This window comes from Mustela erminea, chromosome 2, assembly GCF_009829155.1.
Source record: "Mustela erminea isolate mMusErm1 chromosome 2, mMusErm1.Pri, whole genome shotgun sequence".
NCBI classification, from domain to species: domain Eukaryota; kingdom Metazoa; phylum Chordata; class Mammalia; order Carnivora; family Mustelidae; genus Mustela; species Mustela erminea.
In genome coordinates this window covers 36,989,169-37,476,755 of record NC_045615.1, presented here as the reverse complement: position 1 = coordinate 37,476,755, position 487,587 = coordinate 36,989,169, and the positions used below count along the sequence as shown (strand labels likewise).

Below are 487,587 nucleotides of genomic sequence, written 5' to 3'. Positions count from 1 at the left end.
CCCCCTTGGCCTCGGCGTGGCGCCAGGAGGAGTCTGAGAGAGGCGACGGGACTCTGCAGGGTCTCCCAGGAACCGAGTGGGGTGTGGGGACGCCGCACGGCGTGAGACAGGGAAGGGGTGGGGAGGGTAGGAAGAGGAGAGCCCTGCGCTTCGCACCCGGGCACCGGGACTCGCGTCGCTTCCTCGAAACCAGGCGCTGCGGGGATCTAGCTCGCTCAGCCCAGCGCGGGGAGACCCTCTCGCGGCCCGAGCGCCGGCTCACCTGGTCGCGTAGGAAGGTGCAGCTCCGGAGGGAGGGCGCGGCCGGCGGGCGGGCGGCGCCAGGAGCGCGGGGAGGCGGGACCGAGCGCGACGGGGCCGCCCCGCCCCTCGATGATGCGGCGCCAGCCGACTCGTCTCCGTCCTGTCACTCACTCCTCACCATGGTTGCCGCACAAAGCAACAAGCCCGGGAGGCCGCTTCCTCCCTGAGGAGCGGCTCCGGCGGCCGGAGAAGGCGCAGGAGGAGGAAGAGGCGGAGGAAGCGGAGGGGGAGTCGCCGCTTCCCAAACACTCTCTCCGAGGGGGCTGTGCGCGGCTCTCGGCTCTTGGCCCTCGGCCCTCGGACGCCCGCCGCCGGGAGTCCAGACCCGGACAGCCCGTGGCCCCCTCTTCCCCCTCCCCCGCCCCGCGCAGACCAGGAACAAAGTTGCCGAGAGCGATTGGGCCGGAGGGCTGCAGCCCCGGCTGGGTGCTCTGGCCGCAGCGGCGCCGGCGCCGGGGCAGCTCCGCTCCGGGCGCGCTGATGGGGGGAGGCGGCGGCGGTGGAGCCCACGGCGGCGGCCAGAGCAGCAGAGGCGGCGGCGGCGGCGGCGGGGCGGCCCGGGGGGATGCAGCAGCAGTCGGGAGGGACGGCCGAGCCCAATAGACGGAGACTAAGAGCGGCAGGGACGGCGGCGGAGGCGATCGGGCTTCGCTGCGCCCGGACCTGAGCCAGTCGTCCCGACGGCGGCTGCGGCGCCCAAGTGCCCCGAGGACTAGGGACGCGGGAGAGCCGAGTGCTTCGCGGAGACTCCCGGGCGGCGGCGCGAGCCCCTGAGAGGAGGGGGCGACCCTCCGCGCGAGAGGAGAGGGGAGGCCCCGTCTGCCTGCAAGCCTTTCCCTTCCTTACTGCCGCTCGTACCTCCCTAAAAATAACTCAGGCCCGCCGGGGCCAGGAGGAGACGCCACTGTCCCCCGAGTGGAGTCGGGGGAGGCGTGTCGAGCCAGGCCCGGAGGGAGCCGGGCGCGCCAGGAAGCCTCTCCCGGCCGAGCGGCGAGGAAGAAGAGGAGGAAGGGGAGTTCCCGGCCGCCGAGCGCCCGCAGGGACCCTCCGGACCGCGGGTCTCTGGAGCTGCGCGCCGCCAGCCCCCTTCCCGCGGCCTCGCTCTCCTGCCGGGTCTCCTGCGCGCCTGTCCCGCGCTCCGGGCCGCGGGGCCCAGCAAAGCCGCCCCCCCACTCCCCACCCCCGTAGGCCCTACCGCCGCTGCCGCCGCCGCGGTTTGGCTTATTAGCCTCAGGCGGGCGGAGCGCGCAGGGCGGAGGCAGCGGCTGCGCTGGGCCGGGAGGAGGCCGACGAGGGTGCGGAGCAGCCCCGGCCGAGCCCACGGGGGGGAGATGGCGTCCTACGTGGATAACAGCTTCCGCCAAGCGGTTATGAAGAACCCCGCCGAGAGGACCCCCCAGGTGAGACCCGCCGGGACTTAGCTGGATTTGTGCCTCACCGGCTGCGCCCTTTCCTGTCCCTGTCTCCTCTTCTGACATAGTTGGCTCCGCGCACCCCACTTCTCCCGTCAGGACCCCCAACTTTCAGTGGCATCCCATCTCCGAATCTTTTCCCCTGGTCGTCCTGGGTTTATTTCCCCCTCTCCTTGATACTCTTTTCGCTGCCCACCCCATTACTGACCTTACCCCTTCGTTTGCCCTGCAGAGGAGGGAATTCTCTAATTAGCATCCCCTCTTCCCAGTCGTACCCTGGAGCTTCTAGAATCTCTGGGGAGAGGGGGGACTCACCTCGCCTTGACCAGCTCCTCCTTCCATCTTGGCTGCACGCCCCCCTTTCCTTCTAGTGTGTGGCCCCTTCTACCTTAAGAGTTCTGTGGTGTTTGAAAAGGTATGGGAAGGAAACTTATATGGCTCTGCGAAAGACAAATCTGTGTTGACCTTCTAAAACAAAACATTGAGATGTTTTTATAGTTACCTATTTTGCTTCTTTGAAAAAGGGTTGCAGCTTTCCAGTGCTGGGGAAGAAAAGTTGATTAGCTAGGTTGGTGCTTTTGGTTTAAATTGCAGGCATAACTGCAGAACAGGCATATTCAAATACAGCCCCGGAAAGGGCACCCTGCGGATTCTTTTGGTGTTGCACAACCTTGTCAAAATTAGATAAGTTTGTTAACCTTTATACATTCCTTTACCTTCAGGCTTATTTATCCTCTTACTTTAAGTGGACCGATTGCGGATGGTGTTGGATTTGCTCGTCTCAAGTTGGACCAGAGAGGGGGAAACTTTATAAAAATGTGGTGGTTTGATTTTTTTTTTTTTCCTCTTAGTTGCTGACTGGTTAATGACGCATATTCCTAAGTGTTGGGATAGTGACTACAGGGGATCCTGCTGCCAACCCTCTTAAGACAAATAAGCCCTCCTGATCCATGGGACCATGAGACATTTAGGATCTAGTGCTTGAAAGAGTTGCTTTACTTGTTAGGTATTGGATGCCATCTGTTCAGACCCAAATGCTCTCCTTCTCTGATGTTGATTATTATTATTTAATGTGGGGAGAACAGAATAAAATAGAATCTTTCACTGGCTGCCTTTTGGACAAGGCCCAAGAATGGCACCTGGTACCGTTTCTGATTTTTCATTTTTCCTGATGGAGCCATCGCATCTGGGGGATCATAGGTTGCACATATTTACCAAAAGAATGGAAGATGTGTGATAATTTTACAAGAATATTCATTTCACTATATTTCCAGAAAGTTCCAATTCTCAAGGATTCTTTTATCAAAACCAAGCAATATCCTGCTTTGATCTTGTCCCTGGGCTTTGCACTGCCTCCTGTGTGCCTTCCTTCTCTACTGTTTGTTTTAAAATTGACAATTCAGTCAGTCTTCTGCATCTGAAAATGCACTTTCTCAGTGGTAGTGTGATGGAAAAACAAATTTCAGTGAATTATTTCAGTTCCTTTCGGTGTTTGAAGTACCAAATAAATTCAAACAAGTTGAGAATATTAGGACCTAGCAAGGCAGGTCAGAAAATAATGTCATAGGCCTTTAGTAGAAATTAAAGGAGATGGGGCAAGGACCTGTGCCTTCCCTTGGTTAATTAGAACAGCAATACTTGAGACCTGCTATCAGTTGGGGGGTGGGGTGCGGTCACCAAACAAGACTGGAAAAGACAAAAACCTCCGCTGTGAAAGCGTGTGGATTGTGCCAAATAAATGGACTGTTAAACTTTCCTCTTCTCCTGCCAGTTGTGTAGAACAGAGTAAAAAATAACCTAGCACAGAACTTGGCCTGATTCAGAAGTGGGCCGGTTACTACTAACACCACAACATGAAAGCTTCATTGATAATCTGAAAGCAGCACATTTCCCCCCACCAAACTCACAGGCAAAATAAACATAGAGAAAGTTACCAAACATTTTAAACTTTGTTAAGTGTCAACCCTATTAACTTTGATATTCATTTGTTTATTACTAATGCAAACCTCATGCTTGCTTATTGTTGTTGTCAAGAGAAAATTGCTTGAAATGTGAATGTTTTCCCAACCTTACCTGGCTGGTTAAAAGCAATCTTCTAAAAGCTTGAAATGTATTCAAAAATGTTTTGGTAGAAGATGCTTTTCATATTGAGTGCTTTGTAATGTAAGCACTCCCTATATTGAGTGCTGAAAGTTTTTCTGTACCATCTTTGCTCAGTGCTAGAGAGAATTTTGTAATATACGGAAAACAAATGTATTAAACTTGATATCACAAGGAGAGGGATATGAATTAGAAAAGTTTTGCTGTCATGCTTCCTTCTGTTTTTCAGGATAGACTTGATAAAGGAGTCCATATGATTCTCATTACAGGCAAAAGGAATGCTTTACAAGAATAGAGGAAATATATAATTATTTTTATTAAATTCAGGTTTTTTGTTTTTTTTTAAAATCCCCACCATTCCCAGTTTCTCAAACTTTGTGAAGACATAGTTTTGTATTTAGGTCAATCATTTGCCTAGAAGTTAATAATGATGTTGCTAGTGTAACCTAAGACATTAGCTAGAAGAGAATTGGAGGGTGGGGAGAGCCCTAGTGTAAACACAGAGACTGCAAATTAGGGGGCTTTCAAGCACACCTGGAAAATGGGAACCTCTTTTATTTAACCATGTCATTAGAGAGGCAGAATGGTAAGGAGAAATTAAAAAAAAAAGTCACCTGAATTTTTAGCCAAATCATGCATACCTAAATTTAAGAGGCTGTCACTCTTTTACCTGATATCCTGAAAAGATGAAAAAAAATCTTTTATCCAATGTGTGCCCTACATTATGTGTGTCTGGAACCCTGGCTAAATTTTAGTCAATGGGGCACTGTATTCTAAATAACAAACCCCTTGAAAATAATGAACACTAAATGTTCTATTGATATTTTTCAGTGTACCTATGTTGAAAAACAGGACTCTTAAGTAATTGCTTTATTAAACTCTTTGGGTTTATGCTTTAATCATTTGAATGAGAAGCTTGGTCACCAAAGCAATTTAGTAAAGTAAAAGATGTAAATAAATTGCAAACAGCTTTATCCCCCAAGGCTTTAAACAATAAAATGCTTTTTCTAAACCATTTTATTAACTTGTTGAATTCAGACCCTTTGTAGCTGCTTCTGTAGAGTGTTTAAATGCATGTTTTTAGTTTTTCAGGTGAAGCATCTATTGCTGAATTATTTTCTTTCAAGATCTGATTTAATGTGTTTTTAGCTAGTAACAAGTTATTTTTAAAAATCGTATCTGTAACACAGCTTCATCTCATTTCCTCCTAGTTAATAATATTACTTTGTCCTTCACTATTAAAAATTTTTTTTGGTTCTTGAACCTTTCGATTTAGCTGTTAACTTACGAATTTGTTAGCTGATGGCTCATAACAGTGTAAGACTTCATTCTTTGCAAAGTTACCTAGTCATATTAATAGAGAGCTGAAAAAATACCTTTTGTCCAGAGAACTTTAAATTATGAGAATCTGCACAAAAGAGTATCTCTGGTAAATATTTAACTTTTAGATCTAGTGGAAGAATTGTTTATTACAGTTAGATTTTCCATTTGAATTTCTTTTTATCATTACTTATAAACAGCTTCCTATTCTCCTTTGATCACTTACACTTTGATTATATTTTAGCAAATTTTGGGGCTCTAGTAATAAATATTTGGTTCTGAAGTAGCTTTTGTTCAAAAAATAGAACTGAATGATTTTTGTGCCATTTAGAAAATCATGTTTTGGGGTACCTGGGTGGCTCAGTTGGTTAAGTGACTGCCTTTGGCTTGGGTTATGATCCCAGGACCCTTCGATGGAGCCTGCATCTCTCTCTTCCCCTGCTTCTCCCTGCTCAGCGGGGAGCCTGCTTCCCTCTCTTCCTCTGCTGCTCTGCCTGCTTGTGCGCTCTCTCTCTCTCTGTCAAATAAATAGGTAGAATGTTTTAAAAAAGTCATGTTTCACTAAGTAATTCCTATTTGTTCACAAGCATTTATCTACCTTTCATAACAATGACATTTGAATTTATAGGTTAAAATATGTACATATTTATAACTGAAATAGTAATTTCAAACTGTATTAGCACGTGACTTTGGAATTTATAGTAAAAATTAACATTTTTGTGATATTGGTAGAAACTTAACATAACCTTGCCTTAACATAACCTTTGAAACATTTAGTAATTACCAGTTCCATAATTAGCTTTGCATGTATTGGCTGAGGTTCAGAATCTCTCCAACTGCAGTGTTGTATGTGAACTTGTTTAATGCGGTTATTCCCAGGCCCTGGCCTTTAATAGAACAGTTACAAAAGATAATAACAAAATAAAACTAAGAAAAGGAAGGGGGACTACTCGGTAGCCAACATGTTTTATTTTTTTTTTTTTTCCTTTCAAGAAAGGATGTAAAATAACAAAACAAACTATAACCTTCGCTCACTATCATTTTATTAATGGTCTTGCCCTTTAATAAGAAAGGAGGATATACTATCATTTTAAAGCTTAGTTTTAGAGATCAAAGATCCCTTGAATCATAAGAAAACTCACTGTTTTTTGTTTTTTAATTTTACTGTGGGCCTGAAAACAACTTTATCCGAGTGGATTTTGGGGAGAATTAAATGATAAAAGTAGGTCTGCCTTTGCTGATATTTGAAATTCAAGTTATATAAAGTAACAGTGGGTTATACTTCAGATATAAATTAACTATCTGAGGTAAAGATAAAATAACCCATTAAAAACACATACTGCTGCTTCTTGACTCATTTGAAAACTTACTTTTTAAAAAAAAATTTTTTTAAAGTGAAGATTTGTAATTACCTGAAGTAACTTTGATCTAGGCTAAAGAGATAGGAGAATGTGGTGATAATTCTTTGATATCTAAATTTTATGGGCCATTCTCTCTCATCACTTCATTTTTGGCACCAGATAGTTTTCTTATCTGCAAAATGAGGATAATAACTTCCTGAGGTTGTTTTCGGATTAAGTGAAAGTAAGTACAGTTACTATTTAGTGCAGTATCTAATAGTAGTTTTTATTGTAGCACATTTTGATGAAATACTTTTTACTAGGCCTTGGGAATTCAAAGATGAAATGAAACATCTCTCCTTCAAGTAACTCACCACTGTATTGTATCCTTTAAGTAGGATGTGATTCATTAGTGCTATAGCAGCTGTCCAGGCTGTGGACTTCCCAGATGAGATGTCCTGTGCCAGCACTGAAGAGATGAGATGTCTTATGCCAGCACTTAGAGAATCATGTATTGAGTCTTAGGGGAGTAGGAAATTTACCCACCAGTGGAGGAGGGGACACACAGGATATCCCAGGAGTAGCACACATCGTTGTAAGAAAGTAGGTGTAGACCTTCATTCCATGTGCTTGGTTGGAGTCAGGCGAGTGAGTAGGGGATGAGGAGTGATTCCACTAGAGTACAGAAGGTTGTGGTTTGAAGGAGAGTAAGAGGAGACCAAGAAATCTGTTAAAGACTGATGTCTGGTCTTCAGGTTTGAGATAGTTGGGAGCCCAAGTTACACAGTGGAGATAGACTGGAATTTTTATAGTAGTGGGATTTATTAGACAGGTTGGCCGAATGTATGCACATTTATATTAGCTACTCATTGTATCAAACTGTGCACATTATGTCAGTTACAGTCTGATCATGGCAAGTGATTATGATGGACATTTCCTAGTTCATAGGAAAAACGAATAGCTTTTATTAATTTTTTTTTAATCTTACACTGTTTTTTCCTTAAGCTTTGGTATCTTTTATGGCTACATTTTGGAACCTAATCTGAAATATCTGATTTATCATATCATTATGTCAAATATGTTATTATTTCTTAGTTTGTAATGTGATTTTTTAAAGTGGGCAGCAAAGCAAGTTTTACTGAGCGATAGCAAAGTGATAGTATAAAGCTCTTGAGGAGGAAGGGGGCCCGAGAGGATTGTCCTTTTTTAAAATTTAGATTTTATTTATTTATTTGTTAGAGAAAAAGAGAGCGCACACTAGCCAGAGGCAGTGGGAGAGGGAGAAGCAGGCTCCCTGTTGAGCAAGGAGCCTGATGCAGGGCTCAATCCCCAGACCTTGGGATCATGACCTGATGCTTACCAACTGAGCCACCTGGGCATCCTGTAATGTGATTTTTAAGCATTCTGTCCTTTGGAAGAGTTGAGGAGTATCTGAATTTAAGCAGGAAAAATGAATTTATATATACAAAAACTCACAGGTGACTTAGGATGGCACAGTGTAATGAGTATAGTGAGTGTTTGAGAACACTTGGGATGGTATATTCCCCATACCATTTTTGTTTAGCTAGATTAGTTAATGTTGGTAAGTTAGGAAGGAGAAGCAAATTGTAGTACCTATTACTGTTGATCTTTTGTAGCTTTGTCAGAGATTGAACATGTATAGTTAGTCAAAATATGTTCAGTAGTTACAATATCAGCCTTTGTGGGGAGAAAAACAAGCTGATGGCTACTTTATTTATGTTAGGATTTTTATCTTTTCAGGGAAAAAAAAAAACACCTCTGCTTTCATGTACTAATTAGCTGCTACTTACTGAACTATTTACCCTAGGTGTTTCTTGCTGTACTCAGGTGTTTGCTTTTCTTCTTCAGTCTGTGAAAGGGTTTACCTTTAGTGTGGTTGTGATGGGATTTTTATGGAATGGAAGGTTTAGTCCTTGAATTTTAAATTCTCTTGGGTCCACCATTTCTGTGCTTTCATATCCTTATGCATAAAAAGTGTTTTAGAGAGTTGGTGTTAGTGACTTGAAGGGGAGCTTTGTTTTGTCATTGGAACTAAACCCTCTTTGTTCTTGCTGTAGTTTTGAACTCTTAAAAGTTGAAAATCATAAATTGTGGATGTTTTGGATTTTTCAAATATTTAATATGAGCTAAATGAATTGAAATAAAAATGTATATTTTGATCCTATTAACTGTGGTAGTTTAAGTTGACAGATCAACACTCACCATAATAATAATTGACCCTTAGCATCTTCCTGTTCTTCTCTAAGCTCTTAGTGTTTGTTCCTATCCAACATAAAAGCTACTCAGAAGAGACCCTAAAGAATTAGCCATCAGCTGGTTATTCTGAAGAGGCCTGATAGTAACTTTCTGAGAAGCTGCCTAGCAATCCGTAGATCTTCTAAAGGGGTGAGGCACGGTGATGATAATATGATTTCTCCTGAGTAGTCATTCTTTTCAAAACTTTTTTCCTTGTTATTTCAATAAACCTTTTAGTTTGAGCTAATTGTAGATTCACATGTAGTTGTGAGAATTAATGCAGAGGTCCTGTGGTACCTTTACCCAGTTTTCCCCCATTTAATAACATTTTGAGAAACTAGAATATTGCAGTAAGGACATGGGCATTCATACAGTCAAGATGCAGAATAATCCCATCACCATAAGAATTCCTCTTTGTTGCTCTTTTGTGGACACAGACATTCCCTGACCCTACCTCTGGCGTGGACTAGTCTGTTCTCCATTGGTACAATTTTGTTATTTCAAAAATGTTATATAGGTGGAATCATACAATATTTGACCTTTGCGATTGACTTTTTTTTCCCCACTTAGCATAATTAATATGGATAAAATGAACTACTATTGTCACTGAGTGGTTTGGGCTGTGTTCTTGAAATACCAGTAATATCTGAGGATTGGGAAGTGCAAGATAAAGTGGATTCAAATAGTGACAGTGGTGAGAAAATTTTGTGATGATATGTAAAAAATAATGACCAAAGAATAAGGTCTTGGATGAGCAAGAGTTACGATAGTACAACACATTTAGGATATTTCTATATATATAGTTTCTTTCCATTAAAAAATGTTTTTTGGTAATAATGGAAGTGGTAAAGCTAGCCTTAGCCATCAATGATTCCTCATTTTTTTTTTTTAAAGATTTTATTTATTTATTCGACAGAGAGAGATCACAAGTAGGCAGAGAGGAAGGCAGAGAGAGAGGAGGAAGCAGGCTCCCCACTGAGCAGAGAGCCCCATAGGGGACTCGATCCCAGGACCCTGAGATCATGACCTGAGCCGAAGGCAGCGGCTTAACCCACTGAGCCACCCAGGCGCCCAATGATCCCTCATTTTAAAAAATAATTTGATCTTCCCTAACTAAAGTGACATGTTTTTCAGTTCAGAAGAAAGTCTAATGAGTATCTTTATAAAGGAGTCCCAATGGTCAAATCAGGAACCACTTGAACAAAATAAATAATAGAATACATAGATATATGAGGGAGAAGAGGCAGCTCTTTTTTATTGTAGAATTCCAATTTAAAAAACAAATAATGAGACGGGGGTGCCTGCGTGGCTCAGTCCGTTAAACGTCTGCCTTCTGCGTTTGGCTCAGGTCATGATCCCAGAGTCCTGGGATGGAGTCTGCATCAGGCTCCCTGCTCAGTAGGGTGTCTCTTTCTCTCTCTCTCCCTCTCCCCCCATGCATGCACAAAAATAAATAAATTAAAACGAACTTATAAAAATATTTAGAAGGAATGATGGAAATAGAAAATCATCAGTAGGCAAACATTGCAGCAATAATTGTTGTAAGCATGAATACACAGTTGATGTCAAATTAGTGGGTGAAAATATGAAAAATATATATCAGAGGGGCACCTGGGTCTGTGGATTGGGCTTCACACTCAGAGGGGAGTGTGCATGAGGTTCTTTCCCTTTGCCCCTCTCAGCGCTCATGTGTGTGCATATGCAGTCTCTCAAATAAATCTTTAAAAAAAGTATATATGTATATATCAGATATCATCAGAGTATTTGCATAGTCTCAAAGTCTCTCCCTGAGATTGATTAAGTATAAAGGAGAAATCAATGCCTTTATAGTGAGAAAGACTACTAGACACCAAATGAACCAGGTGAATCAAAGTTCTATCACCACTGTCAAAAACCAAAGTTCAGCTGAGTAAATTTGAGGATATAATTGGCTTTATTGGGTGATTCACGAATTGGGTAGCATCCCATCTAGCAAACAGGAAGGAGCTTGCAGAAGCTAGAAAATGGAAGGTTGAAGGGAGAAGGGTAAATGAAAGAACATATTACTTCATCTTCGTTTTGGGGGATGGAAAGGGTCTGTGTGGCGAACTACCTCACCGGTGTTAACCAGTTACGACTAAATTCCTGGAGAAGGTTGAAGCTGCTGTTAGATAATTATGAAGCCTTGGTTTGCTTACATGGGTTTAGCACAAGTGACTCCACTTTGGGTCTGTTTCTTTTTCTTCTTCTTCTTCTTTTTCATTTTAAATTAACATATAATGAATTATTTGCCCCAGGAGTACAGGTCTATGAATCGTCAGGCTTACACACTTCTGTTGTCTTCTTAACACCAGTGATAAGACATAATCAACATCATGCTGTGTGGAGAAGGGCACATCTGTGGTAGTATTCTTACTAAAAATACTTTAACCTTAATGTCAGAAAATACTAGACAAACTCAAATTTTAGGACATTCCACAAAATAACTGTACTCAAAAGTGTCCAGTTTGTGAAAGGATGACATGTAACAATTGTTATGGGTGGAGATTAAGGAAATGTGAAATGTGAGGTTCTGGATTAAGTCCTGGACCAGAAAAAACAAAAACAAAAAAACCCAAAACAAAACAAAATAATTTTAAGTCTGAAAGTATTTGCTATTTTCAATTAAAAATTATTATTTGTACTATTATTTGTACTATTAAGAAACTGATCAAATTTTTATATTTCCAAACAACTAGAGATGAGTTTTAAAAGTTAAGAGTTTAAAATGATGAAATGCAGAGCATAAAATGCCAAGAATTGAGGTACAGAGAATTTGACTGCCTTTCAGTTTTGTTTCTAACCTTCGTTCATGTTTGATCCCCCTACTTTTGTCAAACTGGAAGAAATGGAGGAGCAGACGTCAGGGGGTAAATTTTATCTGCGTATCTGCTCCTACTCCTTTTATTTGGGAAATGACAAACTTCTTTTAGAGGCAGACAATATAGGAAGAGATCGAAAGGTTCTTCCCAGTATGAATCTCCAAACCTAATGATTAAGATGAGTGGGAATTCCTGTCTTGATTCCATTTTCTTTGGTACGGTTTAAATCTACATTATACAGAGAAAACTGGGAGGTAACATGATAAAGTCATTTCACTTTAGAAGTCCTTGTTCCTACTTTATATATTCTGGGCTATTTTCTTTCATACTTAAACATTTATATCTTTAATTGTGTTCACAGAATAGTTTTTTTGAGTTCATTTAGTGTATTTCCTTTATGTAACCTAGTCGTTATGTATGATCTTGGGCTTTGGTGTCAAACAACCTTCTTTTTGGTCTTGGGCAGGTTATTTAACTTTGGGTTTCAGGCCTTAAGGTTCCATGGACTATTAAAATTTCATAAAACACTGGGGCACTGACATTAATTTGTCACTCATTTTGCCAACTAAGTATGTTAAAATGAATATAAACTCATTCTCCACTATTCTCATTTCATAAAAGAAAGAACATTTTAATATCATAAAAATAGAAAACCTTAGAATAAGTAAATTTAGCTTTGTTTTATTGTATTATTGTTTTTCTCAAGGATTGATGAAAATTTTACAAGGGCTCTGTATGGTAATATTACCTCACTGTGAAGATTAAATGTGTTCATGTGTATTAAAGTTCTGTAAGTCTCTGGCATAAATAATTTAATGAATAGTTAAGAATAATAGCTAATAGTTTAATATTTTCATGTTTATTATTATTTTTCAATAATTGGGAATTCATTTACTATCTGATCTTTTTCCCTTAATTTTTCATCATTACTATACCTTATGGCTAATTCACAAAGTGATTTGTAACATGAATCGATTTCATAGGCTTGATTCATATAGCATAAATTGTGTTAGGATTGCATTAGTCTACAGGTTACCAGAAACTATACACATAGGCTTAGCCATGGGCTTATTTTCCTCACACAAGAAGAAATCCAAGGGTAGGTGGTGTTAAGACTGGTGTAGATGCTCAAGGGTGCTATTAAGGAAACTGGCTCAGTCTCCTGCTTAGCAAGTGATTTTAGTTTTCGAAGTCCCAAGATAACTGCTGCACCACCAACCAGAGGAGAAGAGAATGTTTTCTTGGTAAGAGTGCATCTTTTATTTTGTAGGAAAACCTTTCCCAGGTGTTTATCCTGGCCAGAACTGTGTCATGTGACTCCTAGTGGCAAAGGAAGCTGGAAATTCGAGTATTATGCTTTCATTTTATTTTATTTTTTGGTTAAAAAACTTTTTTTATGTAATTTTTAAAAAATTAAAAAAAATTTTAATTAACATATAATGCATTATTTGCCCCAGGGGTACAGGTCGAGTATTATGCTTTTAAACCTCCATATTTACAGAAAGGCAGGAAAGAGAGAGATTAAGATGAATGAATGCTGTGAGTTGATAGCATTTGTCCAACTTACTTTGCATAGGAAACGGATTATTGTAGTAAGTTGATGCAGTGATTCTCAGGAGTCCTCTTTGAAAGTCTTACTGGCATATACAGCTACATTATTATAGCTACAATTATGGAATCATACAGATATATTTAATTTCGTGGTTCACTTATTAGGTATATGGTTATTTTCTGAACTGCAAGCTCTTATCTGAAAATAGAGTTAAAAATACCAGTGGGTGAGCATTATATGTAAATATAAATATATAAAAATTTATTTATTGAATATTAATGTAATCTTTTAAATATAATTTTTAAGTGGTAACTGTTGATTTACATACTGATTTAAAGTTAAATGTAGGCTTATATTTCTTAATTTGTCACTTTTCCTTCACATTTACTCTTTTTAAAATGTCAGAAATTTTATTTCATATTTTAAAGTGCTCCATTAGTGTGTTCTTATATTACTATGTGTAGTAAATACTTTGTCATGTTTTTGTGACTTTAAGTTTGCAATTTTAATTCCTTCTAGAAGTTGAGTCATCACTTTATAAATACATATACGTTTGTATATAAAACATTTGTAAAAGATAGCTGTTTAAATACTTTTCTGTACTTCGCTGAATCCATACTTATATCATAAACTTATGTCTTTAAGAAAAATGGTTTGATAATGGATGTTATACAAAACTAGCTTCGATACTAAAACTTTAAGTATGCACTGTGTCCTGTCTTAGAGCAATTGTGGTGTTTAGTTATCGCTTTTTATGGTAGCATTCAAGATTTATATAGATTCATGGTGCTTGTGTGTAGTGAGGTCAGTTAAACAATTTGCTATCAAACTATTGGATAGAGATGTTATTGGAAAGAGTCTTGGCTTTTTGTCATTTAAAAATAGTCTATGTTTTCATAACTTACTTGTTTGGGTGATATGAGTGTATAATAAAAGCCTGAAATTGGAGTCTGAGTTAGGACCCCGATTTCATTTAGTATGGATTAGCTTGCATGGTGTCTGTCAACGTCACTGGAGAGTTTGCTGGTTTGGGACTTAACTATCCATCATTAAAGCTCAGGACTTGGTGTACCCGTTGGTGCAGAGTTTGAGCTAATAAATGTTTAATGACTTGATCTTTCTTTCTTAAGAGTTTGAGATACAGGGGAAGAAGTAATTATATACCTCTATATTAATAGCAAGTTGAATGAAAAGCTGAAAAGGAGTAGTAATTTTTGGTTCCGTTTCTGTAACACTGAAGTCCTCCTATTTTATAGAAACATGTACCTTTGTGGAATGAAGTTATTTTTATTGAGTGTCAGGCAGTTGCCCCCCTATGAGTTTAATCACTTTGGTGCTAGTATTTTAAACTGTCATTTATGTGATGTTTTCACTGGCATTTAACACAGGGTATAAATTCTCTCTCTGGGCTTCTGTGACATATTTGTCCTATTATGCAAATTTTTTATTGCTTTGAGATTTTTGACTCTCATCAGGAACAGTAATTTAAATTAATGACAGAGTTAAGTTATAAAATTAAATTTGAATCTAGTATCTAAAATTAATTTGCTGTTACTAAGGAGAGATCCTAGCCTTGACCTATTTTAATAGATAATACTATTTTTTGCAAATATGCAAATATTTTAACTTCTTAAGGGATGATGTCAAGAATAGATTAAATATACTCCATTGAAGTCTTGTTCAACTTACTGATTATGTAAAAAAACTTGAAGTAAGCTGTAATAAAACTTATTGTAAGTATTTTTTTTATAGATTTTTAGCAAGAGACATATTAATTAAATACATAGGTAGTTTTTTTTTAAACTTTCATTTCAGTGTCTTCCACTTTTTTTTTTTTACCAGTTCTTTGTTTTTAATTTTGACATGTAACTGCTCTTCTTTATGGAAGGGGATAGTGTTATTTCTGGAGTATCTGGAAGGCCCTTAATCCATAGAATACTGCCCTCATCTTCTGCTGATGCCTGAGGTGACAGTGAGGAAAACATGTCAATATTGGTTCTTGGTATTGAGTGGAACCTTAGAGATCAGCTGGTCATTGTCCCACAGACCTGTATATGGGTCCTGGGAGGCTTCTCAGGGGTCTTTGGGGAGGCCTGGAAATCTAAACTCGCTTCACACTTAATTTTATTAGAAAAAGATTCACCACTTAAAAAAATGTTGAAAATTCCTGATCTAGTTTGGACTCCTGAGTAGAAGAAGGAAACAACAAGAGTATTTGAGTGAATTTCTCTGTCACTAGAGACAGAGCCAGCAAACTTGAAAGTTTAATCGTCTACATCAGGGTGAGGAAATTATTGCTCTTGGTCCAAATTCAACCTATAGCCTGTTTTTGTTGGTAAAGTTTTATTGGAACACAGCCGTGCTCATTCTTTATATATTGTCTCTGGCTGCTTTCATGCTATCAAGGCTGAGTTTTGTAGTTGACAGAGACAGTGTTGCCTGCAAAGCGTAAAACCTTTTATTATTTGGCTTTTTACAGAAAAAACTTGTCCTTTCTCTTAGACCTTCATCTAGGTTAAAATGCAGATACTTTTGGAAGAGTGTGGGTGTGGGGTGACTATTTAGTACTTTTACCAATTAAAGCTCCGAGAAGTGGAGAGATCCTTTTTATTTTTATTTTTATTTTTTTTTTTTTTTAAAGATTTTATTTATTTATTTGACAGAGAGAGATCACATGTAGGCAGAGAGGCAGGCAGAGAGAGAGAGAGGAGGAAGCAGGCTCCCTGCTGAGCAGAGAGCCCGATGCGGGACTCGATCCCAGGACCCTGAGATCATGACCTGAGCCGAAGGCAGCGGCTTAACCCACTGAGCCACCCAGGCGCCCATTTTTAATACTTGATAAGGTGAAAAGTGGACCTAACTTTGCTAAAAGAGTGTGTTTTGTAATTTTGTGGGGCTGCTTTCATTAAAAATATAGCAATATAGTCAGCAAAATGTCTTTGTTTCTAATTATTGCCTTAAATTGAAATGTATATTTTTCTCAGGGATAACTGCAGAGTTCTTTTGGAATTGTTTATGATGTAGTTCTGAGCAGATTCAAATAAATAATAAACTTTCTTGAATGGTCTGCTCTACAGTTTAGAAAACCTCAGAATGAAGAGAGGCTGGAAAGGTGTATCAAATTGGTCAGAACATTAAGTCACCTGACCATTATTTTACTTTCTCACTCCATATTTTTCTAACTCAGAATTTATTTATGTGTACATTGATTATTAGAAAATGTCTGTAAATTGCTTGAACTCTTCAGTGATTGCAATTATGGATGTTACAGTTGCTCTTCTATGGTCTATTACTAGTCAGTTCATAAAATGAGAACTTTACGAACTTTTTAAAGGGCCCTATATTGTAAATCAGGTTTCTTGGCACATGTCATATTTTCATTTATTGTATGATAATTTTGTGAAAGTTTTTTTTTTTTAATTCGACAGAAAACAAATTTGTTATCTTAGAAATAAATGCTGTACTATTAGTGAATGAAGGTGGTGTATTCAATAACACAGGAAATGAAAACACTGATTTTCAGATCTATTACTCCATGAGCTTTGTGTTCTCTTAAACACCTTCGTAAGTAACTTATTTTAGCTGTTTATTTTGCCAACAATAAAAGTAAAAGAACCATTCAGACTGAATATTTAGAAAGTTAGCTGCTTGTGGGATAAATTTACTCACTAATTCTTAGCAAGGCTGTTTTCTGCTTTTGTGATGGAACATTTAATTACTTATTTCTCTTTTGTTATACTGGAAGTGTTAATTCCTAATATTTTGCATATACTCCATAAGAAATATCTTGCTGTCTGCCTTAGTGGTTACAAAAACATGTGTGTTTCACTGCCTTCTGGTTTGCTTAGAGGTTTGAAACATTTAATCATGGTACGTTAAGAATTTCTAGTGTGCTCAGCATGCAGTGGGGAATCATTGGAAGCTTTCGAATCCAGGCAGTGAGTTAAGATAGTGCTTGAAGACAAATAATTTTGTAGTGTTAGGGTGAACGTGAAGGTCATGGAGGACACCCAAGGCTTTTGACAGGCTTAAGGCTCACCCTTCAACTAGACTGGGTGCACTAGACTAGAAATTATATGGAGGTGGATCTGTATCAGTTCAAAATGAAACAGACAAACATGGTTGGAAGAAGGACCAGCAATGGCTCAGGACCATACTCGGAATGAATGACTATAATATTTTCTCTTTTGTGACTGTCCTGAATGATCATTTACTGTGTAAAAGGCATGATATATGACTGTTTTTGCATTTTATATTAGGAAGATGTTAAAAATAATGTCTTACTAAACACTGTTTATACTGGAATCAAAATAAAACAACAGCAAAAAAGGAGTAACATCTTAAAGTCCTTTGACCAAATTCTGTGAGGATAAAATAAATGAGGAAATTTGACTTGTCTGGAAAGCTAAAGAGGAGTTTGAACAGAGGTTGGGGCACAGAATATGGGTTATTACTATTTTACCCCCCCCCCCCACCCCGTGGTATTAAACACATTAAGTTTTTCTTTCCTGGGTTGTCTTTTGGGCCCTCAGTGAGAACTTCCCACTGATTTTAGGGTTCAAGGATTTAATAAGTCTTCTATAATTGCAAGCCTATAGTCATATTATTTTTTATTTATTTATTTTTTTTTAAAGATTTTATTTATTTATTTGACAGAGAGAAATTACAAGTACACTGAGAGGCAGGCAGAGAGAGAGAGAAGGAAGCAGGCTCCCTGCTGAGCAGAGAGCCCGATGTGGGACTCGATCCCAGGACCCCGAGATCACGACCTGAGCCGAAGGCAGCGGCTTAACCCACTGAGCCACCCAGGCGCCCTATAGTCATATTATTGAAGAAGTGTCTTTTTACACATAGGGATGAGGAGCAGTGGACTCACCCCAGCCTAGTCTTCCTGTTATTTAAAAGCAAAAACAAAGCTACCTTGTCAATCTTTTACTTTTTCTTCCTATGTATAACCAGACAAGGACTAGGGCTTTTAATCGTTCTAATAAAGTAGTTCTTTGTGATTACAAATGAACTCTGAAAGGAGAAAATAAATTTTATTCCATAATACTATTATCAACATAATTTTTATAACACATATTAAAGACACTGGCTATAATATGTATTATTTATTTTGTTTATCTATTAGTGTTTATCCAATAAGGTTTTTCTGAGTCATACAGTTTTGCTTCAAGAAAGATATTTGTCTGGGTTGTTGTCTTCAGTTTTCCAGCCTCCTAACTTTTTGGAAACTGTGTCTGTTTTGGAAACTTTTTTCTAGGTTTTCAAGAAATTTGGAGGTAGGTGAAAAGTTCAAATAAAATTTTCTTCCTGAATTAGGCTTGCATTATGCACGAACAAGACAAAACAAAGTAAAATTATTGAGTTCTATAAGCTTGTGGGATATATCAGGCCCCAGTACCTGGTGCATGCTGGGTGCTCTGCTCAAGCAACTTTGTGTTATACTCAGAGATACCCTAATTTCCATTTAATTTGCAGTCAAGAATTATTTTTACTCCTACTTTATCTTAATTTAAAATGACTGTAGGCATATTATCTAAATCTTGAAATTGAACTCGGAGATACAGCTGTTTACTTTTTATTAAATTGTTTGCCTTTCTTCATCTCCCATCTATACAAACTTACTTGGGTTTATCATCTTTCCTCTTTGTATTGTGCTGTGGGGTTGTCTTCAGAGGCTGTTAATTTCTTTGCAATTACACAAATAATTTTTAATTAGTTAATATAACTTGTACATCTGTGGTAATAAATGATATCAAATATATTAAAGAAAAGACCATTCCAATGGGATTTGGGGATTGGAAATGAAATTATTTAGTTGAGAGCATTTGCTCTAATCCTGGTGTGGGAGGGAGATACCACTCCAGATTTCCAACAGTGTCTTGCCAGGGTAAAGTGAAACTTTGTAGAAAACACTAATGAAAACATTATTGCAATGTACATAGTATCAGAACTCCTTACTTCCAAATAGAAATAGAAATGTTCTTAGTGAGGCTCCCAAGTGGCTCAGATGGTTAGACATCTGCCTTCAGCTCAGGTCATAATCCTAGGGTCCTGAAATCGAGCCCCATATCAGGTTCCCTGCTTGGTGGGGAGTCTGCTTCTACCTCTCTTTCTCCCCACTGTTCCCCCTGCTTGTGCTCCCTCAGTCTCTCTGTCAAATAAGTAAATAAAATCTTTTTTTTTTTTTTAAGATTTTATTTATTTATCAGAGAGAGAGGTGGGGAGAGAGTGAGCACAGGCAGACGGAGTGGCAGGCAGAGGCAGAGGGAGAAGCAGACTCCCTGCTGAGCAAGGAGCCCGACGTGGGACTCCATCCCAGGACGCTGGGATCATGACCTGAGCCGAAGGCAGCTGCTTAACCAACTGAGCCACCCAGGCGTCCCAAGTAAATAAAATCTTAAAAAACAAAAACAAACAAAAAAAACCAACCAAAAAAAAACCGAGAAAGGAATGTTCATAGTGTTTATTCAGCTTCATCTTCTTAGAGGATAATCATTTTTTATCTCTTCAGGTGTTATCTCGTTTACGAAAACAGCTCGTTGATGTAGTCCTCTGAAAGGGTCAAAAACTAACTTAAAACTTTAAAATATGTTATACAATATTTTATACTTTTCTACTTTTGGGTTTTTTTTTTTTTTTGTAAAGAAGGGAGGAGATGTTAAACATATTGAATCAATTTTCAGAAAAACAATACTTACCTTCAAATTGATTGCAACAGAATAGCATGGAGGAAAGAAAAAAACAAACCCAAAAAACTAGCATCTCCTATAACTTTTCGAAAGTCTGATGGAAAGCAGTCCATAATTCTCATCAAGTTGGGTTAATTTTTTTTAGGAAAAATAAGAAGACAGATCTCGCCCATAAAGCCTGGCTTTAAAATCTGGCCTTTTGTACATCTTTCAGTTTTCTTCATATATGAAATAGGCTAAATGACTTACTGTAAAATGTCATTTACTCTACTTTTTGTCCAGGGCTTTTAAAAAATGCCTAATTCCTGTCATCTTTTTCAGAAGATTAGAATAATTTCTTAGAATGTCCTTCTTAATTTATTGGATAAACACTTCTCTCTGCTGATTATGAAAACAGCTACATTAAAAAATACGTACTTATGTACCGTGCTTATCCTTCTTCCTCTCTGCTTTTAGGCTAGGTCCTAATTTCCATTTCCCTTCATTTTTACTTTTCTCGGTTGACTATAAGATCAAAGGTACAAGAAGAGAAATGCTGTTGTGGATCTGTTTACTTAGGATGGTATTTTAGAGGAAAAAAACCTGAGGCCTCATTTCTCATTGTCAAGTAGAGCCCATCATGTGGATGGTAATTGTCAAGAATGATACTTGTAACCACAGAGAACAGTAATCTTGCATTATCTTCTGGGTAAACTGCTCCTGTGTTTGAACTGATTCTGTAAAAAACTAACTGTGGAGTTCGGGAAAGAAAACATTAGCTTATTTTCCTTTCTAGTTCTCCTTTCCTTTCTAACTGCCATCCTTCTCAGGCCTTATCAGTGTTCCACTAGTGAAGTTTTTGACTTCCTCACTTTTTACCCATGCTAGTAGCTTTTCATTTAATGCTACTGTCCCACCCTCACAGCTGTCCTGGTCATTTAAGAACTAACTCAGATTTTCTCCTCCTTCATGAAGCTTTTTCTGGTCTCTTTGGCAAGAGACTGAATTTTCCTTTATGGGATGGTTACTGTTTTTAGCTGTGCATCTCTTTAAGGCATTTATCCTCTGGTAATTATTTTGTAATTATTAGGTGTATACATTTTATCTCTTCTTTTTCACCTGCAAAATTCCTTAAAGGTGAAATCTTATTTACATTTATATTTCCATGAGGTTTTAAAAGAACTTAGCATTTAATAAATATTTTCATGTATGAAGGGTGTGTCACATTCTCCTGTAATTCATTAAGCACTACTGATCGGCACAACCCAATTTGGCACAATTTTAAAATTTAACTCTTAGAAAATTATTTTTATTTCATTGTGAAATAATTTAGGCTTATGATTATTTTAATTGCACCCAGTTGATTCTTAGAATTGCCTGATTAGGTGATAGTGCTTCAAATTTTACTTAGTCACCGTGACTTGTGTCAGCCAAAGTAGCAAGTCAAAAGTAAAACCTGAATTCTGGGCATGACATTATGAATTCCTAAGCCCTGGACTTCAGTTTGTTTCTTTGCATTATATTTCGGTATGTATACATTTGCTTTTCCTGGATTCTGAACTTTTTGTTTTATTCATCTAACTTTTAACCTTTTTTAAGCTACATCAACAATATTTTGAATTATATATTCAATCTCTTTAAGATCCAAGAAGAAAAAATAGAGAGCAGTAATGCCTTAAAATATCTATTATTGTTGTTGTTATTATTTTGTATTGATGTTACTCTAATGATGCCATTTGTTTTTGGGGTCTATAATTCTAATGAGGAAGAGTAGCTGGAAAAGAAGGACTGATGTGTTGTATCCCTCATTCTCTGTATGACTTCGGCAACTTGCATTTGGCCTTAGTTACACTGTGTAACATAGGGTACTCTGTCTTACCTATTTCTCAGGGTGGTTGTAAGGCTTAAATGAGTATAATATATGAGCAAGTACTTCACAAATGGGAAAGTCTACAATATGTAAGGCATTACTGTCATTGTCGCAGTCAAAGATTTAGTGCCAGTAGAAATTGTGAGCCACTTACAAAGCCACTATGTAAGTGTGAGCCACTTACATAGACTAAGATCCTTTTAATATTTGGCTAGTAGCACTGATAGAAATATGCCTCCTTTTGGTGCATGTAAGGCAGTAAAACCATGTTTTCACATTATTTCTTTATTTGGTTGTCCAGGTTAATACTTCTCTGGATCATTTTAGAAGCATAGGCTTCATGTTGAGTTTTATAAAGAGCTTTTCTTTGTTAAAGCATTTTCAGACTTCAGAGAACCACTGTGTAAAAACTCATCTACACCAATGCATCTCAGATAGTTTTCATTGCTTTATTTTGAGTAAAAAAGCTGAACCCCAAATTCTTCACTTTCAAGAGTGCTCAAAATTGGCAAAGTCTATCCATGTGTGTAACATGTGGATATGTTCTATTCTAAGTGTGTTTATCAGAATACAATTTTTAGAGTAAATCTTTATAATTATGTTATGAATGGATGCAATTTTCTTTTTTGATTATTGAGATCTGTCATCATTTTGTATTTAAATATGAATGCTGTATGAACTTAGACATGTAGCCAGAAACTTGCATAGTAGGAATAAGAATGTTGAATAGAGATGTCATGACTGTTTTTGAAGAATTTGAAGAGGAATTTGAATTACTTTCATGATATAATTGTTCAAAATTAAAAGATGCAACAGTAAATGAATATATTATGCTTCTAATTACCTTTAAATAAGAGTTATCTTTATAATGCAGCCTTTTTGAAAGTGCCATAATAGCTGTTTCAGGTTGCCTATCAGTGTAATGATATATAAATACTTTGAGTTGTGTTCGTTCTTCATTTTATATTTCGAGGAGAGCATAACTCAGAATAGCTGAGGAAAGACAGAGACAAGCGATTGACATTTATTGTTAGTTATGTACTTGAAAGTCAGCTAGATGTTTTATAACTTTTTAAGTGTTTTTTTTTTTTAAAACATCAACTGAATTAAATAGAAGTTGCTGTCTTCAGTTTACCAGAGAAGAAACAGAAATACAAAGAGGTTAAGTAATTTGCTAAAGGACATGTAACTGTCTAATTTCAAAGTCCATGTTTTTCCCTACTATACTGTACTCCCTCTACAATAAGATTGGGTATAACTATATTGTTGTTAATAAGAACTTTTACAAAATGAAGTTATGATTTGCTTAGGATTTTTTACATATATTTGCAATACTATATTAGGATACTTACACTTTAGAGATGAACTTCAGATCTAAATCTAATTTTATTACAGTTACTAGATTAGAGCTAGGAGGTCTACTTTTTAAATTAGATTCAGGTGCTTAGCAAATAGATCACTCTCAATGAATGTTGGCTGTTGTTATTTTAACTATACCTTTTAACTAGCCTGTCTTACAACATCTAATATTTATTGAATATTAATTTTGTTACCAGACACTGTGTTAAGTATGTAAATGACTTACTATCTTGATATCCTCAGATACCTTCTTTGAACTATTTGCTATTTTCGGTTCTTAGCTTGTTGGGCTTTTTTTGTTTGTTTGTTTTTGAATATTCAAGTACACTGTTGGAGATTATTGCCAGTTGAAGAGAAATATTAGTGGTAAGTCTGGTTAAGAGTTCTTTGGTTTACAGAATGGGCTAGCCATCTTTTGAGTTGTTGTGTATTGGGGAAAGTAACCACTTCTCATCAGCAGTAGTGCAACCAAGCATCTGCTGGATTGTCAGAATCACAGAATTGGCTTACCTATTTATTTCCATTGCTTATGAAGTTTCAACATGAAATCACTCTTTATTTATTTATTTATTTATGGAATTACTTTAATACTTAGGCTTTCTGTGAAAGAACCATAGCTGGGAGCTTTGGTTTTCAGTGCTGACTGGTAAAAGACAGGGGAAGGTCTTCAGAGATTGCTACCAGGGACTAGATTTGAATGGGCTTTAATCTTTGAAACTTGACAGTTTGGAGGACTTGTACTTTTCTCTAGTTGTGGCCATGAGAATGTCTTTGGTTGTAAATGAACTTTTGTCTTTGGCCACACACTTCAGAGAGGGGCTAATTGGACTAGAATTTCACCAGAATTGAGAAACATTTATTCAGGTATGCTAATAGTTGATTCATAAGCTTATATCTTGCCCAAGTGCACTATTTGTATGAAGTTGTCTGGCTCTGACACCATGTTAGGATTGTATTTCACAGTTTGAACTACAGAATAAAGGGCAGATTGCTGGATTGGGAATGTGAAATTTCCAGGACTCTTAAGTGCTTCTGAAATCCAAAAATAATTCATGTAGATGCTCTGGTTGCTCTGTGTATCTGAGTTTGTGTTTGTGTCAGTGTATCTGTGTATGTGTGTATTTATGTATAGTGTTTTTGAGTCAGTCATTTTCCCAGGACGCGTGTCACTGTGCCTGTGGCAAGAATTTCTGTTTGTTTCTCTTTGGCTCTTAGAGAAAATACCAGTCCCGGGGCACCTGGGTGGCTCAGTGGGTTAAGCCTCTAGCTTCGGCTCAGGTCATGATCTCCGGGTCTTGGGATTGAGCCCCACATCAGGCTCTCTGCTTAGCAGGGAGCCTGCTTCCCCTCCTCTCTCTGCCTGCCTCTCTGCCTACTTGTGATCTCTCTCTCTGTCAAATACATAAATAAAATCTTGGGGGGGGGGAAGAAAATACCAGTCCCTACTTTAGGGTTGGAAGAAGACAATACTCCAAGACAAAAAGATAGAGGCTATTCAAAGATGTACCATGTTCTTGACTTTTTTTAATCTGAGTTTTCTCATTTGCTCCTCCTTTAAAAAAAATTATACCTTTTCCTTCCAAAACATTCTCTGTTCTCTATTTCTTATACTCCTTATTTTCTTCTATTTTTGTAGGGTACTGGAGTCAAAAAGAAAGGTTAAGTACATAGTCTTCTATGTGAATTGCTCATTATCTTCTGGTAATTGAAAGTTAACTTGCATTGTAAGTGTACATGATAATGTTGTCTGTCTCTGGAATGTTTTTAGTGTTCCAAAAATGTTTATAATTTGTATGTAAACTATATATTTTTAAAATCAGTGTTTTCAATATTATTTAGTTTTTTTTTTTTCATGGCTCATACATTAAAAAGTATAAAAAGGTACACAGTGGAGACTCTTACTTTCTCTTCTGTTTCACATCGGCCCAGTTCCTAATGCCCTAATGATAATGGGTGATTCTGGTTGCTTATTTATTCTTCCAAAGATTTTTTTAAAACCATATACAGGCCCATTCAAAGTGTATTTTCCCACCCCTAAATTATGTCTATACATCTGTCCCTTGCTTATTTATATAATTTTACTAAATTTATGTAAATCTATTAAATAAAAATACAGTATGGAGATATTTCTAGAACAGGACATGAGGAGCTCCTGTGTGTGTGTGTGTGTGTGTGTGTGTCTGTCTGTCTGTCTGTCTATCTTTTTATGTGCGCTTAACTATTTCAGAGTATTCATAGTTCTGTAAAGAGTATCCCTTACATGTGTGAGCTGGGCCAAGGGTGCTTACATTTCTAATTTTGGTAGTTATTGTCGTAGTAGTTTACACTACCTACTAGCATTGTATTAGGAATTAAAAAAAAATTAAGTTGCTGTTAAGTTAGTTGCAACTTTTTCAAAAGGCAGGTATAGTTTATTCATAGTAAGATTTAATCTTTTGAAGTATAAAATTCAGTGTGTTTTAACATTCATACGGTCACATCATCACTGTCCCCACAGTGATAAAAATAAAGACATCCTCCTGGAAAGTTCTCTTGTCTCTTTTTGTAGTCAGCCTCCTCTGACTAGCCCTGAGTCTAACAGTTATTGATCTGATTTTTATTCCTGCAGTTTTGCCTTTTTCAGAATATCTTATGCATGGAATCATGTAGTATGTGCTCTTTTTATATGGCTTTTTTTTCATTAAGCATAATGCCTTTGCGATTCAGTCATGCTGTGGCATATATCATATGCCACATACCATATTTTTTTCTTTTCTTTGCTGAGAAGTATTTTATTATATGAATGTCCTAAATTTGTCTGTCTCCCAACTAATACGTATTTGAGTTGCTTCCTGTTTTTGGCAATTCTGAATAAAGCTGCTGCAAACATTTGTGTATAAGAATTTTTGTGGACATATATTTCAGTTTTTCTTGACAGTTACCTAAGTGTGGGATTGTTGAGATATATGGTAAGTTTAAGTTTAACTTTATGAGAAACTGACAAACTATTTTCCAAAACAGCTGTATCAGATTGTATTTCTATCAGCAGCGTATGAAAGTTCCAGTGTCTGACCCTAGTCAGTACTTGGATTTGTTGGTTTTATTTATTAAACCATCTAATAGGCATGTATTGATGGTATTGATGTCTACTTACTCTTTAAAAAACAGCTTTATTAAGCTATAATTCACATACCATACAATTTACCCATTTTAGGTATATAAGCAATGCTTTTTAATATTTTCAGATAGGTGCAGCTATTATCACAGTCAGTTTTAGAACATGGTCATGACTTCAGTGAAAAAAAAAATCCTTGCACTCTATAGCTGTTATCTTTTGTCCTCCCCTCTACCCCATCCTCAGCAACCTTGGATCTACTTTCTGTCTCTCTAAATTTTCCTATTGCAGACATTTCATATGAACGGAATAGTATGTGGTTTTTTGGTAATTGCCTTCTTTCAATCAGCATAATGTTTTCAAGGTTTATCCATGTTGTGTGTATCAATATTTCCTTTATTCTTTTTACGGCCAAATAATATTTCATTATATGGATATAACATATTTTGTTAATCCATTCATTAGCTGATGGATGTTTGGGTTGTTTCTGCCTTGAATATGCTGCTATAAATATTCATGAATGTGTTTTTATTTCCTTAATAATTAATGATGAGAAAGTTTTTCTATACTTATTTGCCATCCACATATCTTTGGTGAAGGTCTCTGCAAATATTTTGCCCCCTACATTTAACTTTTTATTTTGAAATAATTTTAGATTTACATGAAAGTTTGCACAATAGTAGAGAGTTCCCATGTGTACCTGTCAGGTTTTTCTGCTGTTACTAGTTTAGAGAACCATGGTGTATTTGTCAAAACTGGAAGATTAATATTGGAGCAATAGTGTTTATCCAACTATAAACTTTATTTGCATTTAACCAGTTTTTCCACAACTGTTTTTTTTTTTTCCCCCCTGTTCAGGATCCAGTCAAGGATACCACATTGCATTTATAAGCATTTTGAAAATTTAGCTGGTTTTCCTTGAATTGTGAGAGTTGTTTTTATATTCTGGATACAAGTCCTTTATCAGATGAATGCCACTTGTAACATTGCTAATTTTTTTTTTTTTTAAGGACTTTTTTTTTTTTTTTTCTTTTGGAAAGTTTATTTATTTATTTATTTGACAGGCAGAGATCATAAGTAGGCAGAGAGGCCGGCAGAGAGAGAGGAAGGGGAGCAGGCTTCCTGCGGAGCAGAGAGCCTGATGCGAGCTGAAAGCAGAGGCTTTAACCCACTGAGCCACCCACGCGCCCCAACATTACTAAGTTTTATGAAATAATTTTTATTTGAAGCAGAATCATTACTCATTCTTTTTTTTTTTTTTTTAAGATTTTATTTATTTATATGACAGAGAGAGAGAGATCACAAGTAGGCAGAGCAGCAGGCAGAGAGAGAGAGGAGGGAGCAGGCTTCCTGCTGAGCAGAGAGCCGGATTTGGGGCTTGATCCCAAGACCCTGGGATCATGACCTGAGCCGAAGGCAGAGACTTGACCCACTGAGCCACCCAGGCACCCCTCATTACTCATTCTGTTTAAGCTAAATACAAATATGTATATTTTAAAATGCTACACTTGATCTTAGCCAAAAGGCCGAGAAGCGATGCTAATTCAATTTATATAACATTAGAGGTCTGTATTTTCCCTACTTACATAACAAATGAATATATTCTAAAAATTGTGAAAAAATTATATTTTCTCCAGATTTCACCATTGTTTTGTAGATATATTCTCAGGTTTTTTTTTTTTTTAAGAGAGAGAGTGTGAGTGCACATGTGGGGACTTGGGGAGTGGGCAGAGGGGCAGAGGGAGAGAGAGAATATTAAGGAGGCTTCACACCCAGGATGGAGCCCAATGTGGAGCACAGTCTCAGGACTCTGAGATCATGACCTGAGCCAAAAAGTCAAGAGTCGATGCTTAACTGACCGAGCCACCCAGGTGCCCCAGAAAAATATTTTCTTATTGCTAAAATATTCCCTGTGTGGTGTAACTGATTTTTCTAACAAACATAGGGAAAGACGCTTTGCAGACATTAAGATGTGGCTGCATAGAAAGCCTCTGAGGATCAGGAGGGCTTTAGGAACCTTTTGTATGAGGCAGATATTTTTTATTTTTCCTTTTCCAGTGGATCTCACTGTAGAAATATTTGTACCTTGGGTATTAGTAAACATTCACTACTTTATGAATCCTTGTAATAGAGATTAAATAATTCAACAAGTGTTTATCAAGGATCTACTGTGTGCCACCCACTGTTTTAGCCTTTGAGGATACAGCTGTGAACAACAACAACAACAACAAAAACCCCTGCTTGGTATGCGGAGCTTACATTTTAGTGAGGGGAGGCACACAAACAAGGAAATATATAGCATGTCAGATGTTGATAAGCATTATAGAAAAATATTAAGCTGAGTAAGGTCACATTTGGAAGGCTTCACTGATGAAGTGGCATTGGGAAAAGGACTGAATATAGCTATGGAATCAGCTTTGTGGTAAATAGAAAATGTCAAAGGCTCTTTAGATGGGATCTTGGCATGGTGAGGAACGGAGGTTTCAGAGCTGAAGCAGTGGCCAGGAAGGTATTGACATCAGAGGATTAGCAGGGGAGGCCTGGTTGTGTGGGGACTTTGGCTTTTATTCTGAGCATGTTAGGGACCCATTGGAAGGATTTGAGTAGCAGTAGGGTAAGATCAATTATAAATGCCAGATTGAGAATAGTCAGTAGAGGGCAGAGAGTAGTCGCAGGGAGAGCAGTCAAGGGGGTCAAAGCAATCAGCTAATTGTGATAGCAGCTGATGGAAGGGAGATATGGTTATGTTGGGTACATTATGAAAGTAGAACAGACAAAATATATTGGAACTTAGTGTGAGAGAGGACTCAAGGATGACTTCATGGTTTCTGGAAGAATGGGGGTGATATTTCCTGGAGAAGAGGACTTTGGGAAGATCAGGTTTGATTGGTGCTGGTAGTGGTAGTGGTCAGGAGTTCAGTTTTAGAACAAGTAGAGCTTGGGATGCTTAGTTGTGATCCAAAGAGTTGTCAGGTAAGTAGTTTGGAGTTTACTGGGCTCGAGATTTAAGGCTATAATGCTATTTTTAAAAAAATGATTAATTTATTAGAGAGAGAGAAAGAGAGAAAGAAAGCATGGGGGGAGGGGCAGAAGGATGGGGAGAGAGAATCTCAAGCAGACTCCCCATTGAGTGTAGAGCCTGACTTGGGATTCTATTCACAACCCTGGGATTGTGACCTGAATCAACATTAAGAGTTGGATGCTCAACCAACCAAGCCACTCAGGCGCCCCAAGGCTACAGTGCTTTTTAATCACATCTCTCTATCATTGGAAGGCTTTATCTGGTCTTAGTGATGTGAGTGAGTGTCTAGCATAGTGCTTGATAAGGCAGAAATGTTTAATAAATATTTGATGAATGGACTTGAAGTGTAAATCTCAATACTGTTTTCTCTAATGATCTATTTTATTGTAATAGTTTCTGGAAATATTTAGATGCTAAAAAGTAATGTGTAGATATTGGAAAGTAAAACCTGTATCTGAGCTGGAGCTGTTCACACTGCTGTCTCAGTGCCTCTATTCCTGACTGTCATCCAAAGTGCTATTCTTGGGGCACCTGGGTGGCTCAGTCAGTTAAGTGACTCTTGATTTCTTCTCAGGTCATGATCTCAGGGTGGTGAGATCAAGCCCCTCATTGGGCTCTGCACTGGGCATGGAGCCTGCTTAAGATTTTCTTTCCCTTTTCCCTCTGCCCCCTCACCACCCCACTTGCATTCTCTTTGTAAATAAAAATAAAAACCAAAGAGTGCTATCCTTGATCCTAGGCTTCTTGTTCCTAATGGCCATGATTTCTACTGCTTAGACTCTGGAAGAAATTCAAGTTACATGTATCATAAATTATTTATTCTCAGAAAAAGCGAAGGTTTTGGTAGTAACTGTGTTTGGCTCTGTTCAGTGGGCCTAGAGATCTGAGTGTGTTATTTAATGTTTTGTAACTTTGGCTTAACTTTACTAGGTTTAAGAAACTTACTTTATTCTGTGTGCAGGCTGCCATAACAAGATAAGCTAGACTGAATGGCTTAAACAACAGGATTTTTTTTTCCTTACAGTTCTGGAGGCTAGTTGTTCAAGGCCTAAGTTTTGACTGCTTTGGTTTCTGGAAATAGTCATTTTCGTGCTATGTCCTCACATGGGCTTTTCCTCTGTGCCGAGAAAGAGGGCTCTCATGTCTCTCCCTCATTCATAAGGACACCAGTCCCGCTGGACTAAGGCCCCCTATTGACCTCATCTAACTGTAATTACCTCGTAAGGGCCCCATCTTCAGATATCACTGTGGGGGTTAGGACTTCATCATATGAATTTGGTGGGAGTGGGGGCGGACCCAGTTATCATGGGAGCATCTTTAGATACTGGGGTTATTTTGCAATTTCCCTTGTGTTTGAAAACAAAAAACAAAGAACACATTTTTTAAGGTGCTTATACCGGAAGCATCATTATAGAAAATGAAAGTGACTTTGTGAAAAATAAATGCAAAAATAGTGCAAAGATTAGGTTTACTGGGAAGGGTAATTTAAATTTCTGAAATGCTTACATTGTGGAATATTTAAATACATGCAGCTCATTATCTATAAGCACAAAGAATAATAGTGATACTTTAAAAATGTTTTTTTATCCTGATGGAATTGATTTTAGTGAATTAAGAAATTATTCACTTGTAATTAACGTTCAACTAATGTGTCTGGGTTCTTAAATTCTTTTCTTAAGTAGGGAAAATGTGCCCACATACAGATTTAATTGCATTATTAATTTGCTTAGCATTTTCATGGTGTAATTGACTTTTGCACAGACTGAATTGCTAATTAGTGGAACCTTAATGAATATGGCTTAATTTTACCACATAATATGGCCTGAAACATCAACCACAAGCTTTCTCTAGGGAGGTATTAGAATAAGAGGTATCCCCATGGACATTTTACATTTATGTTTCATCCTACCCTGACAGTGCTGAAAGGACCAGTAATCTGTGATAGACAAAGATATACACACACATACATATACAAATGGGTCTATATCACAAAACATCTAAAAGCACTCCTATAGTGTATTCTGTTCTTTTTGATAAAAAGTATGAAAATGTAGAGCTTATATTCTCATGTCCATATTATCCAGCTAAAGTTACAAAGCCTGCATATGATACAGATAGTTTGGTTATAGTTTTCACTGCTATGTTGAACAACATTTTATATCTTTTCAGCTTTTGAAATTTAGGCAGGTCTTGGGAGAAATTAGTTAAGTTCATACCTTAGGATGCAGATGAAACCTTGTTAAAATTCTACTGTTATAATCTCATTGAATTGAGTGAGCAGACTCTAATACACCGATAAGAATAAGGTGACTCCCTGCCCTTGTGGTGAGTTAGTTAACTTCATATTTGGGAGGTAGAGAGAGAAATATGAAGGAGTAACATGTGTTGGGGGGAAATATTTTCTCCCCCATACTTACTGTTTTGTTTTGCAGGGAAGCAGGCTCCCTGCTAAGCAGAGAGAGCCCGATGCGGGGCTTGATCCCAGGACCCTGGGATCATGACCTGACCCGAAGGCAGAGGTTTTAAACCACTGAGCCACCCAGGTGCCCTTGTTTTGTTTTTTTAATGATGAAGACAAGGGGATTTTGACTTTATATTTTGAGTTTGGTTGAGAAAGGATTAAGAAATGCGATATAATCATCTTGTATCATAACTTTTATCTATTTGCTGCTTCACTGTTTGGAGCATAAAACTGTTTTTTGAGACCACTTGAACCAAAGGTAACAGGACCAGGGTACCAGTCATGTAGTTCTAGTTTAGAGTCGCATACACATTGAATGGGCACCCATCATAACTACCACCTAAGGGAAGTTTCCAGACAATAATGTACTGAAATTGGTAGGACAGAAAACTTTAAGCTTTCCATAGAATAGAGCCTCAATCAATTTGGTACTTCTGGCTAAGTAACGTTTTCAGTGAACAGGTGAAGGTCACATACATTATAACAGTGTGACATTCTAGGATGTGCATACTTAGACACTTAAGCCACGTTGTCACTTGCCAAATATATTTGAACACATTGGTGGTGTGTGTGGCACTGCACTACTAGTTGTAGTTGGATATTCGGATGAGTAAGACAGTGAAGGGAACTTACAATTCAGGGAGGCAGACTCAATGGAGAAGAATTCATGCAACTGTGGAAGTGACTAGGCGGTATGGAAAAGAGTGAAAGGAACTTTAATGTGCAGATGTCAAATGACAGACGCCATAACTCTTTCTATTGGAACGATTTTTGGTTCCTCAGCAGGCTCTTCTTTATACTTTCTGAATTCAGTGTTGCTCGAGATGATAATTCTGTAGTATTTAGGGCTTTGAGAAGAGCATCTTACACAGTTTAAAGTACACATTTAGAGCATAGAATCAAAAAAGATGCTAAGGCATTTTGAGCAATATTTCATGTACTGTCATTTATACCCTAAATATACAGAGTGCTTTTAATTTTTTCTTTTTCTTTTTTTGGTTGAAGATTTATTTATTTACTTACTTATTTAATTTTTTTTTTTAAAGATTTTATTTATTTATTTGACAGAGATCACAAGTAGGCAGAGAGAGAGAGGAGGAAGCAGGCTCCCCACTGAGCAGAGAGCCCGATGCGGGGCTCGGTCCCAGGACCCTGGGATTATGACCTGAGCCTAAGGCAGAGGCTTTAACCCACTGAGCCACCCAGGTGCCCCGATTTATTTATTTATTAGAGAGTGCCTGCACATGTGCTCATGAGTGGGTGGGGAGAGGGGGAGAGAGTCTTAAGCAGACTTACAGCTGGGTACAGAGCCCCATGCAGGGCTTGATCTCAGGACCCTGTGATTATGACCTGAGCCAAAACCCAGAGTTGGAGGCTTACCCTACTGAGCCATACAGGCAACCTTATTTTTTTTCTTTCAAGGCTATTTTGGTAATCTTAATTCCCGTAATATAAAGATTGGAGGGATAGTAAGCTCCAGATTATTCTAAAGTTATCGCTTGTCAAATAAAATTTGTTAAAAAGATTTTCCTTTGTTCAGTATTAGTAAGAGGACAGCAAACAAAGCAGACAGATTTTTGCCAGGCATAAACAATGTTATATCCTATTGATTAAATAGAAAATACCTAAGTCGATGTGCTAAAAATGGATTCCTCAAGTTTTGGGTTTTGTCACACCAGGGGTGGAGTCATTAAACGGGAAGACTGAAATCCGGTTAACAGGAAATGCATGCTGAGAGATTTTGAAGGGGAAATGGAGGCCCATGCTCTGAGAATTTCAATGGAATATTTAACTATTATGAGTACCTTTTTAAGAAGGTGCAGTGTTACGGAGTGCCAAGTGGTCTTTTTTCTCATTGTTTTAATACTGTGGATGACAAATGATCTCTACTGGGATTGCAGGTTGCAGATTAAAGGTTTTAAATATAATTCAGTTCTGTTTTCACAGGCTAATGCATTGTGTTTAGCCTCATTGTTTTTTAATACTTTATACCATAAGGAAATACTTTTTCATTTTAGGTAGAGATAGTTTTATTTATGTTTTATTGTTTTTTTTTTTTTTTTTTTTTTTTTTTTTTTTAGATTTTCTTATCATTTGAGACAGCACACATGAGAGAAAGAGGGAGAGAGAAAGAGATTGAGAAAAACAAGTTGGGGGTGGGTGGCCAGAGGGAGAAGGAGAATCCCTGAGGAGCAGGGAGCCCTATGTAGGACTCAGTCCCAGATCATGACCTGAGCAGAAGGCAGATGATTAACCAACTGAGCCACCCGGGCACCCATAGAGGTAGTTTTAGGTATAATTTAGAAAGGTTAGTAGAGTTTCATATTGTTTCGTATAACCATATGTTTTTATATTCACACACATATGTGTATATATGTATATTCAAGGAAGTTGGGAAAATGTCAGCTGTAATATTTAAAAAGCACTTTCCCCTCCTGGAACTCCAGCAGGTAAACAGCAAACAAACCTGAAATTATTATTTTTTTTGAAAGCAATTGTTTTGGGGGGTGCCTGGGTGGCTCAGTCAGTTAAGCATCCGACTCTTGGTTTTGGCTCAGGTCATGATCTCAGGGTCCTGAGATGGAGCACTCACTGTGTTGGGCTCGTGCTCCACAAGGAATCTGCTTAAGACTCTCTCTCTTTCCCTCCCTCTCTCCCCTCCCACATCTCTCTCTCTCTCTCTTTCTCTCATGTAAATGGAGAAAAAACCAAATCTTTAAAAAAACAAAGCAGGTTTTTTGGGGGAAGGTATATATTAATTCCAGTGATGTTATAATTTCTTAAAATGTTTTTGGGATATTTCTTCTGTAATTGCCAAATACTAGGTTGTACGGAGACAGCTTTAAGTGTTAAAAATATCAGAGAATTCAAGATTTGTTGTGAGCTGGGAAGATGGAGAACTGGATAACCAACATAGTATTGTGGAAGTCTCTTCTACTTACGGGGGTGGAGATCAATATGAGAAAAGACTCTCACTGATAATTCTGTAGTAGACAAAGTAGAAAACAAAATTAAGACAAGTATGTTATTTAAGCAGATGGGGGCTGAGAGGAGAGAATTTAACATTGATAATGCCAATTTAATATGTAATGGAAGTTCTTACAAGCAGTGATGTTGAATGTTTTGTGCCTCAAATTTTTTTCTAGAAGTATGTTTTTTAATTTTAAAATTGCAAACACACTAAAGCCTCATCTAAAACAGTGTAAGTAAGTGTAGGTCTTTCTCCTATATACCACCATCCCAGAATCTCTAATAACTTTTTTTTTTTTTTAAAGATTTTATTTATTTATTTGTCAGAGAGAGAGCAAGAGTGAGCACAGGCAGAGTGGAAGGCACAGTCCGAGGGAGAAGCAGGCTCCCCGTGGAGCAAGGAGCCCGATGCGGGACTCGATCCCAGGACGCTGGGATCATGACCTGAGCCGAAGGCAGCTGTTTAACCAACTGAGCCACCCAGGCGTCCCTCTAATAACTTTTTATATACTCCAGAAGAAAGTTTTATGATCCTACAGCATGGCTTATTCTCTACATAGAATTCTTGCCTTTTCCTTACATAGGGTTTCTATGAGATGGCCCCCGAGGTCAGCCTTGTTCTGTTCAGAACTGTGTTTCCCTGGATGCATCATAATTTATCTCCTCACTCCAGGGATGGACATGTAGGGTCATTTCCAGATTCCATGTCACCTGACAAATAGTGGTGTGCTGGATGTCATTGTACATGTGTGTATATATGTTTGTGGGACAGATACATCAAGTAGATTCCTGGTAGTGGAGTTACCAAGTCTAAGTACGCATATAATTAACATTTCGATAGATACTTCCAAATGACTCATTGAAAAAACTGTACCAATTTATATTTCAACCAACATGTATAAAAACCCAGGCCAACAATGATTTTTGTTTAACTTTTCCAGTTTTGCCAGTCTGAGAAGTGAAAAATTATTTCAGTTTTCAGATAATGTATCTTTGATTCTGAGTGAAGTTAAACATATTTTTTATGTTTACTGGCTAATGATGAAGGCGTTCTTAACCAGTTTTACCTATATGTCAATGAGAAATGCTTCATTTTAAGTGGACCCTGGCTCAACAAATACTGGGATCCTGAAAGCCTCGCTCCTCTGTAGCGCAGGGGAAGTGCTTATCTCAGTGTAGTATTTGGGGCATGTGTGCAGAACAGAAGACACAGAATTCCCTGGAACTTCTGAGTATGTGTGACCAAACATCCTTTCTATGTTGTGTTCATCTAAGATTATAGGTATAAGAGTTTTATTCTTGTTAGCAAAAAATATTAAAAAGAACAATTGGGAGAAAAAAAGACAGTTTGGATATTTATTTTTCTTTTTTGATTTTTGAAAGCAAAAAGAGATAACTTAATGCCACTCAGAACATTAAAAATCATGGTAATACCTTGTTTTAATCTTTTTTTCCTTTTTGTTATAATTAAAAGTTAATGGATTTATAGCTTTGAGGGACATTATTTACAATGTATACTGAATCCAGATTGATTTCTGACAAAACCAATAAGCAATTTATTTGCAGTATCTGAAAGTAAATGATAGGTTGGAAAAATCCTCCTGGTACATTGGCAAGTGGATGGGACCAGATGATCAGATATTTCATTTCTACATCTACATTTCATGAGTCAGTTTCACACAACAGCTGCTATGGAGGAAGGGTTGAGTTACCAGAATACTTCATGGCTTAAAAAAAAAAAACAACAACCAAAAAACCCAACAATGAAAAAACAACAAACACCCCCACCAACCGAAACCCATAGAAAAATAATATGAAATGCATTTGGGCATGAAAGGGTAAACTGAGCAAGTTAGAGCAAGTTATTGCTAATAAATAAAAAAGATCACTTATACAGTTCTAAGAAGAGTCCTTATTTTTTGGTTTTCAGTTGTTTCAAATAACAATGGTTAAGTAAAAAACTAGTAATAACTAAGAGCAAACATTTATTGAATAGCTTTGGTATAAAACATTTCACTATGCTATGTGAAGAACATATCACATTTTTCAGAAGAGGCTTTGGAAGTGCAGTGACTTGTCAGCGCTGATATAGATATTAAGTGGTAGAGCTGATGTTGGAATCTAGGAACTCCGTGTGCTCTTAAGCACTTAGATTGGATTTAATTCATTAAGAAGAACGAATCGAATTTGTGAGTTGGGCATATATTATTAAAATAAGTAACCTAATTTTAAAACATTAAAAATTTTCTTTGAGTACTTTTCAAGGATTAAGAATTCTTTTTTCTACAACAAATACCCATTTCCTCTAGATTTTTTTTGGTGAAAAATATTGGTGTTTGTGCTACTCTTGATTCAGATCTTAATTCTCCCTTGTTTTGGGGTTCCAGGGATCATGTGAAGACTTCTACACTAAATGGAAACCTACAGAAGTGAGACACATAAAAATTATACATTTGAAATACTTATTTTCTCCATCTTTTGGTATACGCGTGGGGAAAGTATTTTTTGGCATAAAATATTCCTCTGGGCCCCTAAATATTTGATAACAGAAGGAGAATTTGTAAAGACCATGTGATATATTAGTTTATATTGACTGAGGGTTTGGATCAAATTTTATAAATTTTTTTACAGCTGCAGGGATATTTTATATACAGTACTCTGGGTAAGAGCTTGATCAAATGTTACATGGTTGCTTTAAAGTTGATATTTGTTGGGGAATGCGTTGTATGGAGTAAGTGTTGCTGGCTTTTTTGTTTTTGTTTTTTTGATTATTGTTTTGTTTTTTTTAGATGGGCAGGGTGCTTTTGGGGAGCAGTGTTTGAACAAATATCTCCCTTTTCCACAGTCCATGTTGTTTCTATGGAGACCTTTTGATTCTATAAGAGCAGCCTCTAATGACGCAGGAATATGGCATTGGGTTGGGTGTGAGGAGCCCTGAGAGCAGAGTGCGGTCCAGATATGTATAGTTAAGTTTGTTCATATATGTTATTTTGCAGTAGCCTTTTGCAATCTCCCCCTTTCTTGTTCTTTTTTCCTATATATGTGTGTGTGTCTGACATAGAAATAATGGGACTATATAGAGAAAAACCATTTTTCCTTCTCTAGTCTCATACGCCTTCCTCTCAGGAGAGGACCAACCATTTAGTGAATGTCCTTCCGATGTTTTTATTTTTTTGCTGCATATGTGTCATATGTCATAGTTTTATCTTAATACTCTCGTGCTTCATTTACAGTTCCACAGTTTGCTTTTTTCTCAGCCATATTTCTTGAGTTCTCGTCATGCGGATGTATGGTTCATTTGTTTTAGTTGTATTCTTTTGTATTGCAGTTAATCTAGTCCCTTAGTTTTGGAAGTTTAGAGTGTTTGCCCATTGTATTTGTAATTCCTCAGTTTGATTTATGCCTGTCCTTTCCATATTGTTTAGCAGAAGAACTCAATAAATACTTGTTTGATTTAATTTTGATTTAGCGAAAGCCAGGTCATAAACTATCATTAATCTGTTTGTGTGTGTGTGTGAGAGAGAGAGAGTGTGTGTGTGTGTGTGTATGTTTACCAATAGGCACTGTTTATATTGTTATTTTAAAAAAATTGCTTTAGGTATCCTCCAATCATTCCTTCTCTTCACATATTCAACCTAGCAAAATTGAATTGTGATACATATTAGCCAGGTACTTGTAGCCTGGCCAGGTTCTGGGATGTCCTGATTATCTCAAGTTGTGCATTTTTCAGAAGATTATAAGTAACAGGTTACTATTGTTAGAAACTGCTTCTAATATTTCGTTGGGTCTAGGATATCTAGAGAAAGCAGAGCAAAAGCACTTTTGATCAAGTCTGTTGATGGTTTTGCGTGTTAAACAATTTCCTTATTTTTAATTTCCTTATTGTCATAGTACTATTTGGAAAGTACTGCTGAGGACTCAGTGTTTGCCCAATACACCTGTCAAAATATAGGCTATATATAGATCAGTGCTGCCCAAAAGAAATATAATGCATGCCATACATATAATTTAAAAATTTCTATCAGCCAGAGCAAAAAATGTGAAACAAAACCAATGGAATACATTTTATTTGACCACCATATTAAAAAATACTGTCATTTCAACATGTAAGCTATGTAAAACCTATTGAGATGTTTTACTTTCTGTTTTTCATACCAGGTCTTCAAAATATAGTGTGTGTTTAACACTTAACAACATATCTCCACTAGGACCAGCAAAATTTCAAGCATTCCATAGCCCTGTGTGGCTAGTGGCTACCATAGGGGACAGCACAGGTGTAGAAAACACGATTATCAGAAGTATCAAGTACCAAAGAAGATATGCAGTTGGCAAATAAGCATATGAAAATATGCTCCACATCAAATTTCAGAGTAATGAAATTAAAATAAGATACCACTACGCACCTGTTAGAATGGCCTAAATCTATAACTGACAATACCAAATGTTGGCAAGGATATAGAGCAATACGAGGTCTGGTTCATTGCTGGTGGAAATGCAATGGCACAGCCATTGCCACACAATGTGCCACACAAATGGCACAGCCACTTTGGAAGATGATTTGGCAGTTTCTTACAGACTAAATATAGCCTTATCATATGATCCAGCAATCACACTCTGTGGTGTACTTAAAGGAGGTGAAAACTTAGGTCTATACAAAAAACCTGAAAAGGATGTTTATAGCTGCTTTTCCAAAACCTGCTAAAACTATTTTTTTTAAATTGTTTTTTAAAGACAACACTTAAAACATTAGTCAAAAATTATTCTTTTTCATTTTCTTCATTATTGTTCTAGTATCCAGCCTTTTCATCTGAAACGAAACATTAATGACTAAAGATCATTGTGGAAAATTACCTGCAACATAAAGGATACTGTTCTTAAAAGAACTCAATAAGAAAGGTGAACATTAATAGTGAACAGAAAAAAAAAAAAGGAAAATACAAAAAGAAAAAATAAAAATGGCCTAAAATATATGAAAAATTTATTTTCATTAGAAATTAAAGATACAGGTTGCATGAAATGCCATGTTTTCGTTCACGAAATTGGAGAAAATGTTAGCAGAAGTATAATACCCAGTTTTCCTAGGGATTTAAGGAACAGATACTCTTATACAGGGGTAGTAAGCATATAAATTTTATAACATTTTTGAAAGGTCCTCTGGTAACATGCAGTAAAAGCCTGTACATGCCCTTTGACTCAGCAGTTTTTTCCTTCTAGAATTTATCATAAAAAAGCAATTAAGGATATTTGAACAAACTACCATTTAGGGCTTAATTTATATGCCATCTACTGCTTATATCTGCTAACTCACATAATTTTCATAGCACCCCAAGAGGCTCACAAAGGTCAGATGACGTGCCCAAGTGCACACACTATCAAGTGGCAGATGTATATTACAGCATCACTTAAAATCGTCAAGAAAAAAAATAGCAAGAACTTAAATATCTAAAATGAATGGCTTGATGGAACGAACAGAGTTTATAATCAAAGACTCTCTTGTAGCCTTTAACTTCCTAAAGATATAATAGATGTCACTGATGAAAGTTGATTATAAAACAGAATGCATACCTGAATCATACAAAAATGCATAACTGAATTTTTAAAAATATACCCATATGCTCACGTCACGTATGATTTCCAGTCACCTTAACAGACTAAGGTTCAAATGTTTGCTTTGTTTCTTGCTAGGTGTGTGACTTAGTCAAGCTACCTAACTTTCCTGTTGCTTTAATTTTCTTCACAGAAATTCTGTTACCAACTTAGAGGTAGCTGGAAGGATTAAATAAATGCAAAGAGAGTTTTCAACAGTGTCTGGCATATGTGTTTAATAAATCACTCTTTTCTTTCTTTTTTTTTTTTTTTAAAAGATTTTATTTGTTTATTTGACAGACAGAGATCACAAGTAGGCAGAGAGGCAGGCAGAGAAAGAGAGGGGGAAGCAGGCTCTGCACCAAGCAGAGAGCCCGACGCGGGGCTCTATCCCAGGACCCTGAGATCATGACCCGAGCCAATGGCAGAGGCTCAACCTACTGAGCCACCCAGGTGCCCCAATAAATCACTTTCAAAGGTCTTTAAAAAGTCTTTTTTTTCTGAATGAAAGGATTACAGATAATTTAAAATTTCTTATTTTTTGCATTCGCACTTGTTCTACAATAGTTATGTTTTTTGAGTTTAAAAAAAAAGGTTAGAAAATGCTTAATTTACTTCTGGGTTAAAGAGAGAAAAGATAGATATTTGATGAGACATATACCAGAAATTGTTATATTGTTTACTGAATTGAAGAGTTTGGAGAACTACTCACTTGGTGTTGAAAACAGCCTTTCAAGTATACTTACATTTATTTAGCCATATTTATGAAGATAGTAGATTTCATTGAATCCTGGGACTTATTCTTTGTTGTTAGAGTAGGTGGTTAAGTGAGGTTCAATAAAGGAAGAATAGATGTTGAAAATTGGAGATGCTAGTTCCTTATGTTTATTTTCAGGGAAGTTTTTATTTTATGTAAGTCATTTCTTAAATTTTGAATGAGGAAGTGTTGTGACCCTTAATAAATGAGAAGGGCAAACTATCAAATGATTTACTAATTTTGGAGGTTATTTATAATGCTGTTTCTGATTATTTTTCCTGATTTTATTTCCATTTTGCCTCTACCTCTTTTGAAGTATATGTAACACAAATGGTGGTCCATGTTCAGTAACTACCTATTGAATGCCTATTTTTCCATTTGAAATGGTATTTCATTGTGTTTTTCATGGTTTACTTGCTGTAAATCATTCTTAGCTTTGATTGTAGTTAGGCACTGGGTACAGGAGTGAATCTGGATTTCATATTACATTGTCTCAGTAGTAGTATATCTTCCCTTATTGGTTGCATTCTGGTGGGACTGTCAAGAACAAGTCCAGAAGAAACAAAAGTAAACCTACTTCTGATGAACACATTGTTTCATTTTATGCAAGTTCTTTCTATAATCGATTTTGTCAAATGTTGACATTTTACAAAATGCTTATTACTGTGTTTCTTGAAATGAGAGTGTTGTGGTACAATTATTTTTTTGCTCCAAATTAAACTTGGATAAAAATAAGTTTATTTACTGCAGTATTTTTGGAGTTCTTAAGTTTCAGGTCTGCATCATGCTTCTCTAAGGTAGGGGAGAGAGTAGAGTATTTATTTCCCAGATTTATTTTGCTTTTGCAAAATCATCATTAAAGACACTCTGGGAAATACTGTTTTAAGTAAAAATATAGAGAACAAGAAGAAAAAAAAGCTGAAATATCTACTCATTGAATAAGGAGTAAAACTGGCTCTTAGAACTGTATTTTAGACACTTTAAGAGATAGCAAATTTAGGTAAAGTTTCGGTTTTAGTTTTCTTTTTCCTCCTACTGACCCCCATCCATCTATCCCTTCCTTAAAACAACAACAACAACAACAACAAAAAAAAAAAAAAGAGAGAGAGAGAGAGAGAGAACATTTTATGTAAATGATTAAAATAACTAGAGAATCACTCTGTTTGTTTTCCTAAATAGATTATTTCTATGTACATTGGTTATAAGAGTGTTCAAAAATTGCTTTGAGTATTAAGTTTTAGACTGTCCAATTTTGTGCAGACACTTCATAAAATAGAATTGTTTAGGATTGGGTAGGCTTCCACTTGTTTGCTTTAGAGTAATAATAATCAGAGTTCATAGGAGACATTGTTATTGCAAACATGTGATTTAGAACATAATTTTATTCTAAAAACAGTTGGGTGCAGATAGAATTGGTTCTAGAAAATTTCCTCCATAATCTTAGGGTTTTTTAACCTAGAATATTTTGCTTTTTGGCCTGGAATTTGCAAATCCTGGGAGAAGTTTCATCAAGCAGTATTAATTTATTTTGTTGTTAGTTACATTGTTACTGTTATTAGTGAATTGATTTATGTCATTATTTATGGTATTTGCATTATATAAAGTTGCCGAGCACCCTAAGTTAGCAAATAATGAGCCATTGCTCCTAGAGGAAGTCCTAGGGTAGGTTCCTGTAAGCCTGTTGTCACCATCTCTTCATCAACTGATCAGTATATAACCGTGTTTGATGACAGAACTAGAGAAGCGGGTGAGACTCATTTTATCAGTGAAATGTCAGGACAGCTTACTAGGTAGGTAGGATTTGGAAAGGAAACTGGTAGAGGTTAATTCTGTCCCAGCACAGTTCTTGAGTATTCCTAAGAAGTAAAGGCACGTGATATTATTGCCTCACCGTCATTGTCTTGTGTGTGTGTTTCCAGGTTTTGAAATCCTTTCACTCATAAAGTTGTCGTTGTACTTTAGAGAATGTGCACTTCCAGCGTCATTGGACTCAGATTACAGTCACATTCTTCTTAGGTAACCTCTTGTTCCACTCACATTACCTTTGTTTCTTGTTGTTATCTTTGTTTTAAATTCAGATTGCCTTAGAAACTGCTTTTAGCATTTAGAAAAAAACAAATGATTGGTGATTTATGTTTGACTATGTTAATGTATTTTTTTTTTTTAAGATTTTTATTTTTTATTTGAGAGAGAGAGCAAGCTAAAGACAGAGTACAAGCCAGGGAGAGGCAGATGAAGAGGGAGAAGCAGACTCCCCGCTGAGCAGGGAGCCCCATGTGGGGCTCCTTCCGAGGACCCTGAGATCATGATCTGAGCTGAAGGCAGGCACTTAATTGGGGCTGAGCCACCCAGTGCCCTATGTTAATGTATTTGAAGATTTGTACAATAAGCTGTTTTTAGAGATAGGTGAGAGGCAGAGTTAGTGATTGACTAAGAGATTTTAGAATTAGAGATCCTTGATTTAACCCTTTTTAGAACACACACTTGGGGGTCAAAGACCCAGAAGAAATCAATGACTTGCTCAGAATCTCAGATAGGATTTGATTCCAGATAGCGGTCAGATTTCTTACCTTGTTACTGCATTGGTACCTAAGATTCTACATTAAATTGAGTGGTTGTGAAACAGGTGTTCTGTTGATAGTAATTAGTATGAGGATAGTCCCTGTGCCATGCTATAATTTTATTTTCCTAGAAAGCCAATCATTTTTATAATCTATTTATAAGTACACAGTATATATACCGGTTTTTAGTAGATTCCATATTTATTTAAAGCATAATTTTTAGGCGTTAAACACTCAATATTATAAAGATATGTGATATTTTGAAATCCAGAAAATCCTGTAACTTCTATAACCTAAGCCACAGAAATTTACATGGGGAAACATTTAGTCGGTGTAGCTACAGTGATTCTGAAATTGGAAATAGAGGACAGACAACCCTAAACTAGAAGGGAAAGACAGATTTTTAAGTTTTACAAAAGTGTATATAGGTGGGAAAAAGTTAAAGTCAGCATGAAACTTAAGGTGAGCAGTTTTGATTTTCCATTTTGATTGACAGTCTCGTGTACATTTCTTTTTATTTCCTCTTCCTTGTTTTGACATGATCTAAGAGGATTAGAAAAGGGAATGTTTAGGCATTTCTTCTTCCCTTTGGCTTTGAACAAAGGTGGGAATGTTCAATAATACAGTTCTGTCTTGAGAAGAAACGTATTTAATGGAAAGGAGATAATGGGCTTCTTTGTGGAAAAAGTTTCCAGGTAGTGGAACAGATGAGATGTTATCTGTTTCTGTAATAGGGCCATTACTGGACATTATTTTATAGTTCCCCACATGAATTGACTCTATTTAGAACAGGAGAAACTCCTGGAATTAATTTGAATAGTCCTGCAGAAAATGTGACAGTTTTCAAGTATGTCTTTTGATTGCTTCTTAAGGAATAAAACAGTACTCTCTCTTGGTAGACCTGTGTCATTTAATAAGTAAATTCATCCTTATGCTTTAAGGTGAACTCATTTTTAAAAGTTAAGGGCAATTGACTGATCTTGAAAAAAATATATTTCACTGGTGTATGTTGTTTTAAAGTGTAGACAAGCTAAATAATTACTTTGAAAATGGCCACTTTCTAATTTGCTTGCTCTGAAACCTTTGAGAAAAGTATTCTTAATTACAGTATAAAGTACACATTTTTCAGGCAGCCAAAAATTTGTATCACCAAGTTGATTTTATTGTTGTTACTGTTTATAATTTCTCTTTTCCACGTTTATTCACCTCTTCTCAACATTCTAACCTAAATGAAGCCATCATCCAAATTCAAGTATTTGATTTTGTAGTGTTAAACTTATGAAAATTGCCTGTTGTGAACTGCTGTCTAACCCACCATAAAAATGCAAAATTAGGCAGGATAGTTGTGCTTGCTTTTAGGTTTTCACTGATCTCTTTGGATAAAGTTAGTGGAGTCCTAAATCCAGTTGAAATGGTGATTGTGTTTATTATAAATATAAATTATAATTATTAATAATAAAGGGTAGGTAACAGGCAAAAAGCATTCTAAGCTTGAAATTTTGTGCTTACAGAGAATTAAAAGAAAAAAGTACATTGGCAATACACCAAGACATCCTTGACCAACCAGATGGGGGTAGATAAATGGTTTAAAGAGACAGTTTCGTTTCAAGTGCTGGGGAAGGAGTATTATACCTAACTGGAAGCGTGAGATCTGATTTTGTCACGCAGGATCCTGAATTAGCAGAGATTGGGAGGAAAGATTTAGTTTATCATACTGGTTAAGAATGCTAGGCTCTTTTTTTCCTTTTTAAGCTGTGTGAACTTGGGCAGGTTACTTAACCTGCTTAAACTTTTTCATCTGTAAAAGCGGGGGAGAATGAAAGAATCTACCTCATAAGACTCTTCTGAGGCTTGAAAAATGATCCTTTTCAAGCAGGTGGTTTTTATGAGTTTGATACTACTACATACAATAATTTTGAATGATGGCTGCATTGTAGGTCACAATCTTAGAGTCAGAGCTGGGAAAGAGAAAATTGTAAACAAAAAATAATTGAAATGGAAATAAATTTCTGATTGATAAAAAAGAATAGAATAATCTAGAGTAGTCTCTAGGACAAGGTAGATGCTCAAATGTATTTGTGATTTTTACTGATGGTATACACCTATTCCTTATTTAATTGCATTGGTGGTAAACCTATGAAATCATTATTACCTTTTTTTTTAATAAATGAGACCCAGGGAAGTTTGGTAATTTGCTTCTTTGTAGGAAAGCTGGGATTGACATCTAGACTTTCAGACCTCCCCCGCCCCCCGCCAAGTCAGGCTACTCCCTACCATGTCCCAATATGCTATGTTTTTGTTTTTGTTTTTGTTTTTCCTTAAAGTACTAACAAATGCTTATATACATTTATTCCAAAAAATTTAAGTAGGAGCTGCTTGTAATCATTAGGATGTCTTATGTTAGCATTTTCAGTTACCTGGTTAATGGCATCTTTGGTTAGTTATGTTACTGTATGATAGCTGTAAAGCTGGTTTACCGTAAACAAATACTATGATTTTTATACCCTATGTGGAAAATCATAATTCTGGTATCACAGTGTCATCTAACACCATAAGATTAGCAAGTACAGTGATATTTGGTGGTTTGGACAAGAAACCCAGTCATACATGACAGGAAACCAAAGATTCCTTCAAGTGTTCCCTTAAGTCTGTGTTTCCCCAGACTCATCTGGTTTTAAGAATTACTTCGGACAGCGGAGGCACAGATTCTGCTTGTGAAAAATACAGATTCCCAGGTCTCCAGAGTTGAAGAATTACTATAGCTAGAGAGAGGCTCAGTAATATGTATTATTTAAGAAGCTCACCCTGTGACTCAGTTAATTTAGGAACTATTTACCTAGTGTGCATGTAGCTTGGTTTATTGGCTGTTGATTTTATTTGGCTAGTCAGGGTTCTTGCATTGTCCATTCAATGTGAGGAAAAAATACTGCTCAATTGTACCTTCTTTACAAGGAACTTCATGATCTGTAAATGTCAGTGAGTGTATGCAGATTTCAGTAGCCATGAGGTTTGGACTGCAGCTTTTTTTTGCCTTTGTTGTAGGGATCTCAGATGGTTGTGGTTGAGTTGCCTGAGTGAAACTGCTATGTAATAACAATGTAAATGCTGGCCTGCAGGGTATACCAATTCAGTATCAGTCTTAAAAAAAAAAATAGCCAGCAGGGTTGTTACAAAGCACTTGTGAGAGACGTGGCCATTAATATTTCATCTATTATTGGTGATACTCCTAAATTATGTGCTTATTGTGTTCAAGCATTATGGCCAATACTTCTAAACTGTTTTGCTGAATTTGGGGTTTATTGTATTCTTTACTTTCCACTTTGGGAATTGTAAGCCTATGACCTTTTAAAATGGTTTCCAGAGTTTCAAAGCCGTGCCTTTGACTTAACTTGACTATACCTGTTAGCCAAGATGAATGAATGGCTTTTTCGAAGAACAGGTTTTACAACCGTATAAGATTTTGTTGTACTTGGTATCTATAATCTATTTGTGAAAAGGAATTCTTTACCAAGCCCACTCTTTAGGATGGAAGGAAAATGTAAGAGGTAACAACTTGAATCTTTGTATTGCAGTGGCTTTTCTTGTTCTTTAAAATACCAACTTTCCTTTAGGAATTTAAAAAAGACCCCAACAAATAAATATACATATCTGTACTAGAGTTTCCTTCTCTGAGAAAGGAATCACCTTTCTCCTGTGATAATCCCTTAAGCAATCAAAGCCATATCACCTCACCCCACCCCCTTTTCCCTTTCTTCTTGAGTTAATTAATGGCAGTGGCATTGTTACTGGGGTAGGGAACCTAGGTTTTGGAGGAATTGGCTTATGGAGGTTTTTATAATTTTTGTTCTTAATAATGTCTGCATTGCATTTTTGCCACAGTTGAGAATACGGAGAGTTCCTGTTAATTCTTCTGCATCCGCCCTCTTCACTCCCTGTCCAACAATAAATTCTAGGAACTGCAGTTCAGTGTTCTTTTATCTTTCATTGTTCTCATTATCTGGGAAAATACTATTACTTAGGTGTAAATACAGATATAGATAATAGATATAGACTGTATTTGAACAAAAAGCAAAGGAAGGCAAGTGACTGTTCTTTGGTTCTCTTTCTTGTGTCCTCAGTCCGGTAGGACTTTAAGATTATCTACTTAGGGGTGCCAGAGTAGCACAGTCAGTTATGCATCTGCCTTGGGCTCAAGTAATGATCCCAGAGTCCTGGGATCAAGTCTCTCCTCTGCAGGGAGCCTGCTTCTCTCTCTCCCTCTTCCGCTCTGCTCCTTCTGCTAATCTCTCTCTCTCAAATAAATAAATACATAAATACATAAATACATAAATACGATCTTTAAAAAAAAAATTACCTAGTTAATCCCCAGTCTTCCATGGGGGACAGTACCTAAACCAGCTTTATTGAAGGCACTGAAAAGATTTTCCAGCAATCATTAGCATTTTCCTACCTAAATGTGTTTACTTTTAAGTAGTGGACACCTGACATTTATAGAGTTCTTTATTGAACATTTTGTGCAAATGTTTTCTTTGTAAGGAGGGAAAAAAGTAAGTTAATACCAATGGCAATCCTTGGTGGTTGTAAAAAAAAAAAAAAAAAAAAGAAGAAAAATGCAGATTGTTCACTTAGGAGAACATCCAAAGTATCTGAAAAGCACACATCAAAGTCTTCTCAGTTTGCTCATTTTGTGATGAGTTTAATTCAATTTTGTTGAAAATAATGAAATTTTTACTAACAGTACTTGCTAAATCAAGAAACTGGAAACTGTTACTGGCCACCCTGCCAGAGTCCCTTCCTCACATTTTGCCTTGATGGGCATAATGGAGTCTGGCTAATTCTTTCCCCCTTAAATTTGAAATATTGGCAATAGCTAGATAATCGCCAATGTGTGAATGCTTTATATACCTTATATATATATATTTTTTTCTTTTTAAGATTTTATTTTTTTGAGAGAGAGAGAGAGAGCACAAGAGGGGGAAGGGTCAGAGGAAGAAGCAGACTTCTTGCTGAGCAGGGCCCACATGTGGGACTGGATCCTGGAACTCCAGGAACTCCAGGATCATGACCTGGGGCAAAGGCAGTGGCTTAACGGACTGAGCCACCCAGGTGTCCTATATACTTTATCTTATTTGATTTCCACAGCAGCACTCTACAGCATAGATAATACCCACAGTTTACATATGGTGAAATTTTAGTGTTGTGAAGTAACTCTCCCAGCATCTCAGCACTAAATAGCCAAGTCAGGAGGACTGTGAGTGGTTTCTGATGCCAAAATACATTCTCTTAATCGTTGTCCTCCGCTACTCTATCATTTGCCGTGTCTCTTTGTCCTTCAGCCTTTGTCCTTCTGGATCATGTGGCTGTTTATATTTTGCATCCTCCTCCCACAATTTTACAATTAAGAATTCCTAAGTTCAGATTCCACAGAATTGCAAAAGTGGCAAGGCATCATTACTCTTCTCTTGGGAAAAACCTGTCGCCTGAATCTGTGTGGAGAATTTTCTTCAGATTGTAGAATTTGTAATGGGGTCAACTACGATATTTCTAAGAAAACTAAGCATAGTTTGTTCTTATTGTCCAAGATGTCAATTAAAAAAAAAAGTTCAGAATTCAGTTTGACCACTATAAAATTCTCTTTGTTTATATTATGGCAAATTAAATTTGAGGCATTCTATTTTCCAGCCTTCAAAATTTCAGGATTTGTTGTTTAAAAAGGATATGCATATTGGCTAGGACATTGTGGAACCGTCCATTTCTCTAACAACCCATTCATTGCTTTCTGTGGGGTTTTTGCTCTTTTGTTAGGTATTTCCTCATGGCTTAAATAGTTTTTTCTTCTTCCCTCCCCCTCATTTTTTAAATTAGCAGAATATAAAAATTCTACAACTCTTCATTAGAAGTGTGGAAGCAATTTTAACTGATGGTGTGAACAATAGAGTTGTTAACATAGCAACTCCCTATTTACAGATGGAAGCAGCTGCATCCTTTTTCTTAGGAGGAGCAAACAGTATTGTCCTCAGATCATCAGGTGAATGCTCCTGTGGGAAAATGCAAGACAATTGTAGCATAGATCCCATTGATCTCCCTCCAACCAAGCTTTTACTAATCTGTACAGAAGAGACTCCGTTTCAACTCCAAGTATGAAATGTAGCATTGGATTCATATTAATTGGACATTCACTTTTTTTTTTTAGTTTAATAGGAGTTTTTCATCAATAAACTGTCATTGCTCAACATTATAAGTTGGTATTTCTAGTTGTGCAAAGACTTCTAAAAAGTCTTTTATTACGTCAAGTATACCATAGATGGGCACGGCTGTCTAGCTTCATTTTATTTAAAAATTTTGAAAAATAATTTTATTTATTTGAGAGAGAGAGAATGAGCACAAACAGGATGATCAGAGGGAGAGGGAGAGAGAATCCCAAGCAGACTCCCCGCTGAGAGCAGAGCTCCACCTGAGACTCAATCCCATAACTCTGAGATCACAATCTGAGCCAAAACCAAGGGTCAGAGGTGATGCCTAACTGACTGTGCCACCCAGGAACCCCCCCCCCCATTTTTTTTCCCTATCTTCATTTTAAAGTGTTATTTATTCTGTGGAATGTACTTTTTACCAATTGATTATTCTGTATTGTTTCTTGCCAATAACTGTTAGTCATGCTTCTGTATGAGATCTTAACAGTAGCCAACCCAACCCAATGAAAACATACTTTTATTTCTGTCCTCATTTTACAGATGAGGAAAGTTCAGGAACTTGCCCAAGGTCACACCTGCCCAAGGTAGATGGTGGAACAAAGCTTCAAAGTCCTACTCATAACATAGGAATATCCTTGATGGTATTGGGACTATGGCTACAGGTGTTTGTTTAATTTATTTCATTCAGTAGCACACATGTGAAGAAAGTCTGCTTCAAATCAACGGCATTAAAACCCACAGACCTTAGACTAGGGTTGGGGTACATCCTTAATATGATGTGCGGTTTATCTTTTTCTATGTGTAACAAACTATAAGGATGAACATCTGCTACTTTGTGCTTCATAGTAATGACTCCAAAATGAAGTGGACCTGATTTAAGTGAATTTGTAATGTAGGCTCTTTTTATGCAGTCTGGAAAATCATCATCTTTTTCTCTTTTCACAATGAAACTTTTCTTTAAGTGCAAGGCAGGAATTGATATTCAAGTGGAGTTTACTTACTGCGTTGAGATTTAAAAGGTAAAAATACTTCAACAATTTCTTCAGTAATATCTCCTATACATTTTCCATCTTCTGCTAATTTCTTGTGATTATATATTTGGAACTAGTTAGAAAATAAGTTTCTTGAAAGCTACAGGTTTTGATATGTTAATGTTTTTGTTTGGATACGTATTACACTGGAAAAAATATTGAGGAGAAGAAAAAAGGGTAACTTGAATGAGGACATTCTTTCATGTATATGATTAAAAATAATCTTGGATATAATTGTAAAAACTGGATTGTTACGTAGGACAGATCTGTTAACTTGTTAGAAGCTGATTGCTCAATATGAATTCAAAATTGTTAGTAAAATTGAATTTTGTAACAAATTTCTTTGGCGATGCTGGGCTTAGAAAGGAGGTAGTCAGAAGATCTTAACTATTTGGAGGTAGTTTTCTTTTAAAATAGTTAAATTATATTTTTAGAAGCTTGCATCATGTAGAATTTGTAGTTCCCTTATAGTTTTCGTTTCATGAAAATGTTCTTTGAATTAAAGAAATAATTTAGGTTGTGATGTCAATTGTGATAGTTTGTTAATTGTAGCCATACATAATCATTTTTCTTCATACATATTAAATTTGATCCTTAGTGTGTGGTCAGGTTTGTTGAATAAATCAAGAATGGCAGTGTCTTTCAGGAATATGATAGTCGCTTGACAGAGGCAATGAAGACTTATATTTTGAGAGCTACAGTAATTGAGATTATTTCTCAGATATGTTTTGAACTTTCATACCTTTTTAAAACATGCATTATAAAATTCTGGAGAGTAAAGTCCTCACGAGGCTTCATGCAGACAAACTAGAAACTTTCTATTCTGCTCATTTATATTCTATTTCTCACACATCTTTAAATGTTTATTAAAAGCCTGGGAGTCTTTATGTATATTGAAAAAATTCATCTGAAATGTCATAATTGTTATTAGAAAATAATTTTCAACTTCCAGATAAGCGTACTTTCAAATCTTCAAACTTAAAATTCAGGTGGCTTGTATAAATTAATTATTCAAGTGGAGTTTACTTACCGCATTGAAATTTAAAAGGTAAAAATACTTGGATGGAGAACCCACACAAATTCTGCCCTCCTCTGTACATTATGCCTCCCAAATATCAAAAGAGAGCACCTGAAGGATTTGCTGGCATTCTGTCATTTAATCCTCACAACAGCCTGAGGGGTTGAACATTAGTTTTACCACCATTTTTCATATGAAACAGACTCTCAGGTTAAGTTGCTTTGTCCACAGTTGAAAACATGCAAGGGGTAGACTGTTGGGTTTCAATGAAGCTTGGCCTAGAGCTCAGTCTCTTACCCACTGTGCTGGTAAACAGTGCATTTCAGGAGTCTCCTCTGTTACTCCTTATGCTATTTTTTCCAGACAGATTACTCAGGGAGGGAAGAAATAGGTGAAATGCCATAGTGTAGGCACTCACTATATACATACAACTACAGACGTAACTATAAGATAAAGCTATATAATCGTTTTGTTATTGCTACCCTCTTGCTAACACCTCTCCATATAATAGGAAAACATTTTTGGTGACTTGAACACCACTTGCTGAGCTGTGTAAAGTGCTTAATTTTTGTTTTGTTTTTAAATTTTGTATGCTATCATTCTAGCAAAGATAGTTGATTACTAGGTATTTATCCCTAACTGGAAGATGGGAGTACTTGAAGTAAATGGTTCAGTTATTGTACTTACAGTGAAAATGTTTTTTTTGCCCCTGCTCAGATGATTTTGTGTATTATTGCAAACCTTACAGATTTATAGAAGTGTGGTAGAATTTTTTTCACCCCAAAAGCCCCAGTAACATCTTGTTAGTCTTTCATCTAATGAGAGCTAATCATTGAGACATTATTTACTGTGTAAAACTGATAGTTGAATAAGCAGTTGGTCTTGATGGTGAATTAGCTGTTGTTACTTGCGGATGCTTGCTCTTCTTGGGTAAAGTTGATTATATTGATAGAACAGAGCAAATAAAAATGACTATAGAAGTTCAGGGGAAATACAAGATATTTGTATACAAGCATTCAAAATATAATTCAAATTCTTTTCAGTTTCCAGAATTCTTTTTTTAATCTTAATTTTTTTTTCAGATTTATTGAAGGATAAATGACATAAACTTGTAAGATATTTAAAACGTATACTGTAGTGATTTACCATACACATAGATTGTGAAAGGGTTCCCCACTTTGAGTTAACGCATCTGTTACCAAGTTATCTTTTTTGTTGTTGTTTAGAACATTTAAGTTCTACTGTAATAAATTTCAGTTATACAACAAGGTGTAATCAGCTATAGTCATCATGTTATACATTAGATCCTCAGGCCTTATTCATCCGAGAACTGAAAGTGTCGATCCTTTCACCTGCTTCTCCCTATCCCCCTCCCCCCAGTCCGTGCCGGCCACTTTACTACTTTGTTTCTAGGAGTCTGACTTTTTAAAAAAAAATTTTTAAGGTCCCACATATAAGTGATACTTTACCACGCTGTATTTATCTTTCTCTCTTGGGCTCATTTCACTTAGCATAATGCCCTCTAGATTCATCAGGTTGCTACAGATGAAAGGGTTTCCTTCTTTTTTCAAAAATTGAATGATACTCCACTGTATAAATATATCACATTTTCTTGATCCATTTATCCGTCTATGAACACTTAAATTATTTCTGTACCTTGGCTATTGTGAGTAAGGCCATTTTTTTTTTTAACACATTATACATTGGAGAAAAATAATTGTCTTTCATGCAAAAATGAAAGCTCTGATTAAGAAATGAAATTCACCCTTCTTAAAAATCCATAAATTAAATCAATCCAGTGGAACTGTCTAAGGCAATCCAAGAAAATTCATGTTAAAACTAATCTATTGAAATAGTTTGGTGGGCATAAAATTAGAATTACATTTTGCAGAGCTTTGGGAAAAAAATTGTTCACTGACTCAGTGTATTTTTAGAGAGGATGTACTGTAGGCTAGATGCTGTATAGTTTAGAAAGATGCCAAGATGGATATACTGGAAGGTCAAAGAGGATCAGAAAAATAAGTGGAGATATTACAACTGTGGAAACCATGTCAAATATCTAGATGGGTATGAAGAAATAGTTGTGCATATAAAATGATCAAAGAATCTTAATCTTTGAATGTTTCCAGTTGCTTCAGTAATTTGTATTATGTAGGTTTGTATCAAGGTATATAATAGTTTATAAATTACCAACTTTTTTTTAAAGTGACGTGTTATGATTGGACTTACGTATTTCTAAATTGCTGCTGCTGAGTATGCATTTAGTTTTAATTTTCTGGAAAGGTGATTGTTGAAAGGGTATGGCATATATGAAATAACACCAGAACTAATCGTGAGGTTTCAAAAGTATGACTTTAGTTTTAAGTTTGCTGATTAGATAGCTATAAAATGTATAACTACCAGTAATTTTTTTTCATTTTTTTCTTTCTTAAAGGGAGGCGGGGAGAGGGAGAGAATTTGAGTATGAGAATGAATTTGAATGAATGAGAGGAATTAATATTAGAATACTTGGGATTTGAAAATTGTGTCATATAAATACCATAATCTTGCTTATTAGTGATCTTTTTGTGTGTGTTTGGAGGGGGGGAGCAGTTTAAAAACTGTCTTTATTTCTTTCTGTTTGGTAATTAGTAGATACAAAGTAGCTACATGTGAGATTGTTATGGAAGTAAGAGATAATAGATGTAGAACATGCATCACAGTGCCTGGCATGGAATGGGTAGTAGTAACTGTTTATAAAGAGGTTACCCTTCATACAAAGTGGGTGGTACGATATAGTGAAATGATTTAAATAATATTGAAACAGAATTTTGAAACCAATTTTTTTGTATGATAATTCAGATTACTAAACTGGTGAGACATGACATGTCTAGAAAAATTATAGATAGAGCTCAATATCAAAACAGTAAACTGAATGCCAGATCATAAAAATACAGATGTCTATTGTATTTTATGACTTAGTCCAGTTTGCTATTTTTGTATTAGTCTTAAGGAGAACAAAACTCCTAGACTCTGAAATATTACAAGCACATAGAATGGTACAAAAAATAACAATGTACCCTACTGAAAATCTTTAATATTGTGTACTCCTGCTGAAAATCTTTAAAATGGAATATATTCTGCAAACTTAAAAAAAGAGACAGCACAAAGGGCCTTCTGTTTCTTAAAGGAATTTTTTCCCCCTGGGTGGGGGAGGGGAAAGGTCTGTGGGATAAGCTTATTTAATATGACTTCAGTTGAATAAAGCCAGCTGTGAGTAATTATATCTGATATTTGATTTCCAGCTGGTTTGTTGAACTATTATTGGCTCTCAAGGTACTTGGATATTAATTAAATGACAACTTATAAATAAGTCTTGTTTAGTGTTGCCTCACCTAGAACATTTAGAATGGGCCACTTGGTCTAAAGTTGTCATCCTTTCTCATGCAACTGCTATTTTAAAATTAGTACATTCTTAACTTAGAGGAAAAACATACGGTTGAGCTGTATTTTGACTGTGATTTTCTATAGATTATATATGTATAAATGAATAGAATTAAGTGTATCCTTTCTTTGCCTAACAGTTTTCAAACTCAAGTTGTTGTAAGTGAAGAATTCATGTTAGATTGAGTATAGAAACAGGTATTTTTATTTTGGCCTGTCAGACATTGAACAAATTGTGTAAGCAATGGATATTGTGGAAGATTGGAAAAAAAAATCATGGGATAAAAGAAAAATACAAAAGAATTGAAGTAAGAGAAATAAAAAGTTAGGAAGTAGGAACTGGCCAAATGCAGATTGATGCTGTAAAGATGTAAGGAAAGGGATGCCTGGCTAGCTTAGTCTGAGGATCTCAGGGTTGTTAATGTGAGCCCCACACTGGATGTAGAGATTACTTAGAGAGAGAGAGAGAGACACACACACACGGAAGGAAAAGAGAGGCATAAATTAAAACCAAACAACTCCTTTAGAGACTCAGGCAGTAGGTGTGGTGGAGGTGGAGGGCTGTTGGGCAAGAGGGATGAGCTCTTCTAGAGGAAAGATGTGTTTATTTGCAGATAATAAATAGTGACCAGACACACATTCTACATTCTCACTTAACCTTTTGCATTGGGATCTTAGTGTGATCACTCTGTTAATCTCTCTAAGTCTCAGGACTATTCAAAGTATAGAAGTTAGTGTAGCTACGGCTACAGAGTCCTCTGCCAGTCAGATTATGGATTTCAGTAATTCTAGATCTTTCCTAGGGATTATAAGGAAAAAGTGGTATAAGGTATGGTCCTCTCTGAGAGCATAGTCTTTATTATTGTCTGTATTGACTTGTTCTTGCAGATATTTCATTTTATATATATGTTAAAAAATACCAGCAATACTAACAAAATATGGTAAGTTACTTATGAATGATGCATTAATAAATGTTTAGGATATTAAAGTGAGAAAGAGAATGATCGAGTGGTCTGAAAAGGCATCACAAAGGATGTGAGCTGAGAGGCCCAATAGGATGGCTTGGGCATTGAATATGTGCAAGGCAGAAGGAGGCATGCATCTTGCATGGCATGCTGAGAGGCAGAAAAGCCATCCACATAGGGAATGCAGCAGAAGAAGAGTGGAATGAGTCTGGGATAGGATTGCTGGTGCAGGATGTGGAAAGCACTGTGAATGCATGTGTGATACAATTGGAGTTTGGTGATTGGTGGAAATTTTTCACTGGAGGGGTGGGCAGGGGGCAGCCTACACAGTTGTTTGGAGTCCCTTATTTTATGCATGATAAAAGGGACGATGGCTCTTAATATTGTCCATGCCACTGAAAATAAAATGAAAAAAAAAAAAAAGGATGACAAAAGACTTAACTGTATTTGAAAAAATTCAATGTCTAGAAAAGGAGAAAAGAGCTACTATAAGTTGCAGCTGTAGGTCAAAGATAAGTCCCAGGGTTCTCCCCAGAGCAGCTGGGACACTTGTACCAGTGGCAGAAGAAGAGAAATCGAAAGGTTTTTGTAGGGGAAATTTAGTGTGGATTTTAGTTACCATTTTAAGCAATGCTCCATCAACTTGGAATGGTCACTTATCAGCTGGTGTTTGTGATCATTTGTAAGAAAATCGGCGTCAGGGAGTCATTTGTAAAGGTAGACTGAGAGCAGACGTGACTTCTAAGTGAAAGGATTTTATAAAGAAGAGTGAGGTTCAAAGACCAGCCTTGGGATACTCACCTTAGAGAGACTTGGTGCAGCCTGCAGAGCCCTTTGGGAAGACCCAGGGGGAGGGAGTGGTCAGCACTTGCCACCTTTTATGACATCTCATACTGTCCTTCCCTTTGTTGTTTTTTTCTTCTTACAGCTTTTCACTATCAACAGTTCTTATACTTTGGTTATTCCATTTCTTCTGTCCCACTAGACAACAGTTTCCACAAGGTCAGGGGATTTAGTCTGTTTTATATACTAGTGTATCCTTAGCACCTACAAGAGTGCTTAGCACAGGGGAAAGGAGAAAATTAATTTGTTTTAAGCAGATTATTGGTGATCTTGGAGAAAGGACTTTCAATTTAAGGGCGAAGATCAAATTCCAAAAGGTTCTACAATAACTGGATAGTTGAGAAAATGGACAAAAGGGGCATACCTCTCATACCACAGTCTTGACTAAGAAATAGAGCTATTGCTATAGAGGATTTAGGAAGGGTCAAGTGAAGATTTTCTGAGGTGGGAAACTTTTCATTGCTAAGGAAAGAATGGAAAATGTTACAGAGAACACAATGTTAATAGTTTAAAAATCTGGGTGTGTGCTGTTATTTTGTGCTTGAAAGACTTACCACTTTCAGAAAAAGCACACAAAGGTGAATAAAAAAAGCTACTCTTTTTTTTTCCACGTTTTAATTTGTAAAAACTTAATTTTTGCTGAGAGTATTAATACTAAAGGCTGGATCAGCATGAGTGTTTGGTGGTGGTAGTGGGGTTGTGAGGAGGAGTTACTACCAGATTTTTTTCTGCATTTCACATTTTTGCACTGAATCTTCTACTCATAAGATAACTGGCCTCCTGGGCCATACTTGTGTTTGGTAGAATCCTCACTGGCATATGGTTTGGACAGGTTTACATGTGGATCATTTCAGTGACATCTAATATTTACCTTCATTAATAAAACAATGCATTGATTCCAAAAGAATAAAAAATACAACGGTTAGTTATCTGCCACATATTTTATCTATCTATTTATTTATTTATTTTATTTCTTTTCAGCATAACAGTATTCATTGTTTTTGCACCACACCCAGTGCTCCATGCACTACGTGCCCTCCCTAATACCCACCACCTTGTTCCCCCAACCTCCCATCCCCCGCCCCTTTAAGACCCTCAGGTTGTTTTTCAGAGTCCATAGTCTCTCATGGTTCACCTCCCCTTTCAATTTCCCTCAACTCCCTTCTCCTCTCCATCTCCCTATGTCCTCCATGCTATTTGTTATGCTCCACAAATAAGTGAAACCATATGATAATTGACACTCTCTGCTTGACTTATTTCACTCAGCATAATCTCTTCCAGTCCTGTCCATGTTGCTACAAAAGTTGGGTATTCATCCTTTCTGATGGAGGCATAATACTCCATAGTGTATAGGGACCACATCTTCCTTATCCATTTGTCCGTTGAAGGGTATCTTGGTTCTTCCCACAGTTTGGCGACCATGGCCATTGCTGCTATAAACATTGGGGTACAGATTCTGCCACATATTTTAGAGTTAAGGAGGATTAAATGGCACATAGGTACGAGTCATGTAATATAGTAGATTTAGTTCCGTAATTATCTATTATTTGATTTTGATGTACTGTTTTCTACCAAAAATGAGGGTCAGCTATAATGAAGTGAAATTAAAGATAAAGCAGGGCTTATATATCTAAGAAAGTATTATCTTTAGAATTTGTTACATTTCTAAGTAATTTTTTAAAAAAAAAGTTGCTGTTGTTGAAAACATTTTTAGGCTGTAACGTAGTGTTATCCTCAGAGTTGCTTAGTGAATCCTACAAGGAAGTTACCTCTTCATATAATTGCATGTTATTTTTGAGCCTGCTTTAGCTTAAAAAGTCCATTCACTCACTAGACATAATTCTGGGTAAAAGTTTGATATTTTCAAAAGCCCAGCCTCCCAAAATGACTACTACTGATACAATGCAGAAGAATGTGCTTACAGGTATTTGTAAAGCACACAAAGCTTATGTGTATGTTCAATAGCTAGACTGTGACGGTGAATAATGGTGAGAGACCTGTGACTAGAGAGGAAGCAATTATGTCCTTTGTCTTCCCTTTTTCTTTTTTTCTCCTCTGTGCATCATAGTTGGCACTTGGCTTTGACAGCAGACTGGGTACAGGGCAGTTGGAAGGCTGTGCCCAGCACAGGTTTAGCATAGCTGGTGGTTCTGCTAAGTTGGGTTTTCTCCCTAGAGGCTTGTAAATTTATTTGTACTTTTAAGGCATTGCTAAATATTTTATTATTGTTCTGTAATAGACATAAATAACTCAATAAACCTACACTTTGGAAATGACACTCCTCTAATGGTAAAAGGATTTAATACTGACTGTTGGATCCTATCACATTTCCTTATGTGTAGTGGGTACTCAATAACAGTTTGTCAAATGAAAGAGTGAGGTTCTAGATATTTAAGATTTCTGGTGTAATTAATTCTCTTAATACGTGTTTTGAGGATCAGGGGCCTATGGGAGAAGAAAATATGTGATATGATTTAGAAGTTCTGCTGTTGGCTGTTAGCAGTGGTAGAGTGACAGAAAGCATTTGTGAATTTGGGAGTAGAAAATGTGTCTTCTGCCATCCATGGCTTACAACTGAATCTCTGTCTTGCATTGTAGCCAGTTGTGAGGATGTTTTATATATGTTAAACACTAAGTTTCTTTGAGGACCAGAGTTGTTCTGTTCCAATCTCTGTCCTCCAAGATGACATCTAGCACAGTGTTTGTTCAGAGCATAGACTCAGTATTGACTGAGGATTGCCTGCGAACTGTGAATGAAGGGAAGGGATGATGTCTAAACAGGTTCTGGGTCCTCCCTACCCTGTGTTGAAATTTGGGCTAGGTAGAAGTCTCACTTGTATCACAAAGAACACGAAGTGTATTCAAGATTCTTTATTACTTTTCAAATCTAGCCATTCTTTTTTTTTTTTTTTTTTAAAGATTTTATTTATTTATTTGACACTCAAAGATCACAAGTAGACAGAGAGGCAGGCAGAGAGAGAGGAGGAAGCAGGCTCCCCGCTGAGCAGAGAGCGGGATGCGGGGCTTGATCCCAGGACTCTGGGCCGAGGGCAGAGGCTTTAACCCACTGAGCCACTCAGGCGCCCCAAATCTAGCCATTCTTTACCTCTTAAGCTGTCTCCTGTTAAGAGTCTTGCAGCATTGTATTTTCCTTTAAATCCAGAAATTATCTAAGAGGACAACCGCAAAACACTGAAGTGTTATTGTGAGTATGTTGCTAGGAGGTCTCTGGAGCCTGACGAATTTGGGGGAATTTTTGGTACCTCCTCCACTGCAGCAGCCCTGTGCCTTAGATTTCCATAATTGGCATTCAACATTGACTAATAGTAGTAGTAGCTGGTGCTCAAAAAAAGTGCCTACTATATACCAAGGCCCTTCTAAACACTTTATGAAACGTCACTGCTATAAGCCCCATTTTACAGGTGAATAAACAGCTACTGAGAGGTTGGGTGACTTGACTTGCTCAAGGATGCTGAGCTACTAAGTGGCAGAGTCAGGTTTTGAACTCAGGCAGTGTGGTTCAAGTGACTCCTACTCTTAGCCCAGTGGCCTGGTGGACAGAGAATACATAGGAGAATTGCTTGGCAGGACTCCCTCTGAATACCTACCCTGCTCAAAATATCTTGCTGTGTTTTCTGCCAATTTTTAATTCTGTTCTAAGGCCCAGAATTCCACCAGAAGTTTCCAGTGTTAGAAATTTCTTTAATTAAAATTTACTGAAATCCCTTTTTGGGGAGGAGGTCAAAATACCTGCAGTGCTTTTCTTTGGAGAGGTCTGAGAATAAGAGCCAGAAGTAAGAGGTTAATAATTTTTGAAAATTTTGTATTTACCCCCCACCACTTCAGTAGTCTGATTGCCTAAGTGGATGTCCCAGGTTTTTGGGAATTCATTGAATTAAGAGCATTGAACTCCCTATCATTCAAAAATTAAATTACCAACATAATGTGGGCAATTTAAAAAGTTTCTTCTATTAATGGTATTAGACAAAACAATGAACTTTATCATCTAGTATCAATTTATTTTCAAAGAAAGCAAAAAAATATGATTATCATCGTAACATAAAGGAGAGCTCTTTAAATTGTGTATACTTAGCTAATTGAGAATCTCACCATATTGTCCTTGTTTTTTTTGTCTTGCCACTCACTTGCAAAAATGTTCCTGTGGACCTACATTTGGAGCCATCTCACTGTTCTTTGAAATTTGTCTTTTACGAGGAAGGGGAAATTGTACAGCTTCTTTTCCCTCTTCCTGTCTGGATCCTCTTGTTCTGGATGCTGGGGCTGATGCAGAAACCCATTTACCCTTTGTAACGCTGGCTCTGAAGTGGCACACCATTTAAATTGTGAACATGTTTCATAGGAAATGTGGAGCTGGGAGCCATCTTCCCGCCTTTTGTTCTTACCTCCCTGTCTGGTTGTGATGGCTTCTCTGCAATCCTTGACTTCACAGGATGGTCACTGTTGCCATAGAAGTGCTCTTTACCCATCCTTCTGATTTTTGGAGAATCTTGGTAATGATGGTCCAGCAGCTTCAGAGGGTGTGTGTGTGTGTGTGTGTGTGTGTGTGTGTGTGTGTGTGTGTTGATGTCAGAGTATTGCTGTTCAGAAGGCCAAGTTTGTTTCTTGATGGAAGTCATGGAGTCCCACATGTAAACCACATGTACACATGCACAGATTGAAGCTGTCATTCGTGCATGGCATATCCTGTCCACTTGGGTGAGGTGAAACAGTTACAGTAGGATAAGGAAAAAGACGTGAGGTTTTAGTTTCAATGGAGAGTTCAAAACATGATTGAAAGGTAGGATGCTTCAGAAAGTATGACCTGCTGTCCCTTCTAGTTGAATCCTTGATTCAAATTTTATACATATGTGTGTAATATAAAATATATTCTGTGTATATGTTTCTTTAATTCTTGCCTGTAGTTGAATAATACACTTGCTTTTCTGTAACTGTCGCCCTCACTCTACCACCAAGTGTTTATCTGGTTAGATGGTCAAACTTCCCCCTTCCCACCACCTTACCTTTTATGGACAGATCTGAATTTTGAGAGTACCTAAAATTTTTTTTAGCGTTTAGTTAATTTCTGACTAATGTGGTTGGAAGTCTTTAATTACACATGTAGACTGTTCTCATTTGCTTCTCCTGTTCTCTCGAGAAATAGAAAAGCTTGAGAAAAAGTATAATATTGGTGGTTGACTCCTCAGTAAAACATTCAAGATGGGAAAAACAGATGTCAAATTATTTTTGTCTTTTGTCCTAGAAAAATGGCAGCAGTAAAGTTTTCTATATTTAAACCTGCTTCCATTCAGCTCTTCCTTTCTGCTAAGAGGCAATAAAGAACTTGTGTCCTCAGTGACCTGTTTTGCTTTGCTTTTATTATGTTAGGACTGTCTAAACTCTACTGCTGTAGGAATATTGACACATGTACAGTTAGTGATTCAAAGTAAGTACCGTTAGTTGAGCTTCTGGAATTAGGTCGGTACTTGAAGCTTGCGTCCTGAGGGTGATTTTTGTAGGCTCTAGGGCCCCTTGTTGCAAAAATTGTGTTCAGTGGGTTGGTGTACGTCAGCTACCCTCTCCCACCCCAACTCGACAAGGTTTCTACAGTCTTTACCCGAGCCAGACTGTCTGGGAAATGAGTTGAACACCAAGCTGTAGGTTCTAACTGTGTTGTTTAGAGGAGTGTTGGGGAGGAGAGAGTATGTTTGGTTGATTTTTTTTTTTTGTTTTAATCGAAATGAATGATAGTCCAGGTATATTTTATTAGAGCGGTATGTGCATGTTTCTGTGTTTACATGTGTGTGTTTGTGCATGTGTACGCGTGTGTCCAGCTGATTGAGCTTCTGGTTGTTACTCTTAATCAGATGTTTAAATGTTAACTTGAAAGGTAGTCAGTCAGTCATTCACTGCCTGCTAGCTTAATCATGGATAGCAAAAACCGGGTTAGCATTAAATTTACTGGAAATAATTTTCTAGTGTGTTATTCTGTACATGTGAAATTAAAATTTCACTACATAATTTTTTACTCAGAAATTAGAGTAAGATAGTGACTTTAAAATGAAGATATGTTTTGTTTTTGCTGCCTAGGAGATGTGAATTCTGGGAAGCTGTAAACTTGGTAGTAATGCATTGTTCTGAAGGGGAAATACTGATACTGACTCTTGAAAACAGGAATCGTGGACTGATTTAGACACTTGATATTTTTCTCATTCGTGCAAAAGATGATTTTTTTAGTTACAACTAAATTGTTGATTTTCTAATGAGAAACTTTAATTTTCACAAGTGAAACTTAATTGCTTCGATGGCTTTTCTCCCTTAGGATATGAACATGAACATAGGGCGCAATATGCACCCTAAGTTGTTCAATGTAATGCCACTCATTTAGTAATCATGAAAATTGCCTTGTGATGTCTGCTGTTGCTGTAGCTTTTAACTCTTGCATTTTCTTCAGTGAGAGGTAAGCTCTTTGAGAATGAGGATAGACTTCATCTCTCTCTTAGAATTTATGAAGTACTTTTTTTTTCTATCTTCTTCAGCTCACCTCCCCTAAAACGTAACTGCTCTTAAGTCTCCCTGACACTAACTTGAAGTAGAGGAATCTTGGGACAAGGGTGTGTTTTGTTGAACCTAGATGTCTATCTTGTAATTGTCATTCAGTAATTCAGGAGAGAATACCTTCGTAAGTACTTTTGTCTCAAATTTAGCAACTGTTCAAAAACTCTCTTTTTTAAAGATATAAGGGATGCTTTCTTTGGTGGAAAGCACCTGAGGAAATTTTAGTCAAACAGAATAGCTTGAATCTGTACTTTTTACTTCCAGAATTCCTCATGCATGTGTCTTGTAAAGATACAATGCTGAAAAGCCTGAAGCTGGAGAAATATATCCAAGCTGTGTCCAAGATGACCAGTAATATCATTTTTCTGTGTTTTGATATGTGAATTTGAATGAAATTACAATTCTGAGAGATTATTTCCTTTCAGGTATAAATTAGTAAGCTCAGAAACAGTCTTCACAGGACTTAAGGTTGAAATTGCTGTTTAAGAACTTAAGAATTTTACCGAAAATCATACACTCCACCGTGGATTTTTTCCATGAACTGTGTGATGGTGTAACTCTGGGATATGAAGGACTTAGATTGCACAAAACACTTCAGCAGTGTTATGATTTGATTTTTTTGTTTTGTTTTGTTTTAAATGCTCTGTTGCTTTGCTAGGACATGTGGGATAGGGAAGCTGCTTTAAAATAAGGTTGTTCCTGCTGGGGATGATTGGAATTAAGTGATTTTAATGGGTGTGCTGATGGATTTGTCTCCCCCCGCCACCCCTTTTCATTAGAGGCACAAGGGAAAGGACCTGTTGTTTTCTCAGATGATCTTAAGGAATGCTTTAACCACTCAAATCTCTTAAGTATATATGTAATGGAAATGTACTTGAGACTAATGAAGGAGATTGCCAGTCATGGAAAAGGACTGTTGGACCTGACTGCCCCCTTGTGGCCCTTTACAGAATCGGACTGTAGGAGTTTCGCACAGCTCTCAACACCAAGGTTGGAAACCTGTTTTCTCCCTTTTCTTTTTTCCGTTGTGATTCTCAGGAGTATTCACTTTAAGGTGCTGTATACCACCACCCCTGCAGGAAGGTTGCCCTTTCTTTTCTTTGCATCTTGTGCATTCACAATCTGTTGATAACACAGATTAGAAAAAGGTGTAAAAGAGAACAGAGTGACTTTGTTCAAGGTGCTTATTGTCTAGTTGAGGAGATTTTAAAATGCAAACTCTTGAAAGTAAAGAGGCTGCACAGAACACATGTGCAAGGTCACGTATAAGTGGCACAGGAAGTAGGATCTTTATTGGCTCAGAGAGGAAGTGCACACTGCAAAATGGGGTCTGGGAAACATGCTTTTCACTAGGGTGAGAGGGACTTTGTGAGACTGGACCCAAGGATTGTCGGTCATTTGTATGGAAAGGGTGCAAGAGATTGTTGGTGTTTGGGCTTTATTCAGAAGCCCTACTGGGGGGGTTTGGAAGCAGGAGGTTTGAATGGGACGGGCTTGAAACAGTGCGCAGGTAGATGCTCTGGAGGTAATAGGCATCTTCTGCCTACCAAACCTGATACAAAAATTGGGATTTATAAAGCAGACAATTTAAGGGACCCTTTAAAAGTTTTATAAATAATTCATTTGACTATATTTTTATTTTTTTAGAGATACATATGGAAAGGGTACATTAATTTGTAAAAATTATGATGTATATGATTTCAGGACCATATTTAATTTTATATTTGTAGCATTACTATGTGCTTGTATTCTGATCTCATAGGTAAGAAAATCAGCTACAAGTTTCCAGGGGTCTATGTGTGCCAAGTGTTGTTTTGAAATAAAATATGTTAGCTATACAGCCTAGCTGAGTAGCTAGTATTTACTTTATTTTGCAAATATAGTCTTTGTAGGCACCCGAAGTCACACATCTTGGCAGTGATGGGGATGAGGATGTGAACTCTGTGCCATTTGACACCCAAACCTATGCTCTTTCCATATCCTTTTTAGGATAATTGTTTTATATGGTTTAGTGTATTACAAATAAAACTTTTCAGCCTTACCACTGTGTCAGTAGACACAGAGAAACTTGCAGACTTCTCGCCTTTTTGCCCTCTCCCCCATTTGGCTATGCACTTGGATTTGATCCTTGAATATTCTAGCTTTTAATGTCCTTATTAATAATGTTTAAGACATAGCCTGTAATTCCTTGTTAGTGATCTTTGGCCTACAAGGAAAATTACCTTTTTGTCTTTGCAAGGGAGAATAAATTGGCATCAGTACTGATGCCACTTAAGCAGGTTACTTCTTTCTTACGTTTAAATCTGTAGGTGCTTAACCCTGGGGTCTCCATAGGCCTGCTAATTATAGCATAATCTTGGCCTTAGTCTCTTTGATGATTGAGATAAAAAGTCTTTTTAAAGAATCAACTCCCCCCCCCCTTTTTAAAATTTATCTTATAACTGGAGGGTTATACCCCTTGACCACCTTACTACTTAGGGTTTAAATACATAGCTTCATAGGGCATCTGACTGACTCAGTCTGTGGAACTTGTGACTCTTGATCTTTGGGTTGTGAGTTTGAGCCCCACACTGAGTGTAGAGATTACATAAAAGTAAAATCTTAAAAAAAATACATAGCTTCACAAGATGCATATCTTTTTTTTTTTTTTCCTCGTAGTGCAGTGCAAAATACTGCCTCTCCTGTTTACAAAGAGTCTCTAGAGGAAAGGAGGAAGGAGTGCACAACACTAATTTTGGGAAAGGGTAGAGGAATACTTCTCTTTTCTCAGATCTCCAAAGATTGTATTAAAATATATTGTAAGTTGTTGGCAAATCGCCGATTCAGGTGAACAAGTGAAATTGAAAGCTGGTTTTAAACGCACTATAAATGTGCTATCAGTCCGATTATATTCTGAATGAGCCTCTAAGGGGAAATTAGAGAAAGAGCCCAAGATGCAGAAAACTTTCCTTTTGACTTTCCTACTAGAGCTGTGTTGTGCTTATAGACTCAAGCAAGAGGGTTGGTGAGGTTGTGGACAACTAGAGAATGCTTTTGGGTTTTGATATGTGGTTTATGTTTGGAGCAAAGGTTTGTTTGTTTGTTTTTATTTTCATGGAAAGTTGCATTCCAGTTGCCCTGTCAGTATTCTTGTCTGCTGGGCTGCAGTGTTTTTATGGTCACCCAATCTGCTTTTAAATAGCATCTATTTTTGTGAAAAGGATGTCCTTCCTAGGGTAGAAGGAAAAGCTTATTGTCCCAAAAAATGCTGCTTCCTGGTTAAAGCATCATGTTCCTGTTTGTCTTCAAGACTGGAAAAATTTGGGGAAAAATAACTTCCATTTTTAAGGATCCTTTAAAATAGCTGTGGTCATGTGAATTGTATTTGTCTTGGGAGGAGCAGTTGGGGGATTCTCAGTTTGCATATCATAGTTTCTTGACTGAAATGTTGGTTGGGATACTTCAAGTGATTTAATGCTCCAGCATTTGTTTTTCTGCAGTCAAATTTGTTGAAATGTAACTTCAGTCTGTGAGTATCTCTTGTTTGCATAGAAAAGGCACTTACAATCCAATAATATAACTCCCTGAAGGTCCTACATTTCCTTGTTTATCTTCAGAGAAAGCCCTTGCTCTGTGATGCAGCAAGCAGGTCTGCTTTTCACTGGGGTTTGCAGATTCCATGTTGGTCTGAGAGCTAATCTTCCTCAGCACCTCACCCTTCTGCATCTTTGTATGTTTGCTAAGTAAAGGCAATTCCATGCCAATTTGTAGATTATTTTAATAAAGACCAACTCTTAAGGGGAAACGAGGGTTAAAATTTAGAGGTGAAAAGTGAAGAGCAGAGCAGTTAGGGGTGACCTCTAAGGGCAAGGAAGCGGGTGGAAGTGGTTCCTGGACAGAGCTGGGTTGCTTCACCTGGCCTCTCATGCCCTCCATACCTCTTCCCTTACCCTGCTGATATTTTTCATTTCTCTTGGTTGTGCTGCCTGCATACATTTACAGATCTGTTTAGACCATGCAAATGCAAATGGATGCAGACAGCTCACTGGGAAGACTCAAGCTCCCCCCACCCCTGATTTAATTTTTATTTTTAGACCAGGGCATTGATACCTCAGAATGAGGTTTGGGGTAATACAAGATCGCTGGACACATGGGGGGAGGGTAGGAAAAAATGCCTAGGAAGACCCAAAAGGTCATCTTGCCTATTTCAAAATATTACTTGGTCCACTTTGCTCCTAGGAAAGGAAAATAAGAAGGCTTGTCTTCCTTTTTGCCTTTCAGTGTTATTTACCTTACTTGAAATCCCTAATCATCACTAAACCTAATATTTGGCCACTGTGCTCTTTATTGAAGAAAAATTTAGCCAGAGTCTTTATTCCTGTAGTTTACATTTCTTCTGCTCGCCTCCAATGTTCTCTGTTTCCTCAGAGTTAGGAGGAGAGATTTCCTGATGCCTTTTCCAAAGCTTTTCTGCTTTTCCTACCTACCCAAATCTGTGATGGTTGTATTCATATTGCACAGTGAAACATTAGACTTACTTGTTGCTGCCATCTAGACATCACTTCTTACCATTCCCGCTGTTAGTTAACAACTAAGAGATCTCATGTTTAGATAGAATGTATCTGTAAAGTCATCTAATTCAAGCTAGGTAATATTGCCTTCCATTTAACAGCTTCATTTAGAATAATGTCTGTTCCTTGAGTTTATAAGCTCCTTGTGACATAAACCATTTAAAATAAGTTTCTTTTGAGATGACTTATTCTAGGAGTAATAGAAGAAACTGGACATAATCATTGAATTCATTTCAAGCGTTGAATTCAATTCAGGAAGTTTAGTCTCTTTAGATACCTGAAGTGTATGAAATGGTTGCCTAGGATTCTGATTGTGTACTGTGTAAGTGACATGTTTAAATGTATTCCCCTGAAAATTCACATCATGATTATGTGAGCTGCAGATGTCTTATTTATGCAGTGACATACATACAGATTTGGTCATGCAGTGGTGAGGTAATGCAGTCCCTTTCCTTCACACTCGGAGTTTCATAATGCAGGCTCCTGTAACAGCTTTCTGACCCATTTACTGATGTCAGTGACTCAGAGGTGAGAATACATCATTGTTCTCTACGTTTTTTAACTAATCCACAATCTTATTTAATTTTCAGGTTATAATGATACATATTGCCTTAAGATAAATAATGTAGTTATTGTCCTTAAATACACTTTATATAATCATATAGGTTGTACATTCATACTCAGTTTTGCATCCATACTGACGCATGTGACATAACAGATTCAGGAAGGTATCCCCTGCACAATGAAACTCTACAGTGTTAAAAAACAGCATATTAATAAAGTGCCATTTCATTAAGGGCTATGCTCTTTTACTTTGATTTTGCTGGGTTTGTTTGAACAAGACAGTTGATTATTTAAGACGTGTTGTCTTTTAAGACTTTTCAGGGTGTTTTTCCCCCTCTGTTCCTTTCCTAAGCTTCCAAATTCTTGCTTCTATCATGTTTCTTTTAGACTTCTCCCTTCTCCAGCTTTAAAAAATTTTTTATTTCTTTTACTGCTCTCCCAATATACGTTTTTTTTTTTTTTTTTTTTTTTTTGGTCATTGTAAATTTATTTGGTTGGTGAGTGTTAAATGAATGTGAATAGTGTTGTCTGTTTGCTTAAATAAGAATGTTGTAGATCTTGGGCAGGTTATAACCCAAGGTTGATAGGTAATTCAGTGAAATATGTAAGACTTTAGTATTAGATTCAGAATATAAGCTCTTCAGAAACAGGGGAGCGGGGGCAGTCTTTCCATACTATTTAAATACGGCAAATAGCACACATATTTATAATATCTAAAATAGAATGTGAACTTCAGGATTGTCCAGAAAGGCCCTTATCATAGCTATTAAAAAAAAAAAAAAACCTCAATAATTAGGACACTTTTTTTTTTTTTACATGGGGAAATTTTATTCAAAATATATATTTTTAACTTTTCTTCATCTATATAAAGATTTGGCAGCATGGGGTCCCATGCTAACCTACAGAAGAAAGCAGTCACTTTAGACAAGTCACCCCAGATTGCTCCAGTCAATTAGGACACTTTTTATTGATTTTCACTACATGCAAATAGAACATTATGATTGGAGTCTGATTACTTCTAAAGAAGGAGTTTATTAGCTTTAGGAATGCAGACTTTGTTAACTAGATGGTGGGAAAGTTTTGTTTTAGCTTTCTTGTTTGTATTGAATTTATAGGGTCTAGTTTTAGGTTTCAATCTTTAAATAACTTTAAATAGGCTTGTGGGGTGCTCGCTTCGGCAGCACATATACTAAAAAGGCTTGTGGGAAATAACAAGGATTGTAGATGAATAAAGTTGAAGACCCATCAGTTTATTTGGAAGTTGATCACCAGAGAGTGGCACTTTAAATTTCTAATAATTGATAAATTTTAAATTGGGACAATTTAGAGCTATAAATAAGGTTTTTATTTCCCCTTATCACATCACAATATTGTTTTAAGGACTACATTATAATATTTTAGGCTGAAAACCTCCTTAGCATCCTCTTAAGAAGGTTTGAATTTCTTACCTAGATGTTACCACTATCCCTTAACTGTGCCCTTAATATTTGAAATTTAATTGCACATATAGTTTGAATTGTTTAGAAAGGTATTCATAAGGCTACAGAATTTTTTTTCTTAATTAAAGAGGATTAAGGGACCCCTGGATTGCTCATCAGTTAAGCATTTGGCTTCGGCTCAGGTCATGATCACTCCAGGGTCCTGGGATCAAGTCCTGCATTGGGCTCCTTTCTTAGCAGGGATCCTGCTTGTCCCTCTGCCTCACATTCCCCCTACTTGTTCTGCTCTCTCTCTGACAAATAAATAACATCTTAAAAAAAGAAAAAAAAGAGAGGATTAAGTTGAACCAAAGTAATATAACACTTGTATACTGAAAAGTGTAAAACATTGTTGAAAGAAATTAAGGAAGACCTAAGTAAATGGCAGAACATCCCCATGCCATGGGTTATAAGACTAACTGTTGTTAAGATGGCAGTATTACCTGAGTTGATCTACTGACTCAGTGCAATCCTTATTAAAATTTCAGCTGGCTTCCCCCACCCCACCCCCATGGATTGCCCACCCATGCCCTCTTCCTATGGCTCTTCCTCTGGGGTGAGGAGGGTGCAGTGGGTGTCAGAGCCCAGAGGGCAGGGGAGGATCATGCACTTGGCCTTCACTGGATTCTGTGCCATGATTCAGTGCTGCTGTGGCCTCCAGCAAAAAAAATAAAAATAATAAAAATTATAGTATGTGAATTATATCTCAATAGAACTCTTATTTTAAAACAAAACAAACAGGATATGGGCATCTGGGTGGGTCAGTCAGTTAAGCGTCAGACTCTTGGATTTGGTTCAGGTCATGGTCTCAACAGTGGTGGGAGTGAGCCCTGCCTGGGGCTCCAGGCTGGAGCCCACTTCAGATTCTACCCCCACCCTACACATGCGCTAACACACACTCTCTCGCTCAAAATAAATAATGTCTTTTTAAAAAAATGATAATTTTCCAAGTTTCTTAAAATACTTATTTTCATAAGTTTAAGCCAATTTATTTTATATTTTAATACCCTACTCTATATCCCCAAGGTGGTTGAATGGATGACATTTGTGTGATTTAGCTTTTTTCTTGATTTTTCTTAAAAAGTCTAATAATTTCTATTCTTCTTTTCAAACAGGATTTGGAAATAGTATATTCCTATTTACATGGTATGGAAGCCTTATCAAACTTGAGAGAGCACCAACTTAGGTAAGTCATTTTACAATAACTAATAATGGGATGCTGGAGTTTTATATGATACTTTATTATGGTTAAGTAGGTTTAGAAATAACTTACAAGAACTGCCTCATCTAGCCTCTGTAGTTGGTAGTATAAGTTTTACATCCTTATAGTAATTTTTTGACGTTTCTGCTATAGTGATATCCTCTCTTCCTCTGTATCCTGCTCCCCTCCCTCCTCATCTAAAGGAATAAACACTACTTGGTGAATACCCCAAAAGGACTATTATTTGCTGTCCTTGCAAACAGAGATCTACATTTTAGCATTTAGATACATAGGAAACCAGAATGTTTTTAACCATTCAAAGAACAATTAGGTTCATTATTTTAGTATGTTTTAGGTCTTGGCATGGCATTAAGTTAACCGCCTTTTTTTGGTAAGCACGTATAAAATCTTATAGATTCTATTCTACAGTGATAGAGTAAGCTTAATGATGGTTATCTGGGCTATACTAAAAGAACAAAAAAATACAATCCAACGATTTTGTCTTAACTGGAACAGACTATAAAGGACCTTGGGAAGATGAATTATATATAAACACCAGCAAGGACATAGAGAAGGGTTTTTTTCCTCCAACTGTAGCTAGTTTTGATACTAGCAGTTTTTAATTATTGAAAGATTTCTTTTTCTGTATATTTTCCCTTTACTCTTTAAACACTAATTAATTTGCGGGCATGTCAATTTCATATTTAGTTGTTAATTGAAAAAAGTGTCAAGAGGATTGAGTACTTCTAAAATTTAATTTTTGATGAAAATCATTTAAATTAAAGTAGATTGCAGGTTAAGTGTTTAAATATTCAAGTTTTATTGTAAAGGGCAAAACCATTGGGAATTTAGAAGATGGCTCAAATTAAAGTAGGAATGATATTTAAAGGGGCTTTCGGGGCGCCTGGGTGGCTCAGTGGGTTAAGCCGCTGCCTTCGGCTCAGGTCATGATCTCAGGGTCCTGGGATCGAGTCCCACATCGGGCTCTCTGCTCAGCGGGGAGCCTGCTTCCTCCTCTCTCTCTGCCTGCCTCTCTGCCTACTTGTGATCTCTCTCTGTCAAATAAATAAAATCTTTAAAAAAAAAAAAAAAATAAAGGGTCTTTCATCTTGTGTTTTTGGTGACAACTACCCTAAGAAGAAATTTTAGTACTATTTGATTGAATGTAGTTAATCTGCAAGTGCAAATGGAATTATGGAATAAGCAAATATAAACGGCACATTCCCATGTGTGTATAAAAGCACACATGGATAATATTTAAATAATGTTTACACATATTGATTGTATAATGTATGTCTATAGTATATGTGGTTGTAAAATTATTTAGGTAACAGATTCTGTGCAATAGAATAAGGACAATTTTAATACTTCTTTTGGAAATTTTCAAAATTATGAAAGTAAGTAGTGTGATGAAGTCCATTAATCCATCAACCCAACTTTAGAACCACCAATTTTCCTCTGTTTCAAAGGGAAATTTTTTGGGTAGAAATAACCGATTAATTCAGTGGTATAGTTGAATCTATTTATACTTTAGAAAGTCTGTTTTGGAGCCTATACTATGGAGACTAAGACTGTGTTTAGTTTGTTGGCATGAGCTGACAGGGAGGGAACTTTAAGATGTTTATCTTATTCTGTTTATGTTAAAAATCATTTGTTTCTGATATTTATGGAAAATATCTGCTGAAACTAACTTCATTCCCTTTTTAGAATAAGATCAAGATACCAACATGATTAATAACAAAAAATAGAGTTACAGATAAATACAATGACTTGGATAAACTACTTTACAGTAGCTACCATTTCTAGGAAAAATATATCTTATTTAGATAATATGTTTTTTGATAGATAATATATTTTTAGATATTATATTATTTGAATTTTATACATAAAAATGTTATCCCTGGGATTATCAGAGGACAGTTAAGACTTCCACATAATGGAGGTTTCTGGTTTTAGAAAAGAAACAGCAGCACTTAATCAAGATTTGAAAGTTTGTTTATTCAGTGTTGGGTAATAGAACATTAGTCTTCTCTGAGGGACAGCAGAGGCTTTCATTTATTAGAAAACTATAGCTTTGCATTATTGTGGCCCACCCATGTGTAAGCAGTAAAGTGCTTCTGAGTGTTAATTGGTCTGCAGTAATGACCATGTTGCTGTAAGATCACATATCCTGTGCAGTGTATAGGTTTTCAGGTCTTCAGTTAAAAACTATATTTTTTCTACATTTTATTTTTCTAACATTTACTCCCTGAATCCACATGGATTAAAAGCAGCATATTTGCCAAAAGGGCAGAGGATGTTATAGTTAGGAGAGGAGGTCAAAAATCTGAGAAAGCCAAGTAACACTCTGGACCTAGTCAGTGTTGGAAAAAAGAGCCTGCTGAAATATATATTCTTTAGCATTACATGTCAGTGTCATTATTGTTATATGAGCAGTTTTAGATCATTAAGAAACCACCAAATTATGCTTATTATGCTCTTGAAGAATTCAGGGAATATCAGTGTGCTTTTTGTAAATCATCCTCCAGTGATGTTCAAAGATGACCACCAGTTTTAGTACTTTCCCCATTTATTTGTCTTATAGGAGATTTCATTGTGATTGTCTGAGGGTACTGGTTAGGTTGATTTATTCAGCCAACAGTCATTGATTGTGTGCCTACCATGTGCTGGACCCTGACATAAGCCATGGAGATACACTGAAGTAGTCCAAGACTCTGCCATCATGGAGCTTATGTTCCTGGGGGGCAGACAAGAGCTAAGTAAATGGGGGTGTGTTGTTTCATTCAGATGTTAGTGTTTTCAGCACGGTGCAAAGCCATACCTCAGGAGACTCAACCAAGGGTAGGTTATAGTCTGCTGAGGCTGAAGAAAAGACCCAGAAGCAGTGATTGAGACACAAGTTCATGGAGGGAACTTATGTACAGGGAATCCAAGAAAAGCAGACTGGACAAGACACCTGCTTCTGGGACCCACAGGCAATAAGTTTTTATAGTGTAGCAACTTAGTCTAGCAGCTGTCTATAGCCCTTCCCCTCCTTCCATGGCCAGCATTCCAAGGAGCTCAGGGCCCACCATCCAGTCCCTCTGGGTTGGCCACCCCTAGAGCTCCTACCTTGAATGCTGAGCAACATGTTCTTGTACATACTCTGCTTGATTGGAATATAAAGGGAGGGTGAGATCTCTGTATTCTCAAGATGGTGATTCACAGGAACATTTGGAGTGTGCTTGTACAAACTAACTTTCTACCATGTACCATATACTCCACCTGTCCTACACTGGTTGGTCCATACTTTTTGTTGTTTTTGTTGTTGTCGAGAGGTGGTGGCAGGGAATGACAGAGAGAGAGGGAGAGACAGAATCTTAAGCAGGTTTCATGACCCTAGATCATGACCTGAGATGAAAAGAAGAGTCAGATGCTCAAATGACTGAGTCACCCAGGTGCCCATGGCCTATACATTTTTAAATTTTCTCTTCTTTCACAGTGTCTGTGGGACCAAGTATGCCGAAGTACATTGCAACTAAATCCTACAACAACAGTACAAGCCACAGTATCCAAATAATAGGAGAACACAAATGGCTAAGAAATTCTAGAAACAAGGGCACCTGGGTGGCTCAATGGGTTAAGCCTCTGCCTTCGGCTCAGGTCATGATCTCTGGGTCCTGGAATTGAGCCCCACAATGGGCTCTCTGCTTAGCAGGGAGCCTGTTCCCCCCCCCCCCCCACCTCTCTGCCTACTTGTGATGTCTGTCTGTCAAATAAATAAATAAATCCTAAAAAAAAAAAAAAAAGAAAGAAAGAAAAGAAAAGAAATTCTAGAAACATTTTGCCAGAGGAAGCCTGCAGTTGCTGAGAGGGAGGGGAGAGTTCACTATATACCCAACAGTTGGTTTTATTCTGTATAGAAGCTATGGTCAGGACCCAACTGGCAAATAGGTCCCCCATGCAGAGTCTAAAGGCAAAAAGTAAGCTGTTCAGTAGCCACCAGAAGAGGCAGGTCATGATTGCTTACTAGAAAGCAGTAGGCAGTGTTGTTTTGGGATGACACCACCCATAATTGTGGTTTGGCTCCAGGTTTATAGTACCCAGTTGTTGGCCTTCCCTCTGTTACACAGTGGGGCAGATCTGAAAAGGATGGTGGGGGTATAATAATGTTCCATAAGGTGATTATGATAGTGTCTTTTTTTTTTTTTAGAGGTCGGGGGGGAGACTGCTAAGCAGGCTTTGCACCCAGCATAGAGCCCAGCATGGCGCTCAAGTCTCAGAACCCTGAGATCATGACCTGAGCCCAAATCAAGAGTTGGGTGCTTAACCGACGGAGCCACCCATGTGCCCCAGTAGTATTATTTTTTTATGAGAAGCCTGGGCTTGTGTACCTTCATTGTCTTTGGTGGAGTGGGATGAAGAATTGGGATGATCGTTATAGGTCCTGTTCTTGTCCTATTCCCCACTGGGCCAAAAACCCGAACCACTGTGGACTTCTTTATCACTTCCAGGGCCATTTAATTATATGTTCCCCTGTGGGTGGATCTTGCGGCAGGGACAATAGAAGGTTATCTCGTGCCTCTACTTGCAGCAGAGAACATCCTTCCAGCATGCTGTCTACTTGTATTCTAAGACTGACATCAGGTCCTTGAGTGAGTAGAGTGTAGGCACTGGACTGATTAGAATGTACATGTTAATTTAATGCCCATATAGCTGTTGACAGGTAGCTTGTCCAGAGGGCCAGTGAATGCGTTTCTTGTTGCAATTGTTGTTTCAACAGCCAGTTCACATGTTCTTTCAGTCCAGGTGCAGTGGGATTGTGTGGTAGATGGAAATGCCAGTGGATATGTTGAGTGTTGGCCCACTCTTGCACTTCATGTTGTGTAAACTGGGAGCCTTGGTTGCTGTCGATATCAATGATACCCCAGCAGCACACAGCTGTTCTAGACTGCGGATGTTAGCCTTTTGGTTAGCATGCTTACTGGGGTAGGCTTGTAGGAGTCCTAATTAAGTGTCAGTACACATCAAAGTATAACAGCCATCAGAGAAAGGGGTAGTGGACCAATGTAGTCAGTCTGCCATCTCCGAATGGGGTGCCACTCCTTGCTATTTGTCTAGTGTCTCTTGGCAGAGGTCATGGTTGTTTCTGAAGACAGGTTGAGCATTGTTAGCGGAGGGTTACAATGTCTTGTAACACCACAGTTAGCTCCAGTTCTTAGCAATGGCCCACAAGGTCTGTTGTCCTTGATGTCCTGTCTTCTTGTGTAGCCAGGTGGTAACATCTTCTGTTGGCATCTCTTCTAGGAGGTAGCCTTGGGCCAGCTAATCAGCTTGTTAGTTATCAGGTGGGGTGCATACTGTGTGTGCATCTACATGGCCAGTAGTGATGTTCATACCTCATAATTGCTGGAGAATGTCCTTCTACATGTTGCCCCAGAGTGGGTGCTCCACTACCTTCTAGTCCTGTGCCTTCCATTGGAGAAGCCACATGGTCAGTTCTCTGTGTATATAACAGAGGGGGTCAGCTCGTGGAGCAGCACCACCAATGCTGCTCACAGTTTGGCCCACTGACTACTATGTCTAGTGCTAGAGTCTTTGAAGATTCTTTCAGTTGAGGGTTGGATGGCAATGGCCATCCAGGTGCAGGGTTTGAACCTTGCTGAGCCATCAGTGACCAGGCATGCTTTAGGGATGGGTCTGTCCCCATCCAGCACAAAATGATGGCAGCCATGGTGGCTCTGCTGTGTCAGTTAATGGCTGTGACATAAGTTACGGGGCCAAGAATGGAGTACAGCTCCACACAAAGGGGGCTGTGTGTCAAGGTACTACATTGTTGAAGGTAGGCATGCCATTCAGCTAGTTCGGGCCTGGGTGCTGCCTGATTTGGCCTTTTGCAATGTACTCTTCAGCAATCCTGCTATAAGATATTGGATGTGAACAGTTACTGGGATCCCTTTAGTTATGTTTCCTACTTACCATGAGGCATGGTAAATAGCACAGAGCTATTATTCTAAAATGCTGTATTGGGTCTCAGCTCCTTTTTATAAATGTGAACAGAAACCTGATAGCACACGTTTTTGCCCTTGCTGTTGCCACAAGCTCCATTCAGACCCTTCTGGGTAACTGGCTGCATCCAATTCATATGGCTGTCCCTGTACGAGAATACTTAAGGCTTCCATGTGTTTATTTAATAGCCATTTTGGCTTGTTTAAATGCTTGCCTTGTCTTTGAGGACTAGTCCCATTCAGCTCCTTTTTAAACCAGTCTATGAAGGGGCAGAAGCAGGTGAGCCAGGCAAGGGGTAAACTGAAGCCGATACCCTAAGAGATCTATGAAAGTTTGTAACTGCTTTGGGATGGTGGGGCACGAGTGTACCTGTATTTTATCAACACTTGCTGCAGAAACATCTTTTGTCTTATCCAGTGAGCCAGGGCCTTGTATTTTGTTTTTGTTGACTGCTCATCCTTGACTTGTTATGTGAGAAGGCAATTCTGGTGCAGCGGACTGCAAAGTAGAAAAAGACTGAGAAGTTAACATTAGATCATCAGTGTCATGAAACAGACAGACCAACTGCCTCTGGAATTGCCTAGTGACTTAGGTCACTGGCCGCCAAGCTATGGCAAGTCTTGGGGCTCTATAAATACCCCGTGGTAGGATGAGGAATGACTGTTCTTACCAGGTCAAAGCGGATTGCTCTTGGCTTTCTGGGGCTATGGGAATACTGAGAAAGGTGCTAACCAGGTCTAACACATAATAATATGCACCTAGAACTTGCCCAATTCAAGTCAACAAGTGACATGATGTTGGGCACAATTGCATGAAGAGGGGGTACCGCCTTATTTAGTTCTCTGTAATCCACAGTCATTCTCCACATTCCATTTGGTTTCTTCACATGCCAGATGAGACTGTTCTATAGACCATGAGTTGATCATATAATGCTCACATTGGCTAGTTCCTTAATCATGCCTGTGATTACTTCATGGCTTCCTGGGAGGTGATATGGTTTAATTGCCATCATCCTCTGTGGGACAAGTAGTATTTATTATAGCTGTCCATTTTGCATCTCTTCTTATTTGTTTGACCAAGTGCACCCTCAATTTGAATTCCCCTACAGTAGTCTGTAATGTTAGTCCTGAGAGGACATCCATTCCTAGAATATATTTGGGCATTGGGGTTATATTGACTGAATGGGGCTTTGGGGAGAGCTGTCCTGTCTGCACTTGCTGTAGTCTGCTTCATTTAGACGATACCACCCCCCGTCATCATCGATGGCAGAGATGGACCTTTGAAAGTAGTTATTTCCATAAAGGAGAGTAAGTTTGGCACCAGTTTCAACCAGAGCCAAAACACTCTGTTTCTATTAGACCAATATATGGTAAGTTCTACATGTGACAGACATGTGGCTCCAGTCCCCAGACACCCAGGTGACAGCACCTTGAATCAGCAGTCCATGTCCTTTGCTTCTTCCCTCGTTCATAGAGAAAGCGCCCATCATCCTCCCTCTGAGGGTGCCCTTTGTAAATTGCTATTCAGGTTTTTAATTTCTGCCAGAGCCCAACAAGGACTGCTTTGGATTATTTGTCTGCTTTCTCAAGGCGGGAGGCCGGGGGGGTGGAGTGGGGTAGGTGGTGGAGGTCTGTGCTGCCCTACCTCTTACTACATCTGGCAACAGGTAACATGCATAGCCCTTTTCTTTGTTTCCTTTTGTTGTGAGTCCCTTTCCTTCATTCCTGCCTTTCTGATACCTCTTTTTCTGACCTTTTCTGTTTCCCTCAGATCTGTGGTAGCCTGCTCAGCCCATGATACAGGCTTGCTACCCCATTAGTGGGTCAAGATGCACATGAGTGCCCCCTACCAATGATAGGGGGCAGACTGTGCCACCATATTTTTAATATTTATTGCAAACAGTTCCTTATCGAGACCTCTGTGATGTTCATCATAGACAGCTCTCGTAGGATGTGCTGGAGCTCTTCCATAGTCTCCCTTCATAAAGGGAGGTCAGCACACCTGCCCCCGTTAGGCCAAGCTAATTTACAGTGCCATACCACCTAGGAGAGTAAAGGGTAATGTAGCCTTCACTGAGGATGCCTTGGGGATACCACCTTAAAGCAGGGTGTGTTGTAACGAACGCCATCTTGGACATTCCCGACCAAAAGCAAACTGCCTTCCATGCCCGTGTTCCATATACTGAGCAACCATAGCACCATGGATTCCCTTCATTTGTGTCTGAATTTATCTTCCAATTCTACCAGTTTGGCAGGTATATACCAGTTTGTGGTCTGTGCTGGTGGTTAGGCATGGGCAGGTTCTAGGGTTCCACACTATGGGCATGGATGCTCTGCTTTCATTTTGGCTAGTAACAAGAGGCTGAGCCAAGAGAATGGGAATTTTTATGGACTCAGTCCCATTAGTCTCTTCCTCAGTAGAACTCTTAGTTGGCTTCCACAATAGCCATAAGAACTCCTTTGCCAGGGCAGGTTACCACCCTTCATTTAGGTCATTCTGTGTGCCAGAGTTATTAATTTTAACAAATTGTTTCCTCAAGCCAATTATCAAGTTCTCTGCAGTGTCATTTATGTTAATCTAGAAATCCTCTCTAAAGGCAGTTTCTCCTTACTTTCTTCAAGGCTGTCACACAGATGGGAGGGGTCATCCAGCTATGGCAGCTGAACATTGATCCTTTTCTTAGTCACATTTATCTTGGTCAAAATTTCCTTTAGACCCTTTCAGGGGTATTCCTGTACTCATGTGGTAGGCTTACCCAATCAAGGATAGTGGCTATAGTGCTCCACATATATGTGGATGGCCAACCTCGGATTTCCCTTGCAAATTTCCCTGTTCCATTTCCCACATGTTGGTGCTCATGTGTACCCCTCCCCGCCCCCCCACCCCGGCTTCCTGGCTGGCTCACCACTTGTGTAGTCCATACTTCCAACAGACTCTAAGCCATTGGTGGATGATTGTCCTGTGAGGCCCAAGAAATGACCTGGAGACAGCCAGTGAGATAGGTTTAGTGGGGGAACTTATTACAGGGAGTCCTGAAGTGTCAGCCTAGACACAAAGTATCTGTTGCAGAGATCTACATGCAGCACGCTTGTATTCTATAGCAACCAGCTTAGCAACTCTCTGAGCCCATCCCCTTCCTGCATGGCCAGTATTCCAAAGAACTCAAGGCCTGCCATCCAGACACTCTTTGTTACAAAGGAGATGCTTCATCTCCCAGCGCCCTGACCTTGAATGCTGAACATTTTCTTCTCTACATTCTGCTTGGTGGGAATATAGAGGGAGGACAGAATATCTGTAGTCCCAGGATCGTGATTAGTGAGAGCATTTAGGGTGTGTTTGTACAAATAAGCCTTCCAGCACTTACCATACACGTAAGAACAGGTGCTGGACTGCTCTGACTTTGTAGTCAAAGGAGGTTAACATTTGAGTCAGGGCAGCTATGCAGAAATCTCCACAGTGTAGTGATGCCCCACATACTCTGCCATGGGAATAGGCTTTGTGCATGAAGGCACCAAAGATAAGGAGTTTGGATTTATTCCGTAGGTAGCAGAAATCAAGAGCAGAAGTACAAGGTGATCTGACTTAATGTTTAGAAAGATTTCTCTAGAAGTCATGTGGAGAATGGACAATAGGTGTACAAACGTAGAAGCTATTGTCTACATTTGTAGACTTGGTCAATTTGAGAGGATATTTTGGAAACAGGTGCTGGCAGAGAGATGGGATATGAAGAAAAGGGAGGAGTCAAGGGTAATGACTCTCAAGATTTTTGGCCTAAACAATTGGGTACTACTGATTGTAGGAAAGCAAATTCTTGGGAAGGAAATTTAAGATCTGTTTTGGACATTTTGTACATAAAACCACTGTTACATAGCCAATGGCTACGTTGAGTAGCCTTTAGATGAGTTTATATCGTGGTGAGAGACTAGGTGTGGGGCATTGTTTGGAAAGTCATCCCTTCATAGGTTAAATTTAAAATCACAAACTGGATGAGATTACATGGTGCAGAGGAGAAGAGGTTGACAGGAACTGATAACATTTAGAAGATAGGTAGAGGAATGGAATGGGGGAGAATCCAAAGGAGACAGAAAAAATGACTAAGAAGTTAAGAAGAAAACCAGAAGACTGAAGACAGGAAGCCTTGAGATGATGATGTAAGGAAAAACGGAGTCAGCAAATACTGCTGAGAAGTGGAATTAAGATAAGGACAGAAAGGATTTAGATAACATAGAGGATGCTAATAACGTTTAGAGCCTTTCTTTGGAGTTTCAGGGAGCAAATGATGGAGAAGTGCTAAAGGGTGAGGAAATGGAGAGAGAATAATATATATGCAGCCAAAGGAGTACCTGTCACGGGAAAAGCAAAATGTGAATAATAGTTGGATGAAGATATGTGGTCAAAAGAGGTGTCCCCCTGCCCCACACAACAGTTGATGCTAAGACGTGTTAATTTAGTAAAGGAAGTGACTTAGGAGAGAGGTAGAAATAGATGGTGATGGGGGAAGGAGGTAAACCTGAAGGAATGCGGGGTCTCCTGTAGAAGGAATGAGATTCAGTGAAGAGGTTGGGGCAAGGATCCTTCGTTCATTCTAATGGGAAACAATGCTATGTAATTTAAGACCAAGTATTTTTAGACCATTAACTGTGACTCTTTTTTTTTTTTTTAATTTAAACTTTATTTTATTTTTTCAAAGTTCCAAGATGCATTGTTTATTCATCATACCCAGTGCTCCATGCAATATGTACCCTCCTTAATACCCAACACCAGACTCACCCAACAACTCTTACCTTTCCTTATGAATTGGTGTGATTCAGTCTCTGTGTTAATGATGTGTATTCAAGGTTTGATGCTGCCTCTTGGAGTTAGTGACATTGAGTTGGAATGTTTCATATAAGGGGTTGAGAGGACCTCTGAAATAGAGTGGTAGTAGGAAGAACAAGGAAAAAGAATATCTAAGAGAGTTGTGGTTTTCAAGTGAAAAATCAAGAGTGTGATGTTAATTGGATTTAGCAAACAGGAAGAATGGATGTGGGTTGATCAGTTTCACAAATTGGAAGACCACTAACCTCAGTGACCAAAATGGAGGTGCTGTTGAAATAATTACTGGTATAGCCAATTTTTTTATTTGCTAGTTCCTTCAAAAGAAGGAATAGTTATTTTCTTTTTTGCATTTCTGTGTTTTATAGAAATATTACTTGGGCTTAATATAATAGGATGCTTCTTGAAGATGCTGTTCTTGAGGCAGTTTTGAATATTTAAACATTAATGCATGTTTTCCATAATTTTTTCCTGAGGGATGAATCAGCCAAAATAACAAGTCTTTAAGTTGTAAAACCTCCATTTAGTCATTAGTCATAAATATACTGAGTTAATAAAAGCCTACTTTTGTCTGAAATTACATACTGGTAAGTAACATTAACATGAATGACGTTACCATTTTTTAAATTAATAGGTTCTCCCTTTTAATTTTTAGGTTCTTTTCTCATTTTCTGCTTACTTCAGAGAACATTAATTTGTCCGCATGTCATTTACAAAGTGTAAAACACATACTATTTTGTTCCTTATAAAATAAACATGGCAGAATTGACATCTAACAAAATGGTTTTTTTCCAGCATCTCTATACCGGTTTTATTTTATTATATTTTGTTAATGTGGGTACCAAAAATATTTATCTTGAGGCTAATAAATGATTGTGGCAATCCATATAAAGTAATCTTAACTTTCTAGGCTACAAGGCTCTTTCATCTTTTTAACCTAATAGAATGTTTTCTCATGACATATGTTGAACTCATGTCTCTGTTTTGTTTTGTTTTTACAGGTTAATGTGTGAGACTGTGAGATATGAAAGACATGAAGCAAATGAAGTTTTATACTAGTAGGTGTTTTCTTTCTCTTTGTACAGTGTATACTGCAATAACTAAATAATTTCTTAAAGTTTCACAAAAGTATTAATAACAGCTAGGTCATTCTTACCTTAATATTGCATTAACTTATTTTTTGTAATTTAGAAATGTAGAACATTTCAACTATTACCTGCCATAAAAGTAAAAATTTACCATCATTTGCTGCTAAGTTCCCATCTATAGCTATATATCTCTCACTTGTGGTTCAGAGATATTATTTAATATTATGGATATTTTGACATTTTTATCATTGTGAAATAAGAAACAGTGTGGTCTTTCCAACAGAACAAAATACATGTTCCCATAACCACATCAAGTGAGATTTAATGATAGCATAAGTGTCATATTTTAGTTTGTAACCTTTTCAGAAATAGGAAAATAAGCTGTGCACATCTCTTTGGGCTTATTTTGTTCTATAAATAATACTGATATTTCTTTCAAGATGTGTAACATATTTTTTGAAAAAATTACAATAATTTTCTTAAGAATGTGATAAACATATAGCAGGTAAATATATTAAGGACATATAAACTGGTTTATTGCACATACTATTTTATTAATGTTTGCCATGATTGGCTGTTGTTCTGTTGACTTTCCATTTTTCAAAGCACTATTAAATAAATAATTACTACTTTCCATGCATATTATAGGGAGTATTTATTGGAATAAATGAAATACAGCTTCTCCCCCTTAGGGAGGCTGTAATTACAATCTCTTGAAGGAGGTAGAAATAGAATAAAAGGAAAACAACAACAACAACAACAACAAAAAATAACCAACCAGAGGAACTGAGAAAATGGATAGGTACTAAGGGCTGAAGAAGTGCAAGGGAAGCCCTGAAGGGAATGGGGAGTCTTAGAGAAGTGGCCCTTTGAACTAGGTCTCAAAAGTATATCTGGTGGTCTAGAGAGACTTTCTTGGCAGAAGGAAGAGTAAATATGGGAACACAGAGAGGGAAAGGGCCTGATCTGATGTTCTGAATGCTGTGGCAAGTTTAGGACCACTGACATGTGGGTGGGCATCAAGATAACAAATTGAGAAGTCAGGCCACAGTCATAATTTGCTTGTAAATGTGTTGTTAAAAATAACCAGTTGTGATTCTTTAGGCAATTGGAAATGAATTTTTTCCCTTCTAAATAACATTTTATTATGGAAAATTGTAAATGTTCACAATATTAAAGACAGCAGTATAACGGACCCCCATGTATGTATCATCCAACATTGTTAACTGATGGCCAATTAGGCTTCATCTCTTACTCCCCCTCTCCCACTTCCAGCTGGATTATTTATAAGTAAATCCTGACATAACAATTCATCCATATCAATTTTGGTATGTATCTTTATCTTTAAAAGATAAAGACTTAAAAAAAAAAAACCTAACCACAATACTATCATCAAACCTAAAAAAAAATTATTCTTTAATATTATGATAACATTCAAAATCTCTTTGTCTCAAAAAATCTTTTTTTTTCTTTTTTTTACAGTTTATTTATTGGTTGGTGTTTTTCTTACATCTGTTTTAATCTGTAGCCATGTGGCCAGTTTTCAAGCAGCAAAATGATATGACCAAGTGCCTCCCCATCCTTCCCCTCAAAGATGATACCTGTGTCTCTCTGAAAATACAGAGGTGGATTAGATTGAGTGGCTGGGCAGGGAGATTAGTGAGGAGACAATTGAAGTAGTAAAGCTTGGACTGAGGCTAACTGAAGGAATTGAGGGGGGGGAGTCAGGGATAGGTGATCTGATCTGATCTGATCTAGGATGATTCTTAGGTTATAATGTAGGAAACTATGACATCTAGAGACTGTTTAACAGGCATTTGTAAATATCTAGTCTAGAAATTAAAAGAATGTATATCAAGTATAGAAGAATAGTAAGTAACCAGGATGTATTTGTTAATGGGAAAACTAACAAGAGGCAAATGCCTTTAACGTATTTTATTCTTGAAGAAATTAAGATATAAATATTTTAGAATATTTGTTTCTTTTAGGAGCAATTAGAAGCTATCAGTGGAATGGGATGTACAAATGTCAGGGTTGGAAATTTCTGAGGAATATTAGTAACATTTATTGAAGCAGTCTAGTGGCAGGAAGTGTCAACTCTATTCCTTTATTGTCACGCACCCGCCACCCCCCCACCCAAAAACGTGGTTTTGGTAGTATTGATGATGAGGTCATAGCAGACATTGAACAAGGACTTCCTATCTCCCACATAGTCTAATAAGTGCTTTACATGCATTAACTTCTTATAGTTTGCCTTTGGGGGTAGATGTTATCATCACCCTAGTTTTACACATGAAGGAGCTTAGGCTTTTAGGGGCTAAAGAACTTGGAACTTGCCAAGGTCTCATTGTTGAAAGTGGAATCTGGATTTGGGCCTAGACCTGGTGATTCTGTCACTTTAGCTGTTACCACTCACCAGCTTTTACTGGCCATTTTCATGCCATGGTAAGAAATGGCACGCTGAGAAATGCTATTGCTTTTGTGTGAGTCAGTATGAGCACATCATCTCTCCCTGTTGCCGGGTTTCCCTGAGGTGGTGGAAACCCACCATCCATTCTGCCTCTATTATCTTGAGTCCCTAGCAGTGATTACTTATTATTCATTTAAACTGCAGGTAATTTACAGTGTCTTTAAATATACCTGAGTTTTTTTTTTTTTTTAACTCAGTTTAGACAGTGAATGTGAATTATGCTGATAATGCAAAGCCATGTTTTAGATAATCCTAAATAGATTGCATTTAGGCTAGAATTTGTATATAAAGTTGATTGTAGCAGTTGCTCATATTTGACTAGTTAGAGTAAGGTGACAGCATTAGTAACAATGAAAAGTCTGTGCATATCATGATTTCCTAAGACCAAAAATTCAGAGACTAATTGTAGATCACTTAATCAGATCCCTAGTATTGGCCAATCTTATGATGAAGCATAATTAGAACGTTTTCTGTTGTGATCTTTGAATAGACATGTTTCTGCTGTTAGCCATTCAGGTAAATGCAGTTTGGAAAATTAAAGAACATTTGTATTTGTGGTACATATAAGTCTATGATAACTTAATACTATCCCTCTTTGGGGGACCTGTTGTTATTAACTCATGAGGGAAATGACTTGTCTGTTCTTGTTCTCCCTCAAGCTTTAAGAATGTAGTGTAGCCAGAATATCAAAGACTTTGAGACTTTGGTTTTATGACCCAGTGATGAGTATTTTCTTTTTCTTATTCTGTTTGTGTGTTGGTAACTTCTAAGTCTATGGTTTTAATAATTTCACCAGGTAAATATGGTATTCTTTTGATCCAACTCTGTACCTCTTTTTTCTCATCTATAAAATGGGAACAATAATAATAGTACCTACTCTGTAGTGTTGGTGTGAGAACAATATCAGTACTGTGTATAAAGTATGTAGAGCATTGCATATACAGTAAGTGCATAAAAATTTTAGCTGCTTCTCAGGGAGTCTGCTGAGATTCTCTCCCTCTGTCCCTCTCCTCACCTACTCCCCTCCCCCTAAAATAAAAAAAAGAAATCTTCAAAAAAAAAGTTAGCTGCTACTGTCATTGTTGTCATCAGTGTTTTGATAATTTGCGTTTTGGTCTCCCAATTTTTTAGTTGCTTTAGACTTTCGTTAGGAAAGCATTATGGTAGTAATGTCTAACTGCCAAGGTGTTACAGTTTTAGCATAAACCAACCGGATGACAGAAATGCGTTTTAAATTGTATCGAGATTAGGGGGAGAATTGTGGTTCTGATGAAATTGAACTTTAAAAAATTTAGAACTGACCATTTACATTCTAGTATTTTTCTGTACTAGAAAGATCAAATTAGTTGAACTTTATACAGTGGATGAGAATATCAGGTGATTTCTGCCTTCCTTTCATTTGTTATCTGCTATATTTTATCTGTATTTTGCTCACTTGGGAAATAGAGTTTGATAATATAAATTCCTAAGCTGATGGACTTTAATTTAGAGATATTTTACTTAAAGAATTTAATTCCAGAAATGAGATAAACAATGTGTCCTTTCAGCGTTAGTTTTTCTTTAGTGGCCAACCATCCTTGTTTTAATTTATAGATACATTTAAAGTGCTAAAAGCCTTTGGATCAGAAATTCATCCATTACAGCTTTTCATAAGTGTACACACACATCACATATCCACAGTATAAATATGTGTAACTCTATCTCTGTGCTCATTTTCCACATATATGTCTGCCTGAATCCTTTAGTTTCCAAAAGAGTTTCCATAGCATTTTGTGAAGGAGTTTCTTTCCTTATTGCAGGAGAGGAAATTGTTTCAAAAAAGAAAAGAAAAGCTTCATTGAGGGCTATTGAGTCTCTTCAAGTATTTTGATTTAAATCTGTAAATGTGCAATTTAGAACCTCAAGCCTCAGCCCTTATTGCTTGTAGCGGTCTTTTCATTTGTTGACTTGTTTCCTGTTTTTACAGCAGCTATCCTGAATTGTTACTTCTCTATAAGGCCACCAAGCACTCCCACTCCTTGTCAAGGGATTTTGCTTCAGGCTTCACTTTCTGTTCTCAAATGCCCAATTTGTCTGGCTGCTGGTGCCTCCTGTTTCTCCCATCCCTCCAGGGGAAAGAAAGGTCCATTTCCCTGCCCAGGGTGGTTATTCCTCTTTTCTCCTGAGCTGCTGACCTCTCCTCCTGCCCCCATCCGTACAGACTCTTGTCTCAGTCTCTGCTATCCATAAGAATGTTCTTCTTTGACTCTTTGGCACATATCCAATTACTGTCCTACTTTTTCCTTTCTGATGTAGCCAACCATTTATTTTATTTTACATTACCCATCGATTATTTAGGTTGCATTAGCTCCCCACTTTAAAAAACAAACCAACCCTAAAAAACCCCCCAATATTTCACATCTCCTTTCTTTCCTAGCAACATATAATCACAATTTTTAAGTATCTTTCTTGGCCATGTTTCCATAATTTTGCTATACTTGTATGTGTGTATGAAGAAAATGGTGAAACCTAAGATTTTCATTTATACAAAGGAATGATATTTTTAAAGAATTAGCCTGTGCATAGAATTGTAGTACAAGGATGTTTGGCCACCAAGCTTGGCATGTTGTGAGGTACTCATGTGCCCTATGTAAGTATGAGAATTCAAATACACACACCCCTGTGTGTGTGTATGTATGCACACCAACATATGGACTTACTTAGAAAGATTGTTTTATGTACATATGGTAATACTTGAGGGCTTCTTAGCAATATTGGTATTTTAATATTTACTAGTAGTCTTTCAATAAAAATGTTTTGGTTTTGTGGTGAATGGAAGAGTAAATAACTTTCAAAACTGTATTTAATTTTAAACTCTCTCAGGGCAAGGACTGTGGTTTACATTTGCCATGCCTAGTACAGAAATTTGCATTAATCTGTTTTTTTTTTTTTTTAATTTATTTCAAAGGAAGATACTCCTTTTCTAGCTCAGCCAATAAAGACCTTCCTTATGGTCTCATTTTGTAATAAAAGAGCTGACTGCATATTTGATGTGAGATTCTTTGTGTTGGTAAATAAGGCTTCCTGCTTTCTGATAAGTACAGGTTAATAGTGCTATAAATTGTTAGGCAGTATTATTGCACTTACCCCAGGACCTTGTTTAGTGGGTTGGGCAGATTTGGCTTTGGATTTGACTCCATTTCAGGATTTCTACAATTCTCTTTAATTTATGAGCACCAGTTTTCTCTAGTCGAGGAACAGGTTTGTTGTGGGAAAAAACAACAACAACAACAACAAAACCAACTGTAATGTGTAAGTCTAAAAGACACAGCTTTGTAATTAATTTCATGACCCATTGGTAGTTTTCAAAACCATTAATTTTTCAGATTTGTCTGGTCTTTTAAATTTGATAAATTGTTTCTTGAGCCCTCCAAAATACCCCTCCACCCTTAATGTACCTGAATGAACGATATATTGTAATAAATATGTAATCCACATTGAATTTTTTTTTCATTAAAAAAAAAGTGTTTTGAGTAACTTCAAGGCTACCAAGGCATCACTCCTTCATTTCATTTTTTAAATGAATTTTATGTTTAAGAATGATTCCATTTATGAGCCTATAGGATTTCTGGCTTTATTAGTTCTTCAAAGTTTATAGTGTTCATTTTGCTGGTTAAGTAAATTATAATTTTAAAAAAATGGATGCCTACTATATTCCTTATATTTTCAAAATACATTTTTTTTTTCAAACTAAAGCTGAAATAGCTTAATATTTTCATCAGTTTTCAGAGTTCTTCTGATTCTGTTTACTTTTTCATGGTACTAAGCTTCTATAATTGAGCGCTTTGAGTAGAGAATAAGGATTTTCTGAAAAACTTAATGTTGTAAGGTGTTTCCTTCAAGGTTTTTATTTATAAAAGTAAAATAACTTCCTTATAATTTAGAACTCTTAGGAAATAGAATACAAAGTTACCCTCTATTTTTTAAATGTTTTTGTAAGTATGGGAATTTATGTATTTATATATTATTAAATATTATGAAGTATGATTTTATGACAAAATATTGCTTCTCGATAAGTTAGGAATATGAGTGCCAAGCAGTTGTAACTCTTGGTAGAGCTCTAAAATATATGTTATATTTTGTGCCTTAATAAAAATGGTGTGGGTTCATTTTTCTTTGACCCAATATTGTTAAGGTCACTTATAATGCTGTGTTGCATTAATTTATTTGGTGAGCTTACTTTGTGTCATTGGCCATACAAAAATAAATCATACGTATTTTGTCTTTCAGCTTACAGTCCCATCAGAAGAGCCAAAACCAAAAACAACTTATGATTAAACTTTTTGCTAAATTCAGTAATAAAAGTGATGTAATGTATTTGAAAAAGATTAAAATTATTGTGTATCTGAAAAGCCATCTGTATATTGGAAGGTGGCCATTGTTTGAATTTCTTTTTTTAAGCCATGGAACACTTTGTTCAAGGGAAATCCTATTTAGCTCAATAGCAGTAGCTATTATGGTTGGAGGAGGGTTGGACTGTCCCAAGGGGCTCGCAAGTGCATATTGAAAACCTCTGAGGTGAACTGACTGCCTGACCCCTGTAAAAGAACAGAGAATAATTTGCTGTAAATAAGTAGAGTCATTTTCTGGTTAGTTTTTGGCGTAATCCTGTATTTTGAGAGTATAAGTCTAAGCCCATCAAAACAGTATAATGGCAGCATAGGTAAGCAGCAGTGAGGGCCTGAACTTCAGCAGACGGCTTCGATTGAAAGTCTTGGGGGTTGGGAGGTGCAAAAGGAATGTGACGATAGGTTGGGGAGAAGGAGAAACAAGTGGGAAGATTTTCTGTTTTCTGGTTTTATCCTCTGGTTGGATGCTGCTGCTCAGTGGATACAGAAGAAACAGGTGTTTTTCTAGTTTGGGCCACTTGGTGGCTGGCCCTCTGAGACTCCTTGTTAGTTGTTTGTACTTAGTTATCGGAACTTTTGTTAGTCTTCATTTTTTACCCCCCTCTCTGATATTTTGCCACAGATGTGGAGCCAGTCGCCCACATAAAGGTGGTAAGAATCCTGTCTCTGCATCTCTTGGATGCCAGCAGCTTTGATGTTTGATTGTGGTATAACATCCTTTCTAAAATATCCAAAAAATGGATGTTTGGTGTTTGAGGTCTTGGTTGTACTTAGCCTCTCTGTGATTGCCATGTACCACCTCTTCCCTGAATGGTCTTCTTAACCACTATTTGTGCATACTTTACTGATGCTTGCCTGAATGGGTGGCCATCCTTATTCCCCATGATTTTCATGTTTTGTTAATGCTGCCAGTAGAAAGCACTGTGGAGATTCTTCTACACTCCCCTGGATCACTTCTGACTTGTGCTAGTGCCATATGGTACTCGATCTGCTATAATGGGGGGTGCACTTTTTGTAGCGCTCATGCCCTCCTCATACCTAATTTTGTAGGTCATCTGGGAAAGCACTACTTTCTGGTACCAAATCGTTTGGGTTTTGCAAGGGTACCATTCTTAACCAGTATTTAAGTTTCTATTTGTTGCCACCACCCCTCCCCGCTAGATGTCTGTTTTGAACTGAATATTGAATCAGACAAGTATCTTTGTGCACAGCTGCCTGCCCCCTCCTGCCACTCCTGTTTGATTACAAGTCTTTCTTCTCTGTTTTCCTTGCCTTCATTGCCATAAGCAGCTCTTTTGGGTGATTGGGCTCCACAAAACACCATTAAATTTTCGTATTGTTATTAACAACTGAATAAAGTAGTCTTTTCATGTTATTTTTTTGCTAATAGCCATCTTTGCTGAGTTAGTTTTCTTTTGATGCTGATGATGGTTCTTTCAACCGCCTTGTCAACTTTGATTTGATCACTTGTATTAGCTTCCTGCTTTATTAAATATGGAATGTGGAGCAGCACACACAGCTCTTTCACGTGGAGACATCGCCACCGTGTGGACCTACAGGATATTGCTAAGGAAGTTCTTTCAGCCTGGCTTCATTCCTCTAGTTACTAGTAAATTAAAACTTACATCTTTGACTTTCACTTTATTTTTTGCAGGGGATTGGAGGGGGTGGGGCATGAGTACAGGGGGAAAGAGAGGGACAAGCCAACTCTGTGCTGAACGCAGGGCCCACTCCTTGCTCATCCAGATCTCGCGACCCTATGATCATGACCTGAGAGGAAACCAAGAGTCTGACGCTTAACCGACTGAGCCACCCAGGCGCCCCTGACTTTCACTTTAATACCACATCTGAGCTGGTGTCTATTAAATTATTAATTAATTCATTAAGAATATAGCTGAGTGCCAGTCAAGCATTGTATAGTGTATGTATTGGGGGTACTGGTGAGTACTAGAGGAGTTTAAAAACTAATGGGGGAAGACTCCTAAAATAAATATTCTGATACTGGCAACTGCTTAATATGGGCATGTACAAAATGCTCTGGGAACTCAGGAGGAGAGTGACTCACTTTATTTCAAAGCTACTAAAACACTTCTCAGAGGAAGTGGTGATTAACCTGGAATTCAAAGGATGAGTAATGAGTTTACTCGATAAAAGGTACTGTTTAGAAGCTGGAACAGCACATTTGTTCAAAGGCCCTGAGGAATTGGTGGAAAAAAAGTGTAGTGTGGCTGAACTGGGTGAAGTTTGCTGTATAGGATATTCGGGATTAGGAGCACAAAGTATAATTGTAGGTTGGACCTTTTGGAAAGGGTCATGATAGGAGAAAAGAGACGAAGAGAACTCGTATTTTTTTGTGTACTTATATACAAGGCACTGCAGAGATATTGTTTTGTTAAATCTGTGAAAAAGGTATCGACATCTCCATTTTACAGTGGAGGAACTAGAGTCTTAGAATTTAACTTCACCAGGATCATATGGCTGGGGGGAAAGAACAGATGTTCCCAAGGCTTTGCACTTTGCAGAGCAATAGATTGCTTCCCTTACGTTCTATGCTAAGAGGTTTGGACTATCTGTTGTTAGGGAACGGTGGGTTATGAGCAGAAGCATGCCATGGTCTGCTCTACCTGAACAAATAGTAGCTGAAATGGTGCCCAGTTTCCACCTGGTACAGCACACAGTTCCTGTCTAAAAGGAGGTTCAAGTAGTTGGAGGAGGATACCTAGATACCTCAGGACTAAGAATTCAATAGAGAAAAGTATAAAATAGAATGAAATTGGATGAGATAAGTATTTTAGAATTTGGAAAATGGTGAGTGAGAATGTTTTAATTAAGAAATAGGATTTGGGGGCGCCTGGGTGGCTCAGTGGGTTAAAGCCTCTGCCTTCGGCTCAGGTAGTGATCCCAGGGTCCTGGGATCGAGCCCCGCATCAGGCTCTCTGCTCAGCGGGGAGCCTGCTTCCTCCTCCCTCTCTGCCTGCTTCTCTGCCTTCTTGTGATCTCTGTCTATCAAATAAAATAAATAAAATCTAAAAAAAAAAAGAAATAGGATTTGAAAGGGAGGTGAACCGTGAGAGACTATGGACTCTAAAAAAACAATCTGAGGGGTTTGAATTGGCGGGTTGGTGGGAGGTTGGGGTACCAGGTGGTGGGTATTATAGAGGGCACGGATTGCATGGAGCACTGGGTGTGGTGAAAAAATGATGAATACTGTTATGCTGAAAATAAATAAAAAATAAGTTAAAAAAAATAGGATTTGAGCCATTTCTTTCAGGTACAGTGTGATTAAGAAGGTAGAGAAAGGCAAACATCTTGGACAAATTGGCAGAGATGGGAAGGAAAGACAGGAAAGCAGCCAGTCAGCAGTGGTGGGTTTGTGTTGAGGAGTAGAAGGCAGTAAGGTGGGGGGAAGAATGGCACCAGATTTCATGCTTAACCTCTTCCCCATTATGCTAAGTCTGTACTTGCCATTTTGGTTTAGCCTTGGTTCTCAAAGGGCATCATTCATTTTTTATTACTTCAGAGTCCTTCTACCTAATTATACTGGGAGTGAATCGATCATTTTGTAATGGTCTGTTTTTATTTTATAGTTTTTGTTTTGTTTTGTTTAGGTTCATTTTCTCGCCATTGGTGAGATTAAAAAAAAAAAGGCTCTCAGAGTATCTTGTCATACATTTAGGCTTTTGTGGCTTTCGTTTTATAGATGCAGAATGGGCTGTATTGGCATCAAATCAGTTGTCTGTTATAGTTCTTAGTTCAGTCTAAAAAATTATTTTTGTACATGTCCAGTTTGGCTAATCAGAGAAACCTGTAACGTACTACTTTGCTATATGTCCCTCTTTAATCTTGAGGTTTCTCTCTTCTCCCCATTGCTGGTGATGTTAAAACTTAGGTTATTTGGAGATGCTCGATCAGGTTTATTCTAAGATTCAGCCTTTCCCCTTAGCTCATAATTTTAGCCCTTAATTCATATTTTTAAAGCATAAAACAATTATTTGAGGAAAAAATTAAAATAACACTGGTGCATACAACACCTGCAACATATTTGCGTAGATAGTGGTAAGAGTTGTACTTTTTCCCTTGCTGTTTGTTGTTGTTGGGGCTTAATACTGAGACAGTTTTTCTAAAGGTTTTTCAAAGTTGACAATCTCCATACATAAGAATCTCCTGGGATATTTGTTTAAAAGGTGCTGTGATTTATTTCCCACCTAACAGTTACAGCCTGTGGGTTTGGGTGGAATAAGTAGAGCCTGGGAGCATGTATTCTTACTTCATATCCCAGGTGATTCATACGCGTATTAAAACTTGAGAACCTCTGGACAAAATAAATCCCAGCGTTAGTCCCGCATAACTGTTATTGTTGTAGTCAGTCTTCTGTTAGCTAACTTCATTGCTAGTGTGTCTGTAAGCGAGGTCGTGGATTCAGTTTGCTTACCCTTTAAGTGTAGAAAAGTTTAAGGCTGTTGCTGCTGACTTCTTCATGTTTTCTTTTGAAAAAACATCATCACTTTGTATGTGTAAAATGCTATAAAACCTCTCAGGTAACGGCAGCTGCACTGTGGGAAAGGAGTATTTGCAGACTTTGAAGAGAAGCAGGATACATCCCATCCTGAAACATTGCCTGCCTGAGGCATAATTGTAGATGATTTCTAACAAAGTCAGGAGAATTTTCTGGATGATTAAGACTATGTAAAACAGATTTTATGGTGGCATCTCACAGCAAGGAATTTTTGGAACACAAACCAACATGAGTTCTGGGGGGCGGAGGGGGATGGGTGGGAAGAGAAGGTGGGAGGGATTTTCTAGCTTACAGCTATTTCCAAAACATGGTAAAATAAAATTCACTGTTTTTGTTTTCTTAGTTCTGATGTGCTTTTATAAAACCTGAATCTTTAAAAAAGAGACAACTCAGAGAAATTGCAGTGGTTGTATTTGGCATTTGGTGTAGTGTAAATGCTTCCCAAATTCAATAAATGTTTGTTAATTGAATGATCATCCTCTGCCAATTCTTGCGGAAGCAAATATAGCTCTTGTGAGTTAACATTTGAGTTTTTTGGAAAAGGTAGTGGAAACAGCGCATCTATTAGGGAAACAAAATTATAGTAAGTGGAAAAGTTTGGGTGTATCAATTTCTTATCTTTATCTCTTAAGTTTTTTCTAGAAGAATCACCTCTAATTATAGGGTAATGAATGGGCATTCAGGGAGTCAGAATATATGGCTAGAAAAACAATGAATGTTTGTTATATTCTCTGTCACATTTAATCTAGACCATGGTGTATCATAAAAAGCTTTACAATAATTATTACTTGCATTTAATGAACATTGTTCGTTTAATCCTTACAGTTGCTCTAGTAACTTGCCTAAGGCCACATAGTTAATAAGCAGTGATCTACCTTAACTTCCTGTTTTTCTAGATTTCATTTCTCTTGACCAACCTTTTGGTGATAAAGGGAGCGTTGTAAGAGCAGATTAAGTTTACATAATAATTCGTTTTTTTCTTTTCATTTCAATGTTTTATTACTTGTTATTAAATGTTTTTAAAGCTATGCTTGCAATTCAGAGAACACAGTTTCACTTGACATAAATTAGAATTTAATAATAATGCTGTCACCATATGCTAAGAAAGACAAGAAAGTTTTTCCCCCCAAAACTAGGTAAATGACTGTAGATTGCAAAAGCTAATGATTAAAATCTGGAGAGAAAAGGATATGAGTTATTTCCAAAGTACAGTACTTTGCATTTTCATTTGAGAAATCGTTTAACATTTATGGTTTCATTGGAGCTAAACTCTGTTTGACACTATTGTTCCTATACATGATCATGAGGCCTTGCCATTGAGGACTAAGTAGTTGTGATATTAGGTAAGACTGGATTTCGGGGAAACGATGATCAACTGTTGATTTGTTTAGAAGCAGATAGCAAAATGAAAATGATTACATGATAAGGATTGGTGTTTTAAATAACTATTCAGAATTAGAAATAGAATTTATTGTCCTTTAAAAACTTTTGGGATCTATTCACACCTTGCACCGACTCCCCAAAAAGGAGAAAACTTGGCGGCGGGGGGATTGAAGACTCCTTGCAACGCACATGTGATTCGTTGTGATGTGAGACAAGTGTAGTATGCAGCTTCCTTGAACTCTTAACTGCAATGGGATAGGCTTTGTACTTCCTTCTAGCCCTTCCGCTGGTTAGCATGTAAACACGCTGGTGAGACTGGAAGCTGCCAGCTGAGAATATGACGTGATTGTTGTGGGTTGGGGCTGACTAAGCCACATAATAGAAAGAGCCTGAGTTCTCCATACCATGGAACTGTCATATCAGCCCTGGGCCTTTGTGCTAAGGCTGTTATTATGTGTGTGAGAGAGAAATGAACTCCCTCCTGGTTAAGCCATTACTCTGTTTAGCTTTTTGGTTTTGGTTTTTTTTTTTTTTTTTTTCATAGTAGCTAAGCCTTTATTTTAACTTGTAAGTTTGGTGCACTTGACTGGATAAAATAAAATAACTTAAACACGGCAAAAAGCATAAAGGCTAAAGCACGAAACTGCAGGAAAAAATTATTCACAGTATGTGTTTTTAAAAAGGTTAATTTTTATCAAGTATTTCTAGATTAGAAAAAGTCCCCCAATTTAATAGAATGTTGGTTAAAGGTAGTAAGCTGATTTCACAGGAAAAGATACAACTCATGAAAATAAGAAAAAAGATGCTCTTGTAATAATAAGAAGAAAAAGAAATGAAAAAAAAAAAAGCACTCAGATCTCATTTTCATAAACAGATGAAAAGATTGATAAAAGGCCTGAATGGCAGAATTACTTATGACCCCCAGTGGCTTACCCCTCACCTACTGTGCAGCAGCCACACCACACTGTCCCCCTCGCTCGGGCCATGTCAGCCTTTGCAGTAACACTGGATCCTCCTCACCCTTTGCCTGGAATGCTGGTTTTTTAGGAACCCAGTAGGCTGTCAGCTCCTTTGCCCAAATGTGCTCTTCTCAGTGAGACGTGCCTTGCCCAGCCATTTGGAACTATAACACCCACCCTCCCATTTTCCTTAAACTATAGTAATTTCTTTCCCCAGAGCACTGATTTGTCATTTACCATTTCATTGTTTTTCTTGTTTATTATCTGTATTGCCCCACCAGAATATAAGCTCCATAAGCGAAGGGACTTTTTGTTGTTGGTGGGGGTGTTCCCTGAAGTGTTCTAAGCACCTAGAATAGCCCTCCTCATAAAATTGTGAAACATTTGTTAAACTGATATATCAGACTATACTATATATTAGTAAAGCTGTGTGGAAGTATACAGGTAACTTGCTGCGCACCTGCGGAGGACAGTCTGATACTCATCAGAATTACAGTGTACGTGCCCTTTGACCCAACAGTTGCACTTCTGGTTACCAGTTATAGTCAGTAATGTATGCACAGGGGTCACTCATTGCACTTTTGATTTATTATTTTTAAATAATTTCAAATGATTAAAAACAACAGAAATGACTGTCACCGGGGTTGCTTAAAGCAAATATGGCACATCCACAAGAAAGCTGTACTCTCATAAAAAGATCTCTAAGAGCACAGATCTCTCTAGAGTGTGCTGTCTTTCCATAAAAAGAAAGAAAAGACAGTAGAAGGAATAAGAATATATGTCCATTTTTCTGTGCATACACATAAAAAAATCTGAAAGAATATCCAGCAAGTGTGGTAGAAAAATGTGGGAGCTTGGTAGACTGGAGAAAAGGTTTTGAAGACCGAGTTTCACTGTTTACTGTTCTATATTTTGATTTTTGAAGAAGGGAAGTGTTTTCAGTCAAAAAAATTAAAAGATAAAACTCAGGATGGTAGGTGCAATAGGTCTAAGGAATATTTAAAACATTTAAATATACTGATAAGTATCTTTAGCTTATTTGGGGGGATAAAAGATGATTTAAAAAATGAAATGGTGTTTTTATGTACTTGTTTTATGCTATTTCATCATTCTTCATGATTCTGAAAGGAAAATGGGTCCTATACTTTGTGCTATGTTTGTTTTAATTTTGTTGTTGTCATAGATAATCATCTGATTTTGTTATCTTTTTTTCCAGTCCTGATGATATTGGGACCTGCTGGTATATCCTTCTATCTGGTTCCGTGTTCATTAAGGAATCCATGTTTCTTCCAAGAAGCAGGTACTGTATAAATATTATGTAACAGATTATCCATGAAGCTTAAAATCCTTTTGCAGAATTGAGTTCTTTTGCGGAATTCTTGTCTTCCTGTTTCCTCTTCTGCTGACACAAAGCAAGGTAGTACCTTGGGGGCATTGATCTTTAAGAAAGGACTATTTTACGTTTAATCACTATTCCAATCTCTTTAACCAAGAAATAGAAAAAAAGATGTGCTGGTTACATGTCCATTTGTTATAAACAGGAATATACTGTCAGGCTGGTTTAGGGCACATTTGTTCATCTCTGCCTCTGTAACAAGCAGTCTCATAAACATCTGAAGGGAAGTAAAGAAAGTTCACTGAGACCACATGGGACCAGAAATAGAAAGCCAGGGACTGTCGTCAACTTTTCTGCTTCTCAGGACCATATGGTCCCTCATTCTTGCATTTCTCTGTGGACTGGCTTCCTGCTTTCTAAGGCTGTTAATGCCTTTCTTCCTGTGATTTTGATTTGGATATGCTGACTGTTGATTTATGACTTTATGTTCTGAATGATTATGTCATTTGATGGTAGTGCCTGTATCTTTTCTTTGGACTCTTTAGTCTACATTCTCATTGGCTGGGCTTGGAACAGATGCATACCTAGTTCCAATCAGCTATGACCAAAGAGGGTTAGGACTTACTTGTTACACATGTGGCCGCCTATGTTTAAGTTCGCTGATTGAGCGTGTCAGCCACTAAGTTTTACTCATTATTTTTCACCCCAGTTGTCTTTTGTTCACAATTGAATATTTTTATTTTGACTAAAGTGTTTAAAATTTTAACTGATTAAGGGTTCCCTGGGTAGTTCAGTCGGTTAAGCCTCTGTCTCTTGATTTTGGCTCAGGTCATGATCAAGGTTGTGGGATGGAGCCCCACATTGGGCTCAGCCTGCTTGGGATTCTCTCCCTGCCTCTCCCCTCCGCCTTGTGTGCCCATGCACACACACTATCTTTAAAAAAATAAATAAATAAAATAAATAAATAAAAAGAATAAATATATTTCTTTAAATTTACTAAATAAATATTTAAATAGGCAAAACTGATTAAAGCATAATGACCATCTACCCTTCTTCTACCCTAACTCTCTCACAAAAATATTAAAGTATGTTCTTGAATAATTCTGAATGGGTCAGAGGAGATGTTAGGAATGTATTTTAAAGATATGAACAGGGGCACCTGGGTGGCTCAGTGGGTTAAAAGCCTCTGCCTTCGGCTCAGGTCATGATCCCAGGGTCCTGGGATTGAGCCACGCATCGGGCTCTCTGCTCTGCGGGGAGCCTGCTTCCTCCCCTCTCTCTCTCTGCCTACTTGTGATTTCTCTCTCTCTGTCAAATAAATAATAAATAAAATCTTAAAAATAAAGATATGAACAAACTTTTATAAAATGTCAGAGTCAGTGAGACAGGGAGAGATTATACAGGCCTGGGTGTGGTACTAGAAGGTGTTGGGATGGCCTTTGCAGGCCAGAATGTAGTGAACAAGTGCCAGAGGCTCATTGCAGCTACTGAAAAACAATCTCTGGTGCAATTCCCAGGCCTCTTTGCCATTCTCTGAGAGCCGATCCGTAGGCCTTACTCTCTTTGGAAAATCGCCCCATGAGGGAGAGAGGCTCTGTTGCCTTTGTTTGTTGTTCTTATAGTAGCAGTAGTTAAAGTAATGGTGATAGCGTTGGTGGTGGCAGTAGTAGTAATACAATGATGACAGAAAAATAGCTAAGGTTTTGATAGTGCTTTCTGTTTACTAGGTAACCATTTTAAATCCTAAATACGTGTGTGTATGTGTGTGTGTGAGAAATCATTTAATATTGCAGCTACCCTTTGAGGTAAGTATAATTATCATCTGCATTTCATGACTGATGAAACTGGCAGGAGAGGATGGCGGGTGGTTGTACCTCCTAGAATTGTGCCTAGAAAGCCTGTAGTGTCCCTGTGAACCAGCTCCTGTAATTGTAGGAATTCTGTTTTCCAGAGGAATGGCAAATTGAGTAACAGTACTCTTCTCCTTCAAATATAGGACCTTCATTTTGGTCCCTTTTTGGAGACTTTGAAGAATGTATAGGCAAACAATAATTAAACATTGTTATATTTTTAAAATTATGTATAATTTTAATGTAAAAAGTAATAATAATTACTGTATAAATTAACAAAGATGAAGAGAAGGAAAAAGTCACCTATAATCTCCTATACAAGATAATCATTCTGTAATATTCTAGTGTTTTCCTAGCTAGTCTTAAATGTATGCATTCTGCATACTTAAGAGCATACTTTAACAATTTAATATCTTGTTTATTTCAATTAAAGACTATGTGCACCCATATATGTTGCCTTATAATACTAAAAACTCTAAAAGGCTTACACTTTATGCATATTAATGTCTGTTTAATTGTTCAGTTATTTGAACATTCCGTAGTTAAGTTAATAAATGTAAAGGTACATTTTTGATACTTTTTGTTATAAATATTGCTTTAATGGCTGTCATTTGAAATTAACTCATCTTAAAAGAGAACAGAGGTTAGTGACTTCATTATTTTGATGGAAGGTCTGTTGTGTAAACTGAATCTGTAGACTGAGGTCCTAGAAGAATGAAGGAGCCTGTGATGATCTTTTTTGACTACCAGCCATAATTAACTAGTCAAGTAACAGCTTGTTCTAACTGCTGGAGAGGGAACCTAGTGTTCAGAAAACTGCTGTTCTAGAAGAAAGAGGACTTGCAGTTCAGACCTATTTTATGAACACATTGGACCCTATGTCCAATTATTTAAAAAGATGACATAAGTAACTCTTTCTCTGGCTGGATGTCAAATGCTTGCAAGCCAGTACTTTAACGGGATGAAGGAAGGAATGGTGTTTCAGTCTGAATGACAACTAGTACTATATATAGGCTGTTTCTTCATGTTGCACCTGTGACATTTGCTCTAAGTTGTTTGTTTCCTTTGGTGATGTTGCCTTAGGAATAGTGCCGATACTGTTTTAATAAGGGGTCTCTGCTGGTGCTATGCTAAAGGTTGACATTAGTGATTCATATATATTTCTTTCTGCAGAGAATGTTGAGGTTTGATTAGAGGATAATATGGGTGGACGTGTTAGTAGCAGTCTAATTTATAAAACAACTAGTGCACAGATGATTCTCCTTGCTTACTGTATTTTTATCATGTTATCCAGGAAATTGTTTATTCGTATATATAATAAGTAACCAGCTCATTTGCTTAAAAGTTTCAACTCCTGTTGACAGCTAATTCAGCCTAAACAGTTAGTTTTGAATCACAGTACTTTGAAAAACATTTTTATATTTTTAATTAATTCTTACGGAATTGCTTTGACACCTCATATCATCAAGTGAGAAGGATGATATATGTTGCAAAAAGTTTGTCATTTGACTTCCAGATTTCATTTGCTTTATTAAATTCCTCAGTTGACATTTAGGTCAGCATTTTATGGTTTTAAAAAAGAAATTCTGTTTTTTTTTTTAGATAAAGTTAATTGCGGTTGCATACCTTTACTGTGATTGTTAAAAACATGGATTTTTCTGTGATAAGAATTACAACATTTATGGAGTCTATTAATTCCTTTGAGACTACCAGTGACAACTTACTCACTCTTTCCTATTCCAAGCAATTTAAGTGATGTAAATGTTTTTATGAGTTTTATTATAAATCTATTAGAAATGTATCACTTTTTGAAACACTGGTATTTGTACAGGTGGCCGTAATGTCATTTATAATGTTGTTACATAAAATGTTGCCCTAAGATAGGGCTTAATTGTTATTTGGAGTAAAATTTGTAGTCTTGAAGCAATGTATGATTTATAGTAATGTTTTTCTTAAAGTCTTATTTGAAATAAATTCAGTTTCTTTCATCAGAAAGATGGTGAGCAGGGTAATTTAGGAATGCAGCAAAGGAATTCTCATTCTCATTTAGTAAAATGTCGGAGGGGACATTTGTTACAGATGAATATAGAAGCAGTGTAAACTGGATGTGTTTTCCAGTCCTATAAGCAAAGTGCGGCAGTCACTAGGTGGTACAGGTGGTGTCCACGGTAATAGTAAGTTGATCTGTTAAGACAGTGACAGGCAGAGGGTGGGGAAATATTTTGAGGAAGGAATTTTTCCCCCTTAATTTTTTCAAAGGCATTGTTTTTGCAGTAACAGTGAGGCTGGAAAGCAGTAGATGAAAATTGTCTTATATAAAGTTGCAGGTTTAGAAGTGGGTTTTTTTTGGTTTTTTGTAATTTTGATTATTCTGCATAATGGGAAGAAAGATATTAATAGTGCTCAGGGGCGCCTGGGTGGCTCAGTGGGTTAAAGCCTCTGCCTTCGGCTCAGGTCATGATCTCAGGGTCCTGGGATTGAGCCCCGCATCAGGCTCTTTGCTTAGCGGGGAGCCTGCTTCCTCCTCTCTCTCTACCTGCCTGTCTGACTGCTTATGATCTCTGTCTATCAAATAAATAAAAAAATAAAATCTTTAAAAAAGGATATTAAAAATGCTCATTGTTCTATTGTCATCTAAATCAGTATATTTATGGAACTTTAATAGAAATTATTATATACTTCAAATTTTCTCACTTTTAAAATTGTCCCATCCTATGAATGCTGAGACCTATTTTGTAACAAAGTCATAATTTAATAACTTGGGTTAATATGTTGTGTTTTGGCTGCTGGCTTCTTTGAAAGGCTGAGAATCTTAATGCAGGTATTAAAGATAGACTGTGCTTCTAAACTTTCACTTGCTCTTTGGATTGTTAGTAAAGAAGACATTAACTCACAGCATTGGAATCTTTTTCTAGTAATTTATCAATCATTTTACATTTGTTTGCAAAAAACAATGCTAGATATTTAAACATTATTGTTATAAAACACTCCTTTGGGTTTACATTGATCACAATCTTGGGGGAAAAATGTCACTTTATTTAAGTGTTGAACATGATTTTCTCAATAGAATCAATTTTATCATAGAAGCCTTCAAGGAAGGACCTTTTAATAGAAGTGATCATGCATACCATATTTAAGCATAAATACTATTTTTATTGCTCTGAGAGGTAAAAACTTTCTATATTTTTTATATACAGAGCAGTTAGTAAAAAAAATCTCTTCACTTTGTATCAGCAGCTATAAGTTTGAAGGAAAAGCTAAGCCCAAGGTAACCATAGTCTAGAAACTTTGAAGATGCCAAGAAATGGGTTGTAATAAAAACTGGGAGCCAGAGGAATTGGGGAGAGAGGGGTGGAGGCTTCCGATACGTGGATGTGAGTGTCTAGGTACCAGGTTGTCGGGCAGCAGACCTAGTGGGACAAGTACACTTGTACACTCTAAGTATAGTAAGAGATTATGTCTGTAATTGGCAAAGCACTGTCCATAGAAACTGCTAAACATTGAAATGCCATCAACATTTAGTGTTGGCTCATAGGTCCTTTTCATATTTATGGGTTATTCTCTCATTCTAAAATAGTTTTGGTAGACTTTAAATTTCAAGGCCTTTTTCCATGTCATTTCAAATAGTAGTTGAAGCTGAAATTAAGTAAGTCCTGCTGTATGGTCTCTGAATTAAGTTCTGGAGTATGCAAAAGAAGCAATATGGTCTACTCCCTGCTGTCATGTAATTTGATAGCTGGTTAGGGAGTTGAGGCTTTTTTATGTAAAACATGAAAAAATTGCCTAGGTCTTCATTAGATAATACAGTGTAAACTGATCCAGCAAAGACCACACAGAATGCAGAATCCCTTCCAAGATTAGTGGTGTTGTAATGTATGTGGTAATCAAGAGTAGCTCGGAAGGAAGTGAATTTTGAGTTAGGTTTATGATTCAGATTGTTGGACAGTGGTTGCAGAGATCTGGACACAGTAAAGAGCATGAGTGATGGCACAGAAGCAGGACTGAAGGAGGGCAGTTCATACATAAACAAAAGCTTGTGTGGACTGAGTAGAATAGGACCCCTTATCTAGAACAGACATACACTTTAGGGAGTGAACTAGTTGCAGAAGCATTGGTGATGGCGGCATTACGGAGAGGTCTAGTTTACAAAGCTATCTAAATCGGTTGGAAAGGCTAGGATTGTTGGTAAGGTAGGTGTCCTGTAACATTGACAAGAGGTTGGGAGAAATGCACACATCATTTATTTATATCATGTCGGCTGTGTCCATTTACAAGTGGTGCTTCTCTTTCATTGATACCAAGTGTATCCACGATTTCAAAATTAAAATTATGCTATGGTACTCTCAATAATCACATTTTAAATTAGAGCTGGCAGCTATAATGAGGATAAGTGGGGAAACAAGACATTTAACTAATCAGTTCTGAGAGGCTAAAATACTATTCTCATTATGATTCACATGACAAACAATGAGCTACTTGAGTTTAAAAAATCACGGGCCTTCTTTCTGCTTGCCAGTGCTACATGATAAGTTAATTGATTGCTCTGAAACTTGCTAGTGTTTTTCAGTAATAGAAGAGGGTGAAACAATGGAAGAATGATTCTATATTTATGTGATAGGGACCGAAAACACAAATATTCCTTATTTCATGTAAAGAGCTGTATAGGATTAGAAAATCATATTCTTGAAAGACAAGTGTGTTATATGATGCCTTATTGGGGATGAAATATGGCTTTTAGAAAATAACTTACTGCTAAATCATGTTATGGAGGGGTAACTTTATTGAATATTAAATATATCCAAATGGTATATAGGGAAGATGAAGATCAGAGTTCTGGAAATTATGTATTACAGGTAAGATTTACCTTCAGTTAGTGGCCAGATCGTAACAGTGGTGGCATAGATCAAGCATGGAAGAGAAATTGTGGTTACTAAAGAAGGAACGGGGGAAAAAAACAGGAAAGAAAAAGAAAACTGTTAAGTCACTTTAAAACTGCCCTCATTGGGTTTTTAAAGTAATGTATTGGTCCTATATACCTTCCTTCTCACATGATGAAATATCAGTAACTTGTAAGAGGATTAAATTACACAATATGTAAGTTTTTCAGAAGTTTTCTTTCTTTTTTTTTTTTTTTAAAGATTTTTATTTATTTATTTGACAGACAAAGATCACAAGCAGGCAGAGAAGCAGGCAGAGAGAGAGGAGGAAGCAGGCTCCCTGCTGAGCAGAGAGACCGATGTGGGGCTCGATCCCAGGACCCTGGGATCATGACCTGAGCCGAAGGCAGAGGCTTTAACCCACTGAGCCACCCAGGCGCCCCCAGAAGTTTTCTTTATAGCCAGCATTACTAAAAGTTTTTTACTTCTTTAAAAGAAAAAAATTGCCCCTCCTACCTTTCCTCCCTTCTTTCTTTCCTGTCTACTAACAGAAATCATAAGATTTTATTTAATTCATATTTGGAATATTCTGAAGTTAGTGGATGATAGAAGAATTAGTAAGGGCTAATAAGTTATAAGAAACACTTATCTTAGACGTCTCATACAACCCATTACCAGTTATGTTGCAGAACCCTAGTGATTGGGGTCTGTAGTTGGTTAGGCATGGAATCATAGAAATATACTTTTAAAAAAAAGCAAAAAACAGAGAGCTGGGGACAGGTCAGGAGGGAAGGAGAGAGAGAATCTTAAGCAGTCTCCACGCTCAGATTGGAGCCCAAAGTAGGGCTCAATCTCATGATGCTGATATCATGACCTGAGCTGAAATTAAGAGTCAGGTGCCTAACTGACTGAGCCACCCAGGTGCCCCAGAAATTTACTTCTATTTTAACTTATAAATGTTCAATTTGATCTATAAATATAAACACACACACATATACTTGCATATATAATTAAAATATACACATATATGCATGAATGTAGATGTTTGTGTGAATCAGTTTCCTATCAGTCTTCTACAGTTATTTTGCCAACACCTAATCCAGTGGCAGTTTTTAAAAACCTGACATGTCCTGGGGTGCCTTGGTGGTACAATTGATTAAGTGTCTGACTCTTGGTTTTGGCTCAGGTCCTGATCTCTCCGGGTCATGAGATCAAGCCCCACATAGGGTTCGTGCTCAGTGTGGAGTCTGCTTGGGATTCTCTCTTCGTCTGCCCCTCCCCACTGCATTCGCACACTCTCTCTCTTCCTCTCTCTCTAAAATAAATATTTAAAAAGAAAAAGAACAACTGACATACTTTATTGAGATAAAGTATAAGCATAAGCCTTCTACTTCATAGATTAAGTAATGTAAGTAAAAGAGATAGTTACCACAAATAATGACAAATGTGTTTTTCTTTTGAAATGTTAGTCTATTAAACCTAATCACTACAAGGGCCAGTGTCTTAACACTTTCATATTTTAGGAGAATTGTTTACCAAAATGGTTATCAAAAGTGATGAGCATAATGACTAGAACTTATTTCTAGCACCAAACAGTACCCAAGGCTATTAGTTCTGTCCTTTTAAGGTAGTCTTCAACTTGATGCTTAATTAATATTAATGAGTCCTATCCATCTCTCTCTTAAATTGCTGGTCTTCAGTTATATATGTGTATCCTTCTATCTTATTCATTCTACAAATATTATTGAGTTGTCTCTGTGTGCCTGCCTAGAATACAGTGTTCAAACACCAAGATCCTGTCTGTGTGTCAGCAAAGCCAAGAGGTAAGTGTTTGAGAAGGTCAGCTTGTTTGGTGTGCAAGGAGTTTCACCAAGGTGAGAACAGAGACGTGACCTTTGGATTTAGCCACTGGCAGGTCATAGGTAACCTGAGTGAACCAGTCTCAGTGAAATGGTGGAGCTCGTTGGTGGGGGGACAAAGGGAAAATAAGAACTGGTAAAAGAGTAATTTCATCATTACAGGAAATTCATTGTGAAGAGGAGCAAGGAAATGGGGTGGTGGCTGGGTGTTTTTTGTGAGGTAAAGAGAGTTTTGTTTCTGTAAAACTAGAAGATGCTAGTGTGTGTTTGTATGTTGATAGAAATGATCCTGTAGAGAGGGGTAAATGGGTAATACCGGAAAGAGGAGAGGTAATTGCAGAAGTGGATGAGATCTACAAGGTGGGGAGGTGTTAGCTTTAGGAAGAGTGAAAGAGCTTCACCTTCTTTGCAAGCTTATGATAAAAGCTATAGAGGTCATTGGGTAGATTTGGGAGTTCAAGAGCGGGTTAAAAGTTTTGACAAAAGAGAGAGAAGTTGTGAAACAAAGGGAGTGTTGAGTGCTTATTTGATATTTGTGATCATAGGGGTGTGTGTGTGTGTGTGTGTGTGTGTGTGTGTGTGTGTGTGTTTCCTAGGAACTTTTGACTGTTTAGAGGCAGGCATGGAGAAGCTGGGTATTTGGGTGTTGCTAGGGTTTGTGGTTTGTCAGTTCATATAGTAAAGGGAGAGGTGGGAGCAGGAGTTAAGGGTCTTTTTGGAACACCAGTCCTTAGGTAGATTTGCTCCAAGTCCCTTGAACTCTAGATAGCATACATGTAAAGCAACAAACACCTATAAGTGTGCTTGACTTCCTGCTTTTCTGTCTAATAATGGCTTTAATAAGTAGCTTGTCACACACTCTAGAAATATCTGTGAATCTTAGTTTTGACCTCTCTTTTCTACCTTGACAATTGTTTTTCTTTTTTTTTTTTAAGCAAATACTTCAGAGTTAGAAATGACAGTATCTAGCAGATCAGCTCTCCATCACCACTGGTGACTTTGGATGTCACCTGTGCTATTAAAGCAGCTCCCCGTATGCCTTCAGTACTTCTCCCATAGTGTCACCATATTGTGGTTCGAAGTGTGGAATTCTCCTTGATCCTTTGCATAATGAGCTTAAATGACCGTCAACTGCCAAACAGAGAAAATCCAGACTTCTTAGTGGTATGTTTAGGGTAGTGCAAAATGTCTCCAACCTGCATTATTCCTTCTACCCACTCCAGACACCCAAGCTGATCATTGTAGTCTGAGCATACCTTTGCAGGCTGTTCTCGCTATCTGGGATGTCCATCTCATTGTGGCTCCCTTCACTCCCACTCCTCCTCATCTGCTGGTGAAAACAACATATTTTCTTCTCTACGAATCCTACCCTTGTATTCCTTTTGGGATTAATCATTCCCTATCCATACAGCTGTAAGACTTTTTGAAGGGCACGGGTTGTGCTATTCATTTTTGCATTCCCATTTGCCTAGCACATAGTAGCCCTTTCATAAGTATTTGTTAAATCATATTGATTCAGGAATATATCTTAACTTGCACTTTAAGAGTTTACCAATATTATGCTAAGATCCTTCCTTTTAGAAATAAATTTTCAATAGCCTATGATGTATTAAAAGTCTAGTTAGTATTGAGACGATAAGTCTGGGAAAAGAATGTGGCTGCAGCACGATGGAAGGAGGGAGTCTGGGGATGCTCATGAGAACCTCGTTCTGGCCAGTTTGTGCAAGAGTGCATAGGATGGGGAGAAGAACAAACAGTGTCTTGTCGAGTATCATTTTGCTTACTGCATTAGTTACAGTTAGTTTTGGTTGTATTAGATGATTGAATAAACACAGCAGGAACTACTTTTATTTTTTGGTCACAGACAAGAACCCTAAAGGTAGATGGTCCGTGATGTTCTGTCTGGTGGCTCCACAGTGTGAAAAGGTTCTCTACTTGCTTACACATGGCTGCTGAATGCCAGCTGTCCTGTCTGCAGTGGGACTAGAAGTGGGAGGAAAGGCAGAAGAACAAAAAAGTTAGCTTCCATCTCTATCAGATTCTTGAAACAATGTCTCTTTTTATATAACGTCCAGAGGTACTTACGTGGCCACTTCAGGTTACCCAGGAGTGTAAGACAAGTAGTCTTTTATTCTGCAATGTGATGTGCCCACTAAAAATAATAATATAAAAATATCACTCTAAGGAGAAGGAGGAAAGGGATATTGGAGTAGGCCACCAGCAGTCTCTGCTACGTTTGCTCTTTAGTTTCCCCTCACATTCTCTTAGATTGTTACTACTTTTTTTTGCTGGATCATTCTTTCCCTCAGCCCTAGGATCGTATTTTTCTTAAGCTTATTCACGCTGTTTCAGGGCACACATCATCTATAATTTCTACTTGTCGTATGTAAAGTTGACTCGAGTCCGTGTATCCCCATGACATGCATATATAAGGTAAAGTTATATATTAAAGATTTTAAGGAAATGCTCGGTAGAGTTCCAAATAAAATTAACAGACATGAGCTTGATTTGCTTACAGATGGAGATAGTGAGGGGAGAGTTTAGTTGCACTTGGTAAAAATATATCCTGTGTTAAATTTGAAATAAGGTAGATGTTTAAATTAAAGGACTGGAGTAAACATGTAAAAGATACAATGGACTGTATTAAAATGTTCCCCTTCAGGTATTAGTTGTACTTGCTGCTTCAAGATGAAGCATGTTCATTCTGGAAAGCTAACATGATTCTGAGCATTTCCTAGATCAATCTTACCCCTTCTTAAATCATATTCTGACGTACCTGATGCACAAAGCAAAACTGTTCTCTAGAGAGGGAGTTCAGTTGCTGGATCAAGTTGGGAATTTGGTTGCTATAACTACAACTTCACAGATATAAGCACAGGCTTTCATAGTCCTTGGAAAATTGGCATTGGTAGTGTCTTAACAAAGTAAGTAGCCTTAAAGAGAAGGACTCTGATGATTTTGTTGTAGTATAATTGATATGATATCCCAGGTCATCTGATGCTTGAAATCTTCAGTCAGGGAATTTGTCATTTGTGATCCTTGGTGTAAAAAATGAGTATGTGAGAGTTCAGCCTAGACATGTCCTTCTATGTAGTGATGTTTGGATTTCTCTTGTAGAAGTAAATATTGTATTTCATAAGGGTTTTAGAGTCTGGTATGTGTGTCAATGAAATACAATATTTTTCTTTGTAAAAACCTGGGTTTGCTTATCTATTGCTAAGTGTAATGGAACTCTTTTGTGCCACAGTTATTTTGTTGGGGGTTGGGGGGGCTTGGTTTGGAGGGATGGGTGAGTTAGCATTTCACCTGTGTGCATTCAAAATGTCTTATAATATGTATCAACTAATTTTTTTTTTTTTTAAGAAGCAGCCTTTCAGTATTGGGAACTCTAACAGAAAATAGGAGTAAGAATGTTATTACTAAAGAAAAATTGCGATATGAAACAAATTATACTTGGTGAAATTGGAATATCTTTATTAAAATAAAGGTTTCCAATTAATCATAGTTCAGGGACACCCTCTATTTTATTTTACTATGAGTTAAGTTATATATATGTACATATATGTATAGAAGGCAATAATCATATATTTGAATGTTAACGAAAATGACTTTATATTATGTACTGCACTTGATTTTTCACTGTACTGGAAATTGTTTAAAAGAACCTCAAGAATTAAGATAGGTGAAATAAAGTAAAGTAGTAGCTTAGATGTGTATTACCATCTTTATATTAGAATTTAAATAAATGTAATGTATGCTTAAAAATTACCTTCTATATTTATTACTGATGAGAATATTGAACTGTAAGTTGAAAATATTAGAAGTTTTTTTATTTCCTTAGATGTTTCCTTGTTTGCCTCTTATCTATGGCTTTATAGAGGTTATGTGTTTTTTGCTGTGAAATACAAAATATTTCTGGTATTTCATGTCATGTGTTATAGATCTATATAAACATTAAGTAAACCATATTTTTCTAGTTAAACATTTATCTAAACTTTTTTGGTCCTGCACTTCAAGATTATTTTTACTTTTTCTTTTATTGATGACCTATTCTGTGTTCTATAGCTATAAACTGCTTAGTTTGTCAGCTTTATTAAGATAATGTTTATTTCTTAATTTAAACATTTTTAGATAATTTAAAATATTTAGGCAGTGGTCAAAATCTGTCACTTTCCTATGTATTATTATTATTATTATTATTTTTGCTTTATTAAGATGAATTTAGAAAACCATCATTGAGTATGATTTAGTTTTACAAGTGGGAAACTTCATTCTAAGTCATATAGAATACACAGTGTATCTATGTCTATATGTGTATTTATCTATATATGTATTTATCACAGAGGTCTCCTGCCAAGATGGTTTATATAGTCTGAAGTAATGATTACTTAATGTTATTCAGAATCTTTAGACCATTTCAGTTTACCACTTTGTCATTTTTAATTTACATAATTATATTTATATATTTAATATATATCATATACTAATATAATTTTAATATCTTTATATTATTTTAATTTTATAATATAAAATTATATATTATATCAATATGATATATTAATATAACAATTATATATTTATATAATAATTATATACAATATATAATTTATATATAATATATATTTATAATATATAATAATCATAATTTTATATATTTATATAATTTATAATTACATATTTATATAATTTTGGAAGCACAGAATGAAGAGTTATCTGTGAATAGGGTCTTCTAGATTTTATTATCATTATCCCATTTAAGTGAACTTTTAAATGAACTTTTAAAAATTGAAATATGATTGACATATATTGAGTGAGCTTTTTAAAAAAGATTCATGTATTTATTTGGGGGGGGCTGAGAGGTGGAGGGTGAGGGCAGGGGGACAGGAAGAAAGAATCTCAGACAGACTCCCTACTGGACACAGAACCCTATGCAGGTCTTGATCCCACAACCCTGAGACCATGATCTGAGTAGGACAATGAACTGACTGAGCCACCCAGATGCTCCTGTTAAGTGAACTTTTAAAAACCTTTCTATATAGTTAATTTTGTGTGTGGAAACATCACTGTGGCTAAAGTGGGGATTTTTTCCCCTTGATTATCTATGTCAGAGTATAAAGTAATTCTAGTTTTTCAATATAGTAGAGAAGAACTGGCTGCTAACTACTCTGACCCGAGAAGTATGAGTTTGATTTTTCCGAAGAATGTGCTTGTGGGATGAAAGTAGAAAAGACATTGGATTAGAGTCCTTCTGTTTGGCAATAAAGGATGGTTAGCGATAACATGGGGCATACTTATGAAAAGTAATTGACCAAGGGAGAGGTTTCTAAACTGGGCTAGTTAGTAGATTCACCTGGCTTGGGATGGGTAAAATCCTGAGGCCCAGGCTCTAGAGATTTTCATTCACTGCATGTAGATTGGTGCATACACTCTCATTTTCAAAGTTTGCAAGCGGGTAGTCAGTCAGATTTGAACTGAAAGGCTGGGCTAACAGCTATGACACTGATGTGTAACCACTGAAGTTTACAGATCCATAGAATGAGAAGATCATGGAAGATCTGACAGAGTTGGGACCAAGATAGGAACCCTATCTCAGTGGCCTTGGTATGCCAAAGTAAAGGGCCTGATTATTACTTTCAGGAAAATGGAAGTCTATGGGTCATATGTCACTATAATTTAGAAGGACTAATTGACAGAATTTAGAGACTGAGAGAATTTACAGATGAGGGAATTTAAAAAATTTACAGATGAGGGAAAAGTTGGGAGTAAAAAAGGTTCCAGTGCTTTGAACTTGCATGTCTGGTAGTGTGATGCCTTTGCCAGCTATAACCAAATCTGGAAGGAATGCAATGGGTGGATATCAGAGTTGAAATGAATGTATTTGATATTAGGCATGTTGTAGTACATGCTTTGACAGGGAGAGCTATAGGAGGTATGAAGAGAAGCTGGGCATTGAGTCACTTGAAACATTTTGGAGATAGGATAGTGTAGGGTGGAAGGGTAGGTAAATAGGAAGAAAACAGAAGCAAAATGAGGCGCTTATAAGGTCAGAAGGCTATAGGGACAGACTTTTGACAAGTAAAATTTTGCTGCTCATTTCAGTGCAAAATTATCTCATGGCCTGTTTTAAGCAAACCATGCAATATGTTGCCAATTTTCATATAAAGTGGATGCCAGATTTCATAAATTCTACTTTTTTTTTTGAGAGTGAGAGTGTACAGGGAGAAGGGTGGGGGTAGAGGGAGAAACAGAATCTTAAGCAGGCTCTACATCCAGCACAGAGGTTGATCTGGGGCTTGATTCATGACCATGATATCATGACCTGAGCTGAAATCAAGAGTTGGATGCTTAACCAACTGAATCACCCAGGCACCTGCATTCTATTGAATTTTGTAAGCAATGTAGTATTAATCTTTTGCAAAACATAATTTGAAAATGATGGTTTGGGTTCCTTCCAATTTTTTGCTTCTTTCAACATTCGTGAACACCTGCTTATGTGGACATATGTTTTTATTACTTTTTGAAAACCTAGGAGTAGAATTGCTGGATTATATGGTAAATGTGTGCTTAGCTGTATAAGGAACTGCCACACCGTTGTCCACAATGGCTGTAACATTTGCATTCTCAACATGTTATGAGAGTTCTGGGTGTTCTACATCTTCCCCAACCCTCGGTATTGTCAGTGTTTTTAATTTTAGCCACTCTAGAGGATATGTGGTGATAATCTCACTGTGACTTTATTATGCATTTCTCTGAAGCCCAGTGTTGTTGAGAATACTTTCATATGCTTATTGGCTATTCAGATACTTTTTCTGGTGAAATATTAGTTCATCCATTTAAACAAATTTTTAAAAGATAGGATTTTCCCCACTAAAAAGTCTATTACTGGAATCTCTCTTCTGTTCTATTGATCTACAGCCAGTTCTTAAAAAAAAAAAAAAATTTAAAAGATTTTTTTATTTTTTAAAGAGAGAGAAAGAGAGAGTGAGCATGGGGGGTGTCAAAAATGGAGAAGGGGGGAAGAGAAACTCAAGCTCCATCCTTGCTGAGGGTGGAGCCTGAGCCAGGGTTCTATCTCCTGACTCTGAAATCATGACCTGAGCCTAAAGCAAGAGTCCGACGCTTAACCAACTGAGGCACCCAGGAGCCCTGATCTACATGTCATTTCTTATATCAATACCACATTGTCTTCAATTGTGTAGCTTTATGGTAGCTTTTGAAATCATATAGTATAAATCCCCAGCTTTGTTCTTTATCAAAATTGTTTTAGCTCTTTTATGTCTTCACTATTTCATATAAATTTTGAAATGGGCATATCAATGTCAAATGTTTGTTAGGATCTATAGATCGATTTGGGAAGGTTTATTCTCAACAATAGTGAGCCATCCACACCATGAACATGGTATATTTCATAATTTATTTACATCTTCTATTGTTTCCCTTCACATGGTTAAGTATCCTTTTGTAATTTTTAGTGTACAGGACATGTGCATCCTTCATTAAATTTATTCCTAAGTATTTCATTTTTGATGATAAGTAGTAGGTTTTTACTATTTCGTTCTATACTATAAGGAAAGATCTGAAACAGATTAATCAATATCTTCTACTTACTGGTAGAATTAGAACAAGTACTTATAAAACAAGGTAAAACAAAATAAGTATGGCTTATGAGAGATATCCACATTTTATTCAAATGAATTAAATTGGTTGGCATTTTATTACTTGATATCTTTGTAAGAAATTATATATAAGTGTGAGTTTATGCTTTTCTTGTAAATGTGTTTTTTTAACTTCTAGGAATTTTATGAATGTGATATTACTCGTGACCTATGTTTTGGGGTCCCACCTTACAAGGACATACCTACTATTTCAATCTGGTATGTTCCAGATTTGGGGGAACTTAGTGGCTAGGTTTTGGTGCCATTCATGTAAGCCTTTAAAAAGTACCAGAAGCCTGGTTGAGACCTTGTTTGATTTTTGAGAACAGTTCTGTTTCTTCCTAGTGAAGTGCCAATCTGAATCATTTACATGAATTCATCTACCATTTTTCTCATTAACAAGTTACATTAGATACATTAACAAGTTACATAGATCTGTTTGGTTATTTCTTAGTGTAAATTGTTTATTTTACCTGTTTAATGAATTTTATGAAAATTATATCATTTTTAGATGAAATGGTAAAGCTAAGCTTCTTGGTCTCTTCAACTCCTACACTATGAGCTTTGCACAGTGAAATGGTGAACATTTAACAAAGGCATTTTGGATAAGGCTTGTGTCTATATGCTGAGGGGGAACGCTATTATGGAACATAACTTTTATACAAACTGATCAGCTGCCATCTGTGTACAAAGCACTGTGATCAGCAGAGACCTGTTTGTGCCACTGTGTAGACAGATAGCAGCAGATCAATTTAGCTGAGCTGTTCTGTAGCAGTTCGGTCACGAGGACATAGACACTACCAAAGTGTAGTCATCATCACACCACTGTCCTTTGCTGGTTTAGATGGTGGCAAGAGAGAAAAACTGCTTGCTCTTCACCCCAGTACAGCTGAGGTAAGATCCACCTTTTTTCTCTTGAAGGGATAAGCAAGACCAACAGCAGCCTCTTTCAACTTTTCCCACATTGTTTTGATTTAAATTTATGCTATTTTTTTCCATAATAATTCCTCAAGCCAGGTATACAATTCAGCATCCCTTTGGTGGAGAGCAATGTGTGGAGTACAGCTGAGATAAATTCTACTCACAAAATTGCATTGCTGAGCCCATCTAAGCATTTGACCTTGAAGACTCACAGGAAAGCAGACATTGCAGATTTGCCTACTTGCCCTTGACTTACAAGAGAGTAGTAGATAGTGAATTAATAGAAATTGATAAAGAGCATCTGTCAGGCAGACGCTGAGGTCATGAGGCTGGTATGCGGAAGCAGTGCCCATACAACATGTGTAACACAGAACTGCAGCCAGGAGGGGTGGGTGGGTCATCGAAGCAGGAAATTAGCCTTCAGAAGGCATGTTGGCTTTCTGCACAAGCTACAGCCGCATGGACTGACTGAGAGAAAACACACAGGGAAATGGGGAGCGCTCACTGCTGCAGAGAAAAGAGCTCCCGTAGAAGGGGGCAGCGCTGTTGCTGCTGCCGGCGCTTCAAAGATATGAAGACAGTGCAGGTTAGATCGTTTATTTTTAAATGAATTAAAATGTTAATGGTACCAAGAGCAAACGTTCGGTACTTCTCCCATAGCTCAATAGACAACAGGCTGCAGAGGAATGCACAGAGAGAAGACACAGCTTATGAGGCCTTCGCTTGTGATTGTTTTCTTGTTGCTCTATTTTAAGCAAAGGTTAAATGTTGAGATTTGCTGTGGGGCAGTCCACCTCTGTTAATTTGTGCAGGGTAATGGTTGTTAGAACATCTCTAAATGAGCCTTGAAAGAAATGGAGAGACTCTTAAGTGTATATTTAGTTTTCCCAAATAGTTACTTTTGAAACACGAGCTTGTTAAAGGACATGCTTTAGAAATAATTAGTAGTTTACACACACATAACTTATATGTGTACTTCATGTGTGTTTGTTTTTGTTTCAGATAGCTGTTACCTTTTATATTTTTTCCTTTTGGTTAAACTAATGAGTGAGGATAAAATATTTTAAAAGATTAAATGCATTTTTATAGAAAGTTTTTCAGGCCATATTCCTTTTATACTTAGATTAAAACTTACTCCTTAATGTTCTACTGATTGAGAATGGGACTGATGGTATCAGCAGTTACTTGTTAGATTTTTCCCCTTAAAGTTAATTGCTATTCTTCTATTTCAAGACAGGGTCATGTGAATGTTTTTTTTGTGAGCCCTAAGTAATAGGTTGATTTTATTTTAGGAGCATCATGTTCAATCATTTATTTAGATTCTTTGGAGGAAAGTGAAGTTTAGGAACTGCTTAGAAATATGTATGAAAAATTGGTATCTCGGAATATAAATCATTTTATAAATTGGGATTGCCCACCAGTATAATCTCAGTTTGACTGCTGTGTATTCCCTCACTGGGTGTAGCCTGACATGAATAAGTTTACATTCCAATACTGAGGAATTGCATTCCACTGAGTAGTTCTGACGTACAACAAGAATGTGGAGGCCCACACAAAGGGCAAGTTTAAGGACAGTGATAGAAGCAGCTTCTGTATTCAGCAACTGCCTTTCGTGGAAACTTACACTGGTGAAAAGTGCTCTTGACTCAACTTGGGTGGGGAAAATGTGGTCACCGAAAGTTAAGACAGGACGGCCTTACCAGAGTAAGATCCCTCAATACCCTGTCTGGTATATTATAACCAAAGGTATTTATGAAAACTAGGTAAGCCTTTATATTTTTTAACATTTGTACTTTCTGGTTAGGAGTCTTGAAAGAAAGCTTATCAAGCTCTTAAAATTTTCTCTGTTTTACATTATATAGAAGATGAATTTCTTTTAGTAATTTTTTGTCTGCGTATTTTTAGTACTATAAAGTCATTGCATTTTGCACCTGTAAAAGTATTGAAGTTAGCTTATTACAATTTTACAACAATTTGTGATTCTTAATTTTAAATTTGTTCTGTACAAAAACTTAATGGGAATGAAAATCGGGATTGTTAAACTGTTTTTGGAGCAACCATTCCTAAATTGGTTGTGCTTAGGGAATATGAGCATTTAGGAATAATCTGCTTGTTATGCCCCAAGTGGTCTTTTCCATAATCATCTTTGTGAGCATAACTTTTTTTCTTTGTAATAGCTCAGAGAACCAGCAGATTGACCAAAAGTGAACCTGCATCACTTTTAGTTGTCATCTTTGGTTGTTTAATAAAAGATTATAGGGGCATTCTGAAATTACATTGAGGTTAATAGTTGAAAGCCAAACTGTACAGCATATTCATACAGAATAGTTTTAGAAGAATTTAAAATAGCCTGGAGTAATTAAATTTTCATATTGCATAGAACCGGAAGACTAGCAGCATTCTTAAAACACACGTAGCGTACTTCTTCCTATCTCCCTATCTCTTTCTTTTTGACTTCATGGACTCTTGTGAAAGGCTGGTATCTAGTATAGAAAGGGCTAACAAGTTTTTAAATATTCAGTCAAGTCTCATTGATAACTGTTACCCACACTTTTCTTGATTTTGAATATTATCATGCATTTTGTATTTGTATTTGTATACACAGAAGGACTGAAATGATCAGAAGAAAGGAATTTTTAAAACTAATTTAATTCAAAGTTTAAAAATAAGCTATGTGACTTTAAAAATTAAGAAGTTTAAACTTTAAAAATATCATTGTTTATCATGGTATGTGGTATTATGAGTGCCATTTCAAAGAAGCAGATGTTCTACTAGTTGAAGTTCTGGCAGCAGCTGCCTAAAAACCAAAAGCTTGGTTTTTATAGACTTGACGTTCAAATCTTTGACTATTCCAGGGTAACCCTCCAGCTCTTGATGGTCATTTGTAATTTTGCTGAATTTGAATTGCCTTCTGAATTACAAAAGCTAATTCATCTTTTTCTCACTCAGCTAGGCAGAAAGTGAGCCTAGCCAACCTCTGAGAACTTAGCTTTCAGCTCTCCACTTGTCATCGGCTTTGTGCTTTATGGGTAAATGTGATACACTGTAGCAATATTTTTGAGGAGGTCGGGTAATTATTCCTCATAAATGTCAAGATCACCAAAGACTAGAGTTCATGTTATAGAATGTGGAAGGAGGCTATAGCAGAAAGCAAGAGAGAGTGTAAGGTCGGTGTAGTAGGACAGAATCCTGTATCATGGAATCTGCTTGTCCTTTCAGGCATCTCATTTAACCTTCCCCCAGACACGCTGTCTTAGTTTCTTCCATTGTGGAAGGACAGTTGAACTAGAGAGTTCTTATGGGGAAAGCAGGAATGCACTGGCCATACATAATATCACTTGGGGGCCTTTTTCTAAATACAGATGTTTGAGAACCTTTGAATGTAGTAGCTTGGATTAGGGCATACTTTGAGCTTTGAAGCTGAAGAAAAAAATGCCAAGAGGCCCTATACGATACGATTTTCTGTTTTTTTCTCAACTCTGAAGTTCTGCAGGTCTGTTTTGGTTTTGAGATGCAACTGTGGGAAGCAAATATGAGATCCTTTTTGTTAAATTCATGGCACTTAACTATTCTGTCTGTACTCACAACTTCGTGTGTACTCATCTTATGTAGAGGATGTATACATTCTTACATACAACCTATGTAAGAATGGGGACTATATTTAGTGAGCTCTGTATTGATTACAGAGTTTGTGTATAGATTCTGTAGTATGTGTCCAGTGAGTATTTGGAAGAGGAATGGGAAGAAAATTGTGGATATGGGCCTAGCATGGCAGTACCCTCTAATTTATGGCTAAGGATAAAATAAAAATGGAATTAATGTTGGGTGAAAGAAAAATGTAGGTATAATTGACTTTTCAAAAAATATTTCAGTAATATTTGTTTACCTTTTCCCGTTTCTTACCTGTTTAACTTTTACCCACAACTTCTCTCTTTCATTGCTAATTAACGTGGAAAAAAGATTGGTTCCAGGTTTGTCAGTGGTATAATTTGGTCATCAAAGTTAACTCGTCCTTTGTCCCTAAGATTTGCTGTTATTTGGTCAAAGTAGTAGTGTTCCCACTTTTTGTTATTCAAGCCCTGAAATTTTGCCAAGAAACTCAACCTCTTTATCCTTACATAAAATAATGTCATTTTAACTATTTTTAAGAGTTTATTAGTTTTTTTTAATAAGCTCTACACCCAATGTGAGGCTCAAACTACAACTCTGAGATCAAGTATCCCATGTTCTTCTGACTGAACTTGCCAGGCACCCCTGCCATTTTAACTATTTAAGGTGTATGATTCAGTGGCATTAATTACAGTCATACTTGTGCAGCCATGACCACTACCTGTTTCTAAAGTTTATGTTCCATGGCTCCAAACAGAAATTCTGTAACCATTAAGCATTCCTATAGCCCCCAATAATCCATTGTCTACTTTCTGTCCTTATAAATTTGCCTGTTTTATGTATTTCTTACAAGTAGAATCTTATATTTGTCATTTTGTGCCTGGCTTACTGCATATAGCAGAGTGCTTTCTTTCAGGGCTGATCCAGGCTATAACATGTATCAGGACTTACTGTTTTTTTCTTGGCTCCTATTGTATGTATTTATCATGTTCATCATGTTGATGAACACATGTTGTTTCCACCTTTTGGCTATTGTGAATAATACTGTTGTGAACTTTGATGTATAAATATCTGTTTGAGTCCTTGTTTTCAAAACTATTGAGTTTTTACTATTAAGTATTTACTTAGGAGTTGGATATTCTGTTCAGCTTTTTGATGAAGACCAACCTGTTTTCCACAGTGACTGCACCACTTTACACTCCCACCAGCAAAATAACAAGGGTTCCAAGTTCTCTATCCTCTTTAACACTTGCTATTTTTTAAAAATTAAAATCATCTTAGTATCTCATTCACATCTGATATCAGGTATGAAATGGTATCTCATTGTGGTTTTGGTTTGCTTTTCTTTAATGACACAGGATGTTAATCAGTTTTTCATGCATTTATTGGCTATTTTGTATTCCTTTGGAGAAAGTTCTATTCAAGTACTTAGCTCATTTTTTAATTAGGTGGTTTGTCTTTTTGTTGTTGAATTGTAGGAGTTCTTTATATATTCTGAATATTAAACATTTCTCAGATGTATGATTTACAAATATTTCCTCCTGTTCTGTAGATTTTCTTTTCAGCTTCTTGATAATGTCCTTTGATGCACAGAAGTTTTTAATTTTGAGGAAATCCAATTTATCTGTTTTTCCTTTTGCTGTTTGTGCTTTTAGTGTCATGTCTAAGAATCTCACTGCCAAACCATAAAATAGACTGAACTGTAGAGAACAAACTGAGGGTTGCTGGAAGGGAGGTTGGGGGATGCTGACTGGATTAAACAGGGTATTAATCCATGGGTATTAGAAGAACCCTTGTGAGGAGCACTGGATGTTGTTTCTAAGTGATGAATCACTAAATCCTACACCTGAAATTAACCCGACACTGTATGTTAACTAACTGGAATTCAAATAGAAGCTTGGAAGAGAAAGCCAAAAGAATCCATTGCCAGATCCAATGTCTTGAAGGTTTATCCCAGTTTTTTTCCTAAGAGTTTTGTGGTTTGGGCTTTTTGTTTAGATCAGTGATCATTTTCACTTAATATTTGTATGTGGTGAGAGGTATGGGTCCAACTTACTTATTTTTTTTTCTTCAATATAGCGGTACAGTTGTCCTAGTGCATTGTTCTTTCCCCATTGACTGAACCTTGCCAGAATTTGGTTAACTATAGATAACATGGCTTTATTTCTGGACTCTCAATTTTATTTTATTGGTTTCTATGTCTGTCCTTATGCCTGTACCGCACTGTTTTGATTAATACAGCTTTGAGGTAAGTTTTGAAATCAAAAGTATGAGTCCTCCGCCTTTGTTCTTTTTCAAGACTGTTTTGGCTAACTAGGTCCCTTGGGATTTCATATGAATTTGAAGATTGGCTTTTCCATTTCTGCATTAAAAAGCTGTTGGGATTTTGATAAGGACTGCATTTGATAGGACTAATTTTCCATTTCTGAAGTGGCACAAAGGAATATTTGGAGCCGAGTATGTCATATAGCTTGGAAATGATCTTTCCCTTTCCTTCTCGTCTTCCTTGCTCCCTCCCTTCCTTCCTTTCTCTGACTTTTCTTTAAAAACCCTTAACTATTATAGGTTTTTTTTTAAGTTGCCCATGCTCTTATTTAATTTGTATCATTCATAAATTTTCTTTTTTTTTTTTTAAAGATTTTATTTATTTATTAGAGAGGTGGAGAGAAACCACAAGTAGGCAGAGCAGCAGGCACAGGGAGTGGGAGAAGCAGGCTCCCCACTGAGCAGGGAGCCCCATGTAGGGCTCCATCCCAGGACCCTGGGATCATGACCTGAGATGAAGGCAGCCGCTTAACCAACTGAGCCACTCAGGCGCCCCTCATTTATAAGTTTTCTTGAATCATGATTTTAGAAACTTCAGTGATACTGAGTTTCAGGTGCTGTTAGTAAGACTGAAGTGTTCTTTTAATTTTTGTCCATAATCTTACAGAAAGCCCTTTGGAATTCCTTAATTTTTTTGTTGGAAACTTTTTAGTTCTGTTTTTCCCCTTAGAAACTTTCCTAGGGTAGTGTTGTGTTCTAGGTTTTACATGGTTTTCTATAAGGGTAGGTATGGTAATTTTCATTTTTTTTTTACTTCCTCATGTGTTCATCATTTTGAGATATGTTTCGTGTATTACTTATTCTTTAGTATGTCAGCAGCCTACTGTGCTAATGCTTTAAAGACTTATAGTTTCTTTTATGTCTTTTAACTAAAATGTGAGAACCCCTTATTGTTTAATGTCATATTAAATGGTGTGTGCATTTCATCACTTTTCACATTGGATATTTCATTGTGTAGATTGGATCCTCAATTACTGCTTTCTTGCACTCACATAAAACTTAATGATAATGTCTTACACTTTATTCTTACTGGCTTTGTTTTGTGCTTTACTGTCTTCAACATCTATATGTTGTTTGCAAACCTGAAGATTTCTCTCCATTTCTTTCTACTAGATCATCTAAAATATTTTTAAATATTGATCTTAATATCACCTAGGGTAGATCTTATCTCTTATATGTCGCTATCTGGTTTCCCTTTTTATCTCTATATTTATTTTCCAGAACTGAGTTTTAAAACAGCTTATAGAGGGGGGCCTGGGTTGCTCAGTGAGTTAAAGCCTCTGCCTTCAGCTCAGGTCATCATCTCAGGGTCCTGGGATCGAGTCCCCGAATCGGGCTCTCTGTTCCTCAGGGAGCCTGCTTCCTCCTCTCTCTCTCTCTCTCTCTCTCTGCCTGTCTCTCTGCCTACTTGTGATGTCTCTGACAATTAAATAAATGAATAATCTTTAAAAAAGTTAAAAAAAAACAGTTTATAGAACTTGGTCCAAGATTTTAAAAAGCTTAGTAAATAATGATATTTACTTCCTTTTGTTTACATATTTATTGTTTCAAAGAATCATAGGAAAAGCGAAAGTATTTCGCGGATTTAGTGAATTTCTAGCTAACATTTTTCATTATTCTCCCTATTCATTCCTACCTATAGCTTCTGGGTTGTAAGCATAGAGAAAGTCATCTTTGCATTAGAGACAAGAGGCCTAGTCATTAGTTAGGCCTAACATGTGCATTCATGACCTACTCTTTGTCTCTTTTGAGACCATTCTTCACTTCTGGGTTCTTGGCTATGTTTGAAATAATAGATTTTTTGACAAATGAAATGATATATTCTCCTTTGCTAGAGTGTGTTCTGTGTGCATTTGCCTTTTCTTTTCTGTTTTGTGTATTCAGGGAGTTACCAAGGGACAGTATTATTTCTCCTACAGTTCACATATTTATGTTGTTTAGTAGAACTTGAGTCTTTTGTGGCTGCAAAGAAAGTTTCTTCAGATTCTAGTATATCTCATTTCCAAAAGACTATCATGGAAGTATTTTTTAAGAGCACATTTTAGAGGATGCAAACTTTTCATTTCTAAGGTAATAATGTTTGCAAATAATATCTTCCTACCATAAAAATCTTTTGAGCCAACGGCTAATTTTTACAAAGGTTTTCACCAGAATTTTCTCTTCATGGTTCTAGTGTGTGTGTATGGCTATGTCAGAATAAATCCACTTCAGTGTTAAGGTGGGAGCTATCATAGATAGGACAAAGTTGCTGTATCCGAGTTCACTAGTGAAAAATTTCTGGGAGAAATGGGCTTATAATAAGCCCATTATATATTATATATATTATAATGCACAACAACCTGAATTAAGAAAAAAAGTCTTTGAATACCTTTTCTTAAACTTATTTAGAATAAGTTGATTTCAAAATTTAGAAAGAGGCATGTGGGTGGTTCAGTCAGTTAAGTGTCTGCCTTTGGCTCAGGTCATGATCTCAGGGTCCTGGGATGGAGCCCCACTTTGGGCTCCCTGCTCAGTGGGGAGTCTGCTTCTCCCTCTCCCTCAGCCCCTCCTCCTGGCTCATGATCTCTCTCTCTCTCTCAAATAAATAAAATTTTTTAAAGAAAATTTATAAAAATCAAATATACTTTTTAGGCGAAAGAAATGCTTAACCTAAGCAGTTAAATTACAAAAGAAAATTTATGTACATTTTATCCTTTGCATATTTATATAGTTTGCCTTTGATTCAGTTCTTATCCATTAGAATATTTAACATCTTCTCTTAACTGGGAGTGATTTAAACAGCCTAAGATAAAACACATTCATACTGATTTTATGTTACTTACATTATCAATTTGAAAATATGATACTGGAATTTTCCAGAAAAATATATGTCTGAAAATTAAGAAATTGAATGGTTCCTTGTCATTTGGTATAAATAATGATTAAAGAGTTTCTCTTTCTCCACTAGTTGTTTTTGTTTTTCACTTTCATTTAATTGGAGAATTGGCCTAAATTTACAATTTATATTTCATAAATCTTTTTTTTTTCTTCCTAGTTTTGGCAAGCGTTCTGCAGGAAGCTTTAGGCGTGGCTGTGAATGCATTGTTTTAGAGCCTTCTGAAATGATTGTGGTAAGAATACTTCTGTGAAGAGTTTTTTCCCTAAAATAAATTATAAAGTAAAAGCCCTTTAACAAAGTACTTATAGTTCATTTCATATTTTTTAACTTTAGATATATTTATCTCACAATTTTTTATTATGGATCTGAGTTCATAATCATACTATTATAATTATTTATAAGAGTCAATGAAATGAAAAAGAAGACTCAAAAGGGGCAAATACCTAAGTGTTTCATGCTTGAGCTTTGTCAAATCAATCTATGATAATGCCATTTATTTGAAATTTGGGGAGAATATTTGAATTGCAGGACTTTAGCTCTCCAAATATTAATTGGAGTGAATGAAATAGTTCAGATGAGTCATAGTGGTAAGTGGTATATAATCAGGCAACAGTTAACATAAGGAAATCAGTTTGGTTTTTTGTGTATGTCCTATGTCAGTATGTTTTTAAAATCCTACAATTCAGTTAAAAAGAGAGAGAAAGATTTCAACAGAGTGTCTAACCAGCATACTGGCTCCCCAGTTTTCTGGTGTAATATACAAGATGGTGAAAGCTTTTTATTCACATTTAGTAAAGTATTTGGTAGAAAGCTGTAAGTCTATTTTCAGAGGAGACTTAGGCTTTTTCCCTATGATGTAGGAGAGGAATTCATCAGAATGAAAACTTCCTTGTCAAAGGTAGTGAAAACCTGTGGTAAAATTTCACAAAATTTACTCTTCAGTGAGAAAGTAGCATGATGGTGAGTAAAGATCTAGGATTGGAAAAATGTGCCTGGTTACATAGGAGCTTACTGTAGCAGGTCTTGAAAAGCATTTTAGATATATCCTAGAGATTTTAGACCCTGTTAGTGCTGTTTTGTGTTTCTCTAAGGGACTTTTGATCTTCAGAATTCTTTGAGGATTTTATACTTGCCCATTATACAAACTCCTAGGTTTGCCAGTGTGAAAATGGTCTTAGAATCTTGGTATGCCTTAATTGTAAGCAATCACATTTTTGTTATGTAAGTATGACGAGGATTGACCTAAGATGGCTTCTATTCTGGTTAGTCCATTCATCAGTTTCTAAAATGTTGAAAATGAGGATTTTTTTTAAATAACTCTATTTATAAAAAGAGTAACTGAATCTACAGACTGAAAGTAGGAAGAGAAACCCTTAGGTAACCTACCAGAGCCATTCTGCTAGCAGTCCTGTTTGAGTCATTTGGGATTTAGGGGTTTTTTACAGCTTTACTCACATACATCAGGGTTAGGACAAAGGGGCGGCTGCTTTCATATTTTGAGGCAATGTATCCTGTGAGTTCTTTCACTAATAAATCAGCACAATGATTACTGAAAATATCCTTCCCTTTGAAACTGCAGGAAATTCAAGAGTTACTCATTATTGTCCTAAGTGGAACTGAAAATGCTTCTTCATAAAAGAAAAGTTACTCAAAACCAATTAGTTCCAGAGAAGTTCAGAGACACTTAGTCTGTCATGATAGTTTGTCCACAAATGTCTTTGCAAAATGAATGAATATGGATTTATCTGTAAGTTTTATTCTGTGACTGATCTTAATATGGAATGTTGTGTTTGAGGAAATAAATTTTGGGGGGTTTTATTTCAGGTGGACTATATGGATGAAAATGAAGAATATTTTCAGCGTCAAGCTTCTCATCGACAATCTCGAAGGAGATTTAGAAAAATCAACCAGAAGGGTGAAAGGCAAACCATCATTGACACTGTGGATCCTTATCCTGTGGGCAAACCACCTTTGCCTCGAGGTTATCATACGGTAAGTTATTGAAGTATAAAATTTTTAATCTTTAGTTTTTTTGGTGGGAGTTTTGTGAAAAGACATATGCATTTCCTATTTTAGTTGAATAATTCCTTACTGTGATCTGTGCTGGAAACACATACAGTATGAATAGTTTGAAAGAGCATTGAAATAAGATATCAAAAGACATTGTTTAGCCCTTTTATTTCTTAAAGTGTCCTCTGAGGATTAACTTTGTGATCCGTGATGCAGCTGTAACTGGGATATTTTAAGTTCTTAACTTAATCTAAAATTTGAACTCCCTCTGCTCCTACCCCAAACGATTAGCATAGACTTACTTTTTATTTCAAAAATCACATGTTATTTTCATACTTTACATACCATTGTGAGACTATTACATGATACTTTTTTTTGTTTTTAATATGAAATGAAAGCTCAATTTGAAGTGATACTTTTTAAAATCCCAATGTAAAGATGGTCTGAAGTATTTTTGATCGGTTCAAAATTCTTCTTAAATGCTGTAGCCCTGTCGATCATCATTCATTTCATAAATATTTTATAAAGTATTTTTATATTTGAGGAAACCATTGCACAGATAATGAGTGATCTGTACAAAACCCCAGGAAAGTCAGTTTTAGGACCTTATTTTTCATACTCCTTTCTTTCTGCTTAGCTGCCCTATGCTCATTTCCCCTGAGAATATATTTGAGGATTTCTGTTTTCAGAAAGAAAGTAATATGAATTCTTATATATGTCATAATAGAGTCCAAGATGGTTTGTCTATACATAAATACAATTAAGTAGTCATTATAAGTGAAATTAATTTTAAAATAAAAATATGAAAAACCTAAAAATAGGTAATTGACAGTTGTTTTACATTTCTCATTTGTTTTGCTTACCTGCACTTCCTTTTTTGCAAATAAGTATAAGTGCAAAATACATGGGAAAATATATAGACTTAAAATCATATACTGAATTTTTGGTAACTTTTAGTGATATGATAGACTTTATACCTATACTTCGTATGTTTTATTTCTGAGAGCTCTTTCTGTATGAATATTTAAGCAGTTTGACCACCAGCTACCCGCCTACTCCTTTCACTACCCATGCACTATTTTAATTTAACATGATTTTTATAGTTGAATCATTTCATTGAGCTCCTTTGGAAAGGGTAGCTTTTTGCTCATTATAAAGAGAGCTTTGTCCTTTGGAGAGACTTGGTATTAAAAAAAAAAAAAAAACCATGAAAGGTTTTTTTGTTGTCATTGTCTATAAAAGAAGGTAGTATTTTTAGTGTTGATATAGCATCATGGAAGAAGGAAATTTGGATTAAAAATAGTGGCATATATTAATAGTTCCATATATTATTTTAGCCTGATGCTAATATTGTTAATATTCTTTCTGCTCTGGAATTTTTCCTAATCAGATCCCATACTAAAATAGTGGGAGTGTGAATTACTTAAAATTTAGTGTTAAAGCTGATTGGTTTAATTTTATAGTAGTGTTTTTCACACTTAAGTTGGGGGAAACCTATAACTGTTTTTCTCTTTTATTCCCGTTTGTTCCCCCCTTTATGAAATATTTCGCTTTCCCTATGTGACTTCCCTTTTTGGGTCTGATCTAAAAAAAAGTGTGCAGTGTTTTTTATTATTCTAAGATTACTTTTTAATTTTAATTTGATGAGTTTTTTTTTTTTTAAAGATTTTATTTATTTACTTGACAGGCAGAGATCACAAGTAGGCAGAAAGGCAGGCAGAGAGAGAGAGGGGGAAACAGGCTCCCTGCTGAGTAGAGAGCCCGATGCAGGGCTTGATCCCAGGACCCCGGGATCATGACCTGAACCGAAGGCAGAGGCTTTAACCCCCTGAGGCACCCAGGTGCCCCATAATTTGATGGTTTTAATAAATATCTTACCTGGTCAACAAGTACTTTTATTAGGGAGTATTCAGTGCTAGGATGAAAAATTTAGTTTGATTACTAATAGATCATTTAATAGCTTACTAATATGTGACATGTTGGTATTAATTTTACTAAGTGAGTTCAGATTGGTAGCATCATAGTCATAATTGAAAATATTGGATCCTTTTTTGTGTGTGCAAGGTGTGTTTTTATTATACTTCTATAATATTATTTCACCTAACTACATGATTTTAGTATAGAAAACAGTAAAATTTTATTGTGTATATGGTGCCACAAGATAAAAAAATAAAATAAAAGTTACTATTCTTTATTAGTCCTAAGTTATAGTTACTTATTCTTAACAGAAATACTTCCCTTTGAAAGAACTGTAGTAAGAGTGGGACTGAGGGTGAAAAGTTTATTTGGAAAATGCATGGTCATACTTCACAGGTGATTTTAAATGATTTCCAGTGCATTTCAAGTGCATGGCTAGAGAACATTATGCATACAGCCAATTCTATATGGTCATTCTTAACCTAATTTTAACATTATCTTCGTTTTGGCAGATATACTATAGCATGTCTGATAATGTTCATCTTTTCCTTTCCTCCTTTATGGCACTCATTTCATTTTGGCTCAAAGGAATGCACTAAATCTCAGGTATTGTAATTTGTGTGTGGTCTCCTAATACTAACCTAAGTTTATTTGTGAATTTGCATTGTAATTAATGAGTTTATAATATTGATATGTTTGGCTTGGTCTTGTTCTTTTGTATTTTGCTCTGATTCAGTAAAACCTCTTAAAGCTGCTAGTGGTTTAAGTGATGGCACAGTCTCCTTAATTTGTGCAGGTGTGGTGATGGATTGTCCACCCTGTCTACTGTAGGTCCACCTAAGTGCAGCCTACTTAGTTTTTGGTTTTGTTTTCATTTTTTTTTTTTTTTTTTTTTTTTAAGAATGAGTGGAAGCACTGTTCTTAACTAACATGATTTGTAAGTGAAGAAATGAAGAGGAAAAGATAGGTAGACATAATGGAAATTTAATTGCTTTTTATGTGAAAGCTTATGGGAAACCCATAAGAAATTTACATTTTAAATGCTATAGGTAAAAGCTTTAAATTTCAGGAATCCCACTATGAAAGCATTTTGGGAGAGTACTAGCAAAATTTTAGTCAGAAAGAATAAAGGCTTAGTCAAAAAGGAAATGAGAATTTAAAAATGCTTCTGTTTTCTTATTTACACTTTATTTTTAACCAGAATTCATGCTTTATTTCATTCTAGAAGCCTATAATAATATCTTTACTCATTTCTTTCATGCCAACACATGACTAATTTATGATTTTCAGTGTTAACTCTTGAAATGGTGGGTCAGATTGGCGGTTATCAGGGAATTTGGAGTAAAGGAAGGAAAACTAATTTTATCTCTGGAAAGGAATTGGTTAAGTAACTCGTAGAATCTTATGGTTGTGTTTTTTTATTGCCCAGGAAAAAGATCATGTATGATTTAGTTGACATTAGAAGAACTCTGCTGTCAATATAATAATATCTTTGGCTGTTTTAGTAAACTTGCCTGAAATAATGAAATATTTGTATAGAATTTCAAATTAAAATGAGGCAATAACTTTATGTTCTGTGCAAGAGAATGCATATTAAAATGCCACAGGTGTCATGGCTGCTATATGGTACTTGAGAAGCACTGCTCTATTTTAGATGATATGATAAATCTTAGACATTTTCATCCTATTTGTAACTTTAATAAAATTTTCATGTAATTGTATACTTTTTAAAATTGCATCAGTGTTTTGGACTTTTATCTGGTAAAAGTATACTCTAAACATATATAAATTTAATATTTTAAAAGATATATCAGTACATAATTAATCTTTCTCTTTTTTAATATGAAAAATTACTAGTTAGTCTAATTCCCATTTAGAAGTAGGAATTGAATTGAAAATATACACTGAGTTATGATACATATTTTATGTACACTTTTTTAAAATTAGATGTGTTGCAGTAATTTAAAACAGATTATAATAATTTTCTTCAGAAACAAGAGTACTCAAATAGTCCATGTGGAGTGTTTTCTAGACATTTTTCCAAGGCAAGTGTATGAGGTTTGCAGAGAGAATAATAAGCATTTTAAAATGCAGTGAGAAGGGGATATGGGAGATGGCTTTCATCACCATTTTCCTACATTTTGATGCTGTGAGGTTGAGGCTGTATTTAATATTGCCAGAAAAGAGGATGTGGCATGAATTTTCAGTCTTAAGGTAGATAATGAAAATAGAGGCAGGTAGTAGATAAGGTTCTTGGCAGAGGCTGGAAGATTTGGGGTCAGTCACTTTAGACTTGGACAAGTTTATTTTGTGTCTGGGTTAAGATTAGGGTAGAGGTAAAACCTTTATTTTACCCAAAATTACAGACCCTGCCTGTCTATATTTATGGGCAATTTATTCCAGGAGTTTGTGATTTATTCTAGAAGATACTTAAGGGGAGGACTTAACTTACCTGATTGCAGTGATGGGGAGACTGGTACATACTTGTTTTGTCATCTTATATTTCTTTTTTTATTTTAATAAAAAGAGAGCTCTGCCCTCTTCTCAGTTTAGAAAGAACAAAATTGTACAGAGATATTAGACTGAAGACTGCAGAAAACCTGTCCTGTCTATACCATGGAGTTTACATGAACCAACAGACATTTCAGTCTAGCAAGGCTAAAAGGATTGAAATGCTCTTGATGCTTTGAAGTTCTGATTGACATTCCACTTCCCATTCCTACTTACCCCAACAGATGGCTCTATTTTTTTTAATAGTTTAATTAGCAAACATTTTTAGAGTATTATCAATGTATGTACTACTGTTCTAAAACATTTCACATAAATTAAATCGTTTAGTATACATAACTACCCTGTGAGGAATGGATTATTATTACTACTGTTTACAGATTAAGAAATGAAAGAACAAGATGAGGGGATATGCTTAAGGATACACAGCTAGTAAGTAATAGAACCAAAATTCTAACCCCAGAAGTCTGGCTCCAGAGTCAGAGCTTTTCACATCACTCTATACAGCAAAATACAATAAGCTCAATGAAGGAAAGTGACCTCTTTTAAAATATGGGGGGAAGAAAACCCCAAAAGTAGATTACATATTTAAAGGATTGGTATTCCTCAGCTGTCATAACTTCTTAACTAAACATTTTATGGATTTGATTTAGTTCAAGTAATATTTGGAAATGTCTGTGACTAGTAATTGTTAGGATGAGAAGAGACAGTCAAAATCCAAGATGGCCTTGTGACTTTTAATTTTGTGTTTTTCTTGTTGTTTTAATCTTGGAAATGTTTTATTTGATCAGGTGTAAGCACACTCACATTGTCCCAAAGGACATTTTCCCAAGGAATGGCTCTACTTGCAAATTTGAATTAGAAGGATTTGAACACAGTATAACATAAAACATACTCATAAAGTTTTAATCAATGCAAAATTTTTGAAGTAATGGAAACCAGTTGATCATATAAAAAGATGTCTTCCACACATTTCATTAGTAGTCCTTTTCTACAATATGGATATATACTTCAGAGCACTGTTTAATAATTATGTATTATATTTTTCAGTAGATTATGCTTAGTTTAAAATTCTTGGTGCAGATGCATAAAAAGTAATAAAAAATAGTGCATAAAATTAAGTTAATATAATGTAGGTTGAATACAATGTAATATTAACATAATGGGATTAAATTTTGAGTTACAGTCAGTGATAATATAATATCTGTAAAATGTGGCACCAGTGTAATAAGATTGATCCATGCATGAGGCTTATGAAAATGAGTCCTATTTTTTATAAGGTTATTCTTTAAAATAGTATAAGACAAGTTCTATTTCTAATAATATTTATATAATCATTCCTATGTTATATCTTATATTTCTCTGAAGTAGACTTTTTTTTTAAAGATAGATCTAAGTTGGTTTCATTTATAGTTAAGGACTACTTGATAGGTTTGGTTAGTTTCAAAAATTGTTGGATATTGAAACAAATGAAAAATTACAGTATTTGTGAGATTATGCACTTTTATTTTACAACAGTCTTTTTGACATGGGCGATTGTTATTGCATCCAGAGAAGCTACATGAAATAATTAATATCTAAAATCCCAGTGATTCTAAACTCTGAAGGGCGATGGGAAGAAATTAGAGTGTAGAAACATTCTTCTCTTTTTGAAAAATTAACGGGGGTGGTGAAAAATATGGTTTCATTCTTGATATTGAAAACATAGCTCCTTCCTCACTGATAAGCAATTAAAGCAAATAATCATGTTATCAGCACATAATTGTATTTCACCTCCTCATTTAATTCCTTTTGCCTTTTTTTCATATGCTGATGCTACAGAGCAATACTAAATAATTCTGATGGCAGTATCTCTGTCTTATTTCTTACTTCAATCAGATTCCTTCTGCTTTTAGGATTAAGAATGGTATCAGTTGAGGGACGTCTGGGTGGCTCAGTTGGTTAAGACTCCGACTCTTGATTTGGCTCTGGTCAGGATCTCAGGGGCTTGGATGGAGCCCTGAGTTTTAAACTAATTCGTCAGCAAGGAGTCTGTTTCTCTTTCTCCCTCTACCCCTCCCTGTAAGCAGTCATGCTCTAGAATAGATAAATCTTTAAATTAAAAAAATAATAATTTTGCGGTGCCTGGGTGGGTTAAGCCTCTGCCTTCGGCTCGGGTCGTGATCTCAGGGTCCTGGGATCGAGTCCCGCATCCGGCTCTCTGCTCAGCAGGGGGCCTGCTTTCTCTTCTCTCTCTGCCTGCCTCTCTGCCTACTTGTGATCTCTTTCAAATAAATAATAAAAAAATAAAATCTTTAAAAAAATTGTCAGTTGATACCTTAAAATTGATACATTTTATCATGTTATACTTTTGGTTTCCTGAGAGTCTGTATCAAAAATGGATATTGAATTTTTATTAATGCTTCATTGGGAACTACAGAGACAGTGGTGACTTTTTTTTTTCTTTTGGTCTACTGTATAAAATATATTAGATTTTATAAAGCTAAAAAAAAAAAAAAGAAATTGTGTTTTCACTCATGTTTGTCTTTGCTTTTTCAGTTTTTTATTTAATTTTTTACTGAAGTCTTAGTTTAATTCAATATTAGCTGCTTAACAGTAAGAGAATATGTTTTGTGTAATATATCAGTGACTTGTATATTTACTAAATTTCCTAGAATATTAAGGTCTTAGCATTTTAACTTGTAACAATCAGTTCACATCATATTACACCTATGATTTATTCATATAATGGTATTTTAAAAATCTGTTGATATGCTTATGTAGAAAATATTCACATATAGGGGAAATTTCTTAATTATTTTGATATTTCATTCTTCTTTAAATCCAAAAGACATTTGTTCACTTAATTAAACCTAAAGTCCTCTCTGTGAATTGTAATTGGGTGGAGTTTCAGGAAATGTGTGTATTTTCTTTCTTGTATTATAGAGAGGAAACCTCAGTATTTTCATTTACATATTTTATTCATTTAATGAATATTTATCAAGTACCCACCTTGTTTCAGGTTTGTGCCAGGTTCCAGGGCTATAAGGGTCTACTGAACAGGCATATTTTGCCCTTATTGTCCTCTTAGTTTCATAAGGGATATAGATAGATAAATGTGCAACTAAAATATAGGGAATTCTAAATACAGTGGAGGCACATAGACAGGGCACTTGAGAAATATCCTGGCTCAAAGTGAAATTCTTCAATCCAGGAAAGCCCAATGGAAATGTGAAAACTGAATTGATAAAGAATGTAAAAGAGAGGTGTGGAGAGAGTGTTAGATAGTAGTGATGTGTATATTAAAAAAAAAAAAAAAGGCACAAGTTTTGCTAGATCCTAGTTACTGTATGCATGCCTGATGTTTTATGTTGGCATCGGAGTCTTAGAGTGTCAAAATACTCTTCGCTTTTCACACCCATTATCAGCAGGTTTACTGGTTCCTCTTCACCTAGATGATGTTGCATTTTAAAATCCTGCAGAATGCTCCCTGTGGAAAGGTCTTTGAACAATAGGTGGACGTAACAGTTCTGTGCCATATGTGCTGCAATTTCTAACAAAATGCAGCGTGGAAAAACTGCTGCAGTGGGCTCCATTTCCTTGCTTTGGGGGGACTGTTTCCTCCTTGCAGTTATAACCAGGTATTTATGTTCATTTAATTTATACAGATTAGGAAATTATACTAGAGCGTGTATATTGAAATTGAAATGTAAATCAGGAAATAGTTTAAAACATGAAATGATTTGTCTTGCGCTATTAACAGCATGCATTGCAAATTCATGCAAGGCAGTTGAGAATAGTATGCAGTGTGCTGTTTACCCAAGTTTCAGCTTCTGTTGGAGGATGTCTATTTTTATATATTACATCATCTCTGCTGCAGAACTCCCGTGTCCACTGGGATTTACTGTTCTTTCATTCCATTTTGAAAGAAAGCTTGTATTGATGTCATAATTGGACCCATCTTTTGGTTGCACTTGGAGATTGAAAGTAATAAGGGTGTTGTGTAGCAAGTCATAAAATATTTCAAGCAATTTATTTGTCAAAAAGACCACTGCTACTTTGTCTTGCCTCTAATTGTGAACACTGGTGGCTCTCTGTGCTTGTATATGTTTTAAATATACTTGGCTAAAATTTAGCTTTTAGTCTGAACAGCAAAGATCCTTTTCATCTTAGACTTTCATTTCTTATGTGAGATCTTCGTGAGATTTTACAGTGCTACATGCTGATTTTGAAAAATGTCTCTTTTCTTTGGGAAAATCTACTTTGATATTCAGGCCTATTTCCTAACAGTGCTGAATTTATCTTTTTACAATTAAGTTACCAGTAAGTTGTCTGTTTCATTGTTTGAAATATCAGGTGACTAGAAATGTTCTCTTTTGATTTTGAATCCAGTGTTAAAACATTATTAGCTAGAAATGCCTTTCTGTTAGCTAGAAGATATTCTGGAAGAAATTCTAGTTTTGTATCTAGTGTATAGGTGTTAGGTTTATGTCACTTGTGAAAGGAAATATTTAAACTAATCATTAAAATGCCTACTATCTGTTATACATATTTATGTATGCGAGATCTCCCCCTTTTTCTCTCCAGAAAAATTAGTCATTATCCATATCACAGTAGTAATCCTTTTTTCAAACCTTTGCTGTAAAAAAACTGATGAAGAGCAAACTTAACTTTTAAAAAACAATAGCTTTATTGAGTTATAATTCACATACCATACAGTTTACCTATTTAAAGTGCATAATTCAGTGGTTTTTCTTTTCTTTTTTTATGTAGGAAACACATAACATTAAATTTGCTCTCTTAACCACTTTTAAATGTATAGTTCAGTAGTGTTAAGAATAGCTGTAGTAAACTTTTGACTGACTCGAACATACACAGTTTACATTGTACCTAATAGCTTTTGTGGTTTAAATTACACAGAGGCTGAAAAATGAGATATTTTGGAAAAAAATAATTATAGAATCTATTGAGTAATTGTATTAGAGCAGTTTCTTATAGGCTTAGTACAGGATCAAGTAGTCCTTTATTTTTCTTATGTCTTCCTTTCTCTCTTTGAAGTGCAACATAGGGATGTAATATGGAATTTGGAATTGCTAACCTAGAGGAGAAATGATGTGACAGTAGAGTGAGCCAATCTGAATTATGAATTGCTCCTTGGAATGACTGATTAGCAGACTGACTGAGAAGGGAAGATTTTCAAGGATGAAAAAGAAAATACTCAGATTGTCCTGATTTTTATTTAGATGTCTGTGAGGATAGGTAATGATAATTGGTCACTTGTGGTTTTGGTACAATCCAGAAGCCATTTGCAAATGTTAGAAAATAAAAGTTAAAATCTCAAAATAAGTTGTAACATTTTACTTTTACTAATTATTAGCATACTTTTACTTTCTATCCATTTCTTTATACAGTTTTTTATACTGAACCTTAAAAAAGCTCTATCATCAAGAATTTTGGAGTACTCAGGAAGTTTTTGGAGAAAAAAGATCATTTTGCCATTTGTTAATTTGTGACATAAGCATGAGCATCCCAACTAACTGGGATGTAGAGAATACTTGGGCATTATTGATATTCTTGAGGATATTGATGTCCTTGACAGTGGGCATTATTGATGAGCACTTGATAGCCTCAGTCTTTCTATGTCTCCTTCATATAACCATTTTCCTAACTTTAATTAGACCAGAAGAGTATATGCAAGTTATCATTCCGCAAGTAGTTTAAGCTGTTAGAGGGTTCAGCTGAAGTTGTATTTCATGTAAATACAGAATTTTGTTTTAAAGGAATCTATGGATGTTTGATAACTGTGTAATCTTTAAAAGAGCAAAAAGGCTGATTATTTTCTAGTTCATGTCTTAGAGCTGTAGTTGTCAAAGTTTTTCATTTCAGGACTCCTTTATACTCTTAAAACTTTTTGAGAGCTCCAACAGGCTTTTGCTTTATGAGTTATCTATATCATTGTTTGCCATGCCAGAAATTAAAACTGAGGGAATCTAAAAATATTTCTTAATAGTAACTTATTATATATTACATAAAGGGTTTTTAGTGAAATTGCTTAATATTTGGCCTGATAAAAGCAGCTGGATTTCCAAATGAACTTCTGTTTTCAGTCTGTTATGATATACTCTTCTGATTCAAGTATAGAAAGTATATGAAGAAAATCTGACTTCACACAGGTAGTTGGAAAAGGCAGTGGTATTTTAACAGCTTTTTCAAATAATCTTACTGATATACTTCACCAAAATTTGTCACATGGTTGTTTCTTAAAAATTTAGTTGCAATTAAGAATGTAAAGCTGTGTCAGTGAAGTTACTCTTTTATTAAAGCCCATTGGTCTTACTTACCCATGGGTCTATTTACTTATGTATGATTTTGTAACATCATGCATTGGTCAGTAAATTAGGTTGTCACCCGAATTTTGGCATGTTATACAGTATTTTAAAAATCACATTTATTAATGTCATCACTACCAGTCTCACTAAAAAAGCCTCACTTTATTGGGAAGCTGTCAGGTTTATGGTGTTGGATATAAATTTTGCAAAAGTCTGATTTTTACTTGAAAGCTAAAATTTTGTCATTGGCAAACAAAGTACTATCAGCTGTTTTCCTTGAAGTGAGAAGCTCAGTTTGTTCATTTTCAAGAAGATATCTGCCAGGTATCTACTACCGAACAGTCGTAGTTTGTCCATTGCTTGTTCTTTAAAGTAAAAATAGTTTTCCCAAATGCAGAGGCCCTTCTGAACAGAGTCCTTTGTGACAGGTCCCACACCCATGAAGCTGACCCTAACCTTGTTTCCTGTGTGATTTTCTCACTACTGCCTTGTCTTCCTTGCTGCTTAATTCCTTTATAGATACTGGGAGAAAACGGAAAGATCCCAAGCTATCTTTGAGTGGAATCAGAAGGATTTTAAAATGCTTTATGTTAAATAATTGTGTTTTAAATGTATTAATTATGTTGGGTGGTTACCAATAATCCATTTTGTAGTTACTGTAGTGATTTTTAAAGATAGACATTTTTACTTAATTTATTGAGCATTTCTCATTTAGAAATGTTTTTCTTTAAAAAAAAAAAAAGAGAAAATTGCTTTTTTCCCTTTAGGAATTTTATCTACTCACCATCTCCCCCAAAAAAGGCTAAACACCCCTTCCCTATTAAGATAATTATGAATCATTATGTGGAATTTAAAAATACTTAAAATGCTTATGTCCAATTTTGTATGGTAGTGAAAATATAGTAATGATAACTGTAAAATGTCTGTTAGATAATATTTAAAAATGGATTTGGGATCTTATACCAATATCAATAAGACTAGTTTTAGGTCCTCGTCCCCCAGTACCCTCAGGGAGGAAAAAAAAAAGATCATGGTGGATAGTTTTAACAACATCCTGTGACTGATCATAGTTAATATTCAGGATAATCTAATCCAATTTATTACAGATTGTTTCAGCTTGATAGTACAAAATAAATAAATAACCTAGCAGTATGTTTAAAACTTTTTCTTCTCAAAACTCCACTTACTATTTTTTTAGAGTTGGATTCTTTTCTCTTTGTTTTCCTCTACTTTGAGTACCTATTTTCTTTCTCTCTACCTTTATCTACTGACTCTTTTTGTTTTGTGTCAAATAAAGAGTCTGCCTTCAATCTTTTCCATCCACTTACTCTGTTTACGTTAAGACATTAGGGGCTGGATTCCTTTGTCATCACACAGTGTGATTTACCACTGATTGTGCTCACAGGTTCAATATGATTCAGTAATCAACTACTAAAGCAAAATATCTAACAGGATAGAGCTGCCTTTGGAAAGGGACTGAAAGTGTCCCTGCTCCACAGATTTCAAATTGTGGGTCGGTTTCCCTTAATGAAAGCTGAAATGTCCACATGAATATTTTATGCGGTTAGTGGTTACTATAGATTCGTGTATCATTTCTCACATAGAGAAATGTCTCCTTGATATAGTGGTCTCATTTTCTTCCCTACTGTATTTTTACCTTTATTGTAAATACCATGTTTTGCAGTCATTTGGGTATAATATATTAATATCTTAGAGTTCTTGTTTTTGTTTTTAATCTTACAAGTCCACTGGGTTGGGTGGCATATATTTTTAAACTTTGGTCCAACAGATTTTTATTTTGCTTTTTGTCATTGAAAAATCTATAAAATATAAGAAAAACAGGTTTTGTTGTATATTTGTTCTAAGGCAGTCTTTTAGTGAGCAGTTTCATGTGATGAACGATACATTTTGCTTAGGTCAGTCACACTGTTCAGCAGTTCATCCCTGATTTCTTGTTTTCTAACTTAACCACTTAGTCTTGGGGTCAAATGTAGAATGAATAAGTGACTGCCTTACTCTGTTTAATATTTAATTATAGATTTATGGCTATGTGTTCATACTATGAACTGCTACTTTATGGTACAACCAGGAGATATAATCTTCCATGAATATGATCCATCTGGCCAGTTGTGAATAATTCTGACAATTATAATAGTCTTACATATACAATTAATTATTTGAGTATTATTTAAAAATCATCTTTCACTTAAGAAAATCATATTTCACTTACCTTCTCCTAAACTTGGCAACTTTTAATTTATGAGCTAAGGATGTTAAAAATAGTGGTAATTGAAAATTTCAAAGTGAAACTAAAATATGTAGGTAAAATACTCTGTTTGCCTTTTTAGAGCATTTAAGGAGAGGGAAAAATTAGATGTGTAATTTGGACTTTGTTCATTGATTTATGAGAAGGACAATTGAATGTTGTCATCTTAAAGCTCATATGGTCATATATTGTAAGCTGACTTCTTTTTCAAGAGAACACTTAAGTAATTTCTCTGGCATCTAAAATATTTTCTATATTGAGACAGTCTTCTATATTTAATTATTTCCAGGCAAATTTACTTGGAAGCATTTCCTGTCTGGAATATATTTAATTACAGTAGAGGGACAGTCACAGTTATATTCCTGATTGTGAAGCCTTTTGGTTAATGCTTCCATTTATAAACATTGTCATTGCCTCTGAGAATGAAGATTATCCAGCCATTATGAAAACCTACACATTTTGATATTTATTTAAAGACTGTTTTTTTTTTTTTTTAAAGATTTTATTTATTTATTTGAGAGAGAGAGACAGTGAGAGAGAGCACGAGCGAGGAGGTCAGAGGGAGAAGCAGACTCCCCATGGAGCTGGGAGCCCGATGCGGGACTTGATCCCGGGAATCGAGGATCATGACCTGAGCCGAAGGCAGTCGTCCAACCAACTGAGCCACCCAGGCGTCCCAAGACTTTTTTTTTTTTTTTTTTTTTTGCTTTTTTGCTTTTTTTTTTGAGGGAAAGAGTGGGGGGGGAGGGGTAATGGTAGAGGAGGAGAGAGAATCTTAAGCAGGCTCCACGCCTAGTGCGGAGCCCAAAGTGGGGCTTAGTCTCAGAACCCTGAGATTATGACCTGACCTGCAGTCAGGAGTTGGACACTTAACCAACTGAGGCACCCAAGACATTGGATCTTAAAAGTGAGAGTATGTTTGTTAAAAGTTAAACTCCTAAAGAGAAATAGCCTTTAAAAGCAGATAGTATCTCATATGCCATAGTATACCTTTTGCACAGTATAGTATATGTTAGGTACTCAGCAGCATCTTGGTTATACATTGGTGTCTTTGGATCAAACTCATAAAGTTAGTGTTACTGACTATTTCTAGGAGTGGTATTATACATCTACCTGCATTAACAGTTCTTACACAAGGATATTTGCACAAGGATATTAATCCCAGCCATTGTTACAGTATTAAATAATGGAATCCTCAAAACTTGAGTGCAACTGACATTTTAGAATATCTTGGAAAGAATAAAATTTACCCTTATTGAATCCTTACGATATATTCCAATTGGCTAGGTATTACCTCATATATTTTGTCAATTAAACTTTGTATTTCTAAACACTAAGGTGATGGTGTCTCCACTGATAGAAGAAAAGCATGCTAAGGTCAAAGAGACTAAGTTACATGTTCAATATTTATGGTACTCAGAGTCAAACCTAGACATCTGTCTTTTCCATTCCTGATACTTAAAATTATTTATTTATTTATTTATTTTATTATTTTTTTTTTTTTTGCTTTTAATATTTAATTTATTTTTTACTTTTTTTTTATTTCCAGCATAACAGTATTCATTATTTTTGCACCACACCCCGTGCTCCATGCAATCCGTGCCCTCTATAATACCCACCACCTGGTACCCCAACCTCCCACCCCCCGTCCCTTCAAAACCCTCAGATTGTTTTTCAGAGTCCATAGTCTCTCATGGTTCACCTCCCCTTCCAATTTCCCCCAACTCCCTTCTCCACTCTAAGTCCCCATGTCCTCCATGCTATTTGTTATGCTCCACAAATAAGTGAAACCATATGATAATTGACTCTCTCTGCTTGACTTATTTCACTCAGCATAATCTCTTCCAGTCCCGTCCATGTTGCTACAAAAGTTGGGTATTCATCCTTTCTGATGGAGGCATAATACTCTATCTAAAATTATTTATTTTTAAAAATGAACTTAACATATTTTGCTTTTACATTACTTGAACTTTAAATTTGATTTGAAAGAGAAGTGTGTCAAATAATTCAGCCACTTTAGATGCCTGCTCTTTAAGTACCTTGAAAACACATAGGCTACAGCATAAAATGTCCAATGTGAAAAATAATTACTAATTATATTGGCAATAATTTAGGCTTTGGTCGATTCATCAGTATTTTTGTTACAAGTACTTTTCCTTTTTAAACCGTATCTCTCATTAGTAAAGCACAGCATTTACCCCCTCTTTGACCTTTAGTTTCATTCCAATATAGAAATGGGTTTTTACTGTTGAGCAGTACCATTTTGTAGCAAAGGTGACTATTTAATTAATGTATTTTAAGTTAGTTTCACTAATATTATAAGTAATAAAAGCCAAATCTTGCTGAAAGATTTTTTTGTAAGTATGACTTTTTAATGAATCAAAACAACTTACAGTTGTCTGAAAGTAGTCATAATTTTTAGAGATGAAAAAATAAAGTCATGAAATTGGTTCTGCACAGAAAATATTGTAAGTTTTGGTAATATTTAAGAATACTGAAAACATTAGTAATATTAAGGGATTTAAAAACATTTTATAAAGCTGATTAGTTATGTATAATATTTAATCAATTATTGCTAACATTAAGAAAATCATTTTTCACTTACCTTCTTCTAAACTTGGCAACTTTTAATTTATGAGCTAAGGATGTTAAAAAAAACTTCTAATCTGTGGTCTAATTAGCACTATAATTTTTAAAAAGTAAGAGCATTTTATTATTTCCCCTCTAACTGCCAACATAAAGAAGACAGAAATCTCAGAATAAAGGAATAGTTACTACCAGGAAATCTTATTACAAGATAGATTTATTTCATTCAGTGGGTCTCTCTTCTTCTTTTCTCTATCATAACGTCCCTTTTATCCCCGTTTTGCCACCAGCTAATGTTTGGTAATAGCTGCGATAGAGAGCTCAGTCAGTTAAGTGTCTGTCTTCGGCTCATGTCGTGATCCCAGAGTCCTGGGATGGAGTCCCGCATCAGAATCCTTGCTCAGCCGGGAGCTTGCTTCTCTCTCTACCTGCCCTGCCTGCCACTCCCCCTGCTTGCATGCTCTCTCTGACAATAAATAAATAAAATCTTTAAAAGAAGAGCTGTGTTAGATAACCTTAAGCACTTGAAAGGATTTTAGTTATCTCCTAACCACTTAATACAATTTATATTTCTCTACAGAATCACTGACATTCAGCCTCTGCTGTAAGATTTTTAATTATAACTAGCACTGATATTTGCAAGATAGTCCTTACATAATGTGTCAAAATTGTACCCTACTGCCTAGTACAAAGTAAGGGTTTAGTAAATCATTAATAGTTATTATTTATTATAGGGAAGGGCTAATTATGAAGAAACTTTCCCTTCTGTTTAGCTGAAATCTGCTTCTCTATAATTTTAGTTCATGGTTCTAGATTTCTTCTAGAAATCTAGAAATGAATATTCATGTTCCATTTTCATATAACTGTGCTTCAGATAAAGAGACCTTAAGCCTTTTCTAGGTTAAACATGTCTACTTTCCTGAACACCTTACATCTTGGTTTTCTGCTCTTAGTACTACAGTTACTCATCATTTCTCCTAAGTTAGGATGTCTGGAACTGGTTGCTACCACTTACACAAGGTCCTGCAGTACCCTACAGTGCAGATTATAGGAGAACTTTGTTTTTCTTGCCCTGGACATTATATGTCTGATAACCCATGATTATATGACAGTTGTAAGGTATTCTGTATTGGATCATATGGAGCTTTTAGTCAGCTCCATTTTAGAGGTAAGACTTCATACCTCCTCCCATTCCTGTGAATTATTCTTCTAGGCTGATATCCCTTATATTGTAATTGGGCAAGTGACATTTTGATAATATGCATGTAGTTGTTTATATTTATCCCTGTTAAATTTAAATTTTCTGGTTTTAGCCTAGTCTTCTCACCTGTCAAATTACTTAAAACACCTGATTTTGTCAGTAAATAAATTGGACATCTTTTTTTTTTTTTTTTTTTTTTTAAAGATTTTATTTATTTATTTGTCAGAGAGAGAGCGAGAGCGAGCACAGGCAGACAGAGTGGAAGGCAGAGTCAGAGGGAGAAGCAGGCTCCCTGCGGAGCAAGGAGCCCGATGTGGGACTCGATCCCAGGACGCTGGGATCATGACCTGAGCCGAAGGCAGCTGCTTAACCAACTGAGCCACCCAGGCGTCCCATAAATTGGACATCTTTTATGGTTATAATATTATCCTGTGCATTTCATCATCTTAAAGCTGGTGTAATAATACTTCACAGGGTGGTTTTAAAAAAGTTTAAGTGGAATCAGTTATGCATTCATTCTTTTCTTGAATAATTACTGTGTGGTAAGTGTAAGATAAAGCATAGTTTGTCATTAACAGTATCAAAACCAAATAAAGTGTATGGCCCCTGCCTTCAGCTCACCTATATTCCAGTTTGTGATCAATAGTCCCTTTTTATTAAAAAAAAGGAGGCATAATTAATAATTCATGTGCTCATGTAAAATATTAACCATAGGGAATAAATTACATGCCGAATTAGTAATAAAGATAATAATTGCTATTGAACTTGGAGTATTGCCTTGTGAAATACTGTAGTCAGGAGCTCACACTGAGTACCAGTGTATAAGGACTTCACCTCTATAACTGAGCATTTCAAGCTGAAGTCTGGTGTTTTCTTAAAGTAGGTTCTGGGTTACGAAATAAGCTTTGTTAAATTAGCTGTTACAGTCTATTCATTTTTTGAATATATGCATTGGAAAAGCCCCACTCTTGATGTTGGAAGTTCTCACTGATTTACAGTCTACTTTATTTCCTTTTTTGGCATGTGTCCCATTTTATGCTTTCTTTTAATCTTTCTCTTCTAACATGCATCATGTAAATACTGGGCATACTTATTATGGATGGGTTACGATGTTAATTTTCCAATTATCAATCACGGGTATCACAAACCGTATGTTATCAGGAACTTTTCTTTTTATTAAAGAAATAGCCTATAGTAGCCACCAAAAAACTGTAGAACTGATCAATGAATTCAAATAAAAGGTTACAAAATCAATCTACAGAAATTTATTGCATTTCTAGACACTAATGAAGTAGCAGAAAGAGAAATTAAGGAAACAATCTCATTTACAATTGCACCAAAATAGTAGGATACCTAGGAATAAACCTAACCAGGGAGGTGAAAGACTTATACTCTAAAAAGCACTCATGAAAGAAATTCAAAATGACACAAAGAAATGGAAAGACATTCCATGCTCATGGATTAGAAGAACAAATACTGTTAAAACATCTATACTACCCAAAGCAATCTACACATCCAGTGCAATCCATATAGAAATACCAAAAACATTTTTCACAGAACTAGAACAAACAATCCTAAAATTTGTATGGAAACACAAAAGACCCTGAGTAGCCAAAGCAATCATGAAAAAGCAAAGCTGGAGGCATCACAATTCTTGACTTCAAGTTATATTACAAAACTGTGGTAATCAAAACAGTATGGTACTGGCACAAAAATAGACACCTAGGTCAATGGAACAGAATAGAAAACCCAGAAATAAACCCACAATTATATGTTAATTAATCTTTGACAAAGCAGGAAAGAATATCCAATGGGAAAAATACGGTTTCAACAAATGGTGTTGAAAAACTGGACAGTAACCTGCAAAAGAAAGAAACTGAGCTACTTTATTCTATACATGAAAATGAATTCAAAAGAAGGAAGGACCTAAATGTGAGACCTGAAACCATCAAAATCCTAAAAGAGAGCACAGACAGTAACTTCTCTGACATCAGAGACTTTTTTCTAGTCCCCGGAGGCAAGGGAAACAAAAGCAAAAATAAACTATTAGGACTATATCAATATAAAAAGCTTCTGCACAACAAAGGACGCAATTAATAAAACTAAAAGGCAATCTGTGGATTGGGAGAAGATATTTGCAAGTAACATATCTAAAAAAGGTTAGGGTCCAAAATATATAAAGAGCTTATAAAACTCAACACCTAAAAAATGAATAATCCAACTGAAAAATGGGTGGAAGACTAGAACAGACATTTTTCCAAAGAAAACTTACATATGGCAACAAACACATAAAAAGATGCTCAATATCACTAACTGTCAGGGAAATGCAAATCAACACTATAACGGCATGTCACCTTACACCTGTCAAGAATGGCTAAAATTAACAACACAAGAAACAACAGGTGTTAACAAGGATTTGGAGAAAGGGGAACCCTCATGCACTATTGGTGGGAATGCAAACTGGTGTATTCACTCTGGAAAACAGTATGGAGCTTCCTCAGAAAGTTAAAAATAGAAGTGCTTACTCTGCAGTCCAGTAATTGCGCTACTGGGTATTTACCCAAAGAATACAAAAACACCAATTCAGAGGGATACATACATCCCTATGTTTATAGTAGCATTATTTACAATAACCAAGATATCAAAGCAGCCCAAATGTCCATCACTTGACAGATGTGTAAAGAAGTAGAATATACACACACACACACACACATAATATATACAATGGAATATTATTCAGTCATCAAAAGAATAAAATCTTGCCATTTGCAATAACATGGATGGAGTTAGAGAATATAATGCTAAGTGAAACAAGAGAAAGACAAGTGCCATATGATTTCACACATGTGGAATTTAAAAAACAAATGAGGAAAGGGAAAAAGAAAGAGAGAAAGAGAGAGAGAGAGAAACCAAGAAACAGACTCTTTAACTATAGAGAAAGAACTGATGGTACCAGAGAGGAGGTGGGTTGAGATTGGGTGAAATAGGTGATAGGGATTTAGGAGGGCACTTGTCATATGGGTACCAGGTGACTATAAACACGGAAAAGAGAAAAAAGAACTTGAGAAGAGAAAAGAATGCCCAGAGGTTTCTTTGGAACATGTCTTTGAACTATAGCTGGATGAAAGTTTTGGACTCTTACTTAGTTTGGTCTTCCTAAGTGTTAATTGAAGTAACAGGTTCCCAGTATTTGTGAAACCTGTATTTAAATTTAACTCCGTACTTACTCAACAATTATTACGTGTCAGGCATTGTGTTGGTATCTTTCATGTATTTCATAATTAAATTATTTGTAATAATGAAGTGAAGTACCATTTTTATTTGGTCAAAGTAGAAAAAAAATAAAATTGCTTACAAAATCTTTAGGAGGATGTGCAGGGAAGATGTATTTGAGGTATATATTTAGGGATGGCTAGAGAAGATTATGTGAAATGTAGGATTGAGTTATGGTATAAAGAATCTTTGGGGGCGCCTAGGTGGCTCAGCAGGTTAAAGCCTCTGCCTTCGGCTCAGATCATGATCCCAGGGTTCTGCGATCGAGCCTCGCATCGGGCTCTCTGCTCAGTGGGGAGCCTGCTTCCTCCTCTCTCTCTGCCTGCCTCTCTGCCTGCTTGTGACCTCTGTCTGTCAAATAGATAAATAAAATCTTAAAAAAAAAAAAAAAGATTCTTTGGATAATCAACTTTTCCTTTGAAATCATAGTACTAATGGGGGGGATATATTGGGTTCAGGGAGAGAAGATAAACTTCTGACTATACCTCCTACAGTAGCTTTATTTTGTATTGGCTTAGTGCTTTAATTCGTTTGGCATATCCATAGAAAAAACAGCATTTTAAAATGTCATTTCTTTGAACAATAAAATATTAGAAATGAGATTTGTAAAATTTCTTGTTTCTAGATACCAAAGAGTAAATTCTTCTACCTTCTCCTGCAGAATCTCTCCAAAACACTTTGGTCTTTCTTCTCAGGTAGGGGGAATAGGGAGGAAATCGATACAGAGTGGTGGATAAGTGAAATAAATGATATTGGAGACCTGGAGTTCTATTTTGTATTCTTCCAAACTACCAAACCTATAATTTTACACGGTTTATTTTCTATGAAAAATGAATAAATTATTTTATTGCTTTCCTTGAGTTATGACCAAGCCTAATTAAAATACATGTAAAGCACATTGAGATCTATGGATAAACAGTATAGATATTATAAATAAATAAACATAATAATCCTAAATGTGGTTAATAATTACTGAGAATAGTCCATTTTTTCTCAGTTTCATAGTAATTAAAAATCAAACACAATAGATGGAAAAATATGAATGAATACAATGGCATTAAATTTAGCATGGAAAGGTCTTACATTAAGTAGTGTCCTGAACTAGTAACATAATCTCTGTCTTTTGGATCTTTGTTACTGATAGAAGTTATTAGATGTTCTTAACATAGGATAGAAGGTTGTTACATGGTCATTTTTCTAGCCATCTATTTATTGCTATTCATTAAATTGAGATGGGTAAGGAATGGAGCAAATAAAACTCCAATTGAGGCTACTTCAAGGTCGAGTATAAGTTCTTGTTTGTATAAAATCTGTAATGGGATTCTCTTAAATTTTTGGTTTATATTTTATTTCTCAAGTGGTGTTTGACATATTATAGCCTGGCATAATTGTGTTTCAAAAGTACAGGGTAGTAGGAATAGTAAAATTTCAGCATTACAGTCATGAGTTTTAAGATATGTAGGTTGTAGGCACAGAGCCAGATTGTGAGAGAAATCACACCAAGTCTTAGCACAGAAAAGCAGTAGTGCCTGAGGATGTGTGATTTTCTGACATCACCTATCAGGTTCTCCCATTTAGCTTCCTTCTTCAGAGAAGTGACACATTTTCTCAGAGAGAGGCAAGCAATGGCAAACCTTCACATGTAAGGTCAGACACTATCAGCATGGGGGTAATTTGACTTAAACTTGGAGAAGAGTTTTTGTCACATGGACATGTGAGACACGGGCTAGATGGATGAAAGTTATAGAACTTGATTATTTAGGTAATGGTTTGGTAACACATTAACTCTGCGTGTGTGTGTGTGTGTGTGTGTGTGTGCACGCCGCGCACGCACGCACACGCATGTGTGCATGTGGTAAAATATCCACATTTAAACTTATCATTTTAACCATTTTTAATTGTACATAGTTCAGTGGTATTAAGTACATTCACACTGTTACATGACCATTGCCACCACCCATCTCCAGGATTTTTTCATCCTTCCAAGCTGAAACTCCATACTCATTACACAGTAACTCTTTCTTACCCTCTTCCCCCAGCCCCTGGCAACCACCATCCTCCTTTTGGTCTATGAATTTAACTTCTAGTCTAGGTACTTCATATAATTGGAATTCTATGGTATTTGTCTTTTTCTGGATGGATTATTTCACTTAACATAGTGTCTTCTAGGTTAATTTTTTTAACTTGTTATAGAATTATATTTCTTTTAAAGACTAAGTAATATCCAATTGTAAGTATATACTACATTTTGTTTATACATTCATTTATAGATGGACACTTGACGTGGATAGCTTGTACCTTTTGATACCATGTACATATTTAAAAGAATATTTTTTAGAGCAGTTTAGATTTACAACAAAATTGCAGGAAAGGTACAGAGATTTCTCATATATCTCCTGCCCCCTCACATGCATAGCTTCCCCCATTATCAACATCACTCACAAGAATGGTTCATTTTTAAACTCAGTATGAACCTACATTGACATATCACATTTACCCAAAGTCCATAGTTTGCCTTAGGGTTCATTCTTGATGTTGTATGTTCAGTGGGTTTGGACGAATGTATAAAGACATCCATCGATCATCATAATACCATACTGAGTATTTTCTTTGTTCTAAAAATATTCTGTGCTCTACCTGTTCATCACCCATAGCAACCACAGATCTTTTTATTGCTTCCATAGTTTTGCCTTTTCCAGAATGTCATATAGTTGGAATCATACAGTATTCAGCCTTTTCACATTGGCTTCCTTCACTTAGTAATATGCATTTATGTTTCCTCCATGTTTTTACACAGTTTGATAGCTCATTTCTTTTTAGTGCTGAATAATACTCCATTGTCTTGCTGCACTACCATTTATTTATCTGTTCATCTCCTGAAATTCATCTTAGTTGCTTCTAAATTTTGGCAATTTTGAATAAAGCTCTTTAAACATCTGTGTAGTTTTTTTGTATAAACATAAGTTTTTATTTTTAAAAAGATTATGTGTGAGAGAGAGCAAGAGAGAGAGAGAACACAAGCTCAGGGGAGGTGGGAGGGAGAGGGGGAAGAGGTGAGAAGGAGACTCCCCGCTGAGCAGGGAGTCTGAGGCACAGGGCTTTTATCCCAGGACGCTGGGATCATAACCTGAGCCAAATGCAGATGCTTGCTTAACAACTGAGCCACCCAGGTGCTCCAACGTAAGTCTTCAACTCCTTTGAGTAAATATCAAGGAGTGTGATTGCTGGATTACATGATAGGTGTGTTTAGTTTCATAAGAAACCACCACACTGTCTTCTAAAGTGGCTGTACCATTTTACCTTCCTACCAGCAATGAGTGAATTTTCCATTGCTCCAAAACCTCCCCAGCATTTGATGTTGTCAGTGTTTTGAATTTTGACCATTCTAATAGGTATGGGGTGGTATCTCACTCTTGTTTTAGTTTGCATTTCCCTGATGACATATACATGGAGCATCTTTTCATATGCTTATTTTCCATTTGTATATCTTCTTTGGTGAGGTGTCTTTTAAGGTCTTTGGCCCATTCATCACGTTTTATGTTACTCTTGGGTTTTAGGAGTTCTTTATCAGATGTGTCTTTTGCAAATATTTATTCCTGATCTGTGGCTTGCCTTCTAATTTTCCTAATACTGTTTTTTGTTTGTTTGTTTGTTTGTTTGTTTGTTTGTTTTACAGAGGAGAAGTTCATTTTAATGAATTCTAGCTTAACAATTATTTCTTTCATGGATTGTTTTTGGTGTTGTATCTAAAAAGGTATTACCATATGCAAGGTTATCTAGGTTTTCTCTGTTATTTTGTAGGAGTTTTATGATTTTGCATTTTACATTTAGGTTTGTGACAGTTTTGAATTAATTTTTGTGAAGGGTATGAAGTCTGTGCCTAGACTTATCGATTTATTGCATGTGGATGTCCAGTTATTCCTGTGCCATTTGTTGGAGAGACTGTGTTTTCTGTATTATATTGCCCATGCTCCTTTGTCAAAGATAAGGGCCATTTACTTTTTTTTTTTTTAAAGATTTTACTTACTCATCTATTTGTCAATGAGAGAGTACATACAAGCAGGCAGAGAGGCAGGCAGAGGCAACGAGAGAAGCAGGCTCCTCACTGAGCAAGAAGCCTGATCGGACTCAATTCTAGGACCCCGGGATCATGACCCAAGCCAAAGGCAGCTGCTCAACCAACTGAGCCACCCAGGTGTCCCAAGCCATTTACTTTTAAATCATTCGTTTATGGTAGAAAAGCATTTGGGATTTTGATAAGAACTAGTTTACAAGATCAAACATGGTTTTGCTAATGTCCATTCTTGATCATTGAAGATTTTATTCATTCAGAAAAGGCAAGAGCCTGTGATGTGTACCATGCTAAAGGGCTACAAGTACAGTGGCACATCGAACGTGATGAACTAATTCCATGATTAAATGTAAAATTAGAACAGTAATAAGTATTATAGGGAAGTGATACACAATATCATGATAACTTTGAGGGCATTTCACCAGAGGTTTTTAGGGGTGGAGTAAGAATCAATCAGGAAATGGGGGGTGAAGGAATGTTCTAGGCAGAGGAAATACTGTGTAGAAAGACCTTTTTGCTCATTGAAAGAAACAAGAGTAGCCCAGGTGACCTGGAAGACATGAGCATGGCATAATTCTTAAAACCATCTACAAATTTTGCACATTGTAAAAGGAGTTTTAGTCTGTATGCTAGAGCAATGGGAAGCCATTGATTTTTTGTTTGTTTGTTTGTTTAAAGATTTTATTTATTTATTTGACAGAGAGAGAGATCACAAGTAGGCAGAATCAGGCAGAGAGAGAGGGGGAAGCAGGCTCCCCGACAAGCAGAGAGCCCGAAGCGGGGCTTGATCCCAGGACTCCGAGAACATGACCCGAGCCAAAGGCAGTGGCTCAATCCACTGAGCCACCCAGGTGCCCCCCACTGATATGTTTTAATTGAAGAGAGGGCTCAACAGGTTAGGTTGAAATGACCAGATTTTAGTTCTTAAAAGATCTTAGGAAGAGTATGTTGATTGGATAGGGTGGGTGAGGTTAAAATTGAATCCAGACAGTTCAATAAAGACACTTCTTCAATTCTTATGGCAAAAAGTAATGAATGGGATGATAGCAGAAATTAAGAGAAATTTAAGTTTGAGAAAAGGTAGAGGATTTAGTTAATGGGATATTGTGATGGATTGGGCTTTGAGAAAGGTGTTAAGGATAACTCGTAGATGTATAAATTATATAATAGGACCGTGATGGTCCTTCATTGAAGAAGTGTGTGAGATGAGGAAGTGGTAGAAGCCAAAACAGGTAATTCTTGAGAAATTTGGTTATGAGGTGGGTTAGTGTGAAGGCAGTTACACTGTAGCCATGGGAAAATGTAGGCTCTAAAGAAGGTTTCTGTTCTTTGTTTTGTTTTTGAGATGTGAGAGACCTGAACATATTTAGAAGCCAGTGCAGAGACCTGCTAGTTGTGAGGGAGAGGTTGAATATATGTGGGGAAGAAGGGATATGGATAATATAACAAGTCTATGAAAGGGGTATACTGGGGATGGGCAGGAGAGAAGGATCCAAAATAGTCATGGGCAGGGAGTGGTTGCCTTTAGATAATGAGAGGGGAAAAGAAAAGAGAATAGGATGGCTGTAGTTTTAAGTAGACAAGAAACACAAATTAGCAAGTACTGACAATTTCAAAGTCAATTATTAAAGTTGCTAGATTTTCCATTTCCATTTTCTACTATGTATTCCATTTATAGACAGATTTGCCTATGAGAAATTGACCAGTACTTCAGAGTTAAAATGTCCTTATTCTTTGTCAGCTGTAATGCTGTCTTTCAAATAACCTGCTAACCCAGATGAAATTAAGAGTTAATGGTAAAATAACATATCCTCATTAAATTTAAACTTTACCTCTAAAAGTTTGAATTTTTAAAAAATTGTGAGTGTGTTTATTTTGTTATTATTTGCAACGTGCTGTGTGTGTGCGTGTGTGTGTGTGTGTGTGTGTGTGTGTGAAAATCACATCTTCTAAATTTATATAAAGCTTGTTAAATGTGCATTTTGGAAATTTTTGATAGATACTTACTTCCTGTAGCACAGTAATGTTTGAGGGTGGGGAAGAGGTCACATCCATTCTCTTATCTTCAGACTGGTGAAAAATCATATTTTAGTTCAAAGCTATTCAAGTAAGTCCTTGCTCCGTTTTCCCACCCTGTCTTCAGTGATATTATTTGGAGTCAGCAATCAATGGATTCCATCCCTCTGAGACTTGCTTAACCTACAGCCGCTGATATAATCCAGGCAAGAGCTTGTTACTTTATCTGAATTGTCCATCGCTACCTTAATGAGTGAAATGGTTAAGTAGAGGAGGGGGCGAGTCTTAAGGAATGTGTGTACCATTTGAGCTGAATATTTCAGTGTATGTAGAGAGAGGGAGGGTGAGAGAGAAATCCACTTACATCACTAGAACTGCATTGAGTGTGAGCCTTGCAGGTTAAGAGACAGACTCCAGTGTCTTGCTTTCTGCAGGAAGCAGCAATGCCGTTTGTTTCCTAAAAGGAATTTTTTATTTAGAAAAGGAAGCTTTCTCTCTACCCAGGAAATGGCTTTCCTTGTGCGTTGCTATGCCAACTGCCTGCAGCCATGGTCCTCCAAAGTAAGCACAATAATGTAATTATATTGGTGTATTGCATTCAGACTCATGATTCTCGAGATTGTGTGTGTGCATGTGCTGTGTCTCTGTTAGTGACTCTCTTGCTAGCAGTCATGCTTGTGTTGAGTGTGAGGGACAGACATCATTAAATTAAATGTCCATCAGTGTCATGCTGCTAAGATTAATTGTGCAAACTTGGTTAGTGGAGTGGGACAGAGATCACTGGTCACCACTCTGTCAGCATCATTAGCAGCTAGGGAGGAGGTCCCGATTCACATGCTCTGCCCTGATTTTTTTTCTTTCTTTCTTTTCCTCTTTTTTCTTTTTTTTTTTTCTTGGTTGGAGGGATCCGTATGTGTGATTGCAGATGAAACAAGAGTATTAACAATGCTCGGCTGAATGCTACAGACTGGTTCTTACACTACCCTGACTAATATAATTCTGTATTAAGCCTTTTTGAGGGGAGTCTGTGTGCAGTCAGCCATTTTAGCTTTTTTTTTTCCTTCTTTTCTTTTGGCTCTTGCTCTTCAATCTCAGAAATGATCTTGTTCTCTCGGAAGGCTGAGAGCTGTATAAGGTTTCCTCAGTCTTATCCTAGCCTCAGATGGTTAGAGTTTCAGTGTTATAAAAATGGAGACGAACACCGTTGTTCGGATTCCTTTTCTGGTCTACAAGTGTGAGGGGTTTTTTAAGCTCACCAGTAGTGACACTTTAAGCTGCAGCTTGGTTTCCTCCTCCTTCTTCTTTTTTTTTTTCCTTTTTCTTTTTTCTTTTAATTTAATGCTGTAGAGGATGACTTGCCATCCATGAGAGATTGGTACATGATGTGTAAATTCAGTTCAGCATATGTTTCTTCATTATGAAACCACTAGCAATCCCAGCTAACCATGGAGTTATGGGCCAGCAGGAGAAACATTCAGTAAGTATCGCAAATGCTGCTTGTGCTTCAACAGCACGTCAGAGAGAATTGCTTTAAAATGGGAATTATTGCTGCTTCTGTTCAGGGAAAACAGGTTTTTTAGAGGGTGTAATAGTCTGCTTGGAGGAGGGGAGGGTAAGTTACGACTGGCTTGTGCTTCCTATTTTGTTGTAATTTTTATTTAAAAATTTTAACAAGACCAACAATTCATTTAAGGCAAAATATTGGACAGCCAGTTTCTATCATCAGAAATGAGAACTTGACAATTCAGTTTTAACATAATACTCAAATAGCTTTTAAAAAAATGTTTTTTATAGTTGAATTTAATGAGCAATCATGAAAAGGGTTATTGGGAGCAGGCGTCTGTGGTAAGGAATTCACATATACGTTTGAGGGAAGGAGAGCTCTGGATATTGATTTGGTAATAAAATGTTTGGTTAGTGGGACTCATCTGACTTCTTAACGTGCATTAATAGGTGATAAAAGCAGAGAATAATTTTTTTTAATGCCACAAGTATTGTTCTTTATAATTGATCCCATGAGTCAGCTATGCATTTGTCATGCTGAAATCCCACAGGCAGTTTACTGCTGTTTGTGGGAAACACTTTTCTATGGTTAACACCAAGTCTTCGCCTCCTGTTTTAGGAATGGGAGTTCTCACAGTGCTACTTTTATGTTACAATGTTGGAAGTTTTCTGCCATCACAAGAATTCATATTTTTATATATCTATTCTTTAAATTCCCCAAATCAAAACATAGGAATTTAGGCGGCTTATATAGTAGTCTAAGTATTTTTGAATTGCCTATTTTTACACCATAGCATAAACAAGTATTCTATTAGGGTATAGGAATTATCTTCTATATTCTAAAAAGGATAAGATGTTAAAATGCGAAAATGGAGATAGATCGGTAAGGCTTTGAAAATTTATAGAGAGGAGGCCATCCCATGAATGTGGAGTATTTATATGCTTAGGTTTATGTGTATAGTTTGTTCATAATGATGAACAAAAATATAAATTAAATCCAAGAGATTTTCGTAGATGAAGTAACTGTTAAGGTACTATCCCGCTTTGCCAGTGAACCACAGGATGTTCTTAGGGCAGTATCTGTGGTGGAAACATGTTATGATGCTGTGCTTAGAGCCCAGCCCTTCATAATGAGATCCTAATGGTACCTCACTAATTAAATCTCTTTGGGTCAGATCTAGGAAAAGACCAGCCTTATACTTATTTCACTAATAAGAAAGGTTGTTATAGAAAAGTCCTATTGTAGTTTGATTTTTTTTAACAGGGCCTTTGAAATTAAGCTCCTCTGTTTTCATGGTTTCTCCAGGTAAAAGTGAGAATATTACTTAAGACTACTTGAGGAACCTTTGAAGGAAAGTTTAAACTACAGGGTTCTTATCTCCCTTTTTCATGTAACCTTTCTCCAAATGGAGGGAGAGGGTATTTAAATTAATAATATAATTTTAGTGAACAAAGAAAATTGTTAAAATTATTTACTGGTGGTGGTGGTGGGGCAGGGGTAGAGTATTACTAGATTTGTGACAAGAGCACTTGGGACAGATAACACCAAATAAAATGTAACCTACAGCACCTGGTATACTGTTCTGTAAGCATGTTTGTTTCCTAACAGGTGCTTTATGTATCTATTTTACTGAAATTTAAGGTAACACTATGACAAAAACAACTGCAGCCATAAAATAGCCTTGAATCAAGCAATTTCTAAAAAACATGTGAGTTGGTATTTCCCATGATACTTTTACAAGTTGGATTACTAGAATTGGCCATCGTAGAACATCTTGTGTGGCAGAGCTGGTAGCGTACGGTGCCAAGATCTTGCGCTGTACTCGTTGATGAGTTTTCTGGTCATCTAAACTTTGCTGTGTGGTGAGTGGACCTTTAGGATTTTAATGATTTACAAGGAGTTGACTAGGAGAATAATTACTCTGACTCTCACATAACAGGTGACTCATGAACTGTTGAACAAAAATAAGTGAGAATAACCCACTTTTGACTTATGAGGCTTATGAGAATAATGTCAGAGCTAATTTTAAATGAGTAAAATTTAGTAAATTCGCAGATACTTCTTTCTTGCTGCTTTTTTTTTTTTTTAAAGATTTTTATTTATTTGACAGAGAGAGAAATCACAAGTAGGCAGAGAGGCAGGCAGAGGGTGGGGGAAGCAGGCTACCACTGAGCAGAGAGCCTGATGCAGGGCTCGATCCTAGGACCCTGAGATCATGACCTGAGCGGAAGGCAGAGGCTTTTGTGGCTTTTTAAGTGGTTTCGCTTCTTTGACAGTAGAAGATAGTGAGAAACTAAAAAGCAAAAAATGTTAAATTGGGTGCTTTTAAAAGAGCTGTGATTCAGCACCAGTGATAAACTCACTTATTCTGCTTTGTCAGGATTTTTCAGATCTTATGGACTTTTTTAAATTTCTGGCTAACTCAGTTGCTGGCACATAGTAGGTGCACAATAACACTGTTGAATTTCTCATTTAATTGTATTTTTGGATTGATGAAGTCTCATTTAACCCTCTAAACTAGTAAATTTCATCCCCATCTCCATTCCCTATCCCAGTTCTAGAAAGTTGGTAGATAACACTGAGATGGATACCTGTGCGTCACCGAAAATGTACCTGGCACCGGGCTCTGTCCTTACAGTCATCTAGTGCTTTCAGTTAGTCTTCAGAGGACTCTACTGGTTTCATGAATTTTGAGAATAAAATACATTTTAAAAAGTATCATAAAACTGTACTTTCCAAAAGACTACCGTTGAGCACCAGTTATACAGATTGCGAATAAATATTTCATGAAAATGTTTTATAAGCTCAGTAGGTTGGGGAAAGCCTTAGGATGACATTAAAGGTGTCACTACTCTGTTTACCAACTGTTTTTTAGTGTGCCTGAGGTTATCTAATGGGAAGGGTGTTCCTTGAGCATTCTTTTAAAAATTCTGCACATAGGATAACTTTGAATCTTTGCAGATTTTTAAATGAATTACTTAAAATGAATCAGCTTGATACTGTGAAACTGATAACCCCTTTTCCAGTTGTGCATTTTTTTCTAGAAATTACTGGTATAGGTAGTGAGCTGTACTTAGAGTAGATGAAACCTCAGACGTGATTGAATAATAATTTTAAATAGTGGTGCACATAAGAGAATGCTTTACTTAAAAGTATGAAATAAATCACAATAGCTGTCATTTATCGAGCACTTATTGTATGACAAGCACTATGTATTATCTGACTTAATTATTACAACAACCCTCTAAAGACAGAGGTATCACCACCTTTTTAGAGATAATGAAATTGAGGCTTAGCAGGATAAAAATAAATTTTTCCAATGTCTAGTAAAGGTGGAGCCGTGATTGGAAGCCAGGTTTGTCTGGTTTCACAGGACTAGTTTAACCACAGACCTATACTACTTCTCCTTATGTAGCCAGATTTAGAGTACATTAAGTGTATAGACTGCATAATTATGAGAGTTGGTATAAAACAGTAAAATACATAACTTAAAAAAAATGCTTACTTTTCTTCCTGGTGTTTGTGACATTCCAAGAACTGTCAGTAGAAAAAAGCAACAATATCATGATCAAAATCATTGTATAAAACTTTCATAAAAGAGGGACGCCTGGGTGGCTCAGTTGGTTAAGCAGCTGCCTTCAGCTCAGGTCATGATCCCAGCGTTCTGGGATCGAGTCCCACATCTGGCTCCTTGCTCGGCAGGGAGCCAGCTTCTCCCTCTGCCTCTGCCTGCTACTCTGTCTGCCTGTGCTCAGTCTCGCTCCTCTCTCTCTGACAAATAAATAAAATCTTTTTTTAAAAAAAAAACTTTCATAAAAGTAGTTTTATAAAGCTACTTATTGCTATGTGAAATTTTGATGTTATCTTGAAACCTAAGTTGGGATAATCAGGAATAGATGCCATTTAGCTCACTCAGTTCCTTCTTCTTTCAGTATTTCTGTGTTTGGCCTTATACACACATACCTTTTTATTTTTTCTGCTTAACTCTTTAAACATAATCTTCATGCCTCAACTTCCGCTGTTCCCTTTGTAACTTGTGATAGCCTGACCTTGGCCACTTGTGCTCCTTTAGAAGCACTTGAGTCTTGGTGTTTCTTCTACCCTGTCTATATACTTCAGTGAAATCTGCATCTATCGTGGAACCCAACCTGAATTCGTGATTGCCTCTCTGAAGTCCATACTGGTCATGGCTTGTTTGTAGCCATAAATATAAATTTCATTATTTCATTAGCCCTAACCAAGAAGGATATAATGTAGTATAACCATATGTCTGAATTCCTGTGGTCACTAAGGTCCTCTATAATCTGCCTTCTCTTCCCTGTGAATATACTTTTCCCCCAATTTTGACTTTTTTATTTAGGACAAGATGATCTGATCACAGACCCTTCAGATTCATTCTCTTTTCCTGTTCCTCAGCACTGAATGGTCTTTGCTTGACTTTCACTTGCTCCTATTCTCTTCATATTCATCTCTGCTTTTTCTGAATAATGATTTAGTGGCACTAATATGTAAGCTTAATTTTATTTATTCTTCTAACCAGTGCTTGTAAATTGGTTTATTTACAGTTAGATAAGAGATCATATCTTGAATGAATTCTTTGCCTTCCTTGTAATAAGGATATAGTTGCAATTCAAAATTGCCAACTGTTGAAAGTACAGCATAGAGAAGGAAGATTAACATGTGAGGGTCTGAGGCAGGAAGATGTAGAAGCAACTGAGGAATCAGAAGTTTAGGAAAATCAAGGAGATTGTCATCATTGGAATGGATTATATTAGAGGGTAGGCCAATACAGGTGATGGAGAGGAAGATATTAGGATACCTGACAAATAATGACTATAGTTTGAAGATCGAGCAAAGGAGTGTTACCTCTTCTTCATCTTCACCCTCCCAAAGCAACCCCTCTATCTTTAACCAAAATAGATTTAAGAAAACTTGATTTTTAAGAAATAGCTCTTTTTCCTACCATGACAATTTGACCTTGTCTGTAAACACTGAGTAGAGTCTCTTTAATATAATTTGATTGATACGTTTTCCTTAGCGATGTAGGAAATAGCACTGAGATTAATTATAGATGTTAGGTTATGCATCTTTTGGGTTAAAACTCCACCTTTCCTTCATCTGATCCTTTTTTTTTTTCATCTATTATGACAGATATAGTTCCTGAGATGAAATAAACTCATCTCTTGGGGAGGTTTTTCCACTGTGCTAGCTAACAAAGAGGCCTGAGAGGAAGCAATATCCTATTGTTTTATTCAAGGACAAGGTCATCTTGCCTTGGATTTTGGCCAAGAAACCCTAGCAACAAATAATAGATCTTTTTACCCTGTTAGAAGTGAAGAAATCTATTTTAGAAACTTGCAGTGTATTGCATGTACTACTTATATGTGTGAGATGGGAAAAAGCTATCTCTTGTGGGCTATATTAAAGAAAAATCCTTACTTTTAGTCAAGAGAAGAACCATACTTCCCATCCTTGCTTTTAAATATTGTTTAATAATTTAATAATGGTGCGTTTAAAAATAGACTGTATAAAAATTCAATTAAGATTAACGAAAAGACAATAATCAACTTGAAAAAGAAAAAGAATATTTAAAATGCATCATTAGAAGCTCAATTATTTCTTCTCCTTTAACTGTTTAACCATAGTAAGATCACTAATCACAGTTTTTCCTTCTCATTTAAAGTATCATATTTTATATGTTTGAAGTACTTATACTTAATTTGCACCAAAATAAATGCCCTGTAAATTTGGTCATGTAGCTGTAAATATCCCTGCATATTCATTTCCTTGAGTTTAGATCTGACAAAACTCTTAAATATTTTGTTCAGGTAATCTGTTAAAGAATCTCTCCAGAGTAATTGTGCAGTTTTCTTCATTTTGCTTTGTTTAATAACAGTCACGTAAAAATTATTTTTATTTAATTTAATTTTATTTAATTTAAATCCCTAATGAGGTACTTTACTTTATGTACTTAGTAAAAAGAAAAAGAATACCTTAGTACCATCACGTCTTTGGCAGTCTTTTGTAAACTTCGAAAAACTTCACCTGTTTAGATCAGATGACCATTTTATCATTATCAGCGTATTTTATTTGGATTATGGTTTGGTTATGAACTTTAAAAAAATTTTTTTAAAAACAAAAGAACTTGAGTGGATATGTATAGACGTACACCTGTGTGTGTGTGTGTTTGTGAGTGTTTTAAAGGAAAGTTTGTATATGTGTCTTTCAGGTCCCTGTTAATTTCCTTGTTCTAAGATCTTTGCTCTCTCTGACCTCCTTATTTTTCTTGATCATTAAGAAATGAAATTTATTTTTGAAGACCTGACATACGCTCATGATTATTTCCATTTACAGTATTAAAATGCCAGTGCTATTAGTACTGATGTAGGAGTTACACAGGACTGTTTAAATAATTGTGCCCATTTTTTGGGAACACAGATAAGAACCATATACAAAAGCATATAAGAAAACATAAGCATACATTTATACCGTAAAGCACATAGAGACATGATGTAACAGAATACACTCACAGAAGTGTTGTGCACCATACAGGTAGTCCTTTTAAGCTCTTGGTCCCTGTCCTTGCCTTTTTTGTTAGTAGAGAAACACCCTTGCCACCTAGAACTAGTCAGTTGTCAACCTTTGTCATTTCTTCTTCTTGACTGAACCGATAGCATAGACCTTTTATGTTAGTTATGTTGTATTCTATCTTTTACTCATATATATTTAGTGTATGTATATAATATATAATGATGGATCTTATTCGTACAGTCTATGATGTCTGTCATATCTGCATAACTTACCAGTCAACCACTTATCAATGCTTCTTTAGTATGTTGAATCACTATATAAATATTGCCTATGCACTTTGAATCTCTTCATTCCATATAAGTACACAAGATCATACTGCATGTTCATTATACAGGCTCTTCTCAGAGATGTCTTAGTTATGGATTAACTTTACATTTGTTGATTGATAAAGTGATAGTCTGAAAACACCTTTCAGACTAAAATACATATTCTTTTTTTATGAATTCTAGAGAAATGGATGATTGGTTTATATATTGACTTGGAATGATTATAAAATGAAATACATATCTATATATTATTTATATATGTATATATACATATATATATAATGAATGTATTTAAGGCATGTGTAGTTGTTTGTGTAAAGTAATTAAAAGTAGTTAACCCATAATCTCATTTCTAATTTAGGTATATAGAAAAGGCTAGAATTTAACATTCTGTATGGCTTATTTTTTTGGTAAAAGCTAATTTTAATTAGAGAACTTAAAAACATAGATTATGATGGGAGCACCTTATAATGAATTATTTCCAGTAGGTCAACTTTTCACTAAGTTTAAGTGCCTGTACACAACTTGATCCCTTTCATAATAAATGAAGACAAACATGGCTGTAAGAAAAGCTCTAGAACTGTAATCTTGATGGCCTCTGTTCTCCTAGAGAAACAGAATGGGTTCAACTAGACATTTCTACTCTCTGAACTATTTCAAATAAATAAAAGCACTCTTTTTTTTCCCTCTCAGTAATCAGGAAAAATTTGGAGGTAAATGAGGGTATTGTGACATGTAGTCTTTTTGGGTTTTATGGAACTGAGAAGTGCATAGCACTTTTACTGTTAGTGAAAGAGAAGATTGCTTGGAGTTATCAGTAAGGATTTAGAAGGATTCACTGGACCTGTAGTGGCTGGGCAAGGGGGAGCCAGGGGAGGTTGGCAGAAGTTGAGTAAGGAGTATAGCTTACAGCCTCGGTTTCCAGTGATTGAGATGTGAAGGCTGAAATTAACTTTTTCTTTATGGATAATTAATCTCATACTTTCTTGTTTTCTTAAAAATATACTTTGATTTGTATTAAGTGGCAATTAAAAATGGGCATTTATGTTATATTTGTATTATATTAATGTATAAATTTTCCCATTTCTTGTTTGAATTAACTTCATTTGTAAAAACAATCAAATGTCAAAATTATACTACTCTAGAGATAACATTTACCTAAATATAAAAATAATTTAAAATTATTTTAGAAGGGATACCTCTGAATAGGTAAACTAATTTTCGGTGCTTGTTTGCTTTGTTTTATGGTTATTCAGGTAGCAGTCTAACCTGTGGTTTGTCTGCATTATCAGTTTGGTGCATCATTTATAATTTTAAAAAATATATAACTTACATGTTCATTGAAGAGAAAGCAGGTGAAGACAAGGACAGAAAAAGAATCACAGTTTTACTAGTCAGATAAAACCATTGGTAACATTTTCATTTATTATGTTATGTTACCATACCATACAATCATTAGTTTTCAGTGTACATTTTAATACATATCTTATTACAGACATATTTGTATTATACCAGAGTAAAAAAAAATCTGGTAATAGCATTTGTTCTAGATTTTCCTTCCCCCCAAAATATATGTAGGAAATATATTTAAGGACAACTGATTTAAGAGACACACTATAATTAGTATGAATCTTCTATCCTAAACTGCTTTGTCTACTTTATAGTTTCAAAGTTTGCCATATATTATATATTGATATGTAATAGAATATGTATTATATATAGATATGTGTTAGAATATGTATTCTATATAGTATTTTACATTTTGAGGAAAAAAATTATTTACTTAGAGCTTTCTTAATTAATGTTAGGACTCCATCCCAAATATGGAATAGAAAAAATGCATAATGTGATTTTAATAAAGCTTATTGTATTCATCTCATTGTGCCTTTCTTGAGGTTTATGAAAAATTTTAAGATACTGGAAGTCAATATTAAAATGTCAAAAGAAAAAAAGAAAAACTTTCAAATGACTTAGCTGAAGAAAATATATAAACACCTGTGAAGGCATTTCTGTCCTTTTCCCTTTCCACTGTGTATCATGTCTTACTGCTGAAACCTTTTATGTTTCTTTTAGTTGGGCATATTCCCAGATTTCTTTACCCTTCATTATTCTGTTTGCTTATTGTCCCCCTGAAAAAAATTAACAACTTTGTAGGAGAATAAGATTTAAAGCCTGTGTGTTAAAGAACAAATATAGCGAAAGTTGATAGTAGTGATATTAAATGAAAAATTACTTTTGCTCTAGAAAAAGAGATATGGATAATTTAAATGTCTCTTGGTTTTTTCAAAGAGCAAGACCACTTAAACTCTGTCTTTGAATAGAAGAATAGAGTATAGATTGTATTTCTCAAATAATAGAAATGTATTCAGTATTAATTGAATAAAATGTCAAAAATAAGAAAACATTGAATATTTTCTTGTGGGATTTATCCAGATTTCTGTAAAAGAGATTAAAAAATAGGATTTGAAGATTTTGCGTCTGTTTGCATATATTTAAATGCTTGGGTGAGCAGTATTGACAAAAAAAATACATAGGAGTGCACAAGCAAGAATGTCACGTATAATTGGAGTAGTCTGCAAAGAAGGAAATAAGACTTGAATTGTGCCACAAATAAGGGCAAGAGATAATAAGCAAGATGTGAAGAAAAAAGGATTTGGGAGGCATGTTTGCAAGGCAAACAGAATGAGCTAAAGCAATGAATCAAGTGTTCGTGCACAGTCAAGGAACAGTGAGTGTAGATGAGCTTGGCTGAGGTGGAGGGGCAGTGGGAGGTGCGCACGTTGATGAGAGAAGGCTCATACTGTAGAGCCTTCTGAATGGCAGGTCAAAGAGTTTTGGCCCAATATTGTGGATTCGGGTATTGATTAGAAAGCCATTAATGGTAGAATATAGTGAAAAATGTGATGTGGCCAGGGTGCCACTTGGGATTATGACATTCATGAGTTAGGTTTCTGAAGTATGGGCTTTGTTTTAAGTCTTTCTTGAGTGTAGCTAGTAGTCAAACCATCTCTATCTGTCTGGACATAGTTGAAAAATCATTTCTTCTAATTGTATTAGGTGAGCAGGCAGGATGGATCAAGAATTCCCTAACATTGTTTTCTTTAAAACTTTGTATTTTAATGAAAATGTAATTTCTCGTCAAATCTAAGACACCATTGATTGATTCACCTTGCTTTCAATAACCAGTATTTTCTTTTCATTGATTTTAAGGTGGATCCCAATTTCAAAGATGTTGAAATAAAGAGAAATTGTGTATCTTAGAATCAGTGAGTTAAAATATTAGTGTACTACCTGGTATAATTTTGTTTAATAACATTTGTATATTATAATAATATACATATAGTTGTGGAACTAGATATACAAAATCACCGGTTTCAGAAAAAAGTATTTTGTATTTGGTCTTTGTTATTTGTGAGTAAGACTTGGCTTCTGTCTCAGAGTTGCTCACAGAAGAAAAGCAGGAGAGACACCTGCTGACATGCGCATTAGTGTTATGTATGGGGCCTACTGGGGGAATGAACAGAGGGCAGCTGGAGCTCACCTGGTGGATATGAGCAGATGTAAGAAATAAGGGCATTTCAGCAGACAGATTTTAGAGGTTTTAAGCAGCAGATCAGAGTCATCTAATAGAAGAACTAGAAGCCCAAGATGAAATGAAGCTGAAGATGGTGGAGCTGATACATGGTGGAGCCAGTGGAAGTCTTTTCTTGTACTTGTGTGCGTGCATGCGTGTGCTCCCATATTGGTTTCTATAAGACCATAGTCTTATAATTGATACGAAGCTCTCTTTTCTACCTAAAGGGAACTGAATGCTGAAATATATTTTTAAAAACTACCCTTGGGATCTACAGGAGCTCTTAGAATTTAGCAGTGAGTGCAAGAGGGGGAATCTCACGTAGGTTCCTAGAAGTAGTTTCACTTTCTATCTATAAAAATAACCCAATTTAGGAAATAGCTTGTACATGAAATAATGAAAACTGTAATCTGACCAGTTGTAACCTTTGTGAAGAAAGTTACATAGAGAGAAGGCATGAGGAGGAACTGTAGCCTAGTGGCCAGAGGAGGGCTCTAGGGCCAGGAACTCAGACTTATATTCTGCCTTCACTACTTCCTAGCTATGTGAGCCTCGCTAATTTATTTAGCTTCCCTATTATGTGGACTCCATTTGCTAAATGGAGATGATATGGTTGTGTGAAGATTAAGGTAAAAGCTATAAAGTGCTTAGAGTAATGTATGGCCCATAATAAGAAGTCCTATGTTTTTAAAGGTGGCTGTGTATCCCCCATTGTCCAGAAGGTAAGGAAAATTAAATGTGTCATGAGACTGTGTTAAGTTTTCTATTTGCTTAGATGGCATGTCCTTACATTGATTCACTTTTCTTCCTCTGCAGTTCCATACTCATATTCAGCAAGCAATCTTTTGTTCATTAATTTAGTATTAGAGTAAAAAAGTAATAGTAATAATGCCATTAGTTTAAATTGAAGGCTTCCTATGTTCTAGGCAATGTTCAAAATTCTGTTCATATATTATCTCATTTAATCCTTAAAACCATGTAAGTATATTGTCCTCCTTTTATACACAAAGAAATCAAGGCATAGAGAGGTTAAGTAACTTTTCCAAAATGATACAGCGGATACATGGTGGAGCCAGTGGAAGTGTTTTCTTGTACATGTGTGCGTGCATGCGTGTGCACGCAAACACCCCTGTGCACATGCAGAGTATTTTTAGAAGCTGCATGAGGGTACTATACTAAACTTGGCTTCCAGTACATCGTTGCAAGGGTGGTCCAATTCCTTGTTTTCTGTGTATCTTGTGGATTATAATTCTCATCAGAAAGTTTGAGAACAGTTATATTTCTCCCCCTACATTAGGATTTTCTTTAGCAAGTTTCAAAGGGATTTCATATCTGTGATGTAGTAATTACCAGCCCTACCATAAAATATAGAGTAAGTTTACCTTGATCTTGAAGGAAATAAAAGAAATACATTTTATTCTTAAGTGTGCCTAGAATTACAAGAGTATAATTTCGTATTGAAGAATTACTCTAACTCTTACCACGAAAGTTTTTTTTGTTAATTCAACCTTTTCTGTGTCCCCACACATATCTGAGATTCCTATCTGTATGGTTCTTCAGAGGTCTTTCACATTACCCTATTTTTATACTTGAATATAGAAAAGAATGCTAATTTTTTTTTAACTTGTTGTTTGGGTGATATGATTGCCCTCTTAATTTCTTTCTAGTGAGATAAGTAATTTATAAGGAGCTAATTTTAGCATTTAGCCAGATGAGAGAGTTTTTTCAGTCACACAGATTTAGCAACATTGTCTTAGCCATTTAAAATACAGATAAGTAAATCATAGTTAGGTCCATCTTCGTCACAATTTTGGCAGTTCTTTAACCTCCATCCCTATAACACATATTCTTGGGACTGTAGGATGTAATACACCTTTTAGTAAGCTGTATTAAAATCTGCTTTAACCTAGCCACAACAGTGATCGGAGATCCGATGATTATGGACTCCCTTGCATTAAGAAGACTTTACTTGGGGCACTTGGGTGGCTCAGTAGGTTAAGCCTCAGGTCATGGTCTCAGGGTCCTGGGATGAAGCTCCGCATCGAGCCCTCTGCTCAGCAGGGAGTCTGCTTCCCCCTATCCCTCTGCTTGCCTCTCTGCCTACTTGTGCTCTCTCTCTCTCTCTGTCAAATAAATAAATAAAATCTTCGAAGAGAAAAAGGAAAAAAAAAAAAAGACTTTTCTTGCAGCGGTAATGGCCCTAGGGTCAGTCTCCATGGCTTTGCGAAGTAGGGTGGTGGGCAGGGCATTGTGGTAGGCAGGATTAGAGACCATCCCTCAAGATGTTGTAGCAAGTACTGGCTCTGTTAGCCACAGGATATACATTACTTCTTTTCTCTGTTTTGTTCCTTCCTCTAAGTGTTATCCACAGATGCTATAGAAGAAGATATTCCCTTCAATTGGTTTATAATAAGCTTAATGGATGGCTTTGAAGTGTTACCCTGAACCTGACAGCAAAGAGGATGCATGCTGAAATGTCCTAGTGTAGCAAAACTCATTCACTAACCGTGCTCATTGCATATCGTTTTCAAGTACCTAACAGGGATATTTAAAGGAAAACGCCTATTTCAGCTGTGAACCTTTCCCCATAATAATAGGAAGGAACTATTCCAAGTACATTATTGTATAGTTGAACAATTAGATACTTTGTGTACCAGGACTTCACTTTGAATCCTTGTTCTGGTGCTTACTAGCTGCTTAACTGTTGGGTAAGTCATTTAACTCCTTGAAATTTCTGTTTCTCACTTCAAAGTGGAGATCATGATAACAATGCCAGTCTTCCTCTCAACCTTGTTTTGAAGATTATTAATGATTACTGTAATAATTAAATTATTTTACTAATATTAGTAATATTTTATAATATAATTATTAATATTCATATTATAAATAATATAATTATTTACTAATGCTATTACTTTACTAACATATAGTTATTTTACACATATTATTTTCTTTAATTACCAACATAATACTAAGACTGAACTGAGAATATCCCTGTGTTACTGATGGAAAACTTGAGGTTCAAATAAGAAAAATATAAAAAGTTAATGTTTTCAGAATCTGCAGACTCTACAGTCTGTGTGACTATCAGGTTATTGATGTTAGATTATAATACTCCAGAATCATTTGTCTGTGGATTGGAACCCTACCTTTTCTTAGTAGCTGTGTGGCTTTAAGCAGATTCGTTAAATGTCTGAACCGTTTTTCCTGGTCCGTAAAGTGCTGTTATCGATGCCTACTTCATAGGTTGGTTGTGGGGATTACGTATGTGGCACAGGGCCTGGCATACAGTGGCATCCATGAATTTGATTCCCACTTTCCCAGCCAGAAAATTTCCCTTTTCTTCGTTTTTAAATAGAATGTTGACAGTGATGTTGATTTTATCTTTCTTCATCTCGTTTTAAGTTCATAGAACATGAGTTTCTATTGGACATCTTAGATCAATTATGATTTGCTTGAAGATCCCTCATTAACTACGTTTTACAGATTGGAACTGGTTTTCAAAATAGCTCATAAAAGATCATAGCTGCTATGAAAAATTCCCGTTAAATTTTCCCTAAGTACTTTAAAAATTTTCCCCACTTATTAAGTGATTCTGTGCAAGTAGAGCTGCTTAGTAAGACCTGTCTTTGTAGTCATTTCGTGTGTGTGTGTGTGTGTGTGTGTGTGTGTTTGCAAGGAGGTATTTTTAGATAGTTTAGCTGAACAGCAATCTGACGTCTTTAGAGGAGACATCAGTTCATTATGTGGATACAAATTCTATGCTTTCAGCTTTTATACACCAAGTCTTAATTTAAATCTGTTCTTCTTGCCTTTTCTAACGAAAGAGACTATATCATGGTATGTATTCTGTTTCTTCCTAAGGTTGGCCTTTCCAGTTAACCTTTACTTAGAGAAACGATCATGGTAGAAATGCCTTTATTTTGCTCATAACTTAATATAGATTATAGAAGCATGGAATTTTGGGTCATATTTAAATATGGCATTATATATTATGCTACAGTGTTTTTCTATTGTGATGTGATTCAGGGTATTTAAAATAGTCGTTATGGGGCTCATAAATGCTGCTTTCTTATAAGAAGAAAAATTTAAAGGCCGGAATGTGGGAGTTCTATACCTCTTAACTGTACAAATTGCTTTTTGGTTTAAAAAAAAAAAAAAAAAAAAAGCCCTTTGCTTTGTGAAAGATAATTTAATGCTGAGCATGTAAGAAGGACATGGTTATTTGCTTTCTTGTTGCTCTAAACACAGTGTTACATATATTAAGTTACGATAATATTTTCTTTGTCTGGTTCTTTTTGTCTTTTTTAGAATTCTGGAAAAGAAGCTCTTAACAGCTTAAGCAAATTAATATTAGATATGTGTGATCCTTGTTCTCACAAAAGCGTGCCTTTGATTAATAATAAACATAGAACTTAGATATTTGTTTTTCTAATTTTACTACAGCTAATTTTGAGAAAGTATATAGAAGTTCAAATGATTTTTAAAATTAATTTTCAAATATGTTTTCTTTATTCATTTTCCAGAGTTTAAAATTTACATTTACTTCATGTCAAAATGTCAAAGCTTGAGTGAAAACTTTTGTTATTCATTCAAACATGTTATCTGCGTGGTATGAAGCGTCTAGGATTTAAAGTATGATTTTTAATTTTTATTTAAATTATTTGATAATATGTGAACTAACCAGGATTTTAGTGCTATTTTAACTATTGCAGTGGAATTTCTCATGTTTTACCTTATTTTGTAAACATGAAGCTTTATCATAGATGAGTTTCCAAGCCTGAAGAAAGATACGATCTTGGAGAGCCAGGTTAATAATAATGGACATCTGTCTGAAGATGTGGACAGGTTTCATTCTTCAAAAAAAAAAAAAAAAAAAGCAATAAGTAATATAGGTAGTAGGGTCAGACATGACATTTTTGTAGTATGAAAAACAGAAAAAGGAAATCCTAAAGCCTGACATTTAAAAAAAAAATCTTTCTTGATCTTAAAAATTAGTGGTGTTATGTAACCACTTAAGAATTTAGCTGAAGCCTGATATTAAGTGACTCACATTCCTAGCTTCTTAATGATGCTTCTTTACAGTGAAATTCAAGCAGTTGCCAGATTTTTAAGTCATGAGTTCATCCCCCCCCCCGAATTTGCCTGCAATCTGTGCCCAAAAAGGTGTTAACACTGAAATTCTTATATGCTAAGTGCAACATATTTTATGTTAGGCTGTTTCTCATCCACATGAAATCATCCACACTTCAATTTAAGAAAAGAGAACAACTTTAGGGCAAAGTTTCTTTACTGAAAAGTGGTATAACAGCTCCTAAGTCTGGCTTTATTGGATCCTTCTCCTAAATTCCTTAGCACTTCTGCCAGAAAAGCCATTGTTCTTTCAGAGTTGTTTCCCTCAAATCAACCAAGAAAGGTACCTGCTGCTTTCTAACACAGTAATATACTACCGTAGCAACTAAACATGCTCTCAGGTAAGGCAATTGTTTTCTTGTCCCACCACTCACTGACTTAAAGGGAGATACTTACATAATAAGCTTCTTACACAAATAATGCTGAGGAACCTTAGGACTTGTGAAATTGAAACTTGAAGAATTTTTTTAAGGTACCTGGTAACTAACCACCCTGGGCAGGATTTAGGTTGGAAATATTAAGGATGTTGGTAATCCTTGCTCCCCCACTCCCACTCCCACCACACACACCTACTCGTTCACACAGAGTGGGGCATTTGCTCTGAAATAAAGCAGTATTCTCGTGGGCATATGTAGTATTTGACTGTCGGGTATTCATTCACATTAATACCCCACTCCCCTTTTCCTGAATTAAAGGTGATTAAATCTTCTGTTGTTGTTCCATTCACTTCAGAATATCTCACAAATTTGAAGCATAATGAAGTGGAATATACAGAATTCTTGACAACTGTGTATTTATTACTTTTCCCTCCTTTAATCACTTAAGTCAGTTATTCACTTTGGAATAAAGATGTCTTAATTTACTCTCTCTGCATTGACCTTAGATTATTTTCAACCTCTTTACTTTTCATTTCTTATTCCCCAGTTTTCCGCAGTTGGTAGAATACATCAGAATAGGCCTTGTTTGGTTATATATGATGATATGCATCTGTCTGTTTCAAAATGAAGATCTCTAGTTTATCAGAGAATAACGGACGTCAGACCATGGCCTTCAAGGGAAGAAGAGGATACACAAAAAAATCAGAGATCATGTCTGATTTGCTTGATGTGTTTTATTATTGGTGTCTTGGTTACTATTTCGTTTTTCTTGATTCTCACCTTTAAGTGAGTACTCTTAAGTTGTAAAAGAAAGGAGATTTCTGTCTCAGGAGGTTTGTTAATCCTGAAAGCATTTAAAGAACAGACTTTATTTACAAAGTCACATTAAGTCAAATGATAAACACTTAGTTCAACTGAACTTTTATTAGGTTTATACATTTGGAGGAGGTACTAGGTATTTTGCAAGTTCTTTGAAAGATTCTGTGAGCAAAATTCTAGATGTTTAAGCTAACTTTACTTTATAAGTGAATTCCTATTTTACATTCCTACAGGGCTACTTTTTAAATTTTTTGCTAGTGTGTATCTAACACTTTTATATTAATGCCTTAGAACAGAAGGGAGAGAAAATGGGACCTCGTATCTCATTACCCCATCTGTTTGTTGATTTCAAGAATCTTTATCCCATTATAGTATAAATCAAAATATTCTCTTCCTCATCATCATAATCATCTTGATCATTTTCTATTATTTTTATGCATATTAACATGTTAATGCTTAATGAGCAGGTGAAAAGTCTTACAAAATTTGTCCCCTAAACCAGACATCCACTGGTTGATTATAATAAAATCCAAGACCATATATTCAATTACCCACCAGATATATCACTGTAGATGTTGTCAACTCATATTTGATGTGATCAAAATATAACTCCTGAGTGTTCTCCCAACCACCACCAAGAAATAAACCCAACCAACTACCTAATCAAGTAGGCCAATGATACCTGTGGTTCTCTAGTTTTCCTCAGCTCGTCATCTTTGACATTACCATCCATTAAGATACAGAAGCCCTAAAGTTACAAATTACCTTTGGTCCTTCACTTTGCCCAAAACTCATTATTCTTCATCAAATCCTGTGTATTCTACCCTTTTAATCATGAATTCATGCTTTTTCTCTCCATTTCCATTATCATCTGGATCCAGGCTACCATTATCTCGCTTGGACTATTCCAGTTGACTCCCACTGTTCCCTTTATTTCAAATCTTGCCATTTCACAGAGCCTGATTTATCTTGTAAAATATGACTAGACCGTGTCATTTCTTTTAAAACTCTTTAGTAAGTCCCTATTGCACCTGGAACAAAATCTGTGCTCCCTACAGAGCTGTGTATGAAGCAGCTGAGGCTTGCTCTTCCCTCATCTTGTTCAACTTTCCGAATCCACTCCACTTCAACTGCCATGATCCTTTTTTTGTTCATATAACAGACCAAGCCATGGACTCTTTCTTCTAGTTGTTTCTTTTGCCTGAATACCATTTCCCGTGATCTTAATGTGGCCAGATACTTGACTCTCAGATCTCAGCCATTTTATAAGTATTTATTGATTATATAGTACAAAAATTCAGGTAAAGGCAAATGTTATTAAGTTCAGAATCAGTGGATAATTGTTTTACCTCGGGAAGATTTTTTTCCCCTTAAGGCTAGATAAACTTAGATGAAACTGAATAGGGTGTAAAGTTGGAGCCAGTATGCACCACCCCTCCCTCAATATTTATAATAGCAATTCTAATGATAAATTAGGATTAACATTGTTAACTATCAGAATTTTCTTATAGTAAGTCATGCAGTTCTTTAGCATTTACAAGAAATATGGAAATAAATATTCACCTAAGCAGCAAAAAATAAATCTGGTATAAGCTATTTAGGAATTGTAGATAATAAGAAGTTTGAGACCTACTATTGAGAAACAATATTAATATGCATTAAACATTAAACAGTCTTTGAAGGTCTTCAGTATAATGTCAAAAACCAGGTAAACTTACTTGCTTGTGTCCTTAACATGTAAAGACCTTGAACATTTAGCATTATGAAAGTTACATGCTTTTCACAGAACAATCATCATTCTGAGACACATAATTTGTGTCCGTAAATATGTGCCCATAATTTGGCATTGAGATTAAAATTATTTTATTTTTGATTTGTATGAACATCATACATCATTAATAATGAATTCCAAGTTACTGTTCCCTTTCAGTATTTTTGTGTTCTTCAGAATACTTGTTTAAAAAAAAATTAATGCTAAGATTTATATTATATAGAATTTGGAAAATATTCAAATTAATTTTTCTCTTTTACATAAAAGTAAGAACAGGATTCTGCTGTTAGCAGTGCCATGCTAGTTCACCTTCTTGGACATCAGTTCCTACAACTGTGAAATGAGATTATGTTAAATGAGCCCCTAAAAATCCTCCAGGTCTGTCAGTGTACTTTCATACACAACTTTGCATTTGTATAATGCTTTGTATTACTAGAATTCTTGTACATTTATCCTCCATTCATTCTCACAGCTTTCTTGTGAGGTGGGCAAGACAGACCTTGTTATGTCTGTTCTACATTGGTGAGGAAATTTGAGTTGCTAAGGAATTTAAATGATTTTCTTGAGTCACACAGACAGCTTGGGACTAGCTATGTATTCTTTCTATAATTCATATTAGAAACTATGACCTCCTAATGCTACTCTCTGGTTAGGTTCTTTGTCAAAATAAGTATTCATTTTATTAAGATGTAGTAAATTATTACTGAAATAACTTGAATATTTTTGTTCTTTGACCCCTTGTTCCCTGGAAATCTTTTAGGCACATTAGTTCTGATCAGGAGGTCAAAACTAATTAATAAAGTATTGTAGCAACTTGTGCCGCTTAACTAATTGCCTGTATGGTACTTTAGATCGAATTTTTATCTTCTGAAGAAGTTAAACAGTTACAGAGACCCCTGTAAGTATCACAGGTTAGGTTCTAAAAGGCCTTATTTTATTTCTTTTTCTTTTTTTTTTTTTTTTTTGCAGTAACCTAGATGGCATGCCTCCTCTGTCCTAACTTGTCTTTCTACTTCCATTCCAACCTCTTAGAATCCATTCTCCCTCCCCAGCACCCCTACTAGAATGATCTTATGAAGCATAACTGATCTTGTCAATTGCTTATTTAAAAAGTCCAGTGTCTTCCCATTGCCCTTAAAAAGCCTACTTTTTATCAGGAATAGTTCCCTGCTTTTCTGACTTCATTTATACCACTTTCCCCCTCAGGCATTATCATTTTCTCCCACCCAGTCACCTTGGGCTTCTGTTTCTTGAACATTCCTAGGTTCTTCCCACCTTAAAGTCTTTGCCCTTGAGATCCCCTCCACCTGTAAAGCTCTCTCCCACCCTTGTTTGGCTAGATCCTTTGTGTTTATTCATCCATCATCTCAAACATCATTTTCTCAGAGCCACCTTCCAGGTTGCCTGACCTAAAATAACCCCTCTGAGGGGCCCCTTAGTGGCTGAGTGGGTTAAGCCTCTGCCTTTGGCTGAGGTCATGATCTCAGGGTGCTGGAATAGAGCCCTGCATTGGGCTCTCAGCTCAGCAGGGAGCCTGCTTCCCCCTTTCTCTCTGCCTGCTGCTCTGCCTACTTGTGATCTCTCTCTGTCTGTGAAGTAAATAAATAAAAATCTTTAAAATAAAAATAAAATAAAATAACCTCCCTGAAAATAAAATAGATAAGGTAGCCTCCCTGTTCCTAACAACCACAGTGCATTACAGCACCCTACATTTTTAGTATTGTTTTTATAGTACTTGCTGATATCTAAAGTCATTTTGTTTATTGTTATTTTTCTTGCTTTTCTACCCTCAATCCCCTCCTGCCTCTAGAAATGTAAATTCTAGGGACCAGGGACTTTGCCAGTCCCAGTCATTGCCATGTAACTAGCTCCCTCCCGTGTAGCAATGCTTGGTTCACTGAAGCAAGTCAGTAAATACTTGTTAAATAATTAAGTAGATGAATTAACCTTACAATTCTGAAGTAGAATCCCAACACTCTTCATCTGCCAGTCTCCTTTTTTGGAATCTGTACAGATAGAAATTCAAAAATTTTTTAGCCCAGAGGCTTTTGTCCCGACTTCTAGGAAATCCAAACTAAATATAATGGTTAACTATAGTTACTATTGGCCGAGGTTTAGTATAATTCCATCCCTCTTCTATTCCTTGTCTTTTCATTTTATTCTGGTGATCCTCCGTATAATTGCTGGTAGCAAGGGGTGACTGTGGAATTGGGAAGGGAGAGAACATTGGTGAGAGATAGTCCTTGTTCAGTGTCTCTCAGCCACAGTGTCTTCAGCTCTAAACTAGGGTTAATAGATCGGTGGTTTGTGCAAGTATTAAGTGCCGACAATAGCTTAGGCACTCCAAAGCAAGGGAAAGAGGAATGAAAATGCAGACATACTGCCTTTTGGACTCACCTAGAGAGTTAAATCAGCAACTATTGTAAAATGTGGTTAAGTTCTGTCCCAGGCAACATTCTCAGTGTCACAGGAGCATCTTAGAGGACCTTCTCACCTCCATGAGGAGAGTTCAGAGAATTAGCCAGCCTTGGGGGTGGTGAGCGTTCTTCTAGGAGGAGAGAACAGTGAAGAACCAGAGACAGAGTCTGACTTTCCAATAACCCTGAAGAGCTTCAGAGAACAGACTGGGGGGGAAAGAGGTGTGTGAAAAGATCAGGAGCAGAAGCCAGTGGGTGCAGTGGTTGGGAGTATAAACACTACCCTGAAGGTGAAGAGGCCACTGAAAGATTTGTGGCAGGGGAATGACAAGATCAGGTGTGTATTTTTCTGTCGCCTTTTAAAAGTTTACCCTGGCTGCAACATGGAGAAGAGATTGAAAGGGATGGTGGGGGACAGAAAGACTTGACAGCAGCAGCAGGGGAGGACACTGGTGGTGCTGGAACATCAGAGGGAACTGGGATCGTATTTGTAAATCCCCTGGCACAGTGTTGTCACTGCAAGCGTGGCTCATTTTATAACTTCTTGCTTTTGCTGAAGGTTTAGGCTATGTAACTTCCAGGTTATGAAATTTAAACTGTTTCTATCTAAAAACATGTTCAAATTATTAAGTGCTTGTTTGTGTGCGTGTACACGCATACACACATGCACTGACATTACAGATTATATTAAACAAGTCATAAGATTCCCTAAGTGCATCTTGATTAATGCTGTTCTATTTTCCTGATTTAAACTTGGGGTAATAAATTAATACGCATCCACGTACACACTTAACAGAAAAGTTCAGAGAAAGTAGTTGAAGTTTGAGGAAAGTAAAAGCTTAATGGACTGATAGAGTACTAAATGTTGGTGTTAATTTAGGAAGAATGTGCTTTCTAAGAGAGTCGCTCAATTGATTATGTAAATAAATCTTTGCAGATGACTGAGAAGGTCATGAAAAATGCTGGAGCATTGACAGAAGTGAGGGTATTAGGAAGGAGTCTCCTTATGAGGTAACGTGTGTTTGACTGTGTCTTAGTAATTCAAACTATTCATTTGATGATATGGTGTCTAAGGCTTACCAGTCCAAACAAAACAAAACAAAACAAAAGGAAAGATGAAGGAAAAAGAAAAATCTGTTCGACTTCTTGCAATTTATGCAGTATGTGTTTCTGCTGACCCTGGGCAATGAGTAATGCACTGCAAATGTTCAGTCAGTTCTCCCACAGTGCCCTCCAGACAGAGCTAAAGCAGTGAAATTATCTGGTGTTCCAGGTTGACACATAAAGCCTTTGACAATAAAACATTAAATTAAATGTCTTAGCACTGAAGTCCTTGGAAATAAATGCTGAAATGAATATCTTTATCTTTGAAGTAAAAGGAAAAAGTGATACACTAGACACATAAAATTAATACCTACTATTTTTGTTAGTAACTTAAGAGGGATAACATGTAATTATTTTTTGATTTAAAGATTATTGTCTAGCTAAGTTGTAATACTCATCTTTGGAGAAGTAGCAGTTGTGGTGTAGTGTTTGAATGAAATCTAGACATGAACCATTAGAGAGGTAGGATCTGAGGTGTTGATTAAAATCAAAGTCATTTCTTCTGTTGTGTGCATGTGTGTCTCACATAAATGGGATGGGATTTTCAGTAAATTAAGTTATATAGCCATTGTACCCATGAACGATAGCTTAGAATGGACACAACTTTATAGTTGAGTCACATAACCAGTGGTGTATCCATCAAGACAACTACAGTGCCCTTGTTTGCTGCCGGCCTCGATATAAGCTGTAATAAACATCTTTTTCTGTTTTAAGTCGTGTGGAATTACTCATAAATATTTATTAAAAGTTATATATATTCACATTAAACACTTTAGGAAAATGTTTTAAATTCATGATGCATACATTCTGAGTGCTCAAAACCCTCCAGTGGCTTCCCATGTCGCTCGGGATAAAATCCAAAATCATTACCATAGCTTTCCTACATGATTTCAGCATAGAATATCTCTCTGTACTGATTCCCTCTGGTCTTCTCAGGGCTTTCACTAACCTTCTACCTACTCCTAAAATATACCAAGGCCACCCCTGCCTTTGCTCTTGATGTCCTGTTTCCCCATTATGTATCTGTAGGTTTCAGGCATTTGCTCCATCAAGGTCTTTGAAATGTTATCTTAGCAGTGAGACCTTCTACCCTCTATATCCTGTATCCTATTTTATTAGTTTTCAATTCACTTAACTCTGTGTGACATACTCTTAAGTTTGATGGTCATTCTCCCACCCCAGCTTCCTACTTCCACACACAAATGCTAAGATATAAAGCCTGTGGAATCAAGGATTCTGAGTATATCTGAGCTTTTAGGGAAATGAAGGTTCATTAATGCCTATTTTTAAAAGATTACAATATAAATTTTAATAGAAATATTTTTTTTCTTAAGGAGTCAATCCATTCAATGACATTTTTGAGTACTTTAATCAGTTGACTACAAGTAGGTGGGTTTTAGACTTAATTTTCCATTTAATTTATTCAGCAGTATTTTTTGAGAACAAGTAGTTATTTTGAAGACCTGTATTCCCATCATATAATATTTGTGTTGTGTAATGTGAGCAGGTATTAGTAGTCTCCCACTCATAAGGCAATGAACAACTCCAAATATATTTTATACTGTCTTTGATTCATAAGGTACTATGATAGTTGATTGTTTTTAAGTTGTATAAATAGCTAAGAATCTTTAATAAAATGTTTAATAATTATATCCCTTTGTCTTACACAAAGGCAAACATAACATATATTCTAAAAATATATGGAAGGTAATGTATATGTTATATATAAAGTATGTATGTACATACCCATATGCATGTATGTTTATATGTATAATATAGATGTGTAGATGTGTATTATGTTATTAAAACACACAACACACATCTATATATCTATATATCTAGCAAAATATTATAATTGGAACTATCTCTTTAGAAAACAAGTGAAAATATAAAAAGTAATTTTCTCATCTCAGTATCACATCTTAGATCTTCCCTGGCTATCCTATGACTCTTCATCACATCAGTCCTCTCTCTCTCTTTTTTAAAATTTTTATTCAAATTCCGGTTAGTTAACAGAGTGTGATGATATTAGTTATTAGTTTCAGGTGTACAATATACTGATTCAACACTTCCACACAACACCTGGTGCTCATCAAAAGTTCCCTCCTTAATCCCCATCACCTATTTCACCCATCCCCCCACCCACCTCCCCTCTGGTGACCAACAGTTTATTCTCTATAGTTAAGAGTCTGTTTCTTTGCCTCTCTCTTTTTCCCCCAAAATTGTTTGTTTTGTTTCTTAAATTCCATGTGTGTGTGAAATCATATGGTATTTGTTTTTCTCTGACTTATTTCACTTAGCATAATACATCTTGTTTAATCTTTGTTAAATGTAGCACTTATCACTATTTGACAGTTTTCTTCATTATCCTTTTATTGTTTGTCTCCACCCACTAGTTGTAAGATCCATAAGAGTGGGTAGTTTATCTTCCTACTCCAATAGCTGGAAAACTTGGAATAGTGTCTGGTATACTAGCATAAAATGGGTTTTCAATAAATGTGTTTGAATAGGTAGAAGAACTCTAATGTTTATTTTATCCAAATTGGACATAGTACTGTGAGGTCAAGATATTTTCAGAACACTACCTACTTCTGCTTAAGGGATTTAGAATTTTCATTGTGGAAGATTTTTCACAAATAGGTCTCACTGAGTATTTATATGAGTTAAGGTATACATATGTGTTAAGACAATGTATATGAATTATTTATATTTATTTAGGTGAGTTAATGTATTTATATGAGTTAAGATAATGCCAGCCTTTGTACCAAACAAAACATAATGGCTCAAACACAATAGAAGTTTATTTCTCTTTTGCATGAAATCTAAAGCGAGTACTCCTTTTTTTTTTAAGATTTTATTTATTTATTTGACAGACAGAGATCACAAGTAGGCAGAGAGGCAGGCAGAGAAAGAGAGGAGGAAGCAGGCTCCCTGCTGACCAGAGAGCCCGATGTGGGACTCGATCCCAGGACCCTGATATCATGACCTAAGCTGAAGGCAGAGGCTTAACCCACTGAGCCACCCAGGTGCCCCTAAAGCAAGTACTCTTGATTGATTACTTGGTGGATAGTTCCCTTATAAGCAGTGTTTTAGGGATCCAATCCCCTCTATTTTGTGGCTCAGTTGTCTAACCCTCAGAACGAAGCTTCTGTTGTTGTCCAACAGAGACTGTTTTGATGGAGGGGGGAAGATCTTGACAGTCATAAGGAAGGTTTTTATAATTAACGTGTGGAAATGGCATGTGTTGCTGGTGTTTGTCCATACTCGTAAGGCTTGAACTCACTTAAATGGGCGCATATGTAACTATAAGGGAGGCTGGGAAATGTGGTCCAGCTGTGTTTCCTGGAAGGGAGGACACTCCTGAATAACTAGCCAGTTTCAGACATTTTATGATATTTTGTTGTCTAGAAACGTTACCTTTGCATTTGGATGTGTGGTAGCTTGTGCAACTTCTAAAGAGTTAACAGCTACTTGTAGGTTAATGTTTTTAATTCTGTGTGAGGCTTTCTCCCCAAACCAGCTATTTATTTTTATTAAAAAAGAAAGCAGCTTAAGGTTCTCTATAGATCTCCTGGGAATCTTTTTTCCTTGACTTTAAACACTCATTTCCCTAACTCCGTACTCCCTTGAGCACTTTTACAGCTGGGATAACTAAGCATCGTCCCTTTGGAGCTCATCAGAGTTGTTGTCTAATTGGTTGCAGAAGTTGGTTTCTGGTATTACCAGCAACTTTTCAACCTCTCCAGAGACTGCTGCTTCCATAGCACTGGTCCCCCTTTGTCCTGGAAAACAAGAGACTGAGGACTCAAGTTTTAGCAACTGTAAGAGATTATAAGTTTTACCATGGGGATAATCACTAATTTTGCTAAAATGTGTATTTATTGGGCTGGTTTTCACATTAGAAAATAAAGCTGTTCTTGTATTCGTGTAAAGTTCCTTTAAGGCGTTTACCATTTAAATAAGGGAGAAGATAGGTGCAAAGATTGGGTTAGAATATGGCCTTAAATAGTAAAAATCTAGAGTCAGGGTACAGAGTAAAAAGGATAGAGATTTTGAAGCCTCTTACCCGGAGGCTTTGGACAAGTCACTTGAGCTGTTTGAGCTTCTGTCTCCAGCAGCATCTGGACTTTTTACAGGTGTTAGAACAAATAGATCTCAAATACTGAGCTCCTTGCTCATTACACAGTACATACCCCCCAAATAATGGCTGTCATTATTACTAACATGAAGACAAAATGCACTATACTTAAATAGTGGAATGCTACTGAGAAGGTGATGTTAAAATTACCTGACTCAGTGCCAGCAGCTGCCATGTATTTTATTGACAATTTCTTGGATTGAGTGATCTAGGCTTCTTTTTGTTTTTGTTTTTGTTTTTCTTGGAATCCCTTGGAGGAATGTGTGCTTTTCAGATCAGTGGTTATTGATGATTGCAAATAAATTGAAAAGAAGAAGGGATTATATGTTGTGCAGGGGAGTGGGATGGGGAGGTGGATTGAGAATGGAGTGACTGTCTCTTAAACCATCATAAAATTGTGTGTCTTAATAGGGCAGCAGGACATTTCATTTGGCCCTATATCATGATCATTTATCAACTATCTCAGTATTTCTGTGGAAAACTGTATAGACTGTTGGTTTTATTTTAGGTTCCACATAAACATTTTTATTTTGAAAAAATATAGCTATCTTTCAGATGACAAATTTTCATTGGTTCTGATAGTAATTATAGAACTGCCCTCACTATGCCAGGTGTCTTCCTTTAAGATGATGAAATCTGTTGACTAACATATACCTAAGTCTGTATGTGTGTGCATAATTTTTTTCTGATTATCAAATGTTAGGAAAATTATATATCAGGCAAGTACCAGAAAAGGAGTTGTTCTCGCATATTTTATGAGGTTCTCTCTTAATTTATTTTACATTAAAAATTTTTGAAATACTCTTCAATAAGGAAAATAATGCAACAGTGACCTCAAGCAGTGCTAGCTTGGAATGCTTATAAGCATCACATGATGGAACTGGTATAAAGGAGTTAAAGAAGCTTTACATTTTACACAGGTTTAATAATGATTCTTGGATGTGTGATCTCAAAATGGCAAGTACTGGATATTGCCATAATGTTTTATTAAAAAAATTTTTTTTAAGATTTTATTTATTTGACAGAGAGGCAGCAAGAGAGGGAACCCAAGCAGAGAGTGGGAGAGGGAGAAGCAGGCTTCCCATTGAGCAGGGAACCCGATGTGGGACTCAATTCCAGGACCCTGGGATCATGACTTGAGCCGAAGGCAGATGCTTAACTGACTGAGCCACCCAGGCACCCTGCCATAATATTTTAGATGAGTTTATAAAGTATATAGTAAACAACTTTATAAAGAACCTATAGGACAAATGAAAAATCAGCTTCACTAATGTACATACAGACTCAAAAAAGTAACATCTCAAACAATGTAGAAGAAATGAAAATTCTGTTAGGAAGCAGATGTAAAGTTTTAATAAATTGATTTTATGAATGTTAGAGTGAAAAATTATTTCAAATTAGTATTTTTCTGTATGATATTAAAATTTGCACAAGAAACTATATTAATTAGTTGATATAAGCAGCCATTTGACCATTTCATTAGTATCCACGGATTTTCAGGTCAGCTACTAAATTAATAAATACATTAAATTTAAAACTTAAATGTGTGTGCTCTAGAGCCAGATGTCCAGAGCTGGACTCTTTCTTTTCCCGCCTTTTCACTACCTGATCTTGGTACACATCACTTAACTTTTCTGTGTCTTAGTTTCCTCCCATTTAAAATGGTCATAATAACACCTACTTCATAAGATAGTCCAAAGAGTTAAATGACCTGATGTATCTGCAAGTACTTAGATCCGGGCCTGGCACAAAGGAACTCGTATACAGGTGTTTTTATTATTGCCTTCTCTTTGAAAAAAAATGGGGCACAGCCTTGAATTTTGAAATATATGATACCTAAATAGTTCATACACTTCTTCATCATATGAAAGGATTCGACTTTTCTGTTTTAGAGTACAGGTCACATGGATTCCTTCTGTTCAGTGCTTTCTTTCAACATCTAGTAGAAAAGGCTTTCTAAAAGAATTTGCTTAAAAACGTCAATTTACTGGTTTTGGTTATTTTCCTCAATAGAGGGTAATAGGTACTCTATTTGTGTGCAAATTATCACTGTGTCAGAAGTGTAGGAATTAGATTTTAGATAGATTATAATTTACCCAATGTAACCAATGAAGTTTATGATTCATTTATGTTACCAACCCCTCCAAACATGAGAGTGGCCTTTCTGCCCTGGGGTGAGGTCTAGGTCACTATCATATCTCAGTAGCTAATTCTAACACATAAAGGTTTATTTTTCGACAGATAGTCATGTGTATAACTTTAACTTGATAACAAGTCTTCTCTATTAAGTTCCCTTTAAAACATTATTTTCATGTAGGAAAGTAGCAAGGAATTTTTGAAATAAAACACAACTAAACTCGCACTTTACTCCTGTTCAGTGGTTCTTCTGTTCAGACAGTCCTCTACCGGCAGTGTCCTCAGGATAGAAAGAGTATCTTATTGTGGTTAAGCCATACCAGGTTTCAGCATGTGTCTGGGTCAAATATACGGAGGCTTTTGCAGTCAACCATCGTAAGACTATACACACAAAAGCACAAACTCCCCAAGATGTTAACACCTTGAGAGAATTCTTAGCTATGACAATTCGAATGTTTATAAAAGAGAGTAATTGGACTATAAGCATATCATGATAATGAGGTTATTCACTTTACAAAATTTAGTATAGTATTCTAAGCAGTGAGCTCCTCTTGATAAACATATGGTTTATTTAAAATGTAATATATAGACTTGGGGGAATATATATCATAAGTAAACTACTATAATAGTAGTGTTAGCTATAACAGTGTCAAAAATAAGTCAGGTCTTTTTCTCTTTCTTTCTTTCTTTCTTTTTTTTTTTTTTTTTTTTTTTTATTTGAAAAACATCTGACCTAAGGTGATGGAGAACCTTGACTGGAAAAATGGCAGAGGGAATGAAAAGGAAGAGAGAGGCATCAGTAAGGTAGATTCTGTGGTTCACAATGATTATTTCATTTAGTCATTGTATTATGTTATATTCATTTAATAGAAGAAACTAAGGTACACAGAAGTTAATTAACTTGTCCAAAGTTGTTTGACTGAGGAGGAGGTTGACCAGAGGATAACTCCATATATGTTGATGTGAAGCTTATGTCTTTTGAGCCTGGCAGGAAACTGGGAGAATGTTCTTACAAATTACTACTTTTTGTCAGGTTTCTCTAGTAGCTATAAAGCAAATTCTTGTAGACCCGCTTCTGTGAAACATAGTCATATTGACATTAAAAAAGTCTCCATGTATCTTAATGAGAAATAAGATCTATTCACTTATTAAATTATTATTTCTTGATACTTTTGGAAAAACCTGTTTCTTTTATGTTTATGCATAAAAGAAACTACAGAGCATACAAATATCTTTCTCTTTGTGGAATACTGATGGATGATGTAATTAAGAATAACTGTTGGATCTAGAACGTACCGTAAGGTATAAGGGAAGCAAAAATTTTTTCTGATGAATAATATTCAGGAATCCAAATGTTTACTTTTTCTAGTGTTCTTAAAGAAATATCTGGATTGAGAGATACAAAAGTCGATTGTATTATGAAGTGGCCTTTAAAATGAGCTACTAAATGATATTCCTGCCTATTCAAGCTGTGTATAGAAGTAGGTCAGAGAGTGTCAGGATGAGTAGTACCTGAACAGTTGAGTAGTGAAAGAAAAATAGGAGTGTGTGTGCCTGTGTGTATATAGATGCAGAGAGAGAAAATATGAATTGCTTTTAAAACACAACTTGAGTTCTAAAGTGGGTAAGGGGACAGTGTTTGTGGCTGGATGATTTTGGCCACTAAACCCCTCTCAGTAATCCACTGGTATCTACTCTTGGATTCTCGCTACATTAGAAATTCTAGACCTAGAAAGGACCTGTGTCTTACACAGCATCCATGTGTGGTAATTATCATTAAGCTAACACACTTCTATTGTAAATGCTTTATGCCCAGTCATTCATTTAGTCCTCACAACTTAGGTTTCCAATAAGTGATGAATGAGTAGAAAAAAATAAAGGAGACTGTATTTCATGAACATCTCAGAGAAAAATGGGAAATATGTCCAGTAACATACCAACTCTCCAACTCTTCCTTGCTGAGATTTAAAACATGAGCATAAAGAACACTCACAAAACTCTAGTGATATTAGGAGGAAAGCAGTATTCATTTGGGTAAATTCTTAGGAATATGATTTAATATAAAGTTAGGTTTGGGTCACTAAGTGTGATATTTAACTTACTTTAGATAGTGTCCCTCAGGATAAAGGGAGGATTATGTAGATCCCAACAATTAACACAAACCTTGCATGTTTTGTTGTAATTATTTCTTGAAATAAAGTGATTCTAAAGGTTAGTTGGGAAATTTCTCAGTGAAATAAATTTCAAGTGTTGGTGGCAGTAATTGTGTTTTGTTTTGTTTTTTAACTGTTGGATTTCTTAGCAACCCCCTACGCTAATGATAATGCACTGTGAAACATGAAACTCTAGTCCATTTCCATTACATGTCCAATAATATACCAACTCTTCCTTGTAGAGCTTAAAAACAAGAGCATAAAGAAGTCTTTGGTGGGGAGAGATGGAAAGGGAAGAAAGCAGCTATCTTAGCTTCTACTACATTATCATTACTTTGAAGAATTTTACCATTTCAGCGAAGTATTGATTTAATGGTGTCAGAGACTTCAAGGCACTCAAATTCAATGCATTTATGTTCAAAACAGAGTTCATTTATTAACTAGTAATTTTATAAATGCTGATCATGGGACTAACTAATAAATCAAAGACTATCAAATGCCTGTTCCTAAATGAGACTTAAGTTTTTTTTTTAAAGGGTTTTTTTTAAAAAGATTTTTATTTATTTATTTGACAGAGATCACAAGTAGGCAGAGAGGCAGGCGGAGAGAGAGGGGGGGGAAGCAGACTCCCCGCTGAGCAGAGAGCCCATGCAGGCTCAGGGCTCAATCCCAGGACCCTGAGATCATGACCTGAGCCTAAGGCAAAGGCTTTAACTTACTGAGCCGCCCAGGCTCCCCGAGACTTAAGTCTTTTGTATAGTACCTGTTTACAGCCAATTGTTGTAACATCCCTTTTTCTCCTAAAACAGATAGAAGTTATTATATAATTGATACCCAGGTTATGTGAAATTATGATGAATTTTGTTTATGCTCACTTTGTGCATTTAACAATCTGACTTTAATATTACCCTGCGTTTTTTATGTAGTTAATAGTGTTTGAGGTTAAACTATGATTCAGTCATTTGCCTGATAGAAGTTTATTGCGCTTGTGATCCACAAGTACCATATTTTTGGGAATATAGGTTGCTTGATCCAGGAGAAATGTAAACAGTAATATATTCATATATCAAATCATAAAAATATTTAAATGATAAAAATACGAGATTCCTTTAAATTGTATTAATTGTAAAATATATTGTTATTAAGATTAAAATATATAAAATGTGTTAATTTCCCCCTTTAGTTTAATTATTGTTTAATTTTATTCAGCTAATTACTATATATAGTCCCAACTTCAAACTTTTTCTTACATTTTGAACAGTTTTGGCTATAAATGGTGGCTAGCATTACAAGATAATTCACAGCCCCAGTTTAATCTGAAATTTAATGAAATAGGATATTGATAGTAATTTAAGTAGGCATTGGGTCAAGTCTAGAGAAATTTGGAATAAATGAATCTAGTTGTCATTGCCATATTGTGCCCCTTCTTGGTATATTTTACTTAGACTACGAGTTACACCTCCTAGGGATTCTGTGTTTGACCTCATGTTTAAACACAGGTTCCTGTACTACACTTGTCCCCTGACTTCTAATCCCTGTCTAGTTTATTTGCCTCTTAAAGACTATTTCCCCTAGATTTGGGCTCCAGTGTCTCTATTATTCCAGAGTATCGTGGTTGTCTGGGTCAAAGCAGTGCATTTCATAATGTTCCTTTATGAAAACAGCTTCTACAACTTCTCCCATTCTGGAACCTTGGCTGAGGTGTACTGTCAATAAAATTTAATCATGATACTATTATACCAGTCTACGAGGAAATTTTTTAAATTTTTTAAACTTCCTTAAATGTGGCATCTGTTCTAATATAAAGAAGTATTCAGTTAATACTAAATTATGTATGCATAATTTATATATTTATTTATATAACATTTTATGCTGTTCTGCAAAGAATACAGGTGGTAGGGGGTAGATAAAAGCCATTTAAAAAAAAAAGTGTGTTTGATTTCTTTTTCTATTGTAGGTAACACCTGTTTCAATAACATTTTGGGTAGTAGAAGTTACATTTAGAATTGGGACTGTCTTATTCACCTCTATATTCCCCGGCCCTAATAGTCTGACATAGTAGATACTCAATAAGTATTTATAAAATAGAATTGAATTCTTTTATTTATTTATTTATTTATTTATTTATTTATTTGACAGAGAGAGAGAGAGAACAAGTAGAGGCAGGCAGAGAGAGAGAGGAGGAAGCAGGCTCCCCGCTGAGCAGAGAGCCCGACACGGGACTTGATCCCGGGACTCGATCCCGGGACTCGATCCTGGGACTCCATCTTGGGACCCCGAGATCATGACCCGAGCCGAAGGCAGCGGTCCAACCCACTGAGCCACCCAGGCGTCCCTAGAATTGAATTCTTAAGAGTGAAAATACTTTTTTTCTTTTAAATACTCTTTATGAGTCTTAGCCTAACATAGGTATGTAATTCGGGTATCTGTGGCTATAAGCTAGCATAGTTGAAGAGACTATAGTATATAAAGGCTGGACCCATGTGTATTCTAGTAGATTTAGAGCTCTGTAGCTCTTAGTACTTTGCACAGAGCAAATTGTTAGGAAGGATGACCAGCTAATGGATATTGAAGAGAAGAGAGTCCTGTGAGACTTGAGTAAATAAGTGTCTAGTGAGTGAAAATTCATTAGATAGTTTTGTCTTCATTTGACAAATTTAAGCTAATTAAAAAAAAAATCACACTATGTGACACATGTCAACCTGAGTCATGTCTATAAAAAATAGTCAGTAGAAATCAGTTTATTGTTCTATAATTACATGCATTGATTTATGCCTCTTAAAATCACTGAGCCATTGAGTAACGTTTCCCCAGTTGACTTCTCCAGTGAGTGACTGAATTAAATGGAAATGTAGATGATGAAGGATATTCATCCTGGTTTTGGACACATTTTAATATCTGATATCTATCACTTAACAACATGCAGAATCATAGTTACTAGTATATCTTGGCCGATTTCCATCTTCAAATTGTTCATGAAGAAATCCTGCAAATATTTCACCATTCTACATTATGGATAAATATATATGTAAATTCTCAAATTAGACTTATTCACCTATCTGTTCCTTATATGAGAATTGTTATTCTCTTAAATTTTATCTAATATTTCACAGCATCTTCAATTATCAGGTTTTTAAAAAAAACAACACTCTTAGTGAGATATGTCACATTCGCAATGATTTCACACATTCGAGTAAATATCTCACTTCCGTAAGCTCCCCTAACATATGTGTTTTTTGTCCATGTCCATTTATTTGGCATGTAATCATATACCTCCTAATAGCTTTTTTTTTAAATAAAGATTTTATTTATTTGAAAGAGAGAGAGAGAGGGAGGAAGCATGAGCAGGGGGTTGTGGCAGAGGGAGAGGGAGAAGCAGACTCCCCGCTGAACAGGTAGTCTGATGTAGGGCTGATCTCAGGATGCTGAGATCATGACCAGAGCTGAAGGCAGATGCTTAAGCCATCCAGATGCCCCCTAATAACTTTATTTTTAGGTCTTTTCTGTGTTTTTCTTGTCTCTTATGAAGTCAAAAATATTTCCATACAGACTATATTTAATGTTATTAAATATCATAGTACATTTATTGAGTCATATCTGAACAATTATGGGCTATAAATAGATTTTTCCTCTTTGTTTGAAACTTTGAGGTATTAAAGTTCATTGGTCATTGTCATAAAACTGAATCACTTCCCTTGGGAAACTTATTCTAATCTATGGAATGGCATCTTGTTTTTGGAAAGAGAGAAAGGAGGAGATCAAAGGAGAAAAGGGAATGTTGCTAAGATAAACTCTTATTTAAGTTTTGTTTTAACGTTCTTTATTATTATTCAACAGCTAAATAGGATCATTATGTAGGGAGGGAATAGAAAATGTTATCAGTATTGCATGATGTCAACATATATTTTGAAAAGCCAAGTGTATTACTGGCCAGTAGTATAATAAGTGGGATAATATAAATCATGCCCCCTTTTTTAATTAAAAAGAACTGGTAATAACTTATAAGAGTATAAAATTCTTAAGTCAATGTTCTCTAAGTGTCTCATTCACTGACTAGCACATAGTAAGAGGAGAAAGAGTCAGTAAATATTTGTCGAATGGACAAATATATGGATGCTTTCTTTTTCTTTCTTTTTTTTTTTTTAAGGTTTATTTACTTATTTGAGAAGGAGCAGGGGGAGGGACAGAGGGAGAGCGGGAGAGAATCCTCAAGCCAACTCCCCACTGAATGTGGAGCCTGATGAAGGGTTCGATCCCAGGACCCTGAGATCATGACCCAAGCCAAAATTAGGATTCAGTCACTTAACTGACTGAGCCACCCAGGCAACCCATGGATATTTTCTTTTTCAATTCACTTTCTCTGTTATATGGAAGAATCGTAGAAGCACTTGAGGGATATTTAGTGAATCTGTTCCACAGAAGCTCTTTTTTTTTAGGGTTTAAACATGAACAAATAGAAAATTGATATTTATGCATATGTGTATAGATAGGTAAATGTCTATGACTTTCTCAAGTCTAAGTTCTTTGAAGGCATTCTTTTCTATTTTCTCCATAGAGCCTAGCACAGTTACTTATATAACAATACATTTTGTCAGTTCTAAAATGCTCATTTTTGTTTTTTACTTTTTCTTTGTCTTTAGAGAGAGCAGGCCATGAGGAGGGGTGGGAAGGGGCAGAGAGGGAAGGAGAGAGAGAATCTTAAGCAGGCTCCATGCCCAGTCCTTGTTAGAGGGCTGATGTCAGGACCCTGAGATCATCACCTGGGCCGAAATCAACACTCTGCTACTTAACCGACTGAGCCGCTCAAGCACCCCTTTTCTTTACTTTTAAATAGCACTTGGACATATAAGAACCTCAAACCTGTTTTCTTATTTAATCTATTTCTTGCTTCAAAGTTATATTTATGGGACTAACAAATAATAGTAGACTAAGTTCCTCAGTGGTGTATACTTAGAAAATTGTCACTCATTGAATTAATTGCTCACCCAAGTGAGCACCTCCAAACCTACCTCTTTAAACACTGAATGTATTATTAAGATTCACTGAATGTCCATAAACTTTAAAAATTTATTTTGTGATTATTTTGGTATATTGGACAATATTTAGTAATTTGTGATTTTGAAAAATGAAAGATCTTTTCCTAGTACTTTTGGGTAATGGTATAGATAGAATATAATAAAATGTTCAGTATCTTAAGAGTTCTTGATTCAAATTTTAATCCTGTTTCTCCTGCTCCTTCCATAGCTTCCTGCAGACTTCACAAAACTACACCTTACTGATAGTCTCCACCCACAGGTGACACACGTTTCTTCTAGCCATTCAGGATGTAGTATCACTAGTGATTCTGGAAGCAGCAGTCTTTCTGATATCTACCAGGTAAGAAAGTGTTTTCCTTGTCATTTGCTTCATTTTTGTGTATGCCAAGGAGTTTTATGATTCTTAATTGATAGGATCTATAAAGTAAATATATATGTGTATATTATATGTACATACAGGTACATAAAATGGTAATGTTACAATATTTACAATATGTTACATGTTATAATGTTATTTTATTATATGTTAATGTTATATTTATAATGTAATATGTTATGTCACAAAATGTTACAATATTTTATGTTATATGTGAAACATGTTTGTTTCAGGGAGTAGAACTACTGTCTAATTGTATTTGCCTCTGTTATTACCAATTATCAGAGTGTTAAATAGAGTGGTTACAATGGAGATGTTTCTCTTGACTTTAAATATTGTATAAAAATGACTACAGACATATAAGATTTTTGATTCTTAATTAAAACTGTAGGGGAAAACTGCAGAATTATGCCATAGAGTAAGTTTTTCTAATTAAAATCTCGAGATTATTATGATTAGATCAATGAATTTTTTTGTATTTTTAAATTTTTGTATAGATTTGGTTATGTGTATAAAATAAATTCTTATGATACTGGTGGATAGAAAAGAAACTAGGACTATGGAATTCCAAAACTGTTTTAAAAGCAAAATAATTTTAATTGGTAAGGAAGAGTTCATTGGCTTAGAATATGCAAATTTGGGAAAAGTGACTTAAATAATGCAAAAAAGTCCGTTTGTGGAGAGGTCTTGAAATAAATGCTACTAATATGGGATTTTGGATGGTTTCACATAAAAAGCACATAACACTGGCTTCTTAGGAATTGTGAATGAGATGACCAAGAAATGCTTTCCTTTAGAAAAATGATAGTTTTAGTATCATTGAAATATTCAGGCAGTGCTAAATTTCTATTAAAAAAAATACTAAAAGTAAACACTTAGAATACCACCAGGGCAAAAATATTTAAGTTCTAAATTTAGTAGATCTTAGAAAATTAGTTTTGTTTGAAGGAGGTAATAGGTATACACTTTCCTATAATTCAGGGGTATTATAGAAAGTTTACCAACTAATAATCGAAAGACACAAATGCAATTATTTGCAGATTTTTGGCTGATTAAGAATTTATTATTTTGCAATAAGAAATATTACTTGCCTCTTTAGAGTAACTTTTAAAAATTTTAGTTTGATGGAATATGAATGCAAAGCTAGATACCTTACAGTAAGTGTTAACTTAAAATTTTAGGAAGTAATCCCATTTTTCAAATGTTAGAGGAGGACAAAGTGGCAGATCAGGGCAACTTTGCTCTCCTCCCTCCACCGGCCAGTACTGCCTATTTTTAGAAATTGGTTTTTTAAAACATTTACTTAAGTATCCTTTATCCTAAAACAGTGAACAGTATAACTAAAGCTCTGCTTTATGGTAACTGAAACATCATGATAGAGCCCTTGTCTTCTCAACTTCAAGATGATTGTACACTTTAAAGATCTGAAGTATATACAAACCTGAATGGAACTCCTAGAAGGCAAATTTATAATAAGAATGAAGTAAGATATTCAAATAATTTATTGGGCATATTCCAAAGGGGATTCCAGTTTTATGTGTTTAACCCCTTGAGTAGGCTAGGGTATGTTCATGAGGAAATTCTTGATGGTAAGGAAATATGTGAGAATCTGGACTGTGGGTGAGAACTCAAAATTGCTCTGATGTGGTCTGCCTGCAGCCTGACTTTATCTTGGAGTATATAGATGGAATAGAGGGTCCCTGTGTATTTTGTTTCATTTTAGTTGAGTTTCAAGGTATTCATTTCAAATTTGATGGTAGGGATGTAGCCTGTTAAGTTTATATCCTTCATACGGAAAAATCCATAGGCGTATTTAAGGATTTGCTATTAGCTATACAAAACTAAACATTTAATAGAGATCCCTGGTAGACCTTTCCATTATTTTTAAATAGGAAATTCTTAAGTTGAGAAGGAACCTGACAAATGCACCTGGGTCAGTGACTAGTCTTGTGTTTGAATCCTCTACTGCTTTTCTTTTCTTTCTTCTTCTTTTTCTTTTTATTTATTTATTTATTTTTTAATGTTCATTTGTTAACGTTTCAAGTTCTTACCTAAATTCTCATCAGTTAACATAAAGTGTAATACTAGTTTCAGGGGTAGAATTTAGTGATTCATCACTTACATACAAAACCTAGTGTTCATCATAACAAATGCCCTCCTTACTACCCGTCACCCATTTAGCCCATCCCCCTTCACCTCCCTTCCAGCCACCCTCAGTCTGTTCTCTATAGTTAAGAGTCTCTCTTACAGTTTGCCTCACGCTCTTTTTTTCTTTTTCATTCCCCAACGTTTATCTGTTTTGTTTCTTAAATTGCATATATGAGTGAAATCATATGGTATTTGTCTCTGACCAACTTAATCTACTGCTTTTCTATCAGTGAAGCATACAGTTTATTCTTGAACATTTCCAGGGATGGACAGCTATCTCCCATGGCAGCCATTAAATCTTTGTGTAATTCTGACTTAGGAGGGCTTTCTCCTAAGAAAGGTGTGATATTGAAGTGAGTATAAGTGCTTATGAGATGGGCACAGAGAGATTGAAGTTGAATGCTGTGTACCAGAGAGAAAAGGGCAGAATAATACTTCTGAGAAGGTGAGAGGAAGGGGGCTCGAAAGCAAAGTGGAGTAACCAGCTTTAAGAAGAAAAACCTTCCTCTGTCTTAAAAGGTACATATTTATCATGATGGATTTGGGGTGGGGAGTTTGGGAGTTAAGGGTGTTTCTTTCTCATGGCTTCAGTTTTTCTCTGAAGAGGTGAGTTCATTTGTTGAGAGGAAGAGGCTTGGCAGGTTGAGAGTTTTAAGCAGAGAAAGTTTTGAAATAGAAGTTTCAGGGAGTAGGAGAGCAAATTGTTTAGAGTAATGGAAGCTCAGCTGAGATGGTTGCCATCAAATGCAGAGTGATTTCCCTCTGTCCTGTTAAGTAAAAAGAAAGCAAAGACTTGGCTTCACCCAGTCCTGGAGTTTTGTTAAATGAGTGTAACACAAAGACAGATGAAGCAACATGCCAACCTCTTTTTAACTACTGAGCTTTGTTTTTTTGCATGCCTTCTGCCCGGAGTGTTTTCTCCTAGGTCGATCCTTTTCTGCCTTCATTTTTAAGTACTGTCTTCTCAGAGAGTTCTTTCCTTATTACTTTCTGAAAAGTAGGTTCTACGTTTTGGTTTCTTTCCTGGCTGATCCTTTTGTTTAGACTTTGATTGAAATAATTATTGCTTTCTGTGTTGTTCTGTCTGCTTACTAAGATGACAGTTTCAAGAAGATAGGGAAACTTCCCTGTCTCATCTTCATTTTCTCTTTAGAGCCAGGATCGTGGGCATTGGATAAAGGTGTATTGAATGAATGTGATTGAAATATTAGAGTTCACAAGCTGGAGGGGTGAAAGCTAAGCATAGAAGGTAGTAAAGTCTAGAAGACCGAAGGTCATGAGTTGAAAAAGGGTTACCTTGGAAACAGGTGAAAGCGGTTGAAGGTAGGAATTTGTTGGCAGTAGAAAACAGAATGCCTAAGTTGGTGATATGAGATAGTGTAGTTGTAGCTATGATAAGATCCTAGCTACATAGTGTGATTATCAGAGCAATAGCTGGTGGACTGGAAACAGTTGTTCAGAAATAGATCAATAGAACAGAGAAGTCAAGTAAAATGGAATTCATGTGTAAGTACGTAATACGTAATATAGGAATCCTTACAAATCAATGAAGAATGTGATGGATTTTTCAATAAATGATCTTTGAGGTGGAGGTAGTCATTTTATAGTCTCACTTTTTTATTTATTTTATTTTTAAAAATGTGTATGTATGTATGTATTTATGAGAGAGAGGGAGAAAGACTGCAAGCAGGGGGGGGGCAGAAGAGGAGGAGGAAGAAGAGAATCTCAAGCACACTCCATGCTGAACACAGAGCCCTACACAGGGATAGGTCTCATGACTCCAAGATCTTGACCTGAGCCAAAACCAAGAGTTAGATGCTTAACTGACTGAGCTACCCAAGCACCCCTGTAGTCTCACCTTATATCATAATTAAAATCAAATTCCATATAAACTGGGGTGCCTGGGTGGCTCAGTAGGTTAAGGCCTCTGCCTTTGGCTCAGGTCATGATCCCAGGGTCCTGGCATCGAGCCCCGCATCAGGCTCTCTGCTCGGCAGGGAACCTGCTTCCTCCTCTCTCTCTGCCTGCCTCTCTGCCTACTTGTAATCACTGTCTGTCAAATAAATAAATAAAATCTTTTTAAAAAATTCCATATAAACACTAAAGAGTTAGCAAACTCTTCATGGTATAAAAATTTTAAAAATTAGTAATTAAAAGATCATTTGAGGCAAAGATTTAAAGTCAGAATACAACTCACTGGGGCACCTGGGTGGCTCAGTGGGTCAAAGCCTCTGCCTTCAGCTCAGGTAATGTCCCAGGATCCCAGGATTGAGCCCCGCATGGGGCTTTCTGCTTAGCAGGGAGCCTGCTTCCCACCCCCCCCCAGCACCTCACCCCCCCGCCTGCCTCTCTGCCTACTTCTGATCTCTGTCAAATAAATAAATAAAAATCTTAAAAAAAAAAAAAAGAATACAACTCACTTGTGCAGATGAATAAGAAAAATACTCAGCTCACCATATACCAATATTCAAAGAATAAGAGTAGGTAATTTGCAAAAGAGTACATGTAGATATCTGTACCTTAAAATATTTCAAAATATATTAGTAATATAAATATGCTATTTTCCTGTCAAATTAGCATAAACTTTCTTACTTATAATAAATATTTACAGATAGATGGTCACACACTTGTTATGATTATAGTTTTTGGAAAGAAACCTAACAATTTTTACTAAGAGTTGTAAAATTGTTCCTGTCTTTTAGGCATAAATATATTTTTAAAGCCTATATTTGAAACTTAAAAAGTTAATGTGTAAAGTTAGGAGCAGCATAACTTAAAATATACAAACTAGCCTTTTGCAAACATTAAACTTATTTCCAAATATATTTTTATACTTTCTACATATATATGGCTTTATAAGCAGTTCCTACTCCCTTGCCTCAGTTAAATTAGTATCAGTGTTAGCATTCAATATAACCACCTTCTACCCTAAATTTATATCGGGGTCTGACTTAGATACTCTTCGGATTAAATATGTATATTTGAAATTCTGCACAAAATTTATTTACTTCAAGAATGCTTAGTAAGCAACTCTTTTAACCATGGGGATATTCATGATTTATTTAGTAAGCAAAAACTTCTTTTCATAACTGATTTTTGATACCTGATGATAAAACCTATGCTGTAGTTATTTTTATTTTAGTTAAATAAATTAATTTTAGTTAAATTAATTCACTGGAGCTTTATGGCATTTAATATTTCTTCTGTTCATTTTCTTCATATCCTTTAAAAATGCAAAATAAGTGGAACTAGAGGGTATTATGCTTAGGAAAATAAGTCAGTGAGAGAAAGACAACTATCATATGATCTCCCTGATATGAGGAAGAGGAGATGCAACATGTGGGGCTTGGGGGTAGGAAAAGAATAAATGAAACAAGATGGGATCGGGAGGGAGAGAAACCATAAGTGACTCTTACTGTCACAAAACAAACTGAGGGTGACCAGGGGGAGGGGGCTAGGAAGAGGGTGGTGGGGTTATGGACATTGGGGAGGGTATATGATATGGTGAGTGCTGTGAAGTGTGTAAACCTGGCGATTCACAGACCTGTACTCCTGGGGCTAATAATACATTATATGTCTATAAAAAAATAAAAAAAATTTTAAAAATGCAAAATAATATCTTAAGAACTGTATTCATAATACAATATATGTAATCCCTTTTGATTTCAGGAAATCATAGAGCTTTTGGCATTGATCTAAAAATATTACTAGTTTTTTTCTTTTAGAATATTACTATTTAACTATAATGTACATCTAAATCTGTAATTTAGGACAGGAGTTCTTTGCCTAACTGAATTATGTGAATCTTTCTTCTTGCTCCTGAGACAAATAGAAACAGATACTTTTTAAATATCAAGTGTCTGTGTGCTTATCTTTATTTAGAATAAAAAGGTTTAAAGACTAGCATTAATCTTAGTAATATTATAGTTTGGAGGAAGCTAGAAAATAGCAAGCATTTTATTTATGTTTATATATAAATACATATATTCAAAATTTTATGTTGTATGACTTAGCAAAGCAGAAAATTTTCATTGCTCTATTATATTTTAACTATTTTTTAGTAGAGTTGACAGTGTTAACATTTTTACATTTGTTTGATGTGTACAACATAGTGATTCCACAAGTCAGTAAATTATGCTGTGCTCACCACTAGTGTAGCTACCATCTGTCACCATACAGTGTTAATATAGTATTATTGACTGTATTCCCTCTACTGTCTGTAACTTTTATTCTCCTAACTTGTTCATTCCGTATCTGGAAGCCTGTATTTCCCATCCCCTTTAACCATTTTGCCCTTTCTCCCAATCCCTTCCCTCTCTGGCAGGCATCAGTTTGTTCTCTGTATTTATAGGTCAGTTTCTTCTTTTTTGTTTGTTCATTCATTTTGTTTTTTAGATCCACATATAAGTGAAATCATGTGGTATTTGTCTTTCTTTGACTTATTTCACTTAGCATAATACCCTATAGGTCCAGCCACTATTATCACAAATGGCAAGGCAAGATCTAATTCCTTTTTTTTTTTAATAGCTCAATAATATTCCTGTGTGTGTGTGTATGTGTGTATGTGTGTGCGTGCATGCGCACGCGCCCACACATGCCCCATCTTTATCCACTCATCTGTCCATATACACTTGGGTTACTTCCATATCTTAGCTATTGTAAATGATGCTGCAATAAACATAGGGATGAATGTATCCTTTTGAATTAGTGTTTTCATTCTCTTTGGGTAAATATCCAGTAGTAGAATTATTGGATCCTACAGTGTTTCTAGTTTAAATTTGTTAAGGAACCCCCATACTGTTCTTCACACTTATATTCCTAGCAACAGTGCACGAGGGTTCCTTTTTCTCCACATCCTCACCAACACTTGTTATTTTTTGTCTTTGTGAGTCTAGCCATTCTGACAGGTGTAAGGTGATATCTCTTTGTGGTTTTGATTTGCTTTTCCCTGATGTTTAATGATTTAACTATTTTCTTTATGAAGACAGTCTATTGAGAAAACTTGGCAAAGTATTATAGTGCAGAATATTTACTAGCTTGAATTGGTCAGAACTGATTTTAAGTCCCAGTACAATTACTAGCTTTGGTTTTGTTTATGTTGAACAAGTTATTTGATTTTCCTAGTGTTTTCTCATCTGAAAAGTAGGAGTAATAATCCTAATTTGCTGAATTGATATGAAGATGATTATGTATTAAAAGCATCAAATGTAGTACTAGCTACATGGTGGTCATTCAATGTAGGATCACTGTTTTTATAATTATCTTATGAGCTGTTTAACCAGAATTTAATGGTCGCAATTAGCCTGAGACATTTTTTACAGTAAGAGGTTGTGGTATTGAATAGAATTTTTTTTTTTTTAATTTTGCCAGTTATGTGCAAGCTTTGTTACTGGGATGAGAGGAGGTAAAGATAAGCCAGTGCTGATATAAGAAAACATGTCCTCTTAAGGAAGGGGCTTTTTTTTTTTTCCAAGATTTTGTTTTATTTTGTTTTGTTTTGTTTTATTATTTCTTAGAGCATGAGTGGGTTGAAGGGTAGAGGAAGAGGGAGAAGCAGACTCCTCACTGAGCAGAGAGCCTGACACAGGGTTCAATCCCAGGATCATGACCTGAGCCCCCAAGGTGCCCCAGGAAGGGACTGACTTTTGAAGTAACCTGTAATGAGCTTTCTTTTCTTCCTCCTTATTTGAGTCAAGAACAGTCCTGTGAATGGGAAGATAGAATTCTAGTTTGCCAGTAAAACTAGTTTCATAGAGTTTAAGTAATTTTGCTTAAGTCACATTATAAACGTCAGAACTAAGATTTGAATAACTAAACTCTAAGTTTTTCGTTTATGTAAATTCAGTAACTGCTTGGTTCCAGGTATGCCTAAGCTGGGTACACTTCTGTAGGCCAGTTGGTGTTTGTTCATTAAACTTTTAACTCCAGTCTCTAAGCATTTCATTGCTCATGAAACAGTAATATTATGGAATTAGTAGACTCCTAAAAAATTGTTTATCAAGTTCTATTTAAAAGGTATTATGAAAAGGAATTCTTCTGTAGGGGTGCCTGGCTGGCTCACTCAGTACAACATGTAACTCTTGATCTTAGAGTCGAGAGTTCAAGTCCCCATTGGGCCTAGGGCTTAGTTAAAGATTAAAAAAAAAAAAAAGGGGATTCTGTAGTATTTTAAAATATAATGAACATTTATTTAAAAAAAAAAAGTTACTGGTTTAGTGAGTGTTATTTCGTGAATAATTTGTTTAAGAATGGAATACATATAACAGATAGAAAACAACTAAAGATCATTTACACACATGGGGAGGGTTCATTTTTGAAGAGATTAATCCAATTCCCATTTTTTAAAAAATTTTTAAAAGATTATTTATTTATTTATTTGACAGACAGACATCACAAGTTGGCAGAGGCAGGCAGAGAGAGAGGAAGGGAAGCAGGCTCCCTGCCGAGCAGAGAGCACGATGCAATGTGGGGCTCAATCCCAGGACCCTGGGATCATGACCTGAGCTGAAGGCAGAGGCTTTAACCCACTGAGCCACCCAGGCACCCCAATCCAATTCCCATTGAAAAGTCTTTGTTCTGAGATGCCTGGCTGACTCTGTCAGTAGAACATGGGACTCTTGATGTTGGAGTTCTGAGTTCAAGTCCTGTGTTGGGCATAGAGCTTATGTTAAAAAAAAGAGAAAGTTTTTGTTCTATTTAAGATTTAAATATAATTAATTTAAACGACAGTAATGATTTCTTTGGGATGGTATGAAATATCTTTTTATCTCTTACTGTATGTTAGATGTTTAAAAATTAAAGAAAAACTGTAAGCTCTATAACTGTTATTTAGAAGTATTTATTTATTTATTTATTTATTTTAGAGTTAAACAACCTATTATACAAATAAGTGAACACTTCCATGCAAAATAATGCATTTAAATGGAAAATATTTTTAAGTACTAACACACATATTGCATGGAGCATTGGTGTTATATGTAAACAATGAATCTTGGAACACTACATCAAAAACTAATGATGTACTGTATGGTGACTAACATAGTACAATAAAAAAAATAAAATGGGAAAGAAAAAGAAGTTAGAAGTTTTTGTTTTGTTTTGTTTTGTTTTTAATTTCTGTCTCCAGTAATGTCCCTTCTTCACTCTAGGTTCTTATTAAAGAATATATAGAGGACTAATTATATATATTTGAAAATATAAGGTGATGAACATCTTCAATGTTAAGACAAAACTGGTGTGAAAATAAAAACATAGCAAGCATTAGCACATTGTCATATTTCTAGACTTCAGAAATAAAGTGGTGATAATAACAGGGCTAGTCTAATTTCTCTGATCACAATCTTGGCATACCACATCATATTAAGTTCTACCTCAGTTTTATTGTATAATCTAGAGACAGTTGAATTCTGAATAAATTGGGACATGTGTTTCTGAGTATGCCACAATTAATTCTGTGGTCTTACTGCTTTCTCACCTAGAGCACCTCTGCTGATAATGGTCTTAACCCCAGCAGTAATACAAGATCATTACTTACAGAGCTTTTGTAGACATTAGGTTTTTCATTTTTAATTATTCTGTCTTCATTAGATATTCTGTCTTCACTTATTTTCCCCTAAGTTTTTTCTTACCATATATGTATTTTAGTTCAGGAAGTTGTACCTAAAGAACTAAAGGTGATTAAAATTCTTTTTGTTAAACTTTAGAAAATATTAACACCTGTTTGTACTGCTTTGAAAGGTAAGATTAAATGTTACGTTTGGCAGTATAAACCAAGACTTGAGTAAAGTTAAACTTTGTTGATAAAAAAATAATAAATTTTTTCTTTAAATATTGACTAAGCTGAATTACAGAGAAAGGAATAGATCCTTGTATAAGCCACATTCATATGTAAGTATCTGTTACAGAGAGACAGATTAGGTTTGGTTAAGACTGTAGAGTCAGAATCCTGGGTTGTGATTTGGATTCTGGAGTTTATCAGTAACATGACCTTGGAAAAATAATTTCTCTTTACCTGCATGTTTGAATAATAATAAATGTCAGTAAACGGCACTTACTTAATAGGATTGTATGGAGGATTAAGTGAGCTAAGATACATAAAACAGAGCAGTTCCTGGTACATTGTAAGTATTTGGTGTTCGAAAATGATGGTGATGATGATCAGGCTCAGCATTTTATGTTTTTCTCTTTCATTTTTAATGTGTTTTGCCTGTTCTTAAAAATAAGTTGTCATTATTGTTTTTGAAAACCCTGTGGACTGCAAGTTATTCAGCATTAGTAAACTATAATACATGTTTTCTACAAAGTTAATGGTTTTAAAACAAACTATTTTCAAAAGTTTAATATTTTATCTGGAAAAACATGTTTGTGATGTTTAAGACTTACACAGTTAACATTTAATTGAATTCATTTTTATGCTTAAACAGTGAATTCTGGGTATGTAGTAGGATAACATTCGTATATATTATTGAGGTGATAATCACAGTAAGCATAGAATGACCTAAATAGGATAACTGTTCTAGCCTTGATATTGCCCAACAGAAGAGATAATTTTGAAGAGATCACCATGACTCAAAAAGCGTTCAAATACTAGAATATATCTTGATTACTTGGAATTCGATATACAGTCACCTGTGTTGAGGAATGAAGAAAGAATGTGTTACCAGTAGGCATATGGTCTTTTAATATTTTTTGGTAATTTATAATTGGAGAGTGGACATTGGGATAGTCACACTAAATGTTAATGTTTGTTCACATACTCACCAAGTTACCTTTGATTTATGATTCACTTTTCCATAAGGATTGTCTAATAGGAAAGAAATTGTTCAGTCTTGGCGTTAATAAGTTCACACCTATTCTTTTGGGGAAGGAATTGCTCAAAATCACTCGTTAACCTTAAATTCTTAGCTTAAGCCATTCTCTTTGAAAAATAGAGTAAAAACAAACACTGTCTTTTTCTTTAGTCTATTTCAAGTACAAATGATAGCTCAGGTAAATCAGAATTATTGAGATAAGATCATTAATTGTAACTAGAAATGTAATATATAAATTCACTCCTATTTTGTTGAAGTAATTCCTTTTACATAGTGCTGGTTCCTGGTTCTTGATATTGAATTTACTAAAATATACTAAAATTTAAATATTTCAAATTAGATTTGTTCTTATTTCCTTTGAGTACAAAAGATTTACTTAAGATAATTAAAAAATACTGTTTTGGTCTCTTCTAAGGCCACAGAAAGTGAGGCTGGTGATATGGACCTGAGTGGGTTGCCAGAAACAGCAGTGGATTCTGAGGATGACGATGATGAAGAAGACATTGAGAGGGCGTCGGATCCTCTGATGAGTAGGGACATTGTTAGAGACTGTCTAGAGAAGGATCCAATTGACAGGACGGATGATGACATTGGTAAGTTTGGGTGAGAAAATGAATCTAAGAGCAATTTTAAAATTTTAGGGTAAAATGATCTAATAAAATAGAGCCCAAGAATAGTAAGCTCTAAAAAGTAATTAATTTATAAATTTCCCTTTGCATAAATAGTAACTATTATTTGTTGAAAAAAATAAATTTTATTAAGTTATGTTCTGGAGTGTGCAAGTAATAAAACTTCCTAATTACAGCCCTTCCTGCTGAGCCCCTTTTTAGATTATGGAAAAAAAGAAAAAGAAAAAGTAGTCTTCCAGTGTTACTTCTATTATTTTTCTTGTGAGCACTATTCCTGTTAAGCTCATGTTTTCTGTATGTAAATACTAGTCAATGACAATTGGTAAAGTTGTCATGTTTGCTTCTCCTGTGGCTCCATACAAAGATGGGACTGAGTGAGAGAAACTATGACATGTCAAGTTAGCAGCCTGTGAGCTGTGGGTTGTTGAGACTTGAAGTACAGCCTAAAGTTAGAAATCTAAGTGGCTTTGTGTCTGTTTTCCTGATCCCTGAAGTTCCCTTTTCTTTTTTTTTTAAGATTTTATTTATTTGACAGAGAGAGACACAGCGGCAGGGGGAGTGGGAGAGGGAGAATCAGGCTTCCTGCTGAGCAGAAAGCCCGATTCGGGGCTTGATGCCAGCACCCTGGGATCATGACCTGAGCTGAAGGCAGACACTTAATGAGTGAGCCATCCAGTTGCCCCCCTGAAGTTCCCTTTACCCACATTTCTATCAGAGCAAGAGCTGACAATATAATAACCGTGTAGTGTTTGAGTGAGCCTTCTGCACTCCAGCTTCTTCCTTAGAATACTAGGAGTCAGAGCAACTTCGTTGAGCATTTTCTCTCCACCACAGGCCGGGAATCTGTAACCACCTATGGCTAAGCCAGATTATCTTTCCTACCACTGTGCCAACTCTTTTGGGGCCAATATATATTTGAAGACAAATTCAAGAAACTGGATCTATTGGGATTAGATATAGGACCGCACAGGCATAGTTATGAGTGGCCAGTTGCATGTGTTTTGAGGGAAACAAACATGAAGAAAATCTTTTACCACTTACACTATATACATATGCTAGAAAATTAAGGAAGAAAAACCCAACAACTAGGGCTAGACATTTAAAATGTAATTTAAAAATTTACAGGAATTGAATATCACATGTTGGTAACCATTAATTTATTCAGCTAATACGATTAAGCACCTTGGATGTACTGAACATGTTTCTAGGTCCTGGTAACTCAGTTGGGGGCAAGGCAGTTAAGGTCCTTGCTCTGTTGCAATCTGAAGAATAAAGTGGGGATTAGGAAGTGATGGAGGTTGGGGAATAAACTGAACAGGATGGAATGGCTGGTATGGAATGGCCCCTTTTAAAGGGCTCAGACCTGAAGGAAGTGAAAGTGGAAGTCACCTGGGTCTGTGGCCCCCAATAAAGCATGTGTTCTGTGTTAATCCTTTCTGGATAATTTCTGGTGGAGGAGGGTACTTAATGGCTTCACAGACTTCCATCCCTGATGCCAGCCCATTTCATTCTCTACCACCTCTACTCCCATTCCAAAGGTACTGACAGTTTGTAAGTCTTTTGAGGGTTTTGAGGGTTCTGCAGCATAAATGAGAGTGGTTCTCTTTTACCTGCTGAAAACAGTGGATTTCACTCACTCATGACTGATACCACATATACATGCATTTGGTTTCCAGCGTCCAAAGTTGTACTTCACTGTCCTATTCTCTTTGTCCTTGCCGACTTCTTTACACAAATCTTTCTATTGTAGTTTTAAAGAGAAAGTGAAGTTGGAAGCGTGTTCAGTTTGCCATCTTAATCCAAAATCCTTGTTCAGATATTTTTAATGAGGTTGAACACTGCTTATGAACAGATTGATGTGGAAATTATTCTTTTGTAAGTTAATGTATCATCTTTTTGAATATGTTCATTTTAGTATAGTTATGGAAGAAAATAATGACTATTAAAAATGTCATTCCTGGAAATTTAAAATTTTCACTTCATATCTAAGAAGTTTCCACAATTTCTGGAAAGCAAAAGCTATGCTGATTACTACAGAAGAATACAAAGCTATCTTTTTTCTTAATGGACTTGTTGATATAATCTCCAGTGAATAACATTTATTTGAATAACAATTCACTTGTAAGCTGTGAAGATTCTGATGCTTGCTTCTTTCAATATACTATTAACTAAAATAATAAACCATTATTATTAAAGATAAGACCTAATAAATACTTAGCCTACAAGAGATTTGTAAGATCTTATATTCTAACTCACCAAAACAGAACCACATGTGGGAACTCTTTAGCCCTTTAGCTGTTTCTTTTATTAAATCTAATTCACCTTCCAGTATATAGTTATATTTAGTTTAGTTTCATATAAACTACAACCTTTTACATAATTGATGCTTTCTCTGGATACATCTCTTCCTAACCACCTTCCTCACCTTCCTCTACCCCCACAAAAAAGGGGGAAGGGATGGTGTATCTAGGTTGGGGGGAGAATCTAAGTTGAATCAAATGAAATTGCTAAAATTGATCATATTTTAAAAACTGCAAGAATTGGGGCGCCTGGGTGCTCAGTGGGTTAAAGCCTCTGCCTTTGGCTCAGGTCATGATCCCAGGATCCTGGGATCGAGCCCCGCATCAGGCTCTCCGCTCAGTGGGGAGCCTGCTTCTCCCTTTCCCTCTGCCTGCCTCTCTGCCCACTTGTGATCTGTCTGTCAAATAAATAAATAAAATATTTAAAAAAAACCAAAAAAAACAAAAACTGCAAGAATTAAAATTGCTTTTGGATTCCCATAGATTCTTGGGTGTGTTTCAGTGCTTTGTTTCAGTGCTTTGAAGGAAGGGACTTTATTGATTTATGCCCTCCAACTCATACCTTTGTAGGTCCTCAATTACTGTGAATGGTTGTAAATTTAATTTTTTGTTTTGATGCCTTGACACATTAACGTAGAGACCCACTTCCAAGATCTCTTCCAAAGAATTCTTTTTTCTCCCCTTCAACATACCACCAAAAAACTCCACAGATTAAAACAAAACAAAACAAAACAAAACTTAATAGTAATCATTTCTTACACAAAATTAAAGCAAAGCAAATAAGATAAATTAATTTCTATACTGATGTAGCTTATGATGTCTGTAAGTTGATTATCTGGGTTTTCTGTATGTCACACTTACTAGAAAAAAAGTTTTTAAAAATGGCTTTTTCATGAGCAGAAGTATTCCTTTCCTAATAAGATAAAATAGTATTAGTTAATATGTGATTCTAATAGATTTTTTCCAAGCAATATAGAAGAAAGTAGTCCTGCTTCTCCAATCCATGACTGCTGCTTTCCATGTCCTAGAAACTATCTTTTTACTCATCCCAGATGGAATTCCTTAACGTCTGTGTGATCCCTGTGGCATTACCAGAGTTTATGTTGAGTCCTGACAGCCAAATGCTTCATTTCATATTTATGTATTTATTGAAGGTTATGATAGAAATTTTTTTACTTTTTTAATTGCTCTAATTCTCCAGTGTAATAAACAGAAGTTACTGCAAAACCAGAAATACCATTATTGAATCTTTGAGAGTCAAAAACTCTTAGATATCATCTGGCTAAGCATGTATTTATTTTTAGTTTTTCAACTGAGGCTAAAGAATCATGTACATGACTATAATTATTTTTCTCTCTTTTTATTATTTATCTATATTATGTGTGATACACAGATATTTCCTATCCTATCTTTTTTTTTAAATGTTAGTCATTATTCATATAGCACAACTTGATTTCATGACCCACTAATGAACAGGAATCTTCCAAAAATCAAGAATAGTTTCTACGCAAGATATTTCAAATCATTATAACAAGTATTAGTTGAATATGTTTTTGTAAAGATTTTATTTATTTATTTTGAGAGAGCAAGAGAGAGCATGAATAGGGGGTGGGCAGAAGGAGAATAGGTGAGCTCCCTGCTCAGCGGGGAGCCTGACACGGAGCTTAATCCAAGGACCCTGGGATCATGACCTGAGTCAAAGGCAGATAGATGCTTAACTAACTGAGCCACCCAGGAGTCCCTAGTTGAATATATTTTTATACTTTATATTCATAAGTTTCATATTCTTCAGTCATATATGTGGTTGTGATTTGACTTATTGTTGCCTAAACATATTATGTTAAATTTAAGACATTTCTGACAACTTCTAGTCCCATATTTTCTTAAGACCATAAATCTTCATTTGTCCAAGGAAATTCAGTATCAATTGGGGAGGGGGGAAAAGCAAAATATGTGTTCTATAGATAATATTCTATACCTTATGGTGAGGGGTAGGCGACTGATAGCTGAAGAAAGCAGAGCTGGTAACTGCAGAATTAACAGTGATAGGTGAGTCAGAGAACCAGGGTTTTATACATTGGCCTTTATATTTCAAATCAAAAGGCCCATGCATTTGTAAAACAATGATTCTTACCTCCCATATATAATAGATGTGGATCACCTCTTGAAGTAGCATTAGAAATTGCTTTATCACTGTGCCCAGGAATAGATATACTTTATGGCATGACACAAATGCACCTACTCATTCCAGAAATAAAAGTTTCATTAAACAGAATGCATTTTGTATGTGATGTGCTTTGATTCCTTTTTCTTTTTCTTTTTTTTTTTTAAATATTGGTTGCAAAAAAAAAAAAAGTGCTGGTTTACAACAGTAAATTAATTTCTTGGCACGGCAGTCTGGGTCAGGTTTAAGAACGCTGAGTACCACCTACCATTGTTACTCTGATTCTGAAGCTACCCTGTGTTACGAAAAGTCTTACACAGGAGGGATGACATAGGGTCTAATCAGAAGAGACATTATCCAGCTGGACCAGAGAAGAACACTTAGTTTGACCTTCTGGAAATGTAATGTTTTCACAGAATATATCTTTCTATTCTGTGTTGTTTTTGCAATTAACAAGCTACTGTATATCCGAAAATGTAAAATATGTCACTAAATCCTAACAGATTGATGGAATATGCATAGGGACAGTTTCATTATGTGAAGACAAGAAAAATGTACCAGAATTTTACTTAGCTAAAAGTTTGAATGATATATGATAATAATGACAAGAATAGCAGTTCTTATTTATTATTTACTCTGTGCTAAGGACTTTATTTTATTTCTATTTCATGTTATTGTCTCAGCTATATATTGTTCTTTCACAAATGACAGAAACATGCTTAAGGGAATCAGTCAGCTTTTCCAAAGTAATAGAACTAATAAGTATTCAAATGAAGTCTGCCATTCACCTTGTGTTCTTTATCACTACTTATAATGTCCAGCAGAAGCTCTGGCAGGCAGGCAGTCCTGAATCATATCACTGCCACCTCCTAATTATATGACTTTGAGCCGGCTTCCCCCCTATGAAATGAGAAAGAAAACATGTGCCTCATGGAGCCATAGTGAAGAGTAAGGAAAGCATTTAGTAAGTAGTTAGTAAAGCTACCTAATAATAGAGAAAATTAAAAATAGAGACCACAGGACTAGAAAAGACTATGAAGTCATCCATCCTGTCAACAGCTAGAAATGCATCAAAGTTTAAGCTGTTTCTCCACAGCATTGCCAACAGGAAGAGTGTTCATACTTTTCTCTTTTTTGGCCAGTCTGTGGAATAAAAAATAATATATCAATTTCCATTTGTATTTCTCACATAATGTTGTAAATTTTTTTAGTTGATTAATTTTGATAGGTTTGTCTTCATTCATCTAATTTATCCTTTGAATTCTAAATCCTGGACTAGCTTTAGATTAAGAGAGGTTATTTCTGCTGTTTTGGACATCTACTTGCCCAAAAGACACTAGAACAGACCTATTGACTTTTTGGAGAATTCTTAGAGCTTTATTTCATTTCAGCTTTAATTAGCCTTAAGATCATAGTTCATTTTCAATAGAAATTTCCCATTTGAAGTTTGTTAATTTCTTCATTCCCATTAGAATTTGAATTATAGTGTATACTATACGTTGTTCCTAAATCAATAAGTAAATGTCACCATTTCCACAGTGACAATTCTTGGTATACCTGCAAGAAATCCAACTTTTGTACTAACAATATTTGAAGTAATTATATTTTCCAGTGGGCACATTTGTAGGACATTTAAAAAGAACCCTAAAGCATTCTTTTTGAATGTTTGCTTTTAAAAAAGTTGTAATGTTTACAATATCTTTTGCCTTTCAGAACAACTCTTAGAATTTATGCACCAGTTGCCTGCTTTTGCCAATATGACAATGTCGGTGAGACGAGAACTCTGTGCCGTGATGGTGTTTGCAGTGGTGGAAAGAGCTGGGACCATAGTGTTAAATGATGGTGAAGAGGTCAGTGAACATTGCCACCACTTAAAAAGTTTCTGTTTGAGGGTCTCTCAACAATTTGCTGTTATACGCAAAAATATACACAAATATACACAAAAAAATTCTTATTTCTTCCTCTTAAAAAAATAAGCAACAAGTAATTTGAATAATTCAAGAATTATGATATACTTATTGTTATGTCAAAGTATTCCAAATCCACTATTTCTTATAATAATATTTCATATGATACTGATAGAAATACTTTGATGTATTAACTTTTCAGATTTTTGTAACTTTGAATGTTCATAATATGCCTTTTGTCAGAACAAAATGATCTTATTGAGACAATGGTGATCATTTGATATTACTTACATATGTTTTGGGGAGCAGAAGAATTCTTTTTCCTTGTGTTACTTAGAGAAAAGCGTCCGAGGTCAAATTAAAAGAGCAGAATGGCAAGCACCCTTTGCTAGGTGTGTGGAAAACACAGATCTGTGCTGTGCTTTGCTTTATTCCTTGTTCTTTGAGTTTAGTAAACAGTTCATTTTCCTTGAATTATTCCATCCTTAAGGTGAAAGATCTGCTAAATCATTTGTAGGAACCATTCTAGCATTAATAGCTGCATGACCATGATTATCTGCTTTGTCTTCATTTTTTTAAATTAGCTGGATTCCTGGTCAGTGATTCTGAATGGTTCTGTGGAAGTAACTTATCCAGATGGAAAAGCAGAAATATTATGTATGGGAAATAGTTTCGGTGTCTCTCCTACCATGGACAAAGAATACATGAAAGGAGTAATGAGAACGAAAGTGGATGACTGCCAGGTATGAAATATCATTAAAACTATATATTTTGAAAAAAAAATGTATATTTTGTGCTTAACATCTATATGTCATTGGGGTAAGATTTTTCTGCCTATATAAATAGGTCATTTTTTAGAGTTATAAATAATATCTTAAATTAGTACTATTACTTTTAGTGTTATCATGCCCCAGGAAATTAAATATTAATCTTCCTTAAAGTTGTTTGGACTCAGGGTACCTGGCCGGCTTGGTCCATAGAGCATGTGACTCTTGATCTCAGAACAAGAGTTTAAGCCCTACACTGGACACAGAGCTTCCTTCAAAAAATAAATAAATAAATAAAGTTATTTGGACCCTGCATAACTAGGTGTTATATATATTTTTTATTAAAAGTTTCTATAAACATAATATTTTAAAATTTTCATTAATATTTTTATAATCTGTTCATAAAAAAATATAGCAGTAAAACATCTGTTATGAAAATAAATAAGTAGATTAATAAAGATGTGATACAGTTATGCATTGTTTTTATTTATTTTCAGAATCTTATTTTTTTTTAAGATCTTATTTATTTGTCTGAGAGCAAGCACAAGCAGGGGGAGCGGCAGGCAGAGGAAGAAACAGGCACCCCACTGAGCAAGGAGCCAGATGTGGGGCTCAATTCCAGGACCCTGGGATCATGACCTGAGCGGAAGACAGATACTTAACCAACTAAGCCACCCAGGCATCCCAGTGTTTTTATTTAAATACCTACAAAATAAGGAATTGATTTAGAAGTCATGTAAATTAATCATAGTATGAATCAGTAGAACTTGCTAGTAAAAATGTAATTGCTAATTAAAAGAAAATAGTTGACAGCAAAAGAAAAATGTTAGTGTTGATATTATGTTAATATTCATTATTTAAAAGCATTTAATAAAAGACTAGAGAAAATATGGAGACCAAATGTGAAATTTAGATTTTAGTTAGATTTAGATTATAATTAAATTGATTATAATTGGTAACCTTTGTATTAGTAAGAAATAAATTTAAGATACTTGTGTTACCAAGTTTTTATTATTTATGTTTTCTTCTGAAAAAAGAAGTCTTTGAAAGATAAAATATTTTAATATAAATAAACCCAAAGATTTGACTTAGACTAATTAAAGTTAAGTGCTCATTGTATTTATTAGTCTGTAGTCTGAAATACATCTGAGTATACTTTTTTCTGAAAGAACATCACTGAATTTTTATTGTGTCTGATAAATGTAAAATAGTACCCATTTATATTTTCATTTTAAGCATTTTACTTACCAAAAAAGAAAATGACCATGGGCTATAAATAAAATGATCTTACCTAGAGAATCTAAATAATGTTGCCAAATAATTCTTTCAGTAAGCACTGTAGAGAAAAAAATAAATGGCTGTGTTCATTGTTTTGAATAGTAAGGCCAGAAGAACATTCTAAATATAGTCAACTCTCAATTATTTAGCATAATAGAAGAAAACAAAATGGTAGGTAAATCTTGAAGTCTATTTGGCCTGGCAGTGTGTTTGTAAAAGCAATCATGTATGATTTTTCAGCTCTGGAACTATACTTCCAAAAATAATAAAGCCATACTTAGTCTAAAAAAACTAGAAATATGTTAAAGGTTTCCCCATTCTATTATCTCTTATCAGTTCCTCTCTGGGACATGTTGGCATTACTGGAGCATTTTAGTCAGAGTTTCTGCCCATAAAGAGCAAGTTAGAAAGTAACTTTATTTCTGAGAATTCATTGATTACATTAATATGTCTTAATTGGACAGCCACTTTTGCTAGAAATTTATAATCATAGAACTGAAATGATATTAGAGGCATAGAAATGTATTAGAATAATTGATTAAAATGTTATATGGCTGAATATTACAGAGTGCTTCAGAAATATCAAATATACCAGGTAACATTTAATATTTATCTGGGAGTTCTGGAAAAAGAAGAGAAAGTAGATGTCAAGGAATATAGTCTAATCCATTTACTGAATGAGGAATTAGTGGGAAACCCAGTGTTAGCAAGGTAGACCCAAAAGAAAATTCTGATTAAAATACGTAGACTCATAGATCCTGATACGAGGTTGCCAGATATACAAAGTAGGTCAAAGGTGAGGTATCTGCCTGATAGAGTCTCTTTCCTTCACTCCACTCCACTCTAAGCCACTATAAAAGGAACATGTTAAATCAGGGGTTTCAAGAATCAGGCTTATACCTCCACTGACTCATCTGACATTCACTCCCTCAGCAGTAAAACAAGGATGGAGAATAAAAGTTAGACCATTTAATGTAAATGCTTGTTTTGATCTAGAAGTTCAGTGTATTTCTGCTAAAATGTCATACATCCCTCAAAAAGTAACATGTCAGATCATTCCTCTTGTTAGAGGAGGTGGAGGAAAGAGTGAGAATCATATTTTCATTCAACCATAAGATGGCCTCCATAAGTTTATATCATTCTCCTGAGCACACTATAGGAATTAATATTTATTGAATGAAATGAACAAAAATGGTGTTCTCTTTACCAAGAATCAACTTCGTCTAGGACTGGTCTTAATTTTCTTACATTGCAGTGGGTTCTGAAAATAAACATTGGGTAATGTGATAATTAAGTTGAGTTCATAATAAGCCTAAGTGGCTTACGATGAGTGGACTAAACTTAACATTTATTTTTGTTTATTTGGATCCCAAGACATGCTCAAAGTTGTATTTTGCTCCCGATCCCTCCTTTCTTTGTATGCTCTTCTTTCAGTTCTTTCCTTCCATTGTCTATACTTCTTCCCCTGTACTGTTTGAAGGATAAAAGCAGAGCAATATATAGACACATATAGGTACTTAGTGATTGGTATTGGTTTTCCGTTTCCCATACGTGCCTTTTTCTATTCTTCTCACCTCCTATCCCTCTTCCTTTCCTCCTCCTCTACTCTCCTACTCTCCTTTTCCTTCTCCTTTTTCCTTCCCCACTGCCTGTCTTAGGCCTGCCAGTGACACATCAGGCATTGCTTAATACCCTGCCCTACACCCTTCAATGAATACTTGGATACCTGTGTGAACAATTAAGTATGAACTTTCCTTACAGATAGCAAAGTGCCCCAGTTTAAATAGATCTAACCTGTTAAGGTAAACCTGTTAAACACACCTTTTTCAGAGACCATGGAAACTGACACTTGGAATTTAAGTAGTTTTAGAGAAAGTTGCCTGGATACATTGAAAATTAACAATACTGTATTAGGGTTGAAGCTTAATTTTACTTCATCCCTTCAACATCTGTAATTTTTCTTCTACATACCAGTTGTGATGTCTTATGCCACAAAACCAGTCCTCCAATATGAATTGCCTTTGGCCTTGTATAAGCAAAATCTTGTTTGAATTTTTATTTTATATCAGAATGTCAAGGTGTTATCATGTGTTAACAGCTATCTGAAAGTATAAAACCTTACCAAAAAAATTATATACATAATTTACAATTTTTCATCTGGCTTCATCCGACCAATTAAAATTATGTTTTACACATGAATTTATTAGAACTACAAACTTCTTAAAGCAAAACTAAAACTGCTAATAAAAATGTAGATAAATGTTTTCATTTAAAACGTATTTCTTTTTAAATATATGTGGCCATATTAGAAATACAGTTGGGTTTTATTTTCTTTTTGGGTGATACTCTTCAGTTTGGTACAGAAGAAATACCAAAAATGTCTCTCTAGGCATTAAGCATTTCAAAACAAGCTTATTCTAATTTCCTTAAATCAGTTTAACTTAGTCAATGTTAATTTTAGTATGTTCTCTTCTAAAAGCATTCTTTTCTCTGTTACTCCTTTTAACTCATAGATGTTATTTCTTTTTTTAGGAGATAAATGAGAAAATACAATTTGTAATTATTTTCTCTGAAACTGAGTATAAGAAAAGGTCACCTGACATTATTTGGAGGCGTAGAGAGCAAGCAATTTTGGTGCCCTATTAAAAAAAAAATTAACTATTTTGAGACAAGGAACTAAGGACCACATATTTTAAAACATACATACACCTGTGGTCAATGTTACAGAAATGTGTTTTGTTTTTAAGGTTTAAAAAAAAATTAAACTATATGTAATTACAAGAAAAGCCTGTCTTTTTCATTTTAACTTTTTGATTCCAAGTTCTTAATTGAAAAATTAATGGGATTCTATCAGCTAGCTCTGACAGGAACTTAATATTGTAATATGCTGGGACGCCTGGGTGGCTCAGTGGGTTAAGCCTCTGCCTTTGGCTCAGGTTGTGGTCTCAGGGTCCTGGGATCAAGCCCCGCATTGGGCTCTCTGGGGAGGGCCCTCTTTCTCAGCAGGGATCCTGCTTCCCCCTCTCTCTCTGCCTGCCTCTCTCCCTACTTGTGATCTCTCTTTCTCTGTCAAATAAATAAATAAAATCTTTTTAAAAATTGTAATATGCTGTTTCTCAAGTATGAAGCACTGCTATTTCTTTTAAAAAATTTTTACTGATTATACAGAAAGTATGGAAAATATAGAAAAGTATTTTAAATAAAATGAAAGTCACTTACAATTTGCACTGCTCAGAAACAATAGTGATTAAACACTTTGTTATATTTCACTCCAAGATTTTGATGTGCATGTGTATATATATATATTATTGATTGATTGATTGATTAGCACGTGTGTAACTATGAGACCCTGGGCAAATCAGCAGGTTGTTGGTACAGATGTTTCTTCATCTGTACAAAGAGGATAATAGTATTACCTTCATTATAGGATGATAAGGAGGATAAATTGAGAAAGTTCCTGTAAGGCTACCACAAAATGATGATGATCATGTTGTCTTCATTATAGTTATTACAACATTTGGTTTTGCATCTTTTAAAAAAATTAATATGCTATTATGAACATTAAGCCAAAACTGTAAATATTCTGTGAAAATATGACTTTGGATGGCTGTGTCATATTTTATCTTCTATATGCTGTAATTTAACCATCCCCCCTTTTTTGAAAAATCTTTTTAGGGGGCTTGGGAGAAGGGGAGTGAGGTTATGGACATTGGGGGGGGGGGTGTGCTGTGGGGTGTGTGGACCTGGCGATTCACGGACCTGTAACCCTGGGGATAAAAATATATGTTTATAAAAAATAAAAAATTTTAAAATTAAAAAAAAATCTTTTCACATTAAAGGAGAAAAAGAAAAGTCCTTGCTTTTTTCATTTGCAAAATGAGAATACAATTCTTCAAAATTCAGTTCTTTCTTACTTTAGAATATAACTCTTATCTCCTCCTCACCACTGGTTTCTGGTTATTTTATGCAATAAATGATTTGTATAATTCATTCTTCACTTTCTTTTTAAAATCACTGAGAAATGTAATTTAATGGTTTGCCCTAAGCCCTGAGATTCTTTATATTTGGGGTGATGGCTTGATGTGCATATTATTTTTTAGCTTTTTTTTAAGAATAAGGATTACTCTTAATACTAGTTACAAAGAGGGGGCACCTGGGTGGCTCAGTGGGTTAAAGCCTCTGCCTTCGGCTCAGGTCATGATCCCAGGGTCCTGGGATCGAGCCCCACATCAGGCTCTCTGCCCAACGGGGAGCCTGCTTCCTCCTCTCTCTCTGCCTGTATCTCTGCCTACATGCGATCTCCATCTGTCCAATAAATAAATAAAATCTTTAAAAAAAAATACTAGTTACAAAGAATAATGACTTAAGTTTAACAAGTAGGTGACTTGTTTTGTGGACTTTTTAAATAAACTTTTTAATTTATTTTTTTAATTAACATATAATGTATTTGTTTCAGGGCTACAGTTGAATAAATTTTCTAAACTGATTTCTTATCAATATAATTAGCAAATTTATAATATCTATTCCAGGGTGTCTTTGAATTTTGATATTTTATTAAAACCATCTTTATTTTAAAATTGTTGCTTTTAAAATCTTTTCTAACTTGTAAAACCCACTAAATGGCAATTATGTTTTTAAATTTTCCCTCCTAAGATTCCACCATCAAAGAAGAGGCATATGAAAAAGAATTCTTCTAATTTTATCTTCTGATTTTTAAAATTGTTAGGATTTTTAATATAAAGTACATATAAATATGCTAAAAATGAAACTTGATTTGGCCAAGGACGAAATACATTAAAAAGTAGAGAAGTCTGATTAAGGTTCATTACTGCATTCATTTAGAGGGTATGGAAAAGACGTGGAAAAATGTCAGTGTTAAATAATTAAAACACTGAATTATTAGTACAGCTAGGTCTCTTGCAAGCACTTCATCAGTAACATGTGACTTACATTTTATTCCAGTTTGTCTGTATAGCCCAGCAAGATTACTGCCGTATCCTCAACCAAGTAGAAAAGAACATGCAAAAAGTTGAGGAGGAAGGAGAAATTGTTATGGTAAAAGAACACCGAGAACTCGATAGAACCGGAACAAGAAAGGGGCACATCGTCATCAAGGTAAGACTGAAATGCCTCCATCTTGTGAGAGGATTTTTTTTGGTAGTATCAGTTAGTTTTGACCACTCAAGATTCCACATGCCACATTTTTGTGTATAATTTCTCTTAAAAGTTATCAGTTGTTAAGAAAAATCTTTATACTGCCTGATGAACAGCAGTTTTATAAATTGTGGTATGTATTACTACCCAGTTCATCTTATGTTGAAAATTTGGAATTAAGGTATCATATAGATGGTATTTATGCAGGATAGTGATTAAATCTTTTATTTGTTACAGGGCACCTCAGAGAGATTAACAATGCATTTAGTGGAAGAGCATTCGGTGGTGGACCCAACATTCATAGAGGACTTCCTGTTGACCTATAGGACTTTTCTTTCTAGCCCAATGGAAGTGGGCAAAAAGTTATTGGAGTGGTTTAATGACCCGAGCCTCAGGGATAAGGTTAGAAAATATATTCTGGTTTGGCTTCTAAATATGAAATATTCAGATATAAACTTAAGGATACTTTAATATTTGTCACACCAATAATGTTCAAATTATTTTAATGGAATAAGAGAATGTACTTTTTAACCCCCCAAAATGATGCAACCCCCAAACTCCCGAGTTCCATTGGAATCTGCATTCTTTACTTAGGCAAATGGTCCCTGTATGCTGGGTGAAAGTTACAATTTTTAAATTGGCACCCAAGCAGCATTTTATTATAAGCACTGCTGGTCGGTAGGCCCCAGGAAAACAATTCTGAACAGACTCCTGTATAAGCTCCTGAGAGCTCTGTCAAGGCCAGATTAGATTATAAACTACATACTTTTATGAGGTGTGAGAGTTAATTTTTGCCTGTACTCAATGTTTCCTTTCCTTGTGAGTAGAGTCTAACTTACATGAGACAGACTGGGGAAGACAGGTGGGAAGATCCAGAACAGGAGACCAACAGTGAAAAGCACCCAAGTTCTCCTGCCGGTTCTGCCACTAACTAGTTCTGTGGCCTTAGAGAAATCGTTAGGACAGCGAAGCTTTTCATTTCATATCCCGAGAGTCCTAAGCTTACAACTGAGCCAAACTCTCCAGCTGTCAGAACTTAGTTTGAGTGTTAACTCTGCCATGTGCTTTATGTGTCATCTGACCTTCCTGAGAATCACTTATTTACTTTGAAATGAATAATTAGCAGCCTTTTGGGGTTATTGTGAATAGGAATAATAGAAGTAAAGTTCTTTTTGTAGTCCTTGACTCAATTCACTTAATACCTCTTAACACATACTACATCTTAAAAGTTATTTGTTGGTGGTGGTATTTGGTAGTATTCAACTTATGATTTATGAATCTCCATTTTTAACCTCTGATAGGCTAGTAAGACCTTTAAATTGGCTTCTTAGCTGCAAAATTTTAATTTTATGAAAAGGTTTTATGTTAGATACAGTTTCAAGAGAGGTAATCTTCTGGGTTTCCTAAACTTGAAAAATGGACAACAGTGATAGTAAATGACCAAAAATTAATATAAATATCAAAACTTGACTCCTAAGTATATATTAACTATAAATAGTATTTTAAGTGTAGTTAAAAATTAACTATATACCAGGGTCCCTGTTTGGCTTAGTCAGAAGAGCATGTGACTCTTGAGCTTGTAAGTTTGAGCCCCACGATGTGTGTAGAGATTCCTTAAAAATAATATCTTTTAAAAAATTAACTGTGGGCACCTGGGTGGCTCAGTCAGTGAAATGTCTGCCTTTGGCTCAGTGAAATATTTGCCTAGGGTTCTGGGGTCAAGCCCTCTGTTGGACTGCCTGCTCAGCAGGGAGTCTGCTTCTCTCTCTACCTGTTCCCTCCCCTGTCCATGCTCTCCCTCTCTCTCTTAAATAAATAAAATCTTTAAAAAAAAAAATTAACTATATACCATCACTTTTGTTTCTCTACTGCTGAAAGAATACCATGCTTAATTTTCTCACTCTAATTAAAAAGTTAAGATGTTTGAAAGCAATTCTATGGTAAATTTCTTTTATGTTATTTAAAATTTAGAAAATTAAACTCATAAGTAAAACAAATACTCTTATATTTAAAGTCACAATTAGGGGTGCCTGGGTGGCTTAGTCGGTTAAGCAGCTGCCTTCAGCCCAGGTCATTATCCCAGGGTCCTGGGATCGAGTGCCACTTCGGGCTCCCTGCTTAGCAGAGAGAGCTTGCTTCTCCTTCTCCCTCTGCTTGCTGCTCTACTTGTGCTCTCTCTATATCTGTCAAATAAATAAATAAAATCTTCTTTAAAAAGTCACAGTTGTACTTTTTTTTTCTTTTAAGGGAGAATGCACCAGTGGGGAGCAGAGGAGGAGGAGAGAGAGAGAGAATCTTAAGCAGGCTCCATGCCTAGCACTGACCCAGGCATCCCCATTTAGTAAACTTTTGTTGAGAATTCACTCTATTCCAGGCTTTGTAGTGAGTCTTAAGGATGTCTTTAGAACATAACAGATAAAGCTGTCCACGTGGAACTTAGAGTCTAATGAATGTCACGTACTTCTCACTGGGTACAACACAAATATTCTATAACTGTGCATTTGTATAAAGGAGGTATAGGGCTCTGCGAAAACAAGTGTGAAAGTGTGAGAAAGGCTACATATTTTTCCTGAAGAATTATAGATATTAAAAGTCTCCGAGATCTTTTTTTTTTTTTTAAGATCTTATTTATTTATTTGACAGAGATCACAAGTAGGCAGAGAGGCAGGCAGAGGGGGTGGGGGAAGCAGGCTCCCTGCTGAGCAGAGACACCAATGTGGGGCTCGATCCCAGGACCCTGGATCATGACCTGAGCCAAAGGCAGAGGCTTTAACCCACTGAGCCACCCAGGTACCCAGAAGTCTCCTAAATTTAATGTCAGCAAGTAAGATATAATTCCCAGTAACTCCCAGCTAGTTCCTTCCTTTTACAGTTTGTTCCCTTATAGCTCTTTCTAGGCCTAATACTATTCATTCCTTTTATCTATTCTGCCCTCTGCTGTTATTTTATAGTTTCTGTCTTCTTTTGTATTAATTTATTTTGGTTTTATTATAGCTTTATTTTTATTATGACCAATTTCAAGTATGTTTTGAGAGTAAACAAGATATAAGTACAACCCTTCACAGATACAAAACCCTTCTTGGCAAAATAACAAAAAGTCTGTATTCATAATCTATATGTTTTCAGAAGATGATTTTCTTATGAGTAAAATCCTTGCTGTGAAGAGTTTTATTTTTAGTTTATTGTCCATTGTTATTAAGTAAATTGTTTGTTAGATATCTTTTTTGAAATGACTTTAATTGAACATATTTAGCACTAAGAAGAAAACCTACTGAAAACAATTGATTTTTCAGGTTACACGGGTAGTATTATTGTGGGTGAATAATCACTTCAATGACTTTGAAGGAGATCCTGCAATGACTCGATTTCTAGAAGAATTTGAAAATAACCTGGAAAGAGAGGTAATATTTGTGATTTTAAAAAGTGATCAATTTTAAGTTCATTGAATTCAGCCTATTTTTGAAACCACTCTTTCTGAACTTTTATAGAAAATGGGTGGACATCTAAGGCTGTTAAATATTGCATGTGCAGCTAAAGCAAAAAGAAGATTGATGACATTAACAAAACCATCCCGAGAAGCTCCTTTGCCTTTTATCTTACTTGGCGGCTCAGAGAAGGGATTTGGAATCTTTGTTGACAGTGTAGATTCAGGTAGCAAAGCAACTGAAGCAGGCTTGAAACGAGGGGATCAGGTATAGTATTTCTAAATCCAAACTTAAGGGTGAATATTGGTGTCTTTTTTCCTTCAATTAATTGGGATACTGAAATAAATTTCATAATTTTATTTTTAGATATTAGAAGTAAATGGTCAAAACTTTGAAAATATTCAGCTGTCAAAAGCCATGGAAATTCTTCGAAATAACACACACTTATCGATCACTGTGAAAACCAATTTATTTGGTAAGTAGTTTTGCATACTTTCATTTTTCTCCTTTTGGTCTTTACCACATTTAGGTCTTAATCATGAAAAAAAGACATTTTTATAAGTAATATTTCAAATATAAGAATCAAAATATAGTAAAATAAATATATATGTATATATGCATATAATTCATTCTAAATCACAATCTGACTTGAGGACCATAAAAATTATTATTGATAAATGTTTTAAACATCCATTATGTTAAATACCTATAAATACCACTGCATTTTTAACTTATTCTGAATGGAAGTGGTAGAGCAACCTAACAAAGCAGATTTTTGGTGTCATTCATTCATTGGAGCAGTATTTTTCAGTAGGATTATAGTTTTGAGAGCTGAAGTGTCTATTTCTTACCTATTTCCAAATCCCACAATTTCCTTTGAATTGCTTACATTTCTTATAATGGGCATTTTTTTTGTGTGTTTCTTTTCATTTTAGTATTTAAAGAACTTCTAACAAGATTGTCAGAAGAGAAAAGAAATGGTGCCCCTCACCTTCCTAAAATTGGAGACATCAAAAAGGCCAGTCGCTACTCCATTCCAGATCTCGCTGTAGATGTAGAACAGGTGATCGGACTTGAAAAAGTAAATAAAAAAAGTAAAGCCAATACTGTTGGAGGGAGGAACAAGCTAAAAAAGATACTTGACAAGACTCGGATCAGTATCTTACCACAGAAACCATATAAGTAAGTGTCTATGAATTTTCTGTTATTTTATTGTGTTAAAATGATATGCAAAGATAGGGATATAGTTAATGTTTACACGAGTCTAAAAAATGTTCTAAGCTTTTATAGCTGAGCTTTCTTAGAAGCAATATTAAATAACCACATTGATTTTAATCTCCTATATTTGCCACTTACTTGTCTAACGCAAGCTTCATTAGCACTTTCTCATTTGAACTTTTTTTTTAAATTTCTTGAATATAAAAAAATTAAGAATATGTGTTTGCTCCTGCTTCACTCATGGTTTGGAGTTATTTTTGCTACTTTTTCTTTGTTTCTGGATTTCTTCTCTACCATCAGTATCTGCTTTTTGACAACCAAATCTCTGCTGCTTTTGTTGCTACTCTTCATCCTTGCCATTCTCTTTTTTCCTGTTTTCAGTTATTGTTGCCGGGATAACACTAACCAAGCACAAAACTCCTTTCTCTCAGTGGGCTCTACAGTCCATAATGTGAGGTATATTCTTGAATCTCTCCTTGGGTGCTTATTTATGCCAGGAGCTCAGACTAGACAAAGTTGTAGGTGTCACACTTTTTAAGTCTTGTTTGTTTGCCTGTTTGCTTGCTTATTTCTTCATTGTAGCTTCTTCTGAGTCTAGAAATCTTTTATAAAACTCAGTTACCATTAGCAAAGGTTTTTGTTTTTAATGTTAAATAACCTGGATGTAATACTCCTGGGTAACTTAGTTGGTTCAGCCTCCACCTCTTGATTTTTGGTTCAGGTTGTGGCCTCAGAGTCTTGGGATTGGCAGTATCTGGTTCTACGCCCAGCAAGGCGTCTGCTTCTCTCCCTGTCTGTCTGTCTGTCTGTCTGTCTGTTTGTTTCTCTCTCTCTGCCCCTTCCCTCATGCACATCACTTGTGCACGTGCTAATAACTTATAAATAAATAAGTAAATAACATGGATACACCAAATGCATTTATTTTATATTCCTCGAACTACAGTGATATAAGAGATCAGTTCAAAGCATGTAGGTTATTTTTCTTTCTTTGATAAAATAATGGGTCTTCCTAGAGAAGCAGTAGATACAGACATTCAGAACTATATCAAACATTTCTTAAATTCCAATTCAGATAAAATTTTATCCACAGATTAGAGAGACATGGCCCAAAATATAGTATTGATGGGAGTGTCAAACCTTTGTTGTCCCCACTGAACTATAAGGATTGGTGGATTTGTATCAGCTAAAAAGATTTCTACATCAGAGTCCTAAGGATAAGCAATGTATAATGGTTTTATTTGTACACTTGAGAGCATGTTTATATTGAGTAAGTTTCTAATAAATGATGGATTAGGCCTGTTAACATTACAGAAAATAGAAACTGATTTTTAAAGTGACCATTCTAGATTAAAAAAACAAAACAAAACATTTTAAAGTGGACAAAAAAAAATTACTTAAATGTAGAGTTATTAGCACAATAACTAAAACATCCTCCAGTTATATTTGACCATGAGTTAAATATGAACCTTAAAAAAAGTTAAATAAAAGCCAGCATGACCCTGGCAAGTATTAATAGAAACATGACACGTAAGAACTGGGATATAAGCCATCCACAGTACAGGATATTGGCAAAGAACACAATATGAGAATACTGTGTATAATTTTGTTCTATGTGTATTTAAAAAAGATATTCAAAATCTGGAGAAGGAAAAGAAGGTAATCAAGATGTGTAGATTTTGAAACACTGAGGAAACATCTTAATTTGTATTTATGAGCATGTATGCCTCTTTTAAGTGCTCTGTGCTCTTGGTTTTATTGTGAAAATTATTTGAAATAATTCATACATATATAAAGCAACTGAAATTTTAAAAAATTATATTTAAAAGATGGCTCAATAAAGTGTAGGATCTATTTATTATATGGTGTGATAGACTTGTTTAATACTAGTTACTACTTAAACTTTGCTCTTCTAGAAATTAGCATGTGTTCACAAAGATTTCTTTTTAAACAAAGTCACTAGTCAGTTACACAAATCTTGTAGATATACTGTGGTTCCTTTCCCCACCAAACACTGTCAGTATTACAGCAGCTAAGATGCTGGATGATGCAAGAGGGTATAGCTCAGGGGTAGAGCATTCGACTGCAGCTAAGATGCTGGATGATGCGAATTGGCAAGGATAGGCATGGTGGAGTGGGGGAACAAAAAGGCGGAAGAAAAGGGTGAGGAAAGAGGATTATAGGATTCAGATCTGGTTGTAAGGTAAGTAGAGAAAGACTGATGAATCCTGAGAAAAGAGGGACTAAATCAACAAACTATAGAATCAACAAAGGCCAAAAAACACCTTCGGTAACTGAGAGAGTTGGAGAGAGGAAACAGAAGATATGCTCAGAGAGGGACGTTTCTGAATTAAGTCTTGAATATAAAGTAGTTTCAATCCAAGAGTAGCCTCGTGTCTGTGGAAAAGAGAGAGAGAGGCAAGAGTTAGATCTTCATTTTCAGTGTTAAAATGTTGCTGAGAAACATTTCTTAAGAAGGTAGCTCTGGTATTTTTAGCTGTTTGCGGTAGTAGTAGTCCAATTGGCTATATCTTTGGCCTGAGCCCACAGTAGTTGTCTCATGTCATGGATTCTATCTGAGATTTTTTGGCAGAAAAGGTGGTTTATATGGATGAAAAACAAAACTTTACTAATAATGTGAAGGTTTTAATGTTTCACAGAGCATTAATATTTGTCTCTATATGCATGCCAATATGTGTTTAAATTGAAATTGAATTTTGTCATTGTACTTACCTATGAATTTGGAAGAATATACACTAAAATCTTTTTTATGTTGACTTGAAAAGAAAAAAATTTATCCTTGCTTATTTAACTACAGAATTTCTGTTCTTTCCCCTCTCAAAATAAAGAATGCAGCTAGATTTTTTTAAATCACAGCCATTAAGATAGTTGGTACTATGATCAAGCTCTAGTGTCTAAAAACCTAATTGATACTAAATATAACATTATCTAATGTTACTTTGGACACCTAACCTTAGTACAGTTTTCTTTCTCCTCGTTTTAAGGTATTTCTAGAAATTAGTTGCTTATGATCTAGTTATTTCATGTGTGTCCAGTGCTTATTATTTTAATGTTTTGTTCTGAAAACAGCTGACCCTTCAATTCTAGAAATAATTTTTACATGTTATTAAATCACTTTTTAAGAATTGTCCACAGTAACAGACTTTGTACAAATGGCACTAGTTTCGTAGCTATCAATAATAAGCAGTATTTCTCTGGAGAACGTAAATGTCTTACTAGAAATTTTGAGTAGAGAATTAAAAGTGAGTCATTGGATTTCCATTTCCTCCTCTTTGATGCTAAGAAATATCACCATGCATCTTTGCTTTTTTATGCTTTGTGTAATTAAGAAAGTGTCAGTGTCAGGGTTTCTTTACATCTCACTCCATAGAGATCTCTTTTATTTCTCTGAAACATTAGAGAATGAAATTAGGACAGTTTGGATTTCTTTTCCCCTCTGTTCATTTTACTCTGTTTTTTCAGTTTTTAAAAATTAGATTTTAAAATAATTTATCATTCTGATGCATAAATTATCAATTGAATGAGACTGAATGCACTCATTTCTATGTGCTTTTTCTTAAGTCTATTTCCAGGAGTAAGTAGAGATTATCTTCTCTTGAATATACTGATAAACTACTAGTATTTGTTATGCATTGTCTAGTGAAAAAGACAGATTTTGGAGTAACATATGCTTAAGGAACAACATGATAAGTTGAGTTAGATACACTTAAGACATACTTGCTTTTGCTGTTTTCAACCAGATTTATTAATGGTACTTTTAAACGAACTGCAAGTCTTAGGAAATACGGTTTATTTATGGTTTGCATCTATTACGTATTGATGAGTGTTATAGCCTTTTCACTTGTAGATCACTGATTTTCTGATTTTTCCTCTTTGTTCAGTGATATTGGGATTGGTCAGTCTCAGGATGACAGCATAGTGGGGTTAAGGCAGACGAAGCACATCCCCACTGCACTGCCCGTCAGCGGAACCTTGTCATCCAGCAATCCCGACTTGTTGCAGTCACATCACCGCATTTTAGACTTCAGTACGACTCCGGGTGAGCCCCCCACTGCTTTTGTTTTCTTATAGCAATCTGCTTCTAACATAATGGTAATGCTCTATGCTCTTGGTTTGGCATGGATTATGTCAAATGCTGAAAGTCAGAATGAACCCTAAATTTCAAACAACCGGAATCAGTTCTTTTTTATTCTTCAGACTAATTTGATACGGCCATGGCAAATCAGTCTCTCTGAATTTGTTTTCTCGTTCATAAAATGAAGATAACACATACCATGCAGATTATTACTAGGTCATACTAAAATAAATAGAGGGAAAGGAATATTTTAGGCTAGCTTAATGGGATTTTCAGTATAATAAAGAAGAATTTGATTTATTTTTTTTTTTTTTTTTTTTGCTATCAACCTGAAAATCTTGAATTTAGTATGTTGACTGCTCAAGTCTTTGAAGAAGGATTGTAAGGGAGAGATGAAAGTTCAGTGTTATCTTTTCTCAGGAGGTTTTTCAGATTACTTCACTTAACTGTATTACATATACTAAAATCTGTTCTACTTATATATGGCCTTTATTTCCCCCAGACTTGCCAGATCAAGTGTTAAGGGTTTTTAAGGCTGACCAGCAAAGCCGATACATCATGATCAGTAAGGACACCACAGCGAAGGAAGTCGTCATTCAGGCCATCAGGGAGTTTGCTGTGACTGCCACTCCAGATCAATATTCACTGTGCGAGGTCTCCGTCACACCTGAGGGTGTAATCAAACAAAGACGACTTCCAGATCAGCTTTCCAAACTTGCTGATAGAATACAACTGAGTGGAAGGTACACAGTATCTCTTCTGTTGGATTTCTTTAACCCCTCTTCCGGCCCACATGGACATCTAAAAGACGAACAAAGGGCTTTTCAAAGCGTTTTTAAAATGAATTAAGTACCCCTGCAAACTAGAAAGAAGTATTTATTACTCTGTCCTCCAAGAATTGCTATATCAAAGTAAAATACCCCATAGATTGTTGACCCTCACAAGGATCTCTTCAGAACCTTTTCCAAAGCACGGCATTGTGACCTGAATGTTCTTGTGGCCTGTCTGGGCACCAGCAGTCACCTCTTAGACTCGTCCTTAAGGACACCAGACCGGCAGAACAGTGGAGTATGCCTCATGTAAAGTCACAGAGTTAACCCTGATGCGCTCTTCTTGGATGTATACATTCACAGACATATTCTTGAAGAACATTCTAGTGTCAGTTGCTCCTGCCTGCCTAACTTTCCTAGGAGCTTCATTTGTTTAGATGACACTACCTAGGACTATGTGGTTGCCAGTGCTTGCCTGTGATTGTGCATTACATTAGGAAAAATACCTCACTCTAGAACTAAACTTGTAGTTGGTCTCCTGCTACCTGTTTATCTCACATATTACCTGCGAGAAAACATTGTACCTGGTTTTGTGAGTCTAGTGAATGTTACTTCCCTTATACATATAATTTGTATCCTCAAACCACAAATTAGTGAAAGTTGAAAAAGTGGTTAAGTTTTGGCTCTCATTGAATGACCAGATTCTGAACTGATGGAATAGTAAATAGTTCCATAAATCACATTTTTTTCCCTCTCATGCCAGATGGAGTGTTTTATTGTCCTTGACTCTTCCATAATCTATGTCTAAACCTGATTTAATTCATTCAGAACTTCATTTTTCTTGTTATCAACTGTAACTTTCACACACTCCTTCACCCCTTCTTTATTTCCACCCTGACACTAGCAGTTAGTTTTGTTAGAATGTACACTGAGTTATCTGTAACCATGATGGAGTTCTACAAGTCTCCACTGAGGTGCAGATTCGTGATTCACATTCAAAAAAATTATAGATGAATATGGGTCATGGGTTTCATGAGTAATGAAAACTGGGAACGTTGAGTCTGTGAATGTAAAGACCTCAAGGTATGTGTTTCCTGTCCTGGTTGCTTTGGTGAAATATGTAACAGGCCAGTTGGGCAGGACTCCCAATGTGCTTATTCTGTTTCCGTCTTTATGGAATTTGGCCTAGGAAAAGCATCTGTCTACAAACCCCACCCTTCTTCCTCCCCGCCTCCCACCGAAAAAAAAAACACAGGGCAAACATCTGGATTCTGTTTACAGCAAGTTGTTTACAGAGAGAAAGGGGTATTAATGAGTCTCATCTGTCACCGATATTAATGATTCATTAATATTTGGGAGGCTCTGTTTCCTCATCTGGTAAGAATAATACCTGCCTCACTTGTAGGGTTTTTATGAAAATCAGATATTTAAAAGTTAAAAATCTGTTTTAGGATTGTTGTACTCATAGTATCAAACAGAGGGGGAATGGCTTATAGGTTTCTTTGGTATTTGAAGAAATAGGTAAACTTGGACTAATCCAGTTTGGATCCATCAATAGTGACAGATCCTCTCTGGAAAAATAGGGAGATGACCTGTGTCTGATCTCTCCCACTGCCTTCTAACTTTGGAGCCTGTTTTCTTATTTACACAAATTTCAAATTTAGGTCATTTCTGTCATTTTTAGCAAAAACAGAAAAAATAACCTAGAAAGCAGAGAAAGGCAAGAGAAAAATACATTACAACTCGTACAAGTGAAATGACTTGGGACTCATTAGCTTCTATCAGTGGCTTTTGGAGGTGATTCTGTCAGTTGGTGACTGGGGCAGCAGCTGCATTCTCTGTCCTTATAGAGAATTCTTCCATCCTTCAAGTGAACGTCTTTGTTCATGTTGTCTGCAGAGGAGCATTACTCTTTCAAGTAATGTCATGAGAGTACTGCTTAGGCTTTGAATTCTGTGTTTTTCATAGGTATTACTTGAAAAACAACATGGAGACGGAAACTCTTTGTTCAGATGAAGATGCTCAGGAGCTGTTGAGGGAGAGTCAAATCTCCCTCCTGCAGCTTAGTACTGTTGAAGTTGCCACACAGCTCTCCATGCGGAATTTTGAACTTTTCCGTAACATTGAACCTACTGAATATATAGATGATTTATTTAAACTCAAATCCAAAACCAGCTGTGCCAACCTGAAGAAATTTGAAGAAGTAATTAACCAAGAAACATTTTGGGTAGCATCTGAAATTCTGAGAGAGACAAACCAGCTGAAGAGGATGAAGATCATTAAGCATTTCATCAAGATAGCACTACACTGCAGGGAATGCAAGAATTTTAACTCAATGTTTGCAATCATCAGGTAAGAAAGCATACTGGTCCTAAGACTCATTTCAGTTTGTAGATCAAAAATAGATATCAATCCAGGAACACCATATAATTTGTGTAAGTATAGTGGTTTTTAATTGAATCATATTGAATGATTCTTTTTCTCTGAATCCAATCATTCTTAAAATCTCCTGTAAGCTACATGTAGAGCCCAGGAAAGCTATATTCACTACCTTTTTTTTAGTTCTACAAACTAAAAAAATGGCCAAATTATTTGAATTTCTCCAAACACCAGTTTATTTCTCTGTAAAATAACAGTGCCCCGGAGAGTGACTGAATAGATTAAATGGTATTATGTGTATGGAGTTCTATCAGCTAGCACAAAGCAGATGCCCAAATGTTCATTTTCTTCCCTTTTAAATGCTTAGATTGAGGCTGGAAGAAAATATAAACTGAAACAATTAGCAGTATTGATATTCATGATTATTATTGGTCATCCTCTCTCACTAGGAGTTTGATCATTTTCTCATTACTATTATGACTTTCATTTTATTACTACAGGATAGTTGGCTAGTCTGTTTTATCAAATACCCGCCCACTATGTGCCAAGTGCTTCTCTATGTATGGAGACAAAGCTGCAAACAAAATGCTACCTTCATGATATTTCACATTCTGGTTGTTTGTTCACAAAAAACAGACTAGAAAGGTACAAAGGGAAGAAGAGTAATAATCCTTGGCCTTGACCCTGCTTATGTCTTCAATTCTCATTACCCAGAATTATTCATAGTTTCTTATGAGTCCTGTAAATTGCTATGTATATACAGTATAAACACAGAGGTGTTTTATTAATTGGTAATTTGATTTTATGTCACTTTTTTTTCCTTCCAGTGGTCTAAACTTGGCACCAGTGGCAAGACTACGAACCACCTGGGAAAAACTTCCCAATAAATATGAAAAGCTGTTTCAAGATCTCCAAGACCTGTTTGATCCCTCCAGAAACATGGCAAAATATCGCAATGTCCTCAACAGTCAAAACCTACAGCCTCCCATAATCCCCCTGTTCCCTGTTATCAAGAAGGATCTCACATTCCTTCATGAAGGTTAATATAATGTAGATTTTCTGTCTTCACTTGTGGAAACACAGAATAAATGAATCCAACCTGATCCCCCTTTTTCTTCTTTGCCAATTATAGGAAATGACTCAAAAGTCGATGGGCTAGTCAATTTTGAGAAGCTAAGGATGATTGCAAAAGAAATTCGTCATGTCGGCCGTATGGCTTCCGTTAACATGGACCCTGCCCTCATGTTCAGGACTCGGTGAGTGTGTAAAGTTAAGCAGCGCAAGTGGGATTAGAGAAGTTTGGGTTTAGTGCTTCCTGATAAAGGAGAAATTTTCATGTATTTGTATTTGTAGCATGGTAGAAATTGTATTAGGTCGTGCCCAGAATCCCCCAGGAGTTCAATTTGAAATAAATGTCTTATTCTGCATCAGGTACACTTCTCAGTAAAAATAGCTTGTCCTCAGAAATTTTTCATTTGACACGAGGAGAACTCCCAATTTGTGGAGCTAAAACTCATAATTGATAGCATGAACAAAAATATGTAAAGAACCCAAACAATATTGTCTCAGTATCTATACAATGGATTTAGTTGTCAGTAGAGTCAAAATGGTTAATACAGTGAAGGAGAGGAGTTTTTAGAACAAAAATTTTAAATATATCTGTCTTTTGAGCCAGAAGAATATTGCCAGTACAGTTGCGTGTGTGAGGTGATTATGCAGTTTAATGTTTGTGAGCTTCTAGTACTGCTTACCCAGAAGTCTAGTCCTTTCTTTCTGAGCTTGTGATCTTTCTGTCTCTCTTTCTACACCCATGCTTCAACCTCCATGGCTCTCAATTACAGGAAGAAGAAATGGAGGAGTTTGGGGTAAGTGGTGGAGACCTTGCAAACCCACACACGATTCTTATTCTGCTCATTGCATTGTTTTCTTACCTGCTGTATTTTCTGGTGCTTTGCATTTTTTCTTAACCCTCTTGCTCTAGCAGAATTTCAGCTGGCAAACTGACTTCAAGTTTAATCTGTTGGGGCTTTTGCTTTTGAGGTCATAATCCATGACAGCCATGAAAAAATTGATGATGGTTTTGGGGAACTGTAGGCCAGGCATACTTTGGAACTTTCAAAAAGATTTTATTTTAATATAATTTGTGTGCTTTGAAATGGAGAAAGCCTAATGCGGGGTTATGGGAGGAAGAACGTTAAAAGGAAAAACTGTGCAATTTAAATACTATAGCACAGATATTTAATTAAATATGTATAATATAAAAAGTGCCCCACGTGTTAAAACTAAATTTTTATAGCTCAACTAACTACTATTTTCATTCTGTAAACCAATACTTTTTAAACATAATCTTAACAATTCATATACTAGTTTCTATATATATATATATATATATACACGTTTATATTTGCATGATCATTTTATTAACAAATTGACCCATGTTACTTTAAAAACTCATTACATTTAACTCAAGGAATAAGGAAACAATAGTGAGCAGTGTGGCTAACTTTATTTAAATTTATATAAGACCTCCTCTTTAAGAGAAGTAAATGTAATGTAAATCTGTAAATCTCAACGATTTTAACTATGTATTGCATGAGCTTTTATATATAGCTTTTTTATATATAATCATTATTATTTGCTGGCTTCTGTGAAAGAACTGCCTTGAATGCTGTATAGATGAGAAAAGCAGAATTTCCTAGTTGGACTAGAACCAGGTGCCAAGCAAATATATGTTTGTATGTGTGTGTGTATGATTTTTTTTGACTTAAAAAACATTTTAATCTATATTAGCCTATATTTCTCTGTAACAGTTTACTTACCAGAATGAGGCATGTGATCTTTTGAATGTAAAATACTTACATAAGTCTTGGCATGTTTCAAATAGAGGCTGTAATCCCGTGCTAGAGTGAGCTGCATACCTGCCTTTTCATCTTCCAGGTCTCTCAGCCAGGGTAGTACAAATGCAACAGTGCTAGACGTTGCTCAGACAGGTGGTCATAAAAAGCGGGTACGTCGTAGTTCCTTCCTCAATGCCAAAAAGCTCTATGAAGATGCCCAAATGGCTCGAAAAGTAAAGCAGTACCTATCCAATTTGGAGCTAGAAATGGATGAGGAGAGTCTTCAGACGTTATCACTGCAGTGTGAGCCAGCAACCAACACATGTGAGTTTTTCCCTTAAGTGGCTGCAGAATCTGACTGGAGTGCAAATTCCTGTGCAGTGGGATGGGTCGTGACAAATAGGGCCTCAGCGCAGAGGGGTAATTAGCATCCCGGGGACACACCAGCCTTTCCCTTGAATGCTGGTGTTGATACCGTGCCGTACTGTCCTGGGCTGGACCTTGTGTCTTGACCAGGTTAGTGTCAGGAGGGCGACATCAGAGACTGACTTATGGTGCCTGCTGTTTTGGTTGCATTCCTTTTTCTCACAAAGATGCTTCCAGACTGAAGGGCAGCCCAAGAGGGCTGAGGGGCCTACCTTGTCGGGGGGGCCTGTCCTGAGGCGTGCGGGCTGCCTTTTAGACCCTCAGCCTGGACAGCAGCTAGCACTGAGTTCACCTGCCACATCCCGCCATAACTCTGCTGCACCATGAGCCACAGCTCAGCCTAAGGTGCAGCTCCACAGCCTTTAAAAATCTGGCCCGGCTGGAAGTGGGGACAGCCCTCCATTTACTTGCATCTGCATTTTTGTGAGATAGAGGCATTTTTACTTAGGACACTTTTGGGTCTTTTATGGGCAGGTCTGAAGACACCTTTTGTAAAGACTTTAACTGTTAGATGACTGGAGAGGATTCAGGTTATTAGATTTTCCCAGGACGCTATGAAACATGGTGTGTCAGGGTGAAGAGTTTGTTCTCTAGAGTCAGATTGATTTGAGTTCAAATTCTGTTTGTTCCGCAAAATAGCAGTGTCACCTTGGGCAAACTATTTGAGCTGCCTAATCCTTAGCTTCTTTATGTGTAAAATGGAGGAAGTATATCTATGTCACTTAGTTGTTTCAACTATTAATATATTACACATACAGAATTTCATTGCCCTACTAAATTGGTTTGCCTTCTATATGCCATGGAAGTTTATACTCAGCACAATATTCCAGCAGTATTAGTTGCTGCTAGTTATTATAGATCATTCTTCCCAAAGGAGAGAGAATTTGGTAGTAACAAGCTTACAGTTAATACCATTTATTAAATAAAAACTAAGCTCATGTATGTCAAGGAATTCTGGACTCCATTTTGAAAAGTAATTCCTAACAATTTTCCTGTCATAGCTTTTATCATTTATTCATGCTCTTTCTTTACATACACAAAACACATTAGACTCCCCATACTTTTCTATTTTTATCTTAATGTGGTAGTATTTAGTAGTATAATCATCCTTTGAGAGCTGGTTTTGTAAAGGATCTTTGTCCTGTCATGCCTTTATGATTTTCTGTAGCTGAGTCCTCCCCCACCTCCATTTCTGTCTCTTATACAGGCAATAGGAAAAAAGATAAGAGATACATTTCATTGTTGTTAAGTGTAGAAGATACTCCTGCAGTTCTAAACTTGTGTATGGTTACTAACCTCTGAAATTTGTTGTTCTGTTTTCAAACCAAACAATGAACAGTGCCTAAGAATCCTGGTGACAAAAAGCCTGTCAAATCTGAGACCTCCCCAGTGGCTCCAAGGGCAGGGTCGCAGCAGAAAGCACAAGTCCAAGCACAGCCCCAGCAGCCACAGCCCCAGCATAAAATCAACCAAGGACTGCAGGTTCCTGCTGTGTCCCTTTATCCTTCACGAAAGAAAGTACCCGTAAAGGATCTCCCACCTTTTGGTAGGTGATTAAAACTATATCTTCTTTTGAGGCTATTCAGTGTCATGTTTTCCAGATTAGGAAAAAACCCTTACATTGAATAAACTCTGTATCTCTAAGTGTTACCTCTTAAAAAAAAATTAGTGTTCACCAGGTGAAACTTTAACTTACAAAGTCCCTTCCACCAGCAAAAGTAAAGAGTTTTACATTTAATCATGCTCATTTGTCATGGGGGGATGGGAAAATTTTGCTTTTATTAATTTCTGATGAGAACAAAAGTTGCTTTGTCCATATACATTATTTAAACTAGTTTGGCCTTATGATCAATGAATTGCTAGAATTTAGGCAGAATATTTTTAAGTGAAATGATTTGTCTGGACATGAATTCTATTTTGTTGAATCACTGATTCTTGTAACTTGAGAGGGAAATACAGTTAATTCCTGAACGTTAAGTGGCCAAATCATGCTTCATCTTTCCCATTAAAATAGAAGTTTAGTCCCTTTATGTAAATGGTAAAACAGAATTATATTTCATAAAGTGTATGGGTTCTTTTTCATACATATATGTGAAAAGAAACAATAAAAGGGAAGAAATTTAAGAAAAAACTTAAGAGTTTACTTAGATAAAAAAGGTACTTGGTCACTGATGCATTTCCTGCCCAATGACAACCTATCCTTATGAGATGAGCAAGAGTCTTAAAGTAGGTCCTTCATAATCTGTCTTTGGCCCTTTCTTCCTGATCAGCAAGTATGCCATTTGTTGAATTTGGGGAGGAGTGACAAAAGAACACCTTTACTTGATATTTCCCCTTTGAAATATTTGTATTGCTCTCCTTGTCACAAACCGAGGTACATGTTTATTTGTCCACAATCTTATTGATATTTCTGTATTCCTAAATCCCCTGCAACCGGACTTCTATTTCCTCCTTTACACTGAATTTCTTATATAGGAGTTTATCAGTCTTTCTTTTAGCTACATATAGCCTATTGGCCAAATGTGTAGGTGTGCCTGAGTATAAAGCACTTTTTGAGTCTGTGTATAATGCTGGCCTTGGAATTCTTTCCCAAATCAAAACTATTTATTCATATAGTTTAAGTGTAGCTAACATTTTTGTGCATCTTGGTTATATTAGCATCTATACATGTAAGTAAAATATTGCTTTAAAAGTGGCTTTAAAAAACTGTATTAAAACAAGATCAAATGTTTACATGACGTGAAATGGAGGATTGAATCTTTGTTGAATTTTACTGCCTCCTTCTTAATGGATTCTCTTAAGTCTAAGAACATTAAGACTAGCATTGATCAAGGTAGTGTCAGGCTATTATGCCTTTCCAAGTATCTCTTTGTTGTTTAAAATAAGGTAATTGAGAGTGTCTCATAGGAATACTAGAGGCTTTGTAAAATATTTTAATGTATCCTATTTCTAAAAATAATTTTTCGGGAGGAAAATCACCTCATATTGGTATATGTAATCCTCTTCCTTCTACATTCACCTTACTTGATCCTGCACTTGGCACTGGATTACTCCTCTGATTTCTGTGACACGGGGCACTTTCATGTGTCTCCTTCTACCTTCTCTTTCACATACTTATTTGATCAAATATTAACTGTGTGGACTTCCTTAGAATGTTCTTAATTCACTTTTCTTACTGCTTTTGTTTAGGTCTTGGCTCGTTCGTTTTCTCCCATCATTCCCACTTCTCCTGAGCTCACATATCCAGCAGTACCAAAATACCTGTTTGAGTTCAACAAAATACTCAAACTTGAATACTAATAATAAATATTCTTAGCTGTATCACTTTCATCCTAAATTCTAATATTTTCAAATTGTGTTTTTTTCCTCTTCATTATTTAATATATTGTTGAATAAAGATGTTGATTACTTTAAGATTTAGAATCTAGAGTAAAATACCAAAAACAGTCTATTTCTAGCTCTCCAGCAGATAGCAATCAGAAACCACATTACAGGTATCATATGCCTTCTGCAAGCTTACTGTTTATACCATGGTAAGTACAAAGACTGTTGAGGTGATAAATACATTGAAACTGAATCCAATGTTAAATCTTAAAAAAGATTTTAGTTATTAATGTTATTTCTTTTTTGCCTTGAAAATACATATTTCTTTCTTTTATAGGCATAAACTCTCCACAAGCTTTAAAGAAAATTCTTTCTTTGTCTGAAGAAGGAAGTCTGGAGCGTCATAAAAAACAAGCAGAAGATACTATATCAAATGCGTCTTCACAGCTTTCTTCTCCTCCCACTTCTCCACAAAGTTCTCCAAGGAAAGGTAGAACTGAATTACTTACTGTTTTCCTGAATAGTGATCTATAACGTTTCAGCTATAGTAAATGCCAGAGTTACATATTCCAACGTTTTTGATATTAGAGTCCTTTAAAATGATCTACTATGTAATGTCCAAGGGAGCTTTTTTCCCCTCATTGTATAAATTTAGAAGAAGTTTGGTGTTATCATATTTCTAGTAAGTAGTGTTAAAGTATACAAGGCCTTTTAAAACATACATTTAAGATTTTTATTGATTGTAAGTATGGAAGTAATTCTTTTTATGCCAAAAGTTGTTCTAACCAAATATGATTATATAACAATAATTACAATGTAGAGGGCTTTAAACATATAAGAAAAACCAGTATCTTCCTGATTTATTTTTTCATCGTATTAACACGGGTCTTGATTATCTTTTTTTTTGGTCACTATTTTATGTTAAACTGATAAGAACAGATACTACACTTGATCTTAGCCAAAAGGCCGAGAAGCGATTTTGGTCACTATTTTAAAAGAGATTAAATTTTAGGCCAACTCTCTCCGTTACGTTAATGTTTTCTGAGATTACAATAACAGTCACTTTCTGCTGCATGACCCCCGAGTTACTCTCTCCTCCTCCCTGTAACTGAATGGGGGGAAGTCAGTCAGAAATGGCCAAGACAGTTTTCTCTGGAGGAAGGCCAAAAAGATTAATAAATTATTAGATTTCACTGACATGACAAATACCTTTTCAGCTTTGCTTTTTAGATATTTCAGACATCTGTGCATTTTGTGTGGGTATCAGTCTCTACTGTCCTTGTTCAATGGATACATCTAAATTCTTTTCTCATCCTGTTGTTAGGTGGCAGTGGCAATCAGCTGAGATCTTTTGGCTCCGGGCAGCTGGACTTAACCAGTTCCTCCTCTTCTCTTGGAAGTGAGAACAGTAACAAGAATAACAATGCACCACGGACCTATGGGATAGGTGGGGTTAATAGAACCAAAAACTGGGTGGGAAAGAGAGGAATTTCCTCATTATTAGTTAAGGAAAGTGGGAGAATTCCTCTAAATGTCAAGTGCTCCATCTGAGTGATGATTTTTCTTGAGATGTTTTTTAGCGAAGGCTTTAAATCTTGTCTGTCAGAACTTCCAGTGTGGTTTATAAAAAGACTTCTCATAGATGAACACATTAAACCTTATCAAGACCTGTGCAACCTTTAAAAAATAAATCAGGAATTACCAAGCTACTGAAAGGATGGGAAGTACTATTTAGAGAGTAAATTAGCAGCATTTATGTGTTCTAGATTTAATTGTATTAAGTGGCACTGAAAAATTCGCACTGCATCCATATAATCATATGAAACCAGCATTTTAAGGTAACATGAGATCTATAGTAATGTTCAAAAAAATGAGTACTGAGAAAGAAGACTTGAATTTTTTTCATTAAAAATATCAAGACAAGTGTCTCTTCCTTTGTGACTTCCAAGATTATTTTTAGCAACAAAGGAGAGTTAAGGGTCCTTTGGGCCAAAAAATGTCCTTTGGGACATCTGTTTAGACATTGTGATGCTCTAGGGAGAAAAACGGAGATTTTGCACATTACATCCTTCAAAACAATTGGCTTTTATGTGATTCATCTAATATATTAATACTGAAAAACCAAGATTTTTTTGCAAACCAAAGAGGTTTTCTTCAGGTATTATTCTTATATGTCACCACCTTAAAATTCTAATATAGATACTTCCAGTTGACTTACTCCAAAGTTCAAAAAATTTATAACTTCATCGAAGGTTTTCCCAAACTGACTTTGCAGTCAGTTTTAAATTTGATCATAGTTATTCCTCAGTTTCTGCAACATTTCCTGGCTCACATAACACTGTTTCTCTTTTTTCCTCCTTAATCTTCTAATAAGTATGTTAAAATTTCATTTGAATAGAAGTTTACCTTATCTCGGTCGCCTGGTCTCCACAAGTCAAGTTGTCCCCCCCCACACACACACACATACTTCAATGGTGCTATCTTTGACTACATTTTGGTTTTGCTTCTGTTTAGTAGACTTCAGTTTTATGTTGTAAACCCACAGTGTCTAACCAATATGGTTGTATTTCCCATGCAGGCTACACGTTGGCTCCCAGTGGTACTGTGGATAATTTTTCAGATTCTGGTCACAGTGAAATTTCTTCCCGATCCAGTATTGTCAGCAACTCTTCCTTTGACTCCGTGCACGATGAGCGGCGCCAGAGGCATTCTGTCAGCATCGTGGAAACAAACCTCGGTGTGGGCAGGATGGAAAGGCGGACGCTGATTGAACCAGATCAGTACAGCTTAGGGTAAGCAGCTTTTCTTTCGTATTCTTGTACATTTCTTCTTCTTCCATCCTTTAAAAATGGGTCCTTTACTCCTGATGTAAATTTCTATTATTTTACAAAGTGCCTAAGAAATGCTCTCCCATCCCAGTTCTAATTTTCACAATTTCTAGATTACTAAATGCCATGCTATTTCTGTTGTACACACAGCCTTTCAAATTAGGTTTTGTTTTTTTTTTTAAGATTTATTTATTTGACAGAGATCAGAGAGATAGAGAGAGGGAGAGAGAGGAGGAAGCAGGCTCCCTGCTGATGCGGGGCTCGATCCCCGGGTCATGACCTGAGCTGAAGGCAGAGGCTTTAACCCACTGAGCCACCCAGATGCCCCCAAATTAGGTTTATTCTTTATTAGAAGACCATTGTTCTCTGCTAAAGACAGAGGGTGGGTTTAGGACATATCCCAGATCCTTTGTAGAAGCTGCCTCCCTGAAGTCAGGGTATGTTGAGCCAGCCTTTAACCTCATAAGAAAGTCTTCCTTTATTATAAGTAGGTGGTTCTTTTCCCACCGGATTTAATTTTTGGTAATGACAAGGTGAGTAAAGTGGATATAGCATCCTCTTCCTAGGATGAAAAAAGTGACCTTTCTAGGGGGAAGAAAAAGTACTTTGGTTTTATATCCTAGCTTTCTTAGTTAACAATCTTGTACTTTTTCTTCCTTTTTATTTCTTTCGACCACTTAGGTCCTATGCACCAATGTCCGAGAACCGAGGCTTATATGCTACAGCTACAGTAATTTCTTCTCCAAGCACAGAGGAACTTTCCCAAGACCAAGGGGACCGCGCTTCACTTGATGCTGCCGACAGTGGCCGTGGGAGCTGGACATCGTGCTCCAGCGGCTCACATGATAACATACAGACCATCCAACACCAGAGAAGCTGGGAGACACTTCCATTCGGGCACACTCACTTTGATTATTCAGGGGATCCTGCAGGGTTATGGGCCTCAAGCAGCCATATGGACCAAATTATGTTTTCCGATCATAGCACAAAGTACAACAGGCAAAGTCAAAGTAGAGAGAGTCTTGAACAAGCCCAATCCCGGGCAAGCTGGGCATCTTCCACAGGATACTGGGGAGAAGACTCAGAAGGTGACACAGGCACAATCAAGCGAAGGGGCGGGAAAGATGTTTCCATTGAGGCTGAAAGCAGCAGCATGACCTCTGTGACCACAGAAGAAACCAAACCTGTTCCCATGCCGGCCCACATTGCTGTGACATCGAGTACCGCAAAGGGACTCATTGGTAAGCTCATTAGAGAGCTCTGTCAAATCTAACTTGTTTCCAAAGTAAAGTTATGTGTACGTGCTGCTTTTCCTCATTTTGCCCCACCCATTGTTGTATAGAGCTTCTGAATTAGCGGTGTGTTCAGGATTTTGAAATGAAGAGTAGTTAAGAGCCCAGCTTCTGTGGTTAAGTACATACAGATCTATTCCAACATTCTAAAAATTCAGTACGTTCTGTCAATCAAGATCAGTAGATTATCATTATGGATATTCTCTTGTCCTTTAAGCCCAATTTATGAGGAAGGATGCCCATTCTTTCTAAAGGAAGAATTTTCTTTCCTTGAACCTGTTTTAAATGTTTTATTATTCTGTATTGTTCCCTCGAAATGTATTTAGAACTTTACACTTTGCATATATAAATCTTCCACTGTTGGTTATGCAGACTAATTGGGCACTAAGCAAATCCTCTCTGCATGCTGTAGAACAAGGGAGAGGGCCCTGAGAGATAACAGGATGCAGAAGAGCCTCGGCCTAGGGATCTGGCAGGTTGGGGTTTGCACTGTACGAAGTTTGTGACATTCCGAAAAATTGAGTCTGTGAAGTTCAAGAAAATAAAACTTTTTATTTACTTGCCTTTACAGGTCTCGTGTTCTAGGTCATGAACATTAATAAAAGGATTTTAAGAGAAATACATACCGTATAAAGTTTTTAAAATTTGCATCTTTTTTGGTACTACTTTTCCAAATTTAGTTCTCTGTTTTTCAAAGTGAGGTCCAAGACCTGAAAGTAACCTAAGATTGGTTTTCTGCCTGACAAGGGTAACTCTGGGTGAGTGCCCAGCAAAGACGGACTAGCCCACCTTGACCTTGGGACCGGGAAAGAAGGAAGGAAGCAACATTCACCAGGCACTACTAACATATTCCGGGCATAGTACTTGGTACCTTTCCTGTTTTCTCTTTGCTTAATCTTTCCAGTAAACCCAAGGGTTAGGTGTTAGTTAACCTTATGACTATTTTATAGTTAAATACAGGGTTTCAAAGATTCTGCTTCAAGATAACAGATTGCTTAGTTGCTTCTCTCACTGATCATTTCACCACATAGAGATAACCATGGTGAATATTTGGTCCGGTTAATACCCGTTCCCTCGCCTACCATATCCCCCACCACTATCTCATACCACACAAGATCACATCTGTGATTCCACTGTGTTTGCTGTCTCAGTAATTACTTGTACACGTCATCATAAACATCAGGGGCATGAACTGTTCTCCACAAAATGTTTAATGGCTGGCACCCTGTCTTTACCACAGTGCGGAAGGAGGGCAGGTATCGAGAGCCCCCACCCACCCCTCCCGGCTACATTGGAATCCCCATCACTGACTTTCCAGAAGGCCATTCCCATCCAGCCAGGAAACCTCCAGACTACAACGTGGCACTTCAGAGATCTCGGATGGTTGCCCGACCCACGGACACAGCCGGGCCTTCGCCGGTCCCGCAGGCACATGGGCACCCGGCCGGCGGCAGGCCCGTGAGCAAACCGCAGTGGCATAAACCCAACGAGTGTGACCCACGCCTCGCCCCGTATCAGTCTCCAGGGTTTTCCACCGAGGAGGATGGTACATATGCATTCTTAAAACCATAACGTTAGCTGTGGTCCTTATGCTGCCTGCTGTAAGCTTTCCAAGGCACTGGTTTTCTTAATACGCAAAGAACAGTTTATATTGAGAGGTCCAAATTTAGGGTCAAAGCTTTCAAGTGTTTGAGGGTTTTATGTTTGTTTATAAATGTCTTAAGAAATACCAGAGATTGCAGAGGGGAGCACTTTTCATGAAGTGTGTACATGACTAGATTTCTTTACTGACAGTCAAGGGTTCTATGTGGAAATGTTATATTTGGGCTTTTAATGAGTTCAGATGGAAGTCCATGAAGAAACAGACGTTCTCTATAAGGTTTTTGTCTTCCATTGACCTACCTGATCATGCTGGAATGAGGATGACCAAGAGCATCACCTCCCGTTATTTTTTTAAAATTAACTTATTTTATGCAAATAATCATTCTGGAAAAAGACAAAAGACAAAAAAAAATTAATTCTAATCCTACCACATGCAGCTATTATTTACATTTTATTATATATCCTTCTAGACGTGAGTGTATATTGTTTAAAGTCACATGCTGCTATTACATAATTTTCAATAAATTTAATCAAGAATGTTCCTATTCTATATTGTGTGTATATATTTAAAGGTATGAATCCTATGTATTTTTTAAGTCTATTATTAATCATTGCTTAGGTGAGTTATACTAAAGAAAGAGCTGCAGTATTTTTATTTAACCTATCAGTGAATGTTTTCTCTCCAGCACAAGGAATGACTCGCTTGCTCACTGATGCTTCTTTCTCTCTTTCCTGGTTATGTTTGCAGAAGATGAACAGGTATCTGCTGTTTGAGGCACAGGCTTTTTCTGGATCCAGAGTTAGCCACCTTTAAAAGGAGAGCACAAGAAGACGTCCCTAGCAGCGGAGCCTTGGAACTCACATTCTGAGGCCGGTGGACCAGTTTGCCTCCTTCCCTGCCTTAAAAGCAGCATGGGGCTTCTTCTCCCCTTCTTCCTTTCCCCTTTGCATGTGAAATACTGTGAAGAAATTGCCCTGGCACTTTTCAGACTTTGTTGCTTGAAATGCACAGTGCAGCAGTCTTCGAGCTCCCACTGTTGCTGCCTGCCACATCACACAGTATCATTCCCAATTCCAAGATCATCACAACAAGATGATTCACTCTGGCTGTACTTCTCAATGCCTGGAAGGATTTTTTTAAAACTTCCTTTTAGATTTCAATCCAGTCCTAGCACTTGGTCTCATTGGGATAATGAGAAAAGCTAGCCATTGAACTACTTGGGGCCTTTAACCCATTAAGGAAGACAAAGAAAAACAATGAAATCCTTTGAGTACAGTGCTTTGTCCACTTGTTTACAATGTCTTTTTTTTTTTTTTTTAAAGAAATGGATTTAAAGATTTTGTTCAGAGAGTAAATGTTATATCCATTTAATGATTACAGTATTATTTTGAACCTTTGAGTAGGGTTGCCAGCCTGGGTTTCTGAAAAACCAAATATGCCGGACAGGGTGTGGTCCCAGCAAGAAGAGGGAAGACCTGGCTTGCGACCCTGACTTCCTGTGTCCTTCTGGCCTCACCCATGAAGTGCCCTATCCTGGAAGTATAAGATGTTAGCCAATTACTTAGATACCAAGACACCTCATCCACTCCTTCCCCAGTGGGTGGGGTTCTTCTGTAAAACTGTTTGCACATGGCCAGGGGAGGGAAATGGGACTCTTGTGTCCTGTGTCTGAGCCTTATGGAGTGCAGGACGGTGTCATGTGAGGGCGTGTCCTGCTCCATTGAGATGGATGGCAAACCCCGTTGTTTTAAGTTATGCTTCTTTGATTTCTGTTAAATTAGTTCTAGGGATTTTGTTGTTGTTGTTCGTTTTTAAAGAGAAACGTTCATAACTGGATAGCATTGCAGTGAAAGCAGCTTGGGATATTGGAGCTGATGCCAGCTGTTCATACTGCTCTTTCAAGACAGCCTCCCTTCAATGAATTGGCATTAGGGAATAAACAAGCCTTTACCATGACAAAAGAACAAAAGATCAACAACCTGATGAGATATGCCAGCCTTTGCAAGGCCGGTTAGTCACCAAGGACTAACCTGTAAGTGGCTTTATGGACGCAGATAGAGAAGGCCTACGTGTAGCAACCACCTGCTCACAGCTGCTATTAACCCTATAATGACTGAAATGACCCCTCCACTCTATTTTTGTGTTGTTTTTGCACAGACTCCGGAAAAGTGAAGGCTGCCAATCCGAGTAGTACTCAAATGTGAGGAACTGCTGGTCTTGGATTTTTTTTCCATTAAATTCAGCTGATCATATTGATCAGTAGATAAACGTAAATAGCTTCAAATTTTAAAAAGTCAAATTGCAGTGTTTTTTCACTGTATCAACTGATGTCAGTGCTTTATTTAATAAATCTCTTCTGTATCATGGCATTTGTCTACTTGCTTATATATTACATTGTCAATTATGCATTTGTAATTTTACATGTAATATGCATCATTTGCCAGTTTTCTTATATAGGCTATGGACCTCATGTGCAGATAGAAAGACAGAAATCTAGCTCTACCACAAGTTGCACAAATGTTATCTAAGCATTAAGTAATTGTAGAACATAGGACTGCTAATCTCAGTTCGCTCTGTGATGTCAAGTGCAGAATGTACAATTAACTGGTGATTTCCTCATACTTTTGATACTACTTGTACCTGTATGTCTTTTAGAAAGACATTGGTGGAGTCTGTATCCCTTTTGTATTTTTAATACAATAATTGTACATATTGGTTATATTTTTGTTGAAGATGGTAGAAATGTACTATGTTTATGCTTCTACATCCAGTTTATACAAGCTGGAAAATAAATAAATATAACATAAAGCCTTGTCTACATCCTTAAAGAATCGTGCATGCTTTTTATTTTTGAAGTGTAATAAGGTTCTTTGGTCTCACTGTAGGAGCAAGTTCTCAGGAGGCCAAGGAGATTTTGCCCATTTAGCATAAAAACTGACCAATGGCCTATTCTTTTAGGTAGCTTTCTGTTGATTCAGAGAAATTAATTTCACAAACCCAACTATGTTCAGAATTCAGTGTTCCTTGAGATACAGTGAAAAATAATGATGATCATTCTGTATTTACAGAGCTTTTGTCTCTTCTCAACCCTTTTCCAATAAAAAAAAAAATCTCTGGGACATAACATTTTAATTCCCAGTATACATACTGAGGACCTCAGAGAACTTAAACTGTCCTCCAAGATCATGACCCCTAGGTTAAAGGTACAATTTAGCTAATGATTTCAGACTTCGAATGAGTACATAAAATATCATTGTTACATCTAAGTTCTATTGTTTGGTAAGTTGAATAATATTTCAACCTATCAGAAGGGCATTATACTTAAAAAGGTAAAAATCGGTTAAGCAGCAGCGAACCTATTTAAGCACACTAGAAATCAAGAACTCGTTTCTTATCCTCAAGCAGGCATAAATAAAAGCAGTATCCACCACTCACTGAGAAGCCTCAGAAGGTGGAGTGAAAACATACGGGGGCACATGTGCAAAATATGAGAAAGTCTAAAAAAGAGTCTGGAGTTTAGTTCTGATACGGATATGGCCACTGGCCAAACCTAAAAATCTTTCTGAGGCATTTGTGCTATCTTGGTGAGTACAATTCGAAACTCTCTGTGAAAATAATGGGAGAATTAAAACCAATTGCTTCAACCACACCTTCTTTTAAAAAATGAAGGTATGGTGTATACATGTGTTATGTGTTTGCCTCCATCTTTTCACTATAAAACCCATTACTCAGGGGGCCCCGGGTGGCTCAGATGGTTAAGTGTCTGCCTGCAGCTCAGGTCATGATTCTTGGGATCCTGGGATCGAGACCCACGTTGTGCTTCCTGCTCACCAGAGTGTCTGCTTTCCCCTCTGCCTCTCTCCCCTGCTCGTGCTCTCTCTCTCAAATGAATAAATAAAATCTTAAAAAAAAAAAAAACCATTACTCAGGAATACTCTTATCAAAACAACCACCTATGCTTTATTTAATGCAAAGCTCTATTTAAATTTGTCACTCAAAAAGCTTAATTTTCTCAAATCTGGTTCAAAAAAATTCTGATGTTAATAAGCTCTTCACCACTTTTTGTATTCTGCTAAAAATGTAGGAAAATGACAAATCGGCCACTGTGCCCATTATTAACACTTCGATGTTTTAGGTTACCTTTAAGTAGCTGAAGACTGGTCTCTGCTTCAGGGCTTCAAGAAGTATTTGTTCCTCAAATGTCATTGATAGTACTGACAGATTTAATCTATGTCATGTTAATAACAGAATCTGGCCAAGTTTTAGGGATGTCATACAAAGTACTTTGTTGGCAAACATCTGATGCTCTATTACCTAATCTAAAAAGCCGCACAGGCCCATACATCCCATTTAAAGCCCTCCAAATATTCTCCTCAGCTTAAATCCGTTTTCATCTATTGGGAAGTATAGAGTTCATGCTCATTTATGCTTTAACCTATCTTATCTCCAGGTCACTGATAATATCTTCCCAAATGTTCCTTAATGATTCAAGCTTCTGAGCGTGCATACGTATAGCAACGACACCTGTTAGGTCTGTGTACTGATGTTTTTTTTTTTTTAAGATTTTATTTATTTGACAGAGATCACAAGCAGGCAGAGAGGCAGGCAGAGAGAGAGAGGAGGAAGCAGGCTCCCTGCTGAGCAGAGAGTCCGATGTGGGGCTCGATCCCAGGACCCTGAGATCATGACCTGAGCTGAAGGCAGCGGCTTAATCCACTGAGCCACCCAGGCGCCCCGTGTACTAATGTATTAACGCATTCCTGCACTCCTGTTTTTGTCAAAGCAAAATAGGAAGCTCTCTGGGTCTTTGATTCCATGATATAATTCTCTTTTAAAAATAGCTTACTCAAAAAAAAAAAAAAAATAGCTTACTCAGAGGCGCCTGGGTGGCTCAGTGGGTTGGAGCCTCTGCCTTCGGCTCGGGTCATGATCCCGGGGTCCTGGGATGGAGCCCCGTATCAGGCTCTCTGCTCTGCAGGGAGCCTGCTTCCTCCTCTCTCTCTTGCCTGCCTCTCTGCCTACTTGTGATTTCTGTCAAGTAAATAAAATATATTTTTTTAAATTGCTTATTCAAAGAAAAAGTGAAGCAACTGAGGGTGAAATTGTCAATGGAGAGGGAAATGATTTTGTGAATATTCACTCAGTAACATCAAGGAGAATGTTGGAAAGGGTGATAATGCGATGGAAATGAGTAGGACAGGCTGCAGCCAACCTGACAGGATTTTGAAGAAATATTTTAAAGTGAATGAGAACTTACCCCTCTGAAAGTGAGACAGAAACACTGACTGGAAGTGAAAAATAATTGCGAATTGCACTTTTTTGACATTCACATTTCTTTGCAAGCACAATACAATTTCTATGTTTGAAAGTATACTTAACGCCCAGTAAGTTTTACAATGCCATGGCTGTATAACAGGCAAATTTATAGAGGTGGTCAAAACATTGCATGCAAGATTAAAAGAATTTTAGAATAATCTTTATTTCATGGGCAATCAATAAGATCATAACAATTTTCATAACAGTTTATGGGAAAAATTGGGCTTCGAATATAATATCAAACTAAATTCAGAGTCAAATGACCAATTTTATAGAGGAAGGGAAATAATGAAGTAATTCTAGTACAGGGTATTCAAAACCTCAGAAATAAAAGCTAGTTATATTCTATAAATAGTTTCATAAAATTTAAGGAACTTTATTAATAACATTGACTGTATGGCCTAACACAGAGTAGCTGCCATGCAGTATGGTTTTATGGAAACCAATGAAGTAATAGTATATCAGAATATTTGAGTTTTTCCTTAATTTATATAGATTTGTAATTTATATAAAAGTTTTTCAAGTAAGACTATAAAATTGATAAAAGATCAAGTCTGTCACATGTAGCATTAAGATGAAAATATGTGCAGTGCCTCCAGATGTAAAGAGCTGATTGCTTCATATTGTGTACTTACTATGGTCAATGCACTTTTTTAGATGCTAGATATTTATAGATTTTAATAAAATGAACTGAGGTGCTTTTTAATTATAGGGTTTTTTGCAAGGTGTCTACTATTTCTCAGGCCTTAGAGGGAAAACTTACTGAGTGAATCCTAAGAAAATAAGTGAATATCTTATCAAGTAGTCTTCATTAGAGCAGAATGGAAGGAGATACCTGGCTCAAGAGTTAACCCATGTAGACTGGCCAGCAATGTATAAGAGGGTCGTGGCATAAGCACTGTGACGAGTAGGGAATGCAACAGCCAAACTGAACTCACCACATTCACTTGAGGGTATTTCTGGGTGAAGGAAAAACAACAACAACAACAACCAGCAAAAGCTGTACTCAAATCAGTATGCAGAAGCCAGGGGACAAGAAGTGATGAGCATGCAGAAATTATGAATAAAAAGAGTCTCTGAAGTCAAGAAAGAGATTAATCAAAGACAGGAGTTGGGGGGAAAGCTTAGCACAGGACATGCCTGTTATTTAGAAAGCAACCAAATGATACGTCTTCAACATACCTGAATAGATTTCTGGTCTCAGAACAGCTCCCTGGCAGCCTGGCTCTGTGAATTGTTCTTACTCTTCCTGAAACCAGGATGAAAAGCATTCCTGTTCTTTGTGTTTCCCCTTCTGATAACTGTTCTTCTCAGCATCTAAAACAGTGCCTGGAACATTGCAAAGGTTTTTAATAAATGAATATCTTGCCAAGCACCCCAAAGGGCCCAAATTATACCAAAACAAAGACTTAAAATTCCTAGTGTGAGCACTTAAGATAAAGGAAGTGACAATGACAACGGTAAGGAAGCTGTGGGACGTACTGATTTTTAAAACCAAGTCAAGGGGTGCCTGGGTGGCTCAGTGGGTTAAGCCACTGTCTTCGGCTCAGGTCATGATCTCAGGGTCCTGGGATCGAGTCCCACATCAGGCTCTCTGCTCAGCAGGGAGCCTGCTTCCTCCTCTCTCTCTCTCTCTCTGCCTGCCTCTCTATTTGTGATCTCTCTCTGTCAAATAAATAAATAAAATCTTAAAAAAAAAAAAAAAAACCAAGTCAAAAAGGATTTTTGTCCAGGGGACTCAAAGTTCCACTTTATCCCCATCATTCCTTCTGTACTCACAAGGAAAGACTGGATATGGTTGAGGAAGGGGTGTTCTACCCCACTTTGGTACTATTACTGGTGAGTTCTCATGGCTTTTTCACTACATTTTGAAAAACATATTTGATTCCTTCTTTTATATCACTGCCTTGGCTTCAAATCTTTGAGGGCAGGCCACTATACCTAGCCAAACTATTTCTAGCATGATGTACCCTATGGTTATGCTTCAATGATAGAATTTGTGTGATCTTGGATCAGCTGGTTAGTTTTTTTATAGCACTTCAAAAGAACAAAGTATAAAAGAAACAAAAGAGCCAAGCAGAATGTGAATAAATAGAATGAAAAGAGCCAAACAGAGAATTTGAGTGGGTAAGAGGTTAGGCCACAGCCACACAAAATTATAATTATTGATTCTCATGCATAGCTAGGCCCAGAGAAGGAGGTTTACAATATGGAATTTCTGAGACTCACTTTTAAAAAGGGACTCCCCAGAGGACTAGCAGAAATGAAAACATAGTCTTGATTCTTTGAGTGTTTCTTCTCCCATGAACTTTCCTGACAAGGGAAGAGACTGGTGACTTGACATTCCTCTGTGTCTGCTGTCAGGCAGGTCCTTCACTACCCAGAGGTGGGAACAGAAGTCCTTTGCTAAGATTCTTCATGAAGAGTCCTGGGACACGACCAAATCTAGGATTCAAGTCTCTGTTTAAAACACACACACACACACACACACACACACACACACACACACACACACACACACAAAACGTGAAATGAAGAGATGCCAAGGTTTCCTCTTACAATCTTACTAACATTCTTTTTTGGTCCAAACATTTGAATCTTGGAGTTGAACTGCTTCATTTTGATTTCTTAACTGTGTGACTCTGGGAAAGAACCTGAATTCTTCACCTCAGTTTCCTCATATGTAAAATAGATAAAATAATGGTATCTACCTCAATGGTAACAGCAAAGGTAAAGTAAAATGTCACATACTAAACATTTTACACAGTGTGTGGCACATAGCAGGTAATCAAAAATAAAGTTGGCTGTTAGATTTTCTAAAATGCAAAATATTTTCCCCTATAGCATGTACATACCAATAACCTTTATTTGTATTTGTAATTAAAGTATGCTTTTAAGCATACAATGTAATGCAATTAAGCAAAGTGTTTATCATTTCAGGAGGACGTAAATCACAGCCACACTGAGATATCACTGCATCTCCACTAGAATAGCTACCATCAACAAAACAGGAAATAACAAATGCTGGTGAAGCACTGTTGGTGGCAATGCAAAATGGGGCAGCCACTGTGGGAAGCAATATAAACAGTTCCTCAAGAAATTAAAAATAGGCGCGTTTGGGTGTCTCAGTTAGTTTAGCATCCAACTTTTGGTTTTGGCTCAAGCTCATGATCTGAGGATCATGAGCTTGAGCCCTGTGTTGGGCTCCATGCTCAGCAGGCAGTCTGCCTGAGATTCTTTCTCTCCCTCCCCACCACATGCTTTTTCTCTCTTTCTCTCTAAAATAAATGATTACACCTTAAAAAAAAAAAATAGAATTACCGTATGATCCAGAAATTTCATTTCTGGGCGTATACCCATAAGAGTTGAAAACAAGAACCAGAAGGGTTATTGGTACACTTGTGTTCACAGGCACATTATTCACAATAACCAAAAGATGGAAGCAAAACCTTAGTGTCTATTGACCAATGAGTGGACAAACAAAAGAAAGCATACACCCATAATGAAAGCCTTCAAAAGGAAGGTGATCCTGACACATGCTACAAAATGGCGGGACATTATGTTAATGCGAAATAAGCCAATCACAAAGGAACGTATACTATATGATTCCACTTATGTGAGGTATGCATATCAGAGCAGTCACATTCATGGAGACAGAAAGTAGGATGGTGGTGGTCAGGGGCTGGAGGAATGGGGAGCTACCATTTAAAAGGTTCTGAGTTTCGATTTTGTGGATGAGAAGACGTCTGTGGATGGATAGTGATGATAATTTATGCCACTTAATGGCACACTTAAAAATGGTTAAGATGGCAAATTTTATGTGTATTTTACTACCATAAAATTTATTCTTAAAGTTTATCATTAGCCCACAGTAGTCTCATATACATGTGTCCCTCTACACTTCTTGCTCCTTATAGCTATTTTCCAGAGATGGAAACAAAATTGTACAATTCTCTCTTTGAAAATATGAAATCAGGGGTAAGTTTCCCTTTAAAAGGCAAATCAGTTTCAATTAAAAGGATACTAGGAATCAAAACATTTGTAGCTAAATTAACCTTGCTTACATCCTATGTCCAATACATTGTATTGATGCTTTAGGAAAAGAGAATTTTACTATATATTTATGATGCAGGAAATTAAACAGAAAACGATTTGCTAACTAATCAGGTTGAGGGCAGATCATCAGGTAGGATTCAATATAACCTCTGCTCTATTCTTTAACATTAGAAGTAGGGGTTCCAATTCTGGTAATGGAAGGATAGCTTTGGATTGAACTAAACCCCCTACTGATAACAATTATAATATTAGACAAAATATAAAAACAAACAATAGTTTGAAAGCATTGGAGAGCAACCAAAAGCAGTATTGGTAGGGACACCGTCCTCAAAGGAAGGAAAACACACCAGGTGAGCTCTACATTGAACTGACTATTCCCTTGAGGGGATCTTCCAGTCACATGGCCCATCTGGGACAGAGGTCAAAATCAGTGGTACTGGGGTCAGGAAAATCAGAGTTCTGTCCTGAGAGGTTGAGAGAGTAACAGTTTCAGAGGAGAGAGTGTCAAATCTGCACAACAATTCCCTCAAGTCTCTGGAGGACTCTAGGATTGTTCACATGCCAAGTGATGGTCCAAAGAACCCAGCAGTAAGCAGCTGCTGGGAGGCTAGAGAGCTAAACAGAGATTTCAGCCACTGTCTGAAATCTGGGGAGATTGGAGTTAGAATAATCACCTTGGGCTTTCTACTGAAAACCCAAAAGGGCCATTACTAGGAGTAATAATAAATAATAAATAACACTGTTAAAAAAATAAATAAATAAATCATGTCCCAAACTGAGGGTTATGTCCTCTGACTAAGGCAAAACTAAAAGACACTCATCCCAACAAAGCCTATAGCTAAGATCCTAGGATCAAAGTGATCCGTTTGTAATTTAATTATAAGAGAACACAATGCAATACTGTTCAGAGAAAAGTAACATAAATCCAGATTCTCTACATTATTATAGGATGTGAAGAGTAGAACTAAGTACGACTATGTATGAAAAAACTCAGGAAAGTCATTAAGTAGTGGTAAAGGAGATGAAAGGAAAAGGGAAAGACAGAGAAGGGTAAGAAACAACAATCACACGGGAGAAATAATAACATTTTCAAGAGAGGAAAATCTTCACAGTGGTTTATATCCATTTCAAATAACTCAAGATATATACATGTATTAACCATAATATGTGAAAAGTATTACCACTTTACTGATATGATTATCATCATAATAAAGAAAAAAAATGAATGGAAGAGACAGATTCTTCTTTTGGTTTTACTTCCTGGCATCCAATAGAAAGAATGAAAAGGATGTTTATATTCACATTTCTTTGCTAAAACAGTAACTACGGTTATTCATATTTGGATATATGGCAAACGTTGTTTCCAAAACTGAAATGTACAGACATGGCACAGGGCAGAACTCTTGTGCAACAAAAACACCAGTCCTTTCACATTATAATAATGGCACTGAGATTTTCCCATTAGTAATAGTTAATGTGGCTCATATTTTGGATACTTCTGAGAAGAGCAAAGGATTGTTTCTTTCAATGTCAGATTTTGGTGGTTACCAGATAAGCTCATTTAATTAGTTTAAGATTCAAGTACATAATTTTTCACATGATAGCTGAATCCAGAGTTTCCCTGGTTTACTCTTAGAATGGTTTCCTTCTATGATTTCAAGTATCTTTTGAGGTCAGTCAAGGATGATCGAAATTCAACAGCCATGTTTCCTTTACCTCCTACAGAGAACGAGATCCTTAGAGTTCCCCCAGATGAGGCCATCTTTACGGGAAGGGTGGGGTAGGCTAAGCATGTTCACTTCATTTGAAATTTCAGTTGACCCGGTCAGCTCAGGAGGAAGCAAATTATTAGTGGCCTTATACAGATAACACTATTAAGAGACAAAACAGTAATAAGTGCTTTCAATTTTTTCAAGACCCAGAAGGGAACCCAGAATTTATCCGCTTCGCACATTAAAAGCCTTGAACTTTTGAGTTACTCTTTGAGCAAGGCCTCGAAGTGAGACTTTCCTTTCCTCCCCTGGCTCTCCAGGAAGTTGCCCCTTTGCACTCCACATCAATCAAGGATTCCTGCGGGAGGTCATGTTAGGGCAGCAGAGTCTTTGAGGAACTAATTCTCGTGACAATGGAATGTCACCGCCTTCCTGACTCCAAATGCTGGGGAGGGTTCACTGTGTCTCCAAATCATGCATTGTCCACCCAGACAGGAAGACTCCGCCCCATGGTGACAGCCACACTGAGGGGTTTAGTGAGTTTAAAGTTAGAGGTGTCCGTGAACTTTAAGTGATTTTCAAACCACTTTCAGTATGTCTCTGAACAAAGTAAACAATATCTATTAGCGACTGTGGTGCTTTTCTCTTCTCTGAATATTTTATTAACTTATATCTATCATAAAATATTTCCCCTCCTTCCCCTGTCCTCGCCTACACCCCTCACCTCTACCCGCCCTGTCTTAGCAAGGCAGGGGCTTTCTCTGAGCATTCTGCTATCTTGACCCACACCTGCCTGAAGAGTGGTTCTCATTAGAGAAATTTTAAATGCATTCATCCACATCCTCAGGCTGTTTGTGAATCTTCCACTGCCAAATCTTGAGGATCTTTTAATGCACCCTTTACAACTTCCACCACCAAGCTTGCTGGTGTTCCTTCTTGCCTGAGACTTCCTCTCATCAGACTCTGCACAAAAGCCCAGACAATGGGGGCACCTGGATGGCTCAGTCGGTTAAGTGTCTGCCTTCAGCTCAGGTCATAATTCCAGAGTCCTGGAATCAGGCCCCACTTCGGGGTCCCTGCTGAGCAGAGGGCCTGCTTCTCCCTCTCCCTCCCGCTCTGCCTACTTGTGCTCTTTCCCTATCTCTCTGTCAAATAAATAAATAAAATCTTAAAAAATAAAAAAGCCCAATATTCATTTCCATCTCATGAAAAAAAAATAAGCTTTTGTTCCTCCCCCTTTAAAAACATTAGTCAGAGGCAGCGAGTGTCACCATTTCACTAAGCTAATTAATTTCTTCCATCAGGCTGGGGTTTGTCTTCTGAGAAGCTCTTGGCAATGCAAGATGAACGGTTATGTGTTTGACAGGACGTAAGAGGTGTGAAGGGAGAAGATGTAGGGTGTGTGTGTGTGTGTGTGTGTGTGTGTGTGTGTGAGCTCATGTGGGGAAGGATGGGTATAAATATGGTGGAGGAGGATAAGAAGACACATTAAATGGAAAAGAGGAAACAGTAAGTGCACATAGTGAGTACAGTTTTATAGCTTAAAACTTTTTTTTTTAATGTAGCTTAGCTATTTAAGCTGAGATGCCAAGAAACCTGAAGGCATTAAGAAAATATTCAAACCCTCTTTCAGACATTGCAAACCATTTTTCTTGGCTAATTTCTATATAACAACAAACTTTTATCTTTGAAAATAAAATAAACTGTAAGCATCATGAAGAGAGATTATTTCTCTTCCCGAGAACTCTTCCAGATATAAGAAGGTAAACGACTCAAAAGTTTTCATTCCTGCTTACTTTTCCTGTGGTGTGTGTATAAAAACCTATATATGAACGTCCTTCCAGAAGCTCTCTTCCAAGACAATAGATTGGCCTATATATGAGATAACACATACACACACATTTATACATATATGTATGTGTATAATTTTTTTTCTAATGTGACAAGAAGTCTGTGCATATCTTGGGCTTTTTTCCCTGGTTAGTGCAGAGCTAGTTCTCAGTTGCCAGAGAGTGCTCTGAAGCCAAGCTCCTTTCCACCCCAGGACGGCCTTCTGGCATCTCCTATTATGGCCCATGGACCTAATAAATTTCCCAAGATGTCCAATGGATGCACCTTAGTCCTGGTCAGGCTGGCTTCCTTCTATGACTGAAACGAGGTCTCCAAATCACCTCTTGGGAATGCGTGAGCCCCAAGAGGTGAATTCAAATACAAATATAGTCGCAAACTCCCATTCCTTATTTTATTCTTAAAAAGTATCATTATGACAAGTCAAAGCATGATCAGGAATACAGAGCACACACTGCATGGACGTTGGCCATAAGGGAGAGGTTTGTGTCTGTCCTGCCCTGTGGAGGAGCAGAGTGACACGCGGACAGGAAATCAGGCAGGCTTACTGGTGAACATGCCAGATTCGAGTGACTCTGGGGTGGCTGCAGGGAGGACAGGCAGTGCTCAGGATGAGAAAGCAAAGGTCTTTGGGTTTATCCTGGATTACCTTCTTTCCTTTATGCTCCCTGAATTAGTTTGTTAGGGCTGTCATAATGCTATGGAAAGGTAATGTCTCATAGTTCTGGAGACTGGAAGTCCAAGATCAATAGGCCTCTCCCGAGGCCTCTTTCCTTGGCTTACAGATGGCTGATTTCTTTCTTTCTTTCTTTCTTTCTTTCTTTCTTTCTATCTTTCTTTCTTTCTTTCTTTCTTTCTTTCTTTCTTTTTTTTAAAAAATATTTTATTTATTTATCAGAGAGAGAGAGGGAGAGAGAGTGAGCACAGGCAGACAGAATGGCAGGCAGAGGCAGAGGGAGAAGCAGGCTCCCCGCCGAGCAAGGAGCCCGATGTGGGACTCGATCCCAGGATGCTGGGATCATGACCTGAGCTGAAGGCAGCTGCTTAACCAACTGAGCCACCCAGGCATCCCCAGATGGCTGATTTCTTAATGAAATCTCCCATGGCCTTTTTGCCCTGAATATATATTCCTAGTGTGTCTCCTAAGTACAGTGGTCCTTTTATTCCAGGTTTCACTCTTATGATCTCATTTAACCTTAATTATCCCTTTAAATTAGGAGTCGTATTGGATATTAGGGTGTTAACCTGTGAATTTTGAGGGAACACAGTTCAATCCATAATAGGTAGTCACTGAGCCAGCAGGGGGCTAAGACCAAGATCTCAGATTCACAAAAGCAATATTCCTCATGCAGCTCAAAGGGACACCCAAAAAAATCCTCACCAGTGATGAACCTCCAGTGACTGTCTATATACATGCCATGAGTAAGATCACGTAAAGGTAACTTGTGGCCCTATCGGTCTCTCATAACAATCCTCAGTCCCTGTTTCCTCCTAGAATATGTTCTGCTGAGTCCAAGGTCTTACAGTTTTTAGTATCAAGTAACTTTTCCTAAGTAGCAGACTTTTTGCATACTTTGGGGGCAATTTTTTTTAGCAAAGGCACAGATGCGCACATTTTAACAATGTAAATCTGCAAGTGATAGTGAAGTTGGATGGCTGATAATAATCAGGGAAGTGTTCATCTCATGGCCCCGAACTAGAGGTGTGGCAGCTGTGTCCAAGCCGGATTGGAAAGTCCAGCCTCTCCTATGGGAAATGCTGATGATGCAGAGCAGAGCGCTTGTAAAGGTCCAGAATAGACCGGAACAGCGGGAGATTTAGCCAGTTCTTTGGCCCTTAGATTGGGCATATGGTGAACTGACACGGTCTGCCTGACACAGGATGTGGTTGGAAATATTATCAGGGCCGGGTTTGGGGTGTTGAGCCCAGGCCAAGGACTCAGGCAACATGATTAAGGAAAATGTCTCAAGAAATCCTAAGGAAACAAAACAAAACAAAACAAAACAAAACAAAAACCTAAAGTTAAAATTTTCAATTTATCAGAGTCTAATGACTGTAGCAATTTAAAACCAGGTGTTCTCAAAACACTCTCAAGAAGGTATATGTGGGTCCAAACTTTATCAGCTTCATTATCATGGAAATAATGAATGAATGAACACATCAATTGCTTTATTCTCTGTGTTGGCAGCTACACTGGTGGTGCAAAAGCAATGGTGGCTAAACTCTTGGTACCTTAACACGAACTCAAGCAGGGGCATCAAACTGCACTAGCCATCATCATTTTCATTGTCATATACTTCCGAAAAAAAAAAAAAAAAAAAAGAAACACACCAATCCTCAATGAGGCAGTAAAAACTTTTAAGGTTTTATTAAATCTTGTCCCTTGAGTGCTCAACTCTCTAACATCCTTGATGAAGAAATGTAAATACCAATAAAGCACTTCTGCATACCAAGTACAATAATTGCCTCAGGAAAAAGCACTGTATTGTTGGCAATCATATCTCAATAAAGTGGTTTTTAAAAAAAGAAAATGCACTTTTTTGATTGAGTGTAAACTTAAGTAGCTGCTTTTTTTTCATGGAATAATGGGAACATCATTTTTTCCAAAAGAATGACTGTGATTACTTGAATTTGGGTATTTGGTGTTAATGGACTGCATGTCGTGTTGTATCCCTACAGAAATTCATATGTTGAAGCCCTATTTCCCCATCAGGTATTAGGAGACAGGGCCTTTGAGAAATATTAATATTAGGAGAGGTCACTGTGGTGGAACCCTCATGCATGGCAATTAGTTCCCTTGGAAGAGTCACAAGCAAGTTGACTTCCTTTTTCTGTTCCTCTGCCATGCGAGGATATGAGAAGTCAGCAGTTTGCAACCCAGAAGAGGGCTTTCTCTCTCTGGGAACCTAACAATGATGGCACCCTGAGCTCAGACTTTCAGTCTCCAGGACTGTGGGAAATAAATTTCTGTTGTTTGTAAGCACCCAATCTATGGTAATTTGTTATAGCAGCCCAAACTGACTACTACATTTGGTAGACTTTTTCTTCAAAAATAAAAAAGTGAGCCCACCAGTTCAAGGAAAAATAACTGATGGTATGATAAAATTCAAGCTTTCACATGAAAATTAAAATTTTGGAAAACCTGTATCTGCCATTGTACACTCAAAAATTTCCCAACAGTTAAAGACTTTTCTGATGAAACCGGTAGCGCTATCTTAGAGAATGTGATTTGTGGATATTATATAATGAAATGTGTCAACAAAAGAGGTGGAGAATCACTACCTTAAAATTTAGGTTGGGCTCCTGTTATCCAGACCATTTTGAGCTTTCCTTACTAAAACCAAACAGACATAAATCACGTACATACACATTATAAATGAAAGAGTTTCTCTACTTGAAAATGATGAACGGCTAAGCTGTTAGGCTGAACTTTGAAAAGTGTTTGGGGATGTCCGGGGACACTGAAAATAAAGTAAGACCTATTTATCTGTTAAAAATATAGATATGAAACTCCTGGAAAGGTTAGTCTATTTTTCTTATAGTTAATTCTAAGAGAAAGATCTAAAACATTTGTAATCTACATTCCATCTCAGCTTGAATATACAATAAAGAGAACAGTTTCTGGAGTCACATAGATCTTGGTTTGATATACAGATCTTCCTTTCAATTATGTGACTTGGAGCTTCTCTGAGCTTCTCTGAGCTTCTAAAGTAGTCCTCAATGATCTCTGGTCTTTTATACCTTTTATATCCTGGTCTTTATACTCTTGTGCCCCTTCCAGGATGGATATTGGTCTTTCTGACCGATAGAATATAGCAGAAGTCATGATATGTAACTTTCAAGATAGGTTATAAAAGGATTCAACTACCATCTTGAGTTCTTGCTTCTTTTTTGGATCACAACTTTGAGAGAAAGCCATCTGCCATGAGGTCACTCAGGCAGCCCATGGAAAGCCTGTGTGGTGAAGAATGGAGGTACCAACAATTATATGGGTGAGCTTAGAACATGTTTCAGCCCCAGTCAAGCCTTGAGATGCTCGGTGCTCTGCTTGACAACTTGTCTGCAACATCATGAGAGCTGGTAAACTAGTACCATCCAGCTCAGTGGCTCCCAAATTCCCGACCACACAAACTCTTTGTTGTTTTAAGTTACTAGTTTTAGGGGTAATTTATTAGCCAGCAATACTTTCTGTGCCCTTTCTGCACTGATGTGTAAAGGATATATTTTTTCCCCCGTGAAAAGCTATAGTTTTGTTAGAATTAGAAATCTTGCACTGTCAGTTGTTGGCTACTACCTCATGCAAGCAGGGGGCACATTCAATAAACAGTTTCACATCTTTCCTAAAGAAAATTTTACTGAATTTCAGATTTCAGCATTTGTTTCGATCATTTTGGTTTTCCTCTTCAAAAGGTCGCCCATAATCCATGTTGGATCCTGTTTTGTTGACGTTCACAGCTACCACTTTCAATCAAATCTTTATCTCTTTCTTCATTTCCTTTTGATGTTTAAGTTTCCTTCTTTGCCATCTTCTATTTCTTTTAGAGCATGTTGTGTTGGCTTTGTTACTGTGTTTCATTTTCTGAGTTCTTTCACTTCTCATCTAAAGCTTTTTCTCTACTCATTTACGAAATTTTAAAAAAAATTCTGATTTTTGATGCTGTATCACAGCTTATAATACTTTCCTTTATGTTACTTTAACATATTTCAAGATACTAGGTTACAGTTTTCATTCATTTTCTGAGTTGGATTTTTGGTATTATTTGTGAAGGATTTATTTTAATATACCCCCATTTTGTCTTTTCTTTTCTAATAACATTATCTTGGCTTGAAATTTGATAAATCCTTTTCTGCAATTGTTTTTTAAGTGAAATGAGTAATCCTGTCTTCTCAAGAGGAATGAATGAGCCAGGACAGTTTTTCTAACTTCACAACCCTAGATCTCTCTCTTTTGTTGTTTTTACAAAGTGATAAAAAATATAGCAGTAAAATTCCCGAGATTTTCCTCTTCGGGTCTTCTCCACCAATTTTATTTAAATTTCCTCTCCTTTGCCTCTATCGTATCTGTCCTACTCAAACAGGATTCTACTTTCAGCGTTTTCTCCCTGGTGCAGGGCTCTGCCATAGAAAGCTGGCTTGGTTTGTTCCTTTTGAGAATTTTTTAGGCCCAAATCCCTGGACAGATCCTGCATTCTCAACTTCCTGAAACCCCACTGAAGTCATTGGCACAAGTAGGTTCTGCAACTATTCTCAGAATCGTCCACCATCCTTTCCAATGAGTCACTGAGAGTCGTTTAGTAGATTTCTGCATTTGGTTTTGTTCTCTTAGTTGCTCTGATTGCTTTAACAGGGAAATCCAGAGAGATTCAAAAACTGCATTGCCATTACTACCTAATTCCTAGAATGGTATGCTCTTGCTTTTCTTACGAACAAAATTTTCTTAGAAATGCTTTTTACAAACTTGTGTATTTGTTTAATCTTTTAGTTAGTCCAAAAAATGTGTTTCTGGGACAACTGGGTGGCTCAGTGGATTAAGTGCCTTCAGCTCAGGTCATAATCCCAGGGTCTTGGGATTGAGCCCCACAAGGGGCACTCTGCTCAGCGGGGAGGCTGCTTCTTCCTCTGCCCTTCTCCCCACCTGTGCTCTCTCTACAAATAAATAACTAAAATCCTAAAAAAATGTGCTCCTTATGCAAATTTTAAAGGTAGAGAACAGAGAGAATAGTTTACTGCCACCCCTCTGTGCACCCATTTTCAGCACTTATTAACATCGAGCTAATCTTATTTCTTTTTTAGCCCTGTTTACTCCTGCTTTCTCAATAGATTATTCTGAAGCAAATTCAAAATACCATGTCTTTCAACATAAAATATTTTCATTTTAAAATTAATTTGAAATGCTAAATTTTATGCACACACACACACATCAGGCTGAGATGATTTACAACTTCACAGAAGTTATAAGTACATAATGGATCCTTGTACATACAAGGACATAATCAAAATTAGTAAGAGGTCAATTCTTGGAGATTTCTTTCTTTCTTTTTTTTTTCTAAAGATTTTACTTATTTATTTGACAGATGGAGATCTCAAGTAGGTGGACAGGCAGGCAGAGGAAGAGAGAGAGAGAGAGAGAGAGAGAGAGGAGGAAGCTGGCTTCCCACTGAGCAGAGAGCCCAATGCGGAGCTCCATCCCAGGACCCTGGGACCATGACCTGAGCTGAAGGCAGAGGCTTTAACCCACTGAGCCCAGGCGCCCCAATTCTTAGAGATTTCTGAAAAGACAACACTAAAAACAATACTTAAAACCATCTACCCAGTTTTGTATGTCAGAAAATCTAAACGTAATCCTTAATTCCTCTTTCCCTTCCTCCAAAAAAACCAGCCCAAAGTTCTATCCATTCAACATCTTCCATATCTTTATTCCCACAGCCAGTGTCTTCTTTCTTCCTTTCCTGCACTATGGTAACAGGTTTCTAATTATCTCTTGACCTCTAGTCTCACCCACTTCAATTGCTCCTCCAAAAACCATTAGCCAAGATCTTACATGTATATTGATTCATTTGGCTATTATGTTTAGAAGCACTTACTGGCCCCCTATCACTTAAAGAAAACATCTCTTTTGAAATAAACTAGGCTGCTCAGGATCCAGATCCTGTTTATTCCTCCAATCTCTCCACTTAACTTTGTCTATATAAACACCACTCCTGTTTCCTTCAGTGCTCTAAATCATTTTAGACAATTGTGTTTTCTTTCAAATGTGTTGTTCTATTTTTTTCCCACAGCCCTTCCCCCATACTGCCAGAAAATTCTGATTTACTTTCAAGCTTCAGCAATGTGCCTCCCAGCTTTGGGGGGAAAAATAGCTTTACGGAGTAAAATGACTGTATTTCATTCACAAAGAAAACTTCAGTATTTTGGATTTCCAATAACTTGCTCACATTTCTTATTTCATTTGTTCCTCAAAAATCTCTGGGAAAGGGGTGCCTGGGTGGCTCAGTGGGTTAAAACCTCTGCCTTTGGCTCAGGTCATGATCTCAGGGTCCTGGGATTGAGCCCCGCGTTGGGCTCTCTGCTCAGCAGGGAGCCTGCTTCCTCCTCTCTCTCTGCCTGCCTCTCTGCCTACTTGTGATCTCTCTCTCTGTCAAATAAATAAATAAAATCTTTAAAAAAAAATCTCTGTGAAATATATGAGGCAGGTATTGGTTCCTATGGATGAATAAAGTGGGTAGGGGTAGCAGTCAGTAGGTGGTAGAGGTAAGAGAAGGCCCTGGAAAACCTCACCAGGCAGCATTCCTGATCCTACTCTCCCCACACCCCCAGCGCTGCAGCAAGCGAATCTGCCTTGGTTTCACATATATCACTTTCAGAATGCACAGCCCGGGATGTCATTCATTATGCGGATTTTTGACCTTTTTTCTTTCTTTCTTCTTCTTTTTTTTTAAGCTGTCATGACCAGTAATTCTAAACAATAGGCAACTGAAAAAGCTTTCCATTGGAAGAAAGTTAGTTCTTTCCTTACTTTCTTCACTCACAAATGCACCCAGGTCAAAAGTTTAGGGAAGCTTGGTTTGAAATGGTATCCATGTTTTCTTATGGTAATTTTTGACTTTTAAATACTGAAGAGATTTAGAGTAAAATCCTGCTGGTCCAGTTAGAGGTCATGGGAATGCCTTCAACTGAGTATAAAGAATTGGTTTTAAACTACCAGTTACCCAAAGGCTTAGAGAAAGCAAGGTTAGAGAAGCAGTTTATGACCTTTACCTACACTTGAACTGGAATGGTAATCTACATTTCCAAAGACACTAAGAATTTCTATTTGAATTTCTGCGGTAACACTTGGAAAGACTAATACTTCTGTTCTGAAAAATGAGAGAATGTAGGTGAAAGGTTAAGAGCAAACAACACTGCCAATAAAACTAACAATCAACTAGAAAATAGCCTCAAGAATTTTCCATTTTTCCAGATGCAGTATTTAACTCTCTCTTTCTTTAGTTTACATTTGGTAAACAAACATTTAGAAACCCAAGTGTTGTAACACTCGCTATCCCACTCCAGCTACCAGATTGGCTAAAATAGAAAGATTTTTTATTGTAAATTGCTTTTCTCCAGGATGTGGGAACAACTTCTGATTTTCAATAAATGCTTTTCATTAAAGATATATGAGTAGTAAAAGTATTTTCAAAATCCTGACTTCTTAAGTTTTACTTTTTAGTTTTAAACTGCAGTTGGTGTGTTCCCTTCAAAGGCTTTACTGGATATAACATGTCAAAAGTAAACTGATCAATGTGGACAAATAATAATAATGCCACAGTTTACTCATACCTGTAGCTCCTCCCATTGAATAATGTAATCTTAAGAAAATAATTAGATAAAGCTGGCTTTTTTAAAAAATGAAATTTAAGAATTTTGGGTATTTAGGAATTGAAAATTAATTAAAACAGCAATTTAATCCCTCATTTATGTTTGAGAATGCTGAAAATTAGTCTTCCTTTAAAAAAAAAAAGAAAAAAGAAAAAAAAGTGTGTTAGAAGAGACCTCTAGTGTTTATAGTAGCTTACTGCAGTTTTATTTAAAAAAAACTGTAGATGGGAAGATGGAATAAATGTACTTTCCCTATTCCTTACGCTAAAGTACAACTAAAACCTCTGACATTATATAGAAAACAAACATAAGATGACCCTGAAAGGTGGAGAGAAGAAGACAGACTAACTAGAGACCTCAGGACCAGAGGTAAGGTGTTCACTGGGTTTCGTTTTTGCCTTATGTATCTCAGACTTGGAGCTAAAAGTTGGCAACCCAGAAATGTCAGTGAATGGAAAGCAAACAAAACAAGCCAGCTCTCTAGCAAAAGAACTAAGAAATGGGCAACTAGCAAGACAAAACTGTTAGGTAATAACTCTTCTGCTCCAGTGAAACAGCACAGAAAAAACTGTAGCCTCATCCCACCCATGCCAGCAAAGGTTGAGATGGAAAGCCTACTGTTCCCAGACTGTAATAGCAGTGGCACCAATTTCCCCTTAAAACTTCTGCTGGGCCAGTGACAAAGAAAGCTGACCAGAGAGCTAGGATTTTCATCTCTCCCAGGCAGTATCACTCAACACCATATAGATTTTCATACCTATGCAGAAGCAATGAGAGATAATGAAGTGCCTTTGCCCCTCCTTGCTGGGTTTCAGAGGAGACATACTGAAGAGTTAGGACTTTTAATGCCACCCAGCAATAATGAGGCCAATCCACTCCCATAATGTCAGTCAATGCCATGAGCAGAGCAATAACAAACCCCTGGACCCCTCCCAGTCCAATGGTAGCTGAGTGTGAAGCAGGAACTCCTACTCCCATCTCACAGTAATGATTAGCTCCTCCCTCCAGATGTCAATGAAGGCCAAGTGGGAACCTGAAATTCTTTTTTTTTTTTTAAAGATTTTATTTATTTATTTGACAGAGAGAGATCACAAGTAGGCAGAGAGGCAGGCAGAGAGAGGAAGGGAAGCAGGCTCCCTACTGAGCAGAGAGCCCTATGCGGGGCTCGATCCCAGGACCCTGGGATCATGACCTGAGCTGAAGGCAGAGGCTTTAACCCACTGAGCTACCCAGGCACCCCGGGAACCTGAAATTCTGTACTACCAGGCAGTAATGAGACAGTATGGCCATATACCTCCCACTTCTGTTTTCCTTTCCTAGAAGAAACTAGTTAAAACAAGATTTAAGTAAAACCCAGAATCTCATTATATAATGTCTAGGTTTTGACAGAAAATCATTCATACCAAGAAACAGGGAGATCTCAAACTAAACAAAAAAAGACTAAAACTAAACAAACAAAAAATAGATATAATATTAAGATGACAACAATAGTAGAATCATCTAATAAAGTTCTTAAAGAATTCATCATTTAAATGATTCACAAACATTACAAATGTGCTTGAAACAAATAAGAAGTAGAAAACATCAATGAAGAAATGGAAAATATAAAAAGAGAAATGCAAAGGTCAGAACTGAAAAGCGTAATAACAGCAACAAAAAGACTCAATAGATAAGCTCAATAGCAGAATAGAGGAGATAGAGGAAAGAAACAGTGTATTTGAAGATAGAACAATAGAAATTACCCAATCTGGGAAGAAGGGAAGATGGTGGCAGAGTAGGAGGACCCTAAGCTCACCTGGTCCCACGAATACAACTAGGTAACAGTCAAATCATCCTAAATACCCCAGAAATTGACTTGAAGACTGGCAGACTCCACAACTAAAGATAGAGAAGAGGCTGTTCAAAGAAGGTAGGAGGGCAGAGATGAAGTTTGGGGAGAGAAATGGATCATGGCCGTTGTGCTGGGGAGGGAGATGTGGTCTTGGAGGAGGGTGAGAGATTAGCTTATAGGGGATTGCATAGGGAAAATGAATCCCCATAGTAACTGACTTGGAATGTGAGAGGGGCCAAATTTTACGAGTTTTTACAACCAGTGGGGCTTAAAACCTGGAGTTCTAAAGGTCAGCAGGCTTGGCTCAAGGAGACCCCAGAAGCATTTGGGGCTGCTCTTGGAGAAAAGGCAGGACAAACAACCCAAAAACCTACAGTGGGAACAGCAATCTAAAGAGTGTATGGGGTATACAGTGCAGAGGTTATTTGGTCATCTCAGAGAGGTAGCACTCATGGAGAGACTCTTCCAGGACTAAAGGAACCAGCAGGTGCCATTTCTTTCTCCTGGCCCTCACCATACACTCAGCATCACCACTTCCTACATAACCTGCTTACACAAAGTCCCTAGTGCTTCAGGGGAACTGTACTCCCAAGTCATGTTTGCCTTAGTCCCAGTACAGTGGACGCCTTACCCCAGAAGACCAGTCCAAACCCCTGCCAACACTGTGTCTTCTGACATGGGAGTTTTGTGAAGCCCAAGTTCTAGCAATAATGATGATAGGTCTCATTTCACAAGCAGACCAGAGCAGACCTACCTAATACATGCCACATTCAGGCCAGGGACCAAACATTGTCCATAAAAGGGTAAAGAGAAGTTCTGCAGACAATTGGCTTGAAGGATAAAACAGCCAGACAAAATAGCAGAGGACACCTAGTACACACTGGAGACACTCCCAGAAGAGCCAGGCCCTTGGGAACAGGGGACACTACACAGCAGGACACCACAGGACCACTATTTCATAAGGCCATTACCCTTAAGAACAGGAGATGTAGCTGACTTTCCTAACACAGAGAATAGGCATAGAGACTTAGATAAAATGAGAAGACAGAGAAATTTTTACTAGATGAAAGAATAAGAAAAAGCCACAGCCAGAGACCTAAGTAAAACAAATATAAGGCAGCATGCCTGATGGAGTTTTTAAAACAGTAATCATAAGGATACTCATTGGACTTAAGAGTGGAAGACTTTAGTGAAACCCTTAACACAGTGATAGAAAAGAATCAGAGATGAAGAGCACAATGAACAAGATTAGAAATACTCTTGAAACAATCAACAGCAGGCTGGAAAAAGCAGAAAAGCAGAGGAATGAATTAATGACCTAGAAGACAGAGTAATGGAAAGTAACCAAGATGAACAAAAGAGAGAAGGAATTATGCAAAATAAGAGTAGACTTAGGAAACTCTGTGACTCCATCAAATATAATAACATTTGCATTTTAAGAGTCCTAGAAGAAGAGAGAGAAAAGGCGGAGGCAGAAAACTTGTTTGAAGAGATAATATCTTCCCTAAAATGCAGAAGGAAAGAGGTATCCAGGAGACAGGGAAAACCCCCAACAAAATCATAAATCAGATCCACATAAATACATATTATAATTAAAATGGCAAAATGGGGCACCTGGGTCGCTTAGTTGGTTAAGTGTCTGACTTTGGCTCGTGTTATGGTCTCAGGGTCCTGGGATTGAACCCTACGTTGGGCTCTCCACTCATCCACGAGTCTACTTCTCCCTCTCCCTTTCCCTCTGTGAACTCTACCACTTTCTTTCTTTCTCTCTCTCTCTCAAATAAATAAAATCTTTTTTAAAAATGGCAAAATATAGTAAAAATAAATTTAAAAGCAGCCAGATAAAAGAAGACAGTTATATACATTAGAAACACCATAAGGCTACCACAAAAGAAAGTCAGACAAGAAAAGATCAGATAGTTGCACTTGGGTGGCTCAGTTAAGTGACTGCTTTCAGCTCAGGTCATAATCCTGGAGTCCCAGGATCAAGTCCTATATGGGGATACTTGCTCAGTGGGGAGTCTGCTTCTCCCTCTGGCCCTCCCCCCTTCTCGTTCTCTCTCTGTCTCACTCTCTCAAATAAATAAATTTTCCAAAAATCTTAAAAAAAGAGAAAGGATTAGAGAAAAATTTCAGGAATAACTAAAAATCAGGTAATAAAAAGGTGATAAATACATATCTATCAATAATTAATTTGAATGTAAATGGAATAAATTTTCCAATTAAACTACATATAGTGACAGAATGGGTAAAAAAAAAAGACCTATCTATATGCTGCTTACAAGAGACTGATTTTAGACTTAAAGTTGCTTGGAGATCAAAAGTGAGATGGAGAAATATTTATCATACAAATGGATGTTAAAAGAAAGCCAGAGTAGCAATACTTAAATTATACAAAATAGACATTAAAACAAAGACTGTAACAAGAGACAAAAAAAGATAAATAAAAAAAGATATATGGGTGTGTGGGTGGCTCAGTTGGTTAAGAGACTGCCTTCAGCTCGGGTCATGATCCTGGAGTCCTGGGACTAAGTCCCACATGGGACTCCCTGTTTGGTGGGAAGTCTGCTTCTGCCCTGACCCTCCACTCTCTCATACTCTCTCTCTCTCATCCTCTCCCTCTCAAATAAATAAATAAGTAAATCTTAAAAAAAAAAAAAAGATACTATATAATAATGAGGCAGACAATCCAACAAGAAGATATAACAACTGCAAATATTTATGTACCCATCATGGAAGCACCCAAATACATAAAGCTGGTAATAACAAACATAAAGGGGACACCTGGGTAACTCACGTTGGTTAAGCATTTGCCTTTGGCTCAGGTCACGATCCCAGGGTCCTGGGATCAAGTGCCACATTGGGCTCCCTGCTCAGTGGGGAGACTGCTTCTCCCTCTCCTCCCTGCTTGTATTCTCTCTCGTTATCTCTGTTGCTATCTCTCTTTCAAATAAATAAAATCTTAAAAAAAAAATAAAGGAGGGGTACCTGGGTGGTGCAGTCAGTTAAGCATCCGACTCTTGGTTTCAGCTCAGGTCATGATCACAGAGTTTTGAGAACAAGCCCTGGGTCACACTCCATGTTCCGTGCAGAGTCTGCTTGGGATTCTCTCTCCCTCTCTCTCTTCCCCTTCCACTCATGCTCTCTGTCTCAAAATAAATAAATAAATCTTTAAAAAAAAATAACAGACAAGGAGGGGCTGCCTGGGTGACTCAGTGGGTTAAAGCCTCTGCCTTCGGCTTGGGTCATGATCTCAGGGTCCTGGGATTGAGCCCCACATTGGGGTCTCTGCTCAGCAGGGAGCCTGCTTCCCCCTCTCTCTCTGCTTGCCTCTCTGCCTATTTGTGATCACTCTGTCAAATAAATAAATAAAATCTTTAAAAATAAAATAGCAGACAAGGAACTAATCAATAATAATACAAAAATAGGAGGGGAGTGTAACACCCCATTTATATCAATGGAAAGATCATCTAAGTAGAAAATAAACAAGGAAACGATGGCTTTGAGTGACACACTGGACCAGATGGATTTAACAGACATATTCAGAACACTCTATCCTAAAACAGCAGAATACACATTCTCATGAGGTGCATGTGGAACACTCCCCAGAACTGGTCACATATTAGGCCACAAGACAAGCCTCAACAAATTCAAAAAGATCAAAGTCATACCATACATCTTTTCTGCTCACAATGCTATGAAACTGAAAAAAATGAAACAAGAAAAAAATCTGGAAAGACCACAAATACATGGAGGTTAAATATGCGACTAAACAATAATGGGACAACCAGAAAATAAAAGAAATAAAAATGTATGTGAAAACAAAAGAAAATGAAAACATAATGGTTCAAAACCTTTGGGATGCAACAAAAGCAGTTCTAAGAGGAAAATTTAATGCTACCTCAAGGAGCAAGAAAAATCTTGAATAAAGAAGCTAGAAACAGAACAACAAAACCCAACAGAAGGAAGGAAATAATAAATAATAGAACAGAAATAAATGATATAGAAACTAAAAAACAGTAGAACAGATCAAGGAAAGCCAGAGCTGGCTCTTTGAAAAATCAATTAAATCGGTAAAATTCTAGCCAGATTTACCAAGAAAAAAAGGAGAAAGGACTCAAATAAGTAAAATAAAATAAGTAAAAAAGACTCAAATAAATAAAATCACAAACGAGAGAGCAGAAATAACAACCAACACCACAGAAATACAAATAATTATAAGAGAATATTATGAAAAACTATATGCCACCAAAATGGACAACCTAGAAGGAATGGGTAAGTTCCTAGAAACATATAACTTGCCAAAGCTGAAACAGGAAGGATTAGAAAATCTAGTGGACCGATTACCAGCAAAGAAATTGACTCAGTGGGGCGCCTGGGTGGCTCAGTGGGTTAAAGCCTCTGTCTTTGGCTCGGGGTCATGATCTCAGGGTCCTGGGATGGAGCTCCATGTCGGGCTCTCTGCTCAGCGGGGAGCCGGCTTCCCTTCCTCTCTTTCTGCCTACTTGTGATCTCTATCTGTCAAATAAATAAAATCTTTAAAAAAAAAAAAAAGAAAGAAAAGAAAAGAATTGACTCTAATAAACAACAACAACAACAACAAAACCCCCAAAACTCCCAAAAAACTAAAGTCCAGGAGCAGATGGGTTCACAGGCAAATTCTACCAAACATTTAACAAAGACTTAATACCTATTCTTCTCAAACTATTTCAAAAAAATAGAAGAGGAAGGAAAACCAAATCTATCCTATGAGACCAGCCTCACCCTATACTAAAACCAGATAGATACCACACAAAAAAAGAGAACTATAGGCCATTATCGATGATGAACATACATGCAAAAATCCTCATCAAAATACTGGCAAATCAAATCCAATAATACATTACAAAAATCATTCACCATCATCAAGTGGGATTTATTCCTGGGTCACAAGAATGATTCAATATTTACAAATTAATCAAGTTGATGTATCACATCAATAAGAGCATAAGAACCAAATGATCATTTCAGTAGATGCAGAGAAAGTATGATAAAGCACAACATCCTCTCATAATAAAAACCTTCAAAAAATAGGTTTAGAGAAAACATACCTCAACATAATAAAGGCCATATATGAAAAACCCACAGATAACACAATCCTTAATGGGTAAAAATTGAGAGATTTTCCCCTAAGGTCAGGAATGAGACAAGGATGTCCACTATCACCACTTTTATTGAACATAGTACTAGAAGTCCATTCTCATAGCAAAAAGAGATAAAAGAAATCCAAATCAGTAAGGAATATATAAAACTTTGATAGCTTGCAGAAGACATGAGATAGAAAACCTGAAAGATTCCGCCAAGAAACTGGTGGAACTGATAAATGAATTCAGCAAAGTGGCAGAATATAAAATTAATCTACAGAAATATGTTGCATTTCAAAAAAAAAAAGATCTGTTGCATTTCTTTCTTTTTTTTTTTTAAGATTTATTTTTTTGTTTCAGAGAGAGATAGAGATAAAGAGAGCATAGAGGGAGAAGAATGAAGTAGACTCTCCACTGAGCAGGGAACCTGATGTGGGGCTTGATCCCAAGACCCTGAGATCATGACCTGAGCTGAAGGCAGATGTTTAACCAACTGAGCCACCCAGGTACCCCAAATTTGTTGTATTTCTATACACCAATAATGAAACAGCAGAAAAAGAAATTAAGAAAACAATCCCATTTATTATTGCACTCAAAACAATAAGATACCTAGGAATAAATCTAACAAAAGATGTGAAAGACCTTTACTCTGAAAACTATAAAACACTGATTAAAGAAATTCAAGATGACACAAAAAAATGGATGCTCATGGGTTGGGAGAACAAATACTGTTAAAATGTCTACACTACCTAAAGCAATCGACACATTTAATGCAATCCATATAAAAATAAAAACAGCATTTTTCACAGCACTACAATAAACAATACTAAAATTTATATAGAGCCACAGAAGACTGCAGAGAGCCAAAGCAACCTTGAAAAAGGAAAAAGAAATGACATCTTAATTACAAAGAAAATATAATTTGAATAACAAATAATGGAAGAAGAAAATTTGTCACATTTGAAAAGAAGGAATGATGGAAAGAATAAGTATTTTGTAAATGCGGAACATTTTCTTTCTCTTCCTGGATTTCCTAACTTATGTTTGAGTTGAAGCAAAAATTATAATACTGCTAAATATAGTTTTTAACATATGTAGGAGAAATATTTAAGCCAATTGTTATAAATGGGAGAGAGGAAAGGTCATAATGAAAGATAAAGTTTTCATATTTCTCTCAAACTGGTGAAATGGGTAAAACGTTGACACCAGGAGACAGCACAAGTTATGTATATATTATGTACCACCTAAATTAGTAAAAAAACTATATAAAAACATACACTCAGAAACACTGCAGATAAATCAAAATAGAATACTAAAATATGTTCAAGTAACCAGCAGGTAGGCAGGAAAAAGAAAACAGAGATGAGAAAAACAGAGAACAGAAAATAAAATGGAAGGCTTAAACTCTAACACTCCAGTAATTACATTAAATATAAATGGCCTAAATACACCAATTAAAAGATAAAGATTGGCACTATGCATTAAAAATGTGTGATCTATATTTTATTTAAAAATCTACAATCCCTCCTATATGCTCTCCATAAGAAACTCACTTTAAACATAACAATGCAGGCAAGTTGAAAGGAGAAAGATGGAATAAATTATATCATGTAAACATTAATCAAAAGAAAGCAGGAATACCTATATAAATATCGGGTAAACAGATTTCAGAGCAAAAAAAAAAATGGTCAGAGACAGAGAAAGATATTACATAATGATAAAATGATCGATCCATCAAGAACAGTCTTTTACTTATACTGTTTTTTACTTAAAACAACCCTGATGAGTATATACCACACAGCAGACCTTTAACATACATGAAGAAAAAACTGGTAGAACTGAAAGAAAAAACTGACAAATCCACAATGATAGTTGGAGTTTACAACACTCCTCTCTCAACAAGTAGATAGAATAAGTAGGCTGAAATTCAACGACAGTATAAAAGTATAACAGTATAAAAGCACTGAACAACCTAAACCAACAGGAGGTAGTCAACATTTATAGAGCAGCCCACCCAACAACAGAATACACATTCTTTTAAATACCTATGGAACATATACCAATATAGACAATATCCTAAATTAAAAATCAAACTTTACCATATTAACAGAAAACAATAACAAATTTGCATGATCATTTTAATAAATGCAGAAAAGCATTTGACAAAATGTGAAATTTTGTTAACCTAGGTGTTAACCTATTTATGATAAAAACTCTCAGAATAATAGTAAGAAACATGAAAGTCCTCACCTTGACAGGTGGGGATACTCACCACTATACTAACAGGGATGGCAGCAAGTCTTCACCTTGACAAAGAGAAGGAAACACATATGCTTTCAGAGATGGATCAAATATTAAATAAGAAAGCTTATTTAAAATGATTTAAAATGTTAAATAATTTCAAAAAGTGGCCTTTCAAAAAGTGGCCATTTAAAAAAAAATACCTCTTTCATCTACCCATAATTAGTAATGGTCCTGAAACCCATTATTAAGCTTGTAACAGTTACAGATTTAGGAATACCAGACCACTGGCCAACTATATGTCTGTCAAATGGTAAATTAAATTAAAATGCTCACCCTGGACATAGCTCTGTGCATGTTAGCCTATCTTTCAGGAAAGGCAGTCTTTTACTTATTTACAGGAGACTTAGAGTTACTGTCATTTTCCAGTCTAAATAACACTTTTTGTGAACCCAGAATGTACAACATCATGTGTTTCACAGCTTATAGAAATTTTTCTATGCCATGAATACACTAAAATTACTTAAGCAGACATTATCCTTGTCCCAGATCCATGCGTCTCTGTAACCTATGTGAGAGTGGACACAGATGGCAATAACTGATATATATCGAGCCTTTTTTGTGTGCTAGACACTGTTCAAGGCATGTCACCTTTAGTGACAACATGATCTGTCACGACCCTATAAGGTAGATTTCCTCGCCATTGTTTTAGGTTAAGAAACAGGAATAGGAGGTAAGCCACTTGCTGCAGTTGTAGTTAGAAAGTTGTAGAGATAGAATATCTGACCCAGCCAGGCCAGCTCCAGAGCCTGTGGTCTTAACCATTACTCTGTAAATGATTAAACAGTAGACATTTGAATTGCTGTGTCCAGAAAGGTCATATAATTGCCTTGAAATTGCCTTGGCATCCATGATTTCTGAGCAATAGGGAATGCTTTTTTGTTCAGACTGAGTTTGAAGTTATTTTTCTTTATAAAGAGCAGACAACTCTAAAACACCCGGATAGCCTTTCCTTATCCTGATGTGAGTCACACACACTTGAACAAGATGTAAACAGCCAAAGAGTGCTGAACTGCAGGTGCTGGAAGTTGTAGAAACAAAAGGGACAAGCTTCAGTGCTGTGTAATATTCCTTGCCTCTTTCCCCTATTTGCCTAACTCTGGCTTCAGAAGATTTTGTTTTTCCTCTGCAAAGAATCCCCTATCCCTTGCCATGTTTGGATTGCTTCAACTTGGATGAGTTTCCTACTTTTTAGTGTTGCTGTCAGTAGAACTGGACTGCTGAGTAGCAGGAAGAAAGGGTAACAACTTACTCAGACAGGCTAAATCTCCAAATACAATACAGAAATTGTGGAGAGAAAAAAACTAGGGAGGTTCAAAAGACATAGCCAGGAGCTCAAATGAGAGCTTTAGGTTGATGAGGGGATTGTGAGTAGTTAGAAGGAGGGAGAGAAATAAAGAGTAAAAAGAGACATTTGAGAAGGTTTTTGTGAATTTAAAATGAGAAGTCTTTCAATATTATTTAGTAATATGCAAGAAAAGATTACAGTCTCTGTTAAAACTTACCTTGTTTCTTGAATGGGATGTCTATGAATGCAACTCTGAGCAGAAACCTGGCTCAAAGTCTCTTGTTTTATTAGGGTTTCATATGCTTTGATAGACAAGGAGTACTCCCAGAGGTAGATAGGTAGTTGAAGGAATTGCACAGAATGTTTTAAAGGAATAAATTTTTCAGAATAACTGAGATTATAAAAATAAAGACTTTGGCATTTAAAATTCTGTCTTCATATAACTGTAAACTAAAACTTGTTTCTAAAATGAGAAACAAACAAAAGAACTCAAAAACAAGAAAGAGAAGATATTAACTCAGAAAAGAGTAAAACACTTTAAACTGTGTTATGAGTTTACCAGTTCCTAGGAAGAACTGGCATTTCAAAATCTCAGAGTTGTTTGTTTATTGTTCATCCGTATGTGGTTGAGTTAATTTAAAAAATGTATATAATTTTCGTTTTGTAATGCACGTTTAGTACTTCTGTTAACTTTTCAGTTGTTTACATAATGTCTTGATCTAAATGACCCCTTTTTTTATTCCCACAGTTAGTCTCACTGGGCAGTGTGATCCCTACTAAAACCTGCAATAACAATTCTGGCACTCAAGATGGGAAAACTCAGATAAGCAGCGCCCCCTGCAGGTTGGTTTCTTGATTCAGCATACACGTGTCTGATTATACTTACTACCTATTAAAATCATTTAGCAAAGAAACTGAGAAATATTAGGATTATAATTTTATAACAGGAATAACTGATAGCAATATGAAAAATGCATAAACTGTGGTTCTGCATATTCCTTTATCTGTGTAATCTTTGTTTTCTATTTTTCTAGTTCATCTTTTCTAAATAGGAGAAAAATGAAAATCAGACTGAGAATATATATCCACTCTTGGACGGACGGAGAATATACTATCTAGAAATCAGTTCCTAACTTCAAGAATCCAAGGACTAGTTTGTTAAAATAAACTTTAAAAGCCTTTAAAAGCCATGAAATCGAGAACTTTATTGGTCCCTTTTTACTTCATTTGGTTAGGAGAGTTTTCAAAATTAAGAACTTTTGATTCTGTTACTCTTATTCTGTGTCTTCCTGGAAATGAGAGTATAGTGCTCTAAATATCATGTTTTCATTGTTGTCATTTAACATTTTAGACAATTGAATTATTTATTTTCTTTTAAATTTCCCCAGGGCTAGCAGATCTGAGTATGGGTTCAGATTTTTGTGATGTGGTTTTACAATCCTGGAGTATTTGGTCATTTTAGAAAGAAAATAGTCCTTTCATGATTCAGCCTTAGGCATGAGAAAAGATAATTTCTCCCCTGACTCCTGTGCTATCTGAGACTCCACAAACAACTAATTAACACTGTAGCTCAAGGACAAAAAATAAGGATCTGGCTTTAAGAAAACAATGGTAATTTTGCCTTCAGAGACTGTCTGAGTATACTATTAGATGTTCCATGGGAAAGGTGCCACTTGGGTTCAACACAGGTGTAGTGGACATGTTAATTTTGTTTGACCATTATCCATTTCCCCTTCCTCTATTAATTGCACTTTTTTTTTTTTTTTTTGGAGTAAAGGAGTCCATCCCTCTCTATTATGTGGCCTAGGTCATATGCTTACACCCTAGGTTTCAAGAAGGGTATATGACTTCAGCCTGGCCAATCAGAACAACATGTCATATCAGTGAGAGGAATTGGGGGAGGGAAGTGCTTGTGATCTCAGCGGGGTCAAGTCCCTTATTGGGACTTTTGCTGGAACTTTGGGGAAAGATACAGAGTCTTCGCCTACATTGGTAAATTGATCGATTGGAAACCTGGCACATCTGGTAGCCTTTTTAAAAAAAAATATTTAAATACTTAGAAGCATTAGCCTTTGCCTGAGAAAAAGCCAGCCCAGAAGCTAATCAAAGAGATGGAGCAAGTAAATTCCTGAAGATGTTACTGAGTACTTGCTTCCCTCTGTGTCTGAGCCCATCCATACTCTGGGACTTGTCAGTTTCGTGTGCAAATAATAATAATAACTACTACTATTAATATTTTAAGCCAACTTAAGCTGGCAACTGAAAGAGTTCTGATTAACACAATTAGTTTTCTATGAATTAGTACTATTGACGATGACAAGGAATGAAATATTATAAGGAGATCTTGTGGTCTTAGAGGAGAGTGGGAAAATCACAGTTATAGGACAGAACTTCAAAATAGCTATTAAAATTGTGCTGGATGCCAGACAGAAAATTTGATTTTATCAATTGGCCCATATTGTAATGTATCAAATAAGACCCTGGTTTTTTTTTCTTTTCTTTTTTTTTTAGAAGTGCAAACTGATATACATTGTTCAAAATGAATAAAAGCCATATGTATTAGGCTGAATACTAGTCTCCCAAAGATGTCTACTTCCTAACACCCGGAACCTGTGAATGTTACATTATATGGCAAAAAGGACTTTACTGAGGTAATTAAAGATCTTAAGGTGGGGAGATTATACTGGATTATCTGGGTGGGCTCTAAATGTGATCACAAAGGTACATAATGATGTGAGAGCTGCAAGAAGGTCAAAAAAGGAAAAAGATGATGTGAAGATGGAAGCAGACTTTGGAGTGATGTGGCTATGAACCAAGGATGCCAGGGCAACCTCTGGAGGCTGGAAGAGTCAAGGAACAAATTCTTCCTTGGACCTGCCAGAGGAACCAGCCCTGTCAATGTGAGATGGATTTCATTTAACTTAATTTAATTATTTTTTAAAGATTTTATCTATTTAACACAGAAAGAGAGAAAGAGAAGGAGAGAGAGAGAGAGAGCACCAGAAGGGGCAAAAGGAGAGGAAGAAGCAGACTCTCCACTGAGCAGGGAGCCTGATGTAGAGCTTGATCCCAGGACCCCGGGATCGTGACCTGAGCCAAAGGCAAACACTTAATTGACTGAGCCACCCATGTACCCCGTAAGATGAATTTTAGCCTTCTGATTCCCAAACTATAACAGAATAAGTTTGTGTTGTCTATGCCACTAAACCTGTAGTAATTTGTCACAGCAGCAATAGGAAACTAATACATATGTTAAGTTAAATGGACCTTTTTGACCTCATATAGAAAAATATTTTGCCTCTTGAACCACAAGCAGCCTTAAGAGAGAAAAAGATCTCCAAATATACCTGCGTCTTATTCTAAAAAAAAAATTAAAAAAAATTAAAAATTAAAAATTAAAATTAAAAAATTAAAATTAAAAGATCACTGCTAATTAAAGGGAAAGATGGGGATTTCACAATAAATTGGATTACTTAAGAAAATCATCGGGTTCAGATAATACGGCGCTCATGACTGCAGCACCTAATTACCCAAGAGAAAGCACGTTAGAAGGCCTTCAAAGGAAGGTGGGATGATTCTCTAGATGATTTGAAATAGGGAGAGAAAAGAAGTTAAAGTTCCCCTCAAGAGATAGTGTGTCAGTTGAGAAAGTATTTCCGGTCGGTTGAAATATCTTTTTATAGCTGGGAAAAACTTGGGAAATCAACATGTGAGCCACGGAAAAAGGTTTCTTCTGTTTATTTACTTTGGCTATTTGAAATGTTCTTGGACTTGAGCAGATGTTTGACTCCAGGGAAAACAGGCCTAAGGACAATTAAATATGTACCAAGCGGACTCTGCTAGAAGCTAGCATTGCCTACTGCTGCACTTGAGAGAGGCCTCGAGAGGGAGCAGAAAAGAAGACAGATGAGCCACTCAGGCCCATATTCCCAAAGGCAGGTCGTATTTCTTGCATCTTTGTGCAGCAGGTGAACGCACCTGAAACCTCTCCAAAAAGAGTGCAAAGTATGCTTTCACCTTGACTTCAAGTTAGATACCATGTCCATATTCATTCTGTGCCATTTTGATCAAAGGAACAAAACCTGAGCATATACAGGTAAAGACTCAGAGGAAGGCCACCATTAGAATTTAGGCCTGCAAGTGACCTTTACGCAGGTTTCTCTTTGTTTTAAATTCTCCTGGAGGAAAAAAAAGGACTGACCAAGTTAGCCTAAGCATGATAACTCTTGGACAAATTTAGGGACATCATTCTCTCCCTGAACACCCAATCTGTAGATTAGCAGTGGCAGAGCCTCCCTCTCAGGCAAGAAGCCCAAGGGAACCAAACTTGTGCATGGAAGGAAAGCGTTATGGTTTTTGGTATTTAACTTTCTGGATTCACTTAGATTCTTCCAGGGTTGGTGATGGCGGTAGGTACAGGAGTGAGACATGTTTTTGTGTGTGTTGTGGAGGGGTGGGGTGAGGTGGGTTAGAGAGGACATTAAACTAGAAGATGAACAAAACTTAGGTTTACAACTAGCAGCTGCAAGGAATGGACCAGTAGACCAGGGCTCCAAGTTGGCAAATCAACATTTCTCCATAAAAATAGCTAGTATTTCCTGGGTATTTTCTTTCAGTGAGAAACAGTCTTTTGCATGCTTTACATATGTTAACCTACAGAACAACCCTGTGATGAGAGTGCTAGTGTTATTTCCATGTAATAACCGGGAAACTGAATGCACAGGGGTTCCAAAACACCTAGCCAGTAAATGGGGGAACCAGGATTGCACTCAGGCCATCTTGATCTAGAGAGCCACAAGGAGAAAAATGGGAGAGGAATAAAACAGGTCACTCAAAACTAGTAATGATGCCTCTGATGAAGAAAGAGTCTGCATGCTGAGATGTTTTCATTCCTGTGGGCATGTGCTTCCTTGAATGGAAGACAAAGGCAGGCCAGGGTGATTCAGGCCCGGCCCAGGCAGCCCGCTCTCTGGATGGGATGCTTCCTGCCAGCACCCACAGGTGCAGAGGTGGTGGGAGGGAATATGGAGTTGGGAGATGGTAGAGATGCTAGGCTAAAGCTCAGGACAGCACTCTAAAGTCTCTTTCTGCCTGAAATGGGGTTGTTTGACTTCCTGGGGGCATGTGCTTCTGTTTGCAGTCAGACCAATTTGAATTAATTTAGCAAGTGTCAATAGTTTCCCTCTGAACTGTGTCAAATGCTATTCTAAAATTAGACTAGTGAAATCTTCTCACAGACTTTTTTTTAAACAAGATTGAGATAATGTTTCACACAAAGATGGAACTGCATGAGGCAGCCCTTTTTAATCACAGGGAAATTTCCCCTGAGGATTTTAACACCTCTCCCACACCATGGGGATCTGCTGGTGGGATGTGTGCGCTGGGGGAGGTTTTTGTTTTTTTTTTTTTTACTAGACATAGCTGACCTACCACTCACCCTCTCAGCCTATACCCTTCAGAACTGGTGCTGAACACTGGTTTCACCTTGTCTTTGAGAATAACTAGTGGGCACTTCCATACTTCTACACTTTTGAGAAATAGTTTGGAGTAAGGTGAAGTCTTTGGAGATATCACCGTTATTACTATTTGCTGTGAACACGAATTTACAAGGCAGGGAAGCCAACTGAGGAGATAACTTTCCACCTGCCTGAGTGTGGGCTGGGAGCTTGTGATCCAGTCCTATACTTTTGAAAGAACATGGGTAGGGAAAGAGATGCTGAAGAAGGATTTATTTCAGAGTCATGTAAGTCATTTATATGCATGACTTGGGGGGTAAGCACGGGAGACCTAGATGGGAGACCAAGGGCCATGTGCGTCAGCATGGGAAAAGGTCATTCCGTCTAGGTTGGTGTGCATGGAGACGTGCACCCCGCAGAGGAAGGACGAGTGCTTGGGGACAGTTCAACACCTGGGCACTGACAGTCACTGTGAATCGGTCTGCCAGCCAAGGGCCATCAGTCCACAGAGAGCCCATCTTTTTAAGGTCTCTGAAAACAAAGCAGGGACAGTGAGTCCCTCATCCATCCTCTCTGACTTCCCTCTTTCTTTCCTGCCCCACCCTCTCTCCTTCCTGCCCTACCCTCTTCTCTTTTCCTGCCTTCTCTGCACTCCTTTTGTCTGCTCTGTTGATTTAGTTTCCTTTTTACCATGCTGCCAGTTTCCTTTTGTTAAGAGGCATTGATTCCACTATTCTGTAGTGTTTTTCTCAAGAAAAATACTGTTTGGTTCAAAGTAACAAATCCTGCTCAGTTCCCCACCACCTCCCACGTTAACCTCCTATTTTTTACTCTTCATAGCTGGCAACAAGTCTAGTCAGGAATGTAGAGGGCTCTGATGACTCTTCCAGCCTGAACCCCACCTACAGAAGGACTAAAGGGAAAGCCGCAGTGATCCAAGGACTCTGATAATCCACTACCCTCCACCCATCATCTTTCCTTGTCTTCACTATAAATTGTCTAAGAGACCCACCCCTGAAAGGGATTGCAATGAGAACTGATTATCTACATCCCCACAGGAGACCATGAGAACAAATTCCTCCAGCACTTACAACCCTGCTTGCCTTAGTCACCTCCAAAAGTCTAAGTCTTCAAGGTCATCCTTTATATTCTCATTCATTCCCACAATCATCCAGGACATTTTCTCATGGACTCATGTTCCCACCCCTTCCTGACCTCTAGCCATTCCCCTGGCCTGGAACTCAGAGAACTCAGAGACTGTCATCACAAGATTTCCTGTCTTCAATCCCATCTGTGAACATATCTCTTTCACCTTCTTGCTCTAACTTTGAGCGGATACAGTAGCTATTATCCACATGTAGCCACTGAGTACTTGAATGTGGTTAATCTAAACTGAGATTGTGTTGTCAGTTCGAAATACATACTGGATTTTGAAGAATCTTGTGAAAAAAAAAAAGAATTTAAAGTATCTTGAAGGCTATTCAGGCAAGAATAGGAATTTGTGTTGACAGTTCTTTTAGCACATCAAAAATGTACCACTTCCTTCTGGCTTCCATGGTTTTTCATGATATTATTTTCACTATTATTGGGTTAAATATGTTAAAATTATGTGAATCCAGTTCTTTTTATTTTTTCTTTTTTCCTTTCTTTCTTTCTTCCTTCTTCTTCTTTTTTTTTTTTTTTTTTTTTTAGAGATAGAGTGAGAGTCATGAGAGGGAGCAAGCACGAGGAAGGGGGCAGAAAGGGGAGAGAGAATCTCCAAAAGACACTCCACTGATCACAGAGCCCAACTCGAAGCCTGATCTCACAACCCTAAGAACATGACCTGAGCCAAAATCAGGAGTCAGGTGCTTAGCTGACTGAGCCACCCAGGGGCCCCAATTCTTTTTACTTTTTAAAAAATGATTAGTAGAAAATTTAAATGACATATGTAGTTTACATTGTATTGTAGGACAGTACTGCTCAGACCTGATTGTCCCTGGAAGACCCAGCCTCTTCAGAGACATCTCAAATGGTGGCTAATCCTTTTCTGATGCTCAGACTAGGTATAAAGGTGGGGCAGGTAGTTCCTGGCTCCTCATTGCTCTTTCCAAACCATTGTTTATCCTCTTTCCTAACATATTCAAGACCTCTTGAAGCACATGAGCTTGGATTAGATCTGTATCTACCCCTTCACACTGCAATTATCTACCATTCTCATTTACTCTTTTCCCCTTAGTGAAGATCTGGTTCACTGTCCTTCTCCCCAGCGTGACTCTGGTCATTATTCTGATAACTGGTATCTTCATAGATAATCCATCCATATCTTGACCTCCCTGTTCCTTGATGTCCTTACTTATAACACTTTGCCCTCCATTTCCCCAAGACCCCCTTTTTATGATATCTTTGTCACTGCCTGTAATTTCACAATCTCCAAAATCTTAATTCCAAACATACTACTCTTCGAATGTTGCCTCTTATATTCATAGCTTATTTCCTTTAAGCTCCCCATTTCAATAATTCTTTGACTCCACTTCCAATTAATTGAGTCTACCACCTTTTGCTTATCTAGCTTAGAATCTATGGTTCTTCATTGTGATTACTCCCTTGAATATACCTTTAAGTCCTTTATATCCCTACACCATTCTTGTGCTTTCTGGAAAATCTCTTCACCTGATTTGACCCAGCTGTCCCTAATATCCACAGCCAAGACAACTGAATGAGTCTTACTAAATTTGTGAGGCCAAACATCAAGTGGTCCCCAGCACTGCCTGTCAGTCTTGTACATATCCCTTACCAATTTACTCTCTCTCTTTCCTCAAACTCCTTCACTGAAATGATACTGCTGCTGAGGTCTTGCTTTCTATTGTAACTGAGAACACAGAGGCAATCAAAAGAAAATCTCTACTTCTTCCCATTACCCAATCAATCTGCCATATATGCCACTGCATATATATTCTCTGTTTTCCTTTCGTGTATGACGGGGGACATTCTCTTGCTCTTATCTAAAGCGGATTTCTTTACTGTGACACCATATCCCATCCTCTCACCTACCGAAGCACTAAATTCCTGCACTTCACCTTCCTCTGTCTTTTTTCCTCCTCTCTCCTGGAGCACTGTCATCAGCACCTGTCTCTCCTGAACCACTTCTATCAGACTTCAAGCCCACCAGTCCACAGCTGCTGTCGATGTTAGCCGCTGTGCCACGGAGCCTCTTCTAATGTTCGCTCGCAGTCGTCGCACTTGAACATTTAGCAGCATTTGATCTGGTTGCGTATTCCCTCTTGTAACAGTGTTCACTAGGCTTCCAGCGCTCCTTTTCTTTTCCTTCCTTGGCTGCTCCCTCTCAGCCTCCATTGCTGACCCCTCTTCCTCCTCTTTCTCACCTTTAAATGTTGGCGTGTCCGCAGCACGTAGACTCTTGTTTTCTTTTTCACACTTCCTTCCTTCTAGACAACATCATACAGTTCTATGGTTTAAAAGACACCAATATGCTGAAAACTTCCAAATTTACCTCCCCAGCCTGCGAATGAATCTCTCTGGATCTCTAAATTCAGAAATCCAACTGCCCATTCTAAGCCTCTATTTGATTTCTAATAGAAATCTTGATGATTACATACCTAACACCAAACTCCATTTTCCTTCCCAAATATTAGTAAATGCCATCATCATTTACCCCAAAATTGGAATGAACTCCTTTATTTCTCTCATGACTTACAAACTATCCGTCATCACATCTGGCAGACTCTAGCTTCACAATACATTCTATCTCCCTATCTAGTCCAAGTCATTAACTCTCCCCGTAATAATCTCCTTGTTTTTGTTCTTACTTCCTTCTCACATTCTCTACACAACTCCCAGACTGATCCTACTGAAATACAACCAGGTCATGTAATGATCTACTTAGAAACCTATAATGACTTATTAGCTAGCTTTTGTGATGGTTAGTTTTTTTTTTTTTAAAACAGCTTTATTGAGATATAATTTATATGCTACACAGTTCACCCATATATAGTGTATAATTCAAGTTTTTCGTATATTCACAGAGTTGTACAACCATCACCAAAGTCAATTTGAGAACATTTTCATCACCTCAAAAAAAAAACCCCACACCCCTTAGCAGTTACTTTCCTATTTCCCCCTCAATTCCGCCCCCTAGCTCCTGGCCACCCTAAACTGCTTTCTGTCTCTGGATTTGCCTATTCTGGAGATTTCATATAAATGGAATCATATGCTCTGTGGTCTTTTGTGACTGGTTACTCTCTCACCATAATGCTTTCAAGGTTCATCGATATTGTGGCATATATCAATACTTCACTGCTATTTATTTGTGCAAAGTGTTCCATTATATGGGTATATTGCATTAAGTTTACCTATTTGTCTGTTTATGAGCATTTGGATTCTTCCCACTTGTTGACTATCATGACTGTTACTAGGAATATTAGTTTACACATTTCTGTGTAAATATAGTTTTTATTTCTCTTAGGTACCTATTTGGAATTGCTGGGTCATATAGTAATTTGGTGTTAAACTTTTTGAGGAACTGCCAAACTGTTTTCCAAAGTGGTGGAATACAGCAGTTTAAGTTCCCAGCAACAGCATATGAGGGTTCCTTATGATGGTTAATTTTGTGTCAGCTGGGTTATGGATTCCCAGACATCTGGTCAAACTGCATCCCACACAGCATTGCTGCTGATCCAGAAGCTCATTTCACAGCAAATGAAGTCTGACAATGGGCCCATGCTTATGGAATTCACTAACATTATCACGTTCCCCACTGTTCTGAAACAGCTAGCTTGACAGAAAGGTGTACTGGTCTTTTGAAGACTTAGTTACAATGACAGCTAGGTGGCATTGCCTTATAAGCCTAGGGCAAGGTTCTCCCGAAGGCTGTACATGTTCTAAATCAGCATCCAATATATGGTGTTGCTTCTTCTATAGCCACGATTCATGGGTCTAAGAATCAAAGAATGAAAAATGAGAGTAGCTTCCCTTACTATCATTCTTAGTGACCCACTTGCAAAATTTTTACTTCTTGCTCCCTTATGTTCTTAGTGCTAGAGGTCTAGACTAGAGGTAGGTCTTAGTGCTAAAGGTCAAGAAACACAATAATTCCATTGAACTGGAAACTAAGACTGCATCCTGGCCACTTTGGATTCCTCATGCCTATGAACCAACAGGCAAAAAATAAAATAAAATAAAATTAAAAAAAATAAAGTTACTGAATTGGCTAGGGTGATTATTCTGACAACCAAAGGGAAATGGACAACAAGAATAGAGTATGTACGGAAGACTATGTCTAGAAAACAGGAGCTCCCCTAGGGCATCTTTCACTATCAACATGCCCTGCGATTAAGGTCAATGGAAAGCTGCAACAACCCAATCCAGGCAGAACACTAATGGTCCCGACCCTTCAGGAATGAAGGTCTGGGTTACCTGACCATGTAAAGAACCATGATCAGCTGAGGTATGTAAAGGCAAAGAGAATATGAAATGGGTAGTAAAAGAAAGTAGTTATATATACCAGCTACAATCATGTGACCAGTTATAGACGTGAGGACTATAATTTTCACAAGTATTCCCTCTTTGTTTTGTTAAAAATGTTAGTGTGTGTGTGCAGATATAGATATATACATTAAGCAAATATCTTTATTTTCTTCCATTATTCCCTTGTCATGTAACATAATAAGTATTAACTTCGTATCATAGTATTTAAGTATTGTTAACTTTACTTCACGGTATTTAAGTTACGGGAGATCAAGGAGAAAAGTAAACATCATTCAAATACTCTACTGTCTCTCCCTTTCCCCTCTTCCTATATATGCTTTATTTTTTTCCCAAAACATACATACCTATAATAAAGTTTAGTTTGTAAATTATGTACAGTAAGAGATTAATAATAAAACAGAACAATTATAATGTACTGTAATAAAAGTTATGTGAATGTGGCTTCTCACTCTCAAAATATCTTAATGCACTGTACTCACCCATATTCTTGTGAAGTGAGATGAAAAAATGCCTGTGTGAGGAGATGAAGTGAGCTGAATGACAAGAAGCTACTACCGACCTTTTGACAATATGTCAGAAGAGGGATCATCTGCTTGTAGGGTAGCTGATCACGGGTAACTGGAACAACAGAAGGCAAAACCCTGGAAAGGGGGAGACTACTATAAGTAAATATGTAGTCTCAGGATAACTATACCATATCTATCTATAGTTATCTCCTATTGGTACTGCTTCTCTGGAAAACCTTGACTAATACACTTACAATAAAATGAAATTCTACTCCATGGACTAAAAACTCGCCATGATCAGACTATCCCATATTTCTTTGACTTCTATCTTCTTTCCCTTGCTCACTCTGCTCCCACCACATTGACCTTCTTATTTTTTAGAACATGCTAAGGGCTTTCCCACTTCCAGGCCCTTGTTCTTGCTCTTCCCTCAGTTCAGAATGCACTTTTCTCATACATTTTTAGTGCTTTGTTTTTTATTTTCTTGTGGTCTTTATTGAACAGTACCCCCTCAAAGACATTTCCTAACCAATGTATCCTGAATAACACCCAGTATCATTCTATCTATCTGTTTGTTTTCTTCTTCTTAGCACTTATTGCTCCCTTACATGACATTATTTTTTTACATTTGTGTATTTTCTACTAGCATGTAATTGCCACAGAAGAAAAACTTTGTTTTTCCCTTTCCCTTCACCAAAGTGATCCCTTTCAGGCAAGTTTTAAATTCTTGGCAACAGATATTGCTCATGAAAGCTGTAGAAGGAAAAGATCAATTTTTTTTTTATTTTGAATAACTTTTACAGTAAATCCAATTCAAGCATTTTATAGGAATCACTGCTTCACAACAACACATTTTTAAAAAGCTAATTAAACACTGTTAAATGTTATATAATTTCTTGGGGATTACTACCCCCAACCTACTCCCTTTTAATTTACTAAACTGATTATATTAAATTTTTGAGCAATTTCCTTAATAAGCCACTTTAATTGATGACCCCAAAGTGAGTTCTCTATAATTACCAGGCTAACTGCAAAAGAAGCATGCAAAAATTTACCATTCCTAGAACATAACTATGCTCAAAGAAGACATCCCTCTGTTTTCCTCGTAACTTTTTCATTTACTTTTAGTTTGAATCCTGGATCACTCATTTTGTATTGTGGAAGAGTCACAGACTGTTCCATTAATGACCATGAACCTGAGTCTTGATCTGCCATTGAAGTGCCATGTGATCTGGGCCAGGTATTAAACCCATCTAAGATTCAATTTCCTCATCCCTAAAAACAGATTAACAATAATATCTGGGCACCTGGGTGGCTCAGTCAGTTAAACATCCAACTCTTAATTTGGGCTCAGATCATGATCTCAGGTCATGATCTTAGGGTCAGGAGCTTGAGACCCATGGAGGGCTCTGCACTCAGCGAGTAGTCTGCCTGTCTCTTGTCCCTTTGCCCCGTACCCCACTCATTCTCTCTCTCTCTCCAATAAATAAATAAAATGAATCTTTAAAAAAAGATTAACAATAATATCTACTTCACAAGGATTGTAGGATGATTGCCTGGCATTACACGTAGGAAAACTGAGAAAGCCTGAGGCAGTACAAAAATGTTTGCTGTTACTGATACGTGTCTGGGACATAGTAGGAACACAATATATTTTCCTAATGATGAATGAATGAAGTCATATTGGTTTTGTTCCCTTTGAGGACATGTAGGTGACAGCTGTGCTGATTTAAGGTAGGATTAACGGAGGATAGATACTGGGCTATTTTATTGAAGGACTTTTATCCTTTGTCTATTTTCACTGCTGTTCAATCCCACAGTGACATTTTAAATTATTCAGAGCTAAACCCGAGGTGAGGAGAGATATTTATTTTGCAGAAGACCTGTAAATTATCTAGGTAACAAAGAAAGAACAAAATGAAATACATACACACACACACATACATATGCACACATGTATATACTTACATGCACACATGTTTACATATGATTCAACTTTAATCTCTATTTTTACTGGTTTAAAATATATATACATTATGCATTAAATCTATCTATTTATCCACCTTAAACCCATGGACAGCTTAACAGATACAATAACTGGAAAACAAAACAGAAAATAAAAACCCAAAAGTTAAGCTGACTAAAATAGATAGTTCTTAATATGTTGATGCTGGAATTTCAATTATACTACAGGAGCTAAAGGAGTAGACTGTATTGTTGCATTCAGTTTGCTTTTACTGTCAACAAATGTCCCATGCTCCATCCTACATTTCCAGCACCCTTCATTGTTTATTTTACAGCTCTTTTCATTTATTTGCTTCTGTTTTTTGACCTTGCTGTTGTCTATTACTCTAACAGATAGCATCAGCTCTTTGTTAAGAATCTATACAAGTTATGAAATTCTTTGCCTCCTGAACTTCCTAAAATGCGAACATACTTAGAGCATCAAATATATATTTGGCTCAAGGTTTCTGTACCCCAAAGCACCAAGTCATAGTCCTTTATGACTTACTCTGAACAGATGTAAAACTGCTTTTAAGTTTTACCTGCAAGTCCCAGCAGTTTCTAACATCACTGAAAACAAAACAAAAAACCCCAAAGAGCCAAAGATAGACATCCTCAGGCTAGAAAGACACAAACCACCTGAACACTGGAGGGCTCTTCCTAGCCTACACACAAACATGGAGAAACTAAACAGGGCCTGTCCATGGCATTCATCTCAGTTTTGTAGACAGACATGGTAAAACACTAAAGTCACATTCTGTCTCCAGTCATTAAACGGATCTAAAATATGATGCAATCCTTCGAATAAGGTGGGGATTCTGGACTAACTAGTAATAGGGATTAAACTGCCTCTTCCAAAACCATGTTCCTGGATGAGATACACTGTTACGGAGTAGGCAAAGGTGGATGGCCTTCATGCACTGGAAAACCCTGGCTTCATTTCACTCATTTCCCTTAGCAGCTGGGTGTTAGTATACTGTTTGTCAAGTGGGAAAAACACAGCCTACCTCTGTATTCTAGTCTTTAACTAAGGGAGGATCTGAAGCTTCCAAGGGAGGATCTGAAGCTTCCTTTCTTGGCCAGCAAGGGGGTCCTCTGGGATGGAGTACCGGATACTTGTGTGTCAGCACTGATAGCCCTCTGGGAATATCTTAAAGCAGCTCTCAGAAACTTGGTGAGTTTTCTCTGCTTCAAAAATCTCTCAATTATATAAATGTTCATCTGATGCGCCATATTTAGAGTACGCATGCTCCACAAAATAGAAAACAAAATGGAAGGCTTCCCTGCAGAATTATGAAGAGCTCACATCGAATGCTGCCAGTTTCACATTCTGTCATGCTGTCCTCCTTGGGATGCAAGTGTTAGAGAGGAGGTAGCCATCTGGTCCCTGTGATCATGACAGATGAAAACTGAGTAATATGCAAACAGATCTTTTATATTTCTAAACCACAAAGAAAAGAACTTGGTCTTTCTGCTGTTTGATTAGAAAGATCTGGGCTTAGACTGAAGTGATGGCGGAAGTTCTGAATATATAAGACCTGATATTTTAAGACATTCTTTATTCATCAAATCCACAAGTACTCACTGAGTGTCTGCCTTGTGTCAGGACATTAGACTTGGAGGACAAGAAGTTTCCTCTCTCATAAAGCTCACAAAATAATACTGCATAACAGACATATCAAAGGAGATATTCTTGTTTCCTTACTATTATTAGTCTTTTAAACATAATGCAAATTTAGAGATCATAAGACTGAGCTGCTTCTCAGTTATATTTGAAAATTTTAATAACATCCAGTTGACTATTGGAATTTAGATATAAAATGTTAATTGGAAAGCATCTGCTAACTAATCCACTAATTTCCTAGAATTTCTAATGTAGTAGAAGTCTACGGCTGTTGACGAAAAAAAAACATTGTAGTGAATCATTGTTATGGGGTATATAGCTATTAATATAACTCATGAATTATCTTTAGTTAAACCAAAGCTTATAAGGTTTAATTTCTTTGCAGAAAATTCACTTTGGTTCAAAATCTTTTTAAAAATGGTGTAGGGTAAAAATTAATAGACAAGCATAACGTGAATGTATCTGTCTCTTCTGTTTCATTTCTCCTAATTTTAGTCTGATTCTCTACACTTCTAATGTGATTTCTGTCTCATTCATCCCTACAACAAAATTTTATAATTGCTTTGCCAATCACATATTTGTATCCTATCTTCTAAGCTAACGTTAGTCTTCTTTCATTTATAGAATTTCCAGAGCTGAATTCGTGCAGATGGTCTGGAATAAGCAGCTCAGGTGGCTCATAGAATTCAATGCTAAGGGGATTACGGGTGTCTGATGTCTGCAACTGGCCAGAAATCTTTGCAAAGAGACATAATTAGTAATCACTAGTTTGGCAGATTTTAAGAAAATGGACTCAGAATTTATAATAAAACTTGCTATTTACTAAGAATTGCACAGCAGGGAGGGAAAAAAAAGCACTAGCCAGTTACAGGGCCAACACTGCATCTTAGTTCTTTAAGTATCAAATGCCAGGCTTTTCCTTAGGTTACCAAGACAATCTAAGAGACATTCTGAGATTTGCTTTGTCACCAACAGGGGAGATAGGGCCTCATAATGCATAGGCTGAAGAGGAGAAGGCTTGTGACAGCATATCTGGAGAAAGTGAACCTTACAAACCCAGTTAAGCAGATTTCAGAAAGCTTATTTGTGGAGAGTACTGAGAATTTGAAAGAGATTATAGCTTTTTTTTTTAATAGCAAAACTACAGTGATATATCACTTTGTTGAGATTTCAACTTTCTCTACTGTATGTAGTGTCCTGTTATTATAAAGGGCTTAACTCCTTTATCACTAGGGTTTATTTTTTTTAGATTTTATTTATTTATTTGATAGAGATCACAAGTAGGCAGAGAGGCAGGCAGAGAGAGGGAGAGAGGAAGAAGGCTCCCTGCTGAACAGAGAGCCCAATGTGGGGCCTAATCCCAGGACCCTCGGATCATGACCTGAGTTGAAGGCAGAGGCTTAAACCCATTGAGTCATCCAGGTGCCCCATCACTAGGCTTTTAAAAAACAAAATCATCTAATTGTACTTGATATCTTATCAGCCTCCTAGTTGTCTCCTGTCCCACAAGCTTCTGTGAATTACTGTTTCTTCTAGTGCTCTAATGAGAAGATCTTGGGCCTTCCTTTCCTGCTTTAGAGACCAAGTTCACATCTGAGCTCCACAGGGACAAAGAGCTGAGAAGCGTATGTACTTTAGCTGGTGAAGCAGTATGGACTGGGTAGACTGGAGACAGGAGCAGTAGCTGGCGTGCATGCCCATCACTTTGGGCTGTATTCTAGGGCAGCATTGAGAGATGTAGTTAAGATGGGAGAGGACCTCAGCCTTTGGACTCAGGTTTGTTAAGCCACATGATTAAGGAAGTACCAGCCCCTCCCTGTTGTGATCAGGGCACTCATACAATAACACTATAATGAGGCAGAATCTTGGGTCCAGCCCTGAGAGTCCAGTGCTTGTGACTGAGAAAAAGCAATAGCTTCTACTCTGATATAGTCGGGGGCCTGGTGTTCAAGACTTGTAATTATAGCTGTATAAATTGACAAAACAGAAGGAGCACTTGCCACACTGGCTTTTATCTTTAGAGAGACACCTGTTCTCTGCTGGCATCGTTGAGGAGTTGGGGTCCAGGTAAATGACTGGTGAGAACTGCTTGCCTTCAACCAGGGCTTTAGCTAGATTATATGAAGCTTTGGAGAAAGCCAACTCCTCCTCTGAGCATCTAGCTGCAGGAATCAATCTGGACAATACTTAAAAGCAGAAGAGGTTGGGTCTACAATTCAGGGAAAAGCAATGTACAGTGAATAAGACTTTCCCATTTCTTCAGTCTTGATCCATCCACATATAACAGTTGTGGAACCCAAACCTGTGATTCAGGTTTGGTCAAACAGGTGAAAACAAAGCCTTAGGTGAATCAACAAGACTGAAGACTGAAGGAAGCGGGTCCATATATAGCCATCTAGAGAAGGGTGCCCTGCCTAACTGGTACTGGACAGGGGAATAATCTTCAATATTCTTCAACCCACCGTATTTCTGGGTCTCTATTAAAGCAACTTAGCCTTCATGCCAATCAATTACACATCATTTGACAACAGTGAAACAGTGAGAAACCTGACAGTGTAGGCTGGAAACATATTTGTTTACACCATGGTAAAATGTTGCTAAAACTTTCACCTGACACACTATCTGCTCTAAGGAAAGTGGTTGGAAAAAACAGGAGTATGGGTTCTCTTGGCAAATTTTAGCAAGGAATTCAATAAAGAGTCTAGGTCAGCTAAGATTTAGCTAGTTTGTATCAGAGATGTAAGGAAATGGAAAGAGTCCATATTTTTAGAAGCTCATAAGTTAAAGACCAACTACTTTAGAACTCTTTGAAAATTTTCCTCAAAGACCCATCAAAAATTTCCTGCAAAACAAAGGGAGCCAGTCTTTGGGTGTGGTTTTCCTACCTAAATCTGTAGTTTGACATAACCTCAAGGTAACATTTACTAAAACGGAGAGATCAAGTTTAAGTTCAGAGGATAAAAAATAAAGCAGCTTAAAGAAATATGGCTGGAAATGATGGTGAATATGGATATTAGCATATGGAACAGACTATAAAAAAATACACCAGAAGCCTACTAAGATTTTGGGGGAATTGGGTTGCCAAAGAAATGACAAGCCTCTCCTGTAAAAGCTTGTTGTTCAACCCCAAACCAGTTCCTAATAGGGCAAACTTTCTAACATCTACTTTAGATTTGACCCTGGGAGTAATGGATAAGAAAGGATCTCCCATAATGCAAAGTTGAGTCCATAAAGGACATAGGAGTTATATCTAAAGAGAAAATTGGGCTAACCAAACAACTGACTTCACTTCCAGGGTAAAGTTCTATGATTTTCTACCCAGGATTTGATCATCCTTATGCACTAGTGATCTCTGTGTTTCCATTCTTCTCTTTTCCAAGTGGGAATTTTATCATGGTTATCTTGTTTCTGCTCCATCTGCATATGGAATGTGGGGGTGGGATGGGGCAGGGAGATTAGACAGATTTTTAAAATCATTTAGTTTATAGGTACCTGAACTACAAAGGTCCCATAAGAACCCTGCCCATAGTTTCTGAAATTTGAGCTGGATTCAGGAATTGGATGGGACAATGAATTTCTCTTCTGAGGAAAGGGTATGCTTTACTTGTGGGAGGTAAGATGCACATGGATATGTAGATGTCCAGAGAGCTGGGCTCTGGCAGAGTGACCAGCTTGCCATCTGCCAATATCCATTATCCATTTCTCCAGTGTAATAGGGAGATGACTGGCATGATGAGCTCATTGCTGGCTTGCAGAGCACATTTCTTGGCTTTCCTTGTAGTTAACAATGACTATGTAACTATTCTAGCCAAAGGAACATGAGCCGTTTTTGGTTAGGGACCCTTCTGTGTTCTGTTTCTCATACCCAGTTTCTGGAATTTAGTCTGAAGGTTGATTCCGCTCAGGCTGTGCCCATGATGACAAAGGCCCAAGGACTGATGGAGCGGATAAGACTGAAGGAAACCGGGTTGCTAAGTGATTCTCCCTAAGTTGGATGGCTCATGCTGGGGTTAGTAGCTGAGAAAAGAATGAACTTAGTTGCCCTGAAAGCCAGTGGAGTCTTTGTTGTAATAGTTTAGCCTGCACAAATACAACCCCACATTCCCCTGAGGGCAGCAGAATAAGCCACCCTAAAATATAATACTTCGGCATAATGATTCTTTTCAATTGAAGGCAACTGAGAAACAGATAAGGAAAACTCTCTGCTCTCCCTCTATTTTGGCCAAATATAGAACAAATTCGTAAAGGGGCTCCCTGCCCCCCACCTCCTACCACCACTAACAGGAAGGATAGATGTTAATCAATACAGACAGCTCTATACCCTTCTCAGCCCAGAGATGGCACCAGAGGAATCTACATAACAAATTTTGCTAAAGCTAGCCCTTATCTCCCACCAGTTTCCCTCATATATTTACCTGTCCATAATTTGGCACCTCAAAACTCAAAGTCCTTTTCCTTTGTCTTCTCACTTCTCTAAAAATGTGTTTTTTTGTTAAGATGCTATACAAGTCGGGGTTCTATCTACTCATTTCTGAGTGCTCCCTTGTGTATACATGGTGCACACGCCAATCAACTTCTGTTTTTTCTCTCTTGTTAACCAGTCTTTCGTCAGTGTAACTTACGGGGCCCCAGGCAGAGAGTTTATACGCCACTCATATGGATCTTGGCTTATTAGCATTTTGCTGAAGAAGATACGGAAACAATGGTCAAGTGTAACTTTGTAGCAAAGGATGAGCATAGAATATAGCTATAAACAGAAAGCTAGATTTATTTATTTATTTTTGTCAATGTTCCTTGTCCAGGGCTCTCATGGGAACTTTCACTGGCCTTTTTCACTTAGTCCCCAAACTCCTACCAAAAACCATAATATCCTAATCTCCAAGTCCAATATCTTAGCACTCATATTATTTTTTAATTAAGCAATTTCAACTTTTTTTTCATTTTTTTAATTTAAATTCAGTTAATTAACATATAGTATGTTACTAGTTTCAGAGATAGAGTTCCGTGATTCATCAGTTTTGTATAATACCCGGTACTCATTACATCATGAGTGCCCTCCTTAATGTCCATTACCCTGTTACCCCATCTCCCCAACCCTCTCCACTCCAGCAACCCTCTGTTTTTTTCCTGTAGTTAAGAGCCTCACGGTTTGTCCCCCTCTCTGGTTTCCCTGTTTTGTTTCTTAAATTCCACATATGAGTGAGACCATATGATAATTGTCTTTCTCTGCTTGACTTACTTCACTTAGCATAATATCCTCTAGTTCTACCCACATCATTGCAAATGGCAAGATTTCATTTTTTGACGGCTGCATAGTATTCTATTGTATATACACACCACATTTTCTTTATCCACTCATCCGTCAATGGATGTCTGGGCTCTTTCCATAATTTGACTATTGTGGACATTGCTGCTCTAAACATTGGGGGTGCAGGTGCCCCTTTGGATCACTACATTAGTATCTTAGGGGCAAATACCCAGTAGTTGAATTGCTGGTTCAAAAGGAAGCTCCATTTTCAACTCCCTGAGGAACCTCCATGCTGTCTTCCAGTGGTTGCACCGGCTTGCATTCCCACCAACAGCGTAGGAGGGTTCCCCTTTCTCCGCATCCTCATCAACATCTGTCTTTTCCTGATTTGTTAATTTTAGCCATTCTAACTGGTGTGAGTTAGTATCTCATTGTCAGCACTTAAACTCTGTGCTTCTTCATGTGTTTGACTCTCCTGACCACCTTTTCCTTTCTGAAACTTTTCACTCCTCCTTTTGTGTTATTTTGGTCTTCTGACAAAACTACATAGCAGTCTCTATGCTGGACTTTCTGTCCAGCCCTTCAACGAAGATACTGCTCAAAGGTTAGTTCTTAACTCTCTCCTCTATCCTTATACCATATGGTCCCTGGAGAATCATGTTCGAATCTTCCCTCCAGAGACACCAGTTCTCAAGTTCATCTCCAAATCTATTTCTCTGACTCTGACATCACTTTTGGGCACAATCTTGCATTTTAGACTGCCTAGCCTATACTGCCATAAAGGTGTTTTTCCAGAAGATCAGACATACAAACTTATACATTCAAAAGATATGTTTTAAGCATCCATTAAATATTAAGCACTGTGCTAGGCGATATGACTATAATGACAAGTAAAAAGGATAAGCTCCTCTATTCAAGTTTATATTCTATTGAGTAAGGGTCAACTAAATAGTATGGGTTTGTAGGAAGAGCTGCAAGAGCATAAACTTGAACAAAGGCCCTGTGGTAGAAGGGATGGAAATTTCAAGGCACTAAACAACAGGATGGTTTTAGCAGAAGGGAGAAAATAATGTAGTTTTTAAAAATATATATATATATTCAAGTATAATCAACATACACTGTTATTACTAACAGGTATACAATATAATGATTCAACAATTCTATACATTACTCAGTGCTTATCATGATAAGTGTACTCTGAATTCCCTTCACCTACTTCACCCATCTCCTAATCCACCTCCCATTTGACAACCACCAGCCCCCTGCATTTAAGAGTTTGCTTTTTGATCTCTTCTTTAGTTTATTTGTTTATCCCTTAAATTCCACATGAGTGAAATCATGTGGTATTTTTCTTTCTCTGACTGACTTATTTCTCATAGCATAATATACTCTAGCTCCATCCACGTTATTGCAAATGGCAAGATTTCATTCTTTTTTTATGGTTGAGTAATATTCCTGTGTGTGTGTGTATCATTCATATATATATATACACACACATATATATATGAGAGATATATCCATTCATCTATCCAGGGACACTAAGGATGCTTTCATATTTTGGCTATTGTAAATAATGCTGCAATAACATAGGTGCATGTACCCTTTCAAATTAGTGTTTTATTTTCTTTAGGTAAATACTCAGCAGTGGGATTACTGAGGAACTTCCATACTGTTTTCCATAATGGTTGTACCACTTTGCATTCCCACCAACAGTGCCAAGAAACGTAAGGTTTAAGAAGCAAATACAGAACTGATCATGCAGGGCTTGCAAACTATGTTAAGAAGAAAAAGATTTGCTCTTCATATTGAAAAAGTAACAAAGGTTTCTTGAGATACTTTATACAGACTTGATCATGTTTACCTTAAAGAAGATCATCACTCTGACTCTGAGGAATGGATCAGGTGTTTGAAGAGAAGCACTTTCTTTTTAACTTACCAGTTAACTGGTAAGTTAAAAAGAAATGCTATGAGGGATATTTAGTAGGTAAAATACACAGGATTTGGTGAGAATTGACTAGGGGGTATTATTGCTAGGTTTCTGAGCTGGATAATTGAACAGATGGTGGTACTATTCACTGAGACAGGCAGTGTTGGAAGGGGAGCAGGCTTAAGAGGGAAGATAGGTGTTAAACAGGCAGTTGGATACATAGGTTTATACCTTCCAGTGGAGTTCTGGGCTGGAGATGTGAATTTGTAATTTTATATGGTAATTAAAATAAGGATGTGCATGAGATTTCCTAGAATAGGAGTATATAAGAGAGAAGGGCAGAGGCCAAGAGAAAAATCCAAAATTTAATGGTTAATTAGAGAAGACTGAGCTAGCAAATATGACTTAGGAGTGGCCAGAATAATAGGATGAAAATAAGGAGAAAACAATATTTTAAGAAAGACTATATTATGAACTAAATGTTTGTGTCACCCAAAAATCCATACGTTGATATCCTAATCCCTAATGTCATATTACTGGGCTGTGGGGTCTTTGGGAAGTGAGCAGGATGTGAGGGTGAAGTCCTCATGAATGAGATAAGTGGCCTTATAAGAAGGATACCAAAGAACTCTCTCACTTTATGTGAAGACACAGTGAGATGATGACCATCTGCAAAACAGGAAGAGAGCTTGGTACCGGGACCCAAATCTGACAGCACCTGGGTTGGTTTGGGTTTCCCAGCCTCCAACACTCTGAGAAACGTCTGTTTCTTAAGCCACCCAATGTAGGATATTCTGTTGTAGCAGCCCGAAACAAGAGAAAACAAAGAGAACACTCAACATTGCTGCATGCAGCTGAAGAGATCAAGTACAAGGTTCAAAATAGTCACTGGATTTAGTGAAGCAGAGGTTTCTTATGATAGAATTGTTTAAATGAAATTTTGGGCTGGGGGCGCCTGGGTAGCTCAATGGGTTAAGCCTCTGCTTTCAGGTCAGGTCATGATCTCAGGGTCCTGGGATAGAGCCCCACATTGGGCTCTCTGCTTCCCCCTCTTCCTGCCTACCTCTCTGCCTACTTGTGATCTTTCTCTTTTTCAAATAAATAAATAAAATCTTAAAAAAAAAAAGAAAAAAAAAGAATTGTTTAAATGAAATAATGGGGTCATGGGGTGGAAGCCAGATTATAGGCCTGAAAAGTGGGTCAAAGAGAATGAAAGAGGATGTTAGTATATACGACTCTGCGAAAGAAGAACAGATAGGGCAGAGGCTAGAGAGAAGAAAGGAGATGTAGGGTTCAGGGATATTCTGTTTTAATGAGAATTAGTTGAACATATTTAAATAAGAATGGAAAGTTTCAATTAGGAGAGAAAGGTTGAATTCATGATAAAACATGTTTTATAAGCTGGCTATGCTTTCAATCCCTGCCCTCTATCCTCCCTTAGGATTCTCATATTACCTTAGAAAAGAGCTTTCCTTTTATAACAGAAGTATGGCTACAACTGAAGGTAATGTGATATGCTTGTAGAAGTAGACTGAGAGGGTTCTAATTTGATGGTTTTATTTTTATGTAAAGTAAGAAATAAAGCTATTTCCTGAGAAAAAAGAAATTCTGTAAATGTGTGTGTATATATGTTTGGGGAGAGGGGAGTTGGTTGGAGGATTCAAGAGACTAGGGAAATGCAGAAAATTATTTCAGTTATCTACCATTGCGTAACAAAACAACTCAAAATTTGTGGTTTATTATACTCATAAACTCCATGGACAGAACACAGGGGGGGATACCTTGTCTCTATTCCCTGATGTTGGGGGCTTCAACCAGAAATACATGAAGGCTGAGGGTAACTCAAAGTCTAGCAACTTTATCATCTGGAAGATAATATATTTACATGATCTGGTAGTTGATACCGGCCTTTTGCAGAGATCTCAGCTGAGTATATAAACTGCAACACCCACATGGGCCCATTTCACAGGCCTGATTACAATATGGCGGCTGGATTCTAAGAATGTCTTGAAAGACAAGACATGGAAGCTGCTGGTTTCAAAGGCCTGGCTCTGGAAACTGGCACTGTATCACTCCTATTACATTCTGTCGGTCAAGGAGCGCATATACAAAGAGAAGAAATATAGACTTCACCTCTCATTGAGAGAAGTATCAAAGAATTTGGGAGCCATTAAAAAAAAATGGAAATAGGAAAGTCTGGAATAGGTGTTTGTTGATTAGAAGATGAGATACAAGGCAGAAGTGCAGGAGGAGTGTGAATAGTCTTATTTTTCATGGCCTTTTCCTATTTTCCAACCTCATATTGAACCCTTGGTGTTTCTTCCCTTCTAGGTAGCTGCTTTTGTTAAAACTGCTTTTATGGTAACGGGATTCATAAAGTCAGACTCAATGCTCATTCACAGAAATCATGTTAAATACTTATAACTGTCATATTTGCTTGTCTTCTTTGAATTCCAGTCCTCTCTTTACAGTGTTTTATTTATTTTTTTGTTGTAGAGTACTGCTACTTTCCTTTAAGGGACAGAGGTTCAAACAAATATATAATATACACTTTGCCTTCACTATAGAATTGCCTTATCTCCAACCATGTTTGCTGAAAGGCTTCCAAATTTCAGCTCAAATAAATCACTTCTATGAAGCTTAACTTATTTTATTCTTTGTTGGTGCTTCCAAATTACTTGGTTTGTGTTTTTAATTACCTGGACCAACTGTCCCCAAAGTGTTTATGCAATATAATTAGCTATGGGTAATTTAAAAAAATGCACCCCCCCAATGCACACTCCCAAACCTACTGAAACATATCTCGGGGATATGTTTAATAATTGGTGATCACCAATTATTTAATCATTGATCAATTGACTGACATTTGTATTTATGTCTTTAGATCCATTAGGTTCTTGAGTCCTTACAGTCAGAGACCATGTTTTATTTCATATCCTCTCTAGTGTTTAGCATAGTGCTTGGCACATGGGAGATGTTCAACAGATTTTTAAGAGTTTGTCTCTATCTTCTCTTGGGATTATTGACATCTAGAGACTTCCAAGGTGCTGTTCTTTTTCTCTTGGATTTCTACCAGATGCCACCTGATGCTGTTCTTGTTTTTCTAACCAGCCATCTGGAGCCTGACGATCACAAACAATAACAACAATAAACAATCTGTTTGAATGTACATTCGAGTTAGTAAAACTGACTATAAAAACAGGTTGGTATTTGGTTTGCATTTGTGTGAACTCTTATATAGTCAGAGGATCAAAGAAATTTCATATTTTTTAAATGTTAAAGGTACTATTTTTTTTAATGTCTTTAAGATAACAGTGGCATGTATCATGAGACTAAATGAAATTTCCAGGGATTACGTGGTATGTGTTGCTTTGTTTTCTCTTTTTTTTATGGTGCAGCAGAAAAGGAAACAGAAAGGTCTTATAATCTCAGAAAGGCAGTTTAAGCACCTAGTCTCCTGAGACTCTGTTCAATCTGCTTTGTGGAGAGAGTTTAACACTGGCCCTGGCTGAGAAACAGACAGTATGGAATTGAACATTTTTTTCCCCCAGTTGCAATCCAGTAACCACTAAACAACTGCACTGATTTCAATGCAGTGGTTTGAAATAATTGATTTAATAGGGCAATAGTTGACTACCTTGCTAAGTATGTGTGTTATACGTGGGAAGCAGTTCTTCTCTCACTGCATACCTGTCTAATATGGCTTACAATTGTAGCTGCAGTCCTTCATCTCTCCCCCTTAAGGCTTTGTTTGCAGTTCCTTTAAATGCCAGGCACTTGTGCTAAAAATAGCTGTTCCATTTTCTTGTGACTCCTCCTAGGTTAGTCTGCCTGCTTCCCTTGCTTCCCAGGAGGCCATATCCACATTACGGTTTTGTTAGCAAGTCTTTGTACTATTTCTTCTCCCCTCCAACTGCAGATGACCCACATTGCACTTCCTCTACAGGGCTGCATGCCGTGTTCCTGAATAGCATCCTGTAGAGTGGATGGCGGCGGCAGCGTTCAGCTGCAGTGTTAGGGACTCCGAGGGAGTGGGCACTAGAGTAAACATTTCAAGTGGAAAAGGTCAGCTGAGGGAAGTAGTCTCTTCTAATCTTTTTACAAGATTGAGGGACCTTGCTAGAGAGATCAGTGTGCAACACCAGGTGAAAAGGAAGCCAAAACAATGGAGGGTTACCGGACAAAGGGACAGGAAGAGGCTTGGAAGAAATGGTCCTGATTCTAGGATGTCTGTGTTTTTTCATATTTCAATATTGCAGATGTTCAGATGTATCTTAAAATCGCTAGGGACTTTAATAGAGTGGTGGTGTTTCTTCTCTCCCGTGGATATCCCACCCCCATGAAACAAGACAATATGGTGAAGGTGTGACTGACTCTTGCAATGAATGGCATCTAGAATTGAGGAAACAATATATTCACCAAGGTAAATTTACCCAATTCCAGGGTTTACCCCCAATCTTGTGAACTAAGAATCCTAATTTGCAAGCACACAAAAGCACATTTTCTAAGGAAAAGTCTAATATTTATTTGGCTTACAAAGACTGAAGAATAAATTTAGACTGTCCACTAAACAAACAGACACAAAGGGAGGAATAGAGGAATGTTCTTATCTGCATGATCCTCCAGCTCCCCTCCAACAGATGGAGTCTTACTCAGAAGACTCATTTTAATCAAAGACTGCTTTTTTGGCCCCGGTAGTTTGAAAAGTTCTTGTCCATGATAGGGATAACCTTGCCAACAGGCCCGAAATATTCATTTTTCTTTGTGATTTTTTCTTTTTGTAATGTTCCTTTGCAGGTACCTCTAGTATCCCTTTCTGATGATTCTGGTTTTTCGGTTTTTTGTTTTTTTCTATTTTCTCTTGGAAATCTTGGTAAGTGATATTTTTAAAATACCTCCCCCTTATTTTATTATTTATTTATTTTTAAAAGATTTTATTTATTTATTTAACAGACAGAGATCACAAGTAAGCAGAGAGGCAGGCAGAGAGAGAGGGGTAAGTGGGCTCCCTCCTGAGCAGAGAGCCCAATGCGGGGCTCGATCCCAGGACCCTGGGATCAGGACCTGAGCCAAAGGCAGAGGCTTAACCCACTGAGCCACCCAGGTGCCCCATACCCACCCCTCTTTTTTAAAAGAATTTTTCTTTATTTTTTAAAGATTTTATTTATTTATTCGTGAGAGACAGAGAAAGAGGCAGAGGCAGAGGGAGAAGCAGGCTCCCCAAGGAGCAGAGAGCATAATGTAGGACTCGATCCCAGGACCCCAGGATCCTGACCTGAGCTGAAGGCAGATGCTTAACCATCTGAACCACCCTGCACCCTTATGGAGAATTTAAAAATCTCTGGATAGAATGATTCTACCCTTAGTTATTAACTTTCTTAAAGCATGCTCTAAGAAGGACTTGGAAAGCTGCAATAGATACATACCTATAAACCTCTATCTGTATCTATCCATATCTATATGGAATACATTTTCACTTTATACTTAGAATTACAGGCTTGCGAGGTACTTGGTCTCTTTGGGGGTATCAACTGTATTACATTACTGATTCTCAATCTTGGCTTCAAGTGACCTGGCCACAGCACACTCTCCCCTCACTCCCTTTTCAGCCGGAGAGTTATTTTTGTACATTAAATGTTACTGGCCATATAGACCATTTTGTGCTGCTTTTATCTACATAAAATTTATAAGATTCACCAATGTTTTTGAAGATGCTTGTAGATTGCTAAATCTCATTGTTGTTTAAGGTACCATTATATGAATATACCACAATTTATTTAACCATTCTACTGTTCGTGGACGTTTGAGTGGTTTCCAGTTTTTGGCTACTATGAATGCTGTTATGAACGGTCTCATACACACCTTTTGGAGATCACATGGACACACTTCTGTTAGGTATATACTAAAGAATATATAGCTGGTGGGTTATAAGTTATGCCTGTATTCAGGCTAAGTGTTTACAGAGTATTTTCTGTAAAGGAACATCAGACCACATGACTCACCTGTTGAACCCCTCACTGGGTTTCTTTAATGCTGTGAAAAAACTGTGCTCTACACTATAAAGCCTATATGACTACCTTGTAACTAATTCTCTAGCTTTAACTCATGCCACTCTCTCTCAACTCATCTGTTTGCTCCTATTCATTTATTTTTCTAGATGTATGTTGCCTGCTTTTCTCTCTGTTTGAAATATTCTTATTATCCATGCCGCCTGCCCACACACCCACAAGTCCACACAGCTCAGCATCTAGTAGGGAGCTCTTTCTCATTCTTCAAATGTCACCTTCTTGGAGAAGCCTTCTCTGATTACGTTTATCTAAGTAAGTAGCTCTACTTTATCTCAGCAAGTATCTCCATTTAATTTTAATTCTATCAAATGTCTTCATAGCATTTATGATAAATTTGAAAGTATATACAAATTTTCATTTCTTGTTCATCTGTTTCTTCTTTTAGCCTTGTGGTACTTTAAAAAAAAAAAAAAAAAAAGTCCATCGGGAACCTGGGTAGCTCAGTTAGTTAAGTGCCTGAGTCCAGCTCAGGTCATGATCCCAGGGTCCTGAGATCAAGTCCCAGGTCAGACTCCCTGCTCAGTGGGGAATCTGCTTCTCCCTCTCCTTCTATGCCTCCTCCCTTCTCATGACCTCTCTCTCTCTCTCAAAAATAAAATCCTTTTAGTACATTGTGTTCGCTTTGGCAGCACATGAGTAAAATCTTTTAAAAAATCAATTTTTATGCCCTATTTTCATATTTCCTGATTATTATTAGGTTGATTGGGATCCTGATCTTGGTATTTTTTAAAAGTCTCTCACACTGGCCATTGTTTTCTAGAGTATGTAATATGTAACATGTACATTATTATAAATATTAGAAGTAGGATATAACAACTTTTATGGATCGATATATGCAATCCAAAATATTCGGAGGCCCCAGGACCAGCCCATATAACACTTCATTTTACAAGTTAAGGAAGTATGTTACAGAGAATCTCTGAATTATGTGCAGTATTATACAATTGGTTACTGCTATAGCTAGGACTACTCCAATTTCCAATTCCATTGCACTTCTACTGCAATGCAAACTCTGGGTGTTGCATATTGTAATTATTTGTGTGTTTCTGTCTCCCTCACTGGACTCTAACAACTGGGACTGTGTCCTCTTGTCTTCACAGTACCTATTACAAATAATTCCTTGCTTATAGCAGATTGTCAATAAATGTGTTGAGAGCAAATAATATAACCATTTCAATCATTTATAGAACACCAATATAATATGCTTCACTGAGCTGTTTCTGACATTTTGTCCTTGAGCACTGACACTTCATTATTTCAGAATCTTTTTTCTTTGCACAATAAAGGGCTGGATCAATTTTAGAGCCTTGAAGCCAGAGGTTTGAGGTTCCTTGAAAGTACATTACCCTTTCTGGAGAATTAAAATCAGTAAAAGCAGAGATTATCTTGGTCTATGATTGGACTTATTATTAGTCACTGTCATAAAAAAAAGAGTGTTCTCAATCAGGAAGAATTTCTGGTTATTTCAATAACCATGTTACTATGTATTCATTGTATAGTGCAATAGTTTCTGGTGAACTGTGTTTTATAAAAAAACACAATAAATTGAAATTATCAAAATGCTGTCAAATTAATGAGGTAGTTCTTGATGGTAGAAATTTTTGATCTGGGCTCTTTCCCAAAAAAGTAAAAATACTGTCAAGAAAATCCAAGAAATTTTGTGGCTGAGAATATATAATGAACTACCTTCTCTTATCTGGTATAGAGGTTGTGTTTCTAAGAAGTAATTTTTATCTGGCAAGATTAAGCTCTCTCAGAAAATAAAAGGTTGGGAAAATAACTAAATTAACATTTAGAAGCTTTTTAAAAAAATTCCTAGTAAAAAAATTTCAAGAAAGAACCCATTTCATCAGTACAATAATCTCTTACAGAATCATCATCATCTTTAATTGATCAAGAAGCACTGATGTTGGCTTGATGATCTGCTGAGGCTATAGGTTTTGTTTTATATGAAATGTGCTTCCTTTACAATTTTCCAAGCCAGCTGTTGCTGGCTTGAAATGCAATATCTTATGCTCTTATATTCTTGTTTTGTTCTTGCAAGTCTTGGCAGAATGCTAAACTCCTCACAAATTATCGTGCTGTTCAAAGGCATGTTTTCTCGGCTTGGTCTTCTGGCCATCTATTGAAGGACTTAATTATAAACAAATATCCCTGTAGTACTTACTACTCAGACTTGCTCTCCTGAGAAGCAGGGGTGGGGTTGGGTGTGTAGTGTGCACTGAGGAGAAACTTTAAACATGTGGAATGACAATAATAAAACCAAATGCCTCAAAACCACTATTGCAAAGGGATTAGGATACTTACGTAGTTATATAGTAACATGTCTCCCTTTGTATACTTAAGGTTCTTAAAGTCAGTATTTTTTTTATCTTTATATTCTTAGCTTTTTCTTTTCAGCGTGTTAAGTGACGAGTCAGGTAATGCTTATCATGCATTTGTTGAATGAATTGTGAATATGACATTGTGGGGTTTATCATATAGTAATAGCCCCTTTACAAATCACCTCTTCTCTGTAGTTTTTACAGAGTAATATCAGAAAGCAAATTTATTTTTCCCCCTATTAGTTGGAATTTACTTGGTATAACTAGTTTATCCACTGAATGAAATTTATGCCAAGTCCCACAACTTCTTTGCTGTGTGCAGGTACTAAAATGTTCTTTGGTCAGTAATTTAAATACTCAGGTATAATCATAGTTAAAACTTCAATTTCAATTACATTTAAAAAGGTCTTCCTATTGAGGGAAGGGGTGGTCAGGAGAGAGGGAATGAGGAAAGATTCAGATTCTGATCTAGTGTTAGTGTCTTCCAGTTCTGGCTCAAGTTTAAAGCTGATTCTTTTTTTCATGGTCCCTTTCCTGGATCTTCAGAGGCCCTTGTTGACTCAATCTCTTAGAATTTCTCACTAGTACTTTCCTTGACCCAGACTAATGCTTCTTTCCTACTGCTGGTCACTTCATGGTAAATCATTTCATGTCCTATGCCTCATGTGTTTTTGTAAGACATGTCATGCTTTGCAGCCACTCCTCCTTCATTTTATCAATCTTCATATTTTCCAAGTCAGATACTGAATTATCAAGTATCCTAAATGAGATTTTTAAAAAAGATTTATTTATTTGAGAGAAAGAGAACCAGTGAGCATACACAGGAGGGAGGGAGAGAGGGAGAGGGAGAGAGAGTCTCCAGTAGACTCCCCATCAAGCCTAGAATCCAACATGGGGCTCCATCTCACAACCCTGAGATCATGATCTGAGCCAACACCAAGAGTCAGTTGCTTAACTGACTGAGGCATCCAGGTGCCCCTCAATATTCTTTGAAGTTCCTCTTCACCTGAGGTAAAAAGGGAAGTTCTGAGGGTAAACAACTAGTTTACCCACAATTTTTCTGATTATAGCATGGTAATTCCAGATTCCCTGGAAACCTCACCCTGGGATGCAAAAAGTCCTGGTTTTCTGCAGCGGATATGGAAGTTTCAGGGAAAAGCACAAAAGTCACATGGTAGCTCCCAAATAGGGCAGTACTAAACACAACATTGTTTTCAGTGTTACAGATTTTTCATCTTCCATGACTGCTGTCACTATCACGATTTGTGGTTCATTAAAATGCATTATCTATCACTGCATCCCTCCAAGGGATATAGCTTAAGTGTTGACAAAGACTCTCTCCTTTTTTTTTTTTTTAAGATTTTATTTATTTATTTGGCAGAGAGAGAGTGAGAGAGCTAGAGCGTGTACGCACAAGCAGGGGGAGTGGCAGGCAAAGGGAGAGGAAGAAGCAAGCTCTCCGCTGAGAAGAGCCTGACGCGGGGCTCAACCCCAGGACCCTGGGATCATGACCCAAGCCAAAGAAGTTGGTTAATCAACTGAGCGACTCAGGTGCCCCACAAAAACTCTCTCTGTGACCAAACTTTAATCAGCCTCCCACTGAACCTACTTCTGAGTAGGCCTCAACTATAACTGGGCTGCAGACTCAACACAGGTGATTTCATCTACATCCCAAACTAAGAGATTTTAACAATACTAGCATAGTTCCTGAAAGCTGAAGGCCATGTCCTTAAGATGATGACTCCAGCCCCTGAAAAACCTGCAAGAGAAAGCTCAGCACTGCCAGAAGACTTTACTTCCATTCTGCCAACACCTGACTATAGGCTCTTGGCTTCCCTTTTCTTCGAAGCATTTACTTTTTAAAAACTTGCATTTGTAGGCCATTTCTCTGTCTCTTCAAGATGTAACTTTTACAACCCAAGAATGTCTTTCTCAAGGACCTGAGGTTCATTCCTTTGAAATGTAATAATCATAAAAGACCTCAATGTGAGGCAGGAATCTATCAAAATCCTAGAGGAGAACATAGGCAGTAACCTCTTCGACACTGGCCACAACAACTTCTTTCAAGACATGTCTCCAAAGGCAAAGGAAACAAAAGCAAAAATGAACTTCTGGGACTTCATCAAGATCAAAAGCTTCTGCACAGCAAAGGAAACAGTCAATAAGACAAAGAGGCAACCCACAAAATGCAGGAAGATATTTGCCAATGACACTATAGACAAAGGGCTGATATCCAAGATCTATAAAGAACTCAAACTCAACACTCAAAAAACAGATAATCACGTCAAAAAATGGGCAGAAGACATGAATAGACAATTCTCCAAAGAAGACATACAAATGGCTAACAGACATGAAAAAATGTTCATCATCATTAGCCATCAGGGAGATTCAAATCAAAACAACATTGAGATACCACCTTACACAGTTAGAATGGCCAAAATTAACAAGACAGTAAACAACAAGTGTTGGAGTGGATACGGAGAAAGGGGAACCCTCTTACAGTGTTGGTGGGAATGCAAGTTGGTACAGCCACTTTGGAAAACAGTGTGGAGATTCCTTAAGAAATTAAAAATAGAGCTACCCTATGACCCTGCAATTGCACTACTGGGTATTTACCCCCAAAGATAGAGATGTAGTGGAAAGAAGGGCCATCTTTACTTTAATGTTCATAGTGGCAATGGCCACAGTCGCCAAACTGTGGAAAGAACCAAGATGCCCTTCAATGGGCGAATGGATAAAGAAGATATGGTCTGTATATACAAAGTAATATTATGTCTCCATCAGAAATGATGAATACCCACTTTTGTATCAACATGGATGGGACTAGAGGAGATTATGCTGAGTCAAATAAGCAGAGAGAGTCAATTATCATATGGTTCTACCTACTTGTGAAGCATAAGGAATAACATGGAGGACATTAGGAGAAGGAAAGGAAAAGTGAAGTGGGGGAAATTGGAGGGGGAGATGAACCATGACTGTGGACTCTGAGAAACAAACTGAGGGTTTTGGAGGGGGTGGGTGGGGGTGGTATTGAGCCTGGTGGTGGGTATTAAGGAGGGCATGTATTGTATGGAGCACTGGGTGTGGTGCATAAACAATGAATCTTGAAACACTGAAAAAAAAATTTAAAATAAAATAAAGAATCTAAAACAGGAAAAAAATGTAATCATCAGGAAATATAGTCTCTGCCTCCCAGTCTCTGGGATTATAACTTCAGTAAGCAAACAGATGGCTTAGTCACACTGACTGTCCCTTTAACAACCTTTAGAAGTTTCCTTTATCACACCCCAATATTTAAAAAGCCTTCTAATTTTTGTTTCAGCAGAGCTGCGCTCAATTTAGATTGTAGTCCCTCCCCTACTATAGTAGTACTGAATAAAATGTGTCTTACTACCTTTAACTAATGCCCAGTTTTCTCTTTGCAGGCATGCAACTTAGATGTGCCATAATTATGGGTACTAACAATCCATCTTTGACTGTAGATTAATTAACTGTGCTTTGCATTGAGATAGAAGTAGTTTAAGTGTTACAGTTGTAAATATTGTCACCATATTTCCTAGGGGCTCAGTTCATGAAAATGATAACAATTACAATTCCAATCCCAGTATAACCCACACATCACTGAAAACGAGCAACTGTGTTATTTCAGTGATGGATAGAAGGACATATGTGACTAGATTTAGGATGTAAATAACTAAAACAGAGCATACTGCACAACATGCAGAAAAGAATTAGGGATAAGAGTATGGTGGGGAAGAGAATATGAAAGCGAACAACAAAGCTAATATGAATTAGCTTAGGTAAACCACAAACACTTACAGTACTGTTCCCTTGACTGTTGTATGAAACCAAGTGAAGCCACATTTGCAGAGGTTTCAACTAAAATGTCCTATGGTTGAACAAAGAGGGAAATTTAAATAACAGGTGTTAAGACCCTTACACTGTAGAGCTGATTCTGTCAGATCTTACCAAGAATTATGCTTTCTCTAGTATATCACATAATATGTTGAACTATGGCAGGAAAAAATGTTCCTGCTAGCTCTTAGTTACTTTGATTTGAAAAATGGGACTTTCAAATTATCTCCTTAATCTCCTTAAAGATTTTAGTGAAACCACAGGAAATATGAAGTAAAAGATTATTGATAACCTTGTCTAACTACAAACAAGAACTTGATTATTAATCTACATATTCCAAGGTAGAAATGTAAATTTTGGCAAATTCTTTTCAGTCTGTAAACTGCTTACTAAAATGAAAAGATCTTATCTGCTAAAAAGTCCAGCATACCTTGTATACAACACTGATAAGAAAGGGTATGCTTTGATTTCCTATGATATTGAAGCCATTACAAATGAAAGCTTTTGGTCACTTTTCAGTTTCTTCAAAATGTGCAGAAGCCATTGAGATTTTTGATTATTTAGAAATGGAAGGACATATCCCCCTTAGACATATAACCACAAGTACCCATCAGTATTGTTGGCCATAGAGGAGATGTGAAAATGCTGGTCTGCTATAAAATTCTATTTTGAGGGGCATCAGGGTGGCTCAGTCAGTTAAGCAGCTTACTCTTGATTTTGACTTGGGTCATGATCTTAGGATTGTAAGATCTAGCTCTGCCCTGGGCTCTACACTCAGCTTAAGTCTGCTTGTCCCTCTCTCTCTCCCAGCTTGTGATCTCTCTCTCTCAAATAAATAGATAATTTTTTAAATGAAATAAAATTAGATTTTGAAAGTGTGAGACAAGAAGAATGCCCTTCTTTAAATTGGACATACACCAAGGATAAGAAAGGAAAAAGGATTACAAACAGAAATGTAGGTGGTGTTTTTCTAAAACTGTTTAATGATCTTTGAAGAGACATTAAGAAGCTTAGAAAAGAATGAACTGACTGTACCTGAGTTGTTTAATGCACTACATAGGTTGCAACAAAAACTGATACAGGAAAATAAAAACAAAATTAATTAAAAAAGTAATATTGCTTCAAAACTTCAAAATGAAGCAATATTCAAAACAATGTGATTGTTTTCACATTTAGATCTTTTAACTAACTCATGAATAGCACTAGGTCTTTTGATTGCCTTTGACTTCCTGAGTAGTTTGGGTACACAAACAAAACCTGTTGGCCAGAAAATGTAAAGTGCTAAGCCTCTCACTGAACATATTTCTTGTTGGGAATTAGTAAAGTGACACACTGGTTTACACATGAGAATCCTTGAGAGTTTTATTACTTTCAAGTTAAACAGGAGTTTATTTATTCCCTTATTAAAACTGTAACTTAATTGGTTTTCAACTTTGATACCAACAATTCAAGTTATCTCTATGGTTTAAAACCATTTTCCTGGAGAAACAGAGGTTTAACTTGCGATGATGTCCAGTGTGCTTATGAGTGTTTGAAATGAAGGGTGTTTTAGACATGGGTAGCCTATATCATAAGTTTATAGAAGTAAAGGACTCAAGTGATAAACCAAAACAAGTTTGTAGATACAAAGTGGATGGACAGTGTTGGAGTGATGGAAATTAATTTCACATAAGTCTAAAATCCTGCTGTTGCTGGTAAGCAAAATCTTAAGTAGTCCATGCTCAAATGCTTTTCCAAGAGGATATTCAGTTTGATGTCCTCACATTAGATTGATGCCAGGAATCAGTGGAATGTGGGCTTGATAAGAGGAGAGCTGCAAGTCAAAGTGAATTTTACATTTGATGCTATTTTCACCGCTACATATGAGAGAAGGATGAATGTCCTGAAGGCCACAGGCAGCTCAGAAAAGTACTGGAAAAAGAAACAAAGAGTAAAAATCCTGTGGTATCATAAGACAGAGAGAAACAGTTATTGTTTTTTATAAATATAGATCTAAGTGGGATGTTGTAGGACTAAGTTCTACAACCTTGTGATTACTTTAGGCCCACCTGGATAATCTTGGATAATCTTCCTATTTTAAGGTCATCTGATTAGCAACCTTCATTCTACACTGTCTTAATTCCTCTTTGCTCTGTAATGTAACATATTTTCAGTTTCTTAGGATTAGGACATGGACATCTTTGGGGAGACATTATTATGTTGCTTACCTCTCTGTACTATGATTAGCCTTGATTAACATGCATACCACAATGATTAGTAAAAATAGGTATAATGACTGATAGCTCCAATCAGCATTCTTATTATTTAATTAAGATGAAAATTTCCCTAAAATATTTGGGCAGCTAAAATATTTTCCTACCATAACCACATCTGAATTCAAATTCTTACCACATTCAAATTCTTACTCCTACTTTTTGAGTAAAAATCGTGTTTATTGGTGTACGTAAGTAGTAACTGTGATCCATGTTATCATAATTTACACTGCATTTTAATACTTAACAACATATATGTTTATTTTACTGTTAATTTTGATAGCAACTGTCTTTACTGGTTATGCACCTCAGATGGTCAACAGATAATAAATTATTTGATAAATAAAATATATTGGCATAGCCTACTTCTGAAATTTGCCCAAAGAGTTTAGATATAACTTCTTTATGAATATTTGTTTATTTCATGCTTATCATAACTTATAACTTTAAGTTTTATAATTATGCTTTCAGGTGAAAGTATGGATAATGCCCTCTCCATGTTTACAAAGTGTATTGGTTTGCTAAGGCTATATTTAGATAGGGTCCTCCAGAGAAACAGAACAATAGGATGGAGACAGCTAGAGATAAACTTCATTGGTCAAATAGAATGCCACATAAAATCTACAACAAATGATGTCCAAGCGCATAGCTGTCATCACCAAGAAGTCCAAAGTCTAAAAGAGAATATAGGTACTTCCTAAGTGTCCTTCATGAATATAGAACCAAGGATGATAAAATTACTCTGAAATAATTGAGTAAAAATTATTTATGAATCATCCAGAACATATAAGCAAAATAAAGTTAAAGATATAGATCTGAGTCCAGATCAGGCCCAGCTAAAGTTACTAGGATTATTTCTTTTCTTTCTTCCCCTGAAAGTACTATGTCAATCAAAAAGGTGAGAGAGGTTGGTCATTCATGGAAACATGAATGTTAAACTGTTAAAAAAAACAGTTTTAGGGGCAAATGTTGGCAGTTACTATGTAAGTACAATCTGGGTAGAGGACACTTTGACCTAGGACTTGAATTGTCAGTTCTTCTGGCATGTGATACTGCTTTTGTTAAGATGGTGTTGAGGCTGTGATTGTTTTCACATTTAGATCTTTTAACTAACTCATGAATAGCACTAGGTCTTTTGATTGCCTTTGACTTCCTGAGTAGTTTGGGTACACAAACAAAACCTGTTGGCCAGAAAATGTAAAGTGCTAAGCCTCTCACTGAACATATTTCTTGTTGGGAATTAGTAAAGTGACACACTGGTTTACACATGAGAATCCTTGAGAGTTTTGTTACTGACGTGGTGTCCTTGAATTGGCCAATCACAGGACATGAAAAAGTCAAACTTCTGGGTCTTCATAAGAGTGAACTCTTTATCTTAATTCAGCAAAATAATGCCACTTATTAATGGCAAAATGATTAAAATAAAATAAAATTAAATGTTAATTCGGTTAATAAAATTAATATTAATTCGGCAAAATAATGCTGAAAAATAATGCCAAGAGGGCCTTTAACGCAACCTCCAACCTCATTGTGCCATTTGTAGTTGAATTTCTACAATAACAAGGTATCCTGTTATTCCCCCTTACATTTGGGAACCATCGGCAGATGGGGGTGGTGGTGATAGTGGTGGTGCTGGTGGTGGTGCTGGGTGTGTGTGTGTGTGTGTTTGTGTGTGTGTGTGTTTAGTAAGCAAAAGAGAATTTGGATGAGAACTTTAGGCAAGAACTCAAAGGCAAAGGGAATAGAAAAGAACAATATTAGCTAATATTTACATAGCATTTACTCTATGCCAAGCATTTTTCTAAGCATGTTCACATTTATCAACTTAATTCTTATAAAACTCCATGAAGTAGGTACCAACAAGCTCCTTATTTTAAAGATAAAGTTGAGGCACTGAGAGGTTAAGTTAATTACGCATGGTAGAACAGGATTTGAGCCCAGGTGAAGTCTGAAGTCTGGGCTCTTAACTATTTAAATAACTATCATCACAGGACTATGTAAGAATTCCAGTTACTAGAAGGAGATCACAGAAATAGCATCTGGAATGACTGATTCCTGAGTCCTGAGAGTGGTGATTTTATACCCCTCCTTCACTGGGGAAAGGGAGCTAACATCTGGAATACATGTTGAGTGCCACTGCTATGGTCCGAATATTTTTGCCCTTGCTCCAATTTATATATTGTAACTTAATGCTTAATGTGATGGTATTAGAAAGAGAGACCTTTGGAAGGAGATTAGCACTTATAAACGGGATTAGAGCCTTTGTAAAAGAGGCCTGAGAGAATTCTCTTGCCCCTTTCTGCTATTTGAGGACACAAGAAGTCAGCAGTTTGCAACCCAAAAGGACAATCTCAAGAACTCAACCACGCTAGCACCCTGATCTTGGACTTCAAGCCTCCAGAACTAAGAAAAATACATGTCTGTTTTTATAAGACAGCCAGTGGTATTCTGTTAAAGCAGTCCAAATGTACTAAGACAGCCACTCTTACTACATATTATGCTAGATACTTTCTATTATCACCTAATAATTTAGGGGGCCCCTGGGTGGCTCCGTTTTTGAGTGGCTGCCTTTGGCTCAGGTCTTGATCCCAGGGTCCTGGGATTGAACCCCGCATTGGGCATCCTGAGCAGGAAGCCTTCTTCTCTCTCTCCCACTCCCCCTGCTTGTGTTTTTGCTCTCGCTGTGTCTTTCTCTGTCAAATAAGTAAACAAGATCTTAAAAAAAATTATCATTAGTTCTAGAAGTTTCAAAATAGAATGAAACTTCTGGTGATACTATTATTGTAAGTACTACTACTGATTATCATACTCTCAAAAAAGGCACAATGATGATAGCTCAAATAGTATTTTTAAGGGCCTTCACTATGGGCCAGATATTATCCCAACTACTTATTTTTTTTTTATATTGCACTTCACTAAATCCTCCCAACAGTCTGAGATAAGGACTATTACTTGTTATGGCTGCTGCCTTTTCCAGGTTTTTTTTTGTTTTTGTTTTTGAAATTTAAACCAGAAAGGTTAAGTAATTTGCTCTGCTTGAAAACAAAGATAGGAGGAAATATAAGGATAGGAAATCAGAATAGTTTCAAAAGTTGTGGAGAATGCATAAATATTTGCATGAGTTGTTTTAATCATAAACTGTTATGTAAACAAAGGACGATATGTATTATTTACCCTCATTTTGTTTTATACTGAAGGTACTCAGAGATCAGCAGGCATGAGACAAAGTCTGCCCTATCCCAGTGGCTGATGCTGGCAGCAAACACCTAAGCCATCTGGCTTGGCAATGCCAGGCTGATACTAGCCCAGGGACCTGTGTAGATAAGATGTTGGGAGGGAAGACAGAATCTCCAGTGACGTAATCTGTAAATCCTTGGGGGAGACCAAAATATTACCCTTCTGTTTTTTTTCTGGAAGCAATAACTACCTGCGGCTACTCCCTTCTCCTCCACTGCCCAACCTGAGGAAAAAAAAGTGTTATCTCAATTTGAATGAAATTTCTGTCTAGTCTCATCACTGGGACAAGTTTGGCTTCCACCACCCTGATTTTATTATCTTCCTGCTCAATACTATCTCTTCTGCAAATGGGATTGGCTTTTCATCCTTACTGTGCCTATTTCCCAAGGGATACAGAGAAAGACTGATGAAGTCATGGATAGAAAAGTACTTTGGGGGGTGTATGTGACTGGGTGCCTCAGTTGGTTGAGCATCTGCCTTCAGCTCAGGTCATGATCCCGGGGTCCTGGGATCAAGCCCCACAGTGAGCCACACTTCGGGCTCCCTGCTCAAAACACAAATATTTCACTTCAGGAGATGATGAAGATTTTACAAACTCATACAACTAGTTAAGGTCCCCTCCGTGCCACTTTTCCTCTTTAAAATATCCCTGTAGTTGTGCAGTTCAGAATCAAGGCCAAAATCCATGAGTCACCACTCAAGGTCCATTAAAACCAAACTCTAACCATCCTTGTTTAGTCACTGGGGTCTCCTAGAGATGCATGTACAACCAGGATGTGGTGTGGAATTCACATTCTAGGCATGAACTTTAAACCAATGAGAGAACAGAACCTTCTTTCCATTTCCATAAAATAAGCTACTGACCTGAGATACATTTTGTTTACAGATCCAGCAATGAGTTGCAATTAGCAGCGGTCAGTTAAAAAAAACCCATTCTTATCCTGCCTCATCTCCCTTTCCTGTTTCCCTCCTTTTGTCCCTTACTGTCCCTCCTGCTCCCTAACAGAGTAATAAGCAAATAGTTCATAAGGACTTCTCTGCCTCACGCTCTGCTTTCTGGTTCCTTTCTGGTTCCTTATGAAAAGACATTTTCATTTCTACCTATCAAAAACCTCCTCATTAATTCAATCATCTTATAACATCATTCATTTAAAACCATATAAGATTACTGAGTAAGAGAGGGGGTAGGAATACACACTCATTTTGAATTTCATGGCTCAACCTCTTACTGGCTATATGACCTTGAGCGAGTTGCTATGACATATACTTTGGAGCAATTTGTTTAAATGTCATTCTACTCTCCTTCTGGCTGGAGACTGGAAAGTTAATCTATAGTCTTCAAACTCAGATATAGCTAACAATTTAGATGTGAGTTAAATGAACTCTTGTGAGATCCGAAAGGCAGAATGAATCCCAGACCATTTTCCTTGTCCTTCTTGTCTTTTCCTACGGGTGAGCAAAGCTGCATTATCTCCATTATCCTGGGGGTTGCCAGGCAGTTGCAATGACAGAATGATCTGAGTGTTTGCTCTCCATCTCCCCAGTCAGAATAAAATGAACAAGGAGCCATTTTCAATTGACAAAACAAAAAACCAAAACAACAACAACAAAAAACCCTTACTGGTTAGATAACCAGTAGATCTAAGGCAGAAATTTCAAACCACAGCTTTCAAGGAACAACAGCTGAATTGACCCTAACACTGGAGTAATTGGAAAAGTAAATATGAGCAGCAACTTACGTCTTTTTGGAATACTGCTTTTCCTTACTGCAGAACTTACATAGGGGCTAATAGTAACTCTATCATCTGTCCCTACTTGACTGTGGGTAAAACACTTGAACTCTTGCAGCCTCTGTTCCCCATCTATAACATGTAAATGATGATCCCAATCCCGTGTGAGGTCATGGGGGTGGAAGTGTCTGCAGACTGTCAACTTGTATATGACTCAGGCTATGTTTAGGCCTGTGCATCTGTGTGTGTGTAAGAGGATCTGGGTGGGTCTGTGTGTATCTGAATGCACCTTCTGTGTCTGTAGATCATGATCATTTGTATGTCTGCATGGGTTTTTATGGACATGTGACTATTCATGAATGCTTCTGTGCACATGTGCAGATGGGTATATATGTATCTATGTTGTGGGTGTGTCTGTGCTAATGGGTGGGTGTTTATCCATATATCTGAATAGATGCAGGTGCATGTGTGTGTCTTTGACTGTGTTTCTGAGTTATTTCACATGAGTTCACTCCAGTTTATGGGCTCAGCATCTCCTATACACACGTACAGAGCACCCTCTAGTGCTCAGCAGGAGAAAGCACATCACCCACAACAACACAGCTTGAAATGCCATCAATAATGCCAGTGGTTGATTCTTGTATTCACACGGCCAGTTTCCAGGACTCCCCTTGAGAGGTCGAGGAGGATTGTTCTGTCTGGAATTGGGAACAAACTAACAGAAAACTCTGCACAGGATCCAAACCACAGGACATTAATTAATGGTATGAAGTGAAAATATGCATCCACTGGCAGTGGGAAAAGGATCACCAGTGAGTGGATTGGACACTGAGGCGGGGGTCTCATTATACCACATTTCCATTTGGTGAATCGTAAAGAGTAAGATTGCTGGCACATAATCAGATTGCAATGAGAAAGAACCTTCCGTCTGTTTTCTACATTTGAGGGTCTCTTCACCTTGAGAAGCTAATCCCAGAATACACTAACTTCCCCTCCAGCTCTGTATAGTCTAGGTAAGGGCTGACAGCATCTAGAGACTACAGGTGCTGTTTATTGAATAGTTACTCTGTGCCAGTCACTGCACTAAACTCTTCATGCCCCATCTCATTTGATAGAAAACAACTATATGAGATGCGTACTATTATTACTATATCCATTTCAAAATGAGAAAGCTGAGGTCTAGCAATGGTAAAGAACTTGACCAACTTCACATTGTGAGAGGGAGTAAAGTCAAATTTTTGAATCCAATCCATTCACATTCAAACATGATTATTATCATTATAGGATATTCCATGGTCTGAACATCCATTTTACAGAAAACAATATGAAATAAGAGACAGGGCACTTGCCACCAACTTGACATTAGAAAAGTGGAAGGAAGGGACACCTGGGTGGCTCAGTGGGTAAAGCCTCTGCCTTCGGCTCAGGTCATGATCCCAGGGTGTTGGGATTGAGCCCCACATCAGGCTCTCTGCTCAGCAGGGAGCCTGCATCCCCCTCTCTCTCTGCCTGCCTCTCTGCCTACTTGTGATCTCTGTCAAATAAATAAACAAAATCTTAAAAAAAAAAAAGAAAAAAGAAAAGTAGAATGAAAACACTAGTGCTTTAAGGAAATGTATGAAATTTCCAGCAAGGGTTCCAAATTCATGTTTTGGGAAAAGAATGGTTCTCTTCAACCATAGGTTCTGAGAAAACTGCACAATGACTTTCAACATGGGAAGGAGTTCCTATCCTGAAAAACTATTCAAATGTCAGGGTAGAATAAAAACATTTCAGACATGCAAGATCTCAAAGATTTTACTTCCTGTGGGCTCTCTCAGGAAGCCACTGGAGGATGCATTCCCAAGAAAACTATGTGGGAAAAAATAGGAAAGAGAACCACACAGTATCCAGGAAATGCTCTTCTTCACTTCAGAAGAGCAACAAAGGAAAGATTCTGGTTGACAGATGTATAAGAAGTTTGAAAAACATCCACATTACAATATAAAGACTGAAAATTTTAGGGGGGAGGTCATCAGGGCAAAATAATGCAAATGATAATTTGATGATTTGGAACATGTAATAAGCAGGTTTGAGAGATAACATTTATAGGAAATGGAATAAGTGAAAAAAGTGAGGAAATTTTTGACACCAAAAAAAGAATGTTGTACATGAAGTAAACATAATTAGAGTGTACTACTTCACACAACAGTTGATATACCTGAAGTTACAGTAAGGCAGATATTAAACACTGGTTTAATAAAAATTTATGCTATAGCTGTATAGGGAGGTGCAGGAAGCAAATATCATCTCTCATTATGAGAGTTCAATATGTAATGCATGTAATTAATGAATCAAAGAGTATTGATGAAAATATTTTTTAAAAGGAGTCAAAAAATACAAGTAGTTTTTAAGACTTTTATGATTTTATTTTATCATTTTTTTTATTAAAGTTCTTATTTATTTATTTGACAGACAGAGATCACAAGTAGGCAGAGAGGCAGGAGGAAGAAGGCTCTCTGCTTGGCAGGGCGGGGCTCAATCCCAGCACCCTGGAATCATGACCTGAGCTGAAGGCAGAGGCTTTAACCCACTGAGCCACCCAGATGCCCTGACTTTTAAGATTTTAAATGGTTACTTCTGAGAGGCAGGAATTGAGATAATGGAAAATAGAGGACAAATTATTGTTTTTACTGTATGACTTTTAGTAATACAGTGTGTGTGCGCCTGACTCTGGTCTGAGCCTAGATGGCTCAGTCAGTTAAGTGTCAGACTTTTGATTTCAACTCAAGTCATGGATCTTAAGGTTTCCCTACATGAGACTCCACAAAGTCTGCTTGAGATTTTCTCTCTCCTTCTGCCTCTACCCGACTCATGTGGATGCTCTAAATCAATCAATCAATCAATCAATCAGTCAATCAATCTTTTTAAAAAAGATGAATTTAGAAAAATCTGCATGCTGGTAAAGTGAATAAAATCAGTCTGTCTCAGTTGATACTGGGATTGAAAAATATTCATAACAGTATTTCCTAATGTCATGCACCACAGTGTTACTCTCATGTTAGTCTTGGGATTTGAATTTCAGCATACTCCCAGGCTGAGAAAGCCCTATGCAAGAAATTCAGTTGAAATGGTTCCAGGTTGGTAGTGTTTCCTAGGATTTGGCAGAAACCAAGGCAATTCAGGTAATGTGGGATTCCCAAATTTAAAAGTCAACCAAATCTGAGCTCAAAATAAAATCTAGCAGATCCTATGGAATGTGAGGAAAAAGACAACATGAGCAAGAAGCAACAGAAACTACAAACTGGTGGACTAACACACTTGCAAAGATCATTGATCCTGAAATTATAACGAAGTATATAAAGCAAGTATGTTTAAAGTATTTTAAAAGTAGGCTCAAAATGAAAAGACAGAGGTGAGTACTATGTGGAACAGAAAGAAGAATTTTTTCCAATCAGAAATTTCAGAGTAGGTTTCCTGAAAGAGGTGATGACTGACTGAGCTAAATCTAGAGGAATGGTTAAGAATCACCCAGGTTGGGGCAGCTGGGTGGCTCAGATGGTTAAGCATATGCCTTGGCTCAGGTCATGATCTCCAGGTCTGGGATTGAGCCCCACATCTGGCTCCCAGCTCAGTGGGAGTCTGCTGTTCCCTCTCCCTCTCCTCCTGCTTGTGCTCTCGCTCACACACATACACACACACACACACTCTCTCTCTCTCTCCTTCTCTCTCAAGTAAATAAATAAATCTTATTTAAAAAAAAATTACCCCGGTGAAGAGAGGGATGAAGGGAATTCCAGGCAAATGTATCATTACAAACCAAGACATGCAAGCATTGAACAGCATTGGGAGTTCATGGGAAACTACAAATATTTCTCCATTACTGAGGTGACAAATGCAGAGCAGGGAGCAGTAGTGATAGAGGTAACATTATGAAGGAGGGGTTCTAGCAGAGGGCTTGTATACCATGTTAAGAAACAGACTTTACTTGACAGACAATAGAGTTACTGAAGGATTTTGGGAATATCATGGACGTTTTTACTTTAGGTACATGGCTCTGATAATAGTGAGAGGAAAGAACATAATCGGGGAACAGTTGCAAGGGTGGAGATTGGCTAGGAGGCACTTCATAGTTTAGGTGAGAGACACTGAAGACTTGAAGTGTGAGAAGAGAAACAGATTTGAGAAATATTTAGAAGATAAAATGGACAAAACCTGGTGATTAGTTACGGGAAGAATGAAAGGAGAACAGATAGCTCTAATGTTGGGTTACTGAATGTTGCTAATTGATTTCTGTAATACAAGAGTAGGTTTGTGGTGTAGGAAGATAATGAGCTGAATTCTGAAGATGTTAGATCACTAGTTAGGTTTTTGAAGATGTCAGGCTACTAGTGGGAAATTGATGTTACGATGTTTAACAAGCACCTGGGTTAATAAATGTGTTGCTCAGTGACACAGTCAGAGCTAAAGTAAGGAACTACATTTTTGATAATTCAACTAAGGAGAATGTAGAGAGAGAGAAGGATGGATGCTTGGCTTAGGAAATAATCTGCTATTTTTTGGAATAAAACAGGTTCTAAATAAGTACAACTATGCACAAGATGTGAAGTCTTACAAAAAAATTGAAAAATCCTATCTATATACACACAGACACAAGTTTATATATATATATATGTACGTATGTATATATACACACACACTTTACACACATATATATAGTAGACATGGTATAGTGACTTGATAAAATATCGTAATTAGTAGAAATAATGTTTAACAGTATGGTATTGGCACAAAAATAGACACATAGATCAGTGGAACAGAGAACCCAGAAATGAACTCATGTATGTATTGTCTGAGGAAGCAAGAATATACAATGTAGAAATGATAGTTTCTTCAATAAATGGTGCTGGGAAACCTGGACAGCCACATACAGAAGAATGAAATGGGACCACTATCTTATACCATATAGAAAAAATTAACTCAAAATGAATTACAGACTTGAATGTAAGATCTGAAACCGTAAAACTCCTAGAAGAAAATAGGCACTAAGGTTCTTGACATCAGTCTTAGTAATGTTTTCTTGAATCTGACTCCAAAGGCAAGGGAAACAAAACCCAAAATAATATCCACAGTATATAAAAAAGTCATAAATCTTAACAACAACAAAACCCCCAAACAATTCAACTAAAAAATGGACAGAAGATCTGAACAGACATTTTTTCAAAGAAGATGTACAGAAAGCCAACAGGTACATACAAAGATGCTCAACATCACTAATCATCAAGGAAATGCAAATAAAACCCACATGAAATATTTCCTCATACCTGCTATCAAAAAGGCAAGAAATAACAAGTGTTGGAGAGGATGCAGACAAAAGGGAATCCTTGCGTATTGTTGGTGGGAATATAAATTGGTGCAACCACTACAAAAAACAGCAGGGAGGGTCATCAAAAAATTAAAAATAAAACTACCAGATGATCCAGCAATTCCACTACTGGGTATCTACCCAAAGAAAACAAAAATATTAATTCAAAATGATATATGCAGCCCTCTATTCACTGCAACATTATCTATAACATCTGAGATATGGAAACAGTGTAAGTGTCCGTCAAAAGATGAATGGATAAAAAAAGATGGGTGTGAGAGAGAGAAAATGGAGCAATACTTAGCCCCTCAAGAATAAAATCCTGCCATTTATGCCAACATGCATGACCTTGAGGATATTTGCTAAGTAAAATAAGTCAAAGACAAATACCACATGGTTTCACTTATATGTGAAATCTAAAAAATGAAACAAACAAAACCAAACCAAACCCAGACTCATAAATACATAGAACAGATTGGTGGTTGCCCCAGGGAAGGGGGCTGTTGGTCAGGGAGCAAAATGATGAAGATAAACTACAAACTTCCAGTAATAAAATAAATAGGTCTTGAGGGTAATGTCCTGCCTAGGAAATATATTAGTAACACTGTATTAATTTTGTACAGTGACAGATAATAACTAGAATTATTGTGGTGATCATTTATCAATGTATACAAATGGCAAATCAATATGTTGTACACCTTCAACTAATGTAATACTGTGTATCAATTATACCTCAATTTAAAAAAATGATGTTTAGGAAAAGTTTATAATAATGCAGAAATATTTATTATGTCAAATATTCCCCTGTGATTTAAAAAACACTATATATTAAACATTATAGATTTTGCTCTGCACATTTTTTTTAAAGATTTTATTTATTTATCAGAGAGAGAGAGAGGGGGAGAGAGCAAGCACAGGCAGACAGAATGGCAGGCAGAGGCAGAGGGAGAAGCAGGCTCCCTGCTGAGCAAGGAGCCTGATGTGGGACTCGATCCTAGGACACTGGGATCATTACCTGAGCCGAAGGCAGCTGCTTAACCAACTGAGCCACCCAGGCGTCCCAACTCTGCACATTTTTATAAAGGAAAACATCTGCAGGATCAGTGTCATTGTCTTGGGTTTGAGTCATGAGATTCTTCTGTCCACTTTTCTATCGCTCCCAAATTCCGTATATAATAATTTTATAATTGTAAAAAACTATGAAAGAAAAATACTTCCTTCTAGTAATGACAAATGTAGTTAAATAAACTTCCTCTAAGCACAGTACTTGACACATATTTGACTCTCAATGAATGCATGAACATGTCAATACTTGAGTATTTGAAGGAAGTCATCTTGGAATTTTTGCCCTATCACAGAAGCCCGAGACCCATCCTGTCTCCTGTAGGGAATCTTACCAGTTGCTGAATTTTGCAGAGTGTGAGACATGGTCCTGCCTCTAGGTCTCAGGAGGATGCTTCAGGCTTTTATTTCTGATGCTGACCCTGGGCCTTGATAGGCCTTTCCCTGGGGTAACCACAAACCATTCTTTCTAGCCTCTTGTTTGGGTACCAGGATCTGTACAGCTCATGTCAGCTCTTTTGAATACAGTTTAGAGTAGGGCTGTGGGTACTATCTAATTTGTAGATACTGGTCCTGCAGAGAGAATTTGAGATGCCAACCCTTCAATTTAGTAGACTGACTGGCGTCTTGAGGTCTCGTTTTCTTTCTGACCCATCCTGATATTTCCAAGACTCTACAGCTTTTTAAAAGGACAGTGGAGGAGAAGTGAAGCCTGGGAAAGACCCTCAGGCCCCATCCCTGGAGATGGCCCTGCTCCAAGCATGTTGGTGGGCTCTGTCTGCAGGTGTCCCTTCATTTGCTCAGTCATTCCCCATGGTTTATAGATCACCTACTAGATGCTAAGCTCAGATGATAGGGATAGAGTAGTGAACGTGATAGACCAGATCACCTTCCTCAAAAAAGATAAACTAAATGAAAAGTCACAACAGTATGTAAAATGCTGTAATGGTGGAAATAAGGGCATCTATCCTCTTTTATCAGGGTCAAAGAATATCTATATGTACAGCTCTTTCTTTAAAGCTGGGAGGAAAAAGGAAAGGAGGAGTGAGATTCAAGTGTTTTAGAAAATTTTTAGTGAAATCTTTCTACTTGATGGTTTCTAGTTCCTGTTTGGAGTAGACAAGGTATATCTGCAGAGGTAGTGAGGCTGAAGTTTGAGCAAAGTGGAGAAGGTTCCAACTAATTTTTTTCTTAAATTTTTAATTTTTTATAAACATATATTTTTATCCCCAGGGGTACAGGTCTGTGAATCACCAGGTTTACACACTTCGCAGCACTCACCAAAGCACACACCCTCCCCAATGTCCATAATCCCACCCCCTTCTCCCAACCCCCCTCCCCCCAGCAACCTTCAGTTTGTTTTGTGAGATTAAGAGTCACTTATGGTTTGTCTCCCTCCCAATTCCATCTTGTTTCATTGATTCTTCTTCTACCCACTTAAGCACCCATGTTGCATCACCACTTCCTCATATCAGGGAGATCATATGATATTTGTCTTTCTCTGCTCGACTTATTTCGCAGCATGATATGCTCTAGTTCCATCCATGTTGTCGCATGGCAAGATTTCATTTCTTTTGATGGCTGCATAGTATTCCATTGTGTATATATACCACATCTTCTTTATCCATTCATCTGTTGATGGACATCTAGGTTCTTTCCATAGTTTGGCTATTGTGGACATTGCTGCTATAAACATTCGGGTGCACGTGCCCCTTTGGATCACTACGTTTGTATCTTTAGGGTAAATACCCAATAGTGCAATTGCTGGGTCATAGGGCAGTTCTATTTTCAACATTTTGAGGAACATCCAGGCTGTTTTCCAGAGTGGCTGCACCAGCTTGCATTCCCACCAACAGTGTAGGAGGGTTCCCCTTTCTCCGCATCCTCGCCAGCATCTGTCATTTCCTGACTTGTTTATTTTAGCCATTCTGACTGGTGTGAGGTGATATCTCATTGTGGTTTTGATTTGTATTTCCCTGATGCCGAGTGATACGGAGCACTTTTTCATGTGTCTGTTGGCCATCTGGATGTCTTCTTTGTAGAAATGTCTGTTCATGTCCACTGCCCATTTCTTGATTGGATTATTTGTTCTTTGGGTGTTGAGTTTGCTAAGTTCTTTATAGATTTTGGACACTAGTCCTTTATCTGATATGTCGTTTGCAAATATCTTCTCCCATTCTGTCAGTTGTCTTTTGATTTTGTTAACTGTTTCCTTTGCTGTGCAAAAGCTTTTGATCTTGATGAAATCCCAATAGTTCATTTTTGCCCTTGCTTCCCTTGCCTTTGGCATTGTTCCTAGGAAGATGTTGCTGCGGCTGAGGTCGAAGAGGTTGCGGCCTGTGTTCTCCTCAAGGATTTTGATGGATTCCTTTCTCACATTGAGGTCCTTCATCCATTTTGAGTCTATTTTCGTGTGTGGTGTAAGGAAATGGTCCAATTTCATTTTTCTGCATGTGGCTGTCCAATTTTCCCAGCACCATTTATTGAAGAGGCTGTCTTTTTTCCATTGGATATTCTTTCCTGCTTTGTCGAAGATTAGTTGACCATAGAGTTGAGGGTCTATTTCTGGGCTCTTTATTCTGTTCCATTGATCTATGTGTCTGTTTTTGTGCCAGTACCATAGAGCTTGAAGTCCGGAATTGTGATGCCACCAACTTTGGCTTTCTTTTTCAATATCCCTTTGGCTATTCGAGGTCTTTTCTGGTTCCATATAAATTTTAGAATTATTTGTTCCATTTCTTTGAAAAAGATGGATGGTACTTTGATAGGAATTGCATTAAATGTGTAGATTGCTTTAGGTAGCATAGACATTTTCACAATATTTATTCTTCCAATCCAGGAGAATGGGACATTTTTCCATTTCTTTGTGTCTTCCTCAATTTCCTTCATGAGTACTTTATAGTTTTCTGAGTATAGATTCTGTGCCTCTTTGGTTAGGTTTATTCCTAGGTATCTTATGGTTTTGGGTGCAATTGTAAATGGGATTGACTCCTTAATTTCTCTTTCTTCTGTCTTGTTGTTGGTGTAGAGAAATGCAACTGATTTCTGTGCATTGATTTTATATCCTGACACTTTACTGAATTCCTGTACAAGTTCTAGCAGTTTTGGAGTGGAGTCTTTTGGGTTTTCCACATATAGTATCATATCATCTGCGAAGAGTGATAATTTGACTTCTTCTTTGCCAATTTGGATGCCTTTAATTTCCTTTTGTTGTCTGATTGCTGAGGCTAGGACCTCTAGTACTATATTGAATAGCAGTGGTGATAATGGACATCCCTGCCGTGTTCCTGACCTTAGCGGAAAAGCTTTCAGTTTTTCTCCATTGAGAATGATATTTGTGGTGGGTTTTTCATAGATGGCTTTGATGATATTGAGGTATGTGCCCTCTATCCCTACACTTTGAAGAGTTTTGATCAGGAAGGGATGCTGTACTTTGTCAAATGCTTTTTCAGCATCTATTGAGAGTATCATATGGTTCTTGTTCTTTCTTTTATTGATGTGTTGTATCACATTGACTGATTTGCGGATGTTGAACCAACCTTGCAGCCCTGGAATAAATCCCACTTGGTCGTGGTGAATAATCCTTTTAATGTACTGTTGAATCCTATTGGCTAGTATTTTGGTGAGAATTTGGTTCCAACTAATTTTAAGTAAGATGGGAGAAAGTAGTCCTGACATCAGGTATGGGGTGGGGGGCTTGATATGACCTAACTCCAGGAAACTCCACTCCTACTGTACTCTATGTTACCAGAACTTTTTTGAGCACAAAGGACAACTCTACAAAGTGAATCATGCCTCCTGGACATGTATAATACTAAGAGCTGTGGGTGTGGACACAGAGCACTTGAAAAGTTTTCTAGAGAAATATCTTGTTTCCCCTAGTATTATGCAGTTTAATGAGCTTTCTGCGCCCCCCACCCCTTTTGGCTTTCCCACATGAGCTGTCTTAACAGGAAAACAAAATCACAACATGAGTTCTAGAAGCAAAATGAGAGTAGGGGGTTTCTTCCTAGGTTGTACCCTTATCTTATTTATTTATTTATTTTTTTTGACAAGTCATTCAGTTGTATCTTGGATTATACACCCTGACTACCTTGTTCCTTCTTTCTCTGGAAATAAGCAAAGTCTTGGAAGGCTAGTTTGACATACTATGTAATCCAAAGCAAATCACTCAGTCCCTTTAAGCTGCCATTTCTCTCCTGTTCATAAAGTTTTGGGATATAGTACTTGGAAAAGTCAAGCTTCAAGAATCAGAAAGGTGGATGTACAATATCACTGAATATAAGAATAGAAATTAATCTTCTGAGAAAGTAGGCTCTTCTTTTGGAGGCCTAGCTATTTCTGTAGGACCTAAAGTGTTTTTTGTAAAGTTCTAGATTTCCAGGTTATTTCCTATGAGTTAGATGAGAGGAGATAAAAATTCTGTTATTCTCCCTATTGGAAGGAGATGGAGAGGACTCTGCAGGACCACTACCAATCTTTGATGTGGAACTTTCTCAGAACTCTGTTGGTGGACCAAATTTTTTGTAATCACCTTACCTCTTACTACAAGAGGGTTTTCCCAAGGAAATTGGCAACTTCATTGTGGTGTCGGTCCCTAAATGGGTGAGAAGAAGGCCAAGTAGTGCAGACACTTTAATTGGGCTTATTTCATCTTTAAACAGTTTTATGAATTCAAAGATCTTGAGAGGTAAGCGTACTTCTGCTGTACTCAAAGTTGATTATGAGTTTCTAGCAAATGGTGAGGGCCTGGATCAGGGAAGGAGAACCCCAGGGAGGTATTCAGGTAATGTTTCTGAACCCAACAAGGATACCAAATTACTGGTATCCCAAGGCACATAGTATTTCCCAAGAGGAGACAATGAATTCTTAGGAGAAAGTCATGAATGAAACACACCTGCAGGCATCCAATCCCGAGAGAGATGCTTCAACTTCTTGCCCAAGTGTACCATTAATGCTTTTTTGAGTTGCTTCTAGTCCAGATTTCTTTGAGCTCCTTGATAACTAATTTCCTAAATAATCTTCTGGGTGGTATCCCACTCATCAGCAAGTGATATTATGATTTTCCCAGAAGAATTTATTTCATAGCCTAATCTTGGTTGTTTTGGAAGGGAATACTCATTTTCTTTCTGCTCCCAAATCTGGAAATCCAGTCTATTTCTGACCCTATATCTGAGAGTACCTGGACTTCAAGACTGAGGAAAGGGAAGCTGTCAGCTTCCACATGCCTGGTTGCAGAAGCTGCCTAGAGAGAGGAGGCATCTCTTTTGAGCACAGAGTATGAAGCTTTTGTGGGAAATCACAGTATGTGAGGAAGAACAAATCCTTTTCAGATATCTGCTACCAGGAGAAAGCTGAAATGCACAGGCTTGACTAGTTAATGCCTGAAATTTCTGGGATAGAAGAGGCCAACCAACAGGAGTTATTTGGATATGAACTGTATGGAGACAGTGTTCAGTAAAGGTGACACTAAGTCATACTGAGAGTTAAAGTGAAATCTGGTGGAGATGTAATAGTGTTCTTGCTGGGGAATGACTGGGAAATGAGTCAGTAAAACCCATAAGATATGTCGAGTTTGTTGAAAAGATGACTTTTCTGAGATTGGTGGGATCAGGGCAAGAGCTAGAGACAAAGTAAGGTCTGGTTGGACAAAAAGATCCAGTATCAGAGTGTACTCTGAGGAAGAAGGGAAAAGGCAAATAGTTTGACATAAAAGATGGTTCTCTGAAGGAAAACTTCCAGACTCTTTCTATGAAGCCAGCATTACCCTGATCCCCAAACCAGGCAAAGACCCTACCAAAAAGGAGAATTTCAGACCAATATCACTGATGAATATGGATGCTAAGATTCTCAACAAGATCCTAGCAAACAGGATCCAACAGCACATTAAAAAGATTATCCACCATGACCAGGTGGGATTCATCCCTAGGCTACAAGGATGGTTCAACATTCACAAATCAATCAATGTGATAGAACAAATTAATATGAGAAGAAAGAAGAACCACATGGTCCTCTCAGTCGATGCAGAAAAAGCATTTGACAAAATCTAGCATCTGTTCCTGATTAAAATGCTTCAAAGTATAGGGATAGAGGGAACATTCCTGAACTTCATCAAATCTATCTATGAAAGACCCACAGCAAATATCATTCTCAATGGGAAAAAGCTTGCAGCCTTCCCGTTGAGATCAGGAACACGACAAGGATGCCCACTCTCACCACTCTTGTTCAACATAGTATTAGAAGTCCTAGCAACAGTAATCAGACAACAAAGAGAAATAAAAGGTATCCAAATTGGCAATGAAGAAGTCAAACTCTCTCTCTTCGCAGATGACATGATTCTATATATGGAAAACCCAAAAGCCTCCACCCCCAAACTACTAGAACTCATACGCAATTCAGCAACGTGGCAGGATACAAAGTCAATGTACAGAAATCAGTGGCTTTCTTGTACACTAACAATGAAAATACAGAAAGGGAAATTAGAGAATCGATTCCATTTACTATAGCACCAAGAACCATAAGATACCTGGGAATAAACCTAACCAAAGAGGTAAAGGATCTGTATTCAAGGAACTACAGAACACTTATGAAAGAAATTGAAGAAGACACAAAAAGATGGAAGACCATTCCATGCTCTTGGATCAAAAGAATAAACATTGTTAAAATGCCTACACTGCCTAGAGCAATCTATACTTTTAATGCCATTCCGATCAAAATTCCACTGGTATTTTTCAAAGAGCTGGAGCAAATAATCCAAAAATTTGTATGGAATCAGAAGAGACCCTGAATCGCTAAAGAAATGTTGAAAAACAAAAATAAAACAGGGGGCATCACGCTACCTGATTTCAAGCTTTACTACAAAGCTGTGATCACCAAGACAGTATGGTACTGGCATAAAAACAGACACATAGACCAGTGGAACAGAGTAGAGAGCCCAGATATGGACCCTCAACTCTATGGGCAAATAATCTTCGGAAAAATGGGAAAAAATATACAGTGGAAAAAAGACAGTCTCTTTAATAAATGGTGCTGGGAAGACTGGACAGCTATATGTAGAAGAATGAAACTCAACCATTCTCTTACACCGTACACAAAGATAAACTCAAAATGGATAAAAGACCTCAACGTGAGACAGGAATCCATCAGAATCCTAGAGGAGAACATAGGGAGTAATCTCTTCGATATCAGCCACAGCAACTTCTTTCAAGATATGTCTCCAAAGGCAAAGGAAACAAAAGCAAAAATAAACTTTTGGGACTTCATCAAAATCAAAAGCTTCTGCACAGCAAAGGAAACAGTCAAGAAAACAAAGAGGCAACCCACGGAATGGGAGAAGATATTTGCAAATGACAGTACAGACAAAAGGTTGATATCCAGGATTTATTAAGAACTCCTCAAACTCAACACACACAAAACAGACAATCATATCAAAAAATGGGCAGAAGATATGAACAGACACTTCTCCAATGAAGACATACAAATGGCTATCAGACACATGAAAAAATGTTCATCATCACTAGCCCTCAGAAAGATTCAAATTAAAACCACATTGAGATATCACCTTACACCAGTTAGAATGGCCAAAATTAGCAAGACAGGAAACAACATGTGTTGGAGGGGATGTGGAGAAAGGGGAACCCTCTTACACTGTTGGTGGGAATGCAACTTGGTGCAGCCTCTTTGGAGAACAGTGTGGAGATTCCTCAAGAAATTAAAAATAGAACTTCCCTATGACCCTGCAATTGCACCCCTGGGTATTTACCCCAAAGATACAGATGTAGTGAAAAGAAGGACCATGTGTACCCCAATGTTTATAGCAGCAATGGCCACGGTCGCCAAACTGTGGAAAGAACCAAGATGCCCTTGATGAATGGATAAGGAAGATGTGGTCCATATACACTATGGAGTATTATGCATCCATCAGAAAGGACAAATACCCAACTTTTGTAGCAACATGGAAGAGATTATGCTGAGTGAAATAAGTCAAGCAGAGAGAGTCAATTATCATATGGTTTCACTTATTTGTGGAGCATAACAAATAGCATGGAGGACATGGGGAGATAGAATGGAGAAGGGAGTTGGGGGAAATTGGAAAGGGAGGTAAACCATGAGAGACTATGGACTCTGAAAAACAATCTGAGGGTTTCGAAGGGGCGGGGAGTGGGAGGTTGGGGTTCCAGGTGATGGGTATTATAGAGGGCACGGATTGCATGGAGCACTGGGTGTGGTGCAAAAATAATGAACACTGTTATGCTGAAAATATATAAAAAATAAATTAAAAAAAAAAGATGGTTCTCTGAGAATGTGGAGTACAGTAGCTAAAAGGGCTCTCTGGTGACAGAGAAGCCCAGTGTAGATGCTGAAGAGGCAAAAGTTGGCAAAAATTAGTAGGGAGGATTCTCAGGTCACAGCTGGGAAAACCAGTGGCGGGGGTAAAAGAAGGTAAGTGAAAGTTAGAATGGCCACATGGCAAGGAAGGATCTAAGAACAAAGACGGTGACAGCCATCAGAGGTTTGGAAACAGTGAAAATGTGGGGGTAATGGTAGAGTGACCTCTGGTGGCAGAGAGAAGACCAGTGATAACAGTTAAAGGAACGATAAGGGAATAGGACTCATGTGATGGCAAGATACAATGAGAAAAAGGGAAACACAAAGGATCAGAAACCAAATGGGATCAATGAGGGAAGATGAACTTTGGAAAGTTACTCTAAGGACTCATTCAGAAAGCCTGGCAATTGAGCCTTTGAAGAATCTGGTAAAGGACTGCAGACAAGAGGCAAGAGTGCTCAGGCAGAAGGGCTGGGAACTGGTTATCTAGAGTTTCTGGTGAGACGGGAGAGAACAGAGGACTCCCAAAGAATAGGTCACCTGCAGAAACTATACTGCACCCCTCAAGTCTGGGCTCTTGCTATAGTAGTTAAAGAAGTTTTAATGGTCCGAAAGCTTGCCCATGGGGACTGCAGGAGGCAGGAGGCATAAACTTCAGCCAGGATCAGAATGGGGACAGAAAGGCCAGGCAAACCAGGAAGGGATCAATTTCCCCACACTCCTCACAGTACAATACACCTTCTGTCACTCTCCTGGAGGCTTTAATAGTCTCTTCTCAAAGGATTTACTCAGTTTATGTCAATCTCAGGCTACACTTGGGCCCAGAATTACATGAACTATATTAGAAAGAGATTAGGAAAGGAGCATCTGGCTGTCTTAGTTGATAGAGCATGTGACTCCTGATCTCAGGGTTGTAAACTTGAACCCCACACTGCATGTAGAAATTACATACATACATATACACACATACATGAGAGATTAGGAAAGAGGGGGAAGACAAACATGTCTAAAGACAAACAAATCAGCTCAAGGCCAACTTTAGTTTCTTTCTGGCAAGTTCTTCAAACCAGGAAGTTAGGAGACTAGGTGTATGTGGTGGAGGTAGGAACATGGATCTTAGAGGATGCTGCAGAATAGGTTTTGGAGGATACTGGAAATTAGACTCTGAGAGCCCTAGGAATTTGTGATTAAATGGTGAAGGATAATAAAAGACTCATACACGTATAGTGTTTTATCATTTACAAAGTACTTTCACACTTGTTATTCAATGTGTCCCATTAAACAACTTGTCAAGAATCAGGCTTGAGTAAGTTACATAAACGTACGTTGTTAGGACCAGAAAAATTTCCTTCCCCAAATAACCAGTTGTAGTCCCCCATACCTCAATTCAACAACCACTTAGCACGACCTGTTGTCCAGCTTCATCATTCTTTGATTAAAAAGATACACTTGGTAGGGACTCCGAGAAATGTGCCAGGTTCTAACTTCCTATGAGTGTCTCCTCTAAGGGATTTGTTTTCTGCGAGGGACTTGTTCTAGCATCTGCTATCCTCAGATACTGTGTACCAGGCACTTTCTGAAAAGAAGAGACTATGTTTAATCCTAGGGGAACTCAGGGTTGAATAGGTGGGAGCTTACTTTTTAATGCTTTGCCTTTGGTCCTCTTACTGACTTTTCAATGACACTGAAAGGCAAGAACAAAGGGCTAGAGCTCAATTTTTGCGCTCATTTCTCTAACTACAAATATGGGTTATTTGAGAATAAGATGACTTTCAACACTAAAAATAATTACACTCTCCAATCCTATCAATCATTTCTAAAGTGGAGACAAATATCTTCTATTTTGTCTTCTTTCAAAAAACTCAGAGGATTTTCTGCATGTGATCTTTGGTTAAATTTTTAAGAATATATTTTTTTTAGATTTACAGATTAATTGCACATAGTACATAGAATTCCATTTACCCATTCCCACTCACTACTCCCCATACACAGTTTCCTCATTATGTACATCTTGCATTAGTGTGGCACTTTTTTCTAGTTAATGAATCAATATTGATATATTTTTCTTAACTATAGTCCATAGTTCAAATAAAATTCATTCTTTATACAATTGTATGGGTTTCAACAAATGCATAAAGACACAGATCCACCATTATAGTTTCTTATGGAATAGTTTACTGCCCTAATAATCCTTCATGTTCCACGTCTTCATTCCTAATCCCTCCCCCTGAAGCTCGGGAAACCATTGATCTTTTTACGGCTCCTGTAGTTTGCCTTCTCCAAAAGTGTCATGTAGTTGGAATCACACAGTATGTAGCCATTTCAAACTGGCTTCTTTCACTTAACAATATGCATTTAAGGTTCTACCATGACTTTTCTTGGTGTGGTTGCTCACTTCTTTTTACCATGGAATACTATTCCATTACATGGATGTACCACAGTTTGGTTATCCATTCACTTTCGGAAAGACATCTTGGTGGCTTCCAGCATGGGGCGATTATGAGTCAGGCTGCTACAAACCACTGTGTGTAAGTTTTTGTGGGGACAAGTTTTCAGTTCAGTTGGGTAAATACCTAGGAAGACAATTGTTAGACTGTATGGTAAGAATATTATTTAACTTTCTAAGAAACTGCCAATTGTTTTCCAACGTGGTTGCATCATTTTGTATTCTCTGTTGCTTGGCCACACTTTGAGCAAAGGTATTGTCAGATTTTTGAATTTTGACCCTTGTAGTAGGTATGCAGTGCTATCTTATTATTTCAATTAGCCATTCCCTAAGGCCTGATGCTGTTGCTCATCTTTTCATATGCTTATTTATCATCTTTATATCTTCTTTGGTGAGGTATCTGCTCTTTTGCTCATTTTAAAAATGGATTGTTTACTTATGGTCAGGTTTTTTAAAGTTCTTGGTTTATTTGCATACCATTTCTTTATCAGATATGTTTTGCAAATGCTATCTCCAAGTCTGGGGCTTATCTTTTCATTTTCTTTTTTTTTTTTTTATCTTTTCATTTTCTTAACAGTGATTTTTCAGAGCACAAGTTATTGATTTTAATGAAATCCAACTTACCAATTATTTTTTTGTGAATTGCGCTTTTGGTGTTCTATCTATAAAGTCACTGCCAAATCCAAGGTCACCTAGATAGTCCAAGTTACTTTCTAGAAATTTTGTAGTTTTGCATTTACATTTAGGCCTGTGGCTTAATTTTTTAGTTAATTTTGTGAAATATGCAAAGTCTGTGTCCAGATTCTTTTTTTTTTGCATATTGATATCTGGTTATTCCAGCACCATTTGTTGAAAAGACTACCCTTTCTCCTTTGCTTCTTTGTCAAAGATTAGTTGACTGTATTTGTGCAGGTCTATTTCTGAGCTCTGTTCTGTTCCATTGATCTACTTGTCTATTCTTTCACCAATACCCACTGTATTCATTATTGTAGCTTCATAGTGAGTCTTAAGATCAGATAGTAGCAGTCTTCTGATGTTTTCTTCTTCAATATCATGTTGACTATTCTGGGGTCATTTGCTTTTTCATATAAACTTTATGTTTTTTAAAGATTTATTTATTTTGTGAGAGAAAGTATGTGCATGTGGTGGGGAGGAGCAGAGGGAGAGAGAGCATCCCAAACAGACTCTGCCCTCAGCACTATCCCAGGACCCTGGGCTGAAATCAAAAGTAGGACACTTAACCAACTGAGCCACCCAAGATCCCCTCATATAAACTTTAAAAGCAATTTGTTGATATTCACAAAATAGCCTGCTGAGATTCTGAATGGGATAATGTTGAATCTGTATATCAAATTAGGAAGAAATTAGATCTTAATAATATTGAGTTCTCCTATCCATGAACACACATCTCTTTCCATTTGTTCAGATCCTCTTTGATTTCTTTCCCCAGCAGTATTTTGTAGCTTTCCTGAATTAAATATTCTACATATTTTATTATATTTGTACCTAAGTATTTCACTTTCGGGAGTGTGTTCCAAGAATTACCCAAATAAACTTGTGTGTGCTATTGCCATCTCATGGTGATATCTTTTTCCTCAATCAGTTCCAAAATCCTCAAATTCAATCCCTACAAGTAGAGATGATGGGATTTTAGAGATGAGCAGGAAATCAATGTGAGGTCCACCCAAGTCAGTAGGACAATCAGTTGGCAAAAATGTCCTACCTGTCCTTAGCGTTTAGAATTCAAGATTTAAAACATCTCCATGTCACTCTGGTGTGACGCTGCTGTGTGGTATATTATGCTCTCTATATTTTTTTATGTTTCTCTGTATTTCGATAGTAGCGTCACCAAGCAGTAGTGACAGCAAGGAAGTGGACCCACATCACTGGAACTGACTTTTGAGGTACATGTTAAGTTACCCTGGAAGGAGGTCAGCCTGGGTCCCCCACTAGCATGTGCTGAATACTGAAAGACCTTGAATGGAAAATGAAAATTACATGCCTCTGGACGAAGGTGGGTTTTAACTTGTATTCAATCTAGACATAGAAATCAATACCTCCTTCTTCAATTTTCCCCAAAAGACACTATTTATAGAAAAATGATTTAGTGAGTAATGTAGTCTTTACTAAACACAGTGTAAGGATGACAAAGAGCAAGATAGCTATATATCACACAATTAGGCAGCAATTAAAAAATCCTGTTTCTGCTATTCTATTTATTTTATATTTCTTTTTTAAAAATTTAAATTCATACACTCTCTTTTAAGGATCTCAACTCTGTCTCATCCTGCTGGTCCTTCTCTCTCTCTCACTCAAATTACTACACTCTTGCCAGCATTTAAAAATGTTGTCCTTTTATAATAAACAACTTCTCAGCTCTTTCAAATATATTCACATCAACCTACATATCCATCCTGATTTGTGGAGAAAGATGCCCTCTTTTAACACAATACAATCTTTTAAGAGTGTGATTTAAATAAATATCTATCTATCTATCTATCTATGTATCTATATATTTATATATATCTTTTGTTAGTTTTGAATGATGTTTATGGATACTTCCTCTGTGAGAGTTTTCTTGATAGTTCTCATGTACTTCCTAACATTTCACCCAAATCTCAACTGGTCTCTAAGTATTTTTTTCCTTCTATGATTATATAATTTATGGAACTCTAATTTTTCTCATAAAAATAAGTCCGATCAAAAACTCTGATATTCAAAAATATATTCTTATGAAATTAAATTCATATGTGATGGAGATAGATGTACCATGTAGCCAGGCTACCTTTTAAAAATATATAAAAAGATATAATTTGTACATAGTAAAGTTCACCTTATGAATTTTCACCATTCACCCTACCACCTGAATTTTGACAAATACACACAATCATGTAAATAACCCTCAATATGTATAGACTACTACTGTATGGATATATCACAACTTATTTATGCCTTCACAAGCTGATGGTCATTTAAGGTAAAGAAAATAAAGGGACTTAAGTAGAAGTAAGGTTTCTACACCTCTAAGGTAGTGATTTTTTTTTTTAAAGATTATTTATTTATTTGACAGACAGAAATCACAAGTAGGCAGAGAGGCAGGCAGAGAGAGAGGAGGAAGCAGGCTCCCCGCTGAACAGAGAGCCCGATGTGGGACTTGATCCCATGACCCCGAGATCATGACCTGAGCTGAAGGCAGAGGCTTACCCACTGAGCCACCCAGGTGCCCCAGTGATTTTAAGTGGTGAAATCTTAATACCAGTAGACTATGGCAAGTTACATACGGATATCGTAATGCCTAGAGTAACCATTAAGAAAACTACATGAAGTGATTTTATTTTTCAAGATCTTCCAAATTCAGTATATACTACTTGAATAAAAGGGAGACTTGGGTTAAAAAGAACAACAAAACAAAACAAAACAAAAACCCTTCCTTCTGGTGAGGGATAGAAGCAGGAATATGTTTATCCTTAGCCCAAAAGATGGACCTAAAGCCTGCATAGTTTCCATGAGGATCAAATATGTGCTGGTTGCTACATTTTTATAGTCTTTAAGGGTCACATGACTATCTGTGGATCTCATGGGATAGCTAATAACTCAATAATAAGCACCAGAAAAATCTTGCAAAAGCAGTTTTACCAATAGAAATTCAAAGATATTTGAAGAAACTTTTCTAATCTGAAACTCTCTACAAGACCCTTTCCCTTTGATTGCTCAATATACAACCACCAACCTCACACAACAAAAAGTGCAACTCTATCTGCCCATGGGTCCTGCCCCTGTGTCACTTAAATCAACGTGCTAAGCTGCACCATGAAACATCTCAAGAATTCTTTTTTGACCATTGTGCTCAATGGCCCTACAGTATTTGGACAGGGACAGTGACAAATAGAATCCAAGAGCTTAGGTGCAGCTTTGCTTGTCTTTTTTACCCCCAGTCTTTGTTTCTTACTTTTTTTTTTTTTTTTTTTTAAATATCTTGAGTTATACCACCCTTTGGAATGTGTCTGGTCTAAGTGCTCAGGAGAGAACCTCTTGCCTGTAGCTACCTTATAGGGAGAGACAAAAATCCTGCCTCCCAGCTGGACACTAGTACCTTGGACATTACATTGTTGGACTCAGAAATCAGGCTTTTCCTGTTTTATCTGTTCTTTTAATACTTGCATTCCTCTTAGGCATGGGATGACCATACATGTCATTAGGATGGTCATCGATCTTAAGATTTCCTCCTAAATATCCTGGTATGAGCCTCTGATAAGCATAAAATCAAATATACATCTGACCCATGCTTCCTGAAAGGGATTAGTTGGAGCTGTTACCCAGTTGGGGCACTCACCCACCAGGGAACCAGCTCCCTTGACACTGGATCATGGATAAAGCTCATGAGAAAGTTGCCCAGATCAGATATGAATTCTATGCTTTCATTTTTTCATGTCTTTCATTTGTCTTTATCCATGAGCTATTTGATTGTCTCAGTCTTTCTCAGATTAAAGGTACTTCTAATTTGGGGAGGCAGTGCCTGGGTGGCTAGTTGGTTAAGTGCTTGACTCTCAATTTCAGCTCAGGTCATGCTCTCAGGGTCATGAGATCAGGCTCCATGCTTGGCACGTGAAATCTGCTTAAACCTCTCTCTCCCTAGCCCTTTGCCTCCCTTAAAAAAATTACTTCTAACTTAGATATGTGATCCTTAATATGATATAGAATAGCTTCCCCTTTTCAACAAAGGCCAGAACATTTACCCCATCCATTAACACTAGATCTAGAGGTTTACAAAGGGCATTATTTTTGCTTGTCCAATGCATTGACTCCCTCAAATTGAAAGAGGCAGCCTCAACTTTGGGACATTTCAGTCCATCCGCCAGTACCTACTGTAGCCTCGGATGTAGTAGGGAAGTGAAGGGAGGTTGACATCTCTTCTCTAGTACACAGGTGTCAAAGTGGAGAAGAAGAGGGATGCTTTCTGCCATTCCGAACCCCAGGAACATGTGTCAATATTCTTGATGGCATGCGATTTGGAAGCTGAGAGGGTTTTGGTAATGTACTCATAATGTATTTTCCTCATTTTATAGGATTTAACTGTGGGATCCACTTCCTTAGTTCTAAAGGATTCCCCCTCGGGCTGTTTCCTAGAATAATGGAATCAATTTGGACAACAGGATTTAAAGAAGAAGTAACTCATCCTTTTCTGTAATAATGCCTGGCCTCAATATTCCTTGGAGAATGATGAAAAATGGCCCATTGACAGGTACTTAAACTTCAATAATATTTATCAATTAGACCTTTTTTGTAGGCATCATGAAAATGGACTGAAGTGCCCTATATCCAGGCCTTCATGGCAGTCAGTTAGGATACTAAACTAAGAGAGACTTGCAGGATTTGTCTGGCAAGATTCCAGGTCTCTCACCTTTATTTCAAATGATGAAAATCCAGCCTAATTTCAGGAGTGTTTAATAGAAGCAATTTGTAAATACACAAATTTAGACTCAATCACACCAGAAGGGATGGCTGTTCTAAATATGCATTTTATGAGCCAGTCAGCAGACATTCACTGTAAGCTGGCAAAGATGGCCCTATCCCCTCAAACTCCAACTCAGAATGGTTTGCAGTACTTGATTTAAAGGATGTCTTCTTCTGTATTCCCTTAAGCAAAGTGGCCCAGCCTCTACTGGCTGTGAACTCACTCCATTAGGAGAACATCAGGCATGCCAGCTTGCATGGACAGTCCTACACAGGGATTCAGAGACAGCTCCCATTTGTTTGGCCACGCACTCAGTAGAGAACTTAAAGATCTTATATTGCCTCAGGGAACACTACAATATGTTGATGATACTTTAATATACAGATCCATGAAAGAGGTCTCAGACTATAATTCTATTGTACTAAACTTTCTTGGAGAGAGAGGATATCAAGTATCATCTAAAAAAGGCTCCAAGTTTTAAATAGAAGATATGATACTTAGAAAATGAATTATCTCCTGGACATCATTCCCTGTCAATTGAGAGAAAAAGAGCTATAAAGGAATCGGGACCTCCCACCACAAAAAACCCCAACTCCGAACCTTTTTTTAGGAATGCCTGGGTTTTGCTAGATCCTAGTGTTTAGAATCTTAGCCAAACCTCTATATGAGACCACTAGAGGACCTGATGAAGAACTTCTTAAATGGGACAAAGAACAACAGGGGGCCTTTCAACAACTAAAAACTAAGTTATCCTTTGCCCAGCTCTGACTCTGCCAAATTTAGAAAAGCCATTTTCTCTATTCGTTGCTAAAAAACAGGGCCAATCCCTAGGAGTACTAACACAAAAACTAGGGCATAAATTGAGACCTGTAGGATATTTTTCCAAAGCCACTGACAATGTAGCCCGCAGATGGCCAGCATGCCTCTGAGGAGTAGCCGCTATTGTACTACTAGTAGAAGCATCTAACATTTCAGTGGGATAGCCATTGACACTGATGATCCTCATTGGGTTCAAGGAGTTTTGGAAACTAAAGGACATCAATGGATGACAGGGAGACAACTGACTAAATATTAAGCTATATTCCCAGACTCTGCCCATACTGTTCTCAAAACCTGTCAAACCCTAACCTTGGCAACCCCCATTCCTGATAAGACCATGCCCCTACTCTGTCTGTACATGGCTGTAAAGAGATAATAGAACTAGTCTATTCCAGTCACCCAGATCTAAAAGATCAAGCTATAGATAATGCTGATGATAGTTGTTTTATGGATGGTAGTAATTTTATAGAGGGAAGACAAAGCAAGACTGGCTATACAATTGTTTAACAAAAACCATCAAGGCCAACCTACTACCAATCAATACTTCAGCTCAGGAGGCAGAACAGATAGTTCTCATTTGTGCTCTTCAGTTAGCTACAGGTCTATGAGTTAATATACATACAGATATAGAATATACCTTCCTTGTACTTCATGTCCATGATGCCCTCTGGAAGGAAAGGGGATTATTAACCAGTCAAATGCCCATATTAAATGTGGATCTGAGGGGCACCTGTGTGGCTCAGTCAGTTAGGCATCTGCCTTTGGCTTAGGTCATGATTCTGGAGTCCTGGGATCGAGCCCCACATCAGGCTCCCTGCTCCATGGGAAGTCTGCTTCTCCCTCTGCCTGCTGCTCTCCATGCTTGTGTGTGCGCGCGCTCTCTCTCTCTCACTCCTGTTCTGTATCAAATAAGTAAATAAAATCTTAAAAAAATATGGATCTTAAATTATAACTCTGGGAGTGCCTGGGTAGCTCAGTGGGTTAACGCCTCTGCCTTTGGCTCAGGTCATGATCTCAGGGTCTTGGATGGAGCCCCACATCAGGCTCTCTGCTTAGCAGGGAGCCTGCTTCCCCCTCTCTCTGCCTGCCCTCTCTGCCTACTTGTGATCTCTGTCTGTCAAATAAATAAATAAAATCTTTTAAAAAATTATAACTCTGTTACAGGCAGTACATCTCCCTAAAGAAGTTGCTGTAGCATACATCAAAAGGGAGAGAATTTAGAATCTAAAAGAAATAACAGTAAACTGGACAGCCAAACTGGCAACTTGAACTAAACTAGTTATGTCTTTTTTTTTTTTTTTTTAAGATTTTATTTATTTGTCAGAGAGAGAGAGAGGGAGAGCGAGTGAGCACAGGCAGACAGAATGGCAGGCAGAGGAGGCAGAGGGAGAAGCAGGCTCCCTGCTGAGCAAGGAGCCAGATGTGGGACTCGATCCCAGGACGCTGGGATCATGACCCGAGCTGAAGGCAGCCGCTTAACCAACTGAGCCACCCAGGCGTCCCACTAGTTATGAGTCTTATTCCAGTTCTAATCCCTTAAGCACTGATGTTCCTACTTATACTATAGAGGTGGACAACAAAGCACTCAGGGAAGGGTATACTAAAACCGCCAAGGGATGGTATAAGAATGATAAAGGAAAAACCTTTGTCTCTAAGGAAAAACAATGGAAATTAGCAACAGGCCTACACCAGGCTACTCAGATGGGAAAAGAAGCTCTATGGAATTTCATCAAACCAGTTTTCTGGAAAAGAATTAAGAACTGTCTCACAAAGTCATGCAAATCCTGCAGAGTACATGCCAAGGTTAACCCAGAAGGTGAACTATGACCACCCCCTCCTTTCACACCTGTCCAAAGTCATGGAACATAGCCTGGGGAAGGCAGACACAGGGATTTCACACAAATGTCATCTTGTAAGGGATATAAGTATTTATTAATCTATATAGACTCCTTTACTGGATGGATGGAGGCCTGTCCATGTAAGACAGAAAAGGCTATTCAAGGAACAAAGACTTTATTAAGGATTATCATCCCCTGGTTTGGGCTCCCTCAGTCTCTTCAAAGTGATAATGCCTTATCCTTTATAGCCTAAATAATTCAAAAGAGAGCCCGTGCCCTTAAAATTAAATATTTTTTACATACACCCTGGTATCCTCTATCACTAGGCAAAGTGTAAAAGACTTACTTACCAGAATTTTAAAAGACACCTCACTAAGATGACCATAGAAATGGGGTGACTGGATGGCTCAATGAGTTTAAGCGTCTGCCTTTGGCTCAGGGTCCTGGGATTGAGCCCTAAATGGAGCCCTGCATGGGCCCCTCTGCTCAGCAGGGAGCCTGCTTCCTCCTCTCTCTCTGCCTGCCTCTCTGCCTACTTGTGATCTCTGCCAAATAGATGAATGGAATCTTAAAAAAAAAAAAAAAGACCATAGAAATACAAGAAAAATGGGTAACTCTTTTAGCAATAAGTATTTTAAGAATGAGAACCACCCCATGGGAAATATTAGGGTTAAGCCCTTTTAAATTAATATGTGGTAGACCTTTCCTTACCGTTTATTTATCCTTGGATCCAGATTATAATAATCTAGTACACTTTTCATTAGAAGCTGGATTAATCCATAAAACTCTTAACGAATATGTTAGTATTATCAAAATCAGACCCTAATGGAAATTAAAATTTATTTTGTAAACAAACTCTGGAGAAATAGTTGATTTAAATGATTGGAAGACAAACAACTTAGGAGAACTAATTCGAAAACAGAAGGACCTTTCAAGGCCATATTAAGCACTCCCACTATGGTAAAACTAAAAGGTCATTCAACACGGACTCATATTTCTTTCTTTTTTTTTTTTTTTAAAGATTTTATTTATTTATTTGACAGAGAGAGATCACAAGTAGGCATAGAGGCAGGCAGAGAGAGAGGAGGAAGCAGACTCCCTGCTGAGCAGAAAGCCCAATGCGGGACTCGATCCCAGGACCATGAGATCATGACCTGAGCCAAAGGCAGCGGCTTAACCCACTGAGCCACCCAGGCGCCCCGGACTCATATTTCTAAATTAAACTTATAACCCCTTCAACACAGGATGACAACACACTGGATGATATGCCTGCATATTCCTGGGAACTGGTGGAAGATCTCAAATTCCTCTTCAAACAATAAGACAAAAACGATGATTTTCTTTTACTTGCCATCTATACACCATATCTAAATGGTAACTTCTTTCTACAATGGGAACAGAGAGGCCCTTAATAAATACAAAATTAAATCCTTAAATGACTTTCAAAATAACAATAGATTATTAAACACTGAAATAAATGTGTAAAGCAGTTCTACAAAATAGAATGGCATTACATGTTTTGACAGCAGCACAAGGAGGAAAATGTGGCATTATTGAAACAGAATGTGTGTCTACAGTCCAGATTATGACAAAAATATAATCAGATTACTTACTGATATAAAAAAAATCAATGCTTTTTAAGACTCTTCTAAGTCTTTAGACTAAGTCTAAGTTCTAAGGGACTCCAATTCCTTAGCGATTGGCCAAATTCTTAAAGGACTATGGCCTACCTAAAGGGTCTTGTTATCACACTTCTTGTTTTTATTATAATATCAATCTCTTAATGTGCTGTATCTTCTGCTTTGTTTTCTCCTATTGTCGAGGTACATGTAAACAGTTCCTGACTCTTTTGTTGAGAGATGATCCTTACTACGTGAAAACAGTCCTTCCTTGACGTCCACTCTGTACTCTGCAGCAGTGGCCTTCCGTAAATATTATTTGTAGGGACAGATAGTGATGAGTTTTGGTCCATAGGTAGGGACTTCTCTACAACTCCCTGCCAACTCGAAGAAGTTACAGAAGATGAACCTTTCATCCTTTAACAACCTTAAAGATTTAAGGACCGAAATTTGCTCAGGGGTAAAATGATGAAAGAAGCAGGAAAATGCTTACCTGAAATGTTAGCCCAGAAGATGGACCTATAGCCTGCGTAGTTTCCAGAAGCATCAAATTGTGTTGACTGCTACAGTCTTTAAGGGTCTCATGACTGCCTGTATATCTCACCAACAGTTAATACTGAACTCAATAATAAGCACCAGAGAAATATTGCAAAAGTAGTTTTGCCAGTAGAAATTCAAAGAAATTCGAAGAAACTTTTGTAATCTGATAGTGCCTGCATATCTCTTTCCCTTTGATTATGGAGTATATAACCACCTCAAACAGCAAAAAGTGCAGCTCCTTCTGCACTTTTCATGGGTCCTCCCCCGCCCCATGCTATTTAAATGAACTTACTAAATTGCACCTTAAAGGGCTCAAGAAATTTGACAGTGGGCATCACTTATACCTTTAGTGAGGAAAGATTTGGCAATGGTTCCTATCTGGCACAGTACAGGACCCAGGCTCTCAATCAATTAAGAATGTATTGGTGTCTGAGTTTACAAAGGCAGTTGCCTTAGATTTTTTCTACCCTAAGGCAAAGGCCTGCAGCCCAGACCCCAGAGCACTGGGGTGCACCGTGGACTCACTGGGCATCACTCTAAGGCTATGTGGCAACTGCAGCAGGGCCCCAAGCCTGACCTTTACTCCAATGGTGTAAAAGCCCTTTTCCTGTTCAAACCACTACTCACAATAACCCTATCAGGTCGGTATCCCTATGTCCCATTAGAGCGAGACCTGGGACAGGTCAGTGACTTACCCAAAGCCCGGCAGTGGATGCCCCGTGGAGCCTCAGTAAACACGAGTTAGGAGGGTGGTGATTCTGAAGAGCTCCGTCGACCGTCGACCTGCACGCGGCTCCCCTCGCGTGCAGGCCCAGTTTTGAGCATGGCCTCCAGGACCTTCCATCGCGGCGACCAGACCTGGGCTGTAGAAACCGCAGCCTAAGGCAGAGAGCGGCGTCCAGGGTCTCACTGGCACACCCCCCCCCAACCCCCCCGCATGCCTGGCTGAAATAATGGCACTGAACGCCGAAGTGTTCCTCAAGGGATCTCCAAAATCCCTCTCAGTGAGCATAAATCAAGATTTTTTGTTTTCTAGAAGTAAAGAAGAAAACCCTCAGAGCTCTGGAGGGTGGCAGGCAAAGGCCATTTGGAGCGTGAGGCGTCCTCAGCTCAGGCCCCGCCCCCACGTGGCTACCTTCAGAGCGCTCAGAACACCTGTGCCTCTTATCAGCCCATTCCTTTTCCGGAGGTGGGGGCGGGGGGGGAGTGCGCCACTAAGGGCCAAGCAACAGGTGCTAGAGATAGACCTCTATAAACGAGGGCACAGACACTGTTCGTGTCCCGAGGGAGGAAAGATAAATAAGCCAAAAGTTAGAATGAAAACTGCTGTGATGAGGGAAATAAACGTATATATCCCAGTCTGGGAGGGTAAAGGAAAGCACTTTTTAAATGAGAAAAAATAAAGTAGTTCCCTTAAGGACTTCAGGTCTCCCTAGTACCTCTGCGAGGTGGTGGGACACAGAAGTTTGAGGAAAGTGGGGAAGGTATGAGAAAGTTTTGAGAGGGGCGAGCCAGCACTGGCTGAGGGCACAGTGATATAAGTGCCACACTGTTAAATGTAAGCAAGCGCCACAAGGCAGTCGGTAAAAAACACATGGCTTTAATAAATGAATGAACGCATAAGTTTCAGGTGGTATCGTAGTTGTTCATTGGTTGTAGACCGTGAATTTACAGTGGTGATAATACACTTATGTGAATGATCTTACTAGAGGGTAGCCTGGAAAAGGCAGAGTGTTTGGATTTTGCTAGGCAAGGAAAGAAAGAAGAGTGGGTGAGGGGTGGGGGGCTGTTTGGAATGCTGGTTAAGTGATGGACCATAAAGTCTGTGGTGGAGAGGGAAGAACTGAAGACAAGAGGTTGCTGATGAAGGAAGTGGAAGGATGGATAGGAGGTCCTGACAAGGTTGAAGACTGGCATGTGGAGGTAAGCTAGAAGGCCTGGAGGTTGAGTTCAGAGGGTGAGATAGAAACCGCATTATTTTGGGGCGCCTGGGTGGCTCAGTGGGTTAAAGCCTCTGCCTTCGGCTCAGGTTATGATCCTAGTGTCCTGGGATTGAGCCCCGCATCGGGCTCTCTGCTCGGCGGGGAGCCTGCTTCCCTTCCTCTCTCTCTGCCTGCCTCTCTGCCTACTTGTGATCTCTGTCAGATAAATAAATAAAATCTTAAAAAAAGAAAAGAAACTACATGATTTCAGCAGGCAGAGCTGTTTGTGGCAACTAGGGCCTAGGTTGTGGTCACAGCTTTATTGGAATAGAAGCAAAGAACTCCAAGATTGAAATTCTAGATCTGGGAAATGAGGTGCCAGCTTCTCGGATGGTCCATCGCAGAGATGTCTACATCTCTCAGGTAGCTTCCCCTCTTTGATATCCCTGCCCTGGACCCCATCCTGCCCTCCTCTCACCTCCCAAGGTCTCTACAAGTACCTGCATTCAGACTTGACAGCAAGCTTCAGAGCTCCAAGAGGCAGTGGTGTGGCTGTGAGCCCCAAGTCAGGAGTTGGATCATGAGAGAGGGCTGTAGTAGACATCTGTTTTGTGTTTGTTTTATTTTATCACCCATCATTCTGTAAACTGTACCTCAATTGCTGTCTAGAGAAACTAACTCCATTTTTTAGTGTCAGTCCATTTGCAAGTGTAATTGTCTTCCCCCACATCTCATAATAATAGCTCTTAACTTACTAACCTCAACCAGTCACCTCTTAAGCCTAAGAATGAGGCTAGAACAGAAAAGAGAGAGCCAAAATATGGAAATAAAATAAATTCCGGTAACATCCATTGAGACTCTGAATCAGCACTGCTGCCTGAAGCTGACCCTGCTCCCAGACCTTTCAACTACATGACTGTTCGCTGTGCAAGAAGGTTCTCTATCACTGGCTCCATATTCTGGGCTAATACAATAAATATGTTTTAACCTGTCAGTACCTCACTCTGTCTTCTTGTTATAATATATAACAATTATATATAATAATTATATAAGATATAAACAGTACCAACTTCAGAGAGTGATAAAGATTGAACAGGTTAATAAGTGTAAAACGATAAATTTGTTATACAACACCAAGGTATAAATAAAATCATATTAACTTTTCCAAATTAAACTCAATCTGGCTCTTAGCCACTAGAGTAAGAAGAAACCCATTTGAGTATCGTGGCAGCTCACCTTCCTATTTAGTGAGGGTGAGTTGGAGTGGGTGGTGGAAGTATATTGCTAAAAAATTCTGAGAAAAGGGTCTCTGATGTTCAGTCCATTATGGCTGTCATTAGGATGCTCATTGTCCAACCCTACATGGTCCATTCAAAAGCAGGGGGCTCCATAGCCAGGCCAGAGATAAATTTTAATGCCTGTCTTTAAATGCAGTTCATATTTCAGTAACTAATTGCGTGACCTGAGTTGAACAATCAGCCAAAATTAGCATACTGATATTCACACACATGTGCCACTCACACAGCTGTTTGTACCACCTCTCTTGTTGAGATGAAAAGGGCAGTTGAATGACCTGTGAGAAAGATTATTGAACATGAGGTACTTTTAACCGGGGCAGGGAGGTGAACCAGGGTGACAGCATCCTCCCTGCCAACTCCTCCACCTCCATCAGAGAGCTAAAAGTTCAGCCCGCTATTGTTCTGGAGTGTGAATAAGTGTAACAGAGGGGGAAGAAGGTAAACTCCAGGACATTTTCACGGAGGTCAAGGTAAGAGTTGGCAGCGCTCATATCCTCAGCCTTCATTAGGCAGTTACAGACAGGTGGCAACAATTCTTCACGAAGAGTTCCAGAGACACAGATCTCTTCCTTTGCATCAGAATTCAGAAACTAACCATGCCCAAAAATTGTTTTCACATTTTGCTATGCGAAGCTAATTATCCCTTGTCTTTCGTGGTGACTGCATGAGGACTGTTCTGGGGTGACCGTCCTTTTCTCCCTCCACAAGCCGTGTATAATTCAAGTTAGTGAGGGAAACAGGAGAAAGACTGGCAGACCCAAGTTATGGGGTGGAGTCTTTATTATTTCTTCTCAGTTTGACAAGCCCTGGATGTTTTTAATCGTAATTTTAACTTTTTTTTTTTTTTTAAATAATGGCAGTATGATACAAACAAGAAAGTATTCTAAAAATCTGTCCCCTGAACAGGTACAAAAGAAAGAACTTGGCATGAGGGTGGATATGCATTGTCACTGTCAATCTCTCTCCATGACCCTGATGGATCTTGTAGAAGTCAAAGCAAGCCCTCAGTGAGAGCTGAAGCCTACCCTTTTCTTTTTCTAAGCCTAGGCTTCCACGATGTCTGAAACCTATACTTCAAACCCAATGTGGACAGAAAGTAACACTCTTCTATTAAAATAAACAAACATGTTTTAAAATAATAAATATTCTTTTTTTTTTAAGATTTTATTTATTTATTTGACAGAGAGAGAGCACAAGTAGGCGGAGAGGCAGGCAGAGAGAGAGAGAGAGAGAGAGAGGAAAGCAGGCTCTCCGCTCAGCAGAGAGCCCAATGCAGGACTCGATCCCAGGACCCTGAGATCATGACCTGAGCCGAAGGCAGCGGCTTAACCCACTGAGCCACCCAGGCACCCCTAAAATAATAAATATTCTTGGTTATGAAAAAGATCATCCCCTCCAGAGGATGGGGTGGCATGGAAACCATACATTTTTTTTCTATCTAGATTGAATTTTTTGAGTGAGAGAAGTTTTTCTCGTAGGAGAAACATCTGACTAAATTAGCCATCTGCAAAGATGGAGCCACGAGAGTAGTTGAAGGTGGTCTACACCACCTGACATCCTTGTGTTGGCAGGCCTGGCTGGGAGAGAGGTTCAATATACAAAAATCACTTGTATTTCTGTGTGTTAGCAATGAAAGCACTGAAAACCTAAATTTTTAAAAAGGTATTACTTACAATAGAGTAAAAACCCATAAAATGCTTAAGAGGTCAATCTAACACAATATGTATAAGATCTGCATACTTAACTTAAAACAATGCAAATTTATTCTCTCACAGTTTCCTTGGGACAGGAGTCTGTGTATGAATTGGTGGGTCCTCTGATCAGGGTCACACCGATTGAAGTCAAGGTGGTGACTGGGGCAGTGTTCGCATCTGGGACTTGAGATCCTCTTCCAAGCTTATTTAGGTTGTCAGCAGAAATTAGTTCCTTGCAGTTGTAGGACTGAGGTTCCTGCTTTCTTGATGGCTGTCAACAATTATCAATAGCTGTTTCTTGATGGCTGCCAATTGCTCTAGGAGATATTCTCAGCTCCTAGAGAGTACACACTATTTCCTACAGCGTGGAAGTTTGCTCTTCCAAGGCCTGCAAGTGAAATTGTATTCATACTTTGACTCTCTCTTTTTCTAGGGTCTTCCATCTGATTAAGTCAAGCCAATCCATATTCCCCTTTTTGATTAACTCAAAATCAAGTGTTTTGGGTCTTTAGCTATATCTACAAAATCACTTTTTAATATAATGTAAGATTATAGGAATTAAATCTATCACATTCACCATTCTGCCTACACTCAAGGGAAAGGGATTGATTACACAGGATATGCATACCAAAGTGGTGGAGGGAGGTTCTTAGGAACTATTTTAGAAGTCTTCCTATCACTATGTTAATGGAAAGATCCAATATTTTTGAGATGTTCATTTCCCCCAAGATAATTTACATATTCAATGCAATCCCAATAAAAATTCTTAAAATCTCTTTTGTAGAAATTGAAAAGCTGCTTTTAAAATATATACATAAAATGAGCCCTGATGTATCGAATTGTTGAATTACTGTATTATACACCTGAAACTAATATAACATTTTATGTTAACAACACTGGAATTAAGATTTTTTTTTTGAAAGATTTTATTTATTTATCTGACAGACAGAGATCACAAGTAGGCAGAGAGGCAGACAGAGAGAGAGGAGTAAGCAGGCTCCCCGCTGAGCAGAGAGCCCGATGCGGGGCTCGATCCCAGGACCCTGAGACCATGACCCAAGCCGAAGGCAGAGGCTTAACCCACTGAGCCACCCAGGCACCCCGGAATTAAGATTTTTAAAAAATTGCCTCTAAAATAAAATAATACACATAAATCCATTTGATTTAGTATAGCCAGAGCAATTTTAATAATGAAGAATGAGTCAGAAAAACTTACACTACTCTAATGACTATAGTAATCAAGTCTTTTTGGTACTGGTAAAAACAACATAAATAAAAATTAAAGAAATAGATTAATAGATTAATAGAATTAAAGAAATAGATGCAAATACACATACATAGCTTTCATATAAAATTTGCCAGTAACCTGAGGGACACCTAAGCAGCTCAGCTGGTTAAGGGTTGGCTCAGGTCATGATCCTAGGGTCTTGGGATTGAGTCCCTCATTGAGCTCCTTGCTCAGCAAGGAGCCTGCTTCTCCCTTTAACTGCTGCTTTCCCTCCTTGTGCTCAGTCTCTGTCTCTGTTTGACAAATATCTCTCAGTGTCTGTTTGACAAATAAATAAAGTCTTTAAAAATTTTTTTTTGTTGGTACCATTCAATGGAAAAGGAAATTCTTCCCCCCAAATGCTACTGAATTTATAAGAAAAAAAGATATCCCTTGAATCCTACTTCATACTGTATGTAAAGTGAACTTGGAAAAGATCACAGACCAAAATGTTTTTTAATTTTTTTTAGATTTATTTATTTATTTTAGAGAGCCAAGGGTGGGGGAGAAAGAGACTGTGAGTGCAAGGGGAAGAACAGAAAAAGAGAGAGGGAGAATCTCAGGCAGGGCTCGATGTCCAGCCTTGAAGCCCAACGTGGGGCTCACATCCCTGAGATCATGACCTGAGCTGAAATCAAGAGCCTGACGCTTGACTGACTGAGCCACCCAAGTGCCTCACAGATGTAATGCTAAAGCAAAAATGTACAACTTCTGGGAAAAAAACATAGGATGAAGTCTCTGTGACTTGGGATTTCTTAGGATTCAAAAAAAGATACAAAAAATACAAAATCTAAGAGAAAAGATGAACAAATTTGACTTTATCAAAATTATAAACTTTTGCTCTTTTAAGAAAATGAAAGGCAAGCCACAGAGTGGGAGAAAATATTCATAACTTGCATTTCAGATATCATGTACAAAGAACTCTTAGAACTCAAGTAGAAGAGACAACTCATCAAAAGTATTCAAAAGGCTTGAATAAACATATCGTTAAAAAAAGACATGAATGCCACACTAGTAAGTACATGAAATGATGTTCCACATCATCAGTGATCATGGAAATGCAAATGAAAATCCAAATATATACCGTTACATACCTATTAAAACAGCTTAAAAAATGACTGACTGTACTAAGTGTTCACCAGAATAGGGAGCAACTGGAGTCCTCAGATACTGTTGGTAGAATGTAAAATGGTATAATCACTTTGGAAAAACACTTGGCAGTTCTTGAGCAGGAAAATTAATACTTACCTTATAACCTTGCCATTACACTTCTAGGATTTACCCAAGAAAATGAAGATATATATCTACAAAAAGTCTTGTGTATGAATGCTTATAGCAACTTTATTTGTGGGAGCCATAAACTGTAAATGGCCCAAATGTCCACTAGCAAGTAAGTGTATAAATAAAATGTGTTGTATTTACATAATGGAGAGAAAGAAAGAAAGAAAGAGGACAGGAAGAAAGGAAGGAAGGAAGAGAGAAAGAAAGAGAGAAGGAAAGAAAGAAAAGGAAAGAAAGAAGAAAGAAAGGGAATGAATTATTGGCATGCAAAATTATGGATGAATCTCAAGATAATTATACCGAATGAAAGAAACCTTTATAAAAGGATACACACTATATTATTTCATTTGTAGAAAATTCTACCAAAACAAAGTAATCCATAGGAACAGAAACAGGATCAGAGGTTGCCTGATAACATGAATGGACAGTGAGATGGACTGTGAAGGGAACCAAGGAAAACTTTTGTGAGTAATGCAATTGTTTTCTTCTTAACTGTTATTGCCCAAACATATTAAATTGAGCATCTTAGATTTGTTCAGTTTATTATATGAAAATTATACCATAATAAATTTGTGAAAAAACCAGAATTCCTAGGGGCGGGCACCTGGCTGGCCCAGTTAGTTAAGTGTCTGCCTTCGACTCAGGTCATGATCCCAGGGTCCTGGAATAGAGCCCCGTGTCCAGCTCCCTGCTCATTGTGGAGTCTGTTTCTCCCTCTCCCTCTTCCCCTCTCCTGCTTATGCTCTATTTCTCTTTCTCTCTCTACCCCAGCATGCGTGCACTCTCTCAAATAACTAAATGAAATCTTTAAAAAAAATGGAATTTCTATAATCTAGAAACAAATCAAAAAATGTAATTTTAAAATGGTATAATACGCAAGAAGAGAAAATAAAGGGCCAAGAAATAAATTAATAACATTTGAAAATGTACGTGGAAAATTATAAAACTTTGTTAGAAGATTATAAAGAAATCCTATGTAGTAGAAAATATATTATGTTCATGGACATAAAGACTAAATATTACCAGGACATCAGATCTTTCCAAATCAGTCCACAAATCAAATGCCATGCCAGTAAAAAATTTAAAGTTCTCATGGAATCTGAAGAGCTACTTGTAATATTTTTACAGAAGCTCACAGCTAAAAACAGACAAAACAAAGTTGAAGTGGAAGGACAAAATGTGATGGCTTGGTATAAATCTCTAGTACTGTGAGACAATGTGGTATAGGAGTAAGCATAGACATATTAACTGGACAGAATAGAGAGCCCATAAACAAATCTGTACATTATATAAAACCCTGATATATGGACAGTTGGATTGCATATTTATGGATTATTCAGAAATGGTCCTCAGGTGATTGTCTATGTGGAAAACAATTAGGTTCTCTATCTCACACCATTCACAGCTATAAATTTCATATAGATAAAAATAAATATGAAAAGTAAACTTTAAAATGAGAAAAGAAAATGAAGGACACTATGTCCTGAGGATATGAAAGAGTTTTTACAAAAAGTATAATAAAAAGAACAAAGCATAAAGAAGAGATTGATAAATAGAATACATTAAAACAAGATCAGGGGCGCCTGGGTGGCTCAGTGGGTTAAAGCCTCTGCCTTCGGCTCAGATCATGATCCCAGCGTCCTGGGATCAAGCCCCACATCGGGCTCTCTGCTCTGTAGGGAGCCTGTTTCCTCCTCTCTCTCTCTCTGCCTGCCTCTCTGCCTACTTGTGATCTCTGTCAAATAAATAAATAAAATCTTTTAAAAAAAAGATTAAAATTTTGTTCATCAAAAATCATTGTTAAAAAAGTGAAAGTAAAACAAAATGAAGGCCAAGCCATAGACTGGGAAAAGTTATTTACAATACATAGAACAAAGACTTAGTAAAGAATTTATTGAAGAGACCAACAAAAGTAAATGACAAGAAAAAAAAAAAAAAAAGAACCCAGCCAAAATGAACCCGAAGGGTGAGTGCTTTTGTCCTCTGTATATTTTTTCCTGGTTTGTTGAAGATTATTTGACCATAGAGTTGAGGGTCCATATCTGGGATCTCTACTCTGTTCCATTGGTTTATGTGTCTGTTTTTGTGCCAGTACCAGGCTGTCTTGGTGATAATAGGTTTGTAGTAAAGCTTGAAATCAGCAATGTGATGCCCCCAATTTTGTTTTTCTTTTTTAACATTTCCTTAGCAATTGAAGATCTCTTCTGATTCCATACAAATTTTAGGATTGTTTGTTCCAGCTCTTTGAAAAATGCAGGTGGAGTTTTGATCAGGGTGACACTGAAAGTATATATGACTCTAGGCAGTATAGAGATTTAAACAATGTTTATTCTTCTGATCCATAAACATGGAGTGGTCTTCCATCTTTTTGTGTCTTCTTCAATTTCTTTCATGAGTGTTCTTTGAATACAGATCCTTTACCTCTTTGGTTAGACTTATTCCCAGGTATCTTATGATTCTTGGTGCTATAGTAAATGGAAATGATTCTCTAATTTCCCTGTCTATTTTTTTCAGTTAGTGTATAAGAAAGGAACTGATTTATGTACATTCATTTTGTATCCTTCCACATTACTGAATTGCTGTATGAGTTCTAGTAGTTTGGGGATGGAGTCTTGGGTTTTCCGTATAAAGTATCATGTCATCTGTGAAGAGCCAGAGTTTGACTTCTTTTCTGGCAATTTGAATACCTTTTATTTCTTTTTGTTGTCTGATTGCTGTTGCTAGGACTTCTAGTACTATGTTGAATAAGAGTGGTGAGCTTGGGCATCCTTATTGTGTTCCTGATCTCAAAGGGAAGGCTGCCAGCTTTTTCCCACTGATGACGATATTTGCTGTGGGTTTTTGGTAGATAGATTTTATGAAGTTGAGGAATGTTCCCTCTATCTCTATACTTTGAATCATTTTAATCAAGAACAGATGCTGTATCTTGTTAAATGCTTTTTATGTATCAATTGAGAGGACCATGTGGTACTTCTCTCTTCTCTTATTGATTTGTTCTATCACATTAATTGATTTGTGAATGTTGAACCACCCTTGCCTCCCATGGATAAGTCCCTCCTGGTCATGGTGGATAATCTTTTTAATGTACTGTTGGATCCTATTAGCTAGGATCTTGTTGAGAATCTTAGCATTCATATTCATCAGGGATATTGGTCTGAAATTCTCCTTTTTGGTGGGGTCTTTGGCTGGTTTGGGGATCAGGGTAATGCTGGTTTCATGACAAGAGTCTGGAAGTTAACCGTCTGTTTCTATTTTTTTGAAACAGCTTCAGGAGAATAGGTATTATTTCTTCTTTGAGTGTTTGGTAGAATTCTCCAGGGAATCCATCAGGTCCTGGCCTCTTGTTTTTTGGGAGGATTTTGATCACTGCTTCAATCTTATTACTAAATAATGGTCTATTTAGGTTGTCAATTTCTTCCTGATTCAGTTTTGGAAGTTTATAAGTTTCCAGCAATGCATCCATTTCTTCTAGGTTGCTTAACTTATTGGCATATAACTATTGATAATAATTTCTGATGATTGTTTCTATTTTCTTGGTGTTAGTCTTGAGTTCTCCCTTTTCATTCATAATTTTACTAATTTGGGTCCTCTCTATTTTCTTTTAGATTAGTTTGGCCAATGGTTTGTCAATCTTACTGATTCTTTCAAAAAACCACCTTCTAGTTTCATTGATGCGTTCTACTGTATCTCTAGTTTCTATCTCATTGATCTCTGCTCTAATCTTCATTATTTCCCTTCTTGTGTGTGGGGTTGGCTTAATTTCTTGTTGATTCCCCAGTTCTTTAAGGTGCAAAGAGAGCTGGTGTATTCTGGATTTTTCCATTTTTTTCAGGCTTGGATAGCTATGTATTTCCCCTTTAGGACCGCCTTTGCTGTATCCCATAGGTTTTGGATTGAAGTGTCCTCATTCTTATTGGTTTCCATGAATTGTTTAAGTTTTTCTTTGATTTCCCAGTTAACTTAAACATTCTTAAGCAGGGTGGTCTTTAGCTTCCAAGTGTTTGAATTCCTTCCAAACTTTTTGTTGTGGTTGAGTTCCAGTTTCAAAGCATTGTGGTCTGAGAATATCAGGGAACAATCTCAGTCTTTTGGTATCAGTTGAGCCCTGATCTGTGACCCAATATGTGGTCTATTCTGGAGAAAGTTCCATGTGCACTCGAGAAGAAAGAGTATTCTGTTGTTTTAGGGTGGAATGTTCTGTATATATCTATGAGGTCCATCTGGTCCAATGTGTCATTCAATGTTCTTGTTTCTTTATTGATTTCCTGCTTGGATGATCTGTCTGTTACTGAGAGTGGCATGATAAGATCCCCTACTATTAATGTATTCATATCAATATGACTCTTTATCTTGATTAACAGTTGTGTTATGTAGTTGACTGCTCCCATATTGGGGGCATAAATATTTACAATTGTTAGATCCCTTTAAGAATTATGTAGTGTCCTTCTGTATCTCTGACTACAGTCTTTAGTTTAAAATCTAAGTTATCCGATACGAGAATCCCTACCCCAGCTTTCTTTTGAATCCCATTGGCATGAAAGGTGCTTCTCCATCCATTCACTTTCAGTCTGGATCTATCCTTAGGTTCCAGATGGGTCTTGTAGACAACATATGGGCGGATCCTATTATTTTATACAATCTGCAACCCTGTGCCATTTTATGGGAGCATTTAGGCTGTTTACATTGAGAGTGATTATTGAAAGATACATTGACATCATATTGCCTGTGAAGTTCTTGTTTCTATAGATTGTCTCTGTAAAATTCTGTTCTATGACATTCTTTGATTCTTTCCTCTTTTATAGAACCTCCCTTAATATTTCTTGTAGTGCTGATTTGGTTATCACATTCTCTTTTAAACCTTGCCAGTCTTGGAAGCTCTTTATCTCTCCATCCATTTTGAATGTCAACCTTGCTGATAAAGTATTTTTGGCTGCATGTTGTTCTCATTTAGTGCCCTGAATATGTCTCTCCAGCCCTTTCTGGCTTGCCAGTTTTCTGTGGACATGATGTTATTCTGATGGGCCTTTCTGTATATATAGGGAATCTCTTCCCTCTAGCTGCTCTCAAGTGCTCTTGTCTAAAATTATGATTCATCAGTCTCACAATCAAGTGTTTCAGTGTCTTTCTAGATTCATTGATCTTGGTGGGAGTGATATTTCTGCCTCTAGAACACAAACGCTGTTTCCATTTCCCAGATTGGGAAAATTTTCATGGAGAATTTGCTCAACTATATCTTCCAGTCTTCTTTCTTTCTCCTCCCCCTCAGGGATTCCAATAATTCTGACACTGGAATGTTTCATGTCTCTGAATTTTTCCTCTATTGGGTGTTCCTTCTCCTAGTCATTTTGGTGAGAGGTGGTTGAAAGGATGTGTAGCTGAAAATATCACCTGTGATCCAGGCAAGATGCACCCTGGAATTCTTCTGAGCAATTGGAAGTCACCACCAAAAAGAAAGAAAAAAGAAAAAAAAGAGAGAAAGAGAGAGACAGAAAAAAAAAAAGAGAAGACCCAGCCAGAATGGGCCCCAAAGGTAAGATTTATAAGTTATACAAACAAAAATGGATGAACAGAAAGACCAACAAAAGAAAATGACAAGAAAAAAAAAAAAACAGAACCCAGCCAAAGTGAACCCCAAGGTTGAGATTTATATAATACCAGAACAGAAACAAATACACAGAAACACTGACAGAAGAAAAAGATGGGAGGGAGGTTATAAATCCTTGATGTGGGTAAGGAAGGTTATTTTGATTCTTCCTGGTGTATCTTGATATCTTTGTTAAAGGACTCAACTTTCCAGAGATAAAGGGAGATTAAAACTGGTTCATATATGGGGGTAGTATTGATTAGGGAAAGAGGATTACTTTGAGGCTTATATTTATATGTATATTAAAAAAATAGAGAAGAAAAAGAAAAATACATTATATGTATGAAAAAAGTTCAAGTTAAAAGGTTATTATGGAATATGTTGTATTAAACATCTAGTTGTAAAAAATTAAAAAGAATAAGAAAAGTGAGAACGAATTAAAAATAAAAGTTATATCTATGAAATACACAGATTTTAGGGCAATCACCAGGAGCTTAATATATTGTTTTCCCCTGATATTGGGGTTTTACAGTTTTATGGGGACCCTTTGGTGGTTGTCCTCTCATTCTTTTGGCTTGCTTTCTGGGGAAGGGGATTGCTATGTTGTTTTTCAGGCAGTCTTGCTTGGGTTCAGTCCTTCTGCCCCTTATGAAGGGGCTGGGCTCTGTGGAAACCAGTTTTTCAGGCTTTTGTTCTCTGGAGGTTTTTTTTTTTTTGGGTGACTTTTTGCAGCTTTTCAGAGGTTCAGTGGAAAGCAGACTGCACCCAGACCTCCACCTCAGAGAGAAGCCTCAGTCCACTCCCTTCTGGGTGATCCAGAACACACACATTCCCCTCTGCAAACTCCGCTGAGCCATGCAACCTCCCACAGGCAGAGCACGTCCCAGCCACCATCTCAGGGGTCGCCTGAAGCACCCACTTGTCTCTGCACCCCCGTGCTACTAAAACCATGAGCGATATTGGTCCAGGGAGCCTGCTTCCAGGGGTTGCCTTTGCTGGGACTGCTGTCTGGGGTTCAGACCTCTCAGGTTGCCACCACGGAGATCACACTGAGTTCCTTTCAGCCCCACTGGGGGAGTCCAGACCCTCCACCGGTCCTAGAGACCCCCAGCTAGCACCTGCACAGAGATTTGTCAGGTGTGGGAGGGGAGTGGGTCAGACCACTGTCAGACAGTGCGCAAATTTTCTAGGGAGGGCAGGAGGGCGCCATCACCAGATTCCCTCATGCGGGGACAGTAGTGTGCCCAGCCAAGCTGTGATGCAAGCCATGCAGCCCCTGGGGGCTCTGCCACACTCTCCCTGGCATGGGTGGTCACCAGTGGTGGCCTTTCTGGGACTGTGGATTTAGGCCTGTGTCCACAACTGCCCAATTCCACCAGTTGCCCCTTAAGATCTTTTGCTCTTTTTGAGTGCTTTTAACCAGACTCCAAGTTAATGCTGGTCCCCAATCCCAGGGCACTTTCATATTGGGGTATTACTTTCCAATGGGTCACTTCTGGTGGCTCCCTCCTCCTTCTTTTTATCCTCCGATATTGGTCTGATCACTTTACCTCTTCACGGGTTCTTCTACCCCTGTAGAGATCCAGAAGTGTATAATCTTACATCTCAGGCTGATTTCATGGGTGTTCAGAGTGTTCTGGTAGGTAATTAGCTCACTTTTGGGGACTGGTTGAAACAGGGTCTCCTACTTCTCTGCCATCTTGCCCCCAACTTCTATTTGGGATTTTTTTGTAGCATTATTTGCCCTAGGAATAAATGGTAATATCCTAAATATATTTTAAATATGGTTTTTGCCCATCTTTCAAGTTACCATTTCTTTATTAAATTTAGGAGTTCTTTATTTTGTATAGAGGTAACAGATATGGAAACTGTAGAATATCAATATAAAAATATGCTATTAATATATTAAAGAGGAATTAACACCATCTGTCAACATGAATAAATCTAACAAACGGGATACAGAAGGATATATATTCAATACGATACCATATGAAGTTTGAAAACATACAAAAGTTTAGAGATCCATATATTTATATTAAAAGGATGAAAAAGGATGTGGTATGAGAAATATCAAATTTAGTATTTTATCCCTGGTGTGGGAGGAGGCTAATGTGATAAGGAAAGAATACCCAAGGGATTTGTGTTTTATGCCATCCTGTATTGGTTAAGTCTCCTTTCTTCACCTAGATGGGGTACATAGGTATTCCCTTTTATTCTCAACACCTCATTTATATGTATTAAATATTGATTGATAGAACAGATAAATCTTAAAAATGCATAAATAAGGTAAACATCATTTCCCTTTGTGATTGTTTTTTTTAAAAATTTTTAATTTTTTAAATTAACATATAATGCATTATTTGCTTCAGGAGTACAGGTCTGCGATTGCTTTTTTAATAGCCAAGGGATTTTCTCAGCCTCTGTGCCTCCTTTACGGCTCACGCTCTCTCTCTGGTGGTGGCTCCTGGCAACGCAGATAATTTCCCTGTGATGTCTTAGTGCTTGGATGAAATGAAATGCTGCACACTGGGATTAAGCCCAGCATCAGGCTCTCTGCTCAGCAGGGAACCTGCTTCCCCCTCTCTTTCTCTGCCTGCCTCTCTGCCTCCTTGTGATCTCTGTCAAATAAATAAATAAAATCTAAAAAAAAAAAAAAAAAAAAAAAAAAGAAAGAAATGCTACAGACTTTCAGCTCCATCCTCATGCTCTTTGTCATGTCAACTTTCCACTCAAGGACCTGCCAATATTGAAGTGCGATGATAAAGACATCACAAAACACATCAAATAAGTTCCACCTTCCTGAGGACATGAACAGATAAAGTGGCTTTGCTTGGATATTCTAAGGGAGGATGTGGGATGGGGGAAGATGCAGAACAGTTTTATTTCAGACAGTGAGAATTTAAGAATTATGCACTTATATTGCTATTTGCATTAAAATTAATGTGATAATAATCTACTTACTTCGCTTGAGTTCTTTTTTCTTTTTTTTTTAAATTTTTTTTCATTTATTTATTTTCAGCATAACAGTATCATTATTTTTTCACCACACCCAGTGCTCCATGCAATCCGTGCCCTCTATAATACCCACCACTTTTTTCCTTTTCTTTTTTCTTTTTTTTTTTTTTAAGATTTTATTTATTTGACAGAGAGAGAGAGAGATCACAAGGAGGCAGAGAGGCAGGCAGAGAGAGGAGGGGAAGTAGACTCCTCCGCTGAGCACAGAGCCCAATGTGGGGCTTGATCCCAGGACCCTGAGATCATGACCTGAACCGAAGGCAGAGGCTTAATCCACTGAGACACCCAGGCGCCCCTTCACTTGAGTTCTTAACCTAATTTTTTTCTAATGACATTTAAGCCTATTCTTCCGTTTCATTCTTCCTCTGTGATGATAGACAATATATGCCCACTACTTTCTGGATATTGTTCCTTCATGTGTTGATAGTGCTTATTAAATTTTTCCTCTTTCTTGCAACTTTCAATTTAAGAGTTATTATTAAGTATATTGAACATAAGATCTATTTCCAATGCTTTTATTGCATTCATTCACTGTATTTAACTCTTAAAGGTTTGTTACCTTTTGTTATGAAGCAAAGCCATTTATTTTATTATTTTTTTAAAAAAAATTTATTTATTTATTTGACACAGAGGGAGGTCACAAGTAGGCAGAGAGGCAGGCAGAGAGAGACAGGGAAGCAGGCTCCTGCTGAGCAGAGAGCCTGATGAGGGGGTCGATCCCAGGACCCTGAGCTCATGACCTGAGCTGAAGGCAGAGGCTTAACCCACTGAGCCACCCAGGCACCCCTACGCAGCCATTTATTACGTTAAGATAGTTTTGATTTCTCTTTCTTTTCCAAACAAATTACCACAATATAATTGACTTGTGCGATTTAAAATTTTAACCCTACTGTCCTGAATATAACTTGAGGTGGAAATATTGACGGGAAGAAAAATTCTTGAAGGTCTTTCAGGTGGACTAAGAATGGAATTTACATGACAGACTAACAGGAGGAAAAAAAACCAAAAAATGTTTCATTACATGCACATGGAAGCCAATAATGAAATCAAGGCCCAAAGAAATGACGAAAGCATGCATCATACCTGTTAAAGAAACTGCATCTGTGAGGAATTGACAGGACAAAGAAAGCTCACTTTGGGACTTCAATTAGTAAGGAATTCTAAACAGAATTCGGGCTATGGTAGTAAATTAGTAAAAAGTAACAGGGGTTGTTTAAATAGCTTCTCTGTTCTCAAATTCTCATCTGTGGTGATAAGAATGTCTCTCTACTCCTGTGCAGGGAGGGTACATTTTACATGGGAAACATATTTCTTGCTTTCAGGGGAACTGAGGAAGTTCCGAGTTCTCTTCTTGTAGTTTGTCTCTTAAGTAACTTTTATTTAAAATAATCGATACACTCGAGTAGCACATTTTGGGGGCAGTCTGCCCTTGGCCCTTACAATACATACCAAGGATAATTTATCCCAGAAGAAATTGATCTGTCTCAGGTGTCTGGCTACTGATCTCCCTTGCAGCTCACCAGTAATCTTGCTGTCAGTCTAAGTAGGTCTTCTTTTATCAGTTCAGAATCTGTTGAAAGTTTCTTCATTCTAAAGCCCTGGGCTGATAATTGAATTTTTTTTTTCTTTTAACTGTAGTGGCTTTTCTCCATATCAGAAAACAGGTTATATATATATATACATCTTGAGAATATACATACTGGGAACGCTGACATCTGAAATGTGATGTAAAAAGTCATTTGTAAAAACAAAAATCAGGTGTAACAGAAAAAAATGAGAAGAAAATGCTCAGCATGTTAATAGGAATTAAAAGGTTGTACAGATAGGGTTGCATGTCAGGGGTAAGGTTGTAAGAAAGAGAGACTTCCAATATTACATTGCATAATAGTTAAAATGTTGGTTTATGCATATTTTGGGTAGTTTTACTTTCAGCCTTTTACTTTTTAACCTTTTAATCATTTTCAAAATGATGTGTAAGAAGAGAAATGAATAAAAACAATATTTCAAAGCCCAGGTGCTTTCCCTGTAAATATCAGAGGGAAGAAATAAGAAGAGTTACACAGGCACTACCAGATCCAGACACAGATGGGGACAGGGTTAGCAGAGGTTAAGGAGAGAACGTGACCCTGGTTGACCTCAGGCCTGGACCAGGGCAATTAGAAGTTCCCCGCCACTTCCCCAACCTTGGAATGTGTGTTTCAGTTGCTTTCTCAGCACTGGAAACTACCCCAGGACGCGGCCTTGAGAGAGAGTGACACATTGTCGAGACCATTTGGATTTATATGTGATGGAACCCAGTCACGACCTCTGTACAACTTTGAAGATTCTGGCAACTGGACCCGGAGATTCACTCAACTTGCAACTGCCCAAGATGTACCTTGGAAGTAAGTTTCCTTGCTTATTAAACCTGGCATCTACCAATCTGGCGTGGTCTGCCTCTTTGGTCTCTCCTTGCCGTCTGTGTACGGGGGGCTGGTTTGTAAACCAACAATGGGCCAGTCTGCTGGGAGACTGATGAAGTGGGCCTGGGGAAACAGGCTCTGTGAGGGAATGTCCATCTCGGTGCAGGGAGGGGTGTCCTGTATGTTAGATGCTGCGGACTTCCGCATGAGTATGGGGTGCCCTGAAAATGCCAGGTGGTCTAATGCACTTGCTGGGAGAGCTGCACAGGGCATGCTGTGGCCAAGATGGAGAACAAATGGCTGCTGCAAGTGGGCTAGCCCCTACTCTGGGCCGTTTGGTGGTAGCTGATGCCCCGAGGCTGAAGCTCAGGTTAGAAACTTGGAAGCAGAGCTGAGGTTATTAGAGAAGGTTATGTCGGTGTCCACCGATCTGCTGGCTTTGGGGCTGGCAGAGGAGGTGGGAAAGTAGGCTAGTAAGTGGGAGAATTTAGAGTGCCATTTTGACGGGGGGGTGGGGGGGGCAAACTGCGGAGGATTAGGGTCTGAGTGCTTGTGACAAAGTCTGTTTGGGACACTAAGAGGTGGAATTCCTGGGAAAGTGAAGAAAAAGAAGGGTAGGATGCTGCAATGATTGACAATGGAATAGATGGGGTTCCCCATGTTTTCTGACTCCTAATGCAAAGGAAAGCAAAAGCACAGCAATAAGAAACCCAGCCAGTCAGGCAGCCCCCAGTTCAGGAAGTGCTTATGATGAGAGACTGCACTCCCACTGAGCTTATGGATAGGGCTGCCAAGCTCCCACAAAAGGCCAAGGGAAGTGTCCATACATGGTTAGTGTGGCTATGGGATACAGGGTGTGTGCGTGTGATTGCATGTTTTTGACTAGACAAGAGGCAGAGAAAATGAACATCATGACACACCGTACCCTCCTGCAGCTCCTGCAGGGCACATGGGGATTCAAGGCACTCATTCCTTTTTAGACTGGGTTATCCTAACCTTCAGGGAGACTTGGCACAATAAGGGGTGTTGCAGCCGGCATGACAAATCGACCAGGAACGTGAGGGTAAGAGGATGAAGAAAAGAACTCAAAAAGAGAGAGATGGGGGCAGGAGGAGCACTGAGGAGGATGTCCAGCAGTGCTAAGTTTATTCAAAGCATTAAGGCCATATATATAGTGATATTACAATAGGAGAAGCAAAACATCTGTGTCTAGTTAAACAACCACGAGTTCCCATAATAAGTTTCACATTTGACCATAAGCAGACCTCGTGACGCCAAATGGCTGATGCCAGGACAGTTGTTCTGTACTGATACAGCAAACCTGAAAGTAATTTATGAGCTGTACTAGGGCAGCAAGGACCAGCCATGAACTTATGACCCCAACCGAATTGTTCTCATTTGTTTAGCAAGCGTGTGGGAAGTCACGTAGGCGAGCGCACAACACATAGCACAGACCCTTTCTCAGTGCTACTCAACTTTTCCCGTCCTAAACCTTTTGTTAGGTTATTCGGACTTTAAAGGAGGCACAAGTCAGGGCCTGGTTTGGTCCTCCTCTCAAGCCTTATTGCGGCCTCCCACAAAGGGGAATTATGCTGGGCATGTGGGACCCTAGAAATCTATAGAGGAGTTATAACAAATTCTTTGAGAGTTAAGAATGACACAAGCCATGTGTGTCCCTGTCTTTGAAGGCCCTGACTGGGCCACATTTACGGCAGGAATGAGAGGTAAGTTTTTCCAGTCTTCCCCAGTGCCCGGTATAAGACACTGATATGCTTGATGAAACCAGTCTTGGGACAAGACATTTATGATGTTAGGCAATCCATTACTAATCTGGGTGTGACTGACAAGTTCCAGAAGTGGGTATGGGCTATGGGGACCTCATTACTGCCAGAACCCCACCTGAACAAATAGACTGGCAACCCAATACTGTTTTGATCAGCCTATGGAAAACATTAAATCCTGAACAGTAGCTCAGACCTTCTCCACCTGAACTCCACCTGCTTCAGCAGCGGCCTCAGTGCCTCCCATGCCTTAGATAAAAGGTGCAGGTTGGGGGACCTGGGGGGCTCAGTGGGTTAAGCCACTGCCTTTTGCTCAGGTCATGATCTCAGGGTCCTGGGATCGAGTCCCACATCGGGCTCCCTGCTCAGCAGGGAGACTGCTTCCCTCTCTCTCTCTGCCTGCCTCTATGTCTACTGTGATCTCTCTCTGTCAAATAAATAAATAAAATCTTAAAAAAAAAAAAAGGTGCAGGCCAAGACAGCCTCCAGGTGAGGGCCACTAGAGGCAATTGGAGGTCTCATGTTGAGCTCACTATTCACTGCTCCCTCAGAAACAAACAAAAAGTGACAGCTCCGGTTGATACTGAAGCTAAATGTGCTATAATACATAGTAACCCTCCAAAGTTTTACAGCCCCCTCAATGCCATGGATGGTTATGGAGGGCAGTTATAATTAAGAAGGTCTCTTTGACACAGCAAAGTAGGTATTTTCCCCCCCACGAATATGAAGATATTAGGCAATGATATCCCACTAGGTCAAACTCTTCAAATTCTATTGGTGAATTTCTCCTTGTTAGAGTAGTCAAACCAAGGCTAAGAGGAAATGCCAACTAGGAACCAGTAAGACTTACTGGTATGGTTTGTCATGGCTAATAAAAAACCCAGACAGCTCATGGTGGACGACCATGGACTACAAACGACTGAACAAGGTAGTGCCCCCATCCATGTGGCTGTGCCCAACATCGCCACCATCTTAGACATGTTGGCCATGATTCTATGAATGTATCATGCTGTAGTGGGGTTAGTACATTTTTTTTTTTTCAGTATACCCATGACCACTGAATCACAAGATTAATTTGCTTTAATATGAGAGAGACAACAATGGACCTATCAAGTGCTTCCTCAAGGCCACCTGCCTGTCTTCACAATATGTCATGGGATGGTAACCCTAGATCAGTTCCTGTTCTCTTTCCCACATCGGTCAAATGGGCCCATTATACTAATAACGTAATGTTAACATGTGAAGACTCACAGTGATTTGGGGAATCTTTTGGTCAGGTAAGATGTGCATTATTCCAAAATTGTGATTGATAAAAGGCAAGCCTATTCAACCCCTAAGAACATAAAGGAGATGCAAGACTTTGTAGAAATTTTGAGGTTTTGGAGGATTTTTACTCTCCATCTGACATGGTGCTTCTGTCCTATATGCTGCTGGGTAAAGAAATGACACATATAGGGGTATAAGCGTGGCAAACTTAAAGAAGGCAAAAATACTAATGAAACAGATTGAAACTCTGAGCAACTCTCCCAAAGCCGGGCTACCGTAAGAATTAGATGTACCCGTGACCTCAGAAGGTATGAGTGGGACATTGTGGCAGAAACAAGCAAAAGGGGAGAATACCCTGAAGATTTTGGTCCCAGATCTGGAAAGGGTCAGAAACCTGATATACGTCCATAAAGCAACAGCACCTAACAGTGTCCACAGCACTCCCTCATGTACAGCCTCTCATGAAGGTACAGCATATTACATAAGAACTTCCCTGGTCTGAAGGGGTAAACTGAGACTATGTTCCATCCACCCACCTCTTCCACGGCTCAAACTCCCACTTTGACTACGTGACATGCTTATTTGCAGACAAAGGAGTACCCTGTCCACCAGCCCACTGTCTTTGGAATGTTCCTAGGCCCTGCAGCATATGCAGATCCTCCAGATCCCTCCACCTCTATTCCTGTGGTGGCCCCTGTAGTCTTTAGAGAAGAAATGATGAAATTCCCATTGATACCTAGTATTTGGATAGATCTAATCAAGCAATTGGCCACATGGGTTGTAATTGCTGTCCAGCCTAACACTGATGCCATCTGGATTGAAACAGAAACAAGCTGCAGCAGCCAGTGGGCTGAACTCAGAACACTTTGGCTGGTGATCACTCATGAGCTCTGGCTGTAATTCCTTGCAATGACAAGTGGGCTGTTCTAAAGGGATTAACCCTATGGCTTGGACAATAGGAAGCTGAGGCGCGCGGATGCGCGCGGATGATCACGCATAAGCCCTGGTGAGATCATGAGACAGAGAAAGATATTTGGGTTTGCCTGCAAGAGCCTGAGGCGGTCTTCCTGTCTTCTACATCACAAGGCCCTGACGTCCCTTGCTAATTAGAAAGCTGATACCCTAGCTTGGGTTAAAAACCCGAGCAACTGACCCTTCATTAGATACAGCAAACTGCCTCGAGGTATAAAAAAAAGGAACAACCAAAGCGCCCGAGTGGGATGGCATATTGCCAAGGATGCTGGATTGCCCTTGAAATACAGTGATTTTGTTAGTGCAGTAACAGCATGCCCTGCATGTTCTAAACAGCACCCAAAGCGACTGCCAAAGGAATCTGGGGCCATCTACTGACATTCCCAACTGATGAGGACTTGGCAAATCGATGACACTGACCCCTTCCCTCTGAGCCAGGATTCTAAGTACACTTTGGTTTGTGTGGATACCGTAACTGGCTTAACTTAAGCTTTTCACTGTCACTGTGCAAATCAGGCTGCCACCATTATGGGATTAAGGAAGTGGAGTTTACGTATGGATATTCTCATCCGATAGACAGTAATCAGAAGTCACATTTCAGAGGGCATAATACGCAAGCCTGGGCAATAGAGTATGACATCAATAGAGTTTCTATCAATTAAAAAAAAAAAAAAGAACATGCCACCAAATGAAAGTTTTGTCTCCCTTCTAACCCGCAAACAGAAAGGTTAGTGGGAAGGGGAAATGGAGTATTAAAGCAACAGATTAAATGACTAACAAGTGAAACCACTTTGGTGGAGTGGACTGAAGTACTGTCTCAGGCTTTACTCTATTTAAAATACAATTAAATAAACCAGGCCTGTTTCCAGACTGGAGATCCCTGCTGAAACATCTGATACCTTTGAAAGCATAGAAATCATGGGAAACGGCCATTGCATCAGCTCTCACTGTGGATCAACATGCTATGCTGCAGAGGGCACTGAGCCCCATCCTGATGCAGAAAGGAATTGTTTATTGGATTTGCAACAGGACCTCTTGTCAGGATACACTTCATGCCCCTGGGTGAGGAGGAACTACTCAGTCTCCACTGAGATCTCACTGTCCTGCTACAAGCAGGATTTACCGAAACCCATGATACCTGGAACGGAACACACACCACTGAAAGGGGGAGAAAGTGGGGAGCCTGGTCTGACGTATCCTTCCCCTGCTTTATCATCTCCTCATTTTTTTAAAAAAGATTTTTATTTATTTATCTGACAGACAGAGATCACAAGTAGGCAGAGAGGCAGGCAGAGTGAGAGGAAGGTGTTAGGTCCATTATCAAAGGAACGAGACTGAGACATAGTGAAAGCTATTTAAAGCTTTATTTTATTATATTATTTTTAAAGATTTTATTTATTTATTTATTTGACAGAGAGAGAGATCATAAGTAGGCAGAGAGGCAGGCAGAGAGAGAAGGAAGCGGGCTCCCTGCTGAGCAGAGAGCCTGATTCGGGACTCGATCCCAGGACCCTGAGATCATGACCTGAGCTGAAGGAAGCGGCTTAACCCACTGAGCCACCCAGGCGCCCTAAAGCTTTATTTTATGCCAAGCATTAGAAGTCAGACTGATCAGTCAGGGGAACAAGACTGAAACAAAGTTGAAGTTATGCAAAGCTATATTCTATGCCAAGCATTAGAAGTCAAACTGACCGGCAAGGGCCATCTCCAAAGAAACTGACTACTCCCAGCTGAAGGATGGGTTTATGTGCATTACCCCAGGTTATGGAAACTTGAACACCCAGACACCCTTACATTGGGAACAGGAAAATTATTCAAAATAGAACTAACCCAATTATACCAGAAACTTGTGTTGGATATCACTGGAACTCTGTAGTCATTCAGTCACATACAAGGATAGTGACTGGTTTAGCTCTAACTGGTTCTACTCATGTATTTATTGTGTAAGCCCAAGTGGTTGTGAGGCACAGATCTTTGGCTGTGGCCTCCACCTACGGTATTGGACCTCTGCACCCGGGATTTTCTCTGGACACAGCAGAGAATCTCCCTCATGGTGACAACAATTGTCAACCACCCTCTTTTAAAGGCCAGATGGGCACACTATATTTTCCACTGGTAAGATCCTTGGCCTCCATGTCTTTTCCTTCCATTGGCCTGGAGGACATTATAGCACATCTGGAAGCTCTTAATTAAATTCACTCTGTAAGCCTTAAATGGTAGCCAACAAAACCTATCTTAGTGAACACCAAAATGTCTCTTGTGAGAAAAGCTGTCTTCCAAAATAGGACAGACTTGGATATTATTACTGCCTCATGAGGAGGCCCCTTATCCAAAGAGAATGTTATATGTTTCTACGTGATGAGTCTGCTAACGTGGCAACTTTATTAAATCACATCAAGATACAAATGAATACTCTGAGTGATTTGACCCACAACCTGGAGGGCTTAATAATATCAGTGGTTCTGATCATGAGGCTCTTGATGAAAAAAAAAGTTACTTATTTTGGAAATCTTTATTTTAATCTGTTTTCTTTTGCATATATCTATACTGTTGCTGTGACATCTGCCTCCAGTGCAGCCTATCTCCCAGCAAATAGGCCACCTCTGTGTTAGTGACACACCTCACTGATCTCTCAGGGCACATTATGAAAGGAGGCAGGGGTGGGGGTGGGATGGGGATCCTATAAGATTGTTAAGAGCCATTCACAAAAGATGAAGTGTTTGAGGAGGTCATTAAGAGAATATGACTGCCAGTTGGTCCCTCAAGCTAGACCTGGGCAATCAGGGGCTCCCCACCCCCTCCCATTTTGGGAATGTGAGTTCTAACTGCCTTTCTGAAGCTAGAAACTGCCCCAAGAACACAGCCTTGAGAGAGTAAAGTGCTGTTGAGATCATTTAGATGGACATGCGAGTGAACCCAATTAAAGCCTCTATGTAATCTTTTAAGATTCTGGCTGGCAGATTGAGAGATCTTACCTTGCAACTACTCAAAACAAAGCTCATGTGTAAGTTCCCTTGCTTATTAAAACGGACTCCTACCAGTTTGGAATGGTCTGCTTCTTTCTTCAGTCTTTCTTTGCCCTTTGTCTATGAGGGCTGGTGTGTGAACCAACAGGTTGGCAGCCAAGGATGTTGGTGATATTGGTGACTCAGGGGACCACATTCTTTCTACTGACCTTTCTGAAGAGATAGCTGGTGATTTCAATGGACTGGAGCACCTGGACAACAAGCCACCTTTCCTGTTAGCCATAATCTGCTGCTACCTAATGCCTTATAAATTCCCATTTTGTCTTCACTATACTCTTACAAGAAAAAGGAAAAGTGGCACCTTCCCCTCTGGGTATTCTCCCGTATTCTGGCCTACCTGACTACTTCTCACCCTTCAGGTCTCAGCTTAAATATTTCACTCTCACCAAAGGCTTGTCAATATTTCCTACTTTCTAGTATAAACCAGGTCCATAGACTGCTCAACATCCCAGTATTTTCTTTTTTTCATAGTTCTGCTGGGCGCTTTACATATGTGCGTTTGTCTCTCCTAGATTATAAGCTCTTTGAAGGAAAAGGGCACATCCATTTGATTTACCACTGTTTTCCTCACCTCGCACTATGCCTGGCACGTAGCAGTGCACAATAACATGTTCAGTAAGTGAAGAGTAGCTCTGTCTATGAGATTGTCAAACAGTTCCCGAGTGCAGTTGCATATTTCATCACCTTAAGTACCTCTTTTGAAACTCTCATCTGAACCCATTCTGCAATTATATCATTATGCTTTCTAAGAGGGAAACATACCGGCTGTCTTTAGCAGAGATATATGCTTCATGTTCTGCATATATCAAAGGCTTTCCGAACAATCTAAAACATGACATCAGGATAGAAGGTATTGTACTGAGAGTGTTATCAACATAGTAATTCCTACAATAGATATTTGCTGACAGGCTCATCTTTTTAAACCATCCCTTTCATCTTATTATTCCCCTGCTCAAGAGCATACAATGAGTTTCTCTTGGGCAATCATATTAAATCAAGACTCGGCAAGTGGGAGACTGGGTCAACTTCCCAGCTGCCTCACTTCTTTCTTTTAATAAATAAGGGGTGCAAGATTCAGAGGGCTCTAGGACTGGAGAGTGGAGGGGCCGAGGAAGCTCATCTTGTCTACTTGGCTCCTCGGGTTGTCTGTACACTGATACCCTTCTGTTTAATCGTGTTTTTCAACATATCCTTGATGCATTGGCCAGCCTGGTTTCTCGATAGAAGAAATGGGCATATTGCTAATCGTGGGTTAGGCCTTCATTATATTTGTGGTAAACTTCTGCTTGGGCTCCCTTTCCAGTCTTTTCTTGCTGCCATTATGAACTTCCTGAAGCAGAGCTCTGGCCATATCACTACCGAGCTGGAAACTGTGGACAAGGTTTAATGACCCAACTCTTTAGCAAGGTGTGATTATTCTTCAGAGTCTGTTCTTACAACTTCTCTCTTTTTATTTGCTCTTATTTCTTCTTCTTCTTCTTATTATTATTTTAAGATTTTATTTGTTTAGTTGACGAGGGAGAGACAGCGAGAGAGGGAACACAGTGGGAGAAGGAGAAGCAGGCTTCCCACGGATCAGAGAGCCTGATGCGGGGCTTGATTCCAAGACCCTGAGATCATGACCTGAGCTGAAGACAGACACCTAACCAATGAGCCACCCAGGCACCCTTCTTACTCCCTTTTAACATTCTTTGCTCTAGCCTAGGCATACGAAAGTGGTTCTCTGTCATGCATGTCCTATATCATGTTATTCTAAAATATGGCTTCTCATTGATTCCCTATGTCAGGAAATCCTGGTTGGCCCCACTCTCTCTACTCTTTATTATTCTCCCCATGTCCAAATCCTTTTCCTTTACAATGATCAGCACACTGAGTGGTTTTGGAGAGCTGATCCTTTCTGGTTTGTTTCCTCCTATCTTCTGCCAAGCCTGAACTTATTTGTCCGTTCAGATGTAGTTTCTCTAATCGGAATTTTCATTGCATTTTCTCTACGTTTGTGCCATATCTTGTGGTATAGTTACACATTTGTCTTACGTTCTCTATAAGAATGTAAATTTCTTTAAGGATCAGTATTTAATCCATATTTCTATCCTTTCCTATTGAGTGTCCTCTAGTACTTTGTACATAGCTGACATTCAACAAATACTTGTTGGATAAAAGCTGTTGAATGAATACGGGGCACACCAATATTTTAGTTTGTCACTTACTTTGGGCATACCTGAAGGATACACCCAGAGATAGGTCTGATATTAAATGTGATAATGTCTTTGCAATCCTGTGTGATGTATAAGGTACTATAAATTTATCTGTCAGGATATCTGTTAGGATAGAGACATCTGCCTAGAAGATTTGTGTCATTCTCAGGCTGGCCAACAGTGGCTTTGATGGCTGTGATTCGTACATGGCTGAGAGAAGTTTGTAGAGAGAATGAGGGTGGGAAGTAGGTGAAATGTGCCTCCCCACCCTGCTACTTTACAGTAGAAACGCACTTTTATTTTTGCATCTCATCACTATTGGGGCAAATCTCTTTTATGCTATTAAATCTATCAAGTACCTCACCTCATGAAATATTTAAGTGTCCTTCCAAAATATTTAAGGGTCCTTCCAAATTTACCACATAGGAATGCTTTCTGTTTGCTATTTATGGAACTGTTTGCTATGTTATGAGAATCGAATTTACCCTGAAGCAGTAGTTTTCAGTCTTCAGGGGAGGCTTAAAAAAAAAAAAAATCCCAATGCCCAGATCATACCCTCTACCAATTAAATGAAAATTTCTAGTAATTCCAATGTGCAGCCAATATTGAGCATCGCTGCATTAAAACACTTACCCTGGTTCTAAACTTATCAGGTGTTTCTTTCCAGTGAAGTTTCTTTTTGGTTACTTGCTTTAAACGTTTTTATTTCTTTGCTTCATGTGTAATCAGAAATCACACTCTAGGTTTTTTTTTTCTTTTATACAGCTTTATTGAAGTATAATTGGTATATAAAGCACAACACATATTTAATGTGTACAACTGATGCATTTTGACACCTGTAAATGCCCATGAAACTATCACCACAATCAAGATAATAAACATAACCACCATCCTCCAAAAGTTTGCTTCTGCCCCTTTGTTTTATTTTGTTTTGGTTTTGGTAGTAAGAACACATAGCATGAGATCTACCCTTTTAGCAAAGTATTTAAGTGTACGATATAGTGTTGGTAACTATAGGCACTACGTTGTATAGCATATCTCTAGAACATATACATTTAGTGTAACTGAAACTTTATACCCATTGAAAACAGCTTCCCTCCAGCCCCTAGTCACCACTATTCCACTCTTTGATTTATGAGTTTGCCTATTTTAAGTACCTCATGTAAGTGGAATCATACCCTGTTTGTCCTTTTGTGACTGGCTTATTTCGCTTATCAATATGTCCTCAAGGTTCACCCATGTTGGCACATAAGTGAGGACTTCTTTCTTTTTTAAAGACTGAGTAATATTCCATTATATATACTATATTTCCTTTTTTAAAAAAAGATTATTTATTTTTGAGAGAGAGAGAGAGAACATGATACAGATTTGAATTTATAGATGTCTTTGGGTGGTATGGTCTTTTTAACATTATTAAGTCTTTCAATACATGAATGCATAATGTCTTTCCATTTGTTTGTGTCTTTAATTTCTTCCATCAATGTGGTATAGTTTTCAGTTTACACATCTTTCACCTCTTTGTTTAAATTTACTCCTAAGTATTTTACTCTTTTTGATGCTATTATAAGTGGAATTGTTTTCTTAATTTCCTTTTTGGATAGTTTGTTGTTAGTGAATAGATTATTTTTTTGTCAACTTTATATTCTGAAACTTAGCTGAATTTGTTTATTAGTTCTGAGAATTTTTGTTGTTGTTGTTGTTTTGGAATCTTTAGGATTATCTACATGTAAGGTCATGTCATCTGCAGACATAATTTTACTTCTCCCTTTCTGATTTAGATGCATTTTATTCCTTTTTCTTGCCTAATTGTTATTCTAGTACAATGTTGAATAGAAGTGGTAAGAATGGGTGACTTGTCTTGTTCCTGACCTTAGAGGAAAAGTGTTATGGACTGAGTGCTTGTGTTTTCCAAAATTCATAGGCTGAAGCCTTACTCCCCAGTGTGATGTTATTTGGAAGTAGGGCCTTTGGGAAGAATTAGATCATGTATGGGATTAGTGTCCTTATAAGAAGAGAGATGATCTCTCTCTCTACCATGTGAAGATACAGCAAGAAGGCAGCTGACTACAAACCAGGAAGAAGGCCCTTACCAGGAATCAAATCATTTAGCATCTCGGTGTTAGATGTCCCATATCTAGAACCGTGAAAAATAAATTTCTGTTCTTTAGGTCACTACAGGATTTGTTATAGAAGTCTGAACTCAGACAAAAAGATTTCAGTTTTTGATGTTAACTGTGGACGTGTCTTATGTGGCTTTTGTATGTTAATATAAATTCCTTCTGTACCTAGTTTAAAAATGGTTATCATGAAAAGGTGTTGAATCTTTTTTTGTGTGTGGGGGGGTCCAAGGTTAAGCTTTATTTTGTTTTATTTTTTAATTTAATTTAATTTTTTCAGTGTTCCAAGATTCATTGTTTATGCACCACACCCAGTGTTCCATGCAATACGTGCCCTCCTTAATACCCACTACTAGGCTCACCCCGCCCCTCACCCCCTCCCTTCCAAATGTTCATAGCAGCAATGGCCACAATCACCAAACTGCAGAAAGAGCCAAGATGCCCTTCAACAGATGAATGGATAAAGAAGATATGGTCCATATATACAATGGAATATTATGCCTCCATCAGAAAGGATGAATACCCAGCTTTTGTATCAGCATGGGCAGGTCTGGAAGAGATTATGCTGAGTGAAATAAGTCAAGCAGAGAAAGTCAATTATTATATGGTTTCACTTGCTTGTGGAATTTTTTTTTTTTTTTTAAGAAAAAGAGAGAGAGTGGGGGAGGGGCAGAGATTTAGGGAGAGGGAGAATTTTAGCCAGGCTGCATGCCTGACACAGTGCTCAATCTCACAACCCTGAGATTATGACCTGAGCCAAAATCAAGAATCAGCTGCCACCCAGGTGCCTCAAAAGGGTGTTAAATTTTGTCAAATCCTTTTTCAGCATCAGCTGAGATGATTATGTGGGTTTTTTTTCCTTCATTTTGTTATGGGGTGAATAATATTAATTGATTTCTTTGCAACCTACAGATTAACCCCACTTTGCTGTGGTGTGTGATCCTTTTAATATGCTGTTGGGATGAGTTTGCTAATATTTTGTTAATTTTTTTTTTAAAGATTTTATTTACTTATTTGACAGAGAGAGATCACAAGTAGGCAGAGAGGCAGGCAGAGAGAGAGAGGAAGAAGCAGACTCCCTGCTGAGCAGAGAGCCCGATGAGGGACTCGATCCCAGGACCCTGAGATCACGACCTGAGCTGAAGGCAGCGGCTTAACCCACTGAGCCACCCAGGCACTCCAAAGATTTTTATATCTATATTCATCAGGGATATTGACTCGTAGTTTTTTTTGTTGTTGTTGTTTTATTTTGTTTTGTTTTCTTTTTCTTGTGAGATCTTTATCTGGCTTTAGTGTTAGGGTAATGCTGGCCTCAAATAATGAGTTTGGCAATGTTTCTTCCTCTTCTATTTTTTGGAAGAGTTTGAGAAGGATTTGTAGATGTTTGGTAGAATTCATTAGTGAAGCCATCTGGCTTTTCTTTGTTGGAAGGTTTTTGATTACTGATTCAGTCTCATTAATTATTGTTCAGTTCAGATCTTCTATTTCTTTAGGACCTCATTTTGCTAGGTTCTATGTTTCTAACAACTTACGCATTTTTTCTAGGTTATCCAATTTACTGGCTTGTAATTGTTGTTAGTTGTCTCTTATGATCCTGTCTTTCTGCGTTATCAGCTGTTAGGTCTCCTAGACTTTGTGGCACATGTTTCCCTGTACAGTTATAATTTACCTAGCAATCTTATCTCACTGGTATTATAATATGTGACTCTTTTTCTTAACATGGGCAGTGACAGAATATAGTAGAACACTGGGACTTGGAATATTTCAGATCAAGTCAGCCCTTGCTCACTACCAACCAGAGACAAACGTGCAATCCCATCTAGCCTTAGTTTCCTCATTTGTAAAATTAAATTATTTCTAAGATCTTCTGTTCAAATGCTTGAACCACTAATTTACAAGCCCAAGTGGATGATGAATTAATACTGGAGAGACTACGGCTTAGAGTTCATCTGTCTGGATTTGAATCCAGACTCCACCAATTCCTGACCTCTAGCTTGTATTCAGCTGCTGTGTAAAGTGGGTTTTTTCCAAACAAAGCAGGTGCTGAGAAATTTGGTGTGCAGGATATTTAGGATCAATATATGTGCAAGGAAGGGAAAGCAAACAGGACTGGGCAGAGAGTAACTGAACTGTGATACAGGCCTGATAAAGACTAGGCCAACCCCATGGGGAATTCTGGAACATAAATACCTGTCAGGGTTGCCTCAGGGTGCAGTAAGGCCTTTAAACCCTTTTGTGATTTGCTACTTTTTGTGGGCTTCCCTGGAAAGAATGTGTCATTGCACAAAGGCTCTCTGAGCTGAGTAAAACCCTGATGTTGCTGACAGCTGGAAGAACAGTCCTTCCTTGAGGAAGTAGCTTGGTGGTGATTTTCACAACTACCAGACCCTTTCATAGCTCATTGGCCAAGTGGGAATAATTTACCTCTTGGGGTGCTGTGATAATTAGACAGATTATTATACATTAAGTACCTAAAGCAGGGTGGGGGACAGAGTAAGCTCCTGATACATATTATTGACAATGATGACAATGAAGTCAGTGCTGTAGAATTTTTGAGCTGCCAGGAAAGGTCGAGTTCATCTAATTTCATAGGCTTCAATTTTCAGCATGTAACAGAATGTCTTGGAAGTCTTGTGAAAACATAGGTTGTGAAAACAAAAACAAAAACAAACAAACAAAAACCAGGTTGTTAGGCCTCAGAGTTTCTGACTCGGTAGGTCTTTTGGAGAGCTTGGGAACACTCATTTCTAAGTTCCCAGGGATGTTCATGTTGCTGGGTCTGATAGCCCACTGCTCTAAACGTTTCCTTTTTTCCATCGATGAAGATCACATAGGTAATAACTGGCCAATGTCCGATAGTTGGGTTGTAGCAGAAGTGGAATTATATGCAGAATCAATATTCCCGGTCTGCTGCTCTTTCCACTTTCCAGCCTCTACAGTTACCATTTCAACATGGAAAAGATGCCCCTTTTAGAGCTGATACTGTCTCCAGAGAATACAAATATTTTGTTTGCATTAAGATTATCCAAATATGACTAATCGCATGTGTAACACCTGGATGAGTACACTTGTTTCATGAATTCCTCCGGGTAATTACTTTTATGGAATAATGCCTAGTGGTACCTTTTTCTTTTCTAGCACTCCTGGGGATATCTGAAATAAAAGACAAGTGTTTTGCTATAAAGTGTAATTAAGAATTTTTTTTAAGATGTTATTTATTTATTTGACAGACAGAGATCACAAGTAGGCAGAGAAGCAGGCAGAGAGAGAGGAGGAAGCAGGCTCCCTGCTGAGCAGAGAGCCCGATGTGGGGCTCAATCCCAGGACCCTGGGATCATGACCTGAGCTGAAGGCAGAGGCCCTAACCCGCTGAGCCACCCCGGTGCCCCTAATTAAGAATTTTAATCAAAAAATACTATATACCATATATCAAACTTTAATGTAGTATGCAAATGGAAGTCATGAGAGTTCCTGGACCACCTGAGACATGGAACTTGTTCCCATTACCTGCCAGTACAGGAGTGCTCTTCCTTTCCCAGCATGGAGACACTGGGGCTCACTTGCTTCTGTATTTATCCTCCTAACTTCTCCATCCTCCCCAGCGAATGTGACTTCTACCACCCCTCACCACCCTCCAAGTGTACCCAATGTAAAGGAGCAGAAATCTCCATGTGTAAGGGAGTCTCCCTCACTGTACAGAGAAAGAGGGGAATGACCCTAAATTTACCGAGACTCTTCTCAATGGAGAAGACAAGGACTTAACTCTGCACAATCATAAACTTGTTTATTGTGCTTCTCCTGGTAACCTCCACCCCCATAACTCCCTCCCTACCCCAGCATCTTCTTTTGTCTTTAGCTATTAGTATTTAGCTTTTTGGTATTTAAGGTGATGGCTTGGGGCATTTTGGAGAGTAAGTCAGCTTTTCTCGGTCTCTCCCATGGATACATGTAAGTCACTTTTGTTTATTTTTCTCCTGTTAATCTGTCTTCTATCAGTTTAATTATTAAACCAGCCAAAGAACCTAGAAGGGCAGAGAGGAAGACTTTTTGGCCCCTCCATTACCATATACTCTGAATCCTTTTCCTAGGAGTCAGTAGCTCCTTCTTTTTCTCTCCTAAACTCATGCTTGCATGTGGCAAATGCTAAGTCTTAGAAAAAAAGAGCTGCTTTTGCTAAATTAGTTACCTCCTCTCTGTGTTGACAAAAAGCAAACCTGTTATTCAGGCTATCGTCTTGACTACCTTCTGAGATGCTGTGTGGGCTTTGTAATCCACTGTCTCCTTATCATGATTCTGTATCATGGAACTGGGCTGATTCCACCAGAAGGAGGGAAACTGGATCATTTTCTGAAGGTGTCACTTTATTTTTGCTTTTACATCTTCTGGAGTGTCAAAGATCTCTTTTCTAGTCTTCCTAGAGAGTGACTTTCACTTCTTTTATTTTCTCTTTCCCAACCTGCCTCTAAGGACCTCTTGCTATAGCATATTCCTCCCCTATAATTCCATTCCCTAGAATGGATCTTTCCAAAAAGCATGAAAAAAATGCATGGGTATATATTTTACTATTATTCAGCTTCATATTTGAAATCAGAGCAGATGGTAATTGAGGCGTCAGATGGCATAATTTTAAAATGTGCTGAATGGCTTAAGTCTGGCAAAGGGGGCTGGAGGTGGAGAGAAGAAACCCAGAAATCCCCATTGCCAAAATTTATTATCAACCACTTTGGCTTCAACTGACTCTTCCTTTTCTTTTTTTCTTGCCTCACGAGATATACAAAGAAGAAAAAGTGACAACAAGACTGGCTGAATAATTTGCAAAATTATTTGCAAAATAGTTTGCAAAAAGGGCCCAGTGCAAAATGAAAATTCAGGATCCTTATTCAGAAATTAGCAAGAATTTAAGATGGCGGCTGCAGAGCATGAAACCACACGTAGGGGCACTTCTGAACATGGGTCTGTGAGAGTACATGGCTACATGCCCAAGAAGTTAACCCTGGGTAATAATCATAACCTTTACCATGTATGCCCTGGACTTCCAGGCCAAAGACTTTGGGTAAACTTCCATTTTCTAATTGTGTGCTACAACCAGCCAGACTTTCTGTTTTTCTACCTCATGAGCCTTGACCTTGGTGGAATAGGAGGACTCCATGCTGCTTTGGTTACTTAAAGTATAGCCTAGAAGACCTTTAAGCTAGAACATTTCACCTTTGATATCATAACTATTCTCCAAACTTAACACTATCTTCTGGAAACAGATCCTCAGGAAGTAACTGTGAAAAAGAACAGTCCTAAGAAAAAGAGCTGCTCAGACTCTTATCTAGTTCAAGTGTGTAAGATAATTTTTAAGTTCACTTGTGAGCTGGGGTCACTGGGGAGGAAGTCAAGCCCAGGACTGAAGAATTGATCATTTTAAAGGCAATCTCTGACCCACGTGTGCCTCTGAGCTGCACTCAGCGTTCTTTGCGAGTCAACACAAATTGAGCAGGATTCTTATCTCAACATTTTAAAGCAATTAACACATAGGTTTTATGTCTTTTCTCTGACAAAGCATCTTAAAATGCCCAAAATCAAGGGAAGAGGGAATAATCATCAAGGGGATGTGAACGGTGGACGGTGAGCATCTTCTTGCTTTCAATGGCCAGGAGACAGGCTGGACCCAGTGATTTTCGGTCAGGTTCCTGAAGCTGAGCATAGAAAATAATAAATTCAAGAGCTGCTGATACATAGGTTGATATTAAGTGCTGCTGGTACACTGCTCCAGGAATTCCAGGAGGTGCAGGTGGAAAGCAATATCTAAATGTGTTTTACAAAATGGTAAAATTAATTCCAAAGTGTACATGAGATAGAATATCTTAACTCTGTTATCTCAACCACCAGTCATGTTTGTGGTAACTTACTATTTTTTTTTTGTAATAAGAATCAGTCCAGAGAACATAGGAATGTTCCCTGGCACTCCCCTTGTTTTAAAACAATTCCTTAAGATATTATGGAAAGAAGGCAAGATGTATGGAGCCGAGTAACTGAGTTGTGAGCTACAGACTGAACTAGAACTTTGATTTCATTATTTTTATGGTTGCATAAATTCGAAGGAAGGAATAAAGGGCATGGTACTGTATTTGGTTTGGTCAAGAAAAGACCAGGTGGTCATCTGAAATATTCTGATTCCACAGAATTATTTCAATATTCCAGAATGAGGAATAGGGAAAGGAAGACCCAAGACACTGTGGAGACCAGAGGGGAGGCTCCACATGAGAGGTTCTTGACAGTCAAAGGTGGCTTCTATGAGCTAAACATCCTCAGAGTGAAAAATGTCTGCACTCTTTCTATTCTTACCTGTAACATAGTTTCTTTCTCCAGTGCGACCTCGTCTGTAATATCGGATGAATGAAAGGAAATGAACTTTGCAGTATTTTGATTGAATTACAATATATAGTTGACTCTTGAACAACACGATTTGAATTGTGCAGATTCATGGATTTTTTTTTTATAGTTCAGTACTGCAAATACATTTTTTATGATTTTCTAAATAAAATCTTCTTTTTTCTAGCTTACTTTATTGTAAGAATGCATTATATAATGCATCCAACATACTATATATATGTAAATTGACTTTTTATGTTACCAGTAAGCCTTCCTGTCAACAGTTCTTAAGTTTTAGGGGAGTCACAAGTTATACTCAGATTTCTAACTCCACAGGGGTCAGTGCCCTTAAACCTATGTTGTTCAAGGTCAACTGTACTGGGACTCCAAAAACTTCAATAGTTTAAATATGAATCAGGTCCTCTGGTAAAGACGGTGAGGGCCAAAATACTCCATAATTAGCTACTCTGGCCAACTTTGGCAGTGTATTTGCAATTTCAATTCATAGGTCAGGGAGAGATTATCCCTACCATCTCAGCAAAGTCTGCCAACAATTGGTAACCTGGAAAACCAAAGCTGAGACAGCAAAGCAAGCATGTAAGAAGGCAGTGAATGTCAAATGCTAGAGTTTTTCTTAAAAATGATGTGTGGCCTCATCATGATGTATTTTTTAGACTTAAAAGTGTGCAATGGGCAGTACTGTATCAGAGTCGTTATTTAATTCTAGTACTTCTCTGTATTTGAATCTAAATATAATTGAAATTTAGTTTAGTAGTAGGGATCCAGCATTATTTTAGAGTAGTTGCCTTGTTGGGCTTGCACCCCTTTGCTTTACCAAGTGCATAGGGTTAAATTGTTTTGATCTTCAAATCATAACTCCTTCTGTAAATTAATGCCTAGGTCCATTGGATCTCTAGGTTCAGCTGTTTTGATTGCAATAATTGTCAGTTAATCAAGGCAGATATCTCTTAGTTTCCTGAACCCACTACTTTAAAGATTTTCATTTCCGATAATCTTATCCTTTTTCTTCTAATCTCAAGAGATAAGATGTCCATTCTAATGTTTAAGGCCACCATATCCTTTGACCTTCTTCTCCCACCTTCTCCAGGAGTTTGGGCCACTAAACCTTCTTTTGTCTATCTCATCAACTTTATCCCCTCTAATGGCTCTTTCCTTTCAAGGCTGTAAACTTAGGAATGTAGGTGGATATCACTTCCTTATTCATGGAAGACTAGAGTTCGTTCTTTCCACCTTACCTGAAGTTCTGGAGCAGGGATGGTTTCTTTTCCATATAACAATGCCTCTTCAGGGTACCCAGGGAAACTCTTTTTAGGGGACAAGATTGAAAAGAGAATATTAGGCAGCTGAAGAAAGGATTGACTACATAGTATAGACTGGATATGCTCCAGCCTTGCAAATCAAAAGGTTTTTATAACTATTTTCTCTTAAATGGGTTTCAAGATCTTATCCAGAATTTAATGGAATTTTAGAGAAGATAAAACTAATTAGCAAGACTAATCTAGGATGGGAAACTCCAGAACATTGGTTTTCTCCTGGGAGGGAGAGGGAGCTGACACAAAAGCAGCATGGTGGAAATTTCTGGATTAATGATTATCTATATCTGGATACTTATATTTACCAGCATACTTTTATATTTACCCTGAGAGTTGGCATCTCTGATGTTCTTTACTCCTTTCTGAAGATTCAGGTTTCAGTCTGATATCACTTCCCTCAGTCTGAATAAAATTTTAAAGCATTTCTGGGAGAAGAGTTCTACTGAAAATGAATTCTTTTAGTATTTTTAAAAATATGAAAATGCTCTTGTTTCATTTTTATGTTTAAAGAATATTTTCACTAGATTATTAGTTGAGAGTGTTTTTCTGTCAGCAGTTAGAGGACAATGTTCCACAGCTTCTGTTTGTCAAAGTTTGATAAATTTTGAGTCATTGTTCTCCTGCATGTAATGTGTCATTTTCCCCTGGTTGCATTTATCATTTTCTTTTAACTCTAGTTATCAACAGTTTCGTTACTGGTGGGAGAGTCTGCATTGTATGAATGGAGGTTTTAGTCCTTGGATTTCATACTAGAAGATTTAAGTGGGGATCCATGCTGGAAGAAAGACAGCCAGAAAGTAAGAAGCACAAAGCAGCTGGTTAAAGCAAAGGTGGTCTCAAGGTGGGAGAACATTCCCGGAGGTGGAACCAGCTCTTAGGTGGTTTTAGGATTGGAAATTATTGGGTGTCTTGGGGCTGGGAGGAGCTATGATGTACAGTGTGCTTTAATGGAGGCTGCTTCCAATCATTTGGAAACTCCTCTGATGGGTTGGGAGGGGGGAATTTTTGACTCTGGAAGGTTTGTACCAGATCCTCTTGGCAGCCTGTCTGCACAGCTGGGGCATGGTGGTGGGGGATCTGTACCTGTAAATCAATTGTATTATCTAGGAGTTACCCTGGGGCGAGGTGGAGAAGAGAGCATGCTCAGTCAGTACTTGTGGCTCTTGATCTGTCAGCCACAAGGTCTTGGAAGCCACGGGGTCAGGATGTTATGCCCCCAGGTTTTTAATGTGTAGCTACTAAGTTTATTTATTGCCATCCTTGCCTTCATCTCCTCTCTCTGTCATTCCCCCCGTCAAGGACTTGGGACTCTGTCTGGGTGCATTCCCTCCACTGCTTCTGTCTAGCTTTACCTAACAGTTTGACTATGATGTTCCTAGGCATGGTTTTCTTTGTATATATTCTGCTTGGGTTTTACTGTGCTTCCTGATTTTGAAAATTGATGTCTTTTATTGAAATTGAGACGTTTTAGGGCATTGTTTCTTCAAATGATTTGTATGCCTTATACTCTCCTTCCTCTCCTTAGATTTTATTCATATCTGTTAGACATTTAATGTTATCCTCAGGTCCTTAAAGGTCTGTTTATTTTTTTCTAATCTTCTTTTCTCTGTGCTCTACACATCTACATTGAATTATCCTCAAGTTACTGGTTATATTTTCTACCATTTCCATTCTGTTAGGCCAATATAGTAAATTGATAACATCAGAAATTGTATTTCCATTTTAGAATTCCTCGTTCTTTTTTACTATCTATGTTTCTCTGTTGAGATTTCCTCTGTTGAGATTCTTTTCATTCATTGCAAATACACATGATTTCCCTTACTTCCTTGAGCATAGTTATAATAGCAATTTAAAAATTCTTGACTATTAATTGCAGTATCTAGGTCAACTCACCAATGGTCTTGATTGCTTGTCTTTTCTCTTAAAAGTGGGTCAAATATTCTTGTTTGAATATTGGCTAATTTTGGACTTTATGTTAGATATTGTGAAAATTATTTTGTGGAAACTCTCAATTCTGCTGTATTCCTACCATGAGATTTTTATCAGAAAATGTACTTGCTTAGACTCAAACTTAACACTCTCTTTTTGGTGGAAGTTCAAATAATATTTCAGTTCTTTTAACTTAGCTGCACTGCTTTAATTCTGTTCCATGCATGCATTCATGGGGCAGCCAGAGACTTTGGCAGAAATTATGTACTTAACACAACGCTTATGCCTTCTGGTTCTGTTTTTCTGAGACTGAGCTCCTTACTTTCAAGTATCTGTGGTTATGAACTTTGTGCTCTTTTTTTTTCTGGCCAGAAATATGGTTTTTATGTCAAACTTTTAGTTACTTTTCATGGTTCCATCTTCATCCTGCTCACAAATTAAAAGCCATTTAAAAATGTAAACATGTTCTGTACTTATTTCTTCTAATTTTTTCTTTCCTTCAGAATTTGCCTTTTTTTCCCCCACTGTCTACTACCTCCAGTTTATTATTTTATTTTATTTTGCCCACAGTTCACAGCTAATATCTAGAAGATCCAGGAGGACCTTTCTTAGTTGTATTGGAAGTAGATACTAGTTTTATTTTGAAAAAAGTATGGTAACCATAATCCTTTCAGTGTTTAGAGTATTTGAAATCTTAATTCAATTGTTCCTTGAATGAGTAAACACATTAAACATCTGGCCTCCTTACTTTTTCATTGAAGTGGAAGGTGGTTTGACCTAATTTGATACATTGGAAGCAGTGATTTATTTCTATTTATCAACAAGGTTTCTTTATGGACTCTTGCTTTACTTAAATTTATATTTCTTGAGAATACCTGTCATTGTTTTTCAGCAGTACAAATCAATCAGCCAGAAGAGAAATATACCTTCAGTTTTGAAACAATAAGAGAAACGCTCCTTATTTGTCATTGTTCTTAAGAAACAGACCTTAATTGTGGAAGCAGGTCACTTGGGTAAATAAGATTGCCTCAGATTCTAGTAAAATAATGGAAAAATGCTTTGTAGAAAAACAGTCCCTCTCATGTGTTGTGAGGGACATGAAATATGAACAATCAACAGTCTATAATTATGAGAAACTAATTTGATTGCTTTTTCCAAAAATAATTCAATTACTGAAGTAGTAGTGAAAAGAAATGAACAGATGTTTGATCTAATACCTCATACAATATTTTACTTAGCCACATACGAATGAATTAAAATTGGTTTTATGACTGTCAATTCATAGCAACAATGTTGTATAATTGAATCCCAAATTACTCATAAGATTTACTTTTGAACAACACTGTGTAATTTGGAATTGAGAAAGTTTATGGAGAACTGGAGAAAGGGATTAATAATAAAGTTTTGAAAATCATCTATGGCTTATGAGAATATTTAAAATCTAGGAACTTAATGTTTTTAAAATATTTGCTTAATAGAGTATTTATTCAATAAAGTATGTTGCTAAATAGACAGGAGAAGCAAAAGATAGAAGATGTGGTCATGGGATTTTTATGGTTTTTCAATGTCTGCAAATTCTTTGATAGTCCTCCTTTGATCACAAAAGGTAATGTCTAAACTTCCCACTCCCTATCCTGAATAAGATTGGACTTAGTGACTTACTTCTAAACAAGAAAATGTAGAGAAAATTATGATGAATGTTTTCTGAGACCACATAATAAAAGGCATAACTGCACCTGCCTTCCTTTTGCTTAGATCACTCACCCAGGTGGAAACCAGCCACTTTGGCATTAAGACCCTTAAGAGACCCTCCTGAGAGGTTCACAGGCAAGGAACTGAATATTCCTGCCAAAAGTTAGCACAAATTTTATAGCCATGTAAGTGAGACTCAGTCAAGTCTAGCTTCAGTCAACTAACTTTTGGTGACCATAGCCCAGCTGACGACTTGACTAAACCTCGCAACGAACCCTGAGCCAGAACCACGCAGCTAAGGCACTCTTGAATAGCTGACCCACAGAAAACGTAAGACAGTAAATGTCTATTGTTCTAAACAACTAAGTTTTTAGGTCATTTTTTATGCAGTGATAGGAGGTCACAAAAGTCTTGTTATGTTTAATTTCAATTTTTATATAGAAATGACATGGGAGCTTACATATTAGTTATGTTTAATTAGGTTCTTACTACCTCTTTCTAGGGTTGGAGGTCAGTTTTCTCAAATGAGGGCAGAGAATCCCCCTGTATCTCTCTGACACAGAGATTGCATGTGTGAGGGTGGGGTGGTGGGGGGCTGGGTAGTAAACTGGGAAAACCGAAGTAAGGTCAGAAATAGGATGTAAATTTGAAGGAACATATCTAAAATATCCATTCTATCAATTTGAAAATTAAAAAAAATTTTTTTTATTATGTTCAGTTAGTCAGTGTCTAGTACGTAACTAGTTTTTGGTGTAGTGTTCAGTTACGTGTAACACCCAGTGCTCATCCCAACATGTGCCTTCCTCAGTACCCATCACCCTGTTAAACTCTCCCCTATCCTCCTCCCCTCTGAGACCCCCAGATTGTTTCTCATAGATGTAGTGAAAAGAAGGGGTCCATGCACCCCAATATTCATAACAGCAATATCCACAAGAGCCAAACTGTGGAAAGAGCCGAGATACCCTTCAACAGATGAATGGATAAAGACGATGTGGTCCATATACAAAATGGAATATTATTTAGTCATCAGAATCAATTTGAAAATTTTTGATTGACGTGAATTGCCACCCAGAATACAAATATCTTTATTAATCATTCTGCAATACATATTTATCTCATGTCAGCACACTGTAGATTTTAAATATATACAATTATATTTGTCAATAATTCATCAATAAAGTTTGAAAAAAGAATGTCTGCAGACGGTAAGGCTCACCCGTTGCTCACACTTGCCTGTGGACTATTTGAATAGAAAATGACATTGCCTAACACCTGGCTGAAATATGATGGAATAGGACACTTGGGAAAGACAGCCTGAGAGCATAGGGAAGGTAGGATGGCTGTGATGGGAAAGGCCCCATCATGGACTTGGTAGCGAACAAGCAAATTGAAAGTGAAGTGAGAACCAAGGGTCCTTTATTTCCAAAGAGACGTAAAAAGAGAGAACAGGTAGATAAATGGTTGGGACTAAAGATCCCTATCTCCTATTCTGAAATTTGCCCTTGGGCTCCAACATGGTCATTTTTAGACCAATACCGAAAACCTTTTTGGTACTCTGTTTGGCTGATTCTCAAAAATACCCAGTCTAATGCCTGTCTTCATACCATATACCTATGAAGAAGGGTCCACTTTTGCTGTGATATGTGGGTTACATTATATGAAGCAGGTGTGCACACACTGGAGGAGCTGGGTCATGTTTTTGCAGCTAGAATCCCGGCTGAACCTTGCTGCCTTCTGTGCTTCCCTCATCATGGCAAGGCAGTTATATTCCGCAGAGTGATAATTATTTCTCCATATGTACTGTCTTCCTTCCAGATTGTAAGGTAACTGGCTGTTGGGGTCCTTTCTTATCCATTCTGGTGTTCTCTATTGAACATATTGGTATACACGTTTGTGAAATTGTCTTGAATATGGAAAACCAAATTTAGCACTTTGTTGCATAGCAGTGAGTTGATACGGTTTTGCGTAAAGAACCAGATTTTAGAAAGATCCGATACTTGCCTAAGCTGTGCACTGAATCTTCAACCTTAAGGAAGAGTGTTCTCCTTGAGCATACATGACATGAGCCTCGAGTGTTGACTTTGGGAGGATTAGTGAAAAACCTCGATGGAAATGGATGAAGAAGGAAAAATAAAAGGGGAGTCGTAGGATCTAGCCATGACATTGACCCATGACATTGACCCTGGAAAGAATTACAGGGAGTATGAGAGAGAGGGAGGGAGAGGAAAAGGGAGAGAGACACAAAAGGATACGCAAGAGACAGAGGGAGGTAAGTGGAAAAAAAAAATTGTGACATTGAGGGGTGTGTGGTGCCAGACGAAGTGCGTAAATGGGGTCAGAGGAAAGATGTTATCAGAACAGTCAGGACATAAAATCCAGGACTATTCTGATTAATGGATATGTCACCTTTTATTTTATGTTGTACTCAACTGGGTACTTGGGTTGCAGGGAACCAAAGATGTGACTAGATGAGATATGGACTAGATTAAAAAAAAAAAAAAATAAAGCTCACTTTAAGGATACACACGGATTGGAATAAAGACAGGAAAACCGAGGAACCAAGGCCATTCCAATGGTCAGCAACTCCTTCCCTGGGCTCACAAGGCCTTTTCCCGCTTTCCGCGGACTCATAGCCCAGACCACTCAGGTTCTTCCTTCAAAACCTGGAGGAAGCCGGTCAGACTGGCTTTGCTAGTCACCAGCCTCTGCTTGGATAGAGAGTGGGGCTGGGACAGTCCCATGGGTTTGTCCTTGCTTGTTTCAGTCACCCACTCTGTACCTATCCCTGTTCAAAAAACTTGTAAGCGTGGTTCCCTTGGCAGTTGGAGATGGCACCATGATTAAAATTTCCGATTTAAATATAAATGATAATTTGAAATGAACATAAAATAAAAACCTACGTCATATTTATAGACAACTCACAACATGTAACACAAAGGTCCAAACACGTAGTACGATAACAAGGATGGTGTTTGCTGTACAAGTCTGAAAAACAAATTTTACTCCTTTTTGGTTTTTTTTTGAGACTCCTATACTGTTTTATGAATCCATCCTTAACTTGTTTCTGATTTTCCCTGGCACTCTAAATCCTACGTTTTTGTGCTGTGTGATTTTTCTGCTTTTAGATGCGCCCTCCTCTCTTAGAAACAAACGGGGGTGTCACAGCTCCTGGGAGGTAAAACATTGGCAGCCTTTTCTGACTCCATGGGTGGTGTGCAGAGACAGTTCCACACCTGACATCTGCTTCCTTTAATACCCTTTAGGGTGTTTGCCCTGCAACACTCAAAAACCCTTTCAAAATTGCTTCAAACCATTTCTGACTTTTCAGGGACAGTAAATGCTCCCCCAGGGCGAATAGTTGTTCCTGTCAAATTGTTGCATTGTGTCTTAGGGGAAAACCGTAGTCATGTCTTCCTTATACTCTATCAGTACAACTTTATTAAGGTAAGAGGTAAGTCATAGAATACTCTTTCTCTGGTGTGCTTTTGTTGTTGTGTTCCCGGAAGTAAACCTCTCCGACACCATAATTGTCGTTGTTATAAATATCTAAGTAGAGGGTGGTGTTTGTATCGTGGGTGCTGAGGGCTTCTTAGCAGCACCTCTGCTGGCACAGTGGACTCAACTGAGTTTTCAAGTGTTCTTGTGTTCTTACCGGCTGATTGTAGGGTCATTCTTCTCTCAGTCGCAGTGGCCACTGAAAGCTGTTTGTGGGAAGCCACTGTGTGATGAGAAGATCCGGACAAAGCCTGGCCCTGAATGATTTAAGACTACAGCTTAAATTTGCTGCATTGTCTTGCCTTAGGTACCTGGCATGATGTCTCAATCCCAGAGGCTCTTGAAAAGCAAAAGGCAGCCGCAGGCAAACAGGGGAAACAGAACACAGCCACTAAATGCAAAGATGTTTACTCTGTGTCTTTGCTTGAGAAATGCTCCAGTCCCACTAGGAGGACAGAAGGGAGCTTATAGAGACATACTGTGAGTGGAGCAGACAGAGTGTGGTGATTTTCAAAAATCTGCTGTAACCTTCTGGTTCAGTTTTTGTTTCCCTGAGGGCAAAGGAGTAAGATTTTATATTTTTCCTTATGTAAGAGTTCACATCTGGATAAAGCATATCTTGGCTTTATGGGTGAATATTTGGAGAGATTGTTTATGTTTTCAGCGTGAGGATAATTTTGGAAACCAAGATGTATTGATTGATGACGGAGAGCTAGGCTCAGCCAGTATTGGGGTAATTTATGCGTCTGCTGGAACAGGTTTATTTCTTGATGACATGTAACAGATTGCTTGAAATTAGTGAAAGAGAGTACATAGTGATTAAGGGCACAGACTTGGGAGCCAGACTGCCTGGGTTTCAATCCCTGCTCTGCTCCTAACAAGGTATGCGGCCTTGAGAAAGTTATTTAATCTCTTTGTGCTTCAGTTTCCTCACCTTTGAAATGGGATAATAATAGTATCCATTTTGTAAGGTTGCCGTAAGGATTAAAAGAGTCAAGATTTGCAAAATGGACTCAGCTTGTGTCTAGTCTATAGTAAAAGTAAACTCTACGTAAGCATTTGTTAGATACATACTTATATTTTATTTATTTTTAACTTAGATTCAATTACTTAATATATAATATATTATTTGTTTCAGGGGTACAGGTCAGTGACTCATCAGTCATATATAATACCCCATGCTCATTCCAACAGCACACATAATATACAAAGACTTGATGTTATCCTAGCTATGTCATCAGCCAACTTTTGTGACCTTGGACAAGTCACTTGCGTTCTGTAGCTATAATTTAGTCCTTCATCTACATCTTAAAGAGGGTAGACTGAGCTCCATCCTGGTTGTACAAATCTGATACTATGTTATGGTATTTGGAATCAGTAGTACAGATATGAAGAATCCTATGGAATTAAAAAACAAAGTTTCTAATGAATTATCTTTAGAAATGGGTGTACAGATGATTCAAATGTCTTTTCATTTTCCCAGTACTTGAAAGTGTGAGATGGTACGTGCGTATCTTGGATTCAGGAGCTTATCTATACAGGCATCTGTCGGATAGAAAGGAACAGACAAGCTTGTATCAACCATGAGATATTTTTCCATTAAAAAATGAAAACTTAATGGTCTAGGCTGTGTAAAGGCTGGAAAAAGCTCAGATGAGGAAATATCTATACCTTAATCAGAAGAAAGAGAAAGGCAAAGATTTAAAAACAGCCAGGAAGCTTAGCCACTCTCCAGGCTGAGTTGAACATACAGGTGAGACACAGGTTGCTCCGTATGTTTTCACTGACACTCTAAGGGAAGGAATGATAAAATGACACAACAGAGCAGGTTTTTTTAAAGAAATATTTTTATTAAGATAAATTCTACAGTATTTGGAGAATTCATTTCCTGTGAAATTAGAGAAAGTTTAAATTCTTAGATTGAAAAAGAGATATAGCCAAAGGACCATAATCATGTCACTGAAAAAAGAACGATATACTTTATAATGTGTAATGAAGTCAAGACTGTCTTTAGAATTCTAAAAATATTTTTCAATTTTCCACTCTCCCTTTCTTTTTCAGTTATAACCAGAGGTGTGGTCTTGTTAGCTCTTGTTAATGGCTTTGAACTTGCAAAAAAAACAAAAACAAAAACCCCAAGAAACAAGAACACCAAAAAAAACCAAAAAACAAAAAACAAAAAACAATTGGTGAAAGAGCCATGAATAAATAAGAAGTCAGTGTAGATTTATAAACATTTTCTCAAAGGTCTAAGGGTCACTAAAGTATTGAAAATCAAAAAAAGAAATGGTAAAAAGAAAAAAAAAAAAGACATCAACAAAAATCAAACACTTCCAGAGAAAATACACAGAGAAGCAGCAATATTTAATTAAATTAATGTGTACTGAAAGGGTCTAAATGTTATAAGAACCACATAAAGTAGAAAGACCTTGGAGAGAGGAAAAGGCATGCCAATAAAAAAAAAGAAGTTGTGATAAGACTTTAAATGATAAGGCTGTGAATTTACTTTTGTAAATAGGCTGATTTTCAAAACCTAGGCAAAGTCTTTACTATTAGAAAGTCATGAAGACCTTTCAAAAAAGCCTGGGATATTGTATTCAGTTTGAGGCATTTCACTGCCAGGAAGATGAAGGCAAACAGAGATGGGAATTCAGAGGAAAAAAACAACAACACACACAACAAAAGTATTTCAGAGTCTGTGGAGGATTGACTTTTCAAGAGAATGTATGATAAATAGAATAAATAATAGCTTGGTTTGCAAAGTCTAAAGAGAGGGAGGTGATATGTTGTATGTGCCTGAAATCGAACAGAGCAAAATCGTTAAGGTAACAGGCAGTGTCTCATTTAAATCCTATTAACTTATTTAGTTACCGGTGTGACTCCACCATTCACATGAAGGTATGGACATTTATTTATCAGTGTTTGTAGTATATGTGGGACACACACGTGCGCACACACATGCACACACACATATGCATCTATATAGTCAGTAAGTGCCCATCTTCCTTTCCTTTTTCCTGCATTTCCTTGAGTGAGAAAGAGACTGCTGAAAATGATCTTTCTATATTTTCTTGAAAGAGATTTTAAAAACAGCCTATGATTAGCTGAACGGAAAGTTTGCCCATCTTGCCTCTGGCTAGGGTGAATGGCTGGTGTTACCCATAGGAGGATACAATACAGTCTTCTTAAAGAAGTGGTTTTGTTAACGGTGAATTATCAAGGCTGGGAGAGGGGTTTGCCAGGCATTACAATACTAAGGAATTAAGTATATGCTATCATTTTACTCTCTCTGTCTGATAAATGAGAAACTCAGTAGAAAACACTAAGAATCACTGAAATAAATTATTTAACACGTATGAACAAGCAAGAGGCTCAAAATACATAGATGTAATATTGTTGCTGCTGAGAGATGACCGTATTCTTGTATTTTCCATTTATTACCCATTCTCTTCCCTACCTTATTTAAAGCCTTCTACATAGTAGGTGCATTAAACAAAAATGTATTCAAAAGAGAAAAGCTGTTGATTCCTAGAATGGTGAGTTGTTTTTATCCTTATTTGAAGTCCTTTCTGGCTGTGTGAGCAATAGATTACCTTGTGCTATGGTTGGGGAGCTATGTTCGTTCAATCAATGAGAGCACTGGGCTGAGGAGTTAAGCAAATGTTGTTTTGTGCACTGACAGCTGGGCTTCAAAATGTGGCAGTCCCCGTGTTTGTTGCCGACTAGTATTTTTCAAGCAAATACAAAAATTGTCATCTTCTCTGTCAGCATGAGCTCACTGAATCATTAAGACTCACCAGCACAGACTAGAGCAAAAAGATGTTTTCCTTTGTTATGGATTTAATCATTTCATGAGGAGCAGTTTTCAAAAACTCCGAGTTTCGCGCAATAAAGATGACATTTAATGCACAACAGGTATTAATAGAAGCCATCACAACTAAGCCAAGGTGAATTCAATCTTGGAAAGTGGCGGTTTAACAGGCTGAAGACGGGAATGAAACGCGGAAGGGCAAGACAGAATGAGAACGGCAGTAACAGCTCCTAGCGGCCAGCAGGGGTCGCCCAATAACCAGAAAACAAAGAGGAGGGATGCGTGTTCTCCAGGCCAAAACGCAAGAGCTGAAAATACTCCCGGACCAGATGTCAGGATACCCTTGGGAGACACGTGCGGAACTCCCTCATAATCCTAACTCAAAACCGAAAACAGCGAGGCTCTCTCAGAAACGATATTACTTGCTCCGCGAAGGGGGAAAACCCTCATGGGCAACTCTGGGGCTCTGTTCCACGCAGGGCCGCGAAGAAGAATGTTGGATGCGGTCAGATGGGGCAGGAATGGAAGTAGAAGATACCTAAGGGGAAGAGACTCCCTTTTGGCTTCCTATGCTATTGATCTAACTTCAGAGACCCAGAACAGAGAGCCCAGCTTCCAGTCAGGTTTCCTTTGTATGTTCAAGTACAGAACATTAAAAAACTGTTCTGACACCTCCTGTTTCAAAGGTTTGTAGAAAATGCATCTTTAAAACATTTTTGAAAAAGTTCAGATCTCTGGGTTTTTCACCAGGATTCTTCTTTTCTTCTTACAGCTGCTCTATACTTCTGCTTCTCTTCAGTCTCTGCCATTAAAAAGAAAAAAAAAAATGGTGTGTCCCCATCAATTCTTTGTCTTTGGGTATCCGAATCGTTCTTTGAAAGGATCTTCGAGGCTGGGTTAGTAACAAAAGTAGCAGCTAATGTTATTGAGAGTATACTGTGTTATGCTCTGCCCCGAGCTCGCACTGAACATGGGTACCTCTGATAACCCTCAAAGTGGCCCTATGATGTCGACACCATTTTAGGAGCTGTGAAGCTGAGCTTGCTTGATGCCTATTCTTAACCCCCAGACTGTCTGAGGGCAAATCTCAGGCGGCAGGAGACAAAAGACCATTAAAATTCACCCATCCAATCAGCCATTAAAGCTCAGATTTCTTTTGTGCCCTTTCTATCCTGTGGTTGCTTCCCTGTGATTGTATGTTGGCATGATAGAGACCCACGAGTCTGTTCTTTCCTTGGATGTTTCTGCCTATAAGAGGGTTCTGCCCAGTAGTTAGCCGAGGTTCTTCTACCTCAGCTCCTAGAGGGTCAGAAAAAGAAGGCTGATTTCTCTTCCCATGACATTACTCTTAACACACAGAAGGAATTGTTCTGGATTTCCCAGATACTAGTCAGGGTTCTCCGGAGAAACAGAACCAGATACACATGCACATATGGAGATTTATGACAAGAACTGACTCATGTGTTTATGGAGACTGACAAGGTGTGTGATCTGCCATCTGCAAGTTGTAGAACCAGGAAAAATTGGTGGTAATATTCAGTCTGAGTCTTAAAGCCTAAGAACCAGGGAGCTGATGGTGTAAGTCCCAGTACAAGTTCAAAGGTCCAAAAATCTGGGGCTGATGTTGTAAGTTTTGGCATCAAGAGATGGATGGTCTAAGGTAGTAGAAGATGGATGTCTCACTGAGTGTAAATTGAACCTTCCTCCACCTATTTGTTCTGCTCAGTCCCTCAGCAGATTCAATGATATCCACCTGCATTGGTGAGAGGAACCTTTTCCCCATCTACCGATTCAAATGCTAATCTCCTCTGAAAACACTTTGACAGATACACTCAGAAATGCTGGTTTACTGACCATCTGGGTATCCCTTAGCCCCATCAAGCAGATGCATAAAAGTCACCATCTCACTGCAAATCTTCTGTGAGTTAATTGCATTAAGCTCTCTCACAGGCCTTTATTTTATTTTTTAAACACGGTATCATCATTTTCATTCCTTTCTCCTGCTGAATGAAATGCACTTGCTCATTTTTCCTAACCTGTGGTGCCTGGAGTGGAATGAGGCCAGCCAGCAGGAGCACAGTTAAAATATTATGTTTCTATTGATGCTTGTTTTCTGAGAAACACTCCAATTCCTGTTTTCTCTCCTGCTCCCTGTGTATTTTTCTCTTCACTTCTCAGAAATGATGTTTCTTGGTGGGTCCTTACAGCCAGCATAAAAAAAAAAAACAAAACCCGATGCAACTATATGATGAAAAATAATTTAGCATTGACATGTAACAAAAGGCAAAAATGTTTAAGTAAACAGTAGGTTCAGTGGCAGACAATGGGAGGACTCAACCTCCAAAACATTAATTGACTTTTCTTATAGCATCATGGGCTAAGGATGCTTTATGAATTACGGTGAACACATTAGGCTTGGTTGAAATGATAAAGTTGCTATTATGTTTATCCGTAGTTCGGGAGTTTAGTACTAAATTCCTGGCCAGCCGTCTCTGTACTTTCATAAAAACTCATACTTAAATAACTTTTAAATGTATAGATTATGAAAATAGCATGCTAAAGCCACCACTTTCTTAGGAAAAATTAACAAGTATAATTTTAAAAACCACTCAGCTATCGCAAGAAACTGTTTTGAACAAGTCGAAAACAGAATTAAACAGCATGCCAGGCCAAGTAGTGACTGAGTTAATGTTTCTTTTTTCTTTCTAAGGGACTCAGGGCATTATATTCAAACAATCTGAACAAAGGTCGGATAAGATGTCAACTCAAAGTTATTAAAGTCATTTTAGAGGCAGTAAAAAACACCTTGCAGTATCTTATCATTCCCAAATTTCATAAGTAGACAAAATCTATTTGCACATGGTTGCGTCCAGATGACATTAATTTTTAATGTGGTTAAACTCCATTTGAATGTATGCCAAGGTAGTAGCAATGATTAGCTTATTTGGAAAATTACCACTTTACTCTTCTCATTATTGGCTAACCTCTATTGAAGAGAGAGGCTTCATGAAGCTTTCCTTTCTGACCTCTTAAGTAGTCATCAATTGAAGCTCTGAGCTTAACCTTTAGACCTCATACTGACCCAAGGCAAATTAGACCTTGTTGAGGACTTGCATTTAAGGGTATTGAGCCAATGCTTGGAGGAGTGTTTATTTTGTGGAGCAGAAGAAGACAGAGAATATGGCTTAAGAAATTTTTCCTTCTGGGCATCTGGGTTAAGCCTCCTGCCTTCAGCTCAGGTCATGATCTCAGGGTCCTGGGATTGAGCCCCGCATCGGGCTCTCTGCTCGGCGGGGCGCCTGCTTCCCCTGTCTCTCTGCCTGCCACTCTGCCTACTTGTGATCTCTGTCTGTGTCAAATAAATAAGTAAAATTTAAAAAATAAAAAATAAAAAAGAGAAAATTTTCCTTTTGATAAAGGAAAGGACCTAGCTGTATAAGAAGGTCAAAAGAGAGAGATCAGAAGGGGTAGAACTAGGTGGGCCCTAAATATTTCAAAAAGGGTCCAGTGCCATAGCTATTTGGGTCTCAAACAAGATTGGTTATAAGAGCATCAAGACCTAAGGTAAGTTGAGGGGCCATCCAAACAAAATAGAGATCTGTCCACACCTGAAATCTGGAAAAGAGATATTCTTACCAAGGATCTCACAACACAGGGCAACGCAAGCAGCTTGTGACGAAAAGAAAAAAACAAAGATGTGTTCTTCTTTAGCAGTGATGGTCTCACAAAATTGCACATTGCGTAAGATCATACGGGGAGGCCATTTTTGCTATTGGCAAGGCTGGGGAGTTGGCGGGGGTTGCGGGGGTGGATTTTTAGGGGAGAGAGGGAAAAAGTCTGAGGACCGGGCCAAAAGGACATTATCAGGCATGATAAAATTAGAGACTTAGAAAGAAGTTGGAGTAGATTAGATGTTACAAATTCAAATCCTTAGGAGTGCTGAATGTGTAACATGGGTGATTCAGTTGTCTTCCTCTCTTTTTCTTTTTCTGGAACCCTAAGGCTACTATGTGAAGAAGCCTAGGTAAGCCTCCTGGAGGATGAGGGATTATATAGACCAGTGGCAAGTGCTCTAGCTAAGGCTCCTTAGACCAAACAGCCTGCCCAAGAGAGTGAGGACTGCCATCTTGGACCACCCAGTTTCAGCCACACCACCAACTGATCACAGAGACTAGCCACACTGGCCCAGATGAGAAGAACTGCAGTTAATTCAGAATGGTGAGAGATAATATTATTGGTTTTAAACAAAAACAAAAACGGTTCATTATTATTCTCAAGTATCATAAATGAAAAAAAATCTGTTTATGTGTCTTTTTCTAAAATTGAGGTTAAATTGACATATAACATTTGTGTTTCAGGTATACAATATAATAATTTGATTTTTGTGTACACGACAAAGCAATCACTGCACTAAGTCTAGTTACCATACAATTAACCCTCTTTACCCATTTCACCTACCTCCCAACCCCCTTCCCTCTGATAATCTAGAATCTATTCTCCGTATCTACGAATTTTGTTTGTGTGTTTTGTTTCGTAGCTTCCTTATTTGAGTAAATCACATGGTATTTGTCTTTCTCTGTTTGACTTACTTCATTGAGCACAATATCTTCAAGATCTATCCACGTTGCTTAAAATGACAAGATTTCCTTCTTTTTTATGGCTGAGTAGGATTCCATGGTATGTATGTATCATCTTCTTTATCTATCCATGCTTTGATGGACACTCAGGTTATTTCCATACCTTGGATATTGTAAATACTGCTGCAGTGATATGGGGTGCACATATCTTTTCAAGTTAGTGTTTTTACTTTCCTTTGATAAATACCCAGAAGTGGTATAGTTGGATAAGATGGTATTTTTATTCTTAATTTTTTGAAGACCCTGCATACTCTTTTTTGTAGTGGCTGCACCAATTTACATTCCCACTAACAGTGTGCAATGGTTCCTTTTTCTTAAAATCCTTTCCAACACTTGCTGCTTCTTGTTTTTTTTTTTTTTTTTTTTTTGATAATAGTCATTCTAATAGGTGTGAGGGGATATCCATTGTGGTTTTGCTTTGCATTTACCTGATAATTAGTGATGCTGATCATATGCCTGTTGGCCATCAGTATGTCTTCTTGGAAAAAAAAAAATGTCTACTCAGATCTTCTGCCCATTTTTTTTAATTGAAAATTTTTGTTGTTATTGAGTTGTAAGAGTTCTTTACATATTCTGGATATGTATAGGATTTAAACCCCTTATAGGATTTATGGTATGCAAATATCTTTTCCCATTCAGTAGGCTGCCTTTTCACTTCGATCATAGCTTCCTTTGCTGTGCAGAAGCTTTTCAGTTTGATATAGTCCCTGTAGCTTATTTTGGCTTTTATTTCCCTTGCCCTTGGAGAAAATAATTGCTAAGCCTGATGTCAAGGAACTTAGTGCCTTTGTTTTTTTCTAGGGGTTTTATAGTTTCAGGTCTTATATTCAAGTATATAATTCGTTTTGAGTTAATTTTTATATGTGGTATAAAATAGTAGTCCAGTTTCATTCTTTTGCATGTGGCTGTCTGGTTTTCCTAACACCATTTATTGAAGATATTAGCTTTTCCATATTATATATTCTTGGCTCCTTTGTGTAAATTAATAGACTATATATTTGTGAGATTACTCCTGGGCTCTCAATTCTATCCCATTGATTTATGTGTCTGTTTTTGTGCCAGTACCATAATGTTTTGATTACTGTAGCTTTCTAATATAGTTTGAAATTAGGAAGTGTGATACCTCCGCCTTCATTGTTTCTCAAGATTGTTTTTGCTATTTGGGATCTTTTGTGGTTCCATACAAATTTTAGAGCTATTTGTCCTAGTTCTGTGAAAAATGTCATTGGGATTTTGATAGGGATTTAACCAAATCTATAGAGTGCTTTGAGTAGTATGAACATTTTGGCAATATTAATTTTTCCATTGCATGAGCATGGAATATCTTTACATTTACTTTTTTCTTCTTCAGTTTCTTTCATTTATGTCTTAGAGTCTTCAGTATCCTGGTCTTTCATTTCCTTAGTTAGATGTATTCCTAGGTATCTTATTCTTCTTAAAGCAATTATAAATGGGATTGTTTTCTTAATTTCTCTTTCTGATAGTTTATTATTTGTGTATAGAAAAGCAATAGTTGTCTTGATACCAATTTTGTATCCTGTTACTTTACATTTATTGCTTCTAACAGTTTTTTGGTGGAGTCTTTAAGGCTTTCCATATATAATAGTATCATGTCATCTGCTAATAGTGACCATTTTACTTTTTCTCTCTAATTTGGGAGGGTTTTTATTTATTCTTCTTTCCTGATTGTTCTGCCTGGGACTTCCAGTACTATGTTGAATAAAAGTAGCAGGAGGGGGCATCCTTATCTTGTTCCTGATCTTAGCTTTTCACTGTTGAATATTATATTAACTGTAGGTACACATTGTTTCAATATAGTATTGCCCTGATGACATTAATTTTAATACCAATAAACGTCATTTAAATTTGGATCAAGATAAAAACAATGATTTATTTATTCTGAGAAATTACCAATTTCATCTTCTACCACATGGGACAGTCTCATACCTTACAGCGTTAGAAGGTCAACAAAAATAAGATTAATCGTATGTACCGATGAAGTATTTTTTTGCTGAAATCTGAAGGACATTCTGAGCAACCTACTGGTGCAAGCTTATGTTTATGTCTGGTCAGTCCTAGAGTTTAGAATTCCACAATTTGAGAGATAAGGTCCTGAAAGTGAAGTCATTTTAGATTTTCCCACAGTTGAGGAGCTAGAAAACAGTCTTAGAGACTATCTAACCTAGAGGGTTCCAACTGATAGTTTACAGGCCAAATTTGACCAACAAATGCATCTTGTTTGACCTACACAGTGATGGCTCAGAAATTTAAAAAATATATATATCTAATTAGTCACATTTCCAAATTTTTGAAAATGGGTAATCACATTAAAAATCTGCATTTCCAAATTACCTTGAAAAAAATTTGGAAGTATTGGCAACATTGAGCCTATGGGAGAATAGTTAATTGAAGTAAAACACAGGCTGCTAATTTTTATTTATTATTTTATTCTAATTTTTTTTTAAAGAGAGAGAGTGCATGTATGCGCAAGCGTTGGTTGGTAGGGTGGGGAAGGGCAGAGGGCAGAGGGAGAGAGAGAATCTTAAGCAGGTTGCATGCCCAGCATGGAACCCAACCCTAGACCCAATTTCACAACCCTGAGATCATGACCTGAGCCCAAATCAAGAGTCAGATGTCTTACCAACTGAGCCACCCAGGTGCCCCCAGCCTGCTTCTTTTATGTGGGGAAGGAGCTCACCAAGTCCCTGTATCATATGGTTGGAGGTTTCTGTGATTTGTCCTGCGTAACTGATCACCCTGACCTTCCCGTACCCAGGCAGGAGAAAGAATGTTGTTTGTGAGACTTATGCTGCATAAGTGACATTGGGAGCCTGATTAATGGACATTAGCCAGCCTCCGGGTCAGAATTGGCCCTTGTGGTCCAGAGGCTAAGAGCTGTAAATCTTGCCTTTTATCTCTCTGGCTCCAAGCTGGACTGCTCTCCCAGCCCCCAAAGGGGATCTGGGAGGAGAGACAAACACACCTGGCCCAGGCTCCTGGAGTGTGCAAAGACATTATAATGTAGAAATCAGCTCACTCCAAATCCCACATAGGTGAACAAATGTTTAACTTCAGACCCCATCATTTGCCCTATAAATACAGCCCTGGGGATCAACTGAAGTCTCATCTAAGGGGAGGATGCACCCCCCAGTCCTCTCAATCAGGACCCAGCCTGGCTGTCTCCAGGGAGCTTCCCCAGCTAGTGAGGTTGGAGGTTGTAAGCACACGATTTGATATAACTTTGTCTTATTCTCCTTTACTGCTTACTAGTGCCCTCATCTATGTGAAGATTTCCCTTTTCTTCTTTCTGTTTCTATAGATTTTTATGATCTCAATAAGGGGTGGTGGTGGTTGTTGTTGTTTCCACCTGTGAAACTGAGAGTACAGCTGCCGTGAACCTTTGTTTTCAGAAGAGTCCCCAAAGAAACCATCCCTCCGCACTACATAACACCTCAGTTTGCTTTATTCATCCATGTTACACACAACCTCTGGAAGTATTTGAATTTGTAACATCTGAATCTGCTCCAGTCACTTAATTTTACAGATAAGCAAACAGAGGTTCAGATAAAATGGATTCTGTCATCAGCCAGTGATGGACTTAAAATATGGTGTATATATATAAATCCTTATTAGCTGTAGGTGTGGTATTAGCTTTCCTTCCCACATGCAGCTGGCTGAGGGCAGACTTAATTTTGAATCAGTGTGAACAGGCAGAAGAGTCTAGGATTTTCCAAGACAAGAAAGCTGGAGAGCAGTTTGGAGACACCAAGATCAGTGTCAACTAATGGAGGGCAAAGGAGGAGCTGAAAGACAGAGAGGGCAAAGAAAGCAAACATGTTTTGCTTCAAAATTTTGTTCCTCATCTGCCATATTGGCCAAACGATCTTTGCTGGGAAAACATTTCGCTACATTTTGATGATGTTGATAGACTTTGGAATGCATGTAAGTCTCTAAAAAACACAGAAGAAACTGTGAGATTCCAACTATATAGAAGGCCAAGTCTTAGTTTAAAAATATACTTCTTAGAAGTTCTTTAGAAAGATTTTTTTTAAAAGCTCATCAGAAGAAAAAGGAAATTTATAACTAGATGTTGTAATGGATCTTACCTAGACTTGCCATGGTGATCATATCACCGTGTGTGTGTGTGTGTGTGTGTGTGTGTGTGTGTATAACTATGTTGTTCACCTGAAATGAGTATAATGTTAACTATATCTCAATAAAGAAATAGTTCCTAGAAATCTGTCTTTTCCTATATCCATCATTAGCCAGGTTCTATCTTGAAAATGTATCTTGAATCTGTAAGCTTCCTTCCATTTCATTCCTATTATCACCATGAGAGTTGAGGTCACCCTGCTTCCTCCAGCCTCTTGACTAGTCTCCATATTTGCGGTGGGCTTTCATCAAATCTGCTCTGCTCAGACCCTCCCATGCATTATAAATCAGGAGATGAATTGTTGCATAGGCCCACAGATCAGTCTGTACTTCAAAGCTGTGGTGTGATTATATGATTAGTGAGCAATTAACAGGATGTGATGGTGGCTTTTTCAGGAATTATACTTGGAGTACAGATGCTAAAATCAGGTCACAGGGTTTGTTAATGGTGGTTTTTGCAACCATAAAAATTAATTCTGCTGGGATGTAAGGTTGTTGTGGTTGGGGACAATGAAGTGGTAATGTCCTTAGAATGTCCTAGCTTGGAAGCTTGGAATGTCCTAAGGCCTGGAAGGATCGGTGGACAGATAGGTGATGACCATTGCCACCAACCAGGGGCATTTTTGATAAATACATGGGAGATTCACTGAACATTCAATAGCCTAACGTCCTCAGATGTCCCTTGTGGAAAATGTAGTCTTTGAGTTCGTTAGAACAAAAAGTAATCTGTGTATGTCAGAGTCCTCCATTTCACCAATTCTCAAACTTAATCCTTGTGTCTACTGATTCACTGCTTTCAGTTTCTCCCATCCAATTCCTTCTTCATATACCTGACAGAATAATTTTTTAATCACCAAAATCTAATTGGGGCATTTGTCTACTCTGAAAATATAGACCTTTGAACTTAGGATATTTTTTACCCCTTTCTGACTGCCCAAGCTTCTTTTCTACTTCCTTCTCCTTCGCACTTTAAAATTCAGCTTTAGAAAATTGTTGTTAGGGGCACCTGGGTGGCTCAGTGGGTTAAGGCCTCTGCTTTCGGCACGGGTCCTGGTCCCAGGGTCCTAGGATTGAGCCCCGCATCCTCCTCTCTCTCTGTCTGCCTCTCTGCCTACTTGTGATCTCTGTCTGTCAAATAAATAAAATCTTTAAAAAAAAAAAAAAAGAAAATTGTTGTTAAGTCCTGGAATGAGACTCGATCCCTCCAGGCTCTGGAACTTTGCACAGACTGCATTGTCCTTGCCCAGGATATGGTTTTCCAAACTGCTAAGAATTGAGTGTTTGTATCCTCCCCAAATTAGTATGTCGAAATCCAAATGACAACATTTGTTGGCTTTTAGGAGGTAATTAGGGTTAGATTAGGTCACGAGAATGGAGCCATCATGAAGATACTGATACCCTTATAGAAAGAGGAAGATGCATGAGTTCTTTCTCTCTCCTTGTACACCACTCAAGGAAGGTTGTGTGAGGGCATATCCAAGAAGAGGGCTCTCACAAAGAACCAGACCATGCTGGCACCCTGATCTTGGAGTTCCAGCTTCCAGAGCTGTTCGAAATGTTTGTTGTTAAAGCCACCCATATATAAAGCCATATACATACATACACACAGATTACTTTTTGTTCTAATAGGAGCCTGAAAAGTTCAAGACACAAACCATGCCTATCAGCTTAATTCCTGTCCATCTATCAGGTTTTCCTTGATAGATTGTTTCCCTGAAAATTTCTTTTTTCTTTTTATTAAAGTATAGTTGACAATATTACATTAGTTTCAAGTGTGCAATGTAATGATTTGATAAGTCTATACCTTATGCCATGCTCACTGCAAGGGTAGCTACCATCTGTCACCATACATCACTTCTAATACCATTGACTACATTCCCTATGCTGTACCTTTATCCCCATGACTTCTTTCAATCAGTAAGTGGAAGCCTGTATCTCCCACTCCCCTTCACCCATTTTGCTCATCCTCCCGCACACCTCCCCTCTGGCAACCACTAGTTTGTTCTCTGTGTTTACAGGTCTGTGGCTGCTTTTGGTTTGCTTGTTTATTCATTTGTGGGTTTTTTTTTTTTTTTTTTTTTTTTTTTTAGCTTTCCCCTCTGAGTGAAGTCATATGGTATTTGTCTTTTTCAGTCTGACCAGTTCCAGTTAACATAATACCCTCTAGGCTCATCCATGTTTTTGCACATGGCTAAGTAATATCCCATGATATATTTTTTGTGTCTTTTTATGGATGAGTAATAGTATATTGTAGAAGTATATGTGTATAAGTATGTGAATGTATATACGTCACATCTTTATCCATTCATCAGTCAGTGGATACTTGGGTTTAGCTTCCATATCTTGGCTGTGGTAAATAATGTTGTAATAAACATAGAAGTGCATGTATCTTTTTGAATTAGCGCAGCCGTTTTCTTTGGGTAAATACCCAGTAGTAGATTAAGTGAATCATATGCTATTTCTGACTTTAATTTTTGAGGAAACATCATACAGTTTTCCACAGTGGCTGCACCAGTTTACATTCCCACCAAGAGTGCACGAGAGTTCCTTTTTCTCCTGAGATGTTTTTATGACTCTTCTAGTCTGGGTTGGTTATCTTCCTAAGTGTCTCCATAACACCTTATACTTCACTTTCATGTGGTTACCATGCTACATCATAAAATCTTATTTACTGTTTTGTATCTTCTACCTGACCATAAACTCCATGGTGGCAGACATTGTGTTCGCCTTGTTTGCAGTTTTATCCTTAGCTTTTAGCAGGTGGTAATAAATATTAATAAATTAGCAAATATTGGCTGGTTGAATGAATAAATTAGGTAGCAAGAAGAAGCAATTTAAGAAATCAGTCAAGCAAACAAAAACAACAAAAGAAACCTTTTTTTAACTTATGATGCTTTTTATCTTAGAGATAGCTACATTCTCACATCTTTAAAGACAACTTTTACTTCGCTATGGTCAGATGAAGTCACTTGCTAGTGAATTTGTCCTGACCTGTCTGATTCATTTTAATTTCTTGTCTTTGTTTTCTGCAAAGACGAAAAATTCCTTTAAAATCCCACCAGTTTAAAAACTCAGTGACAGAAGAACTTAATAGACAATGTCTTCCAACAAATATATTTCTGTATATACAAATATATTTCTGTATATGTATATACTTCCAACAAATATATTTCTGTATATAAATATATATAAAATCTCAGTAACAGAAGAACTTAATAGACAATGTCTTCCAACAAATATATTTCTGTATATACTAGGTGCTTACCCTTTGCAAGCAGGAGAATTCACAGGGCCTGCAACTGATTATATTCATCCAAACTATAATTATTTCCTTTGGCATAAATAAAGTCAAGCCGTTAGTACGAGGCCAAAGGCCCTTGCAGCCATTTTAGTACAGTTTGGATGGATGCAGATGAAATTACAGAGTCACATTTTATTTGTTGGCTGCTGTCCCAATTATGAGCTTAGTCACACTGGAGAGTTCAGAGAGATCAGGAATGGGGTGGGGAGAGGATTCACAGTTCTCAATAATTATCCCATGACAGGACGGGCTTTCATTTGCTCTGACCAACATAGAGATTAACTCCAGACCTCTGACCGTCTGATCCGATGTGGATTAAAAAATTCTCCAATCTTCCAAAAACATTCATTAAATTCTCTTTAGGAAGTTTAACACTTACACAGCTGGTGATGGGGGTGGGGGTGTTGGGAAGAGATAGGGTTGGGAGAATGGCTGATTCAGATGCTACAATTATTTTGGAACTGGAAACAGAATTGAAATGACCCAGATGGTTAGCCTAATGAAGCCGAACTGAAATTTATGCCAAGAGGAGTCAAAGCCACGTTTCCATTTCTCTGTGAGGGGGAATAAGTGTGTGTGTGTGTGTGTGTGTGCACGCGCACAGGTGGGCATGCATGATTGATTCTGGCTGGAGCAGGCTTGGGGTTATAGGAATAAAAGTGTGGCAGGCCAAGATGAATGTGCATAGGAAAAAAATCACAACAAAACACAAAGCCTTTTTCTGCTGCAGTCTGGCCTCGGGGAGGCCTGCTCCCTCTCAATTGCACCAGTGTGGAAAATCCTCTTTCCTTTGGCTTTTAAAAGAGACCATATTTCCTGGGAGTGTATGGTACCTTTTGGATAAGGTGCTTAAGGTAGATCAAGCAGAGCAGGGGACATGCATGCTGCTGACTTGTGCCAGGGCATTTGTCCAAAACTCTATCGCTAGCAAAAAACATATTAGGCTACATGCCGCTGTGACTGCTACTCTCACCTTCTCTGTAGACTTCGGTTTATTTACCTACATGAACCAACATGCCTGCCGCAGTGCTAGGAGGCAAAGGATGAGGACAGGGCTCAAGGCCAAGTCTGTATCTGCCTGGGTTTTGGAACCATAGAAGGGTCTTTAATTTTATTATTTATTTATTTATTTGACAGACAGAGATCACAAGTAGGCAGAGAGGCAGGCAGAGAGAGAGGGGGAAGCAGGTTCCCTGCTGAGCAGAGAGCCCGATACGGGCTTGATCCCAGGACCATGGGATCATGACCTGAGCCGAAGGCAGAGGATTTAACACACTGAGCCACCCAGGCACCCCTAAAAGGGTCTTTAATTTTAATTAAAGTAGTTAATATATGTAAATCTTGAGGATACTGCCTGGTGCATAAGATGCAGTAATTCCATTTTAGCTATAGTATTATTATTATTATTTTTTATTTGCTATCTTAGCTGTGGGATTTGCTGTGTTTGTCATTCAAAGGTACTTCTCTAATAAACATGAAGAGCCATGAGCTTTACGTTGGATGAGAAAGGAGATGAACTGATATGGCAACTATGCCACCTTGTATAATTGGGAATAAGCCTTAGTTTCCTTAGCTGTAAAATAAAATTAGGGTGGGGCAGAGTATCCCTCGAATGGTCCCCTGGTAGAGAGAAATAGCATTTATTGCCTACGGGTCTATGTGTTATGACTGTGTGGGGGACTTTACATATATCAGCTCATTTAATCCTCACAATGCATTTTTTTAAAAATTATTTTTATTAACATATAATGTATTATTTACCCCCAGGGTACAGGTCTGTGAATCGTCAGGCTTACACATTTCACAGCACTCACCAGAGCACATACCCTCCCCAATGTCTATAACCCAACCAACTTCTCCCTACCCCCCCTACCCACTGGCAACACTCCGTTTGTTTTGTGAAATTAGGAGTCTCTTATGGTTTGTCTCCTTTCCAATCCCGTCTTTTGAATTTGGCTTTAGGAAAATGAAATTCATAGAACCCAAGAACATTACAAAATAGAAATGATTTTTATTTATTGAGTGCCTTGTGCCAAGCTCTCTACACACCATCTATCATTTCCTCATGATCACCCTGCTGGCTATATTATTATTATTATCCAGACCTATAAGTATGACAAGTATGGCTCAGAGAGACTCAATAATCCTGATTCATGAAGATCACATAGCCAGTAAGTCCTGGAGCAGAGATTTGAACTCATGTCTCCTCAATTCATAAATCCAGGTTCTTCCTATTAAAATGGAGCTGCTTTGTGAGGTTGCCTTCCTATTAAGTCACATCGGATCTAATCGTACTTGAATGAATCTAAGGTGCACTTGCTTGGTAATAAATTCTATTGACACTATTCAAGAGCTAAGGGAATAAAAAGTGTCCTAGGGAAACGCATGCTTCAAAAAGCACAGCTTGCCATATGTGCAGAGGAGAGGAAATTGAGTGAGAAGAAACCAAATTGGTGAGCGGTTCCAAAGACACAGTGATATAAACAATTTCTAAACTAGAGATATGATGTGGTATTAGTCCCAGTGTGAAAGTGTGTGTACATGATGGGGAAGGAGAGAGATTCAGATAGGGTTAAGTCTGGACCCTTGTCTCACAGTACAGAGCAGAGGCTGCTGCTCACGTGCGCTTTCTACGAGTGCGTGTGGGGATAAGGTTGTGGGTGGGCAGTGGGCATGGGGAGAATGACCAGCCCATATACGTCCTGTGGTTTAGTGCGCACTGCTGTGTGGATTCTCACTTTAGCCTTGTATTTGGGAAGGGATGGCTTAGGGAAATGTGCTGGGAGTGGGAGAGTGGCAGGATTTTCCCTGTGTGTTTGCGTGCGGAGTCCCTGGCTCCAGCTGAGGAACTGCTCGTGATGGCAGTATATGTCTCGTGGGCAAGGCAGAACACGGAAGCTCCGATTCTGTCTTGTTTCTTGTTGTGTAACCCCAAGTGTATCCTTCTACCTCATTGAACTCTGAGGCTCACAGTGATCACTTACCTCGTAGGGGTTCTGTAAAGAATGGACAATAAACACGAAGTTAAGTGCCATATAAATGCTAAGTAATGCTGTTAATCCTCCCCTCGACAGTGGTGTGCCTATCTAATTCGCTAAATCTCTCTTGAGTATGGGACCTCAGGATAGGATGTTCCTGCAAAAAGAGTTTACACCACAAAGCAGATGACGTTAGGGGACTGGCTCTCAGAATGGTGGACACAGGGCAAGAGATAGAGCTGAACAGTCATGATTAGCTCCGTCTTCTGGGCTCTGGGGTCTGCACGCATTACAATGCGCCTCTGTGTCTTTCTGTTTACAAGTCCCTTTCTCAGAGTGCAAATCTCTACCTGCTTTTACCTTTCTAAACAAAACTGGATTCTGAACTCTGGTATGTAAGTTTTCTGCAAGTGCTGGAAGTACTGAATCAGGAGGATGGATGTTTTTATTCAGTCCGTGTGCTTGGTTCAGATAGAATTGCTCAACTGCTGGCAGTGATCCATGAAGCCTCTGGCTACCCTGGGTTCCTAAATGGTTTTGAAAACTGCTGGAAACCATTGCAGCATGCAGCAGAAGGGAAACAGCCGTGTTTGCTGCAGGGGGATTTGGGGTTCAAGCTGCTGGCTCTTCCTCAGACCAGTCACACTCGCAGTGGCTTCGGGCAATAAGACTTGACTTCTAAATTTCTAGGTTATGTGTCGATAAAGCAAAAAACACCTCCTCTAGCGGGATTCTGTTGCATCAGTCTCTCATACACAAATGGTGAAGCAGTTTCAACCAAAATTTTAATTCGTTCATTCCTTCATTTGACAACATACGTCATTAACTTTTAGAAGAGAATAAAGGGTTCCGGTTGACTATATGACGTCTGATTAGCTGTTTTAAAATTAGAATCGGGACAGACTTTATCTTTGCTTTCAAATGGGACTCCTTGGTCTGGTTTTCAAAGTTAGAGATTTGTTGCTTCTGGAACTTTCTTGCCCTGGTTTCCCTGACTCTCCTCATCTTTTGTTGAATTCCTTGGCAATTTCTTGTCGGTTTCTTTTTGCTGGCTCCTCTGCAGGACCTTTAAACTTGATTGATTTAGTTAATGCCTGCTCCTTGATCCTCTTCTCTTTTGAAGCCTCTTTTGTCAAAATATTGGGAGATCATTAAATATTGATAACTCTGAAATATATATCTCAACTCCGACCCCTGCCTCAGATTCATATGTCTGGTTCTCTTTCTCATTCTCCACTTGGAGATGGAATTGAAACTTTCAGATTTACATATTGGGAACTGAACTTTTGATTTCTCCTTCTCGAAATCTGCCTCTCTCCCAGTCTCTCCTATCTTTCTTAATGTGGACACTAGCCACTTGGTTGTTCAGACCAAGCACTTAAGAAATTTTCTGGATTGCTCTCTTTCCTTTATGTTCCTGCCCGACCAGTCCATCAGCAAGTCCCAGAGGTGTTGAATCCCAGCATTTCTCACCATCTACACTGCCGTTAGCATGCTTTGGGCTGTGCTTCTTTTATTTGGGCTACATTGCAATGGTTTCCTAAGTGATATCCCTGCATTGGTCTTGTCTCCTGCAGTTTATTCCCCATAGGGTACAAGGTGGAATGTATTACTTATGTTTTTTATTCATTTATATTTCACAGATGAAGAGACTTCAAGGAAGTGTTACTGACTTGTTTCAGATCATATAAGTGTAATGATGGAAGAAGGGCTAGAATCCAGTTCTCCATAGTCCTGAAATAGTTAACCTTTGAATGATTTCAATCCTACCACGTAATCATTTAGATTAGAAAATCAAATGTTAAGATTCTACTAATAACAGCTAATATATATAAGTGTTATTATATAGGACTTACTATGTACCAGGCATAGTTAGTTCCAAGGGCTTTACTTAATTTAGGCTCATTAACCTTACATGAACTCAATGAACCATAAGCTATTATTATGGCTATCTAAAGATGAGGAAACAGGCACAGAGATGTTAAGTGTCTTGCCCAGGTTATACAGCCAACGGGCAGCAGAGAGAGGATTCAAACCCAGGCATCTGGCTCGAGTCATGCCCTTAACTGCTGTGCTACGCTGACCCTCTGCAGAATCTATACATCCAATCCCATATGACCCATTTGTCTGTTTGGGGTATTTTTCTTTTTAGACATTAGTTCTTTTATCTGTTAAATGAATTAACTATAATAACAAAAAGTATTCATTACTTTACCACTTGTTTCTCAGGTATAGCTAAGAGGTGAATTGAAGTAGCTTTTAGATTTTTTTTTTATATATACATGTGATTTTTGGGTCCACATTTTTTAGCTATCGGTGATATTCGCCCCAGGGACGGACTCAAAATGAACTCCCAAATTGCCTCAAATATTTTCTTTTTGGTAACATTTCCCCAGAAGGCTCTGTCCTGAAAGCTGCTATGTGAAATAGCAAATCCTATCGGGTCCCAAAGGGGCCGATTGCAGTTTAAAAAATCGCCGGCCTGTCTCTCTTGCACCTGTGTTATGCTTGGTAGATTTATTTAGTCAGGGAAAACTTCAAAAAGGATTGGCAATTTGAACTGTGTCTTGATGAGCTGAAAGAATTTTGAATATTGAAAAGGGGAGGTTTCACTCCTGCCAGCTTCACATTGTGGGATGTAAGGAAACAAAATCCTGTTTGCAATTTAATGTAATGATTGTGATGCTAATTTCTTTGCGTCTCAAAGGTGAGACATTGTATAGGGCGCCTGGGTGATTTGTAATGTAACATCACCCAGGAACAGAATTCTGCTTCCTTTCACTCCCGGACTGCCTCTCCAACCCCTCCATCTTTGTGAATAATTCTTTGTTGATAAGGGACTCATTATCATTATTGATTAAACTTTGCCATCTCTGATGTCCGCAAATACCTTGCTCATTTTAATCTGTCTCAAAGCCATGTTTTATACTTACTATGTTTTAATTTGTCCCTAGATTGTATTTGCCTGATGCTGCTATAAAGATTGAGGACTCTCTTGGGGCATTTTGTTTGCAGATATATGATGGTCCTGAAGGATAAGCTTGGAGACTCGCAAAGAGAACTTCTTAGCGACAACCTCCCTCTGCCTGTTGCCTTGAAACTAGACCCATAAACTAAAGCGGGGGATAAAGTTCTATAGTAAAACCTATAATCCACTTACATCTTTAACTCAGGGGTGATTTTTTTTTTTTTTTACTTCAATCCTTAACATTTTCCTCTCCCTGTGATGCTCTATTGTTCTATTGACCTCTACAAATATCAACTCTGTTAGATTTTTGGTGAGTTCAAAGTTTTGTCAAATGTTATGAAGATGATATTTTCGTAGTATTTTGAAATAATTCCACATTCACAGAAAAGTTGCAAGCCTAGAAAAACAAATTCCTATGTCTTTATTGCTCAGATGCCCCAATTGTTATCATTTTATTTTATTAAACATTTTATGTTATCATTTTATTTTTGCTTGACATGATGCTAATTTGAAATGACCGTTTATTTTTTAGTTTTTTAAAATATTTTATTTATTTATCTGACAGAGAATGAGAGAGCACAAGCAGGGTGAGGGGCAGTAGAGGGAGAGGGAGAAGCAGGCTCCCTGCTGAGCAGGGAGCCCACTATAGGGCTCCATCCCATGACCCCCCATCATGACCTGAGCCACAGGCAGACACTTAACTGACTGAGCCACCCAGGTGCCCCTCAGATGACCCTTTCTTTATTCTCAGAATTGTAGCTTGCTCGCTACTTGTGTGGAGCATAGAAGGGCCTGTTTGGATGCTAGTGAGAGGAGGCTTAGGGGGGAAATGGGATTCTTGTTAGAAGGAGGGGATGAAGAGAGGAGACAATTGTTAGAAGAAACAGTGGAAACTTTGTAGTAACATTGTCTTAGGATTGCTCTGATCCTCCAACAAGGCCGGTGCTAGACACAGTGTGCCAGCAACAGCAGTTTCTTCTAGGTGCTCAGAATATCTTACTTTCCAAATAGGTTTGAATGTCAATTTTCCCTTATAAATGGGTAACAAATTACAGTATTCCTATTCAGGTGGCTAATAGTGATGCAGAAAATAAAGTCAAGTGCTCCTTTGGGACACTACATGGAAATGTATAAGGATTTGCCTGATGCTGCCAATGAAGATCCCTCTGAGAAGGTTTCTGAATGACCCACAGGTCACACAGGCAGGAAGACTGCTAGTGAAGTGGCAAGTTGCCAGACCTCTCAGCAGTGTGTACCGTCCTGATGGGTGCAGCCGCTGGCTCTCTGGCTTGGCCTGGGAAGGAAATGAGTAATGGGATTTGAATGGGCAAAAACAAGGATTTTCACTTTAAAAGGGATCTTTTATTCTTGAGCCAAAGCCAATTGAAATACCCAGAGCCTGGGCCTTTTTATTCAGACAAGAACAATGAGATCAATTTTCAACAGAAAATGAGGGAAAAGGAGAGAGACAGCAGCTGAAGTAATAGGCTATAAAGGACAAAGTTTGAAATTAAATATTATGGCTTAAATAGTCCTGTAATTCAAGCTGCCCCTGTTCCTTCCCTCACCCCCCAATCTTGTACTAAAGAAATAAAACAAAAAAACTCCTCACCACAAAATGGGAGACAATCTTTTTCTAATAGAAGAAAATTCTCTCTGCAGCATGAATTTGAGCTATAGCGATTTGATTTCTATGGAGATAAAGAGGCAGGGAAGTTAGTGCTGTTGGGAAGGGGATGTAAATGTGGTGTTAAGGAGTGAGGAGGAAAACTTCACGCAGGCTGGCTTATTAGAATTCGCTGTATTTTATCCTGTTTTCACAGAGCAGCAGAAGGATGTAGGGAAGTTTTATTTAATTTTGGGGGCAATTAGGGAAAGGAAAGCCAGGCTGAGTGACTTTAGACTGCTCATTACCTTCTGGCGGGCAGAAGGAGAGTGCATATTTTAAATGTTAAGATCAGATTATTTATAAGTTTCGCTTTGAAATTCAAGGGCATGAAAGGAACGATAACTCGATTAGCAGAGGAAACAGCCTTATATACACAGCTGGTTTCATATCTGTAATAGGTCAGAGTCTGAAGAGCAGCATTTCTTAGTCTTTTCCTGGAAATGACAGATTCTGGGGGGAACCAATGAGGTTTAACAAAGGAAACAACTTTTAGACATTTCCCCCCAAATCTTTAAACCCATGTCATGATTGGGATTGGCATTTCCAGAAGATCGTGTGTACCTAATTAGTAATGGTAATTTTGATGCTTAATCTTTCTTGGACTGAATTATTGTTTCGAATTCCTGATCCCAGTTTCTCCAGCTTCCAACAGTTCTTCCCTTGAGGATCTATAAGGCTGTGGCTGGGGGAGGAAAGAATGACAGAGGACACACACGGCGGCTGCCTACCCCACCCATGTGTGTGGTGGTTCTTACAGATGGTGCAAGCCTTGTCAGATGGGAAGCCCCCTAAGAGTTGTTTATTATATCCAGCCAGTCATTGTGTGTAGGAGAAACAATTTGTTATTTAAAATCCCAGCAGACTGTAGCTGCTCCTGAATCCCGAGGAAGCAGCATAGTTTCTCTTTGGAATAGATGAGCCATTTAGCTGTGGAAAAAAAAGATAAGCTTCAAGGAATGGCTTGGAAAGCATAGGAATGAGAAAAAGAATTAACTGCCTTTATCAATAAAACAAGAATTCAGAGGGACAGGACAAGAGAAAAGGAGACCAACTATAATGAGGAAGATAAGGATTTACATAGAGTTTACTGTGAGCATGGCTCCTGGGCATGGTTGAAAGTCATTTACAATATGGATATCATATATACATTTTTTAAAGATTTTATTTCTTTATTTGAGAGAGAGAGAGAGAGCATGAGCAGGGTGAGGGGCAGAGGGAGAAGCAGACTGGCCACTGAGCAGGGATTCCAATGTGGGGCTAGACCCTGGGACTCCGGGATCATGACCTGAGCAAAGGCAGACACTTAACCAACTGAGCCATCCAGGTGCCCTCTTGCATCCATATTTAACGAAGTTTGCTAGGCAATGTGGCAGCATAGCCCTCCTGTCTCTCCGTAAAGCTTCCTCGACATCTGACTTACACCCAGTCCTCAGTTTGTTGGTACTGGTGGGAACTGGTGGTTGAAACAGTGTGTAGGGTGTAGTGAAAGGACCCTGTTAAACCAACTAATAGAACTCACAAGGGACTGTAAGCCAGAGCCAACCAGGAGAAAGGGAAATGCTCCCTTTACCTTTTCTGAGGAATCAGTAGAGGTTGTGAGGAACAGCAAAGGTTCCTCTCCTGGCGAAAGGGGAAAACTTCAAGAGAAGCTAACACCAGATGAGTTTTGAGATAGAAAAGTAGGAACCGTATATAAGTTGAAATAAAATGAATGTGGTAATGTGGAGGAATTTTTAGATTGTCCTTTAAAGGTTTCACTTGAACCTAAAACCATTTAAAGCTTCCTTTTTCTCTAAGGGAACACAGAGTACACGCTGCATGTGTTATCATGGTGGAGTGGGGCACTGGTAAAAAGTCAAGACATGCCCTTCTACCAGGAAAGGGGTTCCCTGGGAGGAATGTAAATTGTGTGTTTCCAGGGTGGCTTTGTTCTAATGCCATCACTTGCTTCACAGTAGAAGGAAACAGAGGTGTGATTTCCACCAGCCCTCTGGCTGCCATTCTTGTGTTGGACATTATACTCAGAGCAGAAGTAAAATTGCACTATAGAAAATTCAAGCTAGTAAGTGGTTCTGAAAAAATGTTTTGCTTCGTCAGTTTTCAATTTTTCATTCTGTGGAAGACATTGAATTTCTAGGTGCCATTTTTAAAGGTGCCAAGAGAATCAAGGTAGTTCTACCAGGGTAATGAGTTCCTGTTATTGATGTCTTCATTTATTCACTCATTCTTTTATCAAGCACATATTTAATGTACATAATGTTTTTGAAAGATGCCCGGTATTGAATGCATAAAACGGCAGACTTTTAAATAAGGTATTAAAATACTGAGATAAATGTTAATAGAAGGCTATATAAAGTGCTAACGGGAACACAGAATACAGTCACATAAAATAGTTATCCCTAAAATTGGGGACAGGATAATATGGGGGAAGAGAAGAGTTTTGTCTATACCTCACCTTACCTTTCTTTCTTACCACTGATCAGAAAAGGTATTTCTATTTCTTGACTGCTTCCAGACCTTTATGTCCCTTCTTCTCAGACACTGTTTTTGGTATAGGAATCTCACCATAGATAGTGGTTATTTTTTGAAATTTTGTTTCCAGTATTAGTTTCTGTGGGCTAGCCATATGGCTCTACCAATCAGGCATAGGATTGCCTCAATGAGAAACTGGCTTTTTTTGAGTTTTAGATATACCTTTGAAATAGAATTTAAGTTGGAATCATCTGCATGATTACATTTTAAGTATAAATTCCTAGCCACAAAGATAAATTTCAAGGACAAGCCTATAGAAATATAACTGTAGCTATGAAAATAATGTTTTTACCCTGACTCAAAAAGCCACCATAATATATTTCTTCCTTTTTAAAAGATTTTATTTATTCTACTAGAAAGAGAAAGAGAGAGAGAGAGAGAGAGAAAAAGAATGCATGTGAGTTTGGAGAAGGCACAAGAAAAGGAGAGAGAGAATCCCAAACACAGGGCCCGATGCAGGGCTCGATCCCATGACCCCAAGACCATGCATGACCTGAGCTGAAACCAAGAGCAGGATGCTTAGCCAATTGGCCCACCCAGGCATCCCCCACCATATCACATTTGAACTGTTTAGCCACGAGATAGTTCCTGTGGGTACTTTAGGCTGAAGTTCATCATTGTTGAATTCAACACTGAACAAGACTGTTTTAAAAGTCTGCTTATTTTCCATCAACAAAAAAACCAAACAGCCTGACTCAGAATGGGCAAAGGTCTAGATAGACGAGCCTTTTCTTCAAAGAAGATCTCCAAATGGCCAAGAAGCACATGAAAAGATGCTTAATGTCACAAAACAGCAGGGAAATTTAAATCCAAATGACAACGAGATACTCTTGCTTCATACCTATTAGTATGTAAAGCAAGCAAGAAAACAAACAAACAAAATGTACCAAGTATTGAGGAGGATGTGGAGAAATTGGAATGCTTATGCACTCTTGGTGGGAATGTAAAATAGTACAGGGGCTGTGGAAAACACTATGGCAGTTCCTCAAAAAATTAAAATTCTAAAAATAGAATTAACATGTGATCCAGCAATTCCATTTCTGGGTATAAACACTAAAGAATTGAGAACAGGTTCCCGATATGAGGAAGTGGAGATGCAATGTGGGGGGTTTGGGGGGTAGGAAAAGAATAAATGAAAGGAGATGGGATCAGGAGGGAGACAAACCATAAGAGATCTTAATCTCACAAAACAAACTGAGGGTTGCTGGGGGAAGCGGGGGAGGGAGAGGGTGGTGGGATTATGTACATTGGGGAGGGTATGTGCTATGGTGAGTGCTGTGAAGTGTGTAAACCTGGCGATTCACAGAGTTGTAATCCTGGGGCTAATACACTATATGTTTATTAAAAAAAAATAAAAAATTAAAATAAAAAAAAAAGAATTGAGAACAGGGTCTTGCAGAGATTTGTATACCCATGTTCACAATGGCATTATTCATAGTAGTTAAAAGGTGAAAACAAGGGCGCGTGGGTGGCTCCGTGAGTAAAGCCTCTGCCTTCAGCTCAGGTCGTGATCTCAGGGTCCTGGGATTGAGCCCCGCATCAGACTCTCTGCACAGTGGGGAGCCTGCTTCTCCCTCTCTCTGCCTGCCTCTCTGCCTACTTGTGATCTCTCTCTCTCTGTTGAATAAATAAATAAAATCTAAAAAAAAAAAGTGAAAGCAATCCAAGTATCTATTGATAGATGAATGGATAAGCAAAATGTGGTATGCACGTGCACACACACACACACACAAAATGGAATAACAGAATATTATTCAGCCTTAGAAGGGAAAGACGTTCTGACATATGTAACAACATTGATGAATCTTGAGGAACCTAATGTACATTACACTTGCATCAACTTATACTAAGTGTATTAAGCCAGTTACAAAAAGGCAAATACTGTATGATTCCATTAATATGATATACCTAGAGTAGTCAGCATCACAGACAGAAAGTAGAACAGTGATTTTCAGGGGAAGGGGAATGGGACATTGTCATGCGTGACAGTGAGTTATGTACATAGAATTTCAGTTTTACATGATGAGAAGAATTCTGGAGACAGATGATGGTGATGGTGGCACACTTAATGCCACTCAACTGTACATTTAAAAAAATGGTTAAGATGGTAAATTTTACATTACATGCATTTTACCACAATAAAAAAAATTGGAAAAAGAGGGAAAAAAGTCTACCCATTTGCTTTCTGAAATGGTTACTTATTTGGGAGTAATTACAAAATCTGTTGTTTTCTTAACCAAATCTCAAATGCTAATGGTAAGTTCTACATTGTGGTTTTAGTTAGGCTATGTAAGTAAGAAAAGTGTGACCTAACCTGTTTGTTGTGGATGCTACGGTGTGCCATGCATCTCTCCTGTTAACACCAAGAGTCCCATTGCTCTAGCGCTGGGCGTGTTAGCTGCCTGCAGCTCATAGCTGATTCCCACCCACCCTGCTCAGGAATCGCCCTCAGCAGAAGGGAGCTACATCATTCACGGATACACCTTCTCCCTGTATCTATTAACTGGTTGATAGGAGGTAAGCCTGCCTGGCTCCTTTGCCTCAATTTGGGACAACTCTGAAAGGCTATCTGTCATAGAGAACAATATTCCATTCGAGAATAGCTCCTAGCATTCTACTGGGCCTTGGTAGAGATGGAGAAGCTGAAACTGGGGTTGGAGTTGTTAATTTTGAGCTCAGTTTGGTCAGACCAAATCAGGTCACTTCTGGGCAGGATCAGCAGCAATTTATCAAGTGATGGTAACAATATATTCAAAATCAGGCATGGAGAAGGTGAGAAGGCATAAGTAAATGTAGAAACCCGTGTCAACCACCACTCTTGCGCTGGCATTAATCCCTTAGCTCACTTCTCTGGCCTTGTGGTGGGGGACGGGGGGATTGTTTTATGACCAACTAATTGAGGAAGAAAAAGGCCTCACTTACTTAATGAATAATTTGGCTTATTACATGGATACAAGTTGAAAAGGGATGCTGCTTCATTATAGCATCAGTTGGATGTGACTTTAAAAGATAGCAATGAAGGGGCCCCTGGGTGGCTCAGTTGGTTGAATGTCTGACTTTTGATTTCAGTTCAGGTCATGATTTCAGGATCCTAGGGTTGAGCCCAACCTCGGGCTCTGAGCTCAGTGCAGAGTCTGCTTGTCTCTCTCCCTCTGCTTCTGCCTGTTTGTTTGCTCTCTTTCTCTCTCTTAAATAAATAAATAAATAAATAAATAAATAAATAGAATCTTAAAAAAGACGAGAGAGAGAGAGAGATAACAATGAAGAGAAATCCTTGCAGAGGTCAGCATTTTGTGATGAGAGACTTTGCTTTAGTAAAGATATGTATAGATTCCTGAGTGGTGGCAAATGGCTTGTTGATAAAGCAGAGACTAGAAGGGGGAAAGATTGGAAATAGGGACCAGAGGATTGGAGCAGATGGGAGTAGGTACAAAGTATAAAGACCTTTGTAGTTACGTTAATTCCCACTAGAGAACGGCCCCTGTAGGAGAAATACGAACAGCCAAGTAAACTGAACCTGCCAGTCCGTGTCAGCCAGGCTCTGTCATCCTTTACTCCAATGCCTGCCCAACAGGGTAGCTCATCACTGTGAGGCAGAAGAGGCTATGCCTGGGCCCCAAAGCATGGACGGCCACTTACGAAAGTTGATCTAGGTGCTGTGGCTTCTGAATGTCTAATATGCCAGTCACAGGGCTCAACATTCAGCCCCCAGCCTAACACAATCCCTTTAGGAGACCAATAAGGCATGTGGTGGCAGGTCGATTACATTGAACTCTTTCCATCATGGAAGGGAAAGCTCTTCATCTTGACTAGAGATGACATGTATTCTAAGTTTGGATTTGCTTTTCCTGTTTGCAGGATCTCTCTGTCCAGGGGCTTACATAAAGTTTGACCTACCAACACAGTAACCTACATCACATCACCTCAGACCAAAGGACCCACTTTACAGGAAAGGAGATGAACTGGACACAAGACCATGGGATCCAGTTATCCTCTAACATACCATGCCACCCAGAATATCCTGACCCGAAAGACTGACGAAATGGACTCTTAACGGCTCAACTCAGGTGCCAGTTTGAAAGTGAAATTCTCTGAAAATGCACTATTTTCCAGTATGTGCTATATACCATAAATCAACAACTGAGCTCAGAAGTAGAATGGCCCTGTTCACTATAACTCTTAATGATCCGCTTGGATAATTTGTGCTTCTTTTTCCTGTGATTTTAAGTATGGATTCCTCCATCGGGAACACAAAAAGAGCTCCTTTAAGCTTTTAGCTACAGCTGCCACCTGGTTACTTTGGTTTCTTGTGGTAAGAGACTAGTAGACAGGGTGGAGAGTCATCATACTGGCAGGGAAGTTGACCTTGATCATCAAGAGGAACTAGAGTGGCTGTTACATGACAGCAGCAGGAGGAACATCTATAATACCAGATGATCTACTGGGTCATCGCTTGATACTTCCCCGTTTAGTTTTAGTGATAGACAGGTGTAGCAACCATGGATGGGGATGGTCTGAAGTCTAGGGGCTCAGATCCCTCAGGGGTGAGGGTCTGGGTTGCCTCAGGAAGTATCCTATTTATACCATAGAGCTGTGAAATTAGTAGTAGATGAGGAAGAAGAGAAGTATCACTGACGCTCTAAAGACTGGCTGCACTGGTTGCTGTAATTTGTTCTTTTCTTCCCTGGAAAAAAAAAAAAGACCAATTACAATTCGGAAGGAATTCTTCTCAGGCAGAGTGGACTTAACACATGATGTGTGTAGACGTAAGTGGTACAAGGGTGAACCAGAATCAGTGCCGTGAGAGCGTCCCAGCTGGCCCCTTTCAGGGCTGAGGTACTCATTCCCTCACTGGGAGGAGTTTGGGCTGCTCACAGTTCCCGACTAAACCCTTCTCTGGGAGTTTCCCTTGACAGTGGGAACTCTCTCACCCAGAGTACTTACCCTTCTCTGGGGAAAACTTGGCCTAGTGGCTTGTCCATACAGAGAATACAAAGGTCCAGTCCCCTTTGCTTCAATTCAGGCCAAATCTGAAGGGTCATCCCAGCTCTAGAGCTCCTCATGGGACCGGCTGAGGCTTCTGATACAGCTGTTTAGCAGTTTGACTTCTCTTCTTAATCCTGCTTCTCTCATTTCTTTAGAGGCGTTGTTCCCTAGAGCACCTGCCATGAAACCTCCCACATACAAAATTCTGCCACATAACATGTTTCCGTTGGAATCTGACCCAGGCCTAAGGTGATTTCAAGTGTGCACAGAACCCAAATTCAGGAAAAGCTAAACTCTCCAGATTCTGGAAGCTGAGAAGTCATAATAGAGCTCAGCCATGTAGAACCAGTTTCTAGAAGTAGAGGGTTTGGTCTTCATTTCAGGCATTTGCCATTGAGGTGAATTAGCTCCGCTATTTGAGTTTGTTCCTCTCTGCATCTGTTTGCTTCCATATCGAAGTCTTTAGATATTCCCAGATCAAATGGTATAAAGAGGGATCTATATCTCCCACCAAATACTAATCAAATACAAAACCAGAAATAATGATTTTATAGTGGAAAAAATCTGGCAGATACCAACCTGACCGTGTAATCAAGGTGAATATTACCTTGGAAGAGATAATCATAGTGAGTCTCCAGATGTGAAGTACTGAGAACAGCACAGTGTCATTTCTCTGGCATTGATGCCTTGGGTGGTTGGCCTGATTCTGGTCACAAGGAAACAGTGGATAGACCTAGGTTTGGGGTCACCTTATAGAATAAAAGACCTGAATGCCTTTTTAAAAATTTAGGTTTTTATTTAAATTCCAATTAGTTAACGTACAGTGTAATATTAGCTTCAGGTATGAAATTTAGAGATTCATCACTTACATAAAACACCTAGTGTTCATCACAAGTGCCCTCCTTAATGCCCATCACCCATTAGCCCATCCCCCGCCAACCTCCCCTCCATCAACACTCAGTTTGTTCTATATAGTTGAGTTTGTTTTATAGTTCACTTCTCTCTTTTCTCCCCCCCATGATCATCTATTTCACTTCTTAAATTCCACATAGGAGTGAAATCATATGGTATTTTTCTTTTTCTGACTTCACTTAGCGTGATGCTCTCTAGCTCCATCTATGTCAATGCAAATGGCAAGATTTCATTCTTTTTATGGCTGAGTAATTCCATTTTCTATATACCACAACTTCTTTATCCATTCATCAGTTGATGGACACTTGGGTTCTTTCCATAATTTGGCTATTGTTGTCAATGCTGCTATAAGCCTCAGGCTGCCTGTGTCTTTTTGAATCATATTTTTGTATCCTTTGGGTAAACACTTCGCAGTGCAATTGTTGGGTCACAGGGTAATTCTATTTTTAACTTTCTGAGGAACCTACATAGTGTTTCCCAGAGTGGCTACACCAGTTTGCATTCCCACCAACAGTGCAAGAGGGTTCCTCTTTCTCCGCATCCTCACCAACATCTCGGGGTTCCTGTGTTGTTAATTTTAGCCATTCTGATGGGTGTCAGGTGATATCTCCTTGTAGTTTTGATTTGTATTTCCCTGATGATGAGTGAGGTTGAGCATCTTCTCTTGTCTGTTAGCCGTCTGTATGTCTTCTTCAGAAAAATGAGAAGACATGTACTCCCTAAGGCTATGAAGGATGAGAGATAGGAAAAGCCTAAGGGACTGTTCCAGATTGAAGGACACTAAGGAGACAAGTAGAAGTAATGCGTCTTTACAGGTACCATCCTTGACTAGAAACGAAAGAGCCATTATTGAGACAGACGGCAAAATTGATGCCAGAAGATGGCACCATTGGAATGGTTCTGTAAATCGGATGATGGTGTATCAGTGTTTATTTCCTGACTGGAGGGAGTATATGGTATTAACATGGGAGAGTATCCTTGTTTTGGAGGAAGGGGGTAGATACTGCAGTTTTTAAAGGTAATGACTCAACAACACCATCTTTTTCTAAAGAAAGAGAAATGGGGCAAATTAAGATTTAACAATCAGGGTATTTGTGAAGGGCAGGCTGCTGTTCTTTATGCTTTGCTAATAAATTTTCTGTAGGATTTAAACTATTTCAAAACTTCACAAATTTAAATTAAAAAGAGAATCTGATTGGCTAGTTCATAACCATCCCTTCAGATTAGACTGATCATTCCACTTTCCTCATTGGACAATGCCAGTCAATGGATGGTTAATTTCAGGATGCTGATTGCTTTTGGTTTTGCCAGGGAACTAGGTCATCCTCAAACATGAAATGTTTGCCTAAGCTCCCTTAGTGGAGCCTGGGCCCAGGGATGATGTGAAAAGTGTTTAGTATGTTTCTCAACAAAGAACTTGAAATATTTCTGTTCATTAAAACAACAAACATTTTTTCAGGATACTTATATTAACAGTGTTGTGCTTTCTTGCCCACCAGATTTTATATTCAGACAGATTCTTGCTTGGATTTTAGCTCCACTATTTTATGACCCATTTATTATTAGGGTCCCTTTTAGAATAGGTACAAATATACCCAACTAGTAGGAATTTATGATGAGTAAATAAATAATAGAAAGAAAGTGCTCAGCACAATCTCTGGCATATAGTAAGCCCTCAATAAATCATAGGGGTCATGGATTATTGTGGTTTTTATTTTCATTACTGCCATCCTTCATCCTGGGAGAAGTTTGGGGGGGTTGTTTGTTTGTTTTGCTTTTTTAAAATTTTAATTATATTTGAGTGGTAAATCTTTGACCCTTCTTTCAAGGAGAAAGATTTGCTTTGGAAACTGTCAGCCAGTTTTTTCCATCTCTATACTCTTAGGTCTATAGTCAATGTTTTTCAATTTCTAGGGGTTAAATGAGGACACCAAAATATTGTTAGTATAATATTTAGTTCCAAGGCTTTCGGTTCTATTTGGTTAAGTGCTTTATGATCCATTTTATTTGTTCGTCCCAACACAGTCTTATGAGGCCTGTGAACATTTTTATTTTCACTTCATAGGTGTTCTTTAATTAGCTTATGTGAGTTCATGGAACCTCAGGAAGGTCAGTGGTGGTGCTTAACTTCAATTCCTTCAAATCCTAGAATTTTATTTCATTCTCTGAGCTTTGACATTTCTCTTGATTTCTGTGTTTTTAACATGGTTATAGATGTAAGCTATTGTTCAAATGAAAAAAAAAGCAAAGAAGGCAATATGGCTTTTTAATGAAAGAAGTTAAGTCAAGCAAGACCCCATTGGCTCAGCATTAAATTACATTGATTTACTTTTTTCAAGTTTCAGCTTATGAATCTCACTATTTTGAGTCTTTCGCATGTGCTCTATGTTTTTTCCTCTGCAAATTTGTTAAGTGTCACCACTCAAATAATTTGAATATTTAATATTTTATACTTTATGAATTGATTGTCCATCAGGAGTTATGGAATCTTTTTCACGGCTAGTCCTTTTCTTCTGCTTTCAGGACAATGTCAAAATCTGCACTATTCTCACCTTCTATTGAAGGAAATGAGAGAATTACAGAGGTAATGCATTTGGAAATGCAGCTAATACTACATAATGCTATGAAATTTTGAAGTCTTTAAATGGAGACGTGGGTCTTCAGAAGCCTTAGAGAAGGGATTTTCTAGAAGAGGTTTTTCAGAAATCCGAGGCAAATTTCTGAAAGTCAAAGAGCTTAATGAAAAAGTAGTGATCATTGCTCCACCCCCTCCTATTCCCGAGATACAGAGCTAATCCCTTTCAACTCTGAACTTCATATTTCTAAATAATAAACAATATTATTTCCTGATTATTTTCAACTTTAAACATTATCTAATGAACTGAATTGTATTGACTTTTTAGAGATTCATATTAGTTATATTTTACTGTATAACAAATTCCCTCAAAACATGGAAACTTAAAGCAACAATCATTTATTATCTCACAGTTTCTCTGTGTCAAAAATGTGAGTGCAATTTAACTGGATGCCTCTAGATCAAACCTTCAAGCTATTGGTTGCCATCAAGCTATTGGCCAGCCTGTGGTTTCATCCTGTGGCAGAGGAACCAATTCCAAACTCACTTAGGTGGTTCTTGGAAAAATCCTGTTCTGCAGGTTTTTGGACTGGGGATCTTATTTCATCTGTGGATGTTGTATGGAGACCTTCCTCCCTTTTTTACTGTGTGAATCTTTTCATAAGGCAGTTCACAACATGGAAGCAGATTTTCTTTAGAATGAATAAGGAAGAAAGCATGAAAGTTGGAAGCCCCAGTTCTCAGTATTTTTATAATCTAATATCATCCATACCTTTTGTTACACACACACACAAGTACACCTTCCACTATATTCTGTGAGTCAGTAAGTCAAGCCCACACTCAAATGGAGGAAATTAAACTAAGGCTTGTATATCAGAAGGTAAAGTCCACTGGATGCCATCTTAGAGAGTGTCTTCCATAGTTCATTGTCTGGATCCCCATAATCCAAGTCCATCCTACATACAAATACATTCCATCCCAACTGATATTTCCCAGAGTTTCTTCTCATTATAGCATCATCTCAAAGTCTAGAATCTTACCAAATTATGTTCAGGCATGGATAGAATTCATCATCAGATTGTAGTGCCTTACATACTGTTCCTCAGGTATGTATCCATTCAATCTGTCAAGCTGTGAAACTAAAGAGACAAATTATCTCTTCCTCTTTTCCCCCTCCAATGTACAATGGTGGAACAGACATAGGTTATTATTATTATTTTTTTTTATAAAATTTACTGTTAAAAAAGGGAGGAGGCCCTTCAACAGACAAATGGTTAAAGAAGATATGGTCCATACATACAATGGAATATTATGCCTCCATCAGAAAGGATGAATACCCAGCTTTTGTATCAACATGGGCAGGACTGGAGGAGATTATGCTGAGTGAAATAAGCCAAGCAGAGAAAGTCAATTATCATATGATTTCACTTACTTGTAGAGCATAAGGAATAACATGGAGGACATTAGGAGAAGGAAAGGAAAAGTGAATTGGGGGAAATCGGAGGGGGAAATGAAGCATGAGAGACTGTGAACTCTGAGAAACATACTGAGGGTTTTGGAGGGGAGAGGGGTAGGGGGTTGGCTGAGCCTGGTGGTGGGTATTAAGTACAGCATGTATTGCATGGAGCACTGGGTGTGGTGCATAAACAATGAATCTTGGAACACTGAAAAAAATAAAATTAAATTTTAAAAAGGGAGGGGGTGGGATGCAGAAGGGAGTCATTGCTAGGAACTCTGAAATCCATCTAGGCAAATGTTTGATGATTAATTAAGTCTCAAAATCTGGAATAATTTTTCATGGCTTTTGTCTCTGTTCTCTGGGTTCCTAGCTTCACCTCTCAATCATCCTTTTTTCTTTTCCTTTATGAAAGGTATCATGTGTTCACATTTGAGTAGTTTTTGCTTCTTGCCCAGGATTTTGGCCTTGTTCCTACTGCTTTCTGTATCATAGATTCCTCATTTATCTCCTAATTCCTGTGTTGCCAAACTTCAGTTCAAAGCCCAAGCTATTGAACCTCTTTAGCAAAGTCTGGACCACACTGACCTCCTTGTAAGGAGACTTACAAATCTTGAGTTTCTACAGTGGAATGCTGAATCTTCCTAAACTCAAAAGACCAAGAATTTCCCCCACAAAGGGAAGGGATTTAGATGTTGATCGGTCAAAGGAATGACAAATGTTTCTTACCTCCATCTTCTATGCTTAAGAAATGCATTTGCTTACATATTTATCTCTAAAGTATATAGGCCTTTACACTGATACTTTACAACTATTATTTTTATTTTATTTTAAATCCACGAAATAAAACTCAGAACAAAGTATCATAGTAAAGTATAAAGGAAATGACTTGCTAACTCTTCTGCATAATTCTAGGCCTTAGATTCTTGTCTGTCCATGTTCTATCTGACTCAAACTATCTTTCCTACCTTTAATCTGACTTCTTCAACCTTTTATTGGTCTACTAAAACTCAGCTGAAATATGACCTCCTCCGTGGAAACCTCTAATCATTCTTATTTAGAGATACCCTTCTTCATGCTTCCCATAGCATTTTCTGAGCAGCAGTCACTTGAAGCAACCTCTTTTTTTTTTTTTTAATGTGGAGAATGAAAGTTTAAAAATCAATACCATTTACAATCATTCAGGAAAAAAAAAACGAACCAACAAGTCTAGATACAAATTCTAACAAAACCAGTCAGAACCTGTATGTTGAAAATTATAAAATAGTAATGAAATATCAAGAACAACTTAAATAAATGAAGTGTCATAATGTAAACTGTATTCATGATGCTCTTAATAAATTGATCTACACGAAATAATACATTTGAACAAAACAGTGTTCTGAAGGGTAAAAGATTGCACATATCGCTTTCTTCAGCATAAAAATGTAATGACACCATTATGAAAACATTCATTTTTTTTTAACCACAATGATATTAAATGATATTAAAGCTAAAATAGAATAAATACAGCAAAACAACTATGACCAAGAACATATAATATTTCTTAGGCACTAGGCTCAGAGCTTTACATGGATTATTTAATTCTCACAATGCTCCATCAGTTTTACTATTATTTTTCTCAATTTCTTTATTGTGGTAAAATACACATAATATAAAATTTATGTTAACATTTTTATTTTTATTTTTTTTAAGTTTACTTTTAGGAAGGTAGGGGCAGAGAGAGGGAGTGGAGAATCTTAAGCAGGTTCCACACCCAGCACAGTGCCCATGGTGGGGCTGGATCTCACAACTCTGAGATCACCACCTGAGCTGAAATCAAGAGCTGGACGCTTAACTGACTGAACCATCCAGGTGCCCTGATGTTAACCACTTTTAAACATACTTATGAGTTATTTTAAATGTATAGTGGTAGGAAATATATTCATAATTTTGTGGAACTACCACCACCACCATTCATCTTCAGAATTCCTTTCATCTCGTGAAACTGAAACTCTTTATACATTAAGCAATAACTTCCTATTCCCCTGTCCCCCAGTACCTGGAAACAACTATTCTACTTTCTAACTACTCTAGGTACCTCATGTTAATGGAATCATACAATGTTTGTCTTTTTTTGATTGGCTATTTCACTCAGTGAAATAATATCCTCAAGATCCATCCAGGTGTAGCATACGTCAGAATTACCTTCCTTTGTAAGGTTGAATAATAATCCGTTGTAGGTATGTACCACATTTTGCTCATCCATTCATCTATTGATGGACAGTTGGGTTGCTTCCACACTATAGTTATTGTGAATAATGCCGCTATCAACTTGGGTGTACATACATCTCTTTGAGAGACATGTGGCTTTTACTTCACTCTTTTTGAGGATGATTTTTTGGCAGTAGCTTCCACCAGAATGACACTGATACATAATAACCAAGTAAACTGGTTACAGCAGCTAGGTCTCAGTGGAGAATAAAACTTAACTCTAGTGGTATAAGATATTTTAATGGAGAGAGTACTTATATTTGGGTGTAGGGACTTAAGGGAATGTATCAATAAGGAGTTTTGAGATATCCAGACATTCGTAACAGCAGAAAGCAGTCAGCATCTTTAGTTCTGAATAGCCAAGGAAAGGAGATGGTATTAACAGAGTCCAGGGGGAGCTGGAGCTAAAGAAAAGGAACCATACAGTAGCTGAACCCCTAGAACGTTGTAACCTCTGCTATAATACTGGCCCAGAGCGGGTAGTTATGGGGACAAAATACCTTGACCTCTTTTTCCTCCTCTCCTCTGATCTTTTGCCATTAAAACCCATTGGTTGAACCCAGTCAGAAGTCAGCTAGCATGAACCAGCTGTCCATGGAGATGCAGCCTTATATTGGTCAGTCTCAAGGGGAAGGAGCCGGGCAGAGAAGGACAAAGAAGATGAAGAAGGATTTTTCCTTCAATAAACAATCTTAAATCTTAAAATTTATGGACAGGGATACTTGGCTTATTCTTCTTATATAATTGAAGAAGTTTCATTCAATTTTTTCTGTCTACTTAGATGCCAGGAAATGAGGCACATTGTTCAAGAACTTACTTTGTTTTTCATAGCAATGTGCCTTTAAAAACTGGATCAGAAAGTCGAATGGCCAGAAATGGATCATTTAACACTTTATGCTAAAAGACATGAGCATTTTAAATTTACTTATATCAAACTCACTCCCAAGAAAGAATCGAAGACTGCTCTGTATAGGCTATAGTCACAGCTTCTGTCCCTGGATAATGTTCATGCATGGGTGAGAAGAAATGCTGACTGAGGAGAAAAAAAGCTGAAATTGAAGAGAATCTGTCAAAGTGATGAAAAATGAGCTGTATGGGCTTTTAGACACACTGCATGACCAGATGGGTAAAATTAGAGATTGTTATAAGAAGCTTCTATAGAGGAGCTGTGATTGAATAAAATTATTTTGTGATGTGCAAAATGCAAAAAGTGGTATATATTCATGTATGTTTCTGGGGGATGGGTGTAAAAAGAAGGGAAATTAATAATAGTGACAGCAACATACAGAGAAAGTGTAATATCTAACAGCTTTCCATTATCTAAGAGGGTAAGTGATAGTCTCAAGAAACACAAGAAGAAAGAATTTTTATATGCACAGAAACTTTCACCATATTTAACAAAAAAAATTTTTTTTTTTCATCTTTCAGAACCTTCATCAATATCTTATCACTTGTCCAGTTCTCCAGGAAGGCAATAGCAGAATGTAGGCAATTAGAGGGCTGGATTGTACGTAAGAAGTAGATCCAGATTCTGATGGAAGTTTAAATTTTTTTCTTTTTTTTTTTTTTTAAAAAAGATTTTATTTATTTATTTGACACAGAGAGAGAGAAAGAGACAGTGAGAGCAGGAACACAAGCAGAGGAGAGGGAAGCAGGCTTTCTGCCAAGAAAGGAGCCAGAGGCTGGGCTAGATCCCAGCACCCTGGGATCATGACCAGAGCCAAAGGCAGAGATGCTTAACAACTGGGCCACCCAGGCGCCTTCAAGTTTACATTTCAACAAAACTTTCTGCTTCTACGTTCAGTGTACTGATTAAGTAGATCTCACTGCTTTTCAATGCATTTTTACTACATCTCCCCTTTTGATGTAAGCACACATGTCCATCACACCTTCCCAATACAATTCTCCATGGGTGACGCCATTTCAAAGCAATGTTTGTTTAACAAAGTAGTTTACCCTGGCAGTGTTTTCTACATAATTCATGGGTGGTTTCCATCAACTGAGAAAGAAATATTGGTCTCCATGTATAAAAAAGTAAGTAGTCAATATCTATCTTTAATTAGACAAAAAGTACCTTTATCAAACGGTATAATATGTAACTAAAATTTAGAAATAATTAGTGCAATTCCCTTAATGGCATGACTTGTCACATAAGATGACAAATACTTAACAAAAGTCTTACCTGATGGCAATTGTTCTGTAGCTGGCAACTCTAAGCCCCCTGGTGATGGGGCATTGAGAAGTTGGTCCCATCTGTATTATATATTCAGTAAATGTTTTCATAATTTATTAATCTGTCCTTAAAATAATATGCTATCAGCTTACTCCAGCTCACTTACAAACCTAAAATAAAATTAAAAAGTGGAATGAGAAAGAAGCAAAAATTCTGGGAATCAGGAGGTGTTGCTAGTTGACCCTCTACCACTAACAATCTGTGGGACCGTTGAGAGTTAGTCTGATTTCAAAATTTTGTTGGCATTCTGAGACAACAGTGAAATAGAATTAAGCCCCCAACACTTGTATGAATGAACTTAAGGATTCTTTGACATCCCTAAATATATAAACTAATAAGTAATTTGGAACTCTTCATTAACCACATCTTTTAAAAATGGATTATAAGAAGAGTTAACTGTTAAACATGAAATTTTTGTGTGAATAATTGTGCACTTTATCCTTTTCTTCTAATGTGAATATCTTTGGACCTCTCCACCACTTGAAATTCTTAAAAGCCTCATACATTTTTTTTTTTTTTTTTTTTTGCCTTGGGCCTTTGCTTGTAATTTTTCCTTTCTCTGTGTCCTATCTTCACCTGGATAAATCATCCTCATCCTGAATCCCCTCCAAAACCAGACTCAGTGAGCATGAATGAACCCTCCTAATTGTGGAGGCAGTATGTCCATGCCTGGGTAGGCTAAGTTTGCAAGAGTAATAGGGTGTCCCAAATTTCCAAAAGGCTTAACGTAGTAAGTCTTTGATTTTCCTTTATACATGCCCAGTGCTGGTTCACAGGAGGTTTCTGCTCATTAACTCCTCAGGGACCCTGGTAATGAAAGCTTTACTTGATATACACTTCCATCACCTCAAGAATGAATTGTGTCCTGGCCCCTGAAGTCTCTAGTAGAAATGACACATCATGGGTACTCACTAATCATTGGTTAAACAAGCACATGGGCCACCCCTTTCCAATTTCAGTATTTGTTCAATAGCCCTAGTGATTTACCAGCTATCACCTTGGTGAAGAGTAAGACTTGAGCATCAGACAACTTGGGCTCAAATTCTGTTTCTGATCCTTGCTGGCTGTTATTTTTGGAAAGTTATTTAATCTTTCTTTTGTTTCCATTTCTCATCTTTCAAATGGTGCTTATAGTAGTATTTTTTCTTTGGGTTTTGAAAATTAAATGACTTAACACATGTACAATGCTTATAACAGTACTTGGCACTACATTAAATCAGTATTAGCTATCATTTTACCCCATATTTAGCTTTTACTGAATTATAATGTAATGCATTTCCATAATCATTTTCCCTACAGGAGTATTCTCTGTGTTAGTGGGAATCTCCTTGCTGAGCCTTGCAATTTTGGTTTGTAGAGGAGGAACACAACAGGTATTTTATTCCCTTTGAGTTTTTAGATGTCTGTACCAGCTCTTTCAATTATTAAGATGCTGCTCGTGAAACTACTGCCTCTCTGCAGCAAATTGTACTTAGGGACATGTAGAAATTTGCTTAGTTTTCTTAGATACTCAACCAGCTGCAAAGTGCCTTATCCACAGAGATAATATGGTTTAGTGAGGAAACTTACAGGAATAAACAGCTACTTTCTTCCTGTGTATCTTTTATTTCTGTGGCATGGGAGGACTCATGAAAGAAGAAAAACACTCCTAACCTTCATTGCTTCATTAAAAATAAAATAGTTCCATAGACGTAAGAATGGAAAACATTTTCTTCCTCCAAATGTTTTCAGTAAACTTTCATGAACAATATATGAATTATATAGAGCAGAGTTTAAATGACATGTGGGTAACAAGAACATATCAGACTTCAATGCAATTTCACTCACAATTTGATTCGGCAAGGCAAGGAAAATAGGTTGCTTAAAAACTGTCAGAATCGCAGTCCAGGCTTGTTGACAGCTGTGAAGAAAAGTTGAATAACGCTGTGCTGAAAAGGTCAACACTTCTTGTTGATATTGGCTGGTTGGATGGGAAGGCCTTTGGGATTGTCAATGCCCTCTCCAGGGACATATATTGCACTAAAAGTTGAGAGGTCAGACTTTCTGAGATAAGGAGCAGGACTTGTTTTCTCACAATAGTTCTGAACTCAGAGGTCGTTTGTGAACTCTTTTGAATCACTTTTCCCCCAAAGGCTCAAGTAAAGAATGTGGGTTAATAAAACTGGTAATAGTAAGGTTTGCAGGAGATGCAGGAATCATTATTCTGTGCCTTTTAGCTGAGTTTCTCCAAACACAGTGTGTTTGGAGAGAAAGTAAAAATACAGGAAAAGTAGTGAAGAGAATTTAGCCAAAAAAAAGAAAAGAAAAAAAAAGAAAAGAAATACATGCATTGGTGTTTTTTTTTTTTTCATCACAAACTCCATCACTGTGGATTACCTTTCTTTAACCCTAAGTAAACCCTAGTCAAGTACTTTCATATAGTGTTCATTTCATTTAATAGGTATGGATACTTACATTGTAGAACTATAATCATTGGAACAATAATCATTGGAATGAATAAAACAATCATCTCTATTTTCCATTAAAAAATACACCAATAGGAAATAAAAAATACACCAATAGGTTTCAAGATTAATGGCTTAAATCACTTAAAACCTATTATCTGGGTGTTAGTATTGTGCAGACTTGGATTAGAACATAATTCCTATGCTGTGGGCCAGGGGCAAAGCCAGGCTATCCCGCTATTTAAAAGCCCAACTTAATAAGGCAGTATAGGAAGGTTACCAGTTCTCATGTAGGTTGTATGTCCAGGTTTTTGACATTCTCAAAGCCGCATAAATTGGCCATAGGCTGCAGTGAATCGGGGCCGCTAAATCCATAAGTTTTCACTTTTGTTACAGGAATACAGAATAGTAGCAAATATGTAATAATTGTGTTCATTATCAGTATTTATCAATACTTACAGAATAGTAGCAAATATGTAATAATCGTGTTCATTATCAGTATTTATCAGTACTTACAGAATAGTAGCAAATATGTTATAATTGTGTTCATTATCAGTATTTATCAGTACTTACAGAATAGTAGCAAATATGTAATAATCGTGTTCATTATCAGTATTTATCAGTACTTACCATTAAGTTCCTAGCGCTTTTCCCATCCTTTACCTGTGTTACTCCATGGAACATTCATATCAATATTATGATGCACTTTTGTCGCATTTTACCGATGAATTAGCAGAGGCACAGTGAGGTTTTCCTAATCTCTCCAAATTCCTCGTGCTAGTAAGTGGTAGGGCCAGATTGAAATCCAAGCAGTGTTGTACCAAAGTCATTGGTTCATACGTTCTAATCTTTGTTGTTAGGTTTGGCTTCCGAATTCTTGACCATGTGAATGGATCCCTGAAAAACTCTTTGAGTTCTAAAATTGTACCTATTTCCAATACTCATTCATGTACTATTAACTGAATATATATAGATTAAAGCAGGAAGTCTCACTAGCTTGAAGAAGGATATTGTAGTGGGCATGTAATACAGCCTTAATTTATTGGAATGAAAATCTTTTATTTCACAAAGAATAGAATGGTTGTTGCCAGGGTCTGGGGGGGAAGGTCAAAGGGTCCAAATTTTGAGTTATAAGTTCTGAGAATCTAATGTACAGCATGGTGATATAGTTAACAATATAGTATTGTGTACTTGAAAGTTGTTGAGAGAACATCCTAAACTTTTTCATCACGCATTCATGCACAAAGAGTCAATGATGGATGTATTGGATATATCAATTATCTTGACCTTGGTAATCATTCCACAATGTCTATGTATGTCATGTCATCACACTGTATACTTTAAATATGTACAATTATATTTGTCAATTATTCCTCAATAGATTTGGGTATTTTATTGCTATTTAACCCTACTTTACTCAATCACCTCCAGTCGGTTCCCTATGAAAATGTTTTTATACATTAAATACTTTTCTTTGACAATTTGTAGGAGGTTTGTAAGGATGCCTGGGTGTCTCAGTCAGTTAAGCATCTGCTTTCAGCTCACGTCATGATCTCAGGATTCTGGGATTGAATCCTGCATCCAGCTCCTTGCTCAGTGCAGAGACTGCTTCTCCTTCTGCCTCTCTCTGCCACTCCCCCTGCTGTGTTCTCTCTCTCTGTCAAAAAAAAAAAAAAAAAAAAAAATCTAAAAAAACATTTGTAGGAGGATTGTAGAAGTGAATATTAAAACCTTTAATTCTTAGCATTTAAATAATGACAAAGTTGAAGTTCTTACATATTTATCTACATCAGGTTAAGTAATTTATCGCTTCAATGACTTCTCAGACACTAGACAGAAATATACCATCAACTGGTTTTGATTTGCTTTTGATGAAGTGAGAATAGGGATGGAATTCAGGAGTAAGAAACTAGGATTTTAGCTTCTCTGAATATTAGTGGCCTATCACATTTGGGATATGAAAACTATAAAATGGCATTGTAAAATTCTCTTTTGTTATCAAAATATTCAGCAAAAGATAAAGAAAAAAATATACATTCATTAAAAAATTACTTAATATACCCTGCTGATTATGAGCTAATAGGATGATGTCCAGTATTTCTAAATGGATGAGGATTTTTACAGACCTGAATGAAAGGGATGAGAATCTGGGTTAAGAGGCTAAACAATGATTTTCTCAAAATAAGAATAAAATAAAACTCCTAAAAGTAAAACTGTATTAATCCAGCACTCACTTTTGTGCAGTCAAATGTCTAATTGCATCTCTGCCTTTCCATTTGTAATATTGCAGGCAGGTGGTATGCTAGCTGATGTTTATCATAATTACACTGCATCTTAGCACCTGAGTAGAAAACTACTGAAATGTTGCACAGAAATCTTTCAGTGTAATAAAATTGCCTATCAGGACATAAATATCGGTAAGAAGATATGAACAGAACATATATATATATTACTAATAGCGGTTATATAATTTCTTGACAGATTAGCTGTATTGTTCCCTTTCCCTTACCCCTACTCTCTGGACAAGAGTAGAGGAGATGTTCAAGGTCAATGTCATTCATTTTTCACAGTCTCAGGGACCTTTGAATGATTCAACATAACCAAGTAGCCATACCATTTTAAAGGGCATTAACATTCCTATTAAGCTCTTGAGAATTTTGACCTTTCTTAAATGTCAGAAAAGGGATATTCTACAGATAAATTGTGATCAACTAGATGCATGATATACCAAGTGTTTGGGTTCTTCTGTCTACTTCAGACCTCATGGGAGGGGATGGATTTAATGAAATGTTGTTTTCTATTATACAAGAGTGTTTGATAATTGGCTTAGTGACTCTCCAGGCACAGAAAGCACTTCAAGGTCTGACATTAGTGATCACAGAATTGTATTCATCAGAAGCAGTCCCCACCTTTTACAAATGCGAAAACTGAGGCTCGAGAGATGAAATGATGTGCCCTGAATCAGACAGCCCGTTATTAGCAGAGCTGGGAATAGAATCCTGGTCTTCTGACTCCTAGCTTGATACTCTTTCTACTTTATCACACTGAACTGTGCTTTTTCTCCCCTGTATTTTTCTTTTTATGCAATACATTATATGCTGAAGTTCTGAGTGGAGGAATTGAATTTTTCATTATAATTTTAATAAGGTGCCACAAAACATGAAATTCACATTTGAATCCCAATTTTCCTTCTTAGACTATAAAGAATGCTGAATAGTAGAGACAAACCAAAACCACATAAATTACCATTGCGTCTGGACTTCCCAGTTTTGATGGTTATATATGTGCCACTGTAAATCTAAACACCTCTCTTACTGTGCTTTTTAAGGTTTAATCTTATACACAGCTAATTATCAGCCCTGCCAGCTCTTTGACTAATTTTATTTTCTTCTGGCTTAAATAAACCTGGGTTGAGCCTTAGTAAAACATCTGTCAAGAAGACTCAGAATGTGGACTGTGTGTGTGTATGCATGCATGTGTGTATGTATGGGTGCATGTGTGTGTGTCTGTGTGTATCTTTCCCTCCACAAATCTCAAGAAGTTTATTTTTTCTTCCACATAACTCCCAAAGTATTACCATTTTTAAGTGCTGATTCTCCTGTGCTTAAACTGCTGGTTTTCTACACATAAAAAGCTGGAAAGAGTTGTCTTTGGCAGTTGCTGATACAGTTGGCATTCACTGAGATTAAATGAAAAAATCCATTGCCTAAAAGGTGACATTTTAAAAATGGATGTCCTAAACCAAATAGGAAACTGCATGAAGTCAGATATATTCTTTCTTAAAATTAGCTGGAATCCCTGTAAACTGCACTTTAATCTCAAAGAACACACTTGTAACGTTATCTATGAAGTGAATTTTAACATATATATGGTATTTTGGAGTTCTGTGAAAGTGCTTTTATCTGATTTGAAATACCATTGTTTGAACAGTGTGCCAGTTTTCATGTTATCACTATAAATTTTGCACTGAACTGGCAGTTCCCTGGCTTTCCTGCTGCCTAGCATCCACACCACTCCCCCCCCACCAGCCCCCGCCCTTATTGTGAGCTCTGAAACCACTTTCCTTTTGCCCAAATCCCCTGCTGGGTACAATCGTTTTACCAACTGAGGCACAGCTCTGTTTCATTTATTTATGACCAGCCTTCTTTTCTAGGTTGCTTAGAGAACCATATATTATTACTGAAATAAATTGTTACAACTGAAAAAGTCCTTGACAATCACTCAGCACTCAGTCCAGCCCTTTCATGTGATAAATGAGGACCAGGAAGTGTAAGTAAGTGCCCTACTCAATTTCAGAACTTCTTAGTGGCCTTGAAGGAAACAGAACCCACATATCCCAATATTAGCTTCTTGCCTTTTCCTATTCTTCTCCCTTTGATAGGCTGCTCAATATTTAGTCAGATTTGGTATGATAATCTCTGGATAGATCTGATTGGTTATTATATAAAGCAACACCACTTTATAATCCTCAGAAAGCCCCAATGTACCCAGAACCTGTAATCTTCAAACATTTCTTTGAATTTAATCCATCGGATCTTTGTTTTAGGAGATTCTGTGTCTCACATAGTATCTCAATCATGTTTCACTGAGGGCTCAGCTTGAATCTGACCTTTGCACATTGCTGGTGCCTGGAGGTCTGGTGCAGGATACTCAAGTAAGAGATATAGGAGCCCTTAGTAAATGAAAAGAAACTTTGCTCCTTCTCATGGAAGCTGGCTGGATAGAAGGTCTCAGTTGGGAATGGGGGATAAAAATAGGGATAAGCAGTGAGGAGAAGAGCCAGATTGTCTCACTAATATGTGTTCTCTAGCCATGCCACATGAGCCAATGAATATATCCAAAGGAGGGAGGTGTTAAAAAGAAAGGTAAACAAAAGAAATTAAATCAGAAAGGCTATTTTAACTAAAATCTCTGTGAGACATTTGGTGTGTAAGGCAGCACTTAAGTTAAAACCAGAACATCAGAATAGCTCAAGTCAGCCTTAGATCTTCCACATGGAATTCAGCACTGCTTAAATTGATGGCAGCCTTCAGACAACTCAATGCTCTGGTATCAGTGGGATCAATTACCTCACTTTTTCTCTGGATCAGACCCCAGACTCTTAACCAAGATCTTCTGTAAGAAAGATTACAAATGGTTTGCAGAGTATAGGGTCTATTTGAGTAAGGGACTGAAAAACTTTTGGGTAAATCAGGAAGGAAGAAGTAAAACTGTCACTATTTGCCAATGACATGATACCATCTCCATATAGAAAAACCTAAAGATTCTACGAAAAATCAGTTAGAACTAATAAATGAATTCAGTAAAGCTGTAAAATAAAAAATCAGTGTAGAGAAATCTATTGTATTTCTATACACTAATATTGAAAGAAAATTCCTTTTATAACTGCATAAAAAAGAATAAAATACCTAGAAATAAATTGAACCAAAAAGGTGAAAGACCTGTACACTGAAACCCACAAAAAATGGATTAAAGAAACTGAAGACACAAATAAATAGCAAGGTATTCTGTGCTCTTAGAACAAATAGAAGAATTCTATTTGAAGAAGAATAGAATAGAAGAGAAGAATCCATACTACCCAAAGCAATCTGTAAGATTCAACACACTCCCTATCAAAATCCTAACGGCATACTTCACAGAACTAGATCCAATAACTTTAAAACTTGTATGGAACCATAAAAGATTTCAAATAGCCAAAGCAATCTAGAGAAAGAACAAAATTGGAGGCATCACCTCTCTGATTTCAAACTGTACTACAAAGCAATAGTAATCAAAACAGTCTGATACTGGCACAAAAACAGACACAGATCAATAGAACAAAGTCAATAGCCCAGAAATAAATCCACACATATGTGGACAACTAGTTCACAACAAAAGAGCCAAGAATATACAATGTAGTAAGGACAGTTTCTTTTGTAAATGGTGTAGGAAATATTGGAAATATTGGTCAGTGGCATGCAAAATAATGTAATACCTTATACTATCATATACAAAAATTAACTCAAAATAGATTAGAATGTAAGTTTTGAAACCATAAAATTCCTGGAAGAAAACATATGCAGTAAGCTTCTTGACATCAGTTTGGAAATGTCTTTGTGGCTCCAACTCCAAAGGAAACAAAAACAAAAACAAAAAAATAATAAAATAAAATAAGTGGAAATATCTCAAACTAAAAAGCTTCTGCACAGCAAAGGAAGACATCATCAAAATGACGAGGCAACCTACTGAGTGGGAGAAGATATTTGCAAATCATATAGTGGAAAATCATATATTCACAAAATAGGTAAAGAGCTCATACAATTCAACAACAAAAACAAACCAAACCATGAAATTAAAAAAATGGGCAGAGTATCTGAATAGACATTTCTTGAACAAAGACATATAGATGGCCAACAGACACATGAAAAGATGGTCAGATCACTAATATCAGGAAAATACAAATCAAAACCACAATGAAATATCATCTTGTACCTGACAGAAGGGCTAGTAGCAAAAAGATAAGAAACAGCAAGTGTCAGAGAGGATATGGAGGAAAAGAATGCTTGTGCACTGTTGGTGGGAATGTAAATTGGTGCAGCCACTATGGAAAGCATTATGGAGATGCTTCAAAAAATGAAGAATAGAACTACCATATGCTCTAGCTATTCCACTACTGGGAATTTATTAGAAGAACAGAGACACTAATTTGAAAAGATATTTCACCCCTATGTTTGTTGCAGCATCATTTACAATGGCCAAGATGTAGAAAGAACCCAAATGTCCATCGATGGTTGAATAGATAAAGAAGATGTATATAAATGGATTACTACTCAGCCACAAAAGGAATGAAATCTTACCATTTGCAACAACGTGGTTGGACTTTGAGGGTATTATGCTAAGTGAAATAAGTCAGAAGAAGAAAAACAAACACTGTATCACTGCATGATTTCACTATGTGGAGTCTAAAAAGAAAACCAAAAAAGGAATGAACAAACAAAATGAAAACAAACTCATAGACTCAGAGAACAGGTGAGGGTAGTTACCAGAGGAGATGGGGATTGGGGGCTGGGTGACAGGGGTAAAAGTGATAGGAGCCTGAGTGGCTCAGCTGGTTGGGCGTCCGACTCTTGACTTCAGCTTGGGCCATGATCTCAGGGTTGGGGGATCCAGCCACACTCCTCACGTGTTGGCTCCCAACTCAGAGACTGCTTGGGATTATCTCTGTCAGCCTCTGCCCCTTGCCCCTATTCTCTCTCTGTCTTTCTCTCAAATAAATAAATAAAATCTTAAAAAAAAAGAGAAAGGGATAATAAGGGGGGTCGATTGCAGGGTCATGTATGATAGCTAGACTTTTGGTGATAATCAATTTGTAGTGTATGCAGACATTGAACTATAAAGTTGTAAACCTGAAACTTATATAATAAAAAAAAAAAAAAGGAAAAATATCTTCTATGTCTTCTACCCAGAAACCCAGTCCATAGCAACTTGGTGCATAATTGATTTGAACACCCGTATTGTGTCTTTTGTATGCTATTGTAATACTCATATTAATTCCAAAATGCTCATAGGGAGAACAAAAAATTCTACTGTAGCCCATAAGACTGTGTATTTTTGTGTATCTGTCTGTGTCTACATGTGAATTTAAAAATATATTACTGTCATATAGGTATTGAAGTTGCTATTTCAGTAGTGGCGCTTGTCAGAATAAATGACTTTGTTTCTTAAAACAACAACTAAGAAAGGATGAAAACTTTTATGTGAAGGACTTTTCTGGAAAGTCTGAACAAAAGACAATCATGCTTTTACATCTGTCTTAGAGTAGGACGGAAGGGGAAGACATCGTTTCCTCTTTACCACCCAGCAATACTTCGGTATTATATTTTAAGGATCTCACACTGTCCGTGGTGGTGATGCCCAGTGTCACCTGCTGAAAGATGGCAGCCGCACCTGCCAGACAGTGTAGGAGTTGCTGAGAAGATGAGCCAAACAAGAGATGACTTTTGGGAGCTATTCACAGTGGAGGCAGCATCATGCCCAGTTGGAGCGTGGGCACCGAAAAGATGTGGTATTGTCATCCAGGGGGTGCTCCTCAGAGTCTCTGTAAACATTTGCGAGACCTTTCAGGGGACTTCACAGATCCCCTGGGGAGAAAATTCAGAGGCTGCTGAGGTACCACATGAGCAGGGGGAGGAAAGCCTATGGAAACTTGAGTTATGTTTGCTCTCTGCTTCTCAGGTCTTTTGATCCTACTTGAATTGCCCATTTTAAGGGTTGGAAGACCATCTTGTATTTCAAATTTATAAACTAACACTTTTGTGAATACTAACATTCTCATGAATGATTGCGATATATTACTATTTTCTTGATTTTCCTAAAATAATAACACTCTCTGAATGAACAACTTACATATTAACTTCTCTATAATTCACGCTGCGATATTACAGAGTTTATTTTCTCTTTTGTAACTTTGCATATTTAGGTTAAAAAATTCAGTTTTCAAATTTTCAGTTTTCAAATTTTTCAGTTGTCTCTTTGCTATGGTGACAAACAGCATAGGAGTAACAGGAAAAACAGAATGACTTCATCAGCAACCTTTTCAGTGTCTTAACTTTCCTTAAGATCTCATGTCCTTGGTCAAATCGAATCTCCAGATGGCACTGTTGTCAGAAAGATCTAGGAAAACAGATGACCCGAATATATTTTTATATCTGTGTTTCAGTTTATAAATCACTTGTTTTGTGTTTGAAGTGTTTTTCAGGTCAAAGCAGTTTTAAGATCCCTCTTCAGCAGTTACTTGCCATTCTTACTCTATTCTTCCCATTTTCTGTATATTAGATACTTTTTCAGTCTGGAATTTATAGTTCCCAGTGCAATACCAAGAGCTGGTTGAGAATCCACTTTTCGTTCCCTGATAAGGTTGCAACAACAAAAGTACTTATTATTTGGTTTTTGAGAATTTCTAATCAACATAAATCACCATTATTAATGAATCATATACATATGAGGACCCACGATAGTATGGCCTTTTTTTTTTTCATTACTGTGATAAAAATAACATCAGATCTACCCACCTGACAACATATTATGTTGTCACTTTTATGTACTGTCAATTTTATGTATTGACAGCAATAGGGTATTGTTAACTATAGGCACAATCTTGTAAAGCAGATCTCTAGAATTAATATAGTGTGTACTTCTGCACTGAGGCATATTTCAGAATTTTTCTCCAGGCACCTCCTTATCATGACATATTCTTTATTTTGCAATAGGCTTTGCACACTTCGGATAGAAGGTTTGCAAGCAGAAGCATGTGTTTCTGTCAAAATTAGCCAGACATCGTGTGCTTGCTTTCCGTGTAAATGTTTATAACCTCTGTTCTTGGAGCTACTTCTTTGGATCAGGTGAACATTCGTACATGGAGGGCAAGAGGGTAAATGTTTTCAGGTTTACACCATTTTTCAGAATGTATTCATTGCTGTTGTTGCAAATTGGTTCTCCATTAGCATGATAAGTAAGAAGCCAAAGAGCGCATTCTTTGTTGAATAAGGTATTCAGAGAGTTATAGTCATAAATGACCTTGAAGTACACATGGGGCCACCCTCCAAACCACTTTCCCTGGTCTAAACACATCTTACTTTATCTTGGCCTCCTCTTTTAACAATAACTTTCAACAATAACCTTTGTGTTAAGGCACTGGTGCAAGGTCTCCTGGAAGGCCCTGTCAAAATGTGCATACTGCCTTGGAGGGACAGGAGGGCTGTTTCATTAGCATAGGCTGGCAAACTGCCACCTTCAGTCATTTAACATCTAGTAATTGAGCTTTTTTATGTGCAAGGCAGTGTAGTCAAATGAAGAGAAAGGTGGTTCCCTGAGGACATGAGGGATTGTTAATATTTGATGGCTGTGAAGGCAAAAATATATCTAAAGCATGGGGAAAATGGAACATTTCAGGACACAGAGATACCTAAATGGATGCAACTGGGCTCGCTCACACAGCAGTGTGTATAAAGGGGCAGTAGAGGGTTTGTCTAAATGATATTGAGATGGAGGCAATAACTTTTTTTAGAGATTTTTTTTAAATTCAGCGAATAAATATTAAGTATGTACAATGTGTCTGGACATCAAGGACCCAGGAACATGGAAATAAATAAAAGTGGCAAAACCGTTGCCCTCCACGAACTTAGGGGCAAGTGGTACAGGCCGTAAACATACAAATAAGTAAATGTGTAATGGCAGATGGTGATAAGGGATACAGAGAAAAAGAAAGTGAACTGAGGGGTATAGGCAGTGCTAGGTGAAAAGGGCTACGGGCACTGGGTGGGGTGGGGGGTTGTGTGTTGCCATTTTGTTTAGAGAAGACCTGAAAGGCCAGATGGAAGTCAGAGGTCAAGCTCTGCAGCTATAGGAAGGGCCAGGTAGAGCATTTAGGATAGAAACTGCAAGTTCAGTGGTCAAAGGCAGAAAAACAGTGTGTTCAAGAACTAGGAAGGAGGTCAACGTGGCTTAGAGAGAGCAAGCTGAGTAAAAGGATACTGGGAGAAGTTAGAGAGGAAGTAGGTGGAAAGAAGATCACAAAGAGCCTGGAAACCTAGCACACACCTTGGATTTTACTCTGGATGAGCTGAATGGATTCCTCTGAATGAGGATTTTCAGCTGTGGAATGACATTCTCAGACATAGTTTAAGAGGACATCCTGGCTGCTGAGTTGAGATTAGACTATATGGGTTCAAGGGTAGGAAAAGGAAGATAGAAAGTATTACAATAATTCGAAAAGGAATAATGGCAGCTTTGATCCAAATTGTATTGGCGGAGGAAGTGGTTAGAAGTCAGATGTGGGATTTTTATTTGAAGGTAGACTTGGTATGATTTGCTGTTTTTTAATATGGACTGTACATATTGGTGCTCTTTTACCTTGAGGGTGGAGGTGTGTGGGGGAGGGCTGTGTGCAGAGCCAAGACTTGGGAATCTAAAGCTACAACACTCACATTTTGTGGTCTTAGAGTCATGTGTAAAATATCCAGTAGTTGAAATTGCCAAGTGGTTACACTATCCTGTGGAGTCCGCTCTAGTAGAGTATCTTCAGAAGACACGAACAGTTCTGAAGAGCCCTCTGTTAACAATCAAAAGATCCAGGCTTGTTTGAAGAGTCAATGTTGGATATAGTGCAAGCTACTATTTTTCTCTAGTTCCAGTGTGGCTTAGGAGTTCAATTTTTCTTCAATCTTTTGGGGGTTGTGATGGTTAATTATATCTATCAACTTGACTGAGCCATGGGGTGCCCAGATTAAGCAACGTTTTTAGGTGTGTCTGTGAGGATGTTTCTGGATGTGACTAGCATGTGAATCAGTGGGCTCAGTAAAATACATTGGCCTCTTCAATGTGGATGCCTATCAGCCAATTTGTTGAGGACCTAAATAGGATAAAAAGTGGAGGAAGGGAGAATTGTTCCCTATATGCCTGTTCAGCTGAGACATGGGTCTTCTGCCCTCCGATTGGGATTTACTCCATTGGCTCTCATGGTGGAGATTCAGGCCTTGAGACTCAGACTGGAATTATACAACCAGTTTTCCTGGGTCTCCACTTTACAGACAGCAGATCGTGGGACTTCTCTGCTTCCATAAACATATGATCCAATTCCTCACAAATAATCTGTCTCTCTCCTGTTTTATGTCCTCTGGGGAACTCTGACTAATACAAGGACTCTTTAAGCTACAAGGAATTTCTAGTTGAAGATATAATCATTTGCAAATAAAGTTTGATTCTGAAGTAAATTTTAAAGGAAACAAGAATTGCCTTTGATCTATCTATTTTTACATTCAGGGCCTTCTCCTCTTTCTAGATGCTTTTTCAAGCATGTGTTCTATCACATTGACATTTATCATGGCCCTACATAATTCTGAGCTAAAGTATTTACTTGTGACTTACTCTATTTAATAGAATACCTCAGAGACCAAAATCTGATTTGACCTGCACAAAAGTCCCAGAAATAGAGCTCTGTGACTGATGGTGACACAGTAGTTTTTTGCATTTTTGGAGGGTAGGTATCCCAAACAAGTACCCACAAATCACATCTTTTTTTAACAACCACTGCAAGTGAGATGCACTGTTCTATTGAGGACACTTGCTAAATCCCAATGACCATTTGTTTGTCAGCAAATGTTTACCTACTTCTTACTGTGTTCTAGACCCTGTGCTGGGTGTGGAGTCATAGCTATAGTGAAACAATCAAGACAACGATTCATATAAAGTGACTTATTAGGGACTGTTCCTGGAAAAAAACATTAAATGGAGTGGGAAGATAGAATGAGGAGGAAGAAGGCCACAGGGGAGTTCTGGAGATAGTAGGTCACTGCTGAGAGCTGCCCTGAACTTGGAGCAAGGAAGCTGCTCCAGGGAGAATGTAAGTTCCAAGGCACTTCCAGCTCTCCCACGAAAGGTGGGCAGAGTAGGTGGACTTTTCATGAAGCGTGAAAAGGGTGCAGGCAGTTGATATTGAGAATAAGAGTACATCTAGATATTTGTGAGTATGAACATGGTAAAAAGATCAGAGGGGATATGGTAGGGTACCGAAAATGTCTTCTCCAGATTACTAAGTATACCACTCAGGTCTATGTATACTGAAAATTAAATTGACTCCTCATGCTGCAGGCTATGGGCTAGAGAGGCAAAACCATGCCTAGAAAGTAGAATGGGTCTGGCCTAATTAACTCATCTCCAGGTAGGTGCTTGGTCTCTGTAAGCGATGGTGCCATAGTGAGGGTTTACTATTTGTTTTCTGCTGCTGACTGATTGGATGTTCAACATTAGACATTGTATCAGCCTTGGTGAGATAGCCCAAGCTGTTGGGTCCATGAAGAGCTTCCACCTCTGCTATAATGGCAGCTGGGTCTACTATGCTAGTACTAGGATAGAAAAAATATATAGTGTTTCCTTAATCTTCCCCAGTCTTTTCTAGGTAAACTGGATGCAGCAAGATTAGAAGATTAGGGCAAGGGGCACCTGGGTGGCTCAGTCAATTAAGTGTCTGCCTTTGGCTCAGGTCATGATCTTGGGGTCCTGGGACCAAGCCCTGTGTCAGGCTCCCTGCTCAGTGAGGGGAGTCTGCTTCTCCTCCCTCTTCCTCTGCCCCTCCCCCCACCTGCTGCTTGTGATCTCTCTCTTTCCCTCTCTCTCTTTCAAATAAATAATAAAAAAGAAGATTAGAACAAAAGATTAGGGCAGATTAAGGAAATCTGGGGAAGAAGCATGTGGATAGATCTGTGAGAATGGACACAAAGTGTGTAAAAATTTATCCTGCAAGTTGATACCCACTGGATAGCATCCACTGCAGAGCATGAGATAAACAACCTGTAGATATGATGTCTCATTTTGTAGACATCATGAAGCCTCTACCGTTGGCCACCTCAGTACTAGTGTAGTAGACCCATGGATATGTTACTGGCCAGAGGTGTAGGGCCAGGGGACACACTGTGAGATAGACTTGGGTCAGGACTCCATTATCATCTGACCTCTACACGATGTACCCACTGTTATAAGGGTTCCATGATGATGTTTTGGAAACTTATGGTATCAATGTTAGCTTGGATCCTGTAGCTAAAAGTACAAGGCAGATATGGATATTCCCTGTTTCCTAGTGTACTGTTATTTGTATAAATATTCACAGTATTCTTCGGGGAAGACTGAAAAAATCAATATTGCATATCCTTGCTGTGGATTGCAGGATTCTTCTTCAGGTAGACTTGACCTTTCCTTTAAATAATGGGGTCTGTCTGAAAACTGGGTCAATTCTGGAAACTGGGAAAGGGCCTTCATTCGTCCATTAGTGCACATGACATTAGTCTTCTGTTCATCTGCTCTTCAATAAAAACATTTTTAAAATTATATATTATCAGGTAATGCACTTGTTCTCTGTCTACATATCTCGTCCTAGAAACACCATGGTTTATTAGATATCGCTACAGATACTTGCAACTTTGATGCCTGTTATAGTAGCTGTTCCCCTGCCTCTGGAGATTAAATGGTACTATCTGGCCTCTGCTCTTCAAATCCTACCCTTCCAACTGAAACAAGAAAACCAATTTCATAACAGCATCCCTACCTTCAATCCTACTAAGAACAATTACCAATAAACTTCTTGACAACACCAGTGGCCTTCTCACTAGAACATTCTTTGACACTTAGTAAGAGGAGTATCTTCTGGTGTTTCCCAGGGAACATGGTGTCCTGGTAGAGTTTTAGGTTTTACATAACTAGCTCGTCTACTTCTTTGAGCCTGCTGATCTCTTTTTCAAACTCTACCAAAGAAGCTCTGGTATTTCTACCTCAATTAATATGAGTCACTGGTTTTTCAAAGCTTCTAGGAACAAACTAAACAAAATATATTGACTGTAAGTGCCCCTGCTGGGGTTTTAAGTTATAAGAGTGTGCTCCATAGCAAGAAATTCCCCGCTACTGAGTTTTAAAATCTTTTCCGTTTCAGGACTTTCAATGTCCATTTCCAGGTATATTCTTTTGGTTCCTTCCAGTACCTATTAGCCAGATTCTGTATATTCTTGAGTGAATAATTCCTTTCTTCCTTTCTTCCCTTTGCAGCATCTATACTTTGCCAATGAAATCATGCTGGTCTAGTAGATAGAAGAGAGGAATGGACTCATCTTGAGGGACAAGTATAATTTTACAAAGTGTTGGTCTCAGTGGAGAGTTCTGTACAGTCTTCAACAAGAAGAACCTGTAGTCCTCCAATTGGATGAATTGAGTCACATTTTCAGGCTCAGGGGATTAAGGGCATTGGGAGTTCAATGATTTTGTATGCACCCCAGGTATCTCTGTTCCAAGTCTCAGGATCCCATTCCTTCTTTATCACAATCTTACTTTTAGCATAAGAACTTGCCTAGGTACAAATCAACCTTCTTTGCAGCTTTGTTACTCTCACTGTCAGGTTCTGGTCCTGGCTTCAACAGTCCTCCCTGGAGCTCCAGATGTGATGGTCCCCTTAAATATGTTGCTATGGAGAAGACGGGGCTTTCACACTCTGTTTCGAATTGGTAATTGGCTCACCTAAATTTGCAATTCTCTTTCTCCACTAGTGACACTTAATACTAACTTTGAATCCCACAGTTTTTATAATAATTAGCTTCACTACCATACATATAAAATGCTAGAGATGTAGAGATATTGTACAATCACTATACACCCTTTCCATTGCATCCCATCCAATTTACTGCACATGGAAGTTTTACCAATGGCCCCAGGTTCTTGTCACTCTATTTATCATAAACAATGGCATTCCTATTACCTTCTAGCTAGTGAATCACCCAACTCTAGAAACCTACGGTGGGTGTCGATCTCAAGGATCATTTCTGGTATCAGTTGTCTTAGACTGGGTTTTTCCAGGAGCAACTCCTAAAAATAAGGATTTATGTAAAAGTGATTGCAGGAGGCGTTATCACGAAGACTGGCAAGGCCGTGGGACAGTGAGGCCCGATAGGGAAAGAGGCAGAACTAGAGGGAAGAACTTGGCCTCCTTCATGTGGGGAAGATGAAAAGACATTGTGGCTACACCTCAGGGCTTTCCTGCATGACAAGGAGACAGGAGAGCTGGAATCTTTGTTCCTCTGCAGCTCTGACACTGGCAAAGGCAGTTGTCATTGCTGGAACCTCAATTCCCAGGCAGTTCTGGTTCTTTGTGTGTGCAAGCTAAGAGTTCTGGCCTCCTGAGGTTCATCCTCTCAAAAAGAGGTACGGTCCCTTGCTGCTGGGAGTAAAAGCACGCTGGTGGACATAGGACGAAGAAACTGTAGGGGTCTAAGAGGATTCAGGAGGAGCATCAAAACTGTCTTCCAAAGGGTAATAACGGTAGATGATAAGCAAATAAAAAATTAATTGTCAGAAGGAATGACCTCTTTTGGTATGTTAGACAGCATAGGTAGTATCCATTTCCCACTACCCCTGAGCAGTAGTCTCCAGAGTAGATTTTTAGTCTCAAGAATTTCCAGATGAGGGGTGCCTAGGTGGCTTAGTGGGTTAAGCCTCTGCCTTCAGGTCAGGTCATGATCTCAGGGTCCTGGGATCGAGTCCCACATGAGGCTCTCTGCTCAGCAGGGAGCCTTCTTCTTTCTTGCTCTCTGCCTGCCTCTCTGCCTACTTGTGATCTCTCTTTCTCTCTCCATCAAATAAATAAATAAATAAAATCTTTAAAAAAATCCAGATGATCTATCTCATTGGTACTTTAAACAATTCCTCCTCTTTGCCTCCCTCCTCATTTTTTTTTCTCTATTTACCCATTAAAGAAATTTAGGAAATGGCAAATCACTGACCATATTGTGGACATTTTTGGTATTTTGCCTCCTAATCTTTATTCTGCAGATACATTTTAATAATTTTATTCTTGGGGCACTGGGTGGTTCAGTTGGTTAAGTGTCCAACTTCTGATTTCAGCTCAGGTCATGATCTCAGGGTCATGAGATCGAGCCCTGAGTGGGGCTCCACACTCAGTGTGGAGTCTTCTTGAGATTCTTTTCTTCTCCCTGTGCCTCTCCCCCTGTACATGCACACACACTCTCTCTTTCTAAAATACGTATGTCTTTTAAAAAATAAATTTGTTTTTTAAACTATTTTCAGATGGTTACCTTTGCTCAAAGGAAATTTGGCTAATATGGATCAACCATTCAACAAAAATGTATTGAGCACTTTGTATGTGTTGGACAGTGTTCTAGTCACTGAGGTCACAGCAATGAACAAAATAGGCAAAAATATTTGTCCTTTAGTTGGAGAACGAAAGATAATAAGTTAATATATAATACGTTAAATGGAGATATGTTAGGAGAAAAATAGGTTTGCAGGGAAAATGAGTTGGAAGTACTCTGTGTATGTGTTAATTTTGGAGGGTGATCAGGGCAAGACTCTCCAACAGGAGATAATGAGAAGAGATCTGAGGGAAATGTACTGAGGCAATAACAGTACAAATTCCTGGAGAAAGGACTATGTTTAATGGGTTCAGGAACCAGCTAGGAATCATTGGCTCAAGTGGACTAGACCAGAAGGAAAGTTGAAATCATAGCAGTTTTACCCAAAGTGAAGTATGACCAGTTGAATAACCAGGGTCTTAGGGACCATTTTAAAGACTCTATTTTTTAATTCTAAGATAGGAGATCATGGGAAAAGTTGGAGGAGAAGGGTGTTGTGATCTGATTCACAGTTTAAAAGATTCATTCTTATTGCTCTGTGAAATAGACCTGCAAGGGAGCAGAGGCAGAAATGGAGAGGCTGGCCAGGAGGTTGTTGCAGTGATCGGAGTAAGATTAGGGCAAGAGCCATGCCCTGGGAAAGATAGGTCAGGTGATGGGGAAAAACATGACAGTAGGATTTGCTGGTAAATTGTACGGATTAGGTACAGAGTTTAAAATTTGGTAGAACATTTCATATTTCAAAAAATTCATCTCTAATTTATATTTTCCCTAAGGTTGTACCATAGTCTCTAACTTCAGGGAAGAAAAATATATTGAAAGGTCATTCGACTACAGAGAGGAATGCTGAAACTATAGGCATTTCTATGGGTTATAAGTTACTGATAACTCCTAGTAGGAATTAAGCAAGCAAGGGTAGTTTTAGTCATAGAGCTACACAGAAATATGACTTATCCCTGATTTTGATGAGCTATTGGATCCCCAGCAATAATGAAGATATAGGTAAAGATATGTGATGTATATTATAATGTGTGTGGAGAAATTTCCTATATGAAACATCTATGGCACACACACACACACACACACATGTGCGTACATTTTCTGATTTCCCCAGATTTTACATACAGTAAGAATTCAGAAATCAGATAAAGTTGATCTAGGTTAAAGTCAGTCACTGAATGCTTTACTGAGGAAAAATACTTTAGAGTTTGCTCTCAAGGAAGCACGGCATACCCAACAGGGAGATGGGTCAATGAAAGAAGTTAGAAGTAGAAATGGGCAGAGTGTATAAAGGGTTAGACGTTGGCCTGATGTGAATAATGAATGAACAGAATCCTCCCCGACCAGGATTCTGAATGATCCCGTGATGCTTAATCTATTCCGGTGAGCAGATACTTCGAAAACTTAATAAGCGGTAGAAAATGCACATTAACACAAAATTTTACATACACTTTAGGGAGTTCTTAGATATTCCAAAGCTAGAGGGTCCATGCAACTTTAAGCACTTTGAGCTTGGAATTGCGTAGCAATTATGTTTTAATATCTCTTGTGTTCTGAAATGTTTCAACCAACTTTGCCAGAAACATCAAATCAGAACATCATTGATCTGACTGAAAGTTACAAAGTAGATTGACCCTGTGGCTGAAGAATGATAAGAAGATCTTTAAATTCCTTCATTCTCTGAGCAGTAAAGCAAGGAAAAGATGCCTTGGTATTTCTAAACACTTGATTGCCTTCCCTATATAGAGTGGGTAGGCATGCAGAGGATGTTGAATGCGTTGTTATCCATGCATAGATGTAGTTTTTCAGTGAAATATGTTTACCTTAGAGTGGAGATGAACAAGGACATTTGAGGCAAGCTGAGGAAAGATCCATCAACTAACAATTTTAAGGAATAAGCTAAAAAATGAAATTCAGCTTTTCTGCTCCATATAATCCTGCAAGTAATCACCAGAGGCATCAGGCTATGGACTGTAAGGGCAGCAAGTCATGGTTGTTTTTTTGCTAGTAAATTACATACTACCTATGAGCTATTTATTTATTTACCTATTTCAGGCTCATTACAATGCACCCTTTGTAGAGCTCTCTGGGCATGGGTACAAAATAATAATGGCTTGGTAAGCTTCGTGCTCTGAAAACCCTGCAAGCAAGTAGAGTCAGGTGGAATTGACACAGCTGAACTGGTAGCTGTCAGTGAAGTGTGGGCTGACCTCCAAGGGTGTAAGTGTCACCATAGCAAAGCACTTTGTGAGCAGAGTGAGATGAACAGCAATTATCTCTTTCAGAATAGCAGACTCAGGGACGGTCATTTTCTCTGTCTGATTTCTCAGTTGAAGACTGTACTGCACACTTTAGGGAAATGTCTAGTTTTTGAGTTTTCTGTACTGCGTTGTGCTCTTGCATGGCACCCTTCGTGACTATCCATATGGCAGCCAGGTGAGATTGGTCTGAGCCAAGACAGAATAGCAGACGGCCCTGATTTAACTGAGACCTTCAAAACAAGAAAAAAAGGTACAAAGGCAGTGCCTATCATTATTTACTCGGGCACATAAAATGGTTACGTATGATCTTGACAAGCAGGCAGGCTATGTTCTGGACTGGGTTTTACCACTTACTCGTTACTTCCTGGCATCAGTTCCTTGAGCCCTGGTATCTTCATCGTAAAATGGAGCTATTAGTATTTGATTCCTAAAGCTTTCTTGAGGCTGAAACAGATAATTCATATATAAAGGTCTTAGCAGATTGTGTAACGTAGCAAGTTCTCAATATATGTCTCTTCTTGTTAGATCGACTTTGGACTTAGCTCACTGCTGTGAACAGTGCGGGTACTGTCTCCCAGGATTTTCTCCCTTTCTAGCTACGGCTAAGTCAGCTTGGGACTCACCCCTCGGCTCTCTGGGCCCCTCCGGCAACAGGGGGAATCTTGCTCCTGTTGCCCTAACTCGACATACAGATGAAGAGAGAATGCTGCATTCACCACCAGGCTTCCTGAGGGCAGGTGTGATTCTCACCAGGTCTCTCAATATACAACGTGGATCAACTCTTCCCATGAAAATAGTACTCTATTAATGTTTCATTACAAAATTTTTAAGCTTAATGTTTATGAATGAATAAACATAGAAAATCATGATTATACTGTTTGTACTGGTTAGGAAACTGCTTCTTTTCATGTAAAAACTGATGGTGGACATTTTCCAATGTAATGAAATATTCCTTCAACATAATTTAAAATGGGTTATCGTGTTGCATTTTTTCTGAAAATGGAGGACATCTCTGTTTAAAAGTAATATAAACCATCCTTTATTTATCTCCTCAGAAATAATTGCTCTTAAGAATTTCATTATATCTTTCAAGATGCTTCTGCAAGTATAAATTATAATGTATATATTTTACATAAATGTAATTACACCACACATTGTAATCCAGAACCTGCTGTTTCAACTCAACAGAAGATTGTGGACATCTTTCCATGTCAGTATAAAAACCTACCTCAAAAAAAAACAAACAAACAGTAAGTAGTATTCCATTGTATGGATATAGCATTGTTTTACTCAATCTTTTATCATTGGCTGTTTTGATTATTTTAAGTGTTCTGTATTATACAGTATTCAATGGCCATCTTTATATAGCATATTTATACACTTGCACTCTTGTTTCCTTAAGATAAGTAATGAGAAATGGAATTTCAGGATGAAATGATATGCACATTTTGAATGTTGGTACAAATAGCCCTCCAGAAATACTGAATATTTTACAACCCCTTTCAAAATGCATGAGATGTCCTATTTCCCCATACTTTTGCCAGAACTAGACTACTGGTTTTTGTTTTTTGTTTTTAATTCCTTGCTAAATTTAATATATCTTTGGAAGCTGTTCTAAATCTCTGTTGGAATTCAAAAGTATATAAATCAGAGCCGTATATTTGGCAATATAATGTAAATGATTAATCCTTCTGTATAGCCTTCTCTTTCTACAGAAGCCATGTCATTCCTTTGGGAAAATATTTACTATGTTCTAAGCCACTGACAAAAAATATAAGGCTTATAAACTTTTTGATACAATGGCTGAATTTCTCAGTAAATATTTATTCAATGTCTATAATCCTACACCAGAAAACTTATAAACCTGGCTTCCATTAAAGGTATTGTGATTCACTTTAACATTTTAGAAGTAAGAAATTGTCTTACTCAGTTAACTTTCAAGGACTTTACCGAAGACTTTAGGAAAACTTGAGGGCTCAGTTACTCCTTCTAGACGTGCTATGTAAGATGCATTTATTTTGTCTGCTACCATACTTATCTTGAGACCTCATTATCTGGGAATGTGCCATGGCTCTGTGGCTAGAGGTCCTGAGGGAAATATTTTCACCCATCATAATATCAGCCTTTCAGTTTTGAAGGTGGAATGTGAATCACAAATTTATACTCTAGTCTTCAATTTGTAAAAAGATAGTGTGAGATAAAATGAAAAAGAATAAGTGGACGAGAAAAGCTCTTATCCTTGTCTCCGGCGTACTGAGTTTGCACGAGGCTATTGCCACTGTGCTAAGGGGTTGACATGTTCAAATTACAGGGAAGCCTGTTCATTAGAAAGAGTATTTTAATAATTCTGGCCTTCTGATGAATACAGGGAGAATATGAAAAGTACTTTACAAGTGCCTGCAGAAGATATCATTTGATGCCATACGAATGTCAGCACTCAATTAAAGGGTCACTCAGATCATTACGGAATGTGAATCAGCTGTGATCCTGGCAGAGCCTTAAGTGTATGCGGGTTGAAAGTTCTTCCTCCTTCCCTCCCTTCCCTGCCTCCTCCGTCTCCTCCCTTCCTTTCTTCCTTCTTTGGAATTAATTCATATATGTCAGTTATGGCATGATACGGAAACATTTCCATCTTTTCACGTTTTGGAAAAGCTTTATAAATGTTTTCTTTTGACAGCTGATATTTGGGAAGTCTTTAATACAATGGCCAAGAAATTTTAGAAAGAAGAAAAAAAGAACGTATGCTGACAGCACACAAGTACTTCAGCACGTGTATATATTGTGATCCCATAGCATTTTGTTCTCACTGCTGAATAGAACTCGTCACATTGTGCCTTCCACTGTGTTGTCTCCTTCAGGCAGGGCCACTATCTTATTCCCCTCTTTATCTCTCAAGAACACCTTGCGTCAACTGGAGCATCAATTAATTATTTCAAGAAATCCGTTTAATAGTTGAGTGATTCGTGGGTTAGAAACCAGCTGTCCTTTAGCTAAGAAGGGGGGAGATTTTTAATGAGGACTGCCCCCACAGAGAAAAAGAACCTCAATAGATGTAAGGAGAATATACAAGGGAATAAAAAAAAATTATTGAGTTGGAAGAATGAATTGGAAGAAGTGGGAGAAAAATGGCTTAAACTCTATGGTTCTTAGAAAGGAGATTTGGTGACAGTGGGAACGATTGCAACAATAACGCAGTCCTTAGGGAGTACTTTCTTCTTTAATATGATAGTTGAGATGGTTGATCTTTCATTTTTTCTCTTACCTTCAGAGACTTTCTGGTATCCCACGGTCTCTGTTGGTGTAGGGATCCTCATCTCGTGGAAAATGATAGCAAAGAGCCAAGAGGCTATTTATTTGAAGGTGTTGGCAAATTCAACACTTCTTTTTCCCTTCAACATAAACCTTCACTAATCAATCAAACAATCACAAATCTACCAAGTCTAACTACCAAGTACCATAGATTCTGGCAAATAAGCACTAAGTAGTTCATACATGAGTTGTTTTCTGACCTACACCCCCCAAACCCTCTCCTTCTCCTAGGAGGTAACAGCAAAAAAATTGATTCTGCCTGGCAGGGCACTGTAAGCTGTGGGGCTTTTAGAACAGCTGTGGAAAATGGCTAAGACAGTGATTCTTAAAATCTGTTTGGAAGATTAAATAGGGATTTCATGCAGTATTTCAAGCATTTGTAAGCAATTTCTATTTGGATGCTTTTCAACTTTTCTTTTTTTCCTTTTTTCTTGCCTTGTGATAATTCAGTTGTAGAATATCTCTACAGGAAAGAAAATAAATAAGCAGTTTCTGGGATAGAAGCATATCAGAATTGGATCTTAGCTCTTGTACTACAACCCACACCTGAATTTTTACCCCTTCTACCTTGTCTAATTTAGAGGCATCTTGCTTGAAGTATTTTATCACTTCTTTCCTTTGGAATTCTAGAGCTTGGAATATTTGTGAAGAGAATGTGCAGAGTGGGAATAATGGCTGATAATGTTTTCCATGAGAAGGATACATTTAAGTCTCCTTACCTAAAACTGTACGATCATAGTTTGAGAAATATTGTTACCTCAATTATTAGTCACAGTGGGATTTTCTTTCTGATTTACATCGACTCTGAAAATAGCTCAGGTAGGCAAAATATCAGCAGACAATTTTTGGACCTCACTTTAGAATGAATTTTTCACTCAAATTTTATTGTTTTCTTGCAAATGATTGAACAAATTAGGTAGGCAGATATTTTAGTGTCTCTCTTCTTCTTTAAAAATAAATTTCTGTGGTCATAGCAGTATATTACAATTTGCCTGCTTCTGGCTTAGAGAAATATTTGTTGGATGCACTTTGAATTATGTGTTCTGTCTAACAATCATAGTGAGTTCCTTCTATGTGTCAGGCCTCTACCTAGTCTATTCTTAAATAAATATATTGAAAGTATTCTATATTATCATAATCATTTTAGGAGGAGAAACTGCAGCTAGGAAGATTGCAGATTCCCAAGGTGTCAGACCTGATGAGTATCCATGTCAAGATTCACACCAAGATCCAACTGCACTTAAACTGCTTAGCTTGTCACTTTGATCAGTTTTGTGTGTGGCTTCTTAATATCCATAGAGGATCAAATTGTTTATCATGGCAATTAAGAGTCAGTAGAAGTTGTCTAGAATACATAACTTTAAGTTTCCCAGAGAAACTCAATTGCAGCCCCACGAGTTCAGGTCATGGGGCAGAAAACAGTGCTTCAAAAAGACTGAATGTAGAAAGTGTTCAAGCAGCTGGTTGAAAGAAAGTCAGTAAATACCTATAAATGAGGTATATGGTTATCTCTAGGCACTGTTTTTTTCCTAATACTGGTAACCTGTCTCTCTATATGGTGATTTTTAAAAAAATATTTTATTTATTTATTTGACACAGAGAGAGAGAGAGAGAGAGATTACAAGTAGGCAGAGAGGCAGGCAGAGAGAGAGGGGGAAACAGGCTCCCTGCTGAGCAGAGAGCCTGACTCCGGGCTCGGTCCCAGGACCCTGAGATCATGACGTGAGCCGAAGGCAGAGGTTTAACTCACTGAGCCACCCAGGCACCCCATCTGGTGATTTTTTAATTATTATTTTTTATGTATAGTCAAGTCGTTTCATTCATTTTCTGTATTTGTTTCCCAGTCACACTGCTCTCCATCATCTTTTGAAAATGCAGCGCACGTTCCTGAGTATTGCTTTTGTGAAGGTCACTTCCTCACATTTAAGTCTTCTGTTTCTCTTTGCCTTCCTGAAAATGTTCCGACTTCACAGCTCCCCTTGCGTTCCATATCCTATATTATGCCTACCCTACTCTACTCAGTTCTTTGATATCTATTAAACCACTTATTTGGAATTTACAGTATATTGTTATAACACGTCTCTTTTTTATTTTGAAATTTACATATTCAGAAAAATAATACAAATGGTATGAACTTTTATATATCATTTACCTAAAATCACCAGAAGTTAATGTTTTAGCATACTTATTTCCTCCCCCACATCCACACACGTACATACCATTATAATTATTTTCTGCACTATTTGAAATTAAGTTGCAGACAATAGTTCCTCTGCTCCTACATATTTAACACGTATTTTCTAAGAAAAGGACATAGTCTCAGGTAATCACAGTTCAATTAACTCTGACTTAACTTTGATATAAAATTAAACTTCTTCCTGTTATGATGTTTTTGAGTTCTAGTATTTGCTTTTGATTGTTTCTTAGAGTTTCATCTCTCTGCTTATATACCCATCTGTTCTGGCATGCTGAATGCCCTTAATATACTAAGGGCATCCACTTTTTCCATTGGAGCCCTTAGTATATTAATGACAATTATTTTAAATCCCCCATCTGATAATTCTAAAATCTCTGCCGTATCTGAGTTTGGCTCTGGCATTTACTTTGTCCCTCAAGACTGTTTTTGTCTTTTTAGCATGTCTTACAATTTTTTGGTGTTAGTTGATTGTGATATATTGGGTAAATATATCACATATCATTGTGAGATAAATAGGCCTTTAGTGTGTGTTTTATGTTTATTTAGCTAGAAGTTAGTCTGTGTTTATTGTTTGCTGTAGTTATTGGCTTCAGGACCTTAAAAGTCCTCAGTGTCTTATATTTGTCTCTCCTGCTGTCTTTAACTTTCTCTAGAAACTGTTTCTTAGAGTCTGAAGTTTGTAGTTATTTCAATTTTAATCATCTGTTATTAGACAGGAATCTGATTGATGTGGTGATAAGGTATAGGGATAGAGGAAGCGTTCTATACTCTTATGGTTAGATCTTGGTCTTTCTTTAAAATTTTTATTTTTTTGTGGAAAGAACACCTAATATGAAACCTACCCTATAAACAAATTTTTAAAACTATAACACAATATTATTAACTGTATACACTACATTGTACAGCAAATCACTTAACTTATGTTACATAACCAAAACTTAAGTTTTGGCAATCAACAGTCAACTCTCTATAATTCTTTGAGTTTGACTATTTTAGATACCTCACGTGAGTGAAATCATATAGTATTTGTCCTTCTGTGATGGGCTTATTTTACTTAGCACTATATCCTTAAGATCCACCCATGTTGTTGCATGGAGCAGAATTCCCTTCTTTTTAAACACTGAACACTATTCTATTGTATGTGTGTGTACATGTGTGTGTACATAAAACATCTCTCTACATTTATTTATGGATACACACACACTCATATGTTATATTGTGACTGCTGTGGATAGTGCTGCCATGAACATGGGAGTGCTAATATATCTTTCAGATCCTGATTTCAATTCTTCTCTATAAATGTTGAGAAGTGGGAATGCTGGATCGTATGATCGTTCTACTTCTAATTTTTTGAGGGACTTCCATCTGCTTTCCATAATGGCTATATTGGTTACCAACAGTTTATACCAACAGTATATGAGTTGCCATTTCTCCAAGTCTTGGCTGACACTTGTTATCTCTCTCTCTCTCTGATAATAGCCATAACAGATGTGAGGTGATATTTCATTGTGGTTTTGATATTCCACTTCCCTGATAACTTGTGATACTGAGTACCTTCTCAGGTACATGTTGGCCACATGAATGTACCTAAAGCCCAGGTAAACAAAGAAAACTAATGGTGTGAAGAGAAGTTAAATGTTATGCCTGGCACTATAACACTGTAATGATTGTTCCAAATACTAGTTGTACTGCTCTGTATACAATTAATAATATTAGACAAATATTAGACAAATGCAGAAACAAATCAATTATATTGGCAGAATATTGTTCTCATTGCATGCGTAGTTTGAGTGCAGATTCCAAACTTAGGGCTGAGTTTCTTTTGATATGACAAAAAGTTTGTTTTGATCAAAAAGTCAACAATATATTAGACCAGATGGACATAACAGGTATTTGTAGAACATTCTATCTAAAAACAACAGAATACACATGCCTCTCAAGCTCACAAGGAACATATTGCAAGATGAACAAGATATGAGTCTTCAAAAAAATCTTAATAAATTTAAGAAGATTGACATCATATCAAGCATCTTTTCTAATAACAATGATATGAAACTAGAAATTAATTATATGAAGAAAACTGGAAAATTCACAAATATGTAGAGAATAAAAGACATGCTACTGAACAACCAATGGGACAAAGAAAAAGTCAAGAGAGAACTAAAATAATTCCTTAAGACAAGTGAAATGGAAATGTAACAAATCCAAATTTATGGGATGCAGTAAAAGTAGTTTAAGAGAGACGTTTGTAGTTACACATGCCTACCTCAAGAAACAGGAAAAGTCTCAAATCAACAACCTAACTTTATACCTCAAGAAATTAGAAAAAGAAGAACAAACAAAACTTACCATTAGTAGAAGGGGGGAAATAATAAAGATTAGAGCAAAAATAAGTGAAACAGACAAAAAGGTAATAGGAAAGATAAATGAAACTAAGGTCTGTTTCTTTATAAAGATAAACGAAATTGACAAACTTTTATTTTTTATTTTTTTGACAAACTTTTAGCTAGACTTAACAAGAGAAAAGAGGACTCAAGTAAATAAAATCAGAAATGAAATGGGAGATGTTACAACTGTTACCAAAGAACTACAAAGGATTATAATTACTATGAATAATTATATGCTAACAGATTAGATAACTTAGAAGAAATTGATAGATTTTGAGAAACAAATTCATAGAAACACACAACCTACCAACACTGAATTATGATTAAAGAGAAAATCTGAATAGACAAATTACTACTAAGAAGATTGAATCAGTAATCAAAAACCTCCCTACAAACAAAAGTCCAGGACCAAATGGATTCACTTGTGAATTCTATCAAATATTCAAAGAGAATTAATACCAATTCTTCTCATACTCTCCAAAAAATAGAAGTGGAGGGCACTCTTTAAAAGTCATTGAACTAGAGCGTATCATGCTTAGCGAAATAAGTCAAGCAGAGAAAGACAACTATCATATGATCTCCCTGATATGAGGAAGTGGTGATGCAACATGGGGGCTTAAGTGGGTAGGAGAAGAATAAATGAAACAAGATGGGATTGGGAGGGAGACAAACCATAAGTGACTTTTAATCTCACAAAACAAACTGAGGGTTGCTGGGGGGAGGGGGTTTGGGAGAAGGGGGTGGGATTATGGACATTGGGGAGGGTATGTGCTTTGGTGAGTGCTGTGAAGTGTGTAAACCTGGTGATTCACAGACCTGTACCCCTGGGGATAGAGTATTATGCCTCCATCAGAAAGGATGAATACCCAACTTTTGTAGCAACATGGACGGGACTGGAAGAGATTATGCTGAGTGAAATAAGTCAAGCAGAGAGAGTCAATTATCATATGGTTTCACTTATTTGTGGAACATAACAAATAGCATGGAGGACATGGGGACTTAGAGTGGAGAAGGGAGTTGGGGGAAATTGGAAGCGGAGGTGAACCATGAGAGACTATGGACTCTGAAAAACAATCTGAGGGTTTTGAAGGGACGGGGGGTGGGAGGTTGGGGTACCAGGTGGTGGGTATTATAGAGGGCACGGATTGCATGGAGCACGGGGTGTGGTGCAAAAATAATGAATACTGTTATGCTGGAAATAAAAAAAAAAAAAATTCATTTTATGAGGTTAGCATTACCCTCATACCAAAACCAGGTAAGGACACCACAAAAAATAAAAATACAGGCCGCTATCCCTGATGAACATAAATACAAAGCTCCTCAACAAAATATTAGCAAATATAATATTTAAAAAATATTACAGAACATGATCAAGTTGCATTTATCTCAGGAATGAAAATATGGTTCAATATTAGCAAATGAGTCAGTGTGATATACCACATTAACAAAACAAAGAATAAAAAAATTTGGTGTGTGTGTGTGTGTGTGTGTGTGTATAAAACATAGCCATAAAAAAAGATGAGATTTTGCCATTTGCCATATGCCATTTGTGACAAGTCAGATTGAGATAGACAGATACCTTATGATTTCACTCATATGTGGAACCAAAAAAACAAATAAATGAACAAGTAAAAAGCAGATTCAGACCCATAAGTACAGAGAATAAACTGATGGCTGACAGAATAGCGAAGAGTGGGAAATGGGCAAAGGGGGGGATGGGGAGTAGAAGATACAGGTTTCTGGTTATGGAATGAATAAATCATAGGAATGAAAGGCAAAGTCATAGGAAATATAGTCAATGATATTGTTATGGTGTTGTGTGGTGACAGATGGCAGCTACACTTGTGGTGAGCACAGCATAAGGTAGAAAGAGATTGAATTATTACGTTGCACACCTGAAACAAATTAACATCATGTGTCCACTATACTCAAATAAAAAAAAAATTAAAAAAGAAAGAAAATCCCATTTATATTTCATTAAAGACAATAAAGTATCTGGGAACCAACTAACCAAGGAGGTGTGAGGGGGTGAGAGATCTGTATGTTGAGAACCATAAGCCATGAATGAAAGAGATGGAAGATATAAATAAATGGAAAGATATTCCATGCTCATTTATTGAAGGAACTAATACTATTTAAATGCTCATAAAACCCAAAGGACTCTACAGGTTCACTGCAATTCTTATCAAAATTTAACTTAAGTTAAATTAAATTAAAATTTAATTTAAGCGTTTCTCACAAAGAATAGAACAATCCTAAAATTCGTGTAGAACCATAAAAGACCCCCCAAAACCAAAGCAAACTTAAAAAAGAAGAATAAAGCTGGAAGCATTAGGTTGCTTGATTTCAAGCTGTATTAGAAAACTATAGTAATTAGAACAGTATGGTATTGGTATGACAACAGACACATAGGTCAATGGAACAGAATAGAGAGCCCAGAAATGAGCCCATGCACACATGGTTAATTAATTTATGCCAATGAGTGAAGAACATACAGTGAAGAAAAGACAGTCTCTTAGCAAGTGGTACTGGGAAAACTGGACAGCCACAAAAGGCTGAAATTGGACTATTATCTTACATCATACACAAAAATTAACACCAAAAGGATTAAAGATTTGAACATAAGACCTGAAGCCATAAAACTCCTTGAGTAAAAAACTTAGGCAGTAAGCTCCTTGACATAGGTCTTGGCGATAATTTTTTTAATCTGACACCAAAAGCAAAAGCAACAAATGCAAAAACAAATAAGTGGGACTATATCAAACTAAAAAGCTTCTATACAGTAAAAGAATCAACAAAATGAAAAGCAACCTAATGAATGAGAGAAAAAAATTGCAAATCCCACATCTGTTAAGGAGCTAATATTGAAAATATATAATGTGCTCATACAATTCAATAGCAAAAACAATCTGATTTAAAATGAGGAGAAGATCTGTATAGACATTTTTCCAAAGAAGATGTACATATGGCTAGCAGGTACATGAAAAGATTCTCTACATAATTAATAATCAGGGAGATGCAAATTAAAACCACAGTGAATTATTATCTCACACCTATAAAAATGGCTTTTATAAAAACCCCCAACAACCTAGAAATAAATGATCTAGGAAGGATACAGAGAATGTAATTTGGTGTAGCCACTATGGAAAACATTATGGAGGTTCTTCAAAAAATTAAAAACAGAACTACAAAATGACCCACAAATTCTGCTTCTGGGTATTTATCTAAGGAAAATGGAAATTACTAACTCCAAAAGATTTATGTATGGCTATGTTTATCACAGCATTATTTATAATAGCCAAGATATGGGAAAAAACCCGTGTCCTTTGACAACTGAATGAATAAAGAAAATGTGATAGATATATATAATGTATACATATTATATATATATATATATATATAATTCAGCCATAAAAAAGAATGAAATCTTGCCATTTACAACAATAGATCTCATAGACTTTGAGTGCTTTATGCTAAGTGAAATAAGTGAGACAAAGAAAGACAAATATTACATGATCTTTCTTATACGTAGAGAAAGTAAATATATATGTAAAGCAATCCCATAGGTATAGAAAACCGGTGATTGCCAGAGGTGTGGGTAGAAGATTTAAATAAGCTGAATAGAAACAAAGCTTAAACATGCAATAAATAAATACATTTAAAATACAAAAAAATTATTTTTTCTTTGCTCTGAATAAAACTGAATTGTGAGTGGCTCTCTCCCTCTCTGTTTTTAAAAAATTTTATTTATTTATTTGACAGACAAAGATCACAAGTAGCAGAGAGGCAGGCAGGGGAGGGAAAAGAAGCAGGCTCGCTTCTGAGCAGAGAGACCAATGCGGGGCTCCATCCCAGGACCCTGGGGTCATGACCTGAGCCGAAGCCAGAAGCTTTAACCACTGAGCCACCCAGGCGCCCCTTTCTCTTTCAAATAAATAAATAAAATAATTTTTAAAAAACCCCTGGTTTGCAGGTTTTCTATAAAATAGTTGCATTTTAGGCTTTTTATGTTTTGTTTTGTTTTTTTAAAGTGGTATCTGCATAGTTTATTGTCTACTTAACTTTAGTGAACTTTTATTGTCATTGTAAATAGAACAACTAAAAAATGTTTTCTGGAAAATAAAAAAACTCTTCTTAGGAAAAACGTCTATTTACATTCTTTGCCCAATTTTAAACCAGGTCATTTTGTTTTATTTTATTATTTATTATTATTTTATTTTATTGCTATTGAGTCATTGGAGTTTTTTATATATTTTGGAGATTAACCTTTTATTAGATACATCATTTGTAAATATTTTCTCCTGTTCTGTAGATGTATCATTCTATGTTGATTGTTTCCTTTGCCCTGCCGAAGCTTTTTAGTTTGATTAATCCCTTTGTTGCCTGAGCTTTTGGTGGTGTAACCATGAAATCACTGCCAAGACTGTCATAAATTATGTCCCCTATGTTTCCTTCTTGGAGTTTTACAGTGTTAGGCCTCAATGAGCTTTGAGTGTTTTCTGTGTATCATGTGAGGTAAGAGTTCAATTTCATTCTTTCACATGGATATCCAGTTTTCCTATCAACCTTTGTAGAAGAGATTCTACTTTCCCCATTGCATATCCTTGGTACCCATGTCTAAGATCAGTTGACTGTGTATGCATTGATTTACTTCTGGAATCTCTATTCTGTTCCATTGATTTATATGTTTATCTTTATGCCAGCAGTACCATGCTGTCTTAATTACTATAAAATTGAAGTATATTTTTAAATAGGGACTATGATGCCTCCAGCTTTGTTCTTAATGCTCAAGATCACTACGACTAATCAAGGTCTTTTGTGATAAAGTTCTATATGGATTTTAGAATTCCCTTTTTCTATTTTTGTAAAAAATGCCATTGGGATTTTGATATAGATGGTATCAAATTTGTAGATTGCTTTCCATGGACATTTTAACAATATTAAGTTTTCTAATTCAAGACATGGAAAGTCTTTCCACTTATCTGTATCTTCTTTAATTTCTTTTATCAGTAGTTTTCAGTGCACAAAATTTTTACCTCTTCTATTATGTTTATTTCTAAGTATTTTAGTCTTTTTGGTGTTATTGTAAATTCAATTGTTTTCTTAATTTCCTTTTCAGATAGTTCACTTTTAATGTATAAAACACATGTGATTTTTGTATTTTTAAGGTTGTATCCTTCAGCTTCTAATTGTTCTAATTGTGTTTTTAATGGAGTTTTTGTGATTTTTCTATACATAAGAGAAATTGTCTGCAAACAAAAATTTATTTCTTCCTTTCTGGTTTGAATGCCTTTTGTTTCTTTTTCCTGACAAATTGCTCTGGCTAAGAATTCTAGTACTATGTTGAACTGAAGGGGTGAGACTAGGTATAGTTGCCTTGTTCCTGATCTTCAAGGAAAAGTATTCAGTTTTTAACTTTTGAGTAAAATGTTCGCTGTGGGTTTTTCATATATGAACTTTAATATGTTGAGAAAATTTTATTTGATACTTAGTTTTTTGAAAGTTTTTATCATGCAAGAGTGTTGAGTTTTGTCGAACACATTCTGCATTTATTGAGATGAGTATATAATTTTTTATCATTTATTCTGTTAATGTGTTATATCACAATTATGTTTGTATGTTAAACTATCCTTGAATCCCAAAGATAAATCCCACTTAGTTGTGATGTATGATTATTTTAATGTGCTTTGAATTTTGTTTGCTAGTATTTTTTTGAGGGTTTTTGCATCTGTATTCATAACGGTTATTAACTGGTAGTTTTTATTTCCTGTGGTGGTTTTGTCTGGCTTTGTTATCAGGATAAAACTGACCTCATAAAATGAGTTGGGAAGTAATCTTTACTCTTCTACTTTTGGGAAATTTTTGAGAAAGATTGGTTGTTACTTCTTTATATGTTTGATAGAATTCCCCAGTGATGGTATTTGGACATGGGCTTTTCCTTGGGAGGTTTTTGATACTGATTCAGTGTCCTTACTAGTTAGAGATTTGTTCAGACTTTCTATTTCTTCAAGATTCAGTCTTGGTAGGTTGTGTGTTTCTAGGAATGTATCTTTTTTTTTTTTTTTTTAAGGTTATTCAGTGTGTTTGTATATAATTGCTCACAGTAGTTTCTTATGATCTTTTTATTTGTGTGATATCAGTTGTAATGTGTCTTCTTTTGTTTCTGATTTTTTCTTTGAGTCTTCATTCTTTTTTCTTAGTCCAGCTAGAGATTTGTAAATTTTATCTTTTCAGAGAGCCAACTCTTATTTTCTTTGTTTTTTCCATTCTTAATTTCATTATTCCTGCTCTAATTTTTATTATTTTTTTCCTTGTACTAACTTTGGGCTTATTTTTTTCCTCTTCTTCTTCTAGTTCCATGAAGTGCAAAAGTTAGGTTAAGCTTATTTTTTGAGATCGTTCTTTCTTAATGTAGGTGTTGCTTTGTATATTTAGGTGTTTTGGTATGGGGTACATGTGTTCTTGTTTGGCAGCTTCTTTCTGTCAGTTCTTTGAATAAATCATCCATCTCCCCTCTGACCTTCACAGTTTTTGCTGAAAAAACTGCTTATTGTCTACAGGGGATCACTAGTATGTGACAAATTACTTTTCTCTTGATGCTTTCATAATTCATTCTTTGTTTTTTTCTTTTGACAATTTGTAATGTGTCTCAGTGTTGATATCTTTCAATTCATCTTATTTGGGAACTCTTGGATTCCTTCGATTTGGTTGTCCATTCCCTTCCCCAGATTTGTGAAGGTTGCAGGCAGTATTTCTTTGATTAAGGTTTCTGTTCTTTTATCTCTCTCTTCTCTTTCTGGAATTCTTTTTTTTAAAAGATTTTATTTATTTATTTGACAGACAGGGATCACAATCAGGCAGAGAGGCAGGCGGGGGGGGGGGGAAGCAGGCTCCCCAATGCGGGGAGCCCAATGCGGGGCTCGATCCCAGGACCCCAAGAACATGACCCGAACCGAAGGCAAAGGCTTAACCCTCTGAGCCACCCAGGCACCCCTCTTTCTGGAATTCTTATAATGTGTATATTGCATTGTTTGATGGTATCCCATAAGTTCTTTAGTCCTTCCTAACTTGTTTTTATTTTTTTATTTTACTCTTCTAGCTGAATAATTTCCAATGACTTATCTTTAAGTCCACTGAGCCTTTTTTAATGCCTGATCTAGTCTGTTGTTGAATCCTCTATTGAATGTTGTAGTTTTGCCATTGTATTCTTCACTCAATGATCTCTCTTTGGGTTTTTTAATATTTTACTTTTCTTTTTCAAATTCTTATTTTGTACTACATTGTTCTCCTGACCTTGGTGAGCATGTTTATGACAGTTATTTTGAATTCTCTGTCAGGTAAATCATATAATTTGATTTCAGTAGGGTCAGTTTTTAGAGATTTATTTACTCTTTTCTTTGTTTGGAGCCTATTTCCCTGTTTATTTTCTTTGACACTGTGTTGTATTTGTACATTAGGCAAAACAGCCACCTCTTCCAGTTTTCATGGACTGCCTCATACAACAGAAGACCCTTAAGAATTAGCCCAGAGATACTGGGTGTGTCTCAGATCTTCACACGAGTCCAGCCTCCTTTCTTTGTTCTTAGCAGTCCTAAGCTGTCTAGAGTATGTCAAGTCGCATCAACAAGTAAGAGTGATGGTAGTTCCTTGGGCACTTTCCAGACATGTTGGCTCATGGGATGCTCTCTTTCTCTTTGTGGAGGAAAATGGATCTGTAAGTTTTCAAACACTTTCTCTGTATTGAGCTGGGGGAAGGACTATGGTAACTGTCAGCTCAAACCTTTGTCTAGCCAGGTAGCTAGATTGTGTTGTCCTGTTGGCACTCTGAGATAAGTAAGACAGAAGCCAATCCTTTGTGAAGTTTCCAGAAAAGTTGGGGTATGTGACATCCCTTTTGGAAAACTGGGAGCCTGGGGGTTTCTTCCCAGTTGCTATGGTGTTGTGCCAAGGGTAGGAACTATAGTGAGAAAATGTCTTGAGTTTCCATACTGATTTTAATGTGCTTGGTTTCAAACTTGCTTGGTGTGTAGGAGCATTTCAATTAGTGTCTGGATTTCTCACTGAAGGTATTTGTCTTTGAGATGTTGAATTACTGTGTTCATGGAGGAAAGGAAGGTCTAGAGCTTCCTATTCCATCACCTTGCTGTTTTATATTTGTCAATCTTTTAGTAAGCTTGTGGCCTTTGGGCTGTGGCTTTAACATGTACTTCTTAGAATTCCCCCTTTCTCTCCTTAAAAGAGATAGGAAGGATACAAGTGGTTGGAATTGGGTGTTTTCCCATTCTCAAGCGGTTAGGATCTGGTAAAAACTGAGTGGTTTTGCCTCTAGCAAAATAATTTCCCTCCCGGCAGGCTTTTGTAAAATACGAAAGAATGATCTGGGCTTATTTTAAATAGCTGCTTCCTCCCTCCCTGTCAGAAGTATGGGGGAATTTTTGTTTGATCTTTAGCCTGAGAACTTGATGGCAGTTGTATGTGTAAATCTCAAAAGTGTGGGAGTCCTTAAGGCTGGGCTTTCTTCAATTTTTCACTCTGGAGCCCAACAACACTGAGCCTCTAGCAATTCATTAGTCATTGTTTATGTGTTCCTACCAGTACTGACTGGCTTCAGCTGGGAGCTTCCCTTCCTGTAAAACTGTGATTCTCTGTATTTACCTGTCTTTCCAGTTTTGAGGATTATGGGTTGCCCTATGACTTTAATTCTTTCATAGATTTAATAAAAATTGTTGATAAAACTAAAATCTAAACTAAATTAAAAACTAAAACAAAGTTCAGTTTTTCCTTGTGAGAAATAAAGGTAACTTTTAAACTGTTTACATGTAGAACCAACATTTTTTTCTAATAAACATTAAAATTTCACTAGTTCTAATTATGTTCTTTATTGCAAATCCCATCCCCCCACCCCCCATTCAGGATCCAATGGATAATCATACATTGCATTTAATTTTTATGTTTCTTTAGTCTCTTAGTTTCTTTCAATATGGAATATTTCTCAGCTGTTGTTATTTGTTTAATTTTGTTTTGTTTTGTTTTTTCATTGTACTGATATTTTGGCATTCAAGTCCATTGTTTGCCTATTGTTTCTTTATTACAAAATTCAGAGTATGTTTTTGAGCCAAAACATTATCTAAGTGATGTTTTGTATTTCTCTGTACATCATCACAAGAGACATGTGATGCTAATTTGTTCAACAATTAATAATGATAACATTGATTAATTAAGTGGGGTTCACCAATTTTCTTCATTATAATGTCCTTTTTTTTCTCTGTGAAGACACTTTGTGGTTATGTAAATATCCTGTTCTTCATTAAACATCAGCTCAATAGTCTTTTTTTTTTTTTAACATCCATTTATGAGTTTTGTTTATAATGGCTAGAAATGGTGATTTTATGCCTGTCATTCATTTTACACTTAGTAGTTGACAGTCTACTATAAGAAAGAGCTATTTCTTTTTTTTTTTTTTTTAAGTTATTTATTTATTTATTTATTTTTTTAATTTTTTTATTTTATCATTATTTTTTTTATTTCCAGCATAACAGTATTCATTATTTTTGCACCACACCCCGTGCTCCATGCAATCCGTGCCCTCTATAATACCCACCACCTGGTACCCCAACCTCCCACCCCCCGTCCCTTCAAAACCCTCAGATTGTTTTTCAGAGTCCATAGTCTCTCATGATTCACCTCCCCTTCCAATTTCCCCCAACTCCCTTCTCCACTCTAAGTCCCCATGTCCTCCATGCTATTTGTTATGCTCCACAAATAAGTGAAACCATATGATAATTGACTCTCTCTGCTTGACTTATTTCACTCAGCATAATCTCTTCCAGTCCTGTCCATGTTGCTACAAAAGTTGGGTATTCATCCTTTCTGATGGAGGCATAATACTCTATCCCCAGGGGTACAGGTCTGTGAATCACCAGGTTTACACACTTCACAGCACTCACCAAAGCACATACCCTCCCCAATGTCCATAATCCCACCCCCTTCTCCCAAACCCCCTCCCCCCAGCAACCCTCAGTTTGTTTTGTGAGATTAAAAGTCACTTATGGTTTGTCTCCCTCCCAATCCCATCTTGTTTCATTTATTCTTCTCCTACCCACTTAAGCCCCCATGTTGCATCACCACTTCCTCATATCAAGGAGATCATATGATAGTTGTCTTTCTCTGCTTGACTTATTTCGCTAAGCATGATACGCTCTAGTTCCATCCATGTTGTCGCAAATGGCAAGATTTCATTTCTTTTGATGGCTGCATAGTATTCCATTGTGTATATATACCACATCTTCTTGATCCATTCATCTGTTGATGGACATCTAGGTTCTTTCCATAGTTTGGCTATTGTGGACATTGCTGCTATAAACATTCGGGTGCATGTGCCCCTTTGGATCACTACGTTTGTATCCTTAGGGTAAATACCCAATAGTGCAATTGCTGGGTCATAGGGCAGTTCTATTTTCAACATTTTGAGGAACCTCCATGCTGTTTTCCAGAGTGGCTGCACCAGCTTGCATTCCCACCAACAGTGTAGGAGGGTTCCCCTTTCTCCGCATCCTCGCCAGCATCTGTCATTTCCTGACTTGTTGATTTTAGCCATTCTGACTGGTGTGAGGTGATATCTCATTGTGGTTTTGATTTGTATTTCCCTGATGCCGAGTGACATGGAGCACTTTTTCATGTGTCTGTTGGCCATCTGGATGTCTTCTTTGCAGAAATGTCTGTTCATGTCCTCTGCCCATTTCTTGATTGGATTATTTGTTCTTTGGGTGTTGAGTTTGCTAAGTTCTTTATAGATTCTGGACACTAGTCCTTTATCTGATATGTCATTTGCAAATATCTTCTCCCATTCTGTCAGTTGTCTTTTGATTTTGTTAACTGTTTCCTTTGCTGTGCAAAAGCTTTTGATCTTGATGAAATCCCAATAGTTCATTTTTGCCCTTGCTTCCCTTTCCTTTTGCGTTGTTCCTAGGAAGATGTTGCTGCGGTTGAGGTCAAAGAGGTTGCTGCCTGTGTTCTCCTCAAGGATTTTGATGGATTCCTTTCGCACATTGAGGTCCTTCATCCATTTTGAGTCTATTTTTGTGTGTGGTGTAAGGAAATGGTCCAATTTCATTTTTCTGCATGTGGCTGTCCAATTTTCCCAGCACCATTTATTGAAGAGGCTGTCTTTTTGCCATTGGACATTCTTTCCTGCTTTGTCGAAGATTAGTTGACCATAGAGTTGAGGGTCTATTTCTGGGCTCTCTATTCTGTTCCATTGATCTATGTGTCTGTTTTTGTGCCAGTACCATGCTGTCTTGATGACGACAGCTTTGTAATAGAGCTTGAAGTCCAGAATTGTGATGCCACCAACGTTGGCTTTCTTTTTCAATATCCCTTTGGCTATTCGAGGTCTTTTCTGGTTCCATATAAATTTTAGCATTATTTGTTCCATTTCTTTGAAAAAGATGGATGGTACTTTGATAGGAATTGCATTAAATGTGTAGATTGAAAAGAGCTATTTCTTTATTTCTTCATTTTTGGTATGAATTCAGAGATATTTATAATACATAAGTGTCATTGCTTCATTATTTTTATTGTTCATTTTGATGTTCAAATTTTGCCAGATTTGGCTAGTGAGTGCTACTTTAAATTGTCTTCCATGTCCTTTTGACACATCTCTATAATTTTTTTTTTTATATTTCCTTTCTAGCTCACGATAATGATCTAGCCTTATCTTGCTTTTCCTTACCATAGGCCATGAATCAGCCATGTTTTGAAGAAGTTCTTTTTTGTTTAGTGAGGGGAAATGTTTAAAAATCAAGGTCATTACATGTTTTATATTTTTAATTCTGTGTCTGTGTTTATTTATCCTGATTTTACAAATGTATTTTAAGCTCTTTGATAGGGTTTGCTCAATGTCTGGTTAATATATGCTTGTGTTTTCCATAGGACGTGATATAGCAATTGTCTTTCAAATATTTGGATTTTAGAACTAAAAGTGGCATTAGATATCCCTTGCTCATTGTTATACCATATGCGTGAGAAATGTGAGAATCAGAATAACTAAATACCTTGACTAAGACTGCTCATTGGTGGCAGATTCGATGTTAGAATATAACTATTTTGGTTTCCAGCTTACTTCTCTGTTGTATGAAACATATGTTCAGTAATAAAGGTATGCTAGGTAAACAAAGTAAATCATCACATTTGTTGGATTAATAATGGCTATAGGTCTTTGTACACCTCCCACTGACAGGTGATTTCTTTCTTCAAAAAACCCGGCTTTTGCCAATGAAAGTCTCGGCTCTGAATACTACTATCTCTCCCATTTTTTCTTTATGAGATTCAAGAGCATATTTTGGAATTAAAATTGAACACTTGCCTGTTCCTGGACAAACCAGCTCTTCTCTGAGAAAAGAACAGAGAAAAGAAAGCCTGAAAAGTGGTCTCAGTTAATATCCCAAAACGTCACCTCATTACATAGTAATAAAAGACATAAGGTAAAACCTGATTTCAAAATTTAAAAAATTAATATAAAACAAAGAAGAATTTATATAAGCAGATCATAATGGTATACAGCTATTCCTAAATAATTGAGTGGGGTGGTCCAGGAAAATGTTACCGACTCAGGCAGGTTTTTAACACTTACTCTTTTGTTTTGGAAGAAGGTGACTTCTATAACTTGTATTTTTGTTGAGTTAAAAACCAGTTATAATTTGTTGTTTGCTTTCTGTTTTCCATGAGACACTGATCCTTCCAGGAATATTGCCAATATCTGTGCTTTCTCGGTAACATAACCCGGGGGTTGATTAGAATTAAAGTGTTTGATTCCAAGTCTATTTCAAACACTAGATAATGTTTCTCTAGGACAGGATCCTTTCGCATTTTATTCGTCATTAAATCCACACAATTTCTAGTCCAGCTCCAGCTGTAGAAGTTGCTTACAAATGTTTTATGAATTAGTGTCAAGTCTTCAAGTGTTTTGGTTTTAGAAAAATAATATAAGAGTGTGTGTGCGTGTGTGTTTTGTGTGTGTGTGTGTGTAAAATGCACATATTTGCATATGTTTAAGAGAAGTAGAACCTGCTGCTTTCCATTCTTCACTGGAAAGAAGTTAGTTTTATACTTAAATCTGGCAGTAGTTTGAAGACAAAAGTAAAATTCATGAACTCCAGGAGATGAAAAGACTTTCTCTTTCCAATTATCCAGAGTTGAATTTCAGCAGGGTTGCCTTCGTGAGGAGTCAGAAGAAAGCCATCTTACTAATATATTACTGGTTTTAAAAAGTTCAACATCTATTTTAGTATTATTTTTGGTATTTTAAACTCCTTTTAATGGTGCACTTAAAATCTCATTTTGATTCAACATTTTCAAAAGATAATTTGGTTCACAGTCACAAGTTTTCTACTTATTCTTTTTTAAAAAAAACTCTGTGTGTACATGTATGTGGTTACATCTAACATCTAAAGAAAATCACTTATCTACGCAGATTATTTCTCTAAAGGCATCCCTGAACACCTCAAGTTATATTCGTGATGGTTGTTCAAAGTGACACATGGCTACACTTCTTTGAAGTATAGAATTGCACTCAGCTGCCTTCATGCAGTGCAATCCAAAATAATTACTGTCAATGTCCAACTTCTACCTTTTAAGGCCCAGAGGGTAGCAGAGAATTCATGAGGGAAATAAATTAAGTGTGTAGCCTTGTTCAAAGCCTTTCTTCCCCTCTTCTTTTTAAAGAGCTAGTATAAAAACTTCACTAAACAACTATTATTTATACATAAAAAAAGCCACAGTATTTTATCCCAAACTTGCCCCTATAAAATATTTTGAGATTGAAATGTGTTTGAAGACAGCATCTGGAGTTTTCTGAGTAATTTAAAATTATCTGGCATTAGTGTCTGTCTCTCATACACACATTTGGGATCCATTTGCCTATATGATTTACCATAAAAAATTGAAACTTGGAAATACATGACCATGAACTATAATCATATATTTGCCTTCACCATATGAATATGCAAAGTAGATGATTTGGTGTTGAGGATTCTTACAATGATTGCTCATTTTTCAGAGTATTTGCCATATGGGAAAAAGCTATAACTATAACATCTGCTACTAATATTTGAAACTTATGATTTTTAAAGGCTTTTTAAAGTGGAAAAAATTTTTTAAAAAAATTTAAGTTAATCTCGATATTGTGACGCCATTATACATTCTTAAACTACCCACAGTCACAGTAAATTCTGAGTAGAAACATTAAAAACTTTAAGTTTTGAATCTCTTGCCTACAAATTTCCCAATTATTTCTGTGTATCAATGTTCAAAACACACTATTTAAACTAAATTTATTTTGAGTAGGTAGAAAGCATCATATCATTATCTCTAAAAGAAAGTTTTAAAGAGGTATTAGCAGCATATTAAAAAACAGTATTAGATAATTTGTTTAGATTTCATTAACTAAGATTTATAAGAATATAACAGACTGAAGATAGCATTTATATTATAAGGGAAACAGGATATGGGTATGGTGAAAGAAAATAAGCAACTGCATTCAGTAAATAATGTTGCAAAGGGAATCTTTATTCCTTTTTGATTAAAAATGTAAACTCTCTTAACTAATTTAGAAATACTAATTTGCAAGCAAATAGTTGCATGTAAACTGATAGGTCACACTTAGAAAAACTGACTAAGGTTATTTTTTTCATTTTAAATATGACTTATAAGAAGCTATATTAGCTGAATTTCAAACCTGGAAAACAAAAACCGCACTTTAAAAAAATGTATATTTTTCAAACTATTGATAATTCTGGAATAACCTCCCCCCCACATTTCTTGAATTAGTATTTTCTTTCTTTAAAATAGTGATTTTGGTTTTATGCAGACAAAAAATAGATGCATGTGCATTTGTATTTATTTGGGATATAGAGGACAGTATAAAGAAAAGTAATTGGGACATTTGGGTGACTCGGTTGGTTAAGCCTGCCTTTGGCTCAGGTCATGATCCCAGGGTCCTGGAACTGAGGCCTGCATTGGACTCTCTACTCAGTGGGGATCCTATTTCTCCCTCTGCCTGCTGCTCCCCCTGCTTGTGCTCTCTCCCTTTCTGACAAATAAATAAATAAAATCTTAAAAAAAGAGAGAGAGAAAGAAAGGTAATTATTTGTAAGCCTCTTGAGAAACATTGTTAATACCAGGGTCTTATTGCCTTTCAGTTTTTTTCCTGTGTATTTTTGCATTTATAATCTATGTACAGAGATAAACTTATTTTTTTGTTATAAAATTAGAATCATGTTGTGTATGAAGTTTTGGTCATAAATATTAAAGAGTGATTAAAAATTATTTAGAAACATTGTTTTTTATTGCTTACATAATAGTCTATGGCAAAAGTATTCAATAATTTATCTATTTTCCTTATGTTGGATAGGCTTTTGTTGCTATTATTAAATCATGCTGATATGAACAATTTCATAAATAAAACTTCATGGGCATCTCAGGTTATTTCATTAAGAGAGATCCGAGAAATGAGTTTACTGGTTAGAGTGTCAATATTGTAAAGCTATTTCTACATACTATAAAACCTTTCTTGAGAACTTGTGTTATTTTATATCTCAACTGGCAGCATAGGACACTGTCAATTTCACCATATTGACTCAATATTAAATATTATTACTTGAAAATCACTGTTAACTTGATAGCTTGTTTATTTTTTACTGAGTATAATCGGCCTACAACACTTTTAGTTTTAAGTGTATGACAAAAGGATTCAACATTTGTGTATATTTAGCAATTATCACCAAAATGTCTAGTTACCATCTGACATCAGATGGAGTTACAATTTTTTTTTCTTATTTTGGGAACTTTTATGATTTACTTTCTTCACATCTTTCAAATTTGTAATACAATAACATTGACTATAGTCACTATACTGCACGTTATAGTCCAATGACTTACTTGTTTTATAATTAGAAGTTTGTACCTCTTGATCCCCTTTACTTCTTTCATACATCCCGTATCTTTGTCCGTTCATTCATCAGCAGACACTTAGGTTGTTTCCATATTTTGGCTACTGTCAATAATGCTACAATGAACATAAATGCACATTATCTTTTGGAAATTAAGGTTTCTGTTTTCTTTCGATGTATACCCAGAAGTGGAATGGCTGAATCATATGGTAATTCTATTTTTAATTCTTTGAGGAGATTCCATACTGTTTTCCACACTAATGTACCAATCTACATTCTCCTCAACATTGCATGAGGGCTCCCTTTTCTCCACATTCTTGTCAACACTTTTTATTTCTAGTTTTATTGATAATAGCCATTCTGACAGGTGTGAGATGGTATCTCATTCTGGTTTTGATTTGCATTTCCCTGATGATTGGTGATACTGAGCATCTTTTTGTGTGGCTTTTGGCCGTCTGTCTTTTTTGAGAAAAATGTCTATTCAGATCTTCTGCCCATTTTAATTCAGATTCTTTGTTTAAGTGTAATTGAGTTATTTGAGTTCTTTATATATTTTGGATGCTAACCCTTTATTGGGTACATGATTTGAAATCAATATCTTCTCTCATTTAGTAAGTTGCCTTTTCATTTTGTTGATGGTTTCTTTCATTGTGCAGAGGCTACAGTCCCATTTGTTTTTGCTTTTGCTGCCATTGCCTTTGGAATCAGATCCAAAAAATATTGCAAAAAACAATGTTAAGGAGCTTACCACCTATGTTTTTTCCTAGGAGTTTTATAGTTCTCGGTCTTATACTTAAGTATTTTATCCATACTGAGTTTAATTTTGTGTGTGGTAAAATAATGGTCTTATTTATTTATTTATTAATGCAGCTGTTCAGTTTTCCCTGCATCATTTATTGAAAAAATTATCCTTTCTCCATTGTGTATTCTTGACTCCTTTGTTAGAAACCAATTGGCCACATATACATGTTTTTTTTTTTTTTTCTGGGCTCTCCATTTTCTTCCATTGATCTATGTGTCTGCTTTTATGCCAGTTTCATATTGTTTTGACTACTGTAGCTTTGTAATACAGTTCAAAACGAGAGTTGTGAAACCTCCAGCTTCATTCTTCTTTCTCAAGATTGCTTTGTTTGCTTGAGATCTTTCGGAGTTCTATATAATTTTAAGGGTTTTTTTTTCCTAATTCTGTGAAAAATGTCATTGAAATTTTGATAAGGATTGCACTGAATCTGTATATTGCTTTGGGTCATACAGACACTTTAATAATATTAAATCTTATGATTTATGAACACAAAATATTTGTTTCCTTTCATTTGTGTCTTCTTCAGTTTCTTTGAAAAATGTTTTACAGTTTTCAGTGTATAAGTCTTTCACTTCCTTGGCTAAATTTGTCCTTAGTTATTTTATTTTTCTGATGCGATTATCAATGGGATTTTTAAAAAATTCTGTTTTTGAGAATTGATTGCTAGTGTATAATAATGCAACAGATGTTTTTTGTCATTCACAAATAGTGACAACTCTACTTCTTCCTTCCCAATGTATTTCTTTTTCCTGCCTAATTATGGTGACGAGGGCTTCCAATACTATGTTGAATAATGATGGCAAGAATGGGCATCCTTGTTTTGTTCTTGATCTTACATGAAAAGCATTCAGCTTTTCACCATTGAGTGTGATGTTAGTTGTAGTCTTGTCATACAGACAGAGACACAGTGAGAGAGGGAACACAAGCAGGGGGAGTGGAAGAGGGAGAAACAGACTTCCCGCTGAGCAGGTAACCTGATGTAGGCTCAATCCCAGGACCCTGGGATCATGACCTGAATAGAAGGCAGACGCTTAATGAAAGACTGAGCCACCCAGGCGCCCCCCTTGTGTGGTTTTGGTATTAGGCTATTATTGCTGGTCTCATAAAATGAGTTTGGGATTGTTTATTCCTCTTTATCATTTTTAGAGGAGTATAAGAAGAATAGGTATTAAATCTTATTTGAATGTGTGATAGAATTCACCAGTGAATTAATCTTGTCCTAAACTTTTGTTTTTTTTATGACTGATTCAATCTCCTTACTGTTAATAAGTCTATTCAGATTTTCTATTTTTTCTTTTTTCAAGATTTTATTTATTTATTTGAGACAGAGCATGAGAGCACAAACAGGAGAGGAGAGTGGGGGCAAAGGGAGAAATGGACTCCTTACTGAGCAGGAAGTCTGTTGTGGAGCTCAATCTGAGGACCCTGGGATCATGACCTGAACTGACGGCAGATGCTTAACCTGATGAGCCACCCATGTACTCCAGTTTTTCTATTTTTTCTTAATTCAGTTTCGGATGATGGTATATTTCTAGGAATTTGTCCCTTTCTTGTAGATTGTTGAATTTGTTGGTGTATAATTGTTCAAAATAGTTTCTTAAGATTCTTTGTATTTCATCGGTATCAGTTGTAAGTTCTCCACTTTTATTTCTGATGTTAAAAGTTTGAGTCCTCTTCTTTGTTAGAGGGTCTAGCTTAAGTTTTGTCAAATTTGCTTATCTTTTCAATGAACCAACTTTAAGTTTCAATGATCTTTCCCATTGCCCATTTAGTCTCTAAAATGTCTCTTCATTAATTTATCTTTCTTATCTTTGTTATTTCCTTCCTTCACCTAACTTTGGGCTCTGTTTATTCTTTTTTTTTCTAATTCCAACTTTAGATAGTTTATTTGAGATTTTTCTTGTTTCTTGAAGTAGGCCTACATTACTATGCACTTCCTTCTATGCTTTTGTTTCCTTCCTTGCTATGCTTTTGTTGCATCCCTTAACTTCTGATCTGTTATATTTCTACATATATCTCAAATTATTTTTTGATTTCTCTTTTGATTTTTCATTGACCCATCAGTTATTAAGTAGCATGTTGTTTAATCTCCATATACTTGTGATTTTTTTTTCCGTTTTCTTCTTGTATTTGATTTCATACTATTATTGGAAAAGATGCTTGCTGTGATTTTAGTCTTCCTAAATTATTGAGGCTTGTCTTGTGATCTAATGTAAGATTTATCCTGGAGAATGTTATATGTGTGCTTGAGAAGAAAGTACATTTTGGGGACATCTGGGTGGCTCAGTCGTTAAGCATCTGCCTTTGGCTCAGATCATGATCCTGGGATCAGACCCCACATTGGGCTTCCAGCTCAGTGGTAAGCCTGCTTCTCCCTCTCCCTCTGCCCACCTGCTTGTGTTCCCTCTCTCGCTGTGTCTCTCTCTGTCAAATAAATAAAATAAAATCTTAAAATAAATAAAATAATAAATAAAACATAATAAATCTCTGTCAAATAAATAAAATCTTTAAGAAAAAGAAAGTATATTCTGTTTTGGAATAGAATTTTGTGTATGTATATTTTAAGTCCGTCTGGTCTAATATGTTATTTGAGGCCAATGTTCTCTTATCAATACTCTGTTGGGATGATCTATTCAGTGATGTAATTGGCAACATACTTTAATTTGCCTTTTTTAGTGTTATGAGGTTGAATTTCTCATACTCATAATTAAAAGGATTTTTAAAACATGTATAGTTAAAGCACATGGAATTGTTCAAAGACCAATGCATTTACAGGAATTATATCCCTGAATGTTAGTCCTCATTCATACTCAGTGCAATGACTTTTAACGTCATTCCTTTTTTACCGACAGTTTGCTCATCTGCCAGGTGGAAATAACATTTGCTCTCTTATTTTGTAAAAATGTATAAATTTCCAAGTGAAATTATGGATATGCATTATACCACAGTGACCCATTGCACATCTGAGTTTGGATCCTAACTCTAACACTGAAATTTTTGCAATACTCTTTGCTTCAGTTTTCTCATCCTTAAATGGGGGTAATTATGGTGTCAATCTAAAAAGAATAAAGTGAGGTACTATCCATAGCATTCTGTTTGGGCCTGATACTTATTAACACCCAGTCAGTCTAAGTTATTAGTAGTATTTTTACTGACCAATCTATCACAACTGCTAACTCAGGAAATGAATGGTGAGTTCTGATGTGCTACTAAGGCCAACTGCTCTGTTCTCAGGAATCCCAAGGAGGCTAGAAAAATCAAAAGCATAGCTCTGCCTGTGTTTGCCAAAACTGGCTGAACAAATTCAAGAGAAACTAATAACTCAAGATATCAGGGTTTGGAAAAGAGAAAGAAAGAAATTTATTGTGGGTGTCAGCAAGCAGAGGAAGTGGCAGTGATGTAGGAAAGATGATGCTAAGGTTTGAAACCAATGGCCAAGAAAGAATTCTTGAGATGTCTTTGGTGCAAAAAGGAGATTTTATTAAAGCATAGGGACAGGACCTATGGGTAGAAAGAGCTGCATCGAGGTCCTGAGAAGTGACGCATTAAATACTTTCAAGTTGGGAGAGGGTTAGGGATAACCTAAGTCTCTAAGGAATTTTGGAAGCAAGGTTTCCAGGACTTTGAGTGGACTAGCTATTGTTGGGAAAAGGCTGTGAAGTGTGTAAACCTGGTGATTCACAGACCTGTACCCCTGGGGATAAATATATATGTTTATAAAAAATAAAAAATTAATTAAAAAAAAAAAAAAAAAAGAAGGGCCATCTGTACCCCAATGTTTATAGCAGCAATGGCCACGGTCGCCAAACTGTGAAAAGACCCAAGATGCCCTTCAACGGACAAATGGATAAGGAAGATGTGGTCCATATACACTATAGAGTATTATGCCTCCATCAGAAAGGATGAATACCCAACTTTTGTAGCAACATGGACGGGACTGGAAGAGATTATGCTGAGTGAAATAAGTCAAGCAGAGAGAGTCAATTATCATATGGTTTCACTTATTTGTGGAGCATAACAAATAGCATGGAGGACATGGGGACTTAGAGTGGAGAAGGGAGTTGGGGGAAATTGGAAGGGGAGGTGAACCATGAGAGACTATGGACTCTGAAAAACAATCTGAGGGTTTTGAAGGGACAGGGGGTGGGAGGTTGGGGTACCAGGTGGTGGGTATTATAGAGGGCATGGATTGCATGGAGCACGGGGTGTGGTGCAAAAATAATGAATACTGTTATGCTGGAAATAAAAAAAAAAAAAAAAAAAGGGAAAAAAATAAATAAATTGCAAAAAAAGAAAAAAAAGGTAATTTATTACTGTCTGATAAAACCTTTGTCATGAGTCCTTTTAGATGTTTATCAGTGGGCCATATGCTTGGGGGATGCCTGCCAACACAAATCTTGGGGAGTTTAGAGATGAAAGGAGTTTCCAAAGGAATTTTTATAGGTTAAAGTAGACTTACAGGATCCTGGTGGTAGTAGTGGTGGTGGGGTTGGTCAGGCTAGGATTGTTTTTTGCCCTTAGCAAAGCATTCAGATAGAGGAGTCCCTAGACTCCTAGAGTCCCTAGAGGAATGTCATTCTGCCTGTTTCAAGGACTTATCAATGGGCTATAGGTAATAAGGAAATTTAATAATTTTTCTTCTGCCTTTGTTTCCCACATCAGCAACTGACTTCTCCACTGGCAAGATGGACACCTACTATTTTGTAGGGAGAGGATATGTGCCAGAGAGGAGACAGAGATTGCATGATCATAGTTGGGGGTTGGTATGTGGTCAGGCCATGAGTATGGGCAAGGAAGTGGCGTGTGGGGTGTGGTCTTCTAAGCATTCCATGGCTATCAGGGAGTTTCTAGCCTGGTGACTAAAATGTTCCATTTATAGCAAAACACTTTAAAAAATGCTTTAAATAAGTGAGATAAGAACTGAGAACAGTGGGTCTCAGAGCATGAGTTAATCAATCTTGTCTATTTTTGTTTTAGTTGTTGGGAGTTATAGTTGGGCAAGAGGATTCCTTGGCAGTATTATGTGAAAATAACTTAAAATACAAAAGACTTCACAAATATAAGATTTTATTGATTTATCATTCAGATAATAAGCCAGTTATCTAATTTGTTAAAGGACTTTGATTCTTTTCCTAACCTTTTGACATTGCTTTATGTAGTAGATATTGGAATGTTTTTACTAATAAAATTTAAAAGTAATCATTAATATTTAATATTTATATTTTATTTAATAATAATAATATTTTAAAATAATCATTAATATAAAATTCATATTATCAAAAATACATTTGCTTGTAATACGTATCAGAATAATATTTTGAACATGCCTGATCATATTTTCCTTTTCTTGTCTAAAAGTATGCAGTTAATTTTAAAAAATCAGTTGATGAGGACTCTCTTTTGACCTAATTCAGATCCTCCGAGTTCTGTTTTTGACTCTCTCTTGGGCTCTGTTTTAGACTCAGTCCAGTTTTAGCAAGAATTCTGCTACTAGGTGGTGTTATTAAAAATTCCCCACCCCTGACATTTTGATCAAATTCTTTACCCTATCCTTCGTAAATGACCACTCTTGATGGTCTCTTTAAATTCCTTGTCCTTTACACTTGATAGCCAATCATCCTTGCCTGCCGTCAGCAAAAATTCTGGCAAGTTAGTTTAGCCCTTGACATTGTCCCTTTATCCCTGAATATTTCTTCTTCGTAATTTTTTACCTATTGACCTCACCCTGCTCCTTGTCTGTGTAGGGGCCAAGTGCAGACTACTTCGAGATGGGCCACTTTGACATAAAGATTGTTTTGGGTTAAAAGTAATCAAAACCCAGTAGATGCAGGAAAAGCCCCACATTGGGCTCTCTGCTCAGCGGGGAGCCTGCTTCCCTCTCTCTCTCTGCCTGCCTCTCTACCTACTTGTGATCTCTGTCTGCCAAATAAATAAATAAAATATTAAAAAAAAAAAACAAAACAGGAAAAGCTCTATGCCTCCCTCTCTATTGCCTAAATTTACACTAGAAAGGAGAATCTCTACCAGGAAGAAAGCTGTTAACTGTGACTTCCCTTTACCAAAGGCGCTAATCTGCATAATAAAGCAATCTTTGTTTTTCCAAACATCTCCTTTCACCTTCTTATTTACGGTCTTCCCCTCCTTTGCATCCTAAAACTGCGCCTTGCCTTAGTTCATATAAGCTTTATGTTGCCTCATGGTCCTTAGGATTTCATGTCTGTATGAACTCCCTGCGTGTATTCCCTATTAAATTTGATTTTCTTCTGTTAATCTGTCTCATGTCAGTTTGATTCTAAGTCCAGCTAGAAGGACTATAGGGCAGAGGGAGTTCTTCCTCTCCAATAGCTATAAATCTCCACTTCTTGTCTTATACTGAGGTGAGCTTTATCTCTTTCCTCTAAGACCCCAGTGTAGTAGCCCTCCTTGAAAAAAGTCTGCCTTACTGTCTTTAACAAATGTCTAAATAATTTTTTCTTTAACAGAGTACAAAATTATGAATAATGTAAACTGGGTACAAAACTCAAGGTGGAATTGCTGAAGTAATTATTTATAGAAATCAGTAGCACTGACCAATAGTAGGGGAAATTTGCATTTTATTTATGGGTTGGGCAGTGGTTCTTTGAAAGGAAAAGTTGAAACAATGACTCTCATTGATCTTTGGTCCTGAAGCTGTAAAAGCAGGAACACAAATGCTGCTATTAACATAGCCTTGGGGAAGAAGGAAGAAAGAAACTAGTGTTGAGTTTCCAATATTGCTCTGTCTGCACTGATCTTGTGGAGATCAAGAAAAAAATGGAGGGGACAGTACAAATCTGCATTTTCCCCCCTACAGAATGCCTCTCCTGCTATTTTCATTTGGCCCCAAGGTTTTGGAGAGATCAATACAGATTCTTTTCAGGGAAGGAAATAAGACAGGAACATGTGCCCTGGTGGAGCTGCTTAGAATATTGAATAGTTTTTGACATAGCTTGATGTAGAGGCAAGGTAATACTCTCCAAGGAGAGAACTGCTACTATAGTTTGAATCTCATGGGGGAAAAGAAACTAAATGAAAACTGGAAGGAGAATGAGTGGTGGTTTTTACTCCTCTCTACCTCTCGAATTCACAAATAGGATGGTGAGTTGAGAATACAGGAGCTCAAAAAGGGCACTTCACTCTGATGGAAATGGTTTTCTACCCCATCATCACTACAGCAGAGGGCAATGAAAATGCCTCTGCTTCTCTTTTAAATCAGAATTCATTCTTTAGGGTAATATTTGCTTTTTTTCTTGTTTCATTCGATGGTTGCACTGCTGACATGGATTCACAATAGTTACTAAAATATTCACTGCAAAGAGCTGGTGTGAAACAGTCTCATATACTGCAACTCTTTTACTCATCTGGATTAACCTTTCTCCAGCAATCACAGCATTGTAAACACCTCTCAGCGTTAAATAAAAAACAGCAGTGTGCAGGTTTAAACGATTGCTTCAGCTTTTTTTCTGGCCTGATGCGTGACTTGTTTTATTTAGCAGTTTCTGCATTCCCCCACTGTTTAACAATCATGTGCAGCTGAAAGCTTTGCCTTTACTTTCTTTTCCTCATTAAATGAGCTCCAAGATGAAATATTCACTCCTCCTGTTTTTCTCCTTAAAGGTCAAGACTTGAATCAGAATCAAATTTGGAAGGTCAGCATTCAAATATTACTGTCTTAGCTAGCATAGTGCCAAGAAAACGTAGAGGACAGTTGCCTCGAAAGAGGCAAAAAATTAAGTTAAGATTGGTTAAAAACTTATATATATTAATGCAACATTGTGGCTGAGAATTTAAATTCATAAAAGTCAAGAAAGGAAAAATTATGGCCCTCCCAGTTATTGTTATTCGTTCCTTGCACACATGATAGTATTTTATGTACTATATTTGCTGTTATATTTATGTTCTTATATAGAATATGCCAAGTTATAGTTACTAGGGCAAGCATAACTTTTCATTTCTAACTTTCCTACATTCTAATTCTTTGGCACAATTAGCACTAGTTCCTTTGCTTTCTCCTGATCTTATTTCTTAAAAAATATGAAAAAAATGAGAGGACTGTATCTCTGTGTTTTAATTGTTCACTGACATTTGAGTCTGTTTATGTACATATGGGTCAGGTTGTCAAGGAGTATAGAAAATATTTTTGTATGAGAGAAGAGCTTTCTGCAGCTTGCAAATACTTTCTCAAAATCCAGCAATCCTTTTTGGAGGTTGAGCTTGGTGTAGCTCTCCAAGGTCCTGAGCTCTATCCTATTGTTCAAAGTTTTGTATATTCTGTATTATACTTATATCAGCAGATACTGTAAGATTCGAAAATAAGAATATATAGTAAATACCAGGGTATAGGTTTGTGCAATTTCACAAGAGCAATATATTTAAAAGAAAATAACCTATTATTATTGTATTTCTCACAAGAGAAAGTGTTTCGGAATGGTTGATACAGGTAATCTAAGGTATCTGCTTTAATCAAACAGAGTCATTGATAGGTGCTTAGAGACAAAAAGTTTATTCAGATTCGCTATTCAGGCTGTATTTTTTCAACTTGATTGAGCTGAGTGGAAAGAATTGTGGGGTCAGATGGATCTAGATTCAAATCTTAACTCTGATACTCAAAATGATTTATTTTGAATAACTGACTTAACCTCTCGCAGTCCTGATTCCCTGATTTTTTTAACTGCTAATAATTAAAACCTCCTTCTGGGAGTGTACAAAGATTAAATGAGTAGTCTATGTAAATCACCTATCACGAGACAGTTTCTCATAAATGTGTAGCAGAGTGATTAGAAGCAGGGTTACAAAATCTAGACTGCCCGGGTTTGAATTCAGACTATGCAACTCAGTTGTGTGACCCTGGGCAGGTTAGTTGACCTCTTGTTTCACTTTTCTTACCTGTAAAATAAGAAAGGTCATAGTCCTTACATGATGAAATCTTGTGAAAATTAAATGAGTTAACTTATATTAATTGCTTAGGACTCTGACTGACATATATTAAGCACTATAACTCCATCAGTTAAACATACCATTGTTCCCTTCTAGATATTTAGTATCCTATGACTTCACAATTGAAACCAACTCAAGAGGTTTCTCCTTTTTTAGATATTTGCAGATTTCCCAAACTGCCTAATTTGTTTTTTAACATTTAGAATTTCCCCCTATGATAAATAGTTCACTTTCAAGTTATTTCTATTTTTTTTCTTTTTTAAAAGATTTTTATTTATTTATTTGACACAGAGAGAGATCACAAGTAGACAGAGAGGCAAACAGGGAGAGAGGGAGAAGCAGGCTCCCTGATAAGCAGAGAGCCAGATGCAGGGCTCGATTTCAGGACCCTGGGATCATGACCCAACCCACTAAGCCACCCAGGCAACCCTCAAGTTATTTCTAATGTCTGGTAAAACTGATGGATATCTGTTTCTTGTTAAAGTTCTAAAAAAGCAAATTTTGCCTACTTAGTATTTATAGCTAGCTTAATTTTGATGTCACTAGTCACTTATTTTAAACCATTTTTTTCTTTTCATACCATTTAAGACTATTGTATTTACTATTTAACGAGGAAAAGTTAAATTATAATTTAACTTCCTTAAATCATGACTTTGTATAATTTACTCTAAAAAAAAAATGGCCCAAATTTTACATAAGATATGTTGATCTTTCGATTACTTTATTACCTTTCTTAGAAACAATATATAGATGTTCTTTATAACATTCATTAACCTTATAGATATTTCTCCCTTCTTTGCTTTTGATTTTGCAACTTCAACCAATACTTACTCTTCATTCTAAGTACAATTTCTTTACTTTTCAAATTCATCTCTCTTAGCACTTGTCTTCCTTTAGGCTTCAAACATGCAAATTATTCATTTCTGCATACTTAAGGAACATTTTGATTTCCTTGGAGAAAATATACTTGATAGCTAAAAAATTGTTTATTTACTTCCATTTGTTATTTTATTTAATAAATATGAATTGAGCACCTGTGTTATGCCAGGAACTGGGGTTATTTAGAACATGTGCTAGGCTTTAAGATAGAGTAATTAAGAACAATGATCCTAACCCTTGCACGATACTATTAAAATGTCTCTATCAGTGCTCTTCAGCAGAAATATAAATGTGTCAAGTGTGTAACTTAAAATTTTTTTGTAGTTATACCAAAAATGTAAAAAAGGAAACAAGTGAAATTAATTTTAATAGTATATTTAGCACAATATGTTCAAAATTTTGTCATTTCAACATATAACTTGTATAAAAATCATTGAGATATTTTACATTCTTTTTTGTATACTAAATTTTTAACTTTTTCACTTTTCTTGAGCATAATAGACAAATAAAACTGTAAGATATTTAATATATACAACATGATGATTTGGTATACATGAATATTATGAAAGGATTTCCCCCATCAAGTTAATTAACACATTCATCACCTCAAATATTTGCCTTTTTCTTTTTTGGTATGAATGCATACTAAGTCTTTAAAATCCAATGTATATCATTCTCAATGAGCACCTCTCAATTCTGACTAGCCATATTTCTACATATACATGTCAATAGACATGTGTGGCTGTTGGCTACCATAGTGAACAGTGTAGTCTCCTTTAAAACAGAAGGTTCTTATCAAACACTGTAACACAATGTAGGATTAAATAGAACCCATGCAATATAAGGAACATAGTTCCCTCTGCCCTTAGTGAAATGGTTTTGGATATTTTCTCTAAATAAGTGCATGTTGGTATTCCCAACATAGCGATTAACATTGGGAACAAATTGTTTAAATCATTTATTTTGGTGAAGATGTTATAGTTAATTAACAAATTATAAAAGCATTTGTAATTGAGGTAGTTTTGGGGATTGATGCATTTTTATCTCTGATGAACATTTTTTTCTTCTGGATTTTATAGAACGGCTGGATTTTAAATTTTAGGGTAGTATTAACTGAATCTGAAGTAAATTCCTAGAGTCTGAATTGCGATGATCCTATTTTTTTCTTAAAGAAAGTAAAATAGAAATACACAGGATCAAAGATAAAGTATATACAAGTGAGAGACATTGGCATTGAAAGATGTTTCATCGTCAAGACACTCACATTTTTAACTAATCCAAGGGAGCTCTGAAATTCACCCATAAAAGCCTGACAGTAATAGTTTGGGCAGTGCTATATAGGAACCCTGGAGGTGTTTCAGAACCCTGATTAGAATATTGTTTTAATTTAAAGGTGAATCATGGTCCCCATAGAAATCCACAAGTGTGTATTGCAAATCAAGCATTTAAAAACCTTAAAAAGGGGACCAAAAAAAAGGAATTAGGAAAATGGAAGTTCCCGGTGAAGAACCAGTGACCTCAAGAGAGGCCAAGATAACGTGTGTTGAAATAAAATAAGCAAACTTTTTCCTGAGTTTATTTTCTGCTTTGAGTTGTTAGCCCATATTTCCATTGCTGCTGCTCTTATGCAGAAAATAAGAATTAAAAACACACAACTAATTTAGTAAAATTCAAGTTATTTAGCTTGTCTCCTCCTCAGTAAAATGTTTTTCTTCAAACTGAAAGGAAAGTGATCTCTTATTTCCCCTTTTTTGCCAATATTATTGTGTATTTACCATGCTTGCAGTCACAGAGGTAGTTACTTTTTTGTATGTGTATCTCTAAGCCTGTTTTGGGAGCAGTGGGATGAAAAGAATTAGAAACACAGGTGATTTCCTTAAGACATCAAATGCTCCATTTTCTTTGTTGATTGTTGTAACTGTTCTACAGTTTGGTGTAAAGGAAGGACCTGTCCCTAAAGAGTGCAAGAGGATATCTGTACTGGTTTATGGTAGTGTTTTTGCTTTTATTGTTGAGTGGAGGGGAGATACACTAAAATTTCTCTGAGGAAAAGTGTGCTATAAATCCATGATGGGGAAGGTAGGGGTCTGAAGGAGAGAAGCTCTTAAAACCATCATTTTCACTCTGGCCATTACCCATAAGAAATGTGAAATAAAAAGTAGAGAAAGCCAAGTGAAAATTAACTTTAAGTCATAGAAACTGACAAGCAGCTTCTGTGATTTAGAGTAGAGTCATGTCAAGTCCAGTGTTGAAATAAGAAACATGGAGGACAGGCATTTTTATGTTGTCTGTAATTGGACAAGTAAAAAAAATGATTTGTTGAAGGTGATGCTAATGACAACAAACCAATGTCAAACCGTGTGCTGGGAGGAACAAAAAGAAGATGGAAGGAACATATTGCGCCCAGCCTGAGTTTATAAGGAAAAAGATTTTGGGCCACAAGGAAAAATTCTTGTGACCACAAAAATGTAAAAGTGGAGAATTATCTTTCTGGCTGAGTTTTTATTTTGATCAGTATCTCTTCTCTCTTGTGTAGGCTAAATGTGTTATGCTGCACTAAACACCCTCCTGGCTTGTCCTGCACTGCTGTTACAGGTGGTATTTAAAAACTATCTATTTTCAATTATGATAACATACACCTCACAGTCCTGTTGGACCAGAGATAACTTTATGTTTCAAAAATAGACAAGCATTGTAGTGATGAATTTTGAGTAATCACTGGGGTCACATTTCATTTCCTACCCTCCCAGACATCCTCTGTCTCTGGACCACATGCAGTATTGAAATAATCATGCACCTGTCTCATTCACATGTGCCTTTGCTGCCAACGCCTGCCTCTTCCTGCCCATTCTGTTCCCTCCATGGCTTCACCTTGGGGAAGAGTCCATGGCATTTTGGACTGAGTCCATGGCATTCAGTTAGGACTGAACACTTTTCTCTGATCAATAACTAAAGAGCTTCTCTATTAAACAAACATGAAAATCAAACATAAAGAGAACAGAAGAAAACCTAAGAATATCTCGTTTCTTATCAAATCTCTAACCTTAAACATTGAACATTAAAAAAATTCTCTTGTTCTTTTTTACCCATGATTGTCTAAGTGGCCCCATTTAAAATGTCCTGTCGCAGTGCCAGACTCTATGTTAGATAAGGCCTCTCTGACGGAGAAATATAGAAATTACATCCCAAGAAAGACTACAATTTGATACTGAGCAAGCTGGCTAATTCCAGACAAGCAAGAATTGGAAGACCTTACTGATATTTTCTAGAAAAATTATATAATCATGGTTCATGCCATGAAAGGAAAAGAGGCACTGAGTGGGGAAAGTGCTGAGAAAACATTTAGAATTCTCCAGGAGGAGTTCTCATAAACGACACAGACAGTTGTTCTCAGAAAGGCATTTCTAATTTTTCTTTCAAAAAATAATGTTGATTACCTTTGTTGCATAAAAGTTAAATTTTCAATAATTGAAAATCATGGAAAATCTACATGCCTTATTTTAGGCAATTAACTATGCTTGCTTTCTTCTTTATTTTTTAAATTTTTATTTTTTAAAAGATTTTATTTATTTATTTTCTAGAGAGAGAGAGAGAGAGAGCCATGTATCTGCACAAGCAGGGGTGGGTTGGTGAGTGGAAGAGGGAGAGGGAGAAGCAGACTCCCCTTTGAGCAGGGAGAGTGAGAAGCGGGAGCTTGATCCCAGGATCCCTAGATCATGACTTGAGCATGCTTAACTTAAACAGATGCTTAACTGACCGAGACATTACGGCACCTCTACTTCCTTCTTTTGATTTTAAAAATTACTTGTTTTCTGTATAGTAGGTAGTTATATGCTTCAAAATTTAAAAATGTAAACGATATTCATCGCAGATTTTCCCTTCCACTTCTGTCCCTCAGGTACAAAATTCTTAGTGCAACAAAATAAAATGACCAGTTTCTTCTTTGTCCTTTATTTATTCCTGGCTATCTTTTTCCCTATTTTTTTTATACAAATATATGCATGCTATCACTGCATATACTATTCTATACTTTGCTTTTTTTTTTTTAACCTAATAGTATGTCTTAAAGCTCAAATTTATCTTAAAGTATAATCAGCTTCTTCATTCTTTTTAAAATGACTACACAGTTCACTTTTGTGTGTATTCCTTAGTTTAGCAAATCCACGTATGTGAGTTCTTTAGGTTGTTTGCTCATTTTGCTCTCATAAAAAGTGTTGAAGACAATGAATGTCTCTTCTTAAATGTGTGAGTACATCTATAGGACATACTATTATTAGAAGTGAGATTTTTGGGCAGATAGACTTGTAAATTTGCTGGATATTGGCAAATTATTTTCCATAGAGGTTATGAAATCGTGTACTTGTTGGTAATGTGTATAAGTGTCTGCTGCTCTACACCTTCAGTACCTTATTAAACCTCTGGGTCCTTGCCAGTCTGATAATGGAATGCTGGAGTCTTGGTACCTTGTATTTCTTTTGCTGTGAATGAACTTGGGCATTATTTCATTTGTTTCAGATACATATTTATTTTTTTAAAGTCAACTCTGTGCTCACATTCTTTGCCATTTTTCTAACGTGCTATCAGGCTTTAAAACTGATTTATAGAAACTCTTTATATATTAAACAGGAGATAAGTGTTTTATGACACATGATTTTGGTTTTTCTCCAATTTGTCATGTGTTTTGACTTTGGTAAATTTTGGTATGCAGAAATGTTTGATATGTATGTAGCTAAATTTATCCATTTTCTAATCTTAGGACCTCTGAGTTTTAACATCATGATTAGGAAAACCTTCCACCTCTGAAATTATGATAAATTCTCCAAAGATATCTTCTAATACTTTTATAGTTATTTCCCCACTTTGGGAAACCCCCTCCCCTACCCAATCATCCTAAAGGTGGCTGAGGTACAAATATCAAAAGGGAAAATGAGGCTCTTCTGGCTTAGAAACACTTGAAAACAGACACTCATGCCTGGTTCTAAAAGGTTTCTCCTTGAATCCATTTTCAGGGGTTATCTGGTGTGAACTGGGTCCTGCCCCTGCTTTCCTCACCTACAGCTCTTGAAATGGAAGGCATTGGAAGTTGACAAAGATGTTATGCAGGTATAATTGAGGATAATGTCTCCCTCCTGCCCACAGATATTACTAAAAGGAGAACTTAATATTAGTTTGTGCAGTGCTGTAGAAAGCAATTGGAGGCACATTCACTGTGGAATAGATCTGATATCATTAACTTTAAGGTTAAATGCCTTCTCAGTGAGTTACCTGTGCAAGTAAATTAAATCAAACATTTAATGTTAGCTATGCAGGTTACTTCATTTATGAAGGTTAAATAGCTGAATTTCAACATAATTTTTTAGCTTTGCAATAGTGGAGATCTGGAAAGAGTTCCTATTGTATATACCTTTCTAAATTGCTTAAGGAAAGCATCTATACATACTAATGACTTATTTTCTCACCTTTTCAATGTGGTAATGAAATACCTGCAGGTGGTATATAATACAAATTAGCTACTTATTTGATTAGTTAAAAAAACACAAAACAAAGCATAATAATCTTCCTTTGTAACTATGATAGTGATGTAGTTGATAAAAGAAATCCTAAATACTGATTGCCTAAAGAATACCAAAAAGATTTAAATTATTTTTTTTTCTAAAAAGTAAGAAGATTCTTTTCAGAGCTTGGGATATTTTTATTTTAATCAGTGTCAAATACTTATATTATTTAAGATTGCATAGCCATTATTAAGTATGTGATACATTACAATCCAAAGTTGCCATTTTTATTATAGCAATCTTTATTATAGCTACTATTATTAATAGTACACTTTTCTCATACCACACTGAATGAAATGCAGAGACCTCTTCTGGCAAAGAATTTCTGGTTCAATAAGGAAAATGAGGGACACCTGGATGGTTCAGTCAGTTAAGTGTCTGACTTTGGCTCGGTCATGATCCCAGGGTTGTGGGATCCAGGTCAGCATGAGACTCCTTTCACAGTGGGGAGTCTGCTTTTCTCTTTTCCTCTCCCTCTGCCCTTTTCCTGCTCATGCTCTCTCTCCTTCTCTCTCAAATAAATAAATAAAATCTTAAAAAATAAAAATAAAGAAGAGGTGCCTAGGTGGTGCAATCGGTTAGGCGACAGCCTCTTAGTTTCTACTCTGGTCCAGATCTCAGGGTGGTGAGATCGAGCCTCACATCAGGCTCTGCACTTGGTGCAGAGTCTGCTTGAGAGTCTTTCTCCTTCTCCCTCTGCCCCTCCTGCTCATAGTTGCTTGCTCTTTCTCTCAAATAAATAAGTACATCTTAATAAAAATTAAAAATAAAGAAAAAAAAAAAGGTCATCACAGATCACAGTCTCCCAAATCACTCCTTCTTTCTCTCTGTCTCTCTGAGTGAAATCCCAATGGATTAGTGAAAATGCTTATATAGGGAGGATAATTTAGGTAGCCCCTAACCTGAAAAGGGACCTCTCTTTACTATGGAACACTCGTTAAGCTCTTTCAGATTAAAAGAAATAGAGATATG

At 37.3% G+C, this 487,587-nt stretch overlaps 1 protein-coding gene and 2 pseudogenes across 18 annotated transcripts; 1 reads left to right on the top strand and 2 right to left on the bottom strand.

Annotated features, from left to right (window-relative positions):
- The first annotated feature begins 1,054 nt into the window (after nucleotides 1-1,054).
- On the top strand, nucleotides 1,055-241,948 carry RAPGEF2 (Rap guanine nucleotide exchange factor 2). 18 transcript variants are annotated; one of them, XM_032332642.1, is made up of 32 exons: nucleotides 1,055-1,703; nucleotides 71,214-71,284; nucleotides 83,104-83,160; nucleotides 98,123-98,206; nucleotides 124,373-124,448; nucleotides 126,041-126,208; nucleotides 128,732-128,749; nucleotides 182,942-183,007; nucleotides 189,601-189,732; nucleotides 201,142-201,319; nucleotides 207,533-207,669; nucleotides 208,311-208,469; nucleotides 214,734-214,886; nucleotides 215,163-215,327; nucleotides 218,219-218,326; nucleotides 218,414-218,617; nucleotides 218,717-218,825; nucleotides 219,286-219,532; nucleotides 223,468-223,625; nucleotides 224,164-224,404; nucleotides 226,400-226,783; nucleotides 227,638-227,849; nucleotides 227,943-228,066; nucleotides 228,652-228,675; nucleotides 229,748-229,971; nucleotides 231,413-231,619; nucleotides 233,735-233,887; nucleotides 234,722-234,796; nucleotides 235,976-236,189; nucleotides 236,907-237,466; nucleotides 238,758-239,063; nucleotides 239,868-241,948. In XM_032332642.1, exons 1-32 carry the CDS (start codon nucleotides 1,635-1,637, stop codon nucleotides 239,891-239,893), a joined length of 5,109 nt encoding a protein of 1,702 aa, XP_032188533.1. In that variant the 5' UTR covers nucleotides 1,055-1,634; the 3' UTR covers nucleotides 239,894-241,948. The 18 variants fall into 18 exon arrangements, with proteins under 18 accessions (XP_032188533.1, XP_032188529.1, XP_032188531.1 ...); XM_032332638.1 differs by having other exon boundaries at nucleotides 234,722-234,844; XM_032332640.1 differs by lacking the exon at nucleotides 128,732-128,749 and having other exon boundaries at nucleotides 234,722-234,844.
- Nucleotides 27,589-27,658, bottom strand: LOC116585324 (annotated as a pseudogene).
- On the bottom strand, nucleotides 234,217-234,375 carry LOC116585311 (annotated as a pseudogene).
- Nucleotides 241,949-487,587: the final 245,639 nt, after the last annotated feature.

Coding starts and splice junctions, on each gene's coding strand:
- RAPGEF2 (XM_032332638.1), top strand. CDS start 1,635: ATGGCGTCCTACGTGGATAACAGCTTCCGCCAAGCGGTTATGAAGAAC. Junction 229,972..231,412: donor TGAGCCAGCAACCAACACAT/GTGAGTTTTTCC, acceptor AACAATGAACAG/TGCCTAAGAATCCTGGTGAC. Junction 239,064..239,867: donor GTTTTCCACCGAGGAGGATG/GTACATATGCAT, acceptor TTATGTTTGCAG/AAGATGAACAGGTATCTGCT.